Source organism: Colias eurytheme, chromosome 26 (assembly GCF_061535395.1).
Source record: "Colias eurytheme isolate Ceu_HAF_F1 chromosome 26, ilColEury1 Martin Lab GWU primary, whole genome shotgun sequence".
Classification (NCBI taxonomy): domain Eukaryota; kingdom Metazoa; phylum Arthropoda; class Insecta; order Lepidoptera; family Pieridae; genus Colias; species Colias eurytheme.
The window spans coordinates 3,872,498-4,449,213 of NC_143005.1; the positions used below are offsets into that span (position 1 = coordinate 3,872,498).

The window sequence follows — 576,716 nt, forward strand, 5'->3', positions numbered from 1 at the left end:
AATTCTTCCTGCTCCGCGACCGGACTTTAGTAAATAGCTGTCATTTTGACAAACTTCACAAATAATGTATGTTATGTTTAAGTATTCGCCTTAGTTTAATTTAAAGGTAAATTAGATGAACATAAAAATTACTTTTAACTACTATATCAAAAAGACTATAAATACAAAAAGTTCTTACAAGCAATAGCCAATAGAAATATTAAGTTTCATAGAATCAACAAAGATTTTCCAACCAATCACGAGAGCGCATTCAAATTGTTCGAAAACGTAACAAAAGAGAAAAAACAGACTTTATATAGGTACATTTCTAATATTGATTATTTAATCAGATCCGCGTTGAATGGACTAGCCGTGCTTCCTGGGTCAGAGCTGTACACGATCATTTATTTTATTTTTTGAAGTGAAACTTCTTTAAGATCTTCTTTTCATTGAAAGTAAAATTTCAAGATTGCGTCATGGCAATACCGTCACGTCATGGAGTAAGGCGACGATTTTTAAATATTGCCAAAGAAGTTTCACTTCTGGCACGTATGCTCGGCTCACACGCTCTTTAATTACAGAAAAAAATCCATAGTTACAAGTCAGTATGCAGTTGCAGTCGCGGGCTTATCATAATTTACAGTATTATCAATTTGTATCATCGATAAACCTACATAATTTATGTATACAATAATCATTATTACTGTCAGAGGCGGCTCGTGACAAAATTTAATGGGTGTTCACTTGAAATAAAACACTGAAAATACATGGTGTAAAGCAGTACAATTTATTAAAAAAAATACTTATAAAGGAAATTCATACATCTACTTACGTCTTTCTTTTTGGTGTGCAAAAATATCTATACTTTTTTTGTGAAAATCAGATATCTGATTAATCAGTCGTTTTTCTATTTATATCATGCACAATGCATTTATACGGTCCTGTGTCATGCTATTACGCGTAAAAGTTTTCACTTTATTTAGGGTGTAAAAGCAGCGCTCACTTTCGACCGAGGTCATCGGTATTGTACAAATTAATTTTAATAATTTAATACTTTCGACAAAAACTGACTCCAGGTTGAACTCTATGAAGTGTTGCAGTAAAGCTATCGCACCATCAGCGTTATGGAAATCTTCCCTGCTGTAAATAACCACTAGCTCGTTTTTAAGTTTTGAGTTTTCTAAAAAACATATGTCTCAACGGTCATTGAACTCGCGTATTGACTTTCGGTACGCGGAATCATTTTTACTGTCGCTTTACGAATGTCTTGTCGTCCGATAGACGCCAATTGCAGTTCATTCAACAAATGATACCGAGATTGTGAATGTTTTTTCTTCTTGATTGAAAGATGAGCTAAGTCAACGCCCGTTTCAGTCCAAGCACTCTCACCTCCGCCGGCCGCGCCCGCTTCAAATAAAAGACACGGAAAACAAAATAGTTTATTGCTTTCATCGAAACCACACAACCACGGTGTTTTCACATATTGTTCGGATTTAAAAACACGCGTGTATGTTTTCGTTTTTGTCGTACATTTTTGCGTAAGGTCAAGTTCAGGCCGTGGCGGTCCCCTAGCTTTCAATTCAAGCCGAATTTGTAACGTTTTACCACACTTTTTAATGAACGCCACATTATAATTGTTCATTTTAACACTCACAAGTAATACTGATAACTACAGGCTATTTCAACACGTATCTTATGATTTTAATTAGAAAATTCCCGAATTTACATTCGCGCGCGTGCATTCAAGTTGACTCGAGTGTTTGTTTATATAGGAGTGGCAACGTCGCGCGCAATCGCTGTCCTGTGTACGGGCGCCCGGGCGGTAAAAACGAACCGGCAACGTTTGCGGGAGCGGCGCTCCGAATTTTGCTATTTTTCCATAGAAAATCTTTTGTTTCACGCGCAGGACTCTGGCAAACTTTCACTCCTATTGGATTTCGTATTAGGAAATGTACTAAATCTTTTTTCATTGGAGCGCAATCGTGAGCGCTCGGCTTAGCGCGTTACATAATACAGTAATAAACAGGTGTATGGCATGATGGAATGATGGATATATTCATTGGTATTGACAGTATTTTTTTACGATTACAATTGATTTTAAATAGTAATAATTAATATTAATAATGAAATTAAGGAGTATGATTTTATTATTATTATTTATGGGAGTTCACTGCACCAGCGCTCCTTAGGGCGAGCCGCCTCTGATTACTGTCATCAGTTAACCGATCATAAAATTGAAACTGGTTTATTAATAATATCATCAATATCAAACAAAATAAAGTATAGATAATGTAGCAGCCGCCCATACGAAAAAAAACATCAAAGGAATATGAACGATAGAAAATCATTTAGGACAAAATTTCACATCTATATAGGATTTTTATTGTTACAAACATTTGTGCATCCATTACCTATTGTAGTTCCTTAAACAGTCATGCAAGTTCCATCCTTACTACGCAGTAATAAAACACATTTTCGATTACAGTTCTTTAAACAAACATTCATGCAAGTTTCATCCTTAATACACAGTTATAAAACACATTATCGCACATCACACATTGTCTGAGGGCTCTTGCCCATTGGCCGACTCTCATATATTGTTCATGTCGAATAGAACTTGCGAGATCGTTCTAGAAGCTTCCACGTTGCTCAGAGCAATGGCGGCTAAATGGGCTTCGTATTGACGCAGGATTCTGAAATTTTAGTCACAGTGTAAATGGATATATTTGATCTATTGAATCTAATTTTGAGGAAATCTTTGCAAACTAAATAAAACATAGAATGATAGTTGGTTTTAAAATAACGAATTTCTTTACAGGATAAACGAAACGTTATGTCAATCGTTTTAAAATGATTAAGAAATCAAGGGAATCAGGTTTATTTTTTAAGAACTGTAAGTGCAGACCTTCAATATGTCGTAATAAATAGAATTAGAACTATTGGAATTTACGTCACCTTACGAACCAGTATACTCTGATACCTAAAATTAAAAATTCATCAAGAATTATCTTACCGTCTTCCAGTGTTTGAATAAATCACGATATTCCTCAAAATAAGGGCCGCTGTTAAACGTATGCTCTTCGTCACTGGTCCTTCATTTTCATCCTGTATCAACATATAAAAACTTTATCATATGTTTTATAAAAAATATTTTTTGTTACATCGCTAACGTGTTGGAGCTAGCTTACCTATATATTTTAGTTATATTTTAATACTATTATTTATTACAATCATGCAAAGAATTTTATTCATTAGTTAAGGTTTGTAGAAAACCTTGAAATATGTATTTACTTCTTAAGTTATTATTTTTCGTCAGTGTTAAGGGTGATACCCACACTTTTTAAACAAAATGAAAAATAAAATTACGATTAAAATAAATTTAACAAATAAAAGGCAACTTAAACAGAGAACATAAACAAACAAAACCATCGCACAAAACAACACACAAGCAACATTTATGTGAAAAGGCTTAAAATTCAATAATTCATGCATTCTATTCATTCTCATATTATGAGTTATTACTGTATAATTAAGAAGATGTCAATGTTCAAAAATATTCCTTTTTAACGGTTTTATTTCCATTTACAGAGATTGTACGGTACTTGGAATGTAAATAATAGTGGTAGTTTTCAAACATTTTCAAAAACATTATAATTTCTAAGTGTACATTTATAAAAAATTTGTAGGAATAAAAAAAATGTCATTGTCTACGGTCAGTCTATTACTAACGACTCGCACAGAGATAAATTAAATGCTCGACTTTCCAGATATTATTATTTAGAGACAAAAATTTCCACAACAATAATACAATACAAATTATACTCTAAGCCAATTCACATAAAGTGTAAAAACGTGTGAATCTCACCCCATTATCCGGCGCACGAGTGTCGGCCGTGTGCTGCACGCACACAAACGTATGTTAGACGCGTTAGTAATGCGTTGGTGTGCGTTCGGTTCAATTATATAAACTAAATGACTATTTTTTACTTTTTAGATCTTTATTATTTTGATATCCGACTCAAAGGACCAAAATTTGAATAAATAATGAAAGACAAAGTAAAATGTTTGCAATACAATCTAATTTAATATAAAAATTATTAAAGACGAAAGATCTATTCTATTTTTGTTGAATTTGGGGTAACAGACGATGACAAGTGACAACAAAAGTAACTTGCAACAAAAAATTGAACTACTCGAAAATGATATATGAAATAAGCAATCGTGCATAAATTATAATAGTGCAAATAAAAATAAAAACTTGACAACCAGTGCAGTAACGTCAAAGTTACTGCAATGAAAGACATCATACACAAAAAATATATTCATAAGATTATAAAATGATATTTTGAAATTCCTATCCATAAATAAGAATTTTTATTTTTTTCCATTAGTAAATATACCTTACCGAAGACCATCTAAAATGAATTATTAATGCAATGTAATATCCCTTATCCCTTAAGAATTTTCACGTCATAGTGTTTTACTGTCAGCTCGCACCACGTCAAAAAGTTACAGATTAACTTTTTGAAGTGAAACTTTAACTTTAGGCGCATTGAGAGTGAAATTTCAAGGTCATGGCAATACCGTCATTTTTTTTATCGCTTAAACAGGCGCACAAGCTGGCGGGTTACTGATGGAAAGTGGAAAGCGGACATAAACATTCGCGATGTTAGGGCCACCTCGAATGTGTTGCCGGCCTTTGAAGTATAAATATGCCCTTTTCTTGAAGGTGTCCGCGTCGAATCCGATCGGGAACGTCATGGAGAAAGGCGATAATTTTGGTATTTTTGAGTCTTGCGAAAGAAGTTTCACTTTTTTCTCTTTTTTTGAAATAGTTCCCCGTGTATTTACCGATTTTAAAGACGTCTCAAATTATAAAGTGCTTAACTTGGTTTGTCAAAAAGTGCACAATAAACTGGTATAAAGTGTCTCACCATCAGCTCGCGCGGGTTGAACAGATCGGCCGCGTGCTTGTTGAGCGCGGCGAGTGCCGCGTTGGGCGGGTACGCGACCGACGCGGGCCGGCTCGGCTCCGGCTCGGCCGCCGCGTGCCGCCGCGAGTTGTAGATCGCTTTTAATGCCTGGGAATTAGCAGTAAATGGCCATAAATTGTACTGTACACTAAAGAAAACACAAAACAGATACCCCTTGTTGTTGTTTATATCACCTCATTGTCCCATATGGTGTACAATAAAGATTTTTTCATTCATTCATTCATTCGATAGAATAAAGGCTTTGCAATTCATACACATAAATTGTACTGTACATCAAAGAAAACAAATAGATACCCTCTGTACATTGTTAAATAAGTTATTAGGTGTTTTAAATTATCCTATATGGTGTACAGTAAAGAATGTTTCATTCATTCATTCATTCGATAGAATAAAGGCTTTGCAATTCATACACATAAATTGTACTGTACACCAAAGAAAACACAAAATAGATACCCTCTGTACATTGTTAAATAAGTTATTAGGTGTTTTAAATTATTATATGGTGTTCAATAAAGAATTTTTCATTCATTCATTCAATAGAATAAAGGCTTTGAAATACATATAAATTGAAATACACAAACAAAACAGCAAATAGAATATAGGGAACACAGAGGACGCGTAGTGCACGCGCGTTGACATGGCGAGTACATACACGTAAACTCTATTACACATAATAATACTCGTAACAAAACATCAAATAAAATAAAGGCTTTGCAATGCATACACATAAACTCTACTGTACTCGAAATAAAATAGCAAATAGAATAAAAATTTCATGTATTGAGATTATTGAAATTTTCAATAAAAAAAATACTGCATTTGTTTTAGCATTAGAACTTAAAATACTGGCACTTTATTTTATAGATTACTAACAAAGCTATGCGGACAGCAAGAAGTATATAATATCATACGTAACATATTTTATATTAACCGTATCAATTATGATTTCGAGAACTTACCTGCGGTGTACAATGCTTATCGTTCAAATGGTTCAACAGCGCAAAGGTCTTCCTAGGGACCCTATCACAATCCAGCCACATGCACGGCATGTCCCCACCGGAGGCCCCAGAGGCCCCAGAGGCCCCGGAGGCCCCAGCGGCCCCAGGGCAATGGGCACGTGCCGCGTGTGTGAATACGCATGATGCGCTGCCGAACGTTCTGGAATAACACATTTTTCATGTTAATTATAATTTCTGATTTTTTAGGAATTGGAGATATATTATGTACTAGCTTTCCGCCCGCGGCTTCGCCCGCGTTTTCAAAGAAAAACCCGTTCCCGTAGGATTTCCGGGATAAAACCTATCCTATGTCCTTTCTCGAGTATCAAAATATCTCTATACCAAATTTCATGCAAATTGGTTCAGTAGTTAAGGCGTGATTGAGTAACAGACAGACAGACAGAGTTACTATCGCATTTATAATACAATAATATTATAATATTATTATAGTATGGATTATTCGATCTTTAACTATTATGAATATACGTTATACTAATACATATAAGTCACTCAACATCAGAGGCAGCTCGCCCTAAGGAGCGCTGGTGCAGTGAACTCCCATAAATAATTATATAAAATCATACTCCTTAATTTCATTATTAATATTAATTATTACTATTTAAGGTGATTGCTACGATCTGTTCCCAGCCAATGTCCCGCTAGATGGCGCTGAATTCTACATTTCTAGTTTATTTGAGTTTTTGCGTAATTGGAATAGTCATCAAACCTAGGAATAGTCATGGCGGTTACTGAATATTATATTTTATTGAAATATGTTATATCATTGCCTTAAAATCCACCCAATTCGGTAAAATTATGCGTTTTAACATCTGTCATTGCATACAGGGTCGTTTATACACACAGACGTATACAAAAATGATAAAGATTTAACTCTAGATGGCGTGAATGTAAAGCGCGTCACACACGGTGAAGATACTACCTATAATATTTTATCTAATCTAGTAATATTTTATATTACAGTATCTTAAGGTATCCGGTATCAGCGTTCTGACCATCATTTTTCTTTTTTCGCTGTAGAACCGCCATCCTGTTACAAATGACCCACAAAGGAGAATGACCACGGGTGGTGTCGGTAAAATTTTAGTTGTGCCACGTATTCGTTATATTGTTAATTCCTATTTGTATTTATAATGATCATATGTATCAATATTAAGTCTTAATTAAACCGGATAAATTGAAATAATAGTAAAAGTAAAAGTTTTTCTTTTGAAACATGTATGACTACGTATGGAATCGGTAAAATACTAGTTGTGTCACGTGTTCGTGATATTGTTAATTCCTATTTGTATTTATAATGATCATATTTATCACTATTAAGTTGTAATTATACCGAATAAATAGAAATAAAAGTAAAAGTTTTGTTTTGACACATACCTATATCTATCTCTCTTGCAAACGTCATATGTCATAGTTTCTATTTGAAATGTCAAATGAATGTGTTCGACGCATTGTTCGATGTTATTTTGAAATAATGTTTAAATTACGATTTACTTTTCACATTTGTCTTGTAAATTAAAATATTACCTATGTAATAAATGTAAAACTTAACGTTCATCGTTAGTTTAAACTCGATTAAGTAGTTTTTTGAAGTGTTGAATAAAACTATTGTTTTATTTTTATTGTCGCGAACTGCGGCTTATTTACATAAAAACTATAATCATATCTAAAAGTACTAACATCAAGCTTTAAATTGAGCTATATTTCATCTTGACACAATAAGTTTGATTGCGATACCAAGTGCCATAGTCACTTGGGCAATCTCCTGTGGTTTTCATTTTTCTGTATGGGTAGACAAAACTTCAAAACGCCACCTGCTACGGTTTATATTATGAACGATTAGCTTTCCGCCCGCATTTTCAAAAAAAAACCCGTATAGTTCCCGTTCCCGTGGGGTTTCCGGGATAAAACCTATTCAATGTTTCCAAGTTACGTTCTATATGTGTGCTAAATTTCATTGTAATCGGTTCAGTAGTATTTGCGTGAAACACACACATACACATCCTCACAAACTTTCGCATTAGTAGGAAGTAGGATTGTTATAAAAATAAAAGTTATATTTGTAGGCGTAAACTATTTTATTGTAATTTTGGGAAATAAATAATGTCAAAATTGATTACCTACAATAAAACGCAGTTTTATTTTATTACCTACATTACACTATTGTTTTTTTTTTATCAAAACATGTATTTGAAGTAGCAAAATAATATGATATTATGCTGATCCAAGCATTTTCACTCAAAACTAATATCACTAATGATTTGTAAAAGTAAATTATTTCAATATACATTTCATAACCAACAAGTAAGAATAATTATTCATACAACAACAAATCAAAAACACTATTTACTATGGAAAAAAAACCAGGAAGGTGAAAAACATATTTACGATTTCGATTTCGATGCACTCGACTTTTAGTAAAATAATAGGTAAAAATATTATTATGGTTTTAATCAAAGACATATCTGTGGTATTGATTTTAGCTACTAGTATCAGAAAGCTGCGTGTTCAATGCACGTCGGGGTCCCACAACTGTGGAGGAAGGAAGGTAGAATACCTCCATCGAATAAGTGAAGTTTCTCGACATACTCGATTTGCCGGCCGGCCTCAATGAAGATTGTCCGAAAGTTGTATATGTGCTCTGTAACGAAAAAATTTCGCTAGCGCGATTCAGAGTGAGGTGTCGTACAATATACCTAATGAAGTTTTTCATCTTTTTATTTTACTGCAAATACAAAATAAAAATTAAACAATGGTAATGTAAATTCTAAACAAACTACTACCAAAATACAATTAGAACAAAAATCATTTGACTGGTTGATTTCACCCAGAGGCCAGAGGCGGCTCGTGACAAAATTGTATGGGTGTTCACTTGAAATAAAACAACGAAAATACAATAGCGTAGCAGGATAATTTATTACAAAAAAAAAATGAGCACCACATTTTATAAATGTCTATAACACTAAAAATTACAAAGTACAGGCTATTTCAAAACGAATTCAATGATTATCAATAATTAGTAAATCACCGAATTTGCATTCGCGAGCGTACCTACGCGTAGGTATCCATAGTGTTTGTACTAAAGGAATGGCAACGTTGCGTGAGACTCAAAACGCTACCTGCTACGGTATGAACGATTGTTATAAAAATAAAAGTTATACATATTTGTTGGCGTAAACTATTTTATTCATCATTAATTTTGGAAAATAAATAAATAAATAAAATAAATTGATTACAATAAAACGCAGTTTTATTTTATTACATTAGTACTTACACTATTGTTTTTTTTTTATCAAAACATGTATGTATTTGAGTAGTTAGCAGCATATAATATTCTGAATTTCTGATCCATGCCTATTCACTCAAAACTAATAACACTAATGATTTGTAACAGTAAATTATTTCAATAGGTACTTATTTGAACATTTCATAACCAACAAGTAAGAATAATTCGTATACAAGATACAATAACAAATCTAATACACTATTTATTTTTTTATTATATTTCATTATGTGAAAATAACCAGGAAGGTGAAAAACATATTTACGAAAACAAAGTAACATATGGTTTTGCTATTAGCTATCAGGAAAAAAATCGTATTGGAACAAAAGAAGGATTGTAACTGAATTAGGTAATTAGGTATGTTTGTTTCTGGGACCTGGGTGCACCGTTTTCAACGACGCGACGGCCGACGCGTGACGTAAACGGAGTAGGTACTTACCTACTTTGCTAAAACAAACTAAGTAATAAAATTGTGTGTCAGTCTGAAAATTCGCTAAAGCATATTTTACCAATGTTTGCAAGTTTGTGATTACTTTGATAGTTTATCGATTTATAATAATTGTATACTTATATCATTGTTTAAAAATATTCAAACACAATATGATATAGGTACTGATTTATCACTGGTTTCAGTGATGAACTGATGAGTCAATGTTAGCCACTATACTTTCGTCATACGTGTGTATGATTGATGTGATTTGCAACGTGGTGATATTTCAGAAAAATCACGGGTCAAATTGTCCCACCGAAAATATAACTGCGTTATAAGAATAACTATACCTACGATAAATTATACATAATACAATATAGTCTCAAATGCATACTAGTGAAATATTTTATTTGAATCAATAAAATAAAAATAAAAAAATAATAATAATAATACAAAAATAAATTCACAACACAAGAAAATCCGCGCGCAAATCATAGCGCGTGACAATGAAATCAAGAACTTTCGAGCCGACGCGACGCGGACGACGAAGGAGCTGAGCGAAGGAGCCTAACAAAAGTACCTACAATCATAGGCGGCTCGTGACAAAATTGTATGGCCGTGTTCACTTGAAATAAAACAACGAAAATAGGTACCTACAATAGCGTTAGCAGTACAAAAAAAATGAGCACCACATTATAAATGTCTATTTATACACTAAAAATTATAGAGTACCTATTTCAAAACGAATTCAATTATTATTTAGCAATAATTAGAAAATCCCCGAATTTGCATTCGTTTTATTCGTTTCAATTTTATTCGTTTACAAAAAAAAACATAGTTTCTAAGGTCATTAGTTTTATTTTATTTTATTGTTATTTTCTTTGAACGATTGGAAATGAAATTACTCAATTTTAGGGTTCCGTAGCCAAAATGGCAAAAACGGAACCCTTATAGTTTCGTCATGTCCGTCTGTCCGTCTGTCCGTCTGTCACAGCCGATTTACTCGGAAACTATAAGTACTACAGTGATGAAATTTGATGGGAATATGTGTTGTATGAACCGCTACAAAAATATGACACTAAATAGTAAAAAAAAGAATTGGGGGTGGGGCCCCCCATACATGTAACTGAGGGATGAAATTTTTTTTTTCGATGTACATACCCGTGTGGGGTATCAATGGAAAGGTCTTTTAAAATGATATAAAGTTTTCTAAAAAACATTTTTCTTAAAGTGAACGGTTTTTGAGATATCAGCTCTCAAAGTCGTAAAAAGTATGTCCCCCCCCCTCTATTTTTATAACTACGGGGTATAAAATTCTAAAAAAAATAGAGGTGATGCATGCTAATTAACTCTTTCAACGATTTTTGGTTTGATCAAAGTATCTCTTATAGTTTTTGAGATAGGTTGATTTAACTGTAATTTATTATATTTGCTGCTACGGAACCCTTTGTGCGCGAGCCCGACTCGCACTTGGCCGGTTTTATTTTTTACACAGAACTTTGATTTATTAGAATTATGCTCATTATGTATAAGATAACGAACGCGGATGCACGACATCTAGCGCGTCAATGTCTAAACATCGCCTTTCGTTTAGACATTGACGCGCTAGATCTGTAATAAGTATATAGTCTATGCGCTAGATGTCGTGCTTTATGTCGTGTTTCGCTTGGCAAAAGTCACGCACACTACTGTAGAAGTGTCAAATTTTTCCGGTATTTTACTGTTGTTTTTCTAAGTAAATATTGTAAATTATTGATTAAAAAGGTCGAACGCGCACACATTTCATTATAGAGAAGTGATAAAATGATTAGTTTTAAAGAAATAGTGTCTGTGTTAAGTGTTTAGAGGTAATCAAAAATGTATGGAGGGACGGTCGGAACATCCACCTTAAAATCAATCGTAATCGTAAAAATCTACTGTCAATACCAATGAATATATCCATCATTCCATCATTCCAATTTCCATACACTTGAATAATACTGTATTTATACAGTAACGCGCGAAGGGGAGCGCTCACGATTGCGCTCCAATGAAAAAATATTTAGTACATTTCCTAATACGAAATCCAATAGGAGTGAAAGAGATGGTTTGCCAGTGCCCTGCGCGCGTGAAACAGAAGATTTTCTATGGAAAGATAGCAAAATTCGGTGCGCCGCTCCCGCAAACGTTGCCGGTTCGTTTTTACCGCCGCGCGCGACATTGCCACTCTCTATATTATAAACAAACACTCGACTCTCGAGTCAACTTCAATGCACGCGCGCGAATGCAAATTCGGGAATTTTCTAATTAAAATCATAAGATACGTGTTGAAATAGTCTGTAGTTATCAGTATTACTTGTGAGTGTGAAAATGAACAATTATAATGTGGCGTTCATTAAAAAGTGTGTTAAAACGTTACAAATTCGGCTTGAATTGAAAGCAGGGACTGCCACGGCCTGACCTTGACCTTACCACAGAATACATAATAGTAGCTAAACGCTACAGAACGGACACTCTCCGCCTCCCGCCAAAATTAAACTTACCTCACCCCCGCGCGATCAGACATAAAATGGGCCATATTTTTCTGCAAGGACGATACGCAACGAAGATTGACAACATTAATCAAATTGACTTAAAGTAATTTTATTATTTTGGATTTGTGATTATCGTTTTTCGTAGAAAATGGTTAGATATTGTGCTGTTTACGGATGTATTTCATCAGAAAAACGCGAATTTTTTTTTACGCTAGTCACAAATGTGCCAACCATAAAGCGTTAACACACACATTTGCAGTCTCTACAGTGTGACTGTCAAAACGATCATTTTGTATGGAGTGTCCGGGGTGTGACCTTACGCAAAAATGTACGACAAAAACGAAAACATAATATACGCGTGTGTTTAAATCCGAACAATATTATGTGAAAACACCGTGGTTGTATGGTTGTGATGAAAGCAACAACAGACATTTACGAATGTCATGTCGCTTTAAGTTATAGATATTTTTGCACACCAAAAAGAAAGACGTATGTATTTCCTTTATAAGTAATTTTTTTGATAAATGTACTGCTTTACACCACGTATTTTCAGTGTTTTATTTCAAGTGAACACCCATAAAATTTTGTCACGAGCCGCCTCTGCTCAACATGGATGCTAAATGAAGGCTATGCTAATGCTCAACAAAGAAGTTAAAGCCGGAACGACAGGAGAAAAAAATCACAAAATTAGTTTAATAAATTTTGACATTAACAATGACAAAAAGCAGTGCATTGCATTTTTAAGAAGAGACACGTGGCAATAATCTTAAATTTTTAATAGGAAAACTTACAAAAATAACTTAAAACATAAGGTAAAATAACTAACTTCCCACATCCCTTCCAATGGCATATCCAAGGGGTATCTTCTTGAGTACTGGCAGCCGCTGTCGGCGGTGGCGTTGCTGACGGTACCGGTGGTTTTTGCTAAAATACAAATTAAAATTTCTTTTTGGACTTAAAAAGCAAAAATATCAAGACACTTCTACTTGATAAAAGTACTTAACTAAAAAATAATTCACGATTTACACAAGCCAAAAAGGGATATTGAAGTGAGTTAAAAATTTTAATAACCACGTGTTATCTTATTAAGAAATCTCAATAATTTTTAAGGGTAGCAACACACTTTAGCCCCAGGCGATACGTCTGCTCATTTTCTCCCCATATACCATAAACAACAAATATAACAGATATCTCTAACTACTATATAGTACACATATACATAGTACTATAATATAGAACTATAAAATATATTACTTCTGTAACGGGCTGAGCGACAATAGTCTCCTTGTCGCCGATTTTCGTGTTCCCGACCATCACAGGTTGGCGGGTTATCACTTGCCGCATCATAGGCTGGTTTGGTTTCTAAAACCACACAATACAGTAACTGAAATCTTTGATTGACCATTTATTTAAACAGTTAAAGTATCTTCTAATATGCATTATTTTGCTCCTATTATGAGAAGTACTACCCAGAATAGATCAAAATTACTGTAATTGTTCATGCAACCGCGCAATACGATGTAGGCTATTTAGTATTGAAAATATAACTCAGCCATCGATTCCTTGAAGGCTAAGGTAAATTAATAACGTTAACCTATCCTAGTTAAAGAATAAGTTACACAATAATTCGATCTTAATTGCAAAGAATCTTCGTTTGGAAAACATCTCTAACAGTTTTGTGTCTAAACACATTTAGAGAGTCATATTTAATTCACTTTTGTACGTCTCTTTCTCTCACATCTTATTTCACAAAGGAAACAATACACCATTCTAGAGACTAGTTATTTCAAATAGAAAGTATTTAAGTATGTTAGCATTTTATCTTTGGCATATTACTATAATATAATATGATGTTACATATGTAATTTGTAAAATTGTAAAACTGACATGATTAAAAAGAGCAACTATGGAGTTTCTTGCCGATTCTTCTCCGTAGATACTCCTTTCCGAATCGGTGGTAAATGTTAAAAATATGTACCTAATGACGTTTCAAAAGTGCTTCTAGAAGAAGTCTAATTGAATAAATAAATGTTTGAGTTTGAGTTTGAGCAGTTAGACATAGATCCATACTTACAGCAGCGCTCTGCGTCACAACCGTTTTCGTGTCACTTTGTATAGCAGTCGGAGTACTAACTGTCGCTGTAGTAATCTGACTCCTCTGCGGTTGTTGAACAACTCTATGCACATTCTGTTTCAACGGCGCATTCACTATTATCTGCTGGTTATTCGATACCGCGATAATTTGTTGGTTGCCTTGCAACAATTGTTGGTTGCCTTGTATAATCTGTTGGTTGCCTTGCAACAATTGTTGGTTGCCCTGTATAATCTGTTGGTTGCCTTGCAACAATTGTTGGTTGCCAACTATAGGGTTGCCGGTTGAAGTGCTTATTAGAGCGGGCGGTTGTTTTTGGGTAACAACAATCTGTTGTGGTTGTGATTGGTTTATAATCTGTGCTTTGTGAGGTTGCGGCTGTGTTGTTATAATAGGCTGTTGACTCGGCGTTATTTGAGGTGCATTCTGTAAACGTAGTCATATATGTTAAGTAGGTTCTTATATGTATTTGACTTCTTCTATAAAAGCTATTACAACATTGTCACCACAAATATTTCCTAAACATTTAAAGCTATGTAAGTAAAACATAAACTATACCACTACCAAAAGACCTGATCACCATATACATACATACAAGCATGAGCAGAAAATAAAAAGGGCGAAATATAATATAACATAATAATCTTAAAACAGGCATATTTGTTACCTAACCATGCACATTGGAGACTAAAGCTAAATCACTTTATTTTGGTAATAAATAAGCTAATAATAAAAATAAAAAAGTAGCTTCTAACAAACGTAAATTAAATCCCGTTTACATCATTATACAAGAAATCCACATTAAATATCTACATAGTATTTTGCACAGCGGCACAGTAAATAGCTCGGCATTATTAATGACGAATAGAAATGTAATGATACAACCAACAGAGATTTTATGATTAGACCCCTACAAATCTTTACCACGGTTAGGCAGTTCGAATCCCGCCTCACTATCCAATTAATTATAAAATCTGATAAGCTTCTTCATTAGAAATTTAAATTCCCTCTCTATTGGTTGATCCTACAATAAAAAATACAACTATCTATGCACTAAAAAAAGTGCATGACACCTGTGCTAGTGCCGTTTTCACCACGGCGATGCACTGTGCCGAGCTCACGAGTGTCATCCAATTAGCTTCTTTATCCATAAAAAATCTTACCCCCACTCTCTGTTGGTTGATCACACATCACACATTACCATTTACTTAAATATCCTACAGCCAGAGCCTAACATACACATCTACAACTACCCATGCACTAATAAAAGTGCAAAAAAGTGCGTGACACCTGTGCAAGTGCCGTTTTCACCACGGCGATCGATTGTGCCGTGCTCACGAGTGTCGGCTGACTGACAATCACACGTTGCGTTGATTGTATCACGCCGGTGTTCTGTATCAAATTTTTGTTTGAGAATATCGATGAATTTTGGTGGTATAGTACTATAAAAATGTGTTATACCATTTTTTACCTTTCTTTCCATTGCAATATGTTTTGCAAAATTATCGAACTCTTATTAAAAAAAATAGACATGAAGTTATGCATGCATTATGTTTATGTGGATTCTTACATCAGAAATAAAATTGACACTAAAATTTTAACATAGTTGGTGATGGTATTGATATTTTAATTATATTCTACTCTTTAAGAAATTTAATGTATAAGTTCAGTCTCATTCTAAATAATTAAGTATAAGTAGTATAATATTAATATTTTTAATGCATATAATAAAGACAATGTTTGATAAGATAATAAATAATTAAAAAATTTGGTTCACATAAATATATAAATATACTGATTTATAGGACGAAAATACACAAGAGATATTATTATTAGTAAAATCTATATAACTTAATCTAGCTGCTACATTACAAACAAATTAATTATAACAGAACGGAACCAAACAAACAGTGAAAAAAAACTTAAATTAATTTCTAAAAACAATACCTAATTGTGTTGCTTACATCTTATCATATATGTATTAGAAAAATAGAAAAAAAAATCTTTATTGAAAAGTTTTAAAATAATACAGTTTATATATTTGGGGAAATTAAAGCCTATTTAAAGCTTTATGATAAAATAATATTTTACAAAGATATAGCCTAAGCCTTAACTACAAAAAAATGTTGCATAAAAATTCAGACTCAATAAAACTAGTGAAATATGTAAGATATATTAAATGAAGTACAAAAAATCATGCGTTTTATATGAGAGTTCATGTGGGTGATATGACATGAAATAGATCTAAAGTGTAACTACCTAACTATGTACTAAATAGATTCATATAAGTTGCCTAAAATAAATGATTACTGCCTACATAAGTAAATAAGCCATTACATAACTATGCAAATTATATATTTATTACTAGTGTCATGTGTGTAAAATGCAAAAATATAATACTAAAAAGTTTACTTGTAACAAGATAAAATTATATCCCTTGTTCACTTTATTTTTTTATGATCAGAATAGTAAATAATCAGATGGCCTTAGTAATAGCATATAATATAACCTATAATGGTAAGCACCAAAAACTAAATAACTTGTATACCACGTTAATAGAAAGAAGAATAATTCGGCATTGTTTGTATTAAGGGATTTTCATTAGCGCTAGCGTAATTTATCTTACTAGTCTAAGTTAGTCACCATAAAGCGAGATTAATATGCCTATTAGTTTTATTAGAAACATTTGTATTCACATTCAGGAGTCAATAATTCAAGTAAGTATACATAATTGATTCCAAATGACGACCAAGCATAATGACACGCCAATTTTTTTTACTCTATGTCATTCTGTACCAAGGATATACAAATATAGAGAAGATCAATAAAGAACGAAAACAATCAATAGTTACTAGCAGATGCTTGAAATTTTGATAGAATATAATAATAGTTTAAAAAAACTAAAAAACACGCTTTTTATAGAAAACCGAACTAAAAAATAGAAAATTTTATCAAATTAGTGTATTGTCATCGGTCCTCAATAAATCTACAAAGTTTGAACGAAATCTGACCGTTTAAAGTGGGTCAAAATCGCGCCCAAAGAAGTCGGTTACAAACATACAAACATACAGGTGAAGCTAATATAAAGCGTGTAAAAAGACCAAACAGTAAGAAAAATCGTGGAATATGGAACATCACATACGTGGAATATTTCAAACATCTTGCAAGAGTGCATTATAGGAAAGCGAAGGCAAAAGAATTAGTAGGGCCATAATCAATTATTAATAAACATGTACACGTCCGCAATAGAATTTCGACCCTAAAACCGTTACTTTAAGAATTAAAATATAAACGAAGAGATCAAACAGCTACAGGATGAGCTAAAAAGAGCCTTAAAATGCCATAAACTTGCCCAAAAGTGAGAAGTGCTATAGAAGTGTTAATAAGGAAGCAAAAACGTGTTCCCAGTATAAGCATCTAGTGCTAAATAACCTGAATTATCTGTTGTTGCGTTATCGCCTCAGTGGCCTGTGCGATGAGATTGTTTAGCGTTGCCTCGTCCAAGCCGCTCGGGTTGTTCACCTTTGCGCAATTAAATTATCTTAAATCTATATTTGGGACTAAATTTTCATTGGAAGTTTTAGTGAGAAACTATAAGAATTACTTACAATTAGAAGTCATTTCAATTATATTTAAGGTACGTTGTAGGTAAGTCATGTCAGTCAAACGTTGATAAGACTAGTGAAGTGAATAAAACGTTAGCACTTGGTTTATTATTCTATACTAAAATATGATTTCCTATATTATATTATTTTTATGGGAACAATTATTAATAATATTTATTATAAATTATAAATACTCTATAATACATAAAATAAATCATACTAATTAAAATTACCAATGGAACCTTTATTTTCTAAGTCTTGTCTATTTCATCTCATAACAAATCGAGTAGAGATTGTCTAATCTAAAAATGAACGCCCCTCCACTAAACTTAATTGTTTCAATGTGTGAGGACAAATAATTATTGAACCACTTTATATGTGTGCGCGCGTCGATTCTACTGCAAACTTTGACACTCGCGCACTGATTTGTCAACTAATCGGGCGATCAGTTCAGGTGCCTAGCATTGTATGGCGGGGAGAGCGCGCTATGTACGGAATGACACGTCCGTTCTGTCGTGCATCGCGTCATTTATGCACTAGTTGGCCAACTGGTCCTGTCGTTCGGGCATGGACGGGACTGGAGGACTGAACGACCAATGAGGCAGACCAATTTGTGTGTATTGCGTCTATACACGTACTTTGAATGTGAGCGTTAACACAGTGGAGGGGCGTTCATTTTTAGATTAGACAATCTCTACATATATCTATTATGATATCGGATTATATTATTAAATCAAATATTATATACTTAAAACAACAAAACATACCGTCAATGTAAGAGGACCGCCCCCAGTTGGCCCTTGAACTATAATAATAGTTTTTTGCATCATATTACCGGGTATATTCTGTGTTATGTATCCGATTCCTCCTGAAACAATAACATTTATTCGTTTTAAACAATAATTTACTGTGTACTAGACTTCCAACCGCGACATCGCCCGCGTTTTCTAAGAAAAATCCGCATCGTTTCTGTTCTTATTGTGGGTCTACATTAAATTTGGTATGCAGTTAGCCTACATACCAAATTTCAATTATAAACGGTTCAGTAGTATTTGCGTGAAAGAATAACGAACACCCATTCATCCATTCTCTCAAACTTTCGCATTTATAATATTAGCAGGATTTACTTTATGGAATAAACAACAACAATTTTGTAAAATATTTTAGTGGCTAAGCGAAAAAAACATCTCATCGGGATCAATTTCTTTTCCCTACAATATTAGAAATTTAGAATTTTTCAATATAAGATTTAACCTTGCGATGTGCTTGGTGTGGCAATAATCTGCATCGGTTGTTGAACGAATTGCGTAGGTTGAGTTGCTACTGTTTTCTCTGTAATAGCAAAAGATAATGTTTAATAACCTGTTTATTCGAACACATATAAAGAAACACAAATATAATTGATTGTTATATTGTAATTTTTTTGATGTAAATTGAATAAAATGTAGAAGACATAGTTAAAAAATAAATATGTTATTTGTATTCAAATAAGCATCTTAAAGTTCGGTCTTATCCAATATACTCGTACTTTACGAAATGGATTATTAATATATTAACGATTATATAGAATACATTTTTACACATTGTACACTTCAATATAATATTATCATAATTTTGAAATTTATTATTTTAGTTTAAAGTATCGCCACAGAATACATAATAGTAGCTAAACGCTACAGAACGGACACTCTCCGCCTCCCGCCATAATTAAACTTACCTCACCCCCGCGCGATCAGACATAAAATGGGCCATATTTTTCTGCAAGGAGATACGCAACGAATATTGACAACATTAATCAAATTGACTTAAGGGCTTGGTCTAGTAGTGCAAACAAATGCATCCTGTCATCCTATATGTAAATAATACAAATGTACTAAGGGAAAGTTGCTCCACTTAATTTTTAAAAATTAAATCATTCGTATGCATAATTTAATATTCGTAATAAGTACCAAAAATGACAATTTGAAACAATTTTCGTGAAAATTACACCGGGTGATTTTTTTTTATCAGTACACAAAATTTGCGAATACTTTCTATTGATATGTTCAACTTCATGTTTATATAACTGATGAACTTTTACAAAGAAATTTGGACGAAATATAAAAAAAAATAAGCTTTCCATACAAAATGCAGAACTCTATACATTTTTTTCGACCTAAGTTTCTTAGTGAAAGTTGTTCAGTTTAACTAATAAAACGGATAAACAAATTTTGTATATTATTATAAAAAAAATGTAATGTTTGTGTTAAATGAAAACAAAAGATATTTATTTCTGACTAGCTTCCGCCCGCGACTCCGTCCGCGCGGATGTCAGTCTTCGCGTCTTCTACAGATTTATTATATTATGTGTAATATATAGATTTATATTGATAAACCTAATAAATCTTTTGCTAGCATTCTGATGCTTTATCGGTTGCACTGGATTTATCTCTTTTTTTTCAATCGCTTGAATGATATAGGATGGGTCCTTGATGGGCATCGAATGCTGAAGTCTCGAATCAATCAATTCTGACAGTAGGCAATTTATGTAAAATCTTGATAATGGTCCATCATTTTATTTTGCCTAAACGTTACATACTTTTTTATATATTCTATTTTTAACGAATGATTCACTCCAGTCCAAACAGCAAATAAGCAGACTTCTGCTTCTGCAACGTTTAGTTGTCCCTGAATTTAGAAAAAATAGTCATGATTCTTATCTATGACAAAAGTGTTATTTTTTGCATTGTATTTCAAATATTTAATTTTTTTTAACCGCATCTTCCGCATTCATGTCTTTTGCCGGAATTAGACATTTAACTTCTACTAGTCCCATTTTCCCTTTTTGATATGGGAGTGTATAAAGTAAATTTTTTAGATATTTCTCGTTATACTTTTAAAAAGTTATTATTGTCATTTTGCTCATTAGGTAAAGTAATTTCGATATCAGTTTTAAGTTTTTTGATACCTGCAATAATAACGTCATAATCGCCTGCACATACTTATCGATTACAACCTGTATACAATCCACCATCCACATTCATAATGTTTTCCTGTCCTCCTCTCCTTTACGCTGTTCACCGATACATTTTAAATGAGTAAATCTGCTACCACTGAAGGATGTTTCATTGTGATCAGCAAATTTTCACCACTGTTGTCGATTATTTGTTTTTCATTTTTAATCAGCAATTGGGAATCATCAGTTTTGTTTTTTGCAGATTGGTGATGTACCCTAACAATACGTCGAAAAGGGAAAGCATCAACGAATTATCGTTTTCGTCCTCTTTTTTTATTCTTCGCGTCTCTGTTACTTCTGTTTGTTTAGTTCTCAACACCCACTGAATTTTCTATGTTATTGTGATCTTCCATTACATCTGAGTTTTGATGATGTGATGATAATCCATTCGTTTTAATATTGGTACTTAGAGTTGGTAGACTAAACTAGAAATGGCGGACTAAATTTGTCAGCGCGTCTGTAAGATCAGAATATAAAACCAACATCCTGTATTTAAGTTACAAAATTAATAATCAAACAACATGCCGCTACGTTGAAAATGACTAGAAGAAAAAATTAAAACACCTCGGATCAATTTTGGAGTAAACAAATCATTTTCCCCGTATGGGGATTTCCCCGGATGAACTTGGGAAGTTCAAGTTCTCAATACAAGTTTATATTATATTTCGTATTTCTCAAACGAAAAATAAACATTTTTGGAACTTCAAAAAAATTATATTATAAGAAAATTTATGAGCTTACTTTAGTTTTAAAGAAATATACATCCCTTTACTGACACCCCGTAAAATAAAGAAATTGTTGCCAATCACCTTTGCAATCTATTTGGTTTCATTAACTTTATGTTCGAAGATAATTTTTTTTCTAGTAGTTACACGCGTATTTTTTTCGTTTATTTTCCATATCGAAATCAAATGTTTAAAAATACGAATATTTGCACAAAACTAAGATAAAAATAATCAATTAACAAAAATATTAAATTTAATGAAGTAGAGCAACTTTCACTTCGGTATGAAGGAAAATCGAGCGTAGAGCACACGTCAGAACGCTCCGGCCCAAGGAGCGCGACTAAAGAAATTCGCTAGGATTTTTCCTAATTATTTTAAATCTTTTTTTAATATTTAAGGAATTATCAAAATTCAAAAAAAATTTTTTTTAAAGGATTAATACTCATTGGTCTTCAACCAACTCGAATAAATTAATGGAAAAAATTACTTTTAGCAGTATTTATCAATAGATTTTGTAAGGCAAAAAATGGGAAATTTAATGAATTTATAACGTTCTAATTAAGAAAATCATAAGTTTTTCGGCAATTGTGTTCAGCAGTTTTTAATAACGACTATATAAGGATAATAATGCGCTGATCAGATTGTGTAAATTGTAATCGGTTGCAACGTAGTGAGTGCACAAACTTAGCTCGAAATGTCTTTGGGGGAAATAGACTTATCTTGAAGGCCTGATTAAGGTAACATAAAGTAACTTTATAAATGTGAAAAAATTCACGCGCATTGCGTATATAACACTAATTGATAAACAAGAAAAAAAAATTCAGTTTATCATTTCATTAGCCGGGAAAAAATTGTCAAATAACTTGTTGAAAACGCAATTTTGCTAGACTGCAGCCTTAAAGTAATTTTATTATTTTGGATTTGTGATTATCGTTTTTCGTAAAAAATGGTTAGATATTGTGCTGTTTACGGATGTATTTCATCAGAAAAACGCGAATTTTTTTTACGCTAGTCACAAATGTGCCAACCATAAAGCGTTAACACATACATTTGCAGTCTCTACAGTGTGACTGTCAAAACGATCATTTTGTATGGAGTGTCCGGGGTGTGGTATCGCATTAATATTTACTTTTATTTTAGCTTACCCTGCAGTATAAGTTGTCCGGACTGCGACGCAATAATGTTTTGCACGTCCATCGGTTGCACTTGTAACATCGGCTGTTGTACTTGTAATGTCGGTTGTTGTACCTTCAAACAATATAATAATATTTATTTTTAGATGTTAAAACAAAGTTAAATGAACTTGTTGCTGGCAACATTGTGTGTTACAGAGTTGATATGCAATAACATTTAGTTTCCAGTAACATTATTGCTGAACTGAACTATTGCTGAACAAATGTTTAGCCTCGTAGTCGTGTTATGACTACGAGGCTTTTCATAAGGATATTATTTAAATACAATGTTTTTGTATGATTATTAAAAAACTATAGAATATGTAAAAAATCGTATATGAGTGCTTTTGTGGTCACAAAACAAAAATAGTACCTAAATGTAAGAGCAATGAAAGTTACTTCAATTGAACAATACACATACCTGTAAGGTTGGTGCTTGAACTTGCATCGTCGGTTGTTGTACCTGTGTGTAAATACATTATTTTAAAATTATATATTGTACCTTATTCGAAGGTATATAGGATTGTTAAGGATATCAACTCAATTCAAAATAAAATGTGATTATGGACCAAATAAAGTCTAGCAAATAAAAACACCAAAAATGAAATAAGTTTTTGAAGTGAAACTTCTTTAGGCACGTTGAGGGTAAAATTTCAAGATCGCGTCTTGGCAATACATGGAGTAAGGAGACGATTTTGGTATTTTTAAATCTTGCTAAAGAAGTTTCACTATTGACACGTGTGCTCGGCACACACGCTCTTTTTTTGCTTATATAAGTTTCCAAATAAACAAAATATTGAGCAAATAAAAAAGTAAACTGAACAAAACAAAAATACCTGCAACAAAGGTTCTTGTATTATTACCGAAGGGTTATCCCCACCGCCGGCGACTATCATGGGGGGTTGCATCACTTCCTCTTGTTTTGGCGGCAACTGTGTACATACATACAAACAAAATAATTTATTACATTGAATCGTTACTGGGTGTGATTATGCCTATGCTTATTTCCCTGATTGAAGTAATAAGATTTTAAAATAATTTTAAACACGCTAGAAATTAAGTCAAATTAGTCATAGATAATAAATATGTAAGTAATAAAATTGTTGGATACACATAACAGAACAGTAGACTATTAATGTTTACAAGCTAATCCTTCAATAGTTTTGACTTCAAATTTAAAACATATTTCTTCACATTTTAACACAATTCAGAATCCAATAAATACTATAAAAGAAGATTATTATGAAAATAAATAAACACCTTAGCAGCCATTGGTCCAGACATAAGTATCCCACGAGGTCGCTACAATATCCAAATGTACAGACATGTATAACATTGTTGTAAAATGAAGGAAAAATTAAATTATAGGTTATAAAATTAGTTATAAAGAGATAATAGGTTATAAAGAGATGTAGTTTCTTTTATGTTTCTAAATTACAAAATTACCACATCGTGTTTATGTGCAAAACATAATTGAATATTTAAAAACATTAAACGCGTCACAAGTGGTGAAAATAAAGGATTATAAACAGTCAAAGAGTTGAAACCTGGATATAAATTATATTTCTACAGATATTTCGATTTTCATAAGTTTTTATTATACAAATAAAATGCATACCAAATCATCTTCATCTTCAAGCGCAGACGCCGCTAACGCCGCGTACAAATTAGCCGCTGTTTTTGACACGCTTTCTTGTGGCGAATTCTAAAACAAAATATGTAATTTATAAATAATGCATTATTTCTTTATTCTGATGACATTAATAAGACAAAATGGTGCTTAAGTAGTAAATTATATTATTAATGTTGAAAAAATTGCATTATTGAAAAAAAGCAGTGTCACGTTATTTCAGATTAACAATATTAAGTTTCAAACTAGAAAAACGTCCTTAGTCAAACATACAACATCGTAAAACATATCATAACTATCGACCCAGATGTACGACTCAAAAAAAATGTCAAAAAAAATCATCAAAAAGTTCTCCAATAAAAAATGTATTTAATACAAGAAAATTACCTCGGATTTTTCCTCAGTCTTAACTCTCTTCGCCGGCGGTTCCGTATAAGAATGATCTGTTACCACCGCTTCATTTTCACTCTTAACACTCTGTATGACACTTTGCATTATCTGTGGCACTTGATCATTTTTAATCTGTACCAGTTGCCCTTGATCATTTTTAAACTGTATCACGCCTTGATCGCTTTTGAGTTGTATAATCTGCCCGGATTCATTTTTAATCTGTATCAATTGTCCTTGATCGTTCTTTATTTGTATGTATGGTGCTGTTTGCATTACTACCGGTTCTGGGTTTATTTGTATGACGGGGTTATTTTCCTGTTTGACTTGCACTATTTGTCCCGTTTCGGTTATTTGAATTGTTGGCGCGTTCATTTGAGATGACATTTGAACCACTTGGACCGGTGGATTTGACTTCTTTTCTAGAAGATCAGCTAGCATTTTGTTTTGAGCCGCTTTCTGAAAAAGTATATATTATTATTACCAGCTTTTAAAAAATATATGGCAAAATATGTTTAGAACAAGTTATTATAATTTATTTGCATAATTCATTTAATTATTGGAATAACTTACAATTGTCAATTGAGCTTGTTCGTCGATTTGTATCTGCACTGGCTCTTCTTTAGGAACTGAAAAAAAATACAAAGACATAAATATAATTATAATAATTTATCATAATATTATACAAACAAAGAAATTGTATTATAACTCACCGGTGATATCTTCAGTCATATTGACCTATAATATAAAAGTTACAAATTAAACTCCAGTCATTCTTATAAAATATACAAATAATAAATAATGTTTAATATTACCTTATCGCCTTGTAAAGCTGGTGTATTGCTGGCAACACCCCCGGGGGTAATTGTAGTACATTTAATCAATGCTTCAGGGTCCACCTCCATTGCCTATAGAAATCAATAATTAAAATTACGAAAGCCTATTTTTCTATCAGACAATCTAATTAGAACAATAACTATTAAAAAAAAACAAATATGTACCTAGTTTTATAACTAAAGTGGATCATTTAAAAAAAACCGGTCATCGAATAATAAAATTAACCATGTCTTAAATTTATTATTCCATTTATATCTTAGAATTTTCTAATGCCAATCAGCGAAAATTGTTTTGCGACCAATGAAAATAGAAATTTTTAAATTCAACTCAAATTATCAGGTAATAAATCGGTTGAATTTCCCGAAAATACGCCAATCAGTGAAAAAATGTTTAAAGCCAATGTAAATAGCAATTGTAAATTCAACTTTAATACTCAATTAATAAGGTTGTATTTCCCATACCGTATTCTGATTGCCTTGTATAACAACAGACGCGACAGTCCCGACTCGCTGTTGACTTTGCTGTCTTTGTGCAACCTGCGTATTGGTAAATATTATAGACAAATGTATTTAAACTGTTAATTAACCAGGTAAAATCCCATGGTCATTGCACATGCATAAGTTTTTATTGTGGATTTCGATAAGAATTCGAAAAAAAAATTATTTGAATGAAATCAGAAAATAATTCTCATAAGGAGTTATCACAATTGGAAAACTTCAGTGGTTTAGTTTATGAAAAATCCATGTTCGTATAAAAGTGTAAATTTTTAGTGTATCACAAATAAATTTTCTAAAGTTTAATATATGCATATAGCAAGCCTAGTTTTACTTTCTTTTAATATATAGTTAGAATTAGAATATAGGAGAAAATTATAACATAAGACCTCATGTAATAAATAAAATGAATACCTTTTCATTACTATCAAACTTGATATGTCTTTATCAAAGCGAGATTCTATTTCGCTTTTTTATTCTCTCAACGCTAAAGCTAGATGTCGTATTTAATATTGCTTACTATTTTGTTTAATTTATTTCCTAGATTTATTACAAAATACATGCTCCAAATAAGCGTCTCAACGCATGCCAATATCGACTTTAGTTATATCGTTGTTAGTTTTATTTTTACGTGCACTACTTTCGCTACTACTGTATTATATTGTATCACACGTTTCTCATGCATGGGTTATTTTTAATCTGTGATTTTAACTTTACCATTTTGACGAGTCAACTGACTGCTCAAACCTTTTGTGTGAAATAATTATTATTATGTTGTACTTTATTTTGTTAAAGTTCCATTTAAAAACATTATAAATTAAAAATTTATCGAAGTAATTCTCAATATTGCCTGTAAACAGGATCTCAATAAAGTTATAGAAGAATCATTGAACAAAAAAAAATCGTATTAAAACATGAATCCTGAAGACATTTTCCATCTATGAGTTGAAATAAAATCGAATATATTACAACAAATGTAACTAATTAAAATTATATTGTATATTGAATAACTTAAAAAACAACCTACAAAAACTAACTAAGTGAAAAATCACCTCAAAATATCGTCTACAAATAAATAACGTGAAAAGTAACACTGCTATTTATCACTGTTACTTTTCACGTATCACTAAAAATCACAGCTACGTGTTAGTACTGTTAGTATGCACTTACTTGCGGTTGTATGCCGGGGCTTACTTTATGGGCGAGTAGATGTTTGATCAGCGAAGTGTTGGACGGGTTCGATTCCAGCGCTTGTGAGAGATGCGGGTGCGATATCGGTTGAGCCTGTAGGGTATTGGTGATTTATAGCGAAATCACAGTGAAATAACAGTTATTTTTGGGAGTGATTTATAGTAACGGAATCACAGTTAAATCACAGTCAATACAATCGTTACTTTTGGTTGTGATTTATAGTAACGGAATCACAGTTATATTAAACGAGCTACTATAGATACGGACAAATTTTCAACTTATCTTTTAGTAACATACATTCGATATTATATCTCTTCAAAATCAATCATAAGAAACTATATAATACATATTTAGAACGCGTGAAAAATTCATACATTTTAATATTCGTATTATTAATTTAATTAAGTTTAAGAAGATTATTTTTGATAACTAAACTGACCAACAATTACTTACAAATTCATCATGTTCATGGACTTTATTGAGGGAAAAAATTAGTTTGAATCATTTTATTATAATCCTTACCGCTGGTTGAGCTACAACGGGTTTAACTTCAGGCGTTTTGTTCGTCAGTTGCGCTTTCAGTATCGGCGATGACGGTCCTGTCGAATTACATAATAAACATATGTATTACAATAAATATCATAAAGACATTGTATAAATCTTTAAAAATAAATAGAGGACAAATAATTATATGTTAGGAATTTGCTTTATGTAATGATGTATTATAATCTCCTCACCCTCTCTCCTCATCCACTCTCTTCGCCCTCTCTCCTCGCCCTCTCTCCTCACCCCCTCTCCTCTCCCTCTCTCCGCGCCCTCTCTACTCGCCCTCTAGTCGCCCTCTACTAGCCCTCTCTACTCGCCCTCTCTCCGCGCCCTCTCTCCCCACCCTCTCTCCTCGCCCTCTCTCCTCTCCCTCTCTCCGCGCCCTCTCTACTCGTCCCCTCTCCTCGCCCTCTATCCTCGCCCTCTCTCCTCACCCTCTCTCCTCTCCCTCTCTCCTCGCCCTCTCTCCTCGCCCTCTCTCCTCACCATCTCACCTCACCCTCTCTCCGCGCCCTCTCTACTCGCCCTCTCTCCTCGCCCTCTCTCCTCCCTTTCTCACTCACTCTCACTCACTCCACTCACCGGGCGGCGGGTTGACCTTCACCGCACTAGGCTTGGCCCGTATGCCCACGTACATCTGCTGCATCTCTCCTCTCCCTCTCTCACTCACTCACTCACTCTCACTCCACTCACCTGGCGGCGGGTTGACCTTCACCGCACTAGGCTTGGCCCGTATGCCCACGTACATCTGCTGCATCTCTCCTCTCCCTCTCTCACTCACTCACTCACTCTCACTCCACTCACCTGGCGGCGGGTTGACCTTCACCGCACTAGGCTTGGCCCGTATGCCCACGTACATCTGCTGCATCTCTCCTCTCACTCTCACTCACTCACTCTCACTCCACTCACCGGGCGGCGGGTTGACCTTCACCGCACTAGGCTTGGCCCGTATGCCCACGTACATCTGCTGCATCTCTCCTCTCACTCTCACTCACTCACTCTCACTCCACTCACCGGGCGGCGGGTTGACCTTCACCGCACTAGGCTTGGCCCGTATGCCCACGTAAATCCACTGCATCTCTCCTCTCACTCTCACTCACTCACTCTCACTCCACTCACCGGGCGGCGGGTTGACCTTCACCGCACTAGGCTTGGCCCGTATGCCCACGTACATCTGCTGCATCTCTCCTCTCACTCTCACTCACTCACTCTCACTCCACTCACCGGGCGGCGGGTTGACCTTCACCGCACTAGGCTTGGCCCGTATGCCCACGTACATCTGCTGCATCTCTCCGTTCGCAGCTGCCACTGTGTTGGGGCCCACTGTGCCGCCGAACACTGTTCTGTAATAAAGATATACCAAAATAATATAGTGACGGATATTTATGTGTGTCAAAAAGTGCTTTAATTATTTATTTTAGCATAAAAAAATTCGGATATCGCAGATTTGTTAGTAGATAAAAAAAACCTAAGTATTAATGTCAGTAATTATATCTAAAAACTAAGTCCAGCATAGGACACTACGCGTAGACAAGTCGCTTTGACACAACAAGTGTGCGCACAAAGTGTCCCATGATGGGCGCACTTACATCCTCCGCGATGGTCCTTATAATACTGTTGGAACTGCCCCTCACTCTCATTAAAAGAGAGCGAAGTCGCTTTAACAAAGCTATTGATTACTAATAGAAATGCGAGTTTGTCTGTTTTTTTTTTGTCTTTCTATAACGTAGCAACGTAAACGGTCTGTTTTTTGCGATATGATTTTTGTGTCTGGATTAAGAAGCTGGATCGTATGTAATAGGCTACTTCTTATCGCATCTAAACATGTCATTTTGGTGGAAAAATTTATTATCATGCGCAGTATCACTCCGAAATTCATAAATTCCGAATGCAGACCGCGCAGTATATAAAATTACATGCATTAATAATTGCTGATCTTCCACCATTGGAAACAGTTTTTTTTTAACCTAGTAGATATTAAGTGCTAGATCATAAAATATTCAAAATGTACAAATTCAAATTCAAATTCAAATTATATTAATTTGCTAGAATGCAGTTACAAATCATAGATGTTTCAATTACAATATTATGTGGCTAATACATTCTACCCATTGATTGGGTGTGCAAATATTCAAAAGAAAGTTGATTAGTCTATTATTTAAATATACACACAATTCAATTTTCACAATTACACGACATAAACAAAATTGATTAAATTCACATGTTACAATATATTAACTCACCTCACAAGCCGCGGAAAGTGCGCAGGCGCAATAATCCCCTTGCGCCCCATTTTCGTGCAACTCGTCATATAATGGCGGTACAGTTCAGCGGCGTCCAACGTTGTGTTGTCGTTCGCTGGTAACGGCTCGTACGCTGAACGCAGCCACGCTTGTGCGAAGTGCTCGTTTTCCTTGTGAATTACATTAATTTTAAAGCTTAACCATCAAGCAAAATTGAACAATAATCACAAATTAATTTAGTGGGAAAAGATTAATTTTCGATTTTTACGATCAAGTAACATTGAACAATATGTATGTAATTACAAATTAATAAATTCATCTGTAACAATGCATATTACGTAGCTAAGGGGATGGCGAGCGTTCTCAGTTCTCAGAGTGAAGCGGTCGCGCAACGAATACGTTAATAAAATTAAGTAATAAAGCCAATAGTAGTTACTTCCATTGAGTATAGCATTTCATATCTATACTAATATTATAAAGCTGAAGAGTTTGTTTGTTTGAACGTGCTTATCTCAGGAACTACTGAGCCGATTTGAAAAATTATTTCGGTGTTAGATAGCCCATTCATCGAGGAAGGCCTATATATCATCACGCTAAGACAATCAGGAGCGGAGCAATGTGAAACCGCGGAGCACATCTAGTATATAACTCACAGGCAACTGACTGACATAGTGATCTATCAACGCACAGTCCAAACCTCTGAACGGATCGGGCTGAAATTTGGCATGCAGGTAGACGTTAGGACGTAGGTATCCGCTAACAAAGGATTATGATCAATTCTTCATAAAAGCACGCAGGCGAAGCTGCGGGCAACAGCTAATCTATATATATATATATAAACTAGCGGTCCGCCCCGGCTTCGCCCGTGGTACATATGAAAAATAGATGTTGGCCGATTCTCAGACTTACCCGATATGCACAGAAAATTTCATGAGAATCGGTCCACCCGTTTCGGAGGAGTATGCAGACTAACATTGTGACACGAGAATTTTATATATAAGATGAAACCCGTTTCGCGTTGTCACGGCATCACGTGTGTACGGCTGAACCGATTTCGATAATTCTTTTTTATTATATTCCTTGAAGTACGAGGATGGTTCTTATGTAGAGAAAACGTAAATATGTACGACGGGCGAAGGCGGGGCGGCCCGCTAGTATAATAAATATATCTCACTTGTACAGTCCGCTGGTGCAAGTGCGACACTTGTATGGATGACAGCGGCGGTGCGGGCGAAGCGCTCGCGGCGCTCGGGTGTGCGTGCGCGTGCGCAGGGGAAGGGGATTCTTGAGATTTTACCGGTGTTTGGGGCTGAAAAATCGATGAAAATATAGAAAAAAATCTAAAAATATATATAGTTAATAATTCGAAATTATTTTTGTATATACATATATGTGGAAACACACTTTCTGTTGTATATTGCACACTTTGGTTTAGAAAGAGATGCAGATATACATACAAAATTACATAGAACGAGATATAAATACCATTATCATATTATGCTATGTTAGTATGAATAATGAAACATTATTTCAACGTTCATAGGTTTCGCATATTTTATGATGACATGAATCTCTTTAATTCTGAAATATTTTACTGAAAAAAACTTGTTTGTAAAAACTATTAAACACGGAAATAAACTTAGAAAACATACCTGTGGTTGTGGTTGTGGTCTCTCCGGCTCCCGTTCAACGACTGCCGGACCGCTGACTGTTTCAACTACCCTCATTAATATACACGCACGAGGACCGTAACTTTGTGCCTGTAAAAAAATGTTAGTCTAAGTTTTAAATCCATGAAAAATTTTACAAAATTGTGTAAAAAGTATGCTGTTCCCGAAGATCAAATAACAACATGGCAATGAAAAATTTAAAATTATAAATTTAGTCTGATTTTTGTTATAATTTGCTTACAGATAAGAAAATCTGACTACATTTATAATTTTTATACTCTTCTAACTTAAAATTTGCCCTCGAAGGACCAATCCACATATACATCATGTTAGAGTCTATTAACAACAAATTACTAGCCTCAAAGGACATACCTCAACAGTAACAAGCGACACGAGCGTGTGCACGAGGCCAGTGACTCGCGCCACCGACTCGCTCGCGGCCTCTCCCAGCGATGTAAGTGCGTATATACACTCTAGCGTGCACACTAGCACCATTATATCGCGTAGCGTTAGGGACATACACACCTCAACAGTAACAAGCGACACGAGCGTGTGCACGAGGCCAGTGACTCGCGCCACCGACTCGCTCGCGGCCTCTCCCAGCGATGTAAGTGCGTATATACACTCTAGCGTGCACACTAGCACCATTATATCGCGTAGCGTTAGGGACATACACACCTCAACAGTAACAAGCGACACGAGCGTGTGCACGAGGCCAGTGACTCGCGCCACCGACTCGCTCGCGGCCTCTCCCAGCGATGTAAGTGCGTATATACACTCTAGCGTGCACACTAGCACCATTATATCGCGTAGCGTTAGGGACATACACACCTCAACAGTAACAAGCGACACGAGCGTGTGCACGAGGCCAGTGACTCGCGCCACCGACTCGCTCGCGGCCTCTCCCAGCGATGTAAGTGCGTATATACACTCTAGCGTGCACACTAGCACCATTATATCGCGTAGCGTTAGGGACATACACACCTCAACAGTAACAAGCGACACGAGCGTGTGCACGAGGCCAGTGACTCGCGCCACCGACTCGCTCGCGGCCTCTCCCAGCGATGTAAGTGCGTATATACACTCTAGCGTGCACACTAGCACCATTATATCGCGTAGCGTTAGGAGGGAGCATACGTCGCTGTATACCTACGGAAAAAAAGTTTTTTTTTTAAGCTATTGCATAGCTTCTATCTCGGGCCTTGAGCGCGGGGACCGATTCGAGAAATTGCGTAACGAAAAAACCTCACGCTCCCCACTCCGACGGACACGGAGGTGTGGCTTGAAGGCATGCTTTACCGCGGCAGTCCCCGAGTGCCACACGTCTTTTTTCATATATTGACACTTTAAGGTAGTATATGCTGGTGGTCTATTATTGCATCATTTATAATATTTCACAGTAAAAAATCTAGGCATTTTAGACGAGCTTTAGAAAAAAAGTTTTTTTCAATGAAGAGTCAATATGTGGCGAATAGTTTTAAACATATGTATTTAGAAGATAAACTTAGGGCTGATTTTACAATCCTTGGTTAAAACTTATTCGTCGAAGAATGTATTAAACTACCATTTCAAAAATGTATTCTTATTACGTACGTTACACATTTGACAGGTGACATTTTAATATTATCGTGTAACACTTTATTTGACGGGTAAGTTTTATCCAAGGATAGAAAAAATGGCCCATAATAGTGCTTAATAATCGGTATTATTGCACAAGCTTATTCAAAACTGTTCTTATTCACCTTAGCCTCCAAAGATTTCAACAGCGCATCTTCATTGGATTCATTCTGCGCCAACTTATTCAACAACTCAAGAGCTGACAATATTCTGGCACGGTCAGACGAAGACAATGACGTTTGTATTGTTGATAGTATGTGTCGCGATATCAAACAGGTTGCAGGATCCTGGAGGAACAAATGGCCTTGTTATTTTTTAATTTCTTTGTTACAGGGAAATCCATACTAATATTATAAATGCGAAAGTAACTCTGTCTATCTGTCTGTTACTCAATCACGCCTTAACTACTGAACCAATTTGCATGAAATTTGGTATAGTGATATTTTGATACCCGAGAAAGGACATAGGCTACTTTATACCCCGGGACATAGGATAGGTTTTATCCCGGAAATCCCACGGGAACGGGTACTATGCGGGTTTTTCTTTGACTGCGCGGGAGAAGCCGCGGGTGGAAAGCTAGTGTTAAATAAAGAAAAAAAGTGGAATAATGCAAAGAGGAGAGGGTGGCATCATGATTAATAAAGGGTCTATATCAATTAAGATCAACATTAGATTTTTTCTACATAATTAAAACAAATATAACTTGGAGATGGACTTAGTAACTCACCTATTCTCTGCTTCCTAAAGTTACTGATGATATTGTACAGTGAATAAGTAAATTTACTATATAGGAGAATATGAATTTCATTGCGACATATTTTTGATTAAAACTTTGAAATAACACAAATATTATCAAACACGAATCAAAGGAATTTACTGAAGAACTGTAAAATAATTTCACCCTAGAAGAATTACATAGTCCTTAGATGAAAACTGTTCATTATAATTCACATAGGCAAGAAGAATTATTGATAGAACGAGCTTAAGAAATAGTTAAATTTCATAGTAAATGAAAGCTTATATTCTTCTTGTATATAAATTTAAAACATTGCTTACCTTTATAATTAATTCAGCCGAAATATTCCCCAACGTATCTAAACCACTCTGACGCAGTGTACCAACCCAACAATTAGCACAGAGCAATAAAAACCTGCAATACATTGAACACTACTTAAAATACGATTAAGAAACATAATATGGCATATTTACCTTTTTTTTCGTAGAATCATATCCGTATATCTTTAAGTATCAAAACTAAAGTTATAAAAAATGTAAAAATGCCTAAGTATGTTTGTATATGTATATAGATATGATATGTATTTCTGTTCAGTGTTTTTACCAATTTTTTTAAATAGAAACAAAAGGAATTCTTAGTTAAAACCTACATTCTTAAAAATAAAAACTGCTAAAAGAATGTAGATTATAATAATAATATCATGGAGTTCAACATCCAAATAAACCAACAAAATTATTCTCTCAAAACATTCAAAATCTCACCGAATAAGCGTAGTATTCTTAGCCAGATACTGCAAGTTCTCTTCATGGAACGACAGTGATCGTACAATAGACGCAATTTGCACGACCCTCTGTGTGTACACACAGCTCGCACCCCCAGGCAACTCCGGGGCGAAAAGCTGGTCTTCCTCCGAGGGTTCCGTCACCCAGTCTTCTACTTCCTGTTGGTGAAGCTGCTTTTGGCGTTTGCGTGTGGGAATTAGTGAAAAAATAATAAAAAAATAACGAAAGAATCAAAAAATGTAATAAAAGAAACAAAAATAAAATATGTGAGAGAATTAGAGCAAAAAAAAATGTATGCGTGTACTAGAGTACACACGTAAGAAGTGAAACTTCTTTATGACCTTAAAAATGTCACGAGTATGGCGTAACGCAAAAATGTCACGCGTACGGCGTAACGCAAAAATGTTGCACTAAATTTTTGTCCAACCCCGATAAAGAAGTTTCACTTCAATAACAGAATACAAAAGACATTAAAAATGATAAGAAACTCAAAAAAAACATAATAAAAAATGTAAACTAAACTTGATAAGTTTATTTACATTGTTACAACTACAACATAAATTATAATTGTAACAGCACATTAAGTTTATCGCCACGGAAAAGGGTAACTTTAAATTATTCAACTATTATAATAAATCAAGTGAATATAGAAAATTTTAATTCACATTTGGGACAATTATTCTTAAATATTTTACCTATCTACCTAATAAAATATCACCACTCACATCATCCACCACCTTATCGAGTATATCACCATCATCGCCCCCATTCAGCAGGCAATCTGTCAACGCATTATGCGCGGCTAAAGCTTGAACCATCAACTCTGGTTGTTCGATACCAGGTTGCATGAACTTTGTCTCATCGGCTAATTCTTTGGCACCCCCACCCCCCGCTCTCATCTGCCAGAACTCGTGCGGATAGCGGCCACGCGCTTCGTAGTACGAGCGGCCGATTGTATCGCGGAGACTTGCTGTAAGTAATTATAATAATAATAAATACACTTTATTTAGCACCAAATAAAAACAGACAATATAACAAAAAGAAAAAGACAATATAATATAAAGCCAAAAAGGCGGCCTTATCGCTACTGAGCGATTTCTACCAGGCAATTATTTGTTTAATTATGAACATTTAAATATTGTAAAAAGTTATTGTTTAAAATGTGCTTGTGTTGTTCATATATCTAGTGAAATTTTTTAATAAATTTATAAAAACCGATGTTAATAGTATACTGTAATAGTTCAAATAGTGCCTAGGACATTGCATCAAGATGAATAAAAAAATGGGAAATTACTACCCCTAAATAAAGGAAAATTGCTACCCTCTTTGTCATAAAGAAATCATTCCGACTACAAAATTTTGTCACATCTTTTTAGATACATTAAAAAAATACTTACAATGATTATAAACACCAGCATGAGCCAACAAAAAGTCCAATATATGTGACGTTGTGCTCAACGGCAGCCTGTTAGAGTGATCGGCAGCTAGCACTGTACATACATTCACTGCGAAGTCTTGTTCATTGGGCATAGGAGATAGTAAAGATAGCGTCAGTCTTTCAGATGGTCCCGCAAACCGAGGCGTACTTGTTTTCAACTGTTCTCCGGATGCTAAAAGTAGATTTAAAAAAAATAAATTAGACAAAATCATAGTAGTTTAGCGGGAAAGTATCCTCATATTATGAAGTAAGACATGTTGTACAAATTTGGATTAATGATAAATTTATTAAAGTTAATAATAATTTAATATTTTTAAATTTTTTATTATATAAGTATTATTAAATTTTTAGTAAGTACTAGAAGTTAAAAATGAACACATTCTTACATTAACTGCTTTAAACAACAATGCTTGCAGTGTCTTTTTACACGTTTTATATTAGCTTCACCTGTATGTTTGTTTGTTTGTAACCAACTTCTTTGGGCGCGATTTTGACCCACTTTAAACGGCCAGATTTCGTTCAAACTTTGTAGATTTATTGAGGACAGATGACAATACACTAATTTGATAAAATTTTCTATTTTTTAGTTCGGTTTTCTATAAAAAGCGTGTTTTTTAGTTTTTTTTAACTATTATTATGTACAATAATTGATTAAATGTTCTTAATAAAACTAATAATACCTGATATATAAGTGCCGCTGCCAAAGGATATCCTCGGCATACCACCTCCCCTCCCTCTTCTGGGGTCCTCGTCCATGTCATTATCATCGTCTCTCCCTGGTGGACCTTTGGCTCTTTCATATCTAAAAAATATTGTTATTTTTTATATTTCATGTATAGATTCCAAAAGTATGCAAATTAAGTCAGTTTTATAATGCTCAATAAGTGTGCCAATATACCACTTACTTTTTCAATTTGCTAACAAGACTGTTTTAAATACAGTCAAAGTTCCTTATTCGCGCTTTCTTCATTCGCGGTTTCACTATTCGCGGGTGGAAAAAATGCGACCTAATTTCTATATTCGCGGCCCAAAATTCTTTATTCGAATTTGATCGAATCGGTACATCGGTACATACATATGTATTTACCTAAATAAAAATCAATTGTTATCCTTAGAAAACGCCTGAACTACAACTACGAATTTATAATGTTGACTAAAAAACGAGTAAAAAGTGCTAAGCCATAGCCTAAACCTGAAGATAATACCTAATTAAATAGTAATTAATAAATATGTATGGTCAAAAATTTCAATAAAACTGATTTCTTTATATATTTGCTTCCTTATTTCGTCACCTAGGAACGTATCCCCTATAACCCCATACAAATTACCATTCCATATTCACGGTTTCTCTATTCGCGGCCCATTTACGGTACCTATTGCCCGCGAATAAAGAACTTTTACTGTATATCAAAATGTTATCCATAATAATAGACTATTGATATAAAGCGACGCTCAAACACATAAAAAAATGTTTCAAAACTAATATTCAAAATGTTCCAAATGCAGACAAAAAAATTTGACAGGTCATACATAATCTCATTACACTCATTTGACTGACCGGTTGGCTTGGTTGGTAGTGGCCCTGCCTTCCAAGCCAGAGGTCGTGGATTCATTTGTGTGATGAACATAGATGTTTGCTCTGTGTCTGGGTGTTAATTATCTATATAAGTATTTATTTAAAAATTATATATGTATGTCTATCAGCCATCTGGTTTCCATAACACAAGAGAAAGCTTAATATGGGATCTGATTATGCCGTGTGAAAATTGTCCCGAAATATTTATATTTATTTATATACTATTACAAAAATACTCACTTCTCCAAGTACATGCCATATATTCGACGTAGTAATGTGGATCCATTCACACAAGGATACGGCAATTTTAGAGGTCTTAAAAATGCTTCCCATGTGTCCGTTTGGTTTACCTAAAAACCAATTAGATTATGCATAATGTACTTTAAAACTATATATAAAAATGTATCATAGCAATTTATTTTTGTATAAGCAACTTTTTTTATACAGGAATAGAATAAAAACCATGCATTTTTAAGAATTCTTACTTTACTGAGGCCCCCCCTCTGCTGAACTAATGAATATAAAAGATATAAATCTATATCCACGCCATTTACTACTGGTATCTTATACGGTATGCTGAAAGAAAACAATAAAATATGATATGGTATAACCACAAGTACTAATCATATCTATTTTTGTTTTACAAACGTTACACACTTTTTACTTTCATTGAACTGCTTCAATTCTTTCAGAAATGTATCTTTATCCTTTACATAGTCTCTTGATTTCGTGTTTATTTGTGATTTTGCCATTTTTGTGCTTAAATCTATGAGCGGCATCAGACGCTAACTTTTAACACCTATTTAAAAGGATAATACTTTGCAAAAATGAAGAATTTGTGTTGTGAGGATCTAAAATAGATCCCCCTTAATGCATATTAACCAATAAATGATCGAATCAAACTATTTTTTCAGAAAAAAAGCACAATTTTTAAAATACATAGCTCACACGATACACCGTTTGAGTTTAGACTCGGTTCTGACATTTGAATTTGACTTGTTTGACAGTGACACATTATTTGGACACATTCGAGATGCATTCAGGAAAAAGTTTTTGTACTTTATTTATGCATATTAAACTCGCTTTGCGATACTCTGTGGCGATACTTGTGGCGATACTGAAGGAACGTGATTTGTTTTCATTCCTTATGTTTAATTCAATTTACCAGATTTATTTTCACGATATTTGTCTATTATATGATAATCTGTTTTATGTCCGTACCTACCACACCATGCAAATATTCGTAAAAAAATATGTAGATATAAATAGATATTATTGTGTATAGGTACTTGTGGGTACACAGTACTCTTTTACACAGTACTCAGTTCTTTTATGTGCCAATGTGAGTTTTGGCCCAGTTACATCAGTTTTTCAATTATGTAAGCAAACTAGAACTTCTAGCTCTAGGTATATAGATGTGATGTACTTAGATCTAGTTTCATTAATTATTAGAGAGTATATAGACAAGTTTACAAGCTAAAAAGTTTCTTAAAAAGAGGGGTTCTATTTTTATGCTAGCAAAATATATATATATATATTTTTTGTTGGCTAGTAAATGGAAACCATGTGTTTAGCTTATTTTTCAATTGTGGCATATTTTGAGAATTATGAATGTTTGAATTCATCGTAAGAACGTTTGATTCATCAACTCACTCAGTATTATATAAACGAGTTCTTCTTTCTTTCTTTCGGGATTCTTACTTACCGGGATTTGGAAAGCATCGTCTTGGACTTACGGGAATTTAAATAAAACGTGTAAATTAAAAGATACAAATTATTATTATTATTAACCTTTATCATCTCACTGCTGGGCAAAGAGAGAGATCAATAAATCAAAACGGTTGAAAAAATCTCAGTACGGCGGCTTCATGGCTAGGAATAACTACTGTGCGTCTAGTTTCATTTATCTTTTAGTTGTTTTCTGAGCCTTGTCTGTTTTAGCCTTTGGTATTGTTTTTTTCCTTGCTTTGTCTGGAACCACCACCTCTATAGTTAAACTGTTTTCTTCCATCATTTATCAATAAAAACGATTTAAAAGCGTTGGTCACACGTTAAAGTTTCAACAAGATTAAGAGAAATGGCAGCCATCTTAGTGCCATACTGCGCTCTGATTGGTTGAAATGGACTTGCCTGAGTTTGATAAACCACTGTCAACGGACTTATTTTAATAGAGATACGATTGACTTACCTAAATTTGAAAAGTAGAGACTGGTTTAATTTTACAATTCAAAATTGGCGCAATTGTTATCTCAATTTTGGCGGGGAGTGGACTTACCCGAGTTTGATATGTATCGACTCAAATAAGGTGCCAAACCTGTGTGCCAAACAGATTTGAGACTAGAAATAGGTAAGGAATAACCAAGATTTTTGTTTGATTTTTATTTACTTGTACTTTAGAATTCTTTTTTTATTACAGGTTGGCCTGTCGAGAAAAATTATAGAAATTCTTGTTTTTGGTTTATACGCAAAAGATTTTGGTTTGGATTTTGGCAAGGAGATTTGAAAAAAAATCATTACCATGCAAAACGAGTAATTTAGATTTCAATGGTTAAAAAATACGCGAGGGATATATTTTCTATATTCTAAAATAGCAACATAAAATGCTATTGCCAAAGTCACATTGAGTGATCGAAGCGAACTGACATCGAAAAGTCATAACAATTCCGACGTGCGTTTTTAGGTTATAAAACGTTGATTTATATCGAGATAATTTGAAAAAATACCTTGAAATTAATATACAAAATGGTTAAAAAGAAAATAGATAATCGTATTCGTGTTATGATAGAGAATGGAGTCAAACTGGGCCATCGGACCATGATACTCCTCGTTGGCGATAAAAGCAGAGATCAAGTAAGTTTTTTTACGTTTAAGTAGTATAAAATTGCAAAAAAATTGCACAATATTCTATCTAAACAAAGTCTATATAACCGTTGTGAAAAAAAGCATAATTTATGGAACTTGAATGTATTTTTTAATGAATGTGTTGTTTTTAGGTGCCAATCTTGTATGATATGTTGGTAAAGTCTACAATCAAAGCAAGACCGACAGTTCTATGGTGCTATAAAAATAAAGATGAAGCTATAAGCAAGTAAGTTAATTTTTAAATTTGGTTGAAATATACACAACTACTCATGTCATATTTAATGATTTAATCTGTAATTAGCCGAGTTTTATTATATTATTAACTTTTCACATACATAATTGACTCAATAAAATAAAAAAATGTGTTTTTTCAGCCATGGCCGTAAAAGAGCAAAAAAGATTGCAGCAGGAAAACTGGAGGTGTCCGAAGAATCACTATTTGATGCGTTTAGAGTAGCTACTACAATCCATGGCAGATATTACTCAGAGAGTCATGCCATGCTTGGTCAGACATATGGAGTCTGTGTGTTACAGGTACATTTTATTGATTACTAGCTTTCCGCCCCGGCTTCGCCCGTGGTACATATTTACGTTTTCTCTACATAAGAACCATCCTCGTACTTCAAGGAATATAATAAAAAAAGAATTATCGAAATCGGTCCACCCGTTCTCGAGTTATGCGCTTACCAACACATTTTGCGATTAATTTTTATATATAAGAAGAAGAAGAAGAAGATTATGGAAATGTTCAGATTTTAATGTTAGTTTTATTATGCAGATTATTAGATTAGTCTGCTTAGTATGATATGTTTTTTATTTCCCTTTGATGTCATTATAAACAAATTCCTTGGTATTCGGTAAAAAAAAAAAGATTTATTATGTTTTTGTTGTTAATGGTTTCTAAATTTGAACTTACACATTATAATATAGGTTATTGATCAATAATAAGTCTAAATGGTATTCATTTTTCCTTATTTTTCAGGATTTTGAAGCATTAACTCCAAATTTAATGGCAAGAACAATAGAAACTGTAGAAGGAGGTGGACTGATTATATTTTTGCTAAAATCAATGAACTCTCTGAGGCAACTACATTCCATTACTATGGATGTTCATCAAAGGTAATTAAATAGTAAAAGCAAGCTTTTATATTTTAATTATAAATTAAGTACTTATTTTTTTGTATTGGAATAATGACCTTTGTGTATCATACTTAAAATTTTAGTACATAGTACAGATGAAATAGATTTCACAAACATCATATTTTATCATCATACCCTTTGCATGCATTTTAATGCATCAGAACATTGAAGGTAAAGTTGGATCCCAATTTTGGAAACATTTATTTCAATTTTATCTAAGTATTTTTCTTTTAATAAGAAAATATAAAAAGGTGGCTATGCTAGTTTCAATAAAGTTGTAACTGAATTTTTTTAATATAGAAAAATAGAAATAATATAAACTAAATTTATTCCAGATTCAAAACAGAAGCACATGACACAGTAGTAAACAGATTTAACGAGAGGTTCCTTCTCTCTCTAGCGGATAACCCGCGTTGCCTGGTTCTAGATGATTCACTGAATGTATTGCCGATATCTTCTAAGACTGCGCAAGTGGAGCCAGTGGATGCTGTGCCTGAGGTATATTGAGATATTTAATAAATTTTTTATTATAATAATTTGAACTATAGTATGTTTCATAATATTAGTTGTAAGTATGTGACGAAATTCAAACCTCAAAGTGTTTATATCAAAAATTAATTCATTTATACTCAAAAATTTACTTGGAATTCAATTATTATAATTTTGAATAAGTTTAGTTGACTACTTCTGTAGAAATTAATTCCATTCCATTTTTCTCAGTTTTATTTTATTTTAGGTATTTCACGTATGAAGAAAAAGTACGGATTTTTTTTTTAAGTATTTTCTTTATTAACTAGTACATTAAAGCTCAGATTAATTTTAACTTAAGGGCTTGGTCTAGTAGTGCAAACAAATGCATCCTGTCATCCTATATGTAAATAATACAAATGTACTAAGGGAAAGTTGCTCCACTTAATTTTTAAAAATTAAATCATTCGTATGCATAATTTAATATTCGTAATAAGTACCAGAAATGATAATTTGAAACAATTTTCGTGAAAATTACACCAGGTGATTTATTTTTATCAGTACACAAAATTTGCGAATACGTTCTATTGATATCTTCAAATGCATAACTCTATACATTTTTTTCGACCTAAGTTTCTTAATGAAAGTTGTTCAGTTTAACTAATAAAACGGATAAACAAATTTTGTATATAATAAAAAAAAATGTAATGTTTGATAGAAAAATACGCAAATGAAAACAAAAGATATTTATTTCTGACTAGCTTCCGCCCGTGACTCCGTCCGAGCGGATGTCGGTCTTCGCGTGGATGGTTTATTTCTCCATTTTGAACTGGGAAGACGTTTCTCACTAAATTAATATTAGACGATCACTCTCGCTCGCCACACTGGACACGTCCGCTCGCATCAAAATTCATAAATTACATATATACATCGCGCGGAACGCCGTCCTTATATAGGAGTCGAGAAGGCGTAGTGTCGTGCGGCCCGCGTGTGCCGCAAACGGTTCAAACCAAATCCGACTTTTGGCGCTACAGGTTACATCGCTGAATCCACTGCGGGTAACGCAACGTGTGTTCGTGGTTCTACAGAACAACGTCTATGGATAAAACTGAAAAATTAAGATTTATTTTTTTTCTTCGTATTTTTCCAGGAAAAAAAGTATTCCATTTTATGCCCAGGATAATAAGGTATAATTATACCAAGTTTCATTGAAATCGAACCATTAGTTTTCACGTGATGCCTTCACATACATACAGACAGACAGACAGACAAAAATTTTTTTAATCACATATTTGTGTTTGGTATCGATCCAGTAACACTGCTATTTATTTTTTAAATACATATTTTCAAAGTACAGAATTGACCCTTCTACGGATTTATTATATTATGTATAATATATAGATTTATATGGATATAAACCTAATAAATATTTTGCTAGCATTCTGATGCTTTATCGGTTGCACTGGATTTTTCTCTTTTTTTTTCAATCGCTTGAATGACATAGGATGGGTCCTTGATGGGCATCGAATGCTGAAGTCTCGAATCAATCAATTCTGACAGTAGGCAATTTATGTAAAATCTTGATAATGGTCCATCATTTTTTTTTTTTGCCTAAACTTATATATTCTATTTTTAACGAATGATTCACTGCAGTCCAAACAGCAAATAAGCAGACTTCTGCTTCTGCAACGTTTAGTTGTCCCTGAATTTGGAAAAAATAGTCATGATTCTTATCTATGACAAAAGTGTTATTTTTTTGCATTGTATTTCAAATATTAAATTTTTTATTTTTAACCGCATCTTCCGCATTCATCTCTTTTGCCGGAATTAGACATTTAACTTCTACTAGTCCCATTTTCCCTTCTTGATATGGGAGTGTATAAAGTAAATTTTTTAGATATTTCTCGTTATACTTTTAAAAAGTTATTATTGTCATTTTGCTCATTAGGTAAAGTAATTTCGATATCAGTTTTAAGTTTTTTGATACCTGCAATAATAACGTCATAATCGCCTGCACATACTTAACGATAACACCCTGTATACAATCCACCATCCACATTCATAATGTTTTCCTGTCCTCCTCTCTTTTACGCTGTTCACCGATACATTTTAAATGAGTAAATCTGCTACCACTGAAGGATGTTTCATTGTGATCAGCAAATTTTCACCACTGTTGTCGATTATTTGTTTTTCATTTTTAATCAGCAATTGGGAATCATCAGTTTTGTTTTTTACAGATTGGTGATGTACCCTAACAATACGTCGAAAAGGGAAAGCATCAACGAATTATCGTTTTCGTCCTCTTTTTTTATTCTTCGCGTCTCTGTTAAACTCAAAACTCAAACTCAAACATTTATTTATTCAATTAGACTTCTTCTAGAAGCACTTTTGAAACGTCATTAGGTACATATTTTTAACATTTACCACCGATTCGGAAAGCAGTATCTACGGAGAAGAATCGGCAAGAAACTCCATAGTTGCTCTTTTTACTTGTTACTTGTGTTTATTTAGTTCTCAACACCCATTGAATTTTCTATGTTATTGCGATCTTCCATTACATCTGAGTTTTGATGATGTGATGATAATCCATTCGTTTTAATATTGGTACTTAGAGTTGGTGGACTAAACTAGAAATGGTGGACTAAATTTGTCAGCGCGTCTGTAAGATCAAAATATAAAACCAACATCCTGTATTTAAGTTACAAAATTAATAATCAAACAACATGCCGCTACGTTTAAAATGACTAGAAGAAAAAAAAACACCTCGACATATTTGGAATTTTGGAGTAAACAAATCATTTTCCCCGTATGTCCCAAGTTCAAGTTCTCAATATAATTTAATATATTTCGTATTTCTCAAACGAAAAATAAACATTTTTGGAACTTCAAAAAAAATATATATTATAAGAAAATTTATGAGCTTACTTTAGTTTAAAAGAAACATACATCCCTTTACTGAAACCCCGTAAAATAAAGAAATTGTTGCCAATCACATTTGTAATGTATTTGGTTTCATTAACTTAATGTTCGAAGATAATTTTTTTTCTAGTAAGTACATAGTTACACGCATATTTTTTTCGTTTATTTTCCATATCGAAATCAAATGTTTAAAAATACGAATATTTGCACAAAACTAAGATAAAAATAATCAATTAACAAAAATATTAAATTTAATGAAGTAGAGCAACTTTCACTTCGGTATGAAGGAAAATCGAGCGTAGAGCACACGTCAGAACGCTCCGGCCCAAGGAGCGCGACTAAAGAAATTCGCTAGGATTTTTCCTAATTATTTTAAATATTTTTTTAATATTTAAAGAATTATCAAAATTCAAAAAAAAAAAAATTTAAAGGATTAATACTCATTGGTCTTCAACCAACTCGAATAAATTAATGGAAACAATAACTTTTAGCAGTATTTATCAATAGATTTTGTAAGGCAAAAAATGGGAAATTTAATGAATTTATAACGTTCTAATTAGGAAAATCATAAGTTTTTCGGCAATTGTATTCAGCAGTTTTTAATAACGACTATATAAGGATAATAATGCGCTGATCAGATTGTGTAAATTGTAATCGGTTGCAACGTAGTGAGTGCACAAACTTAGCTCGAAATGTCTTTGGGGGAAAGAGACTTATCTTGAAGGCCTGATTAAGGTAACATAAAGTAACTTTACAAATGTGAAAAAATTCACGCGCATTGCGTATATAACACTAATTGATAAACAAGAAAAAAAAATCAGTTTATCATTTCATTAGCCGGGAAAAAATTGTCAAATAACTTGTTGAAAACGCAATTTTGCTAGACTGCAGCCTTAATACTAATCCATTTAATAATGAATTAATTCTCTTCTAGCGTATAAACCCAAAGCTAACAGAGCTAGTATCCTCGCTATCAGACAGTCCTCCCGCCGGGCCTCTCGTAGCACTATGTCGAACTTACGACCAGGCCTCCGCTCTCGTAGCGTTGATTAATACACTCGCTGATAAACAATCCAGGTATGTGTTTACTGTTGATGTTTTATAGATAAACTAGCAGTCCGCCCCGGCTTCGCTCGTGGTACATATTTCGCAATAAAAAGTAGGCTATATTCTTTCTCAGGGTCTAAATATTATCTGTGCCAAATTTCATCAAAATCGTTCCAGTAGTTTATGCGTGAAAACCATACATACATACATACATACAAACAAACCTTTCCTCTTTATAATATTAGTATAGATAATGGAATTAGTGTGAAAATCTGTATGTTAAGTTGGAATGGATAAATTGGTTAACCAATTTCGATAAATTTCGGAGGAGCAATATTTGAAGAAACTAAGTCAAAGCTTAAAATTTAAATAGTGTAAACAAATTAAAACTGTTTTAAACATGGAAACAAGTGAAAATTATATGGCAAATATATAAGTGTGAACTGTAAACCATTTCACATAATATATAAATTAGCTGTTAAAACATTTGGAATAATGTAAATACGTAAAACAACTACAGCACTCGATAAGCTATAAAACAAAGTCACTTTCTCTGTCCCTATATCCCTATGCCCATAATATGTATGCCAAAGTTTTTAAAACTACGCAACGATTTTTTTTTTATAGAGATTAGAGTGGTTCTTGAGGAAGGTTTTAGTATAATATAATTTGTTAGGTTTTAGACACAGCGGGTGAAGTCGCGGGCGGAAAGCTAATCAAAATTAATAAATACGCCAATCAAATTCCTAAACTTTACAATTACAGGCCACCCCACTGCCTAACAGCCAGCCGTGGTAGAGGCAAGTCAGCGTGTTTAGGTCTCGCCGTAGCAGCCGCCGTAGCACTCGGCTACGTGAACGTCTACGTAACATCCCCCCATCCAGAGAATTTGATAACTCTCTTCGAGTTTGTGCTAAAAGGCCTAGATGCCTGTTTGTATCAAGAACACATAGATTATAATATTGTCAGGTCGACTAACCCAGATTTTAAGAAGGCGATCGTGAGGATCAATGTTGCCAGGAATTCTAGGCAGACTATTCAGGTATTGTGGTGTTTATTTTTTTTTGTATGTACATGATACCTTTTTGGTAGAAAATATGTCAATCATGTCATAATTTATTTTCGAAGGTGAAGTGGTTACAATATCAGGATGATTTTAAATTAAAAGTGTTGTTAAAGTGAAACTTTTATTACATAGTCTCAAACTTTTTGGTCTGTCTAGCGCATGTCGCGTGTATCGCGACCGTCACGCGACATGCGCTACACAAAGCAGTGTTCGGAACCGTTCGAACAGTTTCACTTTTACCGTGGTTTCATAAAACCACACAACATTTTTTTATGTATAAATTTCGCATTTTGAAAATAACGGTGATATTATTTTAATTTTTATTACGTTTTGTAAAAAAAAACTTAAATATATCAAATATATATGTAGTATGCATAATGCCAAACATTAAAGTGTACAAGTTTAAAGGAATCTTGAAAATTAAAATATAACGTAAAAAAATAAAAAATATTTGTTTCGCCCAACGTGGGGCTCGAACCCACGACCCTGAGATTAAGAGTCTCATGCTCTACCGACTGAGCTAGCCGGGCATGTCCTATACTTGTGAAATTACCGTTCTATAAACGTTAAACACGCCTTGGCATTATTATGTACCCAACTTATTTTATTTGTATTTATGTGTCGTAAGACAGTGCGCGCACGAGCAACTTTGCCTCCGCAACTATTTTGTCTCTCCCATCAATTGTATGGGGAGTTGCGTCGCTACGTGCGCGCACTTTCATACTAGCCCATGGGTGGAGAGACAAAATAGTTGCGGAGACAAAGTTGCTCGTGCGCGCACTGTCTTAGTAAAAATAAATTAATAAACTATTTTAGTTTATACTAGCTTTCCGCCCGCGGCTTCTCTCGCGTTTTCAAAGAAAAACCCGCGTAGTTCCCGTTCCCGTGGGATTTCCGGGATAAAACCTATCCTATGTGTTTAATCTAAGTTACCATCTATATGTGTGCTAAATTTCATTGTAATCGGTTCAATAGTTTTTACGTGAAAGAGTAACAAACATCCATACATCCATACTAACAAACTTTCGCCTTTATTAATAGTATATTAAGATTTCCCATAATGATGGATTAATATAATAAATAAATCGCGTTTAAAATCCGTTAACATCTTTAATTTATACATACTTATTCTTCAAGAAAAAAAAAATATTTTTACAAATTTTTTTAAACTATTTTTATTTTTTTTCCAGTATATAACCCCCGACGACCATTCCCTCTTATCCGCCGCGGATCTCGTCTTAGTAGACGAAGCGGCCGCCATTCCCTTAGAACACGTATCAGCTGCTGCTAATAAAGCACCACTAGCCTTGCTATCTTCTACTGTAGCGGGGTATGAAGGTACAGGGAGGGCGCTGTCGCTCAAACTGTTCTCAAAGCTACAGGCTGAACATAATGCTCCACCACCAGTAAGTTTTTTTGCATTTTTTTGTATTTTTTGTGGGAAAAATGGTCCAAACGACCTATCCTAGCAGTAAATAGTGGATTTTTTTATATAGCGGAAATTAGCAGGAATGTAAAGCAATACTAAAAGTAAACTATTGTAAATGCTGTGTACACCTTTTATTGATAGTGCATAATATTAATTAATTAATAATGTTAATTTTATCATTGTCAAATGTATTTATTGTTGGTGTGCCAAATTAAAAAAAAAAAGACGGGTTGCACTCCGGGAGTGCCGGCAGAAGTGAAAACTTGATTATTAACGTTGAGCATGTTTGATATTTTGGAATGGTATCCGTCTTACGCTTTTTCGATCAGATCACGTGTCCTGACGCGAGTTTAAGATTTTATTCCCATAACAGAAAAAGTGCTCAACGCCGCTAAAGAAGTTTTCACTTCAAAAAAAATACTAATTTAAAATTTATCTTTCAGATAAAACTCGAAGAGCCAATCCGTTACCGCGCCGGCGACGCAATAGAGCGTTGGCTAAACTCCCTCCTGTGTTTGGAGGCTCCGCCCCCGAGCCCGGGCGCGGGTGCTCCGCCCCCCGCAGCTTGTGAGCTACTGCGTGTCAACAGGGATGCGTTATTCTGCTATCATAAGGCTGCTGAAGCATTTCTGCATAGATTGGTGGCTATATACGTGGCTAGTCACTATAAGGTAATTAAAAAAAAATGTATACGTGTACTAGAGTACGCACGTAAGAAGTGAAACTTCTTTATGACCTTAAAAATGTCACGAGTATGGCGTAACGCAAAAATGTCACGCGTACGGCGTAACGCAAAAATGTTACACTAAATTTTTGTCCAACCCCGATAAAGAAGTTTCACTTCAAAAAAAAAAAAACGATAAAAATGAGGGTAGTCGTAGAAAATATTGTTATAGTGACTGAAACTTTCCTGCATTGATACGGGGCAGTATGTACAAGTATGTATCAAGCTATAAAGTAGATTTATTTAGGGTAGTTGTAGAAAAATAGATAATATAATCTATGCCTGGCCCCGCCGGTTGTGAGCTTCTGCGGGTCAACAGGGATGTATTGTTCTGTTATCATAAAGCTGCTGAAGCGTTTCTGCATAGATTAGTGGCTATATACGTGGCTAGCCACTATAAGGTACGTTTATGTCGCAAAAAAAGAAATGAGGGTAGTTGTAGAAAACTAAAAAATAAGGGTTTGTAAGAGATTTTTTTTGTTATTGTAATTTCTGCATCGTGACTGCATATACTGCATAAATTTTTGTGCTAATCCTACTTCCTACTAGTCCTACTAATATTATAAATGCGAAAGTTTGTGAGGATGGATGTGTGTGTATGTTTTTACTCTTTCACGCAAATACCAATGAACCGATTACAATGAAATTTAGCAGCACATATAGAGGGTTACTTGGATTAACACATAGGATAGGTTTTATCCCGGAAATCCCACGGGAACGAGAACTATGCGGGTTTTTCTTTGAAAACGCTTATTGTGAGTATTATATTATGTGACTATCTTTAAGAATACAGCTGTAGATTCTCCTAAAATATAAATAAATAAATAATAAATAAATTAATTAATCCACAGAACAGTCCCAACGACCTGCAACTGTTAGCCGATGCGCCTGCGCATTGCCTATTCGTGCTACTCGCACCAACTCCACCTAAAGCCACGTCTATGCCTGAAGTACTGTGTGTTATACAGTTATGTTTAGAGGGCAGTTTATCGGACAGGTATGGAGATAATTATGATATTATAAGACGTTATTATTTGTGAGAACATGCAGTGGAATAATAGGAATTCATTTTAGTCTACTCGAGAAGTGAGTTTCATGCGAAAAATTGTTGCTAGTCTGAAGAAATATGGGTGATAACTAGAATTAAATATTTAAACTATTATGTTGTCATTTATAATAGTCGAAAAAATAAAGAATTATTCAGAGATATAGCTAGAAACTCACTTCTCAAGTAAACTACTTATAATATGAGAAATTGAATTTGGTACTCCCTAGTATAGATACTAAAGATCTCTCTATCTCATATGTCATTAAAAACTGTTAAATGTTCGGGAGAAATAATAAAGTATACAAATAATTGATTAATTATTATGTGCGAATTGCGATGAACGGAAATAATACTAATATTCATACAAACAAATTAACATTTGATTTTATAACTTTCAAATGCTTTATAAATGACTAATTTTTTAAATCTCATACCAAACAGATCAGTAAAAGACAGTCTGGGCCGCGGTCGCAAAGCGGCCGGTGATCTGATCCCGTGGAACATTTGCGAACAATTTGGGGATAGGGACTTCCCGAAGTTATCCGGGGCTAGGATTGTCAGGATAGCCACACATCCTTCTTATCAGCGGGTGAGATTTTGTGCTAATTTATATGCTCATGTTTTATATTATGTTGTGTTATTCATCATCATCATCATCTTCAGACCATATATAACGCCCGGCAAACTTTTTGGCCAAAAAGTAGCGTAGTGGGGAAAGTTTGCGCATCAAGTTTAAGTACATTTTTATATGCGCAAGCTTCCCCCACCACGTTACTTTTTGGCCAAGAATTACTATAATAAATGATTTATTTTATTTTTGAAATGTGTATGTTGTGTAATGTCTATACTGTGTTCATGTTATAATACAAAGTAAGAAAGACAAAATTTCATATTTTTGGGAATTTTATCAAGCCTTATAATTGTGAAATTGATGGTTTTTGAAAAGGTATTTTGCTTCGATTATTAGCAACTAGCTATTATAATACCTATACAAAAAGACGAACTTTAAAATGTTTCAAATGTGTTGCCCAAATAAATGAAAAATAAATAATACTGAAACATTTAAAGCAAAATTGAGCTGTCATTACTTCTAGGAGTATTCGCAAATGTCATTTTTGTCGCTGGTTGTTAATGATACAAGGGTATATTTCAAATAAAACACAATATCCAACAAAAATACATTTATTCCTCCAATAAACAATTCTAAACACTACATTCACAGATGGGTTACGGCAAGCGTGCGTTACAACAACTAGCGGCTTATTACTCCGGAGATATTCCGTGTTTGGACGAGACTCAAAGTGATGATGACGAACAAACAGACGGACAGAATGACTCGCTGCAGACAGAGACTATTGTGCCTAGGTAAGTGTAGATATAGTTTGAAATGCAGTTTCATGTGTAATAATTTGAGTAAATGTTGTTTTATTTGCCTTGGATTTTAAGGTAAACATAGACATAGGTTCGTTATGCAATTTCAGTTCTGAATTCATTTTGTGCGAATATGGTTTCTTTACCTTTGATGTTAAGTACTTGAAGTAGACATGTTCTGTAAAAATAAATGATATTTATTACTATTATATTATAGAAGCAAGTTTTGACCTTAATATTTTAAGAATCCATTAAAATTGGATATTACTGGCAGTTACCTTCTTTTCCCGTAGTTTTTGCCTAATACTTCATTATAAAACAAGCTATATCTATTATTTTAGAGCCAAACCACCGACACTACTGCGTCGTTTAACAGAAGTGAGGGCAGAACATTTAGATTACCTAGGAACGAGCTTCGGTCTAACTGAGGACCTACTAAAATTCTGGAAGTCGCAGAAATACGTGCCTGTCTATTTGAGGTAAGTTGTAATAATTCATACATGTTAAAGCGTGGTTGTATTATGTAATTAAATCCTGATATAATATTTCTTAGACATCTTTACTCGACCAAAGTCAAGACAAGAATGACTCGGAACTGCAGACAACCGTTATTTATAGGACGACTATTCGAGTGGCGTGACTGTGTGAGTCAGCGCAGGTGTTATTTGTGTTGTTTTGATCGTTATTTTGAATATGACATGTAATATTATTATTATTTGATAATTAAATGATTATTAATACTTTCATCCATTTGATTATTATTAAAATAATTAATTAAGTTCATCAATTGATTTACTTGTAAAATATAATTTTATTGTTAAATTAAACGCGCTAACATACATATCTGTCACGAATAATATAGCTATTTACTAGCATCGTTACTTCTTACCCATATCCATTATATTTAAAATAATGAAATTAATGGCTCGGACCAATTATTATTTTTCAATACACATCTCGTCATCACAATTATTCGATAGAATCACGATCATCAAAAAATGTCCGAAGCCCAACTCTGCCTACGCACTATTTAGGCAGAGTTTTCTAATATGCGTATACAATAGATTTTGAACAGTACTGACATGAAATAAGGTGTTAATTTGAATCCATGCCGCTCGCCGCAACTCCGCTCTATCATCAGGGGCGTGCACAGAGTTTTTGGACAGGGTAGGCAGAAATATTGTAATGATATTAAGTCATAAAAACTAATATTTCATATTGCAGTACTGATATTTGATTGGAGATACATAGTATTCTGCAAACTAATGGAAAACATATTACGAACATAGGTCATAATTATTATCTATAAAATAATTGTCAAAGTAGGTATGATATCCTAATAATCCTAACAGCTAGTATTCTATATTATGTAATTAATGATTTACTTTACCTTTGTGTATTACAAATTCCGGTATAGATCCATTTATAGATCGGCCTTTTTCCTATCACTCTCTGTTTGTTATATAAGTTTATTCATAAAACAAAAACAAGAATTTTTCGTTAAATTAGGTATGCCTTAGTACCTTTCAAAATACACTGATGATATGTAACATAATCTATTTAGTTACTCTCAAAACACTTCACTTGCAAATTGTCGTAGTAAACAATATTATCTCAATGTAGTAAACATTATTAATTTTCTCAAAAAACAAATTTAACCTCAAAGTAAACGTTTGTCGTTTGTTATTTCCAAAACAAAACAAACGAATAATGATACTATTTGCAGATGGTCTTTACCGCTACAAAATTGTATACATTATCACACTTCTTAAATTGGTCGCATATTCAACTTCAGTTTCGACTTTCGATGTAGTTCCGAATTCGGTTCGTACCTACCTAATTCGTATATCTTCGTAAAAAGACACTGCCTACCTTGTGTGTTTGTGTGCGCGGTTTTATTACATCAGTGTGCCGTGTTTATAGGCACGCACACATATAAAATATGCGTAGACACGCAGAGCACACATATAAAAACTTAGACACGGATAGTTTGTGTCTTTGCCGTCCCGTGACGTACTGGGTCCTGTGGCGGCGCTAGTGCAGCGCATGAATAGTGACTTGAGCCGAGCCAGTGTTATAGAAATCAGATAATAATGCTACCAAAATACCGATAGATGGATCTAAAATATATTTGAAATATATTTTTATTTCATAACTACATTGCGCAATTAATAAAATTTAATGACGCTGTGAATTTCATTTATGCATATTAAATATTGATCAAGAGTTTGGTAAATGGTAGGGTAGGCAGTGTCTTTATGTCTTTATGGAATGCACGCCACTGTCTATCATTTATGACGACCGTGGGCGATCGTGTAGCAAACAATTACTTGTTTATAGTACGTAAAATTTTCATAGAAATTTTGTAACTCCTTTTAGATGTCATTAAAATCAATCGTGCCGTATATAAAAAACTAGGTTTCCGCCTGCGGCTTCGCCCGCGCAGTCAAAGAAAAACCCGTATAGTTCCCGTTCCCGTGGGATTTCCGGGATTGCGTCATTTTCCCGGGATAAAAAGTAGCCTAAACAAACAAACAAACAAAAATACTTTATTGTGCACCACAGAGAAGAGTACAAGTAAGGACAGCCTATGTCCTTTCTCGGGTATCAAAATATCTCTATACCAAATTTCATGAAAATTGGTTTAGTAGTTTAGGCGTGATTGAGTAACAGACAGACAGACAGAGCTACTTTCGCATTTATAATATGTATTAGTATGGATGTTCTGAAATATGTATTTATTTTCAGCCAAAAAGCGAACGAGCTAACCGGCGAGCATTCCTGCATAATGCTGAGAACGCTAGCCAGCGCCGACTGGCTCGCAGCGTACAGCCGGGACTTCCGCCAGCGGTTCTCACGTTTACTGGCCAGGGCCTTCCGCAAGCTGCCCGCTGCGATAGCGCTGACCACGCTGCTGAATGACAGCGTCAAGGTGGACAAGCCTGGTGAGTGACGCTGATACTTATTTTTTTATTTTATTTATTATTTATTTTACTCTTTAATACAACTAAACAGACTTACATACAAGGAGCAGTTTAGTGTATTTGGCGGCCTTATCACTTAGTAGTGATCTCTTCCAGGCAGAAGGTAATCAGCTCAATTAAGTTGTAACTTATAATAATAGTGACTTTGATATTGACAGTGACACTTATTGACATCTAACTGACCACGCTGCTGAATGACAGCGTGAAAGTTGACAAGCCTGGTGAGAGACAAGACGCTGAGACTGACTGTGACTGTGATAGTTATAGTGACAGTAGCGGTAATAGTGACGCTGACGCTGATATTGGTTGGAATAATGCTGAGAACGAGTGACGCTGAGATATTTATATTGTCTAGGTAGCCAATGATAGTGACGTAGACGTTTAATTTGGTGTGAATAAAGGTAAAATATTCGCGCTGACTGTTCTGCTGAATAACAGCGTGAGCACAGATCTGTTGAAATACTTAGTTAAAAAGCTACTTTCGTAACTTTTAATATATTGTACACAATATCAGAATCATCATATTTATTTCTAAATACATATATTTTTAAATATCATATTTTAATTTCTACATTTTATTACATACACTAAGTGACATATCACACTAGCGGATTGCGAGCGGTTTCAAAGCGGAGCGGGTGCGCAACGAATACGTTGCGGGCGCGCAACGAACACGCCGCGGTTGCGCAGCGAATTCGTTGCGGACGCGCAACGATTTCGCTGCGAATAGAAGCGTCGACGTCATTTTGTATACTCTCGCACAAAAGCCAGCCCTTCCGCCTTGCCTAATGTCCATTCAATATTTCCATCGTTTCTGTAGCACTCAATTTTTTAACCGTACTGTGGAAATGCACTTACTTAACTAAAGATGTAATAACAACTGGAGTTGTTAAAAAAAGGTGCTATAAAATTGAATTACTAGACGTTTAGGACTTTTAGAATGTACCATACATTCCAAAAGTATGTAACGACTGACCAGTATAATCTGTCCCATAGCAACGTATGTTATAAAGAGATTTTGTGAACCTAATTATGAGCAAAGTGATAGTGAGTTGCTGGTTGCTTGATAAAATTTTCTATTCACTGCTATTTATCTAATAATAAGATAGCCCTGTTTTAGTTAAGGAGCTTTAACATTTTTTTCACTAATGAACTTTCTTAATGAGCAATTAAGTTATCTGATTGCATTTCGACCAAGATTTAAGAGATAAAACAATACCCTAAACATTAACATGTTATGAAACTCGTAAAAAATAATGATCTCATAATTATTATACCATCACAAGTTATAAGTAACAACCAGCACGGATTCCATTTTGTTAATGAGTGTACATGACTGCGACGTAAACGTTACGCATCTGCCACGCGTCCGCAACGAATTCGCTGCGCAACCGCGGCGTGTTCGTTGCGCGCCCGCAACGTATTCGTTGCGCACCCGCTCCGCTTTGAAACCGCTCGCAATCCGCTAGTGTGATATGTCACTAAGGGTCGATTTTTCAATGCTTAGATAAAACTTATTCGTCGAATAATGTATAAAACTACCATTTTAAAACCCATTCTAATTGCCCGTATTTGACAGTTTACGTGACATTTTAATATTATCGTGTAATACTTTATTGGACGGATAAGTTTTATTCAAGCATTGAAAAATCGGCACTAAAACTACCTATTTTTCCACAGAGCTAACAAAAGAGCTAATTAGCCAACACCTATCCGGCCACGACCTATCTCGCATAGAGGCGTACAGTCGCCAGCAAGCCGACTATCGCCTTATCACCGATCTACTGGCGCCATTAGCTAATATTATATTCCATACCAGTGTGAAACTCAAGTTGGACGCTGTGCAACAGGTTTGTTTGTTTATTTGTATCTGTCAATATGTTTTAGGGATTGTGTAGGTTTGGACTGGTGAAATAATTATTTGAATAAGTCTAGTACTTTTTATGGTTGTTAATATCAATATTATTTTTCATTGGTTATCATATCACGACGTATGTCAATTGTATTGTTGTTGTAGCATTTTTTATGAAAAATTATCTATATGAATAAATTCAAAATTTCAAATCCTGCCTCTTCATTCGTATAAAAAATGATAATATAACAAATATTATACTTAATATTTTTTTTATAAAAACTTCATAAATGTGAAAATGTTTGTGTAACGAGAAGAGAAATCAAAGACAAAACGAAAATGTATTGTTTAATAAAAAAATATATTTAATGTTTTGTCCTTTCCATAGGTTCTGTTCATAGCAATGGGCTTCCAAATGAAAGACGTAGACGACATAGCGAGCGAGTTAGGTCTCCCAGGCTCACAGATTCTAGCCAAATTCTACGAAGCTTGCAAGAAAATTAACTCAGCTCTCAACGGAATTCTAGAAAATACGGTCGCTAAAGAAATCGGAATAGAAGATAAGACGGCAGATGTGAAAACAGAAGGAATAAAGCAGAGTCTGCAAGAAGAATTGTCGAAAGCCGCTAAGGTAGTAGCAGTTTGTGGTTGCGTGTATTTAGTGTGGAAGATTAGGAATAAATTGTGATGTGAGAAATGGTGTTTGATTTTTGAAGTAAAACTTCTTTATCGGGGTTGGAAAAAAATTTAATGTAACATTTTTTCGTTACGCGTGACATTTTTCCGTTACGCGCCATCTTTTTCTTATCCCTACCACGCGTGATTCAACGTATTTCTGTAAAGTTGCATATAGGAAATTATTTTTTGAAAAATAAAAAAATATTTTGTGTGTACACTAGTACACGCACACATTTTTTTACTTTATATTATGAAATTTCGCAATAAGAGATTTAGAAGAAATGCTTAGTTAAAAGAACGTAGATTACCATTAGACACTTATTGTGTTAATTGTATTATTTTTGTTACATTTTATTCAAGTCATAGTTATTTATATCCTAAAGATTTTTTCATACAAATGACTTCGTTATTATTTTAGATACTTCTAATGATATGTAACAACCAAACCAATTAAATATAGTAATTCAGTTAACCCAAAAAGTATTCGTAGCTTATTTAGTAAATATGAAAATACAATTATATTTTTTTTAACAATACATAATTTTTTCATACCGTTATTGAATTCTGGACAAAGATTTCTTAATAGTGACCTTACTGAACTCTAATAAGTAATGTACAATTATTTACTTCAAAATTAAAAATATACAAAAGTAAAACAAAAAAAGTAAGAAAAAAATACCAAAAATTATATCTTCCACAGGACTTGGAAAGAAAACAACGGAAGGAATTATCTCGATTAATGGGAGAAGATCTGCGCCAGTACAGCATCAAGGGCAGTGATCTAGACTGGGGGAAAGCATTGAACACATCTTCGCAGAAACATTTAGTGTCTGTTAAAAGGTAAGTTATCTTAATATATATAAATCTCGTGTCACAATGTTTGTCCTCAATGGACTCCTAAACCACTTAACCGATTATTATAAAACTAGCGACCCGCCCCGGCTTCGCACGGGTGCAATGCTGATACTAAATACACTACAGAAAAATTGTGAACGTTGTATAGGTATAAAAATATAGCGGCCCGCTCCGGTGAGTCCGGCATCGCACGGGTATAAAATATCTACATAGCCGGGCGGCCGCAAACGCTACGTCCCGCAATTTTTAAATCTGTAATATCTTCGAAAATATTCACTTAAATCATACGGTGTAAAGGGCCATATAGATCTATATTAAATGAAAAATGTATCCATGGTATTTAATTGGTTAAGGATTAATGCTGTATTGGTTAAAATCGCTTCGAAAATGAGCCATTATTTGTCGTAAAAAGTAAATGACAAAAAAAAGTTATTGTGGGTTAGGTATCCATAAGAGATAGACATATACCATCGCGGACTTTTCTGTAGGCCTTTTCAATGTGTATAATACTTAGTACATTATTTTGATAAAACTCGTAGGGTTCAGCCTGCGTTTGCAATGTAAGCGGAATTAATGTAATTTTTTACGACATCACATTAGAAACCTCAAAAATAACAGTACTTCTCCACTACTTAATGGATCTTATTATACATATAAACCTTCCTCTTGAATCACTCTATCTATTAAAAAAAACCGCATCAAAATCCGTTGCGTAGTTTCAAAGATTTAAGCGTACAAAGGGACATAGGGACATAGGGACAGGGAAAGCGACTTTGTTTTATACTATGTAGTGATTCGCACACCATGTGCAGTTCGATCCAACTTGAGAGAGGATAGTTAAACATGTAGGTACCACGGGCGAAGCCAGGGCGGACCGCTAGTACATATATATAACTTATGTCAAGTTGAAGTTACGGTTTGGTTTCTCAAGTAATGAGGGTAGTTTTCCAGGTGTATGATTTTATTTTAGCATGATTCTTCATATATCAAGATAAATCTTAGCTATTTTAATCTATGGGTTATGTCCTGGGACACATTAAGGCAGGATACGCAAAATTATCTGCCAATGAATATTCACATCAAAATCGGTCGAGCAACTTCAGGGAATGAAACATTAGTCCGACAAAAATATCAATTATTGTAAATCTTTCAATACATATGTGTACTTAAAAGACCTCTTTATAATATTTTGATTAGAACTTAAAGCATCAATTGGTTATAAATTATGAAAATATATGTTTTATCAATAATTGTAATTAATGTGTAAGATTCACAAGCTACGCGTTTACATTTGAAATTAAATTGAAAACACTTTAAAGTTACCTTTTTTTTTTCAGTGGAGAGAAGCGTCTCGGCGACGACAGCAAAGAGATCGACGATCTGATCGAGTCGCACGCAAATAAGAAGAAAAAAAAACACGTGCGAAATAAAGTTTAATAAATATGTCAATTATTATACAAATGTTTTATTTGTTTGTTCCTACCATTAGATTATAACTAGATTTCCGTTGGTGGCTTCGCCCGCGTTTTCATATAAAAACCCGCACAGTTCCCGTTCCTGTGGGATTTCCGGGATAAAAAGTGGCCTTATTCTGGGTCTTCAAACCTAAATACCAAATTTCTTTGGAATCGGTTCAGTAGTTTTACGTGAAAGAATAACAAACATCTATCCATCCATCCTCACAAACATTCGCTTATATTTTTTTATAATATAAGTAGGATAATCTAGAAATGTGTAAAAGTTGTTGAGTAATCGACACACATAATGGGGTTTACAATTAATGTGCAATTTATAATTCTGCATGTGCTTTTATAAGTATAGTAATTGCATCATCATGAAGATGAATATGTGAGTTGTGTTTTGCCATTTGCACTTTGCATTAAAGGAGATAAGTAAATTCAAACTGTAGTAGCTCTTTTGAAAACTACCTATAATAAACACGACGTTATAATAATAACACATAATAATGATACCAAAGTGTGATTCTTACTGTGCATCAAACAAGCGAATGCTCATACTAATCCTAGTATGTCAAATTATTTTAGTATAAACAGGCGTAGAAAATTCTTTCGTTGTTCTAAGTGCGTTCGAAAAGATTCTATGCAATGTTCTTATACTGAACAACACTGAATGCGTTTGCATTAAAATATCACGAAAGAATGCTCTTGCTCTAGCTCTATGTTCGTTTGATGTAAATACACCGTACGCGACAGCATTCATTGAATTTAATAAATATTCATCATTGTATTTTCAAATCCAAAAATTTAAAAATCAGTGATCAGTTGAGCTTAATTGAACAACTAACATGTGAGCAGCGTGTGACATAATCATAATTTATAAGTTCATATGAACATGTAATGCACAGTGCACTCTTATGATTTTAGCAATTGATCATTTATCATTCAAAAATGAAATGTATTATTTACTTAGGTATGAGATTATGAGAGCAGAGATGCCTTAGAATTTAGATCATAGACAATAGGAATAAAATATTATGTATATTGGAATTTGGAACTCAGTGTGAAGCATAAGGAACAAGAAAGAAAACACAAAATCAGTAATAATTTCTATAATTATTGTAATATAAAAAAGTGTCGGTAGTTATTCAACCCTTGGAATAGACAATAGATATTTCCTCTTAAACATAACAAATACGCTTGCTTCGGTCGGCGGCGGCGTTAAACGGGACGCTCGTAAAAAAATATCAATTTGTTTGTAACTCGACACCCCGCGACCGGCGCCGCCGCACGCGCACACATACTCCTATAATTTACCACTTTACAATATAATGTGATCTAAGAAAAATAATATTTTCGTCTAACGCTCGATACACGAGCGTGGTAACCAATTTAACACTATATTTAGTTTACACACACTACTTTAAAAATGGAATCGGTACGGCCCGACGTCTGCGATGTTCCCCCCCACCCCCTCCCGCTCCTACCCCACAGATAAAACAGTAAAACATTGACTTACACATAGCTTGATCACACGACGAAAGCCGTGCACTCTATTGTATAGAAAACATCTACTACAAAAATTAGTTTCGTATTGGCTTTTAGTAGCGGTGCTTTGACATTTTACAGGATACCGCGATTCTAAAGCCGCGCTCTTACTGGAACTGAAGCAAACGTTTCACATTCGATGTTTCAAAAAATTTAGTTACAATATTGTTTGATTCATTACAGTGAGCAATCGGCTTTGTAATAATGTACTAGAATTTTAAGGCAAAATGAATGCATCAATGAAAATATGGTTTACATCGATAAATTGAGTATGTTTTCGTTAAAATGAAAACAACAGTATCCTGTTTACATTCCTTAATTAATACAGTACACAGACCTTCTAAGAAGTTTCACTACAGTATGATAATGACATACGGAGGTAAGTAATTGAGAAGGAATTGCACTTAGAAGAGTCGCGTTGGCACTTAGTCTTATAATGCTAATGTATTTGAGTTTATAAACACTTACTACAGGACAAAAGAATCACCTCGAAGCGTTCAGATTCCTGCTGTGACCAAACTTAGCGAATATTTCTCAATTAATTCATATCATTAACTAAACAACGCATTTAGTACACAATTTTGTTATAATTTAACTTACAAACGCATAGTTTGGACCCAGCATTACACAAGCGTTTGGTCGGATCGAGTACAGAAGTTCTACAACACCAGCGAATCAAAAAAATTGGAACACGAACATCGAAATATTAAAATTTTCTACTTATAATCCAATTTGTGGGATTAATATTAAAATTATATATTAAAACTTGAAATTAGTTTAGAAGCAGTTTACAGCATCCGGTACTCTAATGAGGACGAGAAAAGTACAATATACATCTTATTAATACGTTTATTCAAAGACACAAAAGCAAAACCACTAGACCTTATTGCCACGCTTAAATTATTGCTACGACATACATACTCATCTACGTATATTGAATAATTATGTAAATATAATTAATAATCAGTTACAACATCCAATAAAACAAAATATTGTTTAATATTATTGCAATCGAGTCAACTGTATTCAGAAAGGGGTTTATCTTGTATCGTGAGTCGTGCCAGGACAACTCACAAGAGAGCTAGTTCTGCCGGCCAGCGATACTTCCTTTTGAATATTTAACGATATTTCATTACCTCATATCCATACAATTACCTCCAAATAAAATTAGGTTTCCGTTTTTCACTAAGGCACAATTTGAATTTCATTTTGAACTTTATTTAATACTAAAATAAACGAATTCAATTCCCCTCTCGTCCGAGGTTCACGTCTAGCTGTTACTACGTTTGAATTTAAAACATCGATACTTAAAACTTATTATTAGGTACATCCACACCGAATTCGACTTATAATATATCTAACATGAAATCAATGTAAAAATATCATTAATAACGTTTAGCTTAACAATATAACATTATATTTATGTTATGTAGGTAATGTAATGGTGTTATTGAGTTGTAACCCAAAATGAGTATATTGGGTTATATCACTATTATGTATATAAGCGCCTTTTTAAAATGTTGCATCTATATATAACTTGAATTAACGTTAATATAAAATCGATTTTCATTTATACCAGCTTATATATACTTCGTAAAACAGAAAACAATACAATTTTTGCCTGTATATAATGAATCAACTCGTTTCTTGTCGCGTATTACATGACCTATGGGATCAGAAGTCAAAGTATCTTGCATATCGAAGCAAACAAACTGTTATATCCTTACATTATTTATACACACATCGTTGGAATTTATTTGCTTCCATAATTAAGGTACTTTTTTCTTCCTGTCTCCTCTTTTCTTATAATCGCTGATAAGTATTCTGTGGTGTCGTGACTCCGCTCGTGTAACTTATCTATCGTATACAAAGCGTTTCGTGTCAAACTTGCTTAATTATTTAGCCCTTAGTTTTGTATCTCTAAGCTAATGCGACTAGATAGGTCCAAAATATACTGTCTGCTTCGTAGTTTTTGAGACGTAAATGTATGTGAAATAATAATAAAATGAGAAATCGTTATAGTATATGTTTTCGATGCCTTGCCATCAGCCATATCTAGTCGCAAAATCGGTGACTTCCATGTCACAAAATGATTAGGTTTAAAAATATATACGAGCTTGCAGCGATCTATTGTATGTATAGATATATCAACGATCTCGATGCGAACTACTACTAAAAATATAATATTTCCGTTGCTCATAGTATTGCTAAAATATTTATTTGAATTCAGTACCGTTTTCTGGCTTGACTTTTTTTGCGCCTGGTTGAATTTATTAGCAAATATTCATGGGTTGGTTATGGTTAAAAATGTTTTCATTATCATAAATAGAATATATATTGTATGCAGTTAAAGGTCTGTTTAAAGATTCAACAACTCTGTTGTAAATTGTTATGAAGCTACAATTTCATTAAACTCTATTTTGCCTCAACAGTACTGAATTATATAAGTAATATGCTTTATCCTACTGTGGCAGTTATGAAAAGACACTGCAATAAGGCATTTGTGGCTTGTGTTACTAAAACTATATTGCATTAATCGTAAGGCTTATTTTTAAATTGATTGCTCTCAGGTTCACGATATCGAAATTTCTATTGAAATTAACTAAATATCGACCATATTTGTATCTTTACTGGCATTCATAGCAATGATTTGTCTATGATTAAGGAAATATAACGTGTTTTGACTAAAAACCAACAGTATTGTGTTCAGTGTTAATGTAGTTTTAAATAAACTTTCATATTATTTAGTTTCACCTGAGAACATGTGTTTGTGTATATTCAATATTACCAGTAACAAAATTGACAACGGCATTACGCTACGAACTTAAGCGCACCGCTATGTTACACCTAGCATTGCTTCTCTATGAGGTATGGGGGGTTCCCCGACACTTACCACTAAATTGACTATCATAATTCAATGGCAGCCCGATTCCATGCCGCGTGTAGGAAAGGAAAAAAAACAACCAAAAATAATATATACATAAAAATTAATGTATTCTATCTTCAATAATAACATAGGTTACACAAATAATAAAATTAAGGAAAAACAAATTTATACATATTTACTTAAATCAAATGTAAAAAAAAAACAAATTATACACGCTATCAACACAAGATACTACTTAAATGAAAGAGTAATAAAAAACAGTATTTTACAATTTCCTAAAACAATCACCTCTCGCTACCAACCGGCGCCATATCGCTAACTTCGCTATACAATTAATTGTCAATTAAAATTTGGTGTCAATATTAGGGATTTGAGATTAAAATAATACAACCGATAAACGATCGATTCAAGTGCGAATACATAATGAAGCGATATATTTTAGTATTACTTCGATTAAAATCATTCCTACGATAATAATATTGTCGACATAAAAAATAAATCAAATACATACGCCTAAAAATAAAAAGTAGCAACAAGAATTTCGTACGACAACTAAAATTAAGAACTAAAAAAACGTCTCAACAAGTACATAAATGCGAGTTTCAAAACGAGATGTAATAAAAATTTTGAAAAAAAAAAACTAGGTTAAAGTACTTACAATATGTCAAATATAATAATATAAAAAAGTGATGATCGCAAGGCACTCGATATTTGGCAATGCATCTCTCGATCTCGACGCTTCCCCGCGCCGACCCGTTAAGTAAACTTCGCAAACCGCTCGTCAAAATAAATTACGCATCGACATAATAAATAAATTATAAATAATTTGTGCATATAGTAAGTACCGATCGGGGTTCTGACGCGTGTTCGATGAGTTCGAGCGAGGTTCCGAAAGTAACAGTAATAAATAAGAGTTAAGTAGAGAAGTGCAGCGCTGGCGCGTCCGGTAACTGGCGAGTGTCGCCGCGCTGGCGCCAGCCACTGGCCCACCCACTGGCCCGCCCACTTGCCCGCGCACTGTCCCACATCCTGGCGCCACTTTACACTAAATTACACTAAATCGAACGCTGCAAGCTCCTCTCGAGTCGCGGCCGCACGTACCTCGTCCCTTACCGAAAACGTTATAACATATTCCTTGTCCGCTTAGCTATAAATATAGTTTACATATAAATTAAAATATAGAGTGAAAACTACATTTCTTAGTCACTTACGATATACTATATACAAGGCATCTCGCTTATTAACAACAAATTTTGTAATTTTTGTCCACAAAAGTTCGAGTCGCTCACGCGCGTGCGTGCGTGTCTGCGTGTCTGATCTTGAAGACATAGATTACACAAATATCCGATTATCCTTTCCGACTTTCTCATCTATATCCCCAATATGACCCGACGGGAGACACGCACGCGTTCTATCTCTTACTGTAAACGTTCATACAAAAACCTATCTGGCACTAACATGTATATTCATTACAAAATGTATAATATAATTATATAATGTATTTACAATCACAACATAAATTTGATAAACAACCGAGAGAAATATAAATTGGTGTTACGGATATTTGTTTCATCTGAAATAATCGCGACGACCGTCTTTAGAATAACTTGTACTCTTAGTAGTTTCATTAGAAATTTGCACTTTACCATTTGTTCGAATTATATATTAACTAGCGTTATACCCGACGCTACTCTCTGTTACTGCGCTACTGCGAACGCTAGCGATTCTAGACGACTGATTATCTTTATTATTTTAATTTATTGTCTTTATAAATGTGTTTGCATATATCGGAAGAAATAAAATTTAATCATAATCGATTTCCGCCATTGTTGATTTCAATCAATTGATATGTGAAAATGACCGTAAAATTACATTAGGTCACATTAAATAATAATTGTTCACGAAGCAAAATGTATTATTGTTCAATTACCCTTTAAAACATCAAGCCGACTTCCATGAAAAACTACCGAGTGTTCCCATATTAAAGTATAGATATTTATCGATTGGCCCACATCCGATTTTGTCGATACCGAACCGGTATCACCTCTTAGTCACATTAAAAATTATGTAAATGATTCAAGATATGATTACTCTATCGCGTAAAAAAAGGATCTTTTTAAATTTATTTATAAAATATCGCGTTTACTTACTACTTTATAATTATTGCAAACATCTGACGCACTAAAGAACAACGCGTGTTACAGGTTCAATTCCTGCGACAACTTCCATCGCTTTCAAACTAAGAGGATAGATTTGCTCAAACAACAATCCTCTATTTGATCCGGTTTTGTCCAAATAATTTCGTTATTCACCGTTTTTCACAATTCGAAAACGAAATATGAATCATAATAAAGTCGATTATTGTAATCTAACAAAATTAAATGAATTGATCATTATATTATTAATTTTCTTCATTGATTTGATTGCTGAATGTACCAATCAACATTGCGAGTGCCGTCATGCATAACTGTTTAAAAAACTAGTTTTATTTTAAATTTTACCACACATCTATATAATAAATCTTAATAAAAAATATTATTACAAATTCTCAAATAAAATCATATACGCTTTGATCTATGACGTTTCGAATAGGTCATTCATTCAATATTATTGCTATGCAGAATTTCATATTAGGAATCCATGAACGAGTTGGAAACTCATGTAATAATAATTATATTACGTTGTTTTCTTGGTTCTTAACCACGTATTTAGAATTTCAATCAAGAAGTTAAAATCACCCGTTGCGCTTTACAAGTAGTGCTTTATCAACACTGTAGAATTATCTCAAGTATACTTTCATCACGAAAAAATACACAAAACAGTAGTAACACATCCGTCTAAAACAAGAAATCATAAAAAAAGTGAATTACAAATTTCTTCATAACATTATAGCGTAGAATCAAAAATGAAAGCCGAAATCATCTCGCTCGCTCATATCACTATCCTGTTTCCTTTACAGTTAAAAAAGAAACAAGGATATCAATACTATGCTATAAAGAGAGAGACAACTCGCATCATTAATGCTTCTTATTCAATGACACAAATTATACAAAAAAAAAAATTAACAATTTCACTGTCCGATTGTCCAACAAAATTCATCCGCGAACTCTGCGTCTGGTAAAACGTTACCACGTTGGAATGTCTTCAAGAAACGTGACACGTGACCGCGTCATTATTACCGCGGTGCGAGCGCGCGTGGCGGGAACGGTCACGGTCACGGTCACGAGCGCGGTCACGGTCACGATCGCGGTCACGGTCAAGAGCGCGGTCGCGGTCACGAGCACGGTCGCGGTCACGGTCACGGTCACGGGCGCGGGCCGGCGCGTGGTCACTGCGGCGCGTTCTTGAGCAGCGAGATCGCGTAACGCACGTACTGCACCAGGTGACGGAACGTGGAGAACAGCGTCAGCGGCCCGCACTTGCGGTCCACCGCTATGAACAGATCTGCGGAGGGAGAAAAAAATGTAAGTTATAGTAAACTATGTATAGAAGGTATTTGTTTGTTAAAAATTGGTCCATTTTAGTAACTATTTACATACTTAATGAGTGTATTTAATTATTTACTTTTATTAATCTAGTAGTTACTTAATAATACTACAGCTATAAGATTATGTGATAACATGTCGCGACATCATGGTGAAGTTTTGGGTTTCAATGTTAGTGACTGTATCCCCGCGGCATTCGGGGATGTTATTTAGGTTGCGCTATGTTTACGTGTGTGTGGTATGTATTTTTTTTATTGGGTATAGGGAAGCGCTTGACCACAATCTCGCCTGATGTTAAGCTGAAATGTGATATGAGATCGAACGCGTTTCCCTAGACGGTACCTGTTCACTCTACGCTTAAATTATTATTATGTACATACTAGCAAACCGGGCGAACTCCGATTCGCCACCAGAGACACCTTTTCTTTGCTATAAACCTCACGGAGCCCGAGACCTTTCCAACGAATGCAAAACCGTGGAAATCGGTTCGTGCGTTCTGGAGTTATAGCGTCAGGAAGGAAAACCCGACTTATTTTTATATAGGAGATATTATGTTTGTCTGTGTATATGTGTCTGTGTATGTGTGCTCACACTCACCCTGGTTAGGCCTCAGCCGGCACAAACAATCGGCCTGCTCCCACAGGTCGTGCGCGACGTACAGGAAGGTGTAGTACTTGGTGAGCTGCAGCAGCGCGTGGTGCGCGTGCGCGGGCACGGCGTGCGCGAGCGAGCAGTAGCCGCTCGACGCGGAGCCGCCCGACCCCACCGAGCCCGCGGGGGACGGCGTGGGGGAGAGGGGGGAGACCGACTCCGCACATGCGGGCTATAGACAAATTATTATATTAAAAAAAATTAAAAAAAGACGTGTGGCACTCGCGGACTGCCGCGGTAAAGCTATTGCATGCTATACCTTCAAGCCACACCTCCGCGCCCGTCCCCGTGGGGAGCGTGAGGTTTTTTCGTTACGGAATTTCTGGATTCGGTCCCCGCGCTCAAGGCCCGCGATAGAAGCTATGCAATAGCTTAAAAAAATCTATAATATGTACTTTACTTGACAATATGAACCCTGGGTTCGATTACAGCATTTCGTTAGCACACGTGTCAGAAGTGTAAATGTCTTTGGCAAGATTCAAAGATACCAAAATCGTCGCCTTACTCCTGACATTACGTTATTGCCATGAAATTTCACTCCCAACGCGCCTAAAGAAGTTTCACTTAAAAAAAATACAATCTACATATATCATAAGAAGTTTCACTTAAAAAAAATACAATCTACATGATTACCTGACAATAATAGGTTAACAACTACATGATAAGTAGATTCTTGAGAAAAACAAAAAAAAAAAAAAAGACCTAAAAGAAATCCCATCAACCTTACTATCCAAATAGTTTAAGCCTTAGCGTAGAAAAGGTAAAAAAAAATAATCAAAAAACAAAAAACCATAACCCCCAAAAAAAACCCCACAAATTAAAATAAAACTTCTAATCGACTTACATTACCGACCTTTTGTTGATACTCTTGTACGATCTTGTAGTACTCCTTTACTTCCCGGTTGTACATCTTGAACATTCGCAGATATAGCAGCGCTTGCACGCGGAGACTGGAATTTAAATATGGACAGTTCAAGCTTTTTTTTGTGTTCATACAAATCCAAGCAATATTGATAGAGATAACTGCTTACAACAATGTATCGAATATACATGCGGAAAAATATTTTTTATGTTTATACAAATCCAAAAATATTAGTAAGAATAGAGATAACTGCTTATAACAATGTATTTAATGTACAGTTCGTATATGCGGGTATATCCGTGTTCCCCACACATTTGAATATATCGTTATCAATTCATTCTCTTATCTTTTCTTAACATTCAGTTTAACCCATTGAGCCCCGAACGGCCCAATCGGTCCACGACACAATAGATTTTCTATTGTGTCTGTGATTCCGGGGCCTGAGTTAATAAAGCAAAATCGCTTCACGCGTATTTTTTAATGTCTGTAAAACTGCACAACAGATTTTGTTGCAGTATAAAATATAAATACAGTAATTTAAGAGGAAAGTTTTTGTACATCATTTATTAGGTTTTTAACTTTTTAGACAATGCGGGCGGAAAGCCAAATTGTATACTAGGTATGTAATTTTACAGTTGAAAGATGAAAGCGATCACACCGCGCCGTATCAGTATGTACCTCTAACATTGAGAAACACCACACAAAAAAAGTATGTACCTTCTGAAACCACCTCACTTTCATATAAACTAACTGGCTACGTATAAATAACGTCTTTCATATTACAATTATACATCTTACTGGCCATCTCACCTCAATATATCCAGTTTGCTGAACGTCGAGTGCGGGTCTCCCCCTTGCCGTCTCACTTCGGCTCTAAACCTTTGCGGCATCGCATGTATCGACTTGATATACTCAATAGTCTCCCGGTATATGGTGAAGGCCCGTTTGGTGTCCAGTTCTAACTCCAGAAGACGGCCAGTTAACACGAAGCACAGAACGGATTCGAGATAGAGCATAACGCGGGGGAGATTGTGCTGTTCCCGTTCTGCGGCTGAACGCAGGCGTTGCGCTTCGCCTAGGTAATATCTGTGTAGAGATAAAACGTTATATTTTTTCTGTCAAATGATTAAATATAGCAGTCTATTTATATTTTTTTTAAATGGTGGCAAATAAAACGTTTTCTATTCTATTCTATTCTATTTAAGTTAGGGTCGACTTTTCAATCCTTGGTTAAAATTTATCCGTCCAATAAAGTATTACACGAACATTTTAAAATGTCACCTGTAAACTGTCATATACGGACATTTTTGATATGGTAGTTCGATTCGTTATTCGATGAATAAGTTTTAACCAAGGATTGAAAAAACAGCCCTTAATCTGATGACAGCAATCAAAATAAATGATTACATTATACATGAAATTGGAATAGTAATTGCAGAGAGATAATTTTACATATTGTTGCCACAACTATTATTGGATATGGAAGAAATTGTGATATAATTTGCCTCCATGTGCATATAATTATGAATGGAATAGAAAAATACATAAAAGACTAGAATGAAATGGAGTTACATGTGATGTTAGAATTTCGTGCAGTTTAGTGTTATCAATGTTTGTAGTGTGTTGTATATTAGTGCGAAATATAGTGTTCTTGTTCCGTGCCTTATAACGTACTATAGTGAATGAATGAAAAATTATTTATTGCACACACATACAGGATTACAAAAGAAGAGCGATAAAAGTTAAAATATGTACAGAGGGCGGTCTTATCGCTGTAAGCGATTTCTGCCAGACAACCCGCAAAACCATAAGAATAACATATTTTATGGTGATGGTGCATTACATTTCGGTGCATTACACTATAGTGTGGCTTAGTGTATTCTAGTGCGAAATCAAAATGTTTTCTAGTGTCGTAATACTGACTTGTGATCCCGTTCCTCGTCTGACAGCGTGTCTGCGGGCAGCTGCTCGAAGTACGAGTAGTAGATCGGCGTCTGGCCCGAACACGTGCCCGCCCGCTCGTGGTTCGTCGCTGCTACTTCACTCTGTAATAAGAAACAATATATATTAATAACACACTATTTTTATTCACTTCATTATTAAATAATTAATAATGTTATCGAACTGTGCCTGTGGAATAACGATGAAAATATCTGCTCAATTGGGGTTGGATATTATGAGATATATGGAATAATATATATGGAATTTTCTACAATCGAAACATTATTATTGACTTACCTCTAATTGTCGATTGATTAAATATCAATTCGCTTATCTACGTTTGCGTTTTCCGTATTTATGTGCAAATTGCAAAAAGTGCAAATACAGTAGTGATGTAGTCGGCATCTGAAGAACGAATGCGTGTGTGTGTGGATGTGTTTATGTGAGTCACTTACCATCTTGTCAGGCGCTTGTTTAGTGATATGCTAGTCGGTCGTTAGTATACCGTATATTTTTGGGTGAGCTTGTGCGAATGTCATCTATGTGGGCGTGCGCGCGTGCGTGCGTGTGTTTATGTATGTGGTGTGCGTGTGTGTGTGTGTATTTTTTTTTTTCATCTGTAAAATGCGAATGACGCATTGAACGATTGCAAGCATTACTTCCATATTTCGTTCTACCCCGAACCCCTAGAGTCAAATGTATACATGTTACAGTCAAAACCCTGAACCAGTCAATATCCTTATTGACGGTTGTTAAGGTTATTGACTAAGGGCGTCGGTTAATATCCTTATTGACTGATTTTATCATATAGTCGACGCCCTTAGTCCTTCCTGACCTTATTGACTGATTGACTGATTTTATCTGATAAAATCAGTCAATAAGGATATTAACCGACGCCCTTAGTCAATAACCTTAACAACCGTTTTTCATAATATTACTCCACACAGTAGGTTGCCTGGAAGAGATCACTCTTAAGTGATAAGGCCGCCTTCTGTGCTGGACTAGTTTTAAGTTTTAATTTTAAGAATTTATTTGTATGCCAGCACAATAAAGTGTTAATAAATAAATAAATAACCGCCAATAAGGATATTGACTGGTTCAGGGTTTTGACTGCAGCATACACACTCACCGGGTGGTCGGGCGGTGTGCGCGGCGTGTGCGGGGTGTGCGGGGTCCTTGGCGCAGGCGGAGCTGTGCGGCGCGGAGTGCGCAATGCTCGCACTAGCTCCGCCTGCAGTCGGGCGAGCGGGATGCTGACCACCACGCGCGATCTGCTGCGCCGCTCCGATACTGTGGATGTGACGTCATAGTACATTAGAACTCGTTGATTGCTTGCGCGAGTTCGAATAACACGTAGTAAGTACGTTCTGATAGGTATATATGTACATATTATGAAGAAACTTTATGTGAATAAATTGCGTTTTTAAATTATTGTTACATGTTAGTGACTTGCGCAAGTTCGATAAGTGCGTAGTGAGTACTTTCTTAGAGGTTATTTTCATGACGTACCTATATATAAATAAATTGTGTTGAATAAACTTGTTAAAAGGGAAATCTAAGAGGACTATTAAAATAATTATAATTTCACCCGTTCTAAGAAAAACATGTCGTTTCTAGGCTCTCGACTATTCAATTATCGGAATAATTATTTCAATTTTTTTTACATCAACTATTATTTACAATCGAATTCATGAGTAAAATAAAAGCAAATAAAATATATCGTTTAATTTGATGAATAGATTTGCAATAAAAAATAATGTTAACAAAAGAAATAGTAAACTTACCATTAGACAAGGAATTCTGCACGGGACACTGCACGAAGCCAACATCAGCCTCCGCCCGCTCCGGCGCTATCCTCTCAACTCGCTCCACCGATATCTTCTTATCACAACTCTTATCACTCGACAAGCGTTCCATCTTATCGCTCGGTATCCGATCGATGAGCATTTTGTCGCTCTTCCGGTCCGATAGTCTGTCGGATCTGTCGGACAGGCGGTCGGGCGAAAGGCGATCCGACATGCGGTCTTGCAGCCGGTCGTTCGATAACCGGCCCTGTAAGCGATCCGTCGATAGCCTTTCTTGCAAGCGCTCCGTTGAGAGTCTCTCCTGCAGACGGTCAGCCGCTAGTCTCTCTTGCAGGCGGTCATTTCTGTCAGCTAGCCGGTCGGTCAGTCTGTCCGGCGGCAACCGGTCCGTAGACCGTCTGTCGGACGGCATCCGTTCCGGCAGTAACCGGTCGGAACCTATCCGATCCGGCAGTCGGTCTACTGAGGTGCGTTCTATCGTGGGCCTGTCCTCCGGGCGGCGGTAGTCGGGCCTCTCTATGGGCACTCTCTCTTGTATCCTCTCGTTGGCGATCCTCTCGGCTTCCCGTTTCCTCGTGAGGGTCTCCGGTTCCTGTGGCGGTGAGACCCTGGCCTTGGCCTCCTCGTCCCTGGTGGAACGGTCCCTGTGCCTTCTGTCGTCATCATCAGCGCCAGATTCCGGTGCCGTCACTTCGATGATGGTCACCTGACCTTTTCCCTTTCCACCCTTGCCTTTTCCACCTTTGCCGCCCTTGCCCCCGCATTCATCACCCTTTTTAGGAGTGAACACCTGAAAGTTATAATAATAAATTATATTATGAGGCATTTCTTTATATACTATGTAAACCTAAGTACAAATAACTCATAAGAATGATAACAGTAGAACAATTAAGAATTTGACACGATTTATGGTTTAACTTTTAAATTTTCATACGTAAAGATATTTGCATGTCTTGCATGTTTTGCATTTTAATATGTAAATAAACTGATTTTTTTTAAATTATGTATGTCCTTCAAGGAATACACATAATTATCCACTGAAATAGTATCTCTAACATCCATTAACTTGATTCTTGGGTCAGTGACACGAATCGCATTAAATTTTCCTGACTTATTCTTTAGCTTTTGTTTTGACGATATTTGACACATGATCTTGAAATAGGAACCGAACTTACATATACAAATACCAAACTTACAAATACAGAAAATTATTATGAGAAATGGCTGACCAACAACAGGTAATTCGCTTGCAATATATGTAATTGGCTATATTACCTTGCGAAAGATATGCGTCTTGGTGTCCTGCAGCGCCTGGTTGACTGGCGGGTCTGGTTCCGGCTCGCTGTCTGGCGCCGCGGGAGACAGCGGCCGCGTCTTGGGCGGTCTGCCGCGCTTCTTCTTGGCCGGTCTCTCCTCTGAGGCGCGCACTTTGGGCGGTCTGCCGCGCTTGGCGCCAGAACTCTGCGAACCGCTAGGCACGGGTGGTGGCACGCTGGGAGACGTGCCACCACCTTGCGGTCGGACCTGAAGATAATTTGTATTAAAATTACCCACGAATAGAGTTCTACGGCACACTATTATTATTAAAAACTATTTTCACCCATTTAAAAATTAATTAAGTTTAATTTTAATTAAAAGTAGCCTTTGTCACTCAAGAATAATGTAAATTTCTACAGGTGAAAGAATTTCTAAAATTCATTCATAAATTTCGAGTTAAATCGTTAGAAACAACCAAACCTTTTCTCTGCTACGGGAATAAATTGACAGAAAATTTACACCAATACAGAAACAATACCACTAACCGAATCTATCCACCCATTAATCCCTTACAACAGACCACAAAATCGACTTACACATATCAATAGACCTGCCTATTGCTATTCACACATGACAAAATCCTGCCCAAAACCTTAAACCAATATCACACACTAACATACCCATGTAATACCTAATTCTATTCACATAAGACACTAACCGGTGCAGGCCTGGGGGTGTCTTCATCACTGGAAGCCGTCGATATGCGATTGGCCAGCGACCTCCGCCGCCGGGCCCCGGGCGAAGGTGACGACGCTTCCGAGTCCGTTAGATCCGATATTGGACTCTGCTGGGGAGTAGACAAGATTCATTATTGTAAACGTATATTTAGAGAAAAGTTCTTCTCATATGACAATAATTTAAGCATTCAAGTAAATCTAGACTCAAGGAGAAAGTATTATAGTTCAATGTTATTGAATATCCAGTCTTGTTCCGACAAACCGTAATGTTTTATTTACCATTACACAATACATCTTTATTTTTTGCACTTAAATTATATGCAAATGTGAATGTGAATTGTGTTATGAATTTAAAATATGCAAATACAAAAATAAGCTATAGAGTCGAAACAAATTAATAAAGGGATGAAAAAAAGAAAACAAGGATGCTAATTCAGTAACTATGATTAAACATTCGAGTTTTAAACAGAAAATACGCAATATCATATTCTATCCAACAAATAAACAATATTAGACCTCAAACACAGGGGACATAGAAGCTAAATTCCCATGAATAGCCCCAACCGCTCTCCACAACGTATCCTTCAATTTGTAATACTTAAACAAAATCCTTCTTCTATCCCGATTCGGGACGCTCTTCAAATTGCGCTCAAAAGAGCTCAAACCGCACCTCAAATGCGATTTAAGCACAGCCAAATTAATCCATTTCTGTTGGACATCGGGCTCTTCTGTTATGCTACTGTGCAACAAATATATCAGCACTATCATGAAATTATCGTCCATATTGCACTGAATACTAAGTGGTGTCTAGGAAAAATCACTTCGCGCTTGCAAAATAGATTTAGAGGTGCAAATTAGCGGGCATTCTCCAACTGTTTAACACTAAACTGTCGCCACTAGCTACCCGAGTGTAGTCTACACTTGGTGTTTGCCGAATCAGCAGCCATATACGGGGAACTGTTTATCTCTAGTAACGAGACACCTGAGAAAGCTCGTATGTGCAGACTCTTAAATAGCTTTATTGTTGCATTGTTCGATCTAACGCCTGAATGATGTTTCTATGAAATATTATTGTTATTTGACCTCTGGATCAGAAGTGTATAGCGTAGCATAAAAATGAAATGTCTTTCATTTTAGCCAATTCTAGATATTCAAGTCTTTAAATCGACTGCTACATTTATTTTTGTTCTGTCCCCATGCATTTTTAACAAAATAAGGCTTACTATGAATTTTACAAGAATTATCCATTCTCGACATCTCAATGGGTATAATAAAGTGACACAAATTAAACCTTAAGAAAATGTGAACTACGGCGTCCTATCATTGTATTGTAAACATAATATTATAATTCATATCTTAATTTGTGTACGTACGAGTATACCTACTTATTTTCTTTGAATATGTGTGTGAGCAAGTGCGTGCGCGCGCGCATACTTACGTGCGGGTATGCGTATCTATACGTGCATGCTTGCTTGTTTTTGTGTGTGTCTTCTATAATTGGGTATGAATGCGCGTATCTGTATAATTCTTGCTCGTTTATGTGTGGGTGTATTATACGTATGTGTGTGTGTCCTCTTACCGGTTTCCCCTTAGCATCAGCGAGCACGTTGCTCAGATCGTGGTCCGGCGGGTGCACGGGCGGCGGTGCGAAGTTGCTCAGCCCCCACGAGGGGCGCTGTGCGGGGGGCTGCGCGGGCGCGGGGGGAGGGGCGGCGGTTGTTGATTCCGCGGAGGAAGATTCCGACTCCGAGTCGGAAGGGGAGGATTCGCTCGCTGAGCTCGGACTGTCGCCTGAGCGTATTGGTGAGAGGATGCTGGAAGATGTAAATATAAGCTAAATAAAAAGCTAAACATAATGGCATAATTATGATGCTGGAAGGATAAGTATAAGCTTAATAAACACACATATTAGTATAATATGTTTTATAAATAACATTAAAATATATAAACCCTATAGCTAAAGAGCGATTGTTTCCAAGCACGAATTAAAGTATGTAGAAAACGTTAGGTAAGAGAGGAAGGCACAAGGCAGTGCAAAATTTCATTAAAAACATAATGCCGTAAAATGAGTAGGTATAAACTGTATAAATAAGGGATAGCTTTAACATATTACTAGAGTAATTTTAAATGAAACAATGCGTAATAATTTAAAGGTTTTTAATTTTTTTTAATGAATCATCGTTTCATTCATTTGTCTTTCATACATTTGATTTAACATTTACGCGGAAATATAAATTCAAAGAATCGAATCAATCGCTCAATAGATACTTAAGTTTCAGAGATTTGGATTGGAATTGTTTTGAAGCATTATCCGATACAAGAAATAGGAATTCTGCGAATTTCACATTGAATATGATTCATAACAAAAGCATATTGGTTACATAATAGGTACAGACTATGTACAATGTACATAAAACGGCTTTGACCTAAGGTCATACGTCTATGTCTCTAACTACGGTTTTATACAAGAAACACTAGTATATTTTACTTTAACGAAATATCCACTTTCATTTCGCTTATAAACTATGTTATGTAATATACAAAACAAATTCACTCAGCCGTTTTGCGTGTCAGAGAAACAAACATCCAAACTTGTCACCTCTGATATTCACATTTATGAATAAGATTTGCTACCATTTTAACAGCTAATGCCTTTAGGTACTTATAAAATCGTTTGGAACAAAACCCATCTCGATCTATTTCTATTCAAGTTTTTTTTTAAGTACAGTAAAAGTTCCTTATTCGCGCTTCCTTCATTCGCGGTTTCACTATTCGCGGATGGAAAAAATGCGACCTAAATCCTGTATTCGCGGCCTAAAATTCGTTATTCGCGGATCGAATCGGTACATCGGTACATACATATATGTATTTACCTAAATAAAAACCATTCGTTATCCTTAGTAAACGCTTGAACTACAACTACGAATTTATAATGTCGACTAAAAAAAATGAAAAACGAGTAAAAAGTGACAAGCCATTGCCTAAACCTGAAGATAATAGGTACCTAATTAAATGGTAATTAATAAATATGTTTGGTCAAAAACTTAAATTAAACTGGTTTCTTTATGTATTTGCTTTTTTATTTCGTCACCTAAGAACGTATTCCCTATAACCCCATACAAATTACCATTCCTTATTCACGGTTTCTCTATTCGCGGCACATTTACGGAACCTATTACCCGCGAATAAGGAACTTTTACTGTAATGATACAAATAAACAATTTAACCATCAAATAACCTTCAAAATTTTCCAACAACAATATAGACCGATGATGAAACCCAAAGCACGTGACATCAGCCAGTGACCAGCGGCACGCGTGTCACGCTAATCACGTTGCTTTACATAAACACGCAGCTATTCCTGTGCTATTATAAACGTGTCACTTTGTATGGGCCCTCTTCACAATGGGCAGCGTTGGCCCAACAAATGATCGTCGATGTTTACCGCCATCACTATCACTACATAGTATAAAACAAAGTCGCCTTTTCTGTCCCTATGTCCCCATGTATGCTTAAATCTTTAAAACTGCACAACGGATATTGATGCGGTTTTTTTTTAAAGATAGAGTGATTCAAGAGGAAGGTTTAAGTATATAATTTATTAGATTTAAGACAAAGGGGGCGAAGCCGCGGGCGTATAGCTAGTTATGAATAAAAGACATTTACAAAGACGGCCGATCATAGACATTTAGGCCGCCTACACTATCGTGATTGCGTGTACTCGCCCCATATTACACTTTTAAGCAAAAACGGTTGATCGGATTTGTATGATATTTGGCATAGAACATTGACTATTGAAAGAACGCGAGTGAAGACGCGGGATAGAAGTAGTATATTTCTAATTTTAGTAACTTATTTTATTAAACTTATTATCTATTCCATGCTATTATGGGAAAATTAACATCGTGATAATACAACGTTATCTCAAAACTATCCTACTATACTAATATTTGCATTGCTCTATCTATATTAATAAATGGACAAGCAACAGAAATAATTTCATGTTACAATGTATTACGCAATTCAATTTTTTTTTAATAATATTTTGATTTATCGCTTTTATCTAAAACCGACAACAGATTACGGTGACTATTCCATGTATTATTTCATCATATTTATACCAGAGCTGTGACCAGAGTAAAATTATCAAATAAACTTATTATTACGCTTATAAAAAAGTTGACAGACAAAACCTACCACTTCCTAACATAACGAATATCCACAAAATAGTAGAAACATCTATATAATATAATATTAAAATATATACTCACGGCTCTAACCGCGTGGTGGTGGCCGCCACTTCGTCATCACTCTCCGACAGGCCAAGGTCCTTGTTCACTACGTCACTGCAAATATAAAATATATTCAAATTGCCATTTCTGTACAATGCCATCGTAAATATAGATGATATTTTTAAATATCCGTACGTCCGTATTTGTATCCGCTCATGGTCATATAAAACTTTTTGTAACTAAATTGGCAATGAGTCTTTTTGGTCAACAAATACATTTTTAGAAAAGGAAGTGTTAAATGCTTTTAGAAACAAATCTGTTTAACAACATTTGACAACCTAATTCCTACTTTAGAATTATTGGTTTACGCAATTTCTACTAATGTAGAGTCAAAACTACAACATAAGTTTAACATCACTCTAATTCACAAAATTATAAACAAGATCAAATGAAAATAAAATAAACATTTCCAAACATTACATATCCATCTAATTTCACTCAAGACAAATTTAATGACTTTAACGAATTTAGTTTCTAATTATGTATATCTACAAAGCATACAAAAAACAACTTACGGCGACACGGAACTCCTCGAGTTCGATATCCGACTGTCCAAACCTGAAACAATAACAAATTATAATCAATTAAAACATTCTTTACACGCAGCATCACGCCCAACCGAAACTGCTAATTAGTAAACACAAATTTACATGATACATACGTAACATCCTACAAATGCATGTACGCAATTATGACTCTTAGTAATTACGCAATAAGTAACAATACGCCCTGTTGTTATATTATTTCGAAACGTACCAAGGGCCATGTGTTTACATAGGCTGAGTTGTAATGTAAACACTGTCTCTAGTTCGGTTCCCGGTCGATAGCCCTGAACGGATGGGGCCACGAACTTTCCAGAAGCTCCGAGCCGAAAAATAGCTGTTTAGATAACGGCCTACTTTACGATTATAACCCTTTAAGAGCCGCTTTAACCCCCGACAAAGTGTAATAAAAAATTGAAGACCGCCTCGTACGTCTATAAATATTAAAATTTATCAATTGCACGACTTGTTTTGTTTGTTGAATTGTTTATTTTTTGTTTCGTTTGGTATGACGGTTTAATGAATTAATGATGTTAATATTGTTTTCACAGGTTAATTAAAATTTTGCTACGGCAGTTCACACAATCATATTAATAGGAATTCCTAAAATAGAACTAAAAAAGCGTAGAATTTTAAGTGTTTTATCTCGTACCTATGTCACATTTTTTTTTTCTATATTTATCACAAGTTCGGAATGTTGGAATTTACAACATCCTTGCAACATAGTTTTAAAAAAATGACATAAAACCAATATTTGACATAAAAAAATAAGTACATTAATTCATTGCTATTTAAGTATTGCGTTGTCCCTATTCTATAATCTGTAAAGCCCCTTACACATCTACCTACTAAATAGGCCAGATTACCTCAATACGTCCGAAATTATGGCATTGTGGAGGGGCTTCAACAATTTCTTACCCTAGCCACAGTCAGATAATATAATGCCCTAACGGATCATGAGTGACAACGGTCAGTGGCTATTCATGCCCTTGCGTCCACATAATACAATTCGACATGAACCTATTGTGTACGTGCATGTTTTATATGGTAATTCTTTTGTAAAACATACCTACAATAAAAGCTTTGATTGAGCTTTAAGCTATCATTGAAAACGTATTAGAGCGTTAATTATAATTAAACCAATGTGTTTCATTTACATATCAACAAATACTTATTTTAATCCACAACATAACAGCGTAATATTTAGTAAGGAGATCTATTAATATCATCAATATCAGAAAGTTTATCATCATATTTATAATTATCATCGTGGCAATAAACGTATTGCATATATTCTCATACAATATATATTCCTTACATATTTTTTTTCTAATTTCTAACCAAGAGTTCCCTTTAAATCCCTTTACCAAATACACTCGATGAATAGATATTGACAACCACACCCCAGATTTAATACATTTAATATATTTTTAAACTTAATAAAAATAAACGAATGCATAATTTACATTTAAAAGCCATCTAAACTCTAGAGCTCGCGTAATTAAAAGTTTTTATTTAGAATTTCACGCGAATTAAAATTAATTTAAAATTAGCATATAATCAAAGTTTAAATAAATGAAAAAAAATGTTCTTTAAGTAATATACATGTATATTACATATTATCCCGTGACGTCACAACATTACCGCTACAAATGCAAATGGCGGTGCGGATAAACGTTTTTGCTGACAAACATCACGCGACGTAAACACGTGTGTCGATTATTCCAGAATGTTACAGATTTAAATGGGTTACTATATTATCTATTTGATAATAAATAAATACATATATACAAAACATAAATTGTTATCATCACCAAAAAATAAAATATAAATAAAATCAAACCTTTAAAATCTTTTTGTTGATATTTTTTGCCTCAAACGGAATCTGAATATTTTATTAATTTCTTATTTTAGAGACTTGTGTATTTTAGTTTCAAGTTTTAGAAGTAGCTGTTGTTTTGTCTGAAAATAGATTTACCTTTTTCAATATTTAATGCCGCTCGATTTCGTGTGATAAAAAAGCTCTTGTATAACGTCTATTTCACCTACTTATGGAGAAACTAAAACTACTGCTCTCTATTCTTGTTTTCACATCTGAAAACATTTCTTTACAGTGTCGTACATATTACTAAATTGTTACTACGTTAGTATAGAGTCGTTTTAATCTTGCATTATTTGTGGTGATAGGATTAGTCCTATCACTATAATATACAACAGCTACGCTAATTGAAAAAGGACAAAAATACTAAACGAAACGGGCCAAAAACAGGACAAAACGTGATAGGCCATTGACATTCGTCATAGCCACGATCGCTAACGCATTAGTGGAGCGCGGTGGGAACCGAGCACGCGATTAAAAGTCGCGCGTCACGTATCGTCACGCACCGTGACGTCTTGTGCGATGACCCTAACTTGTGACCCGACTATGTGTGTAATTTTACAGTTTCTCTCATCGAGTAATGGCCGCGGACATTGTTTCGAAACATTGAGTGATTATTGTAAATATTATGTACTGATGGTTTTTCTTTTGTCTAAATAGCTCGTGACTTACGTAAATGTTTTTTATACAAAGTGCGAAAAACAGGTTTTGTTTCACAACTTTTAAAATAATAATTTCAAAAGCTTCCCTTTCAAATTCAATATAATAAGGCATTGTTGAATTTTATTGAATTAAAATAATAAGAAGCGGCTTTAGTATCCACACAAAAACAAAAGTTTTATACCGACACCACATTTTATTGTTTTAAAACATTCAAGAACAATAATAAAAACAAACCCGACATTGAAATATAAGGAAATAACAAGAAACCCCTTTAGAAAATAATTTCAAACACACGACAATGCGAGATCAACAACAAAATATCTTTTGTTTTTGCATAACGGTTATATAAAATAAATATTGTTTTCACTGTTGTTTAAAATTTACGTCAATATTATTTTATTGTTCAAGTTTGTCATTGTGCTACCGAGCAGCAGTTCATTTTGTTTAGATGTAACTCAACAGATGTTTGGTTCTCCTACCATCCTATTCAATTATGATTTGTGTATATTGTCATTCTTTACACATATTCGAATAATTAAAAAAAAAAGACGTGAGGCACTCAGGGACTGCCGCGGTAAAGTTATTGCATGCTAAGCCTTCAAGCCACACCTCAGCGTGGGAAGCGTGAGGTTTTTTCGTTACGGAATTTCTGGATTCGGTCCCCGCGCTCAAGTCCCGCGATAGAAGCTAAGCAATAGCTTAAAAAATACAAATCAGAAAAATAAATATCAAACGAAGGCTCTACGCGTCCCAACCCCCCTCATACTACACTACAATAACAGTACAATAGATTTTCGCAATCTAAATAACGAGGTGTCCCCGAGTCATCCAATGCTAATTAATAGTATTTATGATTCGGCAACACAATGCGTCGATAAATAAAACCGCGATACGATCTGTGTGGCGTTGCCGGCGCACGCGCACTGCAAGTGGACATCTAGATCTGTAGCTGTACGACCGCACTAACTAATGTCCTGTGATTTATAAAATAAACAGATCAAATGGAAACATCTGTTTTCTTTTGTGTTTTAATTGAAACTTGAATATTCGTATTTAATGATTTAACGTAAAGTATGTTGTAGAGCGTATTTAGTAATTAATTTTTACATGTTTTTAATGAATTCGTATATTAATACTTTTAAAACGCTATAACGAGTATGATTTATGACGAATAATGGCTTCATTGTGTGTTAACTATATTGCTGGTTTAAAGTAAAGATCATATAAATAATAACTACTTAGGTACTTACAACGTAAGCACATTAGATATTATTGCCTATTACATAAGCAAAAACATATCCGTTACTAATAAACAAGAGTTGTTTGACGTATCATTATATGATTATTTCTCGTATAACTATGATTAAGAGTTAAATAGCCTTGAATTAATATCATATAATGGCTAATTAACAGTACAAATTCATTCTACAATACAATAATTATTAACACGACATATTGTTTCATAGATATCTCGCTACAACACGGCCGAATAACAATAGTGTAGTCACGTATAGGGCATGCAGAACCGAGTCCGGTTCCAAGTTTCTGAAACCCGGTTCCAAATCGACCTCAGAACCGGGTAGAACCGGGTTACCCGGTTCTTTTATAATACCTCGGAAAAAATACGAAATTAAACAAAAGTAACTGTTAAAGTACCTGATGGGCCTTTAATTTTACGCGGCTTGTGTCTTATTTTATTAAATTAACAAAGAAACAAAATTTCAATACTTTTCTTCATTTATCAAAGTACCTTGTTATCATAATATCACCTTAAACCTAATAAGGTTTAACGTTCTGCAAACTGTAAAGCAAAAAACCAGCCAAGTGGACTCGCGCTCCGAGGGCTCCGAACAAACCTATTTTTTATAGGGTACGCGCAGACAGAGAGCGTTCTGCGTTCCGCGTTCTGCGTTCTGCGTTCCGCGTTCTTTGTAATGTGAAGGATCTATAGCGCCGGCGCACACAGAACGCAGTTAGACCGCGGCGGTCATTCGGAACGCTTGCGTTCTTGCGTTCTCTGTACAGAATTACAAAGAACTCGCGTTCTCGCTATGGCTGGTCCGTCTTCTCCAATTGGTATCTTGTTTTTCTATTTCAGATTTGACATAGTCATGTAACTCATTGAAGCTATTTATTGACATTCGAAAATAAATATAAAATCTCTCTTCATCTTGAAGCAGCTCAGGGATAAGAATACTAAATTCTCCCATATCATCTCGTTTCGTGTTGATAGGGTGTACCCAACATTTTCTACTTTTTTTTGACTCCTCTAGACTCCACAAAAGCAAGGCTTCATCTTCGGAAGATGAACTTTCGAGAGACATGTTTCACGTGCGGAGAGTCGCGAAATAGAACGCAAATGTCTTGAATGTGCTCCTGTGTGCGCTAGAACGCAGAACGCAGAACTGACGAACGCAGAACGCAGAACGCGGAACGCAGAACGCTGTATGTCTGCGCGTAGCCATGTTGTAACTTTAAAATTTAACTTTAAAATTTTAATTTCTAACAATTTTTCCTTTATCTGTGTTATAAGACGTTACTGTTACCAAATTTAAAGGCTCTGTGTTCATGAGAAGTACCCTGTAGGTAGGTTTTGAGTCCCATGCGAATGTCGAAATTTGCGAAAATTTTCAGCATTTACGGCTGTATCTTTTGATGCGTTGGCTTGTGAGTTTGACTTTTTCACAGCATCAAGGGACCGAAGACTTGAGTATTCGATATAAATTTCAGCTTGATACCAAAAACAAAAACATGACTGGATATGAAACAGTAAAATCAACAGCTTTTCAAATTCACGACAAATCTTAGAAAAATATTTCAGTAGCCTAATTTTTGTCATTTTCGAAGCCTAATTATTATTTTTTTGCTAATACAACCGTAGGAAACTTATAGCATCTAAGGTTAGACAACCAATCAGAGCCACGCTTGAGGCGTGGCACGAAAATTCGCGATGCACGTGAGTCTGACGTTGCCAGATAGAATAAAATTTGTTAAAATAATGCAGCAAAATATAAATAAAACTTCATATTTTAATATTTTGGTCGGAACCGGGAGAACCGGGTTTCATACTATTCAGACCCGGTTCTCAAGATCATCAAAAAACCCGGGTTTACCCGGGTTTTTCGGAACCGGGTAAACCCGGGTGCATGCCCTAGTCACGTAGTGTTATTTACATACCGCATACATAATTCTGTCCGAGCAGCACATCTCCACAGTCTATTAGCTGTTGCAGCAACGTCAAGCGGTTTTGATAACCGAAGTCTGACGTCATCAACCCCAACATTGTCACATCCTTTCACACACGTGCACTACCAACACGAGCACAACGCACACAAGTATCTCACTGTTAATTACGTAAATCACGCAACGTAAGTATAATTATTTAACACAGATGCATTACAAGCGGATCGGTTATAATAATAATTTTACAAAACAATTCACTTCCACTTCCAGAGCGAGTTGCGAGAGCTGCGAATTGCGATCATAATATAAATATAGGAGCGACGTCATAATTTACTGACCTAATAATATCGTATCAGAACCGATTGGAAACTTTGTTTTATAGTTTATACGCGTATTTATTATATTGGCGCGAACCGACAGATGCGCGCGCGATGATTCCGAGACGTGTGCGTCTTCCGAAAGCTATTAAAGTAGACAGGTGACATAGAGCTCGACTTCCCCTCTGCTTAGTGCGGCCGACGCGATCCGCGCACCCGTCTTCCGATCTAGCCCGTCTTCCGATCCGTCGGCCGACCAGTTCATGTTTAGTTAAGTGCACTGCGTTCCCATTGATTTCCACGAGCTCTGTTTATACGTACCTAAGCTACGTTGTGTTTAGCATTCTATATTTGTGAGTGCGTTTTGCTGCATTGTTATGAGCATTTGAATCTGTATTCACTGCTGTCAGTGTTTTGATAAAATTATGATTATAGTTTGTAGATACTTAGATTTTAATTAGTAGATACTAAGTTATGTGTATCTTATTAGTTACATTAATTATAAAAAATGATAAATAAACATTTGTTAATCTTGATCAAATTTTGGTAATCATTCTGAAAAGCAAACAAGTGTTGTTGTTTTGTTTTGTTTTTCAACACTACTCTATCATAAAAAGATCGATAATGTTATTAATAGGTATGCAAAAACGCTATTATGGGAAGTGCATGCACAGAGGCAGAGGGAGCGGGCACTCATTGTCCCTCTCCGGGGGGTCGCATCGGCCCTTCATTATCCACACATCAACATGTTTGCGATTCATCGATTTTCGAGACGCCGCGCCGCGCCCGTATACTACTTCACCCGTCATTCACCGCAACTCGCAAGTACAACAATACCATACAATACGCTCAATTCCACGAAACGCAACGAATATTATGTAAACAATCGTGCGTTACTTGAAACAAATGCGCGCGAATGTACCTATTCAAAAGCTGTGCTAAACAAATAATTCCGCAGCCGATCGACAACATTGTATCCGTTGTTAAAGAACTGTCATCTAACAAAGCTTACGTGGCGCCCAATAGTGTGTAATGTGTTATTTTTCCGGTGAACGCACGTGGGTACAGTCGCGTACACCGCTCACGCAGCGGAAAAGCGTCGCGACGAAACAACGCGCGCGAGTGTACTGACCGCACGCGCCTTTCGGACGCACGCGGCACGTCCGGCGTCCCTCTGATGCACTATTAGACATGCACTCCGTTTGAATAGAGGGGATAAGACTTAAGAGTTAATTATTCAAATATATTCAAAAATTGTATTCCTCGTATGATATATTGATTACAGATTGAATAACACATTTAAAACTTATCAAATACGGCAGGCAACGAAACTAAAATTACTTAACAAGAACAATTATATTTCTCACCTAACCAAAAACAAATCCCACAGTTTAAACAAGCGTACCGAGCGAGCATTACGAGTCATTACAGCAATTACTAAGACCTTAAACGACATAATGTAACTCGGCGAAGCATTCATAATAATTACAAGAAAAATTACAAACGTACGCACATAGTACATACATGATATAAATTATAATTTAATATGACATTAAAACCATTAAAATAACAATAGGACCATTATATACGAGTATAATGGAATATCGCTAATGTTTTAATTGGAAACATACATTTACCGTGTAAACCATTAATATGTAGTTAAATATATAGCAATATTCTACGTTATCAATTTTCATTTCTAGATTCTTCCTACAGATTTCAAACATTTTCACTTTTACACGCAACAACAGTTGCAATGTATTTAGTTATCTACCATGTACAATGTAGATACTATAATTTTAAGTACTTCAACTACGTTTTATGGGCGAATAAATGTGTACATTTTAAGGCTTGCACTTTCCAATAATTTTTCCAGTAGGTTACATTATACTCATAAATATATAGCCATAACACCTATTTCGAGCGCTCTATCGTCGACTCGTCGCGACGTCGGAATTTTGTCTATTTCCGTACAGTACTAATACTGTAGTACCGTTCACAAGTTGCCGACTTTTATTATACTTATTTAGGGATAGCAAGATATATTTAAAGTATCCGACGCAACGTAATGGGGATTTAATGTAGACAGAGTTGAATGCACACGTCCATAGCGTACTAAATCTAAACTGAATGCCTTTTCAAATATTTCACAGTCGTTGAAGTAATGTTGACGTTTAGGAGAAGAATATTCAAATTGAATGAAAGTTTATGTTTATAGCTTTGAAGACATCGCATATAAATAGTGCCTATACAAATCAAGCGGCAGTATACAGGTTGTTATCTTGAATTATCACATAATACGTTTCGCATAAATTCATAAGACGGGCTGCGTAGCATTCACACTGAAGGGCCACGTCTCAAGGTGGGTCGTGGTTTCAATCGTAACAGGCCACCTGTTATCCACCTGCCGGCAACATGTGGCGACACATGTATGCCACTCACGTATCGCATACTTACATAATGTACTAAGTCCTATGAACGCTTGGATAACGAACTTTTGCCTTTGAAACCTAGCACATGTATAATTCACTTTGCGTATGTGCACGCTCTTGCTTTAGTTTTATTTCATTTGCGAAACTAATTATCGAGTTAATTAGCAAATGTTTGAAATGCATCGGGTGCAAGTACTGCCTTTTTCTCTTATACAACCCTTTTTATGTAGTATTAATTACAGGAGGCTAATAATAGCAATCGTTATTCGTTTAACAAAAACACATTCTCTGTATATGTACAGATAAATATGTCAAAAGTAGATAGTACATGATAAAGTACAATACCACTAGAATACGCATATCATCGTACATTACCAATAGAGGACAAACAAGAGATCATTGATCTATCCATACTAATATGTATTATAAATGCGAAAGTAACTCTGTCTGTCTGTCTGTTACTCAATCACGCCTTAACTACTAAACCAATTTGCATGAAATTTGGTATAGAGATATTTTGATACCCGAGAAAGGACATAGGATAGGTTTTATCCCGGAAATCCTACGGGAACGGGATTTTCTTTGAAAACGCGGGCGAAGCCGCGGGCGGAAAGCTAGTTGATTATAAATAGAAGATTAACACCCTCTCCGTTTGTTTTATTCAATATAATTCTAAGTAACGTACACGAATATGGACAATGAATCGTTGTTTATTATATTTTACGTAGAGCAATAAATCGTATGAATGTCGTATCATTATAGGAATCCGGTTTATGGAAATACATACCAAGAATAGAAAACTCATACGTCTTTATAGTGCACAGTGCACAACTGGGTCACTTTGAACTTTTGGCGATGCATTTGATATATGGTATTTAACGTGGCCATTTTTATTATACAAAATTCCAAATATAACATCAATACGATGTAGATTTTATACTTCTTTAAATTATAACAAAATTCCATCAAAACTAGGTTTAACAATCTTTATTGTGAGTTTAAAAATTCCTAAACATAAAAAGGAGTAAACCATAAAATGTCGACAAATCGTCTAACTTGTGTTATTATAAAAGCTTCTAATAAGCAAACAAATCTTTTGTTAACTGGAATACCGATAAATTCTCGGAAACTTTCTAGACTCGAGCAGTTTTTTAAACCATAATAAATAACTTTATTCCGATGAATGAATGCAATATTGAATATTGAAAACAGACGTAGTAAGTGCAATGAATTTTATAACCAAATACTACTAATCAGTATAAGTAAATATAATAAACCTAACAAATGTATAAAATATCAATAATTGTTTCTAAACATCGTCGGTTGAGGTTCTATGCATTATATGTATTAATTATTATACATATTACATGTGAAACACACACGCTAATGTTTACTCGTGAAATTACTGTTTACACTATCATTCATACAACATATTTTATTAATTATAGCGATCTATCCATTAATTATTTAAAATATGGCGCGGCAAAATAGCCACAAACATCCAAATTGTGACAAATTCGAGTGAATCGCAAATATAATATTAACAAAGCCTATTTAACTTTCGCAATTAATTAATAACAAAACCATCCACTCTATTGCCGTCGTGCATGTGAAGGGTCGCGTACATACGAATACGCCGAAATCACTATCCCAAAATTAATATTAGCCGACCGAATGAAATAGCCCGGCTCGTCCACGCTTTCCACTAGAGCCGGTGCATATCTAACTCGGTCACATTGGCGCAACCGTGTAACCCGTCTCGTGACATAACTTGTTAGCGAGTAACCACAGGATCCGACACATTGTTCTAAACAATTCGCACCATTCGAATCCTTAACGCGTTCAAATTACAGACGAAAATACGGTGACAACTACGCGGCGACAATTCATTGTGTGTCTGCGTTCTGTTTTCAAATCGACCAGCCAGCGTTCCCTTTATAATGGTACAATACGAACAAGTAAAGATGTTAATTGTTTATAAAGTATAGCGGTGTATTTTGGTGCCAAATGAATTTCACCGTATTATCCGAGCTGACTCCCCTCATCCGGTGCTTTGAGGGGGACGACGCAAGGTTAATGGATATTTCTAGATCACATGAAATTATAAATGGTTATCGTTATAATTTGTGAATGCTAACTACAGGCGAAGTTAAACATTAATGTTATTACGATATTAAATGTTACAAAGTTTAAGTGTTGGAATACAGTGTTTGTATATTTGCCATTTCTTCAGAACTACTTAAATTACGGAACTTCAAATACCCATCTACATAATATTCAACGGAAAGTTTCTCGTTCATAGTTTTCGCCCGAGATTTCCAAAGCTTAGAAGTTTACACTCTAAGTATAAATAAATGCAAATACACTAATTCGCAAAACAAAAACCTTTCTATGAATATCCTCGGTAACCTTTAACCCTGCGTGTTTCAACGAAAATCATTTGTATTAAACACTTGACCGTAATTTGAAGCTTACTTCATTGAGAAGGCACCTAGCTTTTTCCGCCTATTCTTCCCTCTCTTTCCGTTGTATGTATGCTATCTCTCTCGCACACCTCTCCACCAGGTGGCGGGGCGCACGATAATGTCGGGCGCTGGATGTTTTTTCATTGGCGTCTAGCTTCCGCCGCGAGAAGGTTGTCTACAAGACTACAACCTTGGTGCTATTAAGTATTAAGTATTGCTTAAAGCAAGTGCTAAAAGTGTTAAAAAGTGTATCCCGTCGGATCGGTACAGTGAGTTATTTTTACATCTATTCTAATAATATTTTACTTAAAAATGAGTAAAAATCTTTAAAGTCAACGGTATAATCGTTGGACTTTATTTAAAATGCTGAGGTTTTTAATGAATCCTTCAGCAATAGTTTATTTTTCAATATGCTTAAATACTTAATAGCATGAATAAAGATATTTAAAATTAACGATACAACCGTTACATTTTACTTGAAATAGTAACTTTTCTTTTGAAATATTTCATTATGCAATATGTACTAATTAATATTTGAATTTTTAATACTGTGAGTAAAGCTATTTTAACGGTGTTACCGTTCGGCTTTACTCGAATCGTTAATATTACTTTTGTGATTATTTGATGTTACTAGATATATCAAATACCCTCTCTTGTATATAGATATTTTTAATATTTTATTTCATTTTTAATAATGTGTTTTTATTACAAGGGTACAAGTGAATTTTTCGTGGAAAAATTACAATTAATACTTAGTATGGATATGAGCCAACTCAAAGCTTTACAGGCATACAATCCATTGCTACGACTTTATTACATTGTCGTTATCGCTAGGAACGGTTCGGAATTCCTATCATAGTTTATTACTAAAAATTATCGAACGAGATGAGTCAGCTCCAAGAAGTCACGACATGTCAGAACACGTTGTGATATTATTTTATAAATCGTACGGGAGTTACCGCTCAACTGAATAATGATGGAATTCGCTCATGTATAGTAGATACGTACCATGAATGTTCCACACATTCAAAACTATCCGTAGTCTATACGTGTCCTTTTATGAGTATTATTGTGATCCGTTTTTATGTGAAAATAGACATATTACACACGGCTAATTTGATTGAAAATTACGTTTCCTATGTTCAAATGATGCAACTTTTTTGTTAAAACGAGTAAGTACCAAAAAATTTTACAATTAAATTCTTTGGTTTACTGAACTTGTGCTGAAAGGGTTATCGTATAATAATTATCGAGATATCTTAATATAAATTAGATTTAGATACACTTATTTCAAAGGATTTACAATTCACTTCTAACGTTTTAGAATAATATTATAAACTTGTACACCTTGACAAAAAGTAAAAAATTGCGGGTGAGTGGAGATTATTTTGTGCAATTAAATATAACGTCCTACGACGGTATGGTTGCGTTCGTAAGGAATGTTAACGGATATAAAGCAACTAAATGTTACATCGATTGCATGAACAAAAATAAATATGAATCGAAGTTCATTTTAAAATTTAGTGAATTGATTTGAATTATGAATTTATTAAATGTCGCTAACATTGGAAAATAAGTTAAAGGACCTTGTTAATTGCTATATTATTTAAATGATTATTTACTGCTATTTTTATATTAGCACTAAGGTGTATTCTTGCTCGAAGCAGAATACATAAATGTGGCCACTACTCCTCGCAGGGGTTAGCCAGGTCAAATTCACCCTCGCAGGGTGTCTCTTAAGCATTTTTTGGCAGGCCCTACTTATTTCTAGTTACAAACATCCCTCGCGCAGCTGTCGCTCGCAGGGAAATGGTGCAAATATATATCGGCCCTCGCGGGGCTTTGATTACAATCGTCCCTCACGGAAAAGATGGTGCGAATATATATCAGCCCTCGCGGGGCTTTGATTACAACCGTCCCTCATGGAGAAATGGTGCAAATATATATCAGCCCTCGCGGGGCTTTGATTACAACAGTACCTCACGGAGACATGGTGCAAATATATATCAGCCTTCGCGGGGCTTTGATAACAACCGTCCCCACGGGGAAATGGTGCAAATATATATCAGCCCTCGCGGGGCTTTAATGGCGATTGGTGCAAATATACAAAGGATTGATCATTAAAATGATCATAGATATTTGCTTTTGTCAACGAGGACCCACGAAAGAAGTTTTGGATATGACCGTATCGGATCTTCACTCTTCTAAGGTAGGTAGAAAAAGGTTTTGAAATCTACTTCACAGTGGGCAGTATAGTAAATGACCTAATAAATACAATAAAGGTTAGATACGTCAAATAATGGGCGCATGAAATTGATACTTCGTATCCTAAAAGTTTACGCTTCAGGAATCAGGAAACCACCATTGGTTTACCAATTATGGAAATTGGAATTGAACAAATTGTATTTACCAATGCAAAGCCTAATCACAACAAAGGAAGGCGAGTCGGATCAAATATCATCTCGCAGATGATTTGTGGCGGTGGTTTCGAGGATTGTCACCAAGCCTTGTGTCAACGGTATGTTTGGTATCGTAATTAAATGGCACTAGCCGACCAATTTTCATATACAAACATCGGAAGAGATTTTTTAATCGCAAAGCGATTGAATGTAACAAATGACGATTGATTACGTATAGTTGACCTCTCATAGGCCTATTTTAGTTGCCCGGTCTTGTAGGCAATTTATTTGACTCGTTTTTCAACCCATTTGACCTCATTATTGCACCCATGAGATTTTTCTTCGGGGCTCAAACAATAAATCGCTGAGGGATTAGGATAATCGTTTGTTAGACAAGTTTTTTGTCATCCCACCAGGATTATTATATTGTATAATAAAGTTATATACAACTATTAACGTAAAACGTTTAAGTACTCGACGAATGCTGAGAATACTGACTGTTGAGTTACATAGGATAGAGGATAAATAACGGAAAGTCAATCTTTCCAAACAAAAGCCTCTTATTATTAGATATTACTTGGAACCCTTACCCTTAACGAGAAAGCTCTGCCAAATGACTTCTCATTTCTTTGCTTTGAGGGGGGGGGGGGGGCAATAAATGAAATGTACAGGCTATACGGCTTTTAAAATATAAGTCTGGTAAGCGAACTAAACTTTGCTGGTTTAGTTCTTGCTATATCGCTATCCGTGCCTGCTTCTCGTGTTTACGGGTGAATTAAGTTTATCAATAGTCATAAATGCAATGCTATTCAGAGGATATACTGCATTTAAAACATGACAAAGTCTGGTAAGCGAACTAAACTTTGCTAGTTTAGTTCTTGCTATATCGCTGTCCGTGGCTGCCTCGCGTGTTTACGGATGAATAAAGTAATGTCCTGTCTTCGCATCCACAGCTAACTGTCCTATACTGTCATAATCTTAACACAGATTCATTCGACATAGCTCCCCACGAGCTCAGTTCTTCATTTTTGCACTCGCACAACTGTGGACAACACGAGAGCAATGCCTGCATTGGTAGCAGTTACAATCAAGGGATAACTAACCTTAGGCTAGCCATATTACGGATGTTAGAACAACCGACTATATTCAGGGCAATTTTCTTTGTTCAGTGTAACGTTTAGACTGTCGTAGCATTCCTACGGAACAAAGATGGGATCAGATCTGCATCCTTAATGCAGTTAATCGAAAGGAGATACTTTCAGACGACGATAGTATTCAAAACCCACCATATTCCTTAACATAATAATGCATAGTTAAGCTTATAATCTCTCTTGCCATTATCCTGCAGCAGAATTCCTTGGCGATAATTTATCCTCGTTAGAACGAGCAAGGGTTGTTACGATAATATGAGAAATCCTAGTCAGTTAGAGACCTGAACGACGCGATAGAGTACCGCTATTTCAGTAGTAGTAACACCTAGAAGGGTGAAGGTATTCTGGAAAGCGGAACTGAAGGCCCGGTCAGCAGCATCAGCCACCTAATAGACAGTGTTCAGTGCTGCACCACTATAATCTGCAAAATGACTCTGACGGTATGAAAATGTGGAGTACATTTTCAAAATATCAAATGATATAGTTGGAATAAAAATCCTATTTGCCTCCGTCTATCCAAAAGACATACGGAGTAGCTAGTAGTAGTTGGTTGAATTAGAATAAAGTAACTATAGTTAAAATCCTTTGTTACTGACTGGATAAATTTGGCTCTTTTCCTATCTGACGTTCATATAGCTGTTGACTGCCTAGTGTTGTGCACAAACACTATTATTATAAACTAGCGGTCCGCCCCGGCTTCGCTCGTGGTACTTACGTTTTCTCTACATAAAAACCATCCTCGTACTTCAAGGAATATAAAAAGAATTATCGAAATCGGTTCAGCCGTTCTCGAGTTATGCGCTTACCAACACATTTTGCGATTCATTTTTATATAAGTATAAGAAGATAAGTCACGTTATGTAGTCCCGAGGCTTTCGGTATATAAGTTCTGATGTAAATCATAATTATATCTTAAAACCGAATTGATTAAAAGTAACGTACTTGGCTGTAGTAATTGCAGTTTTGGGACACAGATAAGCTCCTTATCATTTTAGTCTCTTAAGTTCAGTATATTTGTTTCCAGTACAGAGTTTATGACCTATCAGTTTTAAATAAATAATTCATGCATTGTACTGAAAGTACTAGCCATGTTTAGATTATGATTGGTGGCGTTGGCTCTAAACATTAATAGATACCGCACGGTTTGGTTGGATGTTAAAAATCTGTATTATAATTAAAACCGTTTACCTGTTTTGATATTTTATTGCCTTATTCAAGGGGTGACCTTTTAAATTTATTTCTGACCCCAAAAGTAAGGACCAAGTTCTCTTCTTGTCCGCTTGTAGCAGGTTGGGTTAAAACTGTGTGAGTTGAGACAGGTGGTAATTCTATGTTAAGATGATTCAATTGTGCTTCTACAGAGTTCTAATTGAATAAATAAAGGTTTGAGTTTGAGGTATTTTTGCCTCGTCGGGATCAGCTGTTGCTTCATTTTGTAAGTAACATCTAAATGCGTAATTGAAAGTCGTTACTGGCGCTTTCGCAGATTTACGCTAAAGATAGTGAAAATTGTAGTAACTTTAAGTTTTCAAGCCCAAAAGGTTAACTAAGGTACGCTTGAACCAATCTCATAAGTTCTAATACTTTTAATCATTATGATTAACTTTTTGGTTCTTATTTGATTAACTTTTCATCTGGGATTGTTAATATATTATATAATATAAAAATTTGTGTGATTTATTGGTAGGTATGCTATCTGCACACCTTACTCTTTCAAATAAAGAAATAAGTAATTACTTATGTATTCAAATTCACATTGGCGTCCATATATTGTACACCAGGTGGGTAACAAGCAGGTCTCAATGAAGTAAGCTTCAAATTACGGTCAAGTGTTTAATAGCTGTGTTTTACCTGAAAATAAAACACATATTAAATACTTACCTATATTTGAAGCTTACACTTAACGTCCACCTGTTGTGGATTTCGACTCAATGAAAAACATCCAGCGCCCGACATTATCGTGCGCCCCGCCACCTGGTGGAGAGGTGTGCGAGAGAGATAGCATACATACAACGGAAAGAGAGGGAAGAATAGGCGGAAAAAGCTAGGTGCCTTCTCAATGAAGTAAGCTTCAAATATAGGTAAGTATTTAATATGTGTTTTATTTTCAGGTAAAACACAGCTATTAATTAATTCTACATCGCTATTTTCGCTAAACCTTCCCGGAATGAGGTCAAAACAAAACCGGATATGTTACGCAAACATCGCAATAAAAACTTATACATTGTTAAATCTCCAGTAAATTTTCGTGAATCGTACCAAAACATTTCCTCAAGAACACCCGTGAAGCAAATATCGCTTAAACTTTAAACTGTAGTAAATCATTGCGCAGCGAAAAAAAATCTCGCAATGGCGACATACTTAAGAGAAAAATTAGTTCTCCGCCCGGAAACTGAAAATGTGACGAGACTTCGGTTTTCAGCCGCCTTTCTTCGACGCTGTTAATCGAAAAGGACTTTTCGAACCGCTAAATGTATCAGACCAAATGACACCTAAATTGTACAATGTTAAAGTTCAGTTCGCCGAAGCCGCCGATAGCTTTCACAGCTGCGAAAGTACGTTCAATATTGCCATTGAAAAGTGGGATCTAAACGGTTGTATTATAGTACTTATCAGAGTGGAAAATTGCGTAGTTATAACTTTATTTGAGCACAAGACGATCACGGAGGGCGCCGCGCCGTGTCGTCCTTGTGGAGTCAAATCTTTTTCAATATCGGAGCTTGGAGAGGTTAAACAAAGCGTGGAGACAGCACTTTCTACCTGGCCAATCTCTCTATAGCACTTATGATATAAAAAGACGCTGAATGAAGGTAATAAAATTTCTGTATGAATAGCTGTGGCCTCGATCATATGAGTAGTTTTTTGTGCTACATGTAAAACCTCGTACATGTTGGGTCATAACCGTATTTTCAATTATTATCCTTACTTATCTAAGATTATTATCAAAGACAGAGACAATTCAGTAAAAAGCTGATTTTCGTAATAACATGGTGACAGTAGATCCAATTTAGTATTTATTTTACTTTTGTAGAGCAATAAATAAAGGATTCATAAGTAAATTAATTCATAAAATACCACACTTGGGAAGTGAGAAAAGAACTTTATTATAATAACAAAAGTTCTAAATTTAATAGTGACCTAAAGTACAGAGGTAATTAATTAATCTGTCATTGGGGACCTTTATTCGACAGCGAGCACTACAATAATACTCATTATACAGATTTTAACAATGTTTTAATTGAATAAGTATTACTGCGAATGGTTATTTGTACTTTATAAGGGTCTATTCTAACATTAAAGAATCATATACACTTATTCATAATTAAGCCAAATATACACCACACAGGACCTTACTACTTAATCTCCATCTATTTATTTTACCAATTACTCTAAGTCGGATCTAATCCCCGCTTCAGACACTTATTACCAAGCCGTGTTGCCGCAATATCTGTCCATTGAAGGCGATTATAATGTTTATATAATGTCTCTACTCTTTTAAAAGTAGGACGGCGGGAGGTAAAGAAAATCTTTGCTATGAAATATCGAATGAAGCTCACAGCATAGTATAAAGAGAACAAGTAAGTTATCTTCGAACAAAGATACATCGTGCCGTTTGTATGTACGTGGAGCGCGTGGCTACACCCCCGTTCATGTACTTACGCAAGCTTGACGCACGCACACAACACCGCTCGGTTCTTTCTCATGGACCGTTCTCGTGAGGTCTACCCCATTGCTGAGAGCGGTCGGTGTTTGTTTATAAAATTATTTAAAATTTAAAATATCAACGTGACAAGTGACAACTCTGCGCCTCGCGAGTTTAGTTACCGTGCGCTCCTAAACGCCGGGAATCGGCCTACTTGTTCTCTTTATACTGTGCTCACAGGCTCGTTAGTCGTTACTATTCCGGAGGCGAACTCTCGCACCCTCGCGTCATGTAGCCGACGTTATGAACATCATTTAGATATTTATTGTACTTTTTATTGGACAATTCGAAACGCAATAACTAGTGATTAAATGCAAGAATGCGCCGCTTTAAATTCACGAGTCTTACCCCTATTTGTGGGGTATATGAAATTTATGAATAGTTACGAAGTGATTCTGGTAATTGATCTCAGATTTTTTTTGATTGTGGATTAAAACTTGTCAGTTTCAAACAGATATAATTTTCGTATATGGTATATTTCTGGTTTTGCTTAATAAAGCTCTATTAATTCTTTCATAGTTCGTTTCTAACAACTAAAACGCAAAATAAGCATTTAATTAACTTATAATAAAGTCTTCACATCTCGCATATAAAGAAGAATCAAACTACAAACATTATCGAAATTAAATCATATTTACCGTTTACGGTATGCCTCATTCATGTCGTGTTACGTGTATAAATAGAGAAGAAAATACAACAATAATTAACTCACGCGTAACGTTTCTCAATCGAATTACAAAGCTGTGTTGTATTGGTCGATACCCACACATGCGAAAGATTCGTTTAAAGATAGAGTCGAGCGGAGCGATTACGCCTTATAGCGATTTAAAACAATTGAATTTATTTTTTCAGAGTAATGACTGATTTATGATTGAGCAACAATAATTGATTATAAAGAAAAACGTTACAAATATACAAAAATTTTATCAAAGCGCCTTCTAAAACCTGATTTCATAATAAAATTGATTATGTCTTCAACTCTACCTCAAAGAATGTTATCATGTTTTTTGATATAATCTACAATGCGTACCTTCCTACATTTTAGAACAAGGACTAAAACACTAATAGTTATGTTGGACGTCTAAAAGACTTTAAATACAGATCATTAAATTGAAGTAATTCGATAAAAAACCGCCCCAATATATCGACAGTCCCTATTTACATTTATAACAAGGTATATTGTGTTAAGGATAGTAACCTAAATCCCATATCTATTGCCTTTTTTATGTTTACCCGCTCCCGCCACCGATGCCGCCGCACCCGCTCACCATTTAGCATGCGGCCCGCGCGCCGCTCGCTACAGTGGGCCCAATCAGTTCGCTGCTCGATACGCGCTACGCTCGTTACATTACCGACCGAGTGCTTGACAAACGAGGTTATCTCGCGCGCTAAACTTTCGATACATCCATCCATACATCCATCCATCCATACATACATTCATACAAACATACCTACATAATATATAAACATTCACCTACATTCCACTTTTTTGATACGGCTCACGTATGCAAATGCGAACCGACGCTCCCGTGATTTGTAAAAACATTGAATATGAGACACATGTTTTTGTTACGGTCGAGTTTCCCTTGTTCAGAATTGTTTCATCCAAAGGTACACTCCCGTAATCCAAAGTAGAGTAGAGTAGTTAACACTAATAATATAAAAACAAACAGTGAAACGAAAATGTAAATATGTATGTAGTAAATACCCATAGAAATGAGAAAAGCTAATAAGCCCAAACGTTAGCGGACCGCAAAAACATTTGGCACGCAAAAAGTGCAATCGAAAACAAATATATCGCATATACAGGATGTCCTAAGAACGCGGATATCGACATAGCTTCGGATATAACAGCCGTAACTTGTATCCGGCCCGCGGCCCGCCCCACACCCCTTTGTTCTAAGATTTGCGAAAGTGCGCAGTTGACGTACCTCTGGCCCTCTAATTTAATTGACGTGGATTTAACTCGCTGCAAACGTTCGGCTAAAGCGATTTTCATGGTTAAAAAGCTTGTCGAATCCAATTCGAATGTGACTTTCGAGTTGTTATTCGCTAATGAAGAGCTCTCTGGAATAATAAATTTTGTTTTCGCCTAATGGATGATAATTGTGCGTTACATTTTTCATTTCTTTCTTAAGTTTTTTTTGGTCATATTATGTTATTATTATTTTTTTATGATAAAGAAATAAAGTTTATAAGGTTATCATTATCAATTAAACAATTCATAAAATAATAATACATTACAATTTCAACAATTTTAATAATACCCATACAACATACAACGAGCGTACATATTTACACTGTCCGCCCGCAATTAATAATTAATCGAACACTCTATATTCGGTAATTATCCGAGTTGAATCCAGTTAGCCGAGCAATAATATTAATCGACGCGGCAACACTGCGAGCCGAGTACTATCGGTAGTAAATACACAAACACACAAGTATACGTAGCGTGAGTACGACGTAGTAGGGAGCAGCTGGCGGGGGGACGCGGGGGAGGGGGCGAGAGGGGGAGGAGGGGCATCCACCCACCCCCACGCGGTAGCCACGCTCGAGCGATGAACTGGGACGCTTCTTTTGTCTCATTTCGATGTATTTTTCAATGGGGAGAAACATTATTTTAATTATTGACACATCAATGTTGGATGTGTTTAGTTACGATTGAACGTGCAGATAGGAACGGGTTTTGTTTTTAGACATGTGTGTGCAAAAGCTTGTTTATTTAAATCTAGATAATCATTTCATTATATAACTTTAAAATTTAAATATTCTTCACAAGTAAAAAAAATGTACTCTGTAAAACGTCACAATATATTCTTTATTTAATAAGCTTGAATCAAAACAATGTTATCAACAAAACAAGAAATATTATCATTATGTTTAAGTCAAGTTTAATATACGTAATCTGTTATTCCGACAAAATAAGATAATTTGTCTTCAAACAATCCTGCAGAATGCTCAGCCTAATCTATAAAGTTCACGGAACGGTCAATAGATGGCGCTACAGGTTTGAATTAGCACACTTCTGAAAACGATACGAGTTTATATCACGACTGCAACTTATTTACAAATTACATTTACTTTAGGTAGTATGATAATTATCAAAAAATAACTATATGTAAAGTAAATTATTTACATTTTTAATTTTTATTAACTAAGGCAAAATATTTAAAGACCATAAAATCTACACCAGTGCGAGCAATTTGTTTTATTTTAATTCAAAATTAGAACATTCTCGAACAAAGAGCTGGACGCAAATTAAAAAAAAATCGAAAATTATAACTGGCCAGCGATAAAAAAAAATTTCAACGATTTATATCCATTCTGTTTGATCTCTTTAATAGTTTCCGAGCGCGGTACGATTTTTGAACTGCAATTAATTTACAGTTCAGTTTACGTTTCATCCGTTCAAAAGTTTAAATCCGATAGGATTTTAAATGCGGATGCTGGTTTTTGTGTATTGGTGTCGTATTGAAATATAAATAATAATAATTGTTATCTGTTACCCTTATGTTTAAATTCTCTCTCCGTTTTTGTAGAGTAATTTAATAAGAGCTGTGTTACTTTTCACTATAAAAATATTAATTACAACCGAATGTATATATGTATTGTTGATTCTCAAGAACTATTCTCACGAACTCTTCAAGAACTATTGAAAATATTTTGTATCAAAATATCAACCGCGTCGAGGTAAAACATGGAAACAAACAAAACAAACTTACTTTCTCATCAACGGATATAGCCACCTAATGAATGCATCGGTCACAACATACGTAATATCAAATATGTATAACAATCTATATATAGTGCTAACCATTTTCAAATCATTAAGGGCCTATCCATATTGGTATATAACATTTCCGTAACACATACCTATGCCAAATATAATACGACCAAATTAAAATGCGCTACCGAAAAAGAATCTTCAAAACTAATAAAGCAATAACTAAGTAATTGCTTGACTTCACTTGTACTTTGGTATTTCATTAATTATGAAAAAATTATGCCACTTATAAACTGCACACGATATTACATAACTACAAACACCCAATTAATTGAATACCATCAATATAAAGTTTATTATTTTACTATATTAGCCCGCGGTTTCACTCGCTTGGTATTACCACGTATTACTTGCTAATACGTACCTCTGTACGAAATTTCATACAGATCCGATCAGCTGTTATACATTTAAGAGCATCAAACATCCATCCTCACAAACTTTTACGTAAACAATATTACTAGTAGGAACTAGGAAGTAACATCCAAACCTCTAAAACACACATCTTTGTACCACATGTTTCAAAGCTTAAATTGATAACAAACACGTGCATCTATAATATGTGTATAAACTATAAATAGACATCTAAATATAGAGTCGAGAATCGAGAATATCCGGTGTCGTCAAAGTGGTATCATATATAATTAGATACTGAATGGCTAGATCGAATTAAATAGCCTAGATCAAATACCGTAGTATGTTAATTATATATGTATTGGGAAAACTGTAAACTTTTTAATAGACGTAATGGTTATTCTTTAAAGTATATTTAATATGGATAAAAACATAAAGAGGTTCATAGGTGTTGATTAACTTTTGTGTTCAATATCTTATAATATAAAAATGAACCGCAAAATGTGTTGGTAAGCGCATAACTCGAGAACGGCTGAACCGATTTCGATAATTCTTTTTTTATTATATTCCTGGAAGTACGAGGATGGTTCTTATGTAGAGAAAACGTAAACATGTACCACGGGCGAAGCCGGGGCGGACCGCTAGTAACAAAATAAAAAAGATACAACGCATAACATTTTACAGAACAATGCAACTTGTAATTCAACAATAATTACAAATTAATCGGTCCATTAAAAGCTTTTATTTTACATCGCTAGATAATGAAAACAGCATTCACCTTCTGTAAGGAATATCGAATAAAACTCGTGAATCCAACTTATCTATTCTCTGCGCTCAAATACCGACTATTGGCAATCACTGCAATACTTGGAATGTTTGAAAACTATTTCATCTATAAAGCTGTAAAGAATATATTTTCATCATTTATCGCAATCTCTCAAACGTATTGTGCGGTAGTTTAAATTGAAATGTTTTTAAAATAGTGAATTATTTATCATACTTACTTGTCAACTTACTATGGCATAAATACTTCAATCTATTTACAACTAATTATTATCACTAATAAGGATTTCTCTCTATAATAGCTGTGATACTAGTCTCTACACATAATAATTTCAAAGCCAAGATCAAGACACTAAAACAAAACAATTTTACAAGTTCAACAAACATTCATCTACTATGCCCATCACTGTGTTACATTATATATACCTTATATGTTATAATCCTTATATAATCCCACACATACCAAAGACACAAATCAGTCAGCACACAATACTCGTCGAAATGTCCCATTCAATAGAACATTCGACAAAGAAGCCACAATCGGGAACATCGCTAGCGATCCCAAAGCCAGCAATTAGCGAATTAACCCTATAATCACTAATTAGGCATTAGCGGGACGATCCCGGGAAACGATAATAGTGACGGAACGACACGCAAACGGTTGTGGATTCATACGGTGCTTTTAATTTATTTAAAATGGTTAGAATAAATCAAAACAAACCAAAGTATTTAATAGGTTTCAAATTAGTTTCAAAAGGTGTCGTAAACCGCGCATAGGAAGAATCAAATACATAATACGTAAATAGTAAGACCATAATATGTTCAAATCTAAATACTAGAGAATTATTTGAGTATTTGTGTTCTACTAATTCTCTTCTAATTGTTTCTTTTAAAGGTGCCGTGGCAAAGTGTATTGAATTTTAATTATTCGATTACCATTCCAATATGATGCACCCTTGTGCCCAATGCTATTTATTTCTCTTATACAACATTTATATTCATTTACAATCACATGATCCCCGATACCCACAAACACGCAAGCAAGCTACCAAGCATAGCTGCCAACAATGCCGCCGTTCGACCACTACCTCGCTATATTCAAAATCACATAACTGCAAGCCTACGACATAACTCTAAAACTATTTGAGACGTTCTGTTTCTATTAAACTATACATACTATATTAGCTTTTCACTTCGACTGCGCCCGGGTTCACAGTTTTTAAATTCAAAATGAGAAGTATCGTAGTCCAACTACAAAAAATCATTCAAATCCGTTCAGTCGTTCTCGAGTTCAAAGTGATGTAACTAACACGACTTTTTTATATGTAGAGATAGATAGTGTAGTGTAATTTAACTTATTTCCATTTAAATATTTGCACACCCAGAAAATGGGTAGAATGTATTAGCGCGTTAACATTGTAATAACACCTTTTTTGTAACTACATTCTTGTAAATAAATGAAATTTGAATTTGAATTTGAATTTGATAAAATTGTAGATTTTTTGTTCATAAGTAACATTTCTATACTTTTAACGATAGAATAGAAAATGTCAAAGTGCAAGAGGATTTGAACGATTCTCGCTAAATCTTAACGCGAGAACATTTTGCCCACTTGTCTCCACCTTCTAAGTTTTCTTCTCAAGCGTCTTGGATAACTTATCTTTTGATATTTTATGCATTCTTGTATTTCTTTATAAAATTAATATTTTCGTTACATACTACGTATTTGTTTTAATTCAAAGTAAGAAGAGTTGTTATAAATGTGTAGGTAGATATTACGTTCGCGTTAGTAATTTTATGAAAAGTGAAAACATTCATAAGTTTCATATTATGAAAAATACATTACGCAAAATTCATTCAGCAAAAAGTAAGCGACACTTTCTTATCACCTTCATTGCAGAATTATTGTCCATATTTACACATATACACATAATTACATATTAACACTTCATCATAGCCGTGTTTAAAGGAGTAAAATCAAATAAACGCAAACGGAAACCAAAATATTAACCTCTTTAATAACATCGCTTGAAAACTTGCAACACTCACACAGTTCCCAACTCCATTTCCACAAATAAAAAGTCGCTCAAAGTTGCCAGATAAGCGAGTTCCCTCAATAAATATGTAAAAAGCTTACAGCGTACAATTTTAGAATTCAAAACTATTCAGAGAAATAATATTATGATATAAAACCGTGTGTTGTGTGCTTTAATATGAATGAACGATTTATTTTAAATCTGGTGGGCGTTAGATTATTTTCTACGGTCGCAAAAAGTATCTTCAGAATATTCTAGTTCGAATAAAATATTCTTCATTTATTTAGAACAAATATTATGTAGTTAGCTAAAAGATAATGATAAAAATATGTGATTCTAAATTATTTTTTACTTCAGTTTTCATATTGTTGCTATCTCATCTCCATTTTCTATCGCATATCAATATAATAAATCGACAGAACCATGATCTTTTAACACTTATAACATCACACATTTCCGCATAAAGCATCGCATCAATAAATAACTTTATCTTATCTACAATCAGTCCCAAGTGCATTTAATTTAATTAAAAGCTAACAGAAAATATTTCTTCACGAGTCCGACATCCGCTGAAAGCAAAATTAAAGTAATAAACTTACTTTGTTATATTTTACACACGAGTATTTTTAATTACCGTAAAGTATAAATTTTCGGATACTTTGTCGCTGTAGTTTTAAGTAATTTTCGTTGTCACATTTTCACAAGTCTGCCTCCAAACAAATTATTGTTACTACTATATAAATAAACTTAAAAACAGGTTTATGATTATTTAATACATAATGTTTCGTAAAATATAATGTGACAAAACTAATAAGATACCTACTTAAAATTTGTAACATACAATTGAAATACTACGATGAAATCAGCGAAAGAAAGCACAAACAATTTTTAAATTACCGTTCAATCTTGCTGGTGTAGCCATTAATTTATCAATATTACACATCTCTCACTTTATAAATGTAATAATAATGAACACCACAGAACCGCTAATGATCAGGGCTGCTACTAATTTTTCTTTATTTTTTTTAACACATTTTTTATAATTTGTATCAGCGTATGTTTTTGAATAAGCATTGATAAATAATATTAATGAGCTGAAAATATTTTCCTTACGGGAACCATGAAGACAATAAAGATATTAATTAAAAAAAAAAACAGACTTAACTTCAAACTTCAAACTCAAGATAACTAACTCACAATTTAATAATAAAATTACCTATCGATATTGATACAGACAGTATCCATAGTCCAGCAATGCTTCAAGTTTCGTCTGAAATTAGGTTAAGCTCTCACCGGGCAAGTTATTACACCCTCACTACGGATCGACGTTCAGTTGAAGCATATTGACCCGGCGATATTGTATGAATCCAGAGTTCCCTTTAAGACGGGATAACCGCACCTAATCATTGTGATTGCAAGGAACTCCTTGGAAGTAATCGATATGCAACTGCTATTGCATTTTGATTACCTAGTTTGTTAAATTGATTGTAAAAGTATACATAGGCACATAGTTAAATGTGTTACTATTCCTAGTATTTAAGGCAGTTAACACAGCATTCTGGTTAATTATATTCTCTTATTGGAGTGGATAAAAGATTTTCTACCTATTTCACTGTATTCTAAATATGGTCTATTTTTTCTCAAATATAAAAAAAAATACTATTACTTATTTGTGACAACCCTACTAACGAGGCAAGCAAGTTGTAAAGCTACCGGCGGATTAATATCCACGGAGCGATACCTCAACCGGCGGTATTGGATAAAATAAATGATATAATGCCTCTTAGCGGCGAAACTTTTTGCCAGATCTAAACAATTAATGTACCGACCTTCTTATCTCGAGACTTGTTTATAGTAAACGCATAACACTGATAAGTTATCTTTTCGTTCGTGGAAACATTTAAATGTATTGTTTTGTATGTTTTCCAATCAGTGATATCGTACTTTGTTTGCATTTATATTTTAATTTATGTATTTAGAGAATAGCTTTCGTAAATACTTCATATTTGTACAGTTGTTCAATATGTAGCTTTTAGTTTTTCATTTCATATTTATAATGTTTCGTAAAGTAAGGGATGGATTTTGCATGTTTTATTGGCTGATTTTTGTTACATGCATTGTTTCCTTCTCTGTCTTACAGACAGTTGTTTTTATCACTACATAGTATAAAACAAAGTAGCTTTCTCTGTCCTTATGTATGCTTAAATCTTTAAAACTAAGCAACGGATTTTGATGCGGTTTTTCTTAATAGAACGAGTGATTCAAGAGGAAGGTTTAAGTATATAATTTATTTGGTTTTAGACAAAGCGGGCGAAGCCGCGGGCGGTAAGCTAGTATTACATATACCTAAGTAAATTTTCATCGGGTACGAATTAGAATATTTAGGCTCCAACGCTAAAGTTCAAGTTGATACTACTAAAACACCATAAGTCCTTACTATGCCATATAATTTTGTATAAACATTCACCATGAAAGTATGTACCTATAACTTCACATGTCCCCAGTTCCCTACCACTACCATCAGTCATCACCACATTCCTTTCACATCCACACACAAACCCGACCACCTAACATTCCCACTTATAATTCCCAACCTTGACACACCGTTCGCCGATACTCGTAAATCAATCATCGTGATTGGTTTATTCATTATGTGCTCGTACAGTAGCGTTACAGTGACCCTTGTTGCTCTGTCCGCATCCATTGTGCGAGCTTTCATATTGGCGATACCGAATTTCATAAGGTTTTATGTGGGTAAATAGCTTTTTAAGGTACACATACATTCATGAATCTATATTAATCACATAATACGATAATATGTCTAAGAACTGTAAGGTAGTTTCAGAAAACACGTGTGCTTAATATATACCGAAGTTTTCATGAAAAAGAGACTTAAGATATTTAAATTTTAAGTAAGAAATTCCTACCTAAATAAGAAACAAACGCGCTCATCAAAAGGATTTAATTACGCTATTCTAAAAGACCAAAATCTTGTCTCAAAGTAATCTTGACAACAACATGTTGTCATATGAACCACTAAACACACTATAAAACAAAGCGGTGGTAATTTTGAACCGACAACATTATGTACCCGCTAAGTATATAGCTAGTAATAAGTGACTTTTAATAGAAGTTAAATTGAGTAAGCCCGTAGCGGCTGTCGAGTCGGCGGCAAACGACCATATTAATTAAGTTGATATATTTTCGCACAATATCTGCCGCTTTCACGACTGGTTCTGTATTTTCTAATGTGCGCCACTCGCATGCTCAACACGCATCGTTTTAACTGCCAACGATAAATGCCAACGTATTGTTTATTTACCACCTACCTTCTACGTTATCGCACAAAATCTCGCAAATACTAAACAAAATAATTCTAATTTGTTTCTACAAAATCCTATCATCACGTCAAATTCGTTTTAAATCTCATTCGGCGAAATCGTAGCGGGAAGTCGCACAAAATAATTCCATCGAGCTAGGAATAAATTAAAATTACATAGAAAAATCCGCCGCAAATTCCCGGTACCACAAAAAGGAAAAACAATTTAATCGTCAACTCGTATAATTTCATAGTTGAAGCGACTAATAAAATTGGTTGATCCTTTCGTAAATACTCGCTATTCGCAAAAGAGGCGGCGAGGAATTCGTGACGATTAAAATAAAAACGGAGTCGAAATTTATTCTGGATTGTTCTCGTTAACACATCGAGTTCGACGTTTAATGAACAAAAGGCCAGATTGACGATCTATTCAAACATTTTCGACGAGCTAAATGGGGAAAAAGTATAAAACAATGGCGAGTTTTCAGCGGCCAAAGGATTCGTGCGCGCACGTGGATGTATAAAGTGCTGGAATGTCTGCTACTTATATAAACTTAACTTTATGCGACTTCCTACATTTCATGAACTAATTACAATAACGAAGATAGAGTAATAGAGTCATTAGTCTTATAATTGTATAATGATTAATGACTCTATTGTCCACTAAAGTCTTCAATTTTATAGAGCAATTATTCTCATAACTCTATAAATAAACCCTACAGTAAACAAATTATCACTAAACATAACATGGATTAATGTAATAAATAGTATCTTCCGCTTAAGTTATGTAGCATAGATAAATTAACTATCTATTAGTTCATACTACATTGATTAAAAAGTGTATAATCAAGGGGCTAAATAAACATCGTTTACTTAGACAGATGATGAAAAACATCTGCCTATACCGAGTAATAAACGACACGCAACAAGAACATTTTTTCATATAAATAACAATAATTAGTTCTTCTATACTGACCACCATCAAGCTTAAAACACGATTATTAAAAGACACACACATTGCGTAATAGCTTTAAAACACTAGACATGACACTTAAACAGACATGTAATAAATACAAAAATAATTAATAACATCAATCATCATCATCATCAATCATCATCAATCAATACATATAATAAAATTCTAGAAAAGTGGTGTCTGTACAATGAAAATATGTAAAAAAAAATTAGCAGGGGTTATTACTAAATCGATCCCAAACCCAAAACTGTTGTTAAAATTTTTTTTGTCTGTTTGTCTGTTTGTCTGTTTGTCTGTATGTTTGAACACGCTAATCTCAGAAACGGCTTATCCGATTTAGATGCGGTTTTCACTAATATATTGTGGTAAGCTTCATTTAACATTTAGTGTTTATTTCATGTCAATCGGTTCATAAATAAAAAAGTTATGACCATTTAAGTAATCACAGCTAACATTTGCTAAGGCATTCTATACATGAATTACTTTATTACGTAAATTATACGCTAAAGTTATTCCTTGACATGTCCAGATGATCATATCGAAAGTCCCCAAGCGTGGGGGGGGGGGTGGTTATGCTGAGGGGGTAGTAGGGGGAGTCAAAGGACCTTTATTTAGATTTTTGCTCATAAGTCTAAAACCTGCACAAATAGCACTATGGTTACTTCTAGGTAAATTTTCTATATAAAAGGTCTTTGAAATTATGTCGTAGGTATTATATTTTTAACCCCCGACGCAAAAAGAGGGGTGTTATGTCCGCTATGTGTGTTCGCGTGTCTGTCTGTGCCACCGTAGCTCGCTAACGGGTAATACGAATTAGATGCGTATTTTTGTTACATTAGTTGTTTATTATATTATATAGGGGTAAGTGGGAATGAAAAAAAACGAATGTTAGTTGTTAATGTAGGTTATACCCAAGTGATATATCAAATGAAAATAGACGACATGTCAGAAACAATTAGTCAAATTTTATCAAAATCGGTTCATCCATTTATTTGATATAGGGGTAAAAGTGGGAATAAATAAATAAATTTTATCAAATATACTCAAGTGACGTATCTAATGAAAGACATGACGTGTAAAGTACAATAAGACATATTTTATCAAAATTGGTTCATCCATTTATTGGATACTTATAGGTATAAAAGTGGGAATAAAAGTTGTCAAATAATATACCCAAGTGGCATATCAAATGAAAGGGCATGACCTGACGTGAGAAGTATAATGAGGCATATTTAATCAAAATCGGTTCATCTATTTATTGATTTATAGCGGTAAAAGTGGGAATGAATAATCGAATGTGGTCAAATAATATAATCAAGCGGCAGATCAAATGACGTGTGAATTACAATTAGTCATGTTTTATCAAAATTGGTTAATCTGTTTATTACATATAGGGCACCTTAGGGGTGATAGTGGGGATAAATAATCCAAATGGAGTACCAAACGAAAGGATATGACATGTACATAATATATAGGTATGATTAGACATGGTTTAGATCAAAATCGGTTCTGCCATTTACTAGGGGTGAAAGGGAAAAGTTGAAAGTCTGTGAAAGTAGAAGGAATATGGGAGCGGGAGAATAACCACTTCCTGGAAATTTTGAACTCTTCTGTACCTAAGTTTTATAGCTCAGTTTAGTAATAAATTTTACTAACATTTCTTTTGTGTTATTATTTATTTTATTTCTTAACTTTATAATAATGTGTAAGTACTTATAATTTAGTTGTATATGAAATATGATAGTACGTGTTTCAAGACGTGTTTACTCAATAATTGTGTGTTAAGTAGTAACTACTATGCAGTCACTATTCCACGCGGACGAAGTCGCGGGCACAGCTAGTAGCATAATATCATCGCGTTTATCTTTTATAGTAGATACATATAAATAAGTTACTTTCTCGTAAAGGGCAGATGGATTTTATTAAAATTTAAATAGATTTAGTCAATGTTTTATAGATTTAATCGAATTTTTCTAATCTCTTCCATATCTCACATCCTTAAATCGATTTACTTCATAAATTACATAGGTCACATCTAGTACTCTACAATTCTACATCTAAGGGTCGAATAACGACCTCTGGTGTCAAACATATAGCTAGATGGGGATCCTATCAATCGTGACCGAGAAAACAATGCGAACCGGGAACAACAAATTGCTATATAAAACTGTAATCTCGCAGACCTTTCATCTCGACTTTTCGATCGAGTAACCGCTTTGACGCAAAAAAAAAGGTTTTTTCAAACATTTCGCAACTGTATCTAGTACTGTTCGTTATCAAATTTGCAAGCGATCAGTGTTTTTTGATAAAATAGTGGAAAAAGTGTAAAATAAAACTTGAAAATCTAAATAAATACATTCTGCATGACAAGAATTGTGTCTTCAAGTCAATCAGGAATCCATTTCTATCCGATTAAACAAATTATTTTAGAATCCAATAATAACCCTCAAATATGTTCGCCTTACTAAAACAACAAAACGGAAATAGGAAAACACAAAACAATTAACATAACGCTTACCTACATTCAACATTGCGCTGCCGCATTCAAAACAAGCGCGGTGCAAATGCAATTTAACAAAAATCTCAACAAAAACATCGGTTTCGCTTTAACTGCGCTCAAATAAAGTTAAAAAAGAGTTTAAAAAACATATCGTATCGCTCGCTCGGATCGGCGACACCACCTGTCGCCAGCGGAGATATAAATTTAAAAAATAATAACAAAAAGAGTGAACACGTGAACGTGCATTAGACCCATAAAACATATAGCCGGCTGAAATATTCCGGTACTGACTGAATAATCTTCTTATATATAAAAATGAATCGCAAAATGTGTTGGTAAGCGCATAACTCGAGAACGGCTGAACCGATTTCGATAATTCTTTTTTTATTATATTCCTTGAAGTACGAGGATGGTTCTTATGTAGAGAAAACGTAAACATGTACCACGGGCGAAGCCGGGGCGGACCGCTAGTAATGAATATAAACGTACTTTAATGTACACAACGCCTTATCGTTCCGATCTATTTTTATTATGGCAATAGCACTCCATGCCTTCAGTCGCGAGTACATGATTGCTGATTAGTGTTTTGCTTGATTTTAGCGTATAATTGGTTTTTTAATTAGCTGCTGCTAGAGTACACGATTATTTATTTATTTTGCTCCATTAATTTGAATGTTCTACTATCGACTCTATTTTTATAATAAACAAACGTAATCCTCTTTTATTTTTTTTTTGTTTTTTATAAATACTTTTAAGGAGGTAACTATGAGCTATACCAATTCTACTAATTTCCTTATTTCCTCCTCATTAATATGATATACGTATGCAAGCATCTCTATATCCCAAATCATATTTCCAATTACTTAAATTAAAGTTTAATCTATTATTTTAGTGAAATAAAATAAAATAGACACAAACACAAATCATCAAAGCCAACTTATAGACCTCCGCGGCTCCTGCATAGACTGGTTTAATGCAGGTCGCTTCCTCGATAGAAAACCCACCTAAAGTGCTTTGACTTTTAGCCCGTTTAGATAAATATTATTTAATTGCTAGATATTATTTATAGTCGCCATGTTGAAGTGGCTTCTGTTAAAATAATGATAACGATATTTTATAAAACGATGTTGTACATTTAAATGAGATATACATAATACATATAGCTAACAAAAAACATGACAATCGTTGTCGATTACATCAGAGATTAAATACATAATATAAATAACTTAAAATTATTTAATTTACACAGAATTATTTTACGCAACGAAAACTTAAACATATTTTATTTTTATGCGAATTACAAAAAAATAAACTTACCGGGTTTCGCGACAGGAGTTTTGAGATCGTTGTTTGTTAACTGAGGGTTCTCTTGCACCTATAAATTACATTATTATTAACATCAATATGATTAATTTAATTCTATATTTAAATCGCCTTAATAGGTAGAGATTGTCTAATCTAAAAATGAACGCCCCTCCACTGTGTTTACGCTCACATTCAAAGTACGTGTATAGACGCAATACACACAAATTGGTCTGCCTCATTGGTCGTTCAGTCCTCCAGTCCAATCCATGCCCGAACGACAGGACCAGTTGGCCAACTAGTGCATAAATGACGCGATGCACGACAGAACGGACGTGTCATTCCGTACATAGCGCGCTCTCCCCGCCATACAATGCTAGGCACCTGAACTGATCGCCCGATTAGTTGACAAATCAGTGCGCGAGAGTCAAAGTTTGCAGTAGAATCGCCGCGCGCACACATATAAAGTGGTTCAATAATTATTTGTCCTCACACATTGAAACAATTAAGTTTAGTGGAGGGGCGTTCATTTTTAGATTAGACAATCTCTAATAATATTAAGAAACTATGCTATTATTGATCAATAAAATCAGTAGATAGCAATCAAACTTAAACAATCATACAATTTTTACAAACGATAGCTACTATTCGTCGTAACTCCCACTTCTAGACCTTCAATAAACAAATCTCTTTTGTAACACAAGTACAACTATGTAATATAAGAACACTTGATACAAGCAAAAACTAACCTTATTCGTATAGGGGTTAAATATGAATTTGTTCTCAGCCTCCTTCCTTGGTGTCGCGGCGATCACAGACAGCGGGGTGGGCAATGACTTCATCTCCTAAAACATTACGCATTGTTACTATTAAATAATTAATTACAAATTGAAAACTTAGTTTATTAAAACTTGGTTTAAAATTTAATTGGCCGTATATTTTAACCATTTGTTTGAAATGCTTTACTAATTACAATGTGCTACATAATGTGTCTTATAAATTAAAGTATAATAAATAGCAAACGAACATGTTCTGAGGAACTCAACATTAAAAATATTGGACTCAGAAGACATACGGACAGCGTTTAAGGATAATTGCAATTTAAAAATAGTCTTCATTTATTTTGATTGTAAAAATTATTATTAAAGTTTCTATTTTTAATTTATTCACGGAGTATAAAATTACTCAACGAATCTAATTTACGAGTTTTTGTCTTTTGAGAATTAGTCAAAAGACAAAAACTATCTGGTTTCAATTAATATTTAGGTATATTTAAGAATATTTATTATAAGGAAAGGAGACATACTTTAATACACATTTTAATTATTTCATATATTTTCTGTTGTTGTAATTCGAAATATTTTTTTATAGTTTTTTGAGTAGAAAATTTTAAAGTAATAATTTATTTATTATCTTACCTTTAAAATACTTTCTATAGGCGGTTGACTGCTGTCGATGGCATTCTGAAAAATACATACACAATTAATATTTTATTTGCATACATACGAACAATTAACTTTTTTCAACCACGTGTTAAATGTTAATTAGCTTAATGGATTTTTAATCGCACCTTTAAGTATCATTCTTATTTATTTTCGGTCAATAACAAGTGCTGCGTATGCAAGTATTAAGAAACATGAAATAAAACATAATAGATTATAGAACGTATCCTTTTATTATTCCTAGTTCAAGTTGCTGTTTATAATTATTAAGGCTCCATATGGAGGCTATGTATAGTAAATTTCCATGTTACTCTTAGCTGTTTGACTTACTGACAAGTTATTTTCATAATTATTCTTCAAGCTTACAAAAAAGCAGCTTAATAATAATCTTACTCCGCAACAAATCTATTTACACAACTCAATAGCCAATAATTCTCTAATATTCATAATACAAAAAATAGCCCTGAATCTTATTTAAAACTACATCCTTTCAAGTCAATAATAGCGTGGCTCAATCACTCAAGGATCGCTGTATCTGAATGAAATCTATCATCCGAGACCTTTCCCTTACACATCGCAAGGATATTGTGTTTCGTCGCCCCAGCCCAATATTATTATTTGAGAAATAACTACGCGTGGGCGACATCTTGGGCCTTCCGAAACTCGCAACTTTACGATACTCCTAATTTTCCCAACAACTTTGCTCTCAAATTATCATTACGTTCCGAATAGGTTACTTGTGAATGGCTTTTAAACTAGCGACTTTTGATTTTTAGGCCTTATTAAATTTTCCTTTTCACGTTTGAAATCTAAGCTTAATTTTTCTTCGGATAATCGTCTTATCTTATTTAGGGCACAAGTCGTTTGTCTAGGTAATGTTGTTTTTGGAATGAGTTCTTAAATAAATATTCCATCATTTATTTACGTTATGGCTTGGAGCAAAAACTGTAGACTGATATTAAATATCACAGTTACAGTGTAGATTTATTCTTTCAAATCATATTAATAGCACCATAAGCATAACTCGTTGCGCAAATTTTCTCAAAGTGGAAAAATTACGAAAACATTCATTTTTCCTTCCTTCCTCAAACGTGAACGGTTCTCAGAATGTCCGTCCTACGTCCATTTAAACTCGTGACATCATCAAAGTACATATGACAACAATTGTTTCCAAGGTACACCTTATATACCAATATGAGTAACCTTTGATATTTCACATTATAAATCATAATATAATTATATCGATACAATTCACTTATACACCTTAGGTTCTTGTCTATATTGTTCCTTAGGTTCATTATCAAAGTTCAAGTTAGTTAGGAAGTTTAAATAACAACTTAATAATAACGTTTCTAAAATAGATTATCGGAATTATTATCTTTATTTAAACTAAGTCGAACTTAGCAACTATTATATTACATAAATATGTACTAGCTGCGCCCTGCGGTTTCAACCGCATTGCTCTGCTCCTATTGGTCTTAGTGTGATGATATATAGCATATAGCATTCCTCGATAAATGGGCCATTTAACACTGAAAGAATTATTCAAATCGGACCTGTAATTTCTGAGATATCTCTATCCACATATCTCAGTTTGTTTTATATTTCAAGCTCAATGTTATAGCAAAAACTAAATTGAATTCAAAGGTGACCTATCCCTGTAGGAACTATCTATGTATTCTTATAAGTTGTATGTATTCTTATAAGTTGAATTGAAAAGAAACACGTGTTTCTAGAAGGTGTTCGCTTGGCATTGAAGATATTTCTTGATTGATTTATGTGTCTCTGGCCACTACTATTATTATACGGTATTTATAGGTAGAACAAGTTTAAACTTTCATTGTTTTTAAATCGGTTCAATCAGGTTTATTTAACAATAAAAATAAAAGGAAAAATACCATAATAACTTATCTTTACTATATTTATTTTAATATTATAAAGCTGAAGAGTTTGTTTGTTTGTTTGAACGCGCTCAGCTCAGGGACTACTGGTCCGATTTAAAAAAAAATATTTCGGTGTTAGATAGCTCATTTATCGAGGAAGGCTATAAGGCTTCATCTTATATATAAAATTCTCGTCTTATATATAAAATTCTCGTGTCACAATGTTAGTCTGCATACTCCTCCGAAACGGGTGGACCGATTCTCATGAAATTTTCTGTGCATATCGGGTAAGTCTGAGAATCGGCCAACATCTATTTTTCATATGTACCACGGGCGAAGCCGGGGCGGACCGCTAGTATATATATAATAAGCTAAGACCAACAGGAGCGGAGCAATGCGGGTAAAACCGCGTGGCACAGCTAGTGCAAAATATAAAGATCTTAAATTCGCTTCTTAGCTATCTTTACCAAGCACACTTCGGGAACGATAGTATTGTATTAATATTTGGGATAATTATGAACAGGAAATTATATACGGAAAGGAAGTAAATGAATATAATAGAGCATTTTTAATACTTTCGATCTCGCTATTCTCTCTGCTATTTTAAATTTTAAATTATTAATTATAAGGGCTGATGACATTTATGGGAAGTAATGTTATTACTTATTAATATAAAAATACGAGGACTTCCGACTTGAAACCGTTTATAGTCGTGGAAGTAAAATAACATAAAATATTGCTTTTAAAAGATTTAAATTACAATTAAATCATTTATAATATTATGACGTATACTAAGTTTCTGTGATAATCAACGTTAATAAATGTACATCTAATGAAACATATAATACATAAACATAACTCTTATACTTTAATATAAAAATATACATAATCGAATCTTAAATACTTGCACACCATGTATGTGCAAATTTGAATACCATATTAGGTATTAACAGCTCTATATGTTTCCATTACGCACATGGTTTTCCCATGAAAAGCTAGAACTTTAACCGATAACTATATCGGAAAAGGCATCGTGCCAACATCTAGTTTATAATCCGAGCCTTTCAATTTACTCATATAAAAAATACTGTACATTGTATATTATTCTTCGAACAACTTGTTATTTCGACCCACTTTCTGAGATATTCTATTCAGATTGGGGAAGGTTTATATTTTAAAGGCATCGACTTTTTAATTGTTTTATTATAAAAATAGATAATGAAATACAATATGTTTTCATGATTATATTTCATAAATCTTCCATCTTATTTTAACCAATATGTATGAACCAAATAATTATTTGAAATAGAAATATTATTTTGGCAAAATATGAAGAAAGTCAACCTTTTATTTTGATAATTTATTAGCCTGACAACTGGTCAACTAATCTTTTCCGAGAAATCAAAGAGGTTTGTGGGAGTAATAAGATAACATTTTTGGTAAATATAATATGTATTATACAATTGATAGATTTTTTCTGCCAAACTGTGATTGATATTAAACATATTTAGGGACGTTCTATATTTTATTTTATTATTATTTTATTTATATTATTTTATTTATAATCGAAAACAGAATATTATGACTTTAATTAGAAGCATTATATTAAATACACTCTAATTATAATAGGTTCAATTTAGCAAAAACATATGGATTTGCGTTTATTTCATTAACAAAATTTATGGTTAGACAGTTTCGAATGAGTTTCTTTCCAACATCATTATGTGAAAATGTATTACATTTATAAAATACGTATTTAATTTAAATAAAAACAGACCTGTGCTGGAAAACCGTTTGGTATCCGTAGAGGCGGTGGTCTGTGCGCCGTCGGCCCCGTCGAGTTGGGACCTTCGCTCTGCAACAACACATTATATTATATACCTTATATACCGTAATATATAATATATAAATATTGTCATATTAAAATGTATTGAAAATCTCCACTTAATCGAACTATTAACCTAATAAACTCGCAAACCAACAAACCCTATACAGTAAATGTCATATTTCCAAGTCGCCATAAATAAGTCCACAGAGTACACAAGTTCAAACAACGCGAAGCTAATAACATCAGTTCCCAACTATACTTCCCTACAAAGTTTCCTCGGCTGGATTTATGCGCTTCGCCGATTTCTATATAATAAAAAGTGCTTCTTAGGATGCGCCAAATAAGCGCTTAACTAGGGAATTATAAGCGCGGCGAACTAACTTTGTTGCTTCAAGTACTTGTGGTTTAATTAATTATTACTTGGCTTGCTTAATGAAACGATCGAGCACCTACCTACTTATCATTATATCGTTATGAATTGAGAGCCTACGTGCTAATAAATTCAGTTAATAAGAACACGCTTTAATAAGATACACTCATGTAATTATTGTATTGGCACCGACCTTTGATAAGTGTTCAAAGTTTGAATTTAATCGTTCAAAATCGAGTCTAAAGAAGTCGATTACATACAAAGTAACAAACATACAAGTGAAGCTAATAAAAGCGTGCTAAAAATTGATATTTTTATAACATCCAATTAATCTTAGCTCTGTAGGTGTTCTGTGCAATTAAAACACCCCTTACATTTCTAAGCCCAAGTAAAATTAGCCACACATATTCTGTTTTAGCATACGCAGGGTCTTTTCAATCTCATACAAAAGATAAGTCGTTAAGAAACATTTTCGTGATGCTATTTTTTCAAGACTTTCAATGCCCAAGAAAAGACATACGAGTCATGTCAAATGAAATTTTAATTAACATTAACCAAATAGCTAATGTTCACGTGAATTAATCGAAATTTATGATCTTTTGTAATAGATGACTTATACAAAGGAAACATTACATTTTTCCATTATTAAACAGATTATTTTTATTTTTAGAATCAGGATAAATCTTTCAATTTGCGTGAAGACCTTCTAAACAAGATTCGAGGAATCAGAGAGCTGGCGATAAATATATTTAGATTAAGACAATCTATTTATACAAGAAAGTTACTATTTTGTGCTTAGAAATAATGTAGGATAGTAATTACACACTGTCTAAATATTTATTAATTACCTTGTTGTAAGGGTACGGTCGATGATGTATGCGACCATTTTGCGGCGCGTGCGCAGGCTTCTTGAACTCGCTTTCCCGCCTCGAAGGGTGACCTGTAACAACAGAAATTTCTATATTATTATCATGAGAAAAAATAAATTCTCTAGACATGAAGCCAATAATTAGCCTTAACAGTATATTATTTACAATTTATATCTAGCATTCATATTTTCCTTTTATAATTTAACATTTACAGAAATATCATTCAGTGCTATCGCATTGTTTGCCAAAATAAAGTAATAGTATTTCTAAGTAATAAAATTATCAACATCATTCTATCATTCGATCAAAAAATTAATCAATTATTATTAAAGAAGTAAGAAATTGGAAAATTTTTCCCAATCAAGTCAATCTAAAAATACATTGCCAATACCATTTCACATAAACACATTCGCAATTTGTTAACTGCAGATACATTAATAATTACCATTCGCTCTATCACATAAAATTACACTTTCAAATTGCCCATCAAAAACTCATAGAGTATTCTATTACTGAGGGAATTATATCCTATCCTACTAATATTATAAATGCGATAGTTTGTGAAGATGGATGTATGTGTATGTATGTTTGTTACTCATTCACGCAAATACTACTGAACCGATAACAATGAAATTTAGCACACATATAGAGGGTATTTATAATGCCCTATGCGGATGGAACTATGCGGGTTATTCTTTGAGAACGCGGGCGAAGCCGCGTGCGGAAAGCTAGTTATTATATAACCACCAGTTTTCGATTTGATTTCGCACAGATTATGTCGGTTCGAGTTTTTAATCGCGTTATTTTGTGTACCGTGAGATGAGTAAAAAATCACGTGGAATCGGGCCAGCATTTTACAGTTGCACTGTTTGTTATTTCACCCGTCTGATTTCATTTTTGTGAATGCTTGAAAAAATATCATACAGGCGATTTGGTAAATTGTAATGAAAATTTAAGAATTGTTTGATTATTTATGAGTTTTAGTTAACATTTTTGAAGTCTACTACTATGTTAGCATTCACAGTTACATATTATGAAGGTATTTAGAATATGTACTTGAAAACAGAGTTGCAAAACTAAATTATTAGATTTATTCACGATTAAAATACTTATTTACACGAATATTCCAGATAATTCAAATACAGTCATATTAAAAATCCGTTCTTAACCCGAACATCGACCAATTTTACAATTTGGTGGCAAAAAAGCTCGTTATCAACCGTTCCATAAGACAAACGGCGCGTCAATTGAAACTGATCACGTGTATTCTTTACGATAATACCACGGGGTTGGGGGTGGCGACCCCCCCCCCCCCCCGCCAACGTGGTGGGAGGTTCACGAGTATCACTTTATAGATATAAATTGTGGCTCGAATAACTTTTATATTTGAATTCTTATTAAGCTTGTTGAAGTTGATCATTCAATATAAGTTTTATGTTAAATGCATTCGCATTTTAACGCCGTAGTTGTAGGACAGAAACTTGTATCTGTGGTTTTAACATAATAATACTATTTGTTAGATCAATAACTAAATATTGATTAAGAAATAAAATGTTACGTATTTGTATTTAATAAATAATTGAGTGTTTATATCTCATAATATATCAATAATCTATTATTCTATTAAGATAATCGCTTGACGAAGTCAGAGTATCTTCAAATTAAAATGTCGTCCCTATAATACAATCTACACCTGTATATACCTATATATAATTAAATTACTATATAATGAAGTGTATCTGTTGTCTGGGTGTCACGGAAAACGGACGAATTTTGGATCAACTTTTTATATTATCGTATAAGTTATAAATTATTGTCAACAATTAAATTTGTATAAACCTTCGCACACACGAACAAAGTCACAATACAGCTAGTAGCCAATTAATAGACTCAATAAAACATACTCCAACGAAAACGTTCCCACTATATCCAAACGTGTAAACAACGCCTTATCAAAACATAAAACACGCTTCCCATAAAACCATCAGACAGTCAGCGGACGTTCCCGCGAACAGATAAAACTGCGTCATATAAAACTTTAACTTTTACTTGGATAATCAACTTTAAGCTCCCACGTTATATCGGGTTACTCGCTGCACGACCATCACTTTTCATTTGTTAATTGCTTCAAAAAACCATCAAAATAAACCCTTAGTCCTTATTAAAATTATTAATGCTAAAGTATATTTATTTGTCTTTCTTTTACGTCGCAATAGAGCCTTTTTTGACATAAGTTTTGTAGCTAAAGATAGTTAGGAAGCTAGAGAGTAACATAGGCTTCTTTTTACCAAATACATATAATCATCTTATTCGCATGGTCATTTCCTTCGATAACACTCGCGAAGTCGCTGGTGGAAAACTAGTGAATTGATAAATTAATTGTTTGTATCAAATCCTCCAACTATCAATTAAAACTTCTAGGTTGATTCAATAATGTTGAAGGTATTGTTAAACGTACATACTAGTTTATTCTCTCGGGTCGCAACTTCCGTTCTGTTGGTCTCTGAGAGGGATATAGGAAGCGCTTGTGTTTGCACGTGTAGCTTTCTACGTCATATATCTCCAGTTGTTGGTTAGTCTACGTTAAAATTGGCAGTTTTAACCGAAAACTATTCTATGACTTTTAAAAGCTGAGCTCTATCACGAACATGTAATTGTAGGTAGGTACTTATTTTCATAATCGTACAAAATACTACGTTATGCGAGATACGCTACATTCTGTTATGTTTTTAATTCTAATTTATATAATTTAAAAAGTTAATCATCAATCAAGACACTCATTCTGTTATTGTAAAGCGCTCGAGGACTGTATGTATGAACTTACTTCTTAAACCCTTTTTAAAATAATCTATATGCTCAATTTATCCCAAAACAAGTTATCCATATTTATATTAAACTGTAATTCATTTATTAATAAATAATTATCTATTCCAACACTCTCACCCACACACCGCGTCCTTACCACTAACGCGTTATCATCACATGCGATCGCACGCCATCAATACGTTTTATTGGTTCGTTTATTTTGTTGTTACCACATTCACACAGTAATGAAGTAAAAGCTATCCCTAAAGGTTAATTACGTAACTTATTATCTAGCCTATGTTAATCATGTAAATTGTAATCGACATTAGTTAAAAGTTCGGATTGAAATATAAAATGAATCGTATTCACTAAATGAATTACACAATAATTAATAATTTAATAAGGTATCACGTTATATATTCGCAAATATCTTTACGAACTAAAAAAAAAATTCAAATGGAAACCCGGAATTAATAAAACTTTTAAAACTCAATTATGTCCTTTATCAAGTGCTCAATTCACGATTTAATTACACGCCGATCATTGTGAATGAAGCTCGTTATTTCATTATCGAGATACGGCCAACGGCGGCGGCCAAAAACTTTCTGTTTATAAAGTAGTCCCTATATACATTAATGCAGGAATGACATGCTTACGTGACTTGTCATGCTGCATGAGTGACAAAGACATCAAATCATTTCGAAATTCACATCTTGATTTGCATCATAAGGGTCTTTTCCACCAGAGATATGTGAAAATGTGTATGTATATGTGTATGTATGTATAAATGCGAGGCATTAGTTTGTAAAGAACCAATCATATCGCTCCATTAGCGTTTGAGGAGATACTATTGGTTCTTTACAAACACATCCCTCGCTACGCACCGTCGCACATCTCTGGTGAAAAAAAGCACCCTAAGTGTAGTATGTATATGAAACACTAAGCTTTGCATGACAGCCACCGATCTGAACGATCATGCTGCATGAATGAAGAATAGAAAAATGATCAATCAGCTACCAGCACGCACTTTACATGACATTCTTTTAAACAATTAATTGAACAATCATGCATGCATGACACCACGTGATGTCATGCTGCATTACCGTCTAGGAACTACTTTATCAAAGTTCCACCTTAATCTGTTTACTGTTAAAAATCAGTTTCTAGCTGCACACTCGAAACCCCAATCTCTTTGTGAATCCTTTTTAAGTATCGTTAAACTATTTTTATACTTTTTGCGCGATCCCCTCAAGCATTAGTTTGATTTTAATTAAGTCCCGATTTCTGGTAATTGGTTTTTGTCAAGATAGTGGTCTTTTGATTATTTTTAAATTAGTCTACAATAACAAGTACGCTCTCGAGTATTGCGGCGATTACTGTTATGTTTTGATGGATGAAAATCCTGAAATATTATTGACTATTAGTTGTCCTACTATACCTTTTTTATAGCTGTAAATTTTATGGCATGTCATTGTCTTTATTTATATAGGTATTGTACAACAAGCAAAGCTATTAACTTTTATTACTACAAATTATTATTAATGTAAAATGCAATATTTATAGGTCATATTCGTCATTCGTCGTCAAATAAAGCGCAAAAACAAACATCTTTAGGTCTTTACAACATCAATAAAAATTAAAATATAATTAAAAGCAAAAACGAGTAATCGGATAAATCACAAGACGGACACCTTAAAACCACCGCCAATTCATTAACCCCGGAACAAACACTCTCCATTCAATAACAAACAAGAAAGCCAATGAAACGAGTTAAAGAGTTAAAAATACAAAAATACACGTAAACAATTGCGGAAACAACCTCCGCGATCGAGCGACAAGCGTGCGCCAAGGGCGAAGGTTTAACGACACGTTCAAACGTATTTGAGCCGTTTAAAGAGCGGCCAAGTGCGAAATGGACTCGCTACACTGAGGGTTCTGTACTAAGAAACTAAAGAGCAACTATACAAAATAAATCCGTGGGAAGAACTTTAAAAAAAGCAATTACAAAAAAATTGGTCACCCATCCAATTTATGATCGTATTAACCGTTGCTTAACCTCAATGTATTATTATTTCTTGTTATAGCGGCAATAAAAAAACATATTCCCTGAAAATAACAACTATCTAACTATCATACCTATACAACTATCTAACTTGATAGACAGACAAACAGTGTAGTCAAGTAATAGGGTTTTTCAATCATTGGATACGGAATCCTAAAAAGCATATCAACTGTAGGAATGCCTGAACATCGCAAGCCAGGTGGAGGCACTTACGCGATTGCCTCCCGCCAACAATACGCGATTTTCTTTTCATTTCACATACACCAACTATAATAACTATATAATCTTGTATTGTCTGTGCACGAGCCTTTAGCCTCCTGTTGGGGTCACATGAGCGTTTTATGATTCAAGTGGATTTTACTATCAGCCTAATAAAGGAACTTTCCGTTTTCATTTATACCTGTGTCATATCATTTCTACTTTGTAACGTTACGGATGGAACTGCATTTAGCTACAAGTTATTTTGACTGGCTCTATGTGTACATAAAAATTGAAGGTTAAACGTTACTTTATTTTATTAGTCAACTACTTTACATCATGAACCTATAAACATCGTAAATATTTTCGCTCCTCTATGTATTACGCTAACGACTATTAATTCATTCTTTCATTACTTGGAGAACAGACAAAAACAAAGCACATTTAAATATATTTAAAAATACACGACTATAAATCGACATTAAAACGCACCAAACGAGCTGCATAATTCAAACATATCGGAGCTCTTTAACAAAATACGTAATTAGTAATTATCCTTTCGCGTCGCTAATCACAATGAACATGTTTAATTGCATACAATTAGGTATTACGAACGTGGCTCGATGTTTCTGTAATTCGAAATTGGTACATAAAAACCACGCGCGAGGGGGTGGGGGGAGGTGTAGCGGCTCAAGAGGGGGGAGGTGTAGCGGCTCAAGAGGGGGGGGGGGTATAAAACAATGGTAACCGCTGGCCAATGACACGCGCTGATCGCCGGCCGTTGACACGTGCGCGCGCGCAACGTATGCACATATGTTTTTGGGCCAATTTCGATTGGCGAAACGGCCACAGTGGACGCATTTGATATATTGAAATGTTGAGCTGTCTTATTGAATTCTACATTTGTCTCGTAACTCGGATAAATAAGATTTCGATGTCATAAAAATTAAGTAAAATAAGTATTCCATTTTTTGTTCGAAAATTATAAAAGAGCACTTTACACATTTTATATCAGGACCAACGTTTTAACACTATTTAAAACATATCGGAATTTATAAAGCATTTTAATTACCAATACCAATTAACATGCACTTCCACTGATAACAACACAAATTACCTACACATATTTAAAAGTATATTACACGTCATTTGAAATATCGATTAATTACACGATTACGAATAAACTCTGTGAACAAAAAGGTTAGTGGAGCCAATTAAGCTTCTCCTATAGGCCATGTCAACCAACCTGCTTAAAGAGCCACCAACGACGTATGCTATTGCCACTCAGGACATATCTTAGCCACACAATATAATTGACGCCGATCTGTACGCAATAATTAACATCGAAACCATCTGTACGTGTATCTTTGTTTATTTATCTGAAGTTGGCTGATGCAATGTTTTGAATAGTTGTATATGCTTTGCCTCAGTCATTCCTTGTATGTCTTCCATGACGTATTTCCGACTATTAAAGTTTCGTTTTCGAGACATTAACAAAATGTTTCCTAATACGTTCAGTGGCTGATTGTTCCAAATATAAGAGATATAGAAAATTATTTTAAAATTGGTCCTAAATATACCTAAGAACAACGATCTTAAACAAGCAACTGCAACACATACCTATCTTTCGAATTCACATTATAATCTTACACCAAATGAAATCTATATTAAAATTAAATCATGATTACCAACCAACCGAGCATATTTAATAATTCAAACAAACATAACCTCTATAATAAATCGTCTAGCTGTCTAGACAATTGAAAGTTAAATGGCATCATTACACGCTATTAAAATAGCTTTTTGCGTAACCTACAGATGTATATTACCTTATTGGGAATAATCCCTTGTATCATGAATATTTGCCGTAAATAGCTTAGCCGTAATGATCGCAAAATGTAAATTATTATAAGCGAGAAATTCGCGTCTTAATTAACCGAACAGTTGGTTTTGAACGGAATAATTAAAGGTCTATCTATCTGCTTTGGGAAATATAACGGAGGGTAACATTCATTACATACAATTATTTAAATACTTTTGTTCGTTTAATTCAATGTTGTTTCGATGCAAAAATGTTTTCTTCATATAATGATATTTAAAAATAATCAGGAATAACAAAATTCTTTATATGCTTTATGTTTAATATGTTTTGTGTATTACACAAAGATCGGAGCATAAAAACAATATTCTTCATTAAATTACTAAACCTTGACGATTGTTATACGTAAAAGCAATACTTCGATAGACGGTAATACGAAATTGATTATTCATAAGCACTTGTAAAAGTTTACATGAATAAAAAGCTCTTGAGTTTATGACTCGACTAGACAGTACTTGTATTTATTTAACACAAGCCGCGCGTACCTGGGTTTAATTTATATTATGATAGCTTTTTGCATTTGTATATTTTGTATGATACAATAATTGGCGAAAGTAAGACTGTCTGTGTAAACAACTTGAGTTGTTTAAGCATGAAGAAACCGATTTGGATGAAATTTGATACTACAAGGATAATTGGAAACCTGAGATACGTAGGATAGATGTTATCTCGGAAAATTTCTCGGGTCTCTTAATTTTGCGGATTTTCCTCCTCGAGTGGAAAGCTATTACTTATATATTTTCAAAAAAAAAAAATACTTCAAAAAAGTTAAAGGTCTATAATTAGGAATTTACTTAATTTCAGGATCTACGTAACACCAAAACACGGAATGCGCGCGAGTGCACGCACGCACGCCGTGTGATCCGCAAGGAGGTCAATGTGATCAGCTGACGCGACCTTTCCTCTTCCACGAGGAAGGCAACACCACCACCCCGGTAGATAAATTGCGGTTAAAACAATAGCATAATATCATGTTGGATTTTTTAAAACAAAAAACAAATATCTAAGATTTGATTAATTCAGTGAAGCTAAAAATAATAGTGTTATATTCAGATTCTAACTGCACTAATGTAATATGAACTTTTTTATAGGAAAAAACGTCGAAAATTTTATTACTACTAGCAAAATTAAAATAATTATTTAAAAACAACGTGTGACTTTCTTGTTCATTTATAATGCTGCAAAACTACTTCACCGATTTTGATTAAATGTTCACTACTTTTCGCACCATACAAAAGTGAAATACAGGACTTAAATATTGAATTTGATTATTTATTAGTTTATAGATCCGGGTTAAGTTCTCACACTTGAGCTTTTAATAACGGATCTATCATAATTTACCCACGTGATATAATATAATTGCTATTTAATGCATATATACATAATCTGAAATTATATTAATTATTTTTTTATACTTCAAAAATTAAATATGCGTTTTTACTATACAGAAGATTCCAACTTTAAAAATACTTTGAAAATTAATATTTTTACTATTTATACATCTGATTAATTAATGTATTATGTATATTAAAATGAATTGACTTTAATGTGGTTATTAAAATAAAAATCACATATACAATTACATTAATAATTACAAACGAGAATTTGTTATGATAATTGCATACAAACTTGAATACTTTGAATGTTATTTAATTTAAGGAAAATGTATTTGTATAACTCACATAAATTAATTTATTTTTTAAGTTATAAATTAGATATAATTATACGCAGAATATGTTATTGTAAAAAATAAATAATTTAAAGACATATTTACAAAAACACTTTCGATGTGTTGTTAAATGGTTGCTTTTTTATTCGTATAAGAATTATATGCGATTATTTTTCTAGACAATTAAAGAAATTACTCAACCTAAATTCTAAAGTCCAAACCATGATGTGTAAAGATTGCCAACATTAACAACTGTCATACAAACAAATATTGTATAAAATATGTAATCCATATTTCACATTTGTACGTATCTTAGCGTCGACTACTGGATAGCTTTTAAACTTTTCCATTATAAAGTACAGACTGCGGCGTCGGTATTTTATTTGCAGACGATTGTCTGCATAAATACAATAAATATACATACAACACTCCCTACTTATAAACCACAGTCTAAGCCAGACTTGTTTATTATTTCTTGTTAAATCCAACCGACACGTTTTTATTTATTTATTTATTTATTTATTTGGGTACATCGACAGATCGCGCATACATCATTCCTTAAAAATAAATACAAAGTAAGAATATTCTAATGCTTGACCCTATTATAGATGTACACAGCATTATAAGAAAAACTAAAGATAAATGTAGTTAATGAGGATTTTAAGACTTCAAGGATAATATTTAGTGAAAATCACTCTTCATTTTATAACTGTACATGTTATTTCATATCGCGTCAACTTTATTTAAATTTCAAAGAGAGAGCTTCGTAATAATTGAATAACAATTACATATTAACGCCTACAAAGGTATGATAAAATATTTATTACGTTTCAATTACGAATTCCTCGCGCGGTGCACATTTTAATGTACATACAATAAATACAAGATCGCCGAACCCAAAGTTCGACCTTAAAAATGCCACCCGAAATACCTTGTCCAAATATTAATCATTACTTACTCGTTTTATTACCGCAAGTCTCGTTTACAATGACATTTAATACTTAATTAATAATGTGGTAAGCGAAACGAACACTGTCTGTTATTTAATTTTTATGAGACGCAGATATTAGTTATAAATCGCGAGTCGTCGTGCATTTAAATTGCGTTGCAATTTTCATTCCGCTTCGAAACTTATTTCGCCCACGCGAGTGAAGTGTCGCTTGAAACAGATGGTACAATGCTGTTGCATATTATTTGACCTTTACTGATGACCGTCATTAGCTTTTTAATTTTTATGTTCTCACATTAACTGTACTTTAACACCTCATAATGTACAAAAAAAACATGAATTCAATTCTCCAAAAACTTAACATGTAATGTAACAGAACAGAGAAATTTATAGTACACTAGCTGCGCTGTGCGGTTTCACCCGCGTGGCTCCGCTCCTTTAGGTCTTAGCGTATAGCCTTATAGCCTTTCTCGATAAATGGGTTATCTAACACCGAAAGAATTTTTCAATTCGGACCAGTAGTTCCTGAGATTAGCGCGTTCAAACAAACAAACTCTTCATCTTTATAATATTAGTACCTATAGATATAAACATTCCACCATGAGTACTACAAACGATTATACGCAAGCATCCCGCCGTACGCCACGTCTAACTTAGAATACAATGGAAACACAGTAAACACATAAATAACTTCGCGATTTGCGTATCGACATCGCTAGTTGAGATTTATAGAGAGTGCTTTAGTACCACGTTGAGCGTTCACACAGTTGCGGGATTGCACCAGCTAGCAGTTATATGTGGTTACATACAGATGTTATATGTCCGTAGATATTAAGAATATGTCACAGCGCTGCGGAATCGACAGATATTATGTACTACGCTTGCATAGATACCTATACAAGTGCAGAGATAAAGCATCGAGTATGCTTCCTTATACCATGATATGTGAGTTGTAAGTAAGTCTATAGTGTAATTTTTATGTGGCCTAGTAAGCTTCAAGAATAATGAAAATTGCATCAACATTGCATGCGCTATCCACTCATGAGATAAAGGTACAGAAGTACCATCTCAAAGATATACGATATATAAATAGATAATTAATCTAATGTAGATAGCCTACCGAACTTTATCTTAAAAGTTGTAGAATATCACTTCCTTATCAAAAATTCATCATATAAATTATCATAAAGGTCTGGTGACTGTATCAAGTCTATACAAAGCGAGCTCAATTCCCAGTTGTAACAAAAAGGCGGCACTTAGTGCACAGACGGCCGATAACCTATTTATCCGAAACGAAAATCCAATTCGACAAACAGATGGGAAACGGGAAATATCTGTCACGACCCGCGCGGGAATACACTCGTATACCAACTATCTATATAAAAAAACATGCAAATTAAGACTTTTGAACGGATATAAGACGTGACATCCTAAAATGTATTCGCATAAAATCAAACAAGCAAATCCTACTCAAATATTGTTGATAAAATTTATGATAATTTATCGTAGGTACATTTACCGGGAATCGATATGAAATGAACACTTATACATGGAAAGTGTACAATAGGTGGCCTTATTACTTAGAAGCAATATCTTCCAGGCAACCATGAAAATAAATGATATATACAACGAAATTCTTAAGTTAATTTCACTCACTTCACTTCACTCTTATACATGGTACAAGATAATCTAATTTAACTAAATTCCTGTCTTATGACTCTACACCAGTGTGACCACGGCCGCACGCCGTACCGAAGATTTGTATGCAAAGGCGCTCCGGGGTTTATTTAATACTCAATTGTGCTTTAAACACTGTTTAATAAAGCATGTGACCGGACAGAATAATTACGGAGGCGCGCCTTTCGACTGAATCGTTAAAAATCGCCGCTTTAATGAATTTCCTGTTGGAAAATTTTAATTTTGTGCCGCACGAGCTGTCATTGTTGTGTGCGATTGTTGGGGGTATACTATTTTGACGAGAAACGGTATGATATATGTAATTTGATATTGTTTTTACTTATTAGTAGTTCTCTAATAATCTTTTAATCGGGCTGAAGTTTTCTGTGTTTGATTGAGTTCTATTTTATAATTGAATTATGCAGTTGTAAATCACACAATTTGTATCGAGAGTAAAAGTAGTATATAAAATTCCCATGAATCGACTAAAAGTGAATCGACTATATTATGATGAATAGATAGTTCATTATTCAATAACCAGAAGGCATTAACTACATACATATTATAAATTAGTTCACAGCAGTTCCTTCACCATTAAAATAAACATATCAACAATACATCGTAAATAACATCAGCGAGCCGTAATTAATACCATTGTTCCGTCGTCCAATAATTTCCATACATTACACTGAATCATCGTGTTTGTCAAATTATCGACAGCCTTGTACCTACAGCTACAGCGGAAAATACTCTTTAAAGGCATTATTCAATAGTCCATCTCCCTTGTGTCCTATACATATCTATTAAGCGAGAAATAGGCCAACCGTCTCATGCATATTACATGAACGCATATGCCATATTACATGTAATTAAGGTTCACTTTTGTTTGACTCGCGATACAAGCAAGTACTCGATACATGCCATCGAATTAATTTCTCAAAGGAAAGCTGAGGGCACGTAAAAGTATCAACTATTCAATTGTGTGCATTGCATAATACATAGCAGGTATCGTTAATGCAACACATCCTATTAACCAACAGAAAAAAAAATCGCTTGTTATTGTGTAACTTTACAGAATTTACATATTTCACCCAATGAAATAGGTCTATAAATAAATAAGACCTTGAACTATTAACGGAAATACCGACGTAAAAAATATTTTACTAATAAGTAGAGCATAATTTAGTTATTATAGCATGTTAATTCGTGTAAGAATATAAATTTTAAGTAATAATTAATCTCCGAAAATGCATGTAAATGCGCGCTTTACATCTCTTCATAAAAAAATCTTCAAAAAACAAATAATACCGGTATTATTTCACCCAATAAAGCGTTATATTAGTAACAAAACAATACATTTTCCTCCTTTAAAAAATATTGTTTCCAATAAGTACTTGAACAAAAAAGACACAACACTAAGTTCTCAACTGATTGTTCACATGTCGGCGAAGTTCATTCGATTTGAACTTTCAAGTTTCAAGTAGCTTTACTTTTGCGAGCGTAAAAAGTCGACTGAGAATGGCAAAGTTAACAATTTAAGAGTATATTAGATACAATAACATGTGAATCCAATTATAATGTAAAATACGAGCTTTTTAATTACGTTTTATAATTTCTGATCCTATGTGATTAATATTTGTTTTCACATAATCTGTTTGAATAGTAATTACTATTTTCCTAATTTGGATGCGAAGACACGAAAGACTGATTAGTTTGATTTGAACATGAAAATTATGAAAATTAAACGGATTAGTTTAGTTAACTATCAAAATCAAACCGTACTTACAGAAATAAAAATATTTTCAAAAATTTCATTCTTCCCTCAAATCCATTCATAATTAAATCATTTGATTAATCAAACAGTTCCCGGAACTTTTATCCTTATTCATTACATAGTAATCGCTTCCCGCTATCCCCAAATGCTTAGATCTTTAAAAATACTTTGACTATGAATCATTTTGTGATTACAGGTTTTGAATTATAGCCAGTTAAAATATAAAAACCTGGAGCGAGTGGTCGAGTACTCGAGTGTAAAGTGGGTTTTATTATTAAACTATTTTATTTTTAGTATATATTTTTTACTTGAGTGATGCTTCTGCGATTATTGTGTAATCATTAGTTGAATAAATTACTGAAAAAGTATATTAAAAAAAAACTTTTAATTTAATTTGGTATACTAGCCTCGAGCTAATATACAAGATTAAAGTACAGACATGTATGATTTACTTAATATTTTTTCAGGCGGTTCCAATTATTTCAGTATCATTTACTTTTGATTGAATTTTCCCGCTTATAAATTTTAATAATAATTTCCTGCATAATTTGTTTTCCAAGAAAATCAAAGGCACGAGAATATCCCCGTTTTACGAGAAATAATCAACAGCTATATGTTCAAGTTAAAGTGAAACTTTACTAATCAAAGTAAGAATCGGTTGAAGTTTGAGAGCTTTAAGTTGCGAAGTTCCAACTGCGCTTTTATTATGCATTTCCTCATACATAACGTAAAGAGAGCTTTAATTACTTGAGATTTTATCAACTAAGCAATTATTTAGAAACATAATAAAAACTTATAAACCTATTTTACGTTTATGATCGCTTTTTATAGCGAAGATATTAAACGTTACGATAATATCACAATTTATATAAAAAATACGCAACTTTAATACCTCTACTTTCTTTTGTGAACTTAAATATTTAATAATAAACAGCGTTATTAGTGTCATTTTTTAATTAAATGTTTTTACAACTATTATCAAAATACGCAACGAATTGAACACCTCCGTAATTTTTCTCAACTCCAGTTGATACATATTATAATAAACCGCATTATTATCGATTCTTACTATTGCTTGCATTATCAACATTCCTCTCTTTACTCTCGCACTATCTGACACCACAACCACTTCAATTTCATTAATACAAAACTCTTGCAATCTCTATGCGACCGGCCAACATCTTCGCTAGCAAAAACCGCGAAATCTCCCAACATTCGACAACCACACAAACAATCTACACGCGACAATGTTTACTGTTTACGTCTCCGCTACGACAACCTTGCCGCTAGTTTACGATAATTAATATCGTCAGGTGATACACGTGTTTGTGTACTTACATACATACATATTACATACATATGGGTGTTATGCGATATTGTATTTCGAGCGCATCATTGCATCATTGTTATTCACGCTTTTGCTTTCCGAGCTTTGTTTTAGGGCCGATTTTGCAATGCTTGGATAAAACTTATCCGTCCAATAAAGTATTACACGATAATATTAAAATGTCACGTAAACTGTCAAATATGGGCAATTAGAATACGTTTTTAAAATGGTAGTTTTATACATTATTCGACGAATAAGTTTTATCCAAGCATTGAAAAATCGGCCCTTAAACAAATAAATGTTATTTGTATCCTAAGTGTGTCCTGTATCTTTTGTACCTAGTTATTGCATGAAAATACAATCATAGTTAGGTACATTTGATACACATGACTAAAGTTATCGTTTATATTTTTAGGTTGTAAAACGAATAAAAAGCATAAAGTACGGCAACAGGTAAGCTTGTTTTAATAAACAAAAATCGCTTTAAAATGTTAATTTTTGAGGAAAATCATTTGTTGCAAAATCAAGGGGACGTATTTTAATTTTTAAATTCTTTGACTAGGTACTTATGAATTTTTAATTTTTGTATTCCACGTATTTTGATAAAAATATGGATTGTAACATGATATGTAAGGTAAAATTTTATAGCTAAAGTATTCAAGAATTTAAATAAAATATATTTCCAAGAGATGTCTAAACATTGCAATCATAATCTGGCAAAATTAACACGCATTAAACATCTAATAAATTATAGGTATGTTTATTTCGTTCCCACAAAATTGACCACAAAATCCTCACATTTTGGCATGGTATTTAAAATCAAGTAGATAGATTCTCTTAGCGATCACATTTGAACGAATTAAATGCGTCTGCGCAACGTAAAAGGGAATCGTTTGAGCCTTAAGTGGAAAAGTGCTACACTAACATTTATATGTTCATTTATTGAGTGCCTGACCCTCCTGTAGTGTTTTAGTATTTATGGTCACTCGTAGTACCTACTCTTATTTCTGATCAGTGGATATACGAAACTATATTATGATTAATACATTTTATATGGCTACATATAAAACTATATTTAAAAATATATATTATAAATATATCGAATTTTAATTAGGTATTGAATGAGTATTATCAGAATGCTACTTATTTCGAGATATAATTTGTTTTTACAATTTTAATGATTTACAATATCAGCATGTACCTACTAAATAATTAAATATAAAGTGAAAAAGGAAAACTGCGTAGGTTCATTCGTTTAACAAGCAATATTTAACTGAGAATATTAAATTCAAAATTCTAACTATCTCTACTGAATGCATTAGGTATCATTTTACATATAAATCGCGCCTAGATTGAATGGCGTTATATGACAAAACCCAATTCCTACTACTTCCTTTCATCTTTTGCGTGATAGTATGACGTCATAGTACTGCATCATCATTAGATTTACATATGTATGCACAGAATTTCACGTCACCGAGATACGGGTCAAATTCAACTGGTCACCTTTGATTTTTGTATTCCAGACATAAAATAACGCCAGATATTTGTGTATAATAAATACAGCAATAATAAGGCAATACATACAGTTTAAACTACAAACAATACGATAGCAAATTAGTACATGCTGTAGCCAATGAATATCAAAACAACATACAAATTACAAACACACAAACCATAATTGTTATTCAGTGACATCTACGTCATATTATTGTCTCACAACACTACACATTCCATTCCACACTACAATATCAAATAACAATAACAAGATCTTTAATCCAAACTCATTCACCAATTACGACGCAAACTCGAAACAAAAATGGAACGTAACAAAAAACGGAATAAAACCGAAAAGTTACAACTAGCCCATAAACGTCCCAATAGAAAACATTGGCCGAACTCCGTATACACGGCTACTATATTGCGAGTGCGTAAGGATGACGCCGCTGTGACGCGGAAGCGATTAATTCATATTAATTAATAGAGAGTAAAAAACGGCACACGTCATCTATTACGCAAATGCTGCGAGATACTGAATGTAAAAAAGATGAATTGATAAATTTCGTCACTGTAATACATTAGAGAGTATACTGACAAATTAATTTTAGGAAATTTTATAGTAGAAATCGTAGGTGTGACGAACATTACTATAATACGTCTATTCCTCAGTATACTTTTTGGCCATTTATCATTAGTTGAATATAGTAAGTTTCTACATAAGCAATGTCTATGTAAAAATAACGTATTTCATTTAATAAAATTTATACAAATAATTGCAAGAATTCCTTATCAATTATTACTAAAACGAAACACATAAAAGAACAGATTTATACTATTACAGTAAAGTTAGCCTCTTAATAAATATACAAATACTTAGTACCGCATATACACGCGAGGCGTTATATAATTTATTAAAGGACAATTATAGTTGGCATTCAGAGCAGAGCTATATGTGACCTCGGAGCGGGCGAGCAAGTGCATACGTAAGGTTACATTTTTTAACAAACACTGTACCCATGTACCTACAGAAACTGACATTGAACGTAACATTTTACTTGTTGCATTGAATTTAAATGGAAAACGACAACCTTCGTACGGGACTACGAATTGTCGTGATTATAGGTGTTGTCATTTGTCTGATGTTAATGCGATTCACAATAAAGTACAAAGGAATTGAATAAGTAAATTTATGTCGCCTTGTGTAATTTGTTCAGGTAGCATCAATGGTCTTTTGGAGGATAATTTTATTTTTAAATACATACATATTATTACCACTTGCCGTTTTTTGTGCTACTTTATTAGCGTAGTAAATATGAGTTTGACATTGATTGACGTTTTGTTACTGAAAAATGCTCTGAAAAACGCATAAGAAGAATATCAAAACGCTTTCGCTCTCACCATGTTCACATACTTAAAATTAATCCCCGCGGGTCCGGTAAGCGCGATATAATAAGAGCGAATAAAGCAGGCGACCACTGAAACGTTTCGAAACTTCACTTTTGTTCCCCTCCCCCCACTTCTCCCCCTCTACCCCTTTCCACGTGCCTTATTGCACTTCACTTTTGCTTGCATTCCCAAATGAGCGAAATTTTTCAAGCGCTTTAATCGCTTTCTGTTTGTAAGCCATTACTTTGTTACGGGCCTTATTAACGCTGATACGATAATGCGTCTAATATTTGAGTACGTGGAAACGTCAATTATCGCACTTATCGTGTAATTAATGTATGGAAAATCATAGGAAACAGGTGCTTGTTTTTTTGCGAATATTAGTTTACAAACTTGTAGCTATTCAATCAATATTTCTCACATTTAATCGAAACAAAAACACGATCTAGTGCAATTTACTTTATCTGCCCCTTGATCTGAAGTTTAATTGCAATTGTACACTTCATACATATTCTTAAAACCAGTTACAAGTTACAACCATATTACATTGTCATCCGACTGAGCGAAAGAAGGCCCCAATAAAAAAGTGACATTTTAAAACAAGCTTAAACTGCATTAAAAGCACATTTGCTACAAAAGCACACGCACTAAGCACTAATGGCTTTGTCAGATAGAATACGTTCTTAACGCGCTGCAGAGCGCTAAACTGACGCCAAGATGTTTTTTTTATGGCAAAGGTAGTAAAAGCTGCAGCGTTGTGTGCTGCTAGCGCTGGCGCTTTGTTTGAAGGTGTGTTACCGCTTAGTACAATACACCTCTGCGTCATAGCGCAGCGTCAGTGTAGCACTCTGACGCGCGTTAAGAACGCGTTATATCTGATAAAGCTCAAGCCATTACGCATAGTGTGGGACAAGTCAATTATAGCACATTACATCGCGGGCCGGGGGCGTTGTCTCCTACTGAATTGGAATGATTCGCTCTTGACTGCATTACGCATCTTAGGCGACGTGTGCAATGGTCATTAACGATTTGAATCATAGCTTCGTATTTAGAGGTGAATGTCATTAGCAGAGCTTACGTGGAAGGAATGTGTAAAATGAAAAATGAATGCGTGAAACGAAAAACTAACGTAATTTTTTAATTGCACAGCAAGCAATGAAGCAAATGAGCTAACTTACTGATAAGTGGTTAACATTTCTAAACATCTATGTACTATATTTTTTTATATAATCATTTTTACTTTTGACTTGAATTATTAACTTATTAAGTATCAACTATAAATTTTGTAAAATGTGTATTTACATGCAATGATGGAATATGAAAACTGAAAAGTATTCGGATAATTCTCTAAAATAAATATTATTTCTTTAAAGTTGCGACTGTCTAGCCACAATCTAGCCACGCCCTAACCCAACTGACAGATTGCTCTCAGTAATGATATAAATAGTGCAAGACATTACCCGCGACAAAAACTGCACACGTTCAGACAACGCAGATCAAACAATAACTAGAAGTGCCTCAACTTATAAAATACTTATATGAAAACTTAATAAATTACTATTAATTTTATTATTAACTTCATAATTTCATGTAAAGTCTTCCAATATGTATTTACACACAGTAAATAAGCATTTAAATCCTATAACGTTATATTAAATCATCTTTCTAAGCTCAACATGTATTCTGAAGTATGACTGAATTCAGCCAGCGTTCGACAGCTTTCGACTCTATATCCAAAGATGTTTGCACGTGTCACAGTTCACATCCAGTACTCGATCATCCGTGTAGCTCGGCAATGAAATGACAAGTCAATTTCCATCGACACACGAGTCTCGGAGAGTCGACTCGCGATTCGCTTCGCTCGCTCGGACTGCATATTGTGCTGTTTTATTTCAACTGATGGAATGCGCCTTTTATGGTGCAGTGTTGAGTAAAGTATAGCGATATAGTTATAATAGAATTGCGATGAGTTTGGAAAACTATTTGACACCAGAGATATAAATAGAACAAACTCTTATGAGGCTTGTGGGCTGTGGCCAGAGGCGGCTCGCCCTAAGGAGCGCTGGTGCAGTGAACTCCCATAAATAATTATAATAAAATCATACTCCTTAATTTAATTATTAACATTAATTATTACTATTTAAAATCAATCGTAATCTTTAAAACTACTGTTAATACCAATGAATATATCCATCATTCCATCATCCCATACACCTGTATAATACCTACTGTATTATGTAACGCGCGAAGCGGTGCGCTCACGATTGCGCTCCAATGAAAAAAGATTTAGTACATTTCCTAATACGAAATCCAATAGGAGTGAAAGAGAGGGTTTTGCCAGAGCCCTGCGCGTGAAACAAAAGATTTTCTATGGAAAAGTAGCAAAATTCGGTGCGCCGCACCCGCAAACGTTGCCGGTTCGTTTTTACCGCCCGGCAGGACAGCGATTGCGACGTTGCCAGTTGCTACGTCTATAATATAAACAAACACTCGACTCTCGAGTCAACTTCAATGCACGCGCGCGATTCATGCAATTTTCTAATTAAAATTATAAAATACGTGTTGAAATAGCCTGTACTTATCAGTATTACTTGTGAGTGTTAAAATGAACAATAATTATAATGTGGCGTTCATTAAAAAGTGTGATAAAACGTTACAAATTCGGCTTGAATGTAAAGCTAAGGGACCGCCACGGCCTGAACTTGATCTTACGCAAAAATGTACGACAAAAACGAAAACATATACGCATTACGCGTGTGTTTAAATCTGAACAATATGTAAAAAAAACCGTGGTTGTGTGGTTGTGATGAAAGCAACAACAGATATTTACGAATGTCTTGTCGCTTTAAGTTATAGATATTTTTGCACACCAAAAAGAAAGACGTATGTAGGTATTTCCTTTATAAGTAATTTTTTTGATAAATGTACTGCTTTACACCATGTATTTTCAGTGTTTTATTTCAAGTGAACACCCATAAAATTTTGTCACGAGCCGCCTCTGGCTGTGGCACCGGGAATTTACTATAATATAATATTATGAATAGATCCAGTTAGTTCTTAAGACATTGATAAGTACAAATTAGATGTTTTTATTACCATTTTCTATTACAATGAACATGATAAATAAGCACTAGTTACATTTGCATAACCATTATGAATAAAAGCTTGAGTCTCATAAAAATTATTCCATACCCGGCGCAACGGTAATACAAAATAATACGGCCATATATTATATTTCAGGAAGTGCACAGACTAATTACGCTTCTTCAAGAGTTCATAGTGGATTTCGAGCATATTTATGGGCGACAGTTTGCTCTGCACGCCATTACTCTGTGGAAATATCTGGGCTGAGGAAATTGGGTCATTCGCGCTCGGCGTCGTTTATTGTGATCAAAACAAAACAAAGGGTACTTTTTTATTTTCAACTTCTTACGAATAGAATGAATTAATTAAATCGAAAGTCATTAGGATTATCACTTCCGAAGAGTTTACGACAAATGTTTATTTATTTTCGAGTACAAAATTTTTATGTCAGAATTATATGAAGAGATTTCTATTACCTACATTTCTATTACATTATCGTTATTATGAAGACAGGCACTTTCCCAAATTAACAAAATAAGCACAAAAGCAATATTTTTTCACTTCATGATACAATCTCTAATTTATTAGAGAAAAATCCTGCATACTCAATTCGAGACAAAAAACAAACAGATTCATAATCACAACAAATACTTAAATAAGCGAATTAAAACCCATCAAAACTTCACTAAATCCATAATAACTTTTCCATGTCACCTCCACAACCTAGCTATACTCTATCACCTATAACCACGTATATTTTACGAGCATTTACTCGTACAGTCGACGAGCATTGTGAATTGGGTCACATACGCCGCGCCACTAGATAAAACAAATTTACCGTCTACGATACATACGCGCTGTCGTTTATTTCTAAACACTATGCTCAATAGCTTCCCAATGCGAATGGAATTCGTTTTAACTAACGTAGTTTGCAATACTGTGCGATAAAAATATGGAACTGTGAAAATATTTTGTCCAATTTCTTGTGAAAAGCTAAATCATAATCTCATGGGGGCGGAGGGCCCTCAACAGTCCTTGTAACAAAAATTATAAAAATAATACGCTTTGTTTGTTGTCGCTTATCACCCATAGCAATTAATACCAAACAAATCATCTACTTCAATATATCAAAGCAAATACAATAAATATAAAAGATACATCATTACTCAACATTATACAGGATCGAGATAGGCAAATCTTGATATAATTCACAACAAAGAAATCATTAGCATCCACCAGCTTAAGCAATAGTGTAACGACCGACGATTTTATCAGACGATTCTCTCGACAATCAGGCAATGACCTAATTTGCATTAAACATCAGAGCTTAATATCACCGTGAATTGGAATTAACAAGAGGAAATAAATAAACTATCTCTAACATTTTTCATACAATGTGTTCGCTGGTGTATATAAGGTCAATTTGTCGAGATGTCCAAAGGAGAATTTATTTACTAAAGGTGTGGTGGCATTGGAATTTATTCATCGATAACGACTACAATAACTTCCTTATCGGCGAACCAGGATATTTGCGCACTTTCCTTGTCCCATATACCCACTAAGATATATTTTTTCTTTTGATAGCGGATTATTTATTTAACTGTAAGAAAATATTTTTAATATTCTTTTTGTTCATGATCGGTCTTAGGTTTCTGATAGATGGACAATCTAGTATTTTACGTAAACAATAAGATAATTATACAGGCCAAGTCACAAAATTCCCCCTCCCAGATTTACCTACGGTCTAATTCTTAAGTCGCTCGTTATTATGAGATATTAGCGAACCGAGCGATATGTTCCTTCAGATTATTACATAAGTTTCGCACGGGTCGGTGATAAAAGTCACCTCCGACGTGAAAATAAGAGTGAAATTATTCTTAAAACTTAAAAGACTTGCGCAAACTTATAAAAGACCTGAAGTGTATCAATAGTTGAGGCCCAGGGCTAAAACTTATTGAAATGTCATGTCAGTATTTCAGTAGAACATTACATAATGCGCGACAGTTTTGTTGAAGACGGTACGAAGTTTACATGACATTAATATATTAGATCGTGAATTTTGGTACGTACTTTATTTTCGTACACGTTCACACATAATCTTAAAGTTGGCACAATTGTGTCATATTATTATTTAATATTTTCTAGTTTCTAGTTTGTAAATTTCATTTCAACAATATTTTGAATCTTTATTATTTGAGGTTGGTATTGGTATTTCTAAAAAGAACTTGATGTTTTGTATTTTGTACCAAACTCATTTCACTACAAATGCAAACTCTAATGTTATGTTTTCTGCACATCGGCAAACAATCCTACAGGTTACATTACTCATTCAAAACCGACACTTCTCCGTAATCAAAGCCACAAGGCAACAATAACAACAGTAACAAAATTGGGTCAACTTGAAGACGATCCCGCAGTAGTCCGCTGTCCGACCCGCGGGCCGATAGATTAGTGTCACGGCGCATCACGCAGCGTCGCACCGTGTCACGGCGTGTCACGCGGTGTCACGATATGACGCGCCGGTGTCGTCTCGTCGGCAACAAAGAGCTGCGTGACGCCCGTATGAATCATTTATCAACCAACAACGCCAGCGGTCCGCCAATAAATCGTCACGTAAAAAAATGGCCGCGGGACGGGAGCCTCCTTTGCAAACATTACACATTATTCTGTTATGCCCTCGGGTGTGAAAATATTGAAAGGACGTATAAATAAATAATGTCTATCTGCGCGAGGTGTACGCTGTTACGTTGAAGTTTAGTGTTATGGTCGTTTCGGGTTTTTTCCTGCTAATTTAGAGATGGGATAAACCGACGGGTTCTTACCGGCTCTAATATTTTAATTCGAAACAACTATTCAACATTATTTCTATAGATAAGATCCTTTGAACTGTCTAGACATAGTTCAAATAATATGTCATATCTTTTGTTGGGAATTTCTGAAAAACGAATTCTATAACAAACATTACACAATACACATGGTATGAGCCATTCCAATTTTGTGCTATATTTTAATGAAAGAGAATAGTCAATAAGTATATTCATCATAGACGTGCACAAAACTTAATAAATATAAAACAAACAACCCGCACAATGTTAATTAGTATTATGAATTGAAAATCAAGGATAATCGCGTAGCCATTACACAAAAGCCGGATCCGGGAGCAAGTATAACAATCACGGAATTAAATCCCGCTGTGCCTTACTAGCTCTCAGTGAAATTCAGCAGAAATTAAGGTGATTGCAACGATCTGTTCCCAGCCAATATCCCGCTAGATGGCGCTGAATTCTACATTTCTAGTTTATTTGAGTTTTTGCGTAATTGGAATAGTCATCAAACCTAGGAATAGTCATGGCGGTTACTGAATATTATATTTTATTGAAATATGTTATATCATTGCCTTAAAATCCACCCAATTCGGTAAAATTATGCGTTTTAACATCTGTCATTGCATACAGGGTCGTTTACACACACAGACGTATACAAAAATGATAAAGATTTAACTCTAGATGGCGTGAATGTAAAGCGCGTCACACACGGTGAAGATACTACCTATAATATTTTATCTAATCTAGTAATATTTTATATTACAGTATCTTAAGGTATCCGGTATCAGCGTTCTGACCATCATTTTTCTTTTTTCGCTGTAGAACCGCCATCCTGTTACAAATGACCCACAAAGGAGAATGACCACGGGTGGTATCGGTAAAATTTTAGTTGTGCCACGTATTCGTTATATTGTTAATTCCTATTTGTATTTATAATGATCATATGTAACAATATTAAGTCTTAATTAAACCGGATAAATTGAAATAATAGTAAAAGTAAAAGTTTTTCTTTTGAAACATGTATGAACTTTCGCATTAGTAGGAAGTAGGATTGTTATAAAAATAAAAGTTATATTTGTTGGCGTAAACTATTTTATTGTAATTTTGGGAAATAAATAATGTCAAAATTGATTAGCTACAATAAAACGCAGTTTTATTTTATTACCTACATTACACTATTGTTTTTTTTTAATCAAAACATGTATTTGAAGTAGCAAATATGATATTATGCTGATCCAAGCATTTTCACTCAAAACTAATATCAGTAATGATTTGTAAAAGTAAATTATTTCAAAATACATTTCATAACCAACAAGTAAGAATAATTATTCATACAACAACAAATCAAAAACACTATTTACTATGGAAAAAAAACCAGGAAGGTGAAAAACATATTTACGATTTCGATGCACTCGACTTTTAGTAAAATAATAGGTAAAAATATTATTATGGTTTTGATCACAGACATATCTGTGGTTTTGATTTTAGCTACTAGTATCAGAAAGCTGCGTGTTCAATGCACGTCGGGGTCCCACAACTGTGGAGGAAGGAAGGTAGAATACCTCCATCGAATAAGTGAAGTTTCTCGACATACTCGATTTGCCGGCCGGCCTCAATGAAGATTGTCCGAAAGTTGTATATGTGCTCTGTAACGAAAAAATTTCGCTAGCGCGATTCAGAGTGAGGTGTCGTACAATATACCTAATGAAGTTTTTCATCTTTTTATTTTACTGCAAATACAAAATAAAAATTAAACAATGGTAATGTAAATTCTAAACAAACTACTACCAAAATACAATTAGAACAAAAATCATTTGACTTGTTTATTTCACCCAGAGGCCAGAGGCGGCTCGTGACAAAATTGTATACCTAGGTGTTCACTTGAAATAAAACAACGAAAATACAATAGCGTTCGGGATGATTTATTACAAAAAAATGAGCACCACATTTTATAAATGTCTATAACACTAAAAATTACAAAGTACAGGCTATTTCAAAACGAATTCAATGACTAGGTATCAATAATTAGTAAATCACCGAATTTGCATTCGCGAGCGTAGGTATCCATAGTGTTTGTCACTGACGGTCACTGACCTCTATAACTTATAGTTATAGAGGTCAGTGGTGTTTGTTGTGTAAACATGTATGTATTTGAGTAGTTAGTAGCATATTATATTCTGAATTTCTGATCCATGCCTATTCACTCAAAACTAATAACACTAATGATTTGTAACAGTAAATTATTTCAATAGGTAGGTATTTGAACATTTCCCAACAAGACGTAAGAATAATTATTCGTAGGTATACAAGATACAATAACAAATCTAATACACTATTTATTATTTTATTATTTACTAGCGGTCCGCCCCGGCTTCGCCCGTGGTACATGTTTACGTTTTCTCTCCATAAGAAGTAATAGCTAGAGAGCTAGCGCAAAGCTACCTGTATGTATTTGACCAGACCTGGATTTTTGTGTGTTGATTCCCCTATACCTACTATACATGAGATGAGGAGTCACTAAGCCCAGAGTGGTGGACGGGGCGCGCGCTTAGGTAAGACAGGTGGAAATTTTTGGCGAACTTTGAAACCATTTGACCACGTCTGCCATTTTGATATTTGAAAATAGATTATTATTACTATCGGAAAATAACAATGGCAGACCATTATCACGCGGATAACATTCTGGCAGACACTTATGAAAGTGCTGAAAAAAATACAATTTTGAAAGTATTTGACCAGATCTGCCATTATATATACATATATTTTATTTATTAGGGTCTTAAAAACTTATTTTCGAAACGGCAGACATTTTCATTGCGTACAGACTTCAGCAGACAACAAAACTTTACAGACTTCAGCAGTCAACAAGACTTAGCTTCTACATGGTCAGATGTATATATGTATTACGTTCCCTGACCTTACATCAATGATTTACTTTATTAATGTTTTTATGGTCATTTACATTTAATTTTGAAAACTATGGAATAAAATTTATAAATTTGATGATACAAAACTAAATATACATTTGTAAAGAATCTCAAATATAAAGTTGTGTTGCAAATAACAAATCATCATTTAAATATTTAGTTTATTTCTTTATTTAAGAAACAATTAACAATTACAAAACAACATAAAAAAACACGCATGCATTTATTGAAATGTTCATTCATCATCACTATCGTATGGCGTTGTGTGACTCGTCTTCATAATCCATTGAATCGGATTCTGTAAAAGTAAAACGTAAATTATATAATAAAAGAAATGAGTCATTATAAACTTACCTAGTAAGGCAATGCCTTTGATGTCGCACGATGCCGCCGCGCCGCCAGTGTAGGTACTTCTGCTGCTACATGAAGATATGCTAGGGTTGCAACAAATGGGAAATAAAACAATTGTAATTATTACTATTATGATGTAATCATTTATTCATATTATGTACATTCAAAACAATTGCTATTATTAAATCTGATGTAATTATTTTTTCATAAATATATAATTATTATTAATTATATAATATATTGCACTGTGAAATATTTACGTATCACTTTATTTTTGATGTTCTTAATTGTCTTTTATAAAATTTAAGTGACGCATTCGCATTGGGATCAACAATCCGATAAGAAAAGAATGGAGACAACATATACATAGCTTTGATTTCAATTCTACAGATACAAAATATACAATCTATCTAAAATGATACAACGGATGTTTCCTGCGTTTTCTCGTCAAAATACCGAAACAACGTAATTATTGTATAGTAGTTGGGCGTGAAAGTAAAAAAACAAATGAAAAGTGTTTTCCATATGATTATTTATTAAATTTACGCGATTAAGAATAATTTCAACGATACAATTTAGTAACCGAGAATTCAGAGGATTAAAGAAAATACCTGCCTGATCATTTTATCAAACTCTAAAAGAATTATGGTTATTTCGCATCACTCGGTTTATTAGTTTGGTAATAATTATTAAAGGTAGTTACAACCCTAGCCATTGAGTCGAACGGTAGGCAACACAATATCGACTTTGTGCGGGTACATATGGTACATTTCTTCTTGCTGTGAAGCGTAATTATTATTATTAAGATTTTTTAGGCTATTTTGAATCAGCTGTTCTAATTTAATTCTAGAAATTTATTAAAACGTGATTTTTTTAAAAGTATATTATGAGTTTATAAATACCTCAACCAATAGTTATTGTGTCCTATCCTCATTTCTTTATATCTTGGTAGTTAACTAAAGTGTTAAATTTACATAACCTCAACAACAACATTTACACTGCCACTGCACTAAAACTAAACTAACTAGCTCTCTAGCTATAAGAACCATCCTCGTACTTCAAGGGATATAATAAAAAAAGAATTATCGAAATCGGTTCAGCCGTTCTCGAGTTATGCGCTTACCAACACATTTTGCGATTCATTTTTATATATAAGAAGACTAGCGGTCCGCCCCGGCTTCGCCCGTGGTACATGTTTACGTTTTCTCTACATAAGAACCATCCTCGTACTTCAAGGAATATAATAAAAAAAGAATTATCGAAATCGGTTCAGCCGTTCTCGAGTTATGCGCTTACCAACACATTTTGCGATTCATTTATATATATATATACTAGCGGTCCGCCCCGGCTTCGCCCGTGGTACATAATATTTACGTTTTCTCTACATAAAAACCATCCTCGTACTTCAAGGAATATAATAAAAAAAGAATGATCGAAATCGGTTCAGCCGTTCTCGAGTTATGCGCTTACCAACACATTTTGCGATTCATTTTTATATATAAGAAGACTAGCGGTCCGCCCCGGCTTCGCCCGTGGTACATAATATTTACGTTTTCTCTACATAAAAACCATCCTCGTACTTCAAGGAATATAATAAAAAAAGAATGATCGAAATCGGTTCAGCCGTTCTCGAGTTATGCGCTTACCAACACATTTTGCGATTCATTTTTATATATAAGATAAGATTATGTGAAAATAACCAGGAAGGTGAAAAACATATTTACGAAAACATAGTAACATAATATGGCTGTCGCTACAATAATTATATTTCAATTTTATCTTTTTATACCTAGTAGAACTGGCCGACGAATAAAAAAAATCGTATTAGAATAAATACAATAAATTACGGAACAAAAAAAGGATTGTAACTGAATTAGGTATGTTTGTTTCTGGGCGCACCGTTTTCGACGACGCGACGCGCGACGTAAGCGTATAGGTATAGGTACCTACTTTGCTAAAACAAACTAATAAAATTGTGTGTCTGTCTGAAAATTCGGAAAAGCATATTTTGCAAGTTTGTAATTACTTTGATAGTTTACCGATTTATAATAATTGTAATTGTAATTGTATAATATATAATTTGCAATGTGGTGAAATTTCATAAAAATCACGGGCCAATTTTTTGTTTTGAATCCCACCGAAAATATAATTGCGTTATTAGAATAATTAATTACTATACCTACCCACGATCAATTATTACAATATAGTCTCAAATGCATACTAGAGAAATATTGCAATTTGATTCAATTAAAATGCATAGCATACAAAAATAAATTCACAACACAAGAAATTCCGCGCGCAAATCATAGCGCGTGTCAATGAAATCAAGAATGTTTTATATCAAGCCGACGCGGACGACGACGCGACGCCGAACAAAAGTACCTACGACGGACGACCACGCTTCGAGTTGCCAAACAACATGAGTAATAAATTGTTTACAAAAAAAACAAGTTTTCCATTTTTCTGTATGAGTAGACAGAACTTCAAAACGCCACCTGCTACGGTTTATATTATGAACGATTGTTATAAAAATAAAAGTTATATTTGTTGGTGTAAACTATTTTATTGATCAATAATTTTGGAATTTAAAATTGTCAACATTGATTACAATAAAACGCAGTTTTATTTTATTACACTATTGTTTTTTTTATCAAAACATGTATTTGAAGTACCATATAATATTATGCTGATCCAAGCATTTTCACTCAAAACTTATATCACTAATGATTTGTAAAAGTAAATTATTTCAATATACATTTCATAACCAACATGTAAGAATAATTATTATTATTCCTACCTACAACAACAAACCTAAAACACTATTTACTATGGGAAAATAACCAGGAAGGTGAAAAACATATTATTATTTACGATTTCGACGCACTCGACTTTTAGTAAAATATAGTAGGGAAACATAATATTATGGTTTTGATTTTTGCTACTAGTATAAGAAAACTGCGTGTTCAAACTACTTGTTTGTCTGTCTGAAAATTCGGAAGTACTTTGGTAGTTTACCGATTTATAATAATATTGTATACCTATATCGTTGTTTAAAAAATATTCAAACACAATAAAATATGATATATGTACTGATTTATCACTGGTTTCAGTGATGAACTGATGAGTCAATTATAGCCACTATACTTTCGTCATACGTGTGTATGATTGATGTGATTTGCAACGTGGTGATATTTCAGAAAAATCACGGGTCAAATTGTCCCACCGAAAATATAACTGCGTTATAAGAATAACTATACCTACGATAAATTATACATAATACAATATAGTCTCAAATGCATACTAGTGAAATATTTTATTTGAATCAATAAAATAAATAAATAAATAAAAAATAATAATAATACAAAAATAAATTCACAACACAAGAAAATCCGCGCGCAAATCATAGCGCGTGACAATGAAATCAAGAACTTTCGAGCCGACGCGGACGACGAAGGAGCCTAACAAAAGTACCTACAATCATAGGCGGCTCGTGACAAAATTGTATGGCCGTGTTCACTTGAAATAAAACAACGAAAATAGGTACCTACAATAGCGTTAGCAGTACAAAAAAAATGAGCACCACATTATAAATGTCTATTTATACACTAAAAATTATAGAGTATTTCAAAACGAATTCAATTATTATTTAGCAATAATTAGAAAATCCCCGAATTTGCATTAGTGATCGTATTCATAGTGTTTGTCTACACTAATATTATAAAGAGGAAAACTTTGTTTGTTTGTTTGATTGTAAATTGTAATGAATAGGCTCATAAACTACTGGACATTTTACCAATGTTTGCAAGTTTGTGATTACTTTGATAGTTTACCGATTTATAATAATTGTATACTTATATCATTGTTTAAAAATATTCAAACACAATATGATATAGGTACTGATTTATCACTGGTTTCAGTGATGAACTGATGAGTCAATGTTAGCCACAATACTAATCACTTTCGTCATACATGTGTATGAACTATGATTGATGTGATTTGCAATGTGGTGAAATTTCATAAAAATCACGGGCCAATTTTTTGTTTTGAATCCCACCGAAAATACATATATTACTAATTGCGTTATTAGAATAATTAATTACTATACCCACGATCAATTATTACAATTTACAATATAGTCTCAAATGCATACTAGAGAAACATTGCAATTTGAATCAATTAAAATGCATAGCATACAAAAATAAATTCACAACACAAGAAATTCCGCGCGCAAATCATAGCGCGTGTCAATGAAATCAAGAATGTAATTTTATATCAAGCCGACGAGCGACGACGCCGAACTAAAGTACCTACAGTACCATTTACCTTCAGTGTACAATACAGTTTACAGACCTACGACGGACGAACAATAATGAGTAATAAATAAAAAAAAACATAGTTTCTAAGGTCATTAGTTTTATTTTATTTTATTGTTATTTTCTTTGAACGATTGGAAATGAAATTACTCAATTTTTACACAGAACTTTGATTTATTAGAATTATGCTCATTATGCATAAGATAACGAACGCGAATGCACGACATCTAGCGCGTCAATGTCTAAACATCGCCTTTCGTTTAGACATTGACGCGCTAGATCTGTAATAAGTATATAGTCTATGCGCTAGATGTCGTGCTTTATGTCGTGTTTCGCTTGGCAAAAGTCACGCACACTACTGTAGAAGTGTCAAATTTTTCCGGTATTTTACTGTTGTTTTTCTAAGTAAATATTGTAAATTATTGATTAAAAAGGTCGAACGCGCACACATTTCATTATAGAGAAGTGATAAAATGATTAGTTTTAAAGAAATAGTGTCTGTGTTAAGTGTTTAGAGGTAATCAAAAATGTATGGAGGGACGGTCGGAACATCAACCTTAAAAGCATTCGTTATGCAAATCTCATCAAACACGGCGCGGCGAGTGTCGTGAAAAAGTACTAGAGCCTCAGCAGACGCTCAGCGCTCGAGAGAGACCGCGTATCAAATAACTCGGCCTTTGTTATGGTAATGCCTTCCCGAAATTACACCCGCGTATAATCTCGTAAGATATAAAAAGTTTTCCACCGCGCCGTAAATCTCCTTTATATTCGGTTACACCTGAAATCTATACGGGATTCCGTGGATCCGCGTATGTGGCCTTTTATGAACTAAATTCGGATTATACCATTCCCACTGCTTACACAGTATATATTAAAGGTGTATTTGCAATAAAGTTTTCATACACACGAACATAAAGCGATAGTAACGTTACGAAATTAAATAAATTGAAAATCAGCCATGCGTGCGCACGAAGCTTTCAGATAAAACGAACCATTGAATTAAAAATGAAACTCGGTATTTCACAATGTTATAATGTATACAAAGCTTTGATAGCTTCTTAAATAAAATATGTACCTATATTAATTATAATTTACATTACAACGACTGCAATGTAAACAATCAATTTTTATTAATTAAAGCCACTTCGAGTAAGTCCCTAGACATATCCCATTAATTTACAAACATCCTTATCATCCAAAGCTCAACTGCTAGCGACACAGATATAATCAAACCCGATATATTATGGTACGGGAGCTATTAACGTTGAAAAAGAAGTCATTTTAGTATAGCTGGTTTTTTGATATATTGTTCCTCTAGCTATTTCGGTTAGAGTCCGCGCAGTCTGGCTGGCCGGAGTGGTTGCGTTCAGTAGTGCGCATCTTATCTGCACAGGAAATTATCCTTAATTTAAAGTCATTTTTTAACGCGTAATTTTTAAACTTTTGCCTTTAGATAGATCCATCAATCATAATTTTTTTATTGCAAGACGTTTTTTTCGTTGTTAAATAGGTGCCAGACGCAATTTTTAATTTCGTTTTTATAAAAAATTCAAATTATTTTAGAATGTCTGTAAATTTCATATTATGTTCTTCAAACATAATATAATCTAAAATTAATTAGCCAGACGCTAATTCGATTGTTAAGTATTAAATATGTACAAATAAAAACGTAGTGAAAGTAGGTAAGTATAACAATTTGATGATTGTGTATATGGAGAGATAGTTTAAAGTGCAAGAGAGATAGAAAGGGTCGGCCGCGAAAATTAAATAACAATAAAAAATAACTTCTTTTTTTCGAAAATATACCTAAGGGCTAAGATGCATAGAAATTGAATTGTTCCTACTCTAGGATTCCCTGTGTTGTGGGAACAAGTACCTTCCATTGGTACATTTACGGGCTTCGCCCGCGTTTTCAAAGAAAAACCCGCATAGTTCCCGTTCCCGTGGGATTTCCGGGATAAAACCTAGCCTATGTTACTCGTGGATAATGTAGCTTTCGAATGGTGAAAGAATTTTTAAAATCGGTCCAGTAGTTTATGAGCCTATTCATTACAATCAAACAAACAAACAAACAAAGCTTTCCTCTTTATAATATTAGTGTAGATATAGCCGGGCGGCCGGCTGGTACCGCCGCAAACGCTACGTCCCGCAATTTTTAAATCTGTAATATCTTCGAAAATATTCACTGAAATCCATGTGTAAAAGGCCATATAGATCTATATTAAATGAACAATGTATTCAAGGTCTTTAATTGGTTAAGGATTAATGCTGTATTGGTTAAAATCGCTTCGAAAATTAGCCATTATTTGTCGTAAAAAGTAAATGATAAAAAAAGTTATTGTGGGTTATCCATAAGAGATAGACATATACCATCACGGACTTTTCTGTAGACCTTTTCAATGTAGTTAGTACATTATTTTGATAAAACTCGTAGGGTGCCTCCGTTTGCACTGTAAGTGGAAAAATTGTAATTATTTACGTAATCACATTAGAAACCTCAAAAATAACAGTAGGTACTTCTCCACTATTTAATGGATGTTATTATACACATAAACCTCCCAATTGAATCACTCTATCTATTTAAAAAAACCACATCAAAATCCGTTGCGTAGTTTCAAAGATTTAAAGAGACATAGGGACAGAGAAAGCGACTTTTTTATACCTACTATGTAGTGATGATGATAACAATATTAATTCATTAATCTTAATTCTTAATATATATACATAAATCTCGTGTCATAATGTTTGTCCTCAATGGACTCCTAAACCACTTAACCGATTATAATAAAATTCGCACACCATGTGCAGTTCGATTCAACTTGAGAGATAGGATAGTTTATACATGTAGGTACCACGGGCGAAGCCGGGGCGGACCGCTAGTATACCTACCTATATAAATTCATGCTAACTACTTTAGTTAAATTCAATACAAACTTAAACATGCGTGTGTGTGTGTGTTCACGTGTGTGTGTCGTGTGTGGTGTGGTGTGTGTGTGTTGTATGTGTGTACGTGTGTACATCAATAATATTGAAACAAACTTTCTAGTTGTTTACAGATGATGGAATATTGGAAAACAATAACAATTCCTTAGACGATAACATAAATAATTCTGACAGTGTGAGGAAAAATGATGATGATGATGATTATGAAGATGGCTTTTTAAATTTAACAATGTAATTGTTTAACCTTCATTGATAAAGTTGTTATTCCATTCTTTTCAATGTATGGTAACTTTAATTTATTTTTCACTTTTATGTTTATTTTTTTTCATTTAAGCTTTTATTTATAAGAACAAGTGTAAATAATATTGTATTCTTGCAATTATTTCCTGTCGCATAGTTAAAATAGTTTGGAAAATCCAAAAGTGCACGCCTCATAATTTTTTTTTTTAATAATTATTTATTAATTATTATTTTTGTTTATTTAATAACAATTAAACCACATCGAATCAGACCCTGAAAAATGAAAGGGTTCTATTCCTGAGCATACTCAAGCGTAAGAGAAAAAAGATGTAAAATTTTCGTCGGCGCCATATTGAATTTTAGTTTTGACCTCATATTGGTTAATAGATACCCCAATAACCATGAAAATGACACCCATGACGAAAATATGTAAAATTTTCGTCGGCGCCATCTTGGATTTTAGTTTTGACCTCATATTGGTTAATAGCTACCCCAATAACCATGAAAATGACACCCATGACGAAAATGTGTAAAATTTTCGTCGGCGCCATCTTGAATTTTAATTTTGACCTCATATTGTTTAATAGCTACCCCAAAAACCATGAAAATGACACCCATGACGAAAAGATGTAAATTTTTTGTCGGCGCCATCTTGGATTTTAGTTTTGACCTCATATTCGTTAATAGCTACCCCAAAAACCATGAAAATGACACCCATCACGAAAAAAAGTCAAATTTTCATCAGCGCCATCTTGGATTATAGTTTTGACCTCATATTCGTTAATAGCTACCCCAAAAACCATGAAAATGACACCCATGACGAAAAGATTTCAAATTTTCGTCGGCGCCATCTTGGATTTTAGTTTTGACCTCATATTGGTTAATAGCTACCCCAAAAACCACCCACATTTGCAAATGTGTTTGCTACTTAGGAAAAGTTCAGATTTAAAGATATAAGTAGGTAATGTGACGAATTTAATTTATTTCATTCCGACTGTTTCTCGGAATAACATACATTTACTAAGAATTGCATACAATGCCGGTTTTAATATATTGCCGGTAACATAATATTATGTATGATAATAATTCTTAAAAAAGTATTTTATACATTTCTTAAAAAGCTTCGATATTGTATACAATAATACAATTCATATTCAAATTGTTGTAAAATAGTCACACTTTTTTAAGTTGGTTGAATACACTAAAATACTTATAAGGATCGTACCTACTAATAAAAGTAACAAAATGAATTTTTAAAGTTCCCAGTAATCTTCTGGAATCAATTTCAATAAAAATATAAAAATTCACTTCAAAAAAAACAGCCGAGTTTTTTTTTGTTTATTTAATAACAATTAAACCACATCGAATCAGACCCTGAAAAATGAAAGGGTTCTATTCCTGAGCATACTCAAGCGTAAGAGAAAAAAAAAGATTCGATTAGTAAAGTATTTCGGTCGCTATCGTGTTAACAAGAAAAAGGATCCGCACATACAGACACACGGACGTCCAAGACAGAACTTTTTTAAACTGTTTTTTAACTAGTTTAAATAACAAAAATGACATCAAAAATATCATGAACGTTAAAAATAGTGTTTTTTCTTAATATGTGTGTGTATGTATTATCTTACAAGTGCAATGTATGATACATAAAGACATTTTAAGTTTGAAAAATCAGATGTTTTGCGCGAAGCGACAGTAGTACCCACCTCAACGCTTCGCTTATGAGGCGTGCAATACACTAGCTGATGAGCTGCATGCTTCATTACTTTTTTTTATTTATACACATTATTTAATACTTAACAATCGAATTAGCGTCTGGCTAATTAATTTTAGATTATATTATGTTTGAAGAACATAATATGAAATTTACAGACATTCTAAAATAATTTGAATTTTTTATAAAAACGAAATAAAAAATTGCGTCTGGCACCTATTTAACAACGAAAAAAACGTCTTGCAATAAAAAAATTATGTCTAATGGATCTATCTAAAGGTAAAATATTAAAAATTACGCGTTAAAAAATGACTTTAAATTAAGGAAATTATCCTGTGCAGAAGAGATGCGCACTAAAAAACGCAACCACTGCGACCAGCCAGACAGCCCGGACTCTAACCGAAATAGCAAGAGGAACAGTATATAGACTACAAGCCCGCATAGGACAAAAATATGGGTCAAATGAACCACCAGGGAACATATCTAGAACGATAGCAGAGCAAAAAATAATAAGATTCATCACTATGCCGTCACTTGTAAGCTGTCCAACTGAGTGCAGATGAGAATTGAAAAGTACAGGTAGACTCGGTAAATTTTGGTCATATATTTTTGTACGGCATTCTTAACCATCGATAGATCCATTAAAAATAATAAGAAACCGCTCAGTGCCGTACAAAAATGGTGGTCCACCAAGTCGGAATTTTTATTTAATTTCCGAGAGTTACCGGGGGTAAATTTGGTCATTTGACCATGTACGGCATCTGTGTCATACTATTGCTATACTGCTTTTAATCCATTATTCCGCAACGCCGTACAAAAATCATGGGGACAAGGGGAAAAAATCGAGAGTTGTAATCCCCTCTCTTTCCCCACTCCAGGGGGTCATTTGACACAACACGAAATAAATTTATTTTTAAAGTATTTTATGCATAGATAATATTTTTTCATGTGCCGTACATTTTCGTTGGTTCAAAGGGGAAAAATCTGAAAAAGAAAAAAATCCATATAACGAAATGTTTGCTTTATATTTTTATAATAAAATATAAATATACATTAATATTAAGAAGCTCGAGGTGGTTAATTATCACCTTGGAAAGTCGGAGTCAGGTGGAATGGACTCCGTTAAATTGATGAACTAATAAAAAAGCTATGAACGAAAAGATGTGAATTATATGCAATCAGTCCATGAATACAGGTAAAGTCACAAGCAAATGCTAGTAATATATACATATTCAAAATGTACAAGTAAAGCGCTTTCAAATGATACCAAACACTGCATATTTATCTTTACTTTATTTTTTTACTCTGTATGTTTTGTCCGCTAGAGGGCGCCACATTAGATTTTGTGAAACCCCATATAGCCTTTAGCTAGCTGGTCGCTGGTTATCCAGTGAACAATTCAGACGCGACGAATGATATGTCATTTGTCGAATTCTGATAAGTAGTTTAGAAGTTACGAGGGAATAGATGAACATACATACATGACCTGTAAACAACCATAACCCTCCTTTTGCTTTGCCGTAGTTGGGTAAAAATATGTTAATGCCGTACTGTATCAAATGGCCATAAAGCACCCTTAAAATTGTAGCTTTCGTCGCTTTCATCAGCCTAAAAGATGTGGTCTGCACAAAAATGTACGGCATCGTTTTTTCCTAATTTATCTATGTTAATACTATTTAAAACAACGGATAAAGTGTAGAAAACTATTATATTTCATTAATCTACGATGTTTAAACTTTAACAAAATTTCTGGTTTTGCATTTCTCTATAACTTTTTTTAGAACGGTTTCTTTTGAACGGCAATACTATACAACAATTGAATTTTACAATATCATGTTAAAAAAAAAGTTCCCGTACAGGGTCAAATGACCTTACAGCTCTTTATATCAAGAATTCGATGAAATTAAGATGATTATTGGTATACATTTAAAAGAACAAATATTTTTTGACGGCATTGCTTCTAATAGTACTTTTGAGTGCTAGATAATGTTTTGGAACCGAAGCCGTACTTAGTCAAATGACCCCCTGGAGTGGGGAAAGAGAGGGGATTGCAACTCTCGATTTTTTCCCCTTGTCCCCATGATTTTTGTACGGCGTTGCGGAATAATGGATTAAAAGCAGTATAGCAATAGTATGACACAGATGCCGTACATGGTCAAATGACCAAATTTACCCCCGGTAACTCTCGGAAATTAAATAAAAATTCCGACTTGGTGGACCACCATTTTTGTACGGCACTGAGCGGTTTCTTGTTATTTTTAATGGATCTATCGATGGTTAAGAATGCCGTACAAAAATATATGACCAAAATTTACCGAGTCTACCTGTACTTTTCAATTCTCATCTGCACTCAGTTGGACAGCTTACAAGTGACGGCATAGTGATGAATCTTATTATTTTTTGCTCTGCTATCGTTCTAGATATGTCCCCTGGTGGTTCATTTGACCCATATTTTTGTCCTATGCGGGCTTGTAGTCTAATATCAAAGAACCAACTATACTAAAATGCTCACTTGTCAACGTTGGTAGCTCCTATACGATTAACACAACAATCAATCGACTATCAATATGAAAACCGCACACAAATATAAAATACTAGCGGCCCGCCCCGGCTTCGCCCGTGGTACATATTTACGTTTTCTCTACTTAAGAACCATCCTCGTACTTCAAGGAATATAATAAAAAAAGAATTATCGAAATCGGTTCAGCCGTTCTCGAGTTATGCGCTTACCAACACATTTTGCGATTCATTTTTATATATAAGAAGATTAACCACGACCGCGACATCCAGCAATCTTGTCACAAAATTAAATCAAATTTCCGCGCGACCGACTCCTGAGCATCTTTGAACCCTTTCAGAGGCACGATCAAACGGGATCGACGCACACAAACCCGCGAGTACCCTTGTATATAAACTTTGATATATCTACTCATCTATTTTCACAGCAACAACTGAGAATAGGATCGATTTGTGACGTCATAAGTTTTAATTTAAACGAATTAACTCTCTAAGGTAAGCAACAAAGTTTGTATTATAGTTAAGTAAGAAACAGCTAAAATGAAATAACGGTTTTTGAAATAGATAAAAGGTTTCTTCCAAGAAAATAGTATTTTTCAAAATGAAATTAGACACGTAATTGAAACATAAAGGTCATTTAGGTACCTATTCTTAGTTGTTTCTCGTAGTTTACGCAACGCCTACAAAAGGACAAAAATAATTAGGGCTGCCAACCCCGCTATAAAATTATTTCATCGCATAGTATTTAGGGTCTCAAGTATAATTCTAGGAATAAATATAGTACGAGAAACTATTAGCTTCATCTCGTTAATGGATTTTGTGAATTCAAAATTCAAAGTTGGGTATCTTCATTTCTTTGAAATGATGCTCTATCGCTTATTACGTTTAATTTGAAGTATTTTTACGCAGAATGAGACAGAAACTTATTAATTATAATTTTATTAAAGTTGTCAATATGCATTAAAAATTATTTATAACAGTTATATTTAAAAAAGAATGTCGTTCGCTATCAATTCTTTTATAACAGTGCAACTCGCTAGTAAGAACTAAGATGACAAAAACTGCACAATCCCAAATGCAATACTAGCGCGAGCGTTTAGTTCTCTCTTGTATAATAATAACAATTAAAAATATAAAAGTGCACTCTGCGAACAAAAGGGTCAGAATGAACGAGGACTTCGCGTACATTCAAAAGCACTGATGCGGTACTCGACGACAGGATTAATTCCTGCCTCCGAGATGAGAATAACATTAATAAACTGTAAATATTACTTTTGTAACTACCATTTCATAAACTATCCATCGAATAATATTTTTTTATCGCAACGAAATAATCTATTAACAGGATCTAATATTATGATCGCGGTAAACTGCACATAACTATTATAAAGTAGGTATAATGATTCTGATAGTGGAATATGGGAAGCATTTTACAATTAACTGTGTGCACACAGGCTTATAAGCGATTTATTATAGAGAAACTTTCAAATGAGACAGCCTTGAATAAAAATCAAAACATCGTATAAGATGAATTACCGCCTGTATTAACCGCAAGGCCTCAATAAAACACATTCATATAATTTTATGTATTGTGTGCAATGTATTTTCCATTACTTTAGCACTTTATATCGCTGATGATGGCTGCGTTCGTTGATACGATCTTGGATCGCGAATAAGGGCCAGAACAGACTTGCGACTATGTTGCGTGAAAAACACGAATCAATGCGAAAATCTTTTTTCAGAACGTTCTGTTATTTTAATATGACCATCCTGTATCAGGCATTTGAGTGAATTTTACATTACATGTTTTTTTCTGATGAGATAATTGGATATAATGAATGTAGCAGAAATGTGCGCGATCATAGAAGAAATTCTATCAAATAAACAAACAATAAAAATTCATAGTTATACACATTTTTCCAAGGTAATCGACCCTTTACTACCTAAAGATATTTTGATTATTATCATATTGAGGCAGTAACTCGGTCAACAAATCGTAAACTCTGCGCACAGCTTTACCTACATTTTCATATTTCAGTCCGAAGTTATTACTTGTTATTATAACATTATATTTCTGATGCTAAAACGAGAATCGTCCTATATTCTCTCACATTTACAATCCAATGAATTATCAATAATTTGATTTTCTATATTCCTACTAACGTAACCTTGCAAGCTAACATATAGTTTCATAATTATATAGAATTGTTTATATTTACCTAATAAACAGTTCTCAAGTATTTATCTCATACATGCGTCGAGATGAAATTTTCAGAACCACATGAAAGTGAAACGTTAGATGGTTTACGTAGGTATGTATTTAGTATTAAAATATGTTTAAACAGATAGAGAAATAAATGTTTATTTTATATGCGTAATATAAGTTTACTAAAACCTACTTGCGAATTTCATCCAAAGCTTTTAAATATAATATACTAAAGTCTGCATATTTATTTCTTTTTAGATTTGTAAAATGATCAAAATTGGCCTTGCTTTGTTTGCATTCTATTCGCATACAAATTTGCTTATATGTATAATATATTACCAAGGTTTTGCAAGAAGTATTCCATACTTCAGTTAAATTTGTTAGTTTTTCTCTAAAATTTATCATCAGCTCGTTTCCTTGTCTATAATTAAACATTCTACGGCATAAAATGTCTCTATTTAGTTCAGCACTTTTTCATTATTTCGAAACATACTCCTTTAACGAAGAATTCTGGGCTTATTTTATACGCTAACTTATAAATCTTCCTATCTTAAATCACACAAACATTCGCTCATGCAACAAGTGCTAAAACTGCTACAATATCAATTATAAGTAGATAGGTTAAAAGCGCTCCGGAAGCGGCACGTTGAAATATTGCTTATTAGCGAGAATTGCCTTCAGCTGTCTCTTTTTCGATCACGCTAGTTGAATCATGTCATCTTCCATGTCTCCACATGTGTTATGGCTGCCACACACGCTATGGTACACCTGACCAGGTCCACCTGTACAGGTAGACCTTAACGTGTGTGGGAATAGACAGTTTTTTTAGCCTAGGTACCTATGATCGTACCTGTACCGTACACCATAACGTATGGCTTACATTAGTGCGTTTTTGAAGATCGATTGCCTATCTAAAACTACACTTATAATACAATTGTAGTATGTGTGCTGGTACTCACATGGCGCCGGGCTGGCGGGTTCCGCGCATATGCCTATCGACTTGCTGGGGTCATCGAGCAGCGTCTGCGCGAGGTGGTAGTCGCCGAGCTTGATCTGGATCTGCTGGCTGACGCGGTCCCTGTTACCCGTCACCTGGAAATAAATATATGTTAGATGTGGGTCTTTAAACAGTCATTTTGCTATTAGTGAGGATACAACTATGGAGTAGTAGAGTAGATATGTAATACTTTCAAATATACCTGCGAAACGAATAAAATTAAATAAATATAGGAATAGGCTATACATCAAAAAGTAAAGTTAAACGTGTTTAGATTTATAAAAGGGTGGAAACAGGAGCATTCTTCGGAGATAATTTATTTTAATTAATTATTTGCAGAGCTTTTACTTTAATAATGTCGAATCATGTATTAACATATTTTGTCTGTAATTTTATATCAGCATTCGTATTAATAGGCATGACGAAAGATTTTCAAAACCTCTTCCATAATGTGTGTATACGTTTATTAAACAAGAAAAACCCTATATTTCGCTAATATACTTAAATTTAACGAAGATAAAAGCCATTTTTCAAAAAATATTTATTAACTGTGCTAAAACAGCTCACAGGTGTCATGGCGTAGGCGTGACGTCACTCTTACGTAAATACGTAATTATCTGTATGCATAGCGAAGTAAAATTAAACAAATATTTAATTATAAAGTGTTATAGAATCTAATTTCAAAGTTTATAAGTGGTGTGCAGTATTGCAATGTGAATCTACATAAAAATAATACCCAAAAAAAGTGTTAGTAATTGTTTAAAGTGAGAAAATAATATGAAATGATTGTATAAATTTGACGCAGAGAAACCCGAACCACATATTCGTGAATTCGCAATTATATTTCTGATCTAAGTCGATAAAGCATACGTAAAAAAATAGAAAATAAATAAAAATGCGTATTCTCAGCATATTCATAACAACAAAATATACCTGCCGCGAAGTTGTTGTGAGTTGTTTACGTAGACGTGACGTCACGCGTGTTTTAGTCAAAATGGCCGACTGCAGAATTTCAATGTTTTATTTTATTGATAATCTCATTAATCTTCATGTTTTTAATATTTCTAAGTCACTATTTTTAATTTATATATTATACATATTCCCTTAGAAACACTAATTCGAACATTTATGGATACTGTCGTCATGCCTATTGTACAATTTTAACGATTCTACTTCATTCTCATCAAAAACATAACGAAATTAAAACAAAATCTAGCTGTAGTACGTTTATCTAACCTTTCAATTAAACAGATTAAATATCAAATTAAACTATCTAGATTCTACATTTATACCTAGATACAGACAGACGTGATGCACGTGCACGGATTAATTTCACTCGCCGTTGATCAAAACCCTTTCTAATCATTTACATACATACATAATATTATCTATAGAATACATATAAGTATATGCGCAAACTATCACTGTTATATGCGCATCGCAAAATACTTATTAATTAGAAAAATAACCCAGTATTTTATCACATATTCGACTGTGTATAACTTTTGATAGACCATCCGAATTGTACCTCAAGTCTTTTAGTAAATCCAATTGTATCTCTAAAGTTGTAATTAATTTGTCAGTTAGAACATGCCCTTGTTAAAGCAGTGTACCCTCATTCTATTGACTGAATCCGCTGTCCTTCAATCATTTATTATTGCATCAGATTAGACGATACCTCTATTGGTTGGCATAACTATATAATCATCTAGCTCTTAGTAATTTTCATTGTTCAATTGAAATAAAACAAATTACTTTAAATACATGCTGTTATTTAACAGAATTATAAAGCTTATGAAATGTGGTTGAATGATTAACAATTAAAACAGCTAAGTATTTTATAATGTAAAATTAAGGAAATCAAACATTAAAAATTACTACATACGAACATAAAACTTACGTAAATTAATTATAATTCTAAATTATTGAACTAATCGTTTCAATGATAAATTCATCACAATAATATTTATTTGTCAGAATAATAATAATGACTAATACCATAATTAGAAGCATAAATAATCCAACACCTGTAGATACATATTTTCCAAACAAATTACGCGAGCCGATAAATAATACACATATTAATAATTTCAAAGTACACAATTCTGATCAAAGCGCGATTCAATCCCAAATGTATACTAGTGACAATAATAGATATTAATTCAAGTAATGTTTATTTGTTGTATCGATATTATGAGTCAAACCAGATGCAAGCCGCAAGGTCAATAGAAACAGCTAGTACATTACAAAATCTCAATAGAATACCATAGTTCATTGCTTTGTATATTCACTAACCACGTAATTCACGTGATAATTTATCAACATAACGAGCAATGTATACTGCATATTGGAAATAGTACCGTCTTCGCATCCCACGTTGGTTGCAAAATTATTTTTATTCGTCTAACTAATCGCTCTTGGATGTAACCTAATTTCGCTGTAGTACAGTGACTCACGCGTTAGTCAGAGTTCAATTGTTATGATGACGTGTCATCCGATAGTTTAATTTCAATAAGAACTTATTTAATGTAACTCATTCAAATGTTTGTTATAATAAAAGATTTAAAGAGTTGAAATTTATTTTACTACAAACTCGAATTCTAGAGTTACGTAATATAACATATGTAACATTAGAAAGAGAATAACAGAAATAAAACTTTGTGGGGTTAGTTTTGGGAAAACATTTATGAATAGAAAAAATAACACAAAAAAAGAAACTCCAATAACACTATTAATAACCAACTGACATTGAACGGGCTGAATTAAAACACTTATTGGGTCAATGCAAGAAACGTGCGTAAACAAACGTACCTACGAACTACGAACATTTAATTGCTATATTATGTTTTCCTAATATTTTTAAAATACTATAATAGGCACGCGATACACGAAGAAATAATAATGGAAAAGAACGGCCCAGTTTAATCAAAACCTCGTATAAAATTATTAGTTCAGTTAAAAAAAAAGTAAATTTATGCAATTTGTTGTATTGTCACCGATCCTTGATAAGTGTAAAAAGATTTATTAAATGTGTCCTTTTAAAGTGGTCTAAATCGACTCTAAAAGATTCGGTTTCATATAAACACACGTTCAAGTAATCATTGGAATACAACACGTTACTTTCAGAATTAGAGGTTAGTTTAAATTATATCTAGATATAGAATTAATCAAGGAATGTCTAGACTCTAGACTATTTTTTATCAAGGTACATACATACATACCAGACGCTATAAGTAGTCAGGAAAACTATATCCATACTCATGAAAGTCATGGCCGACCAGTCAGTGAATCATGTACGTCGTAATGCTCATCCAGATGCAATACAACTTGAGCCAATCAGCATCAACAATATTTATAGTTCCAACAAATTAAAAGTACTATAAAATATCAAATAAAAATCATCGTCACACGAGTGGCTTCATAAATTTGCATAATTTAATTTTCTTCAATCGAATAATTATCTCAATTAACCTTTAACATCACCTTTATGTAACGTTGATAAAAAAACATATCATTATATATAGGTATCATTTTATTTCTTTAAGAACTAATTCTTAGTATGCAAATATAGAAAGATATGAATAACATCAATTTTGAATAATCTATATCTACTGATATCAATGTTAATAATGGCATTTATCAAAATCAACACTCAATTTATTATTATAATAAGGAATTTCATAAATAAACACGATAAATTACACCTAATTTGTATTTTTCTACCATTCATAATAATTATTTATTTATATGTCACTCCTGTATGTTTATGTTTGAAAGCAGTCCAATGCTTAGTGTGCGTCCACACTGAATGCGCGGTGGCGGCGGCCTAGGCGGGCGCGACGAGCGGGCGCTCGCGGTGGCCACACCGACACGCGAGCTCAAGTAGCGGTTCGACGTTTTTCGGCTGTTGCAAACTTTTGGACGATTTGCTATTTTTACTGGACAGTCCGATTTTGAGATGAGATCATTATAGAAGTTGTACACGAAATAAATAAAACAGAGGAATAATGGGTGAATCTTATATGAAGAATTGAGATTATACCCTACAAAATTACTGTGGTGTATATAAGTGTTTTAGATTGAATCGCACTTATAAATAAAGAAGTTTCACTTCAACAGTTAAGTATTTATGCTATTTTACGAAAAACAATAAAGAATATAATATAAGAAGTCGAGCGACAAGACCGAACTGGTTTGATACCCCCGCCGTCCGCGCATTGGGTCGCTTGCTGACTAGGCCCGTAGTGTGGCCAGAACGCGCGGATAGGAGAGTTTGAAAACTACGCGCGCTGGCTCGCTCATTACCGTCGCACTAGGCTTCCGCCATAGTCATTTCAATGTGGACGCAAAGGCGCGTTTCATACGTTTGATATTTCGCACCCGCCGTCGCAACCGCGCTAGGCTCGCAGTGTGGACTTGCACTTACGTTCAAAATTCATTAATCTATTATATTTTCAACACAAACTTACGAACTTGTTTTGTTATTTATTTATTCAATGGATTAACAATTTTTACAATAGCAGACAAATACATAATGAATCGATAAACTCGTCTCCTATTTAAAGATTTCCGAATTACTACACTTAACTGCCAAAATTTGCAATCACACAGTCCATTAAATCAAAAGCAAAATATTTCCAGCATTCGATATTTCATTTGTTTTGTAAACAACCACCTCGGTGCATTTTAAACAAGTCATTTATCACGCGTTTCTTTCATTCAGCGAGCGCTGGCTATTCGTAGAAAGCTCGGGCGCAGTCGGGAGCCGGGGCGCAATAAATTTGTCAATAGGCGGGGTAAATTCGTCCACAATCCACATGTTTATAGAATACGCATCGTTGATAAATCGCTAATGCGGTGTCAACGGCCGAGACGCCGGAGTGGGACGCGCGATGCGTGCCGGTAGGGCTGCCACAAAAGCATTTATTATTTTTATTTATCTTTGGGCAACAAACGATACACTATTCCTTATAAATTAATAGACAAAAAGTTTGAAGCTACAATGTCAAAATTAAACAATCATTCATTCAGTAGACTTCCTTTAGAAGCGCGTTTGAATCGGCAAAATACATAATTTAATGTGAACAGTAAAGTTTACACGAAACGTACGTCGTACAATCACCCGCCCACTGCTGTTTGATCAAAGCACGTAATATCGCTATTAAGTACCGGATTCACCACCTGCTGATAGTGTTCCTGATAGCCAATATGTGTTAGTTTTTGACGTATACATTCATATATTATTTTTTATTTGAACTGACAGATAAACTGAGCAAAACTCTCAGAAGCAGTGAATCGGGCAATAAGTAATACATATATTATACCAATTTCTGTATTTGCAATACATTCAATTTTGAAATCACGTAAATGAATAATGCACCTTTGATTATAATATGAGCAACAGATATGGCAGGCGAACTCAGAAGTAAAGCTACTTTAGTAATTTAGTTTGAAATAACTATAATTCAGATTTTACTTACACCGTCAAAAGATAAACAGTACACACAAAATTTAAATTCATTTACGTCTGAACAGTTTTTATTTAAAGCTGAATTAAAAATTCAGTCGACAACCCTACGAGGCTCTCCACAAACAAACACAGTTTCGATGAGAGTGTAACGCTAAATAGAACTCACCGTGCCTTTAAATAAAACCGTATTATCCTTTGCACTTACTTTGTGCATTAAAGTGAATTTTCTAGATGCTTCTCTCGCTATCATAATGTCTCTACTCGCTATGTTGACGCAAACTAAGAGAAAAGTATAAAATGCTATTTCAATGCATTTCTTGTTGCACTTTAATGTATTTGCATTAAGCTTTTATTCTAATCGTTATTACAAAGGTAACAAATACTGTTCTACGTGACCTATAATCGCTTATCGTTCCGACCTAATAGTTCCCTCGCCTGTGCCACGAACTGACTGATTACACGCGTTTAATAACCATTTCGCCCTCATGGAAACAATTTGAGAACGATCATCAAACATCACATTGACGCTTTCAATGTGAAGTTCAACAATTCATACCGCCGCCTAAACTCGTAATAGACGAGCCTAAAGCCATGTAAATACACGTACGACGCGTTTCGGCGTCTCGAGTACAATTTTATGTTTATACTAGGCTTATACAAGCAAGCAATTCCCGCTTATCGCCTTATGTCTGTTCTGTTGTACCGCCGAAACGCCGCCTTGAGGCAATAAAATTAGTCCTCGTCATACGTTCATCATGATTCATAAAGTTCCGAGAAATTGTGGGCACGAAGGTGAGTTTGTCAGTGGCTTTCGTTTTAAATGCTCAAATAAATATTACGCCATGTTGATACTTCTAAAGCTCATTGAATTTTAGCGCCAATGATATGGTGGCATGGTGCAGGTGGTATGGTTATTGTGTCATTTTTATTTTTTTACACGACTTATCGTAAGAAGAAGTTATAAAGAGCTTCTTTAAATAAAAGTACATATTAGCTTTTTTATTTTATTACGCCACTAACTAGACCATAGCCTAAATCAAAAGCTCTATAGCGTCTATGTACAGTTTACAAGGTGGTGTACCCATATGATTATCGGGCCATATTTTGTATCAAGCGCGACCGGGGGGCTGCGGGGCGGAGAAAAGGGGGGGGGGGGGCAGTAATGAGGCCGTCTAGACGTCGCTGAGCTACAATACAATACTATAGTCCTTGCATTTCAAGTCTTGCTAAGTCACCACTACACAACACTTAATACGATATCGGAATTAAAAGTTAGATTTGAAAAGCTCTCTTACACTGGGAATCATATTAAATTCATAATGAGCGAATAAGCAGAGGATTAATACTGGCTTTAGGTTAAAAAAATACATTTTTTTTTTGTAAATTGAAACAATTATATTATAAATTTCGATACTGAAGTTACTAGTTATTTCAAGTACATACCTTCTTATCAAGTTTTACCCACAGGACTACTACATTTCTTTAAATCAATTCAAGGCTATCGGTAACATACATATTTCCAGTAAACCAACAGCATAATATTTCATAAACATACAAACAATCAACTTCTTCATGCCTTATCATGTGCGTAGTTGATTAATGAACTTCGGTATGTCAACTTTAATTTATTATTCATTTTTAACGCACGTTCATTTGCTACAACTAATAATTGTATTACCTAATTAGATTATTTTGAGATTATATAATGATTATTAATTATTATAAAACTGTACCGTATTTTCTTGGACCCTTTGGGAATTGATCGAAAAAATGGAAACTTAAAAATATCATAATGTAATCTATTTTGACCAAAGCCTTTGTTTGCGCTTGCCTAAAGGCTATTTTGATCCTAGGTCTTCAACATTTTTCAATCCCAATTTAAACTTAAACATGAGTTTTCCATTCGTAGCAGAAAGACAGACAGACTTTCGCATTTATACTATCAAAATGTATACATATACTATATGTATATATGTATACATTTTGTAAATCTTTACTGGCCGTGAACTTACGACTCTGTATTATAAAAACAAATGCATTTGATATACGTTTATCATTTAAAACTTCCGCCTCGCCTAATTGGGTTTCACCTTGAGAGGTTAATTGTAATTTTATACTTGATGCATAAAATTAATCTTTATTGTAATAGACTTGAATTTTGTATCATCAAAAATGGCAAGAATATTCTGTATTTAGATTTTAATAATAAAAACGAATTGTCTCTACGTGCATGAAACTAAAACTTAAAAATATGTATATTTTTTATTTAATATTATTGATTTATAACAAATATAAATTTCTACTTCTATTTTAATACCTAGATATTAATATTCTTAATATCTTTGATTTCTTATGGGAACCAAATTATGCACATCCTCCCATTGTAATAAATTACTTAGTACGTTTTAAATTACCTATTGTTATTTTTAACAACATTTTCATGCGTTTCGTGTATAAGATATTTTTTTAGACCAAACTCGATAAAAATTACAAAAAAATATAAATAGTAAAAAACATAATTATAATTTCTACATTTAAAATCAAGTGGCCCTTGTAAAAGTATAAAAGGCGAAATGAATCAGATGTAATTGTAAGATAAAATTCGGAAACAAAAACTCAAACATCGACGCGGTTGGACGAAATCTGTGATTCCATTCAAATCTACTCGAAAACGTCTCCTTTCGTGGAAGCAATCTTTAGATTCCAGATAAGTCTGTCTTTCACTCAATCTTCGCTAATTCGGCTAATGATCCGCGAATAATTGTGGGTATTGTTACAAATTCATTTGACATAGAAAAATGACCTAATTAGAAATTTGAAGAGAGGAAAAGTTTATGAAATATAAATAAAGAAAATGTTATTGTGACCTGTTATTTACAAATAAGAGGCAAGTGTAGAAATATATCTATAGCCCGATAGATAAAGAGATCGGACTGAAAGTGGTGAAAGTGACGCTACCATATTAAAAGTAGTTGCAATTTGCAAAGTGAGATGTGAAGCTGGAGAATCCTATTGCTTTATTCTCAACTAGATTATTCATGATTTTTCATTCTTATATAATTTACAATCCAACCTTGAACATTACAGAGATTTTCAGATCATTACTCTTCAAAAAAAATTACAACTACGTCACACGACCAGACGCTGCGTCACGTGACCAAATAAGGTGAACAACGATCACGTTGGAAATTTTGCGAAATATGAATCGAGGCGATTAAAACAATAATTGTATACATTTTCCTTCCCGCTCTTATTCCTCAGTCCTCACACAACGTAATGACGAGAATAAACTACAAAATATGCACCATGACCAAGTAAAATAGTAAATACTCAAACTCGTTCGAGTAATCGAGCGCACAAACAAGTAGTATTTATCAATGCAACCTTGACAAGGTGACTTAAAACTGGTATAGCGAAATGAGAAAAACCGATATAAAAAAATAAGCAATTACGTACAAGGAATTGACAGCGCTGATGAAAATATTGCGGATCTCGTTTGAGCGGTAAATCTCTCGAGTGGCGTGCAACGTTAGCACAAATCCGGTTTTAGAACAATAGATAAATATGTTGTTTTGCTCACACAACTGGTTATTCTTGACATGGTGTAAAGTAAACATCGCAGTCGAAATTTTTATAATTGAAACGTTAATTGTCTCTCCGTGCTATCGATGTCGGTAGATGTCAGTTGGTTATCTTTTAATAGTTGTAACCTTGAATTCTTTGCATCATGACGCAAAAAGTTTAATAAAAGTAACACCATCAATAAATAAAATTAATAAAGCCGAAATTAACAACGCGGCTACCTCTTATCGGCACGGGCCATATCGCTCTGCCGGAGTGTGAAAAGCGACGTCGTTTTAATTACAATCCTATGTGTTAGTACGAATGTACCTACATAGTGCTGTGCGTCGGATAACTGGGTCGCGGCACCACGGGAGCTGCGATAAGTCGACCGCTTTTAAAACGTTTATTATGACCACACTTTATTCGCGTCTCAACCGGCCGTCAAAAAACCGCTGAAATAATTCAGTGGAATTTTAATCAGAGAACCTAAACGAAATGTTATGCTTCCATGAGCGCATTATCTGATAATGTTGACTAGATGGCAAACACAGTATTAGTGAGGGCGAGCCGTTCTTGTTATCGCCGAGTAAATATTAGACGAGTAAATCATTTGGCAACAATTTCCTTTGCGATCCGACGGATCGTAATTACCGTCTTGAACGCGTAAACAAGCGGTGACCTGGAACATGCTTGACTTTGTTCAATGAGAATCATATGAAGTTTTCTTTGTTTCTCTTTTCTACAAATCAAACTTTAAAACAATTGTGTTACACAAACAAGCTTAGTCTACTGCTATTGATTAAACATTGACCGCTAGGTCCTTCCGCTTTATCATTGTCGCATCTTATCGAAATTATCCTCCACCTTCGTTATCTATAAATAATAACAAGGCAGCTAGACACGTGCGTTTGTAAAACTAAACGCGATAGCTCACCTACACTCGCTACTACGAATCACGCGATAAATTGACAGTTGCACATGACTTCCGAGAATCCGTTACCCGTTCAGCTATAATCTGTACAAATTATAAAATCATAGGAAAGTTAAGACTGTCTACATTGAATTTTTTTTAAGAACACTTGGGACGTGATCTACAATAAGTCTAGAATATAGTTTTTAGAATTTTTTTTTGTATGTATGTCCGTGCTAAACTCAAAAAGTACTGCATGGATTTACTTAAAATTTCGCATGAGTAGATATTACTAACAGATCAAGTCAACATATAGGTCTCGCGTCCGCGTTAAAATGTAGAAGCCCTTCTGGCTAACATTGAGAAACACCACACAAAAAAAAACAACATAGGCTATCACGCTAAGACCAATAGAAACAGAGCATTGCGGGTAAAAACGCGGGGCACAGCTAGTAAAGAATTTTTCGAGTTACGTGTCGATAATGGTTGCATGTATTGCAGATTAAACACCCGTTGCATTCAGCTGATGTGCAAATCACATAACGTCGTGGTGTTTTGTTGCATTTTTTGCATCGATTTCGTTGCGCAGATTTTGCGTAATTGTGTTGAAACATCCGGAGGCTACTATGAGTTATAAAATCGGATATTGTATTCTGTCCGCCTTTAATTTAGCCTTCGGAATTTTCGAATGCAAATTATTCAAAAAATTCGTGTCCATTTTAGTTTACTGGTACATATCAATATTCAATATTTAAATAAACCTAAACATAGAACCAGCACGCTAAAAAGGCAAAAACGCCAAGTAATAATCGCACAATAATTGAAAAAAACAAACAATATAAAAAAGAAAAGAAAAAACCGAGCTTCGTTTTCATTTCCACTGGACAAAAATTAACTCGTCACGTTGTCCTCGGCGGCGGACAGATTCATGATAAAAAGCCGTTATTTTTCCAAACGCTTTGTAGTACCTACTCCACAATAGTTCCTGGCGCAGCTATATTTTTTAAACATTTTCGTTAGGTAATGCACCGCAGAAACTTTTCTCGTATACAAAATACAAATATACAGATTTACAGGACTCGAAATATTATCAAAAACATACATGTTCACAAAAATATACCTCTTCCGTAGGTTATCCGTCTACAGTGAAAATGTATAATATACAAGCTAGCGAAGGTTGCGATTGTTCAAATATGTCAAACGAGTTTTTCCTTGTATATTTACAAGTTGTAATAAGATGTCATGAATATCACTAAACGAAGCGTACGTTCAATTTATATTTATTGCTTAGGATTTGAAGTAAATTCCGACTTTTTGTTCATTACACGAAGGTCCAAGTCAATTTATGAGAAAATGTATTTTGTATTTGTATATTACAATGCGGGTGTGAGGAATAATTGTCTGTTTTGTTTTTTTTATATTATAATTTCAAATTAGTTGAAAATTGAAATTATACGAATGCTATTTGTTACCATTAAAGAGAATTGTTTCGTCATGGCAAATTCCTAGACTTCTAGTGTCTTATGTATCGTCCTTGATTTCTTATTTACTTTTTTATCGATATAGGCATTGACTAATACAATTATTCTATAACAATGATTTTACAACCAATACGAAAACCCCAAACAAACGTATCCACAGCACTAATAAAATAATATTTTCAATGTTTTTCGTATATCTGTAGCGGAACACAGATGTCGGAAAGCGCAACGCAGCCGCGCTCCTCGATCCCATATTCGACGTAAAATATACCGTCTGCTGCCAAATATATTTCAATTTCGCACCAAATGAAATCGATACGCAGTTGCATGTCTGGTGCACTCGCGTTTTTTGTTATTGTAAATCAATGATAAACCTTCTTTTTGGATATCATTCTGACACTTTGAAGGTGAATTGTGAAGGTTGGTGTTATTGGATCGAATTTATCATACCTACCTACTAAAATTATTTTCCGTTAAAAACATTTTACATGTTACAATGCATTGTAAGTAATAAAATATGGTTACCAGTCATATCTCATTGGCCTAAAGGATCAATTACTGGCATGAATGTTTGGAACGGATCATCATCTAATATTTTTTGTTCCGTATTTCATGAATCTAATAGAATGTCGATTTCATTCAAATTTCGTTACAGAACAACCTTCATATTGTTGTGTTATAAAGTATTTGTCTTTATAAGATCCATTCCTTACTTATTAGTAATACTACTCAATACTCACTCTAAAAGGTGCCGGGAAGAGCGATGAGGAGTCGGTCGGTTCGGCGGCGTGCGCGTGTGACATCTGGTGCGCGCGCGCCTGCCGCTCGCGCTCCCGATCACGCTCGCGGTCGCGCGTGTCACGGGCGTCACGCGTGTCACGGGCGTCACGCGTGTCACGGGCGTCGCGGGCGTCACGGGCGTCGCGCGGTTCGCGCTCGCGGCCCGGCCACGCCGCGCCCGCGCCCGCGCCGCCGCCGCCCCCGCCCCGATCCCACTTGTCGTACCTGTAAACAAAGATATTCCGTTTAATTTAGCTCTCTATAAAAGCAAACACGCTAATTCAGGACAAAAAGACTTTATTTTTTGATGATATTAGGCATGCAGCTTACATACAGTAAAAATACGCTAAATATATTTTGAAACAGTTATTCACTAATTCTAATCAAGATAGGATACATGTACGTGATGAAAACTTGAAGCATATAAATCATATCAGAAATACAATATTCCACGAATGAAATCGATCCAGCCAAAGACTAAACGTATATCAGGATATAAAGAAAAAGTAATCATAGACTAAACTGATAACTCAATTATTATATTGTTTGTACGACCTTTCTTTATTTGTCTTTACCAATAGAAATGAGCTCATTGTTTCCGCATTCTCCCGAGCCCCCACATGGAATATTCAAATGGAGCGTAAACATTGTAATTTTCACATTGGCCCGCTTAAGAGGATATCACGTAGTCACTAGTCGGCAACATTGGACGCTGTTTGCGCTTCTTATCTTAGGTTCAATGCCACGCCCGCTCGGATTGGGCAACGGTTTGTGTACACCACTTCCTCTACAAGTGGGTGGTCCAGTTAACATCCACGGGCCCTTTAATTATTACGAAATGTCCATTGGAGTCACGACTGCGTGACTTAAGCGCATCTTAAACGGGTACGTGGTTTCCTTTTTGTGTTTTTATTGTAATCCTGCAGAAATTTATTTCTATTTTCATTCTATTTTATCACGCAAAAGAATAGGCACACCTAAATTACAATAAAGCCTTGTCAAAAAGATATCAACCATAAATTAGAAAAACATACACGTAATTTTTGCGTGATATTAATTTATTTAGCAGTATTTATTTTATATTACCATATATTTACCCATTACTCTAGCTAGCGATTTACCATTCCAATGTTATCATATTTTAATAAATCGCTCAAAGTACCTAAATATAAAAAAACAAAGTGGTAAATTAATTGAAATTCCAATATCTCAAGTTTACAGTGAAGGATGAAGCAGAACTGGCGCAAGAACGAACTGCGAAACACAAAGACCGAAACTGGGTCAGAATTCAAACTTTAGCAAAGTAGCTTATCGAATAAAATACTTAGTCGCCTTGTTAGATGCAATGCATAAGTTTATTTTTGTGAACAATATGTTCGTTAATTCATAAACTATGATTGCGGTCATCTTTAGAATTCATACTATTTTTACACTGAGTGTGCTTATATACATTTTTACGCGATAATATGCCAAACTAGTACATAATAGTCATTTTATTTCACAAAATTAATCTATGAGAGGGTCCGCGAACGACCAACATAGGGGTGTAAAAACAAATCTCGCAGAGTCACGTTTAATCTTTTAAAACCCAATAATAATATAAATCCCCACAATATTTCAAACAAAAACGCCACAACAACGCGCGCCGATAACAAAATGAGTGTATTTACGTTTTAATGAAAACAATCTAAAATTATTTCAATATTTTGAGAATAGAAAGTCTAATGCGTATTGCCAGATGTTTATATTTGTACAGTACGAGTCGTGATAAACATTTAACTAAGTATTTCTCGACAGCATACTAAATTATCTTAAATTACAAAGTTCCATTATCCATTCCTAAGAAATAAGGTATGTATCAAATTCTTAGATATTGAAGGTAAAAACAACAACCCAATTTCCGTGAAAACCATAAATATTAATTTCTCGAAACATAATGGTTCGGGCACACGCTTATAAGCTCTCGAGCAGTGATCCGGGCACACAGAGCTATTTGATACCATATTGATTACACTCAAGATCGTTCGTGTAGCCACAGCGTATACAGCTAAGCTATTTCGACGCAAAATCAAAGGCATTCATGGTATTTACACATATTACACGGCATGAGCATACCCGACATGTTGTCGTTCAAATTGCTTTGTATTTCTAAATACTGATCCTTTGATAATTCTATTTTTAGACTATATACACATAAGAAAATTATTAGTTCATGGCTCTCGTAAAAGGCTATTTAATTAAACACTGCTAACGAAGCTTGCAAGAATGAAAAATAAATAACAATAGTTCGTTACAAATAAAACAATATCACAAGAAAATATTGTCCCATTTGTACAAACCTATCGAACCGCGATAAGTGGCGTCTAACAATCTACAGTCAAACATTGTCTTTGATAATAAACACTCGCTTGATTTGTGTCGATAGCACAATTGTTTCTAAATCAAACATGAAGTACGATGTTAACAAAGTCGATGTTAGCTTTAACCACTAATCAGATTTAATCAGAAATTCCGTGACCAAGCTCCGTTCGCAATTAAAAATTTCCAAATTTCGTCCCGAGAAATTAACCGAACATATTGTTGTGTATCTCAGCCAAAGTACCGTTATCAACAGCGTATAATTGTCTCGATCGATTTTTTTAAATACATATCAGGATACGACGCGATAAATCGCGGTATTATTCGTTATCGGGTCCCGCAACCAAAACGAAGTAATTGCGATAATAAATCTTCACCTTGCGCGGACGGCGAAAGTGGTATTACGGGTTGTACGCCATGCTTTAATCGTTGTTTATGGTATTTCGGCTATTGGCGTAACTGTACTCTTTGACTTTTCCTTTTAACGCTAAAGAAGCAGTCGAGCAACACTACGGCGAGTAAATACAGCTAGATTCGCAACCGGAAAGTATCCTTGTAGTGCCAATTAAATAACACTGTCGTCTTGCAATTACAATTTCTATGAAACGATATTTTATTTTATCTGTAATTGGGTTATCTAGAGGAAGGATCAATCTATAATTATCTCTTTAAACTTAGATCTAGAGACATCCGCAATGTTGTATTTATAGTGAGAATATCTCGCGGCGTACACTGAAAAAACAGTTGTCATTGTTCCCCTTTCATGGCAACAATATTTTAATGACATGCCAGCCACGTGCCTCGGAAACTTATTTTTTTGTGTCTGCAGGTAAGAACCACGGCTTGACATCAGACTACCAAAAAGACAGCGAAAACGCAGCCAATTGCAGCCCTGCCGCGGAAGAGCAATCTCTAGGAAGGGAAACAAAAGGCCAAAACAGCAGTGTAGCAACGATTTTTAACTACTACGGCAATCGAGCGCTTTCCTTTATTTGCGCAAACTACGGCTCTCAATTACCCGTCTGTGCAGCCGGGTTAGATTGCATTACTCTGTTTTCCCTCTCTCATTGTATTATAGTTCAGCCCAGTTTGAAGCGCGAATAATTAATAGAGTCCGGGCCACGGGCCAAAGGTAATGCTTACTTGCACTTTAGAGAAATTAACCCAGTTCGTGTTAAGCTTATTAGGTAAATTAATGTTAGAAGAAATTCGCCCCGCCATAAATTCTTTAGAATATTTTCTCGGCCATAAAATCCACATCCTTCCATATATATTTTATGAACCTAGAAGGTTGAAGCTTTATATGATATACCTGAGTTTCTGGAACGGTACGGTAACGCAAGGACAGCGTAGTATATATAAATACACATTTTCATGTTAAGAGGAATTTGCAATCCTGTCCAATCTGATCGAGCAATTGTTAAAAAATGTCTGTTTCATTAAGCTATACAAACAACACCTTCGCGTGTCACGATCGAATAAAACTTTATAAAAATTGCCTATCTGGATTGGAATTTCAAATGAAGTCATAACCATAATCACCCAATTAGCCACGACTGAGCATCGAACCGGTCTACCTCGGCGCACTTAACGTGCCGATAAATAAACTAACAATACAAACCCATTTCTCATATACTGTCATAATAAATCGAAGAGAAAACTGCACAAGTCCGATGTAAATTGAGCCGAGACACTATTTTCACGTCGCAATACTGTAATTATTTAGACTGCATGTAACATAAAAACATTTAGGAATATACCTACAAGTATGTAGAAGAAAAATCTAAATGGTGGATAAATATTATGTACGATACGAATGTATAACCTGCATAAATCATTAAAGAATAAATTTCAAGACTAACAAAATGTTCTACATTCAACTACCCATATAGAGATATTTGCAATTTATTTAAAACATGACTTTTTCTGAACAAGAAGAGAGGTAGAAGAAGAGCACTATTCTACAAGTTGTTCAATTATAAATATGAAACCCAAACTAACATATTATAACATGTTATTATAAAGTTAATACATAACCCCAATGATACTGAAACGAAACAGTAAACACTTGAAACTCTCAAAGCGTGGCTCCAACCACGGTTCGATTGATAACACACGCCGGGGTCTGCGGTTATCGCGTTATAAATACCTCCTATATTTCCACTTTTTATATACATTTGTGTACATCCTAACTTACGAAAATATTTGCCTAATATTCTGCTTATCTCTATACAAAACTTCCCAGCTTACATTTATTACTTTTCAGGACAAATTAATAATAAACGAGTATTTGTATTTCATAAAAATTTAACTATAGTATTTCCAAGTAAAAGATTTTGTTTTGTTTATCTTAAGATGTTCAACTTATCTCCAGATTACACGCTATTTGCTCGATTATGCGAGACACACAAAACCAAATGATACTCAAATTGGTGTGTCCTTATCATTAACTTATCATGTACATTATATAACTCTACTATCAGCCATGTTCAATTTGTTCATAGTAGTAGTAGTAGTACAAATTCTTATGAAAAAAGCAATCTTATGAAAATTTCATTTTGAAATTATATTGAAGTCTACTTTAGATAAAGAAAAAACGCCCCAAAAGAGTGTTCCACATTGAAGGCATAACATCTTGCTCGCAGCGAAATGGGAATTTCTTCTCGTTTTGTCCACTGCGAAGTATTTTTGCTCAAGTAATAGACTTGGCAAGATAGGCTTCTAGAAAATAACTTATAACAAATCGTCGTACTCGTATATAATGCAAACATTATTTAAAAATAGACTAACAACATTCACATCGTTGAAATAGTTTTTATAAGTTATTATATTTCTAACAAACTGTGATCTTGATTTATCCACTACACTTTTAAGTTTAAGAAATTTGATACATGTATAAAAAACAACAATTTTCAAATCTTTTTATAGCCAATCGGGGTTTTAACGGGTTACCTACATAACCGAAACAAAACCTCTCGCATTTGCCCGACTCCTTTGTTTGCAAATAAAAAGGTTTCTCAATAAGGACATAAGTACAGAGGACGATTGTCAAAAGGTAAAGGATCATACGATAAGTGAACCCTTGTTCAATCTATGTACGGTTTCCGTCTGGCTCGTATCCAAATTCCTAACTCCGTCGCAAAAACGCTTTTTACATACCCATAACGCTCGGCTCTAATCACGTTCTAACAAAACATTCAATTATGTGTGTAGTACTATTTGTTGAATCTTTCCGACTGTTTGCATCATTTATTGGTGATTGAGGATCAATGATTTGTGAGACTATAGAACTTATCATCCGAATAATACTATCAAATCTTTCCCTCTTATATCGGATTGGCAGTATAAACAATAACAAACAAATATAACCCTTCATAAAAGCCAACCCAATTTCAACATTCATTTAAACAATTATTTAAATGACGTCTAATAACATCTTAAACGCTAAAGAATGCGTCACTAAAAGGTGCTTCAACACCGTTCTAGTATTTAATTAAACGGACACATCTTACAGAACAAAAAACATGATCAATCTAACCGGTGCGTACTTCAGGCTTCACCCTCCTAAGTTCATCGACCGTTATCAAAGAGGCTGGGGGAATGTCGCTCTACGCACCCTTTTTAATAAATAACAATAATTATACGACACACGTTAAACTCTGCGTTTATTCTTGGCGTACCCCAAGGTTCAAGTCTTGGCCATGTTTTATTGCTTCGCTGTATGTGTGGTCATTATGAAATATACATATATTGTTTAAAGAGTCGATCACAGCTGTTAAGGTTGAAACATTATTTATTTATCGCGGAGTTGAGGCAGTTCACGATTCGATACATTCGGTAGTGCGACCGGCCAACCCCTGCTAGGCCGCACGGTCGTTGACACTTGACTTATATCCTAACGACAGTCTGTATCGGTTATGATAACATCGAATACAATGTCATCCGATAACGAGAAAACATGCTGTTGATATATACGCAAAACTGATATTAAATTAATACCTATCATTCCAAATACATAATACAAGGTTGCGTTCAACCGACGAATTTAATCGTTAAGGAATGTATTTAAAATGTTATAAAAGCAAGAATGTGTACAAAAACGTTATAGATTGGAAGTGAGAGAAGTTCATGGATGATTTTATTTAGTGTATCGAGAATAAATTTCCACTTCCGATTCAATTGGAGTCACTAGGAAAGCGTGAGGGGATATCGCGGTTCAATGTACTTACAGCGAAGCCTTCAATAACCTCAAATAAAATTCCATTTGTGAAACGAAATGTTTCAACATTCAATTATTTTTGGTTATTAAAACAACAGCAAGGGAAACGTAATGAACGAGCACGTAAGCCGTACAACGTAAGATTAAATAAAAAGTGCGCAGTCAATTTCGAAAATTTTCCACTAAAATCCTTTTTTAATGATTACATGTGCAATATACGAAAGCTGAAAATGCAGGAGTGGGTACGTAATCAAACAGTCGCGAATATGAGGCAGCGCTGAGAGGTTTTATACAACGCCACAATAATTCCTGAATATTCCCGAGCCTTCGCGGCTTTAATTAGCGTCGCCGTCTGTTCGCCTACACTCATTCATCAACTGAGGAACGATTTTAAACTTTTCTTAATTATTGTATTTAATCAAGTAAGTGATCTGGTACTAGTACAGATGGAACGTGACAAAGAGAGAATGGAAATCTATTAATCTTCGCTTTAAGAATTTTAAATTGAGCTCAACTGTAGTGTGTCCACTTTATTTAATTAGTATGCAGTATCCCCTATGATCAATTTTATAACTTTAATCGTATTTAATTCAATATCTTAACATCAGCACATAAAATTCACTTTATAACGTCAGAGTCAACGAAACGTAAATTAGAAATGAAATCACTCCAACAATTACAGTAATGGTTAATTTCCTACTAAAAGCCGCCTCGTATGTAGATTAATGAACGATCACCGTGCAGTAGCTAAACATAATTACAAGCTAACGAGTATACAATAACAGCCGACATGTCAAAAGCATAGCCAAGTTTCCTCACGACAATTAAGAGCGGACATTGGCATTACGCAACCACTGTAACAAATGTACGATACTAAACCTTAATAGCCTCAGATAATGTGACTCGGCTGCATTTTTATTCAGCTTTTATAATTTTTATACGATCTACTCGCGATGTGAGTTGTTAATCATTGTTAGTGATTCCACTGTTAACGATCAAATTTGCTTTGTTCTGCACGGTTTGTACGTTTACACGAAATGAACCGAATTGCACCCGTCAAGATTTCTGTTTTGATGTCGCTGTTAATCACACAATTAATTTTATCGTGTGTACAAGACGAAGTGGCAGCGAGATCAAAAGATATATTTTGGCAAACAAAGAAACGTTTTTCCAAGTACGTTGCGAACTTCCTTTTTGTTATAATGAGAGTTCCCTGAAAATAACCGAGCTGCCAACATTTGTGTCAATACGACATATGGCAATCATTAGTAAAAAGAATCTTTTGGGTGTAATATCAAAACCAAATAATAAGAAAAATTGACCTTTCTTCTATAGTATCTAAGGATAAAAAAAATTAATAAGCAAAAGGGCTACAAATACTTTCTTCAACTATATCAAATTAAAGACAGTGAAGCTGATATCGATATATATAAACAAACAATAACTGACAAATACCATCGCAAAACTGTCTGAAACAACCACGCATATACACGGGCTAACCTAAAAAACACAAATACCCGCGCACTAGAGCAGCGAGTTACGGTAAAAGCAAAAATAATTCGTAACTACAATTATAAACTCTACGTAAAAGACACGTTCATTCGGCCATTGTTCAAAGCGAACAATTCAAAAAATGCGTTTTTTAAAACCGCGCCATTTCCACGAGATGAAGTCGCGGCATTACGTAACAATCCTACCTACTGACTACTGTAACTGTGTTGTTATCTGAAAGTGTTCCTCCATTTGTTTCATGTCAACTTACTTGAGACTGACCTTCGTTCGTAATAGACTCAGTTAATGCGTCTTATGCAACGGCCTTCATACAAACTGCAATCAAATTTAGTAAATCTCGTATGGACTGAGGTTAAAGACTTCGAAGTCTGTTTAAATATTTGCGATGGCCGCAATATGTACTCATCAGCGTCAGGTACACAATACATTGCATTTCCGTGCGTGTAATTGATACCTACGTATAATTTGTTAGATATATATTTCCAATTATTTACGCTGTGCGTGGCTCGAATAAATATATTATTTAGGTCAATTTTTAACGCATTGTGCCACAAAAAGTACGGATTATTTTTGTTCAATACAAAATGAAATCAGTAAGTAGTATTTTAATTTTAGACTTTATAAAATAACATTGCCATAATATTAACTCATTATGTAAAAATATTTCATTAATTCTAAGCTATGAATAACATTCATAACTTATAACCAGGTCTGGGGTTAAAGTACTTCAAAACCAATACCAATTAATACCATTATTAAAATTTATTATTTCGTTCTCTCCTTGACTTGTGATCGCTGCATTTATAATTCCGGCGCCATTGTTAGAATTTTTTTCACAACTATCGAGCAAGAGAAAATGAACTTTATCACATGACACATAAAAGTGAAATTAACGTGCCAGTCAGTGACAGCACAAAGCCCGGATGCAATAACTACCCATTTTATAATCTGTTTAGCGACGTAATTGGTTAAATTGCGAATGTTTTGTTCGGCACCGCAATACGTGGACTTTTAATTCCACTACTTACATTTAATTACTGACTTTCTAGTACATCCAGTATAAAGTTGTTTTTCTTGGAATCTAAACGTTTATTTTGAAGTGACAGTTCAATTCAAGACTTAGTTTAGCATAGTGCTTTTCTATTGTTGCGGCTTTGGTTCAAACCCGGATCTGTTTATTATGCTGCTTGCTAGTTGTTTGCAAACTCTGCACTGTACCTACTTCATTCTTATAGTATGTGTGATATATTCCTTGAGAAAGCAATTCTAATGATTTAGTTGTCGGTGTTTGCCCCTCTCTTTGAAAGCATATCGTTCCTGTATTATCAACCGCGCATTCAATATTTATTCCTTACTCCTTTAAAAATCCATCTGTACTTATTTCCTAAGCTCTATTTCCAAATCACAAGCCCGGCAAGGTAGTGCAACCCTTCTTTTTGCGTCGCCCACTCCGCACTGTCTGTATTCGGCATACGTTAGCCTATTTTTATTTCCCTGAGCGAAATACCGTCCGAATGAATATATAGAACAAAAATATTGAGAGCTGTTTCAAGAATACACACTGAATGTTCTGGATTATCTGCTTTTCCGCTTGTAAGGAGCTGTATAACGGAGTGCCGATATACGTAACAATCTGTGGCTTTTGCTGGGAAAACTTTTATGTCCTTCACTTCTTTATTAGTTTCAACTGTTTTATAAGCTACTATAGTGTTGCATTGTATTCCTCCTACATTGTAAGATTTATTTCACATTATAAAAGCATCGTATTAAGCTACACAAACACTTGTACAATACAATTGATTATGTTTACGCAAAGTTGCCGTTTGTTATTGTTTTTGATACTGCCAAAATATATAATAGTCTAAAAGATTTACCATTTATACAAACCAAGAAAAACAAATAAAAAACACTTCTTTTTTAGCTTTATTGTTCTATAAATAAAAAGAAAAACAAATAAATTAAGTGAAGAGCGACGTCTCTATTGAACAGGAAAATCGACAAAACAGGGACTTAACAGAAACGCCAATACTAATTAACCGTCTTTATAAAATATCCACTTTGAGTGAGATTCTTCTAAATAAAAACCACAAGTTCAGAGACACGTGTATATTCTTTTACAGGACCCTGATACAAACAAATCAGTATCTATGAATGATTGCTTTACTTTAGTTAATTTAAAATAGATTGATGCTTGAAATATTCTATGATTTTGGATATCTTGAATTTAAATAGTCATCAAAATAATAGCAGCAACAACAATTACACAGGTAGATTAATTACTTTACAAAGTTTTATATCCGTTGAAAACTCCTTAAAATCAAACTTAGCAAACTACCCGTAAAACAAATACCATTTGGAAATTAAAGAGCTTTTAACGGATTCAAGGCTCCATTTATTCATTATGTACCCGACATCTCGAAGACATTAGAGCGAGAACTGTCATGGTCACAAATAAATTAAAGGACCAATATACGTAATTCCCCAGTTTTTAATTCCTAATGCATGCTTAATGCGGGTGTACCCGTTAATAAGAGATTAAACTCTCACTTCCTACTCCCTTACTAAAACAGCCACTAAGCTCGTCTTCAATATCTACAGCATCTTAAGCAAACGTATGCCCAATTTATGAGGTATCATTAAGGAGAGTGGCTGAACGGCCAGGAGCTTGACTCGAGCCACCAATTCGGATTATTGGATTATCGCCGCCCTGCACACACGGCGGAATTTGAGGAGACGCTCTAATGACGTCACGTTACTTGATACCGCTCGCGCTACGACGTTAGTCATAATGGTTATATTTAAAAGTGTAAATTATATCCTGAAAGTATCAGTGTCATTCATTGCAGTTTATGTTTCAAACTGCCCACAATTTATTCGATGTGTCTTTAGTGTTTTATAATTTTAGTGTTTGAAGAAATAATAACTATTAACTTTAGCAACAATAACTATTAACCAATACCTAATGATTTATATGCATGTAGGGCATGCACCCGGGTTTACCCGGTTCCGAAAAACCCGGGTAAACCCGGGTTTTTTGATGATCTTGAGAACCGGGTCTGAATAGTATGAAACCCGGTTCTCCCGGTTCCGACCAAAATATTAAAATATAAAGTATTATTTATATTTTGCTGCATTATTTTAACAAATTTATTGTATCTGGCAACGTCAGACTCACGTGCATCGCGAATTTTCGTGCCACGCCTCAAACGTGGCTCCGATTGGTTGTCTAACCTTAGATGCTATAAGTTTCCTACGGTTGTATTATCAAAAAAAATTTGGCTTCGAAAATGACAAAAATTAGGCTACAGAAATATTTTTATTAGATTTCTCGTGAATTTGAAAAGCTGTTAATTTTACTAATTCATATTTAATGATCCAGTCATGTTTTTGTTTTTGGTATCAAGCTGAAATTTATATCGAATACTCAAGTCTTCGGTCCCTTTTATGTGAAAAAGTCGAACTCACAAGCCAACGCATCAAAAGATACAGCCGTAAATGCTGAAAATTTTCGAAAATTTCGACATTCGCATGGGACTCAAAACCTACAGCTGGGTACTTTTCATGTTTTTATGTGATATTAAGATAACAAGAGCGCCGAGACAACCGTCAAAACGCTAAGGAATAGAATACGCTATCGATACAAATTGACATAAGCGTATGATGTTTTGCCTAAGGATTCGGTCACACTACCAACGACGACGACGACCACAAACAAAATTTTCATCCAGTCGAAATTAAATATATTGTGCAAAACACAATTAAAAAAATTTTTTCGAGATCAATGGATAAAAAAATAGGCTTTTCGTAGAAACGGTAGCTCCTAGAAAAAAATGTATTTAACCTTTTTTATAGATAATTTTATGATGTACAATTTTGGTTCCAGGTGATTGTATGATAAACTTACCGTCTCGGCGAAAATCGCAAAAAAAACTATTTTTTTATTAATTGACCTCGAATTAATTTTTTTCCGAGTACCGTAGGTAATGACGGGAGATTTAAATATTTTATTTTGAATAAATTTTGGCAAGATTTGAATTTTGGTCGTGGTCGTCATCGTCGTTGGTAGTGTGACCGAACCATTACCAAAATATCATGAGCTTATGTCAATAATTAGCGTTAGCAATTTCTATTCCTCGGCGATACTGACGTTTGACTAAGGGCCAAGGTACTTTTATAAGACTGATAAATAAAGAGAAGTATTGAAATTTTGTTTCTTTATTAATTTAATAAAATAAGACACAAGCCGCTAAAGGCCTATCAGGTACTTTTACAGTTACTTTTGTTTAATTTCGTATTTTTTCCGAAGTATTATAAAAGAACCGGGTAACCCGGTTCTACCCGGTTCTGAGCTCGATTTGGAACCGGGTTTCAAAAACTTGGAACCGGATCCGGTTCTGCATGCCCTATATGCATGTACCGTCGTTTTGTTTAAAGTAGATAGCCCCCATCCAAACTCCATCTATGTATAATCTCCAATCAACACAGTAATAACATCATCGTAAAATTTGTTCCATAAAATCCTTTTACATAGAAATGTTCTGCTTACGAGTGTGTTCACATCAAAATTCCGAAAGTGTACGCCCAGTGCTATCCATTTATAACTTATATTGGAGTCGTGAGGCGGCAGATATCAAAAGAAATGAAATAATATCACATAATAATGTTCAACGCGGCCTTAGTGCGAATCTCGTAGCAGTGACGTAGGCTTAGATAAATTATATAGCTAAAACAAACGCTGGCTTTCAAAATACTCCAAATGATCTAAAGGAATAAATGAGTACAGAAATAATAGGAAATGTATAAAAGATACAACTCGGTTTTTGAGATTCTCCCCTATAGTTAAGCCCAACGTTCGTAGCTCATGCTTTTACACTAACACGGTACTTCCTACGTGACAAATTCCAGAATGCCAACTGACTCTTAAAGCAACACACTTTCACATAAAAAGGATTTTTACTTGTCTTATAGCAAATCTTATATGATATACAACATGATGAATGGTATGTGATATTATTTGAAAATAATGATGAAGGGTCATACGAAGAAAATAATAATTTTTCCATAACCATACAATCTGATAGACACATTATTTTTCCATGATAAAAAAAATCAAAGTTCTTATTGGGCAGTTGTAATCGTCTATTTCATAAATAGTAAATACATACGAAAGCCCAGAAATGAAAACAAATTATTCTGGCACTGGATTCGATTTCAAATGTGGTAATCATGTCGTTGAATATGCAAAGTGAATTATCTACGTTGGTAATAGGTATGTTGAGAAAGTAATTATGACGGTTACGCTTTCACGGCTCAACCGCTAAATTGTTTTTGATGTCATTTATTTCGGCGATATCAGTAGGGACGTAGCGTTTCAGAAGTGGGAAGTAAATTAAGATAAATGCATGCTCCAAGTTTTAAATGTCACAGGTAAATAGACACCCGAGCCACTTAATGGCAAGTGATACTTCGTCCACAAGCATCGTCATTAATAAAACAATATTGATGAAAATAACTGGGGATCGGATGTTTCAATAGATTAAGAAATAAAACAGTGAGATAATTCAGTCTACGACTATTTGAATACAGACTGTATGGGAGTGCGGTAAGTTCCCGATGCGTGACCCCAATCCGTGCACAAGCAAGTGGAAGTCTCATTAACTATTCGTCTAACATCTTACCCGACGGCGCCGTTCAGAGCGGTGACCAGGCCGGGCCTCTCATAACACATATGCATGCCAGCTGCCTCTCCACCCACTTTATTACCAATGAACGAAATTGTTGCAAATTATTCCGACACACTCACAAAACAACTGTTTTACTGTAGACACTTCACTGATCACAGAATGTTCTAATCGACGCCACTCACGAACATTTTCCTTGCTTACGTTCGATACGCAATCCGCTCTGTTGTGAAATAAACAAATTAGACACGGGAAATGTGGAGGCAATCATATCGGCATTTCATTGTTAATTCACGACATGGCCGCGCTTGATCGTAACTGGGCGCGGGGAGTTATCTTTTAAATTCAGCGCTACGTCCAAGTTTTCACAAACCGTAAAATAATGGATTAATTACGCGATGGAAGCTTTATAATTTTATTATTAAAGTTCTCGATAGGGAGAAAACGTCTATTTAATTTGAACCATCTTTCCCATTATATTGACTTAGAAAAGTTCGTGAAAGGACGTGAGAAAGACATTATATTCTCGGCGGTTTGATAAATATCGCGAGCAAATATTCTGTCACCGTATTCACACGTTATATTAGAAGGAATCCACGCATACGTTACGCTATAGTAACCAATAATATATGAATGATTAAGTGAACAGATTGCATAACAGTCAATCTTATTCGCAATAAATAAAAAATAATATATAATAGTCTATTTACCATTAATGTACCCAGTCCATGAATTAAATGAAATTCGTAGTCTCAAATCAGCATAATCAAAGAGCTTTAGTTATAAATTGAGGTATTTTTTCTAGGAAAATATTAACTTTGTTTGTGGGACCATCTATAAAATTAATGTGTTCGCTTACATAATCTTGGATGAGAAAATTAAATTTTCTTTTCGTTTGAATTTCTAAATCTCCTTTCTTTTAGCTTTACGAATTTTAATCCAATGTAATAAAATTTAATTTATTCTGTAGGTATAATATAAACAGAAAACATACAATATTTACTTTCCCATCAACACTGCATTGTATTGTCATAAACCTATCACAATCACAATATACGGGTGTAAGGTTATTTGTAAAAACTTTGTCACACCTTTCGAAATGATAATAAAGGTTTTATAAAATAACACATACGTAATACTTGAATAAATATTCCACCACAAATACTGGTAATACCAATTTTTGAATCGATTTAAAATTATTTGGGATTATTCCTTGTTTTCTATAAGATCGAGATAATTTAAGAGCTACACGAAATATTTTTCCAAAACGTGGAAGTTCTATCAAATATTCAAAAGGTCTACAATTTATTAAAGATTTCTCTTTCAACACTCCAAAGTCTATAAATTGGCAATCGTGATTAGGTTTATCAGATCGGGTTTCTTCATTTTAAGTGTCTTTGCCATTAAATATAGCTTTAAAATACGATGCTGTTTTATTTTTATTAGTTACTTTATATTCTACAGTCTTTACATCTCTTCCTTCGTGTAGACTCGCTTATTTACGTTCCCATGGGATATTGAGATTCGCTCAACTAATTTACAAATGACATATTATTATTACGAAATAAACATTGTAATATAACTTTCTTAAATAAGGTCTACGATAGAGAGCGATACAAAGACGCACATATTATGATTATCTAATGTGCTAACACTGCATGCTTGTAATCCACGCCTGTATCCGTAGATTCAAAGACACAAGCAGTTATGAGTAAATGACGATTGCCGCGAAAGTTCTAAAACGTAACATTTGTCAAGGTTACATTTCCGCGGGTTTTCTGTGCGAGCCAAAATCTCGTCTGGCCCACATTCTGCTCCACATTAACCTACATCCACGAGGCCGGAGCCACCGCGCCGGCCGCGTCAATCGAATGCTTTCGATAATTATTTGCTCGTTAGTCGAGGTACTCAATTGATACATTATATTATATTGTTTGCAATTTTACAAACTTTACGAGGAGCTCTGTTCAATGCGCAGCTTCGAGGTGTGGTTGTCAGTTGTCACACATTTTGGTCACCTGTCAATAATGTCATGTGATGTTAATAATGTGGTGGAAATTGAAAGTAGAGCCTCTTTTTTATGTGAGTGCTTTCGGGCTTAACATTGTTTTGTAGAAGTTTTTATAGGCAAATTTATTTCAATAAATGTATGATTACTTAATTGTGTTTCTAAATAACAACACATGACTTTAAAAAGTTGTGACCACTAAAAAGTTTAGCAAATTACATTTGTCATTGATCAATAACATCTATTTAGCATTACAATCACTAGATATAATAATTAAATTATCTGTGAAAACAACTCGTGCACGTGTGAATGTTCCTATAGCCTGTTTGTATTTATCTCATTACCGCATTATTCATTAACGCGCGAAATAAACGTTAAAAAGAAGATAAATTATTATAATAATGGAGTTATGAAAAAACAAGCGCTATCATAACCTCATCGTATTACCGATTGCGTAATCTTGAAGGCGCTCATTTACATTTCTTTGTTACAAAAACTTCCAAGACTCATTAAATGGAAGATTAATTTACAGATGTCTATATTACAGTTTTACCGCTTCGAGCAAACATTATGAATGTGAAAGTATTTATGTACTCGAATAAAACACAAATGCTGAACGGATTTCGGTGAAATTTGGCACGCAGGTAGTTTAATCCCGGAACTGGACAATTTCGTACTTTTATCCTATTTTATCTCAGACGGTTCAAGATCCCTTATGACTTATTTGATACGGAAAAATACGTTTGATAAATTTATTTATCCCCATTGGAATTATTGGAAGCAAAATTTTATTTCGTTTTTATAGCTTTTATATTTACATATAATCGTATTATATCAAGTTCTAAAAGGTGCAAAAAATAATTGCTAGATATTATTTTATATTTATCGATTCTTATTCACGTTTTATGCAAAGAGTCACGTGATTATTATGAAATTGCATTTAATTACCACAAACATTTACTTAAGTGCTAGTTTATGATTTGTATTGATAATAATCTTTAGTTTAGAAAAAGCTAAAATATTGTACATTATAAATTAATTTTCACTCAAAATAAATATTTTTCTTTATCTTAAATAGCTGGTGATTGAATACTAGCTATAATATCGATTAAAAATAAATTCGCAAACAACGTCAAGGCCTTTCACCCGTAGAGGGTGCGTAATTTTTCGACGCCTACGCCTCAGATGAAACAATAGCTATCTATGGCCCACTATACAGGGTGCGTGAAAGGGAAATTTGATTTTTGCCTAATGAACCTTTGAAAGCCTTAAGGGATTAGAAATCTGTATAACACAAGGTCATTATAAAACTGAAGATAATAATATATCACGTACGATCTAATCTACAAGTCCCTTGAAGATCAACAAATTCATAATTAAGAATATGTTTGCATTCAAACATGTAACTTCTCCAAGAGAAGTATTCAAATATTGTAATATGTAAGCGCCGGGATTATCCAAACAATGGAGGCCAATGTTTTTCCTCGACTATTTTATGTGAGTCTCATTATTATCTCACATTTAGATTAAACGATTCGAACTTATTATATATTTTACGACTCGCTTCCAGTGTTATTCGCTGTTGTTTACTATTAGAAACGCATTAGAATCTATTAATATAATCCAAAACAAAATAGTGGGTAAACAAATTGTCATAATCCCAGTCGGAGCGATCAAGCGCGTCACGCATGAGTCAACATCATGGACACCGTATCCGTCCGCGTGTCTTACAAAAAAATTACGCCACAGCGCACTATTTCATCCAAAGATCCAACACTGCAATCCAAATCGCCACAGATTTCACTGCGACGGCGCCTCGGTCGCGTTGACAACATGCGCGCATTCCGAGTCGCGTCACGTTCGCCCGCGTCCGTGCGAAATCCCGCCAAAAGTGAGTGTTTGGACACAGCGAGCGCTCGGCAAGCAGACGTCGGTGCGCTATGCGATGTCGTGCGCGACTGGCGGCGCGGCCTGCGGGGAGGAACGCGGGTGCGACGTACGCCGCTCGCAGGTTATCGCCGACTACAGATAATGATGTCAAAAGTGGATCAGACTAATGTTCTCTATTATGTTGTAAACGTTCCGAATAACGCGATGTTGCAGCGTCAGTCCCTGATTCCTTCGCGCTTTGTAACCGATCCCTCGTTTCCAACGATGATAAACATTGTTATTAATCTATTCAATTACCCCACGGATTCCATCAATTTGATTGTCACTTTTTACTCGATATCCGCTGCTCATTATTATTAATATATTTTCTACACGACGATGTAACTTTCGAGATTATTTCAATTGAAAGTTCATCGGTTGTAAAAACGGAGAGCGACCCAAAAAGCTGGAGCTTTGACGCAATATCAACAAAGGTAACTTTTAAAGCATCTCTAATCGAAATAAGTTGGCGCCCATCTTCCGACATCGACCACAATTTTATTGTCCCGTGTCCCGCTTTACGACAAACAAAAACTCACCTTAACTCAGAATCCCACGGCAATAAATCGCTTTGTCGAAAATGAATTCACTCTAAGTCGGATCGAAATTTGTTGATGTTTCGTCGACCTTCCAAATGTGCACCGTATCATAAAAGCACTGAAGTTTTTAAACCTCTGCACATTTAAGAGTAGATGGTACGTTTCGTGTTCTTGTACATTTGCCTAAAACGGAGTGTCAAAGTTTGTTCTTGTGTCTCAGAGAATAGGGTTCATTTCGGGGTGGACCCATGCGGCCCGTTTATATTTCCTTTTAGCGAGGTTTTGTGCGGTTGTATATTTTGGTCGGATTAAGAAACGGGCTTCGTTTGATGAATGTATCAGTTCGCGGAGGTTTTGCGGCGAATGTCGTGAAAGAGCCGTGACGCCGAAGAGTGGGAAAGTATGTTTTTTCCGCTTATTGAGTCTGAGCACAAACAGCTATTGAGCCAACACGCTGACTCGTTCCCTTAATGAACGCCGAAACGTAAACTTCGCATTTATTACGTTAATCTTTAGGAAACTCGCCATTGAAATAGACTCTAACATCAATTAGCATTATGCGCTCTCGAGTTAAACTGTTATATTGCTTTAGTTATTAGTCATGTAGCGTCTGCAAATTAAATTCTCTGATAATTTCGCAATTAAACTTCAGAGCAATATAGGTTACATTACGATCTATTGCGTATGCTGCCATTCAAAGAGAAGCTGCGAACAGAGAATATACATAATTCCAAAATTATCATTCATTCATTTTTTAATGACCATAGGGCCACAATCACGCTAATTTATCTTAAAAATATATTAAAATAGTATAATCTAAATTCTACGAATCCAATTTTGACCTCATCGTTATACTCGCCAAGCACTTCATAGAGTTTACTCCATCAAAACACATTTCCGCTGCACTGCGAACTAAAATTCGCCCAGTGTGCAATGACATCACAGTTCAGCTAAGGACAAATATCTAACCCAATCGCCAATCACCATCAATGAACGTTCCCATAACACGTATTGAGTAGTGACCCAATTTTGAGCGTCGCGGTCATCGGGAACAGGCGTATAATCCCGGGAGGGGCTTGACGCCGACGGGAACAAGGGGGGACTCTCGCCCGACAGCTTTGCGTGATAATCTATCGGCCTTATTGATTTAATTGCACCACCACTTGTGACCGTCTGGACGTCATGGTGTCATGTGTTACGATAGATAGATGCTTTCCCTCACCAATTAATGTTTAACATGTGATATATTCTGCAGAATATGTAATTTTATAATCGATAGATCAAAGGACTTTTAATTTCAGAGCAGGGACGGCATTCAAATATAGTAATGTATTTTCTGTTAATATTATTTGTATAACAAAAAGCTCTATCCTTTATTTGGTATCTGATGTCATATTGATACTAAGTTCAATCCAATATGCCAATATTTAATTAATAAATTATTTTTATTGGTAGAAGGAACCTTCTTAAAAAATCCCATAACAATAACAAATACAAACGTCATCTCTAAACATTTCCACCTCAACATATTTAAAAAATAAATAATACTCTAACACATCGCCGTTAGCAACAATTAGATTCCGTCGTGAAACATAAATCGGTTTCCCCCTAACATCTCAGCAGCTACCTCCAACCCTTGCCTGGCAGGTGCGACGCAAGCTGTTCCACTCTTTCATTCATCGTGGGATTTTCGACCAACAAAAGATTTTTGGCTATTACTACAATTCTCCCGCATTTATATTGACTAGACTGAACCTATTTCTTGCTCAATAGTTGAAGTCACATTTGCATACAACATAAAACTTCTTGAAGATTTCTCATCATGAAAAACATAATGGAATTTAATTAAACCTTGAGCAAAAGTTTCACTTACATTGTGGATATATATTATTCAAACATTACTTTACGTTGTATAAATATTGATCAACGTACCTATATAGCAAAAAGTAATGCTATTCCATCGTATACCTATCCTACAATTTGTTGGTACAATTATATACCCATACATGGAGCAGTAATTGTTTTGGTATAATTACTTACACATAATGCAATAATTAATAATTTAACCCGAACACTTATTATCGAACATCTTGTGAACTTCATCTTAAAAGCGTCACATAACAAGCAACAACGCCTGCATCATACATTGGGTGTCCCATTTCGAATTTTCTGTTACTAGGCCATCATCCTTAACTGTTCAAGCAGTATATTAAAGTTCATCATCAGCCCACACACGTTCCCACTGTTGGGACACGGGCGTCCTGTGAGGGTATAGGCCATAATCCACCACGCTGGCCAAGTACGGGTTGGCATATGCCACATGTCGTCGACCTTTTGATCCTTCGACATATCGGTTTCTTCACAATGTTTTCCTTTACCGTTCGAGCAGTAGTGATGTTAAGAACATGCGCAGATAAATTGAAAAATCACTTTATTTCCTGCAAGCTCGCCTGGTCTCGAACCTCCGACTTATCGATTCGACGTCCGAGGTCTTCACCACTGTGCCACCACTGCTCTTTATATTAAAGTTAATATTTATTAATTACATTCGGCTGTAAAAGTAATCCCATTTCGCCGCAACCTCGGCAGACGGTATCCTGGTTAAATATGCAACGGCCAACGGGCAAGCTTTGGGAATTCGCGCGTTCGAAGAAGTCGAGCCACGTAATTATACATTGTTGGCTAATGTTTCTGCTCATGTATTGAGTATTGACGCTTTTTATTGTTAGTGTAACGATTGATGTTTAGATATGCTTTTTGATGTAAACGAAGCAATTGATGTTAAGGTATTAGAATTAATAGTTAATATTGTAGTGCTAAAAGTTACCAAGTTCAAATGACAACGAATTAAAGATGATACGAAATCGTAAAAAATATTTTAATAATATTTTTGCATATTTGCATAATAGTATTAAATTATTTGATTGTATAAATATTAAACATATTAAACGTAATTAAATTGACTATCTTGAGATATCTTCAATTGGAGACAAACGACGAAATAATAATCGCATACAAGACAAATTGGCATGTATATAATTATCAATTACGTTTACGTTGCATTACATTTTCTTTCAACCTTGAGCCACTAGAAAATCTTTCAAGTCTATCATAAATTAATCCAAAAGCTAACAAGTACACACACAAATTAATAAAGTGATTACATAAACATTTAGCGCGCATCTCGTTCAGCGGCTCTAACTTCACTCGCACGATCTCCATCTTCAGACGATCATCTTATTTGTGCTAGACTTTGCTATTAAAATCTAATTGCCCTCATAATTGAATTGAGAAAATATTATTCGGTTGTATGATCGTTGAATTTTAATATTTTAATAGGTTTCATGCTACGCTACCAAAAGACAAACTATCGAACATATTTTTCTTCTAAAAACTGCTTTTCGCTTGCCTTATAAAAAACCAAATTCTAAAAATATTAACGAAAATCTGTACTTCACTAACTAACTATATAAAAATAAAAATCATACAAGTTACCAGGCAGCATACTAAAGATTACCTGCTACGTCAGCGTCATTTAAAAATAATACTAAGCACAATTCGATTGAAACGGTAGGTACACTTAAACCCATGAACCAATTTGCACTAATAGTTATTAGAACGGTAGCTGGTCTTATTGAATAAAATACATTTCGAGGAATACGCATTTAAAGTCCTAGTCTACGAGAATTGATTTTTTATAGTGCTTAGTGTTGAACTGGGCTAAAAAGTATCCTTTGTTTGAATCTAGGTTAAAAACTGAATTCCATGAAACCTAATCAATCAGCTATATTTGTGTTATGACTTTGAGTCAGATCTTTACACACAAAACATCGTTACAAAAAAAAAACCTGAACTATAAAACAAATATAAGTAGGTACAGCGTTATCTAATATCCCATCATTGTATTTTATAAAAATACACCAGACAATAGGACAAAAATACGACATTACCAACTGCTTTCCTCAAGATCAAAAACAAATTTCTAATCACCATTATCAATCAGATCAACATAGTCATCGCCTTTTGTAGTTCAAAACTGAACTGGCGACATAAAACAATGTTACGCCTCTCTCCTTAATCTTATCAGCCGTTGATTACTTCAAGCGAAAAGCCAACTTCGCTGTAATTCGCAAAATACTGGGGGCTTATCTAAATTATGTGTCGACTGGTGAATGTGAGGTGTCGAAAGGTCTTCCTAGAACTAATATAGCTCCGACATGACGTATGCTTTTAGATTTAAAAGCGACTCTTATATGTGTAAAGTCGCGTATTGCAATATGATTTAGTTGAATCGATTTATCAATTTTTTTGTACACTTTACTTGTAATACTTTTAGAGAAATATCAAATATCAGTCTGCAGTAAAAATTGCTTGTATTTTTAGTTAGTTTATACTCTTTTACGCAAAAAAAAAAACTAGTAAACGGATTGGGTTGAAACGGTATGAGATAAAATAACACACAATAGGCTACCTTTGATCCTGGTAAAAGCCTATGTCCGAAACGAGCTGAACTTGTTGACACTGTTTACAAATATTTTTGATACTCGTTTTTCGATAATGCTTCAGCATTTAAATTCACGATATTCACAATTTGTTAAATCATTATTCCACCACTTGATAATTACAAATTACTGAAACAGTATTCCTGAAAATAGGTCGACACTCAACCAGAAAATAATCCGATAACTCATCTGTAATAACACTCAATTACAAATGATTTAAATGCAAACAATAATACGACGCACAGACCAGAAATCTGAATTCATTCGAACAAAGCAAACTTCGACACCGCGAAATCAGCTTTAGGAGGGGGACATTAAATATTTTTCAGTTATGAGTCGAAAAAGTCACAAAAGCATCGCATTTCCATCCGAGGAGTGGTGTTATATACGTATATATGGAGTATAGGTGAGCCAGCAACAAAGACATACGAACCGAGCCTGCATTTATTGAAAGTGGGGGCGACCGGGGACAAGGGGGGACCGCTCGGGACGGCTCCGTAACTGATGCACGTTTGAATTTAGCGTCACTTTTGTTTTGCGAAGAAATTCCAAAGGATTTTAGGGAGTGAAAAATACATTTGCCTTAACATAAATATGTTATGACGGACTATTGAATTCGTGAAATGTAAAGTATATGCGATGTAAGGTAGGGAGCTTTCTCGTATTTCATTTTATATCCACTATTATTATAAGTGCTAAAGTAACTATGTCTCTATCTTTGTGACTGTTTTTGCCTGTTAATCCTGAGCTGATATATTTAGTTAAGCAGATACTTAATGAAAGATCAAATGGACCAATTCGACAGGCATTTGTGAATTCATTTCATAAGAATATAGGTAGGTACGTCTTATAACTCCATCATAAAAGATGAAAAAGTATACTATTAGTGGAATAATACACATAACCCTGGGGCCCAAAGCTCGTGTCACCCCACAGCGCTGCATCCACGGATTATGCCCGCAAATATGGCAAAAAAGGACTTGTTGCTTTATCACTGCCACATTTTTACGGGCGCCAATTTAACATATTATGATGTCGCTCGGCCTTTGTGTTTAGATTGTGAATGGCGATAAAACAGCTTCACTGCGCGGCGAAAGGTTTTTTAAAAGTAATTTTTTGTTATGTCATCTACTTACTACCGTTGAGAAGTCGTCACACTAAGGAAGTCGTAACAAGATTGGACTTTATTTTTTTGTGTGAATTATATTGGTTGGTGTTGGCAAGTTAAAGTTCGTAATTTGCTCCATGCAAATACGCCCGTCATAATTTCATGTCGAGTATCAAACACGAAAAACTATTTTTTTTAATTTTCCAGATTTCCACCAATCCCAATACTTATCTTAAATCTTTAACACTACAGGATCATCAATATTTAAACTGAACAAACATCCTTAAACTATCTTAATATATTTCTCTTTAAAAATAGTAAAAAAGCAAACAGCACATACAGTGCAGCAAAATCATCTCGCCTACGAAACATCAACGAGGTCCGCACTCCGCAGCGTCGAGCCGGCCATATTTCATTTTGTTTGTCTCGCCGGCGAAATAGGCTTTTGTTCTGAATAATTTACAATTTGGACGCGGTTATTAATCGTGCAATGATATAATGTGTCCGCGTATCGCTGTATATCACGGCGAGACTAGTAACTTATAATGGCGCGTAGATAAATGCCAACGTTGGATCTAAATCTGTTATAGATTTTAACAGCCGAAAATCAAGTCATCGTACCTATACATGTCGATAATTCATCCATACTTCCATACTAATATTATAAATGCGAAAGTAACTCTTTCTGTCTGTTACTCAATCACGCCTAAACTACTGAACCAATTTGAATGAGATTTGGTATGGAGATATTTTGATACCCGAGAAAGGACATAGGCTACTTTTTATTGCGAAATATGTACCACGGGCGAAGCCGGGGGACCGCTAGTATTCTATAAATGTCAATCTGTGATGCATACTACGAACTAGGTACTTAAACTGCGATAACGCTAGCAGGGTACCCAGATATAAAGCAGGTTGTAATAATTAAGAATCCAAGTAAAATATAAATAGTTATCAGCTAAAAATGTATCCTATGTAAAATTTTATTCAATAACACTCTACAACATTCAGTTACACTAAATGACACATTAACAACTAAACGAGACAATTTAGTGGGTACTTCACATATACAAGTGAATATGAGAGATCATTATGTACTCATTAAATGATTATTTTGCAGTAACAGTCGCGTAATGATAGAATTAGTGCATAAATTGTATACAATGATATTAGCGTACTTGTATGTCCCATAAATGAAGCAAAAAGTTACGCAAATGTTATTCAATATTGAAACCATTTAAAAACAAATGTAATGTGTGACATGATCAAGAACATTAATATTCGTGTATCCGCTTCCGTCGCTTGAGAAAGTTGATTGAATAAAAGTTAAAACATTTCAATTAAAAATAAAATACACATAAGGACAAATAACCTTATCCAAAGAACATTTAACTTATCCAAAGAACAACATTGTCCATCTTCACCTACATTCCACAGCATCCATTCTAGCTGCAAGGTTCGCAGATTAATCAAAGAGCAAATAGGTGTGCGAGATGACGTCTAGGCACTGCCCACCGCCTACCTGTTGATTATTGAGTTACTTAGTGCCTTGCCCGGTGCGCTGCATGACACCATTTTGAGATTATATTATACAAAAATAAAAATAGGGGATAAATATGTTATATAAATAGAGCAATACAGGGTTTTATCGATGTGATTTTTATTTGTGTATTTGAATTATAAAGCCATCAACTTTAGAGCACATATGTTTAAGCAGTTGAAAAATAAGACGTGAAATGTAGTCTTTATAGATAATATTGTAATATCAGTTACAATTAATATTCATATAATACTGATATTCAAGAATATATATTTCAAAGATATAGTGAACTATATTTTCTTAATACATATTTTATTCACTTAAATAATGTTATTTAATCCAGTAAATGGCAGCATAAAATTATATCCGAGTAATCACACCGGCACACAGCTGTTCATATCTTAAAAGAATCTCGTCAGATCCTATTAAAATAGATCACTTACTGAGATTGAAAATATTGAAAGATTCCGACGTGGAACGATTTTCTTCGGCTAAAATTTTATATGTTGGAAAGCTGGGGAAGTTGACTCAATGGCCATATATCATGCAGTAAGTATATGCAGCGGTATGTATGTATGTATAGTTATATAGGTCAACCAGTAGATTGCTGCTACATATTACAATACTAGACTGGAGCAGATTTCATAGAGGAAGTATTATTTTGTATTCAGCTTGTATTTGGGACCTTTAAACTAAAACGTTTATATGCATGTTTTATTTAAACTTATGCAGATCTCTGCTCACTTAGGCTAATAATGTTATCTTCTTATATATAAAAATGAATCGCAAAATGTGTTGGTAAGCGCATAACTCGAGAACGGCTGAACCGATTTCAATAATTCTTTTTTTATTATATTCCTTGAAGTACGAGGATGGTTCTTATGTAGAGAAAACGTAAACATGTACCACGGGCGAAGCCGGGGCGGACCGCTAGTTGTATATAAAATTTAAAGATTACGTTGCATTTAAGATTTCGTCGGAATATTTATTTCAAGACCAAACGTAGTTGCTCATAATCGTACAGGATAATGCAAAAAGTATTTAAGCTTATTATACCCGTTCTGTTCATTAACAATTATTTACTACAGCTACTAAATATATCTTAGGAAACATCCGTATAAGTTACATGTTTAAAATGTACACAGATATACGTTCATGAATAATTCCACAACATAATATATACATTTTAAACCGATCCAATGTTTGCACATCCATTTAGCGGTAATAAGCGACAAGTAGAGGTCTAATTCCGATATCAATGGACTAACACATTACTACTTTAAACTTAATCTTTAATCTATTGGAATAAGATTCAAATTCACTTAGCACAAGTCACGTCTGCTTTTAATGAGGAAATTGCAATGATTTATACAGTTCTAATTATACGGTTATAAACTCAACAAGTTTAAGTTTATGATGTTTCAATGGAATCTATTCAGGATATTTTATGATTAGAGATGATATTTAAATGGCATCTTTATTTATTTTAAACTATACGCAATGGATTAATTACCAAACATTGACAGTAAATAAAATTTAAAGGAATATCTTATACATACCTTTAAAAAGTTCTACTAAATTTCATCAGAATTACAAAATATTTCGAAATCGTGAATTACACAGTTTCTCCAGAAACCTTTTTTAATAGATATAAGACACAGTATCAAATGAACACACATGTGAGTGTAAAATGATGTACCTACCTACCTGTATAGGTATTGTTATAATAAAATATAAATATTAACATTCAGTCTAACTGAGGTTTTCTTTAAATAGGTTATTGGCTTCAATTACATCAATATTCAATACACTTGTCAGTAACTATGTTATTGCGTAAAATAATGAGATTAAGTCAATCTTCTTACATGTCTGTATTGTCTACATAATACATATATTACACGCATTGTTTATGACTTATATTTACGTGTATTTATTTGGTTGTACAGGTACGACTTACTCATATAAAATGTATATAAGGACGCGTTTAGCACTTAAAATATAGAAAATTTAGCTATTTTTTGCATTAATAAGCTTATTTCATTTACAATACGAATCTACGTATTTTTTTTTCAAATTGATCGAAACAACATGAAATAAAACAAACAATAGTTAACTTAATATATATATAATATATATACAGAGTGTAATCGTTAAGTGTGCACAGGCGATTATTCCGTAACTATTACAGATATCAAAAAACTTTAAACTGATATCGAAAGTACTTAACCTAATGAGTAAAATGGCCATAATAAATTTTAAAAAATAATACGAGAAATATCTAAAAAATTAACTTTAAACCCTCCCATACATTAAGTATGAAATATGAATATCCCATATATACATTTAAATTTTAATATGAAAGATTTTAGCTTTCTTTTTCTTTTTTGGGTTTCTGCTTTAATTACTTCGCAAATTTGAAGTGGCATTTTCCACGCTCTTTCCGGACATTTTCACGCATTTTCCGGATATTTTCCGGGGATTTTCCGAGCATTTTCCGGGCATTTTCCCACGCTTTTTTCGGACATTTTCACGCATTTTCCGGATATTTTCCAGACATTTCCCTGGCATTTTCCGGTTATTTTCCAGGATTTTCCCAGGCATTTACCGGGGATTTTCCGAGCATTTCCCTGGGATTTTCCGGATGTTTCCAGACATTTTCCGGACATTTCCCTGGCATTTTCCGGAGATTTTCCAGGCATTTTCCGGACATTTTCACGCATTTTCCGGATATTTTCACGCATTTTCCGGATATTTTCACGCATTTTTCGGATATTTTCCGGACATTTTCACGCAGTTTCCGGATATTTTCCAGGGACTTTCCACGGTTTTTCCGGAAATTTCCACGCATTTTCCGGATATATTCCAGACTTTTCCGAGAATTTCCCAGGCATTGTCCGGGGATTTTCCGAGCATTTCCCGGGGATTTTCCGGAATTTCCACGCATTTTCCGGATATTTTCCAGACATTTTCCAGGCATTTTCCGGTTATTTTCCGGAAATTTCCCAGGCATTTTCCGGGGATTTTCCTAGCATTTCCCGGGGAATTTCCGGACATTTTCCAGACATTTACAGGCTATGTCAGGGAAATGTCCGGAAAATGCCTTTAAAATATCTGGATAATACCCGGAAAATGCGTGAAAATGTCCGGAAAATGCGTGAAAATGCCTGGAAAATGCCTGGGAAATGTCCGGAAAATGTCCGGAAAATTCCCGGAAAATATCCGGAAAATGCGTGAAAATGTCCGGAAAAACGTGGAAAATGTCATTTCAAATTTGCGAAGTAATTAAAGCCGAAAACCAAAAAAAGAAAAAGAAAGCTAAAATCTTTCATATTAAATGTATATGGGATATTCATATTTCATACTTAATGTATGGGAGGGTTTAAAGATAATTTTTTTGATAGTTCTCGATTTATTTTAAAAAATTTATTACGGCCATTTTACTCATTAGGTTAAGTACTTTCGATATCAGTTTAAAGTTTTTTGTTATCTGTAATACTTACGGAAAAATCGCCCTTAATTAGCCCTTAAATCCGACAACAAAATAAAATAAATTTAACATTAGCACCATCCTTCAACAACGGTAGATACCCACAACACAACCCATACCACTATTCGTCATTCCCAGGAATCGAACCCACTTACATCAAACAAGCAAGCACAGTTATACCAACTGCAGCAATGCACCAAACCTCTCAATGTGTCAATCCAAACTTAATTACACATAGACGAGTGGTCAAGCGCGCTCCGTATCCGGTCGAACGGAACCGCCCGCGCCGCGGTCGTATCAATGCCAAAGCCAAGGCTCTGCGATTGACAAGGCTCTTACGTAAACGGTTGGATTTTAAGGTATGAATTAATTCGATTGAAACACAAATCTAGATTACGTAAATTGAAATTTAATAAAATTAGGGAATACTCTAACTGGCAAGTCTAGGGAATACTCTAAATACCGGCATGGTATTGTATGGTATGGTATTAAGATAATTAGATTTTAAACTTAATGTATATATACCAAATATTGTAAAGATCCTGTGAGTTGTTTTTGAATAAGAATATCACAGCTTTCTTAAAAACTTTTTCTTTTTATTAGGAAGAAGTAAAAAACATACATCCACATATTTTTACAAAAATTCATGTTAATAATATTAAATTAAGTAGTAGGAAGAAATAATAAGATAATATCATTTCGCAATATTACCAGACTTCAATACATCGAGGATCATAATATGAAGCCATCGAATTGTATGCTTCATCTTCAACACATCATCTGAGTAAGTCTGAGTCGATTTAAGTAATAGAAGGATAAATTCTTTTCCTTTCTGGGCATATAAGAAGTTTCCATTTTAAGAAAACTTTTGTAACTTAACAGACTTATTGATAGGAAAATACATAAGTGGGTGTATAAAATGAATTGTGCAAATCAACCAAAATCATACCATAGATATCTCAATAATAATAATTATTCATAATTACAATGGATGTTATCTTCAATATGACATTACGCGCTAAATGCTCATTCCAACCGAATATTCAATTCACAAAAAGTAACATTGAAGTCAACAGAAAACTTTTTTCTAAACTAGTTTTTATATCATTGCCAATGCATTCAAACAAACGGGTTGCTTATCTTACTATACTCGTTTATTATCTGTGTAAATACTTTGAAATGTTAACTTCAGTAGTCTTAAGGACTAATTAATAAAACTAGCAGATATCCAATTTTACAAGGCAACTGTTTAAGCCACAAGGAAAGAATTTAAATTTTGCGTAATCGATTTTATAGATATTTTCTGTACAGATTATATGTTGGATGGTATTTTTAAATCATTAATATTACAAATATCGTTCAACCGCGTTTAAAGCGAATATCTTAAGGCCTGCCGATTTCCATGATACATTTTAAGATATAGAATCTAAATCCAACTATTCCAAGTCCATTTACATTTTTCAGTCACAATTCACATCATCAATTAATATATAATTAATATAATCATACATTATGACAAAGCAAACGTACCACCACAGATAATCACACAATCAGACAGATCCACAATTGTTAACAAATAACAATTGTACAGCACTATTCAGATCGCGTATCCAAACATCAACACATCACTCAAAATCGCATCGCTCCCAATATTGCTAAATGCTAATTTTGGATAAACCTTTGCAGTTTGCACTATTCATTATACGAATCTGCCCGAAAACACTAAGTTTCAATTCACCAATATTAACAATTTACGATTAACACATTAGATACGAATAGATTTACATTTACAACAGATAGGTGCCAAACAGAGAAATGCGTTTATTGGAACGAGTTTAGCGCTTATGAGACAGAAAAACAAATTCACTTATGTCTTATCACCAAATTGATCTCCTCCTTATTTTCCAACTTCACAAGGAAACCAATAATTCTTAATAACACATAACAATAAATCGGAAAAATCATTTCTCAGATTCAATCACATAAAAATATTTACATGTCTATTGTATTCATTATTCGACGAGAATAAATGAAACCTTATTGTGCCATTATCTAAATGTTTAACCACCGTTCATTCAACTTCCAACCCAAACATGTATCTACAATACAATTTGTATTTCAATCAAACTTCCAAGAGTCGCTATTTTTAGCGGTAAATCTTCTCACTTGTATCGGCACATGAAATATTCAATTTAATTCATATAAATCTTATAATATCACGAAACAACGACACGTGATATATGTGTACACGAGGATCCTCCATCGTCTACGCAGGCGACCGACGTCACGTGTTTTTCATTCATACGATTAAATTTAGCGGAGGTAAACATTAAACTATGAAGAACTAGTAAATTAACTACGCATTCATATATTAGGTATAACTATGGCCTCATTCACTAATAGCGACCCGATCTAGTTGTTTCATTTCGTCTAAAGAAAACATCGGCTAGACAGACATTATGAAGCTCCAATTGATTAAAGGAATTTCAGATCTTACACAATGAATTATCCTGGCTTCTTCGGTATCTACTTTTTCACTATCCTGGCAACAATACACTACTGTAGTTATACTAATTTCTAGGAACAAATCTTATCAAATAGAGACCACCTCGGCAACAGCACAATAGGCACCAGTGACGTCACATTCGTACGGAATGTCACTTATAGACGGCGCGGGCGTTTAAAGCACCTCATCCCTCAGCTGCCCTTCCATTTTCCATAAGGGTGCTTTTCCACCGATAATGTGCGAAGACGTGTGGCGAGAAATGTGTTTGTAAATAACCAATCTTATCTTTTCGATTTTTTTAACGTTTCGAACATTCTATCGATTTAGTTTGAAGTGTTTAGCGTTTGAAGCGATACTATTGGTTATTTCCAAACACATTCCTCGCTTCACATCCTCGCACATTAATAATTGGTGAAAAAGCACCATTATTAGGGCACACGGCACTTCAAAATCACTTAAACAGGCGAGATTCTGTCTCGCGGCCCCTCAGCACAAGATTTATGTGTTTCTGACAAACCATCCGTCGGTGGTATCGTGAAGATAAATCAAAAAGTTAACGTCGCCCGTCGTGGTGGTGTTATGTGTGATAGTAATGATTTTATCAATATATTCTATTTTTTTAATTATGATAACTTCACTTCACAGTTATAATGTGTCTGTAATGTACGTACTTCCATTTGATTTTGGGCTCAATACTGTACAACAACAAAAAAAGCTCAACAAAATTTTCTCAACACTTTTGTACGAAGTACGTCATCAATCATCGCAGGTTTATAAAACCAAGTTGTCAAGCTTATCTTAAGGAAATGTTAATTATTGCATAATATAATATACCCAACCTATGTACAATGTTTTCATAAATTTACTAGCGGTCCGCCCCGGCTTCGCCCGTGGTACATATTTACGTTTTCTCTACATAAGAACCATCCTCGTACTTCAAGGAATATAATAAAAAAAGAATTATCGAAATCAGTTCAGCCGTTCTCAAGTTATGCGCTTACCAACACATTTTGGGATTCATTTTTATATCATAGATTTCTCTTAATCAACAAAAAACGACTTTAAGTACATAATATATTGATTGAACCGTACTATATTTACTACTAGATTTCCGCCCGCGGCTTCGCCCGCGTTTTCAAAGGAAAACCCGCATAGTTCCTGTTCCCGTGGGATTTCCGGGATAAAACCTATCCTATGCGTTAATCCAAGCTACCCTCTATATGTGTGCTAAATTTCATTGTAATCGGTTCAGTAGTTTTTACGTGAAAGACTAACAAACATCCATACATCCATACTTCCATACATCCATACTTAGAAACTTTCGCCTTTATTAAATTGAAAACAGCCAAAAATACAAAACTAACCTAACCTAATGAACGGGAACACCGCTGACGTTTCAAGTGTCATTGAACAGCTGTACATAAAAACCTGTTTTTAGTGCCAATCTATCAAAGACCACAAAAACAAACACTGAAAGTGTTACACATTCGGAATTGCCGTTTAACTGAATAAGTTATTAGAGCTAGCGCGCACGAGCAACTTTGTCTCCGCAACTATTTTGTCTCTCCCATCAATTGTATGGGGAGTTGCGTCGCTACGTGCGCGCACTTTCATACTAGCCCATGGGTGGAGAGACAAAATAGTTGCGGAGACAAAATAGTTGCGGAGACAAAGTTGCTCGTGCGCGCTAGCTCTTAAACTTTGATAAATCTGAACCTCCATACAACCTGGCTGATAATAATTTCATCATACTTGAAAAAAATTGCCACTGTCTGACGGATTTCTATTCAATAGTTGGCCAAAAAGGTAAAGGTAGGTCTCTAGCTTATTAGGCTCTATACACTGTAAGCATACTTGAGAAATGCAGTTGTTCGAATTAAAACCAAATAGTCTACCACCCGTACGGACCAAACTGAATTCCTTCTCACGGGTCGTACGGTATTGACGCGCGCGCACGTCGCAAAGGTCAAAAACTATTTGTCTCTTTCCCCATTCGGCTTAATGAACGTGAACGAACGAGAGGAGCGTATGCAAATGAATGTCCACATAAAAAATAAAACGAATAGCCAACTTACTGTGGCGACTCGCCGTGATTGATTAGATGCACCTTTTTTTTGTTGAGAGACCTTTAAGCCTCCGTCGAATAAAGTGCGAATAGAGCGAACTGTGAATATATTTTTATGAATAACACGAGTAGTGTGGTCTTTTTCACACTGTATGATTATTCAAAGTCGAATGAGAGCATAAGGCAATTTAAACTTTTGCAACAAAACAGTGATTATGTTTAACAAAACCCCATGATCCGAGTATAATTAAGAAGATTATATATTTAAACATGTACAGATATATTTAAACTGTTTTTTTAATAATTCCCATAAAAGTAGATAGAGTTAGCTGCAACTTGGGTCACAACAATCTCCCATGAATATTAACGATACAAAAACTATGAGCAGATTTTTTTAAATGTTTAAATTAAATTCATTGCACATTTCACGTTGAACAACAATCGTTCCGTGGCCGTCAACGTTGCGACACAGCCGTCAGAACAATAGCTACTCTCACTGAAAACTGGAAACTAATAAATAGCTCGTAATCGTAAACAGTGGATGTCCGCTTGTAAATTTCAATACTAAACGCGACACGTTGAGATAATACAAGATTATTATGTTTGGCAACAAAGTTCGCGGGTTGCGCGTTATTGCTTATTAAAACTGACGAGCGGCTGTAACTCTTTTTCGCTATAAACGGTATGTATTGTATTGAAGTGTCCGACTTGGAGATATGTAATTAATCATGTTGTTATTATCTCTGACTGTATTTAATGACGTCATACAAATATATCAAGTGATTCATGTGATCTATCACATCAAAAATTATGCGGCAATATTCATCACAATTCGTCAACCTTTGTATTGAGCGATTGATTCTCAAGTGAACAACAAAAACTTTCACAAACATTATGCAGAAAGGACGTACTATGAAGTCACTTTTGTGTGGGAGCAAGAACATTTACGGCTAACTAACTAACTTCAAGACTAAAGCACAATAATTATACGCGATCAAAACGCGAGATCACAATAAAATGCAAGTGAATCACACGACCGTATTTAACGTGAAAAACATTGAGGTTAAGAGCGAAATAAAATAATGAAGAGATGTATAAATTAGTTTACATGACCACTGTTTACGTTCGCAGTTCACGGCCGCACGACGCCGCGGCTGATTAACATACGACCGTCTCGCTCTGACATATGGTAAAAATCGATAATGCGTATCATTGTCCCTTTCGCACATTGATTTACAGTCTAGGAGTTTAACAGCGCTACTTGTGCGTGTACCGCGTAGTCCATTTATAGAGGAGACTATAAAATAATTACGCTTACCTTCCATTTAATTACGTTTAAGTAAACATCACATTAATTGTCCAGGCCGAATGTGCCAATTCGTATGGGATCGAGATAATGCAATATAGATAGACTTATTACGTTTATTGTGTTTGTTATTTGTTCGACAAATATCAACAAATCGTAATACAGTTTTTCTCTATATATTATGCATCATAAAAAATCATATAAAATGGAAAATAAAAAGCCACAACAACATTACTTCATAAGACCCATCATACCTTAATAATCTCGTAAACAGACACATAAACTCATAGACCTATAATTGGTTCGCGCACATTCATGCGTACCTAATTAAAAAGCAAAAAAAAAACTGGATAGAAAATGATAAACTTTCACGTAATTGATGGTAGCTGTGCGAATGTATAGTAACTAATTATGCAGAGTGCAACACAGTCGGTTGTGTTGGCGGTGCACACGCGCGCTAGGTGACCACGATATGTCGGGCCTTTGGGATAGTATAATAAATAAAAAAGAGCGTGTGTGCCAAGCGCACGTGTCAGAAGTTAAACTTCTTGAACATGATTCAAATAAACTAAAATCGTCGTCTTAATCCATGACGCGACCTTTAAATTTTATTTTCAACGCGCCTAAAAGTTTCACTTCAATAATAACTTAATTTATTTAATTTCGAGAAAATTTTGAAAATACATTACATTAAGAAAGCGCTGTAATAATGGTAAAATTTTAAATACATGTACTGTAATGTGAGTTAAATTATATGGAATTATTTATGGTTACCGCTTTACGAATTAAATAACTGCCAAGCAAACGTAACTCGTCAATACTACAAAATTACAATAAGTAATAACATTTGTACCTCCCAGGCACTGAATGAATCGTACAAATTTTACTTACATGTTATTATGCAAGAATGTCTTTTAAAATGTTATTCAATTTTTTCTACAAATTTACTCACATGTCACCAATATCATAATCTAAAACAACAGTCCCACAAAATCCGTCAATCATGGTCAACCAGCGTCGTCTAATGTTATGTATGTACGAGTGTGCTCCACCAGTGAAGAACAAAGGGCTTGAAACATGCGGCAGAAATTAACGTTTCTTTTGTACACCTATGATAAAACTATAAAGCATTTGTAATGAGTCGCTAAGCTTTATTATGACATTGTGCGCGTCTTGTGGCAACATTTTCATTATACATTTAAACGGTTGGAAGGAAATTTTGCAGAAGTCACTTTTGAATTTAATTAAGGCTCAATTTCTCACGTTTAAACTTAGCATGCATTATTTTATATTAACTATACGATAACATGCAGTTATATTCGAGTTATTTTACATATTTAGATACTATTCTAGATAAAACATCCCAAGTATTAAACATATAACATTGCCATCGACTACAGTTACGTATTAATTCGTTTTTCTAACCATCTTCTCAAAAACATTTCCACATAGAAAAGCGACAAGAAACAAACGCCCAAGTCTTAAACATTTATCTATTAAAAGGGACAGTACCGATAAACAATTTAGGTTGTCTGAATAATTTACTAGCCAAAGACTTAGGTCTGACGGAGCATTATATGCGACAGTATAAAAGGGTTTCTAGAGAATCTAATTCAAACTACATTTGTTGTTATAAATTGATTTAATACCTATATAACTAACTTTCAAGGGTTATCAAACTTAACAAATTAACTAAAACTGTCCTCTTGAATGACTTAAATCTCAACTGTCATCTATTAAAAAAACGCACCATAATGCTTATCGTACTTTTGAAGTACCTAGTAGGCATAAATAGAATTAACATACAGCGCGAAGCGAATTTGTTTTTTATTATTAATTAATGATGTAAGCCATATTATGTTTTGTTTCTACAGAGGTGACATGATCAAAGACAAAACCCCCTTAAAAAAAGATTACAAAAATATATATAAAGAGTTTACTCACCGACTCGACTCCAGCATCATTTTGTGTGGCCTGTAATGTAAAACACTACGTTAAAACTACGCAAATAAAAACACAACAGATAAAGAAGTACAGAGTTTTTAGTGAAGCGAGATATGTGTGAGACGTCGCATGAAAAGCTTTTAGATGTGAAAGTGTAGGCATGATATTTTATTATCCGCTAATGCTACAACTATGTCGTGTTTATTACAAATTCGTATTTTTTGTCCGAAAAATGTTTAACAAAGAAACTCGGTATGTACATATCTTCGATTCATTAGTACGTACATATTATTAAAGACGAATAATTAAAATTACTAATAGGAGTATAGCTACTTAAAATCTTGTGAAATACGAGCACTAATCACGAATTTGTACATCTACAACAATTATAAACTTTATTAGTATGTAACAGTGTGTATATATGCATTGGGTACATAATTCATATATAAGGCTGCGTACACATAAAGCGGCTGAAAATTTTACGTAATCTTTTAAAAATGCTATAAAAACGCTTTCGTTAACAATTACATTATTCCATCCTGTTTGCTGTTATAAACTCGAAGGTCTGTCCATCTGTATGGTTATTCAAGCGTAACATAAACACGAAATGCATTTTGATGCTCTTTTTGTTTAAAAAAATAACATGAGCGCAATATTTCCTACCACAATATTAATTTTTTGCCATTTAATGGAGGTTGGACTATACCTGCTACTGCACTGCATATATTTCATACATATATTAAACTTAGAATTGATGTAAGTATTAAAATTTCATAACCTTAGTATAATGGTAGAGTGAACCTATAAGATTTCAATTTAAATCATTTAGGGACGATCAAATCAAGAAATAAGAAAACGGTCCTTGCACACACTCCATCATTCTTTCCTGTACATTTCTATCAATAAAGATTTTTAATTTTATTAACTTATCATCAAATAAAACACGCAAGTAATAAACGGTAAACACATATTTAAGCCTAGGGCATCACACGTGGTACAGGTCTATAGGACATCTCGGTTCCACACCGTGTTATTACAGTTATAAACAGACGTTCGAATTTGGTACGGACCGCACCGTGACCTTGGTGCGCTCCGGACCATATTCGATCGTGTGTACAGTGGTCCGCCGGACATAATTATTATTATTGACGGTACGGTTGGTTCGATGGTTTTTTCATCCGAACTTGGTGCGGACCGTACCAAATTCGCGCGTGTGGACGGGCGATCGCACCGGACAGCGCATTAGTCATAGACTATATACTTATTACAGCTTTAGTCACAGTTCTACCGCCAAACAAAACGGACGTCGGTCGATCGTTATCAATGGCGATGGCGTCGGATGACGTGGCTAATACTGAAAAAAGATTAATAATATAAATTTTAGAACTCTACAAAGATTTATGATATGACTGCATATGTCTGAATGAATCCCTGTCTTTTAAATATAATTTTGCCCATTCTTTTCTCTTCGTTTTCTTCTTTTCAATGGTTGTAACTTGTACTTGTACTTGTACCAAAAGAAGCCTTGAACTGAGGTCTACATGTGAAAAAAATACAACATTCTAACCACGAATTTATTACGAGAAATAGATTTTCAAAGAATTCGGTTTGACTTTTAATGAGATTACTATGATCAATGCTCGAAATATTCACAAAAAAAGGAGATTAATTTGTATTAATTTGATATTATTGAATTGTCTTATAAATCTAAGATATTTTTTTTCTGTTAATTTATTACATATAAAGATTGTAATAAATTAACCTTTTACCTACATATAATAATATATTGAAATATCGACTATAACTAACGACTAAAACAAACAAAAACTTGGTAATAGATAGATGATATATATAATTTTGTTTACTAGGGACAACCCTGACATTCTTTGAAAATCTATATCTCGTAATAACTTCGTGGCTAGAATGTGGTATTTTTGTCACATGTAGAACTCAGTTCAAGGTTTCTTTTGGTACTAAACAGAGCTTCTAGTAACGCCTGCATATTATAATATAAAAAAATAAAAACGAAAATCAGTAAAAATTACAATACTTTCGCCTCTATCGACAATATCGAAAATTTCAAAAAGGGATAATTTGCGCCTTTAATCACTTCATATATTAGCAACATAATAAATTATCTAGTCACTAGTGTATCTATTTTTTTATACGAATTTATTTAGCTCAGTCGGCCGCGAAAATTCCAATATTTTAAATGTTTTTTTTAAAAATCGTAAATTTAATCGTAATTTTTAAACTAAGAATATTTTCTTTGTGCGGCAATGCCTGGACGGATAGCCGAAACCAATTGAATATTGAAACTGTAAAGGCGAAGCTGCAAATTAATTAAATGTAATTTTAAATTATCGTGCAAAGATTTTTATACATTCGCTTTAGAAAATGAAGAGCTATTAAAAGCTGTTTCTTCCAACATTAAATATAAATGCCAAAAATAAATTTTCTCTATTTAACATTGCTGTTTTAATTATCTCCCGTAAAAAATAACTAAAACTCGTATTTTTGATGCTGTTAACCCTTAAATCCTGGCATCTTAAATACTGGCAACCCTAGGTGCGGTGCGGTCGTGTGGCGAGTCGATCGCACCGCACGAGTACGGTGGTCCGGTCGCACCAGTTCGAACGTCTGTTTATAATTTACGCGTAGCTTCAGGGCACAACACTCAACCATTCGGATACCGCGAAACAATTATTGAAATCATTCCAATTTCGGTGCAACTCCTTTATATTATTCTGATGAATCGATGGTTTTAAACTGTGCAATTTAATGCAAACTAATGATTTATCCAGAACGCAGTTTTTCAAAATATTAAATAACCGCTTGCCATGTCGAGTTCGGGGATTATCTCACCAAGGAATATAGTAACTTTCTATTGTAGTAGTTTTCGCATTTGTCAACAATACACAAATTTACGATATGATAATTAGAAACAATCAAATACGTCCTCTTCATAAAATTTGTAATGCGAAAAAAGCATTTCGTTCAATATTGTTAACACGATTAATTTATCCTACAAAACTAGTCTAAATTCAGATTAGGTAAATCGATCTATTAAATCAATTTAGCATTCAATCTTTACAAACATTCAAAAATTCAAAAGTACTCAAACTGTTGTTATTCATAAGGACATATAGAACGGTAAACACAACAAACGTAGGCACAAACATTATATAATACGGTCCACTTTCACTAGCGCTACATTACTCTAATAATACACAAATAGTGGCTAAATACCATAACGCCACTTTTATAGCGGCATTATTATGAAAGCTCAAGCCTTCATAAAATAGACTAGCTTCTCTCGTACGGTTTCACTCGCGTTAAATGGTTTTTGGTACAAAGAAAACACCGGATATTAAGGGGTGTAAAAGAGTATTTGTGAGACCTTTTAGTAATAAAGATTTCAATCTAGAGTCATTTTAATCTAGCTCTATTACTCCTACATTAAAAAGATAATGGTTGCGCTGTTTATTTTCTATACAATTGTTTTTTAATAACATACATATATGATGGTAATTTTAACTTATTAGTACATAATACTTATTAGTTATAAACTCATTTAACATACTACATCGAGAATTGAATTACATCGAGAGAATCACGCATCAACCAAGAACTAAAGAACTTGCACATTGAGAATTCTTCTTAAAACATAGCAACTCAAACATTTACACATGTCTTGTAATTTACAGGTCGTTGTAACTTGATTATGCTCGTTAAGTACAGCTTGTAATAGCATAACCAACAACTAATCGTCTCCATACAGCGACTATCAATGAACTTCCAGTTAACAACTGTCTGCAGTTCCACCGCAGCTCTGACGGGCCGCGGTCGAGTGACCGGACTATCTGTCAGATTAACAGATTCTGTTATCTGCCTGTCGTCAACACTGACAAGCAACTCCCAAATTGTTTGACTCTTTCATTGTCCTGTGACGGTCTTCTCTAAAAAAATATTTTATGGGAAATGAACAATTGCAACATTTGACGTTGTTTAGGTACATAATCAAAAAACAGTAAGGGTAATAACTATTAAAAAAAGGTGCTGTAATAAAGACAATGGTGTACCTTTCTTTGATATTTATAACCTTTCGAAGAAACGAAGATAGTGGTACTATGTACTACGTACGAAAAACGGTTGAAAAATAGACTTTAACTGTACATACTTATCACCGAATAGTGTTGTGAGCGTGCGAGCGAGCCTAATCTTATTCTGAACAATGATAAGCCTTCCTATTTTTGATATAACATTATGTAATGTCATAGATAAATGAAAATAAAAATCTGTATCTATTTTATGCATATGCAATTATGGGTTTATAAATATATTGACTAATAGACGAAACAAGTCACATTTAAATTTCAAAAATATCGCATCACATTGCACCGGAATATTTGCCACTTAACGTTATTTGCAATTTCGTCTACAACACAGTGAGACAGATTTAACGAATATCTAATAGCATCTCAAAGTCACAAGTACACTTAAAAGGAAGCGTTTCAATCAACTTTTTATTAAGTATAAAAACTCGATCTTTTTTAATTGCAAGGAAAATGATACGTTTGACGTGACTTCAATTAAATACCTCGTTAAAAGAAAATCCTCGATTGGCTGCCCCTACCAACACCACTGTATTAGTTGCACTTTCAATTATATCATTCGTTTAATTATTTTAATCGAAAATTACGTTTATGCCATTGCTAATAATAAACAGTTTCGTGAAACACGTTACACGATTGACTTCACGCATTAGTTCGATCGAGATTAGATACGCTTGGGGTTTTATAAGCGCACACAAGGAATAGATAGTGGTTTAAAATTAATTAATCCTTTAAGACTTAAGCCTCAGATTAATATTGCTCGATATAATTAACGTGTAGAAACGATGCGATGTGGAGAAATGAAACCTCACAACGTTCATACAATAGGTCCTACTGTCAGTAGTATGGGTTTGAACTTTTGTAATAACATTATTACACATAATATTGCACAACTCCTGCAACAATGTAAAAACGCATCACGTAATATTTTAAAGTTACCTAGATTTACCAAAATTTCTTAATAAAATCAATACTGAGACCTCAAACATTGAAATACTTGCATAAAATAAGGCTTATTATAATATTTTAATCGCTAAACAAAAAAATGATAAAATTTTGACCTAAAAATATATCTATAAAGAAATTGTATTTGTACATAAAAATAGACATATCAATCCTACATACTACATCCAATAAAATTGACAACCATTAATATTACACAAGCGATATCAAAATCGTTAATAAGCGCACCAAAGAAAATTGATAGTGATTGTGCACTATCGTGAGTGTTAAGTTGATAGCGTTGATAAGAGATATCAGCCGATAACGTGATGCCGCAGGCCTTGATACGGTGCCAATGACCTAGCCGACCTTGATGTGTTGCTAATTCATTGGTCCTTGACTAAAGGATTTGCGGCAGTGTGGGGGTGCGGAACGCGCAGTGGATAGGGTGTTAAAACTAAAGACATTATAATGTATTTATGAAGAATTTTTATTTATACTATAAAATTATCATCATCGATATTTAGTTTATAACATTAATTTATACGATATATTAAATTGTAATTCAACGACTCAAAGACTGATCAGTCTTTAGATGAGATCAGCAAACGATCAACAAATCTACCGAATCAAGATTCAATAAACTATCGCTACACTACGCTTACAATGAATGATCTTCACACATTCACGATATTGATAACACGAGGATTAAACAAGCTGTTAGGCGCGTTGTAAACAACTCATTATAAATTCGAAGAAAAGATGTAAGTACCTACACTAATTCTTTACAATTTCATAAAAAACATTTACGAATCGTGCACAACCACCCTAACAAACACGACGCTACGGCTAGTTCACACGATACCTTATAACGCGTAGTACACACGATATACGCCCCTATTTATTCTGTGCCATAAGCATGTATGTGTTAACAAGTCATAAGGCTGTTAACACATGAACCGAAAGTTTCCCATAAGCACGTTCATTGTGACATGAACTACAAGGACGTAAGTAACGAGCCCCGCACCGCACGATCGCTTCAAGAACGATAAGATAACGCTTATCTACGCTAACGTATCGTTTCCACGCAAGACCTTTAATTGAGAATAAATCACGCACTTTCTATATGAATGTGACTATTGACAATTAATACTAATACTCAAAGAGATTGTTAAAAAAACGAAACATCATCTGACCCACTCTTAGAACTTATTAGTTTTAAATATAGTTTTGTCACTATATTATTATTATTAGCTGACAAAACCAAAAGATTCTAAAGTCATTCTCAAAGTAAGACAAGATGACTTTTTACTTTTATTTAATGTGTTATTTTATTTAATTATATTAAGACCACCCTTCACGTTCAGTAGATAATCGATTAACTATTGGAAATGATGATCAAAATCGTTGTATCCATTGAAAGGACATGCTCGAACAGACCAAAAAAGTCTATAGAAACGCCGCTTTTTCTCAAGCTTAATAAATCACATAAGTATTAATTCCTTGTAAGTAAACAATAGGTACGCACATAATATGTGTCCGGTAACATTCAACATCGGAGCAGGTAAATTTGCAATAGCACGAATATTTTTCGGTGCTTCGTACAAAAAACTTTAAGGCCAACAATTGGCCATTTAAAATCAAATTTACAAGTGAAATAAAGTTTAATTTTCATCGACGACACGTCAAATTAATTTTGTATTACGTTTTGAACTCTATTCGTGATCGACATAAATATCAAATTGCTGTAGCGTCCCAATGGGACTACGATCGTCGGGTACTACTAAGGTTGGCGTGTAAAAAATACCTGAATGGTAAATTAAAGGAAACAAAAGATAGGTTTTTATGTTAATCCTTCGAATATCAATAGTTTCCCGGTAGAGATTAAATATTGAACGAGAAATATACCGCTCGGAGCGATTTGCATTCGACTATAAATAGAGATGAGGTTTAGACAACCGTTTGTTATGTTCACAATAAAATAGGTGATAATATCGCGAATTGTGTATAAGCAATAAGCATATAATGTCAAACGTTTATCAATTTACAACGTTGATAAATTGTTTGATATCTAAGCATCTCGATTCTCGAGTTATTCGCGCCCTTCAAGATATGTTACTTATTTATAGATTATTGTTACAAAATGTATTTTAGTTATGACATAAGGACGTTACGTAAAAGTTATCAAACTGTAGCGAATTATTTAAAGGTCAAAAATATTACATTTGATTTTAGATAATAAATGACTAACTAGGTGACTAGGTTCTCTTTAATTATGAAAAAAGTGCAGCATCGACAGAGTATATAATTATATTCTATGGCACCGGTCCATTTCTCTAACCACTTCCATCTCCCCTTGTCCATATAAATCCAAAACCTAAAACAAGCAATAAATAACCGTTCACACAGAACATAACATCGATATTGACACGGGATCGAAGTAATTTCGGAACACAAAACGTCGGCAAAGTGCGTTATAATTTCCGCCTGATGAATTGATCCAATGTCTATATTTAGAGGGCAATAATAAAAATTCCATTGGAATTTACGAGAACTCTAAGTTATCCCTATCACGAAATGAACGTGATGATTCGTAAAGTAATTTATGGTACATATAATTTAATTAAGCCTTATTGTAGGACCTAAGATGCACTAATTAATACCAATGTAAATACATCCGACCTATTTATAATAACGACAGCGTTTTTTGCTGACGTGTTTCTTTGTTCATCTACTCGACAAGATGATGCTACATTTATCCTATAATCCAATAAAATTGCAATCGATTCGGTTATACATACCTAACTATGTGTTTACATATTTACAATATATACATATATGAACTTGTGATATCGTTTTAAAGTTTAAGCACACAACATGTTATTAATAACTACCTACTGTAATTAACTGGCATCACATATACCTATTACCTACGTCTCAAATCAATTAGGACACTTTTTTAAAATCAGTGTCATAAAAAAGATTTACATGAACCTCGAGTCAAAAGTAAACATTTTAAAGCAGAGTAAAAACCACAGTGAGAGACAAATAACCTCATAAAAACAAACGCATACGTTACTTTGCACCTGGCACCGACTATTTGCGGAAAATATTGATGATCAATAAATGCTGTTTTATTGCGTACACCGTAAATGCAAAGCTATAATATTATATATTATAAATGAAAGCAAGTTAGATTTCCTAAGTCCTTATATTTATTATTCATTTCACACATATTTTATTTGATTAACTCGTTATTAAGTTACGAGATATCTAACAATTATCACACTATCATCTAAAGACGGATAACACTATAACGGAAAAGAAAACAAAAAATACAAATAAACCATTTCAGAAGAACATCTTATAGCGTGTTTATTTTATTGAGTACAAGATTTAGACGCAACTTCACCCATTAATAGCATAATATTTACGGCATGTTGATTGTTGACCCTAAAATGATTTATGAAGCGAATTTAGTTAATGTCAACAAAGCCTGAACGTTAATAACTTTTGGAGACTAATTAGTATTAGACGGAGACTTAACAAAAACAACCATATTTTGCCAACATCAAAAGATATTTTGGTGGAAAATTTTCCACTTTCGTTAATAACCAAATACTAAATGGTTCTTGTTGCTTTGTCACCTTTATTCCACGTATAATAATGGGAATAGTTTGATCTTATATCTAATATTCTAATATATATTATAAAGGCGAAAGTTTGTAAGGATGTATGGATGAATGGATGTATGGATGTATGGATGTTTGTTACTCTTTCATGTAAAAACTACTGAACCGATTACAATGAAATTTAGCACACATATAGAGGGTAACTTAGATTAACACATAGGATAGTTTTTATCCCGGAAATCCCACGGGAACGGGAACTATGCGGGTTTTCCTTTGCAAACGCGGGCGAAGCCGCGGGCGGAAATCTAGTAACGAATAAATTACAATAATACTGGGAATAGTTTGATTACGAATAAATTATAATAATAAAACTATTTACTTGTGACTGCTCTACACATCGACTTAGATGTTTGAAAACTTTAATTCCCCTTTATTTGAAGGATGTCCATAAAAATTCAACTTACAGTACAGCCTACTGATTATAAAATGTAGGTACTATTTTATTTTCCTACAGTATTCAAATTTTCAGTTACGTCTTTGAAACACGTGTGCAGGTTATTATACTTTTGAACTTATGTTACAGAGCTTTAACGATTCTTACAAGGAATGATATGATAATAAAATTGTTATATTACATGTATCTCATTCCTAGAACCGTAATCCGTGCTTCTATTTGTAGTACTTATTTTCTTTTCCGTCTTTATTCTCATAGTCGGAATCGAACCGAAGAATTTCTTACAAAATGTGAAGAACTATAGGAAATGCTATCAATTTCATTCAGTAGCTTATCCGACTAAATATTACGCCACTACATTGCCTAACTATTAACTGTTATTACCCAAACTTCTCAAGCTTCACTAGCAATGTTAACGAATTTAAGATACAACTAGAGCGAGCGAGTAAATATGAATACACCAACACATAAACAACTTAATCCCTCCCGAAAAGCATTAAACCGCAACCGTCGTGCATTAAATAAAAGTGCGCTCGCAAAAACAAATAAAATAAACAAGGAGGCGAAACACTTAAGTTCTTTGAAGGGTTTTTATAAAAACAGTGCGGAATGTCGTCGAGGACGGCCGAGATACATCAGCTCATTAGCAAGGCAGGCGAAATGCAGCCCCCACCGCTGAGATCCATCCTCCACGCGCATTCAAAGCGCTCAACTATTTTAGACAATTATTATTCACGTAACCCCGTTTTAAGGACCCCGAGAGTCCCGCCTTTCATACTTAATTAGGGCTTAATTTTTTTATTTGACTTTCCTTCTGAAGATTTATGGAGTGTAAGAGACGGAGTGGTTTGATGATGCGTTCTCTAATTTAACACATTTCTTTTTTCTTTTATAATTGGCATAAAAAGTTATATTTTACATTTTTATATTATTAATAAATTACCTAATTGTAATAAACAATTAAATACTATTAGATTCGAAAATTATTCTACTGGATGTGGATATAGACGCTAATAGACTAATGTTGTTAGTTGCTAGTTAGCTTTTTGTTCCTTGTTACTTTCCCATCAGTGTGTGCTATACGAATGCACACAAACCCGCAATACTACAAATACATAACGTGACTAAATGTTTATCTGTGACCACTATATTCGACTCTTCAAGACGTAATCAACTAGTCACTATCGTCTTTTTCCAAGCATTCAATCATTCCGAACCTCCCAACTTCTTGCTACGTTATCTGCACCCACTACTTACATTAATCTCCCTTAACATTCTAGTCTGTTGGCTGGAGCCTCTTCAAAGGCCTTCAATCTCCAAACTCCATGCACCGCGTCTCGCAGAAGCGCTCTCACCAACTTTGCTAATTTAATATCCGTCTAGTGATCATCACCGTCGATTAGCATCTTCTCTATGAATTAAATTGCTTTGATGTTTACGCAGCGCTTGCTCCGTGATAGCGATATCATATTTATACGTGACTTTTGTGGAATATTTGTAGGCGTATGTTTTTATTTAAACACGATCCATGTATTAGAATATTCAAGTACCTACATATTTAGACGATCTCCTCCTTGGTACGGTGGTTTGTTATTTTATTTGAAGTAAACTTACCTATTACTTAGTGTAAATTGATTTAAATGATTATCTCATGACTCTTATCAGTCCTAAGATGTAGGTACTAAGATTGTCGAGTACGTCATGCAATACACCGATCTTTATTTTGAATAATTATTCTTCATTGTTTATTCCCAAACCTAACACTATATTACGCGACCACTACAAACTGGACCAATCAGGAACTATTACAAACACATTACCACCGTACCGATCGCACTCAAAACCGGCATAGACCAAAACAATTTGATTGGCAGTCTGGTCGACAAAAACAAATGACAATTGTGTACGTACCTACACTTACAGTTAACCAAAGTCATCGGAGCCGTGACCTCGGGCAGGAAACGCGCAAGGTCACGTCGAGAAGGTGAGTACGCTTAACAACGGCTATCTAATTAATATTCGCATAATTTCCAATTCAATACGGCCACAAAACATGAATAAAAATGCGTCGCATTGTATTCGTGTCCGCCCGCGTCTCGTGATTCCGATTCAATCAAATGCTACGATCGAATGTTTGTTATTTTCACTCTGAATTAGATGTCGATTTTATTTTAACCTTCTTACTATAAATGTTAGTGGATTTCATTGAAGTCTAGTTATATTTGGATTTATTAATTAGAGATAGACTTGGAAATATGTCGACCGAAACTTTATACATTTCAGGGTATTCAGGGATTCATTCTTTTAAATAAGATATTATATTTAATGGGGCTGATTGTTGACCTTATTATAATCCAGTCCAGAATCGATAGCACACATTTATATTAACTTTGTTATTTTATACCTGTAAAATGGCACCACATGAGACTCGCTCACACCGCAGGCGGAAGCAACATTACCTCAGAAATCAACAACATTTAATTAACTTAATCCATTTCCATCGGTCTCTAAACACAAATGTATTATTACGAATAAATCCACCAGCCACCAATAAGCCCCACATTAGATAGTGAGCAAATAAAACAACAGAATCGCCACGACCCTTTTAACATATTTAGTTGAAACTGAGATCTTAATGGCTCCGTCGATTTGTTTGTACGAATCGACTTATTTAAACACTAACGATATTTTCGTGCCAAAAATAAATCAACACAATCTTGTCTTTGGAAGCGAATGAATATACAAATTGTGCTTATTATTCGTTGTGATAATGTAAATCTTAAATGTTCTAAGTTGCATTCGTTAACTCGTCAGCTAATCTTTGCATTTTTTGTGTCTTTAAAGTATTAAGTGTGTTATGCATGTTAAATAAGTAATTATAAAAAACCAAGCATGAATAAACGAAATGAATTTTTGTTCATTAATACTTTAATTCTACCTTTAGTATTTACTAGCTGTGCCCGCGACTTCGTCCGCGTGGAATAGTGACTGTATAGTAGTTACTACTTAATTTTTGAAGTGAAAACTTCTTTAGCGGCGTTGAGCACTTTTTCTGTAATGGGTATAAAATCTTAAACTCGCGTCAGGACACGTGACCTGATCGAAAAAGCGTAAGACGAATACCATTCCAAAATATCAAACATGCTCAACGTTAATAATCAAGTATTCACTTCTGCCGGCACTCCCGGAGTGCAACCCTTCTTTTTTATTGAATTTAAAGGAAAAACACGTACTACCATAAATAATACAAAGAACTATTAGTAAAATTTATTACTAAACTGAGCTAAAAAATAAAAAAATAAATACCTAATTAATTTTCTACGTAAAATTTATTTTTAGGCACCAGAGGGGAAGGGAGCAAATTTATTTTTCTTCCTTCCTTGTATGGATGTTTTTGTTAATAAATCGTGAAGCAACTGAGCGCCGAGACAAACGTCAAAACGCAAAGGAATAGAATCCGCTATCGATACTAATAATTGACATATAAGCGTATGATGTTTTGCTAAGGATTTGTTTACCCTACCAACGACGACGACGACCACAAACAAAATTTTCATCCAATCGCAATTTAACAAAATAGTGCTAAACACAATTAGAATAAAATATTAAAATATCCTGTCGTTCTGGTGCTTGGAATTTTTTTTTTGAATGAATGAATAAATAGATTTTTTGTAGAAACGGTAGCTCCTAGAAAATCGAAAAAAATCTATTTTTTATTAATTGACCTCGAAATTTTTTTCTTCCGAGTACCAGTATGACGGGAAATTTTAATATTTTATTTTGAACAATTTGGTCTGGATGAGAATTTTGGTCGTTGTCGTCGTCGTAATTTTGGTAGTGTGACCGAACCATTACTAAAATGTGATGAGCTTATGTCAATAATAATTAGCGATAGCAGTTTCTATTCCATAACGTTTATTCTAATCTCTGCCGTCTCGGCCTGCAGATCTTTCCTGTCTCACGCCTGTAGTAACTAAACCGTTTAGACCTTGCAATAAAAATTAATAAATACCATTTTAAATATTTATAAAAATAAAAAAACAAAGTCGTCGGAGCTGCCATACCATCATTATCATATCATATATTATATTTTTTTTATAATGGTACTTAATTTTAAAGATCCTCGGGAAGTTTGTAAAATTATTATTTATTCCTTTACATTCGTTGCGTTGGTTTTTTTTTTTTTTAATTTTTAAATTTTAAACTTCGGTTTCTTATTTTCAAGTAAGCGAGACCTACCTCCATTTTACATTCCTATATCATATTGATATCTATAAGTTTGTTGCTCCTTGACATCATCATCAACCGTGCACAAATTGTAATGAACCACAGTGACAAAAGAAGTGGTATCTTTAGGAAAAAAAATTGCCAAGGGCCAGGCCTATGTGGCTTTGAGTAGAGTTCAAAATTTCCAGTGTGTGGCTATCCTCTCGCTCCCATATCCCCCTCTTCTTTAATAGACTTTCAACCCATTCCCTTTCCACCCCTAGTAAATGGGATAACCGATTTTGATGTAAACCATATTATCTAATTGTACCTATATGTACACGTCATATCCTGTCGTTTGATGCTCCATTTGGTTTATTTGTCTAACCACTGTCACCCCTAAAGTGCCCTATATGTAATAAACGGATGAACCGATTTCGATAAAACATTATTAATTGTAATTCACACGTTGCTCTTTCATATTTTGATATATCTACGCTTGAGTATATTATTTGACAACATTCCATTATTGTTCATTCCCACTTTTACCGCTGTAATCTAATAGAAGCTGTAATGGATAAACCGAATTGGATAAAAATATAACTAATATTTTTTCCCACATTCCCACTTTTACCCTTATAAAGGTATAATAAATGGATGAACCGATTTTGATACACTTAATCTAAGAACCAGCGTCGGAAAATATGCTTTAACTACAGTTTTGGGTTTGGGATCGATTTAATAATTTAACCCCTGCTAATTTTTTTTACATATTTTCATTGTACAGACATCACTTTTCTAGAATTTTATTATATGTATTGATGATTGATGATTGATGATTGACCACGCGCAAGGTTACTAATTTCCACTACATCCTCACGCAAATCGCCAATTTTTATTAACATTGAATCTGTTAATAAAAAAAATCAAAAGATAACCGTACCTTATTTTATTAAAAAGCTACTAACAAATAAAGTTTTATCAAGAACTAAAGTGACCTTCTTTATAGTCTTGTAAAAGTTATACCTACATAAAAATAAAATTTCATCATTTTCTTATTTTGTCATACTTAACTTTAACTAATAAAACATGAGTCTAACTATATAATTATAATTATAAAGAATAAATACAAAAGTTACAACTTATCTTTTGTGGGAACGCAAGAAGGCGAAAATTAAAAAAAAAGCTGAAGATTTATAACAATGTAACGAATGAACACAATCACTGTTATCTACTATTACCTATATTAACTGTAATGGTGTCTTGTTTGACATCAATTAATAAACATCTACCCTCACTTATAAAAATTTAGTACATATATTCACATGAAATATAAGCGCACCTGAAATGGACTCTGGGAAGATATGAATTATTTATTTAACTTTAAAAAAAAACAACCTCACCAACATCATAATATTTAAATTATGAATTTCCAAGAAGCGTTAATATTATGTAAATTGATTTGATTTTAATGAAATCTCATAGATGGCGCTGTTTTAAATTTGTCTTTATACTACTAAGATTCATTATACTGTTTCTCTGCCAAAATTACTTAAATGACGTAGTTTTTATAGTGTAAAGGTAGACAATAGCATGGCTTACTCAAAAACAACATTTCAACATGAGTCTTTAGATTGTACGCTATCGTAGTACAGAGAATACGTAAGAATAATAAAGGTTCACAGCTCCTCCCCCGCAGGTGATAGCTTGATAATATGTAGCCTATAGCCTGACCCGACCTGTTAGTAATATTCATGCAAAATTTGAAGTCAATCTATGCAGTACTTTTCGAGATTAGCCCGGTCAAACATACAGACAAACAGACAAACAGACAAACCGACAAACAGACAAACAGACAAAAATTCTAAAAACTATGTTTTTGGCTTCTATATCGATTATAGATCATGGATTATGTATTCTTTTAAAAAAATATTCAATGTACAGTTTTGACTTTCCTACGATTTTATTATATGTATAGATATAGATTCCCTGCAACGTTTGTAGTTATATATTATTGCTCAGATTATTTAAATGTCAATACATTTCCGACGCATTATCCTCCTCAAGTTTATTTAAATCTCTTCATATGAACAATACAATACATGTTTGTTTCGTTTCATCGGAATTAATATATCTAATTAATTTGAACTGAATATATGTACCTAGTTGTTTTTATTTTGTTTGTGCCAAATTACCGATCTTGATATGTAACACTGGTCAACAATGATTTTGTTGCCCTGGATGTGAAAGTGGTTTTGAATAATTTAATGCATATTATATATAAAACTATTAATGGTTTTGGTAGATTGGCTCTAGTTTTTTTTTAATCCTAATTTTCTTATTATAGACTCTAAAACGCAGCATGAAATAGAAGGTATATTTGTTTAACATCATTTATTTATTACAAAGTTTTACTAATTATTTTGTTTTAGTATTTAATTAATTCAAATGGATATAAAAATAGAGAAAAATCATTAAAACTTATGAAATAGTACAAGGAAATAGATTTTATAAGCTTCTCTTCTTAGTTAATTTTGGGACAATACTTTTGTTATGGACCATCAGGAAGCTGCCATCATGTGACGATCCCATATACCCTGGTACCTTTATTCCATAATTTTAACTTCTTTTTCGATGCGTTCTTCCTGTTTCTCACAGAAATTTCGCAGATTTACTGGATATCTATCCAGAAGACTGTGGGGAAAGTGTAGCTTTATGTTCGTAATTGCTCATAAAATAATGAAGTTTTTTAACAACTGTTGTGCAATTTCTTTATAATTTGGTGTTTTAAATTTACCTTAAATTTATCAATACTATATCTCTTCATAATTTACATTCCGCATCAGTTATAAAATTTTGTTAAATTTCCATCTTTTATCAATTTTCGACACGCCCGTCCTGTAGGGCCGTCGGGTATTCTTCTTATACTTCTAGATTCCCTCAAAGGCCTATATTCTCATATTTATTAATTATTCCTAATTAATTTGCTTTGTCTCATTCTATTAATAAAAACATCAAGGGAATTTCGTATATCTATCCACTTTGCTGACCAAGTGCTACTGGGTTTCTTCAACTCAATACAAACCGGACATTGTTGTTCAAAAAAAGCGAATAAATGTGCAGAAAACATTATTCACCAAAAAATAAACACTTGTTATTAAGCTGTATTCTTATGGGCCGTAAGAAAATTTAATATATGGAAATCCAAATTAAAAAAAAACTAGAGCCAATTAAATATTTTTAATGATTACATTCGCAAACTGGGTACTTGAATTATATAAATCTGTAGAAATATCCAGGGCAACAAAAAAAAATTGTTTTTTTGTTGAGCTGTGTAATTCTTTAACTAGACGAAAGCTATATACTTCTTGAATGTCTTGTTAATAAACTATACATGTAAATAACACTGTAAATAAATTGTGTTTCTAATCCACATTCATACCATAAACCTTTCAACATTTTATATTTTTTAATTACATTGTAACTCAACAACCCACACTAAATTTGAAAGATTACAAACATACAATCACATTGATATCGATAAATAAACAAAAGCTTAGGTCAGTACCGATTAAGGTAGGTTAGTAATGTTTATTATTATTTAATTATTATGTATCATGACCTACTTGACTTGCATTAGTGCAATTACATAAACAAAAAGCAATTGAGCCGAATAGCAGTAAGCAGTTTAAATTTCGCTTACCAAACATTCGTTTGAATGTCAATATTGTTTATTTAGTATTTGAATAGAAATGTTTGTGGTGAAACTTACTTCGTAAAGAGAAGGGTAAATTTAAATGTTACAAACTCGGACGGCTAATTTCTATACCTAGTATTAAAACTGCTAATATAACATTTTCATAAAATATTATCAAAAACTAAAAATGTGCAACAGGTCTGGTGATTAATCTTATTTCTAATTTCATGTACATATACCTACCTATTTACGTCGGCAATTGTGAATCAAATCTTACACATTTCAAAACCCAGTTTACTATTTAAATATAAGTATAGTTACATCTATCTAAAGATGCTTTTCCTTAATACATCTAAGCTTCTGACCGCAATCGCTAACCAAACTATACAAAGTCCTTCAAAAGGGACCCACGAAACTTATTCCGAGTCAATCCCATCAAGTACCCAATCTCCATAATAATTACTTTGTTTTAATTATTATCTTAATTCAAACTCAATATATTGAATTCATTTAATTATAAATAAATAAAGATAGTTTCGATAAATTTTAAACACGAGAGTATTGCGAAAACAACAAAATAATGCAATTCATATTCATATTATCGTGTAGCAAAAACGTACCGTGTTTTGTATGGCTTTTAGCGGAGTTTTTCAATTTCTAGTAACTCGGAAAGTTTCATGATGCGCGTAAAAAGAAATATTGTATCTATTTACTACTGGTATAATAAAGAAACAAATATGATTTATATTATAGGATACTTTGTTCTGAATTGAAAAATTATTTGTTTTGTCCATTTATCGAGAAAGTCTGTGTAGTAAAAAAATATATTTATTTTGAAAGCAGATGAAGTTGCGTGGATTCAGCTATTTATCTAATAATTTCCTATTATTTACAACTTACTAAGAAATATCGACATTTTCAATCCACATTCATCAAATTGACTACATCACATTTGCTTTAAAAAATCTAAACTATAACCGGTCAATACTAACTCCACCTCCCTACAATCTACATACCAAGTACGTAACAGTTGAACAATAACTCCACTGCGGTTCACTAGGAACACCAATCAAACTGTAAATTTCTATATTTTTTGTTGCCCCATTGTTACCTCGATACACGACTTTAATTCGCTTACACGTGTTTTGTGTGATTGTTCTGATATTCAGATATGCTGATGGACTTTACAAGCTCATGGCTTAGTTTGATGGAACATCGTGCCTATGAATAAATTAGTGTTTTTAGTTTTTAGGTACCGAATCATTAAACTTTGCATATTATTTGTATTTGATTATTAAGAATTGAAAACCAAATATGTATTATAGATAGGTACCACATATAAATATCGATATACAGTAGAACTCCAATTATCCGAATTAATGGGGACCGGGACCCATTCGGATAATCAAATATTCGGATAATCGGATTTTTTTTTTTATTTGCAATTGGAGAGAATAAAAGCTCTACGTTTTGATATTGCACTATATTTTTATTGAATTAAATGAAAGAAACATGAAATTTTCACATGTTTTAAATATATAAATAAAATGTACCTGCTTATGTACAAGTTTAGAAATAAAAATCATTGTTTTTTAAACATCTCAAGTCAGTGTAAGCACAACAAGTCAAGTCAAGAATTGACGCGCAAACACTGGCTTCGCGGGGGGAAAAATAATAGCGCACTTTGACTTTTTTTGGACAATATTTTGTGATTCGGATAATCGGCGATTCGGATAGTCGGAGTTCGGATAATTGGAGTTCTACTGTAACTCGTAAAATCTCCGTCCCGGTGTCCCAGATTAAAAAATAATTCACCGGCGTTGCTATAATTATGATAATAAATCACAATAAAACGATAATTTCATATTAATAAAAATCAACGTAATATATTCTTAGAAACGATATTTTCTTTAGATACAAAGTCCACGTCAATTATCTATATATATATGTAGATGTTAATATTCAATAATCATCAAATTCAAATCTTATAAATAAACATACCAAAAAAACATACATATTGAAACATTAAACACCTGGCCGATATATCGGGTGTCAAAGTACGAGCCATGTTTTGACCGGCAACGGCGCGCGAGTAGCTCGGAGTAGGCAGGAGGTAACGCCCAAGCCGCTCTAGACGTTTATTTGTCCGGTGCGCGCGCGCAGACATGCCTACCTACTATTGAGACTATAGACTAATAAATCATCTCTGTTTATATGATTGTTTATAAACATTTGATAGTTAGAAATAGATTTGTGACACCTGTAATATGTTGTCATTTACCTAATAGCTAGAGAATGTATGCATTCAATTTAGAGAAACTACATTAGTAGGTACCTATACCTGACGGAAAGCTTGAAAATAATGCGTCATCAAATGTGTAAATTTTATTACTAAACAAAAACATTCACTAATTAAAGGTAAAAGCACATCAAACGAAACGAAATTGTTTCACGAGTTCGCTCTATAGTCCACAGTCCACATTATAGAGCCGGGCTTGTATTTCCCCTTCAATTAAGATAACCTATAAAACTCGATGACACGGCGCAACATCGCAGTAGGTCAACTTGCTGCTATCTCGATCGTCTCGCTAGACGCAGCTTTAATTACGAATAACTTTTCATTCGCAACAAATAATGGCAAGGGAAGGAAATTGTTGACATTCTAAAATAATATACCAAGTAACACGGAATATTCATTGATTCATTCATTCAAGAATACCAGAGTCCAGAACAAAGGAAAGTAAAATTTCCAATCGCTTGCGCCGTTGTAAAAAAGCAACGCCAAAATAAATCATCAGACGTCAGACGCAATTTATACCCACATAAACTTAAAAAGTGAGATCATAGTCTATCATTAAATGCGAAAGTCGTGATATAAAAATAATCACATTTCCACTTCCACTGCAGTTGTTTTATACAACAATTTTCATACCTTGTTACAATTCAAAACCCAGACACCTTGCCTTTAATCTAACGGACAAACGAACACTTGTGTATACAAATAATTTTCACTTTCACGAACCGGCAAAAATTCACCGCTCGAATGGTCCAAATTAATAACCTTGTCACTAATGTCGAGTGGATACCGAATTATTTCGTCTGTGACGAGCGTTTGTCTCTGTCACACGGTACACGTTGAAGCGGGATAGAGACGTTGCACAAATGCATAGCGGATTCATCAGCAAATGTAGATAAATCACGCCCCGCAACATTCACGTTAAGCCTCCTTATAAACGAGCGTGAATCCCAAATGTTGAGCTGAAACGTAGTACATTTCGGAATAATATAAACGTCGACGTGTGTGGTTGCGAACAAGAAACGCAATGTATACCAAAATCATCAGTCTCGTTATAAGAACTGTCCGAAAATAGTCACCTTGTACAATCGCTACATAATGAGCGATATTGCTTACAGATTGGATGAAATATTGTTATTTTTCTCTGCCAATTCTTAATGGCTTTATGCATATTCATAAATCTGGCTGTCTGAGATTAATAGATAAGATACGTAATAGGAGATGATTTTAAATTTTAATAGAGAAACAATATTGCTCTCATTTAAAAGATGTATTTTGGAGTGGAAAGCTTTAGTAGAATGTCGTAATTACGAGTGAAAATGAGTGTTAAATTAAGTATTAAGAATATATTTTTTTCATAACGTGTGGCTATAATGTCTTAGTTAAGAAATATTACGAAAACTGATTTATTTCATACTACTTAATTCAAAAAAAAATAAAAATTTGCTGACCATAAATTTATTGACATGAACACCTATGACCATTACTTTACAAAAATACAAAGCGAGAGATCATAATAAATAATAATATAAAGTAGGTAGATTATCGAAATTCCAAGTAGGTACAGTCACAAAGAAAAGCGACTTTAAAAAATATAATAAGCCATAATTTTTTAACTAGCTGCTTAATTCTTTCTCTTTCAAGACGCTGACTCATTAATATGAGTGCCCAGAACATTTTCTACGCGACTTTACCACGAGTCATACACAAACCCAAGTACAGTCACGCTGAAAAGCCGAAACGCGCACAATTATAAGTGGCGTATCAATCAACAAATTGTCCCCTATTAAATATCGCATCGCTTTTGTATCGGTATCGGTAAAGCCGCACTTGGCCGCGCGCCAGCGGCGTTTACATCAATCTTCGATACACCAGCCTGTTTTATCACAGGGCTACATATTCGTGATTCAGGCGCTACTGAAACTGGGTTATGTTTACGTGGAACTTATACTTTTTTTACGATACAGCTATACTACAGTTCGTTGCATTTCTTTTTCTTTAAAAATTTTGGCACGGTCCAATATTTGTGATAGTTCGGATACACGGTAATGCCAACTTGACCACAAAAACGGTGGATACTGCAACTTATTATAGTACCTACCTACCAATTTAACCGCATCTTTATTTTCTGCTACAATATGTATTGAAGGTGGTACTTTATGCTTATTACGATTATTATAAGTATTTAAATAGAATGAAAACAATTGTTAATCTATTTAGATAATAATAATCACCAAAGGAACTTCTCAGAACGAATTAAAATTCAGACATCAATTAGAATCCGGGTTAACAACCTTACAATCAACGTTAAAACGTTTCGTTCCCCACCACGTGATAATTCTTCTCGTACCTACAAACGGAAGGTGTAATATTTCATACATCTGATAGTTAATTCGAGTAAATAACAAGGTTGACCGCGGGCCAACTGTCGGCGACGATGGCCAGATAGGCGCTTCCCTGAACGCTCTCAGCGGCTGTTCCCACGACACGCAATAGCCGACCCACTACCGACTAACAGCTACCAGCCTCTTTATTCATATATTATATTACTTTAATAATATTATGAAAGATATGTGAATTTTTACCCGACTGCCAAAGAAGGAGGGTAATGTTTTTCGAGTGTATGTAAGTATGTATGTATGTCTTTTCCTTTGTGACCACCTGTAGCCTAAACGGCTTGATGGGTTTTGATGTATGAGGTATCGTTAGATTTGTCTTGATTACGGGAGTGTCATAGGATACATTTTATCCTAAAAGTCCCACGGGATAAAGACATTTTTACTCTTTTTTTAGTGTGCAGTCGGGTATTTTGTTTTTTTAATAATAATTAAGCTTGTTATACATTAATGTACCTAGGCAGTTTTGGAAAACACTATTTCTTTCATGTCAATATAACATGATGTTTTTTATTCAAGAACTTAAGCCAGACTTATGCATGAATTTCTTATAAGAATACCGTATCTATTCTAATATATTAAATAATGATGACTAACTCTTTTCAAGTAACTTAGACGAGCCATTTCGTTGAATTGAAGGCTTCGTTCCCACACAATTATCTATTGTCTGCATACGAAGCTCTTAGTGGCTTCAGTCTATAATTTAAGTTCACTAATATAGTTTTTATTACTACTTATTAGATTTCTTTTTTAATCGATGTCTTACCAGCATTAACTTAAAATCCTATTTTATTTATTAAAGGAATTTTCCTTCATCGATCTGAACTACAAAAGTATTCATCCAAACTTAAAACAAATGCTAATGACCTACCGAAACCCCGAGCGGAGTTCATAGCCTCCAAGTATTGAAGAATATAATTATATTTATTTATTATGTCAATCAGACGGACGGGTTTATTAAAATTGTCCTTGAATGCAATCAGACAGTCACCAAGTCGAGTACTAGGGCAATATAGGACGGGAGAAGTAACGGGACCTACCCCAAGCGTGTCGCGAGGTCCTCGACCCGCGACAGTCCGCGCACCGCCTTGACCTGCGAACCGACAACCTCCTGATGCCCGCTACGAGCCTGGTACAACCAGATCTCTACCGAATGGGTACGATGCCCTTATTTCTTTGAACCCAAATAAAAAAGATCCTACTAAAATAATAATTACAACATTGAAAATAAATCATACGTGCATAACATCGCCCTACTTTTCTGTTCATATTGATGTAAAAAGCCATAGGAAATCCTTTTAAGTACGCCAATAAAATTAATATAAATTTTATGTGTATTTAAGTATAGCAACAATTTACGGAATGGAGTGGATGTGGTAATAATATTCGATATTTATATTTATAATGCTCTATATTAAACCGGTAGTTGAAAAATTATCAATAAACGCGGCCATGCATGAAATTTTATCAGCGTTTGCAGACCACACAAAATTTGCGTCTGCATGTGAATGACCTAACAACCTTGGGTATTTTGAGTGGATCCACTGTTCACTCGCCGATTACGATGTAGGACTTATAATATATTACATTCGCGTATGCACTAGATTTTTTAAGATTAATCTAGATATTTCTGAATGGCTCTTTCTAAAAAATGATTCAAAGAAATGCATTAGTTTTAGGAAATTGATGAAATGAATTTTATCCGAATATTTATGCTACTGGAGTATTATTTATTGATTTCGTGACAATATCGTTTCTAAGAAGTCTTTCAAATCAATGAAAGCAAAAATACGTTTCTTTTATTAGTAACGAGTACCAGGCGAACATGACATTCGAAGAAATTACATTGTAAAGCGTCAACTCCACGTACGACTAACGGTATTGTCACGGCGCCCCATCCGCTTAGCGAAGCGTTGACTAACCGCCTCCATCAGCAGTGTCACTATGTGATACTTTCTTGCAGCGTACCTATTTCCTGAGAACATCCGTACTACGTATTTTGTAACGACAAAACGGATAAATTATTTCCTTTGAGGGTTAATCATAGATATTATTTTATTTCAGGTAACTGGAACGTACTATTAAAAATAAATACATCCGTAAAAATATCGCCGTTTTGCCGGACGTGTTGTTTTATTTTATACTAACTGAGTCCCGCGGTTTCACTCGCATTGCTCCGCTCCTGATGATCTTAGCGTGATGAGCCTATAGCCTTCCTCGATAAATGGGCTATCTAAGACCGAAAGAATTTTTCAAATCGGACCAGTAGTTGCTGAGATTAGCATGTTCAAACAAACAATCTCTTCATCTTTATAGATATTTGAAACATAGCGCCATTTTACTGAAAAAAGGATCTTGTAAACGTGAAATATGAATACATGACTAATTAGTTATCGCCTATAGGTAGTAAAATAAAATATTATTACAATATTATTACAACGGAATTTAACTGGATATATCAAAAAAGTTTGATCCCAAAAAAAACCCATCATCACAATTTACGAGCAACACCAGTCGTAAAACAGGTACCGTAAACACAATTTTATTTATTTAAATCTTACATACTTACCCGATGTAAGCGGAAAGTGCAAACGAAAGTGACATATCCTTAAAGTTTAATTCTTAAAAAATAAAAAGCTTGTCATGAAAGTGCGTCAAATAAAATATTTAACAAATGTAAGGCTGATCGTTTATCCTTAAGGAAAATGGATAAGTGAAACACATGAAATGCAGTGGATAGGGGACTAATAGCTGGCAGCTTAGTTAAACGCATTTGTTACTTATTGTCGAGCCAATTTAATAGGCAACATTTGACGTCTATCAATTTTATCTTCGAAGAGAGGTAACCTGCTTAAAAACATCGATTAAAGTGAATTAATCGATACGGATTTGAAACATTTGTCAATCGAATTTATTAATTTATTATGATTTTTATTCACAAGTAATCAATGCATTCGATTCTAGATGTCAAATTTCGATTTTTAGAGTAACGTCTCTGGTATTTAAAAAGAAAAAAGGTTTATTGACACAAAATTGTAGTGACGCCAGTTCTTCAATTCAGAAATTGTATATTATGTTTAGAATGGTTTTATCAGTAAAATGAAATCTTAAAATTACTTGTATCGGTCATTATTATTATAAATATGTAGTCGTAATTGAAAAAAGTTAAGCAAATGTGCAGTTCTAACAAAACGAAATATCATGTTATTCTATGTCGTCGTTACTAGGTTACGTTCTTGAATTTTGTTGAACTGTCAAATGTTGCCTATTAAAATGGCTCTACTATAGTTGTACAGAAGTAGGTACAGGTGACATTTCTAACCAGCTAATGGCGAAAAGCTAGTCTGTAATAAATATCTAAACATTTAATTTTATTACGCTTTTAAATTTCAATCGTATGTTTATTAAGCAATAAGATATTTGTTGCTTAAAAATGAGCGTGAAAGAAAACTTCATTGGCAAGATTCAAAGATACCAAAATCGTCGCCTTACTCCATGACGTGACGTTATTGCCATGACGCGACCTTGAAATTTTTCTCACAACGCGCGTAAAAAAGTCACTTAAAAAAAATTAGCAATACTTTACGTGCAATAAAGACGTTTAAATTGAATGAAATCGATTGCCGATAGAGGTGACCTATTACGCGTTTATGCAACGAGCTAATCCATTATGCACCGTATTCTATAATCTATGAATACTGAATTCTTAGCGATTAAGCATCATATAATCCTGTTTAATATATGTCCAGCGTTACAAAACACGATAGACATCATCTTATTAGTTTCGAGTTTCAGTTGGCAGTAAAATTACAAAGGTTTATGTTCAAACAGTTTAAACATTCATAAAACTTTAAACTAACATTTACATGTATTTACCTGAATTATAAAACAAAATAATTTTAATAAAGTGGTTTTCCATAATACAATATTTTAGAAAATCAATGATACATACAAAAGTCTAAACATATACCATACAATACAAAGAGGGAACGCGAGTATAATCACTGTCAAACGTAACTTTCTCAACAAATCATAAAATCAAGAGTAGAGCGCTCCCAGAGCCAATATTATTATTACCCACTATAGGCCTATTAAAATCTTAACATTGTGTTTCTAATGCAAACCAATTCCCACGTTCATTATCCCAGCCGGTGTATACAAACACTCTGTACACCATTAGTCTGTCTGTCGCTTGATAAAAACGACCACTCTTACCTTAGATTTCCCACAAATAAATATTCTTTAGGTAAAACTACATTTATCAATATTACCAAACTGCTAACGTTAATTAATGTTATGTTTTTATTAATTGAAAAGTTTATCTTAACAAGACGTATTGCAGTCGGTACATTCCCGTACCAAATTAGGTGCATTCCAAGTTAGGTTTTTGTGATGTTTATTACATTTTTTAAATTAATTTTATAATATTGATTTTTTAATATAATATACATATATGAAAGAATTCCTTGTTGAAGTTGAAGAATGTTAAAACCTAATTTAAAATAAATTGCAAATTCAACCTTAAATCAGTAATATAATAAATAATAATAAGAATTTTATAGACTGTAACATCTGACCATTTACAATGAAACTCAATACTCATTCTCATGTTTAGCAATAAATTGTTTAATCCTACCTATCCTACCTATATTTCAAACACGCACTTTACGGCAAAAAGCGTCTATACCTACCTACCTATATTAATTCGAACAAAAGACGCCGTCAAGTTTCCGTTATAAAAAACTAACCTCCTAGTTATTATTGTTATTGAGACGGGGTCAAATTTCAACATCTGCTCGCTTTGCCGCGCCTCCGTCACCGTAAACTTGTTATACCGGCGATTTTATTACTAAACTCCGTGCCAAGTGCTCACCTATGTGTTGTACTGGAAATATACGCCAATACATTTGTTTAAAGCATTTTTTTTAAACAGACTTAAAAGAAAGGAGAAGGTTCTCATTCAACTGCATTTTATTTTTCTTTTGTTTGGATTTGTTACCGCAGAACTTTCGACTGCGAAAACCAATTATATAGTGCCTTTTTTATTTAAAAGCTAGTGCCTTCCGGTTGGTCCTTTTTTATAATATAGTTATTTTGATATTCGCTTTGCCTAGTCAAATTCGTAAATTTGTAAACATTATTGTTAAAAAAAGGTATTTAAACAAATGGGCTCTACTTTTTAATATCAGATATTAAAGTCACATTTATTCAGCTTACATGTCTGTAAACATTATTTGAACAGTAACTAAACTGAACATTTAATACTATCGATTACTTATCTAACCTTAAACCCACACAGCCGTACATACTGATTACACATTGTTTACATTCATTACTGTATACAATTTATTGAAGGAAAGTACACTTTGATTGTTTCTGTAAATATACTATTATCTTTTACCGTTGAAGTTTGTCACTTAAATATCTATTTAATGATCAAATATTTATACTAATAAAATTTATAAAGACTGTAATATTTAGTATGTAGTCTTTTTAGAGCACGTGAAGGAATTGTTAACTATTAAATTAATTAAGCCTAACTTCTAACTTCCTAAGCACTTTGTGTATTTGAAGTATTGTTAGTTCAGCTATACCAGAGAGAAACACGTTCAAGATCTATCATTTAAATGGCAACTTATTATACTTATAAGACAAATAACATAAGCCAAGAAGTAATTTAAGCTTTCTGTAGCTTCCCAGTAATTAGGAATACGAAACTATCTAAATTAAGTATCTATAGGTATCTAACTATCGCCATTTTCATTATCAGATTTTCCCTTCACCATTCCAAGCCGTGTGAACGTGACCAATTTGAACGCATCACGATCGCCCACAATCACTCATAACTCAATCAACCAAACAATACCTACGTCGAACAGATACAAAAAAGCACCCCCGTACGTCCGGTCAGCTTTACACTGACCCCAACCCTTTCGCTGAGAACAAATATGATTAACCACAGGGGCATGTGCTGACCACCCGCCAATTACCGGATTACTAACGCTGCAATTACTTAAACACGACTTCGATACAAGAGCCATCGAACATTTTATCTAACTTAATTATTATCAAGGTCTCTAACTATAGAATCATTATTTATAAACAAAAAATCTAACATCTTAAATTTTTCACAACTGGGCACAATAATCATCGAAATCGGTTCAACATCGAAAGTTCTGAGATAACAAGCTCAAAAAAAGTTAAATTGAGAACCTTACCATAGTGATAAGGCCGCCCTTTGTGCTTTTGTTTATTGTAAATTGTTATTTTATGTACCTGGTTTATTGCACAATAAAGAATTAAATAAACTTTCTCCTTTTTGAAGTCGGTTGCAAAACTAAAATACAAGAGCCTCCGTCCTTTCGAGGAAGTAACAGAAACATGATAACCCGAGTTTCATACGAGCAGCGAAATAAACAATAATACCCAATTACAAGATTACCGCCGCTACGATTACTACAACACGACTCGGCTGAGAGCCGCTGACATTGCTTGTTGCTAATGCGATACATTCCCACGTTGTTCATGCGGTAAAATTAATTTATTAACGTGCTATTTGATTGACATGAGCGTCTGTACATGTGAATTTATTTATTTTTGGAGAGAACTGTAATAATTGCATTTTGTGAATCACGAAATGTCCAACTATGATAATTTAGACGCTTACAATTTCAATGAAATTTCAACAGATTTGCGTATTTCATTTAACTGTCCTTTTGTATCCTGATGTAATAAATATACTCGAGGAAAAAAAGTATTATTTATTATACATTTTACCACACCCTACAGTACAGACACAAGCCCAATAAACGCGTAACAAAATTCACCATAAAATCACGTATTCCATCTCTTTGACTACAATTTGCATTATGTTCAGGTATCATTATTCAGATTCATACAGTCCAGTTAGCTGGTAATTGTTATTCACTTGCACCAGGATTTGTAATCAAAACAACGATCACAATCAATTACTGCGGTTACAAAATGCGAGGTTACCAAATGATAATAATACGCTAGAGCCAGCTCTATGTAAAATCATTATTTTCTTACTTTGCCTACTCCTCGCCGTACTTTAATAAACTTGGATAAAAAAATACATAATTCGTATACGAGATTGATATCTCAACTTACTTAGGTGGCTCCATCTAGTTTTCGGTTATTTAAACTAAACAAAGCTTGTGCTATCCACATTACAAAGTACATATTGACATTCAGAATGTATAAATAAATAAATACATCTACTTTCCCTATACGAATGTCAATACAGTTATTTATTGAGCCAATAATTTTTATTGTTCAGCAAACAATAGATCAATGTTATGATAAATTATTCAAACAATACCTGAGTGCGATGTCTTAAAATCAATATATTTATAGAAACTGTATTTAATTATAAAATTAGTTAGAGCCCGCGCGCAGCGTTGCTTGATACATAATATGTATTTTTTACACGTCACAATATAGGCAGTAACTGTTACAAAAAGAGCATAAAACATCTACATGTACCTACATAAGAATAACATTATAAATTCAAAGAAAGCAAAGCTTTCGGTAAACGTAACCTTACAGTACCTACAATCTACATGCCAGTTACTTTTCATAAAACGCGCAAATTTCATTAAACCGGCACTTACATAACCCGAAACCTTCATATATGAATGGGTCCCCGCTGAAACGTTTTTTGCTAACGAATGCACGCTAAGCCCCGGTTAATACCCGCGCGGGGTCCGGGCGGAGCGGGGGAGCGGGGGAGGGGGGTGCAGGCTTCACACATTAGGACGACGTCCCCTCTGTTTAAACTGATTACACTTGTGTACCCAAATCAATCTCTGATTAAAGCGATCAAAATAGCAATCAAACGGAATGTACAATAGTTATGCTGCCAATTATTGCGATTAACGTTAACGCGGTTAAATAGTTCGACATGTAGCTGGCTAGCTACGGATTACTATAATATGCTTTGAGCACATTTCATTAATGATGTACACGTTTAATGGATATTTATGTAACGTTTGCGGGGAAAGAGACAGAATATCATTGTATGTGTGACCTATATATTATATACCTTTTCTAAACTTGCCTGTAAATGTCCACGATAACGGGAAATTCTTGACTAGTGATATTATAAACATTATCAAATATCAACTCTGTATGAATCTTTAAATATACTAGTATCATCTTCAAACACTTCTTGTATGAACAATCTAAACCTAAACAACTATAATCTTTTTACTACTTTTAAAAACCATAATTAAAAAAAACTATCATATCTCTATTTAAAACAATCCTAAAACCGTGCAGTCAATACAGTCAATCCGTTAACAATATGCCAAGAATTAAACACCCAAGTAACATCCACACGAACACAACAGAGCACAAACTTATCCAAGCTGCTGAAGCTGATTATTTTCCAAACAATAAATTCACTTGTGCACGCAGCCTACGTTTAGTTAGTCGAGTTTGCGTCTCCCCCGGCGACTAATTTCCGTCTGAGCTCAGTTCCTTAATTGTTACAATTCCACTTTAATATTGTACATAACGTGAATTTCACGTGTGCTCGCCTCGTGGGCGTTTGCATAGGTTTGCATTTTGATCCGTGCACTGTGCCCAGTGCAGTGTGCACGCCGCCTTTGGGGCTTCATGTAAGATTGACCGTAGTGACTTAATATGGTTAACGTTTAGGGAACAGAACACGTAATAGACTGAATATAACAAGATGTTGATAAATTTATCCATGTTTTATATTGTGTTGTGGGATTTTATAATACCTAATTGATTAAATTTGATCCAAATATTTGAATCAATGAAATGCTCCGTTACAATAAATAAAATTAGCATCTAACCTGTTTAAGAAATGTCACCTAATATCAGACTAAATTATGCGACATAAAGTGCTTTGCACCTAATTTGGACACCAACTCTATAAAGAAACACGACATTTAGCAATCCTAGACAGAGAGCTACATACAAAATTCTCGAATAAAACTACTACTTTAATCGTAATCACGTTACTCAGCAAAATAGCGCATTATAAAGCGCTCCATGCAAATTCCGTGAGCGAACTTGAAGTGACACTCGTCTACTATGTGTTACAGTTATATAAATTGTCGCCAGCTTTTTGTGAGACGATCCACATACCGCGCCGAACTCTGACGCATGTGCTTATAATGCGGTACATACCTGTAACAAAATAAGTGTATTGTTAATATTTCAGTTTATCAATAAATAAGACATAACAAAGTTTTTGTAGTCTATTGACGTATATTTGCAATTTCACACTCATTATGGTATGCATCATACAAGCTATTATCGAATTGTTTTCGACGAAGAATTAATATTTATGAAACGGTTAATGGCATTGGCTTTTAAAAAAACGATTACTTACACAATCATAATTACAACTTTAATAACATCGAAAATGACCAAAACAAAAACGGCATTTACACTACCTAAGTCCAAAGCTACAATAACCAAATAAACAATGTATCATCCAGTAACACAAGTGAAAATAGAAAACATTGGTCGATGTATTGAAAATCTATCGCGTCGGTACCACGCCGGTACCTTCCTCACCAACGGCCTTGCTCACTTGAACTTTTGTTTCATCGCTGCCGCAATGCAATCTAGCCATTGTTGCCATTTTCCTAATTAATCTTTACATTACTACCTATTGTTTGATAGAGTACAATTTTAAAAATATAAACCATGTTTAAAAATATAATTTTCCGTCATGGTCTAACAGGACAAAAAAGAATCAAGCAGTGTATATTTTATTTAAATAAATTTATAATTCACAGATAAAATACATAGCTTCGTGTAACACAAAAGCTTTCAACTATAAATAGCACAAAGGTATTATCACACAATAAGACTAAAACTAAACTTAGTGTACTTTGCCTTTTAAATACATTTAGAAGTAGGCATCACAACTTGTAATTAATTCTTCTAGTTTATATAGTTGATACTTTTTCAGACATTGAGGTTAGTGTTTCACCTTTCTACTCAGGCTAAATAAACGTATTACTTGTGGTAGGTGTACCTTTGTATTGGACATGATTTGTCTAATATGTTATCGAAAACATTTGTTTGTTTTTCTTTTCAGAACCACAACAATTTGTTCATCGTATCAAAATTAAATTATAAGACATGTACCTTTTACACACAAATTAAAATGTAAGTACATAATTTATGATGTATAAACTTAATCATTAGCCATCTGGTTTCCATATTTTGTGTTATTTATATAAAATGTATGTCTATTCTGAAATGCCACTACGATAAACCATACTTATACCCATGTATAACTGTTTAGAACCATAATATAATCATTAAATAAGACAAACAATTAGAGATACAATTAATGAACGCAAATACGATGCAACTCCATTTACCTATGTAACTCAATAGCATTCGCAAGTGTATGTGACGTGTAGCTGCACATTTTGCGCTTACCTAGTACAAATTGTGTGGTCCATGTGTTGATTAATAAAATTTTTGTTAATTAACAAAAACGAAATTAGATTAACATAAAGTAGACTGTTCTTATAAATTATAAGTGAAAAATGAATATAGTTTAAAAAAACACGCTTTAGCTCATGAAATTATCGTATTGTCAACGATCATTGATAAGTGTACAAAGTTTGAATTACATCTGTCCGCTAAAAGTTGTTCAAAATCGATTCTAAAGAAGTCGGTTACATACAAACATACAGCTGCAGCGTGAAGCTTAAGGGGGCGTATAAAGCAAAATAACCAATCTTCTATTAGATGATACGTGTAATATGCAAGACCAAATCTAAAAAATAAAATATATATCAAACTAGATGATATGTTCAACGATTCTGTTTAATCAAAAAAATAAAATATTAAAAGGAGAATGGGCATTTTACTATGGAAGTTGGGCCTGAACCCTTGAGTTGGACCAATACACATGAGATATTGTTTTTATAATAGATCATAACACATACATAACGGGAAAAATATATATAAAAAAATAATCAACCGGGTTTTTGTACAGTCACATCAAGTTTTATTTATTTGTGTATAATATTTTTTGCAACAAATAACTGTTATAAGACAATGACAATATCTTTATGTTACTCCAATTCACTTTCACTTACAAATACGTACTAATCTTAAACCTTCTAATAACCGAAATACACTAATATTATGTTTTGTAACAGGTACCTAGATACCGTGTTTATTATAATTCAACGTAGTTAGACGTTTTTTGTGGTTAAACTCAGTCACTTCAGTGACATTTAGATTTATATTTACTTCACTCGAATTAAAAACACCGTTATTGTGCGCAAAATAATAGCCAAATAAATAAAACTTTTTGCCTTGACTGTACAAGAACCCGGTTGATTTATTTTTTTATTTTATTTTTTTCGTAAGTTATGTGTAATGATCTATCACAAAAACAATATTTCGTGTGTATTGGTCTTAGCCAAAGTTTCAGGCCCAATTTGCCCATTCTCCTTTACTCGATAAAAAAAAATCACCAAGTTAGCTCTAATTTTCACACTTTTACGTTTTCTACTTGACATGGTAATACTTATTATGATTTTTTTTTTCATAAACAATTATATTAAAACATTTGCAAGATATTTGTCAGAGCATTTTGTGTAATTACTTTTAGTTTTGGTTTTATCTGCGATAAACCACTTTTGGCGCTCTTTTTTTCTCGAGATAAACGTTTGATTTTGTCACGATAAAGTAAATTTTAATATTTTATGTTTTTGATTAAACAGAATCGTTGAACATATCATCTAGTTTGATATATATTTTACTTTTTAGATTTGGTCATGCATATTACACGTATCATCTAATAGAAGATTGGTTATTTTGCTTTATGCACCCCCTTAAAACGACCGATTACGACGATCTTTTTTATATCTATAAAAGCTAGATATAAATTAAAGATCGTCGTCGTCGAAGAGAGTCGTGTAAATGGTTTTTTTTATAGATTTTCTGAATAGAATATCGATTGGTTTTAACAAGAAACTTATAATCCTTTATTAGCTCCTGCGTACCTACTCCCACAGGGCTGAGTGCTCTCATTCTAAATTTGAACACGTACTTAAACTATTACCCACTACTAATTAGCCAAAAGCGTAAGTATTTTGTTTTCTTGTAAAACTAACGTCCTATACATGAAGATTTACCATTGCATACACTTACTGTATTTATTCACAAACGTCACTTTCACAACTACGCACTGCCGCACTACCGCACCACTGCGCTGCACCGACGCACCGCACCGGGCACGGCACAATAAACAGGAATCGCTAATTCCCAGCACATGTACTTGACGTTAAATGGCAACACAGTGCTTCAGTTTTAACTACACTACACTAAGCTTACAGTTTTTTAAATGCCTGCGTTAAGTTTCCTCGTGGTGTACGCCGTACGGTACGTTGCTTACGTCACAACATTAGTACAATTACGTCACACGTCTAGTTGTAGGTACGATTAATTATTTAAAAACGAAACTAATTGTAATATAAACTTTGTAATGAAATAAATATAGGTATGTATTTTATTCTATAAATAATATTCCAAATAGCCATGTTTTCAGTTTGCAACTAGAGATCCATTTACAGAAAAAATATTTTTATAGCGAATATTAGGTAGATAGTTATGTACCTATTTTATGTTTGGAAAAAGCAACATGGTCTTAGAACGTATACATAATTCTTAGACCTAACATATTACGTTATGTTGTAGGTACGTACAATTATTTAATTTTATTTCATGAATTATTTATACACATTTAATCACATCAAAACAACAACACATCAAACAAAATATAATTAACGACACGCTTAGCAAACTTTGTAAAAGTAACCATCGCCGAGGCGCTTCGCAAAAATCAACTAACCAAAACTTTTAATAGCTTTTCAAAATTCAGTGAAATTATTATCAAAGTTCAATACGCGTGGGTCCAAATCAGCGTGACGTATGCCCACATGGGGACTCATCACAACCCGAGTCTTCGCCGGCAAGATCTCACCTTTAAAGGGTACAGATTGTATCTCCCTGGGGCGTGGGCGGGAGCCGGCATCGCCGATTAGCTATGCAAAACCAATTAATTTATCAAAAGCTAATATATGGCGTATCTCCGTGGATCTTTGCGTCGGTAAAGCACCTTGATTAGCTCGGTCTAATTAAGAAACGCTAAGTGTGTGTTGGTTTATTTGGTCATAAATAATTTAATATTAACATCTCTTAGGGCTGATTTTTCAATCCTTTGTTAAAACTTATCCGTCCAATTAATTATTACACGATAATATTAAAATGTACCTGTAAACTGTCAAATGCAGGTAATTAGAATACATTTTTGAAATGGTAGTTTAATACGTTATTCAACGAATAAATTTTAACCGAAGATTGAAAAATCAGCCCTAAGAGATAATTTTGACAGGTTGACGATGACGAAGTTTGATAAGCAAATGCTTACTAAAATTAATTTAAAAACATACTTTATTTTATTAAAAATAGCAATAAAACTGTACCCCATTTGAACCTAACCTAACCGAGCTAGCAAAATCGCTCCAACCAAAACAACGGCTCGTTTACATCAATCTCATTACCAAAGCAATATAACCTTCGAATTATAGTAAAAAAGTGCTAGATCGCTTGTAATCCTAATGCATTCGAAATGCTATACCAGAAACCGTTCTAACTCCGCTGCTGAATAAGAATGAGGTCAAATTGGATCAGGGAAGATAACATCTCGTACCGTAGCGTCAACAAAACAGATACACGTCACTTCTATACCTACAGTGAAATTGTGAAATATGAAAATTGACCAGATTCATTTGGTGCAAAAAAAATTTAGCTACGATTGAAAAATATTAAAAAAACTTGTCCAAATTGTTTGTTGCTATCTATAGAGATACTATTCCATTAGGAACTTTCCCTTGTTGAGGCCGCTATTCAAAGTAGGCATTGTTTATTTTTTAATAAACATTATTTTTTTTAATTGTTTAAATAGTAAATTTCTGTTTAAGGAATTAAATATCGATACGTTTCTTTATGTATACAGATCCCCCAATTTTAATATCCCAAATAATTCCTAATTAGATATTATTTATTAAACTATTAAATTAATTACATATTATCTAAATATAGAATTAATTACTTTGTTTATTATAACTGTAAATTATACTTAGTTACCTACGTTGTCGGTACACAAATCAGGCGGGCACATATGCTTCATGTTTTCGTCTGATGGGAAAAAATAAATGTAGATTTCATGCAAAAACCGTACAATATCAAATCGTTGTTTACGATATTTTATTTCAATAGTATTCGGTTTAATATGTTTTAACTATTGGTAGAAGAGATAATATTATGGTGATAACAAATAATAATAAGTAATAACATAGGTAATAAATAATGTTTTAAAACGTTATATTTTAAATACTCGTTTTAACGGTAATACATTATAATTAGTCCATTAGGCATCAGTACTAAATACACTTAATTAAGGCTATTTAAACACTTAAAGAGCAGAAACATCATTACAATAAAAAAGTAAAAGACATGAAATACAACGCCACTGGATAGCCTAATTAAAAAGCCGACTGCCATTCCGCGTAAACTTATAAGACTAAAATATAGTTGCTCTAAAATGTCTCTCAGTCTGCGAATCCGGTCAAGACAACAAAAAATAATCACTACCGATTCCAAAGTATGGCAGAAATTCGCTCTGACACGCACGCCCAAGTGAGCGGCCCCTTTATTTGACAGCAAATTAATAATCACTCGCGAGACCGGAACGACGTAACGCCCGCCGCCAACAATAAAACATGGACTCTGTAATGAGGGCGATAAAGTCTCGTGTAAACATTCGAGTCCGCACAAACGGTCTTATGCAATTTTAATCCTTAAGTTTGGCGACATTGAAGCTCAAATCGAGCACCGGAACGGCGTTAATAGGATGTAATTTATCCGGGTTTAAACGCAACGTTGCCGCACCGGGCCTGGCGAGACGGAGACGCTCGCTCGGTGGCCGTGTGAATGAAAAAGACGAGTATGTTTTTACGATTTCGCGTAGTATTCATTAGTGGAACGGGCAGATCGCGGGCGCGCCACCGACGCCGTATTGTGGATTGGCGCTGCATTTTAAAAGGTACTAAGCGGCGTTTCGCATTAATTTTCAGGAAGATGTGAAATTCACATCGCTCGGCTTGACAGTAAATAGCTTTCAGCTTGTTTCACGGTTGCCGAATGTCGTGTGATCAACGTTTTGACAACGTTATAGCGTTAGGAATTAGGCCTATTGCCTCGTGCCAACCGCTCGCAGCGAGATGTGTTTAACAATTGTTGTTTAATGTACTTGTCAAATTACTTTTACTAATTCACGTACGATTAAAAATTGTAATAACCAAATGATTACTTAAATTATGAAGTATATTTTCCTTAAATACAATAGCCGTCGAAATGTTAATGTGTTAGCTAACTCGGCGTTCATTTGTGCGATAAGAAAGTATTTATAAACAATGGAGGTTATTTCGCGTCCAATGCACGCATGACTCGTTGATATAGTTATGAAATTTAAATAACTCTATTATTTTTACATGCTATGCCTTTAGATTTGTTACCACAATCGTGATTCCTTGCCAAGTATTTCTCGTTAACATCTCTTAAAAATGCATTTGTCTTGCTATTCCTTCCGCGGTCTAACGGCGTCGTTTTACGAGCTAAAAGTAAAATAAATACGGGGTCAAGGATTTTTAAACAAAACCTTTTGCTCTTGGAATATCTATTATTTTCCGTATTTCATCGTCGACGTTTGAGGCGCATTTAAATTTCTCTAAAGAAGAAAAAATACTTTTTATCTTTGCAGAATATTATTACGATCTCAGTACAAGTGTGAACATCGTTATATTTTTCATTCATCTCTTTTGTTTATTTTAAAATGATAATCTTAAAACTTTATATTCAATCAGGAAATAATCGTCGCTCTTATCGTAAATAACAAAGAATCACTATACAAAAATAGCTCTACATTCCTACATATTTAAAAAAAGAAAAAAAAATCCTTGCTCAATCCATCATTTTCCAATTTGTCTCCACAATCTCACATCCAAGCATCCAACGCGCACATAAACTTAACCTAGTGCAATTAATATAAACCTAATAAGCAATTACATCTTAAAAATCCAATAAGCAAGCAATAAGACAACAATGGCAATCGATATCGGGCAGCTATCGAGAACCATTCATATGTGATTAACGCATTACTCACACGACCTACATAAACCATGTACCTACGTATCCTATAACGATGCACTTAACCCACTAATATTATTAATTCTAAAGTTATATACCAACAAAGTATTATGTTACGTGATCATTAAATCAATCACAGCTGAATCAATCGTGATAGCTACATTTTTATGGATGACTAGATTTTCACCCGCGGCTTCGCCCGCGTTTGCAAAGGAAAACCCGCATAGTTCCCGTTCCCGTAGGATTTCCGGGATAAGAACTATCCTATGTATTAATCCAAGTTACCCTCTATATGTGTGCTAAATTTCATTGTAATTGGTTCAGTAGTTTTTACGTGAAAGAGTAACAAACATCCATACATCCATACATCCTTACAAACTTTCGCCTTTATAATATGTATTAGATACATTTTATTTATAAAACCTAACAATTGGCTTTTTCTAATTGTCTTTGTTCAAATAATCTGATTGTTGATACTTCCGCACAAAGTTGGGACGAGTTACTAGGAATAAATAAATGTACGTTCATTAACACTCGAAAACACGTCACTTTGAAAACCGTTAATTAAACTATTGCCTTGCAATTTCACGAGTTTCGGCAAATTAATAAATAATAGCTTTCGCTCGCGGCGGAATTTTCATAACATGTTCAATATTCCGAATCGGATACCTGTACCAAATAATTAGTAATGCATCATTTGTTTTAATAAAATTTAATAATGCTCTTGAAACATATGTTTACATAGTTACAGCGTGCAATAAATATTTGATATTGCAGTTTGTTTCCATGCATAATATTAATTTACGTACCTACCCATTTTAATTTCATGTAAGTATGTGGAACATAAAATAGGAATAGCAACATTTAAATTGATTGTAAATGATCATACTAATAAATTATCAAGACTTAATACAAATAAACCTTTTATCTAATTAATGAATACCTACTAGATTAAAACAGATAAAACAACAGATATAAACCAAATAAAAACAATTCCAAACATTTTTACTACGAACTAAAAAAATAAACTCTACCAAATTAGACAAAGCACAAACTACATTAGTTACTCACAGACAACAATAAATATTATAATTAATTAATGCCACCACATTAAAACAGTTCTCAGTTGAACGCGAAAGTATCGCAATATTCTCGAAAGTGCCGCGATTCCTGGTAACTTTAGATTAGTTGGTTCATTTATGATTCTTATGTACGTACACCTACTAGCTACCAGCTCGATCCAACCTTGAGTTTGCAGCGTTAACTAGAAGCCACTAAAACGACTTTATACCGAGAATTCACTATATACATACTACACACTGCAGCACTGCACGTGCTTTAAATCCAGGAACAATTATAATAAAAAGATTTATAAGACTTCATTTCAAAATCACAATGTTTTAAATTTCTTAACACTTAAAACAAAGAAAGAAAAGAAAATTTTTCTTCCGGGGATGATGACGCGGGTTTTCCTTAGCGACGCGATGTTGGTTCAGACAAACACTGACAATTTAAAATTTTTATTAAATCTTCATTTTGACTCACATACAAGAGACAAATAACACTTTCATTAAATTTTAACTCAGATATCAATAAATATGGTTTCAAGTAGGTACCTATTTAATATGATAGATAATAATATAGAATAGGTATTATGACTCACGACACAACATAATTAATGCAATCGATACGCAAAGCGAACAATCTGTGACCGCAACGCTATTATTATCAGTACTTATTAATTTATAAGCAAATACACGTACCTAGATAAATAAACAGCATCCTAACATTACAATACTTCTATAAAATAAATTACCTAACTTAATATTCTTACATATAATATTTCTATCATACCTTCCACGTAACAAAAATTATGAATATAACACGGCATAATCAAAACGTAAACATAAAAGGTCTAAGCACAAGGAATAATCCAGTCATTAGATCGGGCGGATAATAAGGGAACCGGCTAAAGTCATCCGAAACTGGATTGAACTCGTTTGCGGCGGATTCAGTTACTGTTACTACGCAAATGAGCCACGCAACCCATTTAATGCTTAATAATTCGCATTTCTAATGTACATGCCAATTTTTTGCGTTTTATGGCGTATTGTGTTTCGAATAACAATTAATATAGGTAGGTACGACACAACTTTATAATAACCATGGATAAAGAATGCAATGTTAACTCTAATGCTCAGATGTTTTTGACCATCATCATCATCTTTCAGTAACTAGTAAAATAAGTTCTAACTCTTCGCGAAAAAATAATGCCCTATTAAATATAATGTCTTATTGTCCATAATAAGTGTAAGTATATTTGTTCAAAATGTGTATAGTACAACTAGGATTACTTATACCAGTCACATTTAACAATTAAATAAACAAACTACATTACCGCCATCGCCATAGCTTTACATTCAGAGCCAATTTAAAAAGACCAACAGGAGCGTGTGATTAGAAATGCATATTAAATCAAGTTAGTGACTAATAACAGTGCATAATTTATCGTTGTTCGGAACACGGCAACTCAATTGGGTTAATTAATGGACATCATAAAACACGGCGATAACTTCGCCACTACACTACCATATTCCACTACGAAATAGCTCCACTTTTTACTGGAAAAAATCTTTCACCAAATTCTGGATCCCCATTATAGTGAGTTTTTGATCATTCGTTGAGTTTATCTCGTTTCTTGTTTTCTTATAAATAGAAATGACATTTAAAATCGTTAATATCTTTAATAATATAATAGGTATCGTCTATTCATAGATACTTGGTAGAAGTTTAATGAATTGTGATTAATTAAATCACTACATTTCAATAATAACTTCCTAGTAAGGTACTTATCCACCTGATCTGCAATATTGTACAACAAACTTTCTACGCTAAGAAAGGCGACGAATTTCATACTCACTGGAACTAAAAACCTTGACTTTGTATTATATTATGAATTACTAGATTTCCGCCCGCGGCTTCGCCCGCGTTTGCAAAGGAAAACCCGCATAGTTCCCGTTCCTGTGGGATTTCCGGGATAAAAACTATCCTATGTGTTAATCCAAGTTACCCTCTATATGTGTGCTAAATTTCATTGTAATCGGTTCAGTAGTTTTTACGTGAAAGAGTAACAAACATCCATACATCCATACATCCTTACAAACTTTCGCCTTTATAATATGCATATATTAGATATTAGAATATATTAGATGTACACACTATAAATACACTTCCTATTTAAAAGATTGATTGATTAATAAAACAACTCACACTGCTCTATCCATAAATACATCTTAACATTTCCTCAAAAATTAACCTTCCAAATGAGCTATAAATAACACGTGTTTATTAATAAGCCACTGCATACAAATAATCCAACTATATCTCAAGTCATTCTTCATTACGAGGAGCTTATAAAAATATAAGTATGTATATGAAATGTTTGTAATCAAGTAAAGCACTCCAAATGTCATAAGGGGCCACTGAAAATCAGTGGTGCGAATGGTCCATCTCATCATTCGTGCCAGATACTGAGTGGTCCCTTTTGTCAACAGAGAAATGTTCAATACCTATTATTAACATATGCTTTTCTTATATTTTATTACTATTGTTATCTCTTATTTTTGCTTTGAATGTTACTTTTGTTTTTATTTTTAATCTTGTATTGTATATTTTTGTGTGCTGTTGACAATAAATGTTTTATTATTATTATGTCTCTCTCCATAATACACGGGTACCACCAGAAGGAAGATACCCGGTCCTTTGGAAGGCTTACGTGGGGACACAGGTCCAACACGCAGAGGCCCTTTAGAGAATTTAATGTGTTGTGGGACACCAGCCGCAGCCTGCCCATGACTGCACTATAGAGATACAGCCCTGGGCAGTCCGCGGCCAATGTAGGACTATTGCAGAAAAATGGAAATGAACAAAACTGGGTTATGGAAGGGGGTGTTAGATGGACTGGTATATTGGTTCTATGGGGACTATGGACGTCTGCCTTTTCAATATTAAAAATTGAAAATAATGGCAGACGGTGACTCGCCAGTTCGGTCGATGGGCTCCCAAAAAGGTTACCGAGAATGGCAACAAGGGGGCAACATCAGCTGAACGGCTAGGGGTGTAGAGAGGTGCGGCACCGGTTTCACCATCACGGGCCTTAGGGCCCGGAGCGGGTTTCCCCGCTATTACGCCATTAGACACTTCCACCCCCGAGCATATAGCTCTGGCGGCCCCACTCTGGACGGCCAACAAAGGCAAGCCAGAGGTGGGGGATCCTGAACCTCGTCATTGTTCACTCCGAACTGCCACTGGGACAGTCCAGAGGTGAGGACAGGGGCCTCCCCCGGGAGCGCTCGGTTCCCGCGGGGTCGCTACTCCCCGACACCTCGCCACAAGGTGCCCTGCGGGGTGACTGACTGCACGGCTGGGATATCTATTGTAGATATGCCAACCGGGGGCGATGGGGTCGTCACATCCCTACGCCTTTATTATTATTATTATTATTTGTTTTTTAGGTCATAAATACCTCGCCCATTACTGGGGAATTAAACCAAGGTTGCGGGCTTTTGGCCAAACAACTATGGTTACCTTATAATTAGTCAATTGACAAGAACTTCCTAACAATCCTGCAGGTGTTTAATATCACAGCTTTTTGTAGAAGTATAAAAGTGAGTGGGTGTAAATTTAAGATTTTAAGACTAGCGTGGAGTGTTTTCGGTATGACGCCTGTGCTAGAAATTATAATTGGAATTGTCTTGACTGTATTTACCTGCCATTGAGATTTAAGTTCTATAGTAAGGTCTGTATATTTTGTCAGTTTGCTAGTATGAGTGGTGTTAAGATTGTGCGTGTTGGGGATTGCTACATCTATTAAATATACGGTTTTATTTTTCTTGTCGTGAAGTGTGATATCTGGTCGATTGTGGTGAATGGTTTTGTCAGTAAGTATTGTTCTATCCCAGTAAATTTTGAAATCTGCGGTGTCTAAAATTATTTGTGGTGTATATTTGTAGTAGGGTACTTTTTCCGTTATTAGTTGGTATTTGTAGGCGAGTGTTTGGTGAATGATGGCTGCTACCTGGTCCTGCCTGTGTTTATAATCAGTTTGAGTGATTGATGAACATGCGCCAGTTATATGTTGAATCGTTTCCGGTTGCTTGTGGCAGTGTCGACAGTGGTCACTTCTGGAGCTGCTATCGCGAATAATGTACTTCCTGTAATTTTTAGTGTCTATAATCTGATCCTGAATTGCTAACATAAAGCCTTCTGTTTCGGGAAACAGTTCACCCCTCTTTAACCAAGCGTTTGACGCTATCTTGTCCACTATTGGATTGGTCAAGTCCAGGCGGTGTCGGCCATGGAGAGATTTTTGGGTCCATAAGTCTATCTTTTGTTGTTTGGTGATTATGTTTATTTGTTTGTTGAAGTCGGAGAGTGTAAGTGGAGTGAATGTATCTACCTGACATATAACTTGGTGTAAACGTGATTGGTGTGAGCGATTATGAAAAAAGGCCCTAAGTAGTGTGATCTGTTTATTGTGGAGGTTTGTTATATCTATGATTCCTCTACCGCCCTCAATTTTAGGTAGGGTTAATCTTTGGATACAGGCTCTAGGGTGATGTTTTCTGTGTTTTGTCATTGTAGTATTTATTATTCTTTGTAGCGTAGCAAGTTCCGATTTTGTCCAGCGTATGATCCCAAACGAGTATGTTAAAACGGGGATAGCAAAAGTGTTGATGGCTTTAATAGTATTTTTAGCATTGAGGTGAGTGTGTAATATTTTATGTAGTCGTTGTCTGAAATTATCTTGGAGTAGTTTTTTAGTGTCCTTGTGGTGAATTTCTTGTGACTGGTAGTAGCCCAAATATTTGTACCCTTCAGCGGGGTCCACCGTTTCTATGGTATCATGATTCGCTAATTGGTACACATTATGTTCTATCACCCCTCTATTGATTGATTGGATTTTGCATTTATCGATTCCGAATTCCATGCCTACATCTTTTGAAAATATCTGCGTAATATCGGCAAGCGTATGAATTTCGTTTAGCGTGCCTGCAAAAAGTTTTATATCATCCATATACATGAGATGTGAAAGAGTTATGTTTTCTGTATTGTGTGTTATTTTAAATCCTATGTTATTTTTATTAAGCATGTGGGATAACGGGTTAAGGGCAAGGCAAAACCATAAGGGGCTTAAGGCATCTCCTTGGAAAATACCTCTTCTTATGGGGATGAAATCGGTTTCAGTAGTTTTATCAAAATTGCATATTTTTAATTTTGTATACCAGTTAAGCATAATGTTTTTTAGAAAATGAATAATTATCGGATTAATTTTGTAGTGTTTTAATATGTATAGTAGCCAAGAGTGTGGAATTGAATCAAAAGCCTTTTTATAATCTATATACATAGTGTAAATGCTACGTTTTTGTTTGAGTGCTAGCTTTGATACTACAGCGTCAATAGTAAGTTGTTCTTTGCATCCCTGACTGTTTTTTCGGCATCCTTTTTGTTCCTCTGATAAAATGTTATGTTCTTGTATATGTCTATGTATTGTTTCACTTAAAGCTGATGTGATGATCTTATATATATTTTGTAAACAGGTGATCGGGCGATATTTTGCAGGGTTCGATGTGTCTGATGGATCTTTTGGTAACATGTATGTAATACCTTGTGTGATATATTGTGGCATGGTATCGGGTGAGCTAATGAATGTATTAATGTGTTTGAGTAGTAATTCATGGGTGGATGTAAGTTTTTTATACCAAAAATTGTGTATGTTGTCGGTTCCAGTAGCTTTCCAGTTATGAGTTTTTGCTATTACATTTTTAAAAAGGTCTAAATGAATTTGTTCAAATTTCATTTCAGGTGTATCCTTGAATCTTTCCTTATCTTCTTCTATCCAGTGATTGTGTTGGTGTTCAATTTGATTAGACCAGATATTTGACCAAAATGCTTTAAGGGATTCAGGGGTAGGCACAGTTGCGCTATTTTCTTGTCGACTTTGATGTTGTGTGAGTTTCCTGTAAAAGAGTTTTTCACTATTGCAGAATTGTTTATTTTGTGTTTTTCTAAGAGTTGTTAGTTTATATCTTTTTAATCGGTTTGCTAAGGCGTTTAATTTTTGTTTCAGTGTGTCAAGGAAGTGTGCTATGTCAGTGTTTTGAGTTTCATGTTGAGTGTGTATTCTGTATTTTTGTTTTATCTTAGACAGATGCTTTTCTAAAGCTGGTGACCTAATACCTCTAGCATATTCAGTTAGCCTCCCAATATTTGCTCTAAGATCGCTTATCCTATCTTCTAATCGTCTTTGCCACCAAGGTGCTTGTGGTTTTATGGTATTTAGGCTGATGTCTCTAATTCGGGCCCCATTAAATTTAGCTGAAGTGTATGCCGCACAATAAATAGAGGTTTGTATTACATTGAAGCTAGTGTCAGGTGTAAGTATGTTTGGGAGAGTTACGTTATTCAAATGGTTAATTATGGATGATAGCTTTTTAGATGATTTTAGTTTGGGTATATAAGGCCGGGTTGTTGGGTTCGAATCTTTAAATTTATTATAAGTTTCTGCATACATGTCCTCTAATTGTTGTGCGAGTTCCAGAGGTAAACTTGGCGGGTCGTCTGTTATTTGCGTTGGATTTGTGATATCATCGTTTGTGGTGGTTTGTGTTGATTGCAAAGTTTGGTGTTCGTTGTGTATTTGTGATGGGTGAATTGTAGAAACTGAAATATTTTCATCTATATGTTGTGATTGTAAAGCTGAAGTATTTAATTCGTTTCTTACTTCTTCTCTAATTCTATTTAATCTATCATTGGACAAGAGGTGATTATTGACAATAGATCTGCGTTGGTCAGCTATTCTTTGTACTGAAAGGTGAGCTATTGAAGGGCATTTAGTAATTATATCCTGATGAAGTAAAGGTCTATAAGTAGTTAAATCGGTTTCAAGGTTTGTGAGTCGGTAGTAACTTCTCATTATGGTTTCGTTAAGATTATCTGACCATCTGATCCTACCCTGTTGGGTGTGCTCTGTAGTCGCGTTCACTTCTGCGGGTGTAGGGTTTTGTAGTAGAATTCTAATTTCTTCCTTGATATTATTAATTTCTTGTATTGTAAGGAAGTTGCGTTGAACAATAGCACGACGTTGATCTCCTATTCTTTGTTTTCCTACGTTCATTTCAGGGTATTCCGCAGTAAAACGTGCATGTAATGGTGTCAGGTACGTTCTTGTGTTTGATTCTAAGTTTGTGAGGATGAAATAGTGGCGCATGATGAAAATGTTCATTTCTTTGGTCCACGTTTTACGTGTGCGCCTTCCATCTGGGGCGGGTGCAGTAACTTTAGCTGAAGTAGCCTCCTGCACAACATCCCCAATGGATTGTAATGAAGATGAAGGTGATACATTGGATGAGCTTGATTCTTGATAATGGAGCAATGAGAGTGGTGATGATGGTATTGATGAAAACAATGACGAAGGTGAAGAACATGATATTGATTCTACAGATTGGGCTGTCGCGGTTGGACAAGAGACAATTGGCGATACGGTGCCCCCCCCAGAATACGAGGGGCAGCCCGAGCTCGTCGGCTCGGGGCGGGATTCTCCATCGCGGTTAGCTTTGGTACCCGCCTGGGGTAATACTCTATTTCTAAGGCGCATCGCATATTATCTAACGAGATAATTAAAGTGGTATGGGTAAGAGTAGAATAGTGAATTATGACATTAGAAGGAACAAGTAAAGAGAGAAAGTAAATTAATAAAGTGAAAGAAAAGAGTATGGGAAGAGTGGTGAAATAACAGGAAGAAGGAAGAGAAAGGAGAAGTGAGAAAAGACCATATTTTTAGCTTGTGACCGGGCTAAAAACATTGGTTGTACCTCTTTTAGTCTGACCTCTCCCCCTAGACCTTTCCAGCATGAGTAGCTCTACTGGCATAGCTCTAGTGCTCATTGAGGCACACAAGCCCCTCCACGACGGCAACGTAGAGATACGTCGGGGGGTTATTATTATTATTATTAAAGCCGATGATGTCACGGTCCATCGACACGCCGCGGCCGCCGACAGCCGCGCCCTCTCGTCATATAATAACAAGCCGACTTACCGACAATTTCAATTAATATTGTTACAATACAGTAAGTAATCCTTTAAACCGATCGCTTGGGAAACTGCCGAGTTTCCGATTGCAATTGCTAATAAATCTTTTTTTGTGCGATACTTGAAGCAATTACCTTTACATGTAGCTAATTATTGCACGCCTCATAAGCGAAGCGTTGAGGTGGGTACTACTGTCACTTCGCGCAAAACATCTGATTTTTCAAACTTAAAATGTCTTTATGTATCATACATTGCACTTGTAAGATAATACATACACACACATATTAAGAAAAAAACACTATTTTTAACGTTCATGATATTTTTGATGTCATTTTTGTTATTTAAACTAGTTAAAAAACAGTTTAAAAAAGTTCTATCTTGGACGTCCGTGTGTCTGTATGTGCGGATCCTTTTTCTTGTTAACACGATAGCGACCGAAATACTTTACTAATCGAGTCTTTTTTTTTCTCTTACGCTTGAGTATGCTCAGGAATAGAACCCTTTCATTTTTCAGGGTCTGATTCGATGTGGTTTAATTGTTATTAAATAAACAAAAATAATAATTAATAAATATTTATTAAAAAAAAATTATGAGGCGTGCACTTTTGGATTTTCCAAATTATTTTATACTTGCTGTCGCCCGCAGCTTCACTCGCGTGGTAACTAAATGAATCATAATATCTACTATTCCCTGGAATCTTTGTATTTATTGGTTTGGTATCATTTTTTTGTCGTGATTAAATAACAATACAATAATTCATCTAAACTTCCACATTTAAAAATCCACACACGCACACTTAATTATATCAATATGCATCGTCTATTATCAATTTACATTAACATAATAATCGGATAATTTAATTCATACAAAAGGCGTGAAGAATAACTGAACTAATCTTTTCATCTTCCATATCTCTTATACATTGTTATGGCATGTTAAATATTTTAATTTATACGTTACATAAAAATAGCATAACACCTGTACAATCACCGTATACGGAAGTAATTATATACTTTATATTTACATTTGGCTCTATCATTATTAAAAAAAAATTAAAAATAGGAATATCCCAAATAAAAAATTAACAATAAGTAGTTATATCTGCTAACAACGCTTCCCCTAAACACAGCATATTATAGACCATCATAATAATATTATGTACCCATTCCAAAATCGTCTATCAACAACCTATGGAATATATTATACAAAAAATCACAAAATTTAACGGACCTGGAGTCATTGTCACCTTGTTAAAAAGGAATAGGTAACTATTTACGTCGTCGTCATTAGGTCGCCCTGCTTGAGCTGCAGCCTCCGATTTATTGTGCCACTATATCAGCTAACAACGCTTCCCATAAACACAGGCAGCTCAACCAGCGCGAACGATGAATGCCTCAGAAATGGGTCACATAAAATATTCCTTCAATTTACTGTTCATTTTATAAAGAAGTGTGTAAAACGCGGCGCGATCCAGAAACTTTTCACCGCAAGTCACTTATGTAATCTTCGTATGTTGTTCAGTTGCACATAAATCATAATGTAGGGTTGAGTTTATTGCTAGTTTGTTTATTTATATAATTATTTAATAATATTAGCTAAACAATTTTTGCAAATAATGTTGAATTTTTAGCTCTGTAACACAATTTTTACATTTGTTTTGTTTATTTAGCAAGTCGCGTGTATGACCTTTGCGAGTCAGGGATATTCGTTTAATTATATAAATTATATATTTTATCATTAAAAAATAATGTAACTTCCTGTATCGATTTCATCATTTATGCACTTTTAACACCATCTTTACAATATCACCGCAAAAAGAAAAGTAAAGTATTGGCTGTTTATAATACTTACCAATACCAATTCATATATTTTTCTAATGCGATTAACAAATGTAATTAACTAATAAAATAGACTATATAAATACCCGCATATAAACCCCCATTAACGCATGCATAACATCCAAACTACAAATAATCACTCCTCCCTAGTTTTGAATGAATCTTTGCAATTCAAGCACAACGCTTTACCACCCATCCATACATTTCCACTTTTTGCGTATACACGATTCGTGGAAGTAACTTATTTCGCTATAAACTGCGACTATTACCGCATAATAACCGGGAGCGTCGGCCCAATGCTACGGGAACTGAACGCGACTGGTAATCAGCAGTGCAATTTCATAGAAATGAAAAAACAAATGTATTATAAGCTTGCGCTTTTACGCATTTACATTTGATAACGTACGTGTAAAACGCCTTACGTGCTACTACCATAATATATCTAGGTAACTATCGCCAGCCGCTATCATGTTTCTTTTATATCGTTTTATATCCTCAACCAGTATTCAGAAAGCAGTAACATCTTCATCTACTATTAAATCAAACCCAAGATATAAAAGGAAGAAACAAGCATGCAAATTTTCACAACGGACATCACCTATAAAGTTTTAAAGAAAGGTAGCGTGGGGTCATACAATCCAAATCAATCGAAACATTTGAAGTCCACACACTAATTGCTGTCAATCCTAGTCGTGTAACCATCATGCGACACGTCTGCTCGTTGGGCTTCCTTGTGACATAAAAAACAACAAGGCAACGAAACACGGCGCGGTCACGATCGCATTTCGCATGCACGACCATTGTATGGGACTGCATCCGGCAGCGCCGGGCCCACGCGCTCGCCTAGACAATACGATGCTCAAAGATAAACAACGATACTCGAGTGACGTGCAAGTGGCCGGCCAATTCATGATACGACGTTTATCTCAATTCAAATACGCGTTTTATAATAAATTAATTTATCGTAAGTCGCAACGATAATCAAGCAATTTACTCGATCGCTCACACAACCACGTTATACATAAGTTTAGAATAAGAATTTGCCGTGTATCCAATCGTAAGATAAAACCGATTTCACACAAACGACTGCATCTAAAAGCTAGATGCGATCCGCTCGAAGCACACAAACGCACCGATACGTTCGTTTAGATAAAAATAAATCACATCCCCCATAAACACGTACATTTTCACGCGATATGGAAGCGAATATCAATTTTCTTTTATCGCGCAAATTATCGGCGGAATATCATCTCGATTCCAACGAGATTGCTTTAGTCGACCACCTCGTGGGAAACTAAGAGATTGTCTGCGAGACCAATGAGCGTAAAATAGATTATACAAACTATTACCGGAGACTCTTTGGCGCGTTGCTCGCGCTTCGCACGTCTGCTTATAAAAGGTAGCAGGTTTAATTTCCGTCGGAGACATGGAAATTAGCCCACGCCTCGATCTTGGCGTTTCCGATTTCAAATGGCGGTAGCACTCTGATGGATCATCCAAATAATTTTACCACATTATTAGTACTTCACTTTTTTATTTCTATATTAGTTTGTTTATAATATTTTAACTAGGTTTTTAAAGATTTTTCAGACTGCGAATATGACAACAGCTGTGTGCTTAAAGTTCCGTTAAAAAGTATAGCAAGTTCGTGAGCATTTGAAATTCTTATCAATACTTCAACTTGAACAAAGCTATGGATGCATGTTGGCCTTTTAATTTCTCAAAACAAAATTGATATTAAAGATTCAATTTTGTTATTTATAAAAATAACGTGTTATTAGTACAAAACGGAAGGTCAAATTGAGGAGATATAAAATCGCAAATGTGTGAACAACTATGTATTTGATATTTCATTATCACATAACAAGGTCAGGCGGAATTACCTAGATGCCATATGGTGATATGTTACAGGTGGGACGGAAACAGGTTAAAAATAGGTTTATCATTATGTAATTACAATAAAATCAAAATAAAAATTCATAAGAATCTCGAAATATCTTAGTAGCTATCTTGAACATTTGTTAAAGCGGGAATATTTCCTAATCATACCAAGTACTTAAGGTTTAAAATATGTACATGATGTTGAGTTATTTAGCTTTGGTCGTAAAACAATAATTTAAAGTCTTCTACATATTACGGCCGTTTATGATCGTTAACAGGGTTGTCCCATCTCTATAACCCCATTGTACCTACGTGACATTTATTTAAGTTTGATAAAATTCAGGTTTATAATAATTAAATTGAGCCTTTTTAGTGACTATTTCAATTACGCACATAATACATTTTGAATTTCTACGACCAGTTCACGTTTAAATCTTATGTAATATATGAATGATCATTAACATTATTTAACAAATTTTTCGAGATAATCAAATCATATCCACAAATAAGGTAGGTAAACCGTTTAGCACGATAACTATCAATTTGACAATTCCATACTGCGTTAATGGATACCATTCCCTACTTCACTCTTCCAACGACTCTTACTAACACCAACTGAAAAATACTTAATCGAAACAATCCTAATGTTGCATAAACGCTGAAATTAGTAACTGATAAAATTCTCAACAAAAGAAAGAGCGTGTCAAAAGTGAAACTTCTTTGGCAAGATTCGAAGATACCAAAATCGTCACCTTACTCCGTGACGTGACGGTATTGCCATGACGCGACCTTGAAATTTTATACTCAACGCGCTTAAAGAAGTTTCACTTCAATAACCGCGACCTACCTACCTACAAGCTGAAAATTAGCAACTAATGAAATGTTTTACAAAAATATAACACGCTAAACAGCACAACCCGTCCATCCTTGAATGGCTGACATTGCAGCAACATTGAATGTGTGAATCAGGATTATTTTCGTATTCCGGCAGAATCCATACGAAACTTCCGCGATGCACAATGTTTATAATTCATAAGCGCTGGTGTGCGGCGTCGCGTTTAGCGTCTGCGTTTGACTAACATTTGCCTGGATAATTTATAAATTTAGTAACTACGGGTTGTTTATATATAACTTATATTAAAGTGTTTTTATTGTATACATATATTATTGGTTTAAATTACCACAGTTTTGTACAAAAGTAATTTTAATGCATCTAGTGCACAATGCGCTAACAATTGTATTTAAATCATTTTAAGTTTAAAATGTGTTTTAAATTATTATGTGCTCGATTCTACGAAATATGCTTCCTATCCGTTTTATTTTAACATGAGAATCCTTACCTACTTAATAATTATATGTTATTTTTATTTACTTAAATAAATAATCCGCTACCAATACCTTATCTTTCTTATACAAATTCCCCTGTCACAACGTTAGTTACCATACTCCGCCAAAACGGCTGGACCAAATCTCATGAAATTTTGTGTGCATATCGGGTAGGTCTGAGAATCGGTTAACATCTATTTTTCATACCCCTAAATGATGAACAGTAAGGCAGAACAACGTTTGCCGGGACAGCTAGTAATATGTAAATATAATCCTATATAAAAGCTCTTCTATGTACCAAAACCCCTCACATTACGAGCATTGGCGATAACGGAAAGCAATCATATGAAAATAGCAAATATATTAAATAAATTACCGCACTGGTATATAAGCCTCAAATTGATAAGATAACACACCGACCTAATATCCAAGTTCATACTGATAAAACGGCGAAATATTGTTAACGTCGTATCAAATAATTCACGATACATATTCATATCATAATATGATAATTTACAAAGGAAGTATTATACTTCTAATCAAATTATTTACGTTTATGGATGGATAGTGATTGAGCTTGAATTTTCTTACAAATATTCTTTTTATTTTTTTTATTTTTTTTTATGTAGCCTACATTGTCAAATGTAGGCTACATGTGATACATGTACGATAGTACTATCGAACAAGTAATCATTTAACTTTTCTGTTAAGAAAAACTGATTTAACATAAAGTCAAAATACAGAGCCAAGGTAGAGATGTAAACATTCATTTACTTTTAATCTAATCCTTATATCAACTCTAACGCACACACGAAATCATAGAGCAGAGTATTAATACAGTACGTAATTATCAATTAATAATAAAACTAGGATATAATTCAAAAGCACTGGCTCCTTGTCTGCAACCTCTTTGAATCCGGAAGCGCTAATTACAACCGTTAATGTTTAATATTAATATCTATACACTCAACCAATTCAGAATAATAGAGGTCGACTTCCAATTTCCCTTCACAATACAGACTTGAATCAGAAAAGAGAAGAAAAGCAACAAAAAATGTATGCTTAGCTTAAGAAATTCTAGGCCGTGGAAATTGTTGGATCATTATACCGAATCCAATTTGATTTTTATATTTAATTCAACACTTACAAAAACGTTAATTATATTTTTTGGTTAAACTTGGTCAACAATTATAGTTCAGTAAATTTCCTTTTTACATGTGGAGTAAAAAGGAAAGGTTAGATATGGTTTATTATTGAGGACAAATAAATCTAGATGCTAAATTTTTATAATAATTATATTCAAAATAAATTTATTCACATTCAACTTTAATATTGCATCGGAAAATCTTGAAAACAAACTCGACATTGAATGCCACTCTACTTAATTGGCAGAAATTGGAAATCGCGCCGACAGCTGACCCAACATACACAAGCATGTAACATGTAGTAACATTTACAGATATTCGATGACAACCGACTAACAATGAACTTGTTAACGTAGACAATTTTGACAATATTTCGTGTTGGCAATTACGATAAGAATGATAGCGGCTGTATGGAATTATCGGCCGTATTTTGATAACCGCTAGGCGTAAATTTGCACGTGATGCGCCAAGGTCAGGTGTTGGTATACGTAATTGCGAAATTTTACGATAATGCGGTGGCGTCTCGTGACCTTGTGCGCTTTCTGGATCGGGCTAATTGTTAAATCTGTTATAGACACATTGAAATTATCCGCGAACAAATGACAATCTCAACTGAACTGAAACAAATGATATATGAATTGCCCGGTAATCATGTTATAAATACGCTACGGTTTATCAGACAGCGAGCGAAAACAGTGGGCGGAGAAGCAAATTTATAACATGATTATGTTTTCAATTTTGTTTCATTTAAAAATATAAGTAGGTATATCAAAAATTAAGACTATTAAAATTGACTCAGTCGACTTTGCAAATAAATTACAATACATACATAGTTGATTCATACTAGACATTAAGACAAACAATAGCAAACCGTAAAACATTACTTTAACATTTACAACCCATTATTATGCAATCAATGCCCTTCAAACAAATTGCATATATTAGACAAAATGCCGGCTTTTAGGAACAATTAAATAGTAACCATAGCAACGCACGTGCGTCGCCCACGCAGTATCAGCGGCGCATAATCATCAATTGTATCTACAATTAGTTTACTGGGTGACTAACACACTTATAAATAATTACTGTAACATTCTTGCTATTCCGATTGAAATAAACTATATTGAGTGTTTTATCTGACTCGAAATTTCAGCATTGTAGAATATATTTCATTACACTATTAAAAAGTAAGTTTCCATTGTGGTTACGTCGACTACCAAAACTAAATGTTGATATTATTCAAAATAAATAAGCGTTACCCGTGAAATATAAATTTCCATTTAACCTCGGATGACATAACGGCTTTTTAACTGACATTTCCTAAAAGAAAGTTAGTTATACATTGTACAATACGAAAAAATGTCATTACTTAACAAAATATGTATATTCGCTCTGCACACGATATCGGTATGTATTACGTCAATGGCATCGAATGGCATCGAAAAAGTTTAAATATTTGTTATTATTATTATAACAACTTAAATCTATACAAAAGACGAATGAAACAAAACAAAAACATTTTGTTCAACAACTTTCCACCACGTTGTTCCGTCATCAAAACGTCATTTCACGTAACAAACGAGCAGGTAAACATTAAAAGTTACTATCGCATATAATTTATAGTATGGCCCCTTACGTTTCGTAAACCTACAAGATTACAATGTAAATTTAACGGCACCTTCGTACCTACGGAACGGCTTACCTGTTGCTCTGCTAATGTTCTGTACCTACATATTTATTAAACATGCCATTACAGACAATGTAGGTGTCTGGTTGAACGTCTCACAGCGTATTTTTACACGCTTTATATTAGCTTCACCGGTATGTTTGTTTGTAACCGACTTCTTTGGGCGCGATTTTGACCCACTTTAAACGGCCAGATTTCGTTCAAACTTTGTAGATTTATTGAGGACCGATGACAATACACTAATTTGATAAAATTTTCTATTTGGTGGTTTTCGGTTTTCTAAAAAAAGCGTGTTTTTTAGTTTTTTAAACTAGTTATTATTATTATTCATATCCGATTTGTTCCTTGTTAGAACTAGGTTTTCTCTATAGTTATGTTGTGTGATAGACGGACGCAATGAAATATTTTAAGCATTTACAAGACAATCATTGTATTGTAAGATGTTTAATTATAGAAACACTAGCTATTTCTATTACTCGCGGCTTCGTAATACTTATAGCGCCATCTATCGGAATAGTGCGACGTGAAAGAAAGACAAACGAAATAAACACATTAGTTATCGCATATTAGTAAGGATTATTGAACCAAAAAATTAATTCCCCGAAGCTAAAATAAGTACTAACGGAACCGTGAATGATCCGTATCTATTAATTATAAAAACTAAATTAGTCACCAATTAGATATAAATTTAGTTCCACTAATATCTGATTATCACATACCCAAACATAATCAGTACCAAATAAAACACAAAATAAAACGTTAGATACATTTATCAGTTAATCCAAATAGACTTATAACCAGGTATTACTACTCCATACGGTATTTAAATTGCCAAAACATGTATTACCTACGCTTTAGTTATTCAAGATAACTTTAGCTTAAATTTGACTCTCCAGTCCCTTGAGATAACGATACGGTAAACAAATTTAGATATCTGTTTCACTATCTCTAATGGAGATGGAGTTTAAATAAACAAATTAAAAGGTTTACTGTTTTTTCATGACATTATTAGTGTGTTAATACACTGAAATTAAACTTTATACAATTGTTTTATTACAAGATAATCAATGTAAAAATTAAGTCTAACTTTCAGGGACATATATCAAGACGGGGAAAGCTGAAGACGTTGTTCTATTAAAACAACAAATTAAAATGTATTACAATTACAGAAGTCCATTAAGACCATTCTCACTTACAATTTACAAATACCGTCTTCGTGTTTAAAAGACATTTGTTTGCAAATGAGTTTTCGAATAGGAATTTATACTTATAATGCTTATCAAGATCTCATATATCATCGATGTCATTAAAACTAATAATCAATGTTAAGTAATAAGACACTATTATATCCATTCTGCTACAAAATACTAAGTTTCGTGTCTGCCAATCAACATTTGTAATAGGTGACGGTGTCACGCAATTGGCGATAATGCGGATAATTCACAAATGTATAATTCTCTAATAGAACGATAGACGACGGGGGGCTACACAAACTAGTCGGATAGCCGCCACGAACGCGAAGCAAGGCCCACGACCTTTCACTTTCTCCTCACAAATATGCGACTCAGCAATACATTATATTACTTATTTCATTACATACATTTTCAGTTATTATTTAGATTTTTTACTTTAACCTTGCACTTCAACAAAAATGGTTTACCTAGTAGTAATTAAGTGTAAGTTTGGGTTTTAGATCTCAATGTAATCACTAAATTAATGGCTGGTAACTAGGTAAGGATGTGAAGAGACTTAGAAACCGCAATAACCATATCTAGTTAATAAATTCATACAGTCTTTTGATCGCGAATTTCTTTGACAACTATGTATATTACAAAAATATTTATAAAATATACAATTTATAAAGTTACATAGGATCCAATCATCATAGATTCTCGTTCCGGTGAATGTGCCCGACCGCACGTGATTTAGCAGCTTTTGTGTCACAAATAAATGAAGCTATTGATTAAATGCATTTTCTGCAATGATTCACACAGAATCGGAAAACAATTTTCATTATAACACTGATGTTGTTACATATGAGTGTTAATGGAATAAAAAGTTAAAACACAGGGTACATCCATCTTTAGTGATAATATGAAATCTTAAATTTAATAAAATTCTACTTTTCACTAGCGAAATACCCTAATTTAGCAACTTTACATATTTTTAAACTAATTTACCATCAGATTGTCTGTACTACAGTCATAAAATGACGTTGTAACTATGACTAAACATTGTATGAAGTTATAAACCAATCATGCATAAACAGCAGTTTATTAGACAAACAAAAAATAAAAACACGACGCTTTGAAAAGCGATTTTTAATAGCGTATTAAAAAGTAATAACAAAACTACAATGTGTGTCTGACACAAGGGCTGTAGGTGATAAAATATAATTATTCGTGACATATTATGCAAGGCATATTATAGCTAGCTGGCGGTCGAGTAATTACTAGCTTGAGAGAGCTCATAATAATTGATATAGACTTTTTAGTTCATATGAGTAATATTAATATTCCTTTTAGGAGAAATTATGTATCGTTGATATCAAAGCAAAGCACCTGCAACATCACTTATATTAGGTACAGTATAGTCTGCTCTTTGGTGAAAATATTATTTATATCTATAATAATAAATATTATTATATCTCTACTTCGTCTGTTATTTAAAGTTTTTTAAATCCCAATGCATGCTTCAGATATTGAAATAAACGTGGAGTAAATAAGTTTTTGTACTAGATTGAAGTTTAATGGTAATTTTTATTTGCAAATTCTTGATAACTAAGTTTTAAATAGCTTTTATATCATAATGGCATAGTTATTATCTTACTCATAAATAAAAGCAAATTATATCACTACCTAGCCTAGCTCAATAATTAGTTCATCCACATGTGACTCATCATCACATTTGAAAGTTCCATACAAAAACACAACTATGTATATATGCAAAACGTTAATACATTTCGTCTCTAGATTATAAGGAATTCACTTTCACCACAAAACAATACGAGAGGATTGTGGCGGTACCAGTACCACCTCACGCGACCCACATTGGTACCAACTGTATGACCTTAAAACATAAAATAACTTTTATAATAAGTTTTAACAACATTCATAATACGTGTACATATTAAATTCGTCCGAGACCCACATAGCAGTCAGCGTGCAAATATTTTAATGATTATATTATCTCTTATAACTATGATAAGGAAGCGTTTATTTAATGTGAGATAACGAATGTATTTAATATTTATATTGCATGATTTTAATTTCAAAATTTATTATTTTAAATTGTTGATGATCTTTAGACCCGTAACAAACGAAAGTTACAAAGTAGCTTCGTATATTATCTCTACTAATAATTTATTTATAACTATACATAATTAAGTTGTAATTCACTACATTACTTTATATTCAAGTTAGTATACATTTGTCATTTATTGATTAAAAGAATGTCATTTAAGAAATTTCTAAAGCGGTATTAGTAGTAAGTACCGCTTTAGAAATTTCTTAAATGCGAAGATTAGCGAAGACTAGATTTTTTCATTAAAAGATTTATTTCAATATTAACTAGAATACTACACAAAGTCTCCTAAACATAATCAATACGTATGCTGATTACCACAAATTTCTTAATTTTCAAATGTTTTCTAGAATACCTAATACCTATAGGTACTAATATAATCTTATTTACTAAACAACTTAACAATAATTTCTCCTATTTTTGTAAACGAAATCGCAATGTCCTATCAATTAACTTCTGTTTCGAAATATATTCGATAATTGATATTTCAATAATAAAATTGGTATTGAAATACATACATGCAAAGTCACGATATATTACTATCACAATGCTAATGTGAATTATGAATTTAAAGTTTTAACCTTTAACCGTTACTGTTGTTTTTATATCAAGATATGAATACACAGTGATAATTTCTGTTTTATACTACGTAACTATAATAATTAATTAATAAGTAATTTACTTTGAAAAAGAAACTATTGTTTCCTGTAAATTCAAAGAAATTCCGAATCTGCACGTAGTTTAAAAAGGACTATTCATACACTTGCACGTATATTTCATTAATAAAATTAAAGTCTCAAGTTTCTTTTTTTTTAATTTTGGGAATTTCACAAATTCAATACTTATATAATATTGTTTACCATTAGATATATTAGTTGGTAAATAGTCTACAGAAGTAGTCAAATGATGTATTGTACCAAAATATTGATTAGATAAGAAATAAGAACCAATTATCTATCTAACTATTTTATTCCATTAAATACCTCTTAACTTTATGTTAAAATTAAAATAGCGATACATTGTTTTATTGTTTAATGTTAGCAGTAAGATTTAACTGATTGTTATTAGTATACATATATAAGTTACTCCTTTGTTATCCTCATTCACATTATAATGCTTTTTTTTGTTATTTGTAGTATATATAGGTAAAATTAATGGTTGGTTTGTGAAACTTATATTTTGCATGTTGTAAATACCTGTAATTGTTTGTTACATTTACTAAAAAAATTAAGACTAAGTTAATAGTTAATGCTTCAATGTAATTAAACGTTGGTATTTCTTATGAATAAATAAATAAATACCAATTCAAAATAGAATACACGGAAAATATTACACAAAGGAACTAATAAACCGTTTTCACAACATCTTTCGAAACTATATCAAAGAGAATATACGGCGACCTTTCATAATAATAGATCGATGATTTCGTATTGGCTATAACGAAATGTTTATAGGTACTAATATATTATATGAATTCATTATACTTAAATATACATTATATTCAATCAACTTTAAATTTTTTTTTATTTATGTATCTAGAATACCTATATATCTCTAATTTACGAGCCTTAATCAATGAGGAGGTACATACTATGAATGGTATTGTAACAATATGACACAATCTGTAGAACAACTAAGGAGATACCACATACATAGGCCAAGTTATCACACTCATTTATCACAAAAAAACGAATATATCACGAAAATATCTATGAACACAAAAAACCCCGTCAAACATAAAAGTCTCTTTTTAAAGTCGGATATAAAATAAAAATACAGTCGAGTTTACAAGATCGTGATCGCTTTCCATCAAGATCTAATAAATCTACGTGACCGGACAGTGGCCGATAATGAATCGTATGAATGACACGTTAAAGCGTCGTATTCATCGTAAACATTTGTTGAGCAACAGTTGATCAACAATGTTGCTGTAATGTTCGGGCAATGACACTTCACCATGCGTCTTCCACAATTCGCAGTGTTGCCAGCAACAGTTGCAAAACAAATGCATAATTATTTACCAAATGAAAACCGAGTTTAACAGTACCCTTAAAAACAACACATTTGCCATTCCATCATCTTATGAATCATATCGATAGCAGATTCCTAGCAATAACCTCGTCATTTCGGGAAGTTTTAAGCAGCGATTCCTCTATTTTTCGTAAGATAGCCATTTCCTCCACCATTTTACGACTTTCCATACAAAAATCGTTCAATAGATGAATTATTTTAGCTCCAGTGACATTCGCGAAGACAGACAGATATTATGTACATCTATCCATTGACTCGCTGTTTGAAAACACATCCAGTAAAAGACCTTACAAACTAATCAAACGTAAATAGAACTGTATAAGGTGCGCGATGCACTGTGTTTTGATATTGAAAGATATCTTTTAAAATATAGTTTGTGTGAGTTTAGGCAATTGGAGTTGGAATACATCAATGATCTAAATAAAACAAGAAATTAGTTCAGATGAATCTTCTCTACATAAAGGTCATCAACCTACCTAATTTGAAACCAGATCTTTTTTTTTCTTTTATGCGATAAAGAATGAAGATAATTATAGACAAAATACAACAGTAGCAGTGTAAATGAGAATTTTGATTCCAAATTAATTACTGAACACGTGCAAACTTTAGATACCTATGCCTATTTTTACACGTAACAAATTAAAAACCAGCTCCTTATCAAATAAATTTAAGCAGTAAACTACTGAACTCCATGTTTCAAAGATATCTGAGTAATTCAGTTTAAAACTATGAAGATAATATAATTCGATTTTTTATACATATTAAAAATTTACTTGTGTATTTTTATTAATATTGACATATACCTCATATTTAATCTAGCTTCCGCCCATAACAATATTAAGTATTCATGAGTAGTTAATACCTAAATTACATAAATACGGCGTTATTACCAAGCACTATATTATCTACACAACCAAACATATTACTATGAATATCATATTAACAGATCAAAATATCTTTTCCCAATACATTTGGAATACGGGTCTTAGCTCAAGCGTATATAAATAGCATGGCTCACAGCAACAATACTACAATGTGGTTTAATTCGGTTCATCGTACAACTGCTTACGACTTATTTATAAAACCTACCCCCACATTGGGGTCGCCTTTGATTCTTCTCTAAGAATAGATCCCATTTTTACCTAAAATAGACATATTGATGTTTACAATAACGACTTCCCCATTCCTGCTATTGACAAGCCATTTATAAATTCAATGTTATCTATTCGAGTGGAAAATTAATTTACGATAGTGCTAGTTGCGAGGTTTTGTGTAAAAATACACATAGCAATGTTAAACAAATGTTTTGAACAATTTCAATTGATTCTAATTACATAACAAAATAATATTGTTTTTGTTCATATACACACACATATTGACACAGATCTATAAATAACCAAATATTATAAAAATACATTTACAAAAACAGTCAATTCGGATCCTAATATGAAATCAATAAAAACTGAAAACTTGTAGGTAAGCATAACAGTCTTAAAAATACAATCAAAACACGTGATCAATACTGAACATTTTACGGTAGTGGTGAATAATAATACCTTAAAGGTCAAGACTGTACCTTTATACCAAAGCGGTAATTAATATTATTATTATTATATATACTTGTACACACAACAAGCTCATTCAAATACAAGCACACGATGTGGTAATAGTTGGTGACCTATTTGCAGTCCGATAAGAAACACGGCTGCATTGTCGAGTATTTAAAACAAACATAACATGGACAAGTTTTTGTATAAAGCGATAACACTGTAAGTTTTAGATAAATAATGTAAATATAAGTTAGAAAAGTCACGGCTGTGCCAACGCAGCCCACATACCTACATGATAAAATGCACTTATTGCGGGATGAGGAAAATCGTATCGTTTATAGCTCTTACTGAGAAATGCTGACCTTCAGTTTATATATAAAATTGAATAAATTAGTAATGATGATAATAAATGACTAATAACGCAAGCCCATCACATTCTTAAAATACCTATCAATTTAATATTTGGCAGCATTTCCTCAAATATGGATCGTCTCTATCAACTCACACAGGAAATAGCCGTGTGTAAAGTGAATATAACCGTTTACTTTAACAATCTCCATTTACACCACCAATAAATAACCGACACATGAACTAATTAAAATAATTAACCCTCGATCACGAAACACACGACAAAACAAAAGCTATTCTCGCAAAATTGATTCGTTCACATGAACACGGCCGCATATTAAAATGATTTATGCCTTGCAAATACGTACAACAAATGTGAAAGAATAGTCACATTACGCCGACTGAATCGTACGCTATTAAAAACAACTTTACCTCGGCCGTATGGAAAATGTATAGGTATTATAATATATTTCTTTGTGAACGCAGATTTTCATCAAAAGTAGATTATCGTCGGATCAAACGCGAAATCAATCGACTTATAAAGCATTAAATATTTTCTTTTTTTGGATTCGAACGTGTTAAATATTTATGAAGCGATCTTTGTGGAATTTTGCAAGTGAAGCGTGTAAGTTAAGCTCTACTAAAATTACTTATCCGTATTTCTGAACATAGCGAAGGCACAGAGGTATTAATATGAATCTGTCCAATTTATTTAACATAATATATTCATTTTAAAAATAGCAACATTACGTATGCTGCTCGAATATATAGATATTCGTTTATTAATTGCTGTCTAGGCTTTACGAGTAATTGAATTTAGTACACAGGGTACCTAACCCTGCCTTCAATTAAGATATTAAGTAAAAAAATTAACCCTAAAAGCATTTTTGCTATCTTAAGCAGTTATTTATAAATGACTACAATAAGATATTGGAAGCCACGTGAAAGACATTTATGCGTAGCACGTGTAATAACATGAAATCATAACGAGCCATTTTGTTTAGTTCTCTTATTAAAGAATGTTCATTAGGTATGAAGAAAGAATATCCTAATATGAAATTATTAATTTTCATGAGAGAATATCGAAAAAGTTTACATAAAAAATATGTTGAACATCTCTTTATATATTATATGAAATGTGCTTTTCTGCTACAAAGTATACACTTATTAATTGACTACGACAAACCATGTTACAAGTATTGATGAATCGTCTGCCCGCTATTAATAGTTTCCAGGAATCATTCATTACTTAGGAAGGTTAATGACCGCAGACGTCTTTACGTCCACGATTTATCTTATGGAATTTTTATGAGCGAATCGATAGGATATTCTTAACACATGTGATATTGGTGTGTAAGCAAGATAAAAGCCCATTGTACAGGTGCATTAATTACACGTACGATCAACTAGTAACCAGTATTGTCATTTGTCAACGAGCTTGTATATTCACTCGCAGCTGCGTAATCCTTATTAATTCCGCATTTATTTATAAGAAAAAAATCAACATAACGATCGTACGTTCCACATTCGCTTACAGCTGAACCTCATCGACCTTATTATAAATCGCGCTCTATGAACGACATTCGCTCGCTAACAAGTTTAACTTTTATATTCCTTAATCCAGACAAATAAGTTAGTCTAGATGGTGGAACAGTCAAATAATTGTAACAAATAGCGACAGAGAAGGAATCCGTCGTTGGCAGCCGGCCACGGCGCTCCCGACGGTAATATCTGAATCGTTTAGTTATGTCCCCAACAACGCCGGCAATCCTTAAGACCGCGCGCGGCTGTGACCGGCGACCTCGCCACAGCGGAAGCGTTAGCGGGAAATGCCTTCTAATATTATAAATGCAAAAGTTTGTGAGGATGGATGGATGGATGGATGTTTGTTACTCTTTCACGAAAATACTACTGAACCGATTACCATGAAATTTGGTATGTATTTTATCCCAGAAATCTCACAGGAACGGGAACTATGCGGGTTTTGCTTTATATCGCGCGCGCAGCCGCGGGCGGAAATCTAATGTAATACTATACGTACGAAATCATTATCTCTATTACTAGATAGGTTTGCTTAGAACCTTTTACGGGAACGCAGTTCGCATAACAAAAATGACTATGCGTAGAAGGGTCCGTGAACTTGTCCTAAAGGGCGGGACGGACACTAGGGGTGAACGAAACAAGATGCAAATGTTTTATTTTTTGTTGCATTGTACTTCAACTAGAAGAAGAATTGAACTATTATTAGTAGTTGTTATTGTATAATCCGATTAGTCGTAAAAATATAAATCTATTAGGTAGGACTTGTCAAGCCCGCTGTCGCCACCGCCCATACGTCGCCACAGCCAAGAAAGCCTTTAAATGTTCCACATCGGATGTATTTCGCTGTAAGGAACCTATCATCGTAGTAATTCAATAGAGGCTTGTGGAATTTTACCACGATTTTAGTATTAACTAGATTCTGACTATTCGTAGAACATGACATGAACTACTTCGAGTATCGTTAAAGCCCATAACATACAAATTACAATTATTATTCTTGGTATAGACTGATTGATTACATTTTTAATAATTTATCTTTAAGCCTATTTTGATGTAAATGTAACACTGTAAACCTTATTCAACATAGAAATCCCAACCGACGGCACTCCCTAAGAAATTCGCAAAGGCGCTTTTAAAAACGCGACATCTTTAATTAAAATCAACCACAAAAATGTAAAACCATACAGAGTATTAAAAAACGTAATACACAAATTGATGAACTGCTTTGACTCCAGCGTAACCTCATAATAAAAAGAGGTCGTCAACCCCGAGCCTTACCGCCTATTTAGATACTTCAAAGGTTCACAAAAAAACAAGACCACGCCGGCGCTAAGGTGACATCGAATGGTAGATGGGCCCTCTTCACAATTGACAGCGTTGGCCCAACAAATGATCGTCAATGTTTGGCGCCATTAAGGCGATTATGAATAAACATCTACAATGACGGCCGATCATAGACATTTAGGCCCTCTACCCTATCGCCTCTGCTATGATTGCCTCTGCTCGCCAGACGCTGCCCATTGTGAAGAGGGCCCATTACACTTCAGAGCTTGTTACATGTGTTCAAATTCATTTCAATTCGGTCGTCTCCTTTAATTCGATTATGCTGGGAAACTTTCATTTACATCGAAACGTTTTAAATTTAAAACAAACATCATAGAATCAAAACTTTTTAATGTAATACCTTCAGCAGACATTTTCAGCATTTAATTCGTTTTCGCAACGTTTTAAATTCACTTAGAGCTTTTACATTATAGGAAAATAATCCTTATTAAATATAAAAAACAACTAGTTTATTTATTTCATAAAAAATGGTATCAAAAGAAACATCTTAAAAAATCCCCTTATAACCAAGTTATCCAACGTACAAAGAACGTTACATATATACAATAAATATGTAACACACAATATTTGTGTTTTGGAAAGGTTTATTTATTCCGAGATCCGCGTCAAGAATGAAATAGGACTAGATTTTGGGATGACGAATGTTGCTCCGTCGGTGCTAAAGAGCCTTATATTTCTATTTACTTCTACATCCCATATATTACTTATCGTGACATTTATTTAAGGCACGGAAAGGCTTATAATTTGTCCTCATTTTTTCATGTTTAACATATTGTGATCCTGAATAACGATGAGGTTTTGGGATGTTTAACATTTAAAATAGAATCAACATTTTAATAAGTAATTTAAAAAATTAAGTGAAGTGAAAGTAACAAAACTCAATTTAACAATGACACACGAAATACTAGGCACTTTTGTACCTACATATGTATTTTGAAATAAATAATATATTTAACGGTACGAAAAATAATCTAGATATAGATTTATAAAAATCACATAACATAAACACTGAAATTTAACCGCGTAAAAGTGGAGTTAATAAATACGGGGACAAATAACAAACATTAGCCGAAGCTATTACCAGGCTCAGTGCTGAACAAACAGTACGGTAGTACTCAGGGCTTACGTAATAAACCCGCGTCCCTTTAACTCTAACTTATTGTAAGTACCTATATCATTTTATTATTGCGTGTCCAAATTATGACTTTAAACAAAGACCTTAATACATATAAAACGTTTCATATTACAGATATAATTAAGTGATTTTAACAACTCCAAATAAATACTGATTTCAACTGTGGATTTGTGTATAAAAAGTTAATGAAGCACTTGCAAGAGCAAAATTAATTTATTTCTACATCAATGAGCGGAATAAAATAATAGATGCCGTTTAAAGAAAAACTATAACTCAGTATAAATAGCAAAGTAGAGCGCTTAAGGACGAATCCTTGTTCCCTATTCCTTCAAGGCGGTCGCAATTGCATATTGCATGAAAAAATAAACTTTCAGCGTAATACTTTCTAGGATTAGTATTTAGTTTATTTTAAAGTCTGTGGGTGTTATATGGAATCTTGAAATTGTAAAAACGATTAAGACTTGTTTTAAAATAGTTCCGCCTACTTTGAACTAAGGAAAAGCGGTAAAAGCGGTTTTATAATTATTTAATTGGATTAATTCCGACGTAGATATAACAAAATGACCTACTGAAATTTATCATTGTTTCAAACAGCATTAAAAAAATATTCTGGTGTCGTGACAGAAATCGCGTGCAGACGAACGTACAGTAAACCGATTGATTTGACGATTTGTCGCAAATAACCTGCCCCTTTTCGACGGTTATTATTTGTTAGCTATCGTAATTAGTTTAAAGACGTGTCCCAAAGCCCACGGAGGCCTTGGCCCGCCGCTCAATGTGTGCTAAGGACGGGCCGGCCTCGCGCCGATACTCTCGATGCATCAAACTTTACCCACTGCAGTGTTTTACAGCTCCAACTTGCGAACAACCGATAACTTTGTTTTGTTTGAAATCGACCAGTCGCATCGCTTCACGTGAAGCCCGTTTTAATTGCCTCGTTTGTCGCTCTTATCGAAAATTCATATTTTATACCTACCGGTGCAGTTCTTGTGAGTATTCAGTATAGGAATGAACGACCCATTTAATATTGCATCACATTAACATAGAGTTTAAACGGATAATTTATTCTCACACCTGTGCTATTTATGATTGCAGCGTTGACCTAATAACAAACAAAGCGTCATTTAAAATTCATATTACACGTGCTTCGCAGTACATACAGCCTCTATAACATTTCTACAATCTACCTTTAACCTATAACTCTGAAACTAGTTATTTGAAACAATGATGCGAACACGAGTGTAAAATTTGTTCTAGTGAGAAATATAGTATGGAATTATAAGTTATAACTGACTAATAAAACTTTAGTTCCATCATTGACTACATTATATGCAAATGTTTTTATTTCTATGCATTTCTAAAATTCAACGAACACTGTAAAGCGCGTCACACACGGTGAAGATACTATAATATTTTATCTTAAGATACTGTAATATTTTATATTACAGTATCTTAAGGTATCCGGTATCAGCGTTCTGACCATCATTTTTCTTTTTGTCATTGCGTACTAAGACCCCTGTAGAACCGCCATCCTGTTACAAATGACCCGAAATTTTGTGGGTTTTATCTTAAGATACTGTAATATAAAATATTACAGTATCTTAAGATAAAATATTATAGTATCTTCACCGTGTGTGACGCGCTTAACGGTCAAGTGTTACACAGAATTTATGCCATCGGGAATACTACCTATTCGTAATGAGATTTAAAATAAACAGTATTAAGTATTCATTACTGAGGGTATCCCGCTTAAATAAATAAATACCCCGTAGTGCAATAATTTAGCATCTCGCCGTAACTCGAGTGGGGTAGATACGGCCGGTCGGCCAATAGAGAGAGACCGATAACCAGCTGGCCGGCGACGCGTGCGCACGTTTCATTAATTGCACTATTATCGACTACAAATGAAAATGTATAAATCTAACTTGTTTATTTACCGATGCCAAACGTTATTAATGGGTAATGTAAATGAATAAATGTTAATGTATTTCGGACAGATATAACGCCTCGGGCCCAAGGGCCTCCGGATGTAATAAGTAATAAGTAATAACTATAACAAATATGTGGTACAAAATATTTGAAACGGGGACTCGTGAAGGATATCATGTCTTAAATTATGCATAAATGTAGATAATTTAGACGATGAAATAAATATTATTATTTATTTATTTAATAAATTTTATTATTGCGTTATTATCACAAAATCAAATAAAACTGACCTTTCCATCGTAGGTAAGGTAGAACCAATAGGCAACTTCCTAAAGTTATTTCAAATTGCACAACAAAATTATTATTGAACATAAATCATATGAGTAAATACTACATACCTAGTGTGTATTATCGTATTATCAGCTATTTCAGTGGTACGAATAAGATAATAGAAAATATACGTAATACTTGATTACCTCGAATAATAATCTTATTATAAACATACATCCTATATCAATTTTGATACTGTGATTGACTAGTTTTTAACACGAACACACGTAATTATCAAATGCTACACTGCTTTTATGGTCATGGCGGATTTATGCACGATTACAGTGTAAATTCAAAACAAACACAAAAAATGTGTTTATGAAATAACTTTTTTAATGCCAAGGTTGACACCGAATACAAAGGAAATCATTTTAAGTTTCATTTTATACTTATGGTTCAAAGGAACTATTTCGTCTAGCATTTGCTGCCCAGGTGGTCGTTTTTAGGTGATCAAACTTCAACCTGCGAGGTGTTAGACTTCATCTCTCAAAGCACTCGTCAGACGCAATCTAATTTACTCAGGAACGAAATTACTGAAATAAAGTGCTCGTAACTTTTTTATTTATTTATTACAATACGAGCCGCGCGCACCGTATCCACCCAGCTAACTATTTGGGTCTACGTGATTTTATTTAAATATTTTGGTTTCGTAATCAGATTTTAATTGTATTTCATTCCAAACTTATCACCTACGTAATTCAATCGTACGTTATCTATATCACGTCTGCTACGTCCATTTACAGTGTATATTTTATTCATTAATCTAAAATTAAATCCATAATTACATATCAAATTGTCACCCCAATCACTGTACGTAAATAGTTACAAACAAGCAAGCAACATTAATTCAAAAAACCGCAATCGGTGAAAGCTAAGCGATAACCCTAAAGCTTTTTAATATAATTCGGCGAACAATATCCGTGTTGGCAACACCTGTATGGTTGTAATTAATTCTATGGAGACCGAACACGTGATGAAGTACGCTTTACATTAATTAGCATTAATTATACTCTCCAATAACCGTCGTAATGTAGATTACCGAGTTTATTTAGTAATCGATTTATATGTATGCACGCATTAACTGTTAAATAGCACTGCATTATAAAGCTGTAAATTATATGCAGCATATAATAACATAGCATATTATAAATATCTTTATTGCCTCTCAATCCAAACAGATTTAATGGTTAATAGAACAGATGTTAATGTACAAGTTACTTAAATGTTCAATAGCATGTGACATTAAAATGTTCCAAAGTACCTATGATATAAAAATATAATTATCAATGATTATTATAATCATTAATTAATCATATAATCTAAAGCACACTAATTTGCAATAAATTAGTATTGACTTTATAATCACAATCATATTATGGTTAATCATGTAAAATATATAAATAATAGTTCATGATATAATTATATGTACTTAGTTGCATACCCTTTTAACTAGAAATAGAATCTTGTAATTAATAAATTATTTTATTAGTAATTAATAAATTTAAATATTATTTTTTACTAAACGTACTTAAAAGAATGATGATTCAAGCTATAGTTTGATTTGCTTACAAACCAGCTCATTTTTTAGTTCTAATATATTAATTCTATTTTTAAAGACAAATATATTCCTGTAAATTGTGTGGATACAATCTAAGTATATATCTAAATATATATAACCTGATATAGTTATTTAATAGAAGGTAAAATAGAAACTAAACACATTGTAAAATGTAAATTCATATTAACGGCAATAAATATTGCTACAAAATTGAAAGAAATGCCATAGATAAAGTTATTTTACATGTTCCACTTTCTTTGTGGAGCATTCATTTAAAAAACCCATTGAAGGCATGGGTAAAGCAATTACTCATCAATAATATGGGCTCAATTTTAGTGAGTTATGTTTCATTTTCTTACTATTAAGACATTGTTTTTGATTGCATTGTAATCTTTAAAAAGTTGCATTATACTAGTTTTTAACTTTTTATATTGTTGGCTGGTTTAGGTATATATATTTATATTATTTACGAACAAAGCATCATATTTTTAGCTATAGGAGTTTTTATTTTTGTGTACATTATTCTTTATCTCATTGTTAAATGGGCATGAAAATCAAATGAAACAATATTTATAAAAAGTGACCCATATCCTTTTACAGAATAGATTGTTAACTCAATCCACAAAATTACAATTAAATAGTTATACTATGTGTAATTTTATATACAGCATATAAATTATAATTTTGTTTTAAAACCAATTTCAAGACTTTACAAGTAATCAAGAACTTTAATATATTTTTGATGTCTCATAATGTCAGGTCAAGGTAAAATACTGCTGTTGAAACAGGTTCATTTTTATTTCATAAAAAAGTGTAAAACATGGACATTTTTGAGATAATATTGTTTTTTTTTTGGGCCAATGTCAGACATAACTTTAGAGATGGGAGACAATTATAGACAACTTTTTGGATACACATAGGCACCAAAGAATATTTTAAAGAAACGATCTTGCAAGATAAATAAATAAATAAGATACATGCATAGCAAAAATTTATAATAAAGTAATGTTTATTAGGTGCAATTAAGTGAATAAATTGGATAATTTGTAGATCTTAAAAAAATATTTTCAGCTCTAAAGTGTTGGGTGATAAATGGACTAAAATTCTGGTATGTATTTCAATTTGAATACAGGGATGCTTGACTTAAATGGTACAAATAAAGAAAGTACGATTTCATTTACTATATAAGCTTGAGATGAATTAGATGATGTGTTGAAGAGTTTTTAAATAGTTAGAGTACTTAGTTAAAAGTATCTGTTATGAGTAGACAACATTAAAAAAAATTTCCTTTTCAAATAACGTCTGGCATGTATATTGTATAGGTTATATTTAATAGTTTATAAGCACAGACTGTTCATTACGTATAACAAATATAAATTATAAATTTCATACCAAAGTAAGTCAACATGACTTTACATAGACTAAGTTCTCGGCAGACTCCCACACTCAATATGAAAATCAATAATTAGCGTCAATCAGAATGATGACATTCCATCGCTTGGATGAGACTAGCAGTCAATTGGATATTAATTACATGTCAATTGATAGTTTAAGCGGAGATAGTGTTCATGTATCCATAACTGTAACGGTACTCTATGGGAAATAACTTGAAATTAGAAAATATTGAAAACAGATTATTTATTGTTTAGAGCAATTATAATGATATTTGTTGAAGGTTGTTGTGCATATAATGTGGTGTAATTTTTTATACTAATAGAAGTTCATCTTGTCTCATGTGTACATTTTATATAAAACTTATAGAGCAGTCATTTCAATGATTAATTTAATGTTTTAATTTAGATTGATTGCCACCCTGGTACAGTGGTAAGCAAGTATGTTACAATCACAAGGTCTGGAGATCAGTTGTTGGTCTAAATAAATACATTAAACAAAAGTTATTTTCCTTTTATTTTGGTGTGCAATGTAACTTTATTAAAAGTTTCATTTCAAGTTAACTAGTTACTTTAATATTTATAATGTGTTAGCTTGGAAATTATTAAAAATAAGTTCTCAGCTCAATGTAATATGGATAGGATGATAATAAAATAGACAATTTTACTTTCAAATATTAAACTTTCTGAGCAACGTAACACATAAATTGTTAAGATTAATGAGTCAAGGTATTGTTAATGTCAAAAAGCATTGTTATTTCTTCCTTTCTATAAGTTTTATTAATATGAGAAGTTATATTTACTTAATACAGTTGAGAGTAATTATTACCCAGATTATATCATTACTACTAGGTTCAACTGTGTATTTTAAATTTTACAAAACATGTGCCATTCATAAGACCGTTGTCAATTAATCTTCTTACATGGATTTTGCCTGGTGGTATAATTATATGAATATATTTTTCATATTATTCATAATCTTAATCTTATTTTAACGAATATAGATTAGACTTTGCGTAATTTAAATGAGCCAGGTGTTAAAATTATGCAAAACAAGTTTTAATTAAGTTACAGTGACACAGTTCAAAATATCATATAAAGTTTATCTATTAAAAAAGTAATAATGTCATAATGTGGACATCCAAAACATAGCAGTTACATATATTGCTATCTCGTTCAGATACACTGATAACACCATCAACCTATCACTGTCACTCCCTTCACTTAATCAAGAAGAGAAAGTATTAAAGAGAAATAATAGATCCTAGCCTCAAATCACGACTGTGGCATCCGGATATATTTAAATAATATTAGATCTCATTTTTAAAGTATAAAATAACCCGATAAATTCAATATTATGACTCATAACCTATAATCAAAAGTTAACCAAGCAAAACATTGCGTTATATCTCACAGTATTCGTACATACCTTGGTGAATAGAAGGTATTGACAGTACTATTATTTAACTTTTTACTCTTATATAGAAATGTAAACAAATAACAAGTAAACTAACCCTTTCTTCATGAGCCACCTCTGATGGCCCCAGTTGTGTTAAGATTGTTCCACAGCATAAAACACTGATCCATTTTATAAACAAGCATCGGTTATCTCACTGTGATTAACTTATGTTTTCACTACTTGTCACAATCGAACTTTAATTCTACTTTTCGTTGCGCTAAACGCAGACGTCATTGACAAACAACCAAAGTGACGAGTTATTGCACGGAATCACATAGTAGTTGCAGACAAAAACACTGTATATTTTCATGGCTATATCATAGGTATATCACAATTCTTGTCACTGCACGTATAAATATTGCTTATCATATCATTTAAGTCGGTTATTTATAAAAATAAAAACGTACAAAGCAAAAACTATTTAGCAGACAGCACTCGCGACGTTGCACACTGACGCAAACGTGCGATTTCGTTTCACACACACGCACACATGTAACAATCTAATACAGATTATAAATGTGCCCATTTTTTGTTATGGCAATGTTATTTCGTAGAAGTCACGGTAGAAGTAAATATTTACATACGATAAAAACTGATAAATAATATTATATCTCTTTTGTTTTAGTTGTTGGGTATTCTATTAATCTTATTGTATGAGTTTTTTAGTACTTTATATTATTTCTCTATTAATGAGGTATTCGCAAAAATTATGACATATGGGCGACAGTATGTACACTAGAAATAATTATTTTATCTAGGTAGCTGACATTCTAGTTTCTACCTATTCAGATTCTCACCACACAACAAGTCTGGTTTTGGAATTGGTGGTTTTGTTTAAATTTAGTTTAATCTCTATAGGATAAGATAAACATGAATGCGTATTTAAACTGTTTAATCTTGTGGATATTTGAATTTAGACGTTTGCGGTTTGCTATAAAACTAAATAATAATTAATACTGTAAGAATTTTAACAGAAAAATTAAACTACCTTCATAGCAAGTAAATTATTTTTATTTGTTTTGGCTTTGGGTTTTTATTGCTGGATGGCTTGACCATTTCACGAAATGATCGATCATTTCATGATTTCACTTGATGCTATTCATCATATACGTGTGCGTATCGTCACGGAATGGAATTGTCGTGGCCATATCGTAGATTTGCTCATTTCATGAAATGGCCAATTTAGTTTGGCCAGATCGTTAAATCGTCAACGTTTCACGATTTGGTCATCCACATTTGGCCAGATCGTCGATCTGGCCAAACGTGGATGGTCATTGCACGAAATTCGACCATTTTTGTTTCTTTTTTAAAAGCGATTCGCTTCTGGCCCTCGCCGGCCGCTGCCGCGGCACGCTCACTTTGCTCGCCCGGCTCGTGTGTTGTTTATTAAAGTCTACCCTAACCTAACCTAACTGTTTTCTATTGAAAAAACCATTCGCTTCTGGTATTCGCCGGCGCTACCGCGGCACTAACTTAAATGACAATAAACAAGTTCTTAAAATATTTTGAATTTTTTAATGTTTTATGAACTCTCTAAGATATTTTATACGATCTGGCCAAATGTCGATGACCAAATCGTGAAACGTTGACGATTTAACGATCTGGCCAAACTATGTTGGCCATTTCATGAAATGAGCAAATCTACGATATGGCCACGACAATTCCATTCCGTGACGATACGCACACGTCACTACATAGTATAAAACAAAGTCGCTTTCTCTGTCCCTATGTCCCTTTGTACGCTTAAATCTTTGAAACTACGCAACGGATTTTGATGCGGTTTTTTTAATAGATAGAGTGATTCAAGAGGAAGGTTTATATGTTTTAACATCCATTAATAGTGGAGAAGTACTGTTATTTTTGAGGTTTCTAATGTGATGTCGTAAATAATTACATTTTTTCCGCTTACATTGCAAACGCAGGCTGAACCCTACTAATTTTATCAAAATAATGTACTAAGTATTGTACACATTGAAAAGGTTTACAGAAAAGTCCGCGATGGTAGTTATATGTAAAATAACTTTTTTTTGTCATTTACTTTTTACGACAAATAATGGTTAATTTTCGAAGCGATTTTAACCAATACAGCATTAATCCTTAACGAATTAAATACCTTGAATACATTGTTCATTTAATAATTAATATAGATCTATATGGCCCTTTACACCGTATGATTCAAGTGAATTTTTTCAAAGATATTACAGATTTAAAAATTGCGGGACGTAGCGTTTGAGGCGGTACCGGCCGGCCGCCATTGCACCCGTGCGAAGCCGGGGCGGGTCGCTAGTATATGATGAATAGCATCAAGTGATTATCTTTTCGTATTAGTATGTACATATGCTTTAGTAATTTTTTATTTCTAGGCTCTATGTAAGTAAAAATAAAAAAAAAATGTGTGCGTGTACACACGTAAAAAGTGAAACTTCTTTATGACCTTAGATTAAGGATTGGTCTCCGCGCGCGCGCTACGACTAGATACCGCCCCACCTAAAAACAATAGCTCTGTGAATGCGGCAACTCATTTCTGTAGTGTGTGTTAGGCAATTTGTAAAGACGCTAGTGTGTGTGAAGAATCGGGCTGCCAGCCACATAAATTTTACACCATACATGGGAAATCTGGCATCTTGGAAAGAAGTTTGAAAAATATTTTTTTTCATCCTGACCTGGCCGGGAATCGAATCCATGAATATGCAACTCAAATCCACTTGCGACGCTACTATACTATAGTCACAAAGGTTGTTTAAAGTAAAAAAGCGGAAATAAAAAAAATAACATATTATATGAGTCAGTTAAACATGGTTAAACAGAAATAAATTATTGTTATAATCCTTTTTACTTTAATACATGTGTTAGTAATAGTATTGAAAAAAAAAAGTTCAAATTATTGCTAAAAGATTTCCTCAACCACGTGTATTTTTTTGGATACGCAGTACGGCAACACTGAATGGCGTCGTATTTTCGTAGAAAAAATTTTCGAAGTAAAGGAGAAATTTCGAATAATACGATACTTAGTTATGGTACGTGATCCCAGTGTCTTTCTTATTTTTTGTTGTATTATTTTTAAATAGTTTTATGACACAAATAGGCACTTTACTTCAGATTTTGTTCATAATCTTTATAAACTATCGGTTCGCCCTCTCCACACAATGCTTGTGACACGACTGGCTTGGGTACGCCGAATTCGGCGTACTATTAGTTGCCGCATTTTTCAAGTACGCCGGCGGCATCTAGTCTACGCGCGCGCGGAGACCAATCCTTAATCTAAGTTTATGACCTTATTTTTCAAAAAACAATTGACTATATGCAACTTTACAGAATTACGTCAATCACGCGTGGTAGGGATAAAAACAAGATGGCGCGTAACGAAAAAATGTTAGGTACACTAAATTTTTTTCCAACCCCGATAAAGAAGTTTCACTTCAAATATAGTAATAAATAAAGTAATCCTGTAATATTCTACACAGTGTTTAAATATCTATTCGAAAAATATTTAATACAGCTGAAGCTTATTCAATGTTCTTGCTGGGGACCTCTTAATTCCAGGCAGATTACGCCGTGAATTGAACTGACTGGCAAGTGGTAAATTCATACTACGTTCTCAATAACCAGCTAATCCCTAGTCTCTACTAATATTATAAATGCGAAAGTAACTCTGTCTGTCTGTCTGTTACGCTTTCCCGCTTTTAAACCTTTCAACCGATTTTAATGAAATTTGGCACAGACAATCTTCAGACCCTGAGAAACAACATAGGCTACCTTTTATTGCGAAATATGTACCACGGGCGAAGCCGGGGCGGACCGCTAGTAATGTTATAATATGAATTTGCCAGTCAGTTCAATTCACGACGTAAACTGACTGGGAATTGCCGAAATGGCCGAAATGACCTCTTGGTCATAACTCATAACTCATAATACGGCCCGTTTGGCCGTTCCTATTACTAAATAATTAGGTAGGCAGTTGAGTAGGTAATTATTGATTCATTATTTGTTTATCTGAATAACTATTAAATTATCGAAGAAAGATCAAGCCAGAAAGGGCAATGTGTTATATTTGGCATTAATCCCTCGGATATAATCTCATAAACCGCCCCCGCTTATCTTTGATTTTATAGTCTATGAGAGCGCGGGAACTGACATCGAATGCTGTTTATTCGTCTTTGTATATTGAATTTTTCTATACACACTTACTAAAATATATATTTATGCGCGTTAATTAGGTAGGCAGTTGAGTAGGTAATTATTGATTCATTATTTGTTTATCTGAATAACTATTAAATTATCGAAGAAAGATCAAGCCAGAAAGGGCAATGTGTTATATTTGGCATTAATCCCTCGGATATAATCTCATAAACCGCCCCCGCTTATCTTTGATTTTATAGTCTATGAGAGCGCGGGAACTGACATCGAATGCTGTTTATTCGTCTTTGTATATTGAATTTTTCTATACACACTTACTAAAATATATATTTATGCGCGTATTATCTATCGATATTCTATACTTAATCTGTACTAATATTATAAAGCTGAAGAGCTTATTTGTTTGTTTGTTTGAACGCGCTAATCACAGGAACTACTGATCCGATTTAAAAAATTATTTCAGTGTTACATAGCCTATCGAGGAAGGCTATATAATATTATATATATCATCACGCTGACCAACAGGAGCGGAGCACTGTGGGTAAAACCGTGGGGCACAGCTAGTTTTTTATAATTATTTCTACTAGCTGAACATACAAAAACAATGTAGTTTTAACTTTTACCATAGCACCCGCCTCGGCTTCACCCGTGGTACACCCGTAAGTAACTACATACATTTTTTTTGAGTCGAAGTTTACTTAAGCTTAAAAAGTGAACGAGTCCCCACCATAATATACGGTACAGTATACTATTAATATGTTGTTTATTTTTTACAAAAGGTTTTTGAAATGCCGTCCGCCTTAACTAAACATAATCTGCATCTGCGTAAGAAATTTCTTCGCAGCCTTTTAAATGGCTGCCGGCTTTCTTTAATAAATAATAAATAAATAAATATTATAGGACATTATTACACAAATCTACCTAGTCCCACAGTAAGCTCAATTAAGGCTTGTGTTGTGGGTACTAGGCGACGATAAATATAACATTTAATATAAATACATATATAGATAATAACACCCAGACCCAAGAACAAATAATTGAGTTCATCACACAAATATTTGCCCTGACCGGGGATCGAACCCGGGACCGTCGGCTCAGTAGGCAGTTACTTTACCACTGCGCCAACCGCGTCGTCCAATTTGCTGTTATATCCACGTCGTTAATGGCTGTTATATCCACTTGAATTTTTAGGTATGAACCTATGGTAATAAATAGTATAATACCATAAATTGGTATACAAATGTACCTATGTATAATGAATTTATGGTTATTTATAGGCATAAATTCAAGTGGCTATAATGAAAGAAAGCCGGCAGCCACCATTTGTAAAAAATAAACAATATGTTAATTAATATTTATGTTGTTTCATTAATTCTCCAAACCTTTTATTAAGATTTAATCATAAAAACTAAACAACAAAAAAAAACTCAATAAATTGACATTAGAATAAAGTTAAGTTATTTTGGCTGGCAGGTTAAAATTTTATTTCATTCATTTTAAGTTTTATAGCCATGTGAATACTAATGACTTTTATGGCAATAAATGATTCTTTAATCAAAATTTGGCCGTTCCAAATGATTAAAATTAAATTATGGTAAAGGAGATTGCCCAAGTGACTATGGCACTTGGTATCGCAATCAAACTTATTGTGTCAAGATGAAATATAGCTCAATTTAAAGCTTGATGTTACTTAGTACTTTTAGAAACGATTAAAGTTTTTATGTAAATAAGCCGCAGTTCACGACAATAAAAATAAAACAATAGTTTTATTCAACAATTAAAAAAATACTTTATCGAGTTTAAACTAACGATGAACGTTAAGTTTTACATTTATTACATAGGTAATATTTTAATTTACAAGACAAATGTGAAAAGTAAATCGTAATAAACTTTATTTCAAAATAAATAACGTCGAACAATGCGTCGAATACATTCATTTCAAACAGAAACTATGACATGGCGCTTGCGAAAGAGATAGATATATGTGTCAAAACAAAAACTTTTACTTTTATTTCTATTTATTCGGTATAACTACGACTTAATAGTGATAAATATGATCATTATAAATACAAATAGGAATTAACAATATCACGAACACGAGACACAACTAGTATTTTACCGATTCCATACGTGGTCATACATGTTTCAAAACACAAACTTTTACTATTATTTCAATTTATCCGGTATAATTAAGACTTAATAGTGATACATAATATGATCATTATAAATACAAATAGGAATTAACAATATCACGAACACGTGGCACAACTAAAATTTTACCGATGCCACCCATGGTCATTCTCCTTTCGTAATTTTTCGATTTTCATGTGTTAATGTACATGATGTTGTTTTTGAAGATGTTACAATCGAAGGACAGCTATGATTTTTTGTGTCAAGAATAACCCTATGTTAAGGTAGTTTTTAGCAGTACCAGCAATACCTTGGTGTACATTTTTTTTTCACAGGATTTTTTCGAAAATTCCATATTTTGCCAAGAAATTAAAAAAAACTACAGAAAAAGTTAAAATAAAAAAATGCAGCCTAATTATTTACACAAGATGAGCCTATAATACGATAGGTAGGTTATTGCGCTATACCTATACCAAATTTCATTCAATTCGGTCCAGTAGTTTTCATAACAGAGTGGTTTTGTGTAAAAAATATTGAAACTCCGGATTATTTATAAAAAAAATCATAATTTCTAAACCATAAGTTTTTGCGTAACTAAAGTTTGTTTTAAATGATTACTCATGATGCTCTCAAGCTGAAAAAAATTTTTGGACCACTATAAACGGGCCACCCTGTATAACAATTTAATCTAAAATTAGCGAGCGCAAAAGCTTTTTAAACATTTTGAATTTTTATAAGGGCTAAGGCCTCGTTCCCAAAGGAGATTGTCGTGACAGACCGACGTTAATAACTCGTTTATATATCAAAACGTATTATAGTGAAAACTATCCTAAATTGTTTTGTGTTTTTCTAAGGTGTACTTATCGGTGTGCACAATAGGTTGTAATTTTTTAAATATAAAATATCTATTTGTGTATGAATAAATGCAATAATAAATCGTTACCTGTGTTTAGCACTTTCATTTCAGCAGTAACCCTAATCCCTATTAATACTTATACGTGAAAGTTTCTAAGAATGTATGGATATATTTGCGACTTTCACGCTAAAACCACTGAAGTATTTAAGAGTCTTTGCAGTGGCAGAAATAATTCCTTTTGGCCGCTGATAATTCCGCGCAACTGCGCAACATTGTTGCGTTACATCTTTCTATATTAGATATACTTTTGCATGGTCATGGTACGATGAAATAACCTCATGAGAGACCTTTTACAAGTAATAGAAAACAGCGCTAAATTACTTATACATACAGCTGTAGGTGTAGTTAATGCTCTTTTTTATAAGTGTAACTTTTTTAATAGTTTGGAAAGTTGTTCTTTTCTCACAAAGCTTTGGATTTATGTATATCGAATAAAGATCAAACATGATAAAAAGCGGTCCATTACTTTTTGATTTATTATTATTAATTACATAAACATTTCATTAGTGTAGCCTTAAATGTAATTTGAAAGCTCATTCAACACACAAGGAAGCACAACCACGAAAGCTGCAAAACGAAAAATAAAACAAAGCGAATGTAAATACAAGATTTATTAGAAAATGAAAACAAAATCCTTTAGTCTACCTAAATAAGGCACAACGTGTCGAATTAACCGCACAGCACAACTCAATTATATAAAGCGACTTCGGACGAAACACATTCAAATATAAAATAGGTATTAATTTTGAAAGAAATCAAAACCTTATAAACGTAAAAAATTGATAATATTTATTTCTCTTTTACTGGCTTCAAATACAATTAATATGCTAATATTTTATTACAAATCAAATAATACATGATCGATATCTTAGTCAAAGGAAGAATAATTGAAGATTTAATTTAATAACAATTTTGCAAAATAATTGCAATGTGTAGATAAATGAAGCAAATCATCCATACAGTTTTATGGAAAATGAAATATTGTAATGTATGAATGTTTAAATTCTACTAAACATTGAAATTTAAAATACTATTGCGTGTGATTACAGTTGTAAGCCAGAATACAGTTTTGGATATGATTGAGAAGATTACATAGTTATTTATGATTGATATGTCGAAAAAGAGGCATTATACAGATTAAAAAAGTATATTTATAGCAACAGACTATACATATTATACAACAATTTAACTATACATAAATACATCCTTACAGAGATCTCACGTTCTTTCGATAATGTTGTTTGTGCGTATTTTTGTTTTCTTTTCCGGATTTTATTAAAAAAAGTTAGTAAATATTTGTATAATATAATAAATTTTATATCTAAAGCGTAATTACACGTCCCTAACTTTAATCTCTAAGCAAAAATGCGAATGTCTTTAATGAAATAAATAACTACCCTCGTTTTATATTTCCGTTATAACGAACTACTACCGACTAAATTTTGTAAACAATAGGAATAATATCTTATTTAATATTTGTACCAAATCGTGTAGGTGGAGTTTTTGGAAAATTTTGAGCGTCAATTTATTTAATCAGAGAGCGAATTTTTAATAATAATTTAATTAGAGGTGGAAATGTCAATGGCTTTTCAAATGACGAAAAGTGAACTCCATACCTCAACATACATACATACCAAAATTTTTATCTAGAAAAATTTTGAATGTTTACCGTTTAATTGTATACAAAAGAATAAGATCCCACTTTGGTTAAAACATATTAAAATGATTTAGGGCTGATTTTTCAATCCTTGGTTAAAACTTATTCGTCGAATAATGTATAAAACTACCATTTTAAACACGTATTTATTCTAATTGCTGACATTTTAATATTATCGTGTAATACTTTATTGGACGGATAAGTTTTACCCAAGCATTGATAAATCGACCCTTATTTTATTAAAATTAAAGGAATATTTAATTTAGAAAAACAATGCGGGTAGTAGGATCTTATTTATAAAACGTTAATAATACAAAAACTGCCAATTTCCGAACGCATCTTGCAAATTATCTATGACCGCCACACTCGTCTATTATCTATACAAAACTTTATACAAAAGAAAAGGACATAATGAATAATTTAAACGCATTGCATCGTTCATTGGTCGTTAGTTACGCGACAAAATGGCGTCGTGTCGTCGCATTAGTGACTATTAATACTACTATAAGGAAAAAACACGTTAGAAAAGACACAGGAGTTTCGTAATCAGTCATGTTATGGGTATACTAGGATTTATAGAGTTAAAATATAAATAATACAATGGTTAGGGACTGGCCCTTAGTTGGCACGTTGGTCAATAGTGGTCCATGTCTGCTGTCGGCGCCACTGAGTATACTGACGGCGGCCTGCAAATTAATAATCTTTATGTTAATGCATAATTCTAATAAAATAAAACATACACACTCATACATGCACTTTTATTGATATATTACTGTGATACAATATTATTTTTTCATACATATTGTGATTCTAGTATCTGAAATATAAATAAAAAATAAATAAAAATAAAAATTGTTTATTTCTTTTAATATAATAGTTATCATTATTGTTTAACATATCCGAGTGATATCCTACAGTATATTGATTACTGTAATACTGTAATAATAGAGTGAATTGCTGGCATTTAAACTTATTTTTATCTTCGCAACAAGAAAACCTTGACAATAAAACACTTAATTCCGTTTATTTCGTAACAAACTAACAAAGATACAAATCTTTTCACTGTACAATATCACCATATAACAGAATGTAATATTTACCTTACAGCTCGTCTAGGTGCAGGTAATCTTGAAGGCCTGGGTAACGCGGAGACACGCGGTTCGATTCCCGTCTGAGGCCGAACCGGCTCTTGTTGGGAAACTGCTGAAAAACGCATTTTTTTAACGATTTAGCGTTAGTGTATGTGTATAAAAATCAGTTTAGTAACTTGTCAAGTGTGATACAATATGGAAATTGGATATATTTTAATTCTAATGGAAATTCGAAAAAATTAAAGCATAAAACTTCTGGCAATAAATATTTATTCTTTCTATGTTTCTATTTATTGTTTTATTCGCAACATTAACAGTGACAAATTTCTAATCAAATATCTGACTTAGTATTTAAAATTAAATTTTTTCTATTGTCCATGTACATTCTTTTATAAATAAAATAGCTTACCGCCCGCGGCTTCGCCTGCTTTGTCTAAAACCTAATAAATTATATATGTACTAAAACCTTCCTCTTGAATCACTCTATCTATTAAAAATACCGCATCAAAATCCGTTGCTTAGTTTTAAAGATTTAAGCATATAAAGGGACATAGGGACAGAGAAAGCGACTTTGTTTTATACTATGTAGTGAAGTGATAAATCTTTAAAACACAAAAATATATAATTTTAGCAATTGATGCAAAATTGTCAAATTTATTAATATTCATTACAGTCTATACTAAAATAATGAAATAATTACCGGGTGCCGGCCGCTGTGAAGGTACAGAAGTAGGTCGAGTGACGCGCAGTTGTGAACTGCCCGCCAATGAGTGCGGACGCGTCGTGGGAGGCTATAGTTTAAAAAAATATAATAATTAATCAACATTAGTACGAATTTAACTGTATTTTTAACCGAAGGTTGGAATGCTAATAGTTACACATAAGGGTCATATTTGCATAGATCGTTAAATCGATGAAAATTAAGATAGATTAATAATACTAATGTATTCCAAACCATTTTTCCTATAACTGGTAACCAATACGAACATGCAAGTAACAAAATAAAAATATAAACATTATTGACCACATAATATAAACTTCCCAAAAAGTAAGCCCAAAGACAAACACAATATTTTAATCACAATTATTATAAGCACAAAAAATGCTTAATGATATATATCAATATTAATTAAAGCGAATGAGTAACTACTTTGGAATGAATGAAAATCAATTAAGCAAGCATGTTTCATCAATAATTGATATTTTCAAAATCAGCCAAGTACTTTTTGGATAGCTAAATTACAAACAAACAATCATATAAAATATTCAACATCAAGTTAAGAATGAAATTATTGTATGCTAATTAATTTTTATAATTTACAATATTTTTACGTTATATTTATTTTAATGTATATTTCTTCGTTCTCTATATCTATGTATAAAAAAAGTCGTGTCAGCTACATCACTTATAACTCAAGAACTACTAAACGGATTTTAATGATTTTTGGATTGTTGAATTTGTCTCTTTTTAGAAAATAGCTTACAAGTCTACCAATACTAAAAAATATGTTTTATCTTAGTTTTAATATAAAACTTACAGCCGCATACTGGTTCCGCATGACGACGCCCGCGTTGCCCGCACACAGGCGCAGCTTCACACACACATGTTAGCACGTTAATGTGTGCGTTACGGATAGATATGTGTATAGATAATGACGGTCTATAGCTTTATCTTTTTTATATAAGTATTTATGTTTATAATTGAGGAATGTGCAAAATTATGTGTAACTTAATAACAATATTTACTGCAATGATTTTTTAAAGTAAACGACAATGTTTGACTTTGTTACACATACTATATAAGTTGGTAAATTGCATTTTCATATGAAAAGGTGTACTTATTTGAATTAGAGAGGTATTTAATAAAAATATTAGTTTGAAGGATGTAAAGGTAATGAATGCCTCGAATTTTGAATGTGATTTATAAACGTGAAGAGCGGGCAGAATATAAATTTGGTAAATTGGTATTTACTTAATTGGATGAAAGTAATTGTTTTTTTTTTTTTTCAATATAGACCGTAATTATTACATGAATATTAATAATTGACACACACATCTATTCGTAACGTACTATGCGATGGATAGGTGAAAACTCAATCAAATGTATGCAATGAACCAAACAATTTATTTTATAAAACTTTTACAATACAAAACATCATATTTGAATCGAATTTTAACGTATTTTCATTTTATTGAAATATATTCTAATATTTTCAACTATCCATCGACACACAAAATGATAATCGCTGAATAAATGACACAAATTAATCACACAGACAATTATTAGAGACAGTATGAATTAAAACATAAAATATACCAATAATCCCATGAATGAACAAACAAAATATTTTATTATGCTGTATTTTACTTCCCGCCACCATGCTACCAAAATAATATAAAACTGATTCATGCATGGATATATTTTCTAGTTAACAGTAGATCAGCTTTGAAAAAATTTCTCAATAATGAGACACTATGACATGAAATTATTGCTGTCGTTATTTTTTTTATATAAAACATTCTTTTAGTGGAATGTGTTGATAAAAGCTGTAAACAATTATAATGTGTACAGTTTACTTTAATCGGAAAGCCAATAACTAATAATAACTTGGTTTTTCAAATAGGGGTGTTATTTGTTTGTTTTTAAGTGTGTATGTGCACTTATATGTGCGTATGCGTGCGTTTATATGCGTATGTGTGCATATGTGTCCGTACGCATATAGTGTGTGTATAAACGCGTGTATGTATCTAAGTGTCCGTATGTACTGTCTTTCTATGTATGTGTGTGTGTATGTTTGTGTGTGCATACTCACGTCCTTGGGCGGCACAATCTGGCTGTGCGGTCGTTCCCGCCTCAAAGTTTCTGTTCCCTGTCGAACTAATGCTGGAGGCGCTGTGAAAGCGGGCTTTGAGAGTTTGTCCACGTGGACCTCGCCGTAATCGCTCTGAAATTACATAAAATATACATTAGGTATTAATAATTTTGTTTTTTTTGACGTGACAACGTCTTATAATTCGATAGAGCCGGCTGCACGCACGAAAAAACATGACTCAGGCGACGTTACCTCGCTCTGAGGCGTTCCATGTAAGGCTTAAAGTGCGAGCGAGAGCGCGGAACGAGCGCCAAAGAAGCACAATCGGACGTTGTCACGTTCAACTATCGTCAGTAAACCGACTTTACAGACAACCAATTTTTTTTTTGTAAGTGGCTGTGGGGTGAGTATGAAAAAAGCTCCATATCACCTGTTTAGGTGCTAAACTAAATACTCCCGTCGCATTAGCGAAATCGTATTGACCATTCGAAATATCACCGACTTCGACAAATAACGTTCATTGATTGTAATAAACAAAAATTGGTCTATAACTTTCGTAAACCGTCATATCGACGCACGCGTAGGTGCAGCGGCCTTGGGACATATCATATACAATATAACATTATACGTAGTAGTATTCGGTCTGTTATCCATAACTAGCGGTCCGCCCCGGATTCGCTCGTGGTTCATGAATAGCCTTCCTCAATAAATGGGCTATCTAACACTGAAATAATTTTGCAATTATATGACCAGTATTTTATTTAGATTAGTGCGTTCAAACAAACAAACTCTTCAGCTTTATAATCTTCATATTAATATATATAAATCTCGTGTCACAATGAACTTCTAAACCACTTAACCGATTATAATAAAATTCGCACACCATGTGCAGTTCGATCCAACTTGAGAGATAGGATAGTTTAAACATGTAGGTACCACGGGCGAAGCCGGGGCGGACCGCTAGTATCAATATAGATTACTATTAGTTATTTTATCTATAATTACCTGTGGGGGCGGTAAAACAACAGATTCTCGTCTAATCGGCGTAGGTACAGATGCAGTTGGACTTAACGCAGGGTTGGACGCGTATACACCGCGACGCACCATCGTGCGGCCAAGTGCACGGGACTGTAATTGTGGACCTGCGGAAAATGTTATTTATTGTTACATGTAACTTTTGATTTAATAATTTTGTAGATTTTTGTAGCTGTCAATATAGTTATAAATTTATAAAGAATAGAAAAAAATCGATCACGAGGCGGGACTCGAACCCGCATCCTTTCGCGCCATTCCATTTTTCATATTGGTTGAGATGGTTGTTAATCATCTCAATAGATGGCGCGCGGTGTGTCCCTTAGACGGATAAAACTGAAAGAATAGAATAAATTCGATTGCTCTGGCGGGTCACGAATGGCTGAGTTGGTCAAGCATCCGCCCCGGAATGGCGCGAAAGGATGCGGGTTCGAGTCCCACCTCGTGATCGAATTTTTTCTATTCTTTATAAATTTATATTTATAAAGCATTTGAATGCCATGAAACAAAAAATATAAATTGTCAATATAGTTGTCATTATTTCCTGTCAGAACTTGCTTAGCTATCAAATACTATACGCCGCTTTCCTTTTGCATTCGTACGAATTGTGCTAGATGCTCAGACGTTGTTTATACGACGTTTTGACAATACTTCACTTTGTTAATAGCCGTTGACTTGCTGTGATTTATTATCTACCGTCTTCTCAATTAGGCAGTTGGGTAGAATCGCATTACATTCTTATTACATTTAAGCTAATATCGAACCCAGCCAGGCCCGTGTATATTTCTATAACTATTAATATTAATTGAAAGTAAGTATAGAATAAGTTATAGTTTAATGTAAGAAGTACTAGCTTTCCGCCCGCGGCTTCGCCCGCATTTTCAAAGATAAACCCGCATAGTTCCCGTTCCCGTGGGATTTCCGGGATAAAACCTATCATATGTGTTAACTGTTAATCCAAGTTACCCTCTATATGTGTGCTAAAATTCATTGTAATCGGTTCAGTAGTTTTTGCGTGAAAGAGTAACAAACATCCATACATCCATACAAACTTTCACATTTATAATATTAATAGGATAGGATAGTAATATAGTATAATGTACAGCTGACTGGATGAGCATGAATTAAATAAAGTTTTATGTGCCGATTATGTTATTTTTTTGAGCCCCTTACTTTGCACAGAAAATTTGTCCCGTTACGAACCATTATTTTTTTCCATTTGTACGTGTTGCACTTGCATGCATAGCCTACATTTGCTGTATGTTAAAGATTCGTTTATTTACAGTATAAATATATTAGTTATGGTAATACAAATATTTTTTACTAGCGATCCGCCCCGGCTTCGCCCGTGGTACATATTTCGCAATAAAAAGTAGCCTATGTTCTTTTTCAGGGTCTAAAGATTATCTGTGCCAAATTTGATCAAAATCGGTCCAGTAGTTTATGCGTGAAAACCATACATACATACATACAAACCTTTCCTCTTTATAATATTAGTATAGATTGACGAAAAAACTTACCAGGTATTCTATTAAGTTCTCTATGTGAACTATACTGTCTTAATTTGGAAGTGGGTAGATTCGTTTTCACGACAGCAACAGTGGACGGCGGCGGCATTTTCGTTATTGATGTTGCTAAAAAGATAAAAATTATTATTATGTTTTTGTAAAAAAAAATGTGATTTGTCAAATTAAAGAAAATCTTTTTGTAATAATAGACATAAATCTTAAGGAAAACTTTCTGTAAATAGTTTAAAATGTATATTCGTTCCATTAATTGAAAGTGTCCATCAATTCAAAACGTTTAAAAAAAAAGTACACCACAAAATGAGTAAAATTTTTGAAGTGAAAACTTCTTTAGCGGCGTTGAGCACTTTTTCTGTAATGGGTATAAAACCTTAAATTGCGACAGGACACGTGACCTGATCGAAAAAGCGTAAGACGGTTACCATTCCAAAATATCAAACATGCTCAACGTTAATAATCAAGTTTTCACTTCTGCCGGCACTCCCCCAGTGCAACCCGTCTTTTTTTAAACTTACTTTTTTTTTAGGAACTGATAAAAACACAACACAACATAGAGATTAAATTATTATTAGGACCTAATTACCTGGAATAGCATAACTAGAAGCGACCTTCCCTGGCGGAGTCCTAATATGCAAGGAGCTCGGTATTTTCTTATCCGGGCTGCTTTTTGGCGCCAAAATATCTCGTTTAGCCGAAGATTTCTTCACTAATGTAGCGCTGTTTATTACCGTTGTGTTCATGTCGTATGTTCTTTCCATATCTGTGTAAAACGTTAGTTGTTTAAAGGGCCTAAGGGTATATTTTTTTTGTTATTCAGTAATAAATTTGCTGTCTATAGAAATAATAATCGAGTTTCAAATTTGTTACATCTTAAAATAAGCTGTTATATAAAAACAACATCAAAGAAAGCAAGACATTGCAAAAATGAATTTATTACGAGGTGTGATTTTGCGAAAACTTGATTAGTTAGAAATTAGATAATATTACTTATATTAGAATTTGCCATACTAATACATAATAGCATTTACCATATTCTAATATTTAGCTAACTAAATTTGTCCTCTTTTATTTTTTAAATACGTATCAAAAGCATTAAAAAATATGAAAGACATAATTATCCAATTTTGTCCACTTTTAACTTTCCAATAAATAAAAATAAATAAAAACTTACTGTTAGTACTAGGCGCTTTGGTCATTGTATACGATTTGTCGTCAATCACATCGTATATAGGCGATATAGTACTGTGTAGGTTCATTAGTTCATTTTTGGACCCTTTCCGTATGCTCGTTAGAGGTGTGGAGGCTACTGATAATTCTAGAAGTTTAAAAATATATGATTAATATATTATTTAAATATATCCCGTATTTGTTCGGTTTGAAGCAGCATTCAAACCATCGACTTTTGACGTGACAACGCCTTATAATTCGATAGAGCCGGCTGCACGCACGAAAAAACATGACTCATGCGGCGTTACCTCGCTCTGAGGCGTTCCATGTAAGGCTTGAAGTGCGAGCGAGAGCGCAGAACGAGCGACGAAGAAGCACAATCGGACGTTGTCACATTCAAATATCGTCAGTAAACCGACTTTACAGACAACAATTTTTTTTTGAATTAAATTTGAGTTCAACTAAATGCAGGGCATTATACTAGTAAACAATTCTTATAATCGATTGAGTAGTATTTATTTTTATACATTTAAACATTTGGAAAGATTGGATCTTGTAGAAATACATGAATAAATCCTTGTATCAACAAACAATTAAATTGGGTTACCTGGAAGAGATGGCTCTGTAGCTATAAGGTCGCCCATTGTGCAATTTATGTCACGTATTCTATTTTATGTAATGTGGTTCTATTTTATGTAAATTTGGTGTGTACAATAAAGTTCTCATTCATTCATTCAAACAATTAAATTGATGATTATTTATATGCCGCACATTACATGTTGAAAACGTATGACATAAAAATGTTGCGATATCATGAAATTCACGAACAAACTACTTATCCAAAGCATTTAAAGTATCTTAAAGGATAAATAATTGTTAAAACTTACTTGGATGATCAATTAGATCTGGTGGGCTGCTCGAACTGAAGGTCCCTGTGTCTGTGCTCTCACTTGATCCCACCATCGCCCGCTGTTCTAAATCCCAAGCCTACAATAATAAAAAAGTATAATATTAATCTTAATATATATAAATCTCGTGTCACAATGTTTGTCCTCAATGAACTCCTAAACCACTTAACCGATTATAATAAAATTCGCACACCATGTGCAGTTCGATCCAACTTGAGAGATAGGATAGTTTAAACATGTAGGTACCACGGGCGAAGCCGGGGCGGACCGCTAGTTATCTATAAGAATTACGCGTACATTTTATGTCCTAAGGGGCAAAAGCAATAAAAGCAAAAATTTTATCAATAGTCTTATGTCTCTGTAAAATTGAAAATTGTTTTATAGTTCAACATATAGGCATGAATTCATGAGTTAATGTTGAAAATTTTAAGAATCGCATAATTCAACTCACTTTATTTTATTATTGAGAGAGAGGCAATAATTAAAAACAGAACTAATATATGCTTTTGCTCATATTATTTATAGATTGAATATTGAATATCACTCACCTCTTGCTGTAGCGTTGTATCTTCATTATCAATTAAATTCATAGTGGCCGAATTGATATCAATAATATTAGTTTCATTCGACTTCACATATACCACCGTAGCATCCATTGCATTTGCATTCATTTTGGGGGAAACCTTTTTAAACGTCGCATTTCGCTTTGGCGTCTCTCTAGGGGGAGGTTCATCTCTATTCATAGCTTTTCTTCTCGACAATAATTCTGAAGCATTCTCCATACTTTGTCTTGGCACTGTTATAGTTTGATTCGGGAGTTGGATAGTCTTTATTGGTGAAGTGTCCACTTGATTCGGCAAAGGTTTATCTGGTTCTGTAGGTAACGCTTTTCTAGCTAACGAAAGTTTTTGCCGCGCTTGTATTATTTCGTTCAATTCCTGTTTATCGAGCGTCACGTTCATACTGTTCTTTCCTTGTTCCACCGGTTTTGGCACATCCATTTCGTTGAAGAACGCATCGTCCTTTTCGAACGTGGAATTCATGTTTTCCTTCTCAGCGTCGATGTCCCTTCTGAATTTGTTGTTCGAGTAGTGCAGGGTTATGGTCTCGCTCATTTCGCCATTTTGTCGTTTCGGCGAATCTTTCTGAAGCGCGACATTATCACAGTTCTCGTTTAATACTTTCCCGGTGTCTATTTGGCACGCTTCCTCCCTCGCTTTCGTGTAGCTTTCGGAGTTTTTGATTGAATCACGTTTGAAACTGTTGTATAACTGGCATCTCGGTCTAGCGGACAGCAATCTCTCCGATTGTTCCAAATTCGTGAAAGTCGCCGAACTGAAGATATTCGTTTCCGGGTCTTTTGCTCGAGTGGAATTAGATATAATGTAGGATGAATTGACAGAACTGACTAAACTGGGCGGTAATGAGTCTATTAAGCTATCGTTGTCTGGGTAAGTGGTCTGTGAAAGAAAACTCGTGCTCATGTCTTTCTCGTCTAATATGCTAAGGGTCATGCTTGTCATCATTGGATCTATGCTGTTGCGACCTGACATTGGTACACCTGAAAATATAAGAAAGTAACATAAGCTTAAAGACAACTTACATTATGATTGTATTTGTACACTAGCCGCGCCGCGCGGTTTCACCCACGTGGCTCCCCTACTGTTGGTCTTAGCGTGATATATAGCCTTTCTCGATAAATGGACTATCTAACACCGAAAGAATTTTTCAAATAAGACCAGTAGTTCCTGAAGATTAGCGCGTTCAAACAAACAAACAAACTCTTCAGCTTTATAATATTAGTACATATTATTCAATTGTATGCCTTATCCTATTTGATTGTGCACTTTATTGAATTAAAAACACTTTTTTATAATTAAATATATACTACAAAATGTTGAGTGATATATTTACCTGAGTCTTTTTGAGATAGTAAAGATTTCTTGCCATCCAAAGATTCCATGTTAAAATTTCCAGAATTTTCCATGACAAGCGAAGACACGAGGCTCGGTGGAGACATGCGCATAAGCGATTCACCACTCTGGTACATATTGAGACTTCCCCTTTCGTTCATCATATTTGTTAGACCCCTGAATATGAAAAAAAAATAATAAAGAATAATGAACTTATATCGCTATATATAGATTATATCAGCTAATATTTATGTAAATCTTAAAATTACAGGTTTTAAAGTGAAACTTTTATTACATCGTCTCAAACATTTTGGTCTGTGTAGCGCATGTCGCGTGACGGTCGGCTGCCGAGTAGGTATAAAGCAGTGTTCGGAAAGTTTCACTTTTACCGTGGTTTCATAAAACCACACAACATTTTTTTCAAATGTTTAAAGTTGTATTCTTAATTTGAGTGAGTCTTAGTTTTTTAAGTCTTTGTTGTTTTTACATATGGCAATTATCGAAAGTGTGGTCACATTATCGATATATTGTATCACGCTTAGTCATTCTGAGTAATAGCCAGAAAGTCTACCAATATTTCTTTTATTTTGGCTTTCAATTTATTTCGAAAGTTATCTTGTTCAAGAATAACATATTATTGACTTTTTGTTTGGAATTTCACTTTATAATAACGATCGGTAAAGATTGTAGTTTTTAACTTGATAACACATTAATAAATCCTACAAATTCTAAGAAACCTATTCAATAATCTTGTATATGCAAGTACAGTGTAAACTCTATATAACGACACTCCATTTAACGTCAAACTCCGTATAACGTCAAGATTTCTCGACTTTGGTTGGTTTATATTGTTGTCTATACAATAATACACTCCATATAGCATCACGCTCACTCTAATTAACGACCACAATAAGACATTACAACTAGGAACTAGGACTAGGAAGTACTGACTAAGTTGCCGAAATCAATGAAAATGTAGTTGTTTACATTCTTTTTTACTGACATACCGAAGATTCTCAGAAATGCAGTTGTAGAAAAATAAAGAAAAAATTCTGCATGCCGAAGAAGATGGACGATCTGCCAAAAAATTGAAGAAACCTCAATATGAAGACCTTGATCAAGCGATGATAACATGGTTTCATAGGCAATGTCAAAATAATATTCCTGTCTCGGGACCAATCATGCAATTTTCCCTTTCTCTCCATTTAACGACCACTCTCTATAACGTCGAAAAATGCACGGTCCCTTAAGTGACGTTATATAGAGTTTACACTGTAATTAAATTGCTTGTAGAGATTGTCTAATCTAAAAATGAACGCCCCTCCACTGTGATTACGCTCACATTCAAAGTACGTGTATAGACGCAATACACACAAATTGGTCTGCCTCATTGGTCGTTCAGTCCTCCAGTCCAATCCATGCCCGAACGACAGGACCAGTTGGCCAACTAGTGCATAAATGACGCGATGCACGACAGAACGGACGTGTCATTCCGTACATAGCGCGCTCTCCCCGCCATACAATGCTAGGCACCTGAACTGATCGCCCGATTAGTTGACAAATCAGTGCGCGAGACAGTCAAAGTTTGCAGTAGAATCGCCGCGCGCACACATATAAAGTGGTTCAATAATTATTTGTCCTCACACATTGAAACAATTAAGTTTAGTGGAGGGGCGTTCATTTTTAGATTAGACAATCTATACATATTTGCTGACCTCCTTAAAGATTTATACAGAGTGATGTGCACAAACTTCACATCAAGTTTCGCTTATATTACAATAATGTAAGCGAAATAAATTCAACAAATCAATCTCTAAATGGATATTTGTTTTTATATCACAGAAATTTTCTTACGTCCATTATACCTAATTTGGAGTTAAAAAGTAAGGTTTTACTTAATTGTTATATGCGCTTTCCGTTATCGATTATGTTAAAATCTATCTGAATTCATATTTCATTGCAAAATTTTATTCACATCGCACTTTCAAAGGATGCATTAGCCGCACCCTGTATAAACCGCAATCAATTTACTAATCGAGAGGAAAACGTTAAAAACTCACTTATTGAATGTGTTAAAATTATTCATAGGTTGCGTGAAGTCCACCTTGATTGGCTTGAAGCGTGATTGGTCGGATAGCCGGTCTGGATCTGATGGCATGTCGAGTTCGTCTTCTAGCTGAAATATATTATAGATATTATAGATATACAATAACTATCTATACATATAATAAAATCGTAGGAAAGTCAAAACTGTACATTGAATATTTTTTTAAAAGAATACATAATCCATGATCTATAATCGATATAGAAGCCAAAAATATAGTTTTTAGAATTTTTGTCTGTTTGTCTGTTTGTCTGTTTGTCTGTTTGTCTGTTTGTCTGTATGTTTGACCGAGCTAATCTCGAAAAGTACTGCATAGATTTACTTCAAATTTTGCATGAATATTCCTAAGAGGTCGGGTAAGGATAGTTTAAACATATTATCATGATATCACCTTCGGGGGAGGAGCTGTGAGCCTTTATTTTTCTTACATATTCCGTGTACTACGACAGCGTACAATCTAAAGACTCATGTTTAAATGTTGGTTTCGAGTAAGCCATGCTATTATCTAGCTTTACAAAATAAAAACTATGTCATTTACGTAATTTGGGCAGAGAAACAGTTTAATGAATTTAGTAGTATAAAGACAAATCTGAAACAGCGCCATCTATGAGATTTCGTAAAAATCAAATTAATTTACATGTTAACACTACTGAAAATACTGTTGAAAATTAATAATTTAAATATAATCATGTTATTTATTTAACTCTTTAACCCATATCTTCCCTTCCCTATAAGGTGCGCTTATATTTCGTATGAATATACTACATTTTTAAAAGTGAGGGTAGATGTTTATTATTTTAAGTCAAACTAGACACCATTACAATCTCAGAGCAATATTACAATTAATCTAATATTGATTGTGTTCATTGGTTACATTTTTAAAATCTTCGTGTTTTATAAATTTATAAAGAATAGAAAAAATTCGATCACGAGGCGGGACTCGAACCCACATAATTTCGTGATCGAATGTTTCTATTCTTTATAAATTTATTATTTATAAATTTATATTTATAAAGCATTTGAATGTCATAAAACCAAAAATATCAAATTCAATCTTTGTGTTTTGTGAATTTTCACCATGCGTTCCCACAAAAGGTAAGTTGTTACTTTTATAGGTATTTATTATTTATAATGATAGCAATTCATGTTTTTTAAAGTGAAACTTTTATTACATCGTCTCAAACTTTTTGGTCTGTGTAGCGCATGTCGCGTGACGGTCGAACCGTACGATAATTATCGTACAAATACGATATTTGTGCCTAAGTTTCACTTTTACCGTGGTTTCATAAAACCACACAACATTTTTATTGGTTTTATAAAGGTTTTATATTACACTTTTAGAATGAAATAATAAAATGATGAATTCTTTTTGACTTTTACAAGATTTTGAGGTGCGTTGGAAACAGTAGTTTGTTGATAAAATTTTATTTGTAAGTAGCTTTTTTATAGATTTACAGTTAACTTTTGATTTTTTATTTACAGATTCAATGTTCATAAAATTATATCGCCTTTGGAAGACGATTTCTGCTGACAATTTTACAACACCACTTGAAAATTGATGATTTGATGATGAAGATAGTGGCAGCGAGGATTAAGTGGAAATTAGTAATCATCCGCTTCGTCAATTTTTGACTGAAGTTAATGTCCAACGTATGGTTCAATCATTGGAAGTATCTCGGGTAATTTTGGCGGATATTTTTCAGGAAGGAGAGAAGGGGCAGCCAACCACATATCAAAGTACTACGTTTTAGTACCGAAAAAAATGTTATTGCCAAATGAAACATAAATTTTGCACTCACAACTGTACAAGTTATGATTTTTATTCTGACTTTGCTGTTATGTGATTATAATATTTATCGTTATGGCTATCGACCGTACTGGGATGAGAGTACATGATATACTCATCATCCAGGATTGCATAAAGCATTTTCACACTGAAAAAGATGTTTTCTTTGAATTGTAGTTGCTTCATTTATTTATTTTTAATCATTTTACATAATATGTTTTATATTTGCCCATTTTCATTATATTTTATAAATAAAATGGAACCAACATAACTTTGTTGTGTATCATTTCTCTATTAATAACCCGTAGGCATATTTTCCAAGCGCCCCATTTAAGGTGCGGTCCTGAAATTTTAATGTATACTTTTGCCTAATATAAGCTCAAGCTCATTTTTAGATGAAAATAACAAAGAGAACTTATTTATTAAAATTTAGTAGATAAAAGAAATTATGTTACGATTTTATAAGAAAACACAGTATATTTATTAGGCGGCGGTGATTTTCCAGGCAAAAGATATTCATCAGCTCAATAAAATTGAATAGTATGTTGTTAGTTATTCATAAATTCACAGATTGTAATGAGCATTTCCGCATGCAAGTTGTATCGTAGTTTAGATATATCATAGTTTTGACACATTAAAGTTCCAACAAAACCCTCAAATTTTTGAGCAGAGTTGAGCAAGATAATTTAAAAAATGTGCTGTGTTAAGTATTATATAGAAAAGGTTAGTTCGTTGATAATTATTATTTCTTCATAATTTACATGTTGTTAAATGTTAGTAAAAATAAACTTTGACTGTTAATACTTTTGTTCAGTATTTACCTGTATGATTATTGCTTGGTAATTAATATGTATATTTTCATGTCGTATAGCTAATTATAAACATATGTGTGATGTGAAACTAGCTGGATTTATTTTTACACACTCACAGCCATATATTTTATATTAAAATAGTGTTAATAGTGTAAATCATAATATTTTTTCACAATTAAAAATATTTCCTTTTTTCTGATGGTATTGGCATCGAATTAAACCGCGCTGTCGTTTCGTTCACTAAAAGTGATGTTATGAGGACCGAATATGTAGCCGCCTCAACTTACGGAAACGAGAGTAACCTGCGTTGTCTGTTAGTTATTGTATAGTCGAATTTAACGTTACATAGAAATTGGAATCTAAATATATTATGTATACTTAAATTAAATCTGTACATGAAATATATTTCCTAAATAACTATCACGGGGTGATTAGGGATCGACACTGATGCTAACGAAGCAAACAGTAAAATTTTTGTCCGTCTGTCTGTCCGTATAACCGTTATAGAAACAAAAACTACTCGACGGATTTAAACGAAACTTGGTACAATTATTTTACATATTCCTGAGCAGAGCAGTAAAAGTAGAGTTAAAGCTACACAGAAATCATATTGTATGAAAGAAATGTTCTCCTTATTATATAAAAAATATCTCCCGACATCATAAATGTATATCTTTTATGGTTGACTCACAATAACACGTGTAACTTCCGATAGCTTAGGAGTTCGAAGCTTTCTGATTATATTTGTCTATAACACTCTCAGTCCGTTTCAACTCAATTTTTATTTTCATGCATCAGTGCCACCTAAAAAATCTTTATCTCGAAAATCGAGCAAAGCTAAGAAAATGAGAAATAAGAGTTCTCAAGAATCGTTAGAGGTAAGAGGCTTACTATAGGCCGAAAACAACATGTGTTATGCCGAGAACCTGAAACCGCTTCACAACGAGAATTGCGGCTCACAGCTGACCGCGAACGGCATGTACTATCCCGTGAGACCAAAACCTTCACTGAGAGGGTATAATGTCTCACAGCTGATCACGGCCGTCATATTTTATCTCGAGAATCTGAAACTTTTACTCAATATGAAGACCGTTTGACAAATGATAGGGTGCACCATAATATTATTCGATCTCTTGAAGATGAACATGAGCATAAGCAATGACTAGAGTAAGGACGCGAATATTACAATTAATTGAGACAAAAACGATTAATAAGTTTGTTTAATGAAAGATTAAGAATTGAAACTATTCGGTCTCTGGAAACGGACGAATAGCGAGAGGCCCCTCTTACTGCAGACAGATTTCAACATAGTCTTAATGACTTAGATTAGAGGTAAACATAGAAGATCAATCTACGAATTCGGTGGTGGGGTCCGACAAATATAAAAGTGGGTTTGCTTATAACCTCACAATTGATTACAGATCATCTTCTGTATAGGCGATATTAACGTAGTATGTTATTTTTGTAATGCTTTAAAGTGGAGTAAGGACAATAATTTTAGAACATGTTTCATCAGGTTAATTCGTATGTATGCAGTTTTAAATCGACATTAGAAGCTTTTCCTCAAGATGGTGAATGGTGATGTTAATATAAAATTGTTATAAATGCCGATAGACGGACGTCTATCGGCACTCAGGAACTTCCTGGGCGTGTTATAACGCCCAGGCCACAGTATTACAATTTTTTCTACAGCAGGGCGACGAATGTATTTTCGCATAGCAACGGAGGGGAACTCGCGGGGGGTCAAGTGACGCGGGCCACGTACCATTAACATGCTTAGTTTGTGGTACCGAGCGCGAAAGAAAGTCATCGTGTTTTTGTTTTGTTACTATGTAAACTAACGTAATTTAATACTTAGGTACAATATATTCTATAACGGTGCGCTCAAACTGTTAATCTACATTTAATTTAGATTATTATTTGAAATACTAAGTAATGTAGAATTTAAATCACATTCATTCATGTTTTCCTCAGATTTTCGATTTCCTCCGATTTTAAGATTTTCTTATCAGTGTTCAATTTTAATTTAGTTAAATTTTATAAGAGACAATTAAGAACATTCAAAAATAAAGTGTCACGTATTTTTTTAAACGACGAATGACGAAAAACGACGTAATCGCAGACGAAGTCGCGGGCAACAGCTAGTATAACATAAAATGAAGAAAATTTAATATATTAGGAGGCAATAATAACCTGAAAATACATCTTTATTTAGTTTGGAATATCACTATAGTAATCTAAAGACAATAATCACATTTTTTCGTGATTTCAATAACTAGGGTAAATATGAGTACATTTAACATGTTAATTTCTATATGTTTTATGTCAGTCACACAAACAAAAGAGCCTGTTTGAGATCCCTGGATGAGAAGTCACGGTCTGATACGTCATATTGTAGTCTTTTTAGTCTGTACTAGTGGTCCGCCCCGGCTTCGCCCGTGGTACATATGTATTTCGAAATAAAAGGTAGCCTATGTCCTTTCTCGGGTAGCAAAATATCTCCATACCAAATTTCATGCGAATTGGTTCAGTAGTTTAGGCGTGATTGAGTAACAGACAGACAGACAGACAGAGTTACTTTCACATTTATAATATTAGTATGGATGTACAATAATACGTAATAGAACACGTCTACTTAAATAATAATATTTAAACGCTTTTCTTAAAACGCAACTTTCTGTATAAGAATTTTATGTTTAAGGAATAAGTAAACACTATCAATAATCCTTGATAAGAAATTAGAATTTATTTGAAGCGTTAATTATTAATTATGTTTGGTTGCCGATAATATTGTGGTTAAAACAAACAACATAAACATAATCGTATTTTCTTTGTACCGTAAATAATTAAATAGCTGTTTAAAGACTTATGAATCGATTAATATACAAATTATACAATGGTACGTAAAAATAGTAAAATACTTTCTACTTTATTACAATAACTAACGTTAAAATGAAGTCTTAAATAGTTAATGTGTATGCCACTAATAGAATAAAAACGCGTGAAGTGTAATTATAATTACAAAATTGTACTTCCCTTATTTAACGAGCCTTTATCACATGACAATATAATTAGAAAATTATAAAATTACATTAAATTTTCAATTTACATAGAAAGCCACTGTAATAGAAATTATTAAAAAAATAAAACGTTTTCATCCGGTATATTTGTATTCAATATTACCACATAGTTTTTTAATGTCAATTATAGCTTCAATTTTGTTCACTGTAACATGATAACCATCTGTGAATGTATTGAAAACGAAAGTTAATTTCAGTCACGAGACATGCGTTTCGTATTTTATGTAACTAAATTGTTATTGTTGAACGAATTCTATTCCATTCATTGATTGATGTGTTGATTATTAGACGTAAATCGAATAAAGAAAAAGAAAAGATTTAAGGTGCATTTCAATTTATGTATTTTGTAAGTAGTTAAGCCGTTCGCAAAATATATTCAGCAATGTTCATACAAATGCATATTAATTTAATAGAAACAAATATAATTACTTTTCTGTCGAAGTATTTAAATGCCCAAAATATAATAATTAATTATTGCAAAAATCGTGCGCAAATACTGCCAATGTATAATTATTATCAAGATATCATTCATGTTACATACGCATTACCCTATTTAAAACATTATTACATATTGATAATCGTGTAATCACGTCATATTTATACGCCGAAATATCTACATAATCTACGCATATAATATAGTTGCAACGGTGACAAATTAGCATAATCGCGAGATAATTTTACCGTGTTACGCGAAGTGACGCAAACAAAATATTGACTCGCTGGTTGGCGTCCGAAACGGTTTCAAACATTCATAGATCAGGGCTGTACAAATCATCTTAAAATTATTATTAGTGATGATGATTAATATTATGAGTAAATATGGATGACATGTATCGGGAAATCTTTGGATAATGCGATGGGGGATTTAATAAAATAATGGAACACAATTCCCAAGCTAACTAACTCACGACTAGAATAAGGATATTTATTAGTCCATGATAAGGACTTGTAGATAATAACGGGCCTGTACAAAATATAATCCGATATTAGTTATTTTACATACCTATACATTTTTCTATAATAGTGTTTTTTTATGTTTTGTCGTTCAACACAGGCTGTTGTATATTTTTCTCTCAATAGCAGAGACCTAGACAACCCTACCTAATGTTTGAGTTAAATCACCATTATTTGCTTCACCTTGTTTATTTACAGCAATTACAATAACCTTTAACGATAACACTTCCGTATTGAATACGCTATCAATGTATCACAAACATTGAAAGTAAATATGAGTTGGAATATTGAGTGTTGTAGTGTTGAATTTAACCACACTTAGCTAAATAATAATTGCCCTTTAGAATATAAAATAACCTCTTTTAAAACAAATGAAGAACTTGTAAATACGTCACTAAATACTGCTCTCATTCATGTAAAGTATTACACTTTTACCGTATGTGAATTAGGCGAATAATTTTGTGACTTCTCTAAAGCAAATAGAAAAATAATTGCTACGTTTTGAATCTCACGAGTGCACTCGAAAAAGTGTGTCGTGATGAAAGGTCAAGCTTCAAACAGAATAAGACTTTTCACGAAACTTTATACCTAATAACTGGAATATTTTAAATTCTCTTTGAACACGAAGAAATATTCTTCATATTTCTGAATACGAAATAATGTACGTAATCTTGAGTGTAAGATAATGAATGTATGAATGAATGCTTTATTGTACAAACCAAAGTAAAGAAATAACACAATTAAATACACACAACTTGCACAATTTAGGCGACCGTCTACAGAGCCATATTATTGTTTAACAAAAAACTAAACCGCCTTCGAAATTGTCAATTTAGTTGGACCAACTAGAACACACCATCTTTGAAATGAGAAAAGAAGTTCACCAACCCAAGAGACCCAAAAAAAATGCATTTCACGTAAATGAGAACGTCCTCCTATTTTTGAAGTCGGTTATACATATTATATTCATATTAATAGAAAAACTTCAACAATTAGCATCATAGCTAAGCCTAAATGTAGATCGAGTGCACCCACCTGCAATGTCCTAGTTGTTATAAATAGTCTGAATAGATATCGCAAATTTACGCAATGGAATAGATTATTGAGGGCCAAATATAAATGTAAAAGCCTAAAATGAAACGAATAAGGCGAGTTTAGATTATTATTAATCTAAGAAATAAAATAAGTTAATTGCCATAAGACCATACCACTTTATGATCTTACTAGCTGCTCCGCGCGGTTTCACCCCCGTGGCTCCACTCCTGTTGCCCGTAGCGTGATGAAATATAGCCTATAACCTTCCTCGATAATGGGCTATCTAACACCGAAAGAATTTTAATTTTTCAAATCGGACCAGTAGTTCCCGAGATTAGTGCGTTCAAACAAACAAACAAACAAACAAACTCTTCAGCTTAATAATCTTATATATAAAATTCTCGTGTCACAATGTTAGTCTGCATACTCCTCCGAAACGGGTGGACCGATTCTCATGAAATTTTCTGTGCATATCGGGTAAGTCTGAGAATCGGCCAACATCTATTTTTCATATGTACCACGGGCGAAGCCGGGGCGGGCCGCTAGTATTAGTATAGATTTAAATATTATTAAGAGAGCTCTTATTACTAGTTAAGTATAGGCAAACATAATGCATGATAAATAAATGTGAGATAGGTTTAATAATCTTATAATATAAAAATGAATCCCAAAATGTGTTGGTAAGCGCATAACTTGAGAACGGCTGAACCGATTTCGTTAATTCTTTTTTTATTATATTCCTTGAAGTACGAGGATAGTTCTTACGTAGAGAAAACGTAAATATGTACCACGGGCGAAGCCGGGGCGGACTGCTAGTTATTATTAAACATATTGTGATTTTAAGGGCATTTGCTAAAACTATAATTTTGCAGTACTACTTTTGTGCAATTTTTATCATTATACTACACGTATTGCGATTTAAAGAATATTTAACAAAAAGATATTTCACTGCGAAATTATATTATATTATTTAATTTTAAATCCAAGTGAAACGAAAAATAAATGTTATTTAACTAAATTAAATTAATAATACATTCAACAATTGGCAACGGCACGGGGTAAAACAGCAAGCTTCAACTTACGATAAAATTAAAGTATTTCACGATAAAGGCTTTCTCAAGTTACGGAGGTGTTAATTTTCAGGAGTAATTACTTACTTGGTAATGGGAATTATATTATTATCATTAAGTTACGTCGTAACGTTAAAGCAAGCACCTAAGGGCTAAGATTCATAAAGAAAGTACATCCTAGAAAAAAGGAATAAAAGCCTAGCCTGTTGACTCAGGAAAAAATTAAGCTTTCTGATAGTGAAAAAAAATTATTGAAATCGGTCCAGTCGTTTTGCGTGAAAACCTTACAAACGTACATACAAAAGCACAAAAGTTTGATCCTTATAATATACTTCCTTCAATTTGTTTAATTTTATCGTTATCCTACATTATCTATGCAGATCGCCCACACCCAAAGGAGGTAGCTATAAAAAGACCAGTCGAGTGTAACGGTAACCTATAAAGTATAGAAGTATAGACAGACCAATCGAGCGTAACATTTACGCGAGAGGACTTAAGAAACCATATGATGTGTTTATGTCATCGGTGTAATTAAAGGTATTTAGCTTCTTGTCATTAAGATATTAATAAGTTTGCTTGACTTGTTAGAACAGGTGGGTTTGGAAAGAAATAAACGCAACAGCACAACGGAGTTCATAACATATTGCAAAGTTAAGAAAATAGGGCGTTATTTTCAACTATTGTCTACCTTTAAAGTACATATACCTATGCATTTTTTTATACTCTCTCTTTTATGATGTTCGTCCGAGCTTAAGATCTTCAAATAAATCTTTCATTTCCGCGTAGGTATTTCTAATTTTATCAGCGCGTTTTTATCACTGTAATAGCTATTTATTCGGGACAGTCTACTAAAATGTATAATGAATAAATGAATGATTCTTTCTCGCATACTAATATGTATATAAATTTACAAAACAAGAGCGATATAAGTAATAACATTTACAGAGGGCGATCATATCGCTGTAAGCTATTTCTGCCAGAAAACCCGTAAAAAAGGATAGCATATATTGGTAAGTATGGATAGTGTCTACAATCAATTTCATTAAGTCATCTATAATAGCACCACTCGCGATATTATATGCAAATGGACTGATTTCATTAAAGGAAAGTTGTGAATAAATCAAACTCTTCAAATAAGTGGATTCATTAATCAATTGCATTGTAATTAACTACAATAAGCGATCGTTCTTTATTTAGCAGTAAGCTTATTAGGTTTACAAACCTAGCAAGGCTCTGAGGTCGATTGAGTTAGATAGGGAAGACAAAATAACTCGTCCTGTTTGCAATAGACCATATCTTTACTACATTGTATCGTACGTAGTTCTAATAAATGTGAATCGTGGATATCCTACTGTTTAACTTCTACTAAAACTTTCAGTGAATAGGAAGTTTTACACCATCACTATTAGCTAGAGATGAATATCAAGGAAAAAAACGTTAGCTACTTCATATTATCAAGCTGTCTCGTGCCGTGCCATGTAATGTCACGTCAAGTCGTTACATGTAAAATTAATTTTAAAATTAACTTATTCAAGTAAAATTAATAATGGCATGTCAAGCCATAATATAACTTCTAATCTTACCTGCGGATCATCATCAGGCGCTTGACTCCGCCGCTTCATAGCAAACTCCTTGACCACGTGACTGTTATCCGTATTGACATCAACATTAAACGTCTTCAATCTCAACATTGGACTGATCGGACCTAATGGATTGCTGTACTTGTTGTACGTGAGGTATTTGGTCTGATTCATATTGTTGGTCTGGTTCATATTATTAGTCTGGTTCATATTATTGGTCTGGTTGAGGGATTGGTGCGGTGACATAGACGGTGGGTTCGATGTCACTTCTACTATGCTCTGTATGCTTGGTCGCTGCGGCCGCCGTTTTGGCCTCACGTAGGTTCGCGAGTCAAATTTGTGCCTATCTGGCGTTGCAATGTCGTCCGCTTCCACATCTGTAAAAAATGGTCTGTTATTTTTCTGGCAGTAATATATGTTGCATTGTAATATTTCAAGAGAGAGTATGTTTTGAAAGATGAATTTATTTAATTAGAATCGTTAGAATCGTCTTCTGCTGTTACCATAAGTTAACTTTCATATTCGTAGAGATTTTAAATTTAGCGTAAAATAAACTATTCCGCTGATTTTGTAATTAATAGCATGTATGCATCATCGTACGCCTCTTATCGCCGTCTATTTATAATTTTAACATATACATACAAGGATATGCACTCACTGCTGTATTCAAGTTCGTGTAGAGTATGTGTAATAAGAATACTATCGAAATTAACAAAGACATTATTGTATTGCATTTCAGCTTACATTCATGTCCTAACAAAAATATTAAATACTTTTACCAGTTTCATTGCTCAACTAAGATTGAAGATACATTTCGTTGTACAAATGTTCGTATTTATCAGTTAAGATTCAAGTGTAACGTTGTTATATGTGACCAATTTCATCATATAGAATATAATTTACTTTCCCCCCTTTTACTCTCAACAATATCCCGTAACCATTGTCAGGATATCGGCTATCTGCATTAATAAATACACAACGATTGTCATGAAACTAACATACCTATTTAATATTTACTATTTACAAATAGACTCTGTTATATGTTTCTCATTATAGAACTAATCATGATTTCCTATCGCTGACCTAATCATATAATTATGTATCCTATAGCTTGTTAATAGACGTATGACTATGCATTACTTGAGAATGGCTAGACACTAGTCTATTACAAACGCAGTGACATCCTTATATGCTATTGCTAACAATTATTCTCACAATAAGAACGTTTATCAGGAAATCCTGTTCCGAGTTTTGTCTTCGTCGATGTAACGTATTAATTGCCTGATCGACGTATTGCAAGTGACAACTAAATATTTATATAGATGGCGGCGGAAGATAACTGCACGAAGGGTGAACGCACCCATTAAACCTACCTCCAACGAGCATGCAATTAAGACAAAGATTTGTACCTAAAACCCAGATTATAAGACATAATTTCGTGTGAAGATTACTCTATAGAGGTGTAAATTCATACGGTGTGATAGCTATAAAGCTTAATTGACAAGAACGCTGATTAATTGGCGTATGTTTAAGAGATCCGTGTTAAGAGATTAAGAAGACAATCATTAAATGTAACATCATACGGTATTGTTCTATTCATGATTGAAGATAATTTCCATGTAATAAATTAAAAATAAGTTTTATATTTACTTTAGGTTATTAAATAAATTTATAGGTGTAACAGATTAATTTCATTCAAGTTAAATAAGCCATAGCTAATCCGAGTAAAAAAAGGAAATTCGATTTTAACACAGCGCCTATCCACATAAGAACATGGCGACATCCAAATATAGACGTCACACACCATAAAAAATGTAGACCAACATGCATCGACCACAAATTGCAATCGGAACTCCTTATCAAGTTTATGATTTGACAAGAATCACGTCCGTTGGTCTATTAAACGTGCTATAGAACAAAATAGCGGGAAAATAAACATTATGTCATGTTTTATAGAAAAATTGGGACTTTCGTTCAAAAAAGTTACTGTGCTACTTATAACGACTCTAGTAACTACTAACTACTGGCAACTGGCAAAACTTTACACGAAATTTAAGTATTTGAGAATTGAGATGATGAACTTATCTTTAAGAACCTACGTGGTATTTCTACAACAAAAACGTAACATTATGCCTGGATTTCCTTGCTGATTTTTCTCAGTAGAATCGATATTCCGAATCGAAAAATTCATAAAGCATTGCAAAAGTTTACAGAAATCGAAATCGTAACTTTTAGCAGGTATAAGGTACTTTACATATGAGGTTCTTTTACCCTAACATATATTTTATATTACAAACCCTCTGTAGGAGAATAAATTGATTTCCATAACTAGAACAATGCTTATAATATATAGTTGGACGTGATGAAAACCACTTGTAAACCGATACGTATAGAAAGTGAAATTAGTCATATCGTATGCTAAACTCTACGTGGGCCAACTAATACGTTGGTGACCAGCATTTGTATTCAACGTTTCGAGCAGCACCAATTTAATCTAATACGGTATGAAAGGAGTCCTTTGAAATTTTATTTCTGAATTATGTATAGTAAAGATAAATGATGGTCATTATTTCATTTTTAGACTAGAGTAGATAATTTTTGAAACAAAAAAAAATCGCAGTCGGATGAAACCCATTAGATAAGGAGGGGAATATGATAAAAATGTAAGGAAAAATAAATTACGGTCAATCCGAGTTCGGGAAGCGGGAGGGGGGAGCTTTTAAGAGAAAAAAATGGTTTCTCTCGATTTCCGACAAAACTACAAGTCCTATAGAAAAAATTTCAATGGCAAAGTTGTAGCCTGTAGGTAATTAAAAGTTCTACAACTTTTGTATTCACAATTTTTTCACATAACCTCAAAATTTTGGTGAAAAATTCAAAAAACCAAGTTTTTGGTCTTTTATTTTTATCTACTTCAAAATTTATTTTTTTTCTACGAAATTTGGTGGAAACTTACTTTATTATGTCTCAAATACACTGTAATTTATTTGATTGAAAATATTTATTTTTTCGCCTTATTTTGAATTAATACCAAAAAAACAACCTAATTTTCAATCGAAAAGTCACCCGTCGAAATATCAGCTTTTTTCAAAAACTTGGGGTGCCTTTTATTCATTGAAATCTCTACTTTCATATGGTGTAAAAAAAATAAACACCACCATAGTAAATGTTCTCAGGAAATGCATACAAACAGTGTGAAAATTAGCTTTTACTAAATCAGGCACACTTCTCGAACTACCTGAAATGTTTTTATCGACATCATTTTGCTTTTGAATATGCTTTAAAATATTAAACTTAGAACAGATAATTATTTTTCTTTTGAAATATTACCGAAAAGCCGATACAAGAGAAGATATAGAGTTCAAGAAGTGTGCCTGATTTAGTAAAAGCTCATTATTACACTGTTTGTATGCATTTCCTGAGAACATTTACTATGGTGGTATTTATTTTTTTTACACCATATGAAAGTAGAGATTTCAATAAATAAAAGGCACCCCAAGTTTTTGAAAAAAGCTAATATTTTGACGGGTGACTTTTCGATTGAAAATTAGGTTTTTTTTTTGATATTAATTCAAAATAAGGTGAAAAAATAAATATTTTCAATCAAATAAATTACAGTGTATTTGGGACATAATAAAGTAAGTTTCCACCAAATTTCGTAGAAAAAAAATAAATTTTGAAGTAGATAAAAATAAAAGACCAAAAACTTGGTTTTTTGAATTTTTCACCTAAATTTTTAGGTTATGTGAAAAAATTGTGAATACAAAAGTTGTAGAACTTTTAATTACCTACAACTTTGCCATTGAACTTTTTTCTATAGGACTTGTAGTTTTGTCGGAAATCAGGAGAAACCATTTTTTTCTCTTAAAAGCTCCCCCCTCTCACTTCCCGAACTCGGATTGACCGTAATTTATTTTTCCTTTTATTTTCATCATATTCCCCTCCTTTTCTAATGGGTTTCATCCGACTGCGATTTTTTTTATCTTTTCATTATTTTTAAAGGCTTCTACCCCAGTCTATTTATTTTTTGTTCAATTTTATACCTGTTTATATTTGGAAAAAGTGTAAGTCGTATTACTTTTCAACAATATAAATATAGTGGAACCTGTGGAAGAAATGTCTCATAGAAATGGCTACACATATTTTCTTAAAAAAAAGATATTACTCTTGTTGCTCCCAATTATTACAAAAATTCGGGGTTCAGTAAAATTATAATAAAAAGATCGTGTTTTTCACTCGGTACAGTTCCCACGCTCGTAGATTTGAATAATTGGATGATACTTAAATATAACTGTATCAATTGAAATACTACTCAAATAAATTGATACCGTTATACTTTACTATAAATAAATCTCATTGTCAGTTCCACCTTTCTACCTTTACACTACATTATATTTTATAGGTTTCCATCTATACTTAGTAGCGGTTTTACAATGTAGAGAGTTTTCATATAAAAACTTAAAACATTTCTATAGTTCAACACAATGCAATCGATCATATTTATTTACGGCGTACTCCTGTATGAGCCATCAGCCATGCCATCACACACTCGGTCAAGCGCGAAGGTCGTTGGTCGCAGATAAAGCTACCAACAATCTCTTAATGCCAAACGTTTGTCAATGTACCGTAACGGTTTAGTGGGTCGAGATTCGAGATTTGGTGTGGGCTTTTGCGAGAAATTGGATTACGTGCAGAACAATGACAGTTAATTACCAAAATGGAATCGTTGAGAAAAACATTCAATTGAGAAAAACCGCTTCTTCACGACATTTAGCCGATTTAAAATCACGTGTCTCCAACTCTTCAGGTGGGTAATTACTAATTAGAGACAATTGTTTCGTCGTACAAAATGTTGAAAAGACAGCAAATTTCTTGGTCTGACCGTGACCTCGCTGGTCAGTATTCGAGGGCAAATTAGAATGAATGGTTCGTTTTAAATATGCTGAATTTAACAGTTATAAGACGGCACGGATGAGATAAAAATTGACAAACAAGACAAGCAAGAGTCTGTCTTCCTAAATAAACAATCTTATATCTTACAAAGGATGCCTGATAAGCCGATCTCACATATCCTTGTATGGATGAACATTCGCTAGAGTCGCAAAATATACGGAAGTACTGTTAGTTTTAACGACCTTTTTACGTGTATCAAACTAGGCGCCAGATAACAAGATTTTGTTGCCGAATTTTTGCTGAAAAAGAATATCGCATATACCTACATCGCTGTTTAAAAACATGTCGTATTGTCGTGTGCACAATTGTTTTATGGCTACGGAGCAAAACATCTTGAAACTAGGTATGCGATCAAACAATAGCAAAACCGGATGCATATAAGAATAATTCTTGTAGGAATCATATTCTTGAGAAAACACCCGTACAACCGGTTCATTTCCTCACAGCTTCCTACATATTTTTGCCTTGATCACGAAAATATAAGTACTCTTAATGAAACGTAATTTCTACCGTATTGTGGGTATTAATTTTAAGAGCATCTAACAAATATATCAGCAAATTTACAAGGTCGGAATAAGATTAGAAAATACATAATGGTGGTTCTCTATGTGAAAAAAGTAATAACAGTCGACATTAAACAACGGCCCTAGAAATTTCCGGGATGTTATTAGATTTAAATTGCACGAATACGATACGTAGAAATCGCAAAAGCAGGTAACACATAAAAAGAAAACTCCTTTGACCCAGCCTTTTGTGTGAGTAACGAAATAATAAAACATAGCACCTACACAAGTTCGTAGACATATATACATACACCTTTTAATCATAAAATATTAGTTACGCTACGGACTACGACAAGTTATAAAAAATGTTGTAGCTTAAAATAGTTCTAGGACATGAAGTGATATTAAAAAACTATTTGTGATCAAAAAATCATGGGGATCTGTATTAAAAAATGAGACCAAGCATTAAATGCACATTGGCTCAATTGAAAGATTGCTATGGCATTGAAATCATATAGATTTATTTGAAGTAATGTTAATTCACAGGTTAAATGGTGCTAAATCAAAGTAAGAAAAAAGTAATGGCTTATTTATACAAGTTTCAGGGTTATATTTAACTAGCTATTTACAGTTCACTTAAGTTCATACTTTATGAGTATAATTTTATTTATTTTGCTAACACTTGCTTGCTTGAAAATGCGGCTGCAGTTTTAAAAAATAAAATTAAAATTAGTACTAGAACTTCCTTTTTAACTGATTTTTATTTTTATTCTTTCCTAGTTTCAATTTAAATTGAACATGTAATACAAACTTAAATTTAATAACAATTGATATTCTTAAAATATTAAGTGATAACATTGTATGAACAATCATTGTAAATATTTTATCAATGCTTATCAGTCGTTGTACGTTAATTATGTTAATTCCGTCATATATGTAGTACATAAATGCATCCGCATGTATACACAAAATTTGGAAAATTTTTGATTGATTGTTAATTACATTGTCTTTAGCCTTTAGGCAAATATAAATTAGAGTGAAATGCATGCATTAATCTATATTAACCCACTGACCACCGAGCGCCCCGATCGGGGCGCAACACAATAGATTATCTATTGTGTCTGTGATTCCGGGGACTGATGGATTAATATTGTAAAGCTGAAGAGTTTGTTTGTTTGAACACACTAATCTCAGGAACTACTGGTTTGATTTGTAAAATTATTTTCGTGTTAGATAGCCCATTTATCGAGCATGGCTATATTATATTATTACCCTAAGACTAACAGCAGCAGAGCACTGCAGGTAAAACCACAGGGCACAGCTAGTGATCCATATACATTACTATTTATATTTGATATTAATTTTTTCATACTTTGCTTAATTTTAGATAAACAATATTGTAAGTTATCGCTTAAAGTTGCAATTCAACACTTTATGATATGCTGAAACTTGATTCCCGTTTGTAACTATATTCATATACCTAGATTGTAATTCTATATTGCATTAGCTTCTCAAATTACTGGTGCAATACATTACAGCTTTGAGTGCAATATGGAAAAATAATTTTTATTTTCGTAAAGAATAAACAGACAATAAATTAATTAATTAATTTAATATTCATAAACTAACAGATAAAACACTTGAAAGATCATTTTATACTGTTGAATTATTTCAAAATTATGTAAAATTATAAATCTCAATTCCATCCGAGTTTTATTCAAGAATAATAGAAAATAATCAATACATCCTACTATGGTCATAAAACCAAAATTGATGAAAGTATGTCTCTTTCACACAAAATGGCTGCTCCGATTTTAGTGATATTCAGCATTTACTCTAGATTAGTATTGAAAATATATATATATATATATAAATAATATGTACCATTTGAGTTATACAGTGGGCTTGTGAAGTCCCGTGTCCCCGTAGTGGGGTAAGGGGCAGATGCATTATTCATACATCTGTTTCACTGATCGATTTTCTTTAGGGACAAGTAGGTGATGAGCCTTCTGTGTCCTGCCAGACCGAGACATTTTTTTTTTCTTCGTCTCCACTGGGAATCGAACCCAGGACCCCTCGGTTCTACGCTCAAGCCCCAACCACTGTACCAAGGAGGCGGTCAGGTACAGTGGGCTTAGTTCATATAAACAAGAAATAAACAAGTTCATAGTAAATCCTATTAGAAATTAATATTACTTACTCTTAAGCACATTATCCAATATAGCATATAATTCTTTCTCCGTATTAAGATATTCTTCATCTTCATTGACTGGCCAATCACACGATAATTTGAATTCTATTATATCTACTTTCTGACCAGAGTCTTCTGGCAATGTGCACAACCTAATAAAATAAAAATCGAATATTGATAAAATATATAAAATTTACAAAGAAAACATTTGCATGACTTCTGGTATATACATTCAGGTGAAATTGAAGCCAAAAGTATAGATAGATAATCCCAATAGGAGGGATTACAGGTTCATAAACAATTGGACATATCAAAAATATTCATTGATAATTTTGTATGAGGATGTAGAAAAGATAAACAAGATTAATGGTTGTTTAATAACTATAAAAATAATTCAAGGCGTGTCACTTTAAAAATTTAAATCGTTTTTGGTAATAACAATAGTAATTTACAAACTATTTCAAATAACAAAAAATAACGTAAAAATATAAACAGGTGTAGACATGTCACTCAAGTTTTTTGCTGGTTATGTAGTTATGTACTAGATCTTGGGAATGTGGCTAAAGTATAATAATTTTGGTATATTTTTACAAAAACATACAACTTACCATGTCTGTTCATCAGAAAAATCAAACGATTCCACGTCAATCAGATCAAAATCGATCATATCTTTGTTTATATTTTGATCAATCTGATTCATAATACCAAAAAAGTGAAAACATTAATTTGGCACTTTTCACAAATCACATATGAAATTTACACAAAAGCTACATTTACTACTATCAATACTGAATAAATATAGAAAAAAATTGGGTAATAATATCAGAATCAATCAGACAAGTTTAGTTTGGAATTTGACATATTACCGAAGTGCCAAAAAAATGACGATAAAACGGTAAATTCCATAGACTATAATTGAAAAGAGTTGATCAATTTTTTTTAAAGTGCGAATAAATTCAATTAATAATTTTTAGTCGTAAATTCTAATATTTTTTATAAAATGTGTGTTTATTTTATAATTAAATAAATTTCACTCTATAAAATAGTTTTGCAATCTATGGTAAGATAATGACGTGCAAATAGCAACACTTGCTGAGTCCAACTGTCAAAAATTCTTTCTCTTGTCTACGGACACGTCGTGAGCACGTTGTGAGTGCAATTTGCGTGCAATTTACAAAAATGTCGGCGCATTTAAATTGGATGATCATCCGAAACAACAACGCTTTCCTTGTGAAAAAGCGTAACATCAAGAAACCTTTCAGTAAGGAACCCAACAATGTGACTAACCTTAACGCCTTCAGATTCAATGGTCTGATCCACAAGAAAGCCGTCGGCGTGGTTGAGAATGAAACCCCCGTCAGGAAGGGATTCACAATTGTGTACAAGAAGGCCAGAGCGACCAACAAGCCTGCCAAGAACCTCGTCAAGCGCCAATTCAAAGCTGGCGCTAGGAGATCGCTTTTCAAGGTAAAGAAGCTAATGAAAGCCAACAACTACCGCAAAGACCTTTGCAAAGCTACACTTCGACGTGCCTCAGCGATCCTTCGTTCCCAGCGGCCCATCAAGACGAAGAAACCCAAAGCCGCAGCTGCTAAGGCAGAATAAGTTTTGTAAATAAGTCCAATAAAAAATAAAAAACCAAAAAAGGATTTTTATTTCAGGTTAACCTCTTATGTCTATCATCAAAGCACACTCATAAATAAGTAAAATCATGATTATCACTGTTTTAATATATTTTGAGAGATCAACCAACACATTTCTTTAGGTTTTTAAGTATTTTAGTCATCAATTATTGTCAGTAAAATTGCTAGTTGAATGGCAAATTGCAAAAAATAATTTGAAAGTTGCAAGTTTGTTCCATCGTAGACCGTACCTTAGCTTACCATCAGGTAAGATTGTGGTCAAGTGCTTCCCATTGACAGCAAAAGCTTCAATATAATTTAACATTCCATTCCATGTGATATTTATTAATTATTTTGTTTGTGGTGCTGTGGTGGTGCTCTCCAATGAAAAACAAAACATCTAGACAACTTATTTATTGAAAACAAATCTTGATCTGTAATAAACCAGCATATTTGTGCAAATATGTATATTTTAAAGTACAAATTTTGCAATTTAGTGTAGCCTCACACATGATTCTTAGTTTTTGTAAAATAAACCTAAATAAATGCTTATTATAAAATTAGTACAGGTAAATTAGCTTGGAGAAATTTTTGCGTTTGTAGTAGTGTATGGTCAGCAAATAAAATAAAACAACATTTTATTTTTAGTTTTTATTTTATATATATAAGGGATTTTAAATTAAACTATATGTGTTTCTCCTCTGAAAAAGATGAGACTTTATTTTAATATTTGCACATTTAACATACGTATAACTTTTACATTAACTAGACCGGGAGATATTGACACAAAATTTCGAGTCATTTGTAACAGGATGGCGGTTCTACAGGGGTCTTAGTACGCAATGACAAAAAGAAAAACGATGGTGTGAACGCTGGTACCGGCGGCTTAGTCGCGTAGGCGTTAGTCGAACTCGTCGGAAAAATAGCGAAGTCAAACAATTTGTAACACAAAAATTTTAGAATTTACCGATAGCCCATAAGAAAGAAGTAGGCGGTAGTGTCATGCCATACTTTTCCGGTGTGACTTACAGCCCGCCATACCGACGCGAATGTGTTGATTTAAAAAAAAACAATTCAACCATTTGTACCAGGCTAACTTTTGCACAGGTAACCATCGTCGTGCAGCCATTTACGAAAATCGCCATGCCATACTTTTCGGACGATTCCAAATGGTCGCCATACCGCCGAAAATCTGCAAATTTTTTTTTTCGCCGAACCATTTGTACCACCCTAAATTTTTTTTCAACAACTCCTGAATGATTATAAATAGAAGTGTGATAATGCTATACCTGTGGGAGGTGGCGAATGTGTATAAGATTTTTTTTTATTGTAAGATTTTATTCGTATTTTGAACGATTAGTAACAGTATGGCACTAATTTTTCCTGTAAGTTTGAGGTTCAACGAATATAAATACAAAATTTCAAAGATCTAGGTGGTGGAAATCTTCACTTATATAAATTAATACTAAATTAATTTTTTAAGTATGGCAGCACTTTTTCCCCCTACTAGAAGTATGGTAAATATAATAATGGTCACATTTTATCAAATACTCTCCAAAAATCCAAATGCAATACTGGTACAAAAAGTTTGGCGAAAAAAAAAATTTTTGCAGATTTTCGGCGGTATGGCGACCATTTGGAATCGTCCGAAAAGTATGGCATGGCGATTTTCGTAAATAGCTGCACGACGATGGTTACCTGTGCAAAAGTTAGCCTGGTACAAATGGTTGAATTGTTTTTTTTTTTAATCAACACATTCGCGTCGGTATGGCGGGCTGTAAGTCACACCGGAAAAGTATGGCATGACACTACCGCCTACTTCTTTTTTATGGGCTATTGGTAAATTCTAAAATTTTTGTGTTACAAATCGTTTGACTTTCGCTATTTTTCCGACGAGTTCGACTAACGCCTACGCGACTAAGCCGCCGGTACCAGTGTTCACACCATCGTTTTGCACGCCTCATAAGCGAAGCGTTGAGGTGGGTACTACTGTCACTTCGCGCAAAACATCTGATTTTTCAAACTTAAAATGTCTTTATGTATCATACATTGCACTTGTAAGATAATACATACACACACATATTAAGAAAAAACACTATTTTTAACATTCATGATATTTTTGATGTCATTTTTGTTATTTAAACTAGTTAAAAAACAGTTTAAAAAAGTTCTGTCTTGGACGTCCGTGTGTCTGTATGTGCGGAGGATTTTCTTGTTAACACGATAGCGACCGAAATACTTTACTAATCGAGTCTTTTTTTTTCTCTTACGCTTGAGTATGCTCAGGAATAGAACCCTTTCATTTTTCAGGGTCTGATTCGATGTGGTTTAATTGTTATTAAATAAACAAAAATAATAATTAATAAATAATTATTAAAAAAAAATTACGAGGCGTGCACTTTTGGATTTTCCAAACTATTTCTTTTTGTCATTGCGTACTAAGACCCCTGTAGAACCGCCATCCTGTTACAAATGACTCGAAATTTTGTGTCAATATCTCCCGGTCTATACGTAATAATTATAATTTTTGAATGAAATGTGTGCTTTATGTTCACGGTACCAAACGACTGCACGTGGCACCTGCGGACAGCGTAAACTGGTTTATTCTGGTTTTGTGCGTGTTTCCACTTTCCACTATCAAGTGACGATTTATTTATTTGTTTTGTTTCGTAATTATTATGGTCAAATATTAATTATGAAACAAATTATTATGGACACGATATTTTATTGTTTCACGGTAGTCGCCTTGTCGTTTGCTCAAGGACGTGAAATTGAATGATATATTTTTTTTTATAAAGTCAAAACCATTTTCTTTCAAATAAAAACTTGTTTTTATTGAAAACAAAAGTGTTGCTAGGAATAAGTATAAAATTAAATAGTAATGTTAGGATATCGAAACATTTTTGTATAGGCCAGAACGATATAGTGGAAACGCGCTCTAAGATCTGAGTAATATACACACCACTACATATGCAAAAATTTCTCCAAGCTAATTTACCTGTACAATGTTACATTATTCAATTCAATTCAATTTCTGGAAATGAAAAATTTATAGGTACTTGTCTTAATTACAATTTATGGATTTCACATTAAATAATATAATACTAACAATTTGTAAAGGTTTATAAACATGACACCAATATACATACCTAGTAGTTTTTACATAGGCAATTAGCCTCAAGAGTGATTTTTATTAATTTCATCGTTCAATATACATACATTCAATTGTCAGTTTAAAAAATAGATTCGACACCCACAGGTGCTTAAAACTATAATAGCTTTACTTGAAATTTGAATGCAATTCATAAAATAGTAATCAAATAATACATACGTGCTATTCTTAGATAGGAGTTGGTATAAACATTTTGTTTGTTTTACAGTTTTTATTCATTTATGCATCTCACTGCACAAGAAGATACTTTAACAAGAAAGAAACTGCTTAAACATAAACTTGAAAAGTCTATTTGACTGATAAAATCTATGTTAGAAAATAAAAGCACTATGTCTCCAATAATTTTGCCATCATATATGATAATTTAATAAATTAAGCTACCTATAAGTTAAAAAGTCTGTATACAGTTTGAGTTAAGAGTGTGTGTGTAATTCCAAATCATATCTAAGAAAGACAAGCAAAATCACATGAAAATAACACTGGATTCAATTTCTAGTACAGTTTAAGATTATTCGAAACACTCAGTTTAACACGTATGTATTCTGGAATATAACAGTTACACTAACTTTAAAACTAAGTCCTAATACCTTACTTACTATAGCTTGACCGCAACCGCTGTACCGCTGTATAGGTATGTGCATTGTGCGCGGTGAGGCGGGTGAGAGTACCGATCGTTCCGTTTCTTTCTAACTTCTAAGGGCGCTTGTGCACTACAAGGAATTTTACTGTCCGGCATTCCGATTTTTTACGGTCCGGTTGGCATGAAAAAACCGATGAATTGGCTTGTGCACCTGTCCGTCTATACTCGGATCAGTGCGGTACAGTTTGGCGGACACAAAAAACCATCCGGAATAGGGAAAAGTGAAATGTCGGACAGTAAAATTACGTATAATGCAAGCTAGTATTTAGATTAATGACGTGCCATACCGGACCGTAAAAAATCGGAATGCCGGACAGTAAAATTCCTTGTAGTGCACAAACGCTCTAACTCGTGCTCTTTCTTACCCAGTCCCCGCCTCACCGCACATACCTAGGGCGCGGTACAGCGGTTGCGGTCAAACTATAGGTAAGAATACTAAAAAAAAAATGTGATTAGAAGTGGTTAAAAAGCTTCAGGTACAAAATACACAATACACATGGAAATAAAGGCACAAACATTTATCCTACTGTCATAAAGGCACAATACACCAATATTTTTATTTATTCGTATTCGATTATAATGATTACTTAAAATAATTAAAAAAACACATCTAACATTTTTATGCCATTTATATAGTTACATATTATTACACTCAGATCAATGTTTTGATTGATCTGAGCAATGACATTAATTTATTTTAATACCATAAATTGCTGCAGATTGAACATCGTTAAACTCGTACTTAATAGTATTTATGTGCAGACAATATTTTTCTTCACGAAATTGATCAACAAAACTATTTAGTTACTTAATAGTGATAAGTGTTCATCGAAGTTAATACATTCTAAACTTATGCCTTACAATTATTACTGACTGTGCACAAATACAAATATCACGTCTAAAAGCTCGTTTAATGCTTTAAACATTAGACTATTTATTTATAATACATTTTATTAAAATTCCTTTTATGTTTTCTAAACACATAATCTACATAGGCACATTTAATAAAAAAACATTTGGTAGCGCCTAAAATAATACATAGGTACCTACTATAAATTTAAGAAGTTACGAAAATCTTTATTTAAATTATGTATTAGGTAGGTAATACTTCAGTGTTATTATTTTTGGTGCCACCAATATAAGAAGCTTAAGATAGGCAGTACATTTAAATATAATGTAGTGGTATTGTCAAAGTATAAGAGCTTAAAAAATATTAGTAATAATACTGTGATAGGCATTAGTGAGTAATTATGAAGTATTTTAGAGACAAGATGGAGGTAGCATTGCATTAAAACTCACATATTTTTTTATAGATAGAATAAGACCAAATTGAGATCAAATCGATCATTCGTATTAAAACAGTCAAATAATTAAACACCAATAATATTGTATTTAAAAATTGCAAACGTCCGCTCGTAAGTGGCGCTTTATCTTCTTTTTCACTCTCACGCATAAACATATCGCCGTCTCGTGTAACATTAATTTTAATATAAAATATTACCCAAATACATATTTTGCTTTAAAAAAATGCTGTGCACCGCAAAAAACAGGGCATTTTTGACACAAATACATAAATAAAAGGATTTAAAAAGGATTTACGCGCCCGCGCCTAAGTTTATCCAGCGTGAGAGCGTGCCTAACTGTATGCGAGTCAGGCAAATACCTGACTTTCATATTATACGAAGAGACAATACAACATATAGCTATACCTTAAAAACATATTCGCAAATCAATAATTTTGAATTTTATATTATCTTGGACAGGATAACTTGTTTTTTAGAATAATCGTTTATACAATATTATGCTCTGTAATATTTTATAGTATATTTCGCCTTAAAACATAAATAAAAAATTCAATACTACCTACTTCTACAATGTTTAGTTTATAATTAAATTGAAAAATGCTTTTTAATATTTGGTCGTAATAAATCATTTTAATAATTGACGTTATTTAAAATGATGTGTTTAAAATTCATATGTAAATTTTATTTTTTTAAATGGTGAGAATAATGTATTGTATATTTAAATTCGCATATTTAGTGCTAAAAGTGTATAATATTATCATGTCTTAAGTTGTGGTAAAATTCTTTAATTTAATTATTTTAATTTCTAAATTTTATTGTGCGTTTAAAACAAACCTAATTTATAAATAATACTAATAAAAAGAGAATGACTAGTGCAACGAAAATTGTACAAAACATTTCATTACCTAATTACTAATCTTATATATAAAAATGAATCGCAAAATGTGTTGGTAAGCGCATAACTCGAGAACGGCTGAACCGATTTCGATAATTCTTTTTTTAATATATTCCTTGAAGTACGAGGATGGTTATTATGTAGAGAAAACGTAAATATGTACCACGGGCGAAGCCGGGGCGGACCGCTAGTTTAAAATAAATGCAAAAAAAAGTTATAATCTAATTAAATATTTTGTGACATGGCAAGAAATCAGGCTTGCTAGTTGCTCAATGGCTTAGTATCTGTAAAATAATTGTTGAAATACCTACAAATAATAAATAAACCTACATTACACACATATTTTATCCAATTATCTATACATAATACTATATGAAATTAAATTAAACAATAGAATAACTACATATGTAAGCATTGAATAATTAATGTTACCAGTGTATGAAATATGTCACATACATATAATATTTGAATAATTAATATAAATTCATAACTTTTAATTATTATGACTTTTGGACCATGATTATCTATCTACATTCAATAACTATAAACATTCGATCTTTACGTCGATAAACAGTGTTCACAACACAATAATGAATCAAAGCACCAAAGTAAATTAAATAGTGTGCGTTTAAAACAATTTATATCATGATTACGTATAATGAGAAGTACCAATTTCATTCTCAATAGTTTAAATATGTTTTTGTATACCAATAACAAAAAAATGTGGAATGCAAATAACTATGCTAAATAAATGAATACCTAATGGTTAATATTTCACTTGGATCATTTTATATTACGAAATTAATATTACATATATTCCACCCCTATTTATGTTAGTTTTGTAATTGAATAAGACATATTAAATGAATTATTAAAAAAATATTTTGAGGTTATGTTAATGCGTCATACTTTTATTTCAACATAAAGCGACAAATAATATAAATACCTTGTTACTATCATGAATTAATTCATTGCAATTCATATATAAAATACTCCAAATGAAAATCAACTTAACTAATTGTAAAGTGGTCTATTCTACACACCAACTTGAACAAACATCTATTCACATGCCAATTTGCTATCAAACGAACTGAGCGCTATACCAAACGCTTGTAAAGCACACAATGGATATCTAAAATCCATTGTGAACACATCCTCTGATATCCTACCAAATTGCATGACAACATAATCTGGTTCTGAATCGTGTACAATTTGGAAGTTCTTCACACTTGCCTGGGTTACTCTGCCGTGAAAGTTGAGCACGTATGACTGTGTTTCATCGTTCCATACTGGTGTTTTATTGTGTAATACGACGATATCATCGAAATTTTGGCTTTTCCATCGTTCTAACAGGGTTTCGCTGTCATCTTGCGGTGCGATTGTGACTCGCTGTCGGTCTGGCGTCATTCCCGGTAATATGACAGTCATCTTTCTTGGTCCTTTGAATCCGAGTACATTTGTGTCCTGTAAATTATTTTCCTCACATAAAAAGATAATAAGTGAAGTATAAGACTTTATACCATGCAAAACATAACAATAGCGGTTAAACTGCTTTTATTTGTAAGTTTTTTGTGACAGTCACTAAATTAAAACAATCCTAATATTCACATGCCCTAACATCTAACAAAAAAACCTTCTACACTTTTATATTATTAGTCACTTGCACTAAAAAATTTAATACCAAACAAAAAACAACAGATTTTCACGACTTTTCCTTAAAATCAACATCTACATTTTACAACCATCATTTTCAATTAAACCCTCGTCTGTCGGAACACAGATCTGAGCCAAAAATTTTGTACCCGTTGTCTGTCGTGGCACAGATCTGTGCCAAATCATCGCCGGTTGGAAATTAGCTCATTGTAACGCAAATATAGTTCAAATCTGCATAAACGACTATTTAGTTGATAGCTTATGAATTACTGAATATTTAAAGTCCATCACTTAATAATTTGACCGATAAATATTCGAAATATAACATTAATTATGTCATACTTTAGTCGAGTAACTTTTAAATTTTAAAGTTTTAAAAAATGTAAAATTTTGCGGAAAGTTGATAAACGGTAAGTATTTATTGTTCTTTTTATTATTATTCACTATATATCCTAATGTTTATGTGCCGAAATAATGAAAATTACCAATAATTATACCACAAATAATGGCTCCAAATATGTATCTACCATTTCACTGTACGTTGCTTAGTTTTTGACCCCTGGTTAATCGTATTTTATTTTTAATATTTTATTTGTTTTTTACATCATTTAACAAGAAATTTTATGAAGATTTTTATAATATAATTCAAAATTTGATACTGTGTTCCATTTTAAAGATATTTCGTTTTCAATTCAGAACCGACAATAATTTCCCCGTAAAATTCGCGTACAGGATGTTCGCATATTGTATGAAATTGAAAAATTTAATTGTTCGTCTTCATACATATGTTTTGTTTATATTGATGGGTATCGTTTTTGTGGTATTTATTGTCCTCAGGTTTAATACGATATAATCAACTATACAAATAATTATAGTCCGTTACCTCTATGGAATTCCTTTAATTTTAGTATATTATGGTTAAAAGTGTATATTATATGCTGGAAAAATAGTAAAAAAAACCTACATCGGGAACAATGGTTTTCACTATGACCTATATATAGGACAAAGTGACTATGTTACTATGTAATTTGTGTAGGACAAACTGGAAAAGAAATTTAACACATTAATTGTACAACATATTCTTACCTTAATACAAATGCAACATATTATTTTTTATTGGGGAACCATATGTTTCTGAAAAAATAAAAAACCGGCCAAGTGCGAGTCGGACTCGCGCACCGAGGGCTTCGTACAAACTTATTTTTTTAATTATGCTGTAGGTATCTTTTAATTCATATTTTAGAATTCTTTATCTGTGCTATAAGACGTTGCTATTGTAAGTTTTTATAACCTTGCAAATGTCGAAAATTACGAAAATTTGCAGCATAAACGGTTGTATCTTTTGATTGCGTTGGCATATATTATGTTTGATTCTGTTTTTATTTTGTTTTTCTGTCGTCTCACAATTTCAAAATGAACGACAACACGGGAGTTGTCATTTTTGAAACCCAGATAGTCCAAAGATGTTTTTACACATATTTTGGGGTTATTTCTTTAAAACTGGAAGAATGTTTTTTTATAGTTTTGAACCTCAATACGATTCGCGCTTCAAGGACTCCGAACAAACCTACTTTTTATTTTGACCCGTAGGTTTTGATTCCCTTGCTAGTAGTTGCGGTTTTCAGAATATGCCGCATATGAATATTATTTCTTCTGATTGCGTCTTAAATCTTATATCTCCATACCAATTTGCATGAAATTTGGTATGACCTAGCGCAGATTGAAGAATAATTTCGAAAAACATAAAATTTCGGAGTTACAACATAATAAGAATGTTGTGTGGTTTTATGAAACCACGGTAAAAGTGAAACTGTTCGAACGGTTCCGAACACTGCCTTATACCTACTCGGCAGCCGACCGTCACGCGACATGCGCTACACAGACCAAAAAGTTTGAGAAGATGTAATAAAAGTTTCACTTTAAAAATTGGTTTGTTCGGAGCCCACGGTGTGCGAGTCCGACTCTCACTTGGCCGGTTTTTTATTCTTATGTACTATATGTAGTACATTCGTAGGCCGAATGTTAAAGCTGATGTAGATCGCTGTCTGAAGATTATTTTTATTTGCATTCATGACTTTAAATAGCCTTGGAACATTACTTATTTAATAAAACGAATTAAATGCATCATTTGCAGTACGCCTGCAAATATAAATCTACCCTCTCATTTTGTAAATGACTAGCGATAACAATTATTGTAGACGCCTTTTGGTGTCAAAACTGCTTCTATTACCCAGAAGAAGAATGCAATTTTTCTATTTGAAGATATCACATTGCTGTTTAAACTACATAATCAATAATAACTTATTTGTTAGGTAACCCTAAAATAAACTTCCGTCTTGATATTTTAATTTTCTTTCGAAAATAAAAATTTGTATTTGATAGAATAACCTTTTCTGATTCGTAAGCATTTGAGTATCAATAAAAGAGAATTCAAATGGATCCAAACAACGATTCTTATGGCAATGGAAGACAAGACACTCCAAGGCTTACTTTAACAATAGGACGTAACAGTATTTGAAATCAAGAAATATAACTCTGTATATTTTGTCAAATGAACAGATAATAATACTAACACGATTAGTGTTTGGGAATTTACAGCTTTTAATTCCTGATACCAGGATTCTTCATGAAATTCTACACATAACACGTCTTACTTTATTCCAATCAAAATATTTTTTAAGTTTCATGCTGTTTGTGTACTATGGACTCCCTAAACTACTGAACCGATTTTAATACAATTTTACCGATTAGTTTATATCTTAATTACAATATGCTTGGAAATACTGCATGTACAACTAGATTGGATAGCGTTCATCACTTTCCTGATCACATTCAAGTGGAACCTCGTGGTAATAAATCGTCGTCTCGAGGCGGTCGTTGTGTCCGAACTCCGATGTATAAGAAAAAATGAACAGAAGTTAACGTTATTTATGCTAAGTTGCAAATATTCCTATTTATTGGCCAATGTTGGCGTCAACACCACACATTACAACCACATGAGTATATAAATAGTACAGACACAAAGCTTCTTGAATTTTTTTTTCTGTCAGTTAAGTAAAATTTATTTAAGTAAAACATTTAGATGTATAATAATTGTTTATTTATTTTGAATCTTTAAGTTTATTGATTTTTATCCTTAACATAAGCTGTATTTTATAAAAAATATTTAAAACTCGAATTTCCGAAATTTTTGATTTATAAGTTAAATGTAACGGTTTATAATTAAGTTATGGTATAATAAAATGTAGATTTCACTTTTGTACAGCTTAGACATTTTTCTGTATGGATACAGTGCCTTTCGATTTGTAGTTGGACAACATTTCATTTTATAGGTACTATATTATAATAATTAAGAGCATGAAAGAAAAAAAAGCATCTTCATAATGCTATTGTTACCACAAAAAATATTTTCTTAATCGCTAATTTTAAGAAAAAATAAATTAAAATTAAAAATGATGTGGAGACGTTATACATACAGACGTTAGAACAAAGTCCACCATAAGAATGAAGTCATTTAGGAATAAGACGATTTTTAAACATTAATAAAAACCTAAATATTTTAAAAAAGTAAAAATTACTGTTAGTTTTTATCTAGTTTTGATTAAAATAAAAATAAAAAAAAAGTAGCAAAAATTTTTGAAATGTTCTAATTTTGGAGCAGACTGTAATGTCTGTATTTGTATGAACATATGTGGAGATCGCGTCCACTTATTTTCATGCGTAAACGATGATATTCATACTCAACTTTCTCGAATTTTTATAAAATAAACCTATGTTTTTGTTATATTCACTCAAAAGATTGTCTATTCTAGTGTGAAAATACAAAAATAAAAATCTAAAATACCTTGATATTATTTTATTATGAGTATTTTTCTTAACAATGTCGTATTTTTTCAAAATGTGTGGGAAAAAATGGTTCTAATAAATAAAATAAACATGCCAGGGAGTAAGTAAGGTAACTAATATAAAGTTTGGTTATCTAGTTAGCATCAAAATTTACAAGAGTGTCACAGGTTAAAGTTTATATCACAAATTTTAATATCGAAAAAAATCGGCAAATCAGCGCCGACCGCTCGAATTTCTCCGACAGACAGCACCTTTTTGACGCGGCGCGCCGCGACAGCTGAGGGGTTAAACAAAACTTTATTTAAAAAAAAGACGGGTTGCACTCCGGGAGTGCCGGCAGAAGTGAAAACTTGATTATTAACGTTCAGCATGTTTGATATTTTGGAATGGTATCCGTCTTACGCATGGAATATAAGGGCTAAAAAAAAAATCCATCTTACGCTTTTTCGATCAGGTCACGTGTCCTGACGCGAGTTTAAGATTTTATACCCACCGCTAAAGATGTTTTCACTTCAAAAACTTACATAAACCACAGCAGCGAGCTCATGCCTAGTTGGATCTCTAGAACTCTTTCGCCAAGCTTTCCCACTATCGTACACTGTGAATGCCGTTCCCAATAGATTGGACCTCAGTTTGCCCGCAAAGCTATCAGCTTGTCGAGTTAATTCAGTTGGATCTGTTGATATGAGGTAATTCGACGTGGTCGACTTCTTTCGTTTGCGACCTGGAATAGTTTAGATTTTGATTAATCGGTATGATAAAAAAGTTTTTTCTGTAATAACTTAATTATAAAACTGAGTTTGTTTCTTTGCTAGTAGTTAAATTATTTTATTTATCATCGAAGCGATAGTCTATCTATACTATCGATACTAATATTATAAAGAGGAAAGGTTTGTAATTATGTATGTATGTATGGTTTTCACGCATAAACTACTGGACCGATTTTGATGAAATTTGGCACAGACAATCTTTAGACCCTGAGAAAGAACATAGGCTACCTTTTATTGCGAAATATGTACCACGGGCGAAGCCGGGGCGGACCGCTAGTATATTATATAGCTATATCACGCTAGGACCAGTAGCAGCGGATAAATGCGCGTAAATTCATTACACAGGCACAGCTAGTCAATGAATAATACAGATTAAATGTTGATATAGTAAATTTTTGTCTTAAGCAGTGTTATCTCACCTGCTAACAAAAACACTTTCTTGCCGTAATCCTTTTCAAGATGCAAGAAGTATGTAGGATACAATCCTCTATCCATCCCCTTCCTATCGCGTGCGATACGACATTTGTACAATGTGCCATGTTTTGCCGGAGTCGTAACAAAAGTCTCCACTGCACCTTCGACAGATCCTTCTATTTCTGCAGTCTAGAATAAAAAAACAATTTATTTATATACTTCAAATTTTTGTAATTAAGATTATGGATAAATACATACTGATAATTTTTGACTTAAACTTTACCTGTCTTATTTACTTAATTGTAGTGTAAAGACACAATTATTGGTATGGTTTAAATTCTACCTTGTCATTATAACAAAGCATAATATATTGGTTATAGGAAAGCCACATTAACGTACCATTACTTTTGTATTAATACAATACATGGTGGACTTGCAATCAATAATATTCATATACAACATTGTGTTATTTGAGCAATGTAATTATTAAAAATTTTATTATAAAAGGTGTCTGAATCTGATATCAAATTTTAGATGGCAAAAGAAACACTTCCATAACAATATATATGATAACAAGAAATGTATTGTGTTGTGTGTATCTATTTTATTCAATTACCTGGCTAGGCGACTCGTCACGTCGCGGCCGGCCCTGCATCGGTGCAACAGCCGCGTCCGCACAAATATCGTCCACACTAGCGTCCCTACCAACACTGCACACGGGAACACTTTCTCCTTCCTCCCCGCTGCCTGAGGTCACGTCATCACCCACTGTTAGGACTTCTATCTGGTTACCTAGTTCTGGATAAATAAATAAATAATAAATAAATATTATAGGACATTATTACACAAATCGACCTAGTCCCACAGTAAGCTAAGCTTGTGTTGTGGGTACTAGGAGACGATAAATCTAATATTTAATACATACATATACAATAGATAATAACACCCAGACCCAAGAACAAATAATTGAGTTCATCACACAAATATTTGCCCTGACCAGGGATCGAACCCGGGACCGTCGGCTCAGTAGGCAGTTACTTTACCACTGCGCCAACCGCGTCGTCCGATTTAAATTAAGAAATTGTTTACGTTAAGATTGAAATATTATGATGGAGGTTATTTGTAAAGAGGATACAATGAATTGAGATATATAGTATGTAGAATTTTTATTTATGTATTTGGTACATAGCGGTGTTAGTTATAGGTATGATGTTGCTTTTACGACACTATAATACCAATTTATAAGCATTATCTTGTGTTTGCTTAAGAAATAAATGTTATAAAAAAAAACCTGTAACTTCCCTATTGTCTGATTTTGTATAATCAGCGTTATATGTATAACACAATGTCAGAGTTCATTCAATAAAGACGCTATTGTTTTCAAATTCTACCTTGTTTTCAGAATGACTCAACAAAATCAATATTCTACATTAGTCATTCAACCACATAGTCAATACTCATAACATTTAACTGATATGAATGCATATTATGTTCTGAGAAATAAGTGGATTATGTCATAAGATCAGAATTACCAAATCTTGTACAAAATAATATTTATTGCTCAGATGATGTCTGTGGTCGCATGTATTTTGTCATTCAAATTCACAATTACATAGATTTTTAAAACAATTTGTTTTACAGTAATAATGATTTATTTCATTTATAAAGTACCTTATTAAATTAAGACAGAGTTATTCGGATTGACTGACCGATTGATTAAATACAATCGCACCATATCATAAATATCTTTGTTACATTGTCCTTATCGCTACCAATTTCTTAACTGAGATAAAATCTATATTGACTTAAGAAAAAAAATTTTCTTCACCAGATATGATATTGATGGTTGTTTCCTCGGTCAACCTTACCTACTGTACCTAATTTATTTTGTGGTATCTTACTAATATTAAAGTTGTAGTTGAATATTTGTTACTCTTTAAAAAAAAACAGTTCATGAAATAATTGTTATGATATTTGTTAAAGTTAAATTATAGTATATAGGCTATTTTTTATCACAGAACCAAACAAGTGAAGCAACAGGAGCAAGATAGAATATTATATATATATATATATATATATATATTGTAGGTACCTATTATGTAAAAGTAGAAAACTATAATAACTACACTTCATAGCAGTTAGCACTTAACAACAAGAAGTAACAACAAAACACAATGCAGCACACTAGTTTTAGTTTGAGGTTTGTAATATATATTACTAACATGTTGAATATAAATAAAATATTACAAAAAATCATAGAAAAGCATTTTTTAAATTATGAGACCGACAGATATAACTTACCATCATATGTTGATATTCTATTGGTCTGCAGGGGTATAACTTGATCAGGGTTAACTGGAGACATAAGAAATTGCATCGGACCATCATAGCCTGTTATGAAAAAAATAAAATGCGTAACATAAAAAAAAAATAATATGCGACAATCATGCATAAAACGGAAAATTGGAATGCACTCAGTAAGGAAGAGAAGGATAAAATTTTATCGTATACCATGTAATTCTCTAGAGCGGCTTCCAGATATAGGGCGCTTCGCAGAACCGACTCTCAAATCATTTGCTTGAACCAAACCTGAGTTCTGTCTCTTCTGTTTCATCTTCTGCTCCATTATCTGCCGCTATAATAAATTATTTAATGATTTTTAGAAACGTAAAATGAAGGTTTCGATCTTAGAATTTGAATTAAAAGAAAATTGTATTTTGGACTTACTTGCTGTTCGATTTTTTGATCGCGAATATTTGTCGAAGCCATTGTCTTGTATTGTATTTCACTCGCTGAATTTATTCAAATGATTTTATTATTGTTGACTCAGTTCATGCATATATGAGTTATTCATAAAAACATTTTTTTTTCAATTCAATTATCTGTTTTTTGTTTATAAATCATCTTGCCTACCGTTGCTTGGAAATCAGTTGTCAAATTCTTTTTTTTTCCTTTTTGAAACCGCAAATTGTACAGTAGTATAGATACGAGACAATTTCGTCGCCGTTTTCGACCGACGCGACGCGACAGTTTTATTTTAAAACAATTCCCCTATTTTTATTTGCTCTTTGTAAATTGAAAATTTTGGATTGAAATGAAAATAAAAATACTAAATTACATGGCTAAAAAGTCGCTATGGTATGGTTAACGGCCGTCTTGTCCAGTAAAAAGTTAAAATTTTCAGATTATATGCTGAACTAAACGAGAAAAAGTGAATTTAAAAATAAATTATAACAGTTTCAGGGTAGAAACTATTATTCATGTATTAATTATAATTTAATTAAATGTCGATCGATGTATCTCACAATAATCATTATAAGTGTCATAATTTTTTAAGAAATAACGATTTCCGTGTTTTTTGCCATTTACTCGAAACTTACTTCGTGGGCATAACGGCTTTCTAGTTAAAGGACGGCAGTATTGTTTTCAGAAAGGAGGATACAGGTTTTACTCTGGCTCGGAGTAGAGCATTCAGGCGCTTTTCCATCAATAATGTGCGAGTAGCAAGTAATATGATGGTAAACACAGTTTGTAAAGAACCAATCATATCGCTTCATTGAGTTTGAAGTTTGAAGCGTTTAGCCTGTGCGTTAAGCGATGAAGCGATACTATTGGTTATTTACAAACCCATTCCTCGGACCTCGCACATTATTGGTTTATTGATGAGAAAGCATCTTCTAATCAAAGTTGGTTTATTGTATGTTATGCTTAAAATCGAAACTAATATGTAAGTAATTTGTCTGACGATTTGAAGTTCATTTAAAAGAGCTGAAGTTATTCTGGCAAAAATATTATTGAGTAGAAAGTTGTATCATACACATAGAAAAATAAATATAAATAAAATAATTCTCTCCAAATCCACAGCGTATATCAATAGGTATCAATGTTGTGTAGCCTTTATTAACTGTCAATTGTCAACTGTTATTTCATATGTCATTTGTCAATGTTTCATTCGTTTTTAGTGCAAACTGCAAAATGGCTCCGACTCGGAGTATTATTGGTTTTTTAAATCCAAAAACCATTAGCACTGTGTTAAATAGGAATTTGTCTAAAACTTCGTGTCGCTTTGTTCATAAATGCAATAATTGTAATAACTTTTTAGGGCGTCCTGTTGCAACATTAGGAAATAAAAATTTTAAGTGTGAGTTTTACATGCTGACATTACATCACCGGCGTAATTTTATAAATAATTGCTTATTTGTTTATTATATTTAAATAATAAGTTATAATTTAAAAGCTTGCTATAAGTGTTTATGTAGTACAACTCGTATTATAACCTCGTAAGTATTTCTCACTCATAACCTCTAATTTTATCAGATAACGAAATAAGTTCGCAACATCGATTGATACATACAACCAGCAGCCTAGACGCTAGAGCTGATTACTATAAAGTATTGGGTGTGTCTAAAAATGCTTCAGCGAAGGATATAAAGAAGGCATATTATCAACTTGCTAAGAAATATCATCCTGATGCAAATAAGTCAGATCCGGATGCTCCGAAAAAGTTCCAGGAGGTTTCTGAAGCATATGAGGTTAGTTTATTGCGATATTTGTCTAAGAATATGCTGCTTTAGTGTTAGATTTCAAACTTCTCAATCAGAATATACATAATGTTAAAAATAATGAATCTGATATAAAATTAACTGAATATAATATTATGTTTTATGAATCAAATGCAATATTGTTATTAAAAGGTTTATAAAATTACTCAATTGAATAATTATCTGAACAAAGTTGTTTTCAATCAACCTGAAGAAATTCACTGAATATGATTTCTGTAGTAGTTGATAATGTTAATAATATTTTCTCATATATTTTTATATAATTTATATCACATTACAGATTCTATCGGATGAGAATAAACGTAAGCAATATGACACATACGGAACGACTTCAGACCAGATGGGAGATATGGGAGGGCCGGGAGGTACTGATGGTTTCACACATCAATGGCAGTACAAATCTACCATCGACCCTGAGGAGTTGTTCCGTAAGATCTTTGGAGACGCTGGTTTCAAGAGCGAGGCCTTCGGCGACTTTGCTGAGAGCAAGTTTGGATATGGCGCTGCCCAAGAAGTTAGTAACAACTTTAATAACAATTGTAATCTATATAGCAGTAAAAAAAATACTTTTTTTATTAAGTAAAAAAAAATGTAAAAGACAAAGGAATTTGATTATCAAATAATAAGTATCAAAGAGTTATTCAAGAGGAAGGTTTTAGAATATAATTTATTAGGTTTTTAGTCAAAGATGGTGAAGCCGCAGGTGGAAAGGTATTACAATACAACAGTGAAACTTCATAAGTCACAACATTTAAAGGTTTTGTCTTTCCATAGGTTTTTTCACATTTCATTGTTTATTAATAATTTTATTGTATTGCAGGTGATAATTAACCTGCGGTTCACAGAAGCAGCGAGGGGTGTGAACAAAGATATAAACATTAATGTGGTGGACATTTGTCCGAAATGCCAAGGCTCAAGGTGTGAACTCGGCACTAAGGCTATCAAATGCACATACTGCAATGGTACTGGCATGGAGACGTTTTCTAGAGGTACTGCTTTTGTTTATGTTTAGATTTGAATTATTCAGTATAATTTTAATGGTTATTTAGATAGAAATGAGTTAGCTGTTAGTAAATTAATGTAGTACATAGTCAATCTCTATTAACTAAGGTAATGGGCAAATAGCTTTGATTAAAAATAAAATTGGATAAGTTGAATAAAAAATTGCTATTTTTATAATTGAAACACCATAAAAGATCATACAATCGAATCAAAATAATGTGCCTGGCATTGGTATTTTAAATGAAAAATATAAAGAATAATATTTTTTTTACCATTCAGTTTATAAATGATACAATTTCAGGACCGTTTGTTATGAGGTCGACATGTCGGCACTGCCACGGAACTAGGATGCTCATCAAATTTCCCTGTGTGGAGTGTGAAGGAAAAGGTTCAAGTGTAAGTTTATACAAGACATTTGAGTTTTTAATTAAATGTTTTAATAGTTTTAATTGTGACTTTCATATTAGATGATTGATGCAGCTATTTAGTGCTAAATAAACTTCGAAGCTGTAGTTATATCTAGTTCAATAGAAAATTACTAGATCAATTTTTTATAAATAATTAAAACAGCATTCCATACATTTCCTATTGTAGCAATAAATTAATCTATTAATATGATAAAGCTGAAGGGTTTCTTCGTTTGTTTGAACGCACTAATCTCAGGAACTACTGGTCCGATTTGAAAAATTCTTTCGGTGTTAGATGGTCTATTTATCGAGGAAGGATAACACCAACAGGAGCGAAGCCCGCGTGGCTTCGCTCCTGTTGGTGAAACTGCGAGGCAAAGCTAGTCTATAATTATAAGCAAGAGGTAGTAATCAGTTATACATATGATATTATTTATTACTAGCTTTCCGCCCGCGGCTTCGCCCGCGTTTTCAAAGAAAAACCTATCCTATTTATTTATTTATTTATTTATTTATTCATCTTTGACTAACAGTACAAAACATACCAACACGCACAAAGATAACAATTATTACAAAGTTTGACTTAAAAATAAGTGTGCACGACAAACCGTAAAGTACCTAATTTATTGTAAATATAACGTTAGTGTGCACGACAAACCGTAAAGTACCTAATTTATTGTAAATATAACGTTAGAATCCTGAAGGCTTACGCCTGAAGGCTTATAAAATAATTAGTATGAAAAGAAATACGAATTTGTTCTAGTTATATTGAAAAGTTTATGTTTTGTAAAGCAAACTATCTAACTAGTCTAGTAGAGTAAAATAAGTGTTCAGTATAAAATCGACCTGAAGGCTTATGCCTGAAGGATTATCTGTATAGTAAAGTGTAAGGAACAGTTCGTACGTAAAGTTATTTGTGATGTCTATTGCATAAAGATTTATGAAGGCTTATGCCTGAAAGGTTATTATTGTGTTAAAAATGTTTAGTAGAATAGTAAATGTTTATATTTTGTTTTAATATTGTAGATGTTTAATTGTAGATTGAAAATGTTTTAAGATGATATTAGTAAATGTTTATGTCTTTCGTATATTAGTAAATGTTTATGTTTTTCTTTATGTTTTATGAATATTTAATTGTTTTAAAGTGTGATATTAGGATTTAATTGTGTATTTCGTCATGCGACAGCGTCACGTCCGCGACTGAGCGCACACGCCGTCCCCCGCAGTATATTTATACACCTGAAGCGGGGGACGGGGTAGTATAAAAGAAAATTTGTAAAGAATTGTGCGCGCAGTCTAAACGGGGCGCTGGCGGAGTATATTATGGATGTAATATTAAAATAATATGTTGTAATAATTATGATGAATACAATAAAACTGTAAAACAATGTAAAAATAAATGATTGAGAAATAAAGAGTGAGGTAAGGGGCGTGGCCAGCCGGAGTGGAGGGGATAACGCGTAAAGTATAAATATGGACGCAAAACCGGTTGCGTCACGGCATTCCAGTTCCACCCGCGCTTCAATGAAAAAGTAAGAAGAATAACTCCGCTCCGGCTCGGCACCCTGGCCCTCTACGTATGAAGAAATAATTGTTTGTATTATTTGCAAACCCCCACACCACTACAGTCCACTAAGAGAGGGCCTTCAGCCGACATTAACATTGGTCAGCTTCGAGCCGGATAAGAAGAAAAATGAACACGAGAAGCCGGAGCGGAAGAGGAACAACACCATCGGCATCAGAAACGACCGCCACCGCCACAGGAACGTCATCTACGAATACGTCGGGAGAAACGAGCTACACTACGGGGACATCGGAGACCTGCACGACCGCGACGAGAACGACGAGGACAGAAGAGAAGAGCAGCTCGACGCCAGCTACGCCGAGCACCATGCCCGTCGACAAGTTGCAGCCAGCACCGTCACCCGTCGTGGGATACACAAACGCCGCTTTCGCGGCGCCAGCCGACAACACCGACGCGCCGACGACCGCCGCCTCCGCGGCGCCGACGAGCAACGTACACCTGAATACAAACGCCGCTCTCGCGGCGCCATCGAACGTCGCCGCCGGGTCGCCAGCACGCCGCTCGAAGACGCTCCGCCAGGCATCAGAGGTGCGGTCGCGGCGCTCCGTAGCCTCCCGCAAGAGACTCCTCGCGGAGTTGGAGGTGAAAGAGCGCCTAGCCGAACTGAAGCTGGAACAAGCGAAGGCCGCAGCAGAACTGGAAAAGGCGCGGCTAGAAAGAATACGCGCTGAAGAGGAATCAACAACGGAAGAGGAAGAAGAGGACTACGAACCGGAACGACGGGTCGAGTCGTGGTTGGAACAGCATTTAAGCCAGCCACTGCCACCCGCCGCCAACCCGACTCGCGAGCTCTCACCGCCACGCTACACAGCGAAGAACGCCGACAACAAGGAAGATCGAGGATGGGGGGCCCGCCAGGAACAAGACGACGGGCCACGGGAACCGAAGAAACACCCGCCCACGCGGTCACCAGAAGTTGCGGCAATTGTAACCGCCTTCAATGAAGTCGCAAGAAGCCAAAGGAAAACAATAAGATACGGCGGTGAACTACCAACGTTCACCGGCTCCAGTCACGAGTGGCTATCATTCAAGGCATCGTATGAAGAAACTGAAGAAGGATTCACCGACGGGGAAAACGTCGCACGATTGAGAAAGGCGCTGAAAGGAGCAGCCCTAGAAGCCGTCACCGCCCTACTCATATCGCATACCGGACCCGAGAAAATCATTGAAGCCCTGCAGAGGAGGTTCGGCCGCCCAGACGCGCTGGTTCTGGGCGAAATGGAGAAAATCAAGTCGCTGCCGCGAGTAACGGACAACCCGCGGGACATCTGTATATTCGCAAATAAAATATCGAATATCGTCGCCACCGTCGAAGTTTTAAGAAAACAAGAATACCTGCACAGCCCGGAAATGCTGCGGCAGGTACTGGAAAAGCTGACGCCGATCATGAAGAATAAATGGTACGACTTCGCTGCCGACGAACGCGACAAGACACCGCTACTGAAAAAGCTCGCAGAATTCCTGAATAAAGAAGCAGACAAGTGCTCCAGCTACGCTCCATTAGATACAGAAACAAGGAAAAGGACGGAGCGAGCCTACGCAACGAACGACGCGAGCGAGCGAGAAACAAGATGCCCGATGTGCGAGCGAGAGCACAAACTCGTCGAGTGTCGACAATTTACGAACAGCCACGTAAATACACGATGGGAAATAGCGAAGAAATATCGAGTGTGCTTCCGCTGTCTTCGAAGCAAACATCAACGAGCAACATGCCGCGCTCGTCCTTGCGGCCTCAACGGGTGCACCATGAAGCACCACAAGATGCTCCACCATACCAAGACAGCGGAAAAGAAAATTGAAGAGACAGCGCAACCGCAAGCCAGTGAAGAGAAAGTCCTAGTATCAGCGATCAACATCAACAGCGCCACGTCGGAGCAACCTACGCGCCGCCGCGCGTATCTGAAGATCGCTCCCATCACCATCATGGGACCGAAAGGAAAATGTGACACGTACGCGCTGCTCGACGAAGGAAGCACGGTGACCATCATTGAAACGGCGCTTGCAGAGCAGCTGGGTCTCGACGGGCCACGCGAGTCCATCACAATTCAAGGCGTGAATGGGCACGAGAATGAGCACGAATACAGCAAGAGAGTGAAGGCACGAGTACGAGGACGACATGAAGAAAAAGAATACGCATTAGACAACGCCCGCACCGTGCACCAGCTCCACGCATTCACGCAGTCCATCCGCGAGAGTGACATCGCCCGCTGCAACCATCTGCACGACCTGCAAGAGGACCTACTGTATGAAAATGCAACACCGAAGCTGCTGATAGGACAAGACAACTGGGAGCTCATTATAACGCGAAAACTACGGCACGGCAAGAGGAATCAGCCCGTCGCTTCGAAGACGTTATTAGGATGGGTCCTGCACGGCTGCCGCTCCTCGAACAAGCACCCAGTTTTGTTCTGTTCTCATCTCTCGGAAGCGGAAAAGTCACCTGACACACTCGAAAATATGATGAAGAAATACTTTGAATTAGAATCCATCGGCATCGAACCCAAGCGACAGCGCAGCGACCCGGAGCAGCAGGCACTCAGCATATTGGAAAAGAAAAGTCAACGCCTGCCGTCCGGCCGATATGAAACCGGACTCCTATGGAGAGACGAGTCCGCAGATACACCGAACAACTACGGCGACACATTGAAAAGATTGAAGACATTAGAAAAGAAATTGGACAAAGACGGAGAGCTGAAGAAACAATATGAAGAAAGAATAAAAAATCTACTCTCGTCCGGCTACGCAGAGAGGGCGCAGACTCCGCCCACCGGCGGGAGAGTGTGGTACCTCCCGCACTTTCCAGTAATTAACCCGGACAAAGCGAAGATTCGTCTGGTGCACGACGCGGCCGCTAAGTCACACGGCCGCTCTCTCAACGACATGCTGCTGCCCGGGCCCGACCTGCTACAATCTCTGCCTGCCGTCATCATGAAGTTCCGTCAACATCCAATCGCCGTGTCCGCCGACATCAAGGAAATGTTCATGCAGATAAAAATTATAGAAGAAGACCGTGACGCGCTACGCTTCCTCTGGCGTGGCGATCGACGCGACGACGGGCCGCCCGATGAATATCGTATGACATCGCTCATCTTCGGCGCCTCTTCATCACCGTGCACCGCACTCTACATCAAGAATAGAAACGCGCAAGAACACGCGCACGAGAGTCCGGCAGCCGCACGCGCGATTCAAGAGAACCATTATATGGACGACTATATACATAGCTACGCGACCGAAGATGAAGCAAGAGAGATAACGGCGCACGTCGATCGCATACATCGATACGCCGGCTTCGAGCTGCGTGGGTGGGCATCGAACAATGAAAACGCGATAAGAAACTTTACGAACACCGGGGCGACCACCGTCGAGATCGGCGGGAGCGAGACAGAGCGAACATTGGGACTACTCTGGCACGTGAAACAAGACTACATCGGTTTTCGCGTAAACACAAAACGTGTACCGCAGGAAATAATCGAAAATAAGCGAACACCTACGAAGAGAGAAGCCCTCAGTCTCATCATGTCGGTCTTCGACCCACTCGGCCTCATCGCGCCCATCCTCACACCGGCGAAAAGAATAATGCAAGATACGTGGAAGTACAACACCGGCTGGGATGACCCCATTCCCGGCGCGCTACAACATCGCTGGGAAAACTGGGTGGCGAATATTCAGCACCTCGACGCGCTCCGCATCCCACGCTGCTATGACTACGAACCCGCGGCTGAGAGAGAGATACACACATTCGTGGACGCCAGCGAAGAAGCATACGCAGCAGTCGTGTACATCAGAGCGACGCGCGCCGACGGATCGATAAACATCGCGATCGCCGCCGCGAAAAGCAGGGTCACGCCCACGAAACCGATATCGATCCCACGTCTAGAGCTGCAAGCCGCCCTGCTCGGAGCACGCCTCACACGAACAGTCGAGGAAGGTCACGACTTCGCCTTCAAAAGAAAAGTGTATTGGAGCGACTCAAGAACAGCACTTGCATGGATACGCAGCGAGCCACGTACATATAAAACATTCGTGGCGCACCGGCTAGCCGAAATAGAAGACCTCACGAAAAAGGATGAATGGCGCTGGGTCCCCACGGCGCACAATACGGCGGACGACGCTACACGCAACACCCCCGCTGACTTCGACCCGCAACACCGTTGGTTCACCGGTCCAGACTTCCTCCGCTACGAAGAATGCGACTGGCCGGTTGAAAAGAAAGAAAACATCATCACCGACACGGGCGAAGAAAAAGAAAAATGCGGCGCGCTGAACACGTCGGACCCCGCCCCCGCATTCATCGACATCGAGCGCTTCTCACAATGGACACGGCTAGTGCGCACAACGGCCCGCGTACTGCAATTCATCGAACTCTGTCGTCGCCCCAAACAACTCGTCAATGCAACACGTCGAAAACGTACAAGAAAAAACGAAGAAAAAGACGCGACGTGGAAAAGAAATGTGAAAAAGAACAATGAAAAAATCGTCTCGCGTCCGAACAATGAAGAAAGAAAATATAGAATATTAAGTGCGCGCCACCTACGCGCCGCGGAAAACACACTTGTGAAAGTAGCACAGAAAACAACGTACGGGAAAGAGATAGCGATACTACAGCAAGGACACCCGCTCACTGAAAAACATCAAGGTCCGCTAGCGGGATTAAGTGTCGCCTTAGACGAAAACGGAATACTGAAACTACGAGGAAGAGTGAATGAAGCCAGCGCGATCGAGGCAGAGGCCGCAAACCCGACAGTGCTCGACGGAAAACACAAGTATACGCAGCTCTATATACAACACATACATGAAAAACTGCATCACGGCGGCGTCGAAATTGTAGTAAACGAACTAAGACAAAGACTGTGGATAACAAGAATACGACCCGCAACGAAGGAGGTGTTAAAGAGCTGCCCGCGCTGCCGCCTGCTGCGCGCCAAACCCGCGCGCCCATCCACCGGCGACCTGCCTGCCGCACGCCTCGCGCATCACGCGCGCCCATTCACATTCACCGGACTCGACTACTTCGGCCCGCAAGAGGTAACCGTCGGCCGCCATCGAGAGAAGCGCTACGTGGCCCTCTTCACGTGCTTAACATCGCGTGCCATACATCTGGAGGTCGTCGTGTCACTCAGCACCGATTCAGCGATCAACGCGCTGCGCCGCTTCATAGCGCGGCGCGGCTGCCCGGCCGAGATATGGAGTGACAACGCAACATGCTTCCGCGCGGCCAACAGAGAGCTCACGGACGCGTGGGCCGCACTTGAAGAAGAAGCAGCAGCCCGCCGCATCAGCTGGCGCTTCCTTCCGCCGGCCGCCCCATTCATGGCCGGCGCGTGGGAACGCATGGTACGCACCGTGAAAGAAGCCCTACGCCACACGCTTCACGAGCAGCGCCCGAGTGACGAGACGCTCGCCACACTCCTCGCCGAAGTAGAAGCCACCGTAAACTCACGCCCACTCACTCATGTGGCCGTGACCCCCGACGCGCCGCCCGCCATCACACCGAATATGATCCTGCTGGGCTCCAACTGCTACGTGCCGCCACCCTGCACCATCGAGGAAGACCAAACAACAGCGCGCACACACTGGAAGCGCGCGCAGCAGCTCGCCGACACCTTCTGGCGACGCTGGGTGCGAGAGTACCTGCCCGTACTCCAACAGCGGCGGGAGCCCCACGCAAGCGGCGCGGCCCCCAAGATCGGCGACCTGGTCATCGTGTGCGACTCCAATCAACCAAGGAACACGTGGCCCCGAGGACGAGTCGTCGCTACGTATCCCGGCAAGGACGGCGAGGTACGAGTGGTCGACGTGGAGACCAGCGGCGGCAGAATCCTCCGGCGGCCCACCAAGAAGATCGTCGTGCTACCAGTTCAAATCGCAGAGTGCGACGGCGGGAGAAATGTGCACGACAAACCGTAAAGTACCTAATTTATTGTAAATATAACGTTAGTGTGCACGACAAACCGTAAAGTACCTAATTTATTGTAAATATAACGTTAGAATCCTGAAGGCTTACGCCTGAAGGCTTATAAAATAATTAGTATGAAAAGAAATACGAATTTGTTCTAGTTATATTGAAAAGTTTATGTTTTGTAAAGCAAACTATCTAACTAGTCTAGTAGAGTAAAATAAGTGTTCAGTATAAAATCGACCTGAAGGCTTATGCCTGAAGGATTATCTGTATAGTAAAGTGTAAGGAACAGTTCGTACGTAAAGTTATTTGTGATGTCTATTGCATAAAGATTTATGAAGGCTTATGCCTGAAAGGTTATTATTGTGTTAAAAATGTTTAGTAGAATAGTAAATGTTTATATTTTGTTTTAATATTGTAGATGTTTAATTGTAGATTGAAAATGTTTTAAGATGATATTAGTAAATGTTTATGTCTTTCGTATATTAGTAAATGTTTATGTTTTTCTTTATGTTTTATGAATATTTAATTGTTTTAAAGTGTGATATTAGGATTTAATTGTGTATTTCGTCATGCGACAGCGTCACGTCCGCGACTGAGCGCACACGCCGTCCCCCGCAGTATATTTATACACCTGAAGCGGGGGACGGGGTAGTATAAAAGAAAATTTGTAAAGAATTGTGCGCGCAGTCTAAACGGGGCGCTGGCGGAGTATATTATGGATGTAATATTAAAATAATATGTTGTAATAATTATGATGAATACAATAAAACTGTAAAACAATGTAAAAATAAATGATTGAGAAATAAAGAGTGAGGTAAGGGGCGTGGCCAGCCGGAGTGGAGGGGATAACGCGTAAAGTATAAATATGGACGCAAAACCGGTTGCGTCACGGCATTCCAGTTCCACCCGCGCTTCAATGAAAAAGTAAGAAGAATAACTCCGCTCCGGCTCGGCACCCTGGCCCTCTACGTATGAAGAAATAATTGTTTGTATTATTTGCAAACCCCCACACCACTACAGTCCACTAAGAGAGGGCCTTCAGCCGACATTAACAATAAGGTACAATTAGAGACAAACGATACAATATTAACATTAAACAGGTCCACTTCAGATTTAGCACGTAAGAATTTATTCAACAAATTGAGTGCATGATGGGTGGGTGCACTCCAAGCGGCTCGCGTCCGGAGCAGGCTCTCCGCGAACAGCGGCCGCGAGCGCCACTGCACGGAGCAGCTCGGTGCCCACACACCACAGGCCCCCAGTGCCACGGGATTGTCAATTTTGTTATTTAAAAGCAGATAATAATGAACCATAAGCGCGCGCTCGCGTCGTAGCTCCAGTGTATCCATTCCAACCATCCCCGTAACGTACAAGGATGGATATAAGTAGGGATAATATCCATACATCTTGCGGAAAAGGCATCTTGAGAATTTGCGTTGGATTTTCTCTATCATTAACGTGTAAATTTTTTCATGTGGGCTCCACACGATAGCGTTATATTCGAGCTTACTACGTACAAATGCATAATAAAGGCTAATGATAACAGTTTTGTCATTAAAACGAGCAGTCTGCCTAAAAATAAATCCAAGGGCTTTATATGCATTCTGGCAAAGATCAATTATGTGGTCATTAAAACTTAAGGTACGATCGAATAATACGCCTAAATCACGTATCGAATTCTCTCTAGCTACAATCTTATCCGAAACTTTATAGCCATAAAGATGTGGGGATTTACTCCTAGTAAAAGTCATTACTTTACATTTTGCCTCATTAAGATCTAAACGGTTGATTTTACTCCATTCACAGACGCTATTTATATCGTTTTGTAATGCCTGACAATCCTCAATACTTCCTATAGCCAAGTATAATTTGAGATCGTCGGCAAACATAAGACACTGGGAAGAACTAATAACATCTGGAAGATCGTTGATCATTACCAAAAATTGAGTAGGGCCGAGGGTACTGCCTTGACTGATACCAGAATTTATTGCATATGGATCTGAACGGTAACTACCAAGTTGTACAAATTGAAAACGATCCCGGAGGTAGTCTGCAAAATATTTTACCAGCCTGGGAGTGAAACCAATCATAGAAAATTTACGCAAAAGGACGTCATTATCTACGCGATCGAACGCTTTTTTAAAGTCGAAATAACTGACATCGATTTGTTTTTTCCGATCTAAGTTTTTAGAAGCGTAGTCGACGAAATTTATTAAATTTGTTGATGTTGATCTACGGGCACGAAAACCGTGCTGACAATCCGATAATCGAGAACTTATTTGTTGTGAGACGTGATTATTTAAAATAATTTCAAGTAGCTTAGCAAAAGTAGATAGCACCGCGATAGGTCTATAGTTCTCAATGCTCACTTTGGAGCCACTCTTTGGAACTGGTGTAACACGCGAAGTTTTCCATACGGTAGGATACGTATCTGTTTGGAGTGACAAATTAAATATATAGTGAAGAGGTTCAATAAAAATTGATATACAGTCTTTAATAATGAACGGAGGTATATTATCCGGACCTGCTGCCGAATGCGGTTTAAGGCGCCGAGTTGCAAGCTTTATATCAGATTTTGAAATGTAATCAATAGAAATACGTGATGATGCAACGCCGGATACAAGAGCAGCCTCCTTATAATCAAGTTTTGGTTTTTCATTTAAAAATACTGATTGAAAATATTTAGCGAATGCATTTGCGGCGTCAATACCACTTACTTTAACACCATCATAGTCGTATTCAACACGCAACCTACTAGATGACCGCTGCTCCTTTACAAATGCCCAGAATTTCTTGGGATCATCTTTAATATTGGCTTCAATTTTTTTTATATGGTTCTGATAAGCCTGATTGATAAGTATTTTTACTTTACTTCTATAGTATTTAAACATTTCAAAGTTATACTGTAGACCAAACTGCTTATATTTTTTTAAATTAAAATATTTAATTTTTATATTATTTACAACTTCCGTAGTGAACCACGTCGGATAAGTATATCGTGAACTATTCATAGAATGTCTCTTTTTAGGGACGCATTTATCGAAACAGTCAAATAATTGTGTGTAAAATCTATCTACGGCACTATTTACACTAGTAGACGAATAAACATCATCCCAACGCAATGTTTGAATGCACGCATATAATTCATTATAATCTGCTTTACGGAAATTCCATTCATTTAATTTACTACCAGACCGTACACATGAATCGTTTATATTATAAGTCCTTAAATATGCTAATTTCACCAACAAAGACGGATGATAACTGTCAATGGGGACAAGTGGTGGTGTGTCACTACTTACCTGTAATTCACTGCTACTGGCATTACTTAATACAAGGTCAAGAATTCCACCCATCTTATTCGTAATAGTATTATACTGATGCAACTTACTGAAGGAAATCATATTATTATATTTATAAATAACATTTTTTGATGCTGAATTTAAGTTAAAATCGCCAAATATTACAATTTTATATGATGAGAAACGTGTACTTAATTCTTCTAATATTTTAAAAATATTATAATATATGTCATCCTTAGAACAAGGTGGTATATACAACACACATAACACTATTTTAATGCCATTGCGTTTTACCGAGGCTACTGTAATTTCGAGACAATCGGTAAAACTACTTATGTAATTTTTAACACAAATATTTTTTATATCATAACAATTTCTAATAGCTAACAATACACCACCCCAACCTGAATCATTACACCGATCTTTACGCAATACAACATAATCGTTAGGAAACAACTCTGAGTCACACACACTACTATTTAAAAATGTTTCAGTTAAAGCATAAACGTCATATTGTTCACATAATATAGAATTCTTACATACATCTAATTTTGTACGCAAACCTCGCACGTTTTGATAAAACATACAGATATTTTTTAATTTAGGGGTTTTGTGTCGTTTTACGGTTGCGAAATCCACTACGCCATGGCTTAATGTGCACATCCTCCGCCCAATGAATAGGCGACATATAAGTGTCCAAGTTTTTTGTGGGGACTGTCAACTTAAAGGATGCATAGTCACCACGCGAATTCAATTGTTCCACCAAACATTTATCATTAGGGCAAATACATAACAAATGTTTTATAATTTGTTCGACTGTAGTACCTTTTTTTAAATAATAGATATGCAAGTAACTTTTACGTTCGGACGCCTCCAATGACGTCGAACCGGGCGCGGCCGTACCACGAGCTACATTTCTCGCCTCACGTCGAACACGACGCCGCGGCCTCACGTCGACCCATTCAGTTGTAGCCCCGACTCCGTTACGGTCGTCCGAAGCATCGGCATCCACGAACGCGTCTTGCGAGTTCTGCGTGACTTGCGTAGCACACGTAGTAGGGGTGATCTCGCCGTCAGTGCCGCTCGGTGGGGACGGAGATGCGAGCGGCAATGTCTTCTTCCCTGCTCGCACTTTGGGCTTCGCGACGTTGATGGTCGTAAGCGCACGAAGACGAGCATCTCGAAGTGGCCGCAGCTTAGAGTTACCCTCTTCATCATCACACTTTTTATTTGGTGAACTCAAATGTACCGTCGGATCTCGCATTTCTTTACTTTCAACAAATTCTTTTATAATCGAATTCTGTTCTAGAATAAGCGTTTCTAGTGAAGTTACTTTATCTTGCAGATGTAACACAGTCTTATTCAACTCACGAATAACATTTTCCAAAGTTTTGAACGACATATTCACAGATTTTATTTTTTAACGTAACAGCTGAGCGAATGCGTTTAACCCTTGCAAGCGCGCGGGGCAACTCTTATGTCCTTTCTCGGGTATCAAAATATCTCTATACCGAATTTCATGCAAATTGGTTCAGTAGTTAAGGCGTGATTGAGTAACAGACAGACAGAAAGAGTTACTTTCGCATTTATAATATTAGTATGGATTTGCAGGTGCAAAGAAAAAAGATAACCGTGCCTGTACCGGCCGGCGTGGAGGACGGACAAACTGTTCGCATGTCTGTCGGCAGCAATGAAATATTCGTTACCTTCAAAGTTGAGAGTTCTAACTACTTCCGTAGAGATGGGCCTGATGTGCATACGGATTGTACAGTAAGTACAGTTTTAACCTATTACGCTAAGATATGTTGTCTTCTTTTTTGTTTCTGTGTACACTATCTTCCCAATTTTGTAATTGTATTAACTTTCTGCTTTTATTTTTTGGTTGCTTGGAAGAAATTGCTGTTAAGCAATAAAGCCGCCAATTGCTTAGCATAATATCCTGACTTTGTCAAACTTTGTGTGTGCAATAAAGAGTATATAAATAAATAAATAAATAAATACATGAATAAGTATTTTATATAACTTCCTTCGTTTTGTAATTAATTTCCTTGGTTTTAGAATGTCAGTTAATTCTGGCTTTTCTCATTTATTATATTTGCATTTTACTGCATATAGTGGAAAGCATTTCATTTAATTTTGTCCACTGGTCATCAAATAAATGACATACATTGTAATATATGTGATCTCAATACAATTACGGCCTTACTAATAAAAAGTTAAACAGTGGATAAATTTCAACCATTTTCTACCATAGCTGTGTCCTGCTCTTGCTCACATGAAACGTCAATCATAAAAACAAGACAGGTTATTGCAATAACTAATCCATTGCATAGCGAATGGGTAACATTTTATTAGTAAGACCGTTAAACTACTTATGCACTTATTACTATAATAATTTCTATATTTTCAGATTTCCGTATCTCAAGCAATTTTGGGTGGCACTGTAAGGATACAAGGATTGTATGAAGATCATACATTGCAGGTATTTAATTAATTAATTAATATTCATTACATTATTTTTTTAAGCTATTGCATAGCTTCTATCGCGGGCCTTGAGCGCGGGGACCGAATTCAGAAATTGCGTAACGAAAAACCTCACGCTCCCCACTCCGACGGGCGCGGAGGTGTGGCTTGAAGGCATAGCATGTAAATAGCTTTACCGCGGCAGTCCCCGAGTGCCACACGTCTTTTTTAACATTATTAACAGTTTCACTCAAAACTCACGTTAAAATTGAAGAATGATACATAAAATAGCTTATTTTGCATTTTAACAGATTGTACCTGGCACATCTTCGCACAGTACAATTCGCCTGTCTCGGAAAGGTATGAAGAGAGTCAGTCAGCATGGTTATGGAGATCATTATGTACATATTAAAATACAGGTAATGTTTATTTCTTATATAATATATACAATAATTACTAAAATGTTCTACTTTTGGCATGATTTGCAGTGATCCTTCAAAATTCGTATACTGTTAAATAATATTGAACATAATATCACAAATGAAGCATAGATATGGAAACATTTTTGCTTTAATAAATAAGTATCCCCTAATATTTAGTTCATAAAGTGTAGATGCATCTTGAACTTACTAGACATATACACTAAGGTTCAATGTTGTATTATGCCTTCGAGTAATTTTGTTACCATTACAGGTTCCAAAAACGTTGAGCGACAAGCAAAAAGCGCTCATGTACGCATTTGCAGAACTCGAAGAGGACACCCCGGGACAAATACATGGAGTCTCTTTCGATAGAGATGGTAAGAAATAATTAATTATTAATATTTTGTTGCTTTTTTTTGTTATTTAAGTAGTTTTTATGCTGGTAAGGGTTGAGGGAAGAATGTTATTTATTATTTCGGCTTGTAAATGCATTGAAATAATTCTGCAAAGCAAATTCATCAATAATTACCTTTTTTTTACGATTCTCTTTGTTATATTTTAATATTTATTTCTCCTCAAATCCCATAAAAATTATTCGCTACAACAAAAATCCATACGTAATTTATGTTGCAGAAAGCACAAAATCTAGCGGTAATACACAGAGCGATACAGACTCACAAAGTATACACCCTTCGAACAAAGAGGATACGAAACGTAGCGATAAAGCTCAATGGACTTTCATAGATAGTATGATAGATGCGTTTTATAGGAATCGATCTACTTTTGCATTAGGGTTCGCTCTGTCTGCCACATTGGTTATATATCTTTTAAGTATGGATCCGAGTAGGGAATTTGAAATAACCGATTATATACCTACCAAGGATCAGCCTCTAGATGTGCCTCTTGGATATCAAAAGGCGATACAAAAGCAGAAGCAACAACAACCTGAGTTGTATGAGGCTTAGAAATTATGTTATGACTGTTTAAATGAGCATTTAGGGCTATAACTTTTGAAGGTTTAACAAATTGTTAAGATGTATCAGGAGGAATATCTTATTTAAATGTATTTAAGAATCTAACGCGCTTACCAGAAATATGATAGACAGAATTTGTAGATATGGGATAGTATGTTATAATAATAAGGTAAATGGATGGTCTAATTTTATAAAAGCTTTATGAACATTCAATTATGTCAAAACATTTACGTTACCTATTTAAAATAACGCTTTTTTGTTAGATATTTCTATGAAGATTTTTCGTTACCTCTTTTTTATTATAAGAGCCAGCGCGCACGAGCAACTTTGTCTCCGCAACTATTTTGTTTCTCTACCCAAGGGCTAGTATGAAAGTGCGCGCACGTAGCGACGCAACTCCCCATACAAATTGATGGGAGAGACAAAATAGTTGCGGAGACAAAGTTGCTCGTGCGCGCTAGCTCTTATGGGATGTATAGACTTTTGATTTATAGCTAAACCAATTTAAAAATAAATAACATATTTTGACTTGCATACAATTTGACCATCCATTTTGCTGTATAGGTATTAAAAAGATATAGTATGATGGTTGTTGACTATTTATTGTAAATAATTCTATGAATACACGATATATTGAAATATTTGTTGTTTTATTTATTATCAATCTCCTGTTCCCGCCATCATGCTATAATCTTTTTATTTTATCATTCATTCGAAGCTTTATTAATGAAAAATACTCTCGTAGGTAAAGAGGCTTAACGAACGGGAAGTTTTTGTAAGTTTTACGAGTAAATTAGTTGAAATCCTCTAATAGTTGAATAACTAGTATTCTTATTTTGTGTTGAATATTAACCTATTAATAATGTAGCATGATGGTGAATGTCCCTAAGTCGTTAAAATATAGTGTCTAAAGAAAAGCGTTTTAAAACGTTCGTTTTCTTTCCATAAATTCTTAATGTATCATCTTAATCGTAATATCAGATAATTGAGAACAGAGAAACTTTGTAATTAATAGAATACGTTAGTTGATGTTTTAGAGAATTGCCGTGTAATGTTTCTAAGATACCAATTAAGGTTATTGTTACATATTTAAAAACAGTATCTTAAAATTAATTATGGTAAGTAATTTCGACAGTCTGTAGTTTGGAATCTGTTAGAAAAGTAGCTCAAGCTGTAGGTATTTTAAAATTAAAATATGCATTGTACTCCCAATACAAAAAAAAAACATATCTTTTAAGATTTAGATATTCTTTGAAGTCTAGAAGTAATTCTTAAATAAAAAGGTTTTAAAATATGGCACACCAGTAAGTGCCAGATGTCAATTTGACACTACAGACTATAAAATATTATATACTTCATTAATAATTATTACAGGCAAGAAAATTTCTGTATCCGAGCCTCAGAATCTAGTGGATGCGGTGAAAGAAGCGATCAAGGAAAAGAAAAGCATCGAAGGTGCGACGGAAGATGATTTGAAAGAATCTAAACGCAGCAAGGGTTAAATTAACATAAGGCTGCGTTCAGACTGCGAATATAATATAAACTGTTTAGGGAAATAATTTCAGGCTTGATGCTTGCTTGCATATTCTATGAGACGTTTTTGATACAAACTTTTTTTAATTGCTGGAAGTTATTTGAGAGTTGTTATTTGTGAAAATACAAGTAATTAATGAAAGATTTATACTTCCCTTTTTGTCGATATAACGTGTCAGATTTTTATTATTATTATATTAATTGAACATTTTCTGAATTGCCATGAATATAATAAATACCCTGATTTGACTGATTACTCTAGACTTGAAAGCAAACCTCGAGTCGCAGAAAATAAGTGGTCTGAACGTAGTTAATGCATTGTTATAAGAGCTATTATTGTTTAGCAATTAAAGCCACTAGTAGAAGAATTAATTCGCGTTTGGGTATTTTATTTGAAAATCGAAAATATATTGACTCTCCTCTAATTTTCCTCTTATTCTGTGATATGATAGATAATAGCTCAAATCTAGTTTTGTTATTGAAATAAAGCGAATCTGTTCTGTTGAATATGAAAGGTAGTTTCAATGTGTCTATAGAATTATAGTTTCATTTAATATATGTATTAAAAACCAATGAACGCTGTATATAGCAGTTGACTAGTTTGTAGGAAGTATTAAATAAATACAAGTGATATGTTCTTTTATTTCAAACTACCCTAAATTTATTCCAATATTTAAATGCAAAAGAAATACTGCATTACTTGAGGGATCATTGGCTCGATGTTCAGAACACTCTGGCCTTTTTAAAGTCATTGTAATATTTGTGTATTTGTTTCGGCTCATATCTAAAACTAGACCGATTTGGAAGAAAATCGCACAAGCAAAGCTGGTGTAAATTATGCTAACTTATAATTAACTAAACGACTGATGCTGCACTTAATTACAGAGATAAATAAAAAGCCATAAGAATCTTTATCGTTTAATATCATTCTCACATTCCTCACATTTATCTGTGACGAAGAGTCTATAATCGCGCGCAAAATCTTCTATGTTGGTGCTACTGCATCTTCGAAGTGTTGCCAACGTGCAAGCAAGCAGCCACATAGCGCCCTCTATGTACAGCCCGTAGAAAACTCGCACGTAGCTCTCGACCTGAAAATCACAGAGCAAGTAGGTAATATAATATAATAGTACTGAATATATTTATCCTACTGTTGTAAATAGGTATAAGGGAAGGTAATATTTTTTGTATGTTTGTAATAGATTAACCAAAAAACGGCTTGACCGGTTTTGAAGATTGTTTTTTCTTGTTTCTATTTGCCATTTTAATTTCAGTTTACACTAGTACAAATCGTTATTTTCAACTTATCGGTCAAATACATAATCGAGTAGTTTTGCATAGGTACAATAAAATATGTACTGTGTATCTAGTTAGTAAAACAATGGGTATAGAATTTAGAAATATGTTTCTTTCTATAATAGAAACCGTTCACAAAGGGTTTAATATATCCAATATTAACTGGCTAGTTTTATGTTTTTGTAAAGATATAGGTAGGTATTATTAGGTAGGATTATTTATGAAAACTTACATGTTCTAATCCTCCAGTTGTCGTAAACTCCAAGGGAAACATAATAGTTTCCAATATATTCTTGTTGCGAAGTAATCCAAAAGCGACCACTCCAAGGGCATAATACATCAAGATTATAAAAGGCAGGCCGCGTCCCACGCAAAATATATTAAGGCAGCCCTGGATAATAATTACGTATATATTAGTTATATTGAATAAATAAATTTTATTAATTTAAAAAATGAAAACTTATGTTTTGTATAGCTGACGAGAAGGAATATAATTAGTAGAGGGAATATGCTAATAGTAGAATCCCACACAAAAATAAAGCATAAGTTAATAATTATGATCACGTTGGTACCTACATTGGTTGGTGATTCTTTAAATTAGTAGGTAAAAAAAATAACATGGTATAAGTATAGCTATACTCAGTGAAGCCTCACTGATTTTTAATGGACGTCTTGCAGGGGCGTCTCGTCTTATAGGGGCATCGAATGCGTTTATAACATTAAACAATGGTTGTAAGTCTAATTATGTAAGTACTTAGATATAGGAATATGAAAGAAAGAAAAAAAATTTCAGGAAAAATTTATTTGCATCTAGCAAATAAAATTCACAAGTAAAGAGAAAGGATGATATTTTATAACACATTTTTTTTATTGTGTGATAGGGAAGCGCTTGACCACGATCTCGCCTGATGGTAAGCTGAGATGTGGCCTACCGCCTATGATGGAGCGCGCTTCCCTAGAAGGTACCCGTTCACTCTTCGCTTGAAGAGTAGGTATAATAAATACATAATATAATATGTAATGTACATAATATGTAATGTTAACAGGTACCTAATTATAATATTATACATATTGATTATAACTATGCTAAACGCTATATAATTTTTTAAACTGTTTTATATCGGACTACCTACTACAAGAAATAAAATCCTATATAGTGTACAGCAACTAGATACTTATTTGGAACTTAATAGAAGCTACAGATACCTAAAAGGTTTTTGGAAAGTTGAAATGTGGTGTTGGGTGACGACATAATATCACGTATTTTTCGTAGCGCTTTCTTTTCTCATTTGTAAAGCTTTGGTAATTTTGTAAATTTAGATAGTAATGTTACTTTTTACTGCATGAATGTTTACGATTACTTAAAATAACTGTTACTTAATAACTTTAAAGAAGCTATCAATGTTACTTACCTTCACATTTTTACGAATAAAACTATTTTTTGATGGTTTCAATGCTCCCGAATGTCTGCTGCAGTTCGAGCTTTCTTGGTGCATGGAAATAAAATTATATTATTTTAAACATAGACAAGACGTTCATAATATGTTGCAATATACATTATACATACAAAGTTACAACATTTTTACATAAAAAAATATATGTAGAGAAGACGTCAGAGATAAACAATACATATTATGATTCACAGAAAGAACTTTGTTAAGGCACAAGAAAAGTTATAATGCCATTAAGTAATTGCATATTAAAATATATTTTCCTATGTCTGATGGAATGTATAGATGTATAGAATTCATTACATCACAGGCGCTGTAGTTTATCCGACCTATCAATCACTGGTCGAGGATTGTCGGCTCGTCGATGGAATTTATCTTTCTTGATTCTTCTTATACATAATATACCTAGTCAGTGCCTATAGGCTATTATAGCCTAAGGTCTAATAGGTATGTATCATTATAATATGTTTATCAGTTAATAAAATGCCTATAACAAATACACAATAGTTGTTGGATAAACTAATTTCCCTTTGATATTTAATGAGCCATTTTCGAGTGGTTTTGACAGTAATAATGGCAATGGTCGAATTAATTTGCATCATTAATTATGCCGCGTTTGTTTGTGTGCTAACTGATGATTAATTTAAATGGTAAAATTGCAGTATTGTTATTAGGTCATCTGTTGTTGAAAACACAAAATGACAAATAGAGTTTTTCATCCCCGTCGTATTTAATAAATAGGTCGATACAAAATAGTTATATGACTCTAAGTATAGGGTTAAAATATAATTTGTACTAAAATAGATACCTATTATTTAGAATAATTTTGTACTGTTTAATGTAGATAAGTCAACTTCATAATTAACTATTTAAGTAGAAGGATATCTCTCAAGTGACCTTACAATTCACGCTTTTAAAAAGCGTATATGTATATTTAATTAAAAACAGCTAGAAGCCACAATAAACAAGTGAAACAGAAGCCAAAAAGCAAACAAAACTACACAGTTAGTGAAACGCTGATAAGAGCATTAGCATTTATTGCCGACCCTTCCGCTAAATATTGCTCGGCGGTGCTATTTCACACCTCGTTTAGAGACAGAGTTGAACACCCACTTTAAATGTTAGTTTATTTTGAGGAATTAAATTTTAACATGGCGTTTATATTGATCAATTCCGTTTGTAGAGGTTGCCATTTAGTTTATTTATAACTAGTCTGAACAATATCTAACAATTTTAGGAGATTTTATAATCTTGATCCGGGTAAAATTATGCTATTAGGGAACTCGACAAGAAAAGACTCATAGACTCACCTATGTCACTCAAAAAAGCAAAACTCTCAACGTACTTAATAATGTAGATACCTACCTATATGCATTGTACTCTGTTCCAAAAAGAACAGCTCATTTAAGGTGAACGAAAAATACGAACACAAAAACAAAATAGTTCGCGTATTCTAATAAGGCCAGAGAATGAGCCCGGCTCTGTCGGCTGCCAATTTTTTATGCAGAAGGGACGGTAATGCGACACTTATTCCCGCTTGCCGCATAATGACTGTACTGTCGGGGAACCACTTATTGAAAACGGGAAATGTATTATGGAGGTCCTCTTATATTTGTTTTTTAACTAATGCTTGAAGGTTAAAGGTTGAGTAGAAAATTTGTTAGTAAATTGATAACAACGAGCTAAAGTTGCTTTTAATGATTTTATAAGCACTTATTGTGTGAAATTTATAACTGAATTAGGATTTAAATATAATTAATTTAGATAATATATATTAAGATAATAATGTAAGCCTCTACATTCATTATTATAGGGTGTTAGATGTTAGTATTGTAGCCTACCTATATCAATGTTCCAACGTTGAAAACCAATTTTTTTGCATGAGTTAAGTTTATCTTACCTTTGATATTATGAACATCCGATTTAGAAGAATCGATTGCAGTTTTTCTTTTGAAATTTGGTGTAAGAGATTGGATGTATGCTTCGGCGTTAATTACGAAGCACGTGCTAGCATTGACCACTGTAAAAATAATAATAATATCTACACAGTTACAATTATAGTAAAATACAATTAATCTTTATACATCCATACTAATATTACCTATAAATGCGAAAGTAACTCTGTCTGTCTGTCTGTTACTCAATCACGCCTAAACTACTGAACCAATTTGCATGAAATTTGGTATGGAGATATTTTGATACCCGAGAAAGGACATAGGCTACCTTTTATTGCGAAATAATAATATGTATGTACCACGGGCGAAGCCGGGGCGGACCTCTAGTTTCATATAATTAGCGATTAAATCGCTTCTAACTTCAAATAAAAAACATATTCAAATTCAAATTTGTTTTAATATTAAAATATCAATGTTTTTGTATCTAAGAATAAAAAAAAGGACTTTGCTCGTCTTTGCTATGGCATAAGTCAGAACGCTACAATTCTCTCCTACGAAACAAAGTTTTCATAATAATCGTGGTAATGCCCTTTATACTATAGCCAAAAATGTACTTACTAAGATATATGTGTGTTGGAATGGCAAGAGCTGCGTAAATAAGTCCAGATGTTCGTCCCCATATAGTGTGAGGGACCGGAGCTCCGAAACCTTGAAAGATATTACTTTAATAAGTATTATCTCTTGTTGTGTTAATGGTTAAGCCTCTTTTCCCTAAGTATATAATATAGAACATATTTTTACATACTTTATTTGAATTTTTAAACTTTATAGTGTTTACAATAGAGCAGGCTCCAAGGAGATGTTCGTTTGCAAAAATAGCGGACCTAAATCTGACTTCTGATATATATTGTATAGATCCCAGACATCCTATAAACAGATGTTGCCAATCAGTTTTGTGGTCCCCCTCCCCCCACCCCGGTAATTAAATATGGCATACAAAGAAAAAAATAAAAATTTCCAAAACATGCCGTGTGGGGTATCAAATGAAAGAGCTTATTGAGTAGATCACGAATATATAGCATACTATAACATTTCTTACACTTTCTCTATGATTTTTTAGAAAATTTACGAAAATGGTCCATTTTTGAGTTAACATCAGCTCCTTGGAGCCTGCTCTACAATAAATTTTGATAACCGTAAAACCTAGCTGATGATGTTTGAGCCTTGAATAAATTTGAACATTGTGTTTTGATGTTTGTGAAGAAGCATGCTCTAAATAATTTTTTAGGGTGCTACATACATTTTTTCTATTGAAAGTGATACGCTTTAGCATATCTGCCAGGACTTGCTATTGCTATGCTATGTGAAGAAAGATGGTTCCGTTTCAAACAGCGAAACAAAAAAATATACAGTTTGAACGTATTTAAGTAAAATTCAGAACAACGCTTTCTTTTGTTCTCATTATAAAAAATGTAAGTATTTCAGTTCAGAAATAAATTGTTGATTACAAAAATTTTATTAGAATTAAATTGCAAAATAGGTATGTTATTCATGACGTAGACTTCTACGTCGTGAACATAAAAGCGTTTTATCAAAAAGTTAAAATATTTGATACCTCGTAATATTTTATCTTCCAACACGCTCTTAAACATAATAAAAATTTGTATACCCTCTGAATACGCTTAGCAACAATGTAAAATATTTATAGCTTAGCTTATTTCAAAATAAAATCTAACTGAATTGTACCATTAAGATAAAAAGAAAAATTATTTAGTATCTAGCAAATCTCTAAGGTACATAAAATTATTATAATTTATGAATAATTTGTTCCTACTTTGAAGTCAAAGCGAACCATTAACTTTTACAGCGCTTCGTTCCTTAAATATACGAAAACTTTACTTACAGAAACCTTACAAGTAGCAGGTTATAAAACAAAGGGTCTTTAATTAATTCTGTGGGACGTAGGTGGTAACTATCCACTACATAAAACCAATTACCTAATCAACGAATTATTTCATATCTCCCTATTCCAAAGCGTACGAATAATATCGACTTTAATCAAAACATTGGCAACACTCGCCAATACGCAGCTGATAGGATTTCAAATATTCTTGTGGCACTTCCCGAAAAGCCAATATTAACGGTTACTAGCGAGTTCGACCAAGTGAGTTTTGGCTTAAATTTGAAACCCTCTAGCTGGAGCAAAGGGTTGTTACGTCAGATGTTTGTATAGCGAACAATCCTTTTTATTTCGTTCGACGTTTTTCGGAAAGTATTTGCTTCCTCTATTCGTTAGGTACCGAATTTTGTCGATTATATACGTATAATAGATGTAGCTAATCTTTTTCTTGTATAGTTTCATATTATCACTTTAGTAAATCATTATTACATATTTTTATATGTAGGTACATTACGTTCAATGGTTATTTAACACTTTAAGAAAAAGTCGCCTTATAACAGCTAAGACCCAGTATGTTTTCTTTTGTGCAAATCCTGAACATATTTTGTACGATTATTGCTGCTGACCATTGCTTCAAATAATCACAATTTAATGATACGATACTTTAATAAAATCTCCTAATATTTACCTAGAGCCGTCATGACGTATATAGCGAACAAAAATGTCCCAGATAGGTTCCAAAATTGTCCAGGCTTTAACTTCGCTCCGTGACCTACAGCGGCCATCGTCAATTTGCGCTCGTCTTCTATACGTCTCTCTATAGCATATCTCCATTTAGGTGACAGTGGAGTGATCTGAAATCAGAATTATATAATGTTATTTTATTTTTAGTTTTTACTCCTCTAGTACTTAAGTCTTATCCAGGAGTATAGTAAAATTTACTAGTTTCTAAAGCTTGTAATGTAGCAATACCTCCGGTATTATCTAATTAATTTCTTATACGGTATATGTTCTTTATGTTATCGATATAAAATTATAAATATTATTGCTATTAAATTTTTATTTATCATTCATCATCTTCAAAGTTAGATCTGAAATGTTGGTATTATTGTGTTTCTTAATTCATTTATTGACATTTATCCTTAATTAAGTAAATTATACAACTTCGTCAAATCGTTTAATCCGGTAATCCATTATTAAATCAAATACCAAGATCAAATTCAATTTAGAACAAAACATTTGAGATAGCTAATGAAATATAGCGAACAAAGGGTGTATGGTGTACTTTGATGAAAACATCTAAAGACGATGCGACATAGTGGTCAAAAACGAGTCTTAATCTAAAATGCTCGGATTACGAGAGATTCCAATAAATCCCGGGCTCGGTTGGACGTAAACACCAGTTTAAGTAATGGACTAACTCCTGATTAATTAGTTCCCCACAAGAAATCTCTGGGTGCTGTTCAATTTAACTAAGTAGAACGTTTTTTGGGATGATTGAATGTTTTATTACTAGCCGGTTCTTGGCCATGCTTGCGAACTTTTTATTGCTCAAGGAAGTTTCTAGTTATGGTCTCATTTAAGTAAGTATGTCGTAAAAGATACGTGCTGCCGGAAAATTTAAAGAATCAAGGATTTTTTTCATTATTAATTTTGTAGGTCTTTATGTAAAGATTTTATAACAATTGCGCGGAATTTAGAAGAAGATATCACAAAGACAAGTGTCTTTGAGGATAGAAATATGTTTACAATATACCTCTAGTATTTAGTACATAAATACTACATAAATTAGGGTAGTTAGGTTATACAAATACACATGCTGGAATATTTAGAAAATATTTAAATTCTCCACTAAATGTTTGAAATATTAATATCATATTTCTCTTCACCATCCAATTAATGATGGATATGCCTCATTTACATCTACCGTAACATTCACACCGATTCAAAATAACATTTAATCCTTATTTGGCGGATGTTTAGTGAAACGGTTTTAGACGATGGGTCGCGAATTGAGCTGGGATTAAACCGGTACTAAGCGGATTGCTCCTGATCGATGAGCTATTTGCATTCGCTTGTTTACTCTGGATGCCTTGGTTATGTAAATAATAATAATTAGATACATGATGAACATAATTACATACTTGACCTCCTAGGTTAACCCTGGAATATGCGTTAACAATTAATTATTAATTAAACATTTGATAACAATAATTATTCAGTTTAAGACTTACAAAGATCAATGTTTGCGTGATAGCTGTACTTATAACTTGAATAGAAACTATGAAATTGAAATAAGTTTTGTAATTTATTTCTGCTTTATTTCGTACTCTTCGAATTGAATTCTACTTTCTATTATTATCTACTAGCTTTTCGCCCGCGGCTTCGCCCGCGTTTTCAAAGAAAAACCTGTTCCCGTAGGATTTCCGGGATAAAACCTATCCTATGTCCTTTCTCGGGTATCAAAATATCTCTATACCAAATTTCATGCAAATTGGTTCAGTAGTTAAGGCGTGATTGAGTAACAGACAGACAGACAGAGTTACTTTCGCATCTATTACATATAATAAATCTGTAGAAGGGTCAATTCTGTACATTGAAAATATTGAAAAAATAAATAGCAGGGGGTGTTACTGGATCGATACCAAACCCAAATATGTGATTAAAAAAATTTTTGTCTGTCTGTCTGTCTGTCTGTATGTGAAGACATCACGTGAAAACTAACGGTTCGATTTCGATGAAACTTGGTATAATTAATTATACCTTATTATCCTGGGCGTAAAATAGGATACTTTTTATCCTGGAAAAATACGTAGAAAAAAAAATAATCTTAATTTTTCAGTTTTATCCATAGACGTTGTTCTGTAGAACAGCGAACACACGTTGGGTATTATTATAGGCCTAGCCGTATTTGGGTCCAATAGATATATTTTATAAGGCGTTATTGTCGGAGTTACTCAAAATGGAGAAATAAACCATCCACGCGAAGACCGACATCCGCGCGGACAGAGTTACGGGCGGAAGCTAGTTTATAATATTAGTATGGACTTGTCACTACGATTGGAATAGAGCTCTGTATTATTATTATCTATTGATTTATTTGATTATAGATATTATATTACCTATATTCAGATAATATTATGTAGTTTGGTTACAATGGCCTTTTTTAGTAGGTTTAACATTTTCAACATGGAAAATCTGTCATAGGTATATTTGCACGGAAAATCGTATCATGATTAAAAGAGCATGTAATATTTGCTTTTGAAGTTCTTAACGAGAGGGATGGAACAATGCAAATATTTTACATGAGTTTGAACTCCAGTAAAAGCTCGTTGGGAAAATGTGCTCACGGTTAATGTTAACTGACGTTGGATTATATGCTGGTATGGTTTTTTCATTATTAAAATAAAGCATACATAGACATATAACTTATTAGAACGATCTTATTTATCTCTATGTATCAGTGCCGCTGATAAATATTTAACTGAAGTATTAAAGTTATTACGTTTAAAATAATTATACTCAAACGTAAAATATTAATCGAAGCGGTATGTATCTCTTTTTAATGTACATAAATTTGCTTCAGTTTATGATATTTAATATAAGCAGAACAATCTTACAAATGCAATAAATATATTTGAAATATTATTACATAATTCTGTTTAGATATACTCACATAAATACGTTTAGATTTTAAGCACAAACGACTCACCTAATTAGCAGCCAATGTTATTTGTGTTTTTTAAATTTCATTAAAGCTTCTTAAAGATAATAAAAAGACAGCGAATGTCGCTAAAAGATCGATATCTACAATATTACAATGTTCAATTTTGTATATTCCCAATTGATGGCCGTCAAACGATAAAGCTTTTAACGCGGGAATTGGGAACTGAAAATTTAATACAAATCACTGTCACTAGAAAACATTTCTCGTGTAAAAAAATATCGGATTTTTATTTCACATTTATGATTGAATTCTATTTATTCTCAATTGGGTATTTGGAATGTTATTTGTAAAATATGTTTCTAAATCGCGCTGACTAAATTGATTTTATATTTTGCTTTTTAACTTTATAATTGTTTATTTCATTTTCTGTTATGTTAATAGATAAAATAGTCTAATTAAATTCATTAGGTAATACTTAAATCTATTTTAAGTTACAGTCAAATAGAAATAACAAATATTATTCGCTTTATATAACCCTAACGTAAACAAATAATAAATCACTGTTTGTCGCTCTCATACACGCATTTGCAAGCAAATCTAAAGCAAAAGAAACGTAAAAGCAATTCCCTGCTAGTCTTTACGGCGTTGATTTAAATCGATTGAATCAATCGGGAGCAGTCGAGCAAATTGATGTCCCCTTGCAATTACATCACAACCTGGGACAGACCGTGTTTACAAGCAAAGCAATGGATGAGCGGAGCGATAGATTAAAGATAGACATTTTATATTAATTTTATATTAATTCTTTTCCGTTTTACTCTGTAAGAGAAGTACGGCACATTTTCTATACCATGTTGGTATAAAAGCATATTTCGTGGATATACCTTGTCATCTATACTTACTATACTAATATTATAAAGAGGAAAGGTTTGTATGTATGTATGGTTTTCACGCATAAACTACTGGACCGATTTTGATGAAATTTGGCACAGATAATCTTTAGACCCTGAGAAAGAACATAGGCTACCTTTTATTGCGCAATATGTACCACGGGCGAAGCCGGGGCGGACCGCTAGTTAAACATAAATGTGTTTAATAACGTACTCTTCTTTATTATTTCTTTATTTCTAACACGGATATAATATTATTCTACAAGACGTTAAATTAAATGAACATATAAAATAAAGATAATGATACGACACATCATATTATGCCTGTGTATCCTACATACCATATACCATAACATGAATGACATGTTATTTTATGGAACGGTAAAACATGAATAGGCGAAAATATTGGTCTATAAGGAATCCTTTCATAATGTCTATTTTCACATAATTATATTTGTCTAGAATATTGAATAATATATTTGTCTAGAATATTGAATATATTATTAGATATACAGATTAGATATACAGATATAGTTTTTCTTAGAAATAGCGGATTTCTCAGCTGTTTATGAAAGCACAGCCTGTGGGACTGCTATAGCTTACGATTTACAGAAATCTATTCAAGACATTATGTTTCAAGTACGAGTCTAGTTTGAGCTAAGGAAAGTTATTACACATGTGTCTTAGACTGAAAAGGGACTGAAATCTGTCTCGACAAATGTATGTACAACTTCTTTAACTCTCCGGAAAATAAAGGTAAGATTTTTTGTAGAGATCAAGTTTTTTTATTAATTCCTAAAAATTACCTTTGACAAAAATGAATACTATCTACTAAGTATCTACTAATATACATAAAAATTGTTATTTCTTATAAATTTAAACAATACAGGCTTTTCAAGGTTTCTAAAAAAGAGGAAGCATTAAAAATTGAATGTCGTTTAACATTTAAACCCACGACTTTCCTTTTACCGCAGCGATGCCTTTACATTTTTATAAAGGTTAAAGAGCAATCTCCAATATCTACATAGAAAAACAAAAACTTTAGCCGATAAATTGATTTTAAGATAAATTGGAATATATAGACTAGATTCTGGTGTAAACATGTTTTTATGAAACTCGTCTACATGAACTTTAACGATGAAAATATTGACGTTGAAAATAAATTAGATTGAGATTACAAACTGATTGTTTTGTTTATATTTAAGGTTACAAAGATTTTACCCAGATTTACTTACATGATTAGAGTGGTTTTATAATAGGATTTCAACTATATTATAATAAATCGAATATAGGGGTAAACCCATATATATGGTTAGAATATGAAAAAGTTTTATATTATGATTATGCGATGAAAGGTTTTAAGGAAGTTCGGATCTCAAGGGTCAATTCTCAATATTATTTATATACATATGAAAAAATAACACTAGCCTACTTATACGGTTGTACTTGTATCGTCAGTAATCAGTATCTACTAGGGCGTTTGTCCACTACAAGGAATTTTACGGTCCGGCATTCCGATTTTTTACGGTCCGGTATGGCACGCAATTAATCTAAATACTAGCTTGTGCACTATACGTAATTTTACTGTCCGACATTTTACTTTTCCCTATTCCGGATGGTTTTTTGAGTTTACGAGTCGCTGTAGGTACAATTGTTTTCGAGTTCCCACTTGCTTGGATTTTACTCTTTTTATTGCATATGCCAATTGAAAGCAAGCTCTTGTTTTACTTTCTTTTAGCTGGCAATGAGATTTGAGAAGTCGGTATTGTTATTTTATATACATTGACCAAGCATTGACCTATAATTATTATCTAAGTAAGTGTTGGTAAGTTAAAGTTCAAGTGGGAATAGATTTAGCTCCTCGTCACCGATTAAAATAAATAAGTGAAACACGCATTTTAAATCTCTTACGGAACTTTACTTTTTATTATAACGAAGTAATATAATATTTCACCTTCTATATTTTTACTCGTTTCTTGTACCTAAAATGCGAAAACAATCATTTATGATAGCATTATACCGCCATACTTCCTTGAACTGTAACCGCACTGATCCGAGTAAAGACGGACAGGTGCACAAGCAATTCATCGGTTTTTTCATGCCACACCGGACCGTAAAAAATCGGAATGCCGGACAGTAAAATTCCTTGTAGTGCACAAGCGCCCTAAGTATGATGTTCCGTGTTTGCTCGATTTTTTATAATGTTGGTAATATGTCATTTTAAAAAGATTTGCGTGATTTCATAGATGAAACATTTTGTTTAGAACTTACATTTTAATTGGTCTGTTTGAGAATCATAATTCTGTATCAGGATTTCCAAGATTAGTAGAATCAGTAATTAGTTTAATAATTCCAACATAAATTGTGTAAGACAAAACGATTTTATAGGTACCTATGGGTATAATATACCTATTTTTAAAACTAACCCAGATATTCCTTCTAGTGGCGTGATTTTTAGGGAAGTATTCTAGGGTAGTATTACACGATCATCCATCAAACATGCTTCAAAAAATAAAAGGCGGTATAGGGTTCCACTTAAAAAACACCATTTGAAGCACCGAGGGCGGGTTGTCAGATTGTTTTCGGTACATTTCACGTGACGTGAAATCTCTCACCTTGGATACGTGATACAATTTGGCGCTTGTCAACACGTAGTGTGGAATTCGCTTGTTTACGTCCGTGAATATTATATCCCACCAAAAACATTTTCATGTAAAATGTTGCCAAGACGAGCCCATATGACTCGCACTGTCAAAAAGTTATCAGATCTCATGTAGAGCCAAGCTTCTAACACTACACGCCCTAACTCTACAAGGCCTAACTTCACAAACTCTACACCTTAGTCAAAATATGTGGCTTGGCCATTTCGCTACATTCACATCGGCGTAAGGTGAAAAATTAGTTCATTACTTTTGTGTTATACAATAGTTCTTGTAGTAACGAACGGCCAAGCCACATATTTTGACTAAGGTGTAGAGTTTGTGAAGTTAGGCCTTGTAGAGTTAGGGCGTGTAGTGTTAGAAGCTTGGCTCTACATGAGATCTGATAACTTTTTGACAGTGCGAGTCATATGGGCTCGTCTTGGCAACATTTTACATGAAAATGTTTTTGGTGGGATTTCATTTCTTTTTGTAGGTTGTTTGTAACAATTTTTTTTAACAAGGAGTACCTATACATATATATATCTAGGGGAACCAAGTTTTAGATTATTAGATTAGACCTCTAGCGTCATCAAAATTTAATTTAAAATTACAGGTCTCATACAAACTCCCATCCCCTAGTTTAAGGGGTTGGGGGATGAAAGTTACAAGTTTTATAATTTTTTTGTTGTTTGTGTACTAATACTAGCTTACATACAAAATTTCAGCTTTCTAGGACATTAGGAAATACCTTAAGAATTTTGATGATCATCAGTGAGTCAGTGACGAAATTAGCGTTTTTTAGATATAAATAAAATCTGAAGTATAAAAGCTAATGTAATTAAAACTTAATTTGTTCAATTAGTCCGCTATTGGCAATATATCCCGATAATTTTGTTGATCTAGCATAATCCAAACCCAAGTTATGAGGGTTCAAAAAAACGTCGAAGCGCTTCGAGAAAAGGTAGGTAGTGCCCGTGCGCCTCGCTTGGCTTGTCTTGGCGGGGGCACTACCGTGCCCCCAGATAAAATTTGAATATAAAATAAACGATGTTTTGATAAAAGAAGTGAACTGTGTACGTGATCTAGGCGTATCGCTAGATTCAAAATTGATTATGTCGGAACATATTGACATCATTGTAAATAAAGCCTATAAACAACTTGGTTTCATAAAGCGATCATGTAAAGATTTTAACAGCATAAATTGTATAAAATCTCTATATTCGGCCTATATTCGAAGCATACTCGACTACGCGTCGAGTATTTGGTCTCCCAGCTACGCCGTATACATAGATAGAATAGAATCAATACAAAAAAGGTTTCTCAGGTTTTTAAGCTTTAAAAACTTTACTTATTTTGACAGCTATGATGAAGCTTGTGTCCGCTACGAAATAGAACCGCTAGAAATACGACGTAAACGAAGTGATCTAATGTTACTTCACGCATTATGGAATAACCACATTGACTGCTCAGAATTGCTTGAATCGATGCAATTGAATGTACCAGGTTTTCGTACGCGTCAGACTAACTTATTTTACATCCCTAAAGTTAATACTAATTATGCACGAAACGGTGTGTTAAATCGCATTATGCGTGTATACAACGCAGAGTACACAAGTGCTGACATTTTCCTACTCTCTAAACAACGCTTTGCTAATGAAATATCTAAAATAAATGGTTTTTTAAACAAGCACTAGCACACACGCACACACCTACACGCACGCACACGCACACGCACACACACACACACTCACACACACACACACACTCATTATGTTATGTTTTTTATTAATATTATTGTTACTAGTTTATAGTCTATTCTTAAGAATGATATTATGTTGTAATCCTTATTGGCTATTTGTTCAGTTCATCAGCAAAAAAGTGGTCTTGTTAAATGTAAAGCTGTTGGATTACCAAAATAAATAAATAAATAAGTAATGATCTGTTCGCTGTTCGCTGTTCGCTGTTCGCTGTTCGCTGTTCGCTGTTCGCTGTTCGCTGTTCGCTGTTCGCTGTTAGCTGTTCGCTGTTCGCTGTTCGCTGTTCGCTGTTCGCTGTTCGCTGTTCGCTGTTCGCTGTTCGCTGTTCGCTGTTCGCTGTTCGCTGTTCACTGTTCGCTGTCGCTATCGCTGTTCCCTGTTCGCTGTTCGCTGTTCACTGTTCGCTGTTCGCTGTTCGCTGTTCGCTGTTCGCTGTTCGCTGTTCGCTGTTCGCTGTTCGCTGTTCGCTGTTCGCTGTCGCTGTTCGCTGTTCGCTGTTCGCTGTTCGCTGTTCGCTGTTCCCTGTTCGCTGTTCGCTGTTCGCTGTTCGCTGTTCGCTGTTCGCTGTTCGCTGTTCGCTGTTCGCTGTTTGCTGTTCGCTGTTCACTGTTCGCTGTCGCTATCGCTGTTCCCTGTTCGCTGTTCGCTGTTCACTGTTCGCTGTTCGCTGTTCGCTGTTCGCTGTTCGCTGTTCGCTGTTCGCTGTTCGCTGTTCGCTGTCGCTGTTCGCTGTTCGCTGTTCGCTGTTCGCTGTTCGCTGTTCGCTGTTCGCTGTTCGCTGTTCGCTGTTCGCTGTTCGCTGTCGCTGTCGCTGTTCGCTGTTCGCTGTTCGCTGTTCGCTGTTCGCTGTTCGCTGTTCGCTGTTCGCTGTTCGCTGTTCGCTGTTCGCTGTTCGCTGTTCGCTGTTCGCTGTTCGCTGTTCGCTGACACATGATGATGGCAACGTCCAAGATTTACTTCAAGTGAAACTATTTCACAATCCATGTTCACTTTTAAATCAGTAGCAAGACAATCGGCTGTTCGCTGTTCGCTGTTCGCTGTTCGCTGTTCGCTGTTCGCTGTTCGCTGACACATGATGATGGCAACGTCCAAGATTTACTTCAAGTGAAACTATTTCACAATCCATGTTCACTTTTAAATCAGTAGCAAGACAATCGGCTTTTCGCTGTTCGCTGTTCGCTGTTCGCTGTTCGCTGTTCGCTGTTCGCTGTTCGCTGTTCGCTGTTCGCTGTTCGCTGTTAGCTGTTCGCTGTTCGCTGTTCGCTGGTCGCTGTTCGCTGTTCGCTGTTCGCTGTTCGTTGTTCGTTTTTGTGTTCGTGTTTGTGTTTGTGTTTGTGTATGTTCACATTCACATTCACATTCACATTCACATTCACATTCACATTCACATTCACATTCACATTCACATTCACATTCACATTCACATTCACATTCACATTCACATTCACATTCACATTCACATTCACATTCACATTCACATTCACATTCACATTCACATTCACATTCACATTCACATTCACATTCACATTCACATTCACATTCACATTCACATTCACATTCACATTCACATTCACATTCACATTCACATTCACATTCACATTCACATTCACATTCACATTCACATTCACATTCACATTCACATTCACATTCACATTCACATTCACATTCACATTCACATTCACATTCACATTCACATTCACATTGTTCGTTGTTCGTTGTTCGTTGTTCGTTGTTCGTTGTTCGTTGTTCGCTGTTCGCTGTTCGCTGTTCGCTGTTCGCTGTTCGCTGTTCGCTGTTCACTGTTCGCTGTTCGCTGTTCGCTGTTCGCTGTTCGCTGTTCGCTGTTCGCTGTTCGCTGTTCGCTGTTCGCTGTTCGCTGTTCGCTGTTCGCTGTTCGCTGTTCGCTGTTCGCTGTTCGCTGTTCGCTGTTCGCTGTTTGCTGTTCGCTGTTCACTGTTCGCTGTTCGCTGACACATGATGATGGCAACGTCCAAGATTTACTTCAAGTGAAACTATTTCACAATCCATGTTCACTTTTAAATCAGTAGCAAGACAATCGGCTGTTCGCTGTTCGCTGTTCGCTGTTCGCTGTTCGCTTTTCGCTGTTCGCTGTTCGCTGTTCGCTGTTCGCTGTTCGCTGTTCGCTGTTCGCTGTTCGCTGTTCGCTGTTCGCTGTTCGCTGTTCGCTGTTCGCTGTTCGCTGTTCGCTGTTCGCTGTTCGCTGTTCGCTGTTCGCTGTTCGCTGTTCGCTGTTCGCTGTTCGCTGTTCGCTGTTCGCTGTTCGCTGTTCGCTGTTCGCTGTTCGCTGTTCGCTGTTCGCTGTTCGCTGTTCGCTGTTCGCTGTTCGCTGTTCGCTGTTCGCTGTTCGCTGTTCGCTGTTCGCTGTTCGCTGTTCGCTGACACATGATGATGGCAACGTCCAAGATTTACTTCAAGTGAAACTATTTCACAATCCATGTTCACTTTTAAATCAGTAGCAAGACAATCGGCTGTTCGCTGTTCGCTGTTCGCTGTTCGCTGTTCGCTGTTCGCTGTTCGCTGTTCGCTGTTTGCTGTTCGCTGACACATGATGATGGCAACGTCCAAGATTTACTTCAAGTGAAACTATTTCACAATCCATGTTCACTTTTAAATCAGTAGCAAGACAATCGGCTGTTCGCTGTTCGCTGTTCGCTGTTCGCTGTTCGCTTTTCGCTGTTCGCTGTTCGCTGTTCGCTGTTCGCTGTTCGCTGTTCGCTGTTCGCTGTTCGCTGTTCGCTGTTCGCTGTTCGCTGACACATGATGATGGCAAGGTCCAAGATTTACTTCAAGTGAAACTATTTCACAATCCATGTTCACTTTTAAATCAGTAGCAAGACAATCGACAATCGACGCGCTCGCTGTCAAGGACAATTTTTTTTTTTATTTTTAGCTACTGAGTGGACGTCAGAGGCAGGAGACGTTCGCAACACTTCTATTCATTCATATTTATATGATCTGATCTGAAGTATGTCTCAATATATTATGTCGATTAAATTTTTTTTTTTTTTTTTTTTTAACAAACATATATATTAAAAATATATAGTTCCCCTATATATTACCAAGGGGAACCAACCAAGTTTTAGATTATTAGATTAGACCTCTAGCGTAATCAAAATTTAATTTAAAATTACAGGTCTCATACAAACTCCCATCCCCTAGTTTAAGGGGTTGGGGGATGAAAGTAACAAGTTTTATAATTTTTTTGTTGTTTGTGTGCTAATACTAGCTTGCATACAAAATTTCAGCTTTCTAGGACATTAGGAAATACCTTAAGAATCCCACCAAAAACATTTTCATGTAAAATGTTGCCAAGACGAGCCCATATGACTCGCACTGTCAAAAAGTTATCAGATCTCATGTAGAGCCAAGCTTCTAACACTACACGCCCTAACTCTACAAGGCCTAACTTCACAAACTCTACACCTTAGTCAAAATATGTGGCTTGGCCATTTCGCTACATTCACATCGGCGTAAGGTGAAAAATTAGTTCATTACTTTTGTGTTATACAATAGTTCTTGTAGTAACGAACGGCCAAGCCACATATTTTGACTAAGGTGTAGAGTTTGTGAAGTTAGGCCTTGTAGAGTTAGGGCGTGTAGTGTTAGAAGCTTGGCTCTACATGAGATCTGATAACTTTTTGACAGTGCGAGTCATATGGGCTCGTCTTGGCAACATTTTACATGAAAATGTTTTTGGTGGGATTTCATTTCTTTTTGTAGGTTGTTTGTAACAATTTTTTTTAACAAGGAGTACCTATACATATATATATCTAGGGGAACCAAGTTTTAGATTATTAGATTAGACCTCTAGCGTCATCAAAATTTAATTTAAAATTACAGGTCTCATACAAACTCCCATCCCCTAGTTTAAGGGGTTGGGGGATGAAAGTTACAAGTTTTATAATTTTTTTGTTGTTTGTGTGCTAATACTAGCTTACATACAAAATTTCAGCTTTCTAGGACATTAGGAAATACCTTAAGAATTTTGATGATCATCAGTGAGTCAGTGACGAAATTAGCGTTTTTTAGATATAAATAAAATCTGAAGTATAAAAGCTAATGTAATTAAAACTTAATTTGTTCAATTAGTCCGCTATTGGCAATATATCCCGATAATTTTGTTGATCTAGCATAATCCAAACCCAAGTTATGAGGGTTCAAAAAAACGTCGAAGCGCTTCGAGAAAAGGTAGGTAGTGCCCGTGCGCCTCGCTTGGCTTGTCTTGGCGGGGGCACTACCGTGCCCCCAGATAAAATTTGAATATAAAATAAACGATGTTTTGATAAAAGAAGTGAACTGTGTACGTGATCTAGGCGTATCGCTAGATTCAAAATTGATTATGTCGGAACATATTGACATCATTGTAAATAAAGCCTATAAACAACTTGGTTTCATAAAGCGATCATGTAAAGATTTTAACAGCATAAATTGTATAAAATCTCTATATTCGGCCTATATTCGAAGCATACTCGACTACGCGTCGAGTATTTGGTCTCCCAGCTACGCCGTATACATAGATAGAATAGAATCAATACAAAAAAGGTTTCTCAGGTTTTTAAGCTTTAAAAACTTTACTTATTTTGACAGCTATGATGAAGCTTGTGTCCGCTACGAAATAGAACCGCTAGAAATACGACGTAAACGAAGTGATCTAATGTTACTTCACGCATTATGGAATAACCACATTGACTGCTCAGAATTGCTTGAATCGATGCAATTGAATGTACCAGGTTTTCGTACGCGTCAGACTAACTTATTTTACATCCCTAAAGTTAATACTAATTATGCACGAAACGGTGTGTTAAATCGCATTATGCGTGTATACAACGCAGAGTACACAAGTGCTGACATTTTCCTACTCTCTAAACAACGCTTTGCTAATGAAATATCTAAAATAAATGGTTTTTTAAACAAGCACTAGCACACACGCACACACCTACACGCACGCACACGCACACGCACACACACACACACTCACACACACACACACACTCATTATGTTATGTTTTTTATTAATATTATTGTTACTAGTTTATAGTCTATTCTTAAGAATGATATTATGTTGTAATCCTTATTGGCTATTTGTTCAGTTCATCAGCAAAAAAGTGGTCTTGTTAAATGTAAAGCTGTTGGATTACCAAAATAAATAAATAAATAAGTAATGATCTGTTCGCTGTTCGCTGTTCGCTGTTCGCTGTTCGCTGTTCGCTGTTCGCTGTTCGCTGTTCGCTGTTCGCTGTTCGCTGTTAGCTGTTCGCTGTTCGCTGTTCGCTGTTCGCTGTTCGCTGTTCGCTGTTCGCTGTTCGCTGTTCGCTGTTCGCTGTTCGCTGTTCGCTGTTCGCTGTTCGCTGTTCACTGTTCGCTGTCGCTATCGCTGTTCCCTGTTCGCTGTTCGCTGTTCACTGTTCGCTGTTCGCTGTTCGCTGTTCGCTGTTCGCTGTTCGCTGTTCGCTGTTCGCTGTTCGCTGTCGCTGTTCGCTGTTCGCTGTTCGCTGTTCGCTGTTCGCTGTTCCCTGTTCGCTGTTCGCTGTTCGCTGTTCGCTGTTCGCTGTTCGCTGTTCGCTGTTCGCTGTTCGCTGTTCGCTGTTTGCTGTTCGCTGTTCACTGTTCGCTGTCGCTATCGCTGTTCCCTGTTCGCTGTTCGCTGTTCACTGTTCGCTGTTCGCTGTTCGCTGTTCGCTGTTCGCTGTTCGCTGTTCGCTGTCGCTGTTCGCTGTTCGCTGTTCGCTGTTCGCTGTTCGCTGTTCGCTGTTCGCTGTTCGCTGTTCGCTGTTCGCTGTTTGCTGTTCGCTGACACATGATGATGGCAACGTCCAAGATTTACTTCAAGTGAAACTATTTCACAATCCATGTTCACTTTTAAATCAGTAGCAAGACAATCGGCTGTTCGCTGTTCGCTGTTCGCTGTTCGCTGTTCGCTGTTCGCTGTTCGCTGTTCGCTGTTCGCTGTTCGCTGTTCGCTGTTCGCTGTTCGCTGTTCGCTGACACATGATGATGGCAACGTCCAAGATTTACTTCAAGTGAAACTATTTCACAATCCATGTTCACTTTTAAATCAGTAGCAAGACAATCGGCTGTTCGCTGTTCGCTGTTCGCTGTTCGCTGTTCGCTGTTCGCTGTTCGCTGTTCGCTGTTCGCTGTTCGCTGTTCGCTGTTCGCTGTTTGCTGTTCGCTGACACATGATGATGGCAACGTCCAAGATTTACTTCAAGTGAAACTATTTCACAATCCATGTTCACTTTTAAATCAGTAGCAAGACAATCGGCTGTTCGCTGTTCGCTGTTCGCTGTTCGCTGTTCGCTGTTCGCTTTTCGCTGTTCGCTGTTCGCTGTTCGCTGTTCGCTGTTCGCTGTTCGCTGTTCGCTGTTCGCTGTTCGCTGTTCGCTGTTCGCTGTTCGCTGTTCGCTGTTCGCTGACACATGATGATGGCAAGGTCCAAGATTTACTTCAAGTGAAACTATTTCACAATCCATGTTCACTTTTAAATCAGTAGCAAGACAATCGACAATCGACGCGCTCGCTGTCAAGGACAATTTTTTTTATTATTTTTAGCTACTGAGTGGACGTCAGAGGCAGGAGACGTTCGCAACACTTCTATTCATTCATATTTATATGATCTGATCTGAAGTATGTCTCAATATATTATGTCGATTAATTTTTTTTTTTTTTTTTTTTTTTTAACAAACATATATATTAAAAATATATAGTTCCCCTATATATTACCAAGGGGAACCAACCAAGTTTTAGATTATTAGATTAGACCTCTAGCGTAATCAAAATTTAATTTAAAATTACAGGTCTCATACAAACTCCCATCCCCTAGTTTAAGGGGTTGGGGGATGAAAGTAACAAGTTTTATAATTTTTTTGTTGTTTGTGTGCTAATACTAGCTTGCATACAAAATTTCAGCTTTCTAGGACATTAGGAAATACCTTAAGAATCCCACCAAAAACATTTTCATGTAAAATGTTGCCAAGACGAGCCCATATGACTCGCACTGTCAAAAAGTTATCAGATCTCATGTAGAGCCAAGCTTCTAACACTACACGCCCTAACTCTACAAGGCCTAACTTCACAAACTCTACACCTTAGTCAAAATATGTGGCTTGGCCATTTCGCTACATTCACATCGGCGTAAGGTGAAAAATTAGTTCATTACTTTTGTGTTATACAATAGTTCTTGTAGTAACGAACGGCCAAGCCACATATTTTGACTAAGGTGTAGAGTTTGTGAAGTTAGGCCTTGTAGAGTTAGGGCGTGTAGTGTTAGAAGCTTGGCTCTACATGAGATCTGATAACTTTTTGACAGTGCGAGTCATATGGGCTCGTCTTGGCAACATTTTACATGAAAATGTTTTTGGTGGGATTTCATTTCTTTTTGTAGGTTGTTTGTAACAATTTTTTTTAACAAGGAGTACCTATACATATATATATCTAGGGGAACCAAGTTTTAGATTATTAGATTAGACCTCTAGCGTCATCAAAATTTAATTTAAAATTACAGGTCTCATACAAACTCCCATCCCCTAGTTTAAGGGGTTGGGGGATGAAAGTTACAAGTTTTATAATTTTTTTGTTGTTTGTGTGCTAATACTAGCTTACATACAAAATTTCAGCTTTCTAGGACATTAGGAAATACCTTAAGAATTTTGATGATCATCAGTGAGTCAGTGACGAAATTAGCGTTTTTTAGATATAAATAAAATCTGAAGTATAAAAGCTAATGTAATTAAAACTTAATTTGTTCAATTAGTCCGCTATTGGCAATATATCCCGATAATTTTGTTGATCTAGCATAATCCAAACCCAAGTTATGAGGGTTCAAAAAAACGTCGAAGCGCTTCGAGAAAAGGTAGGTAGTGCCCGTGCGCCTCGCTTGGCTTGTCTTGGCGGGGGCACTACCGTGCCCCCAGATAAAATTTGAATATAAAATAAACGATGTTTTGATAAAAGAAGTGAACTGTGTACGTGATCTAGGCGTATCGCTAGATTCAAAATTGATTATGTCGGAACATATTGACATCATTGTAAATAAAGCCTATAAACAACTTGGTTTCATAAAGCGATCATGTAAAGATTTTAACAGCATAAATTGTATAAAATCTCTATATTCGGCCTATATTCGAAGCATACTCGACTACGCGTCGAGTATTTGGTCTCCCAGCTACGCCGTATACATAGATAGAATAGAATCAATACAAAAAAGGTTTCTCAGGTTTTTAAGCTTTAAAAACTTTACTTATTTTGACAGCTATGATGAAGCTTGTGTCCGCTACGAAATAGAACCGCTAGAAATACGACGTAAACGAAGTGATCTAATGTTACTTCACGCATTATGGAATAACCACATTGACTGCTCAGAATTGCTTGAATCGATGCAATTGAATGTACCAGGTTTTCGTACGCGTCAGACTAACTTATTTTACATCCCTAAAGTTAATACTAATTATGCACGAAACGGTGTGTTAAATCGCATTATGCGTGTATACAACGCAGAGTACACAAGTGCTGACATTTTCCTACTCTCTAAACAACGCTTTGCTAATGAAATATCTAAAATAAATGGTTTTTTAAACAAGCACTAGCACACACGCACACACCTACACGCACGCACACGCACACGCACACACACACACACTCACACACACACACACACACACACACTCATTATGTTATGTTTTTTATTAATATTATTGTTACTAGTTTATAGTCTATTCTTAAGAATGATATTATGTTGTAATCCTTATTGGCTATTTGTTCAGTTCATCAGCAAAAAAGTGGTCTTGTTAAATGTAAAGCTGTTGGATTACCAAAATAAATAAATAAATAAGTAATGATCTGTTCGCTGTTCGCTGTTCGCTGTTCGCTGTTCGCTGTTCGCTGTTCGCTGTTCGCTGTTCGCTGTTCGCTGTTCGCTGTTCGCTGTTAGCTGTTCGCTGTTCGCTGTTCGCTGTTCGCTGTTCGCTGTTCGCTGTTCGCTGTTCGCTGTTCGCTGTTCGCTGTTCGCTGTTCGCTGTTCGCTGTTCGCTGTTCACTGTTCGCTGTCGCTATCGCTGTTCCCTGTTCGCTGTTCGCTGTTCACTGTTCGCTGTTCGCTGTTCGCTGTTCGCTGTTCGCTGTTCGCTGTTCGCTGTTCGCTGTTCGCTGTCGCTGTTCGCTGTTCGCTGTTCGCTGTTCGCTGTTCGCTGTTCCCTGTTCGCTGTTCGCTGTTCGCTGTTCGCTGTTCGCTGTTCGCTGTTCGCTGTTCGCTGTTCGCTGTTTGCTGTTCGCTGTTCACTGTTCGCTGTCGCTATCGCTGTTCCCTGTTCGCTGTTCGCTGTTCACTGTTCGCTGTTCGCTGTTCGCTGTTCGCTGTTCGCTGTTCGCTGTTCGCTGTTCGCTGTTCGCTGTCGCTGTTCGCTGTTCGCTGTTCGCTGTTCGCTGTTCGCTGTTCGCTGTTCGCTGTTCGCTGTTCGCTGTTTGCTGTTCGCTGACACATGATGATGGCAACGTCCAAGATTTACTTCAAGTGAAACTATTTCACAATCCATGTTCACTTTTAAATCAGTAGCAAGACAATCGGCTGTTCGCTGTTCGCTGTTCGCTGTTCGCTGTTCGCTGTTCGCTTTTCGCTGTTCGCTGTTCGCTGTTCGCTGTTCGCTGTTCGCTGTTCGCTGTTCGCTGTTCGCTGTTCGCTGTTCGCTGTTCGCTGTTCGCTGTTCGCTGACACATGATGATGGCAAGGTCCAAGATTTACTTCAAGTGAAACTATTTCACAATCCATGTTCACTTTTAAATCAGTAGCAAGACAATCGACAATCGACGCGCTCGCTGTCAAGGACAATTTTTTTTTTATTTTTAGCTACTGAGTGGACGTCAGAGGCAGGAGACGTTCGCAACACTTCTATTCATTCATATTTATATGATCTGATCTGAAGTATGTCTCAATATATTATGTCGATTAAATTTTTTTTTTTTTTTTTTTTTAACAAACATATATATTAAAAATATATAGTTCCCCTATATATTACCAAGGGGAACCAACCAAGTTTTAGATTATTAGATTAGACCTCTAGCGTAATCAAAATTTAATTTAAAATTACAGGTCTCATACAAACTCCCATCCCCTAGTTTAAGGGGTTGGGGGATGAAAGTAACAAGTTTTATAATTTTTTTGTTGTTTGTGTGCTAATACTAGCTTGCATACAAAATTTCAGCTTTCTAGGACATTAGGAAATACCTTAAGAATTTTGATGATCATCAGTGAGTCAGTGACGAAATTAGCGTTTTTTAGATATAAATAAAATCTGAAGTATAAAAGCTAATGTAATTAAAACTTAATATGTTCAATAATTCCACTATTGACAATATATACCGAAAATTTTGTTGATCTAGCATAATCCAAACCCAAGTTATGAGGGTTCAAAAAAACGTCGAAGCGCTTCGAGAAAAGGTAGGTAGTGCCCGTGCGCTTCGCTTTCGCTTGGCTCGTCTTGGCGGGGGCACTACCGTGCCCCCAGATTTTGATGATCATCAGTGAGTCAGTGACGAAATTAGCGTTTTTTAGATATAAATAAAATCTGAAGTATAAAAGCTAATGTAATTAAAACTTAATATGTTCATTAATTCCACTATTGACAATATATACCGAAAATTTTGTTGATCTAGCATAATCCAAACCCAAGTTATGAGGGTTCAAAAAAACGTCGAAGCGCTTCGAGAAAAGGTAGGTAGTGCCCGTGCGCTTCGCTTTCGCTTGGCTCGTCTTGGCGGGGGCACTACCGTGCCCCCAGATACAGGGCGGACGATTATGGAGGAAAAGTACTTTAAATACATAAAAAAAACCTTTGCTGAATATGATATTTCTTTTTTAAAATAGAAGTGCATTATAAGATTTTCAAAAGTCACTTCCACGACCAGAAATCGAAATGTGTAGCTAAAAATAAACGCTATATCATTCTTTCCTTCCAATCGAAAAATGTTTTACGTTCGTTAAACAGGGTGTTATCGAGTAGGGTTCCCGACAGCCGATACCAACTATATTGTGTCCTTTCTATATATTTTTTAATATCTTCTACCCTTTGATGCTTGAATACGTTCTGGGTAAATAAATATAAATACAGTTGAGGATTATCTGATCAAAATCGGGTGGATCTTTTCAGAGATAAGCTGAACAAATAGACAACACAAGAAGATATTTTTAGAAGGCACCTATTTGTTTTGTACTGTGTCAAGTTTTTGAAGTGCTTGAAAAAAAATAACTACTTGAATATACTGTTAAGTCACGTAAAGTTAAAACGATTTGGAGAGTTGCCAGGTAGCAACAAATACCCAAATGTTTGGCAAATTGGTTGTTAAAAATAATGTCTTGGTTGAAATAATATGGTAATAAATTTCTACACACACTATTTTATCATTTCGTAACATATAATATGGCAATTGAAATGTTCATATAACTTATATGCAATGTTTGATTCAAAGTTGTATATTAAAATTTACTGGTCAAGATGATTAACAAATTCAACATGATATATCTTTAGATAGACGACGGGTTTGTGAGTGCTCTACACAATCATAGCAGTCCAATACCAGTCGCTGTAGCCGAAAACGGCAAGGAGTGATTATTTTTAACAGTTTTAGGTAAAGCAAAAGACGCATATCATGTTTTATTCAATTGCTAAGAGGAGTAAGGGCCAAACAAATAAACTCATTTTAGGCTCTTAATAACATCTCTACCAAAGGAAATTCCTTTCAACCATAACTATGATTAGTAAAGAATAAAGTTACGAGGAAGATTAATGATTTACTTTTATTTTACAAATGCCATGAAACCGAATAGAGAAACGCAATAAATAAAATGTTCCCCTAGCCTTGCTTATCAGAGCACGAATTTTTCTTTGGTTGACGATTCGACAGTAAAGCATTGGTTGTTTTATTAAGCATTTTTTCTATGGATCGTGGATTTGAAATGTTATGTAATAAATGCTGGTCATGAAAAAATAAGGGAGTTTACTAACAAAAGATTAGTATAATATGGTTGTGCTTTAGTTCTTCAGCACGTCGTACCTATATTACGATTTACGACCTAATTACATAATTGTTCTGTCTATGGTCGATAATTCACACTATAACTTTTGAAATAAATCTCGCTTGTAAGAAACTAGTTCATGACTGTTTACCCAAACAGAACAAATAACTTATACAATTGTATAAAATCTTCCCAACTGACCAATAAAAAAGATCTATTCGGATACATCACGAGTCCCCTGAGAAATAAGAATCTTATCTATACAGATAAACGAAGCAAGCAGTGTACTAAATAAAATATTCGGTTACTGGGATTACAGCGACTAATTTATTGTACTTAACTTGTAATCTTAAGCCCACGGAGCTTGTAAAATGTGTGCGATCAGTGTCGGCCATTTTTATCTCCTTATTTATTGCAAACGTCGTGGCTGCGCTAACGATAGTACGAATATTTTAACGCGTAGTTAGAGTAATTGCCTTCATTTTGTATGAAATAAAATTAACTAGGGAATGGAAAATATTATCTACCCTATTTTACAAGACTTGTCACTTGACATAATTAGTAAATAAATACAATATAATACCTACGTGTTAATTCTAGGTATAAACTATAAATCTTCGAAATTGTAAACGTAGTTGGAACGCATGCATAACTTTTATGCGAAAATTTAAGAGCGAATTAATTGCGAATTAAACAATATCCGATAATAACTGAAATAAATCACACTTCGTTAACTAAAGCCATGGCGGTCATTCCACAACCGAATTAACAACGTAAACAATTAACGTCGAGAATTCAACCAAATGCCAACAATGTCCACGGCAGTCCGGTCTAGATAGTTGCGAATCCCACCCCCAATCCCGGAACATTACCGCAATCCCATCGCTTCACTTCAAAGAGAAGGCTTAGGATTCCCAAGACTAAGCTACATTCCCTTGAATGTCGTGCCAATTTCCTTTCAGAATAAATTGAATGTGTAAAACGGTACTAGAAGGGTTTCCGGAATGCAATTTTATGCTTTGATGCAATTCTAGTGATTTTAAAATGGACGGCGGGATGCGAAATTGAATGTTAAGGTGATTCCTACGATCTGTTCCCAGCCAATGTCCCGCTAGATGGCGCTGAATTCTACATTTCTAGTTTATTTGAGTTTTTGCGTAATTGGAAAAGATTAAGGTCGTAGGAATAGTCATGGCGGTTACTGAATATTATATTTTATTGAAATATGTCATATCATTGCCTTAAAATCCACCCAATTCGGTAAAAAAATGCATTATAACATCTGTCATTGCATACAGGGTCGTTTACACACACAGACGTATACAAAAATGATAAAGATTTAAGTCTAGATGGCGTGAATGTAAAACAAGTAGGATTGTTATAAAAATAAAAGTTATATTTGTTGGCGTAAACTATTTTGTTGTAATTTTGGGAAATAAATAATGTCAAAATTGATTACAATAAAACGCAGTTTTATTTTATTACATTACACTATTGTTTTTTTTATCAAAACATGTATTTGAAGTAGCATATACCTATGATATAATATTATGCTAAGAATAATTATTCATACAACAACAAATCTAAAACACTATTTACTATGGAAAAAAACCAGGAAGGTGAAAAAGATATTTACGATTTCGACGCACTCGACTTTTAGTAAAATATAGTAGGTAAAAATTAAACAATGGTAATGTAAATTCTAAACAAACTACTACCAAAATACAATTAGAACAAAAATCATTTGACTTGTTTATTTCACCCAGAGGCCAGAGGCGGCTCGTGACAAAATTGTATAGGTGTTCACTTGAAATAAAACAACGAAAATACAATAGCGTTCGGGATGATTTATTACAAAAAAATGAGCACCACATTTTATAAATGTCTATAACACTAAAAATTACAAAGTACAGGCTATTTCAAAACGAATTCAATGACTAGGTATCAATAATTAGTAAATCACCGAATTTGCATTCGCGAGCGTAGGTATCCATAGTGTTTGTCACTGACGGTCACTGACCTCTATAACTTATAGTTATAGAGGTCAGTGGTGTTTGTTGTGTAAACATGTATGTATTTGAGTAGTTAGTAGCATATTATATTCTGAATTTCTGATCCATGCCTATTCACTCAAAACTAATAACACTAATGATTTGTAACAGTAAATTATTTCAATAGGTAGGTATTTGAACATTTCCCAACAAGACGTAAGAATAATTATTCGTAGGTATACAAGATACAATAACAAATCTAATACACTATTTATTATTTTATTATTTACTAGCGGTCCGCCCCGGCTTCGCCCGTGGCACATGTTTACGTTTTCTCTCCATAAGAAGTAATAGCTAGAGAGCTAGCGCAAAGCTACCTGTATGTATTTGACCAGACCTGGATTTTTGTGTGTTGATTCCCCTATACCTACTATACATGAGATGAGGAGTCACTAAGCCCAGAGTGGTGGACGGGGCGCGCGCTTAGGTAAGACAGGTGGAAATTTTTGGCGAACTTTGAAACCATTTGACCACGTCTGCCATTTTGATATTTGAAAATAGATTATTATTACTATCGGAAAATAACAATGGCAGACCATTATCACGCGGATAACATTCTGGCAGACACTTATGAAAGTGCTGAAAAAAATACAATTTTGAAAGTATTTGACCAGATCTGCCATTCATATATTTTATTTATTAGGGTCTTAAAAACTTATTTTCGAAACGGCAGACATTATCATTGCGTACAGACTTCAGCAGACAACAAAACTTTACAGACTTCAGCAGTCAACAAGACTTAGCTTCTACATGGTCAGATGTATATATGTATTACGTTCCCTGACCTTACATCAATGATTTACTTTATTAATGTTTTTATGGTCATTTACATTTAATTTTGAAAACTATGGAATAAAATTTATAAATTTGATGATACAAAACTAAATATACATTTGTAAAGAATCTCAAATATAAAATTGTGTTGCAAATAACAAATCATCATTTAAATATTTAGTTTATTTCTTTATTTAAGAAACAATTAACAATTACAAAACAACATAAAAAAACACGCATGCATTTATTGAAATGTTCATTCATCATCACTATCGTATGGCGTTGTGTGACTCGTCTTCATAATCCATTGAATCGGATTCTGTAAAAGTAAAACGTAAATTATATAATAAAAGAAATGAGTAAAGTCAAAAATAATTATTAAAGAGTTAATCATTATAAACTTACCTAGTAAGGCAATGCCTTTGATGTCGCACGATGCCGCCGCGCCGCCAGTGTAGGTACTTCTGCTGCTACATGAAAATATGCTAGGGTTGCAACAAATGGGAAATAAAACAATTGTGATTATTACTATTATGATGTAATCATTTATTCATATATACATTCAAAACAATTGCGATTATTAAATCTGATGTAATTATTTTTTCATAAATATATAATTATTATTAATTACATAATATATTGCACTGTGAAATATTTACGTATCACTTTATTTTTGATGTTCTTAATTGTCTTTTATAAAATTTTAGTGACGCATTCGCATTGGGATCAACAATCCGATAAGAAAAGAATGGAGACAACATATACATAGCTTTGATTTCAATTCTACAGATACAAAATATACAATCTATCTAAAATGATACAACGGATGTTTCCTGCGTTTTCTCGTCAAAATACCGAAACAACGTAATTATTGTATAGTAGTTGGGCGTGAAAGTAAAAAAACAAATGAAAAGTGTTTTCCATATGATTATTTATTAAATTTACGCGATTAAGAATAATTTCAACGATACAATTTAGTAACCGAGAATTCAGAGGATTAAAGAAAATACCTGCCTGATCATTTTATCAAACTCTCAAAGAATTATGGTTATTTCGCATCACTCGGTTTATTAGTTTGGTAATAATTATTAAAGGTAGTTACAACCCTAGCCATTGAGTCGAACGGTAGGCAACACAATATCGACTTTGTGCGGGTACATAATTATGGTACATTTCTTCTTGCTGTGAAGCGTAATTATTATTATTAAGATTTTTTAGGCTATTTTGAATCAGCTGTTCTAATTTAATTCTAGAAATTTATTAAAACGTGATTTTTTTAAAAGTATATTATGAGTTTATAAATACCTCAACCAATAGTTATTGTGTCCTATCCTCATTTCTTTATATCTTGGTAGTTAACTAAAGTGTTAAATTTACATAACCTCAACAACAACATTTACACTGCCACTGCACTAAAACTAATATGGAATCCATCACACAGTCTATTGATCAGATGTTTGAAGTGTTTAACCACAGAATGGATGAGTTCCAAAAGGATCTCCAGACAATTTCAACAGCCCCAATGGGTAGCCCGTCTTCTAAATTAGCGTCTGAATTTACAGTCTTTCGCACATTTGTCTTGACATCACTACAGTGTCTACAGTCTGAGGTTATCCTCCTGAGTAACAAAACAAAAGTACCTACGACGGACGACCACGCTTCGAGTTGCCAAAGTAAAGCAAGCAAGTTTTCCATTTTTCTGTATGAGTAGACAGAACTTCAAAACGCCACCTGCTACGGTTTATATTATGAACGATGGTTATAAAAATAAAAGTTATATATGTTGGTGTAAACTATTTTATTGATCAATAATTTTGGAATTTAAAACTGTCAACATTGATTACAATAAAACGCAGTTTTATTTTATGACCCTATTGTTTTTTTATCAAAACATGTATTTGAAGTACCATATAATATTATGCTGATCCAAGCATTTTCACTCAAAACTAATATCACTAATGATTTGTAAAAGTAAATTATTTCAATATACATTTCATAACGAACAAGTAAGAATAATTATTATTATTCCTACCTACAACAACAAACCTAAAACACTATTTACTATGGGAAAATAACCAGGAAGGTGAAAAACATTATATTACCTATTATTTACGATTTCGACGCACTCGACTTTTAGTAAAATATAGTAGGTAAACATAATATTATGGTTTTGATTTTTGCTACTAGTATAAGAAAACTGCGTGTTCAAACTACTTGTTTGTCTGTCTGAAAATTCGGAAGTAGGTACTTTGGTAGTTTACCGATTTATAATAATATTGTATAGGTATATCGTTGTTTAAAAAATATTCAAACACAATAAAATATGATATACTGATTTATCACTGGTTTCAGTGATGAACTGATGAGTCAATGTTAGCCACTATACTTTCGTCATACGTGTGTATGATTGATGTGATTTGCAAAGTGGTGATATTTCAGAAAAATCACGGGTCAAATTGTCCCACCGAAAATATAACTGCGTTATAAGAATAACTATACCTACGATAAATTATACATAATACAATATAGTCTCAAATGCATACTAGTGAAATATTTTATTTGAATCAATAAAATAAAAAAAAAATAAAAAATAATAATAATACAAAAATAAATTCACAACACAAGAAAATCCGCGCGCAAATCATAGCGCGTGACAATGAAATCAAGAACTTTCGAGCCGACGCGACGCGGACGACGAAGGAGCCTAACAAAAGTACCTACCTACAATCATAGGCGGCTCGTGACAAAATTGTATGGCCGTGTTCACTTGAAATAAAACAACGAAAATAGGTACCTACAATAGCGTTAGCAGTACAAAAAAATGAGCACCACATTATAAATGTCTATTTATACACTAAAAATTATAGAGTATTTCAAAACGAATTCAATTATTATTTAGCAATAATTAGAAAATCCCCGAATTTGCATTCGTGATCGTATTCATAGTGTTTGTCTACACTAATATTATAAAGAGGAAAACTTTGTTTGTTTGTTTGATTGTAATGAATAGGCTCATAAACTACTGGACATTTTACCAATGTTTGCAAGTTTGTGATTACTTTGATAGTTTACCGATTTATAATAATTGTATACTTATATCATTGTTTAAAAATATTCAAACACAATATGATATAGGTACTGATTTATCACTGGTTTCAGTGATGAACTGATGAGTCAATGTTAGCCACAATACTAATCACTTTCGTCATACATGTGTATGAACTATGATTGATGTGATTTGGAATGTGGTGAAATTTCATAAAAATCACGGGCCAATTTTTTGTTTTGAATCCCACCGAAAATACATATATGTATTACTAATTGCGTTATTAGAATAATTAATTACTATACCCACGATCAATTATTACAATTTACAATATAGTCTCAAATGCATACTAGAGAAACATTGCAATTTGAATCAATTAAAATGCATAGCATACAAAAATAAATTCACAACACAAGAAATTCCGCGCGCAAATCATAGCGCGTGTCAATGAAATCAAGAATGTAATTTTATATCAAGCCGATGACGACGCCGAACTAAAGTACCTACAGTACCATTTACCTTCAGTGTACAATACAGTTTACAGACCTACGACGGACGAACAATAATGAGTAATAAATTGTTTACAAAAAAAAACATAGTTTCTAAGGTCATTAGTTTTATTTTATTTTATTGTTATTTTCTTTGAACGATTGGAAATGAAATTACTTAATTTTTACACAGAACTTTGATTTATTAGAATTATGCTCATTATGTATAAGATAACGAACGCGAATGCACGACATCTAGCGCGTCAATGTCTAAACATCGCCTTTCGTTTAGACATTGACGCGCTAGATCTGTAATAAGTATATAGTCTATGCGCTAGATGTCGTGCTTTATGTCGTGTTTCGCTTGGCAAAAGTCACGCACACTACTGTAGAAGTGTCAAATTTTTCCGGTATTTTACTGTTGTTTTTCTAAGTAAATATTGTAAATTATTGATTAAAAAGGTCGAACGCGCACACATTTCATTATAGAGAAGTGATAAAATGATTAGTTTTAAAGAAATAGTGTCTGTGTTAAGTGTTTAGAGGTAATCAAAAATGTATGGAGGGACGGTCGGAACATCCACCTTAAGTGATTTAGCACTTGAAGTGGTGTCGGCTGACCTTTGCATTGTGTGGTTTTGTTGTGATGGAAATTCAATTCTGGAATATTCTATTGGTTTATTTTTAAATATTTATTTTCTACTAGCTTTCCACCCGCAGCTTCGCCCGCGCAGTCAAAGAAAAACCCGCATAGTTCCCGATCCCGTGGGATTTCCGGGATAAAACTATTCTATTTCCCGGGATAAAAAGTAGCCTATGTCCTTTTTTCGGGTATCAAAATATCTCTATACCAAATTTCATGCAAATTGGTTCAGTAGTAAAGGCGTGATTGAGTAACAGACAGACAGACAGAGTTACTTTCACATTTATAATATTAAGTATGGATTGAAACTTATTGAACAATGACGAAATGCTTGTAGTACCTACTTGAAGGTTAGATTAATATGACACACGTTTTTTCGTTGATTAATTTATATTTTAAGTGTTTTTTCCAGGTTTGTGAAAATGAAAGACATATTATATTCATAAAATTCAATATTTGCTCCATAATAATGTCGCAATTTAATTATATTACTCGGAAATTAGTTTATTTGTAACATCGCTGTTGTTTATTTTATACGATCCTCCATAAAATAGTTATGCCTATAACACACACATAACCAACATAGATGTCTTAATTTAAGTAAAGTCTCTCTGAGGAATTAGTATGAACTTAATTATAAACATGTTTGTTTTAAATGTAAAGTTTGCGGTTAACATATGAAATGTTTCATAAACTTATGAACGTTGTTGGCAACAATTAAGGAAACTTCGTCTTGCTTGAATTTATTATGCAGTGAGATTTATACAATGCAGGAATGAATTTTGCAGTCATGTAGTTTTTGCAGACTATTTTGTTGTACACAATACACATACCTATGACCTACATAGTTTCTTACACAAAAAAAAAACCTAAATACTGTGGAATTGTTTTTATTAAAACAATTACCAAAAAATAATATGATAAAATAATAAATATACAGATTATAATATTAGGTATTTCATTTCGTTTATAAAGTATGAACAAATTTCATAAATTTCCTATAGTTGTTGATAGTTGGAGTTTTGCCAAAAGGAAATTTATTGATGAAGTGGTCGAGCGTATCATATGCTATTTGATCTAGATAAATTCTAGCAACGTATCACACTGATATATACCTACTATCTATCTAATTGACTGGCCGGTTGGCTTGGTTGGTAGGGGCCCTGCCTTCCAAGCCAGAGGTCGTGGGTTCGATCCCCACCCGGGGCAAATATTTGTGTGATGAACATAGATGTTTGCTCTGTGTCTGGGTGTTAATTATCTATATAAGTATTTATTTAAAATTATATATGTATGTTTATCAGCCATCTGGTTTCCATAACACAAGCGAAAGCTTAGTATGGGATCAGATCGTGCCGTGTGTGAAAATTGTCCCGAAATATTTATTTATTTATTTATTTATTTTAATTGAATTTATTAAACAAAAAATCCTCTTTAAATTTTCAATATAAAGTTTATAACGGTACTTTATTCCAAAGAGAGCTAAATGTGTTGAAAAATTTTAAGCAGTTGCAAGTATTTATGGTCGCTTAGTATCAATGGACCCAACAATGTGGCTGCTCTTAAGCCATTAAGAAACAATGAAATCATTGTAACAAGAAGCATATTTCAATACCTATGCATTATGTTAATGATTTTCCTTCTATCTTCCTCGAATGTAAAAAGCTTTCCTTTAACAATCATACATCATATAAAGCAAACAACCAATACATTTATATCCGATTACATTTCAACCTACGCATCACTTTGATGTGGCTTGCAGAAGAAATAAACGTAAAAATCATGAATATTCACCGAAGTGTGTATTCTCGTATTATCCAATTCAGTCCTCAAGAGGTTTTGTTATACGAGCTTCAAATATGGCTGGCGGAAAACATTTCTGTGTCCGTCGACGTGTTACGTTTATTTCGCTGCTAAAATAAACCGTGAAAGGTCATTATTACTATTTTAGGGTTCGGCCGGATTCTGTTTCCGGTGAGGCGGCATTTAAATGTTTTAAATATATTTTCAGTTACAATTCGGGTCAAATTGTAAACTTAGTAACAGATATCAATACGACAATTTATGCTGGTTCTTGAAATTGACCGATTATACGACATTAGGTACTTACATAAATTTAATAACACTGAATATGGAGTTATACTATGTACTTGTATTATAAAACCCAATTGGAATATAGATAATTAATAAAAGGAGACAAATAATAAAAATATCTCCTTTTATTTGCAAGCATACTACATAACCTTTGTTTCGGACAGAGATTGGCCCAATACGTTCTATTTGTTTAGGCATTTTATTTATATAGGAATATTGTATCTCATATAACTATCATGAAAGGAAGTAATAACGGGGACCACTTTTATATTATAAAAGAACTAATAACTTATTCCGACAGAATTCTATCTCTACACAAAGGCTCATGCTAGACCCTCATCTTACCCTCTAAATACACAACCACCATATCACCAAGATTTCTAAAAATATGTAGATTAGCAGTAAAATCTATTTATTCTCAAGAGCGATTCAAGTATGTGACTTTGATTTGGTCTCGAAGTAAAATTGCTTTCCGAAAGTAGATGCGGTGAAGGAGTCTACATAACGATCGAAAACGTGAAATTAAATTTCTTGTGAATCTGTATGTTTAATACTTGAGCGTCTTTTTATTGGAGATATTCGATATTGAAGGTCTACACGTGTTTTACAATACAATACGGTTTCTTACACGCAAATACGATTGGCCTTTGAGAGATTTATCATAGGAGAGGAAATTACTTGTCCACGAGTATACCTACGTTGTATCGATTTCAAGGATTGTTTTGTTACGTGGTGACATTTTCAATTTGTGAAAAATGTAAGGATATATACAACAAATAAATAATAAGTAAAGAAAAAATGTAGGGCTGAGAGTATATTATGCTTCATTTCGTTTCATTAAAATGACCTGTATTTTTTAATAGGTAAGTGTTGTGTGTATAGTACCTAGTATAAAAATAATACCTAGTAATAGTAAGTGCAAAGCTAACGAATTTAATTGTAACATCATATTTATAGCGGACCGCCTCCTTGGTACAGTGGTAAACGCGTGAGCGTAAAACCGAGGGGTCCTGGGTTCGATTCCCGGTGGAGACGAATAAAAAAAAAATGTCTCCGTCTGGCAGGACACAGAAGGCTGATCACCTACTTGTCCCTAAAGAAAAATCGATCAGTGAAACAGATGTATGCATAATGCTGCCCCTTACCCCACTTGGGGACATGGGACTTCACATACTATGTTTAAAGCGACAAATTTAATGGCAGGTTTTATAAGCTCATTAAAAATAGACTCCTGAGCGCTCATTAAACATATTTCAGTGTTATTCAGCTAGCTAGCAGCTAGTCGAATAGATTGTTTAGAATTGAAAAACCTTCCACGCTCCAAAATATTATTATTAGGAATTCAGTACCTCTTTTCACAAGTCTCATTGAAATATAGTTCAGACTACCATTAGAGGCGCAGTATTTTTCAATATAAACGAAATATGTAATAAGAAGCTCTAAGCGACCCGTATGGTAATGGAGCTCGGTGGCTTTAATAAAATATTTTATCGAGCCGATATTCAAATTATTCCATTTTTGTCCACAAAATATATTGAAAAAAGCAAATTATGTAGAACATAACTGCCACTGCATACAGATTGCCGCATGTATTTTTTGTGAAATGTTAAGGTATTTACTATCTATAAATTCAAGTAAGTATATTCTTTTCTCTTTTATAAATCGGAATTACTTTTTTTAAGTCGTATATATTGTAATATTTAGTATTTTGTCGAAATAATAAAATATTATGTAGCATTAGAATATGCTATATAATATTTTATTGCAAATAAATGCAAATGCAAATAAAAAAGAAGAGAGCTTTGTGTTTCTTTAGTGATGAATATTTTGTGTTTCATGTGCATCTATAATTTATAATGATTTCGCTTGAAAAAACTAGTAGCTGTTATTAACCAATTGCTGGACTAAGGATGACGACTTAATGTCGTCGATAAGTAAAATTAATAAATCTCTTTTAAATCACCAGGAGACCTTTATAAATCTTAAAATCTAACAGAATGCAACAGTTTAAAAACAACAACATTATGTATTAACAGAATACCTGTAAATTGTTACATTGACATGATTTTAAAAGAGCAACTATGGAGTTTCTTGCCGGTTCTTCTTGATAGATACTGGTTTCCGAATCGGTGGTATATGTTAAAAATATAATATTATGAAGATTCAAAAGTACTTTTAGAAGAAGTCTTATCGAATAAATAAATGTTTGAGTTTGAGTTTAATCAGATAATAACGAATTAATTATAGTACATAACGCACTATTGTTTCCAAGACACCATGCATCTTGTTAAAGTAGATTATTACGCGAATCATGATCCTATTATCGCGAATAATATCTCAAATCACGGCATTAAACGTAATTAATACGTACAAAGGATTAGTTAGCTCACCCACTCGTTACGTGACTCAATGTACATGTAATGTTATATAATTAGGCTATAATGAGTCACCTTGTTACATAATAAAAGGACGTTGATAGTGAAATATTGATTTGGGTTTTGAATGTTAATTAAAGTGTCAATTACAGATTAGTAGTTAGATAAATTAATATTATAAAAATGCTTTTCGGGAGCCAAAAAGTGTTCTTTCTCTTTGTGGTAAAAATACACACTTTTCGGAATGCCAAAGAGTTAAAAAAAATATGAGAATTGAAATGTTATACTTTTTTTTATAAACGATATTGATGAAAACATTGAGTTACTATGTACTACGTACTAGAGAGAACATCGCTAACTACACTATTTGTAACACGAGTTAGAGCCAATCGTCTCAAGCCAATTTTTATTGTTAAGTACATTGATTGGTTTTAATTGATAAGTTTATTAATTTTTTTTAATAAGATAAACAATATTTTCTGTTACATTGATTGGATTTAATATTCTATTCTATAAGATTCCAGAATATCTACAAAGTGTTTGACTCACTAGCCGCCCCGCGCCGCTGCACATGTCGCACAGATTTTGTTCGTGGTGTCCTTTCTATACGTAGTAATAATACCTCAATGGATGAAAATCGTCAATATTTAATTTTATATACGAAATTTTTAAATCAAATTCGATATAGTTTTAACTGAGCTAAGAATTAAAACTTTTATACCTCTACTCGTTCTCGTTAGATCCGTATCAACACCTAGGTCTTAAACTTAATCTTCTACACAACATGCAGTGTTAAGTTTTCTATTAAATGTAGTTAAAAGTTTCTACGTGCATTTTCCAGAACTTTCGATACTTTTAAAAATAATAACTTATGTTATAAATAATAACTTATTGCTATAATAATAACTTATATTATACTGCATATTTTATCGTCCATTATTATGTAATCTATGTAGGTATTTTGATTTTATAACAAGTTCATTTATGGGTTTAATTAATTTTAATTTTTAATATATATTTTAAATTAATAACTCGTAATACGTAGGTACCTAATCAAGCTATGTGAGTTGAGTAATTATTTATAATTGAATAAACAACTATGACCACAACTATGGCATAATAAATATAAATTTTTACGTAATTGTATTTATTATATTTTAGCTAATTAAGTATGTGTTGAATTGAATTAAATTAACTAAGTATTTAATGACATTTATGTACTCTTGTATTAAATTAAAAATATAAAATGTTACATGAAGAGATATAAAAGACTATTTTAAAAATAAAATCTACCTATGTTGAACGTAAAACCAATGCATTGGGAATTTTAAAATAAAAATTTTAGTTTCAAACATTTCGCTAAAGTTTCCCAATCTTATCTTCGCTTGAAATAGTAAAATCTGTCCATTCAAGAAATGATAGCAGAATGTCCTTTTAGAAGCATTTTCCAACATTCAGAAGCTTAGTTGAAAGAAAATTTTTATAAAGATAGAAAAGTTTTATATATTTTGTAAGCACTTCTAACCGTAACAAGGTATGTTTCTAAAGTAGTCCCTAGACAGTTACGTAAGCATGACATGCGTTTATGTAAATTGCCATCCTGCATGAACGACGGAACAAAATCTCATTTTTATATAATCCAGCCATAGCCATTAATTTAGGGTTAATAATTTAAAATAATTATGCTAAATAGTGAGAGCTTTTTTTAATGAATGAATCGAATGGATGCGAGATGCATTTATTTTGATGTAAGTAGGTACTTAAAATTAAATGACATACGTTTTTTTACCAAGAAGTATTTTTATCTCTACCAACTATTTGAAAAAAAAATTCAAGTATTAAATTCATACTATCCTATCCAGCTAAATTTAAACTGAACATGAAAATCTTGAGATCAAAATGAAGTAGATCTTTCAAGTGAATTCTTTAACAATAATCTTATTCATATTCAAGTATGGCGTCGGAGGCACGTGGCGAAATCCTGCTTTGAATATTCAGATTTCATTTTCATGAGATATGCAAATTGGTTCGAACATATTTTTCGCATACCCATTCTCTTGGCGTATTGACTTGAATGAAGTATGGTTTTACTTCTTACTGATTGTAATTAGGATTTTGTGTATTAGCACAGATAATATTAATAATTATAATATCTTAGGTACCTACACAGTATTTAAATAAATAAATATGTATGTAAAACATATTATGTTTATATATTTTGTGTGGTACGGATTTTATGCATATTTATATAAAATACTTCAAAGCTTAGATTCAAAGTATTATTCCTGGTTTTATTATTTTTCTTATATAAAAATAATAAAACCAGGAAGTCCTTTTTCTAGCGACGTGTCGTTTTCCATGAAAAACACTGGTGAATATTATGAGGAGAATATTGTTGTAAAGATAACAACAAATATAAATAACACCTCTCGGGTTTAATAAAATATTATAATAAAAATTGTTACCTGTCTTAATTCCGTTGCTAGGTCGATTACGAGCTGGTTTTGATCCCTCTCAAACTCTATTGTAATTTTTGTTTCATGTGGCCCTATACACAAATAAAAGAATCGCAACTAAAATATAGTCAATTGTTTAATTTAGAGCTAGGTTATTATCGGTATGTTAAAGGTCGATGATATCTAGGTTTCGCAATGCATAACTAATTCGATAGAATATTTAGTTGCTTAGCAACTTAATTGTTTACGAAATCACTAAAATTACTTTGAGACTTGATATTTCTAAGTGAACCTGAAATATAATCTGTTTTTACCCAAGTGCCTTTCAACAGTTCTTAAGGAAAACTTTTAGTCGAGGTCCTATAATCGATAAGTTGAAACGAATTGAGGATAAAATTTTTTAAGATTGATCTATCCTTACACGAAAAATAAAAAATGAAGCTAGTATGACACAGAACTATGTGACTAAGTGTGTAACATAGAAAAAGATAAGAGCTTTATTTATTAAGTAGTCTTATTCTATTACTGTCCTACGTATCATTTAATTTTATGCTACATAAAATAACTAAACGAAACTTCGTCTGTTCTTTTTAAGGAAAAAGCCTTTTCAAAATATTTTTTCAATTCGAATCAGCAGATCCTGAGAGCAGATCCTCGAAACAAACGATGTTTAGCTTTAAAATACTAACCTTCAAAAGATTGTATCACAAAAACTGCAATAATGGTCCATAACACAAGGAATGTCGTAAGGCCCAGTTGACACACCACGCATCGAATTATTATTGAACAAGTTGATTCCCCGGCTATCGTCGGCGCTGGATATACTCTTAACCATGATTCGGGCATCTTAAAAGGAATTATACATGTTTCTTGATTAGAATAGATTTTTAATAATTATCCTACCACTAAAAGTGCAGTATTATATCGTGTAAAATAAATAATCGGTATTAATATTTACCATGCAAGTTATTTATTTCTGTGATTCATGTTGTAAATGAATTAAAATATGGAGTGAGTTATATTAATTACATTCTATTGGAATTGAATCGTTTCTCATAGTTTAAGCTTAGTTAATGCGATGTAAGATTTGCCTTGATAATAATATTTCCAGATAATATTAAACAGGACAGAAATTACCTTATGTATAACAATTTTAGCACCATTTTTCGTAACTTCTGATTGATTCATTCCGTCTCCCATTAAATAACCTCTAGTAGGGTTATTAAGACTTCTAGTTTTAGGAACACAGAAGGATGTATCTTTTAATGTCCGGAACACACACGGAGAGATATTACCACACTCTCTACCTCTAACATTTTGATATAAATCACTTATATTTATTTCACCGTCGCAAGCACCTGGCAGTGTGACTCGAAATTCTTTTATTCTTTCATCACAAATTTTACCTCTAACGTTCAAAACATTTGTACTTTTCGTTTCAAAATCAACACCATCGCCACGTAGTTTTAATGTCCTGTCACAATCTAATGGAACTCGTTTGGAAGTTTGATCGTTTTTCCCCTTTCTGTAGAGCGGCTTAACGAAATTAATTTTGCTCTTAAACTTTTCGTGTACAGACTTCCTCATTGTTCTAAAGTATTCGACTGAAAGCTTGAATGGGAACTGTTTTGAGCCGTTCTATAGCGTGCTGTGAACTTAAAATTATCTACTTCCGATACGAACTTAACAGACATCGAGGAAGTGGTTACTCATCAAGACACCGAACTTTAAATAAATGGGTTAATTCCGACGTAAACTGATAAACTGTTCAGTGGTTTTAATTAATAAATGTTCGAAATTTAGCTACATTGGCAGTGTTCTAGCTTGACCTAATTTCTGTTCACCGCAGTTGATAATATTCATAGGATATAATTATGGCTAACACACGTGGTATATAATAATGCTCTTGTTACCTCGTGGTCTGCGAATGAGCAAACATTTAACAAACTAGCCACCCGTGCATTGTTATGGGCTACATAATCTATTTATTTTTAGATAGAAGTGTAGAGTTGTAGAGTGAACAAAATATAAAAATTGTTAATATCTATTAAGCACTACAAGAATATGTACGTTATTCATTATTTCAGATACAAAGTTACACTGTCATATTGTTAATCGATTTCTCGCATTGTTGATCTTATTCCAGAGCAATGAAGAAATTTTAGTATTTTTTTTACATACCGATAAGTGTGAATAGTCTGCAAACAATGCACTTTGTACACTTAGATTATAGATAGCACTTAAGATCTACACTTTACGAGTATATGCATAACCATCCATCCATTGCTAATACATGTAGGTATAATTACGCTATACACAAAGTCAATACTCGTGGTAATAATGGTTATAGCATGAACAACATATTATGAACCAACACGAATGATTTCGACTCAAATACTTTAAAAACGATTAAGAAATTAATTATTGTTCGTCCGTGAATAAGCTATAGATATGTAAGACCTATATTTTGTTTACAGCGAGTAAAAGCGAATGCTTTGGTGTCGAAATTTCTAGTACCAAAGCGATAGCTTCTGAAAATGAATATTCCATCATTCATTTTCAGAAGCTGTATTAAAAAAATATTTCAATTTCATGCAATATTCAATAATAGTTCATAGTCAGGTACATATCCAGTTTTGATAGCAGAAAAAAAGGAAAAAATAATCTCAGATCATGCAGCCTGTCACTCAGTATATAGTATCGTTCCCTCCATTCCCGCTATGGAATAGGTGTGTACTGAAAACAAGGAAATTAATATCAAATAGTGTAAATTTTAGTTTTCTTTGGAAATGGATAGCTTTGTACTGTTTTGATTAATAAAATACTGTCCAATTTTAAACGCATCAAGTTTTTAATTAAGCGTTATATCATGGTTATATCCATATTGACCCTTACGATCTTCGATATCTTTACTGTTTTATTTATTAGATACTTTTTGCGTTTGTTGTTTCATTTTTGTCGTTTTAAAACATGAATGGCTCAGAGATATATCAGTATTTTTCTGGAAATGCAGAGATGGATTGCATATCTTTATTATGTTATATCCACCAAATCTCTGTATTTTATATCTTTTAGTAACCTACACAATTTTCTATTCAAAGAGCTTTCACGTTAAAATAATTATGTATTGAAAATAGAATGGATAAATTTACGTCAACGGAAAAATACTAATGAATATTTATATCTAAAATAGAACCTTGACTTGAACTAGAAATTGCCTTAAATTTTTTCTCAAAAATGACCTGGAATACGTCGCATATAATTTTATTAAGTTTTTTAATTTAATTGCATTCAATTAATAAACTTTACGCGAAAAAGTTCCAATGAGGAAATATTCAAATGAATTATTACTGACGTTAGCGGCTCTATTGATTTCTATGTTACGCCATGCGCTCTCCGGGTTCAGGTTGACAGAAAGTAGGCGCGCGCATCTGTCAAAATGGTTTACTTTTGGCAAAAATAACATGCAATATTTACAATAATAAAGCAAAAGTATCCCAATATTTAAAATTCTCTTCCTAGTTACGATAAATGTAAAGTGATTTCAACGTGTATGTGTGTGTGCAACAAAATTTGATCCCGTGTTTTTGTGTTTCGTTAACAAAGGTGTTCGTATTTAGACAAAATCCCTGTTTTCGTTAATTATTGTACAGTGGACCTTTTAAATATATCGTTTTACAGACGTTTTCCAATAAACATGTTTTGAACCAATTTAAAATAGCACAAATATCGCAATAATGTTTAAAAAAACATATCTATGAATTAACCTCTCTTTTAAAATATAATGAATTAAAACGATGTCGAGATGTATACGAGTTTGCGCGGCATATACGTATAGACTAACCCGAAGACACTCTACTTTATTTATATTTATTACCTTTGTAGTAACTCTTACTGTGATATTTCATTTCTATGCTTTCAAACATAATGAGCACCCTCATGCCTCTCCTCAAGTTGGCGACTTTGAATACAGACCAGGGGCTTTTCTACGAGGACGATACCCTCACGACAACAGTAGCTATTGCCAGTTCAACTATGGTTTACCAAATTATATCGATTGGGGGACATTTCCAATATTCACGACGCCCGAAGCAGGAATTAATGGACCGTACAGAGTCATCTATAACGCAATCAGGGGCATGGCATATGCCAATAACAGCAAATATGATGCGGTGACGTATGCGACGCAAGCGACCCCGGAATTCATTTATCACATTGCTGAAATTGCCAAATATTGGGACGGGCCAATCAGTTTAGCTGTTTACGTACCTAATTATGATATGGACATTACAATTCAGATAATGAAACAGTTGTGCTCTTGTTATCCAGGTATGTCGAAAGTATCATTACATCTTTTTTATCCAAAACGCCATCCGCCAAAAATAAGAAAACCGGAACAGATAATAGTTACGACAGAAATTTCTACAACAACGTCAAATGTTTCTGTAGAAGAAATACTAAGGGATAAATTGGAAAGATATAAGAATTTGAATCCAAAAACTAGGGCGGGATATGTAGAATGGGTGAGGAAAAAGAAAATAGAACGCATGATGGCGAAAATAAGCAAAAAGGAGGAAGGCGCACCGAATTTGCATTTCGTTGATTGCTCCGGCCCCGAAGTGCTTGACATTCCGACGTTTCGGCGCGATCATAAAATGATATATCCCATAAACGTGGGAAGGAATGTCGCTAGGAATGCATCAAAGACAAACTATTTTATTGTGTCAGATATAGAAATGGTGCCGAGCGATGGATTAGCGCCGAAATTTCTGAGAATGGTGCGGAAACTTATGGGCGATAAGAAACGCGACGAGGGCTGTATTTTCGCTAAGACAGTCTTTGTAGTGCCGCTCTTTGAGGTGGAAAGGGGAGAGGAGATACCTCACGACAAAGACACGTAAGTTGATAAATTGTGCTTTTACTGCGACGTGTAGGACTGACAGTTATAAATATACACTACGCGTTTATATTTTGATTTTAAATCTGTACAAAGTAGGGTAGATGACTGAGAAGCAGTGTAAAGAGAGGGCTTACTACGTAGGTAGATCCACACGCCGGCAGTTTATAATGTTCTAGAATTTAAAGCTTAAACGCATTTAATAGTAAGTTAGCAACATAAAAGGATCGCAATATAACATCCTTAACTGATAGAGGACCAACTTACTTGCGATATAATTTTGAAAATACAACCTTATTATAGTATATAGTTAATTAATAAGTATTTAACGACCTTATACTATTTAGTCTAGTAAAAGGTATTGTAATTACTTTCGCAATGGTTATTTTCCAAATTTAATAAGGATAAAAATCCGAAAAATTATTTTACGTGTTTCTATTTACGATTTATTTATAGTTTTAATAAAATATATATATAGATAACCATTTTATATTACAAATAGTTTAGCTAAATTTGATTCAACGCACTCTATTTTATTATATGGCATATGGTCCTTCGAGTTTTACGATGGTTTTAAATTTTATATTTCTTGTGTAACATTTACGACACCGTTTAGCAGATGGGATGAAAATATAGAATGCTGTCGCATAAATTCGTTTTACAAATTACAATTGAAATAATAAATTTATTTGAATCGCGTGGCGTTGTCTGTGGAAAATTATATGTACTGCAATATTTATCCGTTGTCCTATATGCATAACCCCTCGTATGTTGAACCACCGGCTCCCGGCGGTGTCACATTTTAGCCGTGTATGTTGAACAACCGGGGGCCGGTGAGGGTTCGAGTGTTTTGTTTTTACTATAAACAACGTCATTGTATATCAACCTATCCTTTCTAACACATTACAAATGCTTAAAGAAGAAACAGGCCGGCTAGTGACGCCAAAACTTGCGCAGCGCTAGTGAAAAAAATTTAAACTAGCGTCATTCAAAACTCCGTCATCGCACGTGGTGACTACGTATTTTTGTTTTGGTGAAAACTTGTACTAATCTTAAAGTGATTCGCTGAATATTAAAAGCAACGATGGATGGGTTATTAAATATTGATTATTTATACTAATTATATAATAGTTCTGTTAATTTTCACTAAAAATCGGTCTGTAACTATCAGCATGTGCAAGGTCGAACGCGTGATAGCGATTTTATTATCGTTATATTTCAGCCAGAAATGGATAAAAAGGCAAGTTGATGTTAAATCTAAAACGTAAAACTACTTAGTTTTGATATATTTCATAGGGTAGCATTATATTTGTTTCAAAAACATGAAAATATGTAGTGAAATACGATACTACGTTGTATCCACCGGGAGCCGGTGCGTCAACAGATTGCGTATTTTTAGGATGCTACCTAAGTATGGATATGCCTCAGGAATATTTTTGTATGCATTAAAATTTTAATTTATTGCTGACTGCGACATTACCGAAATATGACCAGAATAGATGTTTTGAATGTATGATAGTAAAAAACAAACACATCTAATAAGAGTCATACCTTGAAAATATTATGTTTTACGAAAAGTCGTATCCATACTTTTATAGCCTCCAGGTACCAAAATGAAAAATTTTTTGCTACTTTTAACAACTTATATCTTGAAATATTTCCTAGAACTGTACTGTTTTGTTGATTTGTTTTGATGCTTGAATCTATCTAAATCTTAGAAAATGTCTTAAAGTTCCGTTAGTTGCAATATTTTTTCCAAAAACTATGTTTTTAAATGTACGTAATTTTTGACCCAAATTTTTGACCCATTTTTGTTTAACTCCTACTCAAGATATATATAATATAGTGCTGCGATGCTTTCGTAATACATAGTTTATAAGCTTAAGTTTCTAATAAACAAAACATCGTGTCCATATCGGCATGCGTCATTTAAAATAAGGTTGAAATACGATACCCACTTTTGATGACTCGTTCAAGTGGCGGTTTTTTGTGACGATATTAAGATCGTGTGTTGTGTAAAAAATTTGTATGGTGGCACTTGAATTTTGTGTTTTATTTTAAACCTAATGTGATAAGTTGTAAATAAAATGTCTTAATTACTTCCAAATGTTGTTTTAATTCAAATTATAACCGAAACTTATCTAAATATCACAGTACCCTATGTTGAAAGTTCTATGTTAGCTTTGATTGAGTATTTATATAGAAATGGTTGAAAGTGAATAAAGATTATTCAATTGAAAATAAGATTTATAACTTGAATTAACTTAATTCGTACTAGATACGGAGAAAATCGAGTTACAGTAAAAGTCTATCTCAAAATTTCGCTGTCTGTTGACCAACCGGCTCCCGGTTGCCACACGTTTGCGAAAATCGCGAAAATGTCATTGGACATAATAGGGGTTAAAGTACTGCTACTCTATTTTTCATTGTTTTAAATAAGGACTTGAGAAAATATTTTTATTGTTTTCTTTTCGTTGATCTTGATTTTATAATAAAATGTAACACAAATGAAATAACAGCAACAACTCTTAATTTAAATAAAAAATGTGAACGCAAAATCCAGCTCTAAATTAGAGTAATAAATTGAAATACATAATATGTTTTTATCCGGGATTATATAGCTTTGAAGCATCATTTCAATCAGATTTTCTAAAAATTAATAGAAACGCGATAGACGGAAAATGTTGTTTTTGACTTTAAATTATTGTAATTGCTTATTCATACAATTTAGAGCACCCTTAGCTTTTAATTCGATTGAAAATTTCTCTCGGTCGCTAAATTTCGGTTTTACGAATCATCTGATATTAACTAGGCAGATATTTATACAGTATCAGTAATAATTTCTATTCCGAGTATCAAAATTATATTTTAATAAAGTTCCTCTTAACCTTCTCAGACCAATATTAGGTTTCTTAATTAAACCTCTACTTTAATAAAGTTTCGTGTAATAAAGTTATTATACGTTTTAGAGATATTCGTAACTTGATCCTTGTGGATATTATCTTGTAGAAACATTTTATTATAATTTCGTACATTAAAATGTACGTTACATTAAAATATATTTAAATTATTCTTAGTCGTAGTTTCTCATATTTTACTGACATAATATTATTTGAAATGCTGGTTTATTTCATAACCCTACACTTTTATGACATGATTTGAGTACTTTGGGTTCTTTTATCTACTGGTTACGTTTATCTTGTATTCCAAAACATATTTAGAGTTGGCGCAAACGGGCCACCGACCACAGCCACTGCTGACTCATTTTTCATATATTTTGTACAGACGCACATATGTAGCCTTGGTGGCGACGTGGCGAGTGTCTACAATATGTTCATATCATGTAATATTCTGTTTGTTGTCGTTTACATAGATTAGTGAACATGGTGACTTCGAACCGCGCCATGTATTTCCACCAGAAAGTCTGTTCCCATTGCCAACGGTTTCCTGGACTTCAGACGTGGTTACTGCGACCTTCACCAGCCATACTGGAGGTTTGTGTACATTTATGTATAGAGTATTTACTTAGTATTTATTACTTTATTATTATTACTTTGTGTAGGTACACTGATTAATTCTATAGTAGGTTGTCTAATCGCCCATGTTAGCTTGTAATATTACCATTTGAAGATGGAATTTTTCACATTACTTCCGTAAGTATTTAGTAGTTGGTTATAATAAGTATTTAGTAGTTGGTTATAATTTTTTTTCGTAAATTCATTTTAAGCAAAAACTGTATATACAAATCACGCGAGTTCAAATACTAATAATAATCGTTCTGTTCCTTATTTATTTTTTTTCAAAAATAGCTTCTTTATATTTTTTTTGCGTGACATCATTACTAGCTATGTATTTTGTATAACTTACGTAGGTATGTACCTAATATAAGCCTGCGTAATAATATTAATATCAAGGCTGTTATAACTCCTTCATCTCTGTCATATTCCGCGCCATTTTCTATAAGCAGATCCATCATGGCGGGACGTCAACCTAATTCGCGAGTGGCTGATGCTTCAATCTTGGAAGGATCCAATTTTATCCCTATAGTGGCAACTTACTAATTGCTACGTAATTGTGTGTCGCTCAACTATATTAAACTCGCTTAATTACAGAGTATTTTCTAATTGATATACATATTTCATAAATTATTTAGGATATCTCTCTCATAATTCATACTACTTGTCCCCGTTTTTTTACTCGTATTGCTCTGCTCCTATTGGTCTTAGCGTGATGATATAGAGCCTTCCTCGATAAATGGATTATGTAACAGTGAAATATTTTTTCAAATAGGACCTGTTGTTCCTGAGATTAGCGCGTTCATGCAAACAAATAAACTCTTCAGCATTGTATTGATTTTGTGTGATTAAGTAAAATAGGTAAGTATATTTAAGATACTAGTCATTTTAATAAAAGAAGAAGTAATATAAGATGATGTTGTAACAGGGGCTTTCGGAAGTAGTATATCTTCTGTTAGTATTCGGAATACTGATTTCCGTTGTTCTATTTATTCAAGATTCTATCAAGCCACCGCTCATAAAGTATTAACGATGTACAGTGAACCACCAGTGAACAATGTATCCTATAGGATCTGAAATAGACAACACAGTATTCATCGCTAACTAGCAGTCGTGTACTGGTAAAGTTTCATGTATATTCCATACTACGTTGTAACTATTTAGTAATATGCGACCAAGGTAAAGCCACCAACATTTACCGAGTTAAACTGGTTAACAGAACTTGAATTTGCGACATGTATTTATGTTAGGGACTAGTTTGAATCATGACGAATGTTTTGAGTTGAACTGTACTTTCATACTTGTATGCGTTTAAATTTGAAATGGTTTTTTACTCGATTGAAGGCACAAGTATACTTCTATATATTTAAATAATTAGTGAATTTGAGTAAAAAAGTATATTATATCCGTTTTTAATATTATTCTTAATATAAAACTAACGTTACAAATTATTGAAGCATTAAAATGGTAGGTATAATCATCTAAACAATTTAGACTACAAGCCCGCATATGAAAAAAATATGGGTCAAATGAACCACCACGGGACATATTTAGTACGAAAGAAGAGCAAAAAATAATAAGATTCATCACTATGCCGTCACTTGTAAGCTGTCCAACTGAGTGCAGATGAGAATTGAAAAGTACAGGTAGACTCGGTAAATTTTGGTCATATATTTTTGTACGGCATTCTTAACCATCGATAGATCCATTAAAAATAATAAGAAACCGCTCAGTGCCGTACAAAAATGTTGGTCCACCAAGTCGGAATTTTTATTTAATTTCCGAGAGTTACCGGGGGTAAATTTGGTCATTTGACCATGTATGGCATCTGTGTCATACTATTGCTATACTGCTTTTAATCCATTATTCCGCAACGCCGTACAAAAATCATGGGGACAAGGGGAAAAAATCGAGAGTTGTAATCCCCTCTCTTTCCCCACTCCAGGGGGTCATTTGACACAACACGAAATAAATTTATTTTTAAAGTATTTTATGCATAGATAATATTTTTTCATGTGCCGTACATTTTCGTTGGTTCAAAGGGGAAAAATCTGAAAAAGAAAAAATCCATATAACGTAATGTTTGCTTTATATTTTGATAATAAAATATAAATATACATTAATATTAAGAAGCTCGAGGTGGTTAATTATCACCTTGGAAAGTCGGAGTCAAGTGGAATGGACTCCGTTAAATTGATGAACTAATAAAAAAGCTATGAACGAAAAGATGTGAATTATATGCAATCAGCCCATGAATACAGGTAAAGTCACAAGCAAATGCTAGTAATATATACATATTCAAAATGTACAAGTAAAGCGCTTTCAAATGATACCAAACACGGCATATTTATCTTAACTTTATTTTTTTACTCTGTATGTTTTGTCCGCTAGAGGGCGCTACATTAGATTTTGTGAAACCCCATATAGCCTTTAGCTAGCTGGTCGTTGGTTATCCAGTGAACAATTCAGACGCTTCTAATGATATGTCATTTGTCGAATTCTGATAAGTAGTTTAGAAGTTACGAGGGAATAGATGAACATACATACATGACCTGTCAAAACCATAACCCTCCTTTTGCTTTGCCGTAGTTGGGTAAAAATATGTTAATGCCGTACTGTATCAAATGGCCATAAAGCACCCTTAAAATTGTAGCTTTCGTCGCTTTCATCAACCTAAAAGATGTGGTCTGCACAAAAATGTACGGCATCGTTTTTTCCTAATTTATCTATGTTAATACTATTTAAAACAACGAATAAAGTGTAGAAAACTATTATATTTCATTAATCTACGATGTTTAAACTTTAACAAAATTTCTGGTTTTGCATTTCTCTATAACTTTTTTTAGAACGGTTTCTTTTGAACGGCAATACTATACAACAATTGAATTTTACAATATCATGTTAAAAAAAAAGTTCCCGTACAGGGTCAAATGACCTTACAGCTCTTTATATGAAGAATTCGATGAAATTAAGATGATTATTGGTATACATTTAAAAGAACAATTATTTTTTGACGGCATTGCTTTTAATAGGACTTTTGAGTGCTAGATAATGTTTTGGAACCGAAGCCGTACTTAGTCAAATGACCCCCTGGAGTGGGGAAAGAGAGGGGATTGCAACTCTCGATTTTTTCCCCTTGTCCCCATGATTTTTGTACGGCGTTGCGGAATAATGGATTAAAAGCAGTATAGCAATAGTATGACACAGATGCCGTACATGGTCAAATGACCAAATTTACCCCCGGTAACTCTCGGAAATTAAATAAAAATTCCGACTTGGTGGACCAACATTTTTGTACGGCACTGAGCGGTTTCTTATTATTTTTAATGGATCTATCGATGGTTAAGAATGCCGTACAAAAATATATGACCAAAATTTACCGAGTCTACCTGTACTTTTCAATTCTCATCTGCACTCCGTTGGACAGCTTACAAGTGACGGCATAGTGATGAATCTTATTATTTTTTGCTCTGCTATCGTTCTAGATATGTCCCCTGGTGGTTCATTTGACCCATATTTTTGTCCTATGTGGGCTTGTAGTCTAATTCTTTAAGCTGAATTGTTTGTTTTGCTAATAGAGCGGGATTGATGTTTTACATAGATATTTCATATTTCGGAGTAGCACACATAGACTTATTTTTATTTGGTCACCATAATATAGCTTGCAATGGTCGATGTAAATCTATACTAATATTATAAAGCTGAATAGTTTGTTTGTTTGTTTGAACGCGCTAATCTCAGGAACTACTGGTTCGATTTGAAAAAATATTTCGGTTTAGATAGCCCATTTATCGAGGAAGGCTATAGGCTATATATCATAACGCTAAGACCAACAGGAGCGGAGCCACGCGGGTGAAATCGCGAAGCTCAGCTAGTATATAATAGTTAGTATAAATAATAATATAAGTATGTAGCTACTGTATGAAGCTATTTTCACAGCATAGTTAGTATAGATAATAATATAAGTATGTAGCTACTGTATGAAGCTATTTTCACAGCCAATGCTGATAGCCCGTCGGGAGTACCCTTACCACCGCTGGGAGCCTCTTTACTTCGGCACTCACCGGGAGCCATGGTACAGTGAGAGTCTATCCTGGGAGGGGAAACAGGATAAGATGACACAGGTAAAGTACTGTTATAATCTATACAAAGGAGGTCGCCTGAAACCTAATGTTTAAACTGTTGTACCTAATATTTAAATGGTTTTTTACTAGTTCTTATTTCATTTAGGTATAATTACAATACGATGGATGTTCTTTCTCTTTGTTTTCACCAATCAAACGCTTTTAATGTTGAATACATTTTGTATTAAATGTTCTCCGTATTTGAGAACAACAGAAAAATATCGTCAACTTTAAGAAGCTGGAAAATTATCCTTGGCAACAAATATTTTTTTTAATTTAGGATAAGAAATAAGAAGACTTATTTCTTATTACAAAACAGTTTTCGCGAATTGATTTCTAAACAATTCATTAAAGATATTTCACAAGAGGCTTCATTAAATATCAATATTCTTTTGAAAAGCAAAAGGTATAAAATGCGGAGGTATTTCATTTCCTCTGAAACTTTTGATTAAATTCATCGGGAAGCTTTCTTACGGCAATATGATTGGTTTAATCAACTTCTTAGAAGGTAGGAATAATAATACTCCGGATCGTAAATATATTTTTTACTAGCGGTCCGCCCCGGCTTCGCCCGTGGTACATATTTCGCAATAAAAGGTAGCTTATGTTCTTTCTCAGGGTCTAAAGATTATCTGTGCCAAATTTCACATACAAACCTTTCCTCTTTATAATATTATATATTTTTTATTAGGAATACTATTATTATTTAGATACAATAAAATAAAAAATAATTGTGTTGTCTTCTAATGAAATAGTTTATATGTTTTGGAGAAACACTACCTAAAAAAAGTCTTAAGAGATTTTCAATATATTTATCACGCAATTTCTTATAATATGCACGGTAGTAGTAATTATGACTGTATTTGTTCACACATACAAAAAGTGAAGACATTGCTCTAACGTGCATTTACATCAAACGAACATAGAGCTAGAACTAGAGCAAGAGCATTATTTCATGATCTTTTAATGTAAACTAAAACTCGTATTCAGTATTAGAACATTGCATAGAATCTTTTCGAACGCACTAAGAACAACGAAAGAATGCTCAACGCCTGTTTAAACTAAATTAATTTGACATAGTGGGGTCATGAGCATTCGCTCGTTTGATGTAAATGCACTGTAATGAAAACCCATATACTACACAAATACCTCCTCGTCGTAGCTACATGCTATTACACTTCGTTCAACTTTCTTCTAGATGCTAGAACTCTGTCTTCAAGAGTATCGCATGGTGGTCCTCGACGGCGGCTTCCTCTGCCACGCCGCGATCAGCAAGAATACATCGAACAACGCAAGAGCTCAGACAATAAACCGGCAGAGGTACCAGGGCATCATAAGTTCCTTCAAACAGAATTACCCAGATCGACCGAAATGCAAATTGACATGGGGGTGTGGACAGTTGAATTGAACATGTTCTGTATTTGGTTGAATTGTTTCAATGGTATTCAAGAATTGTTTAATTGTAATTGAAGCTAATATTTGTTTTTTGGTCTGTTTCTGTTCGATGTTATAACGGAGATGTGAAATAATATGATTAAATGTTATTTTTATAGCTAACATTATTTTTGTTCGTGTAATATATTCACAGTTTAAGTTAAGGTAAATGAAAACTGTCCTCACAGTCTTGTATTATATTATTCGACTGTACCAAATACGTCATTTTGAATTAAAATACCAGCGTATGATTATTCCTTTTCTATTCTTTGGGATTTAATCATAAAATACATTTAACAACACTATCTAAATCTTCAAAAATTTGAAAGATCTATTCGCACAATATTTCTTCAATATTAGTAGAAATTACCAAAAGCAAATAGACGTGTTGTTTAGCAATAAAAGCTATATAATATGTCTAAAGTGATTAGGGATCGACCCTCCGTAAGTAAAAATGAAGGAACCTTCATAGGAAGCATAGGGCTCACTTGATCACGGTCATAAAGTAATATGGCCTGAAATTATGGACAGACAACGCAGCGATTTCCTCCCCGATACGAACGTATAGTAAACATGTTTTTTATATTGGATTGTTAATATACTTTTTCAAATTAAATATCATGATTTGTTAGATATATTTTGTTACTAATTCTATCTCAAAAACAAATAACATATTATAAACTCTGTAACGAAAATTTTGGCATATAAAATTATATAGGTGTAATTCAAAGACATTTTTATTACGAAAAATAACTTGTTTTTGTTTAAAGACATAGTAAATATCAAGATAATGTTACAACAAAGCCACACATTTATACATTTCGTATATAAATGATACAAATAGGTATCATTTGTTTTTGTTTATAGCCCGCCATTTTGTTAAGAAAATTCCCTTTGGTATAAGAAGTTATGTAAGGTATGTGAAAAAGTTAATAATAGTTGAAAATAGTCGAAACATAATTAATAAAAAATCTGTCGAATTTTGAATTCTTAACATAATCGTAGTTTATTATCAATATACGTTTTAATGCATAAATAATTGACAAAAATATTTACGTAAGTATCGCGAAAAATAAATGTATCGCATTGAATTATTAGATTTTAATAGCTTGACGGTTAAACTACTTCTTAATGTAAAGGAAATGTACACTAGATGTAAAACCGTTAAGGTCTTCCAACTTCTAGTTTGCATAGAGTGGGATGTCGCCGCTAAACTTTGGGATTTTTAGTAGGATTATGAATTATTCAATCGCTCCTCCCTACTGTGATTACTTTGTTGTGAACTTACTGAATAATAGCGGAGTTTCCCGATTTTATGCTTAATAATTTCTTTCTTGTTCGACGTAAAATACTTTTGTGAAGGATCCTTATTCATCTGTATCGATCTTTGTGTATTTCTTCGGTTCTTTCGGTTGGTTTAAGTATTTATAGCAATATTATAACAAAATTACTGAATTTTGCTTCCATTATATAGTATGACTATATCGCCTCAGTATATTATCAATTAAATTCTATTTTTTATTTAGTAAAATATAAAAGCATCTCACAATATTATTTTTCATGTAAAGTTTTAATGTATGCGTAGTTATTTACGAATAAGATTCATAATACGTATGTAACGTATGTTTATTGTTAAAAGATAACTTAATGTTAAATTACCAAAATAGACAGGCAATATTATTGATGTTCACTTTGAAAAATAATGTTCCTTGCAGATTTTTAACCGGCCAAATAAAGTTGAAAAGAGTATAATTTAAAGATATTATGTGTAACATAATTATGTAACATTATTTTTTGTTACAATTAAATAATATAATTTTATTTACAATAATTTTAATGGATGTTTGTTTGTATGTAATATTTCAAAGCGAAATGTAACAAAGTATAGTGACTGTTTTAATTTTATAGAATGACGTTGGATAGTATTAAATTTATTTTCGGGATTTGCTTGCCGACAGTCAGCTTATACAGTATAATCAAGATGTTTTAAAATTATAAATTCGTCATCATAAATTTTCTATTAAAAGTTGTATTTGAATGTCTTATATGTATCATAATTATTATGTACAATGTAAATTTATCATTTCTTATGTCATTTCGTCCTCAAAATGGTATTACAAAATAAATTTGATATGATATTAATGGCTTAGATTATTTCACCTGATTTACCATCCTTATTAATCCCTTATCTATCCTAATCTTAGAATAATATACTTTTGTCTCGCTCGTTGTACATTTTTTGCGGGTAAACAAGAGAAATGCTACGTGGCTACGACGTAGCAACACCGTAGCAAGTAGCTACGAGAGTATGAGTTTGAACATAGATAAATATATACTATAGGATTCTCTAAATTTGTCATTATTTCTAATGAAGCAAAACGGACAAAGCAAAGGAACACATAATTCCTTTTTACCAAAAATGTATTTTTATATATAAAAGTCACGGCAAAAATAATAATTTTATCATAGCTACATTTTTTCTTTCATTACCTTTGACCTCCTTTGACCATGTAAAATAATTGAGAGTAAGAGTACATTAAGAGTACACAAGCATTTAACTGAAACGAAGAAAGATTAAATAGTAAAAACGGTCGTTAATTCAATTAATTGAATAGGTTTGTATTTAAAACCGTCGTTCTACAGAGAAATAAAGTTCATACAAATGCCAGGAATTTTAGATTACATTCATTCATTGAAATGATTATTCCAGTTTATGCAAAAGCGTGAACTTTAATAACGTTGTGAAAAAGAGTTATTCAGAGAAAATGTTCACGATTTCTTCATAAATATTTTTAAACTTTGGCTTATTGGTGGTGCATTTAAAGAACGTTTTGCATACTTTGCTATTTATGCCTACAGATTTCGCTTACAAATTTAAATAAAAATATTATCGTTAAACAGTAAATTTCAAGATATGATACAGGAATAGTTCAACTGAATGTGTAAAAAATATTTAACGAAATTGTGATAAACGTATTTTTAATACTTGACCTGTTCCTTAAGAATAATAGAACAATTGAATTTATATACCTTAATTCAGACAATTTTCCCTTTTATTATATTATATACTGAAAATATTAAAGTATAGGTAGTAAATAAATACTTCAACCTTTATAATCGACTATCAAATGTAAATAGAATATCAACATTGTTTAGGTTCATCATTGATGTTAATATGTCTGAGTTATTTTGATGCGTAGCTAATAGTGTTGAAATATGATTAAAAAAAAATAAACGACTAAGGGCTGATTTTTCAATCCTTGGTTATTACTTATTCGTCGAATAACGTATCAAAAATGTATTCTTTACCCGTCTTTGACAGTTTACGGGTGACATTTTAATATTATCGTGTAATACTTTATTGGGTGGATAAGTTTTAAACATGGATTGAAAAATCGACCCTTAATAAATATAACATGCCCAAGAATTTCTGATAAAAGAATATTTTAATAAAAGATTACAAAGTATCTACAAAAACAAGATTTAGAAAATATTGATAAAGAAAAAGGGATATACAAACCAAAACATTATTATCCCATAATTGTATTTCAAATAGGAATATAAAGAGGTCATTATGTAAATACACAGTATACAACTATCTTACATCTTCGCTTACGACCGACATCCGCTAGAGAAGTCAAGTTACGGAACTTTGGCAAAACAGGAAAATCTTTTCCTTCCCTACCGGAGTCCATCGGTCAATAAAACTCTGAATATTTATAGGAAATTCGAGAAAATTTTCCCTCATATCAAATGGAGGAAGGAAATTAGTGAATTTGACCTGATTTTAACCATATTACATTTCAAAGCATCCTCATTTCATATTATAATATCTAATATACGTGTTTGTTGTATATAAATAAAAAATGTATAAAGGAAAGCCTGTGGAATTGGAAGGTCTTAGAATTATTGTATACAAGCTTTCCCCCGCGGCTTCGCCCGCGTTTTCAAAGGAAAAACCGCATAGTTTCCGTTCCCTAAGGATTTCCGGGATAAAACCTATCCTATGGGTTAATCCAAGTTACACTCTATATGTGTGCTAAATTTCATTATAATCGGTTCAGTAGTATTTGCGTGAAAAAGTAACAAACATACACACGTCATCACAAACTTTCGTATTTATAATATTAAGTAGGATTGCCTACAATGAAAATGTTTTAATTTAGAAATTATGCACTTTTTAAGGGATTTTATATTATTCACACGAACACACTGACAGTAACCTTGTTTTCTGAATATCCTTGCTTAATTTCCAAATAACCCAAAAGCTCAAGCAAATACAAAAAATATATTAAATAAAGTTGCAAGAAGACTACTAATAGACATATGATATAGTAAGCAAATAATGATTAGTATCGGCCTGAACACACAAGAGAGCGGAACGGCGTAAACAAAGCAGTTTATTGGAAGCTATGGACAAACAAATGAACAGAAATATTCCACAGAACAGAAATATGAGTTTGGTTTATCGGACGGACAAAGAGGGATATTTATTCGATACATATTTTCCACTGCAATATGCATATTTATGGAGATATGTAAAAGAATATACTGCTTTAGTATATAAAAATTTCATATTTCCGCTCTTTATGGTAAAGAGAATTTTGTATGATGTAGATACAATATTTTCATACATTAAAATATCTACAAGAATATTATAACGGCAAAGATATATAATATACTAGTGGTCCGCCCCGGCTTCGCCCGTGGTACATATTTCGCAATAAAAGGTAGCCTATGTCCTTTCTCGGGTATCAAAATATCTCCATACCAAATTTCATGCAAATTGGTTCAGTAGTTTAGGCGTGATTGAGTAACAGACAGACAGACAGAGTTACTTTCGCATTTATAATATTAGTATGGAAGTATGGATTGTATCCTTTTGTTACAAAATAACAGCTATAAAGGTTGAAATTACTGTTTACATAATATCAAAAGTCCTATACTTGGAAAAATTTTCAATCTAAATAAACAATACTACAGTAAATTCACTAAATTTGAAACAAATGGTTCCAAAATTGATACAAATACTTATTCTGTAGTCTATGGCAGTGTATAGAATATAAATAAAGACCTTTATTAGGAACCATGTTTGAACACTGTGTAGGAGTTTCATTCTATTCAGACGCAGTTAAGACGTTTTTTCCATTGGCTTTCAAACAATCAAAGAAAGGCTATTTTTGTTATTCAAAGGCGTGCTTTTATAATTTTGTTTGTAAGCTTTTATTGTGCCCACTTAGAAATAGCACTTTTCAATATTAAACTAATTCAAAAGAATGATTTTTCTTTTGTAGGTTGCATAAACAAGGTGTTTTTGTACGTCAACGGTTGTTATTTTTATAATTTTTCTTGGCGATACGGTTATTTATTTAGACTATTATTGTGTATTAACAATAATAGTCTTATGAATTTAAAAGAGTATGAATGCTTATATCTTATTTTGTAACACATATTACTAATTGTTATTATTAGGTTTCCTCACGATGTTTCCTAAACCGATTCGATCAATTTAATTCTTTGCATGCTCGTTATTACCAGTAATCCAATTTTTCAGCCTCCACCATCTATAGCTGTATAAAATATAATTTAATAAGCATTCTTGTTATATCAATTAAATTCGATAGAGTAAGTATTATATAAAACGCAAAATAATAATATAATGTACATAAAATATACATTCGATTAAAACTCGTCTAGTGGCAGATACAATGTTAGAACTGAGGGTCTGGTTTTCATCTACATCGACATTAATAAATATTTAAAGTTATGTTCTTTCAGAAGATTCGAGATACTTTTTATTGTATTTTTATTATATTACAGTGTACCAATATAAAAGTCAGGCATTAAAAAAGAAAAATTTATAAATATGTACCACGTAAAGATCTATCAATTTCTACAAAGGATAAAGTGTTAAAAAGATTTAATTATTAAAATAGGAAAATCAAGAACCTAGAAATTAAATTATTGTTGAAGTTACTTCAACCCAGAAATAATTTCTACCAAGAAACATTTAAATACTAATTTTAAATGAGAATCCGTTCAAATAGAAGTCTATTGAAATTAAATTAATTCAAATTCGCTCATTTCCCAGAAACTTTCTTAGTGGTGACGGAATATAGAAATTCTATATATTATATTAGAAGAACTTGCTTTTACGTCAATTGCAAATATTCCAATTTGTGGTTTCAGATAAATACCAACTGTGTCATGACAGCATATTTTTTAAACTATTCATTTATTGGATTAAGATTACTCATTTGTTTGTCAATTATTTTATAATTATGAATAGAGCATTTTTCATTATTCATAATAGTATTTTTTAGCCTTATTCAGACTAAAAATATATTTTAAACCTTTATTACTACAAGCTAGCGTTAGGTGAGGCAATTTATTACTGTATACTGTATTTTTAATGGATGGATGCTTGAGAATTCATTAAAAAGCATCTGAATAAAATACTCTGCTTCGTTTCGAATAATTTAATTTGTAGAAAAATATAAACTTTTAAATAGTAGCTTTAAAACGACGTCTGCCTTAGTTCTTGTGGTAAACTGAAACAAAGAGAAAATAATTATTAATATAAGGTATAATGAAGTAATTGTTTTAGTATTAAGTAATCTGAGGTAGGTATAATAATTACAAAAGAAAATGTATTATTATTTTTATAGGGTACTCGATCTAATAATAATGTATTCAAAATTATACATAACTATTGGCCTCGCTATAAATTATAATACGAAAACTTTGACCCTCTTATACCCTTTTAACGTTCAAAAAATCTGTTACCTCAAACTACCCACGTCTTACAAAAGATTAGAACAAAACTGTCAAAACTTGTATTGTCTGAACAAAAAAGTATACACAATAATTTATCAGAATCTGCTTAACCACGTACGAAACTTACTCGAAAAAACTATTTCGTATTTCAAATGTTTTATTAGATATTGTTACTTGGGAGTAGACCTGTAAAATTGTCGATTCTGATCACGTAATTGTCATTTGGAAGGACACTTAGCCTGGTCTTCCGGTCCACAAATACGGTTAGCGTTGAGTTGATTCGTTGTTAAATAAAGAGCTAGAAGCTTCTAGACGAAATGTAATAATACGGGTGAAAGGTCAGCTTAATACTCACGACTGACTTATTTTTGATGATCTTTCTTTCAATTAATGGAAAAGAAAACGTCAAAAATTACGATACTGAGACGACACTAATACGATAGTTTTTGTCTCAGTCAATTTAATTTGAAAGACGCATACATACGCTTCTTTGAAATCCATACTTTAAAAAATGAGTACATTTGTTACATACGTTTCTATTGAATTGCCCTAAATGGGTCAAAAAGCAGCAATATGTGCCGTTTCCAGATTACCAACATTGTGTATGATAGGGCCATTAAATGGGCCATTAATTTTATCGGTTCGGTGACAGCCACATACCGCAATTGTTTTATGACTTTAGCCAGTGTGTGATCATTTAACACAAACATAAACAAAACAGTAACAATCGTTTGTAAATTAGAAACAAATTTGTAAACATTACGAAGTTCATTTAATATAAATTAATCTAAGACTTGGTAAGCTCACGATTAATTGCTATACAAATCTGTTTGTGAAGGAATCGTAATAATTAATCATTATGAATTGTAATATTTATCAATTATGATTCAAAATTTAAGCACTGTGCATTATTTAAGTGTCTTAAACTTAAAACTTAAAATTTACTCCAATGTTTAACTAAAAAAATGTGTGTTCTACTTCTCTTTAGTTTTCATTACTATAGAACTACATAATATACGTACATAAAGATATGTAGAGTCTATACCTTAGACATAAATACAAGAATTTTCTATTTAACGGACTATACCAAAGTTAAATGTAATTTCCAATCATTTACAACTCTCAATAAACGGTAAAAATTGCATAGCCGCATAAAATCTACGTTACTGCTCCAAAATTTTATCTGTAAACGGCTTTATACTGACCAATTAGTCACCAGTCCTTCCCGAATCGGTAAAAGAAATCGCAGGTGAAATTATACAAACGGTATCTGTAATTGAAGCTATTAAAAATGGACCGCTATAAAGTCCATTCGCTCCATTAAACATTTTTGTAACGACTTTTAAAGAAAGAACGAACATTTTATTAAATTTCATGTTCTACGATACGAATTAACAGATGGAGTTTAATCGAATAGATTTAGATTAAAAGAGTAGATAAGTAATGCATTTAATTGAAGTAGAATTTGCTTTGTAAAAGCACTTTTAAATTAGCAAATGATTTAGAAGCACTTTTAAATTAGCAAATGATTGGTTATCGAATTAATTGAACTGTTGTTGTTTTAGAAGCTACTACATGGTATGTACCTAATGTATGTAATGTAATATTTGAAAATTTCAATTTGAATTAAGCCTTATCACCGCTTTGTTTTTATATATTAGAGCGCGAGAGGATATGACCACATTGAATCTTCATAACATTTCAATGTTTTTTTTTTGTACAAAATAGGTAACTCAAGGTTTTACATACTTGTTTTTAAGTGAAACGTATTGATAGGATTAAAAAAAAGAAGGAAACAATAATAATACTAAAATATCTAAATAGGTCGCTCTATACACCGGTTTTACCAGTAACTAGGTCATCAAAAAACTTTGCATAAATTATTTTGTCCCTCAAGAGCAAAAAAGATACATAATTAGATTAAGGCTGGCCCTTCTTACAACACTATATCCATCACGAGTTTATAAAAGTAATAATTTATTCGATAAAACGTTTTATCTCTAAGTTGTGGCTTTATTGTATTACGAAAATTGCTGAATTTCAAAACTCACAATTGTAAGTAAAAGTTATGTGACTTCAAAGTTTTGTCTCAAATTCTGTCCATATTCGTTTAAGATGTTATTCTCTGAAGATACGATGAAAGCGTGTCTTGTAAGGATCCATTTGAAATTAACCTAGATCGGGTTCTTCGATAGTTAGCAGGGATGTATTTTATATGGGGACTCAGATTTATTTTGTAAAGGTTTTTTTTTCAATAATATGTCCTAATGTCTAATACAGTATGTATTTAATGAGAATTGAGAACATTATTACAAAAGAATACTAGCTTACCGCCCGCGGCTTCGCCAGCTTTGTCTAAAACCTAATAAATTATATACTTAACCCTTCCTCTTGAATCACTCTATCTATTAAAAAAATCGCCGCATGGATGCGAAACAGAGACAGAGAAAGCGACTTTGTTTTATACTATGTAGTGATAGTAATTAGGACAATACGAAGGTAACAACAGTCCAAACACATTATTTCATTCAGTTTGATTCAAAATTACCTTACTGCATTATACAATTTATGATTTACTATGTAAGATAAAACACATGTGGAAAACATTGTGGAAAATCGTAAATTTCTGCGAAATGGGGTCTAAACTAAAGAGGTTATTTGCTCATGAAAGTGCTTTTTAATAGGTCTAGCCGTGTCTGTTATTACTAAAATACTAAATTTAAAGAAACCTGGTTGAACGCGTATAAAACAAGGTTGATTTATTTTATTGCATATTTCAGACACCTTTAGCTCATAGCTCTGGAATAAATGTGTGTTTGCGCAAATTTACAGATAATAAAATTATATTAATTAACGTTGCCACTAATTGTCTATATTGTATAGCATTTTGTGTAAATTAATTCAATTTAGTAAGATGATGAAAGGAGACTAATATGGTTTATAATGAAAAATCTTTTATTTGTAAGTTATCATGTATGTTGAGGTTGTGACTTGTGAGAATGTTTTCAATATTTTATATTAAAACAAGTTATCCGCATGACACGATAATTGTCGTTACTCGATAGATAGTTGGCGAATATCCTACATTTTATAATTTATAATAGACGATAGATGAATATTATTATATTTCAAAAATAAAATCCCCATTATTCATAATAAATACAAAACAACAAATAAAACCCTACTACATTTTATATTTACATTTCAAGTAATTTTTAATTTTAGCGTGCACAGTTTTTGAAGCCACAAAACGCTCACTACAGATTACAGCCCTGTTCAACCGTAGGTGTAACACTTGCCTCTTTCTGCCCTTTGTTAGTTCTTTGATAACTCATATTTATGTCACGCTTTTGTTAGCCGTGTCGACGAACCGCCATTTTGTTTTGTTTCCATTTCACAGCCATTGTTTAACTTTGTACACGTTACGATACACACCTATGAAATTTTTATAGTGCATTTTAAAGCTAGGATTTAAGGGTGTATTCAGTTGAGTGAATCTTTTGCTTGCTGCTATTTTTGTTTGCAAGATCTGGGGATGGTTCAAAAGCGACTTTTACGTTTGGTCACTGTGTATATTGTTAATTTATATGTTTTTTTTAAGTTGTGGTTGACAGATAAACATCGTGTATATAATTTATTTACTGAGTGATTTGTAGAATACATTATGAGGTTAGGCTAGTCGTAGTTTGCAACTAAGTATACTTTTTATGTAGGAAAAGCATGTTGCATAACTTGTTACAAGAACAATTTCGTTAACAAATTTGTTATGTATATTGAGCTTTTGAGTTCAAAAGAAATTACGGACGGAAATGTAGGATGTGATTGAAAGGGACTCAATATTTGATTAACAAGCTGGGTTCAAAGGTTCGGGCTTGTTCATTATTTTAATCGTTAATCTTCAATGAAAATGATGCGAGAAATTGTAAAATAATTGTGTCACCCTTGTAATAAAGCATTAGTTTACTTAAGATTGCAGAAATTTGATATTTACAAAAAAATACGATTCTTTTCTTTTATATTATAATATTATTATGTTTATTTTGAAGGCTCTTTACTTGTAGCTCCGTCAATGCTTCTAACCTAATACTATCTATCCGAGTTCCGTCAACTAAATTAGCTTTCTCCCTCAACAAATAAACTTACTTCGGTTGTATCAAATGGAACGGCATTTTCCTCACCGCCTCCTCCGCGAGGTCTAGCGGGAAGGCAAATTCAATCATGTTCTCATTCAGACAGTCGTTGTAGGTGGATGCGAGTTGACATCTGTCAGACATGCCCTCGATGCTGTCCAGGCAAAGGCGGGATATGCTGTGTAGCTTGCGAACTACGCGGGAGTTCTTGCCGTTTACTAGACTGGCTAGATGGATAAGCAGGTCGCGGTTTACCTGTACAGTATTTGTTATTCAAAAAATATAGAGAGGGACTGAAAATATTTTATTAAATTTACTTTAAAACATGTATAGAAAATAATTATTTCAGTGGTAAATACATGTGAATTTGAGGAAATAATATTTTTTCATTAACTATGGGTCAATTTAAAATTTGTCTAACCAAGCGCTAGTCGTATTAATAGTTTTTACAAACTATTGTAAAATTGCATCTTAGTTTGTGATGGTAATATTTTGAAGTAAATATTCTAATTAAAATAATATTGAGCCAAGCAAATTAGTATTTAATCATTGAAGGTAATTCTGCGTTTTCAAAATTAAATCCATAATTATTTGAAAAACATGTAATTTTATCGTAATTTCTGAAGAAACGATGCGCGTGGTTCCTGGATACATTATTTAAGGTAGCTAATAATATCTAAACAACACTATGTGAAAAAATACTTTAAAGTCGAAATTCACCTTTCCATGATTAATAACGTCGCTCTGTTCAAGCATGCACGCAGCAAAGCACTGCCCCGACCTGGTGATAGGAGGTGAATTGGTGAAGTAAGCCCTGACGTCCTTCGGCGTTGCCCGCACTTTGATCACGCACGACTGCGCCATGCGGACCAGAGCGTCTAGGTGTCCTTGTACCTGTTAATGATATATATATTTATTTATATGAAACGTTTTACCTATTTTCTTCTGTCACACTACAAGTAGAAAACCACTTTATCTTTTAAATTTATTCGTAATTTTATTAAAATTTTTGACTTAACAAAAAGCTTAAAAAATAAAAAAAAAATAAGATTAACTTCGCGTGTTCGATAGTTCGCGTAAAAACAATTAAAATCGGTGAATTTAGGTTATAATATGTAATATCACAGAATACCTAATAGACTCAGAAAAATGCAAGCCGACATTGTAAGGTTTATTATTTGATACTAAAAGGGTGAATACTACAACTTTATGACATACTTTTTACGACATAACACATTGATAACATGAAAGAAGTCAGTCATAAAGCAACATAAAATTCAAGACTACTTAACTTACAAAACTCTAAATGCAAAAGTCACTTTCGAATATATTAAGTAGGTACCCACAGAACTATCTGCATCCCGCGGTTTCACCCGCGTAAATAAGTTTTTCCTTATAATCCTAAAGTTACCTTAAGAATATCAGTATTAAAAATAGCCTAAGTTACTCAGTCAGTGAAAGTCTCGTCAAAATCGGTCTAGCCGTTCCATAGATTAGCCGGAACAAACAAACAGACAAAATTTGTAACAATTACTATATTGGTATGTGTACCACCCATATGCATATAGTAAAATGCGGTTATTTTAATAAGTATTAAAAAGTTTAAAGTCAGACATTCTAATTTTATTATTGTTAAAGAAGATACGATTGTCGTAATAGTCACAAATAGCATCTTAATTCTTAACCAACTAATGTTCTTTTTATATTCCATAGAGATTCTTAATGGTCATTAGATTTAAGAGCAGGACAAATGCTCAACGTTGTGTAGTTACATACAATAGAAAATCAAATGGAGTGTAAAATTTAAATCCGCATAAGAATGAGGGTTGATTGCATGCTCCATCATTCTGTTTCACTTATATTTGCATGCAAAGTTACAATTGTATTATTTTATTTACTGATGATGTGTATTGTGTGGTTGAACTGTTTTTGATTGTAACTAATTAATATTCCGCTCAAATTCAACGGTATATCAGCCATATTATGCTGAAAAGCGTTTTATATGCAAAATTGAATGTTTCTGTAAATATTTAGCGCACCTCATATTGTTTTAAGAGCTTAATATTTGAGTAAATAATATTGTTTCAGTATTTTAGTGTAATGTATTTCAATAATAATATTTTAATTGTTAGAGTAATTTATGTGAATTGGTTTTTCAGACTTTCATAATGGAGTACGGTGCATTTAGATCAAATGAGCGAATGCTCATTCTAACCCCACTATGACAAATTATTTTAGTGTAAACAGGCGTAAAGCATGATTTCGTTGTTCTAAGCGCGTTCGAAAAGATTCTATGTAATGTTCTTATTACTGAACAACACTGAGTTTTCGTTTACACTAAAAGATCCCGAAAGAATGCTCTTGCTCTAGCTCTATGTCAGTTTGATCTAAATACATTTTAATACTAATGTTATGCTCTATAAATGTAATACGAATGTCATCGGCTTTATTTTATGTTGTGTAGCGATTTATTCTATGTAAATCTGTTTCGTGTTATATTGTTTATTCTTAATAGCAACTCATTTGTATGTAAGGCTCTTCGTTTCACCCAACATAAAGTTCTTACGTGGCCTGATAAGTCTATTTCTTATTTCGAGGGGATCTTGTGACACGTTTTCTTGGTTTAATACCTTTTAAACGATATGCCTTATCGTAGAAATAATTTAAATAATCTCCAATAAAGTATTATATCTAAACTAGCTTTCCGCCTGCGGCTTCGCCCGCGTTTTCAAAGAAAAACCCGCATAGTTCCCGTTCCCGTGGGATTTCCGGGATAAAACCTAGCCTATGTTACTCGTGGATAATGTAGCTTTCGAATGGTGAAAGAATTTTTAAAATCGGTCCAGTAGTTTATGAGCCTATTCATTACAATCAAACAAACAAACAAACAAACAAACAAAGTTTTCCTCTTTATAATATTAGTGTAGATATTAGTGTAGATAATGTACCAATGTAAAACAATAATCAAAATACTTTCAATATAATATTATTTTGTAATACCTCAACATAAAGTTATATGATTTTGAATGATATTTTGCTATTGACTGCCTTCATTCGTTTTTTCGCTGTTCACAAATACAGTAAAAGCAACTATTATTCTGTAAATATTATTCAAACTGCAGTCATTCTTTTTCATCCATACAGAAACGCATATGTTTTTATTGAATATTTTTGAAAGCCATCAAAAATATGCAACGTTATAAAATCAACATGAAGTCGAAAATAACAAAATGTGTCAAACAATGTTGGCACGATGTACATTTGGCTGATATTCTCCCATTCAATTTTCCCGTATTTGATGTTATCATACTGAAACGGTTGTGTACGATTTTAGAATAAAACATTTTTAGCGAACTAATTGAACACTGAAGTAGTTAATTTTTGTATGTCAATGTTATGTATGCTAAAATTAAATAAAACTTTGAGAACTACAGCATTATCATCCGAAAAATAAATACGACACAGGGAAATACCGCTGAACGACTAGTTTTAATGTTACTTCTTCGTTTAATTAAAAAGTAAATATCTAGATATATTATTTTTTGGACATAATGTTTACAAAACAAAATATTATACATGACATAAGAAAGGAGATACATAAAGATCTATCACATATAAGTCAAGTAGTACATCCCTTAACCCAGTCTCTAACAACATGTCATAGAAGCAAATATATTGAATGTAACAAAGGCAAGTGATGCGAATAGTCGTAATTTGATAAAATTACCTTAGGATCTGTAAAATCGACGAGTGTCCCGGAGAATCCATGAGGCCGTGAAGCCGATGCGTATCCAACGAAGCAGATAAATACGTACTTTAACATGATTTTCTGTAAATAATAGACGCAGTATTTGAATATTGAAGCGAAAAGAAGCGTTTTACCATTCTGCAACTTATTTATGCTATAAATTCTTTGGTAATAAAAGGAAATTATTTATTACATAAAACTGTTATATATAGATTATAGAGCCTTAAAATTAAAATAAATAATCAGGCTTATTCAGCATTCGTATGATGCTGAAATATGACTTTATTGATAAAAGGACAAAACCTTTTTTCATATTTATGAGGCCTGTGATACTGCCAATTATTTATGTTTAATATTGTCAACATGTTAAGGATATTGAACATACAACATTAACATTGTTTCCCTAAAACATAATGGTGTTTTTCCTTTAAGCTGAATTTAATTACGGTATGCTAAACCTTTCGCTAATAACTTTTAGATGCCGCATAATAAAGTAAAAAGGGAACGTGTTTTGTTTTATAATCTATTTAGCGACACTAATTGAATAAGAAATACTCTGTGGGAGGGTAAATGGAAAAGTATTTCACTGAAAAATATTAAAAGGGTGATTGCTTACAGTTAATTAACGAGGTTCGTTCAATATTTAAATATTTCTTCGATAAAAGGACAGTTGGTTGTAGAAATTATGTGTTAACTTATTAGTTTGAAATGCTTACATTTTTTAAGAACATGAAAAATTGGTAAGTATCTATAATGGAAACGTGATGGTTTTATTTTTAAGACTTTTAAAAACATCTTACGTGAAGACATACATTGTACATAATCATAATTTGTAGACGAATACTTAATTTAGTTATATTATTATTATTTACATTAAAGTTACTATGATTTTCAATGTAGTGTGCATAAAAATGTATTTAAAGAAACAAAGAAAACCTAGAGTTCTTATAATAAAAAGGATATCACGATTGTTATTCCCTTTGTTTATTTCCTTAGCTTATTCATTCTGTTCTTTATAAAACGGATAAATTAAAAAATTCCACTTACGTTTAACCAGGTGCTATCGACACTAATGCATTTCTTGTTACAAAAACCGCTTATAAAAAGTAATACGCGATTGTACGAACAACAATTCGTATTGTTATTTTTTTATTTTCACCAGATGCTTGTAATATTGGTTTTTTGTTCTGTTGTTCGACAGATGGAAGTTATGAGTTTAGTATTGGTTTCGAATGTACTACAGTTCTAATTCTAACGCTTATTTAGTTATTTACTCTTTGTTGTATATTGGTATTACAAAATAAAGTAAAACAAAAACTATACTAAAGTGGTACAAATGGCGGCCTTATTCAAAGCCATCTCAATCCAACTCTAGTCAAGCTTACGTAATGACATTTTAGAAGTGGTAGATAGGTAAAAGGTAATCGTGTGTACATTGAATTTGTCTATACATCTATACAAATATTATAAAGAGGAAAGGTTTGATTTTTTGTTTGTTTGTTTGTTTGTATGAATTGAATAGGCTCCGAAACTACTTGGCAGATTTGAAAAATTCTTTCACTGTTGGAAAGCTACATCATTTCTGAGTGACATAGGCTAGGTTTTATCCCGGAAATCCCACGGGAACGGGAACTATGCGGGTTTTTTTTGAAAACGCGGGCGAAGCCGCAGGCGGAAAGCTAGTACTATATAAATATTGTTTAATTCTAAAAATTACGTAAGGATGTGTTAGAAGTGTTAAGAGATCGTTTGTACATTTGGGAAATTTTTGCAGTATAAATAACATACTCCTTTAAATATACATTTATACTTAAAGACTAATATAATATTATCATCAAGAACGGTTTTATCTTTATATTTATTTAGATCTAAACATCGTTTAAATGTTTGAAAGCTATTTAAATTTCATGGCAAGGTAGATTCACCGGCTTGACATCGGCACGTTGCAATCTGAGTTGGTATGCCCCCAATTTTAATGTTTCACCCTGTCAGAGGAATGTTGCAGGAAATTGGAAAAGTAGGTATGGTAATTATTAAATGAGGGTTTTTAAGTATATCCATAATAAATGTGAAATTTTGTATGATTTTTCTTTCTGGAGACGTAAGGATGTTACAGTGACCCAGACTAATTTTTACCGCTGTTTGCAAGAAATATTTATATTACCAACATTTAAATGCTGTTTTGGTTATTAAATGTCAGAGAGGCTCTAAATTACAATAATTTAATATCACATATATTCGTGTTCAAAAGAAATAATATTTTCATCATAAGTGGAGAATTAAGTAGAACATCTATTTATGTTTGTATCTAATGAGTTATGAAGCTACAATCTAATGAGACATTGTGTTCAACCACTTATCTCTCGACTTATTAGAGCATAAAATTAGCGAAGTGATAAGCTACTTATCGATAGAATAGATAACTCTATTCTCTATGCACATAATATAATCACAATATACAGATACATACAGTAAGGAAACTTCATACAAAATGTTCGAAATGGCTCCCCCCCCATCAAGCGTGTTTACAAGGGTATTGAGGGGGATCGATAGTAGCGGGTGACACATCCACAGATTTTGAATATAGTATGGAAAAAAGTTTAAAGTGATGTCAATTCACATTAAATAAATATCGATTGTTTCAGTTTGTAGCCCTTTCAATAAATATATTTGTAAATACCATATCTGACTACAAGTTAAAAAGAGACTATTTTTTAATTTCTATAGATATGGCAGTATGAGTTTTATATTATGTTGACATATTTTCTATCAAAATGATAGCTACAAATAGTACCTATTAGGAGTCCAGTCTGTTTAAAGATCGCATCTATTTTTTACGCAATCTAGAAGAGCACGAATATATAAAAAAAGGAAACCTTAAAAAAATCTTGTTTAAATTTATGTGCATAATTACGTAAATATTAGGGAAGAAAAAGATAGATATTATAATTATTGTATTTTTATCGATACGTGGCGTCTCCACTTTGTCAAGCACTAAGCCTGTCAAACTATTTTCTTTTTCTTCCTAAAACAAAAAGGTAGAGGTTCTATGCTCGTATAATAATAATTTTAATTTATTTTTGCATATTTTGTGTTTTTTAATTTAATTTAATTTATCGTTTTAAAAATAATTTAGTAGGTATACCTACATACAAGTATTGTAAATTCTGGTTTAAAATAATTATTGAATATATGTATAATACAAATATCAAGTATTATAAATAATTTAGGTACATTAAATAGCCTTCGGCGTCCATAACAAAACTAGATTTCAAAATATAGCACTGATAAAAACGTATTTACTTTTACAAGCTGTATTAATTCGGATTGTTTCTTCTTGTAAATTCATATTTAGGCTACACCATTTTTGTATTTTAACGGGTTTTAATCTCCAAATTACCACAAAATCAACTGTGAAAAAAAGCAAACAGAAATATACAGGCCGAATTGATAACCTTCTCCTTTATTTTTCAAGTCGGTTAAATATCAAAAAGTAACAGCCCTATAGCTATACGTCATAATTTCATGGGGGGGGCTTAGTTTCCTAACTGTATGTACGTAGTATATATCTGTCAACTGTGATATAATGCCGCACGGTGAACTTGCGGATGAACCCGCGGGAATAATCAAGCACAATTTCTATACCTCTATTATGTATATGTAGACCTTTATTACTGTAAAGTGTCATCCAAATCCGTTCCGTAATTTTTGATAAAATTCGTTACAAAAATACTAACATACAAATCTTTTCTCTTAAAAAAATAAATATGTAGATTTATTTATTGTGCCACAAAGTGGCAATTTCTTATAACAATACGCAACAGAACTGTTTATGTTTTCAAAGATATTGATTGTTGTGTTGATTCATATTATAACACGGCACCCGGTCCGTGGATTGCTACAGATTGTAGAGAAAATCAAAGACAAAAAAATTGGTTGTCTGTAAAGTCGGTTTACTGACGATAGTTGAACGTGACAACGTCCGATTGTGCTTCTTTGTCGCTCGTTCCGCGCTCTCACTTGCACTTCAAGCCTACATGGAACGCCTCAGAGCGAGGTAACGCCGCATGAGTCATGTTTTTTCGTGCGTGCAGCCGGCTCTATCGAATTATAAGACGTTGTCACGTCAAAAAACGATTTATTAACCAATTTGCTCGCCGTGAAGTTAGCGCGCTCACCCGCAAACAATAATGCAAAGTTATAATAAATACCTCCGTTTATTATTGAAATTCAAAAGAGCGAGAGTGCCGAGCATACGTGTCAGAAGTGAAACTTCTTTGGCAAGATTCAAAGATATTAAAATCGTCAACTATCAACGCGCCTAAAGAAGATTTACTTAAAAAAAACAAAGGCATTGTATTTATTTATTATTCAATGTATACCTACTTACCTACAGAGATAAATATATAAAAAAAGTTGGTATAAAAGATATTGTAAAAGAATTGGCGGCAATATCCGACACCATTTCCACTTAAAGTCCTCGGGAATAATTAAAGCGAATCATCCCGCGTTCTCGTGTAAATATAATTTCTTTTGTTGTTTTTCCATTACATTTTATGTTGCGGTGGAATTTTCATTACGGGAATCGTTATTTGTTTATCGCGTGACAATTAAATTAACAGCTTATATTGTTGAGGCGTTTGCTCATATGGAATTTGCCGTTTTAGATTCGAGAGTAAATACGTGAAGGAAAAGACCTTAAAAGTTACTCTAGTAATATTTAAGTTTCTGTTTCATTTATGTTGAATTTTAAGGTTTGGATGTTTTGCAAATAGGTTGGGGCGTGAACGGGTTCCTTTTAAGTAGTCTTGATACAGATAATCTAATCATAATCTATCATTTGACATTTGAGATTGTGATAAATGATGAGTAATTATGCAAACCGCGTCTTTTGCTAAATTTAGAGACGGAAATAACATTAATGATTTAATTAAGCGATTATCTTCATGAATTCTAGAAATCTTATGTTTATATCTTACTTGAAATTTAAATAAATACCTGTAAATATTGACTTTGTAAGCATGTTATATTAAAAACTTCATTATACCACCAAGTTCTATGAAATCAAGACCCAATTTCATACAAAAAACAACCTGAACACAAAATAAAAGTTTTCGAGTGAACGACCGGCTGTACCCATTTATACAAAGTGTAAAATTGTTAATCCGTTAATTTAAGCTGCCTAAAGTAGGAATTTTAATTACAAAATCAATTACAAACTTCGGGCATTTTTTTAAAAAGTTCGTTCATAAAAAGTTTACGGCCTTAATGAATGAAGTACGTTGACGCTTATTATGCATCTAGAAAATGCAGTAACAATTTTCATTAAAGCGGCAACGTTTTAAAACTGTTCCTGTAATTATCGAATAGTTTTTGAAATTTTTGTTAACTACCGAATAGCTATTGAGACATGCAAAGTTGTCGCCTATTCATGAAAAAGCGGTAATTGGTTAGTTATAAAGGTTTGTATGGCGAAAAAAAGGGAAAAATTCACTTTATAAATAGACCCTGAATGCATAAAATTTGGTTTTAAGGAAATAATAAGGTCATATTAGATTAGTAGATAATTTTTTCTATTGGCATAAAGGTAGACATGTTGCACGAATCCATCCCTTTTTGATGGGTATGTGTATGAATTGGATAAAATATAAAATATGAAGTAAATATTAAAGATCCTCTTTTCTAATTTTATTCTACCATCACATAAGTAGAAGTTTGACAAAATGTATAGATAATGGATGGAGGGATATTTCGCAAAAATGACTGGGTGGGTCTTCACGTAATTTATCACAGAGATACTGGCCAATTGTTCTGAACATTGGCCATTTATCGGAGCACCACGCGAAGCACTGTATCATAAAGTTCACGTTATTTGTTCCAGAAGGTTCTAATGTATTGCATTTTTAACGACACAATAGAAGCAGCCATTTGCTCGAAAATGCACTCCATCAGTGTCCACGCTTTGATAAATTAACCCGCCCTGGCATTTTACGACATATTTTTAGTATTTCCAAGAATGCATTAAGATACGCCTTTTAAGCGCGGACTGTAAACGTTTGGAATATTCATAATGCACTTAGATGAATTATACTTATACTATACTTATACTAGCTCAGACCAAGATGATCTTCTAATATTCATTAGTAGCATAGTTCCGCGATCTATATTGTTTTCTATTGTTCAAGTGCATTTTTAAAGAAAATGTAAAATATAAACCACCCATATACATTTTCATAAAATTGGCTAAATTGTCATGTTATCGTTACTTGTTGCAGTTGTAAATCCTTATAGAGAAAAAAAAAAACAAATGCGATAACTCTCTCAAGTGTTTTTACTATCTATTTATTATTTCATTTCTATAAATTTGCGGCATAGTGTAGACTATGTGATAGTGTATATAAGTGCCAAATTCATGCAAATCATACAAATAATAGAATTTAACTAGATGCAGCATCAATTTATTAGTCAAATGCCATCTATAAAACAACAGTATAAATTATTTAGTAGTTGCGCTATCGTTATCTAAGAGTGTTTCACAAGCTCCTTAGCAATTCGAGTCAAGCGACATTAATAAATGATTCATTTAACCAGAGGTCAGAAGGCGTATTTTATTTAGTTCAATGTTTTTTTTTGTTATATTGCAGCCCCGGCTATGAAGAAGGCGATCAACTTGATGGTAGGTGATGGTTATCGCCCATGACAATGTGCATTAAACAAACTGGAGGGTTACCATATTATCTTAACCCTTAGCAGGTATCGTGGGTCAAATTTGACCCAGAAGCGAACATTTTCGGTTATAATTCTTTTAATATTTATGCAACGACTGTGCGCTTCTGCGTATTCTCAGTGCTTCACTAGCTGCGGCGGGGGGTGGAAGTGCAGCGCTGGGACTATCTTAGGAGCGGAGGTAAGTAGCTGTCTGGGTCACTTTTGACCCACGAAACCAAATAAGTAACTTTTTTCACTGGGTGTAATTACGTACTTTTTTTGTTTTAGTGTTTATTTGTACTACAATGGAGGCTTTTTGAACGATAGACAAATCGAGGAGTTGATATAGACGACTTAAGTGATGATTTGGAATCAGAAAATGAAAGGACACCAAATATAACCCAACTTTGTGACGACGAAATCATCGACGACGATCGAGACAGTCCCTAACCTGTTAGTTGCTCAGAAGACAGTATTTTGGAGTAAGTTCTGACGACAGTGAAAAAGAAAGAGGAGAATACGAGAATAAAAGAAAATACGAGAGATGAGAGCGAAGAAGATGAGGATGATGGTTGATGGTAGAAGTCATTTTGGTTTTGGTTGTCATTTTTTTTATTTTATGCTGATCTCAGAAGTAATATATTTTTTTGTTATTATAAAGATATGAGAAGTGCCATAAATATCTTTTAGTTAAATTTTTTCTTACATTTCTATTTTTTTTTATGTTTTAAGTTCACACTAACCAAAAAGTGCCAAAGAATAAGGTTAGTTACAAATGCGTGTAAAACATGATATTTTTTTATATATTCTAAAATTAAACAAAGTTAGTTTTGTAAAAAAATATTTGTTTATTTCATGACTAACCATATTTTATACAAATTATAAAAAATCAACGTTCTACAACAGATTGTTTGGTATGGGTAAAATTTGACCCACGATACCGGTAGTGTTGCCAAAAAAGGCGATACCAGCTAAGGGTTAAAGCAGTTTTATTTCCAATGTGGGACAGTGACGGCGCTAGGGTATATTTTGGCTCTATCATTTTTGCACACTGGGATTAATACTCTATTAATACATCATGGTAAATCCCCATTTAACTTTACTAATTCAAATATAAAATATATAGCAGAAGAAATTAAATTCTTTTAAACGCGATTTATTCATTAATTACTGAGACTATCTAGTACCCATGACCACGCTCGCTGTAAAGTCTTCGAAACTCCGAGATATTAATATGTGTTGATTGTATTGCTTTAAAAAGTCTTTTATTTCTAAATATATAATTCTTGCATCAAATCAAACGACAATACTATATAATAGAAAAAATAAAGCAGTAGCAAAATGCTGCGTAAATAAGAAATACCTTGCGGTAAAAGCAAAAGTAGGCAAAAAAGAGTCGTCGAAATATAATGGGAACGAAGAACTATGCACTACCGCAAAACGTACTTTGCCGGTACGTGTCGGGTCATACAGACGGCGGATAAAATGGATTTATTATCACTAATGTAGACTTTTTTTTGGTGCTCATAATAGGCGAAGTACGTGACGATTCATTTGTTATTTTGTAGACGATGAAAATTTCTGTTTGTTTTGAGGCTTCGTGGTATAGGAATATAGAACATAGAAGCACGCAAAGTATAATATTGAAGATAATTTAATGTAGACCAACTTTTAATATCTAGATAACTTGGGAACATAGTATAATTAAGGTATTATATATGTAGAAGGTAATTAGAACCTCAGTATTAAAATATCCCATTTACGTTCCAAGACCTTGTTGATTATGTCCTTGAAAGAAATATTTTTTCTTTCTTTCCATTTGCTATCATGTGGACTATCCTTCATAGCAACATAATTTAAGATAATATTCTGTTGATATATATTTATTTGTCCATTTGTTACTGTTGTTATTTGATAAATACGGTTTTATCGACTTACCTCAAATAGAGGACAGACATCATGAGACTTAACAGGGACTTAATGTAGAGCATTTGAATATTAGGGACATTTTGTATCTAAGTAGTGCTGAAATGAAGTCTACCTATATGCCTGGATTGGCTTGTGCCGTATTAGATGTATGATAAAAGACAAAATATTCTCCTTTCTTGGATATAAGAAGAAGTAAAATAGATATTGAATATTTATAGCAGTATCGTTTTTAAAACTGGTGTAATAGTTGCTTTTCCTACAAAATGGATAGGAATATGAAATAAATTTTAAAGCATATTTACGCTATCCTTATTATGTTATCGTTTCACGCTCGTACGATTTTATAAGATACGTTTATAGAAGACTAGCTTCCGCCCGCGACTTCGCCCGCGTGGTGTTTTGATAAAAGGTAGCCTATGTTCTTTCTCAGGGTCTAAAGATTGTCTGTGCCAAATTTCATCAAAATCGGTTGAGAGGTTTAAGCGGGAAAGCGTAACAGACAGACAGACAGACAGAGTTACTTTGGCATTCATAATATTAGTAGGGAAGGGATTGGGCAAAAGTTACACGATATGTAGGTAGTTATAAACTATATTTCATATTTTATATGAAAAATTATGTATCAAAATCATTGTATAACTGTATATCTTGTTTCGCAATCAGAATAATGTGTAATACAACTAGGTTGTTTTGATTTAAAAAGATAATCATTATCATTTACTTACATCACAAAAAATAATAAAACTGTATCAAACAATAAATCATCTTACTCCACCATGTCTTTTACGATGATAAAAAGCCATTTTATCTAAAAAACACCGCAGCGTAACTTGACACTAACTAACGAAAGGAGATCACAAGGGAATTGGAACAACTACTAACAAATCTTTAGCGTTGTTTTTATCATTTCTTTTCCACATTTACCTGGTGAATGAATAAAAAATCAGTAACTTGTTTCTAGCATTAATTGACTTTTATGAATCTAAACTTAATTTTATAAAGCTTAGCTTGTTACTTATTTTTAAGAGTTTGTTTGTTTGTTTGTTTGAACGCACTAATCTTAGGAAAAATTCTTTCGGTGTTAGATAGCCCATTTATCGGGGAAGGCTATATATCATTACGCTAAGACCAACAAGAGCGGAGCCACGCGGGTGAAACCGCGAAGCGCAGCTAGTTAATTTATAAACATGATAGTTGATGAATTGATGAATAAGGATAATGCATAGAAATCACTTATTACCTATCTTATACGCGTGGAAGATAAACACGTATTAAACATACTTTTTCAAATAATTCAGCCGAAGCAAGGAATGTTTACTAGTCCATGAAACAAAAATATGGGAGCAGGCTAATTTATTATCATTGTGCAATCGAATAGATTAAATCTATATTATGTCATTTTATATCATAACCCCGAAATTGCTCTTCCAAACGATTATGCATACTGAACAATGGGAATTAAATTGCGGACACATTCAGCCAGGCAGATTATATCTCAATTATTATTGAATCTGTTCATTTTGTATCATACTCTGTTCTGAGCAAAACCCTTTCATATTTATTTATTACTCTGAATTATATAACATCCAAATTATAACTTTAAAGTTCCCAATACATTCAAATTTATAACAGTTCCTAATTTAAAATGACATCTTTGACGTTTAAACTGGCGCTCTTTTTGCTAGTGGCAACACTGATGACGTCATATTCCTTCTGTCAAGAAGAGACGACAGCAGCGACGACGGTGGCTGAAGAAGAAGAGGAAGAACCGCAGAAGAAAGGCTGTTCAATTTGGTGTTGGATACAGAAGATTGCTATGTTTATTATATCCCAGCTATTGAGCGGTAATTAAAGGTTTTGAAGTAATGCTTCTTTTATTTTCTCATTTTCATTAATAATGTTTTAACAAGGCTTAAAATAGATGTAATTTTAAGTTACATTTCGAAAAGAATTGAATTGAATGAAATTATAAAGTGGATTATATTGTCGATTTTTTAATTTGGACGTTTTGAAAAATCGACATACAAATCTCAAATCAAATTTATTAAAATTTATATATATTTATTGATTATCATATAACATTTTGCGCAGTTAAATATTTCTAAATGTATTAAAAATACAAGTTGCTCTCCATTGTAACGTCACTAGAAATTTATTTTTGTAAAACCATCACAATACAGCAACTACGAGTATATTTCAATGCTCTTGAGCAAAATTCCCAAAAGCCACAACTCTACAAAAGCTAAAATATAATCCTCATGCATATTCAATGAAACCATGTACATATATGAATCTAGTTGTGTCCCAAAGCTCATTCGCTAAGGTCAAACTAGAAGTTGCAGTTAGATTCAATTCAAACTATCTGCAGTTAAATTGTGTAGACATTGATTTATGATGTACTTACGTTATTATAATGCGTGTATTCTAAAGATTAGGGTAATTTATGTTAATTCTAGATTCACTATTCATTTATGTTATAATTTAAGCATGTTTTCATTGAATGCGATTAAGACTACCAATAAAAAAATGCATTTGATGTAATATAATATGTACATTAGTTATATATCATGCTGGTTGTTTTTATCCATAAATTTCTCAAATGTAAGGCTTGCATGTATTCCACATACATAATATTAAATGTGTTAGTTAAAACCAAATATAGGTACCTTATAGACTTAAGTATTGAAAACTTCTTTTACACTGCATACTGTAGACTAAACTGACCATTTTAAAGTCTAAAATAAATAAAATAAAACAACATCTTTATAAAACAGACTAACGAATGAAAACCCTTATTCAAAGTACCGATACGTAGGTGATTAGGAGGAAACTTTATTTATACTAACGCTTGAAAGGATTCAAAGCGAGTTGTCAAAGAGCTCGCAAAGTTTCAAGAAGTCTCGACTATTACCTCTGAGTTTTCAAGCAGAAGTTTGAAGATAAAAATTGTGTGCAATGTTCGTTATGATAACAGTTTAGGAAGATGACATGGTTGACTGCGTGAGCAAGAACGAACATTTTGTATGACAGCAAGTTTGTTAGATGCAAAAATAATCGACTTGTAAGTAAACCGTTTGTTGTTAGGTACAAACGGTTACAACAATCCAATTCAACCACTTAATAACTTTATTAATATATTATACTAGCGGCCCGCCCCGGCTTCGCCCGTGGTACATATGAAAAATAGATGTTGGCCGATTCTCAGACTTACCCGATATGCACAGAAAATTTCATGAGAATCGGTCCACCCGTTTCGGAGGAGTATGCAGACTAACATTGTGACACGAGAATTTTATATATAAGATGTTGTAATATTTATATGTTGTAATATTATATGTTTCTGACTGCTTCATTATTTATTTAATAAGAATGTGATATTCACGTGTAATTTCGCGTCCATGTCATTTACACATTAATTCAAACCTGTTTAGTGTTTACTAATTCCTAACCTGTTCAAAAATGTTTACTAATTATCAGTAATATGAGTGTATAACTTATGTATGCACAGTTAACCTGAAATTATATCAAAATAGTTTATGAAGTATAACAGATCTCGAATTAGTTTACGAAGACTTTAAAGTTAAACGAGTATATATATTGAATATGATTGATTAAATAATATTGTTCTCTTCTAATAATCTGTTATCCTAAGATAATAATACGTTGTATAATTAAGCGTGAAATCAACTCTATACTCGATGGTATCTTTGTAAGTATTCAAATTAAAATTACTCGTGTATGTTTACAAATCGGTGTTGTTTTTAAAAGTATCAACATACTTCTATTTGTTTACAAGCAATTTGAGAACAAACTTTTACTACTCTTTGTTGTTTCATTGTTTTCTGTGCAGCAAATGTTTGTTCTAACTGAAATAGAATTCTAGAACATTTTTGTTGAGTTGAGAGAATAGATGCTCTAGTATTTAGATTTGGTATCGAGCTGTTGTTTTCCTTGTTTTATCTTAATCTGAGAATCAAATGTTTGCAGATTATTATTGGACATTTTTGGGTTATCAGAATTCAGAGGGGGTGTAGGATGATCGAGAATGTACTTTCTTGTTTTATACTAGGACATATGGCAAAAATAATTTACTAATTATTTTTTATTCTAACATCTTAATGTGTAAATAGCAGAGGCACAAGAAGCAAGATAAAGTACCACGTAGGACTAGTTACTACAACTCTTTATGTATAACAATATTTTGGTTTTGCAGACAGTTCATTTACTTATACGTGTAAAAATTGGATTATAATCTGTCTATTTGGAATGTTTTATTAATTATTTTAACGACGAGAAAATACTTAGATATTTAAAAGAAATACTTTCGAATTGACATGGAATTAATAATGATAAATTGCACTCAAATTTTTAATGAACAATCACTTGGATGCCTGCCATATTTCTGAAACTGAATGGATGGTTGGCGTTTAAAATCGGAAAGCTTCATATTTATTTTTTCTCTGTAATTATAAAACTTAATTAAGCAAAGTGGGTTTAGATTAGTGAAGTATTTTTGAGAAGTGCTTATTGAGCATTTTTGATAAGGACTTTGAATAAAACAAAGTAGTAAGATACTTGTTTGTTAAAATATACCATATTTAAAGATAATATTAATACCTTAACATTAAATTAAACATGATTCCGTAAAAAATAGATACTTTTAAACAAATAAATATACCAAATAGCTACAACATTTCTTAAAGTAAGTAATATGATTCTTAACGTATATTATATCCAAGACTAGCTGCGCTCCGCGGTTTCACCCACGTGGCTCCGCTCCTGGTGGTATTAGCGTGATGATATATATAGCCTATAGCCTTCCTCGATGAATGGGCTATCTAACAACGAAAGAATATTTCAAATCGGACCAGTAATTCTTGAGATTAGCGCGTTCAAATAAACAAACAAACTCTTCAGCTTTATAATATTACCTCTAGTATAGACAAGTGAAGACATACATCGTAAATGAAGACATAAATCGGAAGGTGTGAATCGATTTTACTATGTTATTCCTTTCAGAGCTCCATAAGTACTTCGGAACTTGCAGTAACTGAGCCGGAAAGATTACTTTCTTGCTACAAGCCATGACTTCTTTATCAAACTTTTGCTGCTCGGTTAAAATATTATAATTTTTACTTCGGTGCACTTTTAGAGAATTTTAAATATAAGTTTTTCGCTTAGAGGTTATGTCATCAAGTACAAAGATAGGGATTTTGGAATATGTTTATTGATAGGTACTTATGAGGCAATAATTTTGTTGATAGTTTTGTATTGCCTAAAGCTACTATTAAATATTTCAATCTCCAATTATGATATTGTATGTCTATGTAAGTAATATGTATCGTTATTTGATTTCAGGCACAGTGTCGTCGTCCGGACTATATCATGTTATTTACTGTAAAATGTAACAGGCACCTTCTAATTTCTTATCCAAAAATATTCACACCCTTTCCACGTTGTAAATATTGGATATTGAATTTTGTAACATGATACATTAAATAAATAAAACCTAAACACTGACATAACAAGAATTCATACGATACCTACCTAACTATTAAATAACACTGACATAATAAGAATTTATACTATACTATTAAATGCCCATCGGAATACGTAATAAACGCTTTAACGGAGTCAAGAAAGAACTTTCTAGAAGGACGAGAAATGTTCTCGTTAGTGTGTACGGTTTCAAAGGACGTAATTGCTGTAAAACGAAACCTACTGGAATGGAACGTCCTATAAATAAATCTTTAATATTGCCCTCTGGAGGCTGGGCTTACATTTTTAGTTCTTCTATATTATGCAATATTCTTTTGATTCTCAAAGTTCTGAGAACGAAGATTAATTACTATTTTTGTTGCAAAAATAGTAATTAATCATAATAGCATATAGTAATTAAAAGTAATTAAAAAAAGGTGGGAGTTGATATTTATATAAATACTAGCGGTCCGCCCCGGCTTCGCCCGTGGTACATAATATTTACGTTTTCTCTACATACGAACCATCCTCGTACTTCAAGGAATATAATAAAAAAAGAATTATCGAAATCGGTTCAGCCGTTCCCGAGTTATGCGCTTACCAACACATTTTACGATTCATTTTTATATATAAGATTAATACAACGTTCTGCGTAAAGCTGAAAATAATGTTTTAAGTTAAGCGGGCGTATATTGTATTCATGAAAAGTTTATTTAGTGTTTATTTAGAACAAATACATTTGGTATTGGTAATTTTATGTGTATATTAATTAAAGTTGAAATGTTTTTTTAGTTGTGAAGTGTTACGAACTTACGAGTTGTTTCACTTATAAATGAAAAATAAATCAAACGTTTAAGAAATAATATGAATCCTACTATTTATTAGTAGATGCGTCAATGCGCACTTGGTGCTATTTAATAATTAAAATAAAATGATATGTAGAAATGTCACGTCTCCAAAATAGCTCTACCTAAAACGACCTTAAAACCAACTCTACGATGACATTTGCATAATAAAACACGAAATCGAGTTCAGATTTATTAGAACAAAATCCGATATAGATGTGTGCAATCATTAAAAACCTTCGCTTTCTTGCACACGTCCTGTTTGTGTTGTGTCGCTTCAGCGCTTTCGACGCAGGAGGCTCCGTTGTCATTCATTATCGTTCTGTTGTCTAGCTGGTGGGCTAGTTGCACACGTTTTCTGAAAATAATAAAAAAATGGTTGTCTGTAAAGTCGGTTTACTGACGATAGTTGAACGTGACAACGTCCGATTGTGCTTCTTTGTCGCTCGTTCCGCGCTCTCGCTTGCACTTCAAGCCTTACATGGAACGCCTCAGAGCGAGGTAACGCCGCATGAGTCATGTTTTTTCGTGCGTGCAGCCGGCTCTATCGAATTATAAGACGTTGTCACGTCAAAACATAATTTTAAAAGGTCATATTTGTTATCATTGCAGACTGAGTATATAGAAATCTGGGGTTTAATTTTCTTTCACCGATAAGAGTAGAGATTTAGACAATGTGTAAATAAATAGACGGTCGTCTGGGATTGTACCGACTATTTTTTTATGGAAGTCGAAAGTTCTGACATTGAGCACATATTTTTCAATAGTGAGAATGTCAGTAGTTACTTCACTTACCATTTTAATAGGTGAAATATCACGGTTTTTGCGACAGAAGGAAGTGCTAAGAAGAAAATTAATGCAACCATAAGAATGGTAAACTTATCTTAAGACACGCATTTTTTAAAAAGATATAAGTATTTTAATCCAATTTTCGCACAATGAATATTCCTCTTTCAGAACACCTATACGTATCTTAATTAAAAGATTTAGGGCCGATTTTTCAATGCTTGGATATATTGATATAATAATGTATAAAACTACCATTTTAAAAACGTATTCTAATTGTCTGTATTTGACAGCTTACGTGACATTTTAATATTATCGTGTAATACTTTATTGGACGGATAAGTTTTATCCAAGCATTGAAAAATCGGCCCTTAAACACATACCGATACACATCCAAATTGATCTGCCCGCTACCGTTCATGATACCGAATTTCTTAAGCACGCAGTATATAATACAGGACTCATCGGACTCTTGAAGGTCTATCTTCTTCCCCTTAGGGTACATTTCATTGAGACACTGCTCTGCGATCAGGTCAGACGTCTTATCATGCGCATACATGACTGACATGCGTGCATATACTTGGGTGAACATTAGCAGTATTATGTAGAACAACACTGAAAAAGAATTTTGATGTTATCAATACATAGTATGAAGCAAAGTCGCTTCTGTCCTAACATCTGTATGTATGCTTAGACCTACCGAACGGATTTTGATGCAGTTTATTTATAGATAGAATAATTCAATAGGAAGGGCTTGTATAATTTATTAGGTTTTAGATAAAGTGGGCGAAGTCGCGGGCGGAAAGTTAGTGTACATACAATATACATGATATAAAAATTATCCAGACAAACATTGAATATCCTTTAGTTTTTTGGAAGTCTATTAAAAATATGACAAAAGGAAAGAATAAGGTAATATAGCATTTTAAGTACGAATATAAAATGTAAAATAGGAATGTATAATTGTATAACGTTAATTTTAAGCTTTATAGCCTTATCAAGATGGGTTCAGAATGAGAATTATTATAAAGAGATTTCAGATAAAGCAAATTTATTACATAATTACTTATTTAATTTATTTACGTTTTGAACATTATATGAGTAAACTTTTGTTACTTGAATTGAAATAAATTTAATTTCGTAGTCTCTTTTGACCAATATTTCAAATACATTGCGAATTTTACCATCACTCTGAATATTCTTCTGAGTTCCTACTTAATATTATAATTGCAAAAGTTTTATAAGGATAAAATTGAGGATAATGTGGGGACATTTTATTATTCAAATACTTAAGTGGAATTGATTTATGTTGACTATGTATATAATATAAATAATGGTGTGTATTTTTGTAGACATTTTTGTTTTTATATTCAATTTAAGGAAATAGTGGCGTCATTCGCGTGGTACCTGGGTAAAAAATACTTATGTGCTACCTATAATGTCCAGTCTATAATTTATCGTTTTACCAAATATCATACAGATCTGATAAGCTGCTTTTGTGAAAAAGAGTCACAAGCATCCATATATTATTATAAATTTTCGCGTTTATAATGAAGTAGGATGTCCGATACACACATAAATGATTAAGATCAAAACGTAGAGTATATTATATACTTGTAAATTCTTTTTGAAATTATCAACTATCAAAACATTCAAAACTCTTTTCAAGTAAAAACTTCCAAACTTTCAAACATACTCTCAATAAATACTTTTATTGTGTGTAAACTAAAAAGGAAACATTTTACAATAAAAACAAACATTGTAGTCATACACAAGGTTTTATTCGTATAAAATTATGAAATATTACATTAATAACAGAAAGTACAACAAAACAATACATATTGTATACATTCATACATTATTTGCACAAGGTAACATTATTTATACTTCTGAATTTATACATTGATTCAATAATTATACGGAAAAACCGCATTATTAACATAATTTCTCAATATTAACATTAACTTTGTTTGCTTCACTCAAACAAGGTAAAAATAAAAGTATACTTAAAATATACATAATTATGAAATATAAACACATAATAAATACTAAAATAAATCAGTCATCAATATCCTTAAAAGATATAACATACAACTGCGTGCAATCATTGAACACTTTAGCCTTTTTACACACGTCATGATCCAAATTCATGCCATTTATATTCTGTGCGCAAGTTTCCCCTACATCAGAAATCAGTACTCTCGGGTCATACCTATGTATGGCTTGAACCCTTCTATAGTAATTATGAATATTGATTACACCATCATTCGACATGATACCAAACTTCTTCAGCACACAATGAATTATACAGGGGATATCATTCCGGTCTATATGCAAGGGGTATTTATACAGGCTCTTAGGGTACATTTCCATGAGGCATTCATTTGTTACCAAGTCACTTCTCTTGTCGCGCGCGTAAAGAATTGATAGAGAAGGTTCAGAATCCAAGTTTTGTGACAGGAATTTATTCTTGTAGCAATCCGCTGACAAGATTAATGGCAGGACAGCGATGAGTAACGCTGAAACGATATTATTGTTTTACAACTGTTTCTTTTAAGTTTTTCTAGTATGAATGATGAGAAGCTTCGATACTTACCTTTAACCAAAGACTTTTATCGTGTTGTGTATTTCTATTCTTTTTATATACCTATTACCCTAAGAATATTATATTTTTCTGAATGATGAAACTGCTTTTTTAATCCTTTCAATAACGATAATTTTGTGATATAAAATGTAACAAGAGTCAAAATTACTTCGTCAAAACAACAAGCTTATGACGTGATTTCAATTAAATTTTAAACTGGAGATGATCAAACGATATTCTTTATAAAATTATGTACCTAATTCAAACCATTATTTTATAAATATTTCTAAAGTTAAAAAATTGTAGAAAAAATCACAATTTTCGGAAAATGAAAACATTTCGTAGAACAATACCATAATATAAAATGAAATACAAATTCTTGGAATATTTTTTACCTTGTCTACCGCACAGTCTCATATAACTATGCGAATGACGTCACGCGTAAGCTTTTCTCCAAAAATTCGCTGAACGCGTCTAAAAAATAACTTATTTCGTACTTGATCGAACGTCAAAACCATATATTGTTTTATCACGTAGAATAACTAGATCTATAAATAATCTAGATTTTTCTATTATGCTTCATTAGTCCTCTGATATTTCGTCATAACGTAATGTTATAGAATTTCTGAAGTGAAACTTCTTTAGGGCGTTGAGAGTAAAATTTCAAGGTTGCGTCAGGGAAATACCGTCACGTCATGGAGTAAGGATACAATTTTAGTATCTTTGAATGTCGCCAAAGACGTTTTACTTCGGAACTTGTGCTCGGCACACACGCTCTTTATTTGATTAAGTAAATGATTTCAAAGTACTTACTTTTCATTGTTTCGTTTGTAAGTCTATATTTCAAACATCATGCCACAACGTGAGGCAATCAACTGAAAGTCTTTGGAGCAATTGTTAGGTTCTGATAGAAATGTTTTATATACTTTAGATTTACACAATACACTATTGTTCACGTGCGATAAGAGTAAAAAGAAGCAATTTTCTATCGGAACTGTAATTAGCGAACAGGTGGGTGAATATTTGCGTAAATTCGTATTCTTTGGCGATGTTTTTTTGCTGGGTTTTGTTATAATATTTTTGCATGGCTTCAATTTTTAACTTTGATTACCAAAGTTTGTTTGAGATTACCAAAGCTTAGAGAATGAATAATCGCTTATTTGCGTATTATTGTACGGATTATGATATCTTACATATTACAATCCGTACAATATTATAGACAGTTTACGCCCTCATTTGAACTGACTGGCAAATTCATAATATGATCGCAATAACCAGCCATAGTTAATTATGGTAAAATATGAATTTGCCAGTTAGTTCAATTCACGGCGTAAACTGTCTGGAAATAAGATGTCATAATACGGCCCCTGGAACAACAACAATGGTCAACACCAAGTCAACACTGATATATTGTCAATCATCATGTGATTAAAATTAATCCTACATACAACTCGTTTATCGTATTACAGAATGAAATTGGATATGTATTATTTACCTAGTAATCTAGTATCAACATCCAATTTGGTGCACGTGTAGGTGAGTGGTAATAGCATATCTGATAGTTATCAAATAACATGATTAATATTTCCCTCCGTTGATTAGTGTGTGGAGTTTAAGGTTAACGGAATTTTTTATCGATTGCATGTATATCGGAATTTTTAATCGATTGCATGTATATCGGAATTGAATTTATTTTATATTGATGGAAGTAGAGTAAGGTCTATATAAGGATCTATAAAAGTATTGAAAATAAGTATTGTACGAATTTTATCGCTAATTACAGTCATATTTTCTAATCGTCTTTTAAATATATATAACTCAAAGGTGACTGACTGACTGACATAGTGCAGATCTATAAACGAACAGCCCAAACCACTGAACGGGTCGGGCTGGGCATGAAGGTAGATGTTAGGACGTAGGCATCCGCTAAGAAAGGATTTTGATCAATTCTACCCCAAAGGCCATAAAATAGGGGATGAAAGTTTGTACCATGAAAATTTATCTTATCGACTGGGCAACAGCTAGTTTTGTTTAGACGGATTCACATACAACCTGTATTTGTTTTACCTCCTCTGGTTGACAACTTGTGTTAAAATTTTGAATTTATTGTATTACGGTCCTTTGTTACATGTAGAGCAAAAATTCCTGCTAACCGTGCTCCAGCTTTAGTTATAAGTAACGAAAACATACGCGCAATCTGTGTTTAATAAATTTCTACCAAGAACTCAAACCCATTTGCTGCAGCTTTATAAAACAAAGATTAATTATAACCGCTCCGTATACTTCCTTATTACAGTGGAAATCCCTTACGTAGAAATAATAAACTTCATATTATAAAGTAGGGGCAATTTGTTGCAGCTTAAGCTTAGAAATAGTATAATAATACTAGTCTTAGACGAGATATTCATTTTGAAGTATTCTTGTTCGCCTCTAGTGACCTATTCTTTAATATAAATGCCCTTTGCAAAAAATTTTAAATCGCAAAATAATAGAAAGCTGCCTAACCGATTCGCGATTGATGTTTCTTTATAGTATATCATTCGTAGCATTGTATTGAAAATAATAAGAACAATTAAATCAAATTAAAGGATTAGCATACAATGTGTACACTGTACATACAAAATTCATGGTACATTTTATTCCTTCATAAAATAATACTTTTTTATACACGAACACATCATATTATACCTTATTACATAACAAGTTTAAAATTTTCCAGGGACACTTCAACGGGATAAATGAAATCAAAAGCTCTTGTTATACATATTTTGTTTGTAAAGTTGAAATTTTCCAAATCCTAAACAGTATTCGGCCGGATCACAAGGGATAATCCAATCCATTGCTTTAAGTCCCATTGTAACTTTCTATAGAGTAAAGAGTTAAACCAATAGAAAGGGCAAAGGGTAAGTAATTAGATAAGGGAAATTAGAATGCCCATAGATGGAGTTTAATCAAAACTATTTCTATTGTGGAGGTAACCTTAATATTGTTGCAGATGCTAGTCAGTTTTGTTTAGTTTTCATGGAGGTATGTAATATGTATTATGCATATCGTATGAAAGTAGTATTTAATATTATATATTCGAGTACCGTATTATATTCATTAGTTATTGCATTGTATACTATCATCTTTGTTTTATATAACTGCAACGACTATGCAATGAAAAATAATAATATTAAGTGTAAAATCTGAATATTTTGCATTTTGTTAATTGTGAATTGTGTATGGGTACACGAATAAATTTTATTCAATCGAGACTTGCGTATAACAACTTCAATTATAACCAGATCTTTGCAAAATGTACAAATCAATATTAATAAACACTTTCGTTATGAACGTTTCGTTTCGTTTGTAGATTAATTTTACTTCCAAACCTTCATTTGAAATACTTGAACTGCGCTGTTGTTGTGGGTCAAACAATTTGCATACAACTTGCGAGCCATTCCTCACTGGTAATTAACTACAAATTAAATAAGTTCCAACTGTTCAATGGTTTTCAAAGGGCAATTTATCTTGGTGATTTGTTAACCGGCTTTCTGGTTAACATTGATTATTCAAAATCTAGAGCGGTGTTATTAATTTGAGGAACTATCGGATCTAATTTTAACAAATAACCGTCTTGTCTTTTAAGGGCACGTTTTGTAAACTGACTTTGAATATCGGGTGAGAGGTGTTTACAGAACTTTAATAATTACGCTCGGTGTTTGGGGGCTGTCATTACAAGGAGTACTCTAGTTTACTGATTTTCTCTTCTAAGTTTTGTTTATGAAAGTTTAAATTAAGATAGATTACTTTATAAAGTAGAAAAAGAAAGAGTCAAATGACTGTTATGCAATATACTATGTATCAATAATAACAACGTATCTTACCCTTTGCCCCCTATATTGTATACTAGATTTCCGCCCGCGGCTTCGCCCGCGTTTGCAAGGAAAACCCGCATAGTTCCCGTTCCCGTGGGATTTCCGGGATAAAAACTATCCTATGTGTTAATCCAAGTTACGCTCTACATGTGTGCTAAATTTCATTGTAATCGGTTCAGTAGTTTTTACGCGAAAGAGTAACAAACATCCATACATCCATACATCCTTACAAACTTTCGCCTTTATAATATATATTAGATATTAGATTATAAAGCTGAATACTTTGTTTGTTGGTTTGAACGCGCTAATCTCATGAACTACTGGACCGATCTGAAAAATTATTTCGGTGTTAGATAGCCCATTTATCGAGGAAGGCTACAAGCTATATATCATCACGCTAAGACCAACAGAGCACCGCGGGTATAACCGCGGGGCACAGCTAGTGCATTATATCGTTGACAGCATAATAAACATTGTTAAATGATAACATATCCATCGACAGTAAAAAAATACATTTTAATTTGAAATTAAACACATTTTATGGCCCTTTATATTTCTATAAATAAAAATGTCACACTTGAACATAAAATCCATATTTGCTCCCATTGCCATTTACATATTTTAGCGAACTTGTCAAACACGAAATCACGAGAAATGTTCAAGTATATTTTAACTTTTGAAAACTTGCAGTCAGAAAATCCCGACATGCTTTGTTACAAAAATTGCAAACCTCAAGGAAAATGTGAAACGGGAGAGGAAATTGAAAATATAGACGAAAATGTTGTCAATATTGCTTTTATGACTGGCACTTTTAGTAAATATTTTAGGAGTGAAATTTAAAAATTCTTTTTATTAGGTGTACAGATTTATATTTTGTTGTTTACAGGGACGTAAAATACGCAATAAATCAGTTTGTCTCATGAATATTATCCTTTATTATTGGTTGTTCATCGATCGAGTACATCGTGCTTTATCCGATGCCGATGGTCCTGTTGGTTGTGCTGGAGCTGGGAATGTGGATGGATGCAGGATGTAGAATTTTTAATTATAAAAGAATCCCTTAATTAATCTCATTACTTAAACTAAGAATATTTTTTATCAATTTGTTTTATATTGTACTAGAGGTCCGCCCCGGCTTCGCCCGTGGTACATATTTCGCAATAAAAGGTGGCCTATGTCCTTTCTCGGGTATCAAAATATCTCCATACCAAATTTCATGCAAATTGGTTCAGTAGTTTAGGCGTGATTGAGTAACAGACAGACAGACAGAGTTACTTTCGCATTTATAATATTAGTATGGATTTGTAAGTATTATATTTAAAATACAGAAGTTGATATGTGTTATTTATACAAAGTCTTTAAACAAATAATTTGTTGATTTACCATCATAATATTGTATTAATTACCAACCCCTTTGTCTTGTTACTTTCGACCCACGACGTGTTACTTTCGACCTGCTTACGGGGTCGAAAGTAACAACTGACGATTTTTTTTTAAATTTCGTTTATTAATATAAAACACTACATAATGTAATAAATTGAGTCGCTAATGTATAGAATATAAACTAAATTTAAATATGGTTATATTAATATAATGATAACAGTAACACCCAGTGAGTAATCAAGGCAAAAGTACAAAGTGTTACTTTTGTACCCGGTCTCCCCTATATAGTTCGGTATCTGTATTCAAATGGTTTGTGTAAGATTTAAGGTGAAATTTTATATCACTTAGATATATATCTGAAAAAAAAAACTTACCTCGCTTACTTTAACCCATATGTAAAATAAAGAAAAATAAATTAAGAATACTAATAATATAAAGATTTATTCTCGTCTTAATAATTCTATGTTACTGAAACCAAACATCTATAACATTACTTACTAAAAATCCCTACGTTACAAAATTGCAAGCATTTTATCTGACTATTAGTACGGAGACAAAGGTTCGCAACAACTGAACTGAAAAGTTCAGTAAATAGTTCATTTTACACCGATCACGTATCTTGTTGGATCGCGTAATCAGTAGATAGAAACGTTTGGCTGACTGTAATACTACGAAATAATATTTGGACTAACTTATACTAGTGATGTCAAGTGAAATAATATTGGTTAATGTGTTATAGCTTAATTGAAGATTAGAAAGCTTTAAAAATATATTTATTATCAGTTCGGTTCGGAAAACGTTGTTCTGATACCTAGAACTAGTCAATCATTATATGAGAGATAGATTGTTGACCGAATTTCACATAAAATTTTATAAAATCAGTCGAGCGATTCTGTAAAAGTTTGGTAAAAACATCAATCAACGACAATTTTGTATATTGTAGATTATAATTAGATAACATACAGACTCTGAACATAATCAATTTTCATTTGTATATTTTTACTAGCTTTCCGCCCGCGGCTTCGCCCGCGTTTTCAAAGAAAAACCCGTTCCCGTAGGATTTCCGGGATAAAACCTATCCTATGTCCTTTCTCGGGTATCAAAATATCTCTATACCAAATTTCATGCAAATTGGTTCAGTAGTTAAGGCGTGATTGAGTAACAGACAGACAGACAGAGTTACTTTCGCATTTATAATATTAGTATAGATAAGCCTGGTATAAATCAAACATCAATAATTATGTTACATCGCAAGAAAGCACAATTCTTCCACTCTACATAAAATTATATCAAAGGTACATAAAGCTACAGTTCCTAACCATCGAGCCGTGTTATACACACTCTTTTGGATGAGTGATCCCCATCTAGTTTGTAAAACGTCTGTAGGCGGCGGAAACTGTCCACCAGATTCACATTTCAAATGGAATAGTCGCAACTTGTCATGCATTAAGATCAAATAAAGCCCCTGTTACACAGCTTGCTATGCGCGGAACCTGACAGCTACGTGCTGGGCTTGTGCTGTCGGAATGTGAGAGTGAATGGTTGTTATACGTCTAGCATACCATGTGTTACCATACCACCAAACACTGAGAGGCGTTTCTCTATAACATGCAAACTTTTCCTATATATTGTTATCAGCCCCCCTAGACAAGTGGCTTTCTATTAGCGTAAAGTTCAATAGAATAGATTATGAATGTATGAGATTGACGTTTGATTACGACGGCGACGACGATTGCTTACGTCAATCTCATACATTCATAATCTATTCTATTGAACTTTACGTTAATAGAAAGCCACTTGTCTAGGGGGGCTGGATTGTGTATTTTTATAAGAATCGCATTTTTTCAAGAGTATGATACAACTACCATATTTATGACCAAGCAAAATACTTATAGGCTCTGTATTCATAATAACGATTAAACTTGTACGATTAAACGTGTATTCTTGAGAACCAAGTATTTATTGCATTACACATAATTACAATATCTGAGTAACTGTGACCAAACAAAATACTTTCAGTCGTTTTGTAATCCATATCTTTCTTATATATAAAAATGAATCGCAAAATGTGTTGGTAAGCGCATAACTCGAGAACGGCTGAACCGATTTCGATAATTCTTTTTTTATTATATTCCTTGAAGTACGAGGATGGTTTTTATGTAGAGAAAACGTAAACATGTACCACGGGCGAAGCCGGGGCGGACCGCTAGTAGACATATAAACTTATCCCTAAAGATTATGTGTTGTCTTCATATCCTATCCTATTCTGAAATTCAAGTAGGTATGTCATATATTATAATCACTTGAGATTTGACATGTGACGTCACCCGGCTTAAATCCTTCTCATGACAATGTTGACCTCCTGCCGCTTAGCGTTTAATTTATGCATCACCCCTTAGATGTGCCGCTTTCAGAGAATGGAATTTATTGTATTAGCATTCACTTATTCAACGTCTTCAGTATTATCAAATCATGTCAAGTAGGAAGATTTCTTATTGCACATAATAGATTTAAATATGAAAATACTTTTGAAGTGAAACTTCTTTTGGCGCGTAGAGAGTAAAATTTCAAGGTATGGCAATGCCGTCACGTCATGAAGTATGGCGACGATATAAGTATCTTTGAATCTTGCCAAAGAAGTTTCACTTCTGACACGTATGCTCGGTACGCACGCTTTTTTTATATAGCCCATGACTACGCTCGCTCTACGTTGTAAGTGTAGGAAGAAAAACAAACAATACCATTATATTATATAGTGTATTATCCTTACAATAAACAATAACTGACCTTTAAAGGTTTTCCTCATACGAAAAAAGGAAATCACATACAATCTTAAACGGCTTTCTCTACTTTAAGGACCTAAAAGGCCAAAGAAGGAAGCCAGTAACGCGACAAAGGAACGCCAAAGGATGGTACAGATCATTGGTCAAAAGGAGACGTATGCAACAGAGACTTTGTATTTACCCACTGACTTATCCTGTGAAGGAAATTGCTACTGTATAAACCGTGTTTGCGTTTCTAGGAGATAATTAAAGTTTATGAGAACTGCCCCCCTAGACAAGTGGCTTTCTATTAGCGTAAAGTTCAATAGAATAGATTATGAATGTATGAGATTGACGTAATCAATCGTCGTCGTCGTCGTAATCAAACGTCAATCTCATACATTCATAATCTATTCTATTGAACTTTACGCTAATAGAAAGCCACTTGTCTAGGGGGGCTGGTATTAAAGTTACAGTGATAGTGGAGAATTAGATTAACGTTTACTGTAGACTCGTTGTAAGTAAGCTTGAATGAATTTAATAAAAAAGGTTTATATATGAATATTATTAATGTAGGTCTACCTTTATCAGGTATATATCTATACTAGCTTTTGGACCCGCGGCTTCGCCCGCGTTTTAAGAAAAACCCGTTCCCGTAGGATTTCCGGGATAAAACCTATCCTATGTCCTTTCTCGGGTATCAAAATATCTCTATACCAAATTTCATGCAAATTGGTTCATTAGTTAAGGCGTGATTGAGTAACAGACAGATAGACAGAGTTACTTTCGCTTTTATAATATTAGTATGGATAAGTATGGATGAGACATTTTGTAGCTAAATAGAAGATTACTCTTATATATATATGTATTATATTCAAATAAGATTCAAAGCTTAATCTTTTTTTACCTTAAAACTAATATGAAATGGTACTTATTTATAGCATAGACAATATTAAACATCATATAATTTTCAATATCGTATTTCCAATATTGACAATATTTCACGAATTCCAATTGCTTTAAGCAAATATCAACAATAAATAGAGGATAATAATACTCTATAATAAAGTAAATTTGCCGAAAACTTATCCAATAAAAATAGAATAGTAATAAAGAACTTTTCATTGCGTTCATCCCTTTATTCCCTTCCATGTACATATAAATGTATAATGTGTATGTATGTATTATTGTATATTGCGTGCCGAAACTAAATAATCGGTTTGTTCGATAAATATTGTATATATTCAATTTAGGCACAGGGTGGTTTATGTTGAGAATAAAAAATAAAACTACATGAATTTTTGATATGAAACTGTAATAACATCCAGTGCATGCCAGTAAAACCCTGGTTGTAAAGCTAGTAAATTAATCAAGTAGCTATAACTAGTTTCTTAAATCAAATTATTCCACAACATGATCACAAAAGTGATTATCTTAACGACTTCTAAAGTAGTTTTAAAATGTTAAAGTTTCAATAAGTGAGGGTAGTACGAAAATAGACGTAGGTGTTCTAACTTTTCTCATCAACACGGCAAGCGCGACCTTTTAATACATATAACCAGTTCACACAGTTTTGAAATTAATCATTTTGTGACGGATTAAAAACGTGATTTATAGATTTCCGTACCGAAGGCATTAGTAAAATTTATTCAGATGTAAAATTTAAATCATAAAAATCTTTGTTGGATAAAAGAGTAAGCTATACCAAGCTACTAGTTATTATTCTGTGGCTATACTTATGTCCGAATGCTTAAGCTGTAGCAATCATGTAGCAATACAGAATTGTTAGGTACATTTTTGTTACAAAATTGTTTAAAAAATACTTATAGTCTCTTATCAAATAATAATACATATTGTAGATATTATTATAGAATAAATTTACAAAGAAACATAAATGTAAACTTCTAGGTACATGAAATTATATACATATACATAAAAGGAAAAGACAAAATGCATTTAATAATTCAGGTTATCCAACCTAAAATATCCGACCGAAAATATATTTCACCGGACGGGATATTTTTACATCGCTATTTCGTTCCGGGTTTCTCTCGACCAATTTTGGCTTCGATAAAGATTAGTTAGACTTCCCAGTGCTACTGGAAATCTTAAAAATACGTCGACTGAATTTGCAACATTGTAAATCTTTCATGAAATTTGCCTTTGCGAAATTTAAAAAAAAAAAAAAATAAAAATATCTTTATTGAGTACAAAAATTAATACAGTACAATTACAGTGTGGCTCTGTCTTCCTAGCTAGGAAAATCCTGTGTTAAGGAAGACAGTTCCTTCCCAGAGAACATGTTCAGTACAATAAAAAGAGTTTGTTTACATATTTTTAACATTACTTTGTAATAAATATTTTTAAGAGTATCAAATTCTAACTGATATTGGGATTTGTCGTAAGATTTCCCTTGGAAAGTGTAGTTCAAATTTATTTGTCATATAGTTTTCGATTTGATTTATTATATAAAAAAAAGTAGTCTTATCTCCACCGGAGATAGAATTACAATAATTGGACTCAACAATATTATTTGTTATTTATTTATTCTTGATAACAGCACAGATTACAAATGAGTAACTACGTAATAACTAATAATAGTTCACGTACGATAAGGCAAAGATGGCGGACTACACAAAATAAAATTACATCAAGATTACATCATATTCGCTACGTTCACTTGTTTTAATGCATCGTATTTTCCTCACATAACAACTTTAAATTACATTCTAACATACATAATTAATTACGCCAATAAAAACGATTATTTTTCAACCTAATCTCGTACACTCAGAGTCTAAAAACAGAATACCAAATTAGACCACTTTATATTCCGCAATCGAGTACCTTTACAAATTTATTTATGAACTAGTATTGATTTGAAGCAGTTCGTTAAGATCAAAGGTATTTACGTCGGTTGCAGAAATAGACCGGTCGATGGAAAGTGACCATGAGTGTTCGTGTTTCTGGTGACCAATTTCCATTATTAATTCAGTATTTGTGGATACGGAACAGTTGTTTGAAAGGTTTGTTATTAGTAGGGGTTTTATAGGATGGAGGTATAATTATAAAACATATAGGTAATTAGTATTGATAAGTTTTCTTCGCAGCTGAAAATGATTATGACGATTGTAAAACAATAATTAATATCATAATTTAAATAACTAAAAAAAAAATGTTGTGTGGTTTTATGAAACCACGGTAAAAGTGAAACTGTTCGAACGGTTCCGAACACTGCTTTGTGTAGCGCATGTCGCGTGACGGTCGGCTGCCGAGTAGGTATACCTACTCGGCAGCCGCGATACACGCGACATGCGCTACACAGACCAAAAAGTTTGAGACGATGTAATAAAAGTTTCACTTTAAAATACTTTCGTAAAATTATTGTATTGTCACCGATCCTATTAAATCTGTCCGTTTTAACGTAACATATTATTTTCATTAATTAACGTTATTATTAAACATATCGGTTACATACAAATATGCAGGTGAAGCGAATAAACGAACATGAAAATGGCACCCGTTTGTTAACAAAATCAATCAGTGAAAGTAATGAATACAATTTCTTATAGATGTACAGTTAAATTGAGATTTAAAGACTTGGAACCTGCACAAATAGTAAATTTATTTGAGGAATTTCCAAGTTCCTTAAGTCGGTTTAAATTGCATTCCTCACCCAGGTTTTGTATTACAAAAATGTTTTAAATTAAGATTCTGTGGGATTAAGTATTGAAATGTTTACAGATATAATGTACATTTCAGTCACAACAACAGTTATAGAAAGTGCTATATATTTTTAAACTAGCTGTGCTACGCGGTTTTACCCGCAGTGCTCCGCTCCTGTTGGTCTTAGCGAGATGATATATGTATAGATAATTATATCGTCTTCCTCGATAAATGGGATATAGGTATACCTAACACCGAAGAATTTTTCAAATAGGACCGGTAGTTCCCGAGATTAGCGCGTTCAAACAAACGAACTCTTCAGCTTTATAGATATATTATATTTTGATACTTCATATTTATAGATATATTTTGATACTTCATAATTAAATTTGGTCACACTACTGAAACTTCACCTGCTATTCCAATCACGCGGTTGGAATTCCAAACTAAATCGGTATGTCTGGTTTAATTCCGTTATAATTATCACGAACTAATGACGCTCTATAGATATTCATAGAATATTGCATTCAATGAAGCTTTTATAAATCGCTTTACTAGGAAATCGGATGCAGGGATTAGAAGAGGTTTATCTTCCAATATGAAATGGTACAGCTAAAGTTAATTTAGGATTTTTAATAATAATGTTTAGTAAACAACAAGATTAAGGTATTGTGGTGAAAACTGGTAGAGAATGGGAAGGAATAAAATTGAGGCTGTTTTTGATTTGTGGATTCTAAAACCTTGAAATTATTTTTAACAGAGAATTCCAAACTAATCGTCCATTTTATTAGATGTATAAACAGCTCCGATGGTTTTATATCAAATCACTTAAAAACATTTGTTCGTTCCTTATTATGTACCTTCATTATTATGTAACCGAACCTACTATAAAAAAGTTATTTCTTAGAATAACAATTTCCACCAATTAGAAACAATGCGCAGTATACGTAATACTACAGTATAGTAACACTTCGACATAGACAAATGTATCGCAGTCGCTTTACCTACTGTCCGCGAATTTTATGCCCCGAGCCATCCATTTGTATGCATAGCGCAAATATCATATCCATTCTATGCCCGTGTTTGACTTTTGACCTCGATACTATACTGAATGGCCGCCTTGTTTCATATTTCTTCCATTGTTTGAAGAGCTCCTTAGTCATTTTCTTTCTGAAATATGTCATGAAAGACTCCGTTTTTAAAATTGTTTATTAATATGAGTATAGTATAGTATTATGTTATGTGTGTTAATAGTTAACTAGATGTGGCTGGCGTTAACATTATGAGACTGTTTAAATACTAAATAGGCATATTTATACACCGTTCTGCGAAGGACGGCAGGGTATTTGAATACTTTTCTGTGAACAAAGGTAGGAACTCGAAGCAAAACAAACATTAATTTTTAATCAGCTTCAAACTTAATTTCGGAATGTTTTGGTTATAAGCAGCTGTGTTAACATCTGATATAGGAAAGGAAAAAGAAAAACAAATGTTTAACAACATTTATGGTGATAAATAACATTTCCAGCGTTTCGTTCCTAATATATGAATGAATTTCGACTCTCTACAATGTAGTATGATCCCGCTTTATGCCTAAGCTTAACTATGCGTTCCTGTCATGTGACAATATCGTGTTAGGGGTTCAATCAAGTAATGATTTGAATGCAACATTTTGGAATAGAACATCGAATTACGCAGAATACAAAGGTACTATTATTATTATTTTCTGTAATTATTAGCTTTAGTAGCTGTTTCAGTAGAATACAATTACTTTCTGTTTCCTAGCTAATACATGTGGTAATTAGGCAAACATGGGTGTCAGTGTCTAATTGCAATACGACACTTTAATTACGTCAGTTTTCCGCAAGAACAATATTAAACTATGTTATAATTTCCAACGCTCAAGGTGCATACGTTGTTAACATTTTCAACACATATTCAGGCTGCTGATTTGTATTCGAAGCCGCAAACTATGTGCATACAAATTTACAGTCGTAATATTTAGCATATCTCAGAGTAAAACACATATATAAAGTCACACTTACCGCCGATTTCTGAATTGAGAATTTGACTTTAACAACGTTACCATACTCGTATTTAAATGGTCTAACACAAATAATAATATTTTAATTATATTGCTTTCATAAACTTACATGTTTAACAATACTTTAGTTTTAAAGAAGAGATGTAACGTTTAAGAATGTAAAATATAAAGGCTTTATTTATTTAAATATTTTCTTGTATTTCACATAAGCTTTCTCAAACCTAAATAAAACAATTCAGAAGCCGGTCTAAACTGTTTAATTTAAAGTAAAAATCTAGCTTCGATTTATTTATATAAAAACTAGCTTCCGCCCGCGACTCCGTCCGCGCGGAAAAATTAAGATTTATTTATTTCTACGTATTTTTCCGGGATAAAAAATATCCTATTTTATGCCCAGGATAATAAGGTATAATTATACCAAGTTAGTCTTTACGCGATGCTTTCACATACAGACAGACAAAAATTTTTTTAATCACATATTTGGGTTTGGTATCGATCCAGTAACACCCCCTGCTATTTATTTTTTCAATATTTTCAATGTACAGAATTGACCCTTCTACAGATTTATTATATGTATAGATATACATTTAACAACAATAACAATGTTCAGGACAGCTATTCTGTGTGAATATTTTGCATAATTTCTGTCTGATGTCATGGAATGTAAATCAACGACGATCAACCATCTGTATGTAACGTGTTTTATTGGAAACACGATTAATTAACACTTTAAAATTTCTCTAAATGCGTTGATACATGACCAATTCAAAAGGTTACCTAATTATTCATGGTTAAACAAATTTCAGGAATCTGCTTAATTCAAATCCGGTCTTTCGAAACTAACAGTAATCCTTATCAGTATAAAAGGTTTTGTCTAAATTCATTGTGGTCCCATTTGAATTCACTATTTCTTGTATAATTTGTGCTTGAACAAAGCTTTTCCGAATGCTGTTAATATCATACGAGTATACAATCTTTAAAAAAAAGACGGGTTGCACTCCGGGAGTGCCGGCAGAAATAGAAAACTTGATTATTAACGTTCAGCATGTTTAATATTTTGGAATGGTATCCGTCTTACGCATGGAATATAAGGGCTAAAAAAAAACCTTCTTACGCTTTTTCGATCAGGCCACGTGTCCTGACGCGAGTTTAAGATTTTATACCCAACGCCGCTAAAGAAGTTTTCACTTCAAAAAACATTAAATTTAACTTTTCAACCGTTCGCTATTAGCATATTTTTAATACTGGTAATTTCGAGAAAACCAGAAACTAAAGATATTAAGTACAGGAATACTGTTCATTGACAGAATTTTAGTATAATTTTGTTTCATATTTAATTTTACTATGCTTAAACGACAAGTCGTTTTATCCCACTTTTAATTTAATAACTTCGCCTGCATGTTAGCAGATGTGATATTTTAAAGTAAGTAGTTTGATATTATTATTTTTAAAAGTTATTTTTGCATAACCTACATACAAAGTTGATTTTACTAACGCATTATTCCATCGTTAATGGGATCGTACAGGCAGCTGCCATCGCTCAATGTTTCATTAAATCTATGTCATTTTCACGCAAAATGGCTGAATGCTTGCGCAGTTCTTTCTCGGAATATATCCATGTTACGTTACGTCAATCTCATACATTCATAATCTATTCTATTGAACTTTACGCTAATAGAAAGCCACTTGTCTAGGGGGGCATATTTTGTTATGACGTCATAGAGTAATCGAATCTGAATAGTATTATCTTTGGAACATGTTTTTCCATTTTCATCAAGGTGAACTATTTTGAGGGTACTAACGAACTATTGATAAAACATGTTACTTAATTAAGAGGTGTCCTTGTATGGATAAGCTTGAGTGTTACTGGAAAAATTCTAGTCCCTTTAAAACTAAGAGAAAGTAATAAAACAGGGTTGGATCGCTTTCTTACTCATAAAGTTAATCCGGCTCATGACTGATTAACTTTTTGAGTAAGAAAGCCATAAAATACTCCATATTATATGAAGATACTATATTTTAATCGTTCAAAAAAGGGTACCATATTGGGATACAGAAAAGTGAGGTTTCGAATGACACTTATCGTTAAGCGGGCTACTCACACAATTGCCGCAGGGACAATCGCGGTTGCACGTGGCAGTTGGAGCAATTAAAAACCCAAAGAGGCCAATTTAAAAATTGCCCCTGCTTGTCTATACAAATCTCAATTAAGGAGGCAATTAAGGGTGAAATTCCAATATTGCCCCTGCAGCAGGTACGTGAATAGCCGGCTTTACAAAAACAAGAACGAAGAAAGAAATATAACAAAGTCCCAGTACTAAAAACTATCTTATCGAAGTTATCTCTATTATAGTTAAGTTAACCCTCTTAGGTATGTCGTACTACGCTTTATGCCTCTAGCCACTATGAGAGTACTAAAATATTTTTAGTGTTATGTTTTCTTTACAGTTTGTTTTTTTCTGTATATAGGTAGGTAACTGATACCTATGAAAAGTTTTGAGTTTATAAGATTGGTATCAATTTAATAAAATAATACATACAATAAAATAAATTTGAAATACATGTCTTTAAAGACATGTAATATATCACTTCTGTACATTTCATTTTTAGATCAGAAATTATTAAAAAAAAACAAAGTTGTTTTTTAAATAATTTAATTTATTATTCTAAGTAATATTCAAATAAAAACATCAGTCATTTATTATATTACCCTGTATTATTAATACACACAAAATATGCTTTTAAATGCTGCTAAGTTTGAAGTATTAATGGTATTTAATAAAACTCGGAGTCGAGTTAAAAGCCTATGGATTCGACCTTCAACAGAATTAAACAAGGACTTTATAAAAGCCTTTTATAACGTGATTGATTATGGTGACACATTTAGGTCATTAACCGACTTCAAAAAAGGAGGCTTCCACTATATTTTTTAGCTTTTATTGCTTAATATAATTGTTAAAAATAACTTAGATAATATGATAAATATCAGTACCTAACAGAGGACAATCGAAAGTTATAGGAGGTGTACAATAAGAATTTTTCGAACAATTCAATAATTTCACATAACAACTAGCTTTCCGCCCGCGGCTTCGCCCGCTTTGTGCTTTAAACTATTCTATCTCTCAAGTTGGATCGAACTGCACATGGTGTACGAATTTTATTATAATCGGTTAAGTGGTTTAGGAGTCCATTGAAGAAAAACATTGTGACACGAGATTTATATATATTAAGATTATCCCATTATCCCAAACATGGTTTAATTATGTATGTATTACACTCTTTTAACGATTTTTTTATAGATTTATTAGTTATCATTTGCTTCATAAGCATTGTTATTTCTATGCAAAATATATTCCATATCGTGTCAAAGCTTTAAGAATTAAAACATAATAACTATTTACTTGAATGGTTCCATCAACATAATATTTTAACACAGCGCCCTATCAAAAACGGGTTCAGAAAACCGCTGTCAAAAGCTATGATGACGTGAAAAGCGGTCTTTTATTGAAAATATGAATATTGTTGTGGCAAGAGACAATGAACTTTAATAACATGAAAATAAGCTCTGAAACGCATTAAGATATACAACACAGAGGTCTGCTGAGCTAATTTTGATCCTTATATCAAAGACTTTAGAGTGATTTTTGATCAGAAGACTCGATTGTTTGTGTTAGTATCATCATGGACAACGAATCTGATACCAGTTATTAATTAAGTGTATTGTAATGTGTTAATAACAAGATATCAATAGATGGCTAACATTATGTTCCCTTAACGTAATTAAATGATACAGAAACTTGTAGTAGATATTATTAGGGTACATATTATGTGAAGTTTTATTGTATAAGAAATTCATTACAGTACTAATTTATTTCAAACTTCAAACTTTGGTAAATTTACAACGTACACACATAAGTAAAAGCCATGGCTAGTGTACACATTAAGGCGGTCTTATTCCTTAAAAGGCATAAAAAATAAAAAGTTACGCAAAGGAGAAACAAAGTAGATAAATAGTATTCAGTTAATTTCTGCAACAAAAATATTTTGCGGCATTTATCTACAATTCACAAAATACATGTTCAATAGTTAGTGTAACAATTTATTCTGTTCTGAAACAGGGCATAAAATAGCCAACCGCATTGAGTATTCATGAATACGATTGTAATTAACAACATACTGGACAATTCGTTTCTAGCAATGGAATGTATTTTTTTCTTTTACTGTTGTCCACACAAAATATTCACAGTGCTACGAAATTCGTAGCAAATTTCGTAGCTATTGTAGACAGTGAAAAGTGCTACGAGTATTGTAAAAAGGTTATTATTCTTGGCTTTATGGACACATAGCATTCTTTAATATTATGTTTAATATACCTATTGAAATAAATGTGCTAATAAAGATTATTTATATAGATGAGTTAATGGCATCACAAAAAATATCTTATAAGTTCCCATTCATATTTCTGTGAAATAAACCGCTTGATGGAAAAAATAGCTCAAAATAGACTAGGTTAAAACAGTATTATAAAATTAATTTATAATTCCAGTACAAATATATTATTATGTTTTAAGCCGCAAATAAAACAATTCTTTTTACCAACATAATAAATGCCGTAGGCCCAAAAATAATCCTTGTTTTTATTTATTAGACTGGCCTTATAAAAATATAAATTTAGTATTAAGAACAGCAATTACCTTTGTAAATTTATATATTTTGAAGTAGACAATACCGCGGGCGTTTCTTGTTTGTCAATATAATATCATTTTAAGGTTAACACCCACATGTGAGCGTGGGTTTTTGTTTGTCAAGCCTCTTAATAACATGGCTTTTTCATGTCAATTTTGATGCTATTGTGTTTGAATGGAAGCGAAAATAGATGGTTCTAGAACCGAGTAGTTCAATTGTGTTATAGTTAAAATTAGTTATAATACTTTGTTTATAGCGATTTAGATATGAGAGCTTTTGGAACATAATTTGATGTTCTAAATATGAGGTTGAGAAATTGTGTCTAATATAAATTCAAAAGCTATTTGGCGCCAATACTATTTGTGTATATTTATAGTTTATCTATGGAAATTATTTATACATAAATGGTACAATTCATTCTTGACTTCATTTGAAAATTTTCTAAAAACAAAAAATGGTGTTCTTATAGACCGGGAGATACTGACACAAAATTTCGAGTCATTTGTAACAGGATGGCGATTCTACAGGGGTCTTAGTACGCAATGACAAAAAGAAAAATGATGGTGTGAACGCTGGTACCGGTGGGTTAGTCGCGTGGGCGTTAGTCGAACTCGTCGGAAAAATAGCGAAAGTCAAACGATTTGTAACACAAAAATTTTAGAATTTACCGATAGCCCATAAAAAATAAGTAGGCGGTAGTGTCATGCCATACTTTTCCGGTATGACTTACAGCCCGCCATACCGACGCGAATGTGTTGATTTAAAAAAAACAATTATTCAACCATTTGTACCAAGCTAACTTTTGCACAGGTAACCATCGTCGTGCAGCCATTTACGAAAATCGCCATGCCATACTTTTCGGACGATTCCAAATGGTCGCCATACCGCCGAAAATCTGCAAAAATTTTTTATTTCGCCTATCTTTTTGTACCAGTATTGCATTTGACTTTTTGGAGAGTATTTGATAAAATGTGACCATTATTATATTTGCCATACTTCTAGTAGGGGGAAAAAGTGCTGTCATACTTGAAAAATAAATTTATTATTAATTTATATAAGTGAAGATTTCCAACACCTAGATCTTTGAAATTTTGTATTTATATTTGTTGATCCTCAAACTTACAGGAAAAATAAGTGCCATACTGTTACAAATCGTTTGACTTTCGCTATTTTCCGATGAGTTCGATTAACGCCCACGCGACTAAGCCGCCGGTACCAGCGTTCACATCATCATTTTTCTTTTTGTCATTGCGTACTAAGAACCCTGTAGAACCGCCATCCTGTTACAAATGACTCGAAATTTTGTGTCAGTATCTCCCGGTCTATTATTTTGATTGAAACAAATATTATAAAGCTGAAAAGTTTGTTTGTTTGTTTGAACGCGCTAATCTCAGGAACTACTTGTCCAATTTGAAAAATTCTTACGGTGTTAAATAGCCCATTTATCGAGGAAGGCTGTATATATCATCATCGTTAGAGACCAATAGGAGCGGAGTAATGCGGGTAAAACCTTAGGGCACAGCTAGTATGTCATAAATTAAAAGGATCTTCACCATGTTGTATCTCGCAAGAATGTACGAAACAAGACAGTGAAAGAATTATTTCATTTTAACTTCAAAGAATTTTCAATAGATCTTCAAGAGTTCTCTCTATCTTACTACAATTTTAAGAACTTTGTCGTTTTTTCATCTATTTGGAAGTAAGCCAATATATTGTTGTCTTGAGGTTCCTTTTAATTCAATTTACTCCATTCACTCTCGTCATTGTAGTGTCTCTCTAGAACGGGACACTAAAAAGAATAAATATATAAAAAAAAAATCTGAAACTTAGCTTGTAACAAAATACATATGAAATACAGATGAATTATAAATAGTTACATATTAGTTATTACTTTTATAACTATTATCTATATAAGTATGTAAGCACATGAAATTAGTTGCTTTATCCAAAAATAAGAGAAGAGTTTTACTATCGATAATAATTATTATTCCGGGAAGATGTAAAATATATTATATAAAACCCTTTTTTGAACAATGTACCTTAGTGGGATAGATAAATTAACTAAATACATATTAAGATATTTTTAAAGTGATAATAATTTTAATTATTCGACTGCTCATTAAACATAACCGCTTATTTCTCTATAATATATTAATAAGCCTCCCACGTTAGCCACATTGTTCTCAGCTCACACCCACTGCCCATAAAAGCCATAAAATAGCAAGCCCTGAACAAATACCAAAACGAAATACTTTTAAATATTCCGTGTACCGTCATATACTTAAATCATAACAAAATGCTGGTTATGTGACGCAAAATAACTTTATTTAACCCGACAAAGGTTGCGGTACTTTGTGAATTCCCCAAGTTTGCGAGGAATGCGAGGCGCCTGCGTTGTTTTGCTCGCTTGTAGGATTTACTCAGTGGCAAAATATGTCACTTAATTTTTCAAAGGAGAATTTTTAGATGAAGAATTTGTCTACCTTTATAAGCGTAGGTACTGTGTTTTGGGTTGTTTAAAATGTTAATAAGCACTTGGAATTTATATTCTCCCTGTTTATGAATATTGGTTTGTGGAATTCGGTTTAAACCTTATATAATTGCGATATTAATGCATTGAAAATATTGATAAGAATATGTACCTATTACTTATATTATCAGCCGAAACAACTGATGCTGTCCAACCTTCGCATTATCAGTCAGGAAGTTTAAGATGAAATAGTTAAAGACGGTTTCAAAATTTAATATACGTATTTTATGCTATTCACGTAAAATGAAATTTATTCGAAATGTCTTCAAAATTATATTGTTATTTAATTCCCAGTAATGCTTCTCCGCATCAACAGTAGCAAATAACATTGTTCAATATCTCATTTCTAGATACCAATAATAAGATGAGAACAAATATTACATTGAAATTATTGAAATAATAAAATTGTTATTGCAATGGAAGTTAATAACGTTCGATTGCTTTCAGATAATTGGATTGCACATCAAACAGTCCAGTTATTATATAAGGCGCGGTGATGCGCAAAATGTCGTGCAAAAGTTATTGAAATAAAAGCATTTTCATTCATATAATATATATAGCTGTGCCGCGCGGTTTCACCCGCATTGCTCCGCTCCTGTTGATCTCAGCGTGATGATATATAGTTTATAGCCTTCCTCGATGAATGAGCTATCTAGCACAGAAATAATTTTTCAAATCGGACCAGTAGTTCCCGAGATTAGCGCGTTCAAACAAACAAGCAAACAAACTCTTTAGCTTTAAAATATTATAGTATAGATTATTTTTTTACTAAAACTAATCCGCCTTTAAATGGTCAGAATATGGTAAAGTTTAAATGAGACAAAACAGAACTAGCTTTCAAATAAAAAAAGAATCATCAAAATCGGTTTACTCTGTCGAAAATTACAAAAAGTATCGTCTAACAAAAAAATTTTATAATACATGTAAACAGAACACTCTTAGAATTTAGGATTTCATAAATACCCTAACTTCGTTATAAAACTTTAGGGTTGAAATTTACACGAATATAGTGATATGAATACTGAATGCAAAGCATAGCTTCAAACTTGTTCCAGGTTCAGTTGTGGCTAAATATAGAAATTAGAAAGTTTATATTCGACTAAATATGATTAGAACCTCCTACATTGAAATATAGCTTCACGATTTCAAAACATATATCATCATCATCATTGTCAGCCTACATTTGTCCACTGCTGGACATAGACCTCAGTCATGGCACGCCACTGAGCCCGGTCGTTCGCTCGTTTCTAGCCAGTCGCCAGTTTTGACCAGCAACCCTGCGGATCTAAAACATATTATATACATACCTAGAAACTACAGATAAAATTCATACACATTAAAATACAATTCTTTATTATTATCAATTGTACAAAGTAATAATACAAATTTGTATTTGAGCCTGTAGTACTAAGTCCTAGGTACTACCTAATATTATAACTGCGAAAGTTTGTGAGGATGGATATATGTTTGTTACTCTTTCACGCAAATGCTACTGAACCGATTAAAATGAAATTTAGGACACATATAGATAATAGAGAGTAACTTGGATTAACACATAGGATACGTTTTATCCCGGAAATCTCACGGGAACGGGAACTATGCGGGTTTTTCTTTGAAAACGCGGATGAAGCCGCGGCCGCGGGCGCAAAGCTAGTAAAAAGTTACTATTAGATTACATTTCTCATTTCCTTCCACATGCTGAAATTTAAAATACATTCAGACTTTCATAAACATAAAAACGCAGGCATTTTTAATTCGAGCTAAAAAGGGCTCCTAATACCATTACGGTTAACCCGGAAAGCAATGTCATTTAATAATGAGTTTCCCGCCAAATGGTAATTTTTTAATTGGTTTTATCTGACAGACACAGCCTTCCTTTCTGTTTATGATAACAGGTTTTATCATCCTTCTTTTAAATTTGGGAGCATAATTAAATAAAGTGGAATGTCTCTAAATTCATAATGCACTAGTTATAAAAAATATTCTTACAATGCAAACATTGCAAATTGTATAATTTTTATGTATAGATTGTATCTTTATAATTTCCGTTCAGGGGCGGCAATGAACACTGAAAGGCCTTGAGCGTACCCCGGTAATGTTTTTATGTATTTTATTATATTAAGTGGAAATTTTTGTTTTTAATGTTTCTTTCTAATTTATTTTAATGTTACTCCTGCATACACGTTTATTATACAAAATAATCAAAAAGCCTTAGAGAGTTGTTAAACTATAGATGTTCCTGTATTGCGGTCTTTAATTCACATAATACATGTAAATAGTTCCTGTATGTCATCAATTTGAGGATTAACTTTTTATTTCCGTTGAACAACTAGTTCAACTAGGTAGTTAGTATTACAATTATTATAGAGTGAAAGTTTTTGAATATCTAGATGGGTTTTGGTATGAGCCGTGTGTGATACCTATTATGCAATATTTAAATTATGTAATTTTACAAAATATTATAAAAAAACTAAATGACCCGACTATCGAACTGAAACTTGTTTATTAAAAATAGCTTGTCTTAAATTAAATACCACCAGACATCGGTTCAAAAAGTACAGTAAAAACTTACATACCTTTTCGTTTCAAAACTTTGTAATACCAAAATTTTACCTTCAATATTTTTGAATAGAACTTTCCAACCCGTGATAAGTACTTTACCCTTTGCCCCGACACGAGAGGACATAAGTCCATTTTTTGTAAAAAAAAAAACCCCTATTAGTTAAGATTCATTTTGATCCAAGAGCTTGAATTTCTGCGTTAGTGGGGCCATTCTGTACGTTAGAAATAGAGTCATTATATTGAGAGGGGGCGTGGTACCTTTGTGGATAAAATATTATTACCACGGAATGTTTGATGTGAATGGAGATCTATTCAGAGTTATTATTGTAGTCGAAATACCTTGTTTGGTTCACGTTTCATGAGTGAGAATATAACTTGATCTATAAATTTTTAACGAACACGTCACTTCTAATTCAATAAATCAAAACTAAAACTCAAACTCAAACATTATTTATTCAATTAGACTTCTTCTAGAAGCACTTTTGAAACGTCATCAGATATTTTTAACATTTAAGTACCACCGATTCGGAAAGTAGTATCTACGGAGAAGAACCGGCAAGAAACTCCATAGTTCTAGTCTCCATAGTAGAACTCCAAAGACATTCATTCGTAAATATAAACATCAATTCAATATTACAATAGCGAATAAAGCTTATAATTAATTATGGAATGAAAATAAATTTCTCAAGCCTACACACTTCTTAACTATGAAACCATATGAAAGATTTATCCTCTCTACATAATTTCATTAAATTATCAATCTTTCTCTTTAGATGTATCTTATCGTAACATTCATAACAACAGCTACCTAGAAAAATCTCCGTTATTAAAGCGCTTTTAAAAACAAAAGTATCAAAAGCACGTAACAATTCTGCACAAAGCGAATGAAATTAGAAAAAAGCATTAAAAAGTCCATCCACTCGAAAACAAACGCTTTCATTACAAGACGAAACCAAGCAATAACATTCATTAAACGAAGTTTCGAATTTTTCATTTGAAACCCTTTGATATCCGATACGGTTCGAATGAAAAAGTAAAATATCGGTTACAACTGGCATCTTTGTTATGCAGTTTGAGAATTTGCAATTCAGAGGTTAACATTCGTTTCCTTCGGATTTTTCCGCGCGGGCGTAGACGACTAATAACATTTTGTTGACAACCGCCGCTGTGTGACAGGGACGACAGCGGTTCTAATTATATAGAGTTGTTATTACTAATGATTAAAATTTTAACACACTACACTTACAGCACGGAAATCGATTCAGCTCCTAAAGAGAAGTGGTACTAGCATGGTAAAGATAGAGTCGTTACATATAGGTGTTATGTTAAATAATTCCCTTACAAAACTTGTTTTGTGTACGTCGTATCAGCTCTATATAATTCGATCCACGGTATCTCGTCGGGGTTGAGGGCGCACGTATAAGGGCGACCGTACGGCTCCTGCATTCATTCGCGCTCTGAACCGCCACCCGACTAGGCGGGGTGGCGTCAAATACACCGTTCGACTACGACCGCGCGCGTTTGTATTTTTTTAGTGTTCTTAATTTTAAATGTGGAATTAGAATTTAATTTATTTTTTTATCTGTGTGTGTTCCTGGCCGGTGAGTTTTTGAAATTTGAATTTGGAATGGTGAAGTTTTATTAAATTTTAACCGTTGCGACGTGTTCGAAAATGGATTGATAAAAAGATAATTACTGTTTTAATTTTATTTGCATGAAAAATAAATTGAATAAAAATATTGTAAATTACGTTAATGAATTATGTGACAACGCTGAATTTGATATTTTAATTTCACGATTGCTGTTATGAATAATAATTAGAAGGACCATGTTCTGAGTAATGAAATTATATCCTAAGTTTTTATAAAGCTATTTACGTATCGTACAAAAACCTGTTGTATAAATGCGTTATTTTTCAGTGTAGCTCTTATAAAATCTATTCAGAAAAAAATATAAAATATCTATACATATAATTGGACAAATTAGTGATACAGTTTATGCCGTTATACTTTTTAATACCTATTTAAAATAATCACTATTATGGGTTAAATATACGAAATGTAAAATATATGTAATGTATAAGAATTTAAAATATAATTTGCTAATCTTTTAAAAATCGATTATTAGCGGTAGATATAATGTATGAATAAATTCGATACAATTGTTAATGCACAATCTACCGACGTATTTATAACTACATATTATAAGCTTAAAATCCATAAATAAAAACGCATATTACATAAAAAAAGGTTTTAATACCGAGGGAATTAAGAATATAATTGAAACGAAGCCTGGTGTCGGAATTAGGACCGAAATCCTGTATTACATTTCAGTCCCTGGTGAGAACAGACAGGATAATTTTATGAAAATTGGTATTTATTAATGGTAATATTGTAGAGCAATTTTAATATTGCTTTAAGCTTCCTATTTCTAATATAAGGTTTCTAGTATTTAGTAATCTATTCTTTTTGAACCCCTTGGCTAACCCCGTTGACCTAAGAAACCAATAAGTGTATTTTATAGTCATTTAAGTATAGCTAATATAAGGCGTAATTTTACTACTTTTATGAAAAATATTTGGAGGTGAAATCAGCGATTCTTGTTTTATAAAAATCGACTAATTATTATTAATTATACAAAAAAGTGTCACATTATACATGCGTCTATTCGTTCCTCCATCAGCATTTTCACAAATAAAAGTAAACAAAGATTATAATATCAAAGGAGAATCTTGAAAAGAAATTTCAAACACATCGTTTTGATATTCAGATTTAAAAAGGTATTTCAAAGAAATGGCACTAGATATTATTGAGGTCAAGGTTTGTTTTGCAATCAACGTGGAATCCATAAATTGAAACGGTACCGGTATTTTTGGGCTAATACGGCTTAAATATCCATTATATTCACGAAAAACGTTATGTATGTCGCCGTAATATTGTAAAAATCGTTACATAAAAACTAACTCGCGAGAATGCAAACTGTCGAATAATTGCGATCTGTTACATATTGTGCTTGCAATTTAACGCATTTTTTTCGTTAGACTATAATACAATTATATATTCTAAGAATTTACTTTTCCCAAAGGTCCGTCAGGTGTAAGTAGACGGACTGTTTTTTTTCTGTAGGTTTTAAATAAACCGGTACTAACCTGTCGCATAACATCGAAGGCCCATTTCACAAATAAACGTTACATTTTTTACGGATCAACTATTTTTTCGGAATTTCATCTCGTTTTAAAATATTCTCGCATCATATTTACAAAGGAAAAAAAGAATTATGCAAAATTTTAATCATGTTATTTTATACATAGGTACACAACGATAACGATTTATCTATTTTGCCCCTATACCAAATATGTAGAACGACAATATGTTAAGATTTTGATTGACAAACACGTCCAAAACTTTAGCAATCACATTATAATCAGGATTTAGTAAAATTAATTTAAGTGTAGCAAGCCAGGTGGATAATTCGTAATTATTAAAACTATCCAATTATACGGTTCGAATTATGCTCTGGGGGTTCCTGTTTTGTTAATTTATGTTCACACATACAATTTTGTATTTTAGGTTAAAGTTTAATGTTTCGATAATTTCAAAAATTCCATTTAATGACGTATGTTTGGTTCAGCCAAGCTATCACCAAGCTTTTTAAGTTATGAGAGCATAACTTAAAAAGCTTGGTGATCGCATATTTTCTTTTATTGAACACTCGTTTTCCGCCCGGAGTGTGCCCGTAGCACCCATAGTGAATATTGGTATTTGGTACTAGGTTTTACGTACATTAGTAACGAACATTTATCGCGTTTAAACAAACATACAAACGGTCCATATTATTAGTACACGTTGTTTTGTGATAGCAGTACTTACTATTAACTATTCTGTGGTGATAGTTCGTGAGCATTGTTTTAGTTCGTTGATAACAATTGATGGTAAAAAAATGAAAAGCTTTATTTCACACGTTTAAACATAGTTTAATACGAAACTGCTTTGAATATATGAATACAAATTATAAAGTTTATTGCCCGCGCCTTCGTTGTTCTACCTTTTATATGTCATACTATTTGAAGTATATTATAATACTAAATATACTAAGTGTTCCCCGCAGTGTCGCTTGATCCCATTTCGTTACTCATTTATAATTAAATACATTTATGAACGTTCTATAGTTGAAAGCTTTCATTATTTGAGTTACAATTATTTCGGTAAACATTAATTAGATATCTCAGAGATAACAAGTGTCTCAGTCTAAATAGAAATTAAATTTACTATTATATTATATCAATAACAATCCTACATCACTATGATACTCGTTTACTCAATGAATACAAATGAAAAGCGAGTGTATAATATTAAATTCAACTTCTCTCTAAGGTCGTAGGAATTAATAAAGCCAAGCCCTATTATTTATTTACTAATGTATTTAGTTCTCTTATTTCGTGTGTCCTTAAGTCGTAATTGGCTGACCTTCGGGCTTCTTATGGTTAAAACATTTGCCCCAATGTACGGGTTTAATTTTCGAAAGTAAAGAATAATTGTTTTAGGGTTAACTGGAGTTTTATGATAGTAGTTTATTAAATGTATGGGTTGTTAACTTATTACTTAATAGGATAGTCGGTTGGTATAAAATGAATGTAAATATTATGAAAAATGTTGTTAAAATAATGTTAAAACAATAAAAGCCAGATAGTCACCGTTAAAAGCTTACTTCTCTTCTTATAACTCACTCTTTCTCTACTTATACGCAGATAAAGATCGTTGAATACCTAATTATTATTACGCATTTTAATCACAGTTCTTCAAATAATCTTCACATTGGACATGATAGTACCATGATTGCCTAGATACTTATTTCACTAAACTTTTAACACATGAAACATAACTGCGAACCTTTATTATACCCCCATATAAAATGTCTGTCACACATTAAACACTCCGCCATCTTAACAATATCATTCAGCCATTACGTGGCTGGCTTTACTCACTTTATGAGCTGTTGATAATCCCTATAGCTCATCAGTTCTTCAAGTTATTGTACTAAAATTATAAATTAAAGTTTATTAAATTTTTATTTGAAAATGAAATTGGTTAAGAATCGTCTACTGGCTTTTATAATGATTTGTTTGTATTGGAAACCCACAATTTCTAAAAAAATTACTTTTGCTGTAGGGTATGAACCTATAATACGGGTATTTTGAACGACAATGTAGTTGATGTTTTTTTCCTGTTCTTATTAATTTTCTTTTTTTTGTGTACTTAAAAAATAAACTGGTTTAAGTTTTTGCATGCTGTGTTTGCCAGTAAGTGTTTGTTACATTAACCATGTTTGTTTATTTTGTGTATCTAAACTTTTGTAAAAATGTAAAAATGTAAACAAAAGTTGGTAAACCAATAAATAAATAAATAATAATGTTTAAAAATGAAACTCGTGTTACTTATATTTTGGGGAAAATGTTAGGCTCAATTGATGTCAGGCTGTACAGTGTACAGTATACTGAAAAATTGAGTTAAAAATTCGCCAAAGCTTTTTGAATTTCTATCATCCATGATGTAACAATTCAATTATTAAGAGCTACAGTTCCATAATAAATTAATTAAATATACAAGGTTCATTACCAAAGTTAAAATGCAGTTTAAGTTGTGGAGCACAAAGTCGAAAATTAATTAATCTCCAAGCGTTATAAACAAGAGAATTCCCCTGTGGTTTATAGTGGATAGATTTAACTCGGGTTTAATCCTCTGACAGATCACTGTTAGCAAGTTTACAAAGTTGTACTTTGAGAAACTGAAGTCTAGTCTTCTAGTTGGCAGTATAAAACACTGATTAACTATATTCCGTGTAACAAAGTTGGGTATATGCAGTACTCGTAAAATTTAGTTCAAAAGTATAACAGTATTTTGCTCGGCAATTTGATACAGACAGTATTGTATCGATATCAAACGTTTAATTTTCCAATTTATGGAAATAGTTATACAAATCAATGAAAAACTATTTTATATACTATAACTGTAAAGCTTATATCTAAAGCTTCCAACTACGGACTTCTTAATATATTATTATTATTAGCTATAGCATAGTTATTTCCATTCTTCACACAGAACTAAAATTTTATTCCACAGAATAACAAGACGATCAAATCCTAATATTAAAAACATACAAACTAAGAATATAATACGCATATTTTATATTTTATTATATTTAAATGTCTATTACGACATCGCGATCATTCCGCTTTCCCGCTACTATACAAGGTATCGAATTTTTCTGTCCTTTTATCTATCAAGGACATCTTTGAATAACATGATATTTTTAACAAGGTGCACAATGTTATGTTGAATACTTTAACTTCTATTATTGAAGTATATATTTATAAATGTTGTGACCGGAGAAATTATGAAGAGCTATGTGTTGTACTTGTGGTCCTTAATCCATATTAATTTTAATATTATAAATGCGAAAGTAACTCTGTCTGTCTGTCTGTTACTCAATCACGCCTAAACTACTGAACCAATTTTCATGAAATTTGGTATGGAGATATTTTGATACCCGAGAAAGGACATAGGCTACTTTTTATCCCGGGAAAATGACGCAATCCCGGAAATCCCACGGGAACGGGAATTATGCGGGTTTTTCTGACACTGCGCGGGCGAAGCCGCAGGCGGAAACCTAGTAGAAAATAGATTGAACTTACCCTGTTGTTTGATCTGCGGAAAATTGGACCAATTTTTACTTCAAAAACAGCTAATGTTTAAAAAGTACTAGTAGGTCGATACCTTATCTAAATGATGGTTCCACGGTTTATAAAAAAATTGTAGGAGCGGATATAAAGAAAATATATGAAAAAAATGTTCCTTTCGCCTTGTCACTTTTAATATAATGGTTCAAACATGTATGACGTCACTTTATCACTCCAATCGCTACTCAAATAGAGTGTTTGATCGATCCGATCATAAAACTGTTATCCAGGTGTAGTTTCACAAACTAATAATAAATATCACAATAACCTACATAAACTTTTATTGTTGTTCATAAGTAACTACGCGTTAACTCTCCTATGTATAGAATTCTAATTATAGCACGCGGCTTGTTAAAACGTAGTTAATTATTTATTAGAAAATATATCTGCCTAATTTCATTAATCTGCAGCTTCGATGAACCATTTTTCATGAACTTTCGCATATTAGTAAATAGTACTTTTACATTCGATGTTTAATTTTCTGATTCCCCTCCTCAGTATTCATTGAATTTAATCCACGGTGGAGACAAAAGAAATTCATACATGTCCATCAGTAAAACATATACTTTTGCTTTTGAAGCTAAATAACATTTCACTCCACCGGGAAATATCGTTATTTTCAGTTACAATCTTCAAAAGAATTATATCAAAGAAACATAAATATGTAACAGTTCACAGGAATCCATTACATTACTACCTATACCAAATAAAAATAATGAAATTCACACCTCAGCAAACGTGATATAAAGGGCTTGGAATGTACTTGAAAGAAACCGCTATGATGGTTTAAATCCTTTGTACACGTGTACTGTGACTCTTTATTTATTTAACTTCATGTAAAATTCTGAGAATCCAGTCATTCAACCAATATGTGGTAATGAAATGTCACCACATCAGTACCTTATTATTTCTACCATATTGTAATTGAATATTGTCTTCCGAATATTGAATGATTGAATCAATGCTTCAATTATAATGCTATAAAAAATATAATGCTATAAAAAGAAAAATATTTACAAAAACAAAACCGAATAATAAAATTACGCTACGAATTCAGCACTTCATCTATTCAAATTTTGGCCTAACAATCCTTATTGTTTTAAAGTCTATTTAGACCTAAAAAGACTTGAGTTTGACGCTGATTTCAATAGCATAAAGTTTATAAACAAAGATCCTTCCTACAACCAAATCTACCCTCTTCAAACTACTTGATTCAATCGACTCGGATTGGATACAATTGAAGCATTGTGTAAACAATGTTGATTCGGTTGTAGATGACAATGTACATCTAGGTTAGGTCAATACTTGAAACAGCAATGCAAGTGAACTTTTATTAACATCGTTAAGATTTCAATGTAATTTGGCAGCGAGTTTTTGGCAGAACAAAGTACTGTCCAAACACTCACAAGTCACACTTAACCTTTACACTTTTAATTAATATAAGCTGAATGTTTTCATGTGTTTGTTAATTATTACGTTTTGTTTAACTTGTATATTTATAAATGTTATATTTTTGTTATTAACACCAAAGTTATTATTAATATCCTTGGTATTAATCCATACTAATATTATAAATGCGAAAGCAACTCTGTCTGTCTGTCTGTTACTCAATCACGCCTAAACTACTGAACCAATTTTCATGAAATTTGGTATGGAAATATTTTGATACCTGAGAAAGGACATAGGCTACTTTTTATCCCGGGAAAATGACGCAATCCCGGAAATCCCACGGGAACGGGAACTATGCGGGTTTTTCCTTGACTGCGTGGGCGAAGCCGCGGGCGGAAACCTAGTTTAATATACATTTAAATCCTATTACGTAAACGTCTTTATTATACCAGTCCTTTTAAAATTAACTCATCAACGCTTTTGAAAAATTGAATGAATATTCTCTTCAAAAACTTTAATTTAGAATTAAGTTATATTAAAGTAACTAGACGTATATAATATTCACAGTACTTTCCACTAACGCAGTACTCAATTTAATCACGTTATAGAGTGCTCGTTTTAATTTATGCCACTAAAATTATAACGGTATTTTAAAGTAAAGAGTTCATTAAGTTCTATCGAAAATTCGTAGAGCTTGACATGTTTAAAGGCGACGTTAGCTGACCCACCAATATGGTTATTTAGGTCAAACATACACGTACTTATATAAACTATACGAGACTATGGACATAGTATAAAGAGAGAAGTAAGTAATTTTGAACGAAGGTACATCGCGCTGTTTGTATGTACGAGGAACGCTTGGCCATGCCACCGGTTCTCCTCGTTCTACAACGCCGCTCGGTTTCTACTCTGGGACCGGTCGGTGTCGAGACGTCCGCGCTATTGCTGTGAGCGATCGGTGTTTGTTTATACAATTATTTGAAATTTCAATGTGACAAATGACAACCCTGTGCCTCGCGAGTTTAGGTACCGTGCGCTCCTAAACGCCGGGAGTTAGCCTACTTCTTTCTTTATACTATGTTATGGAGATAGTTTGCGTGCGTGCCAAATTGCATTTGAAAATATAACTTTGAAAACAATGTAGCTGAACTTTTGTATTTCCTGCTATAATACTCGCATTGAGACTGTTTCACCTACTTTGCATTCGTGCGTTATGAGCTGTGAATGTGTTGTATTTTATCTCAATTTAGTCTCGTAAAATGATTCTAAGAAATTTACTATTGTAAAGAATTTTCTCACAACTTTATGATAACACAAATTATAAAAAGATAAAGAAACACAAATATATTTTTATTCAGTTAATATAACCTTTACTATGTCTAGAGGTCTATTTTGTTTTTTCTTTTAAATACACTACAGTAAATTTATTACTATTCTGAATATATGAAAATAAATTTATGTAGCAACAACCCTACCTTTTTAAATGATTAAACTTAAATCTCGGCAAAAAGTAAAATAATATTTATAGAGATATTAAAACATAACGGTTTCGGTAATAGCTAATAGCTTTATATTATTATTAGGTATTCTTTCAATATTTAATATTTCAAGTATTCCATTACAGAATGAGCTTTTGATAAGCGTTAAGAAAATTTATATCCATTTTCGTATACATAAAAGAGTATCAGTTTCTTCATAAATTTACATAGTGTTAGGAAAATCGGCTGAAAGTGGATTACCTCCCAAGGGTCGGAACTTTTAAGGGAAAACGTAAAAATGCTCTGGGACCAGATGTTACTTTAATGCTAAATTATTTGGACAGCTCGTGTGAGTTAGAAGTTAGAACTTAGAAAGTGAGAAGTCTCCTAGGCCGCAATTAAGGTCATATAGACACATTAGGACTTTTACTAAAAGGGTCACATTTTGCGTGAAAGCTATTTTTTGTACTTTTCTGTGTTGGTTTCCTATTAGGGCTATTTAAACTATTTTCGATTCGACCACTGAACTGCAATTACACACAAATTTAAGATAATATAATGAACGAAATATTTTGTTTATAAAACGTTTATTGGTCTTAATTTCACACAACTTATATTTCGTTAACTCTAAATATAGAAATGCTGTTCATAATTCTCAACAATGGAAGATATTAGCACAGTATTACCATATTTCCTAAATACTGTGATATTAGTTTCCTAGATGATTTTCGTTATAACCTGCAAGATCTACCATTCCTGTTCAAATCTCTCTAATGTCTACAAACAAATGTTACTTGGAACAAACGTTCAGTTCTAAGTTTTAATTAAATTCTGCTAAAAGTATGCAAATGACCTGTTATTAGCATATTACATATAAGATTTAATTGAACTTCTTGATTTGGCTCCCTTCCCGACGCATGTTTGATTTACTCTCATTAATGTAGGTATCAAGTATGGAATTATTTATAAAGTTATTATATTCTAGCAATCGAATGTTAATTCTTAAGCGTCAATTCTCAATATTTATTATTATATTTTAAGACGAAGATTCGGTAAAATACGAAAGATGGTTAAGTACAAATTTCTCAAAATATTAAGCTGCGATTAAATAAATAGTATAGATAGATACTCAAACATAAAAAAATAAAATACTACACTTATAGTGCAAAACTACAGCTTTAAAATAACGGAACTCAAATGTAATAACTAGTTACATATAGTATTATTAAAGCAGACAATTACAAAAAATTTAAGCACGAACAACAAAAACCTTAAACACAAGCCCCATAAAATAATACTATATATTCGCTATATTCTGGATAAAAATTTCCTTATTGTCCTCTAAAAACCTTCTATTAAGTATCTATACCACTGCATAGCAATGAACCGACGATCATTAAGCTAGATGCGTTTCCCAACCCGTAATATTCCTTTACGTAATATACACGTTCAAACGAATGCTATCCCAAAATTTATAGAAGCCGGGACAAAGGTACTTAAGTACTACTCTAGTCCTTGAGAGTCATTGTTTAGCAAACACTAGCGACCGTTACCATGATGTCTTGTAGCAGTGTTACTTCCAGTGTGGGAGAGAGATGGCGCTAGTCGATCTATATAGCGCTGTCACTTTCGCACACTGTAAATAATACTGCTTTAAGACGTCATGGTACAAGGGCAGGTTTTTGGTACTTGAAATTCGGAGCTTGTTTTAACTTCGTCAATGATCAAGACGAGTGCTAGATCAACAGACATAAATGGATTTTCCAGAATCTTCAATATTTTAAGCGGCAATTTTGTTATTTAAAGTTCCTTTTAAAGCCTCCTTATGAAAATAGCATACCTACATTAATCAGGCAAAATGAAGATCAGTATGTAATGAAAGCAAAACATAATTATATTTGCATATATTTGAAAATTGGGAAGAAAGAAAGGTTTTTCTAGTGATGTAGCCACAAAATCTCAATGTATGTATGGATGTATGGATGTTTGTTACTCTTTCACGTAAAAACTACTGAACCGATTACAATGAAATTTAGCACACATATAGAGGGTAACTTGGATTAACACATAGGATAGGTTTTATCCCGGAAATCCCACGGGAACGGGAACTATGCGGGTTTTCCTTTGAAAACGCGGGCGAAGCCGCGGGCGGAAATCTAGTATGTATAATATATTCCAGTCTGACTGTAAGGGAAATATGCGGTATGTTAACTAAATTTATCCGGTGAGATATAGATAGGTATCTTACGTAGATAAATTACTAGATAAGTTCATAATATGAAATATCGAGTTTAATTTGATATCGTGGGTTAGAAAGTCCTTAATATACGTATGTCATATAGCTACTTGATTATGCCGTTTAGTGTTAAAATAGTGCGCTTAGTTAGGTTAAAAATACGTTTGTCGTTAGTTTTATTTTCATATTACCTATCATTTTTATAATCAAAGAAAAAGATTTTCAGTATCTCAAAATTTGAAGTTAGAATTTTTGGATATCACAAAAATCGTTTATCAAATCCGTACCGATCGACACCGGTATTATATAACCGCAACGGTATACAGATAATAACAATTCCATAGACTATAAAGTAATCCCCGTACCGAAAGACGGTTATTAGCTACCTGAAAAAAGGTATTTACGGTATCTACATTACTTTGTGGCGAAATTATGAAGTCTATAACGACGCTTTTAACCGAAGCGCGGACTTTTAGCTAAGTGCTTCTCAGACTAATTACAATTGATAGTTACTTTGTAGTTTTATGAAAAATATTTTATAACTGGCAATACTTGTAGCATGAAAAGGGATAAAGATGAGACGTCTGTTGAAGAAATCTTTTTTTTTTCTTTCATTTTCTTGACGTTAATTTCTTTTTTCTTAGGGCCGATTTTTCAATGCTTGGATAAAACTTATCCGTCCAATAAAGTATTACACGATAATATTAAAATGTCACGTAAACTGTCAAATACGGGCAATTGGAATACGTTTTTAAAATGGTAGTTTTATACATTACTAGATTTCCGCCCGCGGCTTCGCCCGCGTTTTCAAAGGAAAACCCGCATAGTTCCCGTTCCCGTGGGATTTCCGGGATAAAACCTATCCTATGTGTTAATCCAAGTTACCCTCTATATGTGTGCTAAATTTCATTGTAATCGGTTCAGTAGTTTTTACGTGAAAGAGTAACAAACATCCATACATCCATACATCCATACATCCATACATCCATACATCCTTACAAACTTTCGCCTTTATAATATATATTAGATTAGATATTAGAAATATTAGAAATTAGATAGATATTAGATATTAGATAGATATTAGATTCGACGAATAAGTTTTATCCAAGCATTGAAAAATCGGCCCTTAAAAGTATATTAATATAGTTTTTCCAACTACTATGTCAAATATTAAACCTCGTATTTTGAAACTATTTTCTTTTAATTAAACGCAATTGAGAAGTCATTTGTTTAATTTTAAAGAGTTATTATGACTCGATTCAATTCAATTCAATTTTCAATAGATAGCGTGGTCAAATTCGATTGTACTAAACATGGGCACCTGAATATGTAATAAGGATATCATATTACCATTAATTATTATTTCTACAAATATGATTAATTTTACTGCTGTGTTCATTTCACATTAATTATTATTAATTAATGATTTAATTAAAATGAGTTCATGTCCCTCACAAGTCAATTAATACTGGTGTGTTTTTATTCCAGGGCAACTCCTGGTAATAAAATATTATTCAACCACTTTATTAGATGTTTTAATAAAGATGATCAAATTTATCGACATAATTCCGAGAAATTACATACGTTCAACTAGATTGTAATAAAATTTGTCTTCAATTTTATCCACTAACACAATCATTGTATTTTGAACTTTATTCCTTACGTTTTTAGGGTAATTTTTATTTGATCTTCAAAGTCGTTACATGCTTTACGAGGTATCATTCAATACAGATCTTTTGGAGTCAGCACTGGGAGCAAATAGCTCAAGATATTTGTGTCAAGACGGTTCGACTTACGTTTTATTATTCTTTTGAAGTTGTTATGAGGAAAATTTTAAGTAAAAATATTATTCTCGTCAATACACGTGTCTTTATCTAAAAGAAAAATATAAATACGTACGAAGCTTCTGAACAAATAATAAGCTCTTAAGACAGTTGATATATTTTCTATATAAAATATTGTAGATATTAACTTCGATTGAGACTAGGTAGTCTAAATTGTGTAGTTCACCCCATCGATCGTAAGTAAGGCTATTTAAATAAACTAGCGGTCCGCCCCGGCTTCGCCCGTGGTACATATGAAAAATAGTATATTTCTGTGTATATCGGGTAGGCCGATTCTCAGACCTACCCGATATACACAGAAAATTTCATGAGAATCGGTCCACCCGTTTCGGAGGAGTATGCAGACTAACATTGTGACACGAGAATTTTATATATAAGACTAGCGGTCCGCCCCGGCTTCGCCCGTGGTACATATGAAAAATAGATGTTAGCCGATTCTCAGACTTACCCGATATGCACAGAAAATTTCATGAGAATCGGTCCACCCGTTTCGGAGGAGTATGCTGACTAACATTGTGACACGAGAATTTTATATATAAGATGTATCTTATATAATAGATCGATACTGTGGAAATTATTTATGACGCCTATTATGAAAAAGGCGATATATAAGGCATATCATTAAATTAAAAATATGTTAGAATTACTTAACAGCGTGACGAGTGCGTCCGCAGCGCGCAATGGGATTCTAGAAATATGAGCATATTTTCACTGGATAATGCCGGGAGAAAGATTTTTAAATATTGTTGAGCTTTTAGGAAATTAAATTTGTATTAAAATGTTAAGAAAATTTATTTAAAATTGCGAACCTTACTCAACTTCAAACGCACTACTTTAACAAATTGTGTCGCATAATATTAATTAAAAACAATGCTTTATAAAACCAGTACTTAATTATAAACTTTATTCATTTTTCATATACTTAAAAAAATTGTGAAACGCAGTGAGCGTTTAGAAAATACATATATTAAAGAAACAAGCGGCGTGGTTGAAACTATGTGGCTTTGCAACTAGGACGCTTTTGACAAACTCGTTTTTGTTTAGATTTTTTGTACAGAACACTTTAAGTGTTAAAAGCTTGTTCAAAGCTTGTTCAAAGGCAAGATGAAATATGTAGCCCGCTGCAAAGTAGTGGAATAAGACATGACATTGTTTTTAAACGGGTATCCTTAACTAAACAGAAAAAAACTGTTTTCTTCTTCTTCTGAGAGCTAACCACTGAAATATCGACATACATTGATATGCATAATTTTCTAGTACCGATTATATATTTCTTTATTTTACAACAAGGTAGCACAACTGTTAACTGTTAAATAACTGTTTACTGTTAAATGTTTGTTCATCTGTCTTTTAAGATAAATAGCATAGTATAGTCATAAAATAGCACGACGTTCTTTACTCTCTGATGCCATATCTATTCATTACGCCACACGAGTATATTCCTAAATATGCATATTCTGTATATAGGCATACATACGTTGGCAGTATAGGAAACACCATTGATAAGGCAATGTCGGCATCTAATCCACGACAATTAATTGCCAATTTAAAACGGAATTTGCAATCAGGTTGGGGTTTAGGATTGAAAGGGAAATTGCTGTCACCACTTATCGTACACAAACATAAATATTTAGCTTACATTTCTAAGAGTAAGGTTACAGTTTGTCCTATAAATTTTTCTTTTAACCTTAAAATAAATGTACACGATCCATCATATTATGTGAAAAATACCTACACCCTGAAAACTAGTCAAGTGTCATAGTACTAAATATACCTAGTTATTTATACTTTTTTTTAATTAATGTTATATTGAGTAAAACGAAATCACACTTTATATAATTTGATTGAAACCAAAACTGAATTTTACAAATTAATTGAATAAACGTTCGCTCTCCAACGCAATTAATAACTTCAGAGTAAATATGTTTTGGGGTATCAATATTAATTAGTATGCAATAATTACTTTTAAATTGATTATGAAAACAATCAGACCAATCAATCAGTTGACTTTTTACATAATAAGTATTAACCTATATACAGGGTGTAATCGTTAAGTGTGCACAAGCGATTATTCCGTAACTATTGCAGATATCAAAAAACTTTAAACTGATATCGAAAGTACTTAACCTAATGAGTAAAATGGCCATAATAAATTTTTAAAAATAAAACGAGAAATAACCAAAAATGTTACATTAAACGCTCCCATACAATTTATTTCCCATACATTTTGTATTCATAGCAGATTTTCGAAGTGACGTCCTTATTGTGCAATTGTGTGAGGAGGTCTATTTACAGTTTCTAAATGAACTTCCGTCCAAATTTGCGAAGTAATTAAAGCAGAAAACCAAAAAAATAAAGAAAAAGCTAAAATCTTTCATATTAAATGTATAGGTTGATCCAAAAGTAATGATAATTGGGTATTTCCTGTGCACATAAAAATATAAAATAAATGTTTTTTGCTTGCTCATGTAATCACTAAGTTATCACAAAAAAAATCATACCAACAGGCCACGTTTCCAAGTATGTACATTAATTTGAATGTGAACCGTGAGTGTCAGAATGTTTCCCGACGAAAAGAAGAAACAACGATTCGACATTTAGAGGGTGAATTTCTAAATTTTTAATGAGATTAGGATAATTTTTGTCACGATTTGTGACCATGGGCGTTACCTGGGTTCACCATGTTTATGCTGAAACCAAGAAACAATCAATGGCCTGGATGCGAGCTTCCAAAGTGACGATGAAGAAATTCAAAGTGAAAATTAGTGGGATAGATTAAAGCCGTAGTTTTTTGGGACGCTGAAGGAATAATTATGTGGAATATTTTAAGAAGGTAGCCACTATATTGGGCTCTAACTACACAGACCAAATTAAAAGATTGCGGGTAGGTTAGTAAGAAAAAGAGACATGGCAAACTGCGGGCTTGAATGTTGGTTCACCAAGACAACGCACCAGATCACAAAGCGTCAGTTGCGATGGCTGCCATTCAAAAATCGGCATTGAAAATGCTTGAACACCCACCCTGTTTGTAAGATCTAGCCCCTAGTTATTTCTATCTCTTTCCTCGGCACAAGAAACACCGTCGAGGCAAGAAATTTTAAGACGACAGCGAAGTGATGGCCGCTTTTGAGGGGTTTTTGTAGATGAAGTCAAAGTTTTTTTTTTAAGTTTAGGAAAAAAAATATCGAAGTATATTATCTAGTTAGAAGACTATCTAGAGAAATACATAATTATTTTAACTGTAATGACCTTGTTTAATATTGATTATCATTACTTTTGGATCAACCCATGTACATGGGATATTCATATCTCATACTAAATGTATGGGAGGGTTTAAAGTTAATTTTTTAGATATTTCTCGTATTATTTTTAAAAATTTATTATGGCCATTTTACTCATTAGGTTAAGTACTTTCGATATCAGTTTAAAGTTTTTTGATATCTGTAATAGTTACGGAATAATCGCCTGTGCACACTTAACGATTACACCCTGTATACTAATATTACAAAGCTGAAGAATTGGTTTGTTTGCTTGAGCGCTCTAATCTCAGGAACCACGGGTTCGATTTGAAAAAAAATTCATTGTTAGATAGTCCATTTATCGTGGTAGCAGAGCAATGTGGGTAAAACCACGGGACACATCTAGTTAACATATTTCGCATAACACTTTTACCTTTAAAATACACATCTATGTGTGAAAGAGAAAACATGCTTATGTAACGCATGTGTTTACATAATAACAAAAGAAGGGCTGATAAAATCCCCAAGAGATTTCTCAAGGAAAGTATCTTCCGGAAATTCTAAGAATTCAATTGACAGTAAAAAATTATTCATCGCGATAATGTGATCAGTTTTTCTTTATTTAAGCGGGTTAATAGAAGGTTATTGGACATTATTTCGACGCCTCCAATAACCAAATATTATTTATGAGGCGATAAAGTGTTATATTACTTTGAGTTTTATGAATGTAGCAATTTATTTGCATTTTTTATCACCTTTTGAAGACACCTAACAGTGTTGTTTTTATGAAAAGCTACAATTTTTCTCTGCTTGATTTGTACAACTCAACTTCAGATCACTTCTTAAATTGGACTGTGTCTATTTTTAACAACGCCTAACGACGAATTACCAACTGTCAGCACTTGATTCAATCGAAAAACGAGCGAAAAGGCTTATTAACAATGACGTATTGGTCAATTCTAAATTGACCTGCCTCGAGCATCGTCGTAAGGTTGCCAGTTTGTCGGTATTTTACAGAATATTCTTTGGTGAATGTGGCGAGGAGTTACATAACTTGATACCGGCATCACCTTTTCACCATCGAACAACCAGACGCGGAGCAGATTTCCATCCTTATGTTGTAGACATCCCTAAAATTCGCACAAAGCGATTCACGTCATCATTTCTCTTGCGAACATCTAAGGACTGGAACTCTCTACCGAATACAGTTTTTCCACCTTCTTACAATCTATCCAAATTTAAAGCAAATGTGAATAGGCACCTTCTAGGTAAACATGTTCCAACTTAGGACGCGTTGTCACTTACCATCAGGTGAAACAGCGGCCAAATGTTTACCTATTCATGAATAAAAAAAAAAAAAAAAAGAAGCCTGCTACTCATGTCCTCTAAAACGTCAATTATCAACTTCTCCCTTCTTCGTAACATGATAACATAATAAAAATATCTTACTACATTGACGCCTCGCTTCTGTTAGCGTCACTACAGATCCTAAACTTGGCACAAAATCCGTCCAATTCACCTTTCTTGAAGATGAAGTTTCTGCTGACCAAAACATCTTAAATCATTGTTATATTTCGTACCATCAATAACCTTGTAATAAATAATTTTTGTTTTTGTATATTTCTATACGATCATGTGACATTGATGCCCAACTTACTAGTATTTCAAAAGAAGATAACCATTTTTGAATAGATAATACTCGTGTTAAATGTGGGGACTGAAATCATGGTGAAATCTAAATCTATATCAAGCATTTCGAGTTTCAACCGCTAATTGAACATTTTTAAATAACTATTAGGTAGGTACACTACAACTCATTTAACATTTTCAACTTTTACCTAGTACTAAAATGTAACACATTCATGATATACAACAATTCCCTTTAACAATCATAATGACCCGATAACCGCTATCTACGAAATTAAACAAAGGTAATTCACAACAAATCCCCCGAGCACGCCCAAGGTCGACGATAATGCGAGTATAAGCCTCTTTGAATTCATTAATTTATGTTCACCTATCCACGTCCTATAGATATGCAAATATATCATATTGGAACGTGACGTTCACTAGATCGTGTAGATTACATGTGATTTTAATTAACTTCAAGATTTACGTATTTAGAGGGTGTACACTACATAGTATAAAACAAAGTCGCTTTCTCTGTCACTATGTCCCTTAAAACTACGCAACGGATTTTGATGCGGTTTTTTTTAATAGATAGAGTGATTCAAGATGAAGGTTTTAGTATATAGTTTAACAAAGTGGGCGAAGCCGCGGGCGGAAAGCTAGTCTTTAATAATATTGAGATAAAATAATATATAGTCTGGTTTGAATGGTGTCATTGTAATACCGTAAATTTTTTTGTTTTATTAATTCTTAATTGTTATTAATTTTGAAGTTATGAATTTGATATTACAGTTAAACCAAAGTATAATAAGCACTAACTCTATGCACTGAATGTAAACAAAAGCTGAATATTTACAAATACTTCCAAATTCACTACCTACGATTAAGACAAAATGGCGCCAACCCTGGCATATTTTACACATACAAGCACGATCATTCACATACACGTACTTATTTCTTTGTGCGAAAAGGCTTATTAGAATTTAGAACGCGTTTATTTTATTTCATACATTTTGTCGCGAGAGTCCGGGGTGTGTTAAACCCACAATTAATCCTTTTTTAACACACAGCCACAACCCAAAGCCATCATTTTAATATCATCCTTTTAATACACTCGCGTTTTAATCAATTAAAAAAGACAGTACATTTATCATTTCTGTTTAGGTATAGGTAAGTAGGTAATCTGTTTCAAAGAATTCATTTCTATTTACTTCGTTTTGTTTACCGAGGATGAACTTTTACAATTTATATCAAGAAAACTAATAAAGTAACGTATAAGTAACATTACTTATAAATAATATGCTATTTATTATTTGTTATCCACTAAAAACAATCAGACATTCAAACCTTTCATTTTTATAATATTTAAATAAGTCACTGTATATAATATACGCATTGCATTAGCATAGTTAGCGATTTTTTAGCTCAAAACAAGCTAATTTTCCATGTTTGCAGCGTTGCTCTTAACCTTCCATAAGTCATAACTAAAAAACGTCTGTTATATTTGACATCTTTAAACAAAACTGTGTTGCAGGAAACTTTAATAATAATGCGTATTTACATTTAATTAGTGTGCTCTGTTTAATCCGTGACTAAAATAAACAATGTTTAAGCGTTTCCTTGTTTCGTACCGTTTCTCTTTATACTATGGTTTTGACTCCACTTAAAAGCTAAATTGTCTTTATTCATGTAAAATTATACGACAATATTTTAAATTTAATGCTCGATTTCGTAGAGCTACGTTTTTTAATATAATATTTCAGTGTAATTTATTTTATGGAATACTTAATGCCCGCAATTTCGCCTACGTTAATTTCAATTTCGTTTATTTTAAATGTTTCATTAATGTTCATTTTATAGTTAATATTACGTAATTAAAAATATAAAATACTAGAGAGAACACAGTCTCCCTTGTAGCTTCTGTATTAAAAAAAATATCTTCATGATGCTGAAGAAAAAATTAAAATCCGGCGGGCAAACGAAACAAATATAACATATTGGATATGTCATATTATGACAATATAGTCGCGGAATTGAGCCAAAGTTGTCGAAAATTTCGGCCACATACATTAACAAGTCAATAACTGCGTTAAAAACAACCGACTTCAAACTTGCACTTGCAACATTTACAAATACAGACAAAAATGCTCATAAAATAAAAACTACTGGGCCTATCCGAATAAAATTTTTATGGGACCAATTCGACACCATCCCGCATCGAACAAAAAAAGAATCACGTAAATCGGTTCAGAAACCACGGAGTAATCGGTGTACATACATAAAAAAAAAAACATACCGGCCGAATTGATAACCTCCTCCTTTTTTTGAAGTCGGTTAAAAAATTATTACACCATCGGAAAATTTTACACAAAATAATAAAAAATATTTATGAGACGGTAAGCTCTCTATATAAATGAATATTGATTGGCCATCATGTAAAGTAGCCCTCCATATTTTATAACATGGCGGTATTCCATGAAATTTCATGCCATTCTGAAGAGACATTTGTACAATTTATCAGTTGGTTTTATCTTCGTGACGGAGGAATAATTACTTTTCGTTTTATACATATTTTGGTATCCAAACTTTTCATGGTAAATGTCCATTTATAACTAGGATCGTGCGGTGAACGAAAATGGTAAATCAAGTCTCGCTTCAATGGATTCGCCTGTGTTGCACGTATCGTGATAAAATATTATATTCAACAATTCATATTCGAATAAATTCGATAATAAGCATTATAATGCCAAAAAAGCGATGTTTATGTATAGACAAACACGAAAATACATAAGCTTTTAACTTATAATAATTTGAATAAACGACTGCCTTGCAAATTATTCATCTAAGTATTGTCTCGAATTGTGAATTCTTCGACAAACTTCGTATTAACATACACAACAACTTTTAAGGCAACATTGAGTTTAACTTTAGAGGCACGACGATATAAAATACAGCCGAGTATTTTACATTCAATTTATTTCAAGTCTCAAGAGACATTATTCCATTTACGATTTTTTTACTATTCTTAAAGGATACAAGAATACTTTTTTTTAGTATATTTTGAGCTTTTGGTACATCACGTAAGAACGTGTGAGTTTGAATGTATATTTCAAACTCAAACATTTATTTATTCAATTAGACTTCTTCTATAAGCACTTTTGAAACGTCATAACATTACTAATAACGTTTTACTAATTACCACCAATTCGGAAAGCAGTTCCTACATTCAGAAAATACATTATTAAATACCATAAATACGCTGGAAATGGCTGAATTTATTGATACTTTAAGGCCTTTCTTTGGTTAATTAATGCATTATTTCATTTAAATGAATTCGGCAATAACGGAAAACGATAACAAACAAGCCTCGGTGTTACTTATTGTACAATAAATCGGGATTTTATTCCTTGTGCCTGGTTATAGCTGTAATAAAAGAAGAAGCCAATTAAGGGCAATACCGTCCATTTAAATTACTTTGCTATTTCTTAGTCAAGTTAAATATGTATATTGAAACAAAAAACATTGTTTTTCGTTAATAAGTTTGGAAATTGTGAAATATTTTACCGATTAAGAAATAATGAAAAACAAACGAGGTTTCATTAAAAATAAATTATTGTAAAAGATGTTGAGGAATGGTTTATAAGCTTTAGATACACTTAAATATAATTCCTCTCAATTTTCAAAATCAATTATATTGGCTTACTTTTAGTGTTATTCTAATATTTATTCAGTTAAGTAGGATTTTTATTGCTGTTTGTTTTTAAACTTTCGATATTGGTAAGATGTATAAAATTTGTACAACGAATTTCGCAAAAAATTGTAACATACCATAGTAGTTTCGATTCAGTTGCGTGCTGAAACCAGCATAAAACATATCTTGATACTTTAACATAAAAATAACAGCAAGCGTTATCGTAGCAATGATTTATTTAATCGTAGAGACTTGGAAGTTAATTAGTATCAAACCCTGGGGTAAATTTGTTCTTCGGTTAAATTTAATATCGGTTAACCGTATCTACTCGTGAGTTGAAATATATTTGGTAATAAATGTCAAGGTTAGGTTCAGTGCAAATTTAACTCCTCTAATAATTTAAATTGGTAGATTTCTAATTCAATGATATTCATTTATTAGGTATTAGGATCCTCTAGTAATTTAAATTGGAATTCGTAGATTTTATTAATTCAATTATATTCATTTACTAGCGGTCCGCCCCGGCTTCGCCCGTGGTACATCTTTACATTTTCTCTACATAAGAACCATCCTCGTACTTCAAGGAATATAATAAAAAAAGAATTATCGAAATCGGTTCAGCCGTTCTCGAGTTATGCGCTTACCAACACATTTTGCGATTCATTTTTATATATAAGAAAGATTATGTATTAGGACGTTTGTTAACTTTATACTGAAACATACTATTATCTAGTATTTAGTAATATTAGATACTGTAATCATTATCTGTTTAATACACAAAAACATTCCTTTTGCCACTGACGGGGACAAACAGATTTTCCAAAATTATAATTATTTTCATACGAAAAAAAACAAATATCTCTCACGTAACGACGACAAATTAAAGAAAAATAAGTCGCCCTTTTTTATTGTTTCACATTTATTATTTTCTTATAAGCCCACCCTAGTAGTTCTGTAACTTGGATAAAAATTTACTTAGTTGTTGTCATACAATCATTACCTATTGTACTAAACGCGATGCCTATCGGCAAGTAGAAACAAATGACCTAATTTGTGCCTAAACATGCTCGACCTTCAAAAACCTAGGCTTAAATAAATTACGAAAACGATTAAATCTAATGTACCTAGTAATTTCTTTTGTTTTATTTTATGGAGTATTTAGCATTTACAAATCTGTATAACCGCCATTATTAGCTGATGTGAATGATAATATGAAACTTAATTAAAATGGCATGTTCTATATGTTCATATTAATGGACTTAAGATAAATTTACTAATAAATAGAATTAGTTTAGTCTTAGGATTGAGTGTTCAAGCTAAAACCACAAAATTTGTAAAAACTATTTGAGTTAATTCAGTCTTAATGAGGGGTCATTGAGATTGAAGAGGTAAGCTTTTCTTGAAGGTATTACAGCTAAAGTTTTATCTTATACATATATGTAACACATTTAAAGGGTACGCTATAAAGGTTTAAGTTAATTGCGGGTTCGATGGTTTGAACGGTAAAAGATAGAAATCTGTGGATTCAAAGGTTGGAATCATGGATCACGTTAACTAGATGGAGCAAATCTAAAATTTGTAAAGCAGATTCGAATTAAATAGGAAAGTATTTTCTACATTCTATATATTTATAATACACTGTCTAATGTTACGAGATCGTAATGATATAAGATATTATACATAGCATAATACTGAGATATACAAAAACTATTTCAAAGCTGGAGAATATGATAATTTATCGCAACTAGCAATCTTTAGATACATCTACGTTCGACATGAAGCATCAAACATTACAGAAATTTTAATTAATCAATAACACGTATATTTTTGTAACGAAGTTCCTTACCGCACGAAAAAAATTAATACCAAAAGTTGTAATAACACTTTTTCATATACATAGTTGTAAGCCGTGCGGAGTGCGGGTGTTTATAATCTAACCCCGTCTTTAACGTAATGCCCCAGCCACACGACTCGACGAGTGGTATGGGAAGTGACGAGGGAAGTAGGCAGGGACGTAGTGTGGCCACGTTACTCGTCATGCCACTCGTCGTGCTCATCGTCCTGCTCACTGCTCCCTATTTTGTCGGCTTTTGCGCGCGAGTCAAAGGACCGGCAATACGAGTGCGAATTAGGGATGGGCGTCATGGAATCAACGGACTAGTTAAATTAACCTTCTATATGTACATACACTCAACGATTCGACTAGTCCATCGCTCACCAAAGCAAGACCAATGTTTTGAATTTAAACTATAAAAACAAACGATAATAAGTTTTTTAGTAATACTTTTTTTAGGGAGAATAATTTTTGTAATAAATTAATTGTTTTATTGAGATTAGAATTTATTGTTTTAAGAATTTATTTAATAATAGTTATTTATTTTACACATGGACTAGTCGAAGATTTTAACTAGTTGAACGACTAGTTGATGAACTTTAACGATCTAGTCTCGTTGATAAAAAATACGTCGACGACCCATCCCTATAGTGAAGAGCGTCGCGATTAAACGCGCGAGTAGAGCAGTGTGTGGCCAGACGGCAATATCGAGGCGAGCGGAAGCGCGATGAGCAGGACGAGTAGCATAGTGTGGCTGGGGTATAACGTTGGTTATCACTTACTTGCAACACAAACGAACACGATCAGCATTCCCTAGCATATCCAGTAAAACTAAATCCGTGTAAAAACCAAATTCCAATCAAAGGCGATGTATGCATACGAGCTAATCGCAATTCGGTATGTAGTGATCCGTGAAATCGTTTGTCTTAGACTTCGTGATGAGATGCTGATGAAATATACTGGATTGTAATTAACATTTTAGTTAGGTCTTGTAGCACTGGAACTGTAGAGTCTAATACTAAAGGATATTTTGTTAAAAATAGCTTCTTTATTTCTATATGACATTTACCTTGAACATTGTTCTACGTTACCTTGCAAGGTAGGAACTTAAGAGTCTATTGGATGTAGTTATAGATATTGTGTTAAAAAAAGCTTCTATATTACTTTTGATGTATGCAGATGATACCTCAATATTATGTTCAATAATAGGCGGATCCACACAGAGCGAGTAGCCTCGTTAAGCAACTGCTGTACGAAGCAGCTCAGTCAGTGTGGACCCGCCTAATAAAATATGTAGATGCAAATGTTCGATATTTATTTGTATTGCGAAGTACGATCATAACATAAGTCAATATTTGTATGACAAAAAGTGCGTATTTAATTATTTTATTCCTATGTGAGTACCGTAAATAGCCCATCAAGAAATCACGGCGTCACTCTCTAAATCAGTTGGAACATAACATTATTTGGAATTACCTCTTCACGGTAGTTTATTTCGCTGTTTTGGTTATTCCAAGCTCTTAAATGTAATGATCTTTAAATATAAACGACTGCTTTGTGCGCGTTTCCCGTTCTGGGATCAATTTTAATGGCCATTTGTCTTCCCTTGGCTGTTATTTTGCCGTAAACTCGACTTTTAGTTCTTTATGAGTTTTATTTAAATTTCCTTGTAGACGGCGTTGTAAATGTGTGTGGAATCGGTAAAGGTGTAAAAATTGTTTAAATAAAGGTGAAATATGTCTGTGCCTATTGAACGTAGATAATGGATATAAATTTAATTATTGCAAAATATTTCAGTATGTACATAGAAATTCTAAGAAATTTGAAAAAACATAAATAGACTGTAAGGAGTTGAATTTTTTAATTGGAATGATTTTTGATTATTCACATATCTAAATCAATTACCATAGTATCATTGTGGTCTTATGCACATGGATTTCATGAAGAACATTTGGCACATATTTCGGCAAAACCATTACCATAGCAAAGTACAAAACGCGGTACCGCCGCCGTACCGCTGACGATGTTTTGGCTTCACTCCCGCTTGTTATTTTTGGGATACCGTACACAATTTTGTTGAAAATTTATGTATTACAGTATCTTATATATACAACAAATTGTGTGTTCGGGAAAACCAGTACTTAGTTCAAAATAATAAAAAAAATTATCCATGTTTTAAATATTTTTTTTATAAACAAAATGAGCTTTACTATTTAATTGCATCCAGAAAGATACAATCAGATAAAATTTATTAATATTTCGTATATTAATTTTACATCCACTAAACTTTTTACTCATAGATGGTATTACAGGGATCTACTTATCGAAAACAAATCCAAAGAAATTCCACCAGCATTATATATTTTTATAGTCTTCTAGAAGCTTCCGAAGTTCGCTAATTTGTTACGTGCCTCGAATACATTACGGGAATGCGTAAAATTATTGCGAAATTGTTTCACTTTTACCCAAATTTGTAGACTCTGTAATGTGTATTTTGAATGTTTAGTACAATCTATTAATGTGATGGATCGTCTTCTTGTACGTATTTTAGAGTTCTCTCTACATAATACCTATACTAATATTATAAAGCTGAAGAGTTTATTTGTTTGAACGCGCTAATCTGTTCTAACCGATTTGAAAAATTATTTCGGTGTTGGATAGCCCATAGCCTTCCTCGATAATTAATGTGCTAACACCGAAATTTTTTTCAAATCGGACCAGTAGTTCCTGTGATTAGCGTGTTTAAACTAACTCTTCCGATTTATAATATTAGTACAGATAGATAATAAAAAAATGTATCCCCATGTGTTGCTCAGCGCAAAACCCGAGAACGGCTGAACCGATTTCGTTAATCCTTTTTGAAGTGAAAACTTCTTTAGCGGCGTTGGGTATAAAATCTTAAACTCGCGTCAGGACACGTGACCTGATCGAAAAAGCGTAAGACGGATGGATATCAAACATGCTCAACGTTAATAATCAAGTTTTCACTTCTGCTGGCACTCCCGGAGTGCAACCCGTCTTTTTTTTAATATTACTTGAAGTAAGGATGGTTCTTATGTAGAGAAAACGTATTTATGTATAACGGGCGAAGCCGGGGTGGACCGCTAGTTATAAACTTACATCCATAACCTAATTTCCGTGCTAAATCTGCTTTAGCAAAACTCATAAACACGGGTGTTGAGTAAATTTCACTTTGAATTGCTTTAATTACATTGCACATGACAACTTCCGAAACAAAAGCTCTTACTTTACTCACTGTGCACAATCACGACATATGAAGATTAATTCAATATATGAACTACTGCTTCGTTTAATTATTGTTTTAAAAGGTATGATAAATATAATATAATATATTATATTCAAATATTACATAAATATACGAATACATAGAGAATCTAGCTTGGAAACGATTCACTTATAATACTTATTTTCATTTTCCTTACTTGTAGTGGGCCTGTAACCACAGATATCTTAATAGTTACTCTGTTACTCTTACTTTATGAATACATGATCGAAAATAGAGATGTAAGCTCGTTATAATGAGGTCACGATATTTAGTCAAAACAATTTGTTAGTACAAAAGATATACAGGGTGTATCGTTAAGTTTGGTCAATCGTATTTTAAACAACAAATGCCCTATTTCTTATTTTTTAAATGTCATATAGTTCTCTCAAGCCGTAAACATAACACCCTGTATACGCACAGTGTGTAACTGAAGACAGTGCAGACCACATTAATTAGCACAACGTCTGGCTAGTTAGCATTGTGGTGACGTCATAATCACGGACCCTTTGTTCCTCGCCTGGTTTGGAGAGGTTTAATCATTTTTCGCATTCCACGATTTCCCCTTTCGTTTTGAACCGTTTATGTTCTTCCCTTGTTCTTATTGCATTGGCGTAGTACTTTAAATTAAAATTTTCTCTGTAAATTGCTTAATATGTATGGATGTTGGGATTCAATTTTATTCAATAACTAGCTTCCGCCCACGACTTTGTACGTGCATCCCCGTTTTTCCCCGTTCCCGCAAGAATTTCGGGAAATCCTTTCTTAGCGGATGCTTACGTCCTAACATCTACCTGCATGCCAAATTTCAGCCCGATACGTCCAGTGGTTTGGGCTGTGCGTTGATAGATCACTATATCAGTCACCTTTGAGTTTTATATATATAGATAAAGCTGCTATTGGCCAGATAACTCCGTAAATTTTACATGAAGTCTACATTGTAAGGGAAAGTTATCTCAACGGCTAATAAATGATATAACATGTTATACATGTGTAGATTTATCACCTATAAAACATTTATAAAAGATATACGGACGAATTCAGAACCTCCTTTTTTTGAAGTCGGTTAAAAATAATATCTACAAGCATTAATTTCATAAACTTCGCCACGAATTACGAAATTACTCAGAGGAAATTACACCACATTACACCGTAATGTACCTACATGTTAATTGGAAGCTTATTAAACAAAAGCTTATAAAAAACAGTAGAGTTGTATTACGTACGTACATAATAATACATAATAGTAATAGAAGTCATTTGTTCTACACGTAGTTAAATTAGATGTGATTTCTACAATATACAGATACTAGCGACCCACCCCGGCTTCGCACGGGCGCAATGGCGGCCGGCCGGTACCGCCGCAAACGCTACGTCCCGCAATTTTTAATTCTGTAATATCTTCGAAAATATTCGCTTAAATCATACGGTGAAAGGGCCATATAGATCTATATTAAATGAACAATGTATTCAAGGTATTTAATTGGTTAAGGATTAATGCTGTATTGGTTAAAATCGCTTCGAAAATTAGCCATTATTTGTCGTAAAAAGTAAATGACAAAAAAAGTTATTGTGGGTTATCCATAAGAGATAGACATAATATATCATCACGGACTTTTCTGTAGACCTTTTCAATGTGTACAATACTTAGTACATTATTTTGATAAAACTCGTAGGGTTCAGCCTGCGTTTGCAATGTAAGCGGAAAAAAATGTAATTATTTACGACAACACATTAGAAACCTCAAAAATAACAGTACTTTTCCACTATTTAATGGATGTTATTATACATATAAACCTTCCTCTTGAATCACTCTATCTATTAAAAAAAACCGCATCAAAATCCTTTGCGTAGTTTCAAAGATTTAAGCGTACAAAGGGACATAGGGATATAGGGACATAGGGACAGAGAAAGCGACTTTGTTTTATACTATGTAGTGATACTCTACTTACCTGAGTCCTGAATAACTAGCTTTTTTCGACTTTACATCTACAGTGCAAATATTCATTCAAAATATGTAATACGACGCGCGCCTAATCTACACCATCGTATATTAAATTTAAAGTGTTATTATATAATTATTGTGTTTTTGCATAATTTGTTGATGTAATAATTTTATACAAGCGGATTATTATGTAAATAATTTATGGAAAAGATCACTGGCGAATGAATAAGTATAAATAAACATTAGTTTGTATAGGAACCAGTTTGAAGCAAACTGAATTCGAAATTCAAATGCTGTGGAATGAACCCATCTATAAATTGTGTTAGATACTTAGATATCTGTATAAAAAACCATATTTAAGAACTTCGAAATTCAAATTCTGTAAAATTAACAAGATTTTAAACTAGAAGTTGTTTGTACAAAAACTAATTAAATTCACTAGTTCAATTGAAAAATATACATATCTTTATATTATTAATTAGTTCAGCTGTATACCCTGTAGTAGAAATTATCTCTAAAATCTTTTAACTAAGTACCTCCATATGAACAGTTACATTAACAACAAACTTGGATATTATTATACACTAGATTTCCGCCCGCGGCTTCGCCCGCGTTTTCAAAGGAAAACCCGCATAGTTCCCGTTCCCGTGGGATTTCCGGGATAAAACCTATCCTATGTGCTAATCCAAGTTACCCTCTATATGTGTGCTAAATTTCATTGTAATCGGTTCAGTAGTTTTTACGTGAAAGAGTAACAAACATCCGTACAAACTTTCGCCTTTATAATAGTTATTATAAATAGAATTGTATAGGTATTTCATATTATACTGTAAACGTACCTTAAAACGTGCACGAATCCACGTGCGTACCTTAAGCTCCATAAATCGACTTCGATGCGGCAATACAAGTTTTAATTCCCCAAAGGCCAATAAGCGATATAACTTCCATGATGAGATAACGATTTCTCAGTACAAACTTCCATGGTTGGTGTTCAGTTCGATGTTTGAAGTAATAATAAGATTTAAATGAGATTTACAGGAGATTCTTTTTCCCTATGTTGATGGCTCCAATCTTAGGCTCCAATAGACGGACTTCACCAATATTCAGTATAAGTCAGAGAGTCAGGATGTAGCTAAGAAAATTTCTTTTTTTAACTGCACACAAAAAATAAACATTCTTCATCTTCTCTTTGTTCATGACTTCTACCAATGGAGGGAAAATATGGTGTGAGATAAAACTTGTATTTGCATTTTGACAACTGAAGTTTTTATAGTCTGTGTTCGATCATAGACAATATTCTATAGTTTCATATAGGATCAGTTGATTTGATATCCTATGGAAACATTTGATTATAATTCGAATATTTTTTTGCATTGTTTAAAATGGATATTAATTGAAAAAAGGTGGATTATTTTCAAGTAATTTATCTTTAAATTTTTTTAATGACATTTAGAATTAGTTATGAAAGTTTAATTTTTCGTTTTTATTCGTCTGGTAACACAACATTTTTTTTACTTTTTTTTTACTTTTTTCTACATGCAGTTTATAAAATAATATGGACACACGAATGTTTATTAAATATTAAAATATTTTGTTATATTATATCCGTTTAATTATAATCCTAACAGTGTGACAAAATTTTATTAAATCCCTTCATTATTACGTTAAAGTTTCACGCTCCGCCGGCCGCGGCTTGAAATAGTTTATTTAAATTTTAATGCTGTTAATTTATATGATATAGGTAATTAATATTATGAAGCCTGAAACGTGTACCTATAAAAATCTCATTTTATTTTATTAAGTTAAAATACTGATTTATGCAACCATTTATTTTTATTTTATATTGTACATACTTTTTAGGAAAATTCAATTTTCTTTTTTGTTTTGTCTATGGACTATAAAAAAAATATATTCTAGAATTTTCCAGACGCGGGTAATTTTAAAGTGTCATTCTATTATTATATTTGGGAGATCAAAATCATTTAGTTTTTTATTTAAGCCACGAATAAGCACGTTGTGTAAAGTTGTGTTCAGTGTTAAGCTTTATTTCAAGGTATGTAATTTATTTTTTATTTATGTAACACAGTACAGTAGTAACGAATTGTTTAGTATTAAGTATTTAAATTATAAAAGATTTACAAGGTGGAAATATGACGTAGTATATAAATGTAATATACCTTGAGAAACACTTATTATAGGTACCATTAACCTCGGAGTACTATTAACTGTTGCAGAAAGTATAAGTATCTTAAAGTCTAGGCATTGTCGAAAGAGTTATTCATTATTCATTCAGCGTTTATTCTAACTATTTACATAACACATTGAAGTAGGACTGGACCCATTACCCCAAATAAACCTAAGATGAACAAATATTTAGTCTCCATTTTAGAAATAGCAACATTCTGTAGACACAATTATCATTCATTCAGTTATTTCAAATCCTGTAAACATTATTCTAGTACTTTCCCCGAATTTACTTTCTATGATTTTTTGGAACACATTTCAAATATCGTATAATAAAGCGTATTTTTTAGTGCAGTTTTTTGTCATTTATCACGTAGAAACAATTCTCATATCATCAATGGAACATAAGATAATTCTTTACAACACTCCGTCCGCGCTTTAAGTAGTTCAAAGCCAAGTATAGCAATAGCAAATAAACACGTACTATCGAGCTTTCTTCCAACTTGTTCCTAAGACACAGAATAAATAGAAGTAGTTTAAATTCCACAAAATAACATTTATTTTACGTCCAAGATCAGCATACTCTGGTTTCACAGATCGATCGTCTTCCGTGGCTCTATTCTTAAGCGAATTTCTTTGTGTAAAGCTTTCAAATGCGACTGATATTTCGAATTGCTGGAGAATTATTTTGATACTGCATGAAAAATGCAATTTATTGCTTTTATCATAACTTTATCCTATATCAATTTCATTAGTAAAATATCCTTTTATTCTTCAAAATATAATAAAATAAATAAATATTCAGGACAGTTTTTCACAAACGGCACGATTTGATCCCATACTAAGCTTTCGCTTGTGTTATGGAAACCGGTTGGCTGATAAATATATCTATATATAATTTTAAATAATTATATAGATAAATTATAATTACTTAAACACAGCAATAATAGAACCGTTTGTAAGTCCGTTTGTTAAACTCGATATAAAAGCTACAATTTAATGGCTTAGCAAAAGAGACTTGAATTTTTCTTTCAATTCCACGGCGTGGTCGTGCGAAGATAAAAGTTATTATGAGTCGTGGGCAAAACTAATTACAAGAAAACTGAATGTCGGTTACAATGTTAATCTTACTCTACATAAAGCGTGTTATTATGTTTTGTATTTACTCTTATTGTATATGTATATTAGAGTAGCTGTGCCCCGCGGTTTTACCCTTATTGCTCCGGTCTTAGGGTGATGATATTAAAAAGCATATAGCTCGATAAATGGACTATCTAACAGTGAAATTATTTTATAAATGGGACCGGTGCGGTGGTTTCGCGTTCCGCGTTCAGGTAAACAAACAACTACGGTTTTATAATATTAGATCTGTTTAATGTGGTGCACATACTGTCTGATAATATACTGATCAATTTAATGTTTGCAATGCAATATTTGAATGCGTACCTATTATAGTTTGGTGTATAAATAATGCATATAGTGAATAAGTAAATGTATTCCAATCCGTGTTTTGGGAAGATGGCCAATTTAATTAAAGGCTAGACAACTAAGCAAGATGTTTTGCAAATGTGCAAGTTTCATGTTTCTATATTTTACAACTTTTCAGTAGGACTATTAAATTCAATACGGCATAGTAAAAGTAGTAGTAGGGTAGTATTCAGAAGAATAATATTTGGGACATTTTCATCACATTTGATATGTTTCCTTAAGATTGTAATATAAAATAATGAGTTAATTTAATTGTAACAAAACATGAGTAATATGTAATATGAATAATAAGTTTATGACTCAACTTCAAAAACATTATGAAAGCTTAGATCGTAATGTTTCCCCTTTCATTTTATATATAAAGTACTTACCTACTTATAAAAGTTAATTCTCTGAACTCTATAGTTCCTTGTAGGTGAATTATATACATTTAAATGTCTGTAATTTGTCGCGACATTTAAAAATTGAAGTACACCGTTTAAATACGTTAATTAGACAGGTTCTTTGTATTTTTTTTCCTTTTCTAACATTCAGTAAATTATATGATTCAAATTATTTGTAATTATACCTGAGTAGTATTATTTAACTATGCACTTATAAAACACGAATAATCTTATTCATTTATAAAATATAATTTTTATTTATATACATGCAGTTACCTATACAGGTTAAATATTTGTATTTTAAAGTTGTTTTCATAGGCTAAAATAAACCCAAGACATTGTGATAATATTATAAGAAAACACAAGTTTAAGTGAAGGGTGGCCTAAAATATATAGGCTGTAAGATAAGCTTGACCGGGCTGAGTCAACATGACAGAATTGGCCACAAAAGGCCCGCTAAATATTATTTACCTTTTGGAAGTACAAGTGACTGTGACATAAACGTATAAATTTAACACCCGGTTTCACCAATTTTTCATAATATCCCTGACTAGCGGTCCGCCCCGGCTTCGCCCGTGGAACATATTTACGTTTACCAGGACATACGGATTCGGAATCCCTCTAAGTAATGGTAAAAGAAATTTTGAAATCGATCCAGTAGTTTTTGAGCCTATTCAATACAAACATACAAAAATACAAAGGTTTCCTCTTTATAATATTAGTATATGTATAGATAGCTTTTTTAACACTTCTTGACTTTATTTTCATTCATTATTTGTAGTTTTATCTGACAAATAATATAAAGACGTTTTCCGTATCAAAATTAATTTATTCAGAAGTACTATAAATACGAAAGTAATATTTCTATCACGAATTGAAGTGATTTTTGCAGAGAAAGCAAAGATTAAGTATAATATATAGAACTTTTCATGTCCTAAATGCCTTGGAATAGGGATTATTTTGGGATGTTATACTTCTCAGTATTTTGTGTACATATAGGTGTAAGAAGATTGTACTGTGATACCGTCTAAAATAAGAAAAATCATATATTGTAACAATTAATATAGGTAAAACCTTTTTACGTAAAGGTCAAATCTAGCCTTTTTAAAACAATGTTTTTTTTTACAGTTTTATGATTATTGATTATATTTACATTGATATTTTTATTAATTATCACGTTCGTCGACTTTCGAGCTTTCAGGCCCCTTTTTCATTAATATTTTGTTTCCAAATTGTAACATAATATAACCGAAGGCTGTAAGAAAATTTTAAGACAAAAGTTGACTAAAAATCTATTTGATACGTAACAGATTAAGTTACCGAGCTTAAATATTATTTTTATCAAAATAACTTAGGAACAACGACGCCATATTTTTATACCTGTTTAAATTCGTTTTTATTAAGACAGGATATATATAAATTACATACAAAGCGAAGTACTACAGATATATAAAGCACGAGTAGACAAATCTGTAACAATTTATTTTACGGATTTTCATACAATTTGGAAATTTTTTGCTATTATTAAAATTATTTCTTTTAAAATATTAATTATACCAAATCCAAAGATAAATTCAACACGACAAGAAGAAAATCAAATTTATTATTCAATTAACGTAAACAGTAACGTTATTTCATTTATTAAAACGACAGGTTCGCAAACTTTCTCGCAAGCGTTATCGAGTGATATTCATGAATCTTTACATAGTAACAAAGTAGCTGTCACAGTCTGATGAAACCCGTGTTATTTTATAATTGAAAAGGGTAAGGAAACGTCTTTATCCTATAGAATCAAAGCTTTAGAACGTTTGTCCACAGCCAATGTTAGATGTTCGAGGTACATTTTGGGTAGTCAAGTATTTGCTTGTAGTTTGAATATGTATTAGATCTATGTTATTCTGAATCCTGTGTAATACGGTATTTATTTTGATATTGTAGTTATATCTTTTGACATTATTATATTCCTGAACTATAATTAGTTTGTTCAGCCTTTCATCTGAATCATATCTTTGTCTCTCAGAAATAACAAAGCTTTCAGATAGCGAAAGCTTTTCAAAATTGGTTAAGTAATTTGAGTTTATCCTTATCCGACGAGATACCAAATCTTTCCTTGTATTAGTATCGACATTATATATTGTATGGATATTGCTTTATCCTCAATCCCAAAGGTCCATAGTGGGCCTTATTTCAAATTGAGTTTCGTTAAACACGATCATGTTTATAGTTACTTCAATTACAACTTTCTTAATTTGTCTCGGGTTGTTTAATGCGAATAATTTCACGTCGTATGGAAGTAAGTTCAGAGTTGATTTATTTTATTATACTTGTTTCGTTTAGTTTGTAATTAGCTTGTAAGTTGTTGCATATTTACTTGAAGTGCAGTAAGTGGTTTTTAAAGTGCCGGTGAAAAGCTGCATTACATTTAAATTTTACATATTTATTAAAAAGTATCTAGGAATTTATGGTATATGAAAGACTTCAAACCAATTTTTTCAAGCCGTTTATTGTTTTTTATCAACAAATAGTGATGATAATTTCCGAACAATTTCCGTAATAAACGATATAATCGAATTCACATAGTAATTCGCCCAAATACTTCCAGAATAGTTAGATTCATGTTCACCTTATTAAACCACAGAGTACTTCAAACGTAACCGCAATCATGCGGATTGGAACTTGTCTTACAAGTTTGATTGCTTCCACAGATTAATTATAGCGCATCCTAGAATGTTCTGGATGAATATCTATACCAATATTATAAAGCTGAAGAGTATGTTTGTTTGAACGCGCAAATCTCACGAATTACTGGTCCGATTTGAAAAATTATTTCGGTGTTAGATAGCCCATTTATCGAGTAAGGCATTTATATATCACGCTTAGACCAACAAGAGCGGCTCCACGCGGGTAAAACCGCGAAGCGCAGCTACTCATTTATACGAATATTGAAAAATATAAGTAAGTCAAATTAATACAAATAAGGACCAACGTACAAATAGCAAAATTATTTTACATTACAATAAATGATTAGTTTTTCCTAATTATAGTTTGTATTTAAAATAACTGATATCTCAATATACCTATGTACAATATATTAGGTCAGTGGTTGTTTGGCGGTGACAATTAATTTTAGTGCAGTTGTAACATGAAAATATCATTTATGTTATTCTTAAGCATATTATATTATACAGCATCATTAACATATAATTTTCAATCTTAACAAAATGACCAAAATAAAAAAACTTTGTATTTGTCATAATTTTAAATCTGTGTCTCAAAGCGTCTCACAGAAACATCAAAAGCCTCCTCAACGAGGTCAAAGCTACTTAAATAGGCTCCAAACGCCAAATTAATGTTTCATAAGAGTAAATCAATAACTCTCCGTACTTTTTACTTTCATGATATTTTATTTACGGATCAAAGAAATAAGAATGTAAAAATAATCAGTTGCTATGAATAAATTAGTATTAGTTTGACACAAATTGTATTGAACCTAACTTTATATTTATAAAATAGTATTTATTATATTAAACTACTTATGAAAGGTCACGTTTTAAAATACGATAGCACTCACAAAGCATAGTTAGGTCATCGTGTATTGACAAATCTCGCGATGCTGAGTTTCTTTAGAGCTTTCGTCCCCAAACCACGTCCATCGTCGTTATCTATTATAAAAATACTATTATTTTTTTTTAAACCACAGAGTATACATTAATAAATAGTAAAAACCAACGTTCATGAAATTACATACGAAACTGTTCTATTCGCTACAAGATTTAGAACGCTAAAAGTACATTGATAAATATTTACAAATACAATCCGTGAAACTTGTATCCGTAACTTAAAGATAACAACTTCACCCTGGACTTAACTTGTTAAGTTAACTTTGAGTATCGATCTAGACCTTTCTAAAATACGCGCTTTCCTAATAACTTTGAATGAAATTTACCCAAATGTAATTTGTAGACTTGGCTATTGTCCTTCTAAAGTCGTCTACTCACGTACCTGCCTCAGGGGCAATATTGGAACAATCTCAGTTGCACGGCGGTCGGAGCAATTTCAGCTGTTCTCTAAATTGCCCCTGCTTGCCTATACGCATCACAATTAAGGAGCCAATTAAGGGTGCAATTCCAATATTGCCACTGCGGTAGGTACGTGAGTATCCGGCTTAAATATTCAAATTCATCTATCACTACATAGTATAAAACAAAGTCGTATTCTCTGTCCCTATTTCCCTATGTCCCTATGTCCCTTTGTACGCTTAAATCTTTGAAACTACGGAACGGATTTTGATGCGGTTTTTTTTAATAGATAGAGTGATTCAAGAGGAAGGTTTATATGTATAGTAACATCCATTAAATAGTGGAGAAGTACTGTTATGTTTGAGGTTTCTAATGTGATGTCGTAAATAATTACATTTTTTCCGCTTACATTGCAAACGCAGGCTGAACCCTACGAGTTTTATCAAAATAATGTACTAAGTATTGTACACATTGAAAAGGTCTACAGAAAAGTCCGCGATGGCATATGTCTATCTCTTATGGATAACCCACAATAACTTTTTTTTGTCATTTACTTTTACGACAAATAATGGCTAATTTTCGAAGCGATTTTAACCAATACAGCATTAATCCTTAACCAATTAAATACCTTAAATACATTGTTCATTTAATATAGATCTATATGGCCCTTTACACCGTATGATTTAAGTGAATATTTTCGAAGATATTACAGATTTAAAAATTGCGGGAAGTAGCGTTTGCGGCGGTACCGGCCGGCCGGGCTTTCTGTGGTGTATTTAGTATCAGCATTGCACCCGTGCGAAGCCGGGGCGGGTCGCTAGTATATATATAAAAATGAAACCCGTTTCGCGTTGTCACGGCATCACGTGTGAACGGCTGTACCGATTTCGATAATTCTTTTTTATTATATTTCTTGAAGTACGAGGATGGTTCTTATGTAGAGAAAACGTAAATATGTACCACGGGCGAAGCCGGAGTGGACCGCTAGTCCATACTAATATTATAAATGCGAAAGTAACTCTGTCTGTCTGTCTGTTACTCAATCACGCCTAAACTACTGAACCAATTTTCATGAAATTTGGTATGGAAATATTTTGATACCCGAGAAAGGACATAGGCTACTTTTTATCCCGGGAAAATGACGCAATCCCGGAAATCCCACGGGAACTTTTCTTTTTTTGACTGCGCGGGCGAAGCTGCGGGCAGAAACCTATTTTATTATAAAAGTGAGTGTTATTACAAGTTTATTATAAAAGCTTTTACATACTCGTATTTTCACACGTAAAACAGTTTTATCTATGTGTAATTAATTTAGTAATTGCTTTCTAGAGCAGGCTCTAAGGAGATGTTCGTTTGCAAAAATCGCGGACCTAAATCTGACTTCTGATATATATTGTATAGGTCCCAGACATCCTATAGACAGATGTTGCCAACCAGTTTTGTGGTCCCCCTGCCCGCACCCCGGTAATTAAATATGGCATACAAAGAAAAAAATAAAATTTTCCAAAACATGCCGTGTGGGGTATCAAATGAAAGAGCTTATTGAGTAGATCACGAATATATAGCATACTATATACATTTCTTACTCTTTCTCTAAGATTTTTTAGAAAATTTACGAAAATGGTCCATTTTTGAGTTAACTTTAAACCACTATAGATTGAAAACTCATGAATATATTTTTTAAATTATTATTTTAAATAATTAACAATAGTCCATTGTTTATGATTCAATAGTTCGTAATATAATATAAGTGAGCTATGTGGTGGATTTGATGAAAATAACTATATACTATATGAACTTGAAAATATACTCGCCATCTTTGAATGCTCCCCCCACTCCCCCATGCAACTATTTCACTGTACGAAATATTGAATCGTAAACAATGGACTATTGTTAATTATTTAAAATAATAATTTAAAAAATATATTCATGAGTTTTCAATCTATAGTGGTTTAAAGTTAACTCAAAAATGGACCATTTTCGTAAATTTTCTAAAAAATCTTAGAGAAAGTGTAAGAAATGTATATAGTATGCTATATATTCGTGATCTACTCAATAAGCTCTTTCGTTTGATACCCCACACGGCATGTTTTGGAAATTTTTATTTTTTTCTTTGTATGCCATATTTAATTACCGAGGTGCGGGCAGGGGGACCACAAAACTGGTTGGCAACATCTGTCTATAGGATGTCTGGGATCTATACAATATATATCAGAAGTCAGATTTAGGTCCGCGATTTTTGCAAACGAAACTCCACTGAGAGTCCGGTCTATTCATAAATATGATTCTCGTTTTATTTATTTAATGTAGGGTTAAAGTTAACATCATAAGTTCATATTATTATGACTAAGGTTATGATTTTTTAGTTTATAGCAGTACATTGTTCACATAAACTGATTATTTTTATTATATTTTATTTACATTTTTTTTAGAATATTTTAACAATTTTATTCACAATTAAAACACATAGAAATATAAATAAAAATAAACATATATCTCATCAAACTTTTTATGCGTCCAACGTTTCCCATATTTTGCAATAGCTTAAAGCAATCGAAGCTCAAAGCTTTTGAATGTAATTATAGCAGCACGTAAATAAACAAAACGTCTTATAATACAAATCCTTTCTCGCCTTGGTATCTGATCCAATTTACTTCAACCAAGCGAAACTCAATAAACCCAAATATAGCAAAAGTTTTCTTTCATATTAATCCCCGTATCTACCGCTGTCAGTAATCGTGTCAATACTATCGTTTTCCTCAAACTATCACTTACTACTCCCATCTTAAAGCAGTATTCTTACCAGTGTGGAAAAAGGACAACGCTATATAAGTTGTATAGCGCCATCACTTTCGCACACTGGAAATAATACTGCTATAAAACATGGTATTATAATAGATTGGTATATAATACTGAGTTTTTCCTTGTTCGGTGGGAGCGTTAAAAGGTTACATTTACTTTAATTGATATCGAATGACAGCAAAGGATCGATGTTTTTCTTTTAGTGTGATTATAATTTACTTTGTTTGGTATAACAGCTGTTTGGCACGAATCATACTCTTTTCCGGAACGGAATAAAACGACCCAAAGATCGGTTTTTTTATATTAATTTAAGAAAATTAGTAAAATAACAGAAGAATAATTAAAACAAAAAGGTAGACTCAATTAATATTTTTTACCTGTTTAGAATTATTTACAGTACACGTCTTTTACATCGAAATCTAAATTCATTCATAAATAATTCAGAGACATTTTTCCTTCTTACGACATTAATATGGTCAAATATCACAATATGAACAGATAAGTAAAATGTTTCGTAAATAAATATTTTTCTTGGAGCATCATAAATTATAACAAGATAGAGATTGCTCTATTCAGAACGAAACGTGAATGGGAAAATATAGCTGAAGTGGCCATATTGAAGATATTTTCTCGTCATCAACAAAGAACTATTTTAATATTTGCACTGTATTTCTGTCCAATTATTATCATTGTACAATTGATAATACCATAACAATTCTAATTATAATTTATAAATTTATAATTCTAATATATATTTGTGTTTAATTTCATTATTATTCGATAATTTAATTTGAGAATTTATAAGTGTTTAAAACTGAAATTGTTAACCACACAATATGTTGTCTATGTTAACATCCGAAAATAATTTAATTGATGATCATGATCAGGACAATTATTATGTGTTAGAGAAAAAAGTGCTTCCTAAAGGTTTCATAAAATTATGTCTACCATTACTACACCTTTAACAATTTTATCTTAAAACTCGATTTCCGCCCCCGGCTTCGCCCGCGTTTTCAAAGGAAAACCCGCATAGTTCCCGTTCCCGTGGGATTTCCGGGATAAAACTTATCCTATGTGTTAATCCAAGTTACCCTCTATATGTGTGCTAAATTTCATTGTAATCAGTTCAGTAGAATTTGCGTGAAAGAGTAACAAACACACACACACACACATCCTCACAAACTTTCGCATTTATAATATTAGTAGGATAAAGACGAAACATAAACTTTCCCATTATTCGATTTCGAAATAAGGTTCAGAGTTATTTTTAATAAAGATTTATATTAACAAAGTTTGGAACCTAACTTTTCTCCCAGTCTATAAAGACTGACGTTTAATTTGGCCTTTTTTATTATTGATTCGAATACTTCAATAAGTAGGTAGGTTTGAGTTTTTTGGGGAAAATGAAAGAAGAGGGCAATGTAGGCTTGGTTAAACTGAGATTAACCAACTGTATGTACATAATATTTTAATATTTACCTAATAAGTTTGTATGAAGTCTTATTATTCTGAGAACCATTTTTATTTAAAGTTCAAACTAATCAATCAGTCTCTCTACTTTTACTTAAGTAGGTAGATAAGCAAGAAGACGTTAATTATTATCAACAATACATAATGAATGTTCATTCATATAAAAATATTGTATGCACACACAAATTTTCTTTCATAATCTGATAGACGGGAACATCTAAAATATCCGTATAGAGATCGATCTCTTCAATGAACAAGCTTGTTGAATTACATCGGATATCTGTCAGTTCAATTCCCGTCAAAATCGGTCCAGTCGTTTCAGAGATTAGCCGGAACAAACACTCAGAGAAAAATTGTAAAAAATACTATTTTGGTACATGTGTATACATTTATATGTATTTAGTATAAAGCGGTTTAAATGTATATTTCTTGAACAGATAAGCAGCGGTTGGCGCGAGAGCAAGATGCGGCGCGCAAGCGCAATCTTGCTGATGCTAGCGGCCATCGTGCTAGCTCAGCAGTCACGAGCTTCGTACATTGATCCCGGTAAGTTATTTATTGTACTGTAGATTCGTTTAATCTGCGAAAAGAAAACAAGAATAAAATGCTTGGACACATATCTAAACAACACGAAGTAACACATTTTTGGTTTATTACCTTTTAAATTTCTGACTCAATTTCAAATGGACATACGTCATACATGTAATTATAACACCCCTTTTGGTGAGAAAATTAGCAACAAAAGCTTATTTAAAAAGGTGAGCTATTTCAACAGTTACAAAGAGAAATAACATAATTAACAACAACTAAAACATACACAAATCAGTACCCAGATACTAATTCATACAACATAATATCCCAACTACCACTAATTTACAAAGCATAATAAGCGAATTCAATTAACCAAATTGTAAAACCGTACAAAGGTCATAATTAGCTTACCATGGTCCGATACATGAAACACACTATATTATAACTGGATTTGTGAACGAAGCATACAACGATACAAAACTAGATTTAATTTTAAGAATTACAAGCTGCGAAATTTCGCACGTATAATCCCCTTGTCTCGAGCAAACCCGAGTTAAACCGATTACAGAATACATTAGCCTCGTGAATGTATTTACCGAGTACGACTTTTTAAATATTAACACGCATTATTTATTTAAATATAATCTGTCTTGTAACGTGTGAATAAGGGGAAGTCAGGAAATTTTTATCTTTTTATTTTTGGTTCTTTCAATACATAATTCTCTCTATTTCTTTCAAAATCGATTTCTCCCATCTTGTTATTAGTAGAGTGGTGATAAAATTGCACAATAAATAATGTAGTGCAAGTAATTTGACAGTTAATACAATATTACGTAATAAACTCCCTTTGGTTCATCGATCCATTATTTCTACTTTAACATTACTCAAACATAAAAACACAGCACGCAATTACAATTATAATATGAATAGTTAAATGGATAATGAACATAAACCTCAAAAACCTGCGTTCCTGTATCATGGACTGATTGTATTAATTAGGGTTGTTGAGGATTCCTCTTCCGCTTCCTCATAATGCGGAAGTTCCGCAATATTTTGGGTTCCTCTACCGTTACCGCATCCTCAAAAATGAAAATAAAAAAATCCTCTTCCGCTATCGCTTCCTCAAAATTTAGAGGAAATTTATGAGGATGCTGATCCGATCGGGCGGCGAATTTACAAAACCTATTTAAACTATGTATTTGAGTTACGAGTCGGACTCTACTAACGAACAAGAGTAGAGTCTTACCGCCATATTTATATCTGCGCCTAACACTTATCTCTAAACATAATAATATAACATTTTCTCTTATACTCAGAAGAAACATATTTTACCAAATAATGTTTGTCAAAAGTCATTTTAAATTAAAAAACAAACAAGTTGTTAAAGCTTACATAATAATATATACCAGTTAGTTTTTTTTGTGGAAATCGCCTAATGTCGCATTCTGGCACTGATATAGATTAGGTTTTTTCTGTGGGTTTTTTCGAGTAATATGCATAAACAAAAGCTCATCTGAGTCAGGCTCGTGACTCAAATAGTATAGTACTTACAGGCTTTGTAAATTCGCGATCGGGCGAGCTAACCTCCCCTAACCTTAAACATCAATATGTAGAGACAGGAGAATGGCTTTTGTTTTAATTTTTAATTTTAAAAGTTTCTGTTTTTTAATTTTGATTATAATTTCCTATCATCCTCATCCTCATCCGCTTCCTCTTCCGCTTCCCCATCCGCATCCTCTTCCTCAAAAAAATATCCTCTTCCTCATCCACATCCTCTAAATTTGTGTGTGAAAATTCCTCTTCCTCCTCCTCTTCCTCATAATCACTTCCTCAACAACCCAAGTATTAATTAGGGTTGTTGAGGATTCCTCTTCCGCTTCCTCATAATGCGGAAGTTCCGCAATATTTTGGGTTCCTCTACCGTTACCGCATCCTCAAAAATGAAAATAAAAAAATCCTCTTCCGCTATCGCTTCCTCAAAATTTAGAGGAAATTTATGAGGATGCTGATCCGATCGGGCGGCGAATTTACAAAACCTATTTAAACTATGTATTTGAGTTACGAGTCGGACTCTACTAACGAACAAGAGTAGAGTCTTACCGCCATATTTATATCTGCGCCTAACACTTATCTCTAAACATAATAATATAACATTTTCTCTTATACTCAGAAGAAACATATTTTACCAAATAATGTTTGTCAAAAGTCATTTTAAATTAAAAAACAAACAAGTTGTTAAAGCTTACATAATAATATATACCAGTTAGTTTTTTTTGTGGAAATCGCCTAATGTCGCATTCTGGCACTGATATAGATTAGGTTTTTTCTGTGGGTTTTTTCGAGTAATATGCATAAACAAAAGCTCATCTGAGTCAGGCTCGTGACTCAAATAGTATAGTACTTACAGGCTTTGTAAATTCGCGATCGGGCGAGCTAACCTCCCCTAACCTTAAACATCAATATGTAGAGACAGGAGAATGGCTTTTGTTTTAATTTTTAATTTTAAAAGTTTCTGTTTTTTAATTTTGATTATAATTTCCTATCATCCTCATCCTCATCCGCTTCCTCTTCCGCTTCCCCATCCGCATCCTCTTCCTCAAAAAAATATCCTCTTCCTCATCCGCATCCTCTAAATTTGTGTGTGAAAATTCCTCTTCCTCCTCCTCTTCCTCATAATCACTTCCTCAACAACCCAAGTATTAATACAGTGTTTATTTTAGGCGACGACGACATCGAAATGACTGGCCCCGAGTATGGAGATGACCCCAATGACCTGCAGGTGCTTCAAGATGTCGGCAAGTGAGTAACATTACTTTTAACATATTTATTTAGAAGAAAATATAGTAAGTAGCTCCAGTATTTTAGTTAACAAATACAGTTATTAAAAGAAGAAAACTATGCTGCGATTGTTATCTTAATTTTACTAATAATTTGAATGTTGAATACCAGCTATTATAAATTTATAAATATAAATTACCAGCTATTATTTCAAAACGTGTAACCAACGCTTCACTGATCATACAGTCATTGTTGTTTTATTGACCTTGCTTAGTGCAAATGCATATTTTTAGTAAAGCAGCATTAATTCAAGAAGTTTCCTTGTAGTTTTTAGTTGTAGAGTCGTAGTTTGAAATCGTTCCACAGTGGATCGATCCTTAGGCTAGACGGTGATATGGTTTCAGACGTTCGTCGCTGATCTACGTTTTCAGGCGGGCGTGCATCCGCCGCGGCGGCAACTGCGACCACCGCCCCGGCGACTGCTGCCACTCCTCGTCGTGCCGCTGCAATCTCTGGGGCTCCAACTGCCGCTGCCAGCGCATGGGGCTCTTCCAGAAATGGGGCTAACACTACGACGACCCGACCGCCGCTTTTTAACTGGACCCGTTGCGTTTTTCATATCTTTCCGATTCAAAACAGGGATGTCGATTTTATTTCGGATTTTGGACCACTATATGACGTTCTGTTCTCTCACCGTCTCTAATTGAGCCGAGTGTCCGCTTACTTGGTTGGGCAATCACCCAGCCTTATTGCCTAATCAGTACGCCACGACGCTAAGCTCGGCCAATTAGCCGCGGACTGCGGGCAGCGCGGGTTCTTGGTGCCTTTTCAGTTATTTATTTTTCACCAACATACCCGGCCACTTGCAGTCCATTCTATCGCTATGTATGTATGTAGAGTTAAGTATATGTAGATCTGCTAATTGGTGGTAAACTTATGTCAATAGAAGAGTAGCATAAATATAGACACTTTAACTTTTAAATGTTCTAGTCATATAAGAGACTTAAAACTTGGTGAAGGACGCTATCGTAAGCCTTTATAATATCGCCATTTGTATTTGCGATTGGCAACTTAGATTTTTAAAATATCTATAAATGTGTCAAAATATAATTCTTATAATTAATGAACGAATCTTTAATGTACTTGCGACTCTCGGACAGGGGGTAATATAGAATTGCAGCGTAGACGAATCTTCTGTATGTAGATTCCTAATTTATATGTTGCTCTATGGGGTGACCCTAATGATAAGAATATGAAATATGGAAAATGATATATTATACTAATAAATGTTTATGGAGAAGCTTCGTTTGTTTATTTCTGTACCCTTCCCTTAGATATATCACTGCAATCATGGTAAGGACCAAAGTTATATCAAATAGTAGATCCGACAAATATCTAAGTTATAAATTAATCAATTCCCAATCCTCGGGTCACTTCCTGACCTCAAAGAAAAAATAAACGAAACAGGAGCGTTATTGCTATGTGCTTGTTTAGAAAACGGAATCCTGGTTTTGAAAGAAAAGGATGTTTTATAGATCATTTCGATGTATCAAAACTTTGTTCTTTGAACTTAAGCTAACAATATTCATCTTATATCAATTAAAGGATTAAGCATTAATTAAACAACACAAACGGAACGGATTTAGATGCTGTTTTTTAAGAAAAAGTTTTAGTATATCCATACTAATATTATAAATGCGAAAGTAACTCTGTCTGTCTGTCTGTTACTCAATCACGCCTAAACTACTGAACCAATTTGCATGAAATTTGGTATGGAGATATTTTGATACCCGAGAAAGGACATAGCTGGCTACCTTTTATTGCGAAATATGTACCACGGGCAAAGCCGGGGCGGACCACTAGTAGTTTATAAGTGTGAAACTTCGACTAAACTAGGTAGAAAAACCTATATTCCTAATCTAACCTATACTGAACCAAATTACAAAATACTTAAATTTTATGGATAAGGACTATAAAAATGAGATACAATTATGATTTTCATATCAAATAATACGAATATGTAGGTACAGTCGATACACTTTTAAAGAATAAAGGAAAACGCCTCTTACAAAATAAAGATTGACGTACTAAAGTCTGATCATGAAATATTAACCTAAGTAAAACATGATTTGTAGGCTTGTGAGAAAGTTTAACACTGTCTAGATCTAAAAGGTCGACTATGATGTGAATTTCACAGTATATTATTATGTTTTGTATATTAGGTAAAAGAAGGCGAATCTCTATTTATTCTGAACGAATTCCTTGGTATCTAGGGAACACATTTTTCTTTGAAAACATCACGCTAGACATTTTTAGCTCCCTAGCAGATAACCTACCATCAAATGTTCTGTTTATTAGGAATATAGTAGAGTAGAAGATTCTTACTAATGTAATCAATGGGGAGGTTTTTCTACAAAATAATGGCATGATAACAAGCTAAATTAACTTCGATTAACTCGTATAAAATGAAATAATTAGGTAATGTAAATAGTTATTGAAATTGTTGTTTAGAATTGAAAATAAACACGTAATATTTTATTCCGGATACAAAGTTGTTCTAAGCTTTTCAAACATCTTCAGTCATAAAAGGGTTACGTGCCTAACACCCCTACTCAATAGGATATACTAATGCAAAACACCAATAACAAATATGATACAAAACACACAACTTTAAGGTTATTGCCTTTATATCCATGGCATCATAAATGTCGTACGTGCCTTTTGCACGTAAAATTTTCTAGATCTTTACATGCAAATTTATTCTTGGAAATATCGCTGTATCGTGTCTATAAAATGTGCATGGTACATGGCTTTTATCTAGAGGTTTCGATAAATAATGCAGTAATATAAGTATATGAAGGTAGAACGATAGAGTGCAATGAGTGCTTTCAAACCCTTGAAATGGATTTGTTGTAGAATAAGAGATACTGGATGGAAACGAACTAAGCTGGTTTTGAAGTGAATTAGATTTTTCCAATAGAGTTAACATATACCATTACAGAGATTTTGTAAATAGAGAGATCTATGTACTACTAGCCGCTATTTCTGGCATTGTTCGGATCGACACTGGATAAGTAAATTTAAATATTGCATATGTCACTCGATAGACTATATTTTTGCAGAAATAGAAATTAAACAAACTGAAGAACACATCAGGCGATTTTATCGCTAACGTGGCGATTTCTTCGCAACAAGGAGATGGATATTTACTTATATAAATACAAAAATATAATAGGTGTGATGTTTTCTTTTTGTTTCACTTGAACTATAAAGTTTTTATATCATCCGTTTAAAAGTAAATAATATGAAGAAACCTGTAGTTACTTACATTTAGAGTCAGCCCATATTATGTTACGAGTACCTACATAAAAAGTATTGGCTCGTAAGAACATATTTAATCAACTGATATTAAAAACTACTATCACTGATATAAAGTTGCAGAGGCTGAGCACTAATGCACAATATTGACGTTTCCATTAACAGAATGAGGGACTGAAGATATATATGAGTAAACTTTTATATTAAATGACAAATGAAGTTCTAAACTGTGGAAAATTACTTATTTATTTATTTTGATAACTACACAGCTTACAGTTTGACTTACTCTACTTATATCTATGATACAATACGCCAATTACGAGTTTTACAATTATTATCAATTATATGTATATTTAAAACAGTAACTTATTAAAGAGTGGTGAGTTGTGTGTGTGGGTGAGTGCGTGCGTGCGTTTGGGTATGTTTGTGTGTATATATGTGTGTGTGTGCATGATTAAAATGTGTTAGGTACGTTAGATAATATTTTAATTACATTGGTTTTAAAACGATTGCGAGGGCTGATAAATATGTCAAGAGTAGAAAATTTTTGATTGTATATCGAAGGTAGGCGATTAAAGAGTTATTAAATAACATGTGAATCAGCCTGTTTTGCTTTCTTGGCTAAATGAGAAGTTGATGAAATTTGGTATCTACCAAGTTCCATACCATTTGAAGTTAAAACAAGAGACAAAAACCATAATATAAAAACATCGCTTATCTATTAGGAACTACTTTCTGGTATGTGCCGTAAATGCGAGTGCATCAGCCCAATTAAAAAGTTACTTATAAAATGTACGAGTGATATATTGTTATTTTGAGTGATAATGAATACATATAATAAATGCCATACAACGTTAAATTATTAGAGATATACACGCTTCCTGTATAATAGGTGTACCTAAGGTTTGAGCAGCAGCTCAAACCTTAGGTACACCTAAGATATATAAGTAAAAGACTAGCAAGTCTTTTTGCCTATCATTCGCATACGTAAAAATGATATTAGAAATAACCTACGACGATTATATGTAATAGCGCTAACTGCTTACACATCTTTTTCTCTCTATTTTTACTTACATTAACAATCTACTTTTTCGTACAATATAAAGCATCCTAAACTTCGCAATAAGAACCTCATTCGTTACAATCATGAAATTGATAAATGACCATACATAAGACAAAACTATCCATGTCCATAGATAAGTATACATTGGGCGCCAACGAAGCGTAAACCAACATGGAGCAGGGGTCTTATTATTCTGAACATCTTTCTAACTTCTGACCTAAAAACCATTTGGAGGCTATATAGATTGTTTTCGATTAAACCCTTTATATATAAAACGTGTGTCAATTAAACTAATTTGTTTTTGTTTATTTATTAAACTTTATTGTGCATATAGCATTATGAAAACTTTTAAATTTAAACGAATTTACTTTTATACTAATGAAGTTTAAACAAGTTTTGCAAATACAACAAACACGTTTTTCCGTACTTTACTTCTTACCTAAAACACGAGTAAAATATAAAATTCAAATCTAGAGGGACACATTTTATGGAGGCTATTTATTTAAACCCTTATACCACTTTATAATGAAGGGACGGGAACATGAAGTAGGTAGTAATTCATCACCTAAATTTGTCAGTGTTTCTGTATTTGACACATTTTTTTTAACAAGCCTTTAATATTGAGTACAATGGTTAATAGTTTATTTACCTTGATAGAAAACCTATGAAAATCTCCTGTAAAAATAAATGAAATATTAAATCTGATAGTGTTATCTTTTATTTTTGTATAGAATTTTATGATGTAGGTACCAATGGAGGCAAAAACAAACAAACAAATCAACTTATGCATTTCTAAAAGGATATATAGGTTAATCTATAGGAATTTAATTCGCTGAAACGAAAACCATGCTTCGACGTTAAGACAAGAGGTAAATCAAAACAAGAGCTATAAGAAATATCAGGAAAATCGCAAAATATAATTTACTTGCTTAATGCCCGCGGCTTTGTTTGCAAGTAATAGGTAGATAGGTATTATATGGTGGTGGTATATTCCTCAAACAATATTCCATCCGTTATTTCTTGCCTTTGTGTTTTACTATCATAACGTTTCGTAACCTATCTATTGACTTGAAAGTGGAACATAATGGCAGAGTTGTTTTTAATTATTTATCGAAAGTAACAACTTTAAGCACTTAACTAAGTGTTATAAAAGAAGACAACAATTTTGATAACATCGATTTCAACAATTAAGTACATCTCAATCATCTAACATATTATTATATAGTTTATCAGTAAATAAACTATATAATAATATGTTCTTTAACGCAAAATTTTATTCCTATAACTATAGTTCTTTTAGTCATAATAAATTACATATCAAGTTCCCCTTCAAAGCGATACTTCCGTTCTATAGAAAACGAAGCATATACTTATAACTATAATACAATCGGTCAAACTCAGTTCAGTGAGCTTCAGATATCAACGGAGAGTAAACCAATATTAGATAAGATTATTCCGGGAATGCTCAAATCTGTATAATTCGTAACATCTTCAATTTGGTATTCCATTAAGTGTCATGACCTGAATCAAATCATATTTGGAATGGCAATGTTGAACTCAACCCTTATTATAATAATTTAGTAAGATGGTTTTGGAATGCACTTTATATATATAAGTATATGAGCTTTTGAAGATTGAAGAAGTAAATGATATCTATGCATCTTTGATGAATTAGCCAACATGACGTGACTTTTATCATTTTACTAGCTGTGCTCCGCGGTTTTACCCGCAGTGCTCCGCTCCTGTTAGCCTGTTAGTCTTAGCGAGATGATGTATACCTAATAATAAATATAGCCTTCCTCAATAAATGGGCTATCTAACACCGTAAGAATTTTTCAAATCAGACCAGTAGTTTCCGAGATTAGCGCGTTCAAACAAACAAACTCTTCAGCTTTATAATATTAGTATAGATTCAACCACACCATACCAACTGAATGGTTTTGAATATGATATTAATTAAGCAATAAAATAGAAGGAAGAAAGAAAGAAAAAAAGTTATTCAACAACGCAGTTCAATAAAATACATTAAAAAAATATTGTGATGCTAAAATGTAGCTAATCAGCATACACTTTATGTCAAGCTGATTTTCACTACTCATTTACATACGGTATGGTTTATACAGTATTTTCGACTATGCATAAATCATGAATCTAATGTACGCTAAATATTTCGCCATGCTGGAAAATACACCGCGAATATTGTTCAAAATAATAATAAGTACCTACACCACATAATAAACTTACACTGCCTCATAAAATAGAAATGTTAACGCAATGGACGAAATACTGATACGAAATACAATGTGCGAGATACTGACCAGCTATTCATTTTAATATTTGTTGGCATGCATAACGTATCATTTTATTTCATTACCACGTCATAATATGATACAATAATATATGTAGTAAAGTTGCTGCAAAAGATTTCATCGCATATGTTCGAATGTAGAAATTACTTGCCATAATAATGCTATAAAGAGAATTTCTCTTTATATGTTACTTGTCTTTAAAATATGTAAATAAATTCAGAAGTAAGAACAGAAGGCAAAAGCTTATATTAAACTACTGCTGTCGAAAGAATAAATTAATATAAAAAAAATACGACTTCCTGTGTAGCTTATAGTATTAAAAAGAATAAAAACGTGTCCCGAAAAGCCCGACGAAGCCATTGATTAAATTCAGGGTATGGATTTTAGTACCGAATTTCCAAACGCACCCAGAAATATAGACGTAAATAGCACAACAAAATGGAGAATTTTTTAATATTTATATTTAAAATAAAGAATTTTAACTAAACGACATAAAATAAATAATTTAGGTTTTCGAAAAGCCCAGTCAGTTCAAATTACAAAAAGCTTTATTAAAATCCGATATCCTCTCAGTATTAAATTCACTCGAATGTACCAGAATCGCTAAACCCTAAATGGGTTAATAGGATCATATTTAATCACCTATTTATTTTGTTCAAAATTTATATTTTTATCCTCTTTTCATACAAAAACAAAGTAACAAATCTAATAACAAAGGAAAAGGCAAAATTACAATTCGTTTGTAAAAGCTAGGTCTTTGTTAGTCTTAACTTAATAAAGTCAGGAAGCTTTGTACTGAAATAAATCAAAAGAATCATTTCTATACAAAGCTTCACTTTAAGATGTTCAACGCTTCTATAATATCTACAGTCATGGTAAGCGAGTTATAAAAATTGGTACAGAGTTTGTTCATTTGGTGAAAAAGAATTATTAAAATACCTTAAAAGCATCAGTCTGGTATGCCACACCTACTAAATAATACTACTTATTATATACTTTCATTGTAAATCAATTAACAAATAATTAAAAATACATACACATTCATATTTACTTGCGCTTAAGAACTTTAGCCACTTTTTAATAAATAAGAAACATCCTTAATTTTCATTGCTTAATAAGATAGTTCAAAATTGAATTTTGTATTTCCAGAATAATCTAAAAGGTATGTGAAATTGATCTCGCAAATCATAACTGTGACGTCCGAGCTGTGAGCGTGGGTGTCGCGATCCTGTTGCATTCAGAACATGTAGGCGGCCATATTGTAAGCTAGGGTAAACATAATGCAATTGTATTTAATAAAGGTCATTGAAATATCCCAATTTATTGTTAAGCTGAAAATAGATACACAAAGGCTATTATTACAGTAACAAATGGATAATTCAATTTTAGTTAAAATATGCCAATACCAAATAAATTATCGATACAATTGGAGTATAATGAATAATTGTTGGCTACCCAGGAATTTATTGTATTTACATGTTAGTTATAGCATGCAATCATCCGGGAGGTTTTACTTAAAACTAAAGTTAATAAAAAAAATAATGAAAACAAAACAATTACCTGGATGCCTGTATACCGCTTGATAATCTGTGCTTTAGTTAAAATAGTTTTTTCGATTTAAAAAGGATATAATATTAATTATACCAGATAGGTATTAAAATAAATATAAACATACCTATATGTTATCCCGGATCTTTAGAAAAACAAACCAAACAACCGAATGTAAATCTACTGAGATGTCGGATTTCCATTAACTCCGTTCTTTGAATGTCACTTTTGTTTTCCTCTCATTCATCAAACCCCGTCAATTTTGAGTATTATTGATTTACAAGCATATTTTAGACCGCAGCTTCGCTCTCTTCGCGTCTTTCGCTTCCACAAATACAATTAACTTTATGAAAGACAGAAAAATTGATGGACTTTTACACAGACTGTGTGCCATTACCACTTCGGGATTGATTATTTTTCTATTATTAAAAAAATCATTTATCTACACTCGAATGCTGTAAAACAAAAAAAAAATGTCAAAAAGAATCTAAAAGAGCAATAAAACTTATCCGCTAAATTCCCGTTTCATGGTCAGCCCAAAAGGTGCGCTATATTCTCTTTTAAAATGATTTAAAGCTCAATATTTTCCTATTGAATTCCTAGAAATATTTCCATGAATATCCACAACAAACATATTTTATTTATAGCATCGACCTAACATTTCAATCAAATACCACACTGAAACGTGTCGGGAATGAAAAAGGCTTTCATGAAAAACGCATTCAATTTATATAAACTGCATTCATATGAAACGATCTAATAGAAGCTGGCATTCATTTTATTCTATGGACATGCCATCGATTTAGATTTGTAAGCAAACCTCTGTGTATGGAAGTTTAGTACCAACTTATGAAATCCTATGTGCACGTTCATTTTGTAATATGGGTTTATTTTTATAATTATTGACGTAGATTTGTTGACAAAGGAGAATGGCGAAACTGGGCCTAACAAAATTAGGGCCTTACAGAAATCATAATATATTTAAAATTCATTATGTTATTTTTAATAATTCTTGATAAAATATTGACTTCTGATTCTATGGGAAAATAAATGTTTAAAAAAAAAGATAATGTGTTCACTAACGGCATTGTTATTTAGATTTCTATGACTACCGGTCTTATCAAGCAGAGATTGTCAGTGCTGTCAGGAGTAAAATAGTCGAATAGTCGAAAACGAATGATATTTTCATTTTTAGTTTTATATAAAATTCAAATGCTTTATAAATCAGAAATATAAGTTAGCTGCGTTACATATTTTATTTTTAACTTTTTAGCACGCTATTTATTTAGGTAATTCTATACATTTTTACTCATGGCGGCCGCACTTTGTAAGAATATTTCTGAAATGTAGCTGGCCGCTTCAATTTTAATTACAATGTCATGTTTGTCGTTTGACTTTTGACATTTGATTGAGGTTTTTCGTTTCGTGGTTAACTTATTTTCTTCATCTTTATCGACTTTCGCTACGTATTACGGACACTGACGATCTCTGTTATTACTACCAACCAACGCTTGCACACCGGACTTTGATTACCTGCCTTTACGACTCACTACTGCTACCCTACCTGGACACCGACTTTGCATCCGATTTTTCATTTACAAATATGAACTGCATCAACTGTGGTATTAATGCTAATCGTAACAATGCTATACGTATGCATTTGTTACAAGATAACGCATTAATATCAATTATACAAGGGTGTGCTGCTCCTCTAACGGTTAGTGGATTAGTATTATCTAAGGTATTTAGTACTAGCTATTGAAATCAAACAAAAACGTAAACACACATTGTTATATATATATATATACTAGCGGTCCACCCCGGCTTCGCCCGTGGTACCTACATGTTTAAACTATCCTATCTCTCAAGTTGGATCGAACTCCACATGGTGTGCGAATTTTATTATAATCGGTTAAGTGGTTTAGAAGTCCATTGAGGACAAACATTGTGACACGAGATTTATATATATATATATACTAGCGGTCCGCCCCGGCTTCGCCCGTGGTACCTACATGTTTAAACTATCCTATCTCTCAAGTTGGATCGAACTGCACATGGTGTGCGAATTTTATTATAATCGGTTAAGTGGTTTAGGAGTCCATTGAGGACAAACATTGTGACAAGAGATTTATATATATTAAGATTAATATATATGTATAATATATTCACTTTATTTTTGTCCAATTGTAATATTAATTTTTTATTTGTAGATCACTCACTCTGATCACATATGTGATGCATGCTGGAAACTTGCAAATGATTCTTTGAGGATTGAAAATCATGAAGATGTCACTGTAACTCTGGGTCATCAACGTGTATGAATTTATTGTGGACGTTCTGTATTGCGCACACGGTTTCATTTACTAAGAACTGATTCTCAACGCGATCAAAGAATTAGAGCAGTGATATTAGAGTGGATATTACCTCGTCATTTAAGTTATTGAGTGTTTTGATAATATTTTAAGTAAAAAGTTGCCAATAATCTTCTTTTTAAATCTCAAAGTAAAAATGAAAGGTGTTGTATTAACAAAGTATTTCTTTACAGATTGGAAATAGAGCAACATATCTATGTCATTCTTGCTGGGTGAGGGCTCTCATAGGAAGGGAAGCAATAACAGTTTATTATTGTAATTGTTTAGTAGGAAGAAGAACTGTAGGTTGCTGCTGTCACGTTATGTGCATAATATGCCCTTAGCTGGGCAAGGTATCAACCAGATTTAATGCCGCCAGCACAGTTTCTGGATGATGTGTTAATTGTTTATGATGATAATGATGAATAAACGATTTATGAAAAAACGTGTTTTATTTTATATATAAGTACCTACGATGTTTTGGTAGGTACTCTAAAAGAATAAAAGTTCGATCCAATATCTCTATTACCTAACTGTTCTTCTGTTACACTCTTTATCTAAATAATTTATATTATAGGATATAATTTTATAAACTTACCTCTACTTAGAAAGAAACAAAGCTATTCATTGAACTCGAGCAAACCTAACCTCAATTTTAGTGACGTTACATGCTCAATATCTCTGCTATCCCATAGAACAGATCCTTAATTGTTATATTTATAGAATCTGTATATTTTTATCTATTTAACCCCACATAAATCATCAGTGTAACGATCAGGCCCAAAGTCCTATGGGAGTTCGCCATTCTCCTTTCTGTATAGGGAAGTTTAGTACCTTCTTATAACGAAATTGTATACTCATTTTGTAATATGGGTGTACTATTGATGTAGATTATTAGCAAACCTCTGTATATAACTATGTACTTCTTACGGTGCATTTACATCTAACGAACATAGAGCAAGAGCTAGAGTAAGAGCATTATTTCGTGATCTTTTAGTGTAAACGAAAATTCGTATTCAGTGTTATTCAGAATTTTAGAACGCTCTAAGAACAATTGCTTAGAATTTTAGAACGCTCTAAGAACAATGAATGAATGCTCTACGCCTGTTTACACTAAAATAATTTGACTTTTTGGGGTTAGAACGAGCATTCGCTCGTTTGATCTAAATGCACCGTTACAAAATCGTAAACGACAAATTATAATATACTTATGACAATACTCTTTCTAATAATAGTTTAATTATTGGATTTATTAATGTGTTTTAACTGTAAAGAATAGAATTTGTTGAGCGTAACCAGCACGTTAAAACCGAAATATCGATTATATAGTGTTACATTTATGTAATCTAAATACGAATATTATTTTGTAAAAGGAAATTCGCAAAATACACTCAACTCCATTATACGATAAAGTTTTGACCTGTTTAGGTTTCATACAAGTGCAATACGAAGTTTGAGGTCTGTACCCACCTACGTACAAACTTTTCTTTTAGGGTGTACATTTAACTAAAATGTTACACAAAGAATCACATAAAATAACAATTTTAGCAGGAATACACTGTTGTTACTTATATTATTCTATGGAAATATGTATGTACACCTCTAAGAGATTTAAAACTTAGTTTATTTCATGATAATAAGAAAATTGTGAAATGACGTGACCCAATTACGATAGATATTATCTTAGATAACAATTATCCTGCCTCAAATAACAATCTCAAGGTTTTTATATTTGAATTTTCTACATTATTTCCAACCCTCTAAATTCAAAGGGTTCAATATTATTAAAACAAAAGAATATTCATGAATTTTTCCCTTAAATATTCCGGAAATTTCCCAGTAACATGGTTAGAAAGCTTGTATGAATATTTCCATTTTCCATACTTACTGGATGGAATTCTGACACTGATACTATTTTAGCCATATACCTAGTGCTCGCTTTGAAGCATTTACAGGCAATTTCGTTTGTCAATGTTAGACGCAGCCGAGGTTCATGTATTCCTAAAAGGTAAGCTAAGAGTATATTCAAAGTCTATTTCAAACTTAGTGTAGGTACGTACTAGTGATATTTCATTTTCTTATAGATAAATTTGAGTTAAATTTACGATAATTAATAAAATATATTGAGTTAAGTACATGAGGGATTATGAACTATATAATCTATACTATAATATTAAGAGCTGAAAAGTTTGTTTGTTTGCTTGAACGCGCTAATCTCAGGCACCACGGGTCCGATTTGGAAAAATATTTCATTGTCAGATAGTCCATTTAACAAGGAAGGCTTCTTCACGCTAAGTCCAATAGGAGCGGACCAATACGGGTAAATCTACGGGGCACAACTAGTTGCTCTTATATTAAACATCGCACCTTCGATAGAATTATACCGCCAACGCGTGAACAAGGCATTTTACTTGAAATTGTATTTATTTAGTACAATAACCTCGGCTTTATATAAAATTACGTAGGATTTGAGCGGGATCCCTCATACCGCGCGTTCTCAGAAGTTCTCGAATACCTGAACATTATTGTTGTTACAAACTCAATTTCTATTACAAATTACGCTGAAATAATTATTATAATAGAATTACGTATCTTAAATAGGAAGAAGTTTCGAGAAAATTAATTAGTAAGTTCGATTTTAATGCATTAATAAAAATAACTACGTTAAAAACAAAAACGGAAAAGTAAAAAATAAAAAAGATTTGATATTATTAATTACTACATATTATTTAGATGTGCTATTTATTAAATAGGTTTGAAGTCGGTGCCGATTAAGCACTAGTATTAAGCCCGTGCCCGACCTTTTTCTGAAGTCGGTTAAAAACCACTAATTTTACTAGCTCTATCACGAGTTAACAATACAAAGGATAAATTATATATAATTAATTACACTAGGTATGTATGAAATTGTACTAAATTCATGTTCTGAACATGACGTCTATTACATGCAATAATGTTTCAGTGTAAACCTTTAACGCAATTAATCTAAAATAGCATGTCAAAGTATGTGAGCGTTTGTGAAATATTATTATACATTTACGATATTGAGGAATAGGATTTATTATATGTAGTTATATAAAAGATAATACAGTAGCACCTCTATAAGTCGAAAATCAAGGGAGACGCCAAAAATTTCGAGTTATAGAGTTTTCAACTTATGGAGGATTTCGACTTAGGCGGATTTTGATTCGACATAAAGAGTTTGAGGTTTATTCTTATAAATTTTGAATTAGAGAGGTAAAATAAATTAAAATTCAACTTGCAGAGGTGACAAACATGTTTTATTTTTTAAAAATCAACATTATTTCAAATAATTTTAAAATAAAAAATATGGCATTAAAAAAAGTATTTATCATATTATTTGCTTTAGATAATTTGGTTGTTTATTTCAGTACTAGATTTCCGCCCGCGGCTTCGCCCGCGTTTTCAAAGGAAAACCCGCATAGTTCCCGTTCCCGTGGGATTTCCGGGATAAAAAATATCCTACGTGTTAATCCAAGTTACCCTCTATATGTGTGCTAAATTTCATTGTAATCGGTTCAGTAGTTTTTACGTGAAAGAGTAACAAACATCCATACATCCATACATCCATAAATCCTTACAAACTTTCGCTTTTATAATAGTATTAAGATTAACCCTTAAAGCTTTTCTGTCACTTTTTTAGTACATGTACTTATTGCCGTGTAAATCTTGAACGTTCCAAAAAATCTAGAAAATTGACTACGTTGGAGAAAGTACTATAACAATCCTTTATTTTTCTGCTACATGCCAATTATAGAAAACATTTAATTCGTGTGCTAGGTGACTGTTGAATTTAGGGAATCCCGGAATTAGTGATGGTTTGTGTTTCTGGTCAATAATAGCTTTAATGAAATAGTTTCCATGTTTGATTGCTATTGATTTAACTTTCAGGTGAGATAAACTGTTGTTTTTGCTATAAAGATTATTAAATATTCAAATAATTCTATGACAAAATATTCGAAATATAGCTGGTCCGTTTTTTGGGACAGTGCCGTAGATACAGGTAACTAAGAACCCATTGGCATGTCCCAAGAAACGGACGTTGCCATGATTCGTACTTTAATAAAATATCACTTTTATTGGATTTTCTTGCTTTAGAGTCTTTAATTATATGTAGAATTATTTTTAATTAAGTTCAAAATGACGAATATAATCTAAGACCAGTTAAATCTGTTGGGTCTACAGTAGAACCGGGAGTTCCTCGACCTCCACATGCATTTCGTCTAAATGTCCTAATCATCGGCCAAATATCACTTCACATTTTAGAAAAACCATTATTATTTGTATTAAATGAAACTAACGGTTACTTGACACGAAATAATAAATGTTATATAACATTCCACACAACTAAATAGTGTGATTGAGCTCGAGAGGGCTCAATTATCATTTGTTAGGTATTTAGTTAAAATTGAAGAATTTTTTGTTATAATAGATAGTGAAAATACTGTGATACAATAAAACAATAAAATGCTACTTGAAATTGTTTTCAATTGTGTTATATTAAGTGAATTTTATTTTTTTTCATTCTTATTTTATAAGCTGTATGACAGCGTTGTCCGTTTTTTGAGACAGCAATGAAGACGGGGTTCCTGGCAAAGGCCGTTTTAACGGACATCCTGAAAAACCTACTTACAGGAAATTTGTTTTATTTTATCTCTACTATAGTATTTTTTAATCAATAACTATCACTAAAACCAATTCAGGTCATATCTGGGTACATTATTTCAGGGCTTGCCGTGTTAAGGGTTAAGATGAAAGTGAACGTTTTATCAAAATCAGTTCATCCATTTATTTGATATAGGGGTAAAAGTAGGAATAAATAAATGAATTTTATCTGAGGAAAATTCGTATAAGTCAGGAAAATTTTTCCAAGTCCGGAAAATTTCCATACGCCAGGAAAATTTCTATACGTCAGGAAAATTTCTATACGTCAGGAAAAATTTCTATACGTCCGGATAATTTATATAAGGCAGGAAAATTTCTATACGTCAGGAAAAATTTCTATACGCCAGGAAAATTTCTTTAAGTCGGGAAAATTTAAACAGATGAGGAAAATTCGCATAAGTCAGGAAAATTTTTCTAAGTCCGGAAAATTTCCATACGCCAGGAAAATTTCTATACGTCAGGAAAATTTATATAAGCCAGGAAAATTTCTATACGTCAGGAAAAATTTCTATAAGGTGGAAAAGGATAGGTTAGGTTAAGTTAGGTTAGGTTAGGTTAGGTTAGGTTAGGAAAATTTTTCGAAGTCCGGAAAATTTCCATACGCCAGGAAAATTTCTATACGTCAGGAAAATTTATATAAGCCAGGAAAATTTCTATACGTCAGGAAAATTTTCTATAAGGTGGAAAAGGATAGGTTAGATTAGGTTAGGTTAGGTTAGGTTAGGAAAATTTTTCGAAGTCCGGAAAATTTCCATACGCTAGGAATATTTCTATACGTCAGGAAAATTTATATAAGCCAGGAAAATTTCCATACGTCAGGGAAATTTTCTATAAGGTGGAAAAGGATAGGTTAGGTGAGGTTAGGTTAGGTTAGGAAAATTTTTCTAAGTTCGGAAAATTTCCATGCGCCAGGAAAATTTCTATTCGTCAGGAAAATTTCTATACGTCAGGAAAAATTTCTATAAGGTGGAAAAGGATAGGTAAGGTTAGGTTAGGTTAGGTAAGGTTAGGAAAATTTTTCTAAGTCCGGAAAATTTCCATACGCCAGGAAAATTTCTATACGTCAGGAAAATTTATATAAGCCAGGAAAATTTCTATACGTAAGGAAAAATTTCTATAAGGTGGAAAAGGATAGGTTAGGTTAGGTTAGGTTAGGTTAGGTTAGGTAAGGAAAATTTTTCTAAGTCTGGAAAATTTCCATACGCCAGGAAAATTTCTATACGTCCGGAAAATTTATATAAGCCAGGAAAATTTCTATACGTCAGGAAAAATTTCTATAAGGTGGCAAAGGATAGGTTAGGTTAGGTTAGGTTAGGTTAGGTTAGGTTAGGTTAGGTTAGGTTAGGTTAGGTTAGGTTAGGTTAGGATAGGTTAGGTTAGGTTAGGTTAGGTTAGGTAAGGTTATGAAAATTTTTCTAAACTAACTGAAAATTTTTTAAAACATGGGTAATATATTATCGAAAAATAGTAAATTTTACGGACTTAGAAAAATTTTCCTAACCTTACCTAACCTAACCTAACCTAACCTAACCTATCCTTTGCCACCTTATAGAATTTTTTCCTGACGTATAGAAATTTTCCTGGCTTATATAAATTTTCCTGACGTATAGAAATTTTCCTGGCGTATAAAAATTTTCCCGACTTAGAAAAATTTTCCTAACCTAACCTAACCTAACCTAACCTAACCTATCCTTTGCCACCTTATAGAAATATTTCCTGACGTATAGAAATTTTCCTGGCTTATATAAATCTTCCGGACGTATAGAAATTTTCCTGGCGTATGGAAATTTTCCGGACTTCGAAAAATTTTCCTAACCTAACCTAACCTAACCTAACCTAACCTATCCTTTTCCACCTTATAGAAATTTTTCCTGACGTATAGAATTTTTCCTGGCTTATATAAATTTTCCGGCCGTATAGAAATTTTCCTGGCGTATGGGAATTTTCCGGACTAACAAAAATTTTCCTAACCTAACCTAACCTAACCTAACCTATCCTAACCTAACCTAACCTATCCTTTTCCACCTTATAGAAATTTTTCCTGACGCATAGAAATTTTCCTGGCTTATATAAATTTTCCTGACGTTTAGAAATTTTCCTGACGTATAGAAATTTTCCTGGCGTATGGAAATTTTCCTAACCTAACCTAACTATAACTAGTGAATTATAGAATATTTTTGAAGCTTCAATTAGCTATATTATAATTAGATGTTATAAGTTTTTCTTTATGACAACCTGTATATGTGCACTGCACTGTGCACAGAAAATTTCGCAGTAACTAAGTTAAAATTGTGGTGTTTGTTCAGTTTTGGCTAGTAGAGTTAAAACGTGTAGAGACGCTTGGCCCTACATGACGTCTGATTACTTTTTCAGAGTATAAGCCCTATTCTCGCGTTACCAACATTTCGCTTGAAAATATTTTTTGTTGGGTGTTTTATATTATCGCATATTACTTATTATTATTTCGTTACACGGAGATGTTTATCTCGCAAGGCCAACAGAAATACGTGTTTTTCAGTACGATATAAATATACCAACATTATGACCACTAAGACCTTAGATTATAATATCATTTTCCAATATCTTATACTGACTGTTGTTTCTTCCGTTCTTCAGAAACCTTCTTTATAGTAGTCAAAGGTGTATTTTATTCTTATGAAAATGATTGAGGTATTGTACTATTAAAATATGTATATGGGAATATTGAAATATGTCAATTAATGTTTTATATCTTTCGGAAATATCTTACATTTCATAAATATAAGAAATTTCATCCTTGTCCGTTAAATCTGTCTCATAGGTATATAAAATTCACTCAAACTTTATATACCTATGAGACGGATTTATCCACGAAAGTAAATAAGGGAAATCCAAGATGTTTTTAAAGCCTATTGCGTAGGTGTAAGTAATTATAAAGTTTGTACTTTGTATTTAATTTTTACTAGCACTGAAATATAGCCGCACTAAATAGCATGATTGACCTTGCGTTGACCCAACGAACAACGAACAACGAACAACGAACACGAAAAACGAACAACGAACACGAACAACGAACAACGAACAACGAACATCGAACAACGAACAACGAACAACGAACATCGAACATCGAACATCGAACAACGAACAGAGAACACGAACACGAACACGAACAACGAACAACGAACAACGAACAACGAACAACGAACAACGAACAACGAACAACGAACAACGAACAACGAACAACGAACAACGAACAACGAACAACGAACAACGAACAACGAACAACGAACAACGAACAACGAACAACGAACAACGAACAACGAACAACGAACAACGAACAACGAACAACGAACAACGAACAACGAACAACGAACAACGAACAACGAACAACGAACACGAACACGAACATCGAACATCGAACATCGAACATCGAACATAGAACATCGAACATCGAACATCGAACATCGAACATCGAACATCGAACATCGAACATCGAACATCGAATAACGAACAACGAACAACGAACAACGAACAACGAACAACGAACAACGAACAACGAACAACGAACAACGAACAACGAACAACGAACAACGAACAACGAACAACGAACACCGAACAACGAACAACGAACAACGAACACCGAACAACGAACCACGAACAACGAACAACGAACAACGAACAACGAACACCGAACAACGAACAACGAACAACGAACACCGAACAACGAACCACGAACCACGAACAACGAACAACGAACACCGAACAACGAACACCGAACACCGAACAACGAACAACGAACAACGAACAACGAACAACGAACAACGAACAACGAACAACGAACAACGAACAACGAACAACGAACAACGAACAACGAACAACGAACAACGAACAACGAACAACGAACAACGAACAACGAACAACGAACAACGAACAACGAACAACGAACAACGAACAACGAACAACGAACAACGAACAACGAACAACGAACAACGAACAACGAACAACGAACAACGAACAAAGAACAACGAACAACGAACAACGAACAACGAACAACGAACAACGAACAACGAACAACGAACAACGAACAACGAACAACGAACAACGAACGCCGAACGCCGAACGCCGAACGCCGAACGCCGAACGCCGAACGCCGAACACCGAACACCGAACACCGAACACCGAACACCGAACACCGAACACCGAACACCGAACACCGAACACCGAACACCGAACACCGAACAACGAACTACGAACAACGAACAACGAACAACGAACAACGAACACCGAACACCGAACAACGAACAACGAACAACGAACAACGAACAACGAACAACGAACAACGAACAACGAACAACGAACAACGAACAACGAACACCGAACACCGAACACCGAACACCGAACACCGAACACCGAACACCGAACACCGAACACCGAACACCGAACACCGAACACCGAACACCGAACACCGAACAACGAACAACGAACAACGAACAACGAACAACGAACACCGAACACCGAACACAGAACACCGAACACCGAACACCGAACACCGAACACCGAACATCGAACACCGAACACCGAACACCGAACAACGAACCACGAACAACGAAAGAAAAGTTAAGAAATTTTCCTGGCTCATATAAATTTTCCTGACGTATAGAAATTTTCCTGGCGTATAAAAATTTTCCCGACTTAGAAAAATTTTCCTAACCTAACCTAACCTAACCTAACCTAACCTATCCTTTTCCACCTTATAGAAATTTTTCCTGACGTATAGAATTTTTCCTGGCTTATATAAATTTTCCGGCCGTATAGAAATTTTCCTGGCGTATGGGAATTTTCCGGACTAACAAAAATTTTCCTAACCTAACCTAACCTAACCTAACCTAACCTATCCTAACCTAACCTAACCTATCCTTTTCCACCTTATAGAAATTTTTCCTGACGCATAGAAATTTTCCTGGCTTATATAAATTTTCCTGACGTTTAGAAATTTTCCTGACGTATAGAAATTTTCCTGGCGTATGGAAATTTTCCTAACCTAACCTAACTATAACTAGTGAATTATAGAATATTTTTGAAGCTTCAATTAGCTATATTATAATTAGATGTTATAAGTTTTTCTTTATGACAACCTGTATATGTGCACTGCACTGTGCACAGAAAATTTCGCAGTAACTAAGTTAAAATTGTGGTGTTTGTTCAGTTTTGGCTAGTAGAGTTAAAACGTGTAGAGACGCTTGGCCCTACATGACGTCTGATTACTTTTTCAGAGTATAAGCCCTATTCTCGCGTTACCAACATTTCGCTTGAAAATATTTTTTGTTGGGTGTTTTATATTATCGCATATTACTTATTATTATTTCGTTACACGGAGATGTTTATCTCGCAAGGCCAACAGAAATACGTGTTTTTCAGTACGATATAAATATACCAACATTATGACCACTAAGACCTTAGATTATAATATCATTTTCCAATATCTTATACTGACTGTTGTTTCTTCCGTTCTTCAGAAACCTTCTTTATAGTAGTCAAAGGTGTATTTTATTCTTATGAAAATGATTGAGGTATTGTACTATTAAAATATGTATATGGGAATATTGAAATATGTCAATTAATGTTTTATATCTTTCGGAAATATCTTACATTTCATAAATATAAGAAATTTCATCCTTGTCCGTTAAATCTGTCTCATAGGTATATAAAATTCACTCAAACTTTATATACCTATGAGACGGATTTATCCACGAAAGTAAATAAGGGAAATCCAAGATGTTTTTAAAGCCTATTGCGTAGGTGTAAGTAATTATAAAGTTTGTACTTTGTATTTAATTTTTACTAGCACTGAAATATAGCCGCACTAAATAGCATGATTGACCTTGCGTTGACCCAACGAACAACGAACAACGAACAACGAACACGAAAAACGAACAACGAACACGAACAACGAACAACGAACAACGAACATCGAACAACGAACAACGAACAACGAACATCGAACATCGAACATCGAACAACGAACAGAGAACACGAACACGAACACGAACAACGAACAACGAACAACGAACAACGAACAACGAACAACGAACAACGAACAACGAACAACGAACAACGAACAACGAACAACGAACAACGAACAACGAACAACGAACAACGAACAACGAACAACGAACAACGAACAACGAACAACGAACAACGAACAACGAACAACGAACAACGAACAACGAACAACGAACAACGAACAACGAACAACGAACAACGAACAACGAACAACGAACACGAACACGAACATCGAACATCGAACATCGAACATCGAACATAGAACATCGAACATCGAACATCGAACATCGAACATCGAACATCGAACATCGAACATCGAACATCGAATAACGAACAACGAACAACGAACAACGAACAACGAACAACGAACAACGAACAACGAACAACGAACAACGAACAACGAACAACGAACAACGAACAACGAACAACGAACACCGAACAACGAACAACGAACAACGAACACCGAACAACGAACCACGAACAACGAACACCGAACAACGAACAACGAACACCGAACAACGAACAACGAACAACGAACACCGAACAACGAACCACGAACCACGAACAACGAACAACGAACACCGAACAACGAACACCGAACACCGAACAACGAACAACGAACAACGAACAACGAACAACGAACAACGAACAACGAACAACGAACAACGAACAACGAACAACGAACAACGAACAACGAACAACGAACAACGAACAACGAACAACGAACAACGAACAAAGAACAACGAACAACGAACAACGAACAACGAACAACGAACAACGAACAACGAACAACGAACAACGAACAACGAACAACGAACAACGAACAACGAACGCCGAACGCCGAACGCCGAACGCCGAACGCCGAACGCCGAACACCGAACACCGAACACCGAACACCGAACACCGAACACCGAACACCGAACACCGAACACCGAACACCGAACACCGAACACCGAACAACGAACTACGAACAACGAACAACGAACAACGAACAACGAACACCGAACACCGAACAACGAACAACGAACAACGAACAACGAACAACGAACAACGAACAACGAACAACGAACAACGAACAACGAACTAACCTAACCTAACCTAACCTAACCTAACCTATCCTTTTCCACCTTATAGAAATTTTTCCTGACGTATAGAATTTTTCCTGGCTTATATAAATTTTCCGGCCGTATAGAAATTTTCCTGGCGTATGGGAATTTTCCGGACTAACAAAAATTTTCCTAACCTAACCTAACCTAACCTAACCTAACCTATCCTAACCTAACCTAACCTATCCTTTTCCACCTTATAGAAATTTTTCCTGACGCATAGAAATTTTCCTGGCTTATATAAATTTTCCTGACGTTTAGAAATTTTCCTGACGTATAGAAATTTTCCTGGCGTATGGAAATTTTCCTAACCTAACCTAACTATAACTAGTGAATTATAGAATATTTTTGAAGCTTCAATTAGCTATATTATAATTAGATGTTATAAGTTTTTCTTTATGACAACCTGTATATGTGCACTGCACTGTGCACAGAAAATTTCGCAGTAACTAAGTTAAAATTGTGGTGTTTGTTCAGTTTTGGCTAGTAGAGTTAAAACGTGTAGAGACGCTTGGCCCTACATGACGTCTGATTACTTTTTCAGAGTATAAGCCCTATTCTCGCGTTACCAACATTTCGCTTGAAAATATTTTTTGTTGGGTGTTTTATATTATCGCATATTACTTATTATTATTTCGTTACACGGAGATGTTTATCTCGCAAGGCCAACAGAAATACGTGTTTTTCAGTACGATATAAATATACCAACATTATGACCACTAAGACCTTAGATTATAATATCATTTTCCAATATCTTATACTGACTGTTGTTTCTTCCGTTCTTCAGAAACCTTCTTTATAGTAGTCAAAGGTGTATTTTATTCTTATGAAAATGATTGAGGTATTGTACTATTAAAATATGTATATGGGAATATTGAAATATGTCAATTAATGTTTTATATCTTTCGGAAATATCTTACATTTCATAAATATAAGAAATTTCATCCTTGTCCGTTAAATCTGTCTCATAGGTATATAAAATTCACTCAAACTTTATATACCTATGAGACGGATTTATCCACGAAAGTAAATAAGGGAAATCCAAGATGTTTTTAAAGCCTATTGCGTAGGTGTAAGTAATTATAAAGTTTGTACTTTGTATTTAATTTTTACTAGCACTGAAATATAGCCGCACTAAATAGCATAATTGACCTTGCGTTGACCCAACGAACAACGAACAACGAACAACGAACACGAAAAACGAACAACGAACACGAACAACGAACAACGAACAACGAACATCGAACAACGAACAACGAACAACGAACATCGAACATCGAACATCGAACAACGAACAGAGAACACGAACACGAACACGAACAACGAACAACGAACAACGAACAACGAACAACGAACAACGAACAACGAACAACGAACAACGAACAACGAACAACGAACAACGAACAACGAACAACGAACAACGAACAACGAACAACGAACAACGAACAACGAACAACGAACAACGAACAACGAACAACGAACAACGAACAACGAACAACGAACAACGAACAACGAACAACGAACAACGAACAACGAACAACGAACAACGAACACGAACACGAACATCGAACATCGAACATCGAACATCGAACATAGAACATCGAACATCGAACATCGAACATCGAACATCGAACATCGAACATCGAACATCGAACATCGAATAACGAACAACGAACAACGAACAACGAACAACGAACAACGAACAACGAACAACGAACAACGAACAACGAACAACGAACAACGAACAACGAACACCGAACAACGAACAACGAACAACGAACACCGAACAACGAACCACGAACCACGAACAACGAACAACGAACACCGAACAACGAACACCGAACACCGAACACCGAACACCGGACACCGGACACCGGACACCGAACACCGAACACCGAACACCGAACACCGAACACCGAACACCGAACAACGAACTACGAACAACGAACAACGAACACCGAACACCGAACACCGAACAACGAACAACGAACAACGAACAACGAACAACGAACAACGAACAACGAACAACGAACAACGAACAACGAACAACGAACAACGAACAACGAACAACGAACAACGAACAACGAACAACGAACAACGAACAACGAACAACGAACAACGAACAACGAACAACGAACAACGAACAACGAACAACGAACAACGAACAACGAACAACGAACAACGAACAACGAACAACGAACAACGAACAACGAACAACGAACAACGAACAACGAACAACGAACAACGAACAACGAACAACGAACAACGAACAAAGAACAACGAACAACGAACAACGAACAACGAACAACGAACAACGAACAACGAACAACGAACAACGAACAACGAACAACGAACGCCGAACGCCGAACGCCGAACGCCGAACGCCGAACGCCGAACACCGAACACCGAACACCGAACACCGAACACCGAACACCGAACACCGAACACCGAACACCGAACACCGAACACCGAACACCGAACAACGAACTACGAACAACGAACAACGAACAACGAACAACGAACACCGAACACCGAACAACGAACAACGAACAACGAACAACGAACAACGAACAACGAACAACGAACAACGAACAACGAACAACGAACAACGAACAACGAACACCGAACACCGAACACCGAACACCGAACACCGAACACCGAACACCGAACACCGAACACCGAACACCGAACACCGAACACCGAACACCGAACACCGAACACCGAACACCGAACACCGAACAACGAACAACGAACAACGAACAACGAACAACGAACACCGAACACCGAACACAGAACACCGAACACCGAACACCGAACACCGAACACCGAACACCGAACACCGAACATCGAACACCGAACACCGAACACCGAACAACGAACCACGAACAACGAAAGAAAAGTTAAGAAATTTTCCTGGCTCATATAAATTTTCCTGACGTATAGAAATTTTCCTGGCGTATAAAAATTTTCCCGACTTAGAAAAATTTTCCTAACCTAACCTAACCTAACCTAACCTAACCTATCCTTTTCCACCTTATAGAAATTTATCCTGACGTATGGAAATTTTCCTGGCTTATATAAATTTTCCGGACGTATAGAAATTTTCCTGGCATATGGGAATTTTCCGGACTTACAAAAATTTTCCTAACCTAACCTAACCTAACCTAACCTAACCTAACCTAACCTAACCTAACCTAACCTAACCTAACCTAACCTAACCTAACCTATCCTTTTCCACCTTATAGAAATTTTTCCTGACGTATAGAAATTTTCCTGGCTTATATAAATTTTCCTGACGTATAGAAATTTTCCTGACGTATGGAAATTTTCCTGGCGTATGGAAATTTTCCGGACTTAGAAAAATTTTCCTGACTTATACGAATTTTCCTCATCTGTTTAAATTTTCCCGACTTAAAGAAATTTTCCTGGCGTATAGAAATTTTTCCTGCCGTATAGAAATTTTCCTGGCTTATATAAATTATCCGGACGTATAGAAATTTTTCTGGCGTATGGAAATTTTCCGGACTTCGAAAAATTTTCCTAACCTCACCTAACCTAACCTAACCTAACCTTACCTTTTCCACCTTATAGAAATTTTTCCTGACTTATACGAATTTTCCTCATCTGTTTAAATTTTCCCGACTTAAAGAAATTTTCCTGGCGTATAGAAATTTTTCCTGACGTATAGAAATTTTCCTGGCTTATATAAATTTTCCTGACGTATAGAAATTTTCCTGGCGTATGGAAATTGGTTAAATATTTGATTCGATGTCCCCGAATTTCATTATTTTGTGCTGTTTAATCGATAGCTGGTAGTGGATTTTCTTAACAAACTGCTTTTCTTTTCCAACAAAAATGCGTAGTTTTTGTGAAAATCGAAAATGAAAATTATTTTTTTTAAGGTTATTTTTGTACTAAAAACGACACTTTTATACCATTGTCGTATTAAAACTTCTAGTAATCTCGCACACAGGCAATATTTTTAAATATAATGCCGTATTATTAATTTATTTATAACAATTTCTTAAATTATATTACCTGGAAAATGTAAGTTTGTATTTACCACGTATTTACGACATGCCATTATAGATAATAAATGTTATATGACGCGTTCACAATTGTAGATAATAAATATAATTCGAAAGTGATTTTTAAAATGAATTTGTCAAAAATAATTTTAAGGACAGCGCTAGTCGTCCGCTAAACGGATGAATAAAATAAATTAGTTGTCCGATTACCGGATGAATAAAATAATAATTCTTTAGAGAACTGCCGCACGTATTATAGGTTTTTTGTGGGGGGAGGAGAGGGGGGAGGAGGGCACACGTAGGTATTTGATTTTTTTTGCGCGTCGACGGAGCCCCGCTTCGCGGGGCTCCTATTTCTGTGTAGTTTTTTTTTTAAGAAACCTAACCTAACCTATCCTAACGGCTAACCTAACCTAAACTTGATTTTTTTTTGCGCGTCGACGGAGCCCCGCTTCGCGGGGCTCCTGTTTCTGTGTAGTTTTTTTTTTAAGAAACCTAAGCTAACCTAACCTAACGGCTAACCTAACCTAAACTTGATTTTTTTTGCGCGTCGACGGAGCCCCGCTTCGCGGGGCTCCTATTTCTGTGTAGTTTTTTTTTAAGAAACCTAACCTAACCTAACCTAAACCTAACCTAACGAATTGAGGGCGAATATCTCGGCCATTTTTGATTTTAGAGAAAAGTTGTTCCTATAAAACATGCTTATATTAGCGTAATCTTTACGATAAAACAATAATAAATAGGTGTTATAATGACACCAACTCCATCAAAAATTTTCTAAGTCCTGAGCCCCCTTTGCTTTAGTCCAACCCAACTAGCTTTAGTGTTAAAAGGTTATCTAGTAATCCGAATAATCGGACGATTAAATTATTTTATTCATCCGGTGATCGGACGACTAATTTATTTTATTCATCCGTTTAGCGGACGACTAGACACTTCGTAATTTTAATTTAGATAGCATTTGATAATAACAAAAATTTTACGATACATAAATAAAATACAAACAGGTTGTTTAAACCTACGTAGTTTTTTTTTGTTTGAGTGGGAATCGCCCTAAAGTCGCTTCTGGCACTCGCCGGCCGCTGCCGCGGCACGCTCGCTTCGCTCGCTCGGCTCGTGCGGCAGTTCAACAGTTAACCTAACACGCTCGTCGCTTCGCTCCTCGCTACCTATTTGAATACTAAAAGTAAAAGTTAATCGATTTTTAAAACTGAAGCAAGTGAGCTATAAAAAAACATTAAAAATTAAAATGTATCATTTATACTCTATGATAAGCTAGTATATTTGTATTGCTAATCTGTGATCTGCGTCATATTAACTAATCTGTGTTATCTGTGGCTTGTTGTGAATACAAAATATGGAACGATTTTTGGCTATACTAAATTGTTAAAATACTATTTTGACAAAATAAATTGTAATATGTAAATAAAGTAATAGGTACGTAAATATATTTAAAAATAATGCGTGTGAGTGTGATAATTAGACATTTTGATACTATAATGGCTTAAGATTTTACTTTAAGTTGCGTTTTTAGTACAAAAATAACCTTAAAAAATATCATTTTCAGTTTCGATTTTCACAAAAACTACGCATTTTTGATGGGAAAGAAAAGCAGTTTGTTAAGAAAATCCACTACCAGCTATCGATTAAACAGCACAAAATAATGAAATTCGGGGACATCGAATGTAATATGCAGCCTGGAAATTTTCCGAACTTAGAAAAATTTTCCTAACCTAACCTAACCTATCCTTTTCCACCTTATAGAAACTTTTCCTGACGTATAGAAATTTTCCTGGCTTATATAAATTTTCCGGACGTATAGAAATTTTCCTGGCGTATGGGAATTTTCCGGACTAACAAAAATTTTCCTAACCTAACCTAACCTAACCTAACCTAACCTATCCTAACCTAACCTAACCTAACCTAACCTAACCTAACCTAACCTAACCTATCCTTTTCCACCTTATAGAAATTTTTCCTGACGTATAGAAATTTTCCTGGCTTATATAAATTTTCCGGACGTATAGAAATTTTCCTGGCGTATGGAAATTTTCCGGACTTCGAAAAATTTTCCTAACCTAACCTAACCTAACCTAACCTTACCTAACCTAACCTATCCTTTTCCACCTTATAGAAATTTTTCCTGACGTATAGAAATTTTCCTGGCTTATATAAATTTTCCGGACGTATAGAAATTTTCCTGGCGTATGGGAATTTTCCGGACTTACAAAAATTTTCCTAACCTAACCTAACTTAACCTAACCTAACCTATCCTAACCTAACCTAACCTAACCTAACCTAACCTAACCTATCCTTTTCCACCTTATAGAAATTTTTCCTGACGTATAGAAATTTTCCTGGCTTATATAAATCTTCCGGACGTATAGAAATTTTCCTGGCGTATGGAAATTTTCCGGACTTCGAAAAATTTTCCTAACCTAACCTAACCTAACCTAACCTATCCTTTTCCACCTTATAGAAATTTTTCCTGACGTATAGAATTTTTCCTGGCTTATATAAATTTTCCGGCCGTATAGAAATTTTCCTGGCGTATGGGAATTTTCCGGACTAACAAAAATTTTCCTAACCTAACCTAACCTAACCTATCCTAACCTAACCTAACCTATCCTTTTCCACCTTATAGAAATTTTTCCTGACGCATAGAAATTTTCCTGGCTTATATAAATTTTCCTGACGTTTAGAAATTTTCCTGACGTATAGAAATTTTCCTGGCGTATGGAAATTTTCCTAACCTAACCTAACTATAACTAGTGAATTATAGAATATTTTTGAAGCTTCAATTAGCTATATTATAATTAGATGTTATAAGTTTTTCTTTATGACAACCTGTATATGTGCACTGCACTGTGCACAGAAAATTTCGCAGTAACTAAGTTAAAATTGTGGTGTTTGTTCAGTTTTGGCTAGTAGAGTTAAAACGTGTAGAGACGCTTGGCCCTACATGACGTCTGATTACTTTTTCAGAGTATAAGCCCTATTCTCGCGTTACCAACATTTCGCTTGAAAATATTTTTTGTTGGGTGTTTTATATTATCGCATATTACTTATTATTATTTCGTTACACGGAGATGTTTATCTCGCAAGGCCAACAGAAATACGTGTTTTTCAGTACGATATAAATATACCAACATTATGACCACTAAGACCTTAGATTATAATATCATTTTCCAATATCTTATACTGACTGTTGTTTCTTCCGTTCTTCAGAAACCTTCTTTATAGTAGTCAAAGGTGTATTTTATTCTTATGAAAATGATTGAGGTATTGTACTATTAAAATATGTATATGGGAATATTGAAATATGTCAATTAATGTTTTATATCTTTCGGAAATATCTTACATTTCATAAATATAAGAAATTTCATCCTTGTCCGTTAAATCTGTCTCATAGGTATATAAAATTCACTCAAACTTTATATACCTATGAGACGGATTTATCCACGAAAGTAAATAAGGGAAATCCAAGATGTTTTTAAAGCCTATTGCGTAGGTGTAAGTAATTATAAAGTTTGTACTTTGTATTTAATTTTTACTAGCACTGAAATATAGCCGCACTAAATAGCATAATTGACCTTGCGTTGACCCAACGAACAACGAACAACGAACAACGAACACGAAAAACGAACAACGAACACGAACAACGAACAACGAACAACGAACATCGAACAACGAACAACGAACAACGAACATCGAACATCGAACATCGAACAACGAACAGAGAACACGAACACGAACACGAACAACGAACAACGAACAACGAACAACGAACAACGAACAACGAACAACGAACAACGAACAACGAACAACGAACAACGAACAACGAACAACGAACAACGAACAACGAACAACGAACAACGAACAACGAACAACGAACAACGAACAACGAACAACGAACAACGAACAACGAACAACGAACAACGAACAACGAACAACGAACAACGAACAACGAACAACGAACAACGAACACGAACACGAACATCGAACATCGAACATCGAACATCGAACATAGAACATCGAACATCGAACATCGAACATCGAACATCGAACATCGAACATCGAACATCGAACATCGAATAACGAACAACGAACAACGAACAACGAACAACGAACAACGAACAACGAACAACGAACAACGAACAACGAACAACGAACAACGAACAACGAACACCGAACAACGAACAACGAACAACGAACACCGAACAACGAACCACGAACCACGAACAACGAACAACGAACACCGAACAACGAACACCGAACACCGAACACCGAACACCGGACACCGGACACCGGACACCGAACACCGAACACCGAACACCGAACACCGAACACCGAACACCGAACAACGAACTACGAACAACGAACAACGAACACCGAACACCGAACACCGAACAACGAACAACGAACAACGAACAACGAACAACGAACAACGAACAACGAACAACGAACAACGAACAACGAACAACGAACAACGAACAACGAACAACGAACAACGAACAACGAACAACGAACAACGAACAACGAACAACGAACAACGAACAACGAACAACGAACAACGAACAACGAACAACGAACAACGAACAACGAACAACGAACAACGAACAACGAACAACGAACAACGCACAACGAACAACGAACAACGAACAACGAACAACGAACAACGAACAACGAACAACGAACAACGAACAACGAACAACGAACAAAGAACAACGAACAACGAACAACGAACAACGAACAACGAACAACGAACAACGAACAACGAACAACGAACAACGAACAACGAACAACGAACAACGAACGCCGAACGCCGAACGCCGAACGCCGAACACCGAACACCGAACACCGAACACCGAACACCGAACACCGAACACCGAACACCGAACACCGTACACCGAACACCGAACACCGAACACCGAACAACGAACTACGAACAACGAACAACGAACAACGAACAACGAACACCGAACACCGAACAACGAACAACGAACAACGAACAACGAACAACGAACGCCGAACGCCGAACGCCGAACGCCGAACACCGAACACCGAACACCGAACACCGAACACCGAACACCGAACACCGAACACCGAACACCGTACACCGAACACCGAACACCGAACACCGAACAACGAACTACGAACAACGAACAACGAACAACGAACAACGAACACCGAACACCGAACAACGAACAACGAACAACGAACAACGAACAACGAACAACGAACAACGAACAACGAACAACGAACAACGAACACCGAACACCGAACACCGAACACCGAACACCGAACACCGAACACCGAACACCGAACACCGAACACCGAACACCGAACACCGAACACCGAACACCGAACACCGAACAACGAACAACGAACAACGAACAACGAACAACGAACACCGAACACCGAACACAGAACACCGAACACCGAACACCGAACACCGAACACCGAACACCGAACATCGAACACCGAACACCGAACACCGAACAACGAACCACGAACAACGAAAGAAAAGTTTAGAAATTTTCCTGGCTCATATAAATTTTCCTGACGTATAGAAATTTTCCTGGCGTATAAAAATTTTCCCGACTTAGAAAAATTTTCCTAACCTAACCTAACCTAACCTAACCTAACCTATCCTTTTCCACCTTATAGAAATTTATCCTGATGTATGGAAATTTTCCTGGCTTATATAAATTTTCCGGACGTATAGAAATTTTCCTGGCATATGGGAATTTTCCGGACTTACAAAAATTTTCCTAACCTAACCTAACCTAACCTAACCTAACCTAACCTAACCTAACCTAACCTAACCTAACCTAACCTAACCTAACCTAACCTATCCTTTTCCATCTTATAGAAATTTTTCCTGACGTATAGAAATTTTCCTGGCTTATATAAATTTTCCTGACGTATAGAAATTTTCCTGACGTATGGAAATTTTCCTGGCGTATGGAAATTTTCCGGACTTAGAAAAATTTTCCTGACTTATACGAATTTTCCTCATCTGTTTAAATTTTCCCGACTTAAAGAAATTTTCCTGGCGTATAGAAATTTTTCCTGCCGTATAGAAATTTTCCTGGCTTATATAAATTATCCGGACGTATAGAAATTTTTCTGGCGTATGGAAATTTTCCGGACTTCGAAAAATTTTCCTAACCTCACCTAACCTAACCTTACCTTTTCCACCTTATAGAAATTTTTCCTGACTTATACGAATTTTCCTCATCTGTTTAAATTTTCCCGACTTAAAGAAATTTTCCTGGCGTATAGAAATTTTTCCTGACGTATAGAAATTTTCCTGTCTTATATAAATTTTCCTGACGTATAGAAATTTTCCTGGCGTATGGAAATTTTCCGAACTTAGAAAAATTTTCCTAATCTAACCTAACCTATCCTTTTCCACCTTATAGAAACTTTTCCTGACGTATAGAAATTTTCCTGGCTTATATAAATTTTCCGGACGTATAGAAATTTTCCTGGCGTATGGGAATTTTCCGGACTAACAAAAATTTTCCTAACCTAACCTAACCTAACCTTTTTTTTTTTTTTTTTTTTTTTTTTTTTTTTTTTTTTTTTTTTTTTTTTTTTTTTTTTTATAGTGGAGAATGCATTTAGGCATACCCAGAGCGCTCGGGGAAAGGGCCCTGGGTTATGTCGGACTCACACCGCAGAATGCGGCGACTACCGACTAAACTCCACTGTGTTCCGTCGCTCCGCTATATTGGCAGGGTCGCGGGTATTTGGTGTAACCGCTTCCGTAACCCTGTCAGCGGCAGCCTATTTTTTATATAGGCCCATCGCGATTTAGACCTGGCTAGTGTTCGCCAGTTCCTCCTTCCTGGGGGGCGGCGTGAACGGAACACGTCTCACGCCGCCTCACCGCACCGGACGATGGATTATGTCCCCGTTCCACCGTCCGGCACCCAACATTAGGGAAGCAAGTCGCGACCGTGTACAGCGGTCGCGACTCGGCGACTGCGCCCAATAAGACGTCGCCGCCGAATAGGATCCGCGTTGGGATCTCCCTCGCGGACCCGCTCTGCTTCCTCCTTCTGCGACATCACATCTTCACAGAATGTGATAGCCGCGCGCCACGTTCTGTCGCTGCCAACCATTGCGCGAGCTATGGAAGGCAGGGAGAGATCAGGGCCGACGACTGCGACTAGGTGAGCACGGGGCTCGGACCACGCGGGGCACACGGCGAGAGTGTGGTCTGCCGTGTCCTCCGGACTGTCACACCAATGGCAAGCCATTTGCGGCTCCCGCCTGGCGACTTTGCACAAGTACCACCCGAAACAACCGTGTCCGGACAGCACCTGTGTCAGGCGGAAGGTAATTGCCCCATGCCGCCTGTCGCACCACTCGCGTAGGACCGGTCGAATAGCTTCGACCGTCCTCGCTCCTGCGCTGGGCCTCTCGAGCCGGCGTTCCCACTCCCTGAACCGCCGCTCGAGAGCATCAGCCCTCCATTGCTGGACTTGCTCCAGATATGGATTAATTCCATGCGATCTGGACGCCGTGACGCGGCGATAAACGTCCGCCAGCATCTCGGCATCCAGGTCCCACGGGGGCGTCCCAGCCATGACACACGCGGCCTCGAAGGACACTGTGCGATATGCCCTCACGACTCTGAGCGCCATGACCCGCTGCGGTCTACGCAAGTATGGTCTGGTACGGACGCTCAAAGAGTCGGCCCAAATGGGCGCACCATAGAGGGCCATGGAGCGAATGACGCCGGTGTATAGACGACGACACGCACCCCCAGCCCCTCTTAGATTCGGGAGCAGACTTCCAAGTGCCCCGGCCACCCCAACAAGACGGGGGGCGAGGCGACGAAAGTGCTCCACAAATGTCCACCGGCTGTCCAGCACGATGCCCAGGTAGCGCAAAGTGGAACCAACGCCGATGGACGTGCCACCCACCTGGATAGCTGAACCAGCAGCCTGCGCCCTTCGACGGCCGCGAAACAAAATTGCCTCTGACTTGTTCAGAGCGACCTCTAAGCCAAGTCGTTTGATTCGGCGCACAACATCCGCCACACCAGCGGTCGCAATGAGGGCTGCCTCCCTGTACGAGGCCCCGCGTGCAGTTACCAGGGTGTCATCCGCGTAGCAAAGCACGCTGACACCCGGTAGATAAGTGGCACGCAGGACCCAGTCGTAGCCGATGTTCCACAGAAGGGGCCCAAGAACCGAGCCCTGTGGAACACCGCACGTCACTTCCTTTTCTAGCCACCCACTACGCGCGGGGTACGCCACAGCCCTCTCCGATAAGTAGGACTGCAACAAGCGCACCATATACCCGGGCACGTTGTGATAGCGGAGCGCTTCGATCACGCAACTCCACGGCAGAGTGTTGAATGCGTTGGCGATGTCAAGGGACACCGCCAAAAGCACTCCGCCTTCATTATCTGCATGATCAGCGAGGTTCCGCAATTCAGCAATCGCATCGATAGTGGACCTTCCCCGGCGAAATCCAAATTGGTTCTCGCTTAGGTCCGGCCCCACTCCCTCCAGATGGTCGATGAGGCGAGCTGCGAAGACGCGCTCAAAGAGCTTGCTCACCTCATCGAGCAGCACGATCGGCCTATAAGCCGAGGGCGAGTCGCGCGGGCGTCCCTCCTTCTGCAACAGGACCAAGTTCCCGGTTTTCCACCTACGGGGAAATTGGCCCTGTTGGAGGCATTTTGTGAACAGCTGTTCCACCCTGGGTCCAAGAGATTCTAGCGCCAGCACCCAGGCCCGCCCGGGAACACCGTCAGGGCCGGGGGCGGCATTCTTCGCCTTAAGGCGCTCTACTGCCACAGCGAGCTCGTTGCGAGTGACTGGAGGGACATTTTCGTTGTTGAGCTCCTCCTGCGCAGTCATCGTGGGTGCCATCGGTGGGGGAGAATGTCTTCCCCGACTTGGAAACAAGGACGTCACCACTTGCTCCAGAAATCGTGGCTCGAGACTTTGAGACAAGGGCGGGGCCCAAGGGCGAAGCTTTTGCCTCACCCTCTTATACGGCCGACCCCAAGGTTCGCGGTTCAAACTCTCGAGCATCTCTTCCCATGCACGGGTCTTAGCGCTGCTGATGGCGTGCTGCAGAGACACAATGCAGTCCCTATAGACGGCGTATAACCGCGCTTCCTCCTCTTCGTCACGCCGCCTACGGCGCCTGTGCCTGGTGTACGCCCGCCTCGCAGCCACGCATGAAGCACGCAGCTGGGCAACATCGGCGGACCACCAGTACATTTGGCGCCTACGTGGAACCGACCGCACCCTCCGCATGCTCGCGTCGCACACCTGAGACATAGCTTCGGCAAGCCAAGTGGCCTCCTCCTCTACGTTTTCGCCGCCATTCTGCTGCGACGGGAGCCAAGCCTGCACTAAGGCAGCCTCAATGAGGAGCTCCCTATCGAGGCTACCAAGTGCCCAGCGTGGACGACAATCGCCAGGGGGGAATTGACTGGGAGCCGTCGAGGGCGTGGAGACGCTAAACCGGATATAACGGTGATCCGAGAGCGTCTCCACGTCCAAAAGAACCCTCCAGTCTTGTATACGACGAGCGAGAGGGGGGCTCGCAAACGTGACATCCACAATGGATCCACCCCTCTGCCGAACACACGTTAATTCTGCTCCACGGTTAACAACCGTCAGTCCCGACGCAACTGCCCAGTCAGCGAGTGTCGAGCCACGTATATCACTTGCCACGCAGCCCCAAGACACCGACTTGGCGTTCAGGTCCCCGGCCAGAAGTACAGATTGAGGTTGTGCGAAGTCTAGCAGATCCCTCAGCTCAACCAAGAACTGCTCGAAATCGGCGAGGCAGCGGTTCGGCGAGAAGTACGCCCCCACAACGGTGAAGCCATTGACAACCGCCGAGACGCATCCCCGTCGCCTTATGATTTGCTCAAGCTGTGTGTCGCCTTGAGCAACCAGCGCCACCAAGCCATCCAGATCGCCCACCCAGTTATCCCGGGGGGGCAGATTGTATGGCTCAGACACTACCGCCACGTCAATCTCCCACTCTGCCAGACTCTGATGTAAAAGGTCCTGGGCCCTGGCACAGTGGTTGATGTTGGCCTGTAGAAAACGCAGTGGGGCCATTACTGCGTTTCCATGGCTGCCTCCGTTTGCGGTACCTGATCAGGCACCGGAGCAGAGCGTGATGGCGTTGGAGCGCCATCTTGCTTCCGCATTCCACCTCTTTTAGGCTTCGGGGCCTTACAGGCTGCGCTTCCAAGCCGATGCTCTGCCGGTAGCTTTGCCTCCGTGCATAGGGCACAGCGAGCGGAGGCGGCATCGCATCCACCAGCTTTATGGCCTGTTTCACTGCAGCGGAAGCAAGTGGCACTCCTGTCCGTCGGCGAGGAGCACGTGGCGCTGACATGGCCCACCTCCAGGCAGCGGTAACAGCGCAGGGGCTTCTGCTCGGTGAGAGAGACTTTCGCCGAAGCCCACCCAACCATTACGCGCCCCGCCTGCGCCAGCTTCTTCGCCGCAGTCACCGGGCAACTAACCCAGGCTGATACAGCACCTCGGGGGCCCGTGCGCAGGCCACCACACTTCACATGCTCCGCGGTACACTCCCCTGCGCGCGATACCGCAGCCGCAATGTCCTCGACTGTGGCCGAGTCATCCAGGCCAGTGATTCGCAGGTCTGCGCACTTGACCGGCCTGGACACCTTAACGTTATCCTCACCGAGGACCTCCCGCAATTTGGCGGCAAGGGAGTCCGCTTCCTTGGTGCTGGTAGCACCGGGGATCTCTAGTATCCTGGCACCAGTGACAGCGCGCTTAAAACGCATTGCACTGATGCCAATTTCGGCGAGGTCTATTCCACGCCGCGCCTCCGTTAAAACACCGGCGTAGGTTACGCCACGCTCCTTCGCACTCGGCTGCAGGGTAAGGACGACAGCCGAGGAATTCGGAGCGTGGAGCTTTCGCGACTTCTTCTTGCGGGACTTAGCCGCAGGCTTCTTCCCTTTCCCCTTATTTTCTTTTCCTCGCTTTCCGACCACAGTCCACTCTCCGACCTTTGACGGCTGCTGCGGGAGGCCGGATGACGTGGCCAGCGTATCTTTTCTGGGGGGCTTTGAACCCGCCGGATCAGGCTGCACGGGGACCCTTTCCTTCCCCTTCGCCAATTTCTTTTTCCTCTTCTTCGAGGTTGCCTCGATCTCCAAAGCTGGGACCGCCGTCTGCTTCGCGGTTTTCTTAATTGCGGGCCCAGACACCGATCTACCGGGTTGCGATGAAGCCGCAACACCTGCATATGTCCTCGCCTTTGATGGAGGGGGCGGTGCGAGGTCATCAGCCATCGCTTGTTCAGCCGCCTTTGCCGCTTTCCTGCTATCTGCCGCCAGTGGAGGTCTTATGCGCTTTTCCGGCAGCAGACGCTCCTCTAGAGCCTCAAATCTCGCGTTAATCATTGCTCCGACCTGGCGCAAGATATCCGAATCTTGGGGCTGAGCAGGCAGCGACGAGCCCTGAGAGGCCTTCACCTCTTGGAGTTCCCTTTTCAGGGAGTCGAGCTCCGCCTGTAGGCGGGAATTGGCTGCCTGCAGCAATCTCGTCTCCTCAGAGACAGTGTGTTTCTCTAATAGAGCTACTGACTGCTCAATGTCATCGTGGGCCAATTTCAAGGCCTTTTTGAAAGTGCCCTTGAGATTTGATGACTTGGTCATCACCTTCACGATTGCAGCCAGGTCATCGGCAATGCGGCGACTGAGAGCCTCCGACGTGTTTGTCTTTGCTGGAATGGGAGGGAGAGGAGCGCTAGCTTGCGCCACTTCAATGCGCTCGGCGCACTCAGCAACCTCCTTCTCGGCCTGCGCCTCCAACTCCCTCTTACGCAACCTCGTCATATCGAATGTGGCCTCGCGCCGAGTGGCGCTTGAACCCGATGGGCGGCCCTTCCCTCTTTTTGAGGTGGTCTTAATAAATGGGGATGTAAAAACCCCTGTGCCATCCTCTGTGTCGGAACCAGAACAGCTGGTGTCCAGCGTCCGCTTCCGCCACAGCCTGTCTTTTCCATCCGTTTCTATGATGCTGTTGACAGAGCTGGAGCTTGAACGCAGCACAGCCCTGCCCCGCCTTGTCTCGACACGCGCCGGAGACATACTTCCGTCAGTGTCTTCGAGGTCATAGAAGTTTTCAGTGTCCATAATTGTGTGTTTGCTAAAGTCGTCGTTGATCGGTTCAGAGTTAAAGGACATTTTTGTTCCCACGAGTATGGGGGATATAAAACGTCCATCCGGGCGGTGCCCCCTGCACCCGGATAACCCTTTTACACCATGGAGGTCGGGCGGTATCCATGGGTGTACACAGCTAAAAGCTCACGCTCTCCCGAGCCAAACTGTCCAGGAAGGACAGGAAATCCACGCCGCTGGACTACAACGCGGATTTGAGGGTTTTTGATGAGGTGTCCTTCCTCTCAGGCCAGCCGATTAAGGCAAGCCTCCTGGTCCGTCGTAGCTGCTAGACGTGACAACAACACTACGACGGATAACAGGTTGCCCGACGGGAGGCCGAAGCCTCTAACCAGGCGACAGAAAAGCCTGCCGCCCAGCCCGCCGCGCCGCGATTGATACAACCGCCATCCATCGCTGCAAAGCAGCCCGTCGTCCAGTAGGACTAAATCGTCCGCAACCACTGGTCGCCATACCTCGCCGCAAAAGCAGCACTGTTCGAAAACAAACCCAGCAATTTCTCTGCAAAGCAGAGATTGCAACGAGGACGTGGTAGCCCTCGAGTTCCTCCACGCTGATTTTGGTCCGCGCCGGCAAGACCACCGGTACCCCCCATATCTGGGAGGCCTTCCCCTATCCGCCACCTGAGGACGCGCCCGATGGGAGACCAGAAACTCCACACGGGAACCTAACCTAACCTAACCTAACCTATCCTAACCTAACCTAACCTAACCTAACCTAACCTAACCTAACCTAACCTAACCTAACCTAACCTATCCTTTTCCACCTTATAGAAATTTTTCCTGACGTATAGAAATTTTCCTGGCTTATATAAATTTTCCGGACGTATAGAAATTTTCCTGGCGTTTGGAAATTTTCCGGACTTCGAAAAAAAAATTTTCCTAACCTAACCTAACCTAACCTAACCTTACCTAACCTAACCTATCCTTTTCCACCTTATAGAAATTTTTCCTGACGTATAGAAATTTTCCTGGCTTATATAAATTTTCCGGACGTATAGAAATTTTCCTGGCGTATGGGAATTTTCCGGACTTACAAAAATTTTCCTAACCTAACCTAACTTAACCTAACCTAACCTATCCTAACCTAACCTAACCTAACCTAACCTAACCTAACCTATCCTTTTCCACCTTATAGAAATTTTTCCTGACGTATAGAAATTTTCCTGGCTTATATAAATTTTCCGGACGTATAGAAATTTTCCTGGCGTATGGGAATTTTCCGGACTTACAAAAATTTTCCTAACCTAACCTAACCTAACCTAACCTAACCTAACCTATCCTAACCTAACCTAACCTAACCTAACCTAACCTAACTTATCCGCTCATATGCTTTGCGCAACCACAGTTGCAAAAATAAAATACGCTAAATAGCTTGCAAAAAAAATAAAGGTAGCCTACTTTGCTAGTGCTCTGGAACGTGCGCCGCGCGTTCGACGCACCGCTATTAAAACTTAATTTATGACTTCCGCGAGAGGAGTACTTCAAATATATTGACTGTAATCGATAGCTATTGTAATAATACTATACAAAACTGTGTTATTTTTACAATATATGATTACCGTATACCTTAAAAAGTTATGATATCGTCTAAAGTCTACTAACTTTTAAAGTCGTCTTTATTACATATTTATTACAACGGTCACTAAAATATTACTTTATAACAATAAAACACATGTTAGAGAATAATCTGGTAAGTAAACACGAGTAGAAATCAATAAAATACAACAATTACGGCATATTTTAACACTTCCTTGTAAGACACGTAAGATACAAACTAAGATATAGAAATTTTCCTGGCGTATGGGAATTTTCCGGACTAACAAAAATTTTCCTAACCTAACCTAACCTAACCTAACCTAACCTATCCTAACCTAACTGTTGAAAGTCAAAATATAGAAGTGACAGTTATGTCAAATGTATCTGTGGTATGTTATATCTGTAATGTGCTTTTGAATCTGTGGTCTGAATAAAATAAAGTTAGTCGTTCTTTGTCACTGAAACCGTGTGTTTTATTTGAGGTTATGTGCCCAGCGCACCTCTATAAAAGTAGTAATTTTGTGTCGAGAAGTAAGTTTCGGATGATTGAAATTGTAATTGTATCGATCGTGTTATCCAGTAAGTTAATCAACGAGGATGGCATCGAATTACCTAATCAACGTGCCCAAACTGAAAGGCAGAGAAAATTACTCAGAATGGGTTTTCGCTGCAGAGAATTTTCTAGTTCTGGAGGATATGGTGCATTGCATCAGGCCAATATCTGGGAAGACGATAGAAGCTGCAGAAGATGCGAAAACAAAAGCAAAGCTTATTATGACTATAGACAGCGCATTGTACGTGCATATCAAGGAAGTCAAAACATCGTCAGAACTTTGGAACAAGCTTAAGTCATTATTTGATGATTCCGGATTTTCGCGAAGAATATCTCTTTTGCGAAACCTTATTTCAATACGGTTGGAAAACTGTGCTTCCATGCAGGCGTACGTGACGCAGATCGTCGAGACAGGTCAAAAGTTGAGCGGGACAGGTTTTAAGATCAGTGACGAGTGGATCGGCTGTCTTTTACTAGCTGGATTGACGGAAAAATTCATGCCGATGATTATGGCCATTGAGCATTCAGGCATCCAAATTACAACGGACGCCATTAGAACCAAGCTGATGGATATGGAAACGGAACGGGGTTCTCAATCTAGTGAAATTGGTGGGGCTTTTGCAAGTGGCGCGCAGAAGTGGCAACATAAGAAAAATAAAAATGTGTCATCCGGTGCGCAAAGTCAAGCTAAGTCAAACGTCAATGTCAGTGGTGGTGCCAAAAGTCACGTCAAATGTTATCGGTGTAAACAAACGGGCCACTATAAGAATCAATGTCCAAATAATGATAATTCAAGTAATCATTCGAAAGCATTGCAACGTAAACAGAGTAATGCATTCAGTGCAGTGTTTTTGAGTGGCCAATTCAACAAATACGACTGGTACATCGACTCTGGCGCGAGTATGCACTTGACGGCCAATGAAAAGTGGATGAAGAATGCAACATACCACGATATGCGGGAGATATGTGTTGCAAACAACGAGAAACTTCAAGTATTATGTTCCGGCGACGTAAATATTGTGACGAAAACGGATCAATGTGAATATGAGATACCAGTGAGAGATGTTATGTGTGCTCCAGGATTGACAACAAATTTATTGTCAGTAAGCCGATTGATCGAGACTGGTAACAGAGTTCAATTTACGTCAGAAGGCTGTAACGTGTTCAACAGAAATAATGAAATGGTAGCTATGGCTGTGCTCAGTAACGGAGTGTACAAGTTGAGACTTGCTGACAGTGAAGTGACAAGTTTAGCAGTGTCAGGAGATGTCTGGCACAGACGACTAGGCCATGTCAATAGCACGTATTTAAATAAAATGTCAATTGCTGTGGAAGGAATGGATCTCCAAGAAAAAGTTGACATAAGTAAGTCATCTTGTAATGTATGCTGTGAGGGCAAACAGTGTCGTCTGCCATTCCCAAGTGGTTCCAGATGCAATGAGTTGCTAGGTTTGGTACACACAGACATTTGTGGACCAATGGAGCATGAATCGTTGGGAGGCTCGAGGTATTTTATCTTGTTCATTGACGACTTCAGCCGAATGATAGCAGTGTACTTCTTAAAGCATAAAAGTGAAGCGCTCAGATGTTTTGCAGAATTTAAAGCCAAAGTGGAGAAGCAAACGAGTAAGAAAATTAAAATTTTGAGAAGTGATAATGGTTGTGAATACTGTAATAAAGAATTTGACACATTTCTCAAGAATGAAGGTATTATACACCAAAGAAGTAATCCGTACACACCCGAGCAAAATGGTGTATCGGAACGGAATAATCGTACTGTGGTGGAAAAAGCGAGATGCTTATTGTTTGATGCGAAGTTAGGCAAAGAGTTCTGGGCAGAGGCGACACATACTGCTGTGTACCTACAGAATAGAACAGTACTTCCATCATTGAATGATAAGACTCCATTTGAAGTCTGGTTTGGTCATAAACCAAATGTGAGCCATCTCAGGATATTCGGTAGCAGTGTGATGGTACATGTGGCAAAGGCAAGACGTCAGAAATGGGACAAGAAAGCTGAAAAACACATCCTTATCGGATACCCTGATGATATCAAAGGATACAGGATATATAATCCAAGGACAAAGTGTATTACAACTAGCCGAGAGGTCATTATAATGGAAGAGGATAAACATCCAGATATCACTATCCCAATTATTGAGAATGAGAGAAAGGAAAACTCATGTTCAGTGGGAGACATAGAAGATAAGGAGACATCAACCTTAGAAAATGTCACCGGTGCGGATGAAACCGTGTGTTTTATTTGAGGTTATGGGCCCAGCAAATCAGAAGCATCTTCGTAATCACTTGGTATATAGTCTTTATCCGACAAACCTAGCGTTTCATCAGCTATTATGGTCTCAAGCAGGCATCCCGGGCTTGGCATAAGAAGGTAGATTCTTGTATGTTAGTTGATGGTTATATAAAGTCAAAAATAGAGCCATGTTTATATATTAAAATTGTTGGTAATAGTAGAACTATTGTAGCTTTGTATGTCGATGACATGTTTGTTTTTTTCTAACAATAGAGCTGAAAATAAACACCTTAAAACCATGTTAAGTAAAAATTTCCAGTTAAAAGATTTAGGTATTATTAAGGAATGTTTAGGAATGTCTGTAAGTTTTAATAAGGAAAAAGGAACTGTTACGCTAAATCAGAAGAAATATATAGATAAATTATTGTCTAAATTTTGCATGACTGATTGTAAGCAAGTAAATACTCCTATGGAGGTCAATTTAAAATGTAAAAGAGAGACTACTTGTAGTAGCCAAAATCCTTATCAGCAGCTTGTCGGAAGCTTAATGTATTTAGTTGTTCTTACACGACCCGACATAGCATATGCGGTGTCTTATTTAAGCCAGTTTAATAATTGTAATACTGAAGAACATTGGCAGTATGCAAAGAGAGTGTTAAGATATTTAAAGAAAACAAAAGATTTAGGCTTGAAATATTGTAAAGGTAATAATAATAATATTGTAGGTTATGTAGATGCAGACTGGAGTAATGATATTAATGATAGGAAATCATATTCTGGGTATTGTTTTGTTTTGTCAGGATCAGTAATATCTTGGAGTTGTAGTAAACAAAAATGCATTGCTTTATCTAGTACAGAGGCTGAGTATGTATCAATCTCAGAAGCATGTAAAGAGGCAGTTTATTTAAGGAATTTGCAGAATGAAATTACCCAAAAATTGTATACTATTACTTTATTCAATGATAGTATGAGTGCTCAGAAATTGTTATCTAACCCAGTTTTTCATAATAAAACGAAGCATATAGATGTCAGATATCATTATTGTAGAGAAATAATAACTGAAAACATTGTTAGTGTTGAATATATGTGTACATCAGATATGCCAGCAGATTTGCTCACAAAGAGCTTAGGCCCTATTAAACATTACAAACATTTAAATACTCTAGGTATTGTTGAAATATGAATTATGTACTTTTGTTTTGTTTGTGATTTTCTATATTTTGAGTGGGAGTGTTGAAAGTCAAAATATAGAAGTGACAGTTATGTCAAATGTATCTGTGGTATGTTATATCTGTAATGTGCTTTTGAATCTGTGGTCTGAATAAAATAAAGTTAGTCGTTCTTTGTCACTGAAACCGTGTGTTTTATTTGACTAACCTAACCTAACCTAACCTAACCTAACCTAACCTATCCTTTTCCACCTTATAGAAATTTTTCCTGACGTATAGAAATTTTCCTGGCTTATATAAATTTTCCGGACGTATAGAAATTTTCCTGGCGTATGGAAATTTTCCGGACTTCGAAAAATTTTCCTAACCTAACCTAACCTAACCTAACCTAACCTATCCTTTTCCACCTTATAGAAATTTTTCCTGACGTATAGAAATTTTCCTGGCTTATATAAATTTTCCGGACGTATAGAAATTTTCCTGGCGTATGGGAATTTTCCGGACTTACAAAAATTTTCCTAACCTAACCTAACTTAACCTAACCTAACCTATCCTAACCTAACCTAACCTAACCTAACCTAACCTAACCTATCCTTTTCCACCTTATAGAAATTTTTCCTGACGTATAGAAATTTTCCTGGCTTATATAAATTTTCCGGACGTATAGAAATTTTCCTGGCGTATGGGAATTTTCCGGACTTACAAAAATTTTCCTAACCTAACCTAACCTAACCTAACCTAACCTAACCTAACCTATCCTAACCTAACCTAACCTTACCTAACCTAACCTAACCTAACCTATCCTAACCTAACCTAACCTAACCTTTTTTTTTTTTTTTTTTTTTTTTTTTTTTTTTTTATAGTGGAGAATGCATTTAGGCATACCCAGAGCGCTCGGGGAAAGGGCCCTGGGTTATGTCGGACTCACACCGCAGAATGCGGCGACTACCGACTAAACTCCACTGTGTTCCGTCGCTCCGCTATATTGGCAGGGTCGCGGGTATTTGGTGTAACCGCTTCCGTTACCCTGTCAGCGGCAGCCAATTTTTTATATAGGCCCATCGCGATTTAGACCTGGCTAGTGTTCGCCAGTTCCTCCTTCCTGGGGGGCGGCGTGAACGGAACACGTCTCACGCCGCCTCACCGCACCGGACGATGGATTATGTCCCCGTTCCACCGTCCGGCACCCAACATTAGGGAAGCAAGTCGCGACCGTGTACAGCGGTCGCGACTCGGCGACTGCGCCCAATAAGACGTCGCCGCCGAATAGGATCCGCGTTGGGATCTCCCTCGCGGACCCGCTCTGCTTCCTCCTTCTGCGACATCACATCTTCACAGAATGTGATAGCCGCGCGCCACGTTCTGTCGCTGCCAACCATTGCGCGAGCTATGGAAGGCAGGGAGAGATCAGGGCCGACGACTGCGACTAGGTGAGCACGGGGCTCGGACCACGCGGGGCACACGGCGAGAGTGTGGTCTGCCGTGTCCTCCGGACTGTCACACCAATGGCAAGCCATTTGCGGCTCCCGCCTGGCGACTTTGCACAAGTACCACCCGAAACAGCCGTGTCCGGACAGCACCTGTGTCAGGCGGAAGGTAATTGCCCCATGCCGCCTGTCGCACCACTCGCGTAGGACCGGTCGAATAGCTTCGACCGTCCTCGCTCCTGCGCTGGGCCTCTCGAGCCGGCGTTCCCACTCCCTGAACCGCCGCTCGAGAGCATCAGCCCTCCATTGCTGGACTTGCTCCAGATATGGATTAATTCCATGCGATCTGGACGCCGTGACGCGGCGATAAACGTCCGCCAGCATCTCGGCATCCAGGTCCCACGGGGGCGTCGCAGCCATGACACACGCGGCCTCGAAGGACACTGTGCGATATGCCCTCACGACTCTGAGCGCCATGACCCGCTGCGGTCTACGCAAGTATGGTCTGGTACGGACGCTCAAAGAGTCGGCCCAAATGGGCGCACCATAGAGGGCCATGGAGCGAATGACGCCGGTGTATAGACGACGACACGCACCCCCAGCCCCTCTTAGATTCGGGAGCAGACTTCCAAGTGCCCCGGCCACCCCAACAAGACGGGGGGCGAGGCGACGAAAGTGCTCCACAAATGTCCACCGGCTGTCCAGCACGATGCCCAGGTAGCGCAAAGTGGAACCGACGCCGATGGACGTGCCACCCACCTGGATAGCTGAACCAGCAGCCTGCGCCCTTCGACGGCCGCGAAACAAAATTGCCTCTGACTTGTTCAGAGCGACCTCTAAGCCAAGTCGTTTGATTCGGCGCACAACATCCGCCACACCAGCGGTCGCAATGAGGGCTGCCTCCCTGTACGAGGCCCCGCGTGCAGTTACCAGGGTGTCATCCGCGTAGCAAAGCACGCTGACACCCGGTAGATAAGTGGCACGTAGGACCCAGTCGTAGCCGATGTTCCACAGAAGGGGCCCAAGAACCGAGCCCTGTGGAACACCGCACGTCACTTCCTTTTCTAGCCACCCACTACGCGCGGGGTACGCCACAGCCCTCTCCGATAAGTAGGACTGCAACAAGCGCACCATATACCCGGGCACGTTGTGATAGCGGAGCGCTTCGATCACGCAACTCCACGGCAGAGTGTTGAATGCGTTGGCGATGTCAAGGGACACCGCCAAAAGCACTCCGCCTTCATTATCTGCATGATCAGCGAGGTTCCGCAATTCAGCAATCGCATCGATAGTGGACCTTCCCCGGCGAAATCCAAATTGGTTCTCGCTTAGGTCCGGCCCCACTCCCTCCAGATGGTCGATGAGGCGAGCTGCGAAGACGCGCTCAAAGAGCTTGCTCACCTCATCGAGCAGCACGATCGGCCTATAAGCCGAGGGCGAGTCGCGCGGGCGTCCCTCCTTCTGCAACAGGACCAAGTTCCCGGTTTTCCACCTACGGGGAAATTGGCCCTGTTGGAGGCATTTTGTGAACAGCTGTTCCACCCTGGGTCCAAGAGATTCTAGCGCCAGCACCCAGGCCCGCCCGGGAACACCGTCAGGGCCGGGGGCGGCATTCTTCGCCTTAAGGCGCTCTACTGCCACAGCGAGCTCGTTGCGAGTGACTGGAGGGACATTTTCGTTGTTGAGCTCCTCCTGCGCAGTCATCGTGGGTGCCATCGGTGGGGGAGAATGTCTTCCCCGACTTGGAAACAAGGACGTCACCACTTGCTCCAGAAATCGTGGCTCGAGACTTTGAGACAAGGGCGGGGCCCAAGGGCGAAGCTTTTGCCTCACCCTCTTATACGGCCGACCCCAAGGTTCGCGGTTCAAACTCTCGAGCATCTCTTCCCATGCACGGGTCTTAGCGCTGCTGATGGCGTGCTGCAGAGACACAATGCAGTCCCTATAGACGGCGTATAACCGCGCTTCCTCCTCTTCGTCACGCCGCCTACGGCGCCTGTGCCTGGTGTACGCCCGCCTCGCAGCCACGCATGAAGCACGCAGCTGGGCAACATCGGCGGACCACCAGTACATTTGGCGCCTACGTGGAACCGACCGCACCCTCCGCATGCTCGCGTCGCACACCTGAGACATAGCTTCGGCAAGCCAAGTGGCCTCCTCCTCTACGTTTTCGCCGCCATTCTGCTGCGACGGGAGCCAAGCCTGCACTAAGGCAGCCTCAATGAGGAGCTCCCTATCGAGGCTACCAAGTGCCCAGCGTGGACGACAATCGCCAGGGGGGAATTGACTGGGAGCCGTCGAGGGCGTGGAGACGCTAAACCGGATATAACGGTGATCCGAGAGCGTCTCCACGTCCAAAAGAACCCTCCAGTCTTGTATACGACGAGCGAGAGGGGGGCTCGCAAACGTGACATCCACAATGGATCCACCCCTCTGCCGAACACACGTTAATTCTGCTCCACGGTTAACAACCGTCAGTCCCGACGCAACTGCCCAGTCAGCGAGTGTCGAGCCACGTATATCACTTGCCACGCAGCCCCAAGACACCGACTTGGCGTTCAGGTCCCCGGCCAGAAGTACAGATTGAGGTTGTGCGAAGTCTAGCAGATCCCTCAGCTCAACCAAGAACTGCTCGAAATCGGCGAGGCAGCGGTTCGGCGAGAAGTACGCCCCCACAACGGTGAAGCCATTGACAACCGCCGAGACGCATCCCCGTCGCCTTATGATTTGCTCAAGCTGTGTGTCGCCTTGAGCAACCAGCGCCACCAAGCCATCCAGATCGCCCACCCAGTTATCCCGGGGGGGCAGATTGTATGGCTCAGACACTACCGCCACGTCAATCTCCCACTCTGCCAGACTCTGATGTAAAAGGTCCTGGGCCCTGGCACAGTGGTTGATGTTGGCCTGTAGAAAACGCAGTGGGGCCATTACTGCGTTTCCATGGCTGCCTCCGTTTGCGGTACCTCATCAGGCACCGGAGCAGAGCGTGATGGCGTTGGAGCGCCATCTTGCTTCCGCATTCCACCTCTTTTAGGCTTCGGGGCCTTACAGGCTGCGCTTCCAAGCCGATGCTCTGCCGGTAGCTTTGCCTCCGTGCATAGGGCACAGCGAGCGGAGGCGGCATCGCATCCACCAGCTTTATGGCCTGTTTCACTGCAGCGGAAGCAAGTGGCACTCCTGTCCGTCGGCGAGGAGCACGTGGCGCTGACATGGCCCACCTCCAGGCAGCGGTAACAGCGCAGGGGCTTCTGCTCGGTGAGAGAGACTTTCGCCGAAGCCCACCCAACCATTACGCGCCCCGCCTGCGCCAGCTTCTTCGCCGCAGTCACCGGGCAACTAACCCAGGCTGATACAGCACCTCGGGGGCCCGTGCGCAGGCCACCACACTTCACATGCTCCGCGGTACACTCCCCTGCGCGCGATACCGCAGCCGCAATGTCCTCGACTGTGGCCGAGTCATCCAGGCCAGTGATTCGCAGGTCTGCGCACTTGACCGGCCTGGACACCTTAACGTTATCCTCACCGAGGACCTCCCGCAATTTGGCGGCAAGGGAGTCCGCTTCCTTGGTGCTGGTAGCACCGGGGATCTCTAGTATCCTGGCACCAGTGACAGCGCGCTTAAAACGCATTGCACTGATGCCAATTTCGGCGAGGTCTATTCCACGCCGCGCCTCCGTTAAAACACCGGCGTAGGTTACGCCACGCTCCTTCGCACTCGGCTGCAGGGTAAGGACGACAGCCGAGGAATTCGGAGCGTGGAGCTTTCGCGACTTCTTCTTGCGGGACTTAGCCGCAGGCTTCTTCCCTTTCCCCTTATTTTCTTTTCCTCGCTTTCCGACCACAGTCCACTCTCCGACCTTTGACGGCTGCTGCGGGAGGCCGGATGACGTGGCCAGCGTATCTTTTCTGGGGGGCTTTGAACCCGCCGGATCAGGCTGCACGGGGACCCTTTCCTTCCCCTTCGCCAATTTCTTTTTCCTCTTCTTCGAGGTTGCCTCGATCTCCAAAGCTGGGACCGCCGTCTGCTTCGCGGTTTTCTTAATTGCGGGCCCAGACACCGATCTACCGGGTTGCGATGAAGCCGCAACACCTGCATATGTCCTCGCCTTTGATGGAGGGGGCGGTGCGAGGGCATCAGCCATCGCTTGTTCAGCCGCCTTTGCCGCTTTCCTGCTATCTGCCGCCAGTGGAGGTCTTATGCGCTTTTCCGGCAGCAGACGCTCCTCTAGAGCCTCAAATCTCGCGTTAATCATTGCTCCGACCTGGCGCAAGATATCCGAATCTTGGGGCTGAGCAGGCAGCGACGAGCCCTGAGAGGCCTTCACCTCTTGGAGTTCCCTTTTCAGGGAGTCGAGCTCCGCCTGTAGGCGGGAATTGGCTGCCTGCAGCAATCTCGTCTCCTCAGAGACAGTGTGTTTCTCTAATAGAGCTACTGACTGCTCAATGTCATCGTGGGCCAATTTCAAGGCCTTTTTGAAAGTGCCCTTGAGATTTGATGACTTGGTCATCACCTTCACGATTGCAGCCAGGTCATCGGCAATGCGGCGACTGAGAGCCTCCGACGTGTTTGTCTTTGCTGGAATGGGAGGGAGAGGAGCGCTAGCTTGCGCCACTTCAATGCGCTCGGCGCACTCAGCAACCTCCTTCTCGGCCTGCGCCTCCAACTCCCTCTTACGCAACCTCGTCATATCGAATGTGGCCTCGCGCCGAGTGGCGCTTGAACCCGATGGGCGGCCCTTCCCTCTTTTTGAGGTGGTCTTAATAAATGGGGATGTAAAAACCCCTGTGCCATCCTCTGTGTCGGAACCAGAACAGCTGGTGTCCAGCGTCCGCTTCCGCCACAGCCTGTCTTTTCCATCCGTTTCTATGATGCTGTTGACAGAGCTGGAGCTTGAACGCAGCACAGCCCTGCCCCGCCTTGTCTCGACACGCGCCGGAGACATACTTCCGTCAGTGTCTTCGAGGTCATAGAAGTTTTCAGTGTCCATAATTGTGTGTTTGCTAAAGTCGTCGTTGATCGGTTCAGAGTTAAAGGACATTTTTGTTCCCACGAGTATGGGGGATATAAAACGTCCATCCGGGCGGTGCCCCCTGCACCCGGATAACCCTTTTACACCATGGAGGTCGGGCGGTATCCATGGGTGTTCACAGCTAAAAGCTCACGCTCTCCCGAGCCAAACTGTCCAGGAAGGACAGGAAATCCACGCCGCTGGACTACAACGCGGATTTGAGGGTTTTTGATGAGGTGTCCTTCCTCTCAGGCCAGCCGATTAAGGCAAGCCTCCTGGTCCGTCGTAGCTGCTAGACGTGACAACAACACTACGACGGATAACAGGTTGCCCGACGGGAGGCCGAAGCCTCTAACCAGGCGACAGAAAAGCCTGCCGCCCAGCCCGCCGCGCCGCGATTGATACAACCGCCATCCATCGCTGCAAAGCAGCCCGTCGTCCAGTAGGACTAAATCGTCCGCAACCACTGGTCGCCATACCTCGCCGCAAAAGCAGCACTGTTCGAAAACAAACCCAGCAATTTCTCTGCAAAGCAGAGATTGCAACGAGGACGTGGTAGCCCTCGAGTTCCTCCACGCTGATTTTGGTCCGCGCCGGCAAGACCACCGGTACCCCCCATATCTGGGAGGCCTTCCCCTATCCGCCACCTGAGGACGCGCCCGATGGGAGACCAGAAACTCCACACGGGAACCTAACCTAACCTAACCTAACCTAACCTGTTACCTGTTTGGTATTTATTTGATTAAAGAAAAATAAACATCTCTGGACAATATTCCAGAGAAAAGCACACAACACCCTGTGATGGCGGGTGCTTTTAAAAAAAAAAAAAAAAAAAACCTAACCTAACCTAACCTAACCTAACCTATCCTTAGCCACCTTATAGAAATATTTCCTGACGTATAGAAATTTTCCTGGCTTATATAAATTTTCCTGACGTATAGAAATTTTCCTGGCGTATGGAAATTTTCCTAACCTAACCTAACTATAACTAGTGAATTATAGAATATTTTTGAAGCTTCAATTAGCTATATTATAATTAGATGTTATAAGTTTTTCTTTATGACAACCTGTATATGTGCACTGCACTGTGCACAGAAAATTTCGCAGTAACTAAGTTAAAATTGTGGTGTTTGTTCAGTTTTGGCTAGTAGAGTTAAAACGTGTAGAGACGCTTGGCCCTACATGACGTCTGATTACTTTTTCAGAGTATAAGCCCTATTCTCGCGTTACCAACATTTCGCTTGAAAATTTTTTTTGTTGGGTGTTTTATATTATCGCATATTACTTATTATTATTTCGTTACACGGAGATGTTTATCTCGCAAGGCCAACAGAAATACGTGTTTTTCAGTACGATATAAATATACCAACATTATGACCACTAAGACCTTAGATTATAATATCATTTTCCAATATCTTATACTGACTGTTGTTTCTTCCGTTCTTCAGAAACCTTCTTTATAGTAGTCAAAGGTGTATTTTATTCTTATGAAAATGATTGAGGTATTGTACTATTAAAATATGTATATGGGAATATTGAAATATGTCAATTAATGTTTTATATCTTTCGGAAATATCTTACATTTCATAAATATAAGAAATTTCATCCCTGTCCGTTAAATCTGTCTCATAGGTATATAAAATTCACTCAAACTTTATATACCTATGAGACGGATTTATCCACGAAAGTAAATAAGGGAAATCCAAGATGTTTTTAAAGCCTATTGCGTAGGTGTAAGTAATTATAAAGTTTGTACTTTGTAGGTAATTTTTACTAGCACTGAAATATAGCCGCACTAAATAGCATGATTGACCTTGCGTTGACCTTTCACGAAGCCTGCTAAAACCTTTTTGTTTGAACGGCTAAGTGATAAACAATTCTAATTAAAGACATTAGCGGCCTTTACATTACCGTTCGATGTTCGCACGAACACGAACACGAACAACGAACAACGAACATCGAACATCGAACACGAACACGAACACGAACACGAACACGAACAACGAACAACGAACACGAACACGAACACGAACAACGAACAACGAACAACGAACAACGAACAACGAACAACGAACAACGAACAACGAACAACGAACAACGAACAACGAACAACGAACAACGAACAACGAACAACGAACAACGAACAACGAACAACGAACACGAAAAACGAACAACGAACACGAACAACGAACAACGAACAACGAACATCGAACAACGAACAACGAACAACGAACACGAACCCGAACACGAACACGAACACGAACATGAACAACGAACAACGAACAACGAACAACGAACATCGAACATCGAACACGAACACGAACACGAACACGAACACGAACAACGAACAACAAACAACGAACAACGAACAACGAACAACGAACAACGAACAACGAACAACGAACAACGAACACGAACACGAACACGAACATCGAACATCGAACATCGAACATCGAACATCGAACATCGAACATCGAACATCGAACATCGAACATCGAACATCGAACATCGAACATCGATCAACGAACATCGAACAACGAACAACGAACAACGAACAACGAACAACGAACAACGAACAACGAACAACGAACAACGAACAACGAACAACGAACAACGAACAACGAACAACGAACAACGAACAACGAACAACGAACAACGAACAACGAACAACGAACAACGAACAACGAACAACGAACAACGAACAACGAACAACGAACAACGAACAACGAACAACGAACAACGAACAACGAACAACGAACAACGAACAACGAACACGAACACGAACACGAACATCGAACATCGAACATCGAACATCGAACATCGAACATCGAACATCGAACATCGAACATCGATCAACGAACATCGAACAACGAACAACGAACAACGAACAACGAACAACGAACAACGAACAACGAACAACGAACAACGAACAACGAACAACGAACAACGAACAACGAGCAACGAACAACGAACAACGAACAACGAACAACGAACATCGAACATCGAACATCGAACAACGAACAGAGAACAACGAACAACGAACAACGAACAACGAACAACGAACAACGAACAACGAACAACGAACACGAACCCGAACACGAACACGAACAACGAACACGAACACGAACATCGAACATCGAACATCGAACATAGAACATCGAACATCGAACATCGAACATCGAACATCGAACATCGAACATCGAACATCGAACAACGAACAACGAACAACGAACAACGAACAACGAACAACGAACAACGAACAACGAACAACGAACAACGAACAACGAACAACGAACAACGAACAACGAACAACGAACAACGAACAACGAACAACGAACAACGAACAACGAACAACGAACAACGAACAACGAACAACGAACAACGAATAACGAACAACGAACAACGAACAACGAACAACGAACAACGAACAACGAACAACGAACAACGAACAACGAACACCGAACAACGAACAACGAACAACGAACAACGAACACCGAACACAGAACACTGAACACCGAATACCGAACACCGAACACCGAACACCGAACACCGAACACCGAACACCGAATAACGAACCACGAACCACGAACAACGAACACCGAACACCGAACAACGAACACCGAACACCGAACACCGAACACCGAACAACGAACAACGAACAACGAACAACGAACAACGAACAACGAACAACGAACAACGAACAACGAACAACGAACAACGAACAACGAACAACGAACAACGAACAACGAACAACGAACAACGAACAACGAACAACGAACAACGAACAACGAACAACGAACAACGAACAACGAACAACGAACAACGAACAACGAACAACGAACAACGAACAACGAACAACGAACAACGAACAACGAACAACGAACAACGAACAACGAACAACGAACAACGAACAACGAACACCGAACACCGAACACCGAACACCGAACACCGAACACCGAACACCGAACACCGAACACCGAACACCGAACACCGAACACCGAACACCGAACACCGAACACCGAACACCGAACACCGAACACCGAACACCGAACACCGAACACCGAACACCGAACACCGAACACCGAACACCGAACACCGAACAACGAACACCGAACAACGAACAACGAACAACGAACAACGAACAACGAACAACGAACAACGAACAACGAACAACGAACAACGAACAACGAACAACGAACAACGAACAACGAACAACGAACAACGAACAACGAACAACGAACAACGAACAACGAACAACGAACAACGAACAACGAACAACGAACAACGAACAACGAACAACGAACAACGAACAACGAACACCGAACACCGAACACCGAACACCGAACACCGAACACCGAACACCGAACAACGAACAACGAACAACGAACAACGAACAACGAACAACGAACAACGAACAACGAACAACGAACAACGAACAACGAACAACGAACAACGAACAACGAACAACGAACAACGAACAACGAACAACGAACAACGAACAACGAACAACGAACAACGAACAACGAACAACGAACAACGAACAACGAACACGAACAACGAACAACGAACAACGAACAACGAACAACGAACAACGAACAACGAACAACGAACAACGAACACCGAACAACGAACACCGAACAACGAACAACGAACAACGAACAACGAACAACGAACAACGAACAACGAACAACGAACAACGAACACCGAACAATGTGAATGTGAATGTGAATGTGAATGTGAATGTGAATGTGAATGTGAATGTGAATGTGAATGTGAATGTGAATGTGAATGTGAATGTGAATGTGAATGTGAATGTGAATGTGAATGTGAATGTGAATGTGAATGTGAATGTGAATGTGAATGTGAATGTGAATGTGAATGTGAATGTGAATGTGAATGTGAATGTGAATGTGAATGTGAATGTGAATGTGAATGTGAATGTGAATGTGAATGTGAATGTGAATGTGAATGTGAATGTGAATGTGAATGTGAATGTGAATGTGAATGTGAATGTGAATGTGAATGTGAATGTGAATGTGAATGTGAATGTGAATGTGAATGTGAATGTGAATGTGAATGTGAATGTGAATGTGAATGTGAATGTGAATGTGAATGTGAATGTGAATGTGAATGTGAATGTGAATGTGAATGTGAATGTGAACATACACAAACACAAACACAAACACAAACACGAACACAAACACGAACACGAACACGAACACGAACAACGAACAACGAACAACGAACAACGAACAACGAACAACGAACAACGAACAACGAACAACAACAATATACATTATACATATTTGAAAATGTGTGTCTAAATTTTTTTTTATTACAGCGGACAAACGAGCTTGCGATCGTAAGCGAGTCCACCACTTCATTATAGTTATCACACATTCATCTACAGAGGCCTCTCCAGATGCGTTGCCGACTTTTGCATTCATGTTTTAACCATTAGGAATGTCGCCGCAGAAAGGCTATTCCATAATTTGGTAGTTCGTGATATAAAGCAATTTGAATAGTTGTATGAATATTAGTCATAAAGTTTTTTTTGAACATCTCAATTCATTGCGTGCTACATAGCTTCGTATAAATCATCCCAAACGAACATTACCATGTGTCGCACATACATGGCTCGCTGAATATTAATGGTGGTGCCCAGTGTGTGTGTCCACCGGAACATGGATAAAGCACAACGGTAAGGGACTAATGGGGGGATATATCAAGATGAATTGGCTCCGGGTGTTGCAGATAAATTGGCTGGATCAGGCTATGGCTTGTTTGAGGCTGAGGTGACAGTAATCCTGAATCGTGTATTTTTATTTGATATCTTAAGAACTCTGCTTATATAAATTGGGTTAAACTGCCTAGGTTGTACTATAGTATAGTATTACATTAAATAATTTTAGCCGTTTTAGGTAAGAACAAAAAGTGAAGTCGCCTCGTCACCTCGTTAAACGATTTATTTTCTAAAAGAAACAAGGCAGGACAAAGAAGGCTGATCAAATACAGCCTTCTTTGTCCTGCCAAACGTATACGTATGCACCAGGAATTGAACTCCGAACTTGGTTCTATGCTCGTATTAACTAACCACTGTACCAAAGAGGTGGTCGAACAGTAATAAAATTACCTCGATAACTATTCAACAAACTTCAGTTCAATCTAGAATCTAAACACAGTCTTGAACAACAAGTTTGCTTGATTCTCCAAAATGGATGTCAACTCAACTGCAAGCTTGATAAGTATGCTTGAATGGCAAAGAGCAACTTAAATCTATATATATTAATGTTACTTTATTATTTTTATAAGTTATAATGGCAAATATAAACTAATAAAAAGTAGAACTAGATAGATTCTCAAAAAATAAACGAATCGGAATATGATAAAAAACTCTCATCTTAATATTTTCATATAATTAAGGTCAGCATTTCAATAAGACTAACTACTAGATACTAACTAATGATAACTAGGTTCTATACCATCAGTATGGATTATTCTAAGCTAAATATAATATATACAGGGGAATAAGCCGTCAGCTTCAGGGGATAAATTAGGAGCACAGCTCAGATTACACCTCACGCCTGATTTATGGCCCTCGAAGGGACACTTGCACCGTTTAGTGCCCCAAGTGATAAGAAGGTAAGGGTTAAAATCATGGTTTAAGTTATTTACAGTTTTACCGGTTTTAGTTGTAAAGTCAATGTTGTAAGCTTATATTTTTCTGTTCTCGTATACTGAGTTTTAAATAAAAAGATACACACTAAGACATATTATAATTGTTGTCATCAAAACTTCCAAGGTCAATTAATATTTTTTATTTGAACTAATGTTAGTACACACATAGGGCCTTTATAAAAAAGGATATACAGTAGCACCTCGTTAAGTCGAACCTCGATAAGTCAAAAACCTCCAAATCTCGAAAAAATGTCTTGTTCCCTTCCCTTCAAACCCGAAAACCTCCGTTACTTGAAATCTTGACCCTCTGTTAGTCGAAATTATCACCGAGTCCCTCAAAGCCATTTTGGTACATATTTTCACTCTATAAGGTATGTTGGGGTAAGGTCGGATCGGGGTAAGATCAGATAATTCAAAAAACTCCCAAACGCGGCAATATTTTTTTATTCTGACAATATAATATAAGACTCCATTCTTTTCTGCCCCTCCCTTCAGTCTGCGGTTATCGCTGTGATGGAAAACACGTGTGTTATCGACACAAAAAAAAAACTCGGTATTTTCGTATTGACATTGAAGATCCGGCCTTCCCCCAGGCTACGTTTTTTCAATTTATGGTGAGTATTGATTGTTTTCTCTAATATTTTGAGTGTGAAATCATTTTTTAACATGTAGATGTTAGTTTAAACTGACAAATACAATCGAAAGATGGCTGTAAGTTGAGATCCGGTCTTGCCCCGTGTGGTCGAAGATCGGATTAATATAATCCGATCTTTCCCTGTCGTAAAAATGTCAGTGATTGTCAAACTGTTTGAGGTCAGCTTACATAGTAGGACTAGCTGCTGATTAGTACTTAGTAGGTAAGTAAGTATTTCATTCAAATTACTTGAATAGACATGTTCAGTCTTTGTGTAAGTTGATTCGCCTTTTGTTGTAGATCTTGAAGAGATCTTCATTTCAGATGACAGCTGTCAAACTAAAAACTCATTTATCTCGGAAGCTATGCATGCTAGATTGTCAGTTTCCTAGAGGAAATTGTAGGTCTTGAAGAGATCTACATTTAAGATGACAGCTGTCAGACTTAAAACTTGTTTATCTCGGAAACTAAGTATTCATGCTAGACTATCAGTTCCTTAGAGGAAGTTATAGGTTTCGATGAGATTTACATTTCGGATGACACGTTCCGCCTGAGCCAAGCGTGCAAGCGAGAGCGTGTTCGGCTTGTGATGTTCATCATTGTTTTCTTATGACCTTATAACTTATCATCTGTAAATCGACTTTACAGAGTACTTACATTTTTTTATTTAAACTGACATAATACTTCCTTTTTTCAGATTCAAAATGCCTCGAAAATACGAGAGAAAAACCTCGCGTGCTTCATACTCTCATCAAGACCTGCAAAGCTAAAAAGCAAGAAATAATTTCATACAAGCTAGTTTGCATACAAAGTTTGACAACCATAATTTCTTTGTTTGTCGTTATGCAGGGAAAGATCGGACTATTTTTATTTAAAAATTAAAATTGTGACTGATATACCGAAACAATATGTTTTTTTTTAAATGATTTAATATATTCAAAAATACGGGAAGGAACGGATGTTTCTCTACTGAAAACTTTAAGTTCTAAGCCACAGAGTAGCTTTTAGAAAGTAGTCCGAACTTACCCCGCTATGGTCCGGTCTTTACCTGGGTTTTTGGGTTAGCAAACCTAACTTTCACGAGATGTAACTTGGCAACCGCTTATGTAAAAGGAACTACAAAAATACTGATAGACAGTAATTTTTATCCTTAGCAAAGGAAGATCAATAATATTTGAATATCTTTTATACGAAATGAGGAAAAAAATATTTAGAGGCACCACAAAAACACACACGAAAACCGTCCGACCTTACCCCAACATACCTTAACTCGAAAAATTAAATTTGACCTCTGTATCTCGAACATAGCAACGTTTTATTTTACAACCTATATAACGTGATCATTTGGAATTTATTACCTCTATTGTTCGAACAAAAATAAGTTACCGACATTAACAACTTGCCGACAGTGCAAGTACCTAGGTACCTACACTATTGTTTCTTAGAAAACATTTTAGGAGTATACGATAATAAATTTATGACTCATGTAAACACGTGTTTGCATTAAGTATCTAATGACGAAATTATCGATTCAGTAGCTCAGAAAACCGAACCGTTGTTCGTGTTCGTTACGAACACGAACACGTAGTTCTGCCGAATAGAATAATTTATGCCGTTCACCAAAACCAACTTGTTTCGGCGTAAAATGTGCATCTAAAAGGCGTAGAATGTCTTCATATGGCACCTCTTGCAATTCTTTTGGCAACGCAAGGTCAGATGCCAACTTGTAGGTACTATCTGCCAATGCACTGGGTAAGAACGCTCGTCTTTTCTCTCCCAAGAAGCCTTAGGCAAAGTAACAATTAAAAAACGATAACGAAGTTAGAAAAGGCAAAAATGTATGGGATTGACATACGCCGCGTTAGATCACGTGGTCTATCTAATGTCAATCCCATACATTTTTCCTTTTTTAACTTCGTTATCGTTTTTTAATTGTTACTTTGTCTACAGGGCCAGGGGGTCTTTAACCGCATCTATGTCGTTCGCGATGAACCATTGAGCTATCCTGCTTTTGAAAGTCTTCCACGTTTGCAGACTGTGATCGAAATTGGATAAAATGGTCATATTCGAAAACTACTTTTTTTTATATCGCGGGTATCTCGTCGCCACTGATATCTATCAGTTATTATTATTAACGGCTGTTAACGAACTGACTTTAATGTTTCGTAAGATGACAAATCAATGCACATACATAACACAAATAATTCTTACACAACATCTAAGTAGTATTTAATAAACATAAATTATTATTCTCGACATTCGATGAATCATTAAAATTGTTCAAACAAACGTATTGTAAAGTATTGTATAATTGTTAACATCTTTTTTAACAAAACAATCTCATTGCATTACCTTCAAAAGTATTTTAATGCTTGAAGATAATTTAATTTCACCCCATTTTCCTTTGAACACCCCTAAGCCTGTTTCTCTAAAGAACTTCCGGAAAGTGTCTACTATTTTTCCTAAGTTTAATTGACTTTGTAACGACGTTGCGGTGCGGTGGTCTAACGCCTTCAGAATATACAATTTCTTTAACAGAAATGGGAATTATATTACCGTTTTGAAGTTCTTTCCCGATCTATCCTGAGCTGCCTATAGCTATAACTTTTAAGATCTACATAATATATTTGAAACTCATTTTATTCTGATATTTAAAAAAATCCTTAGCGTCGTATATAAAAGCATGATTTTGAAAGATGAGCATTTAATTATTTTGATTTAGCTTTTCCGCAACAGATGATAAATAGACATACATCTTTACCGAGTAACATATTGTCAATGATAATAGGTAAATAAATATGTAGAGTATTTATTTATTTATTTATGACACTTTATTGTACAAGTACCAGTAATAAAAACATAATTTAACAAGAAAACATGAATACGGTAAGTGTACAAAAGGCGGCCTTATTGCTTAAAGCAATCTCTTCCAGGCAACCATATTAATAAAGGACATGTACGATGCTGGTTAAACGCGAAGGCGCAATCATAAAGAAAATAAATAAAATCAAGGTTATGAAAACAAAATCAAAAACTATGGGAAATAAAACTTAATATACAGGGATACAATAATTATAACATAAATAATTAGGTACACAAAACTCAAAAATATCAATATTACATACATACTACATCAATACTAAAAAAAATAGTAATAAATACAATTAAATTAATATAGAACATTAATATGCTAATACATAAAATGTAACATACTATACATAATATTATTAAACATGATATATACAAGTAGTGAGATTTTACGATTCATGTAAAATATTTCCTTTTTCTGATATAAGTGTAGACTAGGATTTATATCTGGTAAGGTATCTATCGAGAGAAAATCTGTGGTAATACGCAGCTGTCTATCACATTTTCAGGACTCAGGTACTCTATATCTTCTGTCAAAGAAAGGAGTCAGCTTTTTACTTGTTATATCGATTCTGTTCAATCCAAACATATACTATGTTAATTAATAATAAATAGATGA

At 34.3% G+C, this 576,716-nt stretch overlaps 13 protein-coding genes and 1 non-coding gene across 22 annotated transcripts; 5 read left to right on the forward strand and 9 right to left on the reverse strand.

Moving 5' to 3' along the window:
• Window positions 1-432: 432 nt before the first annotated feature.
• Window positions 433-38,916, reverse strand: Bap170 (Brahma associated protein 170kD). Its single transcript, XM_090116611.1, has 36 exons — window positions 38,609-38,916; window positions 38,437-38,527; window positions 38,192-38,301; window positions 37,056-37,177; window positions 36,335-36,547; window positions 35,663-35,907; window positions 34,917-35,110; window positions 34,476-34,569; window positions 33,545-33,706; window positions 32,787-32,951; window positions 31,785-31,892; window positions 31,307-31,441; window positions 30,133-30,302; window positions 29,114-29,232; window positions 27,866-27,942; window positions 27,323-27,436; window positions 26,120-26,194; window positions 25,637-25,729; window positions 25,535-25,559; window positions 25,395-25,450; window positions 24,822-25,280; window positions 24,423-24,509; window positions 23,641-23,736; window positions 23,226-23,267; window positions 22,778-22,880; window positions 19,167-19,244; window positions 18,680-18,780; window positions 17,740-17,829; window positions 15,598-15,699; window positions 14,290-14,733; window positions 13,470-13,577; window positions 13,042-13,139; window positions 5,933-6,131; window positions 4,914-5,060; window positions 2,993-3,084; window positions 433-2,672 (listed from the first exon to the last, which is right to left on the reverse strand). The coding sequence occupies exons 1-36, from the start codon at window positions 38,728-38,730 to the stop codon at window positions 2,570-2,572; spliced, it is 4,839 nt and encodes a 1,612-aa protein (XP_089972737.1). The 5' UTR covers window positions 38,731-38,916; the 3' UTR covers window positions 433-2,569.
• A 1,671-nt stretch (window positions 38,917-40,587) lies between these two features.
• On the forward strand, window positions 40,588-59,849 carry l(1)G0020 (RNA cytidine acetyltransferase l(1)G0020). The gene is made up of 18 exons (XM_090116794.1): window positions 40,588-40,801; window positions 40,945-41,039; window positions 41,188-41,347; window positions 41,796-41,932; window positions 42,289-42,451; window positions 46,275-46,417; window positions 47,153-47,429; window positions 48,644-48,859; window positions 49,326-49,553; window positions 50,458-50,603; window positions 51,096-51,243; window positions 51,877-52,019; window positions 52,367-52,504; window positions 54,774-54,970; window positions 56,690-56,859; window positions 57,250-57,492; window positions 58,240-58,379; window positions 59,732-59,849. The coding sequence occupies exons 1-18, from the start codon at window positions 40,694-40,696 to the stop codon at window positions 59,829-59,831; spliced, it is 2,952 nt and encodes a 983-aa protein (XP_089972920.1). The 5' UTR covers window positions 40,588-40,693; the 3' UTR covers window positions 59,832-59,849.
• On the reverse strand, window positions 47,911-47,983 carry TRNAK-CUU (transfer RNA lysine (anticodon CUU)). The gene has a single exon. It is a non-coding gene; the product is annotated as a tRNA-Lys (tRNA).
• Window positions 59,850-65,287: 5,438 nt separating the features above from the next.
• Window positions 65,288-283,082, reverse strand: lilli (AF4/FMR2 family member lilliputian). Of its 5 annotated transcripts, none has more exons than XM_090116766.1 (21): window positions 282,672-283,082; window positions 209,749-209,778; window positions 173,005-173,269; window positions 160,802-160,934; window positions 119,476-119,567; window positions 118,207-118,284; window positions 114,523-114,567; window positions 113,854-113,949; window positions 113,120-113,177; window positions 79,832-79,874; window positions 79,296-79,370; window positions 76,604-76,838; window positions 75,006-75,134; window positions 74,306-74,554; window positions 73,010-73,820; window positions 72,355-72,515; window positions 71,208-71,329; window positions 70,095-70,370; window positions 69,267-69,372; window positions 68,369-68,594; window positions 65,288-67,730 (listed from the first exon to the last, which is right to left on the reverse strand). In XM_090116766.1, the coding sequence occupies exons 1-21, from the start codon at window positions 282,680-282,682 to the stop codon at window positions 67,615-67,617; spliced, it is 3,357 nt and encodes a 1,118-aa protein (XP_089972892.1). In that variant the 5' UTR covers window positions 282,683-283,082; the 3' UTR covers window positions 65,288-67,614. The 5 variants fall into 5 exon arrangements, with proteins under 5 accessions (XP_089972892.1, XP_089972890.1, XP_089972889.1 ...); XM_090116764.1 differs by lacking the exons at window positions 209,749-209,778; window positions 282,672-283,082 and adding exons at window positions 186,812-187,037; window positions 190,554-190,800 and having other exon boundaries at window positions 75,006-75,131; XM_090116763.1 differs by lacking the exons at window positions 209,749-209,778; window positions 282,672-283,082 and adding exons at window positions 186,812-187,037; window positions 190,577-190,799.
• An 8,539-nt stretch (window positions 283,083-291,621) lies between these two features.
• Window positions 291,622-322,850, reverse strand: LOC149897128 (uncharacterized). Its single transcript, XM_090116771.1, has 16 exons — window positions 322,583-322,850; window positions 321,984-322,126; window positions 314,331-314,704; window positions 303,967-304,082; window positions 301,908-302,083; window positions 300,542-301,554; window positions 299,973-300,072; window positions 299,090-299,233; window positions 298,502-298,678; window positions 297,913-298,026; window positions 296,366-296,502; window positions 295,361-295,492; window positions 294,086-294,139; window positions 293,248-293,338; window positions 292,557-292,659; window positions 291,622-292,142 (listed from the first exon to the last, which is right to left on the reverse strand). The coding sequence occupies exons 1-16, from the start codon at window positions 322,672-322,674 to the stop codon at window positions 292,091-292,093; spliced, it is 3,018 nt and encodes a 1,005-aa protein (XP_089972897.1). The 5' UTR covers window positions 322,675-322,850; the 3' UTR covers window positions 291,622-292,090.
• Window positions 322,851-323,077: 227 nt separating this feature from the next.
• Window positions 323,078-323,620, forward strand: RpL28 (ribosomal protein L28). Its single transcript, XM_090116893.1, has one exon. It carries the CDS (start codon window positions 323,154-323,156, stop codon window positions 323,577-323,579), a length of 426 nt encoding a protein of 141 aa, XP_089973019.1. The 5' UTR covers window positions 323,078-323,153; the 3' UTR covers window positions 323,580-323,620.
• Window positions 323,621-330,029: 6,409 nt separating this feature from the next.
• Window positions 330,030-339,204, reverse strand: ktub (Tub domain-containing protein ktub). The gene is made up of 7 exons (XM_090116768.1): window positions 339,018-339,204; window positions 338,802-338,925; window positions 338,592-338,681; window positions 336,907-337,088; window positions 336,296-336,479; window positions 335,631-335,830; window positions 330,030-331,071 (listed from the first exon to the last, which is right to left on the reverse strand). The coding sequence occupies exons 1-7, from the start codon at window positions 339,057-339,059 to the stop codon at window positions 330,667-330,669; spliced, it is 1,227 nt and encodes a 408-aa protein (XP_089972894.1). The 5' UTR covers window positions 339,060-339,204; the 3' UTR covers window positions 330,030-330,666.
• A 1,046-nt stretch (window positions 339,205-340,250) lies between these two features.
• On the forward strand, window positions 340,251-358,473 carry LOC149897131 (dnaJ homolog l(2)tid, mitochondrial-like). 2 transcript variants are annotated; one of them, XM_090116734.1, is made up of 10 exons: window positions 340,251-340,431; window positions 340,608-340,822; window positions 341,133-341,366; window positions 341,673-341,841; window positions 342,156-342,250; window positions 354,662-354,820; window positions 355,461-355,532; window positions 355,825-355,932; window positions 356,207-356,312; window positions 358,284-358,473. In XM_090116734.1, exons 1-10 carry the CDS (start codon window positions 340,266-340,268, stop codon window positions 358,409-358,411), a joined length of 1,452 nt encoding a protein of 483 aa, XP_089972860.1. In that variant the 5' UTR covers window positions 340,251-340,265; the 3' UTR covers window positions 358,412-358,473. The 2 variants fall into 2 exon arrangements, with proteins under 2 accessions (XP_089972860.1, XP_089972859.1); XM_090116733.1 differs by lacking the exon at window positions 358,284-358,473 and adding an exon at window positions 356,569-357,550.
• An 874-nt stretch (window positions 358,474-359,347) lies between these two features.
• Window positions 359,348-401,482, reverse strand: LOC149897132 (uncharacterized). The gene is made up of 9 exons (XM_090117004.1): window positions 401,033-401,482; window positions 400,585-400,741; window positions 399,905-399,987; window positions 365,673-365,838; window positions 363,703-363,792; window positions 363,090-363,209; window positions 361,151-361,224; window positions 359,971-360,129; window positions 359,348-359,533 (listed from the first exon to the last, which is right to left on the reverse strand). Exons 1-9 carry the CDS (start codon window positions 401,480-401,482, stop codon window positions 359,354-359,356), a joined length of 1,479 nt encoding a protein of 492 aa, XP_089973130.1. The 3' UTR covers window positions 359,348-359,353.
• A 2,210-nt stretch (window positions 401,483-403,692) lies between these two features.
• LOC149897133 (beta-1,4-glucuronyltransferase 1-like) lies at window positions 403,693-414,078 on the forward strand. The gene is made up of 4 exons (XM_090116944.1): window positions 403,693-404,792; window positions 408,166-408,286; window positions 412,306-412,431; window positions 413,630-414,078. Exons 1-4 carry the CDS (start codon window positions 403,693-403,695, stop codon window positions 413,837-413,839), a joined length of 1,557 nt encoding a protein of 518 aa, XP_089973070.1. The 3' UTR covers window positions 413,840-414,078.
• Window positions 414,079-420,329: 6,251 nt separating this feature from the next.
• LOC149897134 (general odorant-binding protein 19d-like) lies at window positions 420,330-425,666 on the reverse strand. The gene is made up of 3 exons (XM_090116906.1): window positions 425,493-425,666; window positions 424,786-425,027; window positions 420,330-420,416 (listed from the first exon to the last, which is right to left on the reverse strand). The coding sequence occupies exons 1-3, from the start codon at window positions 425,634-425,636 to the stop codon at window positions 420,383-420,385; spliced, it is 420 nt and encodes a 139-aa protein (XP_089973032.1). The 5' UTR covers window positions 425,637-425,666; the 3' UTR covers window positions 420,330-420,382.
• Window positions 425,667-443,675: 18,009 nt separating this feature from the next.
• LOC149897135 (uncharacterized) lies at window positions 443,676-444,825 on the reverse strand. Its single transcript, XM_090117005.1, has 2 exons — window positions 444,650-444,825; window positions 443,676-443,838 (listed from the first exon to the last, which is right to left on the reverse strand). Exons 1-2 carry the CDS (start codon window positions 444,823-444,825, stop codon window positions 443,676-443,678), a joined length of 339 nt encoding a protein of 112 aa, XP_089973131.1.
• A 1,499-nt stretch (window positions 444,826-446,324) lies between these two features.
• LOC149897136 (uncharacterized) lies at window positions 446,325-446,789 on the reverse strand (the record flags this gene model as incomplete). Its single annotated transcript, XM_090116623.1, has 1 exon — window positions 446,325-446,789. A coding segment is annotated over one exon (465 nt), but the record flags the coding sequence as incomplete, so codon positions are not given.
• Window positions 446,790-457,745: 10,956 nt separating this feature from the next.
• On the forward strand, window positions 457,746-516,602 carry LOC149897137 (xibalbin-1-like). 4 transcript variants are annotated; one of them, XM_090116911.1, is made up of 4 exons: window positions 457,746-457,881; window positions 512,431-512,539; window positions 515,245-515,323; window positions 515,707-516,602. In XM_090116911.1, exons 2-4 carry the CDS (start codon window positions 512,458-512,460, stop codon window positions 515,867-515,869), a joined length of 324 nt encoding a protein of 107 aa, XP_089973037.1. In that variant the 5' UTR covers window positions 457,746-457,881; window positions 512,431-512,457; the 3' UTR covers window positions 515,870-516,602. The 4 variants fall into 4 exon arrangements, with proteins under 4 accessions (XP_089973037.1, XP_089973036.1, XP_089973039.1 ...); XM_090116910.1 differs by lacking the exon at window positions 457,746-457,881 and adding an exon at window positions 471,754-471,862; XM_090116913.1 differs by lacking the exon at window positions 457,746-457,881 and adding an exon at window positions 471,754-471,862 and having other exon boundaries at window positions 515,734-516,602.
• The last annotated feature ends 60,114 nt before the right edge of the window (window positions 516,603-576,716 follow it).

Bases quoted from the DNA above. Each gene is read 5' to 3' on its own strand.
- Bap170 (XM_090116611.1), bottom strand. From the start codon at position 38,730: ATGCCGCTCATAGATTTAAGCACAAAAATGGCAAAATCACAAATAAAC. The intron at 33,707-34,475 runs GTAAGCAATGTT...TTGTTCCTCCAG, and splicing joins CGGCTGAATTAATTATAAAG to GATCCTGCAACCTGTTTGAT. The intron at 25,730-26,119 runs GTATGGGAAATA...TGATTTCTATAG, and splicing joins TACAAGGCAATCAGAATACG to GCAATGGAGGTGGACCCTGA.
- lilli (XM_090116763.1), bottom strand. From the start codon at position 186,867: ATGCATATGTGTTATGAGAGGCCCGGCCTGGTCACCGCTCTGAACGGC. The intron at 160,935-173,004 runs GTGAGTATTGAG...ATTTATTTCCAG, and splicing joins TCTTCCCGGCACCTTTTAGA to GTGACGGGTAACAGGGACCG. The intron at 71,330-72,354 runs GTGAGTGTGTAT...TTCTTATTACAG, and splicing joins GCACACCGCCCGACCACCCG to AGTGAAGTAGCAGCGACGAA.
- LOC149897128 (XM_090116771.1), bottom strand. From the start codon at position 322,674: ATGAATCAGATTGATCAAAATATAAACAAAGATATGATCGATTTTGAT. The intron at 301,555-301,907 runs GTAAATATATCA...TTATATTTTCAG, and splicing joins ACTATCTCAAAAAGACTCAG to GTGTACCAATGTCAGGTCGC. The intron at 295,493-296,365 runs GTAATTATAGAT...ATGTAATTTCAG, and splicing joins TTGTTTTACCGCCCCCACAG to AGCGATTACGGCGAGGTCCA.
- RpL28 (XM_090116893.1), top strand. From the start codon at position 323,154: ATGTCGGCGCATTTAAATTGGATGATCATCCGAAACAACAACGCTTTC.
- ktub (XM_090116768.1), bottom strand. From the start codon at position 339,059: ATGGCTTCGACAAATATTCGCGATCAAAAAATCGAACAGCAA. The intron at 338,926-339,017 runs GTAAGTCCAAAA...AATTTATTATAG, and splicing joins ATCAAAAAATCGAACAGCAA to CGGCAGATAATGGAGCAGAA. The intron at 335,831-336,295 runs GTGAGATAACAC...AAACTATTCCAG, and splicing joins GAAAGTGTTTTTGTTAGCAG to GTCGCAAACGAAAGAAGTCG.
- LOC149897131 (XM_090116733.1), top strand. From the start codon at position 340,266: ATGGCTCCGACTCGGAGTATTATTGGTTTTTTAAATCCAAAAACCATT. The intron at 340,432-340,607 runs GTGAGTTTTACA...TAATTTTATCAG, and splicing joins AGGAAATAAAAATTTTAAGT to ATAACGAAATAAGTTCGCAA. The intron at 355,533-355,824 runs GTATTTAATTAA...GCATTTTAACAG, and splicing joins ATGAAGATCATACATTGCAG to ATTGTACCTGGCACATCTTC.
- LOC149897132 (XM_090117004.1), bottom strand. From the start codon at position 401,482: ATGAGGAAGTCTGTACACGAAAAGTTTAAGAGCAAAATTAATTTCGTT. The intron at 365,839-399,904 runs GTAACAATTTTT...TTCTGATTTCAG, and splicing joins TAGCAACGGAATTAAGACAG to ATCACTCCACTGTCACCTAA. The intron at 360,130-361,150 runs GTAAGTAACATT...ATTATTATCCAG, and splicing joins TTATTCGTAAAAATGTGAAG to GGCTGCCTTAATATATTTTG.
- LOC149897133 (XM_090116944.1), top strand. From the start codon at position 403,693: ATGTCGAGATGTATACGAGTTTGCGCGGCATATACGTATAGACTAACC. The intron at 404,793-408,165 runs GTAAGTTGATAA...TCGTTTACATAG, and splicing joins ATACCTCACGACAAAGACAC to ATTAGTGAACATGGTGACTT. The intron at 408,287-412,305 runs GTTTGTGTACAT...CTATTTTCACAG, and splicing joins CTTCACCAGCCATACTGGAG to CCAATGCTGATAGCCCGTCG.
- LOC149897134 (XM_090116906.1), bottom strand. From the start codon at position 425,636: ATGGCGCAGTCGTGCGTGATCAAAGTGCGGGCAACGCCGAAGGACGTC. The intron at 425,028-425,492 runs GTGAATTTCGAC...AATACTGTACAG, and splicing joins ACGTTATTAATCATGGAAAG to GTAAACCGCGACCTGCTTAT. The intron at 420,417-424,785 runs GTAAGTTTATTT...TCTTTGTTTCAG, and splicing joins TTCCATTTGATACAACCGAA to TTTACCACAAGAACTAAGGC.
- LOC149897135 (XM_090117005.1), bottom strand. From the start codon at position 444,825: ATGTATGCGCATGATAAGACGTCTGACCTGATCGCAGAGCAGTGTCTC. The intron at 443,839-444,649 runs GTATGTGTTTAA...TATTATTTTCAG, and splicing joins ATCAATTTGGATGTGTATCG to AAAACGTGTGCAACTAGCCC.
- LOC149897137 (XM_090116911.1), top strand. From the start codon at position 512,458: ATGCGGCGCGCAAGCGCAATCTTGCTGATGCTAGCGGCCATCGTGCTA. The intron at 512,540-515,244 runs GTAAGTTATTTA...TGTTTATTTTAG, and splicing joins AGCTTCGTACATTGATCCCG to GCGACGACGACATCGAAATG. The intron at 515,324-515,706 runs GTGAGTAACATT...ATATGGTTTCAG, and splicing joins GTGCTTCAAGATGTCGGCAA to ACGTTCGTCGCTGATCTACG.